Source organism: Hemicordylus capensis, chromosome 5, assembly GCF_027244095.1.
Source record: "Hemicordylus capensis ecotype Gifberg chromosome 5, rHemCap1.1.pri, whole genome shotgun sequence".
NCBI classification, from domain to species: domain Eukaryota; kingdom Metazoa; phylum Chordata; class Lepidosauria; order Squamata; family Cordylidae; genus Hemicordylus; species Hemicordylus capensis.
Window position 1 is genome coordinate 80,672,393 of NC_069661.1, and position 576,716 is coordinate 81,249,108.

At 42.5% G+C, this 576,716-nt stretch overlaps 3 protein-coding genes and 1 long non-coding RNA gene across 9 annotated transcripts; 1 reads left to right on the forward strand and 3 right to left on the reverse strand.

Annotated features, from left to right (window-relative positions):
• Positions 1-3,926: 3,926 nt before the first annotated feature.
• On the reverse strand, positions 3,927-90,370 carry VEGFC (vascular endothelial growth factor C). Of its 3 annotated transcripts, none has more exons than XM_053258632.1 (7): positions 89,339-90,370; positions 35,415-35,634; positions 28,123-28,313; positions 18,889-19,040; positions 15,143-15,252; positions 14,507-14,840; positions 3,927-5,911 (listed from the first exon to the last, which is right to left on the reverse strand). In XM_053258632.1, exons 1-7 carry the CDS (start codon positions 89,483-89,485, stop codon positions 5,797-5,799), a joined length of 1,269 nt encoding a protein of 422 aa, XP_053114607.1. In that variant the 5' UTR covers positions 89,486-90,370; the 3' UTR covers positions 3,927-5,796. The 3 variants fall into 3 exon arrangements, with proteins under 3 accessions (XP_053114607.1, XP_053114609.1, XP_053114608.1); XM_053258634.1 differs by lacking the exon at positions 89,339-90,370 and adding an exon at positions 86,933-86,953; XM_053258633.1 differs by lacking the exon at positions 89,339-90,370 and adding an exon at positions 63,305-63,693.
• A 31,986-nt stretch (positions 90,371-122,356) lies between these two features.
• On the reverse strand, positions 122,357-167,681 carry LOC128328307 (uncharacterized). The gene is made up of 2 exons (XR_008309132.1): positions 165,968-167,681; positions 122,357-124,649 (listed from the first exon to the last, which is right to left on the reverse strand). It is a non-coding gene; the product is annotated as an uncharacterized LOC128328307 (long non-coding RNA).
• A 24,440-nt stretch (positions 167,682-192,121) lies between these two features.
• NEIL3 (nei like DNA glycosylase 3) lies at positions 192,122-484,341 on the forward strand. 4 transcript variants are annotated; one of them, XM_053258154.1, is made up of 13 exons: positions 192,122-192,269; positions 217,509-217,594; positions 218,616-218,712; positions 228,696-228,873; positions 461,302-461,420; positions 463,074-463,208; positions 465,431-465,644; positions 466,567-466,641; positions 468,178-468,344; positions 474,256-474,425; positions 478,680-479,058; positions 482,193-482,367; positions 483,618-484,341. In XM_053258154.1, the coding sequence occupies exons 5-13, from the start codon at positions 461,395-461,397 to the stop codon at positions 483,798-483,800; spliced, it is 1,524 nt and encodes a 507-aa protein (XP_053114129.1). In that variant the 5' UTR covers positions 192,122-192,269; positions 217,509-217,594; positions 218,616-218,712; positions 228,696-228,873; positions 461,302-461,394; the 3' UTR covers positions 483,801-484,341. The 4 variants fall into 4 exon arrangements, with proteins under 4 accessions (XP_053114129.1, XP_053114128.1, XP_053114127.1 ...); XM_053258153.1 differs by lacking the exon at positions 217,509-217,594; XM_053258155.1 differs by lacking the exons at positions 192,122-192,269; positions 217,509-217,594; positions 218,616-218,712; positions 228,696-228,873 and adding exons at positions 450,435-450,550; positions 453,155-453,260.
• A 22,537-nt stretch (positions 484,342-506,878) lies between these two features.
• AGA (aspartylglucosaminidase) lies at positions 506,879-524,852 on the reverse strand. Its single transcript, XM_053257994.1, has 9 exons — positions 524,494-524,852; positions 522,461-522,614; positions 521,265-521,377; positions 519,959-520,071; positions 518,609-518,726; positions 517,303-517,378; positions 513,255-513,362; positions 509,903-510,036; positions 506,879-509,238 (listed from the first exon to the last, which is right to left on the reverse strand). Exons 1-9 carry the CDS (start codon positions 524,672-524,674, stop codon positions 509,138-509,140), a joined length of 1,098 nt encoding a protein of 365 aa, XP_053113969.1. The 5' UTR covers positions 524,675-524,852; the 3' UTR covers positions 506,879-509,137.
• Between the last annotated feature and the right edge of the window lie 51,864 nt (positions 524,853-576,716).

Genomic DNA, 576,716 nt, shown 5'->3' on the forward strand with positions numbered 1-576,716 from the left:
TTCCGGCCCTTGGTTGCTCTCTTCTGCACCTTTTCTAGGTCTATAATGTCCTTTTTGAGATATGGTGACCAAAACTGTTCACAGTAATCCAAATGTGGCCACGGGCATTATAATGTTATCAGTTTTATTAGCAATCCCCTTCTTAATTATCCCTAGCATGGATTTTACAGTTTTCAGTCAACACTTTCAAGTTGCTATCCACCACTTCCTAAGATCCCTTTCCTGGTCAGTCACCAACATCTGAGTCCCCAGCTGGGTTTTGTTGTTGGGGTTTTTTTTGCTCTCCATGCTGTTATTTTCAGAGGTTGTGTGTCATTGTGTAGAATCCTACCTTGGTCCTGCAAAAGCAGATTTGTAACTAGTGGAAGTCTCCTGCAAGTTCCTTGAGGCAGTTGAAGTATAAAGAGGGAACCAATATTGTGTTGGGCATCATGAGTTATGTAAGTAAAATGCAATCTATTGCTTGAGATTTCGGTATGTTGAAGACCCTTAGGAGTAGAAGAAAAGCTGGAAAAAGTAGAACAGTGTTCCTGTCCACAGAACAAATAATGCAACCCCCAAAGAATGATGTCATCTCTGTGCTTGAATAGAAATCACTGCATTTCTTGTTGACCTTGGTAGCAAATAGGTGAATTGTCGAAAACCACCATTCTTTGATAAAGCCATGAGATGCTGTTTGTAGATCTGAGGAAGGAATAACTTCAGTTTGAGATATTCTGTTCATGTCCACCCCTTGAATGTGATCACCACAGGTGTACCCACTAAACTTGTACACACCAGTTCCAAATCAGAATTGGAAATGTATTTATTTATCATATTTCTATACCGCCTGATATGTACATCTCTAGGCGGTGTGCAAAATTTAAAATATTTAAAAGTTACAAATTAAAATACATGACAATAAAAACAATAGAATAAAATAATATTAAAACAAGATTTTAAAATTATTAAAATTAATTCTAATTAAAAGCCTTTGAAAACAGGAGAGTCTTGAAGTTCTTCCTGAAAATAAACCGAGAAGGAGATGCTCTTATTTCAGTAGGGAGCATATTCCAAAGCCCCGAGGCAGCCAGAGAGAAAGCCTGTGTTTCTCCATATTTCCAGTGTTTCTCCTTGTTTGTTTGTAACACATTGCCGTAGTGTTCACTATCATGCCCTTCATCATGGGCAGGAAGAGCCTCATTGCCAGAAATATTGCCAGTAAATCTAAGTAGTATTTGTGGTATTCTTGTTCTCTCTTTGACCACACTCCACTGACACTGTATTTCTGAGCTACTCTGCCTGTCAGAGAAATGTCTGCAATTATAATTGGTTATTGGAGGCTGAAATGAAGATGGTGCAGTTTCAACTGCCACAGTAGTGTGGACTTACCTTCTGTGTACTTACAATCCTACAAGGGTGGAAGACAGACAGAAACCATCGTTGCAGAGGTATCATTCTTAAATGTGCAAAAGATATCATTGCTGTGCAAAGATGCTATGCGACCCAGTAAGCAATGGATTTCTTTTACTGATTGGACAGGTGGCTGATACAATCTCAAATCATCCCTTGGAGGTGCATTTCCTTTGGTGGTGGTTCCTCCCTGTGAGGTGGAGGTGTGGGGACTGAGTAATGAAGAGTCCTGTGCCTCCAGTGAGTCTGTAGGTAATGAGTTGGATGGAGTGAATAATGTAGATGTGCCCCATTGTTGGGAACCACATAAGAAAATTGTATAGTATCACAACCAATATGTGAAAACCCACACTCTGATGATCCAGAAGAGGCATCGCAGTCCCTCACTGGTAGTACTGATGGATTTTGTAACTATTTCAAAACATGTACTATCAAAAATAATTGAAACTGAAGATGGTGCTGCTTAAAATAGGTTTCTGTAATCTAATTTTAAAATATTGCAAATAAATCTACAAAAGTTACTACCTACCTAAATGTTTGCCGCTCCTGTCCACAAAGCGGGGAGGATCTGAAATTTTGTTTCTACTTGATATAACTTGAAAAGAGTTATTCTTCTCCTCTCCTTTAAAAAGAGCATACATGAATATGATGGTAATGCTTGATCACTGAATAAGCAATAATCAGTTTGTAATAAAAAAATGCTGCAATAATAAGCATAGAAAGGCTCGTTCAGGCAGCTGCAGTTGATTCCTCAATCAATAATCGGTAATCTTTGCTATACTATAAAACTTTGAGTTCACATCCATTCTCAGTGACTGAAACTCAGCTGGAAAAAATAAAGAGAGTGAGAGAAGCTTTCTTCCAAAGAGGAATACTCCAGTATCTAATAAGCAGAGGAAAACACTGGCTGACACAATGTGGAAATGTTAGGCATTGCCTAACATCCTTTTAGTTTCAATGGGACTACTTTGAGTAATTTTCCACATCATGTCAGCCACTGAGTTGATCGTGATGAGACTGCTAATTCCGAGGTCTCAATTATATATAGAGAGAGGGGGAAGGGGCGAGGGAGAGAGGGAGAGAGATTAATTTTCATGGAAAGAGTAGCAAAACAGCTTGCAAAAGAAAACCAATGTAAACTATTTAAAAATACAATAAACACAGTAAAACAAACAGCAGTAACAATATTAATAAAACCATTATAAAGTCACTACTGTATGGTATGAAAAGCTTTCTGAAAGTCATCAGTCTCTGATTATGGCAGAAAAAGAGGGAGCTACATTAATCTCCCGTCTGAGCTCTACAGGTGCAGTACCACTACTGAAAAAGTCCTCTCTGGTAACTGGCAGATGAATTGTTATCAGCAGTGGCCCAGAAAGCAGTGAAAGTAGGTGCAAAGGAAAGGAAACAAGCAGCTATTCAATTTACAAAATAAAGCATGAAGGTTCTAGCATGCAGACTGGCACATATGCCCTAAAAACTCTGTGGAATGGGTTATTTTTGTTTTTAAAGGCCCAGACATGCTGAGGATGTCTTGAAAAGGAGGGTATCTGAGAAAGCACTCACCTAGGGACAATTTCTACCTGCTCAGAGTTATTTATATGCCTGTAGTAATGTAAAAATTGCTGACATGAGGAAAATTACTCAGAGTAGTCCCATTGAAATTAACACACCAAGTTAGACAATTTAGTCATTTTCCTTTTAATTTCAATAGGACTACTTTGAGTAATTTTCCTCTTGTCAGCCATATGTTCAATTCTACTATCATTTCCCCTACTTTTTAAAGAAATCTATTTTAAAATTGTCCTATACATTCAGGAAACTATTACTGACAATTTTTGTTTACCTTTTAGAGATTTCTAAAGTTCTTTTGTTGAGGCTAAGTTAGTGGGTGGGGGTATGTGAGAAAACTGGGATTATAGACTTACCTGATATGAGCAAGATAAAAAAGAACACTCGGCTAAGGTTTTAAAAGGTCTAATCTGCTTCCACTGGAATCACAATGTCAAAATCCTAGACATAGCAATGTTTGTTGATCTCTCTTTCCCTCTGAAGCTGACTATGACTCCCATAAAGATGCCCCTGAGAGTTGCGCAACCCTCAGAGACATATTTTTCAAGAGTTACAATCAGCTTCAGAGGGAAGGGGAGATCAATTTAAATTGCTCCTCCCCCATTATGTGTGCTACACATTCACTGCACCAGCACTTTGTTAGAGTTCAAGGGCTTCTTCTGCTCTTCTTTCAGATGATAGCTGTAGCAGAAGTACTTGTGGTGACATAAGCTTACAGATTTTATGTCACTTGGTGCCAAAACATTAAGCTTCTGGATATTCCCACATGATTTTGTACAAGCACATAATTACAAATTTTCAAAAGCTTAGAAAAGAACATTGGAAAGAAGCAAACTGAAATACACATGGGGCAATCCTCAAGCACAATCTTGAAAGATTGTGCACAGTATTTCAAATGCGACTTGTAGTGAAATGTAAAACAGGAAGTTACAGAAAGGTGCAGCAAGAGTAAACTATACGTATATGCACAAATATGAAAATCTTTACTAGAAATCAAGACAGTCTAGAAGTCCAATATAAAATAAATAGTCAGATAATTAATGCATCCGTGACACAGGTCGATGGTCAGAAATGGGTACGACAGAACCCCCAAATCTTTTTTAAAAATGCAAAAGGAGAGAACTGTAAGCATATCTGTGACAAGGTTTTTTATATTTGAAACTAGTTTTCAAGGTGGCTTGTTTCTACATGTAACTGTCTCAAAAGAGCTGCAACCAGAGTAGTCTGGCTGACATACCTCAACGCTAGGTTTGCCTTAGTATTGAGTGTTCGTACAGTTATTTATGCACTTTTGCATGAGACACCTGCATAATCAGCAGCCTTTGGAAACAATGGCAATTGATTGTGCAACTGTGTTTGCACAATTCCAGCATTTTGCACAACTGCACAGACACCCAGTTCTAAGGCAGATGGTGCATTGTGCGGTATGTCAGCCACCAAGGATACAAGATGAAATAATTAGTGGGTCCTGGAGACCACTTTGTAATCTGCATACAGAGCTCCTTTAAGTATGGGCTTCCCCTTTGACGAACAGAAGGGGCAGCCCCATATATAAATCATATTATGCATGTGCAATTGTCTCAATTTAATTTTAATGGGGAGGGATGAAAAGACTTTGCCCACAAGGGATCCATGGATCAAGGCAATTCCAGCTGCATGAGTTGCCTATATTTTGCATATACCATTGACTCTGAGTTGCTGTGGTTTCACTGCAATCTAAGAGGCACTGACAGCATTCGAAAAATACAAAATGGGGGAACAAAGACTCACAGTGGCAATAGCTGGGGAGCAGCAATGAAGGGGGATTGGTGGGGGCAACTACACAACCTAAGCATTACATTGCAGACAGGGAGTTTTAAACACTGCTCCCCATGCTGAATCACTAACCCCATCCTGAAATTTTGAGGCTGGCTGTGCAGCAAGCTGTTCATATAGTCCCAACTGAGCGGTAGAGCATGAAGAGTAGAACTAACCATTCTTTCTTCCCCATATTGGAAAGTTCAGTGGTGGGTTTGCAACAAATTATACAGCGAGCAAATCTGACTGCTAGGTTACTGTGTGAGAGGAAAGTTTCAAGATTGACTGCCTAAGTAGTCCAGAGCAGGAGTTCTCCCCACACTGACTGAAAAGTTTCCTTTTTGCTTCTTGAAAGCTGGGTGGGAGCTGTTCCCTCGTTCTTGCTTTTGTCACTGTCTGGGTTATCTTTTTAAAAAAGTTTTTATAATGCTCTGTTCCTATGAAAGGGCTTTGCACATCCTTATGCGGAGGGTTTACTCCCTACAAAATACTATTTCTGTCTCAAGTATTCCTCCATGCACACAATCACATATTTTTTACTGGATAGGAAATCTAGTTTAGGATTTCAGAAACAACCATTAATTTTGTTGAATCACAGCTACACAGATTGGGTAACAATATAATAGACTGAATATTGTCAGCAGCATATCATACAATTTCATTTTATTTTAAACATACTTTGCATGATATAAAAATATTGATCACAGTGCGATTTAACAATTGTTACTGCTATAAACAAGAATGCAGAACAATATTTTAATGGAAATAAATTATATAGTCATTATCTTTACAAAAAAATCACGAAGAAGAAAATCTAGGCTGTTTGGTCATTGGCAAAAATCAAGTCCTTAGTGAGTTCTTAATATGAAGAGTCTCAGGTTTTTTTCCTGTGTTTCCACATTTGTCAGAGCTCAAATGAGTCTGTCTCTGATAGTTCCATAATGTCTCTGGTGCACAATAAATCCAAAAGTCAGCAGTCTTTTTAAAAACAAACAGAAAAAATGTACACCAAATTGTCTTATGATATATTTCCTACTAGTTGTTAAGTGGTCTTTTCCAATATGTAGGTACACAACGGCACACTTCTTCACTGTAATAAAATCCAGTCTCACAGCGTTTCATTCGAACTGTACATGGTGGTCTGTAGCAACTGGAAGAAGATGGGAAAAACAGGTGTTGGAAAGCTTAAAAACATACATGAAAAATGAGCCTGATTTCCATATTGTGATAGCGCTAATGTCTATAGTGTGCTCCTGGAAAAGCTGATATACCTGCTAAAGAATGCTTTCCAAGACCTTTGTGTGTGGACTCTGGTAGTGCTAAGAAAACTGGACTCTGAGGACTTAGTTATACAGTAGGTGTTAATCCATCCTCCTCCCTTTTCTCACACAGAACCCTTTTAAACTTTGTCATGTTAAACTTTGTGTTTGTATAGAAATTGTATTGTGAGCTGAAACTATGCTGCACCAGAAAGAGGGCTTGGTCTTGTACATTCAGTGTGTGTATGTGTGTGTGTGTGTGTGTAAAACATAACTATTTGAAATAAATCAATGAAAGCAGAAGAGAAGAATGTGAGTTAAAAACAATGCAGGCTGTTCTACCACCTTAACATGAGGGCATAATAGAACTCTCAGTATAATATTTTCTCTAATAGCAAGGTTGGGTGGTTGACTGCCTATCAGTTTTGAAATGCAAACTGAAACTGAAACAAAATTATACACATTTGTAAATTGAAGAAAAAGATAGTTGTATTCTATCCAGTAATCTTTTGTTTTGTTGTTTAGAAGTTTGTCCCAGAAGGGATCCTATAGAGAGTGTGGAGGAAAGGAAAAGAGAGTGAAAGAAGAAGAAAATGGAGTTGTTTTCTGAATAAACTCTTAATTAGATCTACATAAGATTACTTTGTGTTTGTGAATGAAGCAGCTAGCAAACATTTGGCGGTGAGGATGGGATACAACACAAGACTATTTTCTTGCACCATCCTTGAGGGAATGGCTTCCTGGAAAGAATGAGCAGGTTAGTGAAGGAAAGTTTACAACTGGCTATTATGCAACAACAACCCTGGAAAGGGTTGCTTATCTAACTACTACTCATTCTGCTACAGGAAAATCACATTTTGTACTACTGAGAGGATGCAAAGCTACCACCAAACGTACCCAATGGCAACAACTGATAGGGCTTTCTGTGCCTTCTCACCCTAAGGTTGTAGAGATTTGTGATTGGGTAAGGGAGAATCGACAACAATACAAATTGTATGTGGATCAGAAATGGAGTGCGAAACAGCAAACATTTCAGGTGGTGAACTTTTTTCAAGTTTGGCTGCCTTATAAAGTGAGAAAGGGATATTCCTGATATTCTGGACCAAAACAAATAATTGAAATCTGAAGAGATTCTGTCATATTGGATGATGGAAAGAAAGGAAACATTTTGAGACTTTCTAGTATGCATACTAGGAGAAAAGAGGGAAGTCAGTCTGGTTGCAAGAGAGCAACTGGAGAGACCTTTGATCTTGCCTCCATTTTTGTGTTCACAGAGGAGGTTGATGAAAGCATTTGGCAATACAAGAAAATATATCACTAACAGCTTCTGTGCCAGAGATTGCAAGAATTAGGAGAAGTGAATATGTACATTTCAGGAGACCACATAAAAGACTTCCAGACTTTGTCACTGAACTTCAAATTAATTCAATTCTGGTTGTTGTAAAGGGGAGGGATGTGTTTTATTCTATCTAGTAATCTTTTATGTTTCATTGTCTAGATGATTGTCCCAGTGGGGATCCTATAGTGAGCGTGGAATCAGAAAAGAAAAGGGAGGAAAAGTAGAAGGAGAAATTGGAGTTGTTTCTGAATAAACACTTAGTTAAATTTACATAAGATTATTATTATTATTACATTTATATCCCACTCTTCCTCCAAGGAGCCTAGAGCGGTGTACTACATTCTTGAGTTTCTCTTTCACAACAACCCTGTGAAGTAGGTTAGGCTGAGAGAGAAGTGACTGGTCCAGAGTCACCCAGCAATTATCATGGCTGAATGGGGATTTGAACTCGGGTCTCCCCGGTCCTAGTCCAGCACTCTAACCACTACACCAGGCTGGCTCAGTATTTGTATTTGTATTTGTGAGGGAAGCAGCTATAAAACAAATATTTAAGAAAGATTTAAGAAAATGGCAGTGACTGACATGCTGTGCAATGTTGTGCACGTGGTAAAATGTAACAATTGCATATCTGCACTATTGCAAAAATTGCGCAGAGTTGTGCGACAGTGTGGCCATTATATATAATGTCTTCACTTGTCTTGAACCACTTGTGAAATTGTTGTGTTTGCACAACAGCACAAGCCTTATCTTTATTTTTTATTATAGGTATTCAACAAGAGATATACAAAATAATGCTTAGTCCATGTTCAGAGGTAAGATGCTGTTTGGGGGAACAGCTGAGGAGGGCTCTTGCCACCGTTCCCCACTTTCTGAAGGTAGCTAGTCGGCCACCGTGGGAAATGGAATGCTGGACTACATAAACCTTTGGCCTGATCCAGTAGAGCTAGTCTTTCTGATAAAAGAAACAGAAATTCTTGTAGTGAGGTCACCACTGCATTTCTGTTATACTGTATAAAAAACAAACAAACCAACAACACCATGAGGCTGCTTAAGCATTATGCTTATGCACAACAATAGGTTGACAGAAGAAGGGCTGCACATTTGCAAAGAACATTCAGCTTCCCTGCAGTGAAGGCTTCTTGAATGGCTGAGCAGGTGCATGGGGTGGGGAGTAGTAGTGATTTTCACTTATCTCCCCTCACTTCAAAAGACCTTTCTGCTTCCAGGAATATGTCAGTGAAGGTTGCATGACTTTCATGGACATGGAAGCAGAGAGGTCTCTTGCAGCAAGAAGCCTTTGCTATAGGCACACTGAAGGATCTTTGTGAACATGCAGCCCTTCTCCTGTCAATCTGCTGCTGTGCATATGTGTGTCACTATGTACCTGTGTATATACAATCCTTTGTATAGAATTTAAATTGAGTCAATATTTGTGTAAAAATAATTGTCTCAAATCACACACAACTGAAATAAACATGCATCTCTAATATTATTCATTATGAAACAAGTAGCTATGAAAGCTATGCAATGAACACGCAGCCATGGATTCTTAACTTAAAATATTTAAAGCCTATCTAGTAGGACTGTGCATTGCATTGTGCCACTAATCAGACCTGGTGAGTAGCAGTGTAGTAGGCTCTCCTTTTAACTTAAAAAAGCTGCTGCCTCAAAGGCAACAGGAGTATAAAAACTCAATTTTCCTTCCTGGCAGCCGGCCCATAGTAGTCCAAGGAATGAAGCAATGTCATGATGTCGCAACCTTTCTCCAGAGCATTACTGGGGGGGGAGAGGTTACGCCTGGGGAGAAAGATGGCTAATAATAATAAGAATTAATTTATAATATAATTAATTAATTAATATCTTTATTTATATAGCCACCTTATAACATGTGTTCCAGAGAACACATGGTGGCTCACAAAATAAAGTGATAAACAACATACAAATAAAAACACATAAAAATTAAGGCAAAATTTCAAAACAAAAAGTTTGAACTTGAAACTTCTAAAACTTTTAAACATTTTTTTAAAAATTAAAGGAAAGGAGATTCCAACATGTTGCTGCCAGGTAAGCCCCGCCTCCTGATACATAGAAATAGTACTGTGCTCACTGATCAATTTGATACAGGCACCTCCCATATCTACACAGGCAGATTTGGTCCAATTCTGATCCTTCCAGTGATGTACAGCCCAACTATCTAGTTATCTGGAATAATGCAACAACATATCATTTTCGGATTTTGAGCTTCTCACAAGATCTACTAGTTTGAACAATTCAGCCAAATCCTTCAGCTATGGAGCTACCCTACAGATCAGAGTTATTTTCTTCTTTTAAAACTTTGCCAATAATTTTCTCTTACAGATAGTGTAATTCTGTAATATGGCCCTGAGCCTGTACTGAGAAAACACACTTTTGTTCACGTAGAGCTCCTATGACATCAGTGGAACCAATATGCATGTTCAGAGCTGAATTGGTATGCACATCTTGTGTCTATTTGTATGACAACTTTAAAAGATGATGAAAAGACAGGGGTAATTTATAGCACTTCACTCAGGAAACTACTCCACTAGCCAGCACTTCATGATTACAAGATAAATATTTTGCATCAGTGGTTAAGTTTGTTTCTATAAGGATTGCAGAACAAGAACCACACACAAATATGTCATAGCATGATAATTGCTTATGGTTGTTTTTAAAACTGGCTGACCTAATATAACCTTGTACTAACAATGCCAAATAACCTCTGGTATGTAATATAGATAAGGTCTTTGGCTAATCTTTGTTTGTTTCTCAAATTCTAAGTGAATCAAGAGTAAAAGTATATGTTTAACGTTTCAGCACAATAAATCCTTGAAAATAGTTTTTAAATTTGTTTCTGTTTTTATAAAAGAAAGTACTATTGCTATGCTCTATTGACATCCCTTCTGATTAATGTTTCAGTTTACAAATAAAGCATTACAAGGGTGCATTTGCAGGGCAAAAAGTCCAGGAGGTATGGGAGAAGAGGTGCGGGATAAAGAGGAGGACATTTATCCTCTCTACCCACTCCCCACTGTCTGCACTTTCCCATCCTGATCCAACAAAGATGATCTACGGCTGGAAGTCTGCTTTCAAATCCTACAGTAGACAACAGCAAAATAGGACTATAGGCAGGGCTCGGGAAATCTACTAGTCTACTTGTCTGTGATGAGTGAAAAATGATGCTCAATGAGCGAAAAACATTCTGATGAGTAATGCACCAAAATAGCTTGATGAGTACAATTTTCATCTGGCTGGTGAACAGAGCCAACATTTCTTGACCCCTGATGATACGTATTGCCTACTGTAAGATGTGGAAACAGCTTTCTGGCAGCAGATCTCCGAAGTGCAGGTGGGGCTGGAAAGGAAGGATAAATGTCCTCTTTGCCTTATGCCTGTTCTCCCATCTCTCCACCACAGAATTTTTTCCATATAGACAGACAATCCTCATGTAATGTTCATATGATCCATATAAGAGCTGAGGTATGGTTCCTCAGTAAAAGGAAGTCTATCTTTGCTCCTTTCTCATTGTGACTCTCCTTTGATGAGAAAAGCCAAATGAAGTGCTTTTATTAAACAGAAGTGATCATGTTTGGTGTGTTCTCAAAAAGTAATACCCAATTCTCCTTAAGGGAAGCAATATGCCAAACGAGTTAGGGTTTGAACTTTACTGGTATACATTGGAATATATTTCTAAGTGCTGCTAATGAGAGTAGACTCAGAGACATATGTATTGGAGATGACAAAAAGAAAGTTTGAATCAGGGGGCTGTATTTTCAAAAACAAAAATTGACATTCCATGTTTGTAACAGGATTACAGCCAATTCTTTCAACAAATTAAGGCAGCTATGAGGAAATCAGCAAAGAATGGGAAAGACATAGGAGCTGTAAGAATTCTAGGCCAGCCTGCCACGTCTTGTGCAAAGTTTTCTGTATAACTTGTTACGCCGGCTCAACTCATTTGTATGTTATACATAATTTTGAATCTCAAGTTACATCATGCCTGTTAAAACTTTAAAGTAAAACTATCTGGCATAATCCTGGCACATATATTAAAGATGAAGCTAAGAGGGAAAATAATCTCTAATGGATTAATTGTTCAACTATGAGTTTTCATCCTCCAGTTTATTTGTATGAAATGTATCTACAGAAGCCAGATAGTGGTGTGTACATTGCAAAAAAAAAAAAGGTTCTGTTTTTTTGATTTCAAGTCAGGCATATTACCTTCTTTCTAGCTTCAGATAAGCTAGTTATCCTCCATCATCATGATCATGATCATGATTGTATAGCAGTGTTCAATGTTCTTTTTTTTAATTGCAAAGTTATCACGATGCAAAGTTATCACTTGATAACTGCAGCATCATGTGCTGACTTTGGCACCCAGTGTATTTACTAAGGTACTTGAGGCTCTGGTAGCTTCTCTGAGAACAAGATATCTGTCTTCTTTTATATGTGGATAACATCCTTATCCGATCTCTTCCAAATCCAATGGGCTGAAGGATAAGAAGAAAGTATTGTGTTGCCTGTGGGATGCTGGTGTCAAGGCTGAGCTGTGGGCAGCAGCCACTAGACAGTACAAAGCTAGAAGTCAGGGCAAGGAAAGTTAGGCAATTGTTTGAGGGACAGGGACTGAACCAGAGGTTCAGACAGAGGTCAAGCTGAGCAGACTGTATGGAATCAGAGGTCAAAATGATAGCTGAAGATCAGGAACATTCCAGGAGTCAAGCTGAGCAGTCGGGAACTGGAGCAAACCAGTAGTCGAAGGTCAGGAACATGCTAGAGGTCAAGCTGAGCAAATAGAGAGGAATTGGACAAAATGGTTGCTGAAGGTCAAGAGCACACCAAAGTGCAAGCCAAGCAGAGAATTCAAGGAAGCAAGTAGGAAACAAACGCACCAGAATAAGAGGACCATGATACTGAGGCAAAGCCAGGAACCTTCTTATCCTTCCTGCTACAAGGAAATCTAACAGCAATTCCACAGAGAGGGGCTTGCCCAGAGCCTAAAGGCTTTAAAAGTGTCTGTGCAGGACCACATGCAGAGCCTCAGATCAGAGGGAAGTTTATACATGGATTTGTGATCACCGTGAAGAAGAGCTCTGTGCCCCTGACAAAATGCTAAAGTATCTCAGGATTGCCCTTGTATAATACAAGATGATCCTTTCAGATGAACAGCACAAGAGCTTTAAGTTGGTTTTTAAGGTAGAGATGGAGACAAAGATAGCTGCCTCAGCTGTTCTCCATGATGGTTTTCTGCTGTTTTCCATGGATCACATTTCCATATTACAGCAAGTCAGTGATCACCTATATTGGTTCAATTTTACTTCATTTTGATGGACTTCTTGATGTGGAACTTAACTGACTTGGAGTCAGACTGATTCAGCAGGTCTACAATCCAGGAATCAGAGTGGATGCATCACCCATCGGTTTCCCCCAGAATCACAAATCACTTTGGACACCAATGGTAGTTCTCCTCGTCACTCCAGAGAACACCTAGGTGCAAAGCTTCATTATAAAGGCAAATGTGCTGGAACCAAGTTGTCTACCACGGCTGCTCTGTGACTTCTACCACTTCCACTGGTTCCTTAATTGTTCCAGAAGATTCACAAGATGGTGACAGATGTGTAGTACCACATGGTCCAGATATCCCTAGTCTTTCAACCTGGTCAACATGTTCATTCACAAAAGCTGGGCACTTCTCTTCTAGGACCCAGTGCTTCATATCTAGCTGGCTTGTTCTAACTGACAGCCTGGAGACCGAAGCATAGTAGTTGAAGCAGTTGGAAGCTTGGAAGAGATTCTTGGCTTTCTATTGTATTCACAGAAGGACTCTGTTAGCAAGCATTCTGGACTATATGGTATTCAGACGTTGCTTGGGAAGTGGACAGGGCACCCAACAGTGAGAATATCTAGGATATTCTAGAGTTTTCATGTGACCCTGTACAAAACTTTAAGCACAAACACACTTAAATAATAGCAGTAGACCTTAATAGCATTTTAGGTAATCGGGGCACATGCTTATTTCTAGTCACTTGCAGGTTTGTAGATATCTGAAGGAAGTGGTTTTCCTGAATTCTTCCATGATACATAGCTTTCTGGTGTCCCTTTTTGAGCTTATGCCTGTGTGCTTAAGAATTTGAACTTGAACTTGATTTACTTGAAGGCCATCACCTCAGTTCACTGGATCTCTGAGCTGGGGACAGTCTCCTTCAATCCACAATTTTGTATTTTCCATATATACAAAATGATGCTTAGGCCTGAGTCCTCATTCATGACTACAGTTAATTTTGCTTTCTACAGGTCACAGGAAATTTATTTGCTGTCTTTCTGCCCTAAGCCAGTCCACCCACAGGAAGTGAGCTAGCAGAAGCCAGACATGGTCAGGACACTTCATATTTATTTAAACAGAAAAATCACAGTAGTTCACTTTTCATATGATCCCTGATACATTTTTTTTAAAAGGACTATTCCCAGAATAGTAGGCAGAGTTGTACCCACTCCCTGATGCCTATGTACCTGAAGGCTATGCCTTCTAGGTGGCTGCATGTTTGGCTTTCAAGAGAAAGCAGACCTACCCATGTATTTTATGCAAGTGGAAATCTTGACTGTCCAGAAATTTTGTTTATCTGGATTATATAGTAGGGTACTTTTCTCATAAAAGCCAAATGCAGAGTTAACAGGGGATACAGCCAGAGGGCATGTTGGCACCAGGGTGTGAAGGCATAGTCCGAGTCCCACTTTTATCTTCCCTGTTTTTCAATTGTTCCTAATTGCCAATGACTGACACTGTTAATTTTGTATTTTTTAAGATATAGTGTTACTGCAGCTCTCCTGCAGTAACGCTTTAGGACTAGGAGGTTGGGGTAGACACTTCTGTAGGAGCTGCTAAAACTATGAGTACAACTCTGCCTACTATTCTGGGATGAGATGCTATCCCAGTGCTTTGGAATGCCCTTTGGAAGGAAGGTAAAAAGAACTGGAATACATAGTTTTGAAAATTCCTTTTTCAAAGTATTCAGTAAAAAAACCAAAACTGTTTTATTTTACAAAAACAGTCAATAAAATTTTTTAAAAAGTATTCTTAACACCATGCCTACTGCAGGATTAGGAAAGATGTTTTTATTGTTTTGCTTACCTGCAAGTCTGGTGATGAAATCTTTTTCCTTTTAAGAAGCATTTGTTTGGAGATTCTACACATTCACAGATACACTTTGCAGGATTTAATGGCTGATGCTTAGGACATGTTCTTTTACATACACATTGACATTTTTCTTCATCAAAATCCTTATTGGGTCCACATGAACTGGGCAGCAGTTTGTTTTTACATGAACACTGGCATGATGTTCTGTCTAATTCCTTGTGGGGTCCACAGCTGGAAGGCCTCACTCCTCCTCTGCAGACACACTGACAGGTTTCTTCATCAAGCTCCTTATTAGGTCCACAGATATCATGGTATCCTTCAGCAGTGTCTATGAGCACAGCAAGCATTGGGAAAAATAAATTCCGCTCCAGGCATTGCAAAAAGTGGAGCACACATCTGCTAACTTCATACACTTGAGCTAGAGAATTATGTCTTATCCATGTTAAAATCACTGAATTTGTAATCCCACAATGTAGAGAGAGTAAACATGGGTAAATTGTGTCATGTTTTATAAACATACAAAGAATTAAATAAGGTTTTAAGCTTATGAAGTTTGTTATGAGTTTAATTTTCTTTTGTTTGAATAAAATCAAATAAGTGCATGTAATCCTGAAAAGCATATTTCCTTACCAGTATCCCCAAAGTAGGAAGAGAAACTGAAGTCTTGCTGCGCCAGACATCTGCAAATGTGATTATTCCAGATATGATTTTTTGGACAAGTTTTGTTTGCCACATGACACCTAGGGATGAAACAAACTATTGATTTATTGCACTGAACATGCAGGACAGGTGCTTCTGTACTGGGTCACAGATGCATCAGCAGACCACACAACTTTAGAAACCTTGATTTCATTCACATTCTATTCACTGTATTCCAAGTTTCGGCAAGGCTTCTTTAAAACTTACTAGGCTATGGAATCCAATTTAATTTAAGCCAGAATATATAACATTATACAGGTGGTGATTTAGTGCACTACATAATGAAAACACCATGCTTTTGCTTCACTAAAGTGTTTTCACTAGAAAAACATACCCATTCATAAAAACATAAAAAACATAACCACTCAGTAAAACATAAAATGATTAAAAGAAGACCTCAGAAAGGACAAGAATGGGAATGGTTAGTACTGATATTAGTTTAAGCTTGTTCAACTCTCTCCTGTACACAATCAGTGGGTGACACCATGACTAATGAAGCATTCGTGCAACAAGAGAAGCACTGGTAGAGCTCCAGTGTTCCTGAAGAGTTTCAGACAAACAGTCACCAGTGTGCCTGTGTCTGTGTATGTATGCATAGGAACATAGGAAGCTGCCATATATTGAGTCAGACCATTGGTCCAGCTAGCTCAGTATCATCTACACAGACTGGCAGTGGCTTCTCCAGGGTTGCAGGCAGGAATCTCTCTCAGCCCTGTCTTGGAGAAGCCAGGGAGGGAACTTGGAACCTTCTGCTCTTCTCAGAGCGGCTCCATCCCCATATTTTACAGTGCTCATACTTCTAGTCTCCCATTCATATGCAACCAGAGCGGATCCTGCTTAGCTAAGGGGTAGCAACAGTCAGTCACCACTATTGTCAGTCCACCTAGGACAGGGGTTCCCAACCTGTGGTACTCCAGATGTTGCTAAACTACAACCCTCATCACACTCTGTCACAATAAATTGTAGCTGGGATGAAAGGAGTTTTAGTTAAGCAACATCTGGAGTACCACAGGTTGGGAACTCAGGTTAGGTTACTTCCTATCTTAGTGTCAGGCATGATCAGGACACCCCCCCCCCAAAAAAGGACAAAGAAAAGTACTTAAAAACCACAGCAGAAAATATATCCCAATTTTCACGGTGTGTCCCTAAGTTCCATTAAACAAGGGAACTGATTTTAAAAAGAGAATTATTTTACCCTTGAAATTTTTTGTAATAGGTTGGTCTCTTTGCCAGCAGTGAGCAGACTTTGATCGACAGAGGGCTTAAAAACTAAAATATAAAAACTGACAGTATCAAACTTGTTCATATACACCCTAACACTACCACAAAATATGCTGGTGTTGTAGAGGATGCATGCACCAAATTTTGTAAAATGAAATATAATTACATTATGGTTGAAATCCAAAGTGATTAATACAAGAACAGTATCTGTTTGGCCTATGGCTGCAATAAAAGAACTACTACTACTACAAGAACAGTATCTCAAGGTGTGTAAGGTGAATTGGATATCCTAAATTGTCTATTCAAACAAGAAAGATGTCTATTCAAACAAGAAAGATGGATGTGTATGTGGAAGAGACTCCAGCATAATTTTGTACATAGGCAGAGAAAAACAAAATTACAAATTACAATAAATCTGGCTTTTAGGCCAGATCTCAGATTCAATCATGGATTTGGGGGTAGTGGATGCAGAGAGTTGCTAGAATCCATAGCAGGTTGTGAATTCCCCTCACAGAGGCCTTTCAGCATACACTAGCACCATGAACTGGTGAGGCCAGAACACATTGGAGAAATTTTGAAACTGCAAATTCTCATTATTCCAACTGCTCCAATTCGGAGGGGCAAGATCCAATTTGAAACCTTGAAATTCTGCAGGTAATGAGTATGGAAATTGCTCCAGGTAATGAGTATGGAATAACCAGCAGAATTGCTTGATCATTTCAGCAGCATCATTACTTAGTCTAATTTCAGCATCTGTTTATACTTTTAGATGAATTACAGCTTATACCTGTACTGAGTTAGGTGCACTCTTGAAATCAGTAGGCCACTGAACTCAGTGAGACATGTTAAACTGCATAGGATTGCAGCTGTAGTTGGGCAGCAATTACAGTCAATATCTCATGATGAGTTGAAAGGGTATTCTATTATTCTTCGACCCTAAGTCAAATGCTGGACTGAAGCCTATTCATAACTTGGACAGAAAATAAATCATAAATACCCTGTAGTTTACCTATTTGCCTTTCTTTTTCTTTTTTTCTTTTTTGTTAGTTACTTTAGATTTATTTAGAATGTAATTTTAATGCTGTCTTGTTTTGCATGTTTTTGTACACCGCCCAGAGTCTTCGGAGTGGGTGGTATATAAAAAGTTTCTAATCAATCAATCAATCAGAGAATTTTTAAATAAAGTGTCACTATATAACTGTTTATATAATATGTTGGAAAACAATTCATAACTTGGACAGAAAATAAATCATAAATTTGTCAGAGTTTTTAAATAATGTGTCACGATATAACTGTTTATATGTTTGAAAACTAGGTTTACTGAATAGAAATACAGGAGAACCTATAGAAATACAGCAGAACCCTCCACCCGTGACGGTTCCCTTCCTTGCCTACCACCGTGAGCAAAGAGGCATTACTCCTATGGGGAAAATGGGGTTAGGTTCCAGAATGCACACAAAAGTTGTAAAGAAGCCCCTCCCCTGCAAAGCAAAAAATCGGCAAGAAACTACAGTAGTGTGCTCCACAGGGTCTCCTTGTGCCAAGCAATGCCCTGCAGACCATGAAATGCCCCTCCAAACCAAAAATATCACTTGAAAATGCTTTTTATTAAGAAAAGAGGCAAAAACTGGCCGAAAAACAGCAAAAAGCACTCTACCTTGCTCTGTGGGGTCTCCTTGTGCCCTTCTTGTGCCCAGCAATGCCCCCTAGACTGCCAAATGCCCCCCAAAACTGCAAAAATAGCAGGGGGAAATGAGTTTTCTTCAAAGAAATGAGCCACAAAATTAGCTTCTGCTGACAAAATGGAGAGTGAAAGTGACCTAAGCAGTCACTTCCAGCCTCTAGGAACCATAAAGGTTTTAACCCTTTAGTATCCATGGATACTGAAATCAGGTGTCAATTATATACACACAAACATGTGAAACAGTGGATGTAGAATCCACATATAATGAGGTTCTCATGTATAAAGTATGTTAGTACTTTCATCATTCAAGTTAATGACAAAATACCCTTTAATTGATTTTGACATTAGGATCAGGATCCTGTTTTGTATGAATTTTCGCCCATAAAACCATCTTTATAAGCTTGCCTTCTGAATTAAAAAACAACCACTTTTGTTTCTTCCCAGGTAAAACTTCATTCTGTCTGACATACTGCACAACACTCCACCTGCATTTTAACAAAATGTGCACACAGTTGCTCAATAGTACTCTTGCCCAAATGCATGAAGCCATTATTTCCAATGGTTTTTAATTGCACAACTCCATTTACAATTAATGCTTTTGCACAACTGCACACACATTTTGTTAAAACACAGATGGAACACTGCATAGTATGTCTACCAACATGTTTTGATCATACTAATCATCTACCTGATGTTATTGTCAGAATTAACACAATTTTGAACTGGTTTTAGAGATTTTCTAATATAGGAAATGTATGAGTCTTGTACTTACTGAGATTGTGTCACTGGCAAGGAGCGTCTGATGATGGAATGAACTTGTCTGTAGACATCCAGTTTGGACATGCAGCGGCAGGATGTATGATTGGCGAAACTTATTGTTACAGGTTTGGGACCATGTGACAATGGCACAGTTATTTCAAATAACTATATAGAGAAAGAGAAAAATCCTTTAAGTCAAGATAATACTAAAAGCAAAAATGGAAGACATGATTTAGCATGTAAATGATTCTTCATAAAGATTTTTCAATCATGATTAAACGCTTTTAAAAGTTTGTCTCTCTTCACTGCAGATTACTTGCTCACAGGATAGTGGGCAAGTGTGTTAAGTTTTTTAGTTTATGTAACACAATTGAGTTTCATGTTGTATCACTAGCAAGTCATGCTTTGTGGCTGGGGTTTTGTTGTAAACATGTTCAGGGATATACTACATAGTATCATTGATTTTAACTACTACAATATGTATCCAATGAATTGACCCTGTTGCCCACAAGAATTAATGGTAACTAAGCACATCTATGGGGAAAAGTGAAGGTATATATTCAGGAAGGATTTCAAGGTCTCGGGCTTAAGATGGGACCCTCAGGGTCTGGGTTATAATGAACTTCTGTGGACTGTGTCCCCAGGACTCAGGAGTTCTCTAGTTGCAGAAAAGAAGAGATATGTGCACTGTTGCTGCTGCTATCACGAACCAAGCATTAGAGGCAAAACAAGGGTGGCAGGTGAAAACAATTTCAGGCCTCACTTTGCCCTTGAAAAAGAACTTTCTTCAGAGAACCTTTGGAAAACTTTTGCTCTAGGCCTTATTTTTAAAACTAGCTTTAAAAATTGGCAATTTCACAGACAAGGAGAGTGTGCTGGAAGGGAAGGGGGAAGAGAGGATTTCCCTTCTTGCCAGTGGCAGCCAGGGAGGATTGTGCTTGCGAGGCCATGAGAGGTATCTTTAAAAAGTGATAAGCGGTGGTACCGCCAGCAGCTGCAAGTTGCCATGAGCAGCAGCACCTCACCCGGCATGCTGCATGGCGGATGCAGTGGCTCTGGCTACCACGGCTCCAGGACTCACCTGGCCTCCGTGCATGCATGGAGGCCATTTGCCACACCATGCTGACCACTCAAATGGCCTCAGTGCTTGCACAGAGGTCAGGTGAGTGCCAGAGCTGTGGCAGCCTCTACAAGGGAAGTTGGGCTAGGCGCCGCTGTTTGTGGCAGTACTGCCGATAATAACTTTTTAAAGGTACCTCTCACAGTCCCGCCACCGCAGCCCTTATTGGTTGCCACTGGTTCTTTCCTGTGGTTTGTTACTTCTTTTTACCCCTTCAATTCTGCTCCTGAATGTGCCTTATATAGTATGCAAGGGCAGGAATATTACAATTCTGTAAAGATGATGGCTCAATTTACAGTATTTCAGTATATTTACCATTTTAAATAAGTGATTGTTTTATAGTGATTGAAATTTCAGCTTTAGTTAGTATGTGGCCTTAGGCAAACCACCATCTTTTAGCCTCAGGCTTAATATGGAGATAATAGTACTTACCTGGGATTGTTAAAAGGCTTACTGATATAATTTATGTGAAGTATTATGGATTCTCAAGCAGTGGGTGGCTTCAGACATCATTCAAAGCCAAAGTTAACTTTGGTTTTGTGTGATGTCCTCAAGCCTTTGGAGCATTAAGACCCCTTCCCTCAGCCTGAGCCAGAAGACTACTACTTCCAATTATAATTAGGAAGAAGTTGCAATCTTTCATATTGTCTGAAGCAACTAATCTTGGTTTATTCTAAGTACAGTGCTTGAAAACCTGGAACTGAAATTCACTTTAAAACTTTGGGTTCATTTTGGTTAGAATAAACTAAGATTAGTTGGTTCATACAAGATGACAGATCCTGGCTTCTTTCTTTCTTTTTTCTTTTGAAAAAAATATTTTAATAAAAAAATACAATCTTAACAAATAAAACAAAGAGTAGGGGAGTACATCATCATTAAATTTTGAATTCCAAAAATTAATAAACAAAATCCATCATTGTACAAATGTAAGTTATTTTACATTCAGTTCTGATCTTCTAAAATAAGCTAATCTTGTAAGCAATTCAATGTCCCAAATAGGTTTATACCAATCTGTTAATAATGGTGGATGTGGATATTTCCAATAAGATGAAATATAAAGAGGCTGTTCTCACACATAGCCTAACCCAGGCTAGGAAAGCCCAATCTGGGTTAGGATGTGAATGAGGACCACTGGGATTGGGCCTGATCCTGGTGGTGCACCACCACCTAGCCTGGCTTTTAGCCCAGACTTTTGTCAGGACTCAGGGTGCCAGTGCACCATTAAATCCAGCTCTCTGATTGTGTGCGAGCTTGGGCTGCTTCCAGCCCAGCCACACACAAGAGATGGGCACCTAGAGCACCCATCTCCTGGGGGAATCCCCCAATGCACCGTGCTCAGCACATGGTGCATTTTGGAATACCCAGATGTTGGGATAGATCATCCAGGCCTCTGGAACTGTATGCCGCTCATTTGGGAGTGCAGTCTGCACTTCCAGCAACATGTGTGTATCATCTGGGGGGAAGGTAAGATTTGTGCAACACATGCCTGCTCCCCCGCCCTCCCAGTCATGTTAATAGCCCTACTATCTTGCCGTGATAACAAACAAAATACCAAATCTAAATCATCCTCTAGAATAACCCTCTTTAGATGTAACCAAACAGGACTATCTTTGAATCAAATGTTAAGACACATCCTATTATCTCCTTTATAATATTCAAAATATCCATCTATAACTGAATAATTAGATACTGGCTTCTTTCTAACTGCAACTGGAAACAGAATTCTTCTGAAAGGCCCAAGGGAAAGTGAGGGGGGAACATGTTTCCTCAAGACAATACAACGGCAATGTTTAACCTTGGCTTCACATGACCGCTGAACCAGCCCTGTGCAATGTTTCTAAATTGTGCAATGTTTCTAAACATCATCTATAATTTACACTCCATACCTACTTTTTATGCACACTGTGAAATATCTGTAATTCAGACTCTATGCTCTACAATTAATTTGTATGCAAAGCTCTCTGAAATTGATTAGTTTTTTATAATCATTTTCTCTAACATTTTTTCTTCCTGATTACTTGATGATTATCATATAGGGAGTATTTTTTATTCAAGCTAATAGGTTTTTGCACTCAACCATTGGAATTTTGTACTGTGATTTATTTATTTTTTACTATTGCACTATATTATATTTTGATCAAAAAAGAACACCCACAAATATTCTTCATCAGCATATCTCTGAACTGATCCAGCAACTAGTTTGCTTCTATGATAGGCAATGTACAGAATGGCAGTTCTACGCATGCAAAAGCATACTGAGAGGCTGTTCTCACATGCAGCCTAACTAGGGCAAGGGATGCCAAGCCAGGGTTAGGCTGTTTGTGAGAGCCACCAGGATCGGGCCCAATCCCAGCAGGGCAGCACCACCTAGCTCCACTATTTACTCTGGCTGTTATCTGTGGTTAAGGGAACAAATGCTCACTTACCCATAGCTACTTTCTTGTGTGTGAGCACAGGCTGCTTCCAGCCTGACCTCACACAGAGACAGGTGTCTAGAGCTCCCATCTCTTGGGGGGAATCCCGCAAATGCATCATGCATGTCATGCTAACTTGGCAAAGAGGCACCTTTTAATGTGGTGATTCTTCTCTTTTCCCTGCTAAATAAAGAGAATCACCTCTCTTTTTTAAAAAAAAGAAAGAACATAAAACAAAATATCTTACATTATGTGAATGTGGATGAATTACAATGCTTATGCTAATACAGATAGTTAAGCATATATGTTAACTGTGACACTACAAGCTGTTTTCCTGTCAAAATAAAATTCATATGATGGCTTATTCCATATAATTATCTATATGGGGCCTAGTTAGCTTTTGCTGTCAGAGCTGCATTATCTCTGTAATTTGTCATATTTGGTAATGTAATTTCCCCCTCAGATTTCTGTTTTCCATGATCCCTTGCTAAAGTGACATTACAAGCTAGGGTAGAAAAATATTTCTTTCAATTGTACTGGTAGCAAATTAATGCAGAAATTGATTTTAGATCTTTCCAATAAAAACATGTTATTTGAAGATCACATTGATCCCAAAGATAGCAAAATGTTTGGTAGCATAATTTATCCTTAACTGTTTTGCTTAGCATGATTGTTTCTTCTAAAATGCTGGGTGACAATACAGCCAAGATTAAATCAAACAACCCACTGATTTAAAAGGAGATATTTAAGCCTGTGCTAAACACACCAATTGAAATAAATGTTTAACTTTGGCTGCAAGTTTCTCTTAACAGAATGCTCAGGTTTATGTATGAGTTGATAGCAAGTCCCTAACAGGAAACAACTATGATACATTTGGGTCTCTTCTAGCTAGTATGTGCTGCCTTCTGTCAATGAGATCAAGATGCACTGCAAAACATGGAAAGAAATCAAAATTCTGTAAAAGAACGTGAGGGACTGTATTTAATATATATGCCAATGTTAATAACACTTACTAAATCATTTGTGTTGTTATACTAAATGACCAAAAATGCATGGGAAGAATAGTCCCATACTTCACAAATGACTCAAACATTCCACCAATGCACATATCTCTAAACTGTGCATTGAACATAATGTATGTCTCAAATACTGCAAGCCACTTAAAACTGTCTGCTTGCTTCTGTGAGAAAATATTTCTCAAACTTATTTAAATCTATTTTGAGATACATTTTCCCTACAGAGTCTCTGATAAAGCCATGGAAGAGAATAATGATGTCTTTATAATGATATGACTGATGCTAAAACCAGCAAATCTCACAGCAGGCAAATAACCACAAGTCAGAGGCCATGCTGGCTCTCCACAGACCTTTGCATGGTCAGTGAATTCCTGTTCAAATCTGAAGATTCTCAGCCTCAGTTTAAAAATATTTTCTGTAACCATGGTCGCAGAAATAAGCTTGAAAACTTAACATGCATGACCCAAACTGTAATAAAAATGAAGGTCAGTTAAAAGAGACTCAAATTCATTGTGGCTTCCAATTCATTTACTTCTATGAAATGTTGTTTTGATAGGGTGATCTGCAATTCTAAATATTTGGACGTGGGGATTGAAAGATGTATGACACTACTATTGCTAGCTGGTCAGATGGTATTCTTGTGAATGTTGAACATATTTAAATAAATACTCAACATGTACTTATGCAAGCAAAAAATGTCACTGCTGAAGTCTAACAAAGGAGGACAACATGTTGGTGCATGTTGACACAGTCATAAATTGGCAACCACAATGTTTACAGAAACTTTGATATAAATTATATTTATAAATCATGAAGACTGAAATTCTTGAGAGTACCATTCAGTTCAGTGGGATTTAGTAACACAGCGAGCCCTTTCTCACGATTAGTGAGAAAGGGCTCCGAACTGCAGGAAGCAGGGGCGTAACTACCATTAGGCAAGGGGAGGCAGTCGTCTTGGGGCCCCACTGCCTCGAGGGGCCCCCCAGAGGCACATCACATGACTTCCCACCCACCCATGTTGCACACCCTATGAATTATGTTGAGTCTCTTGGAGATCGGCAGGAGCAGAGAGTAAAAAAACTAGATTCAATGTGAACTAGATATTCACCGTATTCATAATGGGGATGTGAGTGTGAGTGCATGATATATTGTGAAGTGTGTTTGTGTGTGTATATCAGAGAAGGGCCCATTTTAAAATCTTGTCTCTGGGCCGCCTCCAACCTTGCTACGCCCCTGGCAGGAAGCCTTAAAGAAAGCTGTAGAGGAGAGCTGATCTTGTGGTAGCAAGCATGACTTAGCTAAGCAGGTTTTGCCCTGGTTGCATATGAATGGGAGACTAGAAGTGTGAGCACTGTGAGATATTCCCCTGGGAGGATGGAGCCATTCTTGGATTAGCAGAAGGTTTCAAGTTCTCTCCCTAGCTTCTCCAAGATAGGGCTGAGATTCCTGCCTGCAACCTTGGAGAAGCCACTGCCAGTCTGTGAAGACAATACTGAGCAAGATAGTCTAATGGTCCAACTCAGTATATGGCAGCTTCCTATGTTCCTAAAATGCTTACAGATCATTGAGGGCTCCTTCCTGGGTGGGTGGAATGCCCGCCCAGACAACTGCTGGCTACTGCCAGCAACATGGAGGGTTGGGGGCTGAGATGTGTCTTCCCAGCCCCCGGAACTCCTATACTGCATGCAGAAGTGCGTGGTGTATTATAGGGATCATCTTGGCACTGGCCAGGAGGCTACTCAAGTGTAGGTGCTGCATGGAGTCATGAGGCACCAACACACAAGCAGTTAGCCTGGGTTAAGGGCACACTTGTGCCCCAAACCTGGGATAAGCAGCAGGCTCTGTAAGCGTGTTTGCCACTGCCAGGAGTCACACACCTCTTGGCAGTTCCTATGTGCTGGCAAAACCAGGCTGGGCTTCCTTAGGTTTTGCCTGCATGTGTGAATAGCCCCAGTATAATTATGCAGTATTCTGCATAATTATGCAAAGAATTGTACTACATATGTAGTTAAAACAGTTGCTATCCTTTTGCTTTCTGCAAGCTACCCATGTACAGGTGGAGCTTGATATTCGCAGGGGTTCCATTCCGGGATGCAGCTGTGGATATGGAAACCACAAATATCAAGTTAAAGGAACCTATGCGATTGCGGGGGTTAGGTTCCCAGTCAGCTGGAAATCGGCTGAAAATCAGCCAAATTTCACTGGGGGGGGGAGCTGCTTACCTTGTTCTGCTGTTCCTCCCAAGTCATGCTGTGTCCTCAAATTGGCTGAAAATTGGCATTCCCCCTTCTTTTTTTTTTACAAGGATGGGAGCCATTTTGTGGCTCTCTCAAAGAAAATGGCAGCCAGAAATTACCTCCGCGGTCATTTTCAGCCACCTCTGAACTGCGGATACATGAGGTCGGCCTGTTTTTCTCCCCCACACCCCCGCGTATACTGAGGTTGGGTTTCTTTTTCCCAACTGTGGATATGTGGATCCGTGGATATGGAATCCGCGTATAACGAGGCCCACCTGTAGTCTTTTATACTGAACAGATCTTCCGCCCTTGCTCAAAGCAATGTGGAGCAATATAAAAGTTATTGTGAACATCCAGTTGCAAACTGTATCAGGCCTATCCCACCTAGTGAAGAATGCTTGAAAAATGGTTCTGTTTTTGAAGACCAGTTAGAACCTAATTAATGGAGAGTGTGGTCATCAAGATGCTGGTTGGGGCCAGACAAATGGCTCACATTATACCTACTCATATTATATCAACTATACTGGCTGATCATTTGCTCCTTGGCTCAATTCAAACTGCTGGATCTGGCTTTTAAAGCCCTACGCAACCTGGGCCCAAATTACCTTAAAAACCACCGATTCCTTGGCAGCGAGTTTCACAAGTGCAGAACCACCATCACACCATCCTTGTCTCTGGCACCCATCAATAATACCTGAGGTAGAGATGGGTCAGAAAGTAGGACTTCTAAGGCCAATCAGTCAAGGAAGAATGGCTAGGCTTTCTCCTTTGCTATTTTTAATCAGCAGTTGAAGATAGTTTATAGTTTATTTTCATCAAGCATTTGCTTTATAATTGTAAAATTATAATTGTAAAAACACTTTGATCTCTTTTTAGTCTGTTGCTTATATTTTTCCTTGGTATTGTTTTATTGTTTAATGATGTTATATCTTGACATTTCTAGTGCTATTTTACTAGGTAAGGAAAAGATTTAATTAACTTAAATATATAAATAGAGCCATCTATGGAGCTTTTATAAAGCCCATCAAGATTTTATAACCAGAAGACAATTGTGAAATGTCTTATATGTTTTCATCTTTCATATCTCATACCCACTATTATTCTTTCCTGTCAATGCTTATATTTCTATACTGTGTTACTAATACACAGAATATTGCAATTCTAGGACAACTTTGTTCAATAGAAATTTAAACTATATCCAAGCAGCAGTGAATAGTTAAAATACTTGTGACATGCAAATATTTAGGCTTGGATCCAAAGATACCAGAAAGCCATTCCACTCACATAATTATTAATTGATTGATTGATTAATAAATAAATAGAAACATCATTATTTATATACCACTTTTAAACAAAAAATCATCCATTTATATAGCAGTAGGAATAAAAAGGAAGGGGCTATTTCCCTTTCCCTGCTGGTAACCTCTAGGCTGCATTACTGCAATGCACTCTATGTGGAGCTGCCTTTGTACGTAGTCTGGAAACTGCAGTTGGTCCAGAATGCAGCGGCCAGGTTTGTCTCTGGATCATTTAGGAGAGACCATAGCACTCCTGTGTTGAAAGAATTACCCTGGCTGCCGATACGTTTCCAGGCAAAATACAAGGTGCTGGTTACCACCTATAAAGCCCTAAACAGCTTAGGCCCTGGGTATTTAAGAGAATGTCTCCTACATCATGAGCTCCATGGCCTGTCGAGATCATCTAGAGAGGTCTGCCTGCAGTTGCTGCCAACTCGCCTGGCGGCTACTCTGGAACGGTCCCTCTCTGTTGCTGCCCCTGGACTTTGGAATGCGCTCCCTGTTGAAATAAGAGCCTCCCCATCTCTGGCAACTTTTAAAAAGGTGCTGAAGACACATTTATTCACCCAGGCTTTTAATTAGATTCATGTTTAAATTTAATGCTGGTTTTAAATGATTTTAATGTTGGTGTTTTTAATGTTTAAATGATTTCAATTGTTAAATTGGTTTAGTTTTGATTTTAACTATTAATTGATTTTAATTGTTTTTATTTGTTGTAAACCACCCTGAGCCATTTTTGGAAGGGTGGTATATAAATAAAATAAATAAAATAATAAGTAAATAAATATTTCTGACCTAGCAGAAGAGTGCTACGTGGGGGAAATGACCCAAATTCAGATAAGTTCTTCCATTTGCACAAGTTTTTGCCAAGGTTTTTTCTAAGCTCTTTTCAATACCCCCCCTCCTTTTTGGTGGGCTGGGGGTGGAGGATATGGTTCATAAGCTATAGCCTGTATCCATCATGTTTCTCATACTGTAAACACAACCCTAAAAGTGATTTTTAAAAAATGACTTGTGCATCACCACAAAAAAGTCTTCTCTAGCACTTGCTCAAGAGTTCATGGAGCAGCACTAATGCATTTTCTCTTTCCTCTCCTGTTTCTTTGGATCTAAGCCTGAGAATTGAATACAAACTCAGAATGTATCTAAGATAACAACTCACCGTTTTGCTGATGTAGCTGGTGCTGATATTCATACACTGCAGCCCTTCACTATTGCAGCAACCTCCACATCTGTAGATGGACACACATGGAGGTTTAAAGAAGGTGTTTGTTGTTGCTCCAAATTCTTTCCCCACATCTACACATACCTCACGTGGCATGCATTGAGTTTTTCTCCACTCATTATCAATACCTGCCAAGTTACAGGGAAAGCTCATAGGTTATAAAGCAGTTTTTAAAATGGTGCAAAATAAGACTCCCAGAAAATTGTTAAAACATGCTTATTTTTTGAAACTGACCATTAATATATTTAATTGTTTTGCATATATATTGCTAAAAGATGCAGACTTCAGTTTATATCATTGTTTCTAATAGCATTATTTAGAAGAGTGACATACTTAGGTCAGTACTGCAAACCCCTTGTGTGGCAAGCCAGAATGGTTTCTGAGTGAACTGGCTAAGCTGTTCAGTACTTAAAAGAATCAGGGCATGCAGGGGCTTAAGAAAGGAAAAGGGCAGAGAAGAGAGGTCCACAAAAATTTCAGAGGTGAGGAATCACATTATTTTATTTGGATTTGAAATAACTATTTGGCTGAAGGTTAGTAGATCTGATAAGTGATTACTGAACTGCTCCTTAAAAAGGCTACAACAACTGTCAAGACCGCATAGCTAAGAACAGCCACATGTTCAGAGAAGAAAACTCAAATTGCTTACCTGTAGCTGAAGTGGTTCATGTGGTCATATATGTAGTACAAATATAGATTCTGTGCCTGTGCATCCAGGAACTCCCTAGAGCTCAAGGCTGGGCAATAGCACATATACCCCCCTTTCAATGGGAGAGATTACATATCTTTACATACTGTACACCTCAAAGGTCAGAATGCATACCTCCTATTCAGTTGCTTTGTGACTTATGAGAATGTTCCAGCAAAAGAAAGGAAATACCTGCAGTGGGAAAGAGGGTGAATTGTATGGTTGCACAGATGATCACTTGAAGGACGTAAGTCACAGGTATACAACTGGTTTTCCCTCTTCATACGCTCTGTGCAGGCACACATATCAGAGACTGTAAACTGGTTTACCCAGACTAAGAGCTGGTGTTCCTTTCAAAAAGAGTAGTTGAGGACTGTTTCCCCAAAGACTGAGACAGACCTTGCAGTCACATCAAAAACATAATGAGGCTATTCACACAAGTGGGCAGGTGGGCAGGTGAGGGAAGGCTTTGCCAACTTACTCCCCCACCCCCCGACAATCAACAGATTGCTGGGGTCATGTGAGTCCTCCCAACTCCTGGGGAATTCCCCCAATGCACGCGCTCATCAAGCCATGCATTGTGGGATATCCAGAGGCTGGGACACTTCTTCCCAGACTCCAGATATCAGCATTGCTAGGAGCAGCATGGATTGTCTGGGAGTGCAAGACACCCTTCCAGCAGCAGCCTGTTGATAATCTGCCAGGGGAGCTGGGGGGTGGTAAGTTGACTGCAAGGTCTGTCTCAGTCTTTGGGGAAACAGTCCTCAACTACTCTTTTTCATAGGAACACCAGCTCTTACTCCAGTTAAGCCAGTTTGCAGTCTCTGATATGCATGCCTGCACAGAGATTATGAAGAAGAAAAAGAAGAAGTCATAGGAACATAGGAAGCTGCCATATACTGATTCAGACCATTGGTCTATCTAGCTCAGTATTGTCTTCACAGACTGGCAGCGGCTTCTCCAAGGTTGCAGGCAGGACTCTCTCTCAACCCTATCTTGAAGAAGCCAGAAAGGGAACTTGAAACCTTCTGCTCTTCCCGGAGTGGCTCCATCCCCTGAGGGGAATATCTTACAGTGCTCACACTTCTAGTCTCCCATTCATATGCAACCAGGGTAGACCCTGCTTAGCTTAGGGGACAAGTCATGCTTGCTACCACAAGACCAGCTCTCCTCTCAACAAACAAACAAACAAAACCAACAACAAACAAGGTCCCTCAGCAGCAAGTTGCCAGACAGCAGGATTTGGGTTGTGATCAGTCGCCACCAGTTGTATACCTGTGACTTACATTCTTCAAGTGATCATCTGTGCAGCCACAAAATTCACCATCTTTCCGGGGTTAAGTGTGCACTCATCCCCTTAACCCTGGCTAAAGGCCAGGGTTAAAAGTAGGGTTAGGCAGGTGGGCAGTGCTGGGATCTGTGTGAATCCCGGAGCTGCACACAAGCAGCCTATCCCAGGCTAGGCTGCCCTAGCCTGGGTTAAGCTGCTTGTGAGAATAGGCTTAATGCTTCACAAATGTAGATGGTTTGGACAGGTGGGCTATTTTGTAGAGTTCTGGGAAAGATGTCCCCTTGCCGCTTTCCCAGACAGCAGGCTTTACCACAGGTTTTCTGTAAGGCTTTACTGCAAGTTCAAAGTTTCCCCCCAAAAAACTGATGCAAAAAGTGAATTTTTCTTACCCCACATATAAATCGGACTACAATCTAATGGGTGATGAAAAACGCAAATTGTGTGTGAAGTGTTCCTGGATAGCTTGCAGGGCCTTTGGGGTAAATTTGGGCAATATGTGAACACACACCTCCATTTTGGAGAAGACGCAAACTAAAAGCCAGGTGTGAAAAACTTCTTGGAAAAAGGCAGAACAGGTGGCCACATTTATAGTAGAAAGACCTTTAACAGCACACAGGAAAGTATGTCTTGTCAGCTTGTAACACAAATTAAGAACAGAAAAATTCAACATGAAAGTTGTCAGACCCTCATAGCAAAGGAAAAGGTTTATGTCAGTATGGCAACTGTTCTGTCCAGGATGAAAACCAAAGCCCTCTGAACATCAATGTATAGATGATACACTCAACATCATTCTTGTGGTTTTCAAGAATTCCAGAAAACAGGAAAAGCTAAATTCTGATGTCGATGAAAATATGAAACAATCTTAAAGAAGAAGAATTTATCAGGGCATAGCCCCAGCTTGTCTATGTTGACACATATAATATCAGAATGTAGATCACACAGTTCATTGGGCCTGCTTGCTAAGCTAATGGCCATCAAAAGCCTGTTTTGAGAAACAGAAGACAAGATATCACAGGAGGCTATGGGATTAAAGGACTTTGCATTAGTTCAATAAGAACCAAGAATGGATGATAATGGCTAAAAATAGTTAAGGGTTTTTAAGAAATACTCAACCAATGGATAAGCAAACACTGGACATCCCTCAATAGGAAAATGATATGCCAAAACTTCTGCCAAACTAACCCAGAGAGAAGTAGCAACTTGCAGGTTGAGATGTATCAAATTATGATGAATGGAGCTTGTAAACATAATAAAAACTGAGTCCACTTTTTATATAGGATTAGCTCATGGAAGATTTCCTTTTGCTGAGCATGACTTTATGACACCTTGCAGAAATTCCTAAGAAAGTTGGGTCCTTTAGGCCATTACCCTCAAGATTTACACATCATGCTGTAGAATATGACCTTAATTCTAGGACGAGAGGTCTCATGCTTGCAGCAGAAGAAAATTCCTGAGTGCCAGAACAGAAATCTGGGAAACAATTGTCATAGCAATCAAGGTGCAATGGGGATTTGACCTGTCCTGTTGAAGAGTTCTTGTGTAGCTCTCACAGAATGTTCCCATGGAATGATTAGAAATGTTCAACCCATGATATCTATTTTGCACGCTTTATTGGTGGTGGTGGGTTGGGGACTGTTGGCACAGGGCTTCTCACAATTCTTACCCTGGAAGTTGCTATGACAATGGAGCAAGTGCAGGAAGAAAAAGCTACAGCTCTCATGCTACACCTTGAAAATATTTTCTGGTGTCTTGGAGGTTGGTGTCATTTGTCAGGACTTTTTCACCACATGGAGCAGAGCTATATGAGTGCTGGAACCAAACTGTACCAGATGAAGGCAGACCAATCTACTGGAGGAGTAACTTGCTGGACTGCCAGATGGAGAGTTTGAACCATTCAAAGTTGCTCAAAATGGAGCCCCAGATCTTCAAAAGCAAAAGCTGGTTTAGGGTTCACTGAAGGTTCTGAAGCTATCTGACATCTCTGAATTAGCACTGTCAAATGCAAAATTGTGAATGGAAGTGTAGTCAAGCTGGAGACCTGAAGACTTGGGTTGTCCAGCAATAGTTGTCTGATATTGCTGGTACAGAAGGATAGGATTCTATAGGATGATGTTAATGAACAGATTTAGACATCATGAAGGCAAGTAAGATGACATGAACTGCTGGCCCTACCCACATTCCATGTTGTGTGAACTGACCAATGTTGGGTTGGTAAGCAGCACTTCCCTCCACCATCCAACTTCAAATCTTAGTTACAGATGTCAGGTGGCAGAGAGAAGTGCTGCTTGCCAACACAACACTGGCAGGTTCATACAACATGGAAGGTGGGGAACTTCTGGCTTACACTGGAAACATATGCTTGGAAAACAGTAGGAAACAGTGGCTCATATCACCTTTCTTTCATGCGGTGTCATGCAATTGACATTGAGGTAGATATCAAAACTATTTGAATTAAAGAAACTGGAACAGAGATTACACTACACTCATCATCAGTACTGAAGTGATAGGAGCAGACACCTTCATTCATTCATTCATTCATTTGGTATATTTGTCCACTGACCCAAACTCATCTCTGGGAAGTTTACAACAAACACAAGACAAATTAAAAAGGAAATTAAAACATTTAAACAGTTTTAAACCACAATTTTTAGTTAAAAAACTTGGGTGAATTAATGCATCTTTTTAAAAAAGCTGTCTGAGATGGTGAGGCTCTTATTTTGGCAGGGAGTGCATTCTAAAGCCTCAGGGCAGCAACAGAGAAGGCTTGTCCGAGTGGCCATCAGATGGACTGATGCAACCACAGATGGACCTCTCCAGATTATCGCAATGAGTGGCGGTGCTCATAACAAAGATGACGTTCTTCTAAATACCCCAGGCCCAAGCTGTTTAGGGCTTTATAGGATATAACCAGCACTTTGTATTTTGCCTAGAAATATATTGGTAGCCAGTGTAGTTCTTTTAATATAGGAGTAATATGGTCTCTTCGAGATGACCTAGAGACCAATCTGGCTGCTGCGTTTTGCTCCAACTGCAGTTTCTGGACTATGTAGAAAGGCAGCCCCACATAGAGCACATTGCAGTAATAAAGTCTGGATGTTACCAGCATATGAACAACTGTTTTGAGGTCATTTATGTCAAGAAACAGATGCAGCTGACATACCAGCCGAAGCTGACAGAAACCACTTCTGGCCCCTGCCTCAACATGAAACACAAGAGAGATGTTTGGATAGAGAGGTATTAGGATTTATCAGTTAAGCTGCAAGTGTCAGAAATGTGACTGATGTCTGATGCTAAGTTAGTACCAATGATACTAATGATACCTGGGGAACCAACACCCTAGGAAATAAAGTGGTGGTCACCTTATAAGCATCTATCAAAGGGTGGAGAGAGATTTCTTATGGAGGAATACCAATGACGATGTGGTGATCTAGCAGTTGAGCCCAGCAGAAGAGCACTCCAGTGAAGGAGCTAAGGACAGAGGAGTTGGCTATATGTGGGAAGAATTTTTGTGGCTTGTAAAGTTTATCCTAGAAGAAAGCCCACAGACAAGACCAGTTCCTATGAGCTTGGCTAATGAAGCTTTGACAATGAGGATGGAAGCCAGCCTTGTGCTGTTGCCCTAAACCTTGGTTAATGCCATCTCCTAAACAGACTAGGCAGTGCTTTTTGCCATCAGAGGCAGGATTTTAACTTCCATGAATGTAGCATTTCTTAAGTGCCACAAGTACATGTAGAAAGCAAAATAGTAACCCAGCCAAACAAAAAAACACCAAGATAGGTATTCGCACGACCCACTAGGCAGGTAGGCAGAATTTCACCTACCTTCCCCGAGATGATCTTCTGAAAAATCTTTGGGGTGCCACCACATGCCCATATGATCCATGCTGCTCCATGCAGCATGGATCATTCGAAGCCAGTACTCATTTTCCTGGCCTTCAGATAGTCCCCTATGCACTGTGTGACGAGTACCGTGTATTGGGGAATACCGCCATGAGACTGGTGTTCTAGGTGCCTATCTCTGTGCGCTTGGGCCAGTACTGGAGTCTCCCAGTACTGGAGCCAAGGGCACACTCGTGTCCTTAAACTTGACTACAAGCCCTGGCTACAAAGTAGGGTTAGGCAGGCGGGCAGTGCCGGGAGCCATGTGGATCCCAGCGCTGCACATGAGCATCCTAGCGCAGGTTGGGCTCTCCTAGCCTGGGTTAGGCTGCTCATGAGAACAGCCTTATTATCTAGTACAAACTAGAAATAAATAAAAGGAACCCTTGACTAAAAAAGGAGAGAAAATGTGTTCATGGGATTTGCTGAGGAGAAATTCCCCCAGAGAAACATTTCTGCAATGTTGACTGTGTGTGATGATGATTGAAAAACAACTAAGTGAAAATATATGCACTCCATCCATTGAAGCAGGAATAAAGAAGACTCTCTCCCCCATCAAAGTGTGGGGGCATAAGTGTCTCCTCCAAGACTTGAGTTCTAGGAAGTTCCCAGATGGAGCTGTGTGTGGGCACAGAATCCATACATGTATCTGCATGCAGTCCACAAAAACAAACAGGGCCAGATAAAAGATAATCTAGATTCAGGCCTTAAGAAGTATTCCTTGCTTTTCATTTTGCACAAGTGCAAAGCTGGACCACCAAATAGAACAGGATACTGCACTCTGCTCCTAGTCTAGATGAAGGAATTGAATCTAATTTTCTCCCAGAGGCTGCATCAGGGACTGAAGCTGTCAAATTATGGGGATTAAGTGACTCCTAGGCATCAGTAACAGATAATTGCTTTTTAAACATGTTCCTATTCCTTCCCAGATCAATGGTTTAAACAATAGGTCAAGCACACTTCCCTAAGTTGCACCAGAAATGTCTTGATCTGCTCGCCTACCCTTCATTTAAGTACTACCTGTTTGCTTTTCCCTAGCTTAGATTCACCCCTGCCTGCCTTGCCTCTGCCTCAGTTGATGGTTCTGGTTGTACAAAACACAGTGCCTGTCCTGAATAACAGATTTCCAGATAGGCTGCACTAGTGTATCCCTATTTATCAAAATAAGTTTAAAAATACAGCTTAAACAACTATAAACTCTTAAATTAATTCTTGTCATTGGGGAGCTCTGAAGTATCCTAAATCATGCATTAATATAATACGGCTTACAAGTTTTTGTTTTCAGTGCTTAGATAAAATAAAAGCAACAGAACTTATATATTCTTGCATTTGGATACATGGTATGGTAGGTACTTAATTTCCAACACTTACTTTTCAAAATCTCTGCATTATAATGTGCTGCAGCAAATTTTATTGGATTTGAATCATCTGATCTTGCATCAAAGCTGGATTGTTCCCTATTGTGTTGCCAGCCCCCTTTTCTCAACTGACATTTGAACATTTTCCAGTATTCTGGATAAAGAACTGTCATGAGTTCATCCACACTGGATACAGACCGCAACTGATCTTCCAGCTCTTTGCTTGCATGAGTCTGTTGAAGAAATATATTAAAAAAAATTGCTTTAGACATTACACAAATGTTGATGTTTATTAATCTGATGTAACTAACTTAACCATTTAAGTTAGATACAGTTCTTCCGCTCATATTTCATTGCACACAATATTATATTTAAGCTTAGTGATAGATAATCATATTTTCTGGTCCATTTGCAACAGAAGGGGTACATTTTTTTAAAAAGGTTGGAACTTGTATGATCAGATAGAGCTCTGGCTGCACCAACTCCAACTTTGCTGTAACCATGGTATTTAAATAGGACCAGGTGAACAATTTTATTTGCAAAATGTTTGCAAATGTCATATTGAGCTGCCAAGTATTGCCCTATAATTGTCTAAATATGCCTGCAAAAGGCCTCTGACCACCCAATAAAGCACCATTGGAAGACACTAGCAATGCTTGTCCTTTTAATTTCAATGGGACTACTTTGAGTAATTTTCCTCATCAAGTCAGCCATTATGGAGGTGCAATAGGGGAGAAAAAGCAATTTATTTATTTTTTGCTATCATCATGACCACAAAGTAAGCCTAAAAATGTACTTGTCTAGATTGGCTGGATTTGCTGCAGCTTTTTCACGATTGCATTCTAGCCATTGATTATCTGTTTCATACCAAGGAGCTGTCTGACTGTAGAAGCTATGCTATGCTCCAGCCTCTCTGTGAGGGTGCAGAATTTGTTCCATCCTCGTATTGCTTCAGGTGGATCTCTGATTGAAAGCATGCTTTCCCCAACAGTTTTCCATTCCTATAGCCTTCCTGTTCCTTACTTCCTTAAAGTAAGTAAGAAGATTGGCACAAACAAGTGGAATGATGTAACTATCAAAGGCTGCTAATACCAAAGCAACAGCTTCAGGATTATCATGAAGGAGTGAATTTACAATTATATTAATATTTCCAAGTCTAGAGCTAGGCTGGGCAGGTTGGGGCCAGAGTTCATTCACAGGTGTGATGGTGTCCAAGAGAGTCTGTCCAGAAGGGAGGCAGAAACCAACTCATATGTCCTGGAATGCCCCTTTTCCTCCAGCAGCAGCACCACCAGCAAAAATGGGTAACTGTTAGGAAAAGCAGAGTGGGCTGGGTGGAGGTCAGAGCTCAGTTCTGGAGTTGCTGAGGCTCTGCCCAATGTTTACCTGACTTTATATTTATCACATGATTGCTATTGAAAAATTCTATTATACTGTACCATGTTCTGTTGCCTTGCATTTCAGTGCACACAGGATAAAATTAGAAAAAGTTACAAATTATCACAGACTGATTTGTTTTACTAAATATGCCCAATGAGGTCAATGGATTTCAGATTCCTATGTAATTATCCGTGTTCTAAATTTGGAGAGAGAGAAAGAGAAAGAGAGAGAAAGATGCAGCTGAGAGATGCATTTCCTCCTTGTAACATGAAACCTGGCACTTGTTAAGATTCTGTTTTGTATGAACAAATCTGAAGACTGTTAAGCTTTAGAGATGGGCAGAATGTTCTGCGCTCGGATTGTTCAGACTCAAAATGGGCTGTTTCAAGTGTTCTGAGCTTGGAACAGAACACACTTCAAATGAAGGGCCTGTTCCAAGCTCAAAATACAACGGCTCATTTCAGGTCAGAACATTCTAAGCACTATTTTGGATTCCAAAATGGTGCTCTTCTGACCTCTGCGCATGTGCGGCAGCCATTTGTGTGGCGAGCACCACCATGCAAATGGCAACTGCACAAGCACAGAGGCCAGAAGAGTGACATTTTGGAATCCAAAATGGCACTCGGAACATTCCGAGTTGGAAAAGAGTCATTCTGTTGGAGCAACTGGCTCAACTGGTTGTTCCAATGGAACTTTCTGGGGATTTAGGATTCCAATCTGAGCTTGGAGTGGAATGTTAAATCCATTTTGTGCCCATCCCTGTTAAGCTTTAGAAATGTAGAAGACATAAGTGCTAACACCCAAGTGGCTAAGAAGCATGAAGATACAACATATACATCTGTTTCTCAGAGAAGATTCAAACATTGGCTGAAGAAGTTGCATGTATTATTGCTTCCACATGCCACTTTTCATACATCTAAAGCAGACAGATGTGCACACCTGTATTTTCTAAAACTAGTACAGGAAGGTGTCTGGAGAAGCTTCCCCCCTATTAAAAAAACTATTATCAAAATGCAAAAGGGATAAAAATGATTACAGAATATGAATAAAAAATGCTGAGCAGATGAAGATCCCAAAGCAGAAATAAACCGAAGCCAAACATATTTTGGTTATAAAACTGTTATTTAGAGAAAACAGCAAAGAGTCTTGAGGCATCGTTAGACCATAAGGACTAGAACCCGCTTTGTCAGATGTATGATATGTTTTTTACAGTCAGCAGGTATATGCATATGTAAGTAGAAAGAAAAACATATGCAAACAAGGGCATGAAAAGCAAAGGCTGGCTGTTGTTCTGTTGCATGGGCCAGAGAGACCATTCACTACAGCAGTCTCTGCTCAGTGCTCCACACCCTCACATCCAAAATCTTGAAGGAAGGAAGAGGAGAAAACAAGCTTGTATTTCTCTCATTAAAAAGATATCAAGGAAGGAAACACAGAAAGAAAAATAAATAAACAAACAAACAAATAAATATTCACCAGGAAAACCAAAGGGAAAGGAGAAGAGAAGTTTGTTAGGACTGGTAATTTTCTAGAGTTTGATTTCTGGCTGGCTGGAAGTGTTTGTGTGTTTGTCAGAGGAGCTTGAGTAGGGGATTCATTCCAAGTTAGTGACATTCCAGCTTGTGGGAGGGGTCACATTCCTGCGGAGAGTCAGTTTGCCTGCTGATCTTGAAAACAAGGCTCAGACCAGAGGAAATTTGTTCCCAGGAGCTTTGCAAACAGATATTGAAGGTGTTTTGCTGGAGTTTAGTGGGAGATTGGTGGGGAACTCTGTGGGGAGACACACAAGTGGTCCATCACAGAGAAGACACGCAGCGCAAGAATAAGGTATTACCCGACTTCTGTAATTTTCTTCGAGGACAAGCTTAAAATCTTAATTAGCTGACAACTGCACCCTGTACATAGCTTCAAATGAACAAGACCAATATATTATAAATAGCCAATCAAACCAGTTATGAAGGTAGAATGACAGCAGGGGAAGTAGTGCTTCTCTGTGTATTGCACACAGTATCACATGTATGACTATCTGCCCAATTGTGCTCAGTGAAAGAGCTCTTGGGTCTCAGGGGAAAAGTTTGTTCCTTCGAAGCCAAGGTGGTTGACCTGGAGAAGCTCAGGGAGGCAGAGAGGTGTGTGGATGGGACCCTCAGTGATGTGATAGAGGCATCCCAATCCCAGGCTGACAATGCTTATGCTGTCATGGAGAGTGAAAGTCTCAGGGAAGGAGGACATCAGTCTGAGGAAGAGGGAACCACTGCTTTAGTAGGGACCCCTTCCTTGGGTGATGCACCCATATCCTCTCACACAGAGGATACTCCTCCAGGAGGTGGGGTCCTCCTAGCAATTGGTGATTTCATCATTAAGGGCATAGTGTCAGCAAGCTGGCCACCTGGAAGGGAAGTCCAGGAAGATAGTTCACAATACAAACTGGGTTGCAGCAGCAAAACACGGCTCAGATATATTTCTATCTGGCTTGGGCTGAAAGCTGTTGACATGAGGGATGACAAACGTCATCTTCCAGCGGTTGACTGAAAGCTGTAGAAGTGCTTTATAGTCCAAGCTGATAACTCTCAGCTGGCAGGGATTCAAGGCTTATCAGCTCTCTGCAAGAGGCATTTACTTTTCCTGATAGTTTCCGGCTGTGCTCTCCATCTTGTGACGCACTTCTGCTGTGGAGTCAGTGGGGGGTTGCCTCCACAGTTCATTTTCCGGTTTGTCCATCACTGTCTCTGCTGCCTCAGACTGCTGTGCCTGCTCTGAAACATCAGCCAGACCTGCCTCAGCCATCTCTTGGGAACTGACAGGCGGGCTCTGCCCCTCAGGTACCCCTGCATTGGCTGAAGGGCTGTCAGCTTCCCCTTCCTCCTCGCTATCTGAGCGAGGGTGTGAAACATAGAGAGATGGGTCTGTGAAGCCTGGTGCAACGGTTGTGGCTGTCACTCTAAGTGTAGGTAGGTTGTTAGGCAGTGCTGGGGAGGAGCCAGCTGTCGTGGTGCACGTTGGCACCAACAATGTTGGGAAATGCAGTCGGGAGGTCCTGGAAGCCAAATTCAGGCTGCTAGGTAGCATATTGAAGTCCAGGACCCCCAGGGTAACATTCTCTGGTGTTACCTGTTCCATGCACAGGGACAGCGAGACAGGCGGAGCTGAGCTCAATGCATGGATGAGATAGTGGTGCCGGGAGGAGTAGTTTAGATTTAGGCACTGGGATACATTTTGGGGCAAGCAAAGCCTGTACAAAAGGGTTGGGTTTCACTTGAACCAAGATGGAACCACACTTCTGGAACTTAAAATAAAAAAGGTCGCAGAGCAGCTTTTAAAATAATGCCTGGGGAATTGTTGACAGGAACTGGGAGATATCTGGTTCGGACAGCACATTCCCATCAGGTGTGGGGGTGCATATTTTTCAGATAAACCAGAAGGGGACAGAGGATTGAGCAGAAGGAAACACATGACAGCCTGCCAAAAAGGTCAAACTCATATTTGTTGGCATTTATTTCTAAGGCTTCAAGTTTTGATTTCTTTTACTAGCAGTTTAAATTCTGGGTTAATAAACGTCTTTAAACCTGCGGTGCTGTTGCGGAAGTATTTATAGCTTTGACTTGGAAAAGACTCACTAATTCTGTGATCGTTTTGTTTAACTGGACTTTAAGGAATTTCCAGGCAAGGAGAATCAAATACAGATGGGTGATTCCTTTCTGGCTGGAGGTTCTTCTGGATGCACGTAGGCACATAAATTTTCCGACACGAAAGGCTTCCTGGAATTTTTAATTATACCAGATTCTCTGCTAGTATTAAACAAACTCTCAGATAAGGATCAATTAGAAGAATGAATTGAGGAGGAAGAATGAGATGTTACCTCTTTTTCATATAAGATACTGCTGAAATAAAATTACGGGAACAATGTAGGGCTACAGCAATAGATTCCTCACTAGTATCAGATAAATCCTCAGATAAGGATTAAACGTGAGAATGAACTGAAGAGGAAGAATTCAATATTACTTCTTTTTAATACAAGATATTGCTGAAATAATATTACGGGAATAATTATGGCTATAATTTGATGGCCCGGGAATCTTTTATGAATCTTTTTTTTAAATAGAGTAGTCATCTATGTCTAAAGTTCTGTTTTTATTAATGATGCTTATTATTTAGGTTTATAGGCTGAACGAAATATAAATGGTCAATCTTTCTGAGCAGGAATTTTTAATCGTAACAGATTCCCTGCAGTATTAAACAAACCCTCAGATGAGGATCAGTTAGAAGAATGAACTGGAGAGGAAGAACCAGATGTTATCTCTTTTCTATACAAGACACTGCTGAAATAAAATTACGGGAATAAATAAGTAGAGCTACAGCAATAGATTCCTCACTAGTGTCATACAAATCCTTGGAGGAGGATTAAATAGGAGAACTAACCAGAGAGGATGAACTAGACATTATTTCTTTTTAAAACAAGATATTGCTGAAATTAAAGCATGAGGATAATTATGGCTATACTTTGATGGTTAGGGGATCATCCATAAATCTTATATTTTTTATAGAGTAGTTAACTACATTTAAGCTTTGTTTTCATTAATGATACCAGCGATCCAATTAAGCATATATGCAACTGGAGAATTGTTAAGGAAGTCCAACACAGATGCATTGGACTTCAGAAGAGAAAACTTCAAAAATGAGGGGATAGGTAAAAAGGAAGTTGAAAGGGAAAGTCAGAAGGGTCAAATCATGCCAGAAAGCATGGAACCTATCTAAAACCACAATACTATAAGCTCAATTGGAATGTATACCAAAATATGGTATAAAAATATGTAAAATAAATAAATAAAAAGAAGGAAAGGTACCACCATGTTCAAGATGATGCCAGCATGGCTAACAAGTAAAGTCAGGGAAGTCTTCCTTCAGAAAATAGAAGTCCTACCCAAATGAAGAGAACAGAAAGGAACTTAAATTCTGGCAAAGGAAATACAAGGAGAAAATCGATTGATGGATTAAGTGCCATCAAGTTGGTGTTGACTCTTAGTGACCACATAGATAGATTCTCTCCAGGATGATCTGTCTTCAACTTGGTTTAAGGTATCACAGTGGTGCATTCATTGCTGTTGTGCTCAACATGACCTCTGACATGTTCCTGACTTTCAACTACTGGTTTGCTCCAGTTCCCAACTGTTCAGCTCGACATCTGGAATGTTCCTGATCTTCAACTATCAGATTGACCTATGATTCCATAGTCTAATCAGATAAGGATATTATCCACATATAAATTATTATTATTATTTCCTGTTTACACAATCAGGCAGGTGTTATTGACTGGTTTGTTTTATCCAGACATCGAGTCCTTCCCAAGGACCTGGGATGGCTGAATTTTATTATCAATGTTGTTGCTGTTATTATAGATATCATCACAGAATATAGGCTGTTCCCAGGAAAGTTGCTTTTTGTAATTGGCTGTTGGTTATTTCTGTGGCCCCTGTGATGTTGAGGTGCTCTTCAAGTTGTTTTGGAATTGCACCTAGGGTGCCAATTACCACTGGGATTATTTTGGTCTTCTTCTGCCACAGCCTTTCAATTTCAGTTTGCGGATCTTTGTATTTTGTGATTTTCTCTATTTCTTTTTCTTCTATTCTGCTCGATTAATTTAACTTGTTTTTCTTTCTTCTCGACTACAGTTATATCTGGTGTATTGTGTGACAGATGTTTCTCTGTTTGTAGTCGGATGTCCCATAATATTTTTGCATCTTCATTTTCTACAACTTTTTCAATTTTATGGTCCAACCAATATTTGGCTACAGGTAGCTTGTATTTTTTGCAGATGTTCCAGTGTATCATCCCTGCTACCTTCGCATGCCTTTGTTTGTAGTCAGTCTGTGCAATGGCTTAAGAATGGCAACTTGAAGAAAGAAACAGGGTTTAATATTGGCTGCATAAGAACAGGCACTAAGAACAAATGCAATAAGAGCAAAAGTCAAAAAGTCAACAACAAACAGCAAGTGACGCCTTTGTAAAGAAGCAGATGAAACCGTGAACCACCTAATCAGCTGTTGTAAAAAGATTGCACAGACTGACTACAAACAAAGGGATGACAAGGTAGCAGGGATAATACACTGGAACATCTGCAAAAAATACAAGCTACCTGTAGCCAAAAATTGGTGGGATCATACAATTGAAAAAGTTGTAGAAAATGATGCAAAAATATTATGGGACTTCTGACTACAAAAAGACAAACATCTGCCACATAATACACCAGATATAATTGTAGTCGAGAAGAAAGAAAAACAAGTTAAAATAATTGACATAGCAATACCAGGTGATAGCAGAATAGAAGAAAAAGAAATAGAAAAAATCACAAAATACAAAGATCTACAAATTGAAATTGAAAGGCTGTGGCAGAAAAAGACCAAAATAATCCCAGTGGTAATTGGCAAACTAGGTGCAGTTCCAAAAGACCTTGAAGAGCACCACAACGCCATAGGGGCCACAGAAATCACCATCAGCCAATTACAAAAAGCAACTTTACTGGGAACAGCCTATATTCTGTGACGATATCTTTAACAAGAGCAACAACATTGACAATAAAATTCAGCCATCCCAGGTCCTTGGGAATGACTCGATGTCTGGATAAAACAAACCAGTCAATAACACCTGTCTGACTGTGTTAATAATAATAATAATAATAATAATAATAATCCCCCAATATGGCACTACCTTGGCATGGTTGTTGGACTTGCATGCTCTGAGGAAGGAGAGAGCTATTCCAGAGGTCCAACCATACTGGACAGGTCTTACCAGAGGAGCCAGACGAAGAGTGCTTCTCCCATCAACAATATGGTGAGACGTAACTTTAATAAATCTATACCGGATCGGTCGTCGCCCGGGTGAACAAGGACCGCGCCAGGTGCTGGAGTCCCTGGACATCTGGTGGCAAGTGGGCAACAAGATTCAGAATCTTCAGTTGAGCAACCAGGGCTGGAGACTGCAAGGTTACTGGAAGAAATGTCGCTTAACCGAAAAAAATATACGAAAAACGCCAACAAGGAAATAATGATCGCTATTACAAGTATAGCCCAAGTAAAAGAGGTTATTTTAAAAGAATGTAGCAAATTTGGAAAGAGAAGCATCCAGATACAGAAATAACAGAACAAAGGCTAGCAGACCAGAGAAGATTCATAATAAGAAATAAAGTATTCACAGGAGTTGAGCTGGAAGAACTGCAAAGAGCAACACAGGCTCAAGATATGGAAGAAGAATGACCACCAACTGAAGAAGTTGCTCAGGCGCAGGTGGAGGAGGAGGTGCCAGAAATAGAGGATGCCACTGTTGCTGAACTGTTCCACAATCAAAACCAGGCAACCTCCCCTTTGCCTTCACCTCAAAAACCCAAATGCCATTTAACAGAAAAGCAACAAGAACTAAAGAAAAAAATGAGCACATGAACCAAACAACCACCAGGGTTCGACTTCCAGCTCTAAAAACAGTTGCCAAAAAATAACTTGATCAGGCATTAAAAGATGTCAATGCTGCACTTGCAGAAATAACAACCAATAATTTGCAGGAAACAAATCAACTAATGTACAGTGCAGCAACAATAACAACACAAGAGCTCGGATATAAGATCAGTGGACCTGTCAAAAAAGAAAGTAGTACATCACCTAAATGGAAGATTAGATTAGAAAATAAAATTGCCAGGTTAGATCAGATGCTAGTAAATTGAAAGATATGAAAGACAAGAAGCTGAAGAATGAAAACACCAAACAGTATCTGATCCAAAAATACCACCTAGATGCAAGGAAAATTAGAGATGTCCTGGAAAAAATAAAGCAGCAAATAACAGCAGTGTCAAAGAAGATTAGCAGATACGAAGAAAGAATTACACAACACAGGCAGAATCTCCAATTCCAGTAGAATCAGAGACGTTTCTACCAAAGCATAGAAGGAGAAACTGCAAGAAACCTAGAAACACCAAATAAAGAAGAAACAGTGCAATTCTGGGGGAAATTATGGGACAATCCAATAGATTATAATAAAAAAGCAGGCTGGGTGAAAGAGGTCGAAAAATGTAACCAACAAATGCAAGATCTAATAACAACACCAGAATTAATAAGTGAAAGAGCAAAGAAAATTAAAAATTGGACTGCGCCAGGCGACAATGAACTCCATGGCTTTTGGCTTAAACACCTAACAAGCCTTCATAAACAACTATCAAAACAGTTCAATCACATTTTGCAAGGAGGTGATATTGAACAATGGCTAACAACTGGGAAAACTAATCTCATCATGAAAGACCCAGCAAAAGGTGCAGTTCCAAGTAATTATAGACCGATAACCTGTCTGCCAACCATGTTCAAATTATTAACTGGAATAATAGCAGATGAAGTGATGCAACACTTATTAACTAACAAACAGCTTCCAGTTGAACAGAAAGGAAATTGCCCGAACACCAGAGGCACAAAAGACCAGCTGCTGATTGACAAAATTATTTTAGAAAATTTCAAGAGAAGAAAAACAAATCTAAGTGTTGCATGGATTGACTACAAGAAAGCCTTCGACTCATTGCCTCACACATGGATACTAAAATGTTTAGAAATAACTGGTGTCAGCAAAAATATTCAGATATTTATTTAAAAAGCAATGAGCACGTGGAGTTCACAGTTAACAATCAATGGTGAGACACTTGGACAGGTTAGCATTAGAAGAGGCATTTTCCAAGGGGACTCACTATCCCCTCTGTTGTTTGTAACTGCCATGACTCCACTTTCACAAATACTAACCAAAACAGGCCTCGGATACCAAACATCTAAAACATCCAGTAAAATCAACCATCTGCTGTACATGGATGATCTGAAGTTGTATGGAAAGTCACAGTCATAAATCGAATCACTACTAAACACTGCTAAATCACAGCGATATAGCAATGGAGTTTGGACTAGACAAGTTTGCTGCATTAATAATGAACAGAGGAAAAATAACAAAAACAGTACTGCCCAATGGGAACAAGATCAAGAACCTGGAAGAGAAAGAATATTACAAATACTTAGGCATTCTCCAGGCTGATAACGCTGCACACACTGAAGTTAAAAGAAAAATTGGAAGTGAATACATCAAGAGAGTTAGAAAAATCCTAAAGTCCAAACTCAATGGCGGGAACATCATACAAGCCATAAACACCTGGGCTATACCTATTATCAGATACACTGCAGGAATAATAGACTGGACCCAGGCAGAGCTAGAGATGCTAGATTGTAAGACCAGGAAAATGATGACCATCAATCATGCTCTGCACCCCCGCAGTGATGTCGATAGGCTATACCTCCCTCGCAGCTCAGGTGGAAGAGGAATGCTGCAAGTCCATCAAACAGTCGAGGAGGAGAAAAGAGGCATTGAAGAATATATAAGGGACAGTGAAGAAGATAGACTGAAAATGGTCAATAACGAGAAACTATTCAACACCAATGAAACAAAGCAGGCCAACAAGAAAGAACAAGTCAAGAACCGAGCAGAAAAATGGAAAAATAAGCCACTGCATGGTCAATATTCACACAATATAAGTGGAAAATCAGACATCACCAAGACTTGGCAATGACTTAAGAATGGAAACTTGAAGAAAGAAACAGAGGGTTTAATACTGGCTGCACAAGAACAGGCACTAAGAACAAATGCAATAAGAGCAAAAGTCAAAAAATCAACAACAAAAAGCAAGTGCCACCTTTGCCTACCTTGTCATGCCTTTGTTTGAAGTCAGTCTGTGCGATCTTTTTACAACAGCTGATTAGGTGGTCCACTGTTTCATCTGCGTTTTTACAAAGGCGGCACTTGCTGTTTGTTGTGGATTTTCCTACTTTTTCTCTTATTGCATTTGTCCTTAGTTCCTGTTCTTGTGCAGCCAGTATTAAACCCTCTGTTTATTTCTTCAAGTTGACATTCTTAAGCCACTGCCAGGTCTTGGTGATGTTTGATTTTCCAGTTTTATTTGTGGTAAACCAGAAATTTGCTCACATAGGAGCAGGCAGTGTTTTAGATAAGTGTTTCCCAACCTTTTTCATCCTGATGCACACTTACATTTTAAAAAATTGGGGTATACTACTGCCCCCCCCCCGATCTTTTCTTTTGTGGTAGGCAAAGCTATTCCACAATTTTTATTTTATTTTTCCTAGCTCTTCTTCTAGTTCAGCCACATGTGTTGTTGCTAGGCAAAAATAGTGCAGGATTCCCCATGCCACCACAATTAACCATTAGCATGTTGACTCACTCCGAGTCAGCTCCAACAGTGTGGAGTTTAAACTGCCCACTTTGGGAGCTGATTTGACCCATAATGCTCCAGGAAAGACACATCCTCCTGTCCATTATGTGGCAAGTCAGCTCCAAAATCAGAATCTTAAACTTGCTGCTTTAGAAGGTGACTCAAAGGGAAGGAATAGGTTTTATTAAAAGAGCAAAGCACAATGGGTGGCTTCACAGTGCATGGCAACAACTGTGAGGCCACCAACTTCTGGTTCCCAATGAATGTGCACTCCTGGTGCAAGACACAAGTTCAATGCATTTCATGATGTGTAAACCCAGCAATTTCAAGTTGCGGAACAGCTCTTCTTCTGCCACCCAACATCTACCACTCCACTTCAAATATTGGTTAGGGATGTTAGGTGGCAGAAGGAAGTGCTGCTCAGCAAGCATGGGGGGTTCACACATCATGAAATGCACTGAACTTGCAGCTTTCAATGGGAACCAGTGGCTGGTGGTAGCTTGCTTGCTGTGATGTATGAAGCGACATAATAACTGGTTGCATTAAGAGAACTTAAAATTTTTAAGAGAAAAGAGGGGGAAGCAGAGGATGATGTAGTGAAGCTGCTTGCAGGAAAAATAGATGTACCAGTCCATCAACTGAGCAGGGGATTCAACCTCCAAGTTTTTCCTGCCACTGGATTTTCCTCAAATCCAAAATCCTATAAAAGATCTAGCCCCCCACCCTCAGACAGTGCTTGAATTTCCAGGCAATGCTGAAAGTTCTGGTTCACACTTAGAGCTTTGGCAGATCCATAGGAGTTGGGGCCCACACTGCTAACTACTGTTCAAGAACATCACCCCACCAGAAGATGATCTTGCCCTACACATTTTCCCTTTTTGAGCTGAAATCAGCAGGCTCCTGGTCCACGGCTGGGACTCTGGTTCACAGGATCCAGAATCATGGGAACCACTAGCTCTGAACATGCCCTGAGTGGGAAACATGTGCACTGCCTTGGTCATTCTTAGCATCCTGAGTTCCAGGGAACTTTCAGCACTGGGCTTACATGAGATTTTATCTTGTGTTTAGACAGAAGAGTCCAAGACTCCCTGAGTGAAAAACTCAGAGAATCCTTTCGAGGTTCAATTTCTTCCAAGGTGGTCTTGTCACAAGTTTCGTACTTGTGCCTGACAGCCTGGGACTTTCAGCACTCCCCAGATTTCTCTGGGTTTGTGTAGAGTTGTCTTGGATACGACATGTGCACCACATTACTTATTGTTGCCCTTTGCTGGGAAGACTTAAAGGTGGACTCCCTAGCATCCCTTGGCATCACATGAGATCAGAAGAACTCAGGAAATGTATATACAACTTTCTTATTTCTTCAGACTTTGGGGCTACTCACACGATTAGCAAAAATCGGGCTAGGAGAGCCTAGCCAGATTTTTGCTAATCATAAGAACCACCGGGCTCGGCTGCGAGCCCAGTGGTTCTTGAATGGCTAACCTGCTCAAGTAGTCCGCCCCTTAGCCTGAGTTTGCAGAGTGAGTGCTCTGCAAACCTAGGCTATTGGATCGTGAGTAGCCACGGCTACTCACGAGGAGACCCATAGAGGGGAGGCGAAAAGCCGCCTCCCGGCTCCAGGGGTCTCGTCAGCATGCCCTGCGTGCTCTCACAGGGCATGCTGGAGCTTGCGGGGGCCAATTGGCCCCCGCTCCCCCAAGCCCCTGCTGGCTCCGTCACAGAGCCGGCAATCGTGTAGGTGGCCAATCTGGCCACCCAGGGCTCCCTGCCTGATCATCTGCGGGGAGAGAAGGCTTAGCCCGCTCTCCCTGCAGTTTTGGAAAAAGTGGGTCTCACGGATCATGAGACCCACCTCCCAGTGTTAACTCCATTCCTCCTCCTTGCATATAACTGCTCTCCCTCCCTTTTCGGTTTGCTCACATTGTTGTTCCTGATTGCATTTGACTGCCTTACATGTTTGCCCACATTATCAGTCTTATTCTTGGTACTGGCTGCCAAGTACCCCTGTTTTGCACTGTGCTTATGTTATTTATTAAATTTCATTTTTGTTTTCACAGGTCTAGTCTCTCAGTCCATTGCTCCCTTGGGAATATCTAACACTGACATTTGCCTGTGTCTAGATTGCAATCTTTGATTATTGAACTTTTGCTAATTGGTTCCAGAACTAATTCCTCCAATTTAAGTAAAAGCATAGTAAAGACATAACCAGTGGTTGACACATACATATATGAGGCAAGTGTGGTAAGTTTCCTCTCTCAGTCCACAGAGAGAGGAAACTTACTACACTTGCTCATATATGTATGTGTCAACCACTAGTTATGTCTTTACTATGCTTTTACTTAAATTGGAGGAATTAGTTCTGGAACCAATTAGCAAAACTCCACAAGGCAAGTCCACAGCACAGTTAGTGTCCTTGCTTTGAGAGAGGGCAGAGCTCTTATTCCACATAATGTTGCAGAGAAAGCGAGCCAGTATTTGCCATCTTGTTAGTAGAGATTCTTCCAATCCCACATAACTGTAATGCATTCCATTATCCTGCCTCTAATTTCATTAATGAGTTATGGAAAACTGATTAAGTGTACTTAAGTATTGTCATATAAAATATTAAAGGAATCTGATGTACAGACTCTCAAATATTTATGTTCTAACCTCCAAAGGACTTCGGACATATCTGAAATTCTTCCTTGTCTTCTTGTGACATGCTATAACAACATGGCATCTTGACATACAGTACTGTAATAGCACAGCAGACAAATATGCTGGTGCAGTTTAAGAAGTGGGGTACTTCAGCTGCAAGTAAGCCAGTTTATGATTCAAGGTTTGCAGGGATAACACAAAAAATATTACAATCACCTTTTTAAAATGTGAAAAAAGGTTATTGCTCACTGAAAGAAACTATCACAAATATGGCTAACCCAGGAGTAAAGTGCAGTGCAGAATGTATTTTCACATTATGACTTTTTCTTTAATCTATCCCTGGTGCCCTTCATTATTAATTCAAAAGGTCAAAATACTTAATACTTGGCTGAGCTTGTAACACATAGCTGATGGTGTAACATGCAATAATAAAACTTAATACATTTATAGTGATTATGGTTGTCAGCACATTTTATTTCCATGGATTTGTTGACACAGCTTTTAATAGAAAAATGATGTCTATAAGCCTTTCTGCTAATTTATTTCTATACAGGACAAGTTAGCTAACTGAAATGAATTAAGATCGACTAAATATATTTGAATATATTAAATAATTGACAATTACAGAACTTTTAAAACACAATTTTAAAATTGACATTTTAAAAGGAAAATGCATACCCATAGCTATTAACGGTTTATGTTTCCACAGTCTCTTGAGGAGTAAGGATAGAAATATATTAAAAATAAACATTTCAGCACTGAGGTTTTGATTATTAATTTTATAATGTTTGATGATGATGCCAAAAATTTGCATTCAGTATGTTAAGATTATATGATAGTACACTTGAAATAGTTTGTGATTGCAAAGGCTGAATAATCGAGTCCTTAGCATATGAAATAGGGCAAGATATAAAAATTTCTTTAGTACATGAAATAGGGCAAGATATAAAAATTTGTTTATAAAGTCTGGCAGGACTATATTGCCATCTATTTCAGTATATGAATAAGGGCCAATCCAATCTCTTCCCTACCCTTACATGCAGTATTAGGAACATGCAGCAATATGCCTATGAATATAGCTTTCTGCACATAGGAAATGCTCGCAGGAGGGGAGGGTGCAGCTGAATATTGAGCAGAGTATGCAGGAGTGGAGACAGCAATATAGAAAGTGACTGGATTGTCCCGTTATCATAATATTCTGCTTCATAGAAATATAGCAACCATGACAAACTTATTTCATTCAGATTTGATGTAAACTTCATTAAGTTATGAAGTTAAGTTTATTAACATTAAGTTTATGAAACTTTATTAAGTTCATGTGAGCCAGCGTGGTGTAGTGGTTAGAGTGCTGGACTAGGACCGGGGAGACCCGAGTTCAAATCCCCATTCTAGCTGGGTGACTCTGGGCCAGTCACTTCTCTCTCAGCCTAACCTACTTCACAAGGTTGTTGTGAGGAGAAACTTCAGTATGTAGTACACCGCTCTGGGCTCCTTGCAGGAAGAGCAGGATATAAAATGTTAATAATAATAATAATAATAATAATAATAATAATAATAATAATACACCAGATATAACTGTAGTCGAGAAGAAAGAAAAACAAGTTAAAATAATCGACATAGCAATACCAGGGGACAGCAGAATAGAAGAAAAAGAAATAGAAAAAATCACCAAATACAAAGATCTACAAATTGAAATTGAAAGGCTGTGGCAGAAAAAGACCCAAATAATCCCAGTGGTAATTGGTGGCGGATGCAGTTCCAAAAGACCTTGAAGAGCACCTCAACACCATAGGGGTCACAGAAATCACCATCAACCAATTACAAAAAGCAGCTTTACTGGGAATAGCCTATATTCTGCGACGATATCTATAACAATTGACAATAAAATTCAGCCATCCCAGGTCCTTGGGAAGGACTCGATGTCTGGATAAAACAAACCAGTCAATAACACCTGTCTGACTGTGTAAACAAGAAATAATAAACCTATTCCGGAGGGTGGGGTGGAATCCTGTTTTTACTTATCAGTATCAGACTCTCTATTCTCTTCCCAAAGCATTTGCTGAAAACACATTTAGAGAAACTTAGAAGACGAATTCATCATAGAGAGATGCATGAAATAAATAAAATGTCAAGCCACATTAGAAATAACAGGGCATTAAAACAAAAACATAACTATAGAAACATAATATAAACAACAACAGAAAAAGATTCCTCAGATGGTGTAAGTATGGCGAGGGTTGACAGATAAAAAGAAAGCATGAAATAAAAACATAAAGCTTATTTTTAAATTAAGGAAGCAATGAAGATAAGATGAAAAATTAAAATTTGCTACACTCTAATGCTATAGTCAAGATAGTATGTATTGCTCTGCATGTTTCATTTACTTTTTGTAATTATATATCTGAAGCATTAGTATGCCTGAAGATATAAACAATGATTAGGGGCACAAACTTGGGCCTGTGTGCAATTCACAACAGCTAGGCAGTAGCAGGCAGAAAGCCAAGGCACTTGGTGATTGTAATTCAGCCTTCTTCATACTTGTATAGTATTAGCCTCTTAGTAGTTACTTTTGAAATTTTCTTTAGATTTTTGATCCCACTTATCAAGCAGTTGTTTGAGCAATGGAATCATTTAATGAAAATAATTGACAATATGGAGATAAAACTTGCTATATATGGAAAGGAAGACATGCTTTTCAGCTAACACCTGAGTAAAACATAGCAGAAAACAAAACAGAATGAAAAACCATAGTATTTTCTGCAACATGTACATGAAATTTAGCTTCCAACTATATATTCATTAGGGGTGTGCATGGACTGTAGTTCATGGACCAGTCCAAATTCATACTGGTCCGTGATCTGCAGGAGCGGTTTGAGGTGCCCTTGGGTGTGGGGTGGCGGAGAGAGGCACCTTTAACAGTAAAGAAGGAGGGCTTTACCAGCAGGGACGCCAGCGCAGTTCCATCACTCACCTGGTCTCTGTACAGGCATGGAGGCTATTTGGGTGGTCAGCAAAATTGCTTGTCCAGTAGATATTAATAATTTTGTTGTGGCATTTTCAGACTAATTTCTCTCCTCTATCTTTTTTGTATACTGCCTTCCACTTTATCTTATCTTCTGGATTGTAAATCTGTGGGCCGACATCTGATTTTGTTTTAAAAATAGTGTCCCAGCAAATTGTGTACTGCAAATTAAGTGTTCCTTGTATGTTTGCTATGAGCCCCTTTGAAAGAGAATGTTTGTGTGAAAAGTGGGATAGGGTAAATATGTAAGTAGGAAGTAGAATACATAAATATTTTTAAATATGATGGCTGATCTAGATGCCAGTGAAAAGCTGGGGAAGATCAACCTCCACAAGTGAAAATATAATAAACACTGCAGCTTCCCTAACTTCCTAGGATTTGCTTCAAGTTGCAGGTTTGTCTTGACCCCTATGCCTCTTGTCTTCTCAGTGATCAATCCTTCTGTAACTGAACTACTTTGGAGAATATTAGCTAAATTATTGTTTCTTTTGCAACAGGCAGATGTTGAGAGTAATTTTATAGTAAGGACAAAACAATTCACAACAAATGACATTTTTGACAGGGCTTTTTTGGCAATTTCATTTTTATTAGACTACTTTCCTTAAGGAAAGTAAGCTTATGAGATCAACCGGCTTTTTCTCTGTGTGTGTGTGTGTCCCTATCAACTTCACAATGCCTGGATCAATTTGAAACAAATTTGGTACACTTGTAGTGACACATAGGACCACCTCAACTGCATAGTTTGTAATGATTTCATCCACTCAAATTCAAGATGGTGGATGCATTGACATTTGAGGCACAAGTGAGCTAACCTGTGAACCATCTAACCAATTTAACCCAATTTGGAACAGTTGTAGGGACTCAAAGGAACACCTCAATGGTGCAGTTTGTGATGATGTCATCCAACCTAATTCAAGATGGTGGACACATGATCATTTGAGGCACAAGTGGGCTAACTCGCCTGTATGGTTTGAACCAAATTTGGTACAGTTGTAGGGACACAGAGGGGCACCTCAATGGCATAGTTTGTGATGATGTCATCCAACCCAATTTAGGATGGTGGAAGCATGAACATTTGAGGTGGAAGTGGGCTAACGTGACAATGGTAATTATCAATCAAGCTTATAGTAAATATAAAGTAGGCAGATTAGTTCTTACCAGAACTTGTTTAAAAATATTTCTGCATCATTTGCTTGGGATAGATCACAGATGCATTTGTGACTGGCAAGTTCATAATAAGAGTAATAAATAGTCATGACAGAACTGATTTTACCAACTATTAATGGAACAATAATGGAAAATGTTTGAACATTGTTGTGCCAATAATATAATTGTATTGTCTTATTGCGCTGTGCTGGAAACTATTCTTAATATCCCTCTTGATTTAAATCAAGGTTAGCTAGTTGCTGACCATGCAATGGTCAGCAAATTTTTGTGGTCATGCAAATGGCCTCCAAGCATCCGTGCAAGGAAGAACCATGCTGCGCTGGGCTGCTGAGGGGAGCACTGAGGTTCTGAGGAGCTGCCACCATTGGAATCGGTAAGCACCTACTTTTAAAGGTGCCCTCTTACTGCCTCCCCTCCTGCTTTTAGATGGCTTTTCATGGGAGGATTCTCCTTTGCTTGCAAAGGCAAATCCTCACCACATACCACTTTACAAGCATAGCCCTCAGACCATCGAATTGGGTTGAACCGGTTCGATTGAACAGACTGAAGAGGACGGTCAGTTCGATTAAACCAGTTTGTAGACCAGCAGTTCAGTTTGAATTTGGTCTGAATTCAAACTGAACCGCAAAAATTGGTCCATGCACACCCCTATTAGAGGATGTCAGCTGCAAATAAGTTATGATTTTAATGCGGTCTACTAACCTGGAAACCTCCATGAGCATAATTATAGTGGTGTGATGAAGGGTACCCATCCCAAGCACAAAGTAAGTATCAAAAAATAATATGGCATTTGCAGTTCTTAAAATACTGTTAAATTACACTACATTTCAAGTTTGGAATAATATAATGTATTTTAAGAATAGTATATGAGGTCACATATCAGATTCCCAGGAGATTTAGTGAAGGCAGCATATCAGGCAGAGTGGCACTCTGGTAGTTTCTCATTGGCTATCTGCCTGTAGCCCAGTACAGTAATGCACATTTTCAGACACAAAATATTACTGATAACTACAGAAATGTAGTTACAGTCCTGGGAACCTTGCAAATTTGCGGAAGCTCACTCATCCTATCAAATACATATCATGTACATAAACATAAACCAGCCAATGTTAAGTTAAACATTTATACTGAGTCAGACCTATTGTTCTATCCAGCTCAGCACTGGTTACTGACTAGCAGCAGCTTTTTATGGGTTTCAGACAGAGGTATTCCTCAGTCCTACCTGGAGATGCTAAGTATTGAACCAGGAACCTTTTGTATACTAAGCATGTGCTCTTCCAGTGAGCTGCAGCCTTTTCCATCTTTAAAAGGTAACTTTTAGTTAGATAGGCTTTCAAACTTTAGAACCTTGTTTCCTTGAAAAAAATTCTAGATTCCTTACATTTCTTGTAAGCCTTTCTACCAGTATTTTGACTGCAAGGAATGTAAGAAAATATATGAACATTTTAGATTTTCATTGAGTATATCCTACCTCCTGAAGGTGGAAGGAAGTTCCTCACAGTAACTTCTTAGACCTCCCAAGCCATTCCTGATGATTGAAGGAACTGGCAGGATGGGATATAAGAAAGAGCAAAGGAGAATTCCCCCAAACCAAATCAAATCAAACCGAACCCAAACCAAAACCCTTGATTGTTAATGGAAGGTAAGATACTGTACTTGAGCTTAGCGTTGTGGAATTCCCTCCTTCTTCCAATGCTGCCTGATTTAAACCCTTCAAACAGTACTTTCTATATATAGTTCAGAGTTATAACTATTATGGATGCATGAAAGTTTCGTCCAGAACTAATTCTTTTTAAATATGCTGTTAGCATATTTAATTTAATTTAATGCTTTAACTATGCAGTTTAAATATGCTACTAGCTGCATAATTTATCACATCCAATCATAAGCAGAATATTCTAGTCGTCAGTCAACAGTAAAGATGATTCTGTGATTGTGCAGCATCTGTAGAAAATTAACTTTAAGAAGCAGATTAAGATAGAAATATTATCAAGAGAATGCCGAGAATTCTACCTCAGAGAAACTTCTAGGCAGACTCCTGAAGTATATACCCTTGCCAACCACGGTTTTACCAACCACCCTTTTGAGTATATGTGAATGAGAAATTGTGACAGGTCTTGTCAACGGTGACCCAAGTATCCATGGTTGGCAAGGTTATTTTTAGTGATTTTGAGAGGGGTTTCAGCAATTTGGGGCAGTCAGAGGTTCGATCTGCTCATTCCTCTTGCTGACCTTGCTATCCCTTGCTGATATAAAATGCCTCTGAGTGATTTTGGGGGGTTAAAAACATTTCCAGAGGTTCGATCTGCTCATTCTTCTTGGTGATTCTTGGCAATATTACAGATTTTTTTGTGATTTTTAGCATTTTTTGGTATTTTTTCCTTTATTTTTAGGTCTCTTTGTGGTAGCAGTTCCCCTAACCCACTGTTTCCCATAGACTGTAATGCCTCACCAACTACGAATTTTGTTGGGGTTTGTGATTATTTAGCAAAACATGAAGGAAGCTACCCTCCAGTTACAGAGTGCAGAGTTTAGTTGTTGCCACTATTTAGAGTAACACGCATGGAGATCACTGTAGAGTCTAAACTAAATTGATTTATTGGTGAAGTACATTTGAGATAGGAAAGACCTATCCTATCTATCAGCTACATAATGAATAGTGTGTGTGTGGGGGAGAGAGAGAGAGAGAGAGAGAGAGAGAGAGAGAGAGAGAGAGAGAGAGAGATGTTTCCATTTTCTCTCTAGGAGGAAAGGAAGAAGACTGACTCACTACAGGAACTATCTGAGGAGTCAAAACAGGGGTCATAGAGTAGAACAAAGCAGGGACAAGTAAAGGAGGCCCTCACTAACTACCTCTACTCCCAATGCCCTTAGTGGTCATTAGGATAGTTGCTGCAAAAGGTCGATGCACGCAGGGCCAGCGCCAGACTATTTTGTGCCCTAGGCAAAGCTAAGTATTTATACACACACCCCAAAATTTCAACTTTGATTTGTGCCATATGTGTGTCTACACCGCATGGGACTGCAGGAAGCAGCACTGCAGTCCCACAGAGCTGTTTCTAAAATGAGCACCTTCAGGGGGGAAATGGCGGGGCAGGGGCAAGTAGGTAAGAAGCTCCTTACCTGCATCTTAAAGGTGCCCCTTCTTGCCCTGCAAGGGAGTGAACGGACTGTGCACATCTCCAGTACTGAACCAGTATCTGCCTAGGGTCCTTATAGTGTTACCACAGTTATATGTATGTATTAAAAAATAAAAAATAAGAACATAACCTGAAAACAGCCACCTTACAATGCTACAAGTAGACCTTCTCCATATAATAAGAAATGTATAAACATATGCCACTGTTGTTATGTAATGAAGCACAGAACAATAGTTAATGCACTCTTGCACCTCATTTAAAGCATGCCACAATTTTATTTGCTGTCTGTCAAACTTGTTTTAAGCTTCTTTTATTATGCCTGGAAATGCTGCCTCTTTGTTATGTTGTCTGCTTCTTTAATATGCCTGGAAATACACACTCAATGTTTTCACTTTCCTTGTACTGAACATATGGGATCCTTTGGTTTAAAAAGCAAGGAAATCAATTAAAGTAAAACATATTTGGTTTACAGGGATAGTTAGTTATACTTGATATCCAGTCTTAGACAGTATACTGGCTCACAAAATCATAACCATGGAAACACCATTTGGCTAGAATTGTGGCAGGTAGAGGATGCTCCAATCCACGACCAGCTTAGGCTGGTAGCAACCGCAAAAGCTTGTTCCCACCAAACTGCATTTGGTAACATGTGTCTCATGAGAATATGAGTGCTGCCATTTCTTTTACTAATAGTGCTAACTATAGTTGCCTACTGAAATAATGGCATTCACTATATGCTCAGAGGCACATATTAGAAAATTCTTTTTAGTGTGATCAAATTTAGCATACATGTGGGGAGAGAATCACCAAGGAGGTCTAACACAGACACTTTGAATTTCAGAAGAGGAAACTGCTCTAAAATGAGGAGTATGGTGAAAAGAAAGCTGAAAGGAAAAAAAGTCACTTCGCTCCAAGATGCATGGAATTTACTCAAAACCACAGTACTAGAAGCCCAGTTAGTCTGTATGCCCAAAAGGAGGAAAGGTACCACTAAGTCCAGGAGATGCCAGCATGGTTAACAGGTAATGTCAAGGAAGCCATAAAAGGGAAGAAGACTTCCTTCCAAAATTGGAAGGCCTGTCCAAATGAAGAGAACAGAAAGGAACACAAACTCTGGCAAAAGAAATGCATGGTGACAATAAGGGAGGTGAAAAGAGAGTTTGAGGAACATTTAGCTAAAAGCATCAAGGGGAATAACAAAAACTTCTTTAAATGCATTAGAAGCAGGAAACCTGCCAGGGAGGCAGTTAACCATTAGACACTGAGGGAGTGAAAGGGATTATTAAGGAGGATATGGAGGTTGCAGAGAAGCTTTGCGTCCATCTTCACGGCAGAGGATACTGAGTATATACCTGTTCCTGTAACAGGCTTTTCGGGGATGGAGGCTAAAGAACTGAGTCAGACAGAAGTGACAAGAAATGATGTTCTAAACTGTCTGGGAAAATGGAAAACTAGCAAACCGCCAGAGCCGGATGGCATCCATCTAAGAGTCCTCAAAGAACTCAAATGTGAAATTGTCAACCTCTTTGCTAGATATATATAACGTAATCCCTGTAATCAGTCTCTGTAACGGAGGACTGGAAAGTCGCAAATGTAAAACCGATTTTCAAAAAGGTATCCAGGGGCAATCTGGAAAATTACAGGCCGGTTAGCTTAACGTCAGTTCCAGGCAAATTGGTGGAAAACATCTTCAAGGACAAAATTGTAAAACACATAGAACAGGCCCTGCTGGGAGAGAAACAGCATGGTTTTTGCAAAGGTAAATCTTGCCTCACCAATCATTTGGAGTTCTTTGAGAGTGTCAACAAGTATGACACAAGGTGATCCAGTTGACATACCTGGACTTCCAAAAAGCTTTTGACAAAGTTCCTCATCAAAAACTCCTGAGAAAACTTAGCAGTCATGGGATAAGGGGACAAACAAGTACATGTGTGGACTGCTAACTGGTTGAAGGATAGGAAACACAGGGTAGGTATAAATGGAGCATTTTCACAATGAAGGGAAGTAATAAGTTGTGTCCCCCTGGGATCTGTACTGGGACCGGTGCTTTTTAATTAATTTATAAATTTATTTATTTATTTATTTGATTTCTATACCACCCTTCCAAGAATGGCTCAGGGTGATTTACACAGAGAAATAATAAATAAATAAGATGGAACCCTGTCCCCAAAGGGCTCACAATCTAAAATGAAACACAAGATAGACACCAGCAACAGTCACTGGAGGTACTGTGCTGGGGCTGAATAGGGCCAGTTACTCTCCCCCTGCTATATACAGTATAGAGATAGAGATAGTGCTTGCCCTGGGGTTAGTAGTAGTTGTCTATGTACCTTGGATGCCCCAAAAGGGAAGGCTTGAGTATAGAAAAGTAACAGACCCCAGAGGGCTGTCTCCTTGACTAACCACCTATGATAATTATTCACAAGGTAACCTCCTCTAGGTAGGTTCCCCTACTAATATATAGGCCCTCATTCATATTTCCGCAGGAGGAAGGATGGGCTCCGATTACGGTGAAAAAGAAACCTTCACAGGTAAGACCGATGTTCCTGTTTCCACCATAATCGGAGCTTGTCCTCTAATCTAGGGACGTACCCAAGCTAGACCAGAGACCAGAGAGTAGCCTGGGTGGGATGCAGAAGTACACTAGATGACCTGTTGGAGCACCATGCGGCCTAGTGCTGCCTGTGCTGTATGGAGCAATGAGATCCTGTAATGTTTGATAAATGGGGTAACCGATGACCGATGATGTGGATGCACTTCTTGTTGAGTGTGCGGTAATGCTCTGCGGTACCAGGACTTCCAACATATTGTAGGCCAGGATGGTGGTGTCTCTGATCCATTTTGCAAAAGTGGCCTTTGACACCTTGTTTCCCAGTGTAGTGAGATTGAATGATATGAAGAGGGATTCCAATTTTTGGAACACCTTTGTCCTTCGTATATATATGTGCAAGGCTCTTCTTACATCCAGGGTGTGCCATGTTTTGGTAGGAGGCGTTCTCCTCCACTATTCTGGTACAAAAATAGAACTCATATACAATACAGAAGGAAGGTCTGTTGCTCCACCTCATCTCTTCCCATACACTGCAACCACACAGCACCCTGCTGTTGTTGCCGAGGCGGCAGCCAGAGATGCAGCTGGCAGCAGGCTGGGGTGTGCTCCAATAGGGAGCATTGCCTGCAGAGTGTTTGGTTCAACCAAATGGGATGCTGGACTAGATGGGCCTTGGGCCTGATCCAGCAGGGCTGTTCTTATGTTCATGACCTTGTAGCATTGTCAAGCCAAAAAACATGAACCTACACCACACACATGCCCCCTGCACACTCCAGTGGGTCGTGGGTACATACCCTAGTCTCACCCAATCCAATGGCACCCTCACCCAATCCAATGGCAACATGTTCCCCCCTGCACATCCCAATTTCAGTCCCATATTGGTGCAGTGAGCCCTGGGATTCCCACGAACCAGTCTCTGCTGCACAGGGTACATTGTGACCATATCACCCTTGGGGACTGTTGGGAGTGGTTACCTGTCATGCAGGTACCCATCAGTCACACCACATACAAATGGGGAAGCTGCAGGACCTCCAAGATGGGATGTTGTGAGAGGGTGCACAGGGACTCCCTTATGTCTCCCTTATGAGGAGAGCTGGCCCTGTGGTAGCAAGCATGACGTCCCCATAGCTAAGCAGGGTCTGCCCTGGTTGCATATGAATGGGAGACTTGATGTGTGAGCACTGCAAGATATTCCCCTCAGGGGATGAAGCCGCTCTAGGAAGAGCAGCCGGTTTCAAGTTCCCTCCCTGGCTTCTCCAAGATAGGGCTGAGAGAGATGCCTGCCTGCAACCTTGGAGAAGCCGCTGCCAGTCTGTGAAGACAATACTGAGCTAGATAGACCAATGGTCTGACTCAGTTTATGGCAATTTCCTATGTTCCTATGTTTCCTATGTTCCTATGTCAGAACCCACCGGCTGCATGCTTGCAGCTTTTAGGAGCTAGGGACTGCATGGGGAGGCAGGTATAGGTGGATGTGGCCAATGAAGGTAATATGGTGTGCTGACAGTCAGCTTCTGCCAATGGTGTCGGGGCTTGGGGAGCACTGAGTGTACTTTGGAGGCTAGTGCATGCCATACTGATGGCCACTCCGGGCTAAGGCATCTATAGTAGCTGTGGATGTGGCTTGTGCCAGGAGCCCAGATAGGCACATGACCCTCCATTTCACATGACTGAACGATCAGGGTAGGAGGGCTTTGCTCTACAGTCTTGGTAAATAGCTAGCTACAGAAGCTGTATAGCCCTGCCTCGAGCAACCTGGGCCAGAAGGAAATCCATGAGTTCTGGTGATCATTCAAATCTGGGTTATCCACCTCCTAACTTGACGGCACAACTTTACCTTTACCTTGATTTTAATGGCCATGTGACCTTCTATAGATTTTTTTTTCTTCCACTGAGACAACATGGTATTATAGGCAAAGGGGAGGTATCGCTGAAGTTACAGATTTATTTTAGTTGAATGAAATAAAAGTTTATACATTCTGATATTGTCTTGGTTCACTGCTTGTCAGGGTCTCTTCCTGAGGTCCCTCTCAATTCCAGAGAGGTGCTTTGTTTTTATTTTTCTATGACAGTTTAGTCTCCAGGTTCTGGGAATTCATTCAGTTTTTACTTCCCCTCTTTGCCACCATATAAATTATTGTTACCCTGCTTTCGGTACTCAGCACCTTTGGCTGCGTTGCCTCGCAAGTGTAGATTAGGCGTATATGTTCAGGATATAAAATGAAACAAATCTTTAGGTATAAAATGAAAACAAGAATAAGTTTATTATTTACTGATTAGAATAAAGATCTCTGCAAAGCAGGGCACACAAGCTTCTCTACCAAGTTACTAGGTACATCTGCTGTTCAGCTTTTGGAGTCTTTCTTTTCATCTGGATAAACTGTAACATATAGGCTGAGATTACTGGGACAGAGGTAATTAAAACTGGGTTTGTAAACTTAGTGAATTCTTCTAGACTTTCATGTCTGTTACTAGGAGCTGCCCAGAACACTGTGGCTTCTCCAGCCTCCACAAATTCACCATTCAAGTTCCACACAACCCCTTCATCTAGACCCCCCCACTCCACTCCCCCATTCGCAGCCACCCCACTTGCAGCCATCCCCTCACCTTACAGTCTCTCTCAGCCACCCCTCTCCTCCACTCCCCCACTCTCAGTCACCCCATTCACAGCCACCCCTCTCATCCCCTCCACCATTTTCAGCCACTCCACTCAAAGCCACTCCTTCATCCACTCCCCCACTTGCAGCGACCCTTCCCCTACTTGCGGCCACCCCAGTCGCAGCCATCCCCTCCCTTCCACCACTTTCAGCCACCCACTCACAGCCACCATCTCCTCTCCACTCCCCCACTCTTAGCTACCCCACTTGAAGCCACCCCCTCTCTTCCACTCCCCTATTCTCAGCCACCTCACTCATAGACACTCCCTCCCCCTCACAGCCACAATCACAGCCACCCCTCTCCTCCCCACCCCCACTTTCAGCCACCCCACCCACAGCCACCATCACCTCTCCCCACCCCTTCTCAGACACCCCCTCTCCTCACCTTCACCACTTTCAGCCACCCTACTCAGAGCCACCATCTCCCCTCCCCCCCCACTCTCAGCTAACTCTCTCCTTCCCTTCCCCGCTTTCAGCCACCCCAATCACAGCCACCCCTCTCCTCTCCACTACCACTTTCAGCCACCCCACTTGCAACCACCTCCTCTCCCCCACTGCCCTACCCACAGCCCCCCCTCCACTCCTGCACTCTCAGTCACCCCACCTCCTCTCCTCCACTCTCTCAGCTCACCCAACTGCCACTTACTCCCTCAGCTCCAACTGCCGGCCTCTGATGCCCTGCCAGGTCTCCTCATGAGGAGGATGGCCAAGTCGGGGTGGGAGAGAGTACTGAGGGCCATCCGTGCAGCCTGGATGGGAAGCCCTGGCTTGGCCGTCCTCCTCACGAGGAGACTCAGCAAGGTGTCAGAGGCCGGCAGTTGGATCGGAGAGAGTGAGCTGTGGCTGGGTGAGCTGAGGGAGTGAATGAGTGAGCAATGCCAGTGCTCTTTCTTTGGCCCTCCTGCTCCTCCTTGGCAGCAACTGCCCCTCCATCCGCTCCTCAGCCTCCACCTCCATCCTCTCTCTCTCTCCCACCTGAGTGTTGTCAGAACTTTCCCGAGATGTGCCATGTACCACGGGATTTTTTACATATGTCCTAAGGCTTTTATATATGAAGCTCCACCTCCCCCCCCCGAACCTTTCTCTCCTGGTTACTAGGGTAACACACTCACTTATCAGCTCCTATATACATCCCATCACACTACTGAAAAGTAGGGTTGTTGGCTTGCTTGGTTACAGATCTGTTACATTACAGTTTACTGTATTTTTACCCTCCCACACATGAGGCATATTACAGCCCACATAAGGATCTTCTTATAAAAACTGTTTCTCTTCACAGTTTTTACAGCTGATCCAGTCTTTATACTTTTGTGTCACATAACCAAACACAGTTATCCCAGTCTCTTCCCATGTAGACTGTTCTTGCCAACTCCACACATTAACTGAACTTTTTCAAACTGCCATTCACTCTTTCTCTCTACCACCCACTAGGGATTTCCCACCCTGGCATCATTAGGATTTTTCTCTGCTGGTCCAGCTAATATGAAGACTAACCCCTTCCTCACCAAAGTAAATGCTAAACATAACACAGTGTCGCTATAGCAGTTTCTATCCAAACTTATTCCATCACTGTGGGGAAGAAGAATACACTCTAAGTACAGTGAGTGTGAAATTTTACAAGTGTCTGTTTCCACATATTTCTGAAAAAATGTTTTCTACCATGTTGGGAATTATAATTTTATTTCTGCTTGTAAAATGTCAACTGCTAAGGACATGAATTGGTTTAGAGTTCCTTTAACTTGTACAATAGGTTTGCAAAACTTGGTTATTTAATTGTAATATAACTTTTTTACTCGTCTAGTAACTAGCCAACATGATTTATGTTTGGGACAAAATGAATCAAAAATAAATTAATATATTCACATTTGAGGCAACTACCTCTTGTGTTCAGTAGAAAATATGTATTTAAACTTTCTAATTAATGTTAAGAGATTCATAACTCAGTGATATAAACTGTAGAGCTTTTACATAAATAACTGTATCTGTTTTCAAAATAGCTGGAAATGTCCTCATGATCCTTATGGATGTATACCAGATCACATGAGGACAAGAGAGTGACTCTCACGGACTCAGTATTAGGCGACTCAGAGTAACACAGAGATATATTGGTTTCACCAAACAAAAACAACAACAACAACAAAAACTGAAGGGTGGGGGGAACCTCAAGGGGACTAAAACCTCCCAAAACTATTGCAATGACTTGATGGAATGGAATATTTGTGGACTCAGTGCACATTTAACAGACAACCAGGTGGATGGAGCTTGGCCACTAGAACTCAGTGGTGAGGAAGGAGGGCCTGAACAAAAAGAGTGGGCAACTTCCCACCTTGAAGAATAGTCCCTCAAGACAGTCACAACCCCTGCTTCTGAGAAGGAATAGTGTCTAAAACTCTTTTGCTTTCTCACTAGCCATTTCACAGCTTTGTGTTTTTGAGGGGGAAGGGAGTTGGCATATTTAAACTCTTGGTGGTGTGTGTGTGTGGGGGTGTTAAGCCCCCCCCCCACATAACATAAAGATAACTGCATGTGTGTGAACTCTCCTGAGGAATGGAGGGAAAGTTGCACATGTAATCTGTTAATCTACTGATCACTGTATGTGCACATGCACACAGAGCTCATTCACACAATCAAAGCTATTCTAAAAAGCAGCAAAAACTGGGCCAGGGAAACGGAGCCCAGCCCAGTTTTTGCTGCTTGTGAGAACTGCCAGGAGCTGCGGCTCTCAGCGGTGGTGACGGTGCAGAGGTGAGCCCTCTTAGGAAGCCCGCTGCCTAACCCAGATTTTGAGTACGAGCATGCACAAACACTGGGTTAACGTATCATATGTCAGCTGTGGCAGGCACCCTCAGGGGGAAGGAGAGGGCTCCCAGAAATGCACTGCACACTTGAGTGGTACATCAATGGGGCTCCAGGGCGAGGGGCTCCATGTGATGGCACTTCCCTTTGCCTGACCCCCAGAGCTGCTGGGCAAGGCACGACCTGGGCGGCCCGCAGGAGAGTCGCCACTTGACTGGGCGGGTGATCCATACACCCAGGGAATGGTAAGGGATCATCTGCAGGGAGGGTCGGGTAAACCTACTCTCCCCACAGACCTTGAGAAAGCTCTTCTCACTGATCATGAGAAGAACTTCAATGTCTGCGTTCTACCCAGGTTTGGGAGCTGTGTGTGCTCCCAATTTTTGGTTGTGTGGAAGCAAGGTAGGAGGAAAACCTGGGTAGGTTTTCCTACCTTGCTTCCACCACACAATCACTTCTACCAAGGTTTTCCTCTTAACTTGCTTCCACACACCGAAAATTGGGAGCACCCAAACAAATCTCCCAAACCTGAATAGAACACAGTTTTTGATTGTGTGAATAACCTCATACACTCACACAATATTCATTAGATACAGCCTGTACCTCAATTCTTTTTCATTTATATCTATGTAAACCGCTTTGGGAACTTTTGTTGAAAAGTGGTGTATAAATATTTGTTGTATTCGTATTCATCACTACAACCTCAGCAAATATTGATGAAAACATTAAACTGAACCCTCACCAACCATTAAATCTTTAAACTTTAGGGCCAGATGAAAGAGAGCTAGGACTGAGCACCAATTCCTGCCCTACAAAAGAAATCCAGAAATCAGGGGAGGAAATATGCATATGAATTAAGACCCAACTTATAGTACAGACTAGGGGTGTGCAAACAGGTTCAAGGTTGAACAGGTTTGACCTCAAACCTGATTGGTTCGATGGTCTGGTGCTGGACCAAACACACACCCCAGTTAGGTTTGGCGCTAGATCAAACATGCCCAACGATTTGAGGGTGTTCACAAATTAAAATAAAATAAAATATGTCCGCCTCTCCAGGGCTCACTAGCACAGCTGCAGTGGGAGGCCCTCTGGAAGTGCCTCCTCCCTAGGTGGCCTCCGAAATTGCTCCCCTCACCCATTTCAGGCCCGTTTCGGGCCTTTCTGATAGCACAGTGACCATTTTGCAGGTTGCTGCACATGCACACAGGCACTTTGTATGCCTGGGGTCATGGCTGCTGCATGCTCAGAGAGGTCCAAAATAGGCAGGGGGAGGCCAGTGGTGGGGGAGGAACTGCCAGAGACCCCCCTGCAGCTGCAGAAACCCTGTGTGCCATCAGTGACAGTAAGTCCACCCGCCCACACACACATTAATGTCTCTAGAACCCTAAACTGACCCAGGGATTTGGCTCGACCTGGGCCACTTTGATGATGAACCAGTTTGAGGTCGAGCCGGTTTGCACATCTCTACCAGGCAGAAGCTAGCCTACAGTTCAAATCAGTCCTGTTTGCAAAGAGCATGCTAGGTTCACAACCCACTATATAGGGTGACCTCCTATGCTGTTGGTAAAATGATGACACACATGTTCTGCGATCTGTGCCCTTGCAGAAATGATGCTGTGGAGCTCAACCAATGGCTTGTCTTGCAGTCGAATATGTGCAGAGGGTTGAACAATTTCCACTGCTCTCCCATCTCTCCAAAAGTGCTTTTTAGCTTCCAGAAATATGTTCTAGGAGGTGGAGTTTACACAACCCTCAGGAACATATTTCTGCAAACCAAAAACCCCCCAAAATAACAACTTCTGTGGAGATCAGCAAAAATTGTTTGCCCCTCACCCTTCATTTGTGCTTGACTGTGGGATAAGCCTTTGGCTGAGCACTGTAGTGGCTGAGGACACAGCTCTTGCTCTATCCTCCAAACACTACAGAACATGTTAGACACTAGCTTTGAAGGGTAATTCAGTATGAAAAGCGTCTACCAGAGCTTCATGTTACTGTTCAACATAATGACGGATAACAAAAGCTAAGCGTTCTGCTTAGAGATTCAATCCCTCACATAGGCGGAACTGGGGGGGCAGGCAGGGCACGTGCCTTAGGCACCACTGAGGTGGGGGCGCCATGCCAGTTCCTGCCACCCCCACCCCATTGCCCACCTGCCCAGCCCCAGGGCCCCTCAGCCACTTGTCTCCAGCTCCGGCCTAGGATCGGAGCAGCCTGCAAACTGCAGAGCTCTTCTCTCCCTGCCTCTCAGCTGATCGGCGGGTGGGCGGGGCTTCCAGAGAGGCCTCCGAGTAGGCCTCCCTGAAGCCTGAACTCGGCAGGCCCCAGCAAGCCAGGAAGGAGGCTGGCAGAGCTCCCTGCAGCAGACCAGACCATCCCGCACAGCTTTTGCAAGGTAGGCTGTGAATTCCTTTTTGTGGCTACCCCTGTATATAGGGATCTGCTTGCCACAGGGCTTTGATATGGGTGGTGGGGCGAGTCTGAGAAGTCTCTGAGTATTTAATTTAAAACAGACTGAAAAATGTGCTGGCTTTAAAAATAAAAACTATCTAAGGCCTATAAGTGGCTTGTTTCATGTCAGAAAATTACAAAAACTTCTGAACAAATATGTATTTATTCATTCATTTATAAATGCACTTATGTTCAAGTTGTTTTGCAACCCAGAAGGTCTGAGTGAGAACTGTGAAGCATGTGTTGTGCTTTTATTTTATTTTATTTTTCTTGTGTGTGAACTGCTCTCCAATAACTTGCAGGGACTTCAGGGTAAATCTGGCCAACATGTGAATGCAGCACCTCCATTCCAGAGGAGATGTGTGTTAAAGGGCTTTAAAAGCCTCGTGTGAAAAACCTCCTCGAATCAAACTTTACTGAATTTGTTCAGAATTCTGAGAAAATAAACACAGGCTCACCCTGCATGGTTGAAAGTCTCCTTTCCTAATCTGCAGCGAGGGGGCCATTTTAATAATTAGCATTGCTAGTGTGTTCTAGGCATTAAAAGTAGCACAAATATATAGTACTCAGTGTCTATCACTATATACTGTGAAGTGTGCATGTGTGTATTCAGTGAAATGCATTTCCAGGCAGCATACTTATTTTGAAATATCAGACTTAAGTCCCTGGGGGCCTGGGATGTGTGGAGGCCCTGGACTTTGAGGGGCTGGGGGCCCCTTTTAAAATCTCATCTTGGCCCATTCCAACCTTGCTATGCCCCTGGCGGTCACTACACATGGGTTTCTGCACAACACCTGCACAGAAGAAACTTCCATGTAGAAAAGGTGTCTCTTGTAAATTGACCCTGAATTTTCCATCCATGACTGGGATATTTGAGAGTAAGAGTCAATAATAAAAGAACAGCACACTGCTTGTGACAGGAAGGGGCAAATGAGAATGATTTCTCAGTCTGGCAGGGGCTGGTTTTGGCCCTGGCAGAACTTGACTGTCTGCTCCTGTTGCAAATGCCTCTGTCTAGTGTGGCAAACTAATGTATCCTCCTCCCTCTTGGTAAGTAAGTACTGGTGTAAGCACTGGTAAGTAAGTAGTAAAAGTAAGCACTGGTGTGGTGAATGCACATATACCCCATCATGAGCCAACAGTCATCATAAGACAAAGGCTGGCAGGAATCATTCACTGGTTTATAGACCCCCCACCACCACCACCTTCTTCTTCCCCTATTTTTAGTGGCTATTTGGGCAGGTGATCCTCTAGGACATAGTCATGTTTTTTTAAAAAAAGAATAAGATGAGACAGAGAAAATGACACTTGGAATCCTCGCATAACTCCTGACTGTTGTTCTAAGTCTTTACAGAGATGGCTCATGTTTTCAGGTTTTGATCAACAACCATGTCTAGATGGTACAGTGTTCCTTTTAACAAGGATTTCCAGATATTGTTGACTACAAGTCCCATCATTCCTGTTTGGACAGGGGCGCAATTTCAGTGCTTGCCCTGGGCGCTATTTTCCCTAGTTACGCCTCTGATTCCTCATTTGGGAGTGGTCTCATTGAACATACCTGTCTCAAAGAATGGGGCTTGAACAGTGACTTTCAAACTGTGTTACAGAACCTAAGACTCTTTGGAAGTGTGTCATTAATTAGATCAGTAACCAGCTTATCTGAAAAACAACCTGCCCTCCACCATCACTGTGCAGAAGCCTGAGAGTGTTTGATGTCTAGGGTTTGCTCTCAGCTCATGGGAGGCAAACAAGAGGCTGAACAGCCTGGCCAGTGTCCTGCACCAACAGTGTGTGTTGTTCAACATATCACAGAACCCTCTGCAGTATACAGGATTCCATGGCAGATGAAAAATGTGTTTCTGGAGGTATAAAGTCTGAAAATTACTGGACTGGAAGACTGCAGAATTCAAGCCAAATAAATTCCATGGTTACATTAGTAAAGATCTAGATCCTAATCTGAGTGGATTTTTGTGCATCTCCTTAGCTGTACTGTAACTAATTTACATGCATATTACATCACTGTGTTTATACAAGCTCACAACTGCATAACTTTAAGTACATGCAGTTTTGTCCAGTACAAAAATAAATTAATGCAACTGTTTGGAGCCAATGTCTTCTGTGCTACATGATTGTTACAATCTTGTACACAAATTGTATTACAGAATTAGGGCACAATCAAGTCCAAGTGCAGACACGCTGCTTATGCATGTAAGAGAGCTCCAGGAAACAAATAACTTACACAGATCAGAGGCAAAGGGTTGTAGGGGGACATGGAGGTGCACAGGGACCTCAATATTCCCTTCAATACACTGCATAGGTGAAAGCAGGAGATGGAAATAGGTTCCTACTGAGTTTTGAGGGAAGCCCCTGTGTGCAGGTGCTAAGCCTCTGCCCAGACCGGATTGGGTCCTTATGGTTTATATTCTAGATGTAACATTTCCACGATACAGATGTAACATATGAGGGGGTCATTCAGATATCATTTATTTTGCTTTCTGTGATTGACAGGTGAGGTCAATACAATATAAGTATACAAGTTCTATTGTCACAGCTGTCTCTGATATATAACACAGGGGCTAACATACAGAGCAAGGATATACTGATGCAGCAAGAGAGCAGCCTAACAGAACTTCCCAGCTAACCGCACTGGTACAGCAGGGAAGCAGCAATTGTTGAAGCCCTCTCCTTTCCCAGGAAGCCCTCTGTTTACCCCAAAATGGCACAGATGACTTCCAGCAAGTTATACAAACTCGTCAATTGTCTTGTTCCTACAGTGAAGTGCAGCTGGGGAATCTGATATTAGCGGGTTCACATGATACGCTGGGAGTGCAAACTCACTGAGAACTGGCAGTTGGCAGAACCTTACTTGCTGCTATGACAAGTGAAGCCACTCAATATATGTTCAGTGTTTGAGCATTTAGGGTAAGGTACTACAGAAGTATTAAGAGCAGGTGCAGTGCCCATGTGCAGAGAATGCTAATAGGGCTCAGTATAGCCCTATTTACACATGAAAAACCAATGCAAGAAACAGGAGATCCATTCACACAATATTTATCCCCACCCAATCCTCTGCTCTATGCTATGCAAGTTATTTGTGCATCAGAACACAAATAACAGAAAGCTGGAAAGGCATATGGGACATGTACAAGTTCATCCTATTCCCTGCAATGCCCTGAAGGTATAGATGCAGAAAACAGAGAAGCAGTGTGCTATTGACCCATCTAGGAACCCTCACAACAGATGATGCCCATGCTCAGAACTATTAGACTGTAGGCATTATTCTTGCTTTAGATCTTTTTAAAACAATTATAATTTAGTAATTTCTGAGAACAAGCATACAGAACAACATGAAACAAAAAACATACAGAAAGCATTTTAAAATGTTTTCAAAAACATTTAATAAAAAAAATCGTAATACTTCTACACTTCCCAGAAGGAACCTGATGCTTGGCTGTAAGACCATGTTTGCATCTGTGATGTGCCTTCCTGCTGTGCTTGTGAATATCTTTCCAAATTTGGTCAAGCTATAAGGCAATATAAAATTCACAATGAAGAATTTAAGAGATTGAATACTGTGCCAGACCATTATTATTTTCACTGAAACTAAATGAGAATGGAATGTTTCATATAGATAGCAAAAGTTCCTTTATTAAATAATATTAAATATTCTGAATGATGAAGAAAAGATTCCTAAACAATATTGTTTAAAAATGAAGAGAAAAAATCATTACAAAATGTCTGAACTTTTCATTTTGGTAGAAGGCATTGTGCTTTTAAAGAAGGAAGGTTAGGTTCGATATAGTAAAACAAATGAGTATAGGGCCAGTTCAGATGTATCAGGAAGCTAGTGTTTCTCGCTAGGAGAACAAGAAGGAACTCACTCCCTCTGCCCTCCTCCTCCTTTACAGATGACTCAACACTTCCACTTGGGAGTTTGAAATAAACCACAGTTCCCCATTTTCTACAAATTCAAGGAACTGTGTCTGTTCAAACTACTGCTAAATAATTTGCAAAAGTTATTGCTATGTTTGTTACTTCACTGAGTCTTCTGTTACCATGGTTTCGCATTATCTGAACTGAGCCAAACATAATGAATGATATCCTTGAAACATCAGATCTCCATGAGATGTGCTGGTGCTTCTGCACAGCAGATTAGTAGCACTCTGCCAGTTCTGCAGGGAGGCCATTTTTGCCAATCTCCCATATCCCCTGAAGTTGTCTCAGCAACCCACAAATAGATCCATGAGGGCTGCATGACCCACTTCCAGGTCACAGGGAGTGTTTCTGAGGCAGGGGGAGACTGATTAATCCAACTGCACTGCCTTAGTCTGGGAGGCAGCAGAAGTGCATGCGAGGCACTTTGTCAGTCAGGATGTTGGCCACTGATATATAAAATACTTCCTTCTTTCTTCCTTCTTTCTGTCTGACCAAGGAATGAACATCATTTGTATTCTCAGGGGCCATTCCATTCTCAAAAAGAGGAGCTTTGCATCCTTGCTAATTCTCATTCCTTTTGCTCTCATTCCTTTTGCTATCCTAAACAGCTTCGAAAACTTCTGGTGAAAAGTGGTATATAAATATTTTATTACCACTACAGCCACTGACTTGTATACTGCACAGCCATCCACTGATGGCACACCTGGCAATGGTGTGGGAAGCTCCGTCCAAAAGGTGCACTGCAGCAGAGCAGCTCTGCCTGTCTCCCATTGGGAAAGCTGGGAGTTGGGCAGAGGGGCTCTATCGCAGTGTGCCATTTAGACAGAGTCTCCCACGCCATTGCCAGGTGTACCAACATGGTTTCAAAATGGACAGAGGCAGCACATGTCACCAGCTTCCATTGACAGATGACTGCACAGTATGTAAACCACTATTACCATTTTAAAATTAAATAGTAATGTGCTCAACTCAATTTGGAATGGACTTTCTAAGCCTTTTGAAATGTTGTTCTGGTAAGAACTAATCTGCCTACTTTCCTTTCACTATAATCGTAATTGATAATTACCACCCTCACAAGTTAGCCCACTTGAGCCTCAAACATTGACGCATCTGCCATCTTGAACTGGGTTGGATGGCATCAGCACAAACTATGCTGTTGAGGTGTCCTTACATGCCACTCATTACAACCGTACTAAATTTGATTCAAATCAGTTAGACGGTCCACAGGTTAGCCCACATGCACCTCAAATGTTTATGCATCTGCCATCTTGAACTGGGGTAGATGACATCTTCACAGTCTAGCCCATTGATGTGTCCCTAAGGCCTTATGTGTCCCTATGGCTGTAGCAAATTAGGTTCAGATCAGTTAGAAGGTTCATAAGTTAGCCCATTTACACCTCAAATATTTACACATCTGCCATTTTGAATTGGGGTGGATTACATAATCACCAACTACACCATGTAGATGGGTGATCTCATAAGCTTACTTTTCTTAAGGAAAGTAGGATAAAAACTGTCCATAAGAAAAACCTAGTGGTGAAGTCACCAGCTTTCACATCTACCAGCTCCCCTCTTTCTTTCCTGTCCTAAATTTACAAATTTCAGTGGGGAAGGAAGGGCAGCTGATAAGCTTTGCATAAGTCAAGAGTTCCTCCAATGAAGGCTTCTGAGGAAGCTTTAACCTCCTGTTATCAATGGGAGCTCTAGGGACTTGAAGAAAAATTAATCTTGGTGAATGTGTCTGGAGGAATAGAAGAATACATTGGCCAGGGTCAGGAATGTAGGTTCTGAATCTCTGAGTTCCTGAAATTGTTCTCCATCTCTGAAAATAAAGTTGGTACCACTAGTAATAAGGGCTTCATATGTATGTATGTATGTATTTTTTACATTTATATCCCGCTCTTCCTCCAAGGGAACCAGAGTACATGGTTATGTTGATCCTCAACAACCCTGTGAGCAACCCGGTTAGGCTAAGAGATACATGACTGGCCCAGTGAGCTTCATAGCTGAATGGGGATTGGGGCTCTGGTCTTCCAGATCCTAGGTCCAACACTCTAATCACTATGCCATGCTGGCTATATATATGTGCATACACCCAGACATACCCAAGGGAGTTACATGCAATCCCCAAAAGAAAGATAAAACATGAAAGTGTGGGATATTTGTGACTCTTTTTTCATTTCTGTGAAACTATGTGACCCCACCCCACCACTCACACACACTTTGATTAGCCTCTGCTAACAGGGCAAAGAGACATCTTTCAAAGTGGCATACATTTATACTTGGCAAGGGAGACCAACCGTCCCTATCCAGCCCCAGCATAGCACTTCTCCAGAGGCAGTTGTTGTTTTGCTTGTTCCAAAAACCATTCTAAAGCCATTTTAGGACAGAGCATCCTAATCTAGAGCAAGCATGTCACAAATAGGCCTTGTACATATACGATAGAGGATTAACAATTTCTTCTAATGGGAATTTAACTTTTTTTTTTTAGATGCAGGTGAACAGGCCAAGAAATCACTTATCATACTAAGACATTTTAATGAACATACAAAAAAACAACCTGGCCAGCTCCCTTTGGATTAAAAGACAGCTAAGGATGGCTATCCACAACTTGTGTGCAGTTTTAATAATGCTTTAAAAATGATTTATAAAAACTTTTTTACTGTCAGAAAGACAACAAATCACATGTCATCTGTGTCAGTCTGTCAGTTTATCTTTCCTGTGACAAAGCTGGATTTGACAGTGTGACAGAAACTACATTAACATTCCAGACATTTCATCCCATATCTGGAAGCCATTAATTCACTCTATTTGCAGGCTGTTGAATTGGACTTCTATATCTCCAGTTATTTATAGGAGCTGAAAGGCAATGAGAGAAGTAATATAGATAGTTTTCAGTTTCATGTTCATGTATACTTAAAATTGTGACTGCCCATCTGAGTTTAAAATGCTCACATCTGTAATAAGAATTTTTGTGTGTGAACACAAACCACAGGTTCAGATAATGGTTTATTTCAAGAACTCTAAAGCCAAAAATAGATTAGTTTGGACAGTGTGAGTGGCAACTCATTTCTAACCATGGTTGGAAGTAATTGCCTGCTTCCAAGGCTCACATACAAAGGGAATGAGTAGTAGGCTCCCAAAGCCAAGAAATGGCACACAACACCAAGATTTAACCTTGGCTTCATAGGACATATAAATCTGCCTATTGAATATCCTTGTAAGATATACCTAATATTAAAATTATGTAGATGGGAGGAGAGCTGGTCCTGTGGTAGCATGAATTTCCCCTTTGCTAAGCAGGGTCCATGCTGGTTTGCATTTGAATGGGATACATGTGTGAGCACTGTAAGTTATTCCTCTCAGGGGATGGGAAGAGCATCTGGGAAGAGCAGCTGCATGCTTGCATACAGAAGGTTCCAAGTTCCCTTTCTGGAATCTCTAGATGCCATCTCCAGTACTGAGCTAAATGGACCAATAGTCTGACTCTGCATAAGGCAGCTTCTTATGTTCCTAAAATCATTCAAAAGAATTTCAGATTGAATTACCACACGGATCTGAATGGCAAATGCAATCCCAACCAAAGCTTGCACAGATGATGCAGTACAAGGTTAAAGTAGGTGTATATTTAATGGGATGGAGTTTTTATCGGAGAATGTCAATATCCAAAAGCTTCCCATAGAAGGTGAAAGTTGTCCTAGAAAGCAAGGTGGTCTACTTCCTATACTCAAAAGCAGCTTCACTCTCACAGCCAATCTTTAGCAGTCCAGCTAATCTTTGGCAGTTCCTTCCTTTGGCAAGGAAGGTGAATTTGTATGTGTGCACATGTAAACATTTGGGAGACACAAAAAATGTATATGCTATTAAGAACTAATGTAAGAACTAATCTGCCTACTTTCCTTTTACAATAATCGTAATTGATAATTACCATCCTCACAGGTTAGCCCATTGGGGTAGATGACATCATCACAAACTATGCCATTGAGCCATCCCTATGTGTCCCTACACCTGTAGCAAATTTGGTTCAAATCTGTTGGGCGGTTCACAAGTTAGCCCACTAGCTCCTCAAATGTTCATGTGTCTGCCATCTTGAATTGCGGTGGATAACATCAATACAAACTACACCATTGAGGTGAGTCACTATCTCTCACTCTCTACAACTGTAACAAATTTGGTTCAAATTAGGAATGTGCAGAAAAGCTCATGCAGGTGGGGCAGTGAGCGGTTATCTTAAAAAGCTGGTAAGCAGGTCCTTACCTGCTTTACTGCTGCCCCATCACTTTTCTGGGTGTGGTGCTTGCTCTACCAAAGCCCGTGCACATCAGCAGTGCTGTTCCCTGCAGTCTGCTCATGGCGTCAGCATGCATATTTGCATGGTCAGCATGGCATTGTTGTGGGTGGCTGATCTGGTTCGACACTTCCCAAAGAAGGTGCTGAACTGGTTCGTGCACATCCCTAGTTCAAATTGGCTAGGTGGTTCACAAGTTAGCCCACTTGCAATAAATGTTCACATGTCTACCATCTTTAATCGGGGTGGATGACATCATTACAAACTACACCACTGATGTGTCCCTATGTGTCACTCACTATAAATGTACCAAATCAGTTAGACAGTCGACGTAAAGCCACTTTCACCTCAAACATTTACATATCCACTAGCTTGAATCGGGGTGGATAAACCATTGAGGTGTCTCTATGTGTCCTTACAGCTGTAGCAAATTTGGTTCAAATCCATTAAGCAGTTCATAAGTTAGCCCTCTTGTGTCTCAAATGTCCACATGTCTGCCATCTTAAATTGTGGTGGATGACATCATCACAAACTATGCCTACACAAACTATGAGGTGTCATAGGTCTCACTCACTACAACTGTACCCAATTTGGTTCATATTGGTCCAGGCATTGCAAAGTTGATAGGGGGACACACACAGAATGAAGAATGATCCCATAAGCATATCCATGCCCTTGGGTAAAGCAGAGCACCCTACTCAAAACTTTCATTGTAGATTCCTCATGGAAAATATTTTCTCTCTATCTTCTGATTTTCTTTCTTTTTGCATTAATTTGAATTCATGCTGCTGAAACACAGTTGCTAATATCAAGCCATGATATTAAATGTGTGGTCCAACCAGTGTACCTACATCAAGGGGAAAAGGTTCTAAGTATATAGCTCTACCCATACATCATTCTAGCCCTTTCCTACAATTTTTTGCTAACACATATGATTGTCCAAATAATTAACCTATGTGGTGTAGTGGTTAAAGAGCTGGACAAGGACCAGAGAAACTCAAGTTCAAATCCTGAAACTCATGAAGCTCAGTGGGTGACTCTGGGTCATGAAATTCAAAGGGCTATTATTACTTCTCTATCAGCCTAACCTAACTCACAGAGATGATGTAAAGATAAACATAGCCATGCGCACTACTCTGAACTCCTTGGAGGAAAAACAGGATATATATGTAGTATGGAAGAAGGTTGTTACATATGTTAATCAACACTTAATTCAGGTTACATACAAGCTATAGCCCTGAAAGTGGCTCTGGTGGGCCACTGTGTGAAACAGGATGCTGGATTAGATGGGCCTTTGGCCTGATCCAGCAGGGCTGTTCTTATGTTCTAAAGAAAAGCACAATCCATTTCTATCTCAAGCAGAGCTGGCTGATAAGAGATTGATGTTTTTAGACTGAAAATCTCAGTACACTCAGAAAATTTATTTTTTTTTTAAAGTCAAAGAAAATGGCATTTTTTTAAATTAGTAAAAGAAAACACCCAGTTCTGAAAATTATTTATAGGCACAATGTGCCAACCTATACATGATGTTGAAAGCATTATTAGCCCTGATGGACTGAGCTTTTATTCAATCAACAGTTGCTGGATCACAGCCCCCTGTGGATCAAGACTGTAGTAATGTTGGGGGTAAGTCAGCCTTAATCCTACCTCCACACAGTTCTGATCCTCAGGGGAAAGGTCTGATCCATGAAGCCCTGATCCAGCTATTTATCCCATTAAAAAACTCTTCAATTATTGTCATAATCTGTACCCTTATTCCATGCTAGTCAGATCAGGAACCTCATGGACAGAGGTGTACCTAAGTAATTTTCGAGCCTGGAGCTAAAGGCCTTTGGATGCCACCACCCCCACCCCCTGGAAGTTAAGCATTTTCCCCCTACACAAGCACACTGTGACACACGCAGTATTTTTAAAACATGGGTTCTTGAGAGCACAAACAGCAACTGAACTCACAAGAATGTAAGAATATAAACCAGATATATTTATGCAAATATGCATTAGCAGAAACATGTCAACACGCAACTTAACATATTCCCACCCACATATTTCTTTCCCCACTTCCTCCTTTGTCTCTAAAGCAGAGGTCATGCTTGGCCACCTGGCGCAACCTGGGCTGGTGGCACAACGCAGCAACCACACCACCCATGACAGACTAAAGAGTATTTGGAGGTCCCCAGGGGACTTTGGCCTGGAAGCCCAGAAATAAGAACGACCCTGCTCATGGATGGGAACTACAGTGGAGGGAAAGCTAAAGCCCTCCTATATCCACCTGCAGTTCTTGGGGGGGGGCACACCAATGAGAGCTTTTTCTGGGGTAAGTAGCAGCTGGATTAAGGCTCTGCAGATCAAGTCCTCCATGGATCAGAACAGGGTTAGGGTCCTATCAGCAGGGCTGTAATCCACTGCTATTGACTAAAGGAAAACTAAGCCTACCAGGACTAATAACACTTTTAAACGATGTAGTTTGGTCCTAAATTAAAATCAAACCTCTCTTAAATCTCAGATTGTCTCTTGAAGGTGAAAGGCTAATTATTTTATAGTGGCATTAACCTTTATAGGCAAAAGTCTACTTGATAAATTCTGTTCAAGTTTCAAAATTAAACTTGAGCACTCTAGCTACAAATGACTCTGCTGTGGAAAACAATACTTTGGAAGTAGCTGCTATAGGCTATACTTTAATGTGGAAACAACCCTTTTAAATAATAAGTCAAGATGTGTATCACACTGAAAGCAACTGCTTCTCAGGACTATATTTCACTTGTAGACAGCACACAGTACCACTAAGTATAAACAGTAAGCTGACAAAAATATATACAATGTGACAGAAAAGGAACTTAGAATCACAATATTTTAAAATAACATTATTTATATTGAACATCTGGGCTAGGATAGGCAACCTGTTCAGCTCAGAGAGTCATTCTATAACAGTTCCTTACTTTGAAGCAGTGTAATTAAGTAATATTGTACCTGCACATTTAATTCATAATTGATAGTTTAATTTATGAAGTAGACAAGAAACTGGGTGAAAATGTTATACTTTCTTTCTAGTCATCTGTACATTCCATGATGAGAAACCAGAAATGAGGGCTGACTTACAGAACAAGGATGCGCTGGTGGTGCAACAAGAAGGCAGCCTAGTGACAGAACTTCCCAACTGGCTCAACCAGTGCAGGGAGGAAGGAGTAATTTTAAATGCCCTTCCCTTCCCTAGGGATCTCTCCATCCCACCCAAAAATGTGTCCCCAAGTACTGCACTGCCTTCAAGGGCATATTTTCAGGTGGCATAGAGGGTTCCTTGGGAAAGGAGAGGGCATCCAAAATTGCTGCCCCCACCCCCGGCACCAGTGCAACTAGTTGGGAAGTTCTTTTCGGATGCTCTCTTGTTGCAACAGCAAATCCTTGCTCTGTTTGTGAGTAGTAGTTCTTAGGATATTATTCAGATGCTTGTCAGTTAATCAGTTTCTCAGTTCAGCAATTAAAAAAATTGAATATGTTCATGAATAAACATGTATTCTGCCAAGAAAGGGGGGGGGATTCATATTCTTTCAATATTTTAATACTTCAAATGTGGTGGTTGCTGTTTTAGTAACCATGAAAGTTAGATACTTTTTTTTTTTAAGTGAGAAGGGAAATATGGATATATTCTCACACTTCTAATAAGTGCTAATTCATAACAGCAGTCTGGAGGAATCATATACCTGCCTGAGTAAACCAAGACATGATACTGGGCATGAGCACAAGGTACTCTTAGCATTTGATTTACCCTTGTTCCTTTGAGCATATTTATTATTACTTATTAATAAGATAATTTATAAGCCTTCTTTTCTCCACACCACAAAACAGAATAAAATCTGTAAAAAAAAAAAAAATTGCAAACACTGTGACAACCATAGAACATCAAAAGCCAGAGCATCATGTTAAATGCCAGGTGAAAGCTATGTTTTATACTCTTTATAAAAATTTATCAGAGAGAAATCATTGTGAACTTCAATGCTTTAGAAGGATGATCATCCCACAGCCCCAGGGCAACAAATCCACACATAAGTCTTGCTTCAGCCCACAACTGCTCTCCCTTCACATGCAATCTGGATCCAAAGCAGGGACATAGACAATGAACAAAAGAGGTGTGGAGAATACAATGATCTCAAAGCTATGGTCTCATACAGTGGTCTCAAAGCTATGTGGGGTCTAAGCTATAAAGCCTTTGAAGATGAGAACTAGGACCTTGAACTGAGCTGGGCAGCAAATTGACAGCCAGTACAACTGATACAAGACACCTTAAGTAGTGCAGCAGGGAAATGCTTGACTAACAAGCAGAAGGTTGCCAGTTTGAATCCCTGCTGGGATGTTTCCCAGACTATGGGAAACACCTATATTGGGCAGCAGCAATATAGGAAGATGCTGAAAGGCTTTATCTCATACTGCGCAGGAGATGGCAATGGTAAAACCCTCCTGTATTCTACCAAAGAAAACCACAGGGCTCTGTGGGTGCCAAGAGTCGAAATCGACTCGATGGGACACTTTACCTTTACCTTACAATTGATACAAATTAGACTGGATGTGTGCGTCTGCCTCAGTCAGCAACAGGAATGCCATAGTTTTTTGTATTAGCTGAACCTTTCAAGTTGTCTTCAAGTAGGGATGTGCACAAATCACAATTCGTGAACAGATTTGTTGTCTTCAAGTAGGGATTGTTGTCTTCAAGTTGGGATCACGATGTATTATTTGTGCATGAGTTTCTTGCACAGCTTTGAAGCACAGATTTGGCACCTTTAAAAATAAGGAGAGCAGGTCTGTAACTGCTCCTCCTCCATTCCACACAGCTTCCTGCTGCAGTGGCATCCCCCCCTGCACTCTTAGTGTGGCAGTGGCACACACATGGCCTCCACGCATGTGTGGCGGCCGGCCATTTGTATGGTCAGCAACCACCACATCAGTGGTACTGGGGTGAGTCCCGCCACAGCAGGAAACTGTGTGAAGCAGGTACAAACCTGCTCTCCTTACTTTTAAAGGTGCATAATCTGTGCTTCAGATCTGTGCATGAATCGTGATTTGGGCACATCCCTATCTTCAAGGGTAAGAATGCACCCCAGCTGTCAAGAATGAAGGTTACAAAAGTATGGGATCAGCACTGTAAGATTCCCCTGATCCAAGTAGGGGCATGGGGCAGAGGTACAGAACAAATTAAGATGTGGGGGTGGGGGGAATGCTTTTCACCACAGCTCTAATCTGCTTATTAAAAAAACAGGGCTAGGTCAAACAAGGCTCCCAAACCCTGAACCTGATCTGACAGGACAATCTTCAGTTCTTACAATCTCAAGTAAATTCAGTCCAGCAAGGATCAGAGGACAGGCTATAGGCATCACCTCTGACCTTACTGGATTCAACTTCAGACTGTTACTTTTTGTAATGTAAAACTTGCAACTCTTCTCAGGCCAGTAGCTGATGTATTGTGTTTGATTTGCTGGATCATGTTAAGCAGGCCCGTAATAGTCTTAAACTTTCACACAGTATCAGCATAAAACTGTAGGGGGGCAGGGAAGCATTGCAAAACAAACTCATACCATTAATTGCAATCTTAGTCACCCTTGTTTGATCTAAGTCTAGCACAGAATGTGTTGTTTTTTAAAAATAAATAAATCAGCCACATTAGAGCAAACAGAAATTGTGTTAATAAAATAAGAAACAAATTTGATAATTGATGAAGTAGTTAGAAGAAAATATAGGGAAACTTCTGAATGTCCATAACTTAACAGAACTGCCCATTCTGACCTAAGTGAAAATATTACAAAATGCCCCTGCAAATAAATATATGGAGAAAAGTTGTCCATTGGTTCTCAATGTGCCTTGGCAGCTTCTCTTCCTTTCCCCTCCTCCCTCTCATTGCTGCCAGTACCTGTGGTTGACTAGGTCCACCTGATGTCTACTATATCCTCACTGCCAGCACCAGCATTTGCACCACTGCCCTCCATTGACCTTTGCTGTTGCACTATTCTGGGAGTCTGACATAATGTGTAAAGCCAAACTGGCAGCTGCCATTATACAGGTGAAACTCGGAAAATTAGAATATCGTGCAAAAGTCCATTAATTTCAGTAATGCAAATTAAAAGGTGAAACTGATATATGAGACAGACGCATTACATGCAAAGCGAGATAAGTCAAGCCTTAATTTGTTATAATTGTGATGATCATGGCGTACAGCTCATGAAAACCCCAAATCCACAATCCCAGAAAATTAGAATATTACATGGAACCAAGAAGACAAGGATTGTAGAATAGAACAATATCAGACCTCTGAAAAGTATACAGTGTACTGTGCTTGATTGGCCAGCAAACTCGCCTGACCTGACCCCATAGAGAAGAGAAGGATGAGAGACATGAGACCAAACAATGCAGAAGAGCTGAAGGCCGCTAATGAAGCATCCTGGTCTTCCATAATACCTCATCAGTGCCACAGGCTGAAAGCATCCATGCCATGCCGCATTGAGGCAGTAATTGCTGCAAAAGGGGCCCAAACCAAGTACTGAATACATATGCATGCTTATACTTTTCAGAGGACCGATATTGTTCTATTCTACAATCCTTGTCTTCTTGGTTCCATGTAATATTCTAATTTTCTGGGATTGTGGATTTGGGGTTTTCATGAGCTGTACGCCATGATCATCACAATTATAACAAATTAAGGCTTGACTTATCTCGCTTTGCATGTAATGCGTCTGTCTCATATATCAGTTTCACCTTTTAATTTGCATTACTGAAATTAATGGACTTTTGCACGATATTCTAATTTTCCGAGTTTCACCTGTACTCTGCTGTGGTTTCCCTCCAGCATAAATAGCCAGCGCTAAGATAGCTGTGTTTGCAGCTTTGTCTTGTATGTCTGGCCAGGAATTAAGGAGAAAGTCAAGACTGTCAGCCACTATTGCACTATGGTGTGTTCTGCTGTATCTTCCTGGACAGGGAAGCATAATGCAATGCAGAAGAGGTTCCTATCCTTGTTCTATTAACACAGTTGATCCAATAAAAGTTATTATCTGTACAGTTTTGGATTTTATCTTTCGGTCTTTGGAACCAAAACAGCAATCTCTCTGGTAACTGTTACAAGTTCAAAACATTCTAGCATGATGAAATGAGTTACAAAGCTGCACTATGACACAAATAAAAGATAAAGCCAAAGTATCTGCTGAATATTTTAGCCAAAAATCTACAGGGAATTTCATTCTGAACTGTGTACAGAGGTGTCTGGAGTTTGAAAGCAGTGTCCCACTTTTATTTTACTGTTGCAAAACTTTTGTACAATCAGAAATTGAGAATATAATAAATGTTTTACAATACAACAAAACCTCTCCCAGTAGCTACATTTAAGAACATAAGAACAACCCGGCTGATCAGACCAAGGGTCCATCTTCTAGTCCATAATACTGTTCCCAGATCCCTGTACATGAGAGTTTAAAGATGCATTATATACCTGTATGACAGCCACACTTTACAAGTTTCCCGTAGAAAACATAGATGCAACGCTGAGGCATTACAGTGAGCAACCACAATATTCAGAGCTGCCCTAAGATGTGTTCCACATGCATCCATTATGGCTTGACTGCTCACCAGGTTGTGCTCTGGCAAAACAGTATTAACAAGTAAGTGTGATGTTTTAGTCGCTTAGCATACATTGGCAGGGGTCAGGAATACTTTGGATACCAAACAGTTAAAATATGCTACAGATGTTGAAACCCAGAAGTATTTAAAAACAACTACATAATTTCAGGGAAAGTGTAGTGGCTGACATGCCACATAGCCTTGTGAGGGCAGAGCAATAGCTCCATTTACTTAGCCAGAAGCCAGTAAATGGTGCATGAGGCCTGCCTCACAGTGCAGCATGTCGGGAGGAAGAGGGAAAGTGATCCCTTTCCCCTTCTCTCCTCTCCCCACAAAAGCTCTCATCTACCAGTAGTGAGGGAGCAGCAATGCAATTTAACATGACTTCTGACAGGTCTCCCCTGCAGTCCTGGGCATGGTACAGGCCCTCCTAGAAACTGTAGTCATTTTGGGGCTGCAACCACTTTCATGATTGCAGGGGAAATCCTTCCAGGAGCAGTTCTAAATTGCAAACTGCCACCACCACTCTCTCCCTGCCAGGAGAAAGATGAGCTACCTTTAGCCTGTTTTCTACCCACTGCCCAAATCAGGTAAGTACCTTCAGGGGTTATGGGAGTGTTTGGAGGATGGGTGCAGGCTGAAGCAAAACAGTGTTTTTCTTCTTCTAAATGTTAATACTCTTGTCTCCAAGGGGCTTACAATCTAAAAAAATAATAATGGTGTGGGGAATAAAAGAGACCAAATAACATCAAAATGACACTGTTAACATAAAATCAATTTAAAAGGAGAAAAGAGCTCATTCACGATCATAGTATGTCATACTACAGTATGATTGTAGATCTGCCAGAAAGGAATGCCAGTGTTAACTTGCACATCCTGGAATGTTCTATCTCTTGCACCAGCAGCTGCCAATAGTGACTACTGGGAAAAGTGCAGTCAGAGCTCAGTTCCAGGTGTGATGAACTTCCCAAGGCTCTGCCCGGAAGGAAGGAGGTGTTAGTTCACAGACTGTGGGATGCTACTTCTCATCCAGCAGCAGCTTCCAATGGCAACCGTTGGGAAAGGTGCTGCAGAGTAGGCTGGGCTGGATAGGCCTAGAACTCAGTTCTAGGTGGTCCTGTGAATCCCTGAGGCTCTGACCAGTAGGGAGGAAGATGCTAAATTGGCCACTAAAGGTAAAATGTGGCATCGAGTCCATGTCAACCCCTTTGGTTGTCTTTGGCAGAATACAAGAGGGGTTTACCATTGCCTCCTCCCACTCAGTATGAGATGAGTTGCTAATACCAAAAAGATAATATTGCAGTCAGGAATGGTTTAAATGTCTTACCTTACAGTAACATCAATTCATGAGCAAGGAAAAAGCTTTGGGGCCACTAGAAGAACTCTTGAATGCCATGCTACAGATATATCAACTGTAGCATGTCACCTGCCCCACCCCCAGCGGCAGCATTTAAATGTTGCTTTGCTGACATTGTCTTGCACTAGGAATGGGCCTAACAACTGGTTTTTATTGTTGAAATGATGACTGTAGTGTTTTCATGCCAGTGTAAGGATGTTGAAGCCCAACCCTATGGATTAGCATGTCAATGCAGCTGTTTTCAGAAACAAACCGTAAAGCATTGATGCTGTCCTCCATTCTTCCTTGTAATAACTGCACCTATTCAGTTGAGGAGGAATAACTTTAGTCTTCAACCTTGCATTCTTACTTGACCAGTGAACAGATAAACATTCATAATAAACTCAACTTTGGATGAAAATATATTCCTAGTAGATGAGACCCTAAACTTTCATAATACTCAACTTTGGATGAAAATATATTCCTAGCAGATGAGACCCTCCCCCCCCCCACAATATTTTAGGCTTTTTATGCCAGAAAATACTATATGTATGTATCAATTTATCTTGTCTTTAGCTCATCTAAGGACCTAACAAATAAAATTTAACAATAATGTATTTTTTCATAATACAAAGTGAGATATTCATAATGTGCCCTTAAGAAGAAAGGAGTACAGTTCTTTGGAAAAGAGAAATCTGACATCTGGTGGCCCCAATGGATATCATATTGAAAACATGCAGCACATTTACTGAACAACAAGTCCCACTGAGTTCAATGATACTTTATTCCTGGAAAGCGTCCTTAGAATTACAGCTTGGCCTATTAAAATTAAAACAATAAGCAAAACAGGTGCAATGTGCATGAAGGGCTAAAGGTGAAACTGGATGGGATGTGTCAGTCCCAAGTACATAGGAAGTGTGGAGCTTAAGAATAAAAAGAGCACTTGGCCAAGGGCCTTGCCCCTTCCCTCATTTCTTAGCTCTTGTAGCCTCAAGACACTTTCCTCCAAATTGGGTTCATTTCTGGTATCAGCCTGGCTGAGAGAAAAGTGGCTGGCGAGGCAGTCTGTAAGAAGGTACTATGGGCAGTGGAAGGCTCAGTGCTCCTTATCCAAGTGCCCCTTTTGCTTAGGATTGGCCCCCACCACCTGCCACATAGGTGAGTGGAGCAGATCCACATTCAAAAGTCAGGTCTGTCATTCGGGTCAGTTTGTCCTTAATTATTTTAAAGTAATAAGTAGGTTAGTGATTTAAAATTGTTAATTTTGTGCTAAATATAATTACTACTGAAACCCATTCAGTTACATAAGAACAAAAGTATATTTTGACAACATGGCATTTATAATAATTGCTGTAAATGTTCTTTCTTTCTCAGCCTTTGATGTGGATGCTTCATTCAAACAATGGCTTCCCTTCTCTGTACTGTCATCCACAAAGAGTCAAGATAAGAGGGAAGCAGAACCAAAACTCAACAAGCATCTACAGCTTTATTAATTTTGCCCAGCCCAAATACAGAACAGAGTTGGAGGAAAGTTTCTTTAACTTATGCTATAATAAATACAGCCCAAACAGAAGCCCGAAGGCATCATGCTTCAAATGAATGGAGAAACAGAAGATGCAAAAGGGCTCAGTGACTGATCCTGATCTTTCTGCTGATGTAGCATTGTTGAAGTCCAGTAGGAATGCATCCAGTTAGCACCTGCATGTGTGACCACTCGGAGCGCAGCCCCATGTTAAATTGCCTTGAGATTTCTAAACAAAGTACAGAATTTAAGTACAACAAATAAAAACTGTATATGCTGACTGAACACCTCTTTCAACACCTCGTGGGATACTTTGAAGAGCCTGGAAAGATAATTAGCAGAATCTAACAAATATTTCTGCGCTTCCCCACCAACATTCAATTGTGTTCCTTCAAGCTTTCAAAAGTTATAGGTTAAATAATAGGATGTGGCTGTTCAACCATGATGATAAACAAATGACATCCAGCTAATGGCATAACATTTAGGAAAGCAGATCCACCCTACTTAATCATGTCTGTATTAAAGAAGCTTTTACACATGAAGCTCCCCCAGCACAATCAATAGAAGAATTCTAATAGGCAATATACATTATATTAATGCTAATGGAAATAAAATAGTCACGATTACATCTGTGGAGGATATAAGATTATTACAAATATCCTGTCCTATTTAAACAGCTAATTATGGCATACATGAGGAAAGGCAATAATGAAAGCATGATTTCAACAAAGCCTAAATGCATTCATTTTTCTCTGAACTGAGAAAAGTGACTTTTATGTTGACAGCATAATCACACTTTCCTTGAAATGATTACTTACAGTTTACTTATCTAATCTTATTTAATTCCTTCATAATTTGCCCTCAGTCTTCTCTCATCACACAGGGACAAATATGTAGAATCAATAGGGACTAAATCCTTCCAGTTGTTTTCACTTGAGTCATTTTACTTAAGTCAGTAACTACTGACTTAAGTAAAATGACTCAAGTGAAAATGCACATGGACAGCTAAGGTAACAAAAATTGCTCTATGAAGATCTGAAGGAATGTGCATTTTTGCCACACAAATTATGTACACACAAAGCACTGATCTTCACCCAACACAGAAAATATAGAATGTAGTCTACTTGATGCCCAGTATACACTGTATTTTCAATCTAACATCCATTTCACTTCTTTTGTTTCACTATCCCAGTATTCTCAAAGAGCATTGTATTTCACAGATCAGAGTGTGGTGGGGAATTTCTGCAAAGCTGATACAGTAATTTTAAGACTTCAGAAAGCAAGAAACACAGGCAACACATACAGTACCCTGTCCCCTGCCGCTCTGCTTTTGCCACAAGGTTTTATGGCAGCACAGAACTCACTATTAAACTATTACTGTGCAAATCTTGAAAACTACTCCAGGTTTTCAAAAAATAATTCAAGTAATATAGTCCAGTCTCTGCCAATTGACTTACAGAAGCTAGGACTAAGAAGAGTTTCTGCCTTCCCTTCTATTTTTACATTTTGGCAAAAAGTTAACCGAGTCGTTTTCTTGGTAAAATTAAATTCATTACTAACTAGACTACTTTTGTGATGGTCACACATTAGGCCTGGAGGGGGAAAAAACATCAAACAGGTTTTCATCCCACAATGCAGGATGATCAGCTGTTACAGTTTAAAGCTGACAGGATCATTTGAAGGATCCAGTCTGTTGTGCAAATTTAAAAGCTTTGCAGATACAGTATGCACAGACACTAACAAGGCTGCAAAACATAATATGTCTGTAGACATTGATAGATTAAACCATAACCATAATGAATAACTTTTATAAATACTCTGAAATGTATTGCTGCTTTTCATATAAATATTTTAACATAAATTTCACAGCTTTTTTCAAAACAGATATGAAAACACAGGTGGCACCCACAATTTTGCTTCTTCCAGAATAAGGACTTGATTCCTGTAGAGCAAGTACCCCAGAGCAATGAATCCAGATGAAGGAGTCCTTGTTCCAGAGAAAGGGAAACTATGTATGCACTATGTTTCTGTGCATGTTGTCAAATTCACATAGTAATATTTTTTAAAGGCTTATAATCCACATTTTGCTTTTATCTTGGTACAATTACATTCTGAATTGAGTAGAACTCTTCATATAACATCAAGAATCTGTGGTTGACAATTGAGAATTATCTGGACAGAAGTTTCAAATGCAAAGGTCAAATATATTTCCTGAACACTATTTGCTCATTAGACAGTATGACTGCTTTCAAAAACAATAAAGCAGGCATTTATAAAATGGAAACATATCCTACTATTATATATATTTTTCTGAGTCTTCATTACAATTGCAATACACTACAGTCTCTTGAAATCCTTTCATGCAGCCATTTAGATCTCAAATTGCAAAGTTTCAGGAACACACTCCTTCCTTTCCAAGGACACACAGACCTACATACTTTGCCCTTGATAAAGAAGCTGGGAAGCCACACCATCAATGATACTCTTATCCAGGGGCACTAATGCTGCATTCCCCAAACCAAGTCTGTCCTTTACTAGTATGTAAACTAGTTTGTGCCTCCTCTGGGAAGCAATGGGGTCTGAATTCTTATCTGTCTGTACAGTACTTAAAGTCCTATGCAAACAACAGATAACAGAAGAAACAGCTGAGAACTGAGGTTACTGATCCCCACATCCTCGGAGGCTGAACTGCTTGCTTTAAACATGTATGCCAGGAATCACCTTTTGCATTTGTTTTATCGCTGTGCTTTTGGGATCAGAAGGTCATCAAATCTAGCTCACCAGCCAAAAAATACATATGTACATGATTATACACAAGACACACAAGTTACACTGCCTATCAGAACCAAACACAAAATAAAACTAGCACAGAATCAGTTCAAACCTTGTGTCTAATGTTGGCTCCCTCTTCCCATACACACACACACTTTGAGGTGCAAGGCAATGACCAATACAGTCCAAGGCATCTTGTGATGATGCATACACACTTTATCAGTCTGTTCTGTGCAGGCTAACCTGGAATATGTTGTACCACATTTGGTGGTGGCGGAATCCACCCTCTAATCGTTCTTTGATCACTCTCGCTCATAAGTAGATGGAGAAAAACTATTAAGGGCGAACTAATCCTCATCAAGTGATTGGCTCACATGATGCTTGGGGCGACAGAGGGAAGTTAAGTTACCTCGTTATGTGGCGGGACAGGAACTGGGGCACTTGTCGCTTACCTTTGCCTCCCCCAGATCGGGTTCCTCCTCATAATAGCCCTGCCCGGATTCATAGGCAGCGGCTGTGGCAGGCTCGCGAGCTCCCAGTAGCACCACAGCAGCAGCAGCCAGATAGCAACCCAGAGAGAATAATCCCAGCAAGTGCATTGTGCAGAGGGCGGCAGGACCGGCGGGCGGGCGCGACGTGTGGTGGGGAGGTGGTGGAAGCCTTGGAGAGAGCGTGTGGGCAGCGCTGCGAGGCTCCGTCCAAGCCCAGCTCCTTCTTGGCAGCCTTTAAGCAGAAACTTCCCTGGGATGGAGGAAAGGTGCAGCGACTCCCTCTCCACCACTGCTCTGCTGGTAGTTTTCTCTTCTCCCACAAGTTGCTTGGGGTCCGTCAGGTACAAAAAACAGAAAAAAAGAAAAAGGAAAGCACCAGGAAACCGGACATCCGAACCGGGCTCCCTCGGGAGCAAAAGGAGGTCGAAGGAGTTTCTGAGCCAGTCGGTGGGGAGGGGGAGGCTTCTTCTTCAGCCACCAGCCCCTCTAGGGGGGCTATATGCCAAGGAAGAACAGCGCTGCCGAGGGGCAACAGCGCGGCTCAGCTTTCTCCTCGGTTCCCCGGGTGTCTGTCAGTGGCAGCGGCAACAGCAGGGGCCGAGGAGCGGGAGCCTTTTCAGCGCGTGGAGCCGAGCAGCAGCAGCGGCAGCAACCGCAGGGGGCGGGCATGGCTAAAGCGCCCTCTGCCTGCACCTCAGAGCGAGTGGCTGGCGAGGGAAGGAAAGGGAGGGAAAGAAACAAAATACGGAGGGCGCCTGGGTCGTCTCTCTCTCCCCCACTTCCCCCTTCCAGCTCTCCTCCCTCTCTTCTGTTGGACTTTTCCACAAGTAGCCAGCCGCCTTGCAAAAGCTCTTTCCAAGGAGACAGAGAAATGTGAGACGGGAGGCGCGCGCGGCAGCCCCCAGGGAAAGCCAGAGCCACGCGCTGCTTCGGCGTGCGCTTAGTTCTTGCTGCGGCACCTCATACCGTCCCGCCAGGAGAATGAGACCTGTGTTGCCTCTTTTCCCGCTCTTTCCCACACAGACCCGTGAATAGCGGCTTCTCAACCTAAAATGTGGTTTAGCAATAAATAGGGGATGTGGGGAGGAGGTCCACCACTAGACTTCGCCTGGGGCGCCCCTGAGCTTGACTCAGGCCCACAGACTCCCCTCCCCACTCCCGTTTTGATAATTAACTCTTTTCATGCAAGCAAACCAAAATTCTCTCCCATTTTCTTGAAGACGTCAATCACCAGAACAGCCTTGTTCTATCTGGTGTGTGACTCACAGTACTCGCTTAAAAAATAATAATAAAAAAAAATTGTTCCCTTAAAAATAAAAAGATTTTGTTAACAGATTGTTCCCTGCAATCACTTCTTATATTTGCCTCACCTCTGTGAGAAATCTGGAAGACAGGAAAACAAACAAATTTATTTATTTTTACATTTATATCCCGCATGGTGTCCAGAGCTAGTTATGTTTCTCCCCACCACAAGCCTATGAGGCAGATTAGGAAGCTGCACAATTTTTTAAAATAAACCTTGGGGGTGGGTGGTAAACCACTGTTCTGAAGGAGGCTACCCACCTCCTATTCACCTTAGAACATAAGAACAGCCCTGCTGCATCAGGCCGAAGGCCCATTTAGTCCAGCATCCTGTTTCACACAGGAGCTCACCCAATGCCACTGGAAGCCACAGGCAGGAGTTGAGGGCATGCCCTCTCTCCTGCTGTTACTCCCCTGCAACTGGTACTCAGAGGCATCCTGCCTTTGAAGCTGGAGGTGGCCTGTAGCCCTCCAACTAGTAGCTGATGATAGACCTCTCCTTCATGAAGTTATCCAAACCCCTCTTAAAGCCATCTAGGTTGTTGGCTGTCACCACATCTTGTGGCAGAGAATTCCACAAGTCGATTATGCATGGTGTGAAAAAGTACTTCCGTTTGTTGGTCCTAAATTTCCTGGCAATCAATTTCATGGGATGAGCCCTGGTTCTAGTGTTATGTGAGAGGGAGAAGAATTTATCTCTATCCACTTTCTCCACACCATGCATGATTTTATAGACCTCTATCATCATGTCTCCCCACAGTCATTTTTCTTCTAAACTAAATAACCCCAGGTGTTGTAGCCTTGCCTCATAAGAAAGATGCTCTAGGCCCTGATCATCTTGGTTGCCCTCTTCTGCGCCTTTTCCAGTTCTGCAATGTCCTTTTTTAGATGTGGTGACCAGAATTGTATGCAGTATTCCAGATGTGGCCACACCACAGTTTTGCATAAGGGTATTAAAATATTAGCCATTTTATTTTCAATCCCCTTCCTAATGATCCCTGTCATGGAATTGGCCTTTTTCACAGCTGCCGCACATTGAGTGGACACTTTCAACGAGCAGTCCACCACAACCCCAAGATCCCTCTCCCAGTCAGTCAGCTCAGATCCCATCAGCGTATACTTGAAGTTGGGGTTTTTCGTCCCAGTGTTCATCACTTTACACTTGCCAACACTGAACCGCATTTGCCATTTTGTCACCGACACACCTAGTTTGGAGAGATCCTTTTGGAGCTCCTCACAATCCGTTTTGGATTTCACTACCTTAAATAGTTTGGTATCATCTGCAATCCTGGCCACCTCGCTGCTTACCCCTACCTCTAGATCATTTATGAATAAATTAAAAAGCACAGGTCCCAGTACAGATCCCTGGGGGACCCCACTTCTTACTTCCCTCCATTGTGAATACTCTCCATTTATACCTATCTAATAATAATAATAATAATAATAATAATAATAACAACAACAACAACAACAACAACACCTACCTTCTGTTTCCTATCCTTCAACCAGTTAGCAATCCACACATGTACTTGTCCCCTTTCCCCATGACTGCTAAGTTTTCTCAAGAGTGTTTGATGAGGAACTTTGTTGAAAGTTTTTTGGAAGTCCAGGTATACTATGTCAACTGTATCACCTTGATCCACATACTTGTTGACACTCTCAAAGAACTACAAAAGGTTTGTGAGGCAAGATTTACCTTTGCAGAAGCCATGCTGGTTCCCTCCCAGCAGGGCCTGTTCTTTTATATGCTTTATGATTTTATCCTTGAGGATACTTTCCATCAATTTGCCTGGAACAGATGTTAAGCTAACCAGCATGTAATTTCCCAGATCACCCCTGGATCCCTTTTTGAAAATTGGTGTTACATTTGCTACTTTCCAGTCCTCTGGTACAGAGCCTGATTTCAGGGATAAGTTAAATATTTCAGCAAGGAGGTCGGCAATTTCACATTTGAGTTCTTTGAGGACTCTTGGATGGATGTCATCTGTCCCTGGTGATTTGCTAGTGTTCAGTTTTTCCAGACAGTTTTGAACATCATCTCTTGTCACTTCCATCTGACTCAGTTCTTTAGCCTCCATCCCCCCAAAGCCTGGAGCTCAGTATCCTCTGCCATGAAGACGGATGCAAAGAACTCATTTAGCTTCTCTGCAACCATTAATCCCTAATAAACCCTTTCACCCTCTCATTGTCTAATGGTCCAACAATCGCCTCCCTGGCAGGTTTCCTGCTTCTGAAGTATTTAAAGACATCTTTGTTATTCCCTTTGATGCTTTTAGCTAAATGTTCCTCAAACTCTCTTTTCACCTCTCTTATTGTCACCATGCATTTCTTTTGCCAGAGTTTGTGTTCCTTTATGTTATCTTCATTTGGACACACCTTCCAATTTTGGAAGGAAGTCTTCTTTCCTTTTATGGCTTCCTTGACATTACCTGTTAGCCATGTTGCATCCTCCTGGACTTAGTGGTACCTTTCCCCTCTTTTGGGTATACAATCTAACTGGGCTTGTAGTATTGTGGTTTTGAGTAAACTCCATACTCCTTATTTTGGAGAAGTTTCCTCTTCTGAAATTCAACGTGTCTGTGTTAGACTGCCTTGGTGATTCTGTCCCCACATGTATGCTGAATTTGATCGCACTATGGTCACTGTTCCCTAAAGGGTTGATGACACTGACATCACACACCAGGTCCTGAGTGCCACTCAGGATTAAGTCCAAGGCCGCCTTCTCTATGGTTGGTTCCAAGACCAACTGTTCTAGGGCATTTAGCGTATCTAGAAATTTGACCTCTTTGTCATTACCTGACAGTGAATTTACCCAGTCTATGTGTGGATAATTGAAGTCACCCATTATTACTGCCCTGCCTCTCCTTCAAGCCTCCCTGATTTCCTCATGCAACTCCCAGTCGTCAGCATTTTCATCTGGAGGGCGATAGCACATCCCCAGTAGCACATTTCTTTTCAGGCCTTGTATTGTCACCCACAGGGTTTCTGTGGAGGACTCCAGTCCATCTAGGTTTTCTACCTTGTTAGATTCTATCCCTTCTTTAACATATAGTGCTGCTCAACCTCCAAGGTGCTCCTCCCTGTCCTTTCTATAGAGTTTATATCGAGGGGTTACAGTGTCCCCCTGGTTCTCACTGTTCTACCATGTTTCTGTTATGCCCACTATATCTATTTCTGTGTTAGCACCCAAGCACTCCAGCTCACCCATCTTGGCTTGGAGGCTTCTGGCATTGGCATATAAGCACCTATACGCTGAATCTCTTCCCTGGTGTCTGCTATCTTTCTTTTGACTCTTTGACCAGCTGGCACAGGCTCCGGTCTGCTCTTCATGTGGTTCTGCTCTGTCCTCTTCTGTTTTATCTGAATCCTTTGCATCCTTGCACTTTAAAGGATGGCATTTGCAGATCTGGATACTGCCCAGCTCCAAACGGCTGTTCCCCAGGTGTCTTTTTAAAAGCTGCTTTGCAACCTTTTTGATTTTAAGCTCCAGCAGTCTGGTTCCACCTTGGTTCAAGTGCAGCCCATCCCTTTTGTACAGGCCTTGCTTGCCCCTAAATGTATCCCAGTGCCTAGCAAATCTAAACCCCTCCTCCCGGCACCAATGTCTCATCCACACATTGAAACCCCTCAGCTCAGCATTCTATTTCTGAGAATGGTACCTTGAGTGTCCTGGACTTCATTACGCTACCTATCAGCCTAAATTTGGTCATCAGGACCTCCCGACTACATTTCCCCACATTGTTGGTGCCGACATGCACCACGACAGCTGTCTCCTCCCCAGCACTGTCTAACAGCCTATCTAGATGCTGCGTGATATCCACAACCTTTGCACCAGGCAGACAAGTCACCATGCAGTCAACACGTGGGTCATAAACCCATCTCTCTATACTTCTAATAATTGAATAACCCACTACAAGGAGACCCTCACCTCCCAGAGGAGTATCCTCTGTGCAGGAGGATATGGGCTCATCTTCCACGGAAGGGGTCCCTTCTAAAGGAGCATTTCCCACTTCTTCAGACCGATGTCCTCCTTCCCTGAGTCCTTCATTCTCTCTTACAGCAGAGGAGCTATCAGTCCTGGAGTGGGATGCCTCTACCATGTCCCTGAAGTTCTCGTCCGCATGCCTTTCTATCTCTCTGAGCTCTCCAGATCTACCACCTTGGTCTCGAGGGAATGAACTTGTTCCCTGAAAGCCAGGAGCTCCTTGCACCGAGCACACACCCATGACTTCTGCCCATGGAGCAAATTTTCATACATATGGCACTCTGTGCAATACACTGGGAAGTGTCCGCTCCCCTGATGACATTCTGTCTTCATACTGGTTTTGTTGGCTGTTTACAGTATTTAGAGATAGTTTATTAGAATGATAGGTTTCAGCTGTAATGGTCAGCTATTTAACTGTCCAAACAGACTTTTTCAAGAATATGAGGAAGAAATCAGTAATTATATGAGGAAGATATTTGTACTTACCGTCTCTGCTCCACTGTGCTCCTTGTGATCACAAGGGCTTGTTCCAGGCTCCCCTGCACACTTCCTGCTAAACTCCCGCAAAACTCCAACATCTTGTTTGCTATGCTCTTGGGCCTTTACCTCTTATGTAGAGAGTAGGTTTCAAACTGAGACACAGGATGTGGGTCAAAGGACCCACCTTAAGGACTGCACCTTAAATGGAGCAGCAAGGAATGCTTGACTAACAAGCAGAAAGTTGCCATTTTGAATCTCCACTGGTACTATATCGGGCAGCGGCGATATAGGAAGATGCTGAAAGGCATCATCTCACACTGCATGGGAGAAGGCAATGGTAAACCCCTCCTGTTTTCTACCAAAGAAAACCACAGGGCTCTGTGGGCGCCAGGAGTCAAAATCGACTAGACAACACATTTTACCCATCTCCTACTCCTGAACTGTCACCATCAGCTAATGCACTGAGTCCAGCAGCTGGGCTCCCTGGAACATGGGCCCATCCACCCTGTGGGGCTCTTTTGATTGTGGGGTCCTTCTGTCCTCTGGGCAGAGCCTCTTCTTACAACCAACCAAATGCTGCTGCCACCATTCCTGCTGCTTTTTGTGCATGCACACCTGCCTCCTGACTCCTCCTCTGCTGCTTCTGTATGTGGAAGCAGGTAGCACTTGCAAACATTGCTTGTGCATGGGCAGAGGAGAGGGAAAGAGGCAGCATATGGGCAGGGAGAGAAGAGGCAGCAGAAGGCAGAGGCAAGTGGACAGTGGAGGACGCAGTGTGTGAGTGCATGCCACTTTGGGGTCTCCATCACCATGGGTGGGGGGCTGCACAACAGGGGTTCACACAGACTTCCTGTGTACTAACTACATTCATGAGACCCACCAAACATGTTTTCCCCATGCTCGATAGGTGGATTGCATCTAAGTAAGGCCTGCCCATCACCAAGCTGGGTTGCTGCGGTGTACGAGGTTGCCCACAGGATCTCCAGTGAGACGAGTAGTTGAGCTGCTGTTGGGTATAAGCAGGTGCTGCCTGCCACCCATTCCCGCCAGCTGGGTGCAAGGGCCACCCACTACCCCTTCAGCATGTTCAACAGCCGGGTTGCTGCTGTGCTCAGGCTTGCCTGCTAGCCCTCCGCAACTAGGTTAGCGTTAGATACAAGAAGGGTTGGTGTTTCAACTGGTTTGTCACTGACAACTGGGTTGCCACTGTGTGCAAGGGCCACCCACCGCCCCTACTGCTATCCCTGACAACTCAGGTGCCACTTTGTGTTACAGTCATCTGCCAGCACTCCATTACCCCCGGCAGCTTGGTGGTGGTGGTGGTTGTTATTTTATTATTATTAATTCGGTTTCTATACCGTCCTTCCAAAAATGGTTCTGGACGGTTGCCACACTCTCCACCATCCCTGCAGCTGAGTTACCATTGTACGTGAAGGTTGCCCGCTGCCCTCTTCACTGTGCTTGTTAGCTGGGTTGCCACTCGGTATGAGTCCCTCTCTGTCCACCAAGCCCTTGGCACCTGGGTTGCTATAGAAAGGGAAGGAAGAGACTAAGGGACTGGAGGAAAGGCATTTTTAGAGTAACTCTTGCTTCAAATTATTGAATAACTTAATCTGGATATCAGCCACAGTCTAGGGATGTGTTGAAATGGGCTTGGGCAGCCATGGGCGGGCAGAGAGTGGTTCCTTTAAGAAGCAGGTAAGCAGATCCTTACCTGCTCTGCTGCTGCACCATTGGTTTTCTGGGCATGGTACTCGCTTTACCAAAGGCCGTGCATGGATGTGGCAGTGTTCCCTGAAGTCTGCATGTGGTGTCAGCATGCACATGGCTTCCACACATGTGTGGTGGCCATGTGTGTGTTGATGCCGTGCACAGGCTCAGGGAACAGTGCCACAGCCATGTGTGACCTTTGGCAGAATGAGCACTGTGCCTGGAAAAGTGTTGGAGTGGCAGTGGAACAGGTAAGGACCTGATTACCTGTTTCTTAAGGGAACCAACACCTGCCTTGCTGAACCAGTTTGGCTGCGGGTGCCCAAGCCAGTTCAACGCTTCCCTAAAGAGGTGCCGAACCAGTTCGTGCACACCCCTACCACAGTCTTTTGTGAGATTGCCCTTGAAGATAGTTCAGAAACTACTAACTGCACAAAATTCTGCTGGCAACAGGTTGAAGGTAGCATTTGTAACCTGTACTTGCTTCTAAGCCCAATACAAGGTGCTGGTTTGGCCTATAAATCTTTAATCATTTGGGGGTGGTTTCTTAAATAAAGAAGTAAATAAACAGTGTCTTAAATACTTAAGAAGTGTATTTTCTTCCTTACTATTCGGACCTCCCCATTCTTTAAGATCACTTGAGAAGAGTTTCCTTCCTCCCTCTGAGGAAGTAAAAGTATCTGGGACAACATTATTTAGTAGTGGCATTACAGTGGCAGTAGCCTTCAATAAAGGCCCACCAAGCAAAACAGATACTAAGATGTTAGGATTATATGTTTCTGTTCTGTGAGACATTTCAAATGTTGCTGCTTTATTTAGTGTCTCTGTTTCTATGCAGTATATTTCAGATACTTTTATAGTATTTCATTCTTGTACACTATTATGAACATTTAAATTGTTAATACATTTGCTAAATAAATAGGCTGAGTTGTTAAGTTCCAAAAGATCAGTACTGTTGATATTAACTAGGTGATACATATTTGTTGCATCCTGGGAAAAGCAGAGCAACCCCATATAGGCATATATTAGGGATGTGCACAGAATAGCGGCGGGGAGGCTCGAAGGCGGTGGGGGGGTGGGTGCTATTTTAAGAGTGGGGGAGGGTGCACTTATCCCTCTCACCACTTTCCCCCCACTGGCGTCCATTTTATTTCAGGCCCATCAGGGCAGCAGCGTATCTCCCTGCTGCCCACTCGGTTGCCCCCATTGTCCGGAAATGACCGGAAGTCTCCGATGCGCCTGCGCGCACCAGCATGGACACCGTGCTGGCAGACGCTGGCAGGGGGAAAGTGGCGGGAGGGGTAAGTGCATCCTCCCCCGCTCGTAAAGTTAGACACCTCCCACCATCGAACCAGTGGAACCACCAGTTCTTCGAATGTCTGCCTATGTATGTAGTTCAGAAACTGTAGTTAGTTCAAAATGCAGCAGCCAGATTGGTCTCTGGGGTTAGACCACAATATGCCTGTTCTCAAACACACAGAGAGAGACCACAATATGCCTGTTTTCAAACAGTTGCACGGGGTGCCAATATGTTTCTGGGCAAAGTACAATGTGCTGGTTATTACCTCTAAAGCCCCAAGTGGCTAAGGTCTGGATTACCTGAGGGAGTGTCTTTTTTGACAGGATCCCCACTGCTTGATGATCATCTCAATGATCATCAAGACGGGTTCATCTTCAGGTGCCTCCAGTTCATCTGGTGGTGACCTGGGATACAGCCTTCTCTATTGCTGCCCCTAGGTTGTTGAACATGCTCCCTATGGATATAAGAGGATTGTCTTCCTTGGAGGTCTTCAGGAGGGCTTTAAAGACCCATCTTTTTAGCCTGGCTTTTAATGATATCCAGTTTTAATGTTATCTATTTTTAATTGTAAATTTTAGTCTCTTTTAATTGGTTTTTGAGTTAAATAGTTATGTATTTTTAAATTGTTGTGTAAACCACCCTGAGTAACTTTATATATTGGTATATAAATAAAATAAAATAGCCACAGATTGAGGATATTAAAACAATCCTATGTGTAGTGAGGAGCTCCAGACATACAAGCAACCTGGACTCTGATGTGGTTAATACATGTGTGCAAAGACCCTATATCACAAAACCTAAAATTCTTCTCTTTAGAGCATGCAGAAGTATGATCTAAAAGGAAGCAGATATGAAGTAAAGGTGAAAGTATCGTAAGTATGTAGTGCTATACTAGTATAGTGACTGCAGCTGCACATAGTTCACAAGGCCACTGCTAGATGGAGCTACATAAATTTATTTTAAGAATGTAATTGGAGTTCAGCTATACAAGGCTCTGTGGTTGTTAAAATCAGATAAAAACATTTCTACAAAGCATTATATATGCTGTGATAGATGCACTTAACCTAAGTGAGTCTTAAATAGAATAATTTCGAGCAGCTCAGTGCTCAATGGAATTTTTAAGTACTGCTACTAAAATCTAAGTCTTTTAATCATGTTAGTTTTGTAATGTACAAGGTACATCTGTCAAGCACATTCTTCTGTTCTGTCTAGACATACCTGATATGGCCACATGTTTTGTACAAATGCATAAAGACAGAAAACGGTTGTTGAAACAGGGAGCCATTTCAGAAGCAGGATATATCAGTGATAGGAAATGTCAGATGGACAAAGAAATAAGGAAACATGAGCTGAAAGGGCAGGGGTGGGATGTAAGGAAACATATCAACCCTAGTAGTGGCATAATTATTACAGTGCATTTTGACTTTTCACTGCAGAACATATGGGATGGAATGCTGAACAGTATAAGGCAATTAAAAGAGTGCCTACTAGTGACCTTTTACTTCTATTATATATCAAAGAATGCCTGAATTCTAAGAGCACAGTTTGCTTCCCTTAACACCACACTTCCTAGGATATCCTGGTTTCCTGTTTGCATAGTTTAGAAAAATTTTGACATTGTCCCTGAAGTGGGAACTACTGATATTGTACTTCTGGATGGAGGGAGTCTGTGAATGTAAAGTCCATTGATTCAGATTTGAAATTCATGTTTGAATGTGTCAAAACCTGAGCAGCTGATTGCTGTTAATCCACATGACACATTAGCTTCTGCAGAAATTTCAGTCTTCCCTCACTACTTAGTACCTGAGCTGAGCTGACATTTGAAAGCATTCTTTTGTATTCTGACTCCAGCAGTTTTTCTGATGCATACTATAAGGAAAGCTTCAAGAAAAATATTTTGAGAACAATTGCAAGCATGTTTTTAGAGGAAAACAATGTCTTGGGGGACTGTTAAGGTTTTTAACAGTTCTGTTTGAAACATTTGAAGCCGGAATAGGCAATATGTAGCCCCTGGGATAATTTTATGTAGGCAACAGATTTGTTGTAGGATTTCAGCTTTCACTTATTGAAAAGTGTGTTTAGCTCTCATGCAGGGGTGTAGCTATAATTGAGCTGGTGAGTTCAAAGAACCCAGGCCCCTGAGGGCCCCCTAGCTCCACCCTTCCCTGTCTTCTTCATTATCTCTCTCAATCCAAAGGCCCCCTGGAGAGAGGGGTGAACACGGGCCCCCTCTCCCCTACCTACGCCCCTGCTCTCATGGCTCAAATGCTTCTAAAATGTGATGTCAAGAACTGCAGAAGGGTCTTATATTAGGATTAAAATATGAAACCATATTTTATCCCCTTTATTCCTTTTTGCAATTACATATAGCAAATATTTTTCAGAGTCTGACTCATTATTCACACGCGCAATTACAATGAGAATATTGCAAAATAAATAAATATTGTTACCAAAAGAGCTGTAAGCATACATTGCCTGCAGTTTGGCCAGCTGCTAAAATATGCAAATTAGCAACAGCTGATATGTATTTGCAATGCCAAACATGGGAAGTCTAATTTTGTACTGAGTGAAAATAATTGCTTCTTGGTAAATGTGATCAGATGTAAGCATACTGCTCCTGATCTTTCTGCCGTAGACTGGGCCAAACATCCCATTTTATTGGTCAAAAATCAAATATGAATTTGGTTTTTGTGAGCTGTGAAAATATCTACAAACATCAACTTTACTTTCTGAGGCAGAGAGTCTAAGAGAAATCTCAGTATGGTTCTTGAAAAGCTGGTTTAATTTCCTGAAAGCCAGTTAACATTTTTGTATAGTGATGCAGTTCAGAATCAAAACACCTGAATAAAAGCAATAAAACTAAAGATTGAGGTATATGTATTTTAACCAAAAAAAGTACAATCTCTGTTGTGCATAATCAGAACCATACAGTGATATAAATAGCTCTGGATTCTTCAGAGAAAATATTTGAAGTCAATAGAACACACATTCTTCCATAACATTTTATAACTCTCACTATGCTACTCTTCAAGCATAGAAATTAGTGGCCCACATGTTGCACAGCCATCTGCTGCCATAAGGGAGCTGCCTGTCTGTGCAGCTAGACTGCTCCAAGCTCAGTCCATGGCTTGTCGAGTGTGTGTGTGGTGGGTTGATTTTCGCTGACTCCTCTGACTCCGTTAGTGCTGCTTGCCACCCAGAAATGGGTCCCTGTGGGTTGCCAAGGCTCAAGGACATATTTCTGGATAGCAAACAGTACTAAAGGAGGCAGGGAGGGGGAAAAATTAGTTCTCCCTTTTGGAATGTGCATGCACCGGTCCGAAGGCCATTCTAAAGGCCTCTGAACTGGTTTGAACCCGGCGCCGGCTCAAGGTTCGAAGCCAGTGGGGGTGCATCTTAAAGGGCAGGGGAAGGTGCACTTACCCTTCCCACTGCTTTTCCCCTGCCAGTGCTCTGTTTTTTGCAAAGTCCATGGGGCGGCAGCATACCTCCCTGCCTCTCCTTCCCCATTTTTGGCCAGAAGTGGCCAGAAGTACTGGGTGCATGTGCGCCCATTGTGTGCACACACGACGGGTGCAAGGAGCCCCTGGTGGCGCAGTGGTAAAACTGCCGCCCTGTAACCAGAAGGTTACAAGTTCGATCCTGACCAGGGGCTCAAGGTTGACTCAGCCTTCCATCCTTCCGAGGTCGGTAAAATGAGTACCCAGAATGTTGGGGGGCAATATGCTAAATCATTGTAAACCACTTAGAGAGCTCCGGCTATAGAGCGGTATATAAATGTAAGTGCTATTGCTATTGCTATTGCTATGCGTGCCCAGTACTTCCAGCCACTTCCGACCAAGAATGGGGGACGGGGCAGCAGGGAGGTACGTTGTTGCCCCATGGACTTTGCAAAAAATGGGGCGCCGGTGGGGGAAAAGTGGCGGGAGGGGTAAGTGCACGCTCCTCTGCTCTTAAAGAGGCACCCCCGGCGGCTTAAAACTGCACCTCCGTGGTTCTGTGCACATCCCTACTGCCTTTGCCCTATCCTGCTGCTTGACAAGATGTTGGCTGAGTTTGGAGAAGCCTTGCTATGTAGTGATGCAGCTCCCTTATGGCAGTAGATGGACCAGTAGCAAAAATCCCCTCCCCCTCCACACTAGTATTCATTTTATAAGTCATTTTTTAAAAACTGAACAGTGGCTTCTCTTTTCAGCATTGGGAACTCCTGTGAATTAAAGAACAAAAAACGCTCCATCTTAATGTGGACCTTTCTCTTACACACAAGTCTCTTCTTTGCATCTCAACAGTTGTTTCTATTGTCTAATCCCGTGCTCAGGCAACACCCTTTTACAACAGTCAAATATTGTGCATGTGTTTTAAAAATGACATTGTTATCCTAACAATATATGTCATTCATAGGCAGACCTGTAAATGAACAAATAAGAAGTCACCATTACTGAGAAAAATCGTATCAGGGATTTACATGTATTATTTTAAAGCAAGCAAGTCTGAACAGATCACTAATGATACCACACCTTACACTTCAATAAAGATGCAATGAGCTAATATGTGACTCCTGTGCTGCGGATCATGGAAGAAATACAAAAGAGGGGCAGGAAATAAGCTCACCCTTCTGCAAACCAAAATAAGAAACTATACAATATATGCCAAAGCCACAGAATACTGAGCAGATTGTATCATAACTTGAGCTATTCTCAAATATATTCATACAGCTTTTAGATTTATTTTTTAGTCCTATTTAATGTTTCTTTAATCCCTTTCTGTGCTTGAGTATGTTTACAAGGTGTGAAGAAATTAGGTAGAATTAAATCTTAATATCAAATGCATGGCCAGATTAGTCAGTAGGTTAAGTGTGCTATAGTGCAATGCAAACTGAAGCCCCTTCTGCAGTGAAATGACCTGTTAATGGGTATTTCTTTAATACTTTATGTTGGATGTAAAACCAATCCCCTTCGTCACTGTGGACTGTTAGGCACAACCCCAGAGACTCGTGCATATAGGAACTTTTTCAAGTTTTTTTTTAACTACAGAAAGTTATGCTTAGGGGTGACCAGTTTATTTTTGCTGCTATTAGAGCTTTCAATGCCAAATTTCTAAACAACTTCTGTAAAGCCTGCAATTTGGATTATGGGTGCTCAAATGGGCTTAAATAATATACAGGCCTCTGTTTTGTGTTCCCTGTTACTTGTCCCTAAAGGTGTGCCTAACACAGTTATCCTGGAAATGGCCAATGCCCCTTTGTGACAAGGGCTTGATTGGCAGTCCTTAAATGCTGGCTTAAGATTTATGTTTACAGAACTGCTATATTGGGTTATTGACCCTAATACCAGTTGACAACTATTTGCTGTAATCTGGTATATTCATCTCCTAAAAGTACATAATATATTGATTCTCAGCCTATTATATTTTTAGTATTGGGCCTGAATGGTCACTGGATCAGATTGAACAATGGATATGGGACATAGCCATTCAGTAAAGATATTCTCACGAGCAGCTGAAATGGGGATAAGGGAGCTGGCTGACATCCTGACTCAATGCAGTGCTGGAGCTACAGGAAACGGTGACATGGACGATTCCTCCGGTGTGGTGGTGGTGGTGGTGATGATGATGATGATGGATGCTGTTCCTGAGTGGACCGCTCTTGCATGAGTGGAAGGCCATGCAAATACCCCTTCAGAGGTCAGGAGAAGAACCATCTGTGGGGACAGGGGTGTCAGGCAGAATCGCTAATAATGTGTGATGACATTTCTTGTCCCATGGACCACTCTCTCATGAGAGAGATGGCCTTGGAGACGTGCATGCCACCCAGCCTGGTTGCTCCACACAAGTAAGCTGAAGGGACAGGTACCCTGGCAACAGTTTTCTCTGTCTTGGCAACTGCCACCAAAAAGCAGTCAAAGTTGGCCGTCTGCCAGCCTGCCTGTGCATTTGAGCATATACAACTTTATAATTTGCCCAGAATAGCAACCCCATTTTCCTGGGGTCACAAACAACTGGGGCTCCCCTCTCCTGTGATTACCACAGTGGCAGATCTGCATAAGCTTTAACAACCCAGGAAATTTGAATGAGAATTAAAATGTGTCTCCGGTCACAGTGTTTCCCCAGTCTGCCCACCTGGCTATGCCCAGACACATGGAGTGTAAAAATCTCCTTTGGATGTATCAAAGGTTTCCCTGAAGAGGAGGGGGTCACTGCGCAAAAGTTCTACCATTAACTAGAGAGAACAGGGGCCCCATGCAAGTAGGGCAACCTTTTTTGCACAGCTCAACTCATGAACATGCAGTCTGTTGGAAGACTGAAGGTTTGTGAGCCTAAAGTCCTCCCTAGTAGACTGGCTCTCTCATAATGCTAATTCCCTGGCAGCAAGCTGCCATGGGGGCAGGAGTGTGGTTTGGTTTGCATGGATGACTTTGCTGAGGTGAGCCATTGCAAGACCATCCTTGTTCACAGCAGGCCAGACCCAGGTCATCATGATCTCTTCCTGGAGTAACAGAAAAACAGTGCCACTCGGCATCACCACCACCACCACCACCACCACCACCAGAAATTGTGCTTGTGCGAGAATGTTTGCTTACAGGGCTCTTACAAGGGCAGTGGTGCAGTCACTGTCAGATGAAGGGCTTGCGTGACATTTAAAGAGATATAAATACCCTTTCCATGCCAAGGGTGGGCAGACAATTCTGAAAAGACACGATCGTGCTCAGCACACTTCCTTGAAGATTGTGGCCAATGGTTGCTGCGCTGGAGACATTCTGATGCCTTGCCCACAGTCTGGCAACATGAGCGCTACGGAGCTTGCTGGGATGTGGCCTTGGAGGACCAGGAAGGGAGATGGGCTCCCCTGCCCTGAAAACAGAGGTTGCCGGGCTATGGATGGACAAACATCTGTGGTGCAATTCATGGTTACAAAAATTAATCACAGGTTCAGCAACCTCCAGTTTCACGTTAAATGTGAATGCCGCCAGTGTCAGTTTCTGTTTTAAGATCAGTGCTGAATGTCCCTGACATAAAGCTAAGTACTTTATTTTAAATGGGGTTTTGTATTAGGATTAAATATGTATTTGTACAAAGATATTCCTATAAATAAATACTAAAAGCATATGAAAGTATTTTCCCTTGCTAAACAGAGGTACATTCCAATAGGGAAAAAGTCATAACATGACAAAAAGCGTGGCCTAAAATGGAAATATGTTTTACTTTTAAGGGTGCTTTTCTCATTACACCATGTATGGTAATAATAGACTTTATTTAGTTGTCCTTCTGGGTAACAGAGAGGAGGAAAACTTTAATGACTTTTCTCCATGCTTAGTGAAGGTCAAAAAGAACTGTGTCTCAAACAGAGCAAGTATCTGCATTGCTGTTTTTTTTTTTTTTAAGAACAACACTCCTTGTTCACACATTATAGAGGTGAATGCTAGAGGGAAAGGTTAGCATTTCACCAGTTATTTGTTCTGATGTATGCATGGTGCTGGGATTATTACAAGTTAATTCTTTCAGGTTGGCTTGAGCACTTGACCTTATATGAGGCTCCTTTTTCCCCAGAGTGCTAAACCAAGCCATTGTAATTTCAGCAATATCAACTCAATAGCATTTTTTAAAAAGTAACAAAATAAAGAACCAGCAATTAAAAACCTCAGGGGGTGTTTAACCTTTGCCCTCTATAGAGGGAAGAGGGCAGAGTTGTTGACATACAGAAGCTGGTTTACCATGAATGTTGTGGAGTTGGATGGGCTTACTTGTTTCTTTCCAATATACAAGAATGATTCTTCTGCCATAGAAGTGATACTTCCACATACTAGGTACAAGTGAGACAAATGAGCATAGGTCTCCATGAACATCTGATAGCCCTTTCACTAACTTCACCTAAACATTCTTCAAGCTGAAAATTTCATCTGGGACCACTCACCTTGGCCATAAACTTTGGCCTAGTCACTGAGGTGATAAATCTGTGTCTGGACTATACCATTTTACATTGTAGTGGAAGGGCTGTAGCACAGTTGTAAAGCATGTGCTTTGTATACAGAAGGTCCCAGATTAAATCCCCGACATCTCAAGGAAGAATTTTTGTGTGTGAATGAGCATTCAGTCATTTGTCTTTTGTACTCAAGGCTAAAGGCAAGGGGCCATTGTTCTCCTTGTTTTATTTATTTATTTAAAATATTTATACTCCACCCCTCCAGTACACTGCTTTGAGTGGCTCACAACATTAATAAAACAAATACAATGTAAAAATGCCTAATAAAGTTAAACGCTCAGTTAAAATGCCAGGCTAAAACCACTTTATTTTTTTAAAAGTTTCAAATTAAAAGTTATTTTAAAAAACTAAAAACTGAGAACTATAAAAACTAAATAACCTACCAGATATAAGCAGAAGATAAAACATTAAAAAACCTATTTGTTTTTTAAAAACACTTTTTTAAAAAGGGAGGGAGCATGGCAGAGCTCTTCAGGGAGGGCGTCTGAAAGCAGAGGGGCCACAACCGAAAAGGCCCTGTCTCTTGTCCCCGCCAACTGGATCTCAGTTAGTGGCAGGGCCATAAGTAGAGCCTGAGATGAAATGACCCTGGAAAGTTCATACTGTATGGAAGAATGCGGTCCAACAGGAACCCCGGCCCCAAGCCATGTAGAGCTTCAAAGGTCAAGACAAGCACCTTGTATCTAGCCTGGAAGTGGACCAGTAACCAGCACAAGAACATAATGAACATAAGAAGATAAGAACAACAATAATGAAGCTGCCGCAGGATGGTTGTGACACTAATGAAGTGATTTGTGCCAACGAGCATCCTTGAGGCAGCATTCTGGACCAGTTAAAATTTCAGAACCATCTTCAAAGGCAGCCCCATGTAGAGCACATTGTGGAAGTCCAATCTATATATTACCAAAGCATGAGTGACTGAGGTCAGGTCCAACTTCTCCAAATAGGGTTGAAGCTGGCATAGCAGCCATAGCTGGTAAAAAAACCTCCTCTGCGCACCGCTGCCAACTGTGCCTCGAAGGGCAGTGTCAGGTCCAGAAACAAGACAAAAGTGCATATCCCTCAAATGCCTGAGCACAGACCCTGAGCCCATAGAGCAATTTTATTTTAAGAGACTCTATCAGTGATCATTTGCAAGAAGGAAGGTTTTCATTGGTCTCTTTCTCAAGAGGGAAGCTTCTCACCAACCTCTTTGCCAGACTGGGTTCTTGGATGAACAGGGCACATAGAATTATGGGAAGAGCTGTTGGTGACTTACAAGGAGAGTGATCTTGGGGTCATGGTGGATAACTCATTGAAAGTGTTGATTCAGTGCATGGCAGCTGTGAAAAAGGCCAATTCCATGCTAGGGATCATTAGGAGGGGGACTGAAAATAACAATGCTAATATTATAATGCTCTTATACAAAACTATGGTGCAACCACACCTGGAGTACTGCATACAGTTTTGGTCACTGTAGCTTAAGGAGGATATTATAGAACTCGAAAATGTGCAGAAGAGGGCAACCTAGATGATCAAGGGCCTGGAGCACCTTCTGTATGAAGCTATGCTACAGCATCTGGGCTTTTTACTTTGGAAAAGAGGTGACTAAGAGAAGACATGATCAAGGTGTATAAAATTATGCATAGAGTGGAGAGAGTGGACAGAGATAAATTTTTCTCCTTCTCTAACAACATCAGAACCAGGGGTCATTCTATGAAACTGAAGGTTTGGACATTTAGGACCAACAACAGGAAGTACTTTTTCACACATTTGCTATTTGGTTGCCCACTCCCCGAGTTTGGAGAGATCATTTTGGAGCTCCTCACAATCAGTTTTGGGTTTCACTACCCGAAAGAGTTTGGTATCATCTGCAAATCTGGCCACCTCGCTGCTTACCCCTAGTTCTAGATTATTTATGAATACATTAAAAAGCAATGGCCCCAGTACAGATCCCTGGGAGACCCCACTTCTTAGTTCCCTCCATTGTGAAAACTCTCCATTTATACCTACCCTCTGTTTCCTATCCTTCAACCAGTTAGAAATCCACTCATGTACTTGTCCCCTTATCCCATGACTGCTAAGTTTTCTCAAGAGTCTTTGATGAGGAACTTTGTCGAAAGCTGCATTAAGTTTCTGCTTGTTTGCCCCCATCCAGTCCAGAACAGCCTCCAGAATCCACTGCCTCCCTGGTGTCTGCTGATTTAAACGTTAGGTAGAGCTGGGTGTCATCAGCATATTGATAGCACCACAGCCCACACCCATGGATGATGTTTCCCAGTTGTATGTAGAAGTTAATCAGTATAGGGGACAGAATATATCCTAGTGGCACCCCACAAGCCAAAGGCCAAGTAATGTGGCAGGCATCCCCCAGCACCACCTTCTGAGTACAACATTCCAGGTAGGAGTGGAGTCACTGTATAACCATGCCCCCAAGTCCCAACCATTTCCCCAAGCCCCAGAGTGATGCCATGGTATTGAAAGCCTCTGAGAGTTCTAGAAGAATCAACAGAGTCACACTCCCTCTGTCTATCTCCCAACATAGGTCATTCACTAGGGTGACCAATGCAGTTTCCATCACTTATCCAGGTTGGAAGCCAGAATGGAAAGGATCTAAGTAGTCATATTCATCCAGGGCCACCTGAGACACCATGACATTCTCCAACACCTTGCCCAAGAAGGGCAAGTTAGAAACTGGTCGAAAGTTATTCACATTATCTGGGTCCAATGAAGGCTTTTTAAGGAAGGACCTCATGTTGTAATGTAGTCAGTTAATTCTCTCTTCTTCCTATGATGTGCATGGCTTCACTTCAAGTTCTTCCAAACCACAGTAGCTGTGGATGAAACCACTACAGCAGTATCAGGAGTGTAAGCTGGAACTCCTATTAATTACCAAGGTCCAAACACACCACACACATCACAGGTATGCACTTGTAGCTGGTAGCCCTAGTTGCTGTTCTAGGCTATAAAATTTACTCTAGTCTATTCCTCCATTCATAACTCAGCATCAGAAAAGTACACACTCCCATATGAGCTATAATAGCAAATGTTTTATTCTCCCTCTTCTAATGCTACTGCACTAGAAATTTCCCTGGTACAAAGGTATTTAGGAACATAGGAATATAAGAAGCTTGCTCTATCAGACCATTGGTCCATCTAGCTCAGTATTGTCGGCTTCTCCAAGGTTACAGGCAGGAGTTTCTCTCAGCCCTATCTGGAGATGCCAGGGAAGGAGCTTAGAGCCTTCTGCTCTTCCCAGAGTGGCTCCATCCCCTAAGGAATCTCTCAGCCCTATCTTGGAGATCCTGCCAGGGAGGGAACCTGAAACCTAGATGCTCTTCCCAGAGTGGCTCCATCCCCTAAGGGGAATATCTTGCAGTGCTCACACATCAAGTCTCCCATTCATATGCAAACAGGGCAGACCCTGCTTAGCTAAGGAGATAAGTCATGCTTGCTACCACAAGACCAGCTCATTTGTGTCACAACAATGACAGCTCACTATGCAACATCCTTATAGGCCTCTCTTTCTGTCAGAACTATAGATGCTGGCATAACCCCCTTTACACTTGTCCCCATGTAGTACAGGACTAGGTTGGTGCAGAGGAGAGGGTAGCAATAGAAACTAGATCTGGACAATTCAGTTTGCTAGGCTTAGATTGTTATTTTAAGTACATTTTCAGGGAAGTGCCATGAAATAACTTAGATTCGCCTTTTGAATAAATATAGGATTGGGATGCTCTATCAAATACAGAATTGGGATGCTATGACATTCTGTGGAGGTTCAAGTCACTGTTGGCTTCATCACAAATAATGTGGATTTATTCTAAAGCTTAAATATTTTTTTTTAATTTGCAGTGAACTTATGCAAAGTACATGTTTTTTTGCAAAGTACAAACAATATCTTCTGGGGAGGACATGTACTGGCAATTAGTTATTAGCAGTGAGAGTTGAGGACCAGAAGTGGAACCTAGTTCTATTATTATTATTTTACTTTCTCTTGGGCACTAGTGGGGAAAAAAATCAGAAGAAAATTATTTACTTTTTAATTGGCTGGAAAGTTAAAGACTGCTGATTGTTATGGATACAGAGCTCTGTTTACAACACAAGACATTTCCTAGCCCTTACAATAACCAATAGGAAAATCATTTCATTTTGTTCGTGGTATGTGTTTTGTGTTAAGTATAATTAAAAACCTAATGAGAAACAGCAGTTTATGGTTTCTCAAGAAGTACAAGGCTAGCTGATCTTAGATGTCAGATGCTGATGAATAGCAGTGAAGAAAGGATGTGGAAGAAGCAGTGAAGACAGGATAGTGGATGGGAAGAAGTTATTTGTTCACATAGACATAAAGTGAAGCCGAACATAAATTCTCAACTTTTGTTCCTAGCATCTAACAAACTACCAGAATAAAACCACCTATATAATAAATTTTATTTATTTATTTATTTATCTATTTATCTATGTATTTATTTATTTATCTCATGTAACAAAGTCCATCAATAAATCACGTAAGTCAGAGTACTTGGATTGAAGCCAGTAACAATAGCATTGGCTTAAATCAGACTAAATAGAAATTGAATGAGAGAATGTTGGAAGGTGAATGAGAGAATCTTTGCAAACCATGCCATAAGAATATCACAAAATATAACTACAATTGAAAATCATTATTATGTGTATTCAGTTCACATTTTCAGCAATACCTTGATTAAATAAAACTAATAGAGAATTATTTATACTTATTTACCTTTATACATCTTTCTGACTGTGTTAAAAATAAAGAATCCTTTGGCTGGATATATGCTTTTCAAAGTTTGAAGCAATTTTATATGAAACAGTATCAGATGTCTATATTTTTGTCAATATTTAATCAGTACTGCTTGATACACTAGAGTAAGCTTCCAGTACTAATGGGATGCTTGCAAGAATAGATGTGTTTCAGATAACAGGCTATGATATTCAGATAGTTAAAATGGAGCACTTCGGAGATTATTCCATTGTGATTCTGTTGTACGTATTCTTTTTTCATTTAAGTAAAAAAAAAAAAAATCAAATGTCAAATACTATTAATCATAGGGACTTGAGTCTCTCCAATAACCAGAAGGAGTTGATAGGGTTGGCAGAGGGCCATTATAAGCAGCAAAGCGATTAGTGAGGCCTTAGCTTTTTGGTAGATATACGTAATAGAAATTCTCACATAAGATTCAACTCAGCGGAACCACAAAACAATAAAAGGGCCACAGGGCTTATGGCCTCTGCTCTCTGATTCAGTAATACAAAGATAAAGTGGAATTCACCAGGATCTGTCAGCTTTGAAACATCTCAGTTCAATTTTATTTCACCAAAGATGAAGTGGAGAGAGCTAATCTCATTTTCTAGACACCTAAATCTCATTTTCCCAGGCAGCTTTACCCCGTGGTTTGTTTAAATATGACTTAAATAGAATAAAGTAGGGTTTTTAAAAGTGTATAACCAATGCAATACAATCAAATATATCAGTGTCATAGTTATTGTGCCCCAAAATAAACACCTTAAATGACTGCTTGGCAACTCCTAAAAGTCCAGAAAGGGATGCTTTTCTTACAGAAGGTTTATGGCATTTTTATTCTATTTATTTATTTTGACTCACATTTAATTTTTGAAATACTGTGATTTTTTACAATTTCAGATCAATTAAGTGAATTATGTTAAATTTATATCTAGATAATTTCAAAACAAAGTTTTATGAATTTTTTAAAGCTGAAGCTTTCTGTTAATTTTTAAAGAAAACAGATATGTGGGAGTTGTAATTGTTTTTAGCTAATTAAAATTTGACTTGTGGTTTATATAAAATTGGCAGTTGTGTGTTCATTTATTTTTTTAGAAATTATGGATCGTAAGCTCCAAGGGGCAGGGATCTGTCATATTTTATTTTGTAGATGGTGCTATATAAATAAATTAATCACTAATAATATTTTGTTTGCATACAAATGGTATAATGCTATTCAGTCATTTATTAATATCATACCAGATATTAAGATATTACTATATACAATTTTAGTTGTCAGTTCTTTAAATTTGTAAGGTTCAGTGCATTCCTAGTGATGTAGATTATATCATTTATTATACAGATTCCTCTCTCCATTCTTAGAATGCTAATGTACCACATTAACAGGATGTTAAGATAAATATTAAGATAAATGTATGCTTTATTTCATTATATATTCCTTCTAGTTCCAAAGAATTAGTTCATTCCAAAGATTTGCTGTGCTAGGAAATAAGTGCTATGAAGGATGCATTCTGTGTGTGCTTACAAAACAATATTCCAAACATGACATTTGCTGGCATTGCAGTTAACTGCCTTTGCAATGCGTGCAAATACACCAAATCAAATGTCAGGAACATGAGCATATAAAGTAATTAGATATTAAAATGCCCCCATTCTATATACTTTTAAAAACCAGTCAAGTCATCAATTCTGTCATGTAAAATTCTAGCTGAAATACAAAGAGAGGACAGTAATGATCAGATCTCCACTTTCGTGCAATTTAAAGTCACTTTAAAGTGTGATTAAGCATTACTAGGTGCAATGTTATGAAAGGTTTAGTCCTAAAGCACAATTTTGGTTCTGCTATCCAAAGTAACAACTACTAGCAGAAGACATGCTTTGGTTTTATAAGATTTCAGGTTCAACATCTGGCAGTTTTTAGGTAGTAAGAATGGATGAACCATAGAAATGAACTGGTATGAGACATCAAGTCTTAATGTTTCTCTTCTGATCAACAGTTAAGTCCCAAAGTGATCAACAATCAAGTCCCAACGTGACATTCCCTTAAATGTATCATTAACAGACATACTTACACCCATAAATTTTAAGGGGGGAAAGCTGCAGAGAGGTCAAATCCATATCAGGACTGTGGCACACATGGAGGAGTTCTTAATTCTCCCCTTTGCTGCCAAAATCCACCCCCTTAAATATGAGGAGCTTCTGGCTTTAAGAAAAACTGTTAATTATGCATTTAAGGGAATGTCTAGTTTAGTCCAAAGGCTGCATTCCTATTGAACTTATTGGGATTTACTTTTGAGCAGATTTGCATAGGATTGTACTGCATGACTACATTCACACAAACAAGGCAGACATCAAGTACTCTGGTAAGGGTTATTCAAGGGGACGTGCCTTAATTCTTCATTGTTCACACCTGCCTTATAATATTCACCATTTCCCACTCTATAAGGAGGGAAAGTGTAGTGAAAGTGTTAAAACGTACACAAATAGGAGTAGGAGACTAGTTTTACATCATGTTTAATATCTCTATTACAATTCTCTTAAAAGGAGGGCTTCGTTTGTTGTAGTATAGCAAAGCCTCATCTATGGCTTCCACGTGGTGGCTGCAAAGCTGAACAGTTTTAAAATGCTATGGTTTAAACTGCAGTAATCATTCATGAAACTTCTATAATTTCTTATGTTCTAAAAGTTTCTATGCTAGGCTGTACTTCACTGTCAAAAACATTAAGACATTTCAAAGAAGCTGAATTGAGGAAATCATAAGCACATTGAAAGTCATGAAATCCTTGTTGAGTAAAACTATGGATGTGCACGATTTTATTTTATTTTTTTTGCTATTCGATTCAACCTCAGATTGAATCACAAAAAAATCAAATCAATTTGTTGAACTGGTTGGCTATTGCTGGCTGGTTCAACAATTTGAATCCAAAATTCACAAAAAATTTACGATTCTCACTTAGGGAACAATGGGGATTCAAATCAACCCATTGTTCCCCATGGGTAGTTCCTAGACATCAAAGTGAGTTGGGTGGCAGGGCATGGTGAGTGCTACCTACCACCCAACCCAAAAAAGAAATGGGCAAGTGGGTGATCTTAAATTTTAATTCCTTCTCCCAAACACCATAGAAGCCAATGGGGGTTTAGGTTAATTAAAAATTATTGCCCACTTGCCCATTTCTTTTGTGGGTATGGTAGGTAGCACTCATCGCACTGTACCACCCAATCCACTTTGGTGTCCCTAGGACCTACCCATGGGGAACAATGGGGTGATTTAAGTTCCATATTGTTTCCCATGGCCAAAACAAGCACAACGTACTACACAAATTTTGCAACCCTGCCCTGAAAAACACTGCAGAAGCATACAAAGTCCCTCCCAACACAGAGCACCAAACACACAGTCCAAAGATTTTGCCAAACACACAGTCCAAAGATGGACCAAAAAAAGAATCACTTACCCAGAATCCACAGCCAGCCACAGTGCCTATGCTGCAGTAACATCATTGGCACAAGTAGCTTTCAAACACAACTATGACTCCTTATTTCAGCATTGCAACAAATGCGACAGCTGCACCCTCAGCAGCCAGCAAGCTAGCCATAAGCTCAACTACAGCAACATCTTCAGCCACATTTTGACTGAGTACACCTTGCAATGTAGATTGCAGAGCAGACCAGAGCAGTGAGTGAAGCACAAGTTACTTTCAAGGCCAGACATGGAGCTCATCTCACAGTAATCACCAAGAAAATATCACACACACACACACATGATTGTCCTTAGGGCATGGCAAGCATGGCAACCACCCCTGGCCCCACTCTTTTAACCCCGATTAGAATTAACTGGATGGGACCCCCATACTGGCTGATTTGCCCCAGGCCCCGTACCTTGCCAGGGTACCTCTAAGGAGAGCCCTGTGTGTTCTCTCTCTCTCTCTCTTTCTCTCTCTCTCTCTCTCTCTCACGCACGCACACACACACACATACACACACACACACATACACACACACACACTTAAGCTGCCACTGTCCATTTCTCACCACAACACCATCTCACAAACAGACCAAACCACAGTTCAAGGAAAACAAGGAGGCACCCAAGTTCTGCCTTAGTCAACCTGAGATCCAGCAAAACCATATAGTTGTAGTATCAAGCAATAGCACAGGAAGCATATTATACTTAGTGACTCAGTGCAGAGAAAACCACAAAAGCAACCCTTCCTTCCTTCCGTCTTGCCAGACAGGGGAATAGAGCAGTCATAGCGTGATGGATCAATGGTCTGACAAGGGAAAAAAAGCATGAGAAGTATGCTTTCTTCTCCTGCATACATCTTCTCCTACATACATACATCCCTGCCTTTGTCTGGATAATACGCCATGGCTCCAAATTGGTGCTGGGCCCTGGCCGACAGCCTGACACATGGGTTGGGGCACCAGTCCATATTTCATCATTGGCCACAGTGGTGGCATGCATGCATGTCTGTGTGTGCACCTTGGTTTGGGGTTGACCAGGGTGGGGTGAGCTGCCAGTGGTGGGGGTGACTCATTAGCAGTCACTCACCCTCCATGGCCAGCTCAGGATAGCCCAGCAGGGGGAGGTTGGCTTCAGGAAAACCAGTTGCTCCACCATCTCAGCATCCATGTGCACACAGTGGGGTGTCACCACACCACCGGCCATGGAGAACACCCTCTTGCTCTGGATGCTGGTTGATGGTTACAGGAGGAACCATCTGGCAACTGCCACAAAGTCTGGCCAGACTTGGTGATGTGTTGCCCCAAACTGGATTGACTCTATCTCCCAGCCTGCCACCGGCTTCTGAAAGTACTGCAGCACACACTGCTGCAGGGCTCAGTGGGCTTCTCCCACCCCCTGGCAAGATTCCAAGGAACCCCTCCATGAACTTCCGGGTGGAATGCAGAGGCGGAACCACTGACTCACTTGGCCCTGCCAGGAATATCACACTACTGGACTGGGAAGCGATGGTCATAGTTCTGCTGCTGGGGTGGACTGTTCACTAGTAGGCGCTCCAACACTTCCTGCTTGCAGCCCAGCCTCTTATCCTCAGCTTGCCTAACCTCTGCTACCAGGAGGCCCCTACACCTAGGAAGCTGGTCAGGGGTGACTGCTTTGCCCTTCTACTTGGGTCACCTAGACAGAATGAAGTCTCTGCCTATTTACCCAAAGGTTTCCTGAGCTGCTCCACCACTCCAGTCCTCAGCCAGCCTAACAAAGTGATTGCTTCCTCGATGTTCACTGTGGACTGGAGCTCACCAATTGTCTTCTTGAGGATGCCTCTGAGTACCAGTTGCAGGAGAGTAACAGCAGGAGGGAGGGCATGCCCTTAACTCCTGCCTGTAGGTTTCCAGTGGCATCTGGTGGGCCACTGTGTGAAACAGGATGCTGGACTAGATGGGCCTTGGGCCTGATCCAGCAGAGCTATTCTTAGGTTCTTAAGAGCAGCAAACAAAGCCTGGCTCAGTATTGCTGTCTCAGCACACAACCTGTTTGTGGCAACAAAAAATGGCTCAAGTGCCAAGACAACTTTGGTTCCTGGTTGGATCGGTCACCCATTTCCAAACCACACCTCCAGGCCATGGATCAATCTGGCCATGAATAGCCAGATCTTGCTCCTGCAGGTGGTGGAACAAGATAAAGGTGTAGTTGCATCGGGTTGGTAGATCCTGAGGCATCAGGTGTTCAGGTTGGCCCAGCTCAAGGTGCCGCTTCCTGAGCATACACCTACCCTTTTTGCTCCAGTGGAACTAAGCTGCTGTCTTGCCACAAGATCATCTTGACTATCCACAAGATCAGTCATGGCAGCAGCAGGATGGCACTCAGTGCTTGCAGCAGGGTTGTCTTGCCTGGTCGCAGCCCCAGAAGGGCCAAACACATCCCTCACAACCAGGTTCAGAGTGTGTGCCACACAACTGATGGACACAAACGGTCCCTGCTTGGCTGCTTTTGTGATGTAAGTGGCATTGTTTGTGACCATGAATCCCCAGTGAAGGTTTGGCTGCCCAGACAGCCATCCCCCCACCTGGCCATTCATGGCCGCCAACAGCTCATCTGCCATGTGGTCAGTGTCCAGCATCTCCACATGCAGCACAGTCCACCTGTGCTTTGCTGCATGGGAGGGGCTGGCCATGCCACCAGAAGCAGATAGGGGACAAGAAAGCAGTGTGCCTCCCACTGGGACTGCTCCACAGATTTACAGTAAAATGAACACTGGTGTCAGGCGCTGCTGTGTGCAGCAGCCCCAACATGGCCTCCCTGCACACCCAATACAGGGAGGGCACCACCCATCTGCTAAAGATGGTGTGTTAGGGGATTTGGTAGTCGAGGGCAAGCAGTCAGAGCAGCTGGCAGAAGACAGCATTACCCACCACCTGAAATGGCTGGTCATCCAAAGCAATCATATTGCCAAAGACTCGGGTGATGAGATGAGGCTCTGGCCAACCACATTGCATGCCCACTGACTGCACCCAGCACACAGGCAACTTCCCCTGCTTGGGAGCAGGAGTCTTGCCACTACTCAAGGCCATACCAAGTCTATGGCTGGCAGCAGGGGCAGGGACCCCTGGGTGATGCCACTGCAGGTGATGCAGCATCCCTAGCGTCCCAGTTCTTTACTTCTGCTAATCTGTGTCCTGTAGTGGATGCAGACATCATGTTGTGTGTCACCAGGGCAGAGCGTAAAGTGGTCTACACCATGCTGCTCTCGGTCCCTGTCCGGGACTCTTCTGGTGGTGGTGGTGGTACTGGGGCTCCTGATTCATTCTGGGGGTGACCATCAACAGCACTGCCCTCTGTCAAGGACTGAGAGGGTCCAAGAACAACTGGAATGACTTCCGCCAGCTCCACCTCAATCTCAGAAGGTGGTGGGAGGGGTTGCACTGCTGACGGGGATTGGGGAAGATGGAGAGAGTGATCTGGCTCGGTTAGCATCTGAAGACACCTCATCCTCCGCTGCCATGGAAAGAAGAGCTGCTTCCCCTGACAGAGGAGGACCTCCCAATTACTTCTACCTCAGCAGCCATAGGCAGCTGTGCTGTGGGGCCAGGTCCTCTGGATAGGAAAGCCTGCGCACAACCACATCAGCGAGGATGACTCAGGAAGTAGGCTCCTTTCGCTGTCGCCCACCACAACCAGCATCACCCCCCTCCTCCTGACACTCTGCTCCTGGCTCTGCTTCACACCCTCATGGACATCTTTGTGTGTGTGTGTGTTTTAAATTAAGCCCTAAACCTGATGGGATGGTAGGGAGGGGAGAGGAATAACCTTTAAGTGGGTGTAGGATATAGGGTGGTTTATTTATGCTCTGTGTGCCAAACACAGCACTATCTATAGCACTGTGGTACACACACAGAAGCTAGAAAATCAAGTCCCCCCCCCTATAAAGAAGAAGGCTTCTTTGGAAGAGGGGGTTTCTATTTTGGGGACAGCTAAAGAAGGGCAAGCAAAGAAGGACAGGGGATTACTGCGGTCTCTCTAAACCACCCCTCCTGTCCTACAGTTCCCTCCACCTAATCCCTCCCCCAAACTAGGCCCTATTTAAAGAACTGAACCTGACCAAGTTGTGTGTTTGGGGAGGGGTCTCTCACCTTCTGGCATCTTTGTCTGGAGTCTGCCAGATATTGCTTTTGTAGCACTCTTGAGCCAATCAGACACGAGGACTCAACAGCTGGGGGGAATTGAAGGTTGGCACCAGTCAGGTACCAACCCGCCCAAACAATCAAGGCAAAAAAGAACCCTATATAAATGCAAACAGTCAGAGGGAGCCTGGGCAGTCTGGGCACCAAACATAAGTCACAGCACACCAGCCTGCAAAAAATAAAAATAAAACTTCAGTCCAGAGTGCAGCAGCAAGAGGTGTAGCTTGAGGCAACAAAAGGAAACAAACAAACAAACAAACAAACAAACACAAACAACCAGCAAAGCATCCCAGTTATTAAAGCTACTGGGGGCTAGTTAGCTACAAGCAATAGGTTTGTAGGTAGGAACATCAAAATGCAATAAGTTTGTGTGCGGGATTACACAAGTATAAAAAGTCCAAGCTGCATCCAGGTGAGAACATCAAAAAGCCACTGGGGATGGAGATGGCTACAAGCAATAATAATAAGATAAGATTCCAAGCAGCACCTAGTTAAAGCCACTGGTGCTGCTGGAACAATTTAAATATAAATAAATAAATAAATTAATTAATTAATTAATAAAAATTAAGCAGTTGTTATTGCAAATTTAAAGGAAAAATAGCTAGAGAGACAGATAAGCCCAGCAGGCAGGCAGGCAGGCAGGCAGGCTCGCGCTCGCGCTCGCGCTCGCGCTCTCTCTCTCTCTCTCTCAACTCACTGGGGTCCAGGCAGCAGGCAGGTGGGTCCAAACCACTACTTCTCTGCTCTGCTCTGCTGCAGCCTTTCTCTGATCCTTCACTGGAACTGATCTCTCAGCTCCATACAGCCCCTTAAATACATTTTGAAAATCCCTCCTTTAACCTCCACCTCCCTGCTCCCTCCCACCAGCCAATGGAGGCACAGCTGCCCATGCCAACACTTGATTTGAATCAAGCCAATCAAGAAGCAAGGAGATCTTAAGTCACTTGGAAGCCAGCACCAGAAAACCAATCAGCAATGGGAAAACATGGAGACAAAATGGCTCCTGCAACATGAATGACGTGAATTTATTCATGATCAATCAAGGCTGATTCAACTCAACCTTAAATCAGCCCCTTCATTTAAGGGGAGCAGGGAGGTGGAGGCCAAAGAAGGAATTTATTTGGATTGGGAAATAAGCAAGAATAAGAGGTGCTGCCAATATCAGTATCTTCTCCCACAATGAGATGCTGCCAATAACCAGTATCTCAACATTGTCATGCATTGACCTACAATAAATAAATTAATGATGGTCTGCTTGATTTTTTTTTTTAGGTGTAATGGATTCAATTGGAGAAAAATCTGCAATGATTCCGCAGAAGCAAATTTACCAGAAAGAGGCACATTTAAAAAAAGAATTATAATGCATTCATGAAAATAAATATTTTTAAATGGGTAAAAAATACACTTCCAGGGGCTGTTTTTTTCAGGCTTCATGGGCTGTTTTTTTCTACCTATTTTTTTAATTCTTGGAGTGGCTGATGCCAGACCAGTGCCCTCTAGGAATCAGACTGGCTGGAACAGCTTGATTAGCAGGCTGTTCCAGCCATTAAGATCAAGGAAGGAAGCAACAGGCAAGGTAGAGAAGCTGGAGGAAGCTCCATGCTTTGAAGGATTTGCTGCAGTACAGGATTACCTGTACTGGTAAGTTTGAGTTTCTCTGGTAGCTTATTTGTTTTGTTTGTTTGGTGGGAGGGGAGCACAGTCCCTCCTCCCCTTATTGATGAACCACCTCTGGCTGATTGGTTTTCGGGCATCGGCTTCCAATTGGCTTGCAATCCTATGGTGGTTTAGGGGAGAAAATGTGTTAAAAATAGCCTGCTTGCCAATTTCTTTTGTGGGTTGGGTGATAGGTAGTACTCATCATGTCCAACCACCCAACCACTTTGGTGTCCCTAGGAGCTACCCATGGTTGAGCTATCCATGGAGAACAATGGTGTGTTTCAGTTTCTCCATTGTTCCCTATGGCTAAAGCACTAAAAACATTTCGAGATTTGTTCCATGGAAACAACCGGGTTGACCGTTTTTTTGAGGAAACGTTCCAACTGTTTGTGTTTTGTTTCAAGCTCAAAACAAATTGCAAGATCCATTTTGTGCACATCCCTAGTTACTACTGGTGCCTAGATTTTTGTGGATCTGCTGTTCTTCAACATGAGAAAAAAGACATGTGTCACTTAATTTAATACATGATCAAGTAGACCAGAGCACCAGATGGGGCAGACCTCTTGTTGTCCAAATTTTACATTCCTGAGAACATTTTGTGCTGTCCTAGGAAGAAAAACATCCCTTGCCAACCATTACACTGTTCAGAGAAATTTTTGATATGATTCATTCATCAGGGCACCAGAAAAGATGACATTGGCCAGCATTTCTGTTCAGGATAGTAGTGACAGAAGGTTAAACACAGGATAATATTCACTATAACCAGCTAGAGTTAACATCCCTATAGCAACTACACCCTTACATTTTTCCATTCTCAACAACCATTTTCTTTGCTTTTAAAAGTTAAATGGGATAAATACATGATACATTTTTCACACAGAATTCCTATTTTTATTTTTATATGACTGCAGCATCATTCATCCAAAACTGAAAAGCTGTTAAACCCTCTGTTTAAATGTGCCAAGAGATTCATATGGAAATATTTAGTTTTATGCCTTCCAACAGACTTAGATCCTAACAACAACCACCATCTACATCTAAATGGACACATTTGAAAGTAATCAAAATTTAATAATTTCCATTCAAAGTGCAGTCATTGTATTAGTTCCTTTTTGATTATTTTTTATTTCTAAGCCTGTTTAAAACTGGAAGATACTGTCTTGTAATGAAAATAACCATAAAGCAAAATGGTAAAAAATGTAGTGATTGATCTTGTAGTGATGGATCCTTCCATGTAAAACAAGCCACACGGTGCATGCATTTTAAAACAATTTACTCTAGAGCAGTCCCACTTATTTCAGCAGAGTAGCTCTGCTGACAAATGATCCAAATGTTGCGATCATTGAAACATATCTAGTGTGACATTTTTTCAATTAGGTTTAGTTCACTATTGGATTCTTACTTTGAATATAAACTTCATTTAGTAGGCATATGCACAAATTGAAATTTGCAGTTCCGTTTCAGTTCAGACCAAATTAGAACCAAACGTCTGGTCTGTGAACTAGTTTGGTCAAAGTGACTGGCCGGTTCAGTTGACTGAACCGGTTCAGTGATTTGATGGCTATGCTTGTAAAGGGGAATCCCAAGAGGACTCCCCTTTTCAAGCAAACGGGTGGGGGGAATCCTTGAAAACTCTTTTAAACGGTGGCCAGAAGGAGGCAAGAGGGCACCTTTAAAAGTAGATTAAGGTTCTTACTGGCCGGCATCCACTGCTGCCACTCCTTGAAGCCCCCCTGGCACAGCCCAACTGCATGGTGCTCTGTCCAGGAACCTGCTCATGTGGTGGCAACACAATTCTGGCCTTTGCACATCTGTGGAATCTGGAACCAAGCTAAAGCTGCATGGGCAGTTTGCTGAAGGGAAAACCATGCAGTTGGGCTGTGCCAAGCAGGCTTCAAGGAGTGGCAGTGACCATCGCCAGGCCAGTAAAAACCTTAATCTACTTTTAAAGGTGCCCTCTCGTTGCCACCCTCCGCTTCCCTTTAGAAGACTTTTCAGGGATTCCCCCACACCTTTGCTTGTAAAGGGGAATCCTCACTGGATTCCCTTTTACCATAAAGCATAATGGTTTACCTCTGTCTGGTTTGTGATCGAACTGGCCCAGTTCAAGGCAAACCAGTTCAGGACTGAATGGTTCGTGCATACCCATATCATTAAGTGACAGTACTAGGGACAATATGTAAATTTTATTTCCTTCTTTTATTTTTAAGAAAATACAACAAATAGTTTTGTAAACAAAGTTCAACTCAGAGTGACAGAATTACAGTACAAGTTCCAGTCATTTATAAATAGTAGTCACCTATCTGCCAGAAACAGTCCTGTGGAGAAATGGAGAAATGTATTCATCAATTTATCCATCTCAGCAATTTCTCAATATTTAATCTACCACTCTTTGGTTTCAGGCACCTGGGCTCTTTTCCAAGGTCTCACCAGATTAATATTTGATTGCATTTTATTAATGCAATCAATAAATATCAGAAATTTTACAGAAGTTTGTATCTCTTGTTTGAATTATTCAGCACAATGGATAGGTCCATACTAAAAAGATGATTGTAATCTGTGCAATGATCCCAACCTGTGTCCAGTACCATGGGGTCAAAACTTCACCAAAGATGAACAAAATATCTGTGGTTTAATGTGCTCTTCCCAACACTTGAACCTTCTAGTATGATAAAGGTAAAGTAAAGTGTGCCATCAAGTCAGTTTTGACACCTGGTGCCCACAGAGCCCTGTGATTTCTTTGATAGAATTCAGGAGGGGTTTACCATTGCCTCCTCCCGCACAGTATGAAATGATGCCTTTCAGCATCTTCCTATATTGCTGCTGCTCGATATAGTAGCAGCGGGGATTTGAACTGGCTACTTTCCCCGCTACGCCACTCAAGCTGACTCTAGAATGACAGATTCTATTAATTCTGCAGGGGTCATATAGTAGTAGTATATGATCTTGTAATGAGCCTATTTAGGGTGTAACAAACTGTAGGGTGTTATGGAAGCTTTTGTTGAAAAAATGGTGTATAAAAATTTGTTGCATTTGTATTCGATTCGTTTAAACCAAAAGTCCCCAAATCTGTGTCCCAGGCCATTTTATGAAAAATCCTTTCTAATCTCTATTCCTTGGATCAGTGTCTAAAGTATAGAGAAAGCCACTCATTTAATTAAAGTCCCAACAATTATCTAGCCTTCCCAACATATCAACTGATGCAGCCTAAAAGATGATTAGTCAAAATCTGAACAAAATATTTCAACTGCAAATATTTGTACTACAGGGGTATCTAGCCTTGTATCACCCATCGTATTTCCTTCACAAGAAACAAAATCCTCATAATCCTGAATTCTATATACGGCATCTGACATCTTGATGACCACTGCACTGGTGAAACAGTGCTGAGTTCCAGATTGACCCTGTGCCATCGTGCAAGCAGGAAAAAGGACAATTCTCAACTATATCCCCTTCCATTGAAGCCCACTGTGCCTCCTGAAAATATCTCCCTAAGTGACATGTGACCCTCAAGGACATATTTTCGTGATGTACAGTGGATTTCAAAGGGAAGAGGAAACTGCAGAAAACTTCCCCTTCATCCACTCATGTGAAGGTGCAGTGTTAGTTTGGAACATAGTACTGTTGCACCAGTGAAGTGCTAGGCTGGATGTCTGCCGCTATGTCTTTCCCAACTTGTAAAGTCATCCAATCCATTATTAATGTCAAAACCTATAATTATTAATAAAGTTAAAACCTTATAATTATAACTGGCTTCAGTGGTGAAATAGAGGAACTTCGTATGTCTATCACATGAGCTAAATAGCTGCTCTGGGATCCCTGTTCATCCAATTTCCTCCCGCTTTATAGTATTAAGCCATAACGTACATAGTTTTTCTTTATACTGCTTCCAGAAAAGTTAGAAAAGTTAGAAAGGCCAGAATTGGCTTAAAGATATATGCCATAATAACCTTTTAAAATGTGGTCTTCAAATCAGTTTTATAATATTCCTCAAACAGGGGGGAAAACTGCATTTATCTATTTTTAAACTGCAATGTCTGCTGTGAAAGGTCTTTGGAAGGTTGTTGCAAACCATGGGGGCAGGGTGGAAGGTGCTAGCCTTTACCTTAATCCAAACCATATGTCAGTAATAAAGAAACAGCTGACCTTTTTATAGACATTTTACAATATGTGTATTGACAGGAGGACATTCTATATTTCTGTAGAAGAATTTATGTTCAGCTTTCACCGTTATAGCAGTAGAGCAGTTAAGGCTGTTTCAGCACTTCCTCTCTAAGGACCATCTCAATTCCCACTGAGATCAATGGAAAGACAAACTCTGCTGTAGCAAGCTCCTGTAAATTCCACCTTCTACACACGTTTTATACATTTTAAGCTTAAGCCTGCTGGTGTTTGAAGAATTCAGATCAGCCAAAGCATTTCCTTCCTTCCTTCTTCCTTCCTTCTTTCCTTCCTGTGAGAAAGGCACACAATCTAAAAATAAACACAAGAAAAACACAAGTAACAGTTATTATGATTGGCTGAAAAGAGACAATTGCTTTCTCCCTGTTAAACAAAATAACCATACATATAAAAGGTGCTTCTATACCTAGTTAGCAATGGTAAAAACTAAACAAGTTACTCTTTTTTATGGTGTTTTATGGTATTTTAATTTTTGTAAAGTCCCTTGGTATGTCGTATGAAAGATGGTATAGAAATTGAACAATAAATAAAATAACACCAGAATCAACAGGACTATTGGAATGAGCAACAGGACTAAGCAATGGAAGATTACAGTGCAGATAACAAACGACTTAATTTTTCAACAATTTCCTGATGTACTTAAATGTTTTTGGAAAACATGCTACATGCAAAATCTAACACGCTGGTCTGCAAGGAAGAGTTTATTTTTTAGTAAATACATTCATACTCAATGACTTTTCACATTTTCTTTTTCTTGACCATAAGTAGCACTTTGATGAAGAATGAAATTGTTATGTAGCAAATGAAGGGTGGGGAGGGGGAAAGCACATTGCATGAAGTAGAGAGGGCTCATTCCATGTGCAACACGAATTGGAACCAAAGTGTTCCATAAATGGGAACTTGTAGAAATCTCTGATTCTAAGACCAGTAGGAGTTACACAGTGTTAAGTACAGTGTGTTCCACACAGGGATGTAGGGAACTCATTGGGACATGGGACAAACTCTTGCTGGTAGCCCCTCTCCCATATTGTTGTCTTGTGCATGCACATGAGCCTGTACCAGCCACACCCCTGAGTATGATGTCATATAATGAGTAGGCATAGTCCAACGCTGGCGGGTGTGCGTGTTGCTTTAAGGGCAGGGGGTTGTACTTACCCCTCCTGCCACTTTTCCCCCTCCGGTGTTCCAGTTTTAAGCAAAATCTTCATGGCGGCAGTGGTCCTCCTTTCCGCCCCTGACCCTTTGTTGTTTGCAAAATGCAGAAGTAACTCCCGCACATGCGCATGCCGCCGCCGCGCTTACAGCTGTCGTGTGCGTGCGCCCCACACACATCACAGTGGCATGCATGATGCGTGTGCCAGCGGTGGGCACATCCGCGGAAGTTACTTCCGCATTTTGCAAACAACAAGGGGGCAGGGGTGGTAGGGAGGACCGCTGCCGCCCCAAAGATTTTGCTTAAAACTAGAGCGCTGGAGGGGGAAAAGTCGGACAGCCGGACCAGCGAACCAGTTTGCAGGCCTCCAACATGGCCTGCGAACCGGTTCGTGCACATCCTTATAATGAGTAGGATGTCACATACTGGTCTATTGTCGACCACCCAAAGCCTTTTGCAATACTTTTGCAATACTGGTCTGTTGTTGACCACCCAAAGCCTTTTGCAAATACTTCCGCATTTTGCAAACAACAAGGGGGCAGGGGTGGCAGGGAGGACCGCTGCCGCCCCGAAGATTTTGCTTAAAACTGGAGTGCCGGAGGGGGGAAAGTGGTGGGAGAGGTAAGTACAACCCCCACCCTTAAAGCAACACACACCCCTGGCGACAGTCCGTCGGACTGCCGGAACAGTGAACCAGTTCGCAGGCCTCCAGCATGGCCTGCGAACCAGTTCGTGCACATCCTTAATGAGTAGGATGTCACATACTGGTCTGTTGTCGACCACCCAAAGCCTTTGGATGGATAGGGCAGTATAGGAATATAGGAAGCTGCCATATACTGAGTCAGACCATTGGTCTATCTAGCTCAGTATTGTCTTCACAGAGTGGCAGCAGCTTCTCCAAGGTTGCAGGCAGGAGTGTCTCTCAGCACTATCATGGAGAAGCCAGGGAGGGAAATTGAAACCTTCTGCTCTTCCTAAAGCAGCTCTATCCCCTGAAGGGGATACCTTACAGTGTGAGCCCTTCTAGTCTCCCATTCATATGCAACCAGAGAGGACACTGCTTAGCTAAGGGGACAAGTCATGCTTGCTACCACATGAGCAGCTCGAAGTGTAATAAATAAATATGCAGGAGGTGTGGCCACTATCAGCAATGCAGGCCATGCTGCCCTTCTGCATTCCCAGTCTGTGCTTCATTCAAGCACTGTTTGGGTGCTTGCTTTCTCTGTCAGGAGGGAGGCAGAGAAAGAAGCACCCAGCACAAGTGTCAGCTGGAAGCAGCAGAGGGAATACACAATCACTGCTCCAGATAGTTGCCACACGTAGTGTGAGAACATTTGGCAGCCACCAGAGGTAGGGGTGTGTGTGTGTGTGTAGTAAACAATGTTGTGCTGGCCCCACATGGTCCCAAGCCCTGCCTACCTGCCTCTTCCCTTCCATGTGATAGGCACCCAAAGGGCTAGGTGCTGTGCAGAGCCCAAAAGCGGAGATGATGCAGTGCAGGCCCTGCAGCAGTTTCCCAATAACGCCAGGTGCTGGGACACCAGCCCATCCTCCTGATGCAGGCAGGCAGAGAACAGGCAGGTGAGCTTCTGGTGCCCCCTAGAGGAGCAAGGAGGCTGGTGAGAGACTTTGGTGGCTCCTGGAGCTACGGGTGAGAGTGGAAGATGAACCTCTGGTGTCCCAGAAATGCTCTGAGGCGCAGTAGCCGGGCAGCCATGCCCCCATACTACATTATAGCCACTTGCCTTGTTCCACACTTCAGTCTGTCTGACATCATTTTATAAAGTTTGCAGTAACAAATATCAGCCCTCGTGCAGAAGGGCAGTGTGGCCTGCCTTGTTGATAGTGGCCAAGCCTCCTATTTATTTATAGGTTTTAATTATATTAATGTTTTGATGGTTTTTGTTTTGTGAATCACCAGGGACCTTTTTGTATAAGGTGGTATATAACTGTACTAAATAAAATCAATAAATACATAAATATAGTATTGAGGCTCAAGCGTGTGTGTGTGTGTGGGGGGGACTAGACTGAGGCTGAAGGGAGGGAGGAGAGACATGGAGGAATAGGGGCGCAGATGCTATGCACCCAGGCCAGCTAGTTTTAAAAGTAAGACAGCAGAAGGTTAGCCTTAACATCATACATTTCCCATTACAAAGCTGGCAAATATGAGAAGGATGCGGTCCAGGCCAGTACTGCTGCTGCCAATAATGGTTTCCTGCATGCTAGATAGTAAGCAATCATTGAATCTGAGTCAAAGTGATACCTAAGATGTAGTGAAGAGAGAGAGACTTCTGGTATTGTACTACGGAACTGCATTCAGGTAGTGATAAGATTTTAATACCAAGAGCGGGAGTTCTCAGAAGAAGAGTCATGTTAATCGGCTTTAGAACAACAAAGAGCCCGATGGCACCTCAAAGACGAATACATTTATCATGGTATGAACTTTAGTAGGCTGGAGCCAACTTTCCCAGATGTAAGAGTGGAAGCTATTATCTCACCCATCCAAGACTTCCTCCTGTACTCAAAGGTGAAGAATGGTATCCAAATGAGTCCCAGCATTGTATTTCACAGCAAATACCCTGAAGATATGTGGCCCTGAGGATGATACTCTCTAAGAACTGGAGTACATAACTTTTGTTATAAAAAGGTGACTGCAATTACTCAAATCACTTTTATTGCTGTTTTTACAATTATCTCCCCAGGATAATGTCAGCCCAGAGCTTCCAGAGTGAGGCAGGCAATCTGCAGAGATTTCCATACATGAATCAGTCAACCTCTTTATTTATTATAGAGCTTTTCTCAGAGAATAGCTGCTTGTGAGCAGAGAATGGACTGGACTACTGCTTGATTACCTAACCTATTGGGGCCCCTGCCAACATTAATCAGCATATCATTTACCTCAGAGATCCTAAATGCTAAGCTAAACATGACATTTATTTCCGCATTACTGGCTCTTGAAAGCCCCTGCTAGGGGCTTTTTAAAAAAGAACGTTGCAGAACAATTATAACTGAGATGACACAAAGCTGTAGAGGCACAAGCATGTGAATGATTACTCAAAAGATTTGAAGTGGCCAAACTTTATGTACACACAAAAGACCAGCATTTCTTGTTTCTGGGTCACAGGCCAGCAGGACCTTTAACCTACAAGCTATAGATCTTTTACCCAAGCAAATTACTTACACTGGACTACTTCATAAACAATAGATGCTTTTAAGTGCCCCACCAGGCATTACAAATAAGGTGCAGTTCTGCTTGTGCAGAATTTCATTGGGATTGAAATGAGCCTCCTTGGGAAGTCTTTTTAAACCTTTTAAATAAAGCTTGAGTGGTGACCTTAGAGCTAATATACTTAATTTGAGATGGGAATGAAGATTTCTACCTGTCTAAGATGGCATGTAATGAAATACCTGTTCTAAAACTAGTTAGAGCACAATTGCAGCACGTGTGTGTGTGTGTGTTGGGTGTGTGTGTGTGTGTGTGTGTGCGTGTGAATGCTGCATGTATAGACTACCACCAGTATGGAATGGGAAATGAAGACAAAATTAATTGTTGGTCATTTCAGGACAGACAAAAGGAGGTGCTTCTTCCCATAGGAGAAGACTAAGCACCACCTCTACTAGATGTGCTGATGGCCACTACTCTAGATGGATTTCAAAAAGAGGTAAACAGATTAATGATGGGCAGATTGATCAATAACTATTAGTCATAACTGATAAGAAGAACCCCCATGTTCACGGACCAAAGATAACATCTAGTCTCACAATGTGCAGGCAGAACAATGTTTTGTACATGTAATGGGGGGGTGCGGAATTTCTGGCAATCCCCCTTCATCTGCCACCCTCTGTGCTTCCTGAATGTGTATGTGTGTGTGTGTGTAGACATACACAGCCAGGAACATATTCCTGAGAGGCACAAGCAGAAGGAAGGAAGAACTGCCAAAATAACTTCTCCCGTTCCTTCCCCATTGCATGCACAAAACATTATTCTGTGCATGCAGCGTTAGTCTGGATGTTGTCCACTATACTTCAAAGTAACAAATGCAAAAAAACTAGTAAAATAGGCTAGATATCACTGCCATGGCCTGCTGCTTGTAATTTTCACAGAGACATAAGTTTGGCTATTGCTGGAGGCACAATGCTGGACTTAATTGATATTTAGATCTTATAAGGTAACTCTTGTTTTCTTGAAAAAACCTAGTTTCCAGTTGCACAGCTGAATGGGGATGGGCCAGTTTATGTGGTACAAGTGTTGCGATGCTGAGTTTGTGCAAAGTCTGTGCGACCTGCACAGCATGATGCCATAAACTTTCACAGACTGCTAAGCACTTCTGTCTAGATCATGCAGCATTGCAATCGGCATATCTCCTAAAAATGTTTTTGTTTATTTCTCAACAAAAAGTGATTACAGCTCACCTGGCCCCTTTTTGTTGTTGCTGAAACCTTCTCATATGCAACTGAAATAAAGGTCTGAAATTCCCACCTGGCCATGCTCCCCAGCAGGCAGCAGCAATTTTTACCAAGAGAGCCTGTTTGAGGCCTCCCAGGAGCACCCCTGTATCTGGTTTGGGGCTACAGGCTTGTAGTTCCCACATTTTGCTGTTCAGATCCCACAGGACCATGAGATCTCTAACAGGTTTGCATGAGCTAACTCATACGGCATGTCACTTGGCATGTAGCCTGGGAAATGGTGGCTCTCAGGTCAAGTTTAATTTCAGGACTGAAGGATAACCTCCCTGTACTTGCCCCCTTGATTGCTTTCAGGTGGGGAATGCCAGAGAAGACATGATTTAACCAAGCACTATTCTTTGTCATGAATTAGCCCTGTATTATCCCTATGTTGGCATAGTTGATCAGGTCAAGATATCACTTACTCAGGAAGGTGCAATAAGAGGTAGTAGGTCACCTCCTTTGCTAACAGGCATATTAATGGCTGGCTCAGGGCACGGGAAGCAAGCTTGTTAACATTCCTAATCACTCTCAAAGGAATCTAAAAAGACACAAGATAAGCCCTGATGTGCTCATTACATTTCGCCCTACACATATCTTTCCGGACTTATTTACCCTTTGTACTGAAAGGAAGAAAGGAAGTACACTCAGCAAATTTGAACAGGATAATGATGTATACTGGGCTTTGTCCCTGTTGTCCACCTTTTCAAGGTGTGATCGACATAATACTGCTCGGAAGGGCGGTATAAAAATCAAATCAAATCAATCAATCAATAAATAATAGCCCAGACAAGATTTTTGTTATTAAAAATCAATTGGTGTGTATCTCCCTTGGATTCACCAGGTGTTTCTTCCTCAGATTCACCAGCTGCCTATCATAAGTCTTAGCATTGGCACCTCCATCTCGCCGTGCCCTGATTCTCAACAAGTCTTGCTTGTTGCCTCCAGACTGGCCCTCTTTCCTAGCCTGGTCTACACAGCACTCTTGACTATGAGATCCTGTTCTCCTGAGATCAGGCCCACTTTGGATTTTGCCTGGTTCCCAGACCCCTACCTGGTCCCTAGGTTCCTGCTCCTGCCTTTTGCCTTCCTGCCTACCCCAGAGGAGAGAGGTCTCTTGGAATCAACTGAGCTACAAGGGTCCAAACACTCCACTGGGTGGATTTAGGTAGTAGCTAACCCCTTTTCTCAAACCTCTCACTCCCCTCCCCTCTTCTTCTAAAGTCCAAAGTTGTTCTATCCAACAGGGTTGGATTAAGCTTTTTGCTGCCCATAGGCAACTAAAGATTTGCCGCCCTTCAGCAGCTCTTAAATGATTAGTCTTCCCTCTAACTGATACCTCTCGCCTTCTTTTTCCTGCTATTTTGCCCCTCCAACACCACCTCAGCTGCTCCTACTGCCCTTTCCACCTCTTCCTCCTCAGCATGTTGCCTTCCTGCCGGGGTCTCCAAAGAGAGTGAGGTGGCATGAGCTTTCGGGGTGGCATGAGCTTTCCTGCTTCTCAGGGTGGCATGAGCTTTCCTGCTTCTGGATCCTTGGTGGAGAAAGCATGCGAGAGGATGAAGGGGGGGTGCATCAGAGACGTTGCCTGGCTAGGTTTGGGGAAGAAGGTGTAGCAGGGATGGCAGGGAGATGCTTCAGTTTATCCACTGCACCCCTTGTGAGACACCCCTTGTGAGACAGTTTTTAAGCCATCAACCTTTCCCCAGCAGTAGGCTTTGCCTACCTCATTCAGCTGGCCAGTGAGCTCCGCTTAATTCCTTTTTCGAAATCACCCAGATCACTCCACCTAGTGGAAGTGCAAACAAAATCACCACAGCCAATGGGTAACTGCAAATACAAAGGCACCCTATGCATGGGGGTGTGGAGAGTAAAGATGCAACCCCACAGGAAAGGTGGCTACAGTAGACTCTGTTCCAGAGAGGTTCTTCATGCCCCAAGAGCAGTCGCAAGCAACCCGGGTTCTCCTTGGCTTCCCTTGGGCCAGGAGGAGCAATTCAAGAACTGCCCAGCCTAACAAATCTAACACTCTACCAGCCCCACCCTCCTCCCCAGCCAAGCACAACGTGAGATCTGTCAGGAAGCGCTTTGCACCTGCCAGGCGGGCCAACTGCTCCATATGCAAGGGAGCCACGCATCTCTCTGCTCCCGCTTCAGCCACCTTCAGGCTGCCTGCCAGCCAAAGCTGAGACCCCAGCACGGAGCTGGAATAGGTGGGAAGGAGGAATCCTGACACGTAACATAGCCCTACTCTCTTTCTTGCTCTGCATGCCACTCCCAAAGTGCTAGCCAGTGGCCACAGGAACTCAGAGCACCCCCTAGACCGGCACTTAATCGCAGCTGGAGGCGGTGGCCGGAGTGGCAGCATGGGTGGGGTGTTGGAGGGGTGAAATAGCAGAGAAAAGAAGGCAAGAGGTATCAATTAGAGGGAAGATGAAGCGCAGAATGATACATTAATGCACTGAGCAGGATGTTTGCCGCTCCTCAGAATTTGCTGCCATAGACAAGTGCTCACTTTGCCTACACATTAATCCTCCACTGCTCTCCAAAGATTGTTTCTCTCTCTAGCCAGCCTTGAGTTAACTTAATTTGGAAACTCAAGCCAAATTGCTTTCTTGTGAGCTGTAACTTAGTCTTTTTAATCTCTTAGTTTTGCTAGTATTTATTTGTTATTTAAATATTTTTGCTTACTAATCATTATTTTGTTTCCTGTGCCTCATAAGCCTCTAATAAATATGATTCTATTTTGGAACTCTTAACCTCTCTGTTTAGTTTTACCTGTGACCAAAGCTTTGCACACATTTATTCTGAGGTGGACTGCTGCATTCAAGTTTGCTCATTTCCCCTACACAAACCTAAAACATAGCCAGGGGCAGGGGTGCACATAGGTAATTTTGGATCTGGACCTAAAGGCCGTTGGAGGCCTCCCCCCTCTGGACACCCCCTCAGCTGCAAGTTAAGCATCATCGCCCTATGCATGCATGCACACACACACACACACACACACACACACTGTGACACACAGTATTTTTAACACATGGGTACTTGAGGGCACAAGCAGCAATTGGACTCACAAGAATATAAGAATATAAAACAGGTCAAGGTAAAGTTGTGCTGTCGAGTTGGTATCGACTCCTGGTGACCACAGAGCCATGTGGTTTTCTTTGGTAGAATACAGGAGGGGTTTACAATTGCCATCTCCTGTGCAGTATGAGATGATGCCTTTCAGCATCTTTCTATATCACTGCTGCCCGATCTGGGAAACATACCAGCAGAGATTCAAACCAGCAACCTCTTGCTCCCTAGGCAAGTTACTTTCCCAGGTATATTTGTGCAAATATGCATTTGCAGAAACATTTCAACATACAACTTAACATATTCCCATCCCACATATTTCTTTCTCCACTCCTCCCTATCTCTAAAGCACTTGGCATAGGTCATAGTCATACTCAGCTGCTTGGCGCAGTATGGGCCAGTGGCTATGACACCATCCAAGACAGATTTGGGGGGCCCAGGTGGTGTGGAGGCCCTGGACTTCAGCCCCGAAGTCCAGGGGTATGAGCACCACTGACCAGGGGTGTATGCCAATTCCCCAGGAGTAGTTCTCTTAACACCATGTTGACTGTGCTGTGACATCATTGGTGCTTTTTGTCTTTGAGGTCTGATTATTCTGAGTATGGAGTGAAGTTTCCTGCGGTAATTTAACCCCAGATAACCATGATTTTGAAAAATCCAGAAGGTACAAGTGGTGTATAGCACCACTGTGTAAGACCACCACAAAAAACACAGGGCGGGGGTGAGGGGTGGAATACGAGAAGAAATGACAGAAAGCTAGGTATATGCGCAATGTGAAGAGAAAAGGTGTTGAGTGAGAAATCCGTTTTGTCTGTGTGTCAGTATAAATAAATTATAAAATATTTATTATCCTCCAATAATGTATTATTATTATTATTTTTATTTGTTTCCCCTCTGCCCCTTTTTAAAAAGGGGAGCAACTGTGTGGAGAAGGGATGGTGTGAGCACTTTAACAGGAGTGAAGATGATGGGAGTGAAGACCACTAGGTTAGTATTAGAGCTAGTTTTATAACTAAACAAAAAGCTAAACAACACCTCCCATCTTGGCAAAATCACTCTCTTATATGGCATGCCAGCATAAGGGAAACTATCAGCAGGTGCTCTTTCCACCCTCATATGGTAAAGTTGCGCCTGTTGGATGTCTGTCTTTCATACCTAAAAGTCCTGGGCCCCCTGGCCCATGCAGGGAATTCAGCAGCCCCTTCTGCTTATGAGGTACAAAGTTGGAGGTCTGCAAAAGCCAGATAGGAGCTCCGAGACCTAGCAGTTCTGAAGTAAAATGAAGGGCCACTGCCAAATAGAAGCAGCAACACTACCACTGTTAAGCAGTTGAGGCCTACATGACATAGGGGAATAGGCCCAATCTACCTCAGAGATGCAAGTTAAATCCTTCAAGTGTAATAATGGTTGCCCTTTATTTTCAAGAGATTTCACCAGCCCTTACAGAAATTATTCTCAGCTGTTACTAAAGTGAAAAGACAAATTTAGCAGAAAACAGGCATTGTTCACTCCCTTTTCCCTTGCTCTCCCATCTTTTTAAGGGGAAGAAACATCAAAAATATTTTTCCCCTATACTGGCACACCATGTAAGCAATATTTTTGGGAGGAGAGATTTTGATGACTTATAGAACCAGCTCTAATACTAAACTTGTGGTCTTCACTCCCCTCATCTCCACTCCAACATAATTTTCTTGCTTGGCTTGTTATGATTGAAATCAAGTGTTTTCAGGGGGCAACTGTGCCCCATTGAATGCGGGGGGGAGAGGAGGGGGAGGCAGAAAGAGGGATAGGGATCGGAGGGAGGCAGAAGAAGGAATTTTCAAAAGGTACATAAGGGGACTCTCTGAGCAGCCTGGCACTGCCTATTCTGCCTTCGAGGAGGAGGAAGAGGACTTCTGCTGCCGGATTCTGCTGCCTGCTCTGGGATTCTGCCAGTTGCCTGCTCAGTGTGAGGATTCTTGCTGAGCTGAAATCACTGCTGAATCACTAAGCTGAGCTGATCACTGCAGCACACTGTGCTGTGCTAGGTCTGTGTGGACTGCTGGGAAGACAGAGCCTGTCCCTTCTGCCTATCTCTATCTCCCTTTTTGTTGCTTTCCTTTTGCAGTACCAATTGCTGTTTTATTTTAAATAGTACCAGCACACAGTTACTTAACTAGGTGCTGCCATTTTTTAAAAATTCCTCCCCCTGCCACTTTTTATTTTCTGATTGTTTGGGGTGGCTGGGTGCCCACCCCATGATGCCCAACTACTCTCCCACCAGCTGTTGAGTGCCAGTATGTGCTGCTTGGCCTGGTTGCCTGCAGCAAAAGGAGAAGACTTCAGACTGATAAGTCTCCTAACCACACACACACATACCCTTGAATAGGATAGAATTCTTATTCTTCTTCTTTTTTAAGGGCTTCATTTTGGGGAGGGAATCTTAAATAGGTACGAGGACTGTCTGGAAAGTTGGGAGGGTAGCTTAGAGAGGCCACGGTAATCCCCTTCCCCTCTAATCCCCTTCCCCCTTCCCCTAGACTCACCCCATTGTTGTTTGCTCCCAGGCAAAAAAACCAAAACAACAACAACCTCTCCCCCACAAAAAAAGCCTGCTCTTTATTTGGAGGGAATTTAATTTTTCTAGCTGCTGTGTGTGTGTGCACATTAGAATGATATAGCACTATGTGTATGGCACACAAAGCATAAATATAGACCACCCACCTGACCCTGCAGTATTTTCTTAGATACCCACCTTTCCCCACCCCATTAGTTAGGACTTCAGTTAAAACACCCCAAAGATGTCTGGGAGGGTGCGAGGAAGATCCAGAAGCATATTGCCAGGGAGAGGGAGGAGTGATGCTGGCCGCGATGGGAAGTGGCGACAGGGACCAATTCACCAAGTCATCTCCATCCCTGCTTCTTTGGCTGTGCACAGGCTCACCTATTTGGAAGAACCTGCAGTGCAGCAAATGGTTTTGGCTGAGCAGGAGTTAGGGGGAAGATGTTTCCCATGGCAGCTGTGGATGAGCTGCAGACTGCATTGGCTAATAGCCCAGCCAGATCGAACTCCCCATCCTCCCTAACCCCACTTAGCAGTGCAAGCCCCCAGTCTGAGACTGAAAAAGAACAGAAGGAAGTCATTGCACTTCCAGTTTCTGGATCTTCTAAGCCCCACCAAGGGTGGTGGTGGTGGTGGTTTTCCCAAGAAGAAACCAGCAGACCTACCACCACCACCACAGCAGCCACAGACTGGCGCGCATTGTGGCAGCATGGTGTGGGATCACATGGAGCTCTGCCTTGATGACCCTACACATGCTGTCTGCAGGTCATGGGTCAGCAGGGCCAAGGACACCAAGCATCTTGGGATGATGGTGATACTATTGCACCTGTGACAGTGTCACCCCATGGGTCCTTGCTCCTACTGGCAGCAATAGGCCTGGTGTGCTCTCAGCTAGTGGCAGCAAGGCAGCTGCTCCTGCTCCCAAGCAGGAGAAGTTGACTGCATTGTGGGTGCAGTTGCTGGGCAAGTGTTCTGATCACCCAAAATCACATCTCATTACCTGGGCAAACATGATGGCTTTGGACGATCAGCCATTCCAGATAGAGGATAACACCTGCTTCCGCCAGTTGCACCAGCTGCTTGCCCTCAACTACAAGATCCCTTCACACACCACCTTCAGCAGGCAGCTGGTGCCCTCCATATACCTGGTGTGCAGGGAGGCCATGTTGGGGCTGCTATGTGCAGCAGGGCCTGACACCAGGGTACACCTCACTGTGAACCTGTGGATCAGCCATAGTGGGCTGCACACTGCCTTCGTGTCTACCATGTGAGGGCAAGAGAGAGAAGGTGGGGACAGGAGAGAGAAGGGAAGGAGAAAGAAGTTGCTGGTGGCGTGTACAGTCTCTCCCATGCAGCAAAGCCCTGGTGGACTGTGCTGCATGTAGAGACTATGGTCACTGACCACACATCAGATGAACTGTCAGCAGCCATGGTGACTGGCAGGTGGGTGCTTGGCTTTCCAGGGAGCCAACCTTTCAGTGAGGCTTCATGGTCACTAACAATGCAGCCAACATAGCTAGGGCAGCCAAGCACAGTCAATCTGTACACACCTGTACACACCTGAGTCAATATGTACACACAATCTGTACACACCTGTTGTGTGGCACACACTTTGAATCTAGTTGTGCAAGACATGCTTGGCCTCAAGGAGGCAGAGTCCAGGTGAGATAGAGGACTCCCTTACACAGACCCTGCTGCTCTCATGGCCGCTCTTGTGGAGAAGTGCCACAGATAGCCAGCCATTTCCACTGGAATGAAAAGGCTAGGCATATGTTCAAGGAGAGGCAACTTGACTTGCATACCTGAACACCTGATGCCTCAGGATGTTTCGACTCAATGGAACTCGACTTGGTGACAATTGCAGGATGGTTCCTCTTGTACCTGCAGACCAGTGTCCAGAGCAAGAGATTGAACTCCATGGCCAGGGACATGGTGACACCTCATCGCTAATGGTTAGATGCTGAGTTGGTTGATAAGCTGGACTTCCTGAAGGCCAACCTCCCTCTGCTGGGAAGGAGGTTGGCCTATGTCCATGTATAATATTTCCTGGCAGTTGCTGTGATGAGCTCCACATTTGGCTTTGAGAGTAACTTGTGTTTCACTCATTGCTCTGGTCTGCTCTGCAGTCTGCATTGCAAGATATATTCCCTCAGTCAAAATGTGGCTGAAGATGTTGCTTATGGCTGTGCTTGCTGGCTGCTAAGGATACTGCTGTGCTGTGGCAGCTGTTGCAAGTAAGGACAAAGATATAATTGTGTATGAGAGAGCAACTTGTGCCAATTATGTTACTGCAGCGCAGGCACTATAAGGGACTCAGTGGATTCTATAAGGGACTGCAGTGGATTCTGGGTCAGTGTGATTCTTTGGGGGGGCATTTAGGACTGCTTTTGAAATGTGTGTTCTCATTCTGTGTTGGGATGGCCAGCTTGTGAGTGTGCTGTGCTGTGTGACAGCTTGTTTCACCCATAGGAAACAATGGGGAATCAAAACACCTCGTTGTCCTCCATGGGTGGATGCTAGGGCACTACAGTGGGTTGAGTGGTGGGACATGATGGGTGCTATTCGCCACACAACTCACAGGGCAATCAGGCAAACAGGCAATTTTTAATGATTTTTTTTTAATTTTATCTGGGTCATCTCAGGTCATTGCCCTACTAACCTAGATAAAATTCAATGTGGGGAACCGGAGAGCTGGTCTACCAATTGGTTTTCTCGGAGGACTGGTCTACCCATTAAACCCAATAGGTAGACCAACTATCCTAGGAAAAACAGTCCTCAAAATTGCACTGTTTTTTCTAGGGAGAGCTGGTCTATTCATTGGGTTTAATGGGTAGACCAGCTCTCCACGTGAATTGATTTGATGATTCATGAATCAGATCATTGAATCAGCTGGCCGATGCCAGCTGCACTGATGATTCAATTCGAGGTTTTGCAATTTGATTCGAGATCCAATTGAATCTCAAAATCTGATTTGTGCACATCCCTATTGTTGTTGAACTACAACTTTCATCATCTCCAGCCTCAATAAACTGTGGCTGGGGATGATGGGAGTTGTAGTTCAACAACAGCTGGATAGCCAAGGTTTTTAGCTGAAAGTACCATTATTTTGTTCAATAATTTTCAGCTCTCCATTTCCCATTTTGTATTTACATTTTATACAGTTTTCCTCAAAAAGGTGACAAAGAATATAATTGAAATAATTAATTAAATATGGTTCTTGTCCAGTATAGCACATTTTTTATTTTGATTAAATAAATATCATAGGCTACTATTAGTTCCATTTAAACTTGTTAAATGTCTAAAATTATTTCCCTCTCAAACAGGAAAAAAAAAGTAAAATTAGCAAAGTCCTTTTAACTTTTACTAGTTTTCCCTTTTTTCAGTATTAACTCCTGTTTCCCTCTTTCATCTTCAACTGTTCCTTGCCATCTCCTGGTGCCATAAAAAGTACCAGCAAGCAGCATATTCATTGGATGAAATGATTTATTATATGAAAGAGACAGGCCATTGCTGATTATCAAGAAGAGGGAAAACAGACCAACAGAGACTTTTAGAAACTATAAATACTTGTAAATGGGTGAAAGGGGTTAAGGGAATAAATTCTTCAGAAATGTAATGTTAGTGGGATTTAAAACTGCACTTTTTGTGGCCAATGACTCTATATGATATCACAATACCTCCTTTAAAACATTTTGGTTGACTAATAATTTTAACTTTTATGTTGTCTACTTCAGTATTTTTTTTTTAAATAATTCTTTCATTGTATATCAATTTCCTGGGTTTAGTGAATAGACAGAAACATTGAATATTTCAGGCAATGTAATTGAAACCAAGATTAAATGATGTCCCCCTTTTTGGTGTGTGTAAGCAGATTTTTTTTAACATCATACACAAATCATATAATGTTTGCAATGCCAAAAATAGTAATTATTCTTTCCTAGTCAATATTTTGTAAAACTGAATAGTAAATCTTGAATTGCAATCCAGCCAAGATTAGATTGTGTAGACTCAGCATCCTCCTTTCAATCAGCATAATCTATTTTTAAAAAATGTATAATCAAACAGAAAACAGGGTTCCTCCAACTGCAGTGATTAACACATTTTACAAATAAATATAATTTAATAAAGTAAAGCACTTGTAAATCCCACTTATTCCAAGGAAGAGATTTAAACATATGCTGAACTCACCCAATGAAACTGACAAAACCTTTGGCTGTATTGAGTTTTAAATTATTTCAGTTAATATATATCAAAATATATATTTATTAAATATATATCCTGATAAATAAAGAATAAACAAAAGTGTGTCTTCATTTGCACAAAGTACAAATATACATAGCAGGTACAATGAAGACATTTTAATCCATCCATGCACATGATAACCAAGGATAAACTACATATGAGAATTACATGCTTTGCCAAACACAGGTTAGAGCTCATTACCAAGCCTACTCTGTAGTAGTGTTGGAAGAGAAGAGACACTTTTTCTGCTCTAGCAGTGCATCCTCTCAATGTCCCCCGCAGAGCTTAAGCAGAGCTCTTCCAGGTGGTGTAGGGCTTTTTGAAAGCTGGCCCAGGCAAGATTTGGTAAAATCCCCGGAAGCATACTGTATGATGCCTTCACAGAACACTTTGAGGGCAGGGTTGCTTGAATTCATCAAGATTTGGATTATAACTATAATTAGCAATTAATCTATTTATATAATTCTCTAAGGCATACCCGTCGCTAATCCAATGTGTGGCAGCTCTTGCGAGAGTTTGCGAACGAGCTTCCAAGAGGAGAGGAAAATGGTGGCGGACAGAGAATACAGGGGCAGCAGGGTGGGGAGAAAGCAGTGGCAGGGGTGGATAAAATGGCGGAGAGAAAAAGGCAGTGGCGGTGGAGAAAATTGTGGCATCGGAAGAGAAAGTGGTGGTAGCCAGAGGGGCTGAGAATGGAGGGAGAGCTGAGAGGAAGGGGGGATGGAGGGGGGAGAACTAGAGGTGCAGATGCTCTGTGCCTGGGCCAGCTAGTTAATAATTAATGCAGTATCATTGGAAGAGATGTACAGAGTTGGGATGTGCACAAACTGCTCGTGCAGGTGCAGATGAGGAGGGGGTGGTTCTTTAAAAAAGCAGGACCTTAGCTACTCCTCCACCACCCCACTGATTTTCTGGGTGCGGCACTCACTGTTCAAAAGGCCATGCACAGCTGCAGTGCTGCTTCCAGTAGCCTGCACGTGGCATTGGCACAGACATGGCTGCCACACATGTGCTGACCACCAAATGGCACATGCACAGTGGCTATATGCATTCCGACACCGTGCACAGGTTGCTTGGAGCAGCACTGCAGCTGCATTTAGCCTTTTGAATAGCAAGCACCGTGCCTGGAAAAACAGTGGGGCAGCAGAGGCTCAGGTAAGGTCCTGCTTACCCACTTTTAGAAGGAATTGACCCCCAGTCCCACAACCAGTTCATGCCGGTGCCCGAACCGGTTTGGTGCTTCACTAAGGAGGTGCCAAACGGATTTGGGCCTAGTCCTGAGTTACCACTGCATCTGGTTTTGTTGGATGAATTTCAGTTATTGGTGCCTGAGGATGTGGACAAAGTCCTAAGTCATATTCGGCCAACCATGTGCATGCTTGACCCTTGTCCTTCATGACTTATGAAATCTAGCAGTGAGGGGATCTTTGGCTGGTTCCATCTACAGTGTCTAGTAAACCTCCTCCCACCCCATCATCCCAATGTGGCCAGTAAATATACTGGCATTAAAGGTACTGGCTTTTCAGCAGCAACTGCACTCCCTGTAATCTTATAAATCTGTTACCAATCACAGAATCATGAGGCAATTTGTACAAGAATCTTACGGAGACTCTTTAACATTTGATGTCTTGTGTGCCTGGTACTCTTTGGTTCATATTATACATCTAAATTCAGCTGTTAAACATTGACCTATAATTTGATGCTTATCCCTGATTTTAAGCAGTTCCAAGTTGCTGATAGGCTTGGGGTTTTGCATTCATCACTCATTTCTATGTAAAACAGGAAGGATTTATTCCGGGCATTTAGAAGGGATTTAGCTTTTAAAAATGACATCTCATTTTATGTAAACCACTGTGCAACAGAACAATCAACAGAAAGCTATCTTTTTGTCTGTAAGTGTAGAAACACTTTTCATCTGAATTGTATTTTGGAGTTAAAGGAGAGCTAACATTAAAGAATATGAATAATTACCAGCTATTGAGATGCCAAACTTGTGTGGTATTTGAAGTTTTATCTCTTGATCTTTTACATCAAGCTAAAAAGGCCATGACCTGCATACACTGCTTCAATCAAAATACTTGCACTCAAGCGGCTTTACACCTACTGAAATTAAGAAGGGAGCCAGCCTACACATTCACATGTCAGTTTATGTGGTGTGTGGATTGCAGTCTTTTAACCCTATCCAATGCATGCTTTTTCAGAAGAATGTGCCACTCATTTCAATTTCAATTATACAACTAAGTGTGCATAGAATTGCAGCCTTTGGCTAGGATCCAAACAGCGCTGGGTGCATACAGAAGGCTCTTTTGTGAGCACAAAGGGAACTGTTGATTCTCCCACCATGCTGCACCCTCATGTGCTGCACCTCATGCCATTCATAAGAACACAAGAAAAACGTTGCTGGATCAGGCCCATTATTAATGAATGAGTCACTTGAAATATTTTGGCTTGGATGCAGTTTCAACAGTACAGTTATGATGACTGTATGAAATTAAAATGATACACCATTCCATTTGACAGGTCATCTTTGGAGACTGTTACAGCCTATAGAGCATGACATATCACAAAGTGAGCTTAGTTGCATCAATTGCCCATCATTTGCTTTAATTCCAAGAGCAACAACAACAACAAATATTTATATACCGCTTTCCAACAAAAGTTTCCAAAGCAGTTTACATAGAGAAATAATAAAGAAAGAAAGAAAGAAGGAAGGAAGGAAGGAAGGAAGGAAAGAAAGAAAGAAAGTAGGATTCCTGTCTCCAAAGACCAGGGAAAGAATTATCTCTGTTATTGGCTGACATCCAGATTGATACTGCACATATGCAATGAACAAGTTATGTGCATGCAAGAAGGTTGTGTAGCTGCACAGATGTTCAAAGTTGCACAATCCCTTGGGCTCTCCTTTGACTTGTGCAAACATTGCATTAGCACAAAAAGGACAGCATGGCAGGATATGGTCATTCACTGTTATTTATTTTTATTTATATATTTAGCATATTTATATACCACCCCATGACCGGAGCTAGCATGCAGTATCTTGATGTCTTTCATCATTTCCAGCAATATATGGATTGAGGAGGAGGTTTCTGAGCAATAGGTGCACCACCGTTTGCACTCTCTGTTCTGCAAGAGCACCCTGTTATGCCAGAACGCAAGCTCCTGACTTGGCAGAACTAGCTAGAACATCTTTGTGTTAATGCAACGTATTTGTGCAAGCTCAGCATTAGCAATGAATGCCAGCCATTGTTGCAAGCATGGAGTGCAAATATGTCTGCTCTTATATGCCCTAATAATTACATCAGCCACTTTGTTTCTACTGGTTGCATTTAGTAGCAATGCTGGCCACTCACTGGTAGAGTCAGGTCCCCTTCCCCCAGTTACACTTAAAGAGCTGTAAAAATAGTTTTCTGGATAAGAGAAAAGTGACACAGTTAGAGAGGGGCTATTCATCAGCAGAAACTAAAATCCCAACTTAAACCCCAAGATCTCAAGTCGCAGGGTTGAGAAAGACCTCTGTGCGAGACCCCGAAGGGCAACTGCCAGTTAGAACAGACTGCCATAGTGCAGGGGTGCACAGCTTGGTGGGACAGAACCGACTATGACTTGGTTTGGGGGTGGGGGTGGGGGCTGAGGTCAATTTTCAGCTCATTAATTTTTACACTAAAATTAATGAAAGTGATTTACATTTATTTATTTAAATAAACTGAAATTAATAAATTTCATTAATAAAGTAATGAAAGTGATTTAAATTAATGAAAGGCCAAGGGTTGGAGTCAGGGGGAGAGGTGAGGGGAAAGAGGGATGAGAGAGGGTGTCTTTGGGTTCTGGTCCAGGATCAAGGCCAGCAAGGTGGGGGCAGCCATCTAGTCTCAAGCGGCCAACAGCACTGCGCCATTTCTGTTTATCAGTAGGACAGGCCAAGAGCTTTTTATGGCTCCTGGTGTTGCTGCAGAACACTACTACCTGCAGGTCAATAAAAGAGTCCCCATGGGCTGGATCCAGCCCCTGGGTCTTATGGTGTGCAGACCTGCCACAGTGGGTTGGATGCTCCATTAGTCTGACTCAGTATAAGGTCACTCCTTATAACGTAACACCTCCACACAAAAAAAATAAAAATAAAAAAATGATTATGATCTGCTGCCATACTTATCTTTATATATAATTGCCCTAGGCGTACCTGTCTCCAATCTCATGTGTGGCAGCTCTTGCGAGAGTTCAGGATAGCGATGGGATGGCCGGGAGGGAGAAAAATTGTTGTTGTGGTGGCGGCAGCTGGCCGGCCTGCAGGCGGGGAAACAAAATGCCAGCAAGCAGCAGTGTGGCCGGTGGGTGGGGGGGAAGAGGCCGGCCGGCGGGTGGGGGGAAAGGGGTGAGCAGGAAGAAAATAGCATCTATGGCCTCAATGGTGGTGGGCGGGTGAAGTGGGGGCGAACAGCAGCAGAAGCTGGTGGGCTGGTGAGGAAACGACAGTGGAGGCAGGTGGGGGGAAAGACAGTGATGGCGGTAGCGGCGAAGTAGAGGCCAGGCCTGCTGGCTGCTGGGTGGGGAGGAGAAATGGCAGTGGGCAGGAAGGAGAAGGCTGGCTACCAAGGGAGAACAAACTGGGGTGGGGGGGGAGAATGAAATGGGGCTGAAGGGGTGGGCAATAGGGAGGACTAGGGAATGCAACAGCTAGTAAAAATGTAACTCTTCTGTCCCTGTTAGGGAGATAATTGTACTGTACATGTACTTCTAGTACATACTACTTGCTTGATGTGAATACAGAAAATCACAAGCACAATGTCATTTATATGGAGGATATTCACTCAATTATGTGCATATACTGGCCACATAAATGTATTTCCAAAATAAACGCTCTTCTAAAAAAAAAATTCTGAGTGCAACAGCTCAGCCCTTCCAAACATTATTTTCCTGCAACACACCCAAGGAAAAATTCCTCACAATAAATATCATGCACACATTTTTATAGAAGTTCTCCTTCCATTCTGTCTTTCTCTTTCTCTGTATTTTAATGCTCATTCACATCCAGTATGTATCTTCAGTTTACATTAATCAAGTGACCTAATGAAGGATAAACGGCATCACAGAGCCGGTTGTAAGAAGGTGGCTTAAGAGAACTAATCTCCCATTTGAACTGTATCCAAACATTTTGGCAGGCCTAATTAATCACAGCTTTTGTTTTATTTTGGAAATAAAATGTGTTAATTTCTCTATGATTTTCCAGGTCACAGTCATCTGAAGCATAAAAGTATTCTTATAAACAGTAATGACCCCAAACAGAGCGTTTTTGTTATATACATTTGTTAGAAGCCATATCAACTTACTTGGTACACAGACTAATGCCTACCTTAAACAGAGTAAGTGTGTTTTCATACATGAGGCTTACATCAGGTCCTGTTTCAAGCATTTTGTATGAGAATGCAAAACCTACACTGGCCAAAATATTAATTTGCCTTACAATGTTTCTTCTCTATTTTGTCCTCTGTATTAGCAATGAACAAATATTAAAATAAACAGTCTGAAATAGTGATTTAATCCTCACATATGGACATGCTTTATGTGTATATCTATGTCAGCTCTTTTACATGGGACATGTCCCTGAACATGTCTCCCTCCTCCTGGGGATACATTATGAGGATTTGTCACACAGAAATGTTGTAAACAATAACCAGATGCCTGCATCCAAAGTTATGGGAGATTCTTTCAGATCAATATGTAATCTTTGGCTTTCCTAATCTTTGTAACTCTTTGCCATACACACTTCAGCAACTATCTTTCCATCTCTTTTCATAATGGTCTTCTCTTTTCTTTAGTCTTCAAATCTTCCTCTTAAACATTATTTCTGTAAGCCAACCCGGGCTTCTCAGTTTTTATGACTATTGCTCCTGTGTCTTTAAAAACCACGGCCAACATTCCATTGTTTCCAATGGAAGCAGTGCCGTGCAACTGCTCAGATGCTATTTTATGTCACTGAACTACTGCCCTGTCACACAACACTGTTGGGACTGCCTTTCACAATTTGCAGCCCCAGTGGGTCCCTTACGTTCTGCTGCATAGAATGTCAGCCAGTTTGATCTGCAGACACCAGTAGGTTATTGGTTCTTCATTTATGTAGTGCCATCTGTGTACACAGCACTTTACAAGTCATGAGGAGGCAGGCCCCTGTCCCAGTGGGCTTACAATCTAAAAGCGATGCAAGAGATACAACAGAGAAAGGGGGAGAGAAGTGGAAGCAGGAATAAACTGAGGAAGAATATGCCATTATTTCATGTACACTAACTTGGAAAGGAAAGGAAAGGTTGTGCCATTGAGTTGTTGTTGACTCCTGGCGACCACAGAGCCATGTTGTTTTCTTGGTAGAATACAGAATTGCCTTCTCCTGTAGGGATGTGCACAAAACCGGTTTGCCTGGTTCGGTTCGAATTCGAACCAGGTTTGAACCACGAGGGGGTGGTTCGATTTTGGTTTTGCTCAAACCTCCCACTGGTTTGGTTTGAATTTGAACTGGTTCAAACTGGTTCAGACACCCAAAAATTGGCAGGATGGTAGCTGGCACCCAGGGGTACCTGCCACCCAAACCCCAAAGCAATCGGACACTCATACGATTTTTAATGAATTTTTGGAAATTATTTCTATTTCTTTCTCATAGGATATAATGGGACTCCAACCAGCCCATTATACCTTATTGTGGAGCACCCGTGGGTGCCAACAACCATGCAAACCCTGAAGCAATCAGACACCCCTATGATTTTTTATGAATATTTGAAATATTTTTAATTATTTTTCTCATAGGGTATAATAAGACCCGAACCAGCCCATATCCCCTATTGTGGAGCACATAGGGGCACAAAAGTGGGGTAGGTAGTAGACATACAGGGGTGACTAACTGGAGGGCCAAAGTTGCACATCCCTGGTCTAGAGCGGGGTCTAAAGAAGGTACACGATCCTGTAAAGCAGGTTTAGGAAGATGACCTGGAAGCCTTTTGCATGCTGTTGTGAGCTCCATAGAAGAAAGGCAGGATATAAATGAAATTATCAACTAAATTAAATCAAGTAAGTCAAACTTATTGGCCAAGGATTGCTATGTATACATTTTCCAACAGCATATTGAGTTAGTATATCTGAACTTGGGCCAGGATAATAAATATACAATAGATGTGCACTGGTTATTTATTTATTTATTTATTTATTTTATTTTATTTGATTAGTTGGTTCACATGAAATGCCAAATCATGAATGATCCTTGTGCTTGAGCACTTTCTCCTCCCATCATACACACTGTTTTAATCAGTTATTTCCACTTTCTCAGAAACCGCAGTTTGCTGTTACATCTAAACTTATGTAAACTTAAATTGTTTAATTTTTTTAAAAAGTATTTTAAATGGTTTTAAATGGTTCTGAATTGTTTGTATGTTGTTTTTAGCATTGGGTTTTAAATGGTGTGTGTTTTTGTGTCTTTTAAAACTTAATGTACACTGCCTGGAGCCTTCAGATGGGGCAGTTTATAAATGTAACAAACAAACAAACAATCAAACAAACAAACTAGAACCGTGAATTATGTGATTGATCCCAACCAAGATCAGTCCTGGTTTGTAATGCTCGTTTGCAATCATGGTTTGAAAGGATTGCTCAAACCACAGTTTGCTGTTTTTTGTGAGAAAGGTGTAAAGGAGTAAAAAGAGACCATACCAGGGGAGTAGGGAGAGGCAAGGGGAAGAGGAGGCAGGTAAGCACAAGTCTCATTCATACAATGCCAAGCATGGTTTGATGTTACATGTGAACCAACTCAGGGATTTCTCATGTATTCATTCACTTACAGTAGATTTGATAAGAAGTGTAAGAGGATGATGTAAAATCCTGAGTGATCAAGAACAGTGTCTCAAGCTTTGAAAAATGTGCTTTTAAAAAAGCCATTTTTCATGTTGTTGAAGGAGAAGGAGAGTTTTCACAGGAAGATCTGATTTCTTCTTAATCTCTTTTGCTGTGATTTCTCTATTAGTTTTTCTCCAGTTACAAATTGTCATTTCAAGTACACCGTGTCTTTCAGTTTTTATCCAGTTTTGGTAATCTGTCTTTGGTGGGTCACCCCGCTCCCACAACATACAAATAAATTAGTTTATGATAGTAGCAATAGCCAACACAGCTTCCAATCAATTATCAAAAAGAAAGCAGTAACTTTGCAAATTGTTTTTTCTAATTACTGATGTCCTAAGCTCCATTGCTATTAAAAACACATTAACAAGTTTCTATTTTTACATTACTGTGGAACAAATCCTGCCAATTCATGAAATACTGTAGCTCTGTTTAGAGATTTGAAGCGTGTTACATACAAGTCTGTTCATGCTATCCTTCTTCAATACAGATTTAAACTATTTGGCCCACTATTAATTCAGCGTGCCTGTTCATAAACCATCTGAGAGATGGTTTAGATCTGCCTGTTCTGGGTGGGGTTACACTCCCCCTAAAAGATCAGGTTTGTAGTCTGGGAGTGCTCCTGGATCCCAAAATCTCCCTGGTTTTTTGGGTTGAGGATGTGGCCAGGAGTGCTTTTTATCAGCTTCGGCTGATATGTCAGATACATACATTTCTGGAGACAAATGACCTTAAAATGGTGGTACATATGCTGGTAAAATTTAGGCTTGACTATTGTAATGCACTCTACATGGGGCTGCCTTTGTCCATAGTTTGGAAACTACAATTGGTACAGAACACAGCAGCCAGATTAGTCTCTGGGTTTACCCGAAGGGACCATATAACAACAATTCTAAAAAGAACTGTACTGGCTGCCGATATGTTTCCGAACGAAATACAAAGTGTTGGTTATTACCTACAAAGCCCTTAATGGTTTAGGTCAAGGGTACGTAAGAGAGTGCCTTCTCCATTGTGAACCCTGTCGCCTATTAAGATCATCTGGAGAGGTCCGGTTACGGTTGCCGCCAACTCGTTTGGTGGTTACTCTGGACTGGACCTTCTCTGTGGCTGCCCCAGGGCTTTTGAATGCGCTCTCTGATGAAATAAGAGCATCTCCTTCTCTGTTTGTTTTTAGGAGGACGCTGAAGATATACCTGTTTTCCCAGGCTTATGACTTAAATTTAAATTTTAAATTTTAATGTATTTTTATCTATTGTTATTTTTATCTGTTTTTATGAACTTTAACTTTTATATTTTATATTATGTTTTGATTTGTACACTGCCTAGATATTTCTATATTAGGCAGTATAGAAATTCAATAAACAAATAAAATCAAATAATATAAAATTAGATAAATTTGCCCTGAAGTCCCTGTGAGCTATCAGGAAGCACTTCACACACAATTTGGGTTTTTCATTGTGCATTAGAGTGCAGCCCAGTTTATATCTAGGGTTAAAAAAAAACCCACTTTCTGTGTCTTTTTTTGTGTGTGTGTGCAACTTTGAACTAGCAGTAAAGCCTCACAGAAAACCCACAGGAAAGCCTGCTGTCTCAGAAAGCTCTAGGTAATGCTGTAGCATAGCCTCCCATTATTTCAAAGGAGCTTGCGCAACAATCTGCCAGAAAATACCTGGGCGGTAGTTGAGAGAGCTGTAGGTGCTGGGAGCAGTTGCCCCTTATGGAAAGTTGCCTGAACTCATAGGCGGATTACGGGAGAGGCAGTAGAGGCGGCTGCCTACGGCGGCAAATATCCCCCAGGGGCATTTTTTGAAATAAGTAAATATATTTACATTTGTCTGTGTTTTTCGTGTCTCGACTCTCATCACTCGCATGTGTGCTGTAGGCGGCTGGAGGCAGCAGATGGACAGGGACGGCAAGTATGTTGTTCTTGGGCTGGCAGCAGTCAGCAGGGGGCTTCTGCAGCTGCTGCCTGCCGCTGCCTGCTGCCGGGGCCAGGGCAGGAACTATCCTATTTGAAGGGGGGCCCCGTGCTCCAGAATTCTTTCTTCAAGTTCTCGGAGAGTGAGTGACTCGCTCCTCCTCCCATCAGCTGCTGGACATTGTGTGTGTGCCTGCGTGTGCTGTCGCAGAGCAGCCAGCCCTGTAGGAGACTAGGAAGCCGCTTCCTTTCTGTGGTCATGATTCCCAAAAGATATATAGGTACAGAAACAGGACATGCTCATAAATGATAGTTTTTCCTGCACTCTCCACCATTTCCCCACTCGCATAAGGTAAAGAACTAGAAAAATTGGGGCGTCTCAGCCCCCAAAGGGTCTGGTTTCGTGTGTGCTTTCTTTTTCCTTCCTTCTTTCTTTTTAATCCTCCAGTGGCCTGTTTTTAAACAAGTAATATAAAACAGGGCATGTTCATGGGGCTATCGGCAGCAAAGGCACTCGGTCCCCTTCCCCCACCTGGGGGAGGATGGAGGGGCGTGTGTGAGGGATTGCAAGGTGGCTCGTGGCTTTAACTATGTCTGTGTTACCCGCTTGAAGTAATATAGCTGGGATAGACTTGGAGCCCACAGGGCTAGATTACTTTTGCTGTTGGACCTTGGGACCAACTGAATAGCTTGGCTCCCTTCCTCCATTTTACTTTTTATTTTTAAACTTAGGGATCTCTTGCTATTCCACTGGATTCCACTGCCATTCCAGAGCTCCTGGTGGCACAGTGGAAAAACTGCCACCCTGTAACCAGAAGGTTACAAGTTCGATCCTGACCAGGGGCTCAAGGTTGACTCAGCCTTCCATCCTTCCAAGGTCGGTAAAATGAGTACCCAGAATGTTGGGGGCAATATGCTAAATCATTGTAAACCACTTAGAGAGCTCCGGCTATAGAGCGGTATATAAATGTAAGTGCTATTGCTATTGCTATTTACTCTTGTTTATGTCTAGGATCAGGGCCTCTGTCTTTCCAACCCACTCAGTCGGGCAATCTGGCAAACTGGAACTGCTTCTTAAAGTTAAATGTACTGACTGGACACATTTTCCACCCGACCCCACTTCTCCCAGATTTCCAATAAGCCTTTTTGTGTTAGAAGAATAATTCTTCCTAGCCAAGAAATTGTTTCTAATTTGCTCATTGACCAAACAGCATGTGGATGAGCTGGGTCTAAGCCATTGCATTAGGCGAGGCACAGTACCCAACATATGGGTTAATACATAATTGTATTTAACATACTGGGGGGGTCTCCCCATCCTACTTTCTTTTCCAGATGGAGAGATATTAAAGTGCAATATTGTAACACATTTCCCCAGAGTGTGAAGGTTAGCTGAGGTCTGAGAATTTAAAATGACTGCATATTCATTTGGACATGAAAAGAAGATGTTTTCATGTTGGTTACCTTGAGCAAAAGGGGGAAGGGAATTCACCTCACTTCTACCCTTTCCTCCAATGCCAGCATACTTAGGTGCTGAATTTAAGGTGAAGATTGCTCTGGGAGGTGAGTCAAACTGGTGCCTTGGAAAGTAAAATTAGCAAAGGGAGACAGTCTTCTGCCTCAAGGTGATTACAATATACATTTTACACTGGAGGCAAGGATGGGAGCTCTCAGCCATGGCAGTGGCTGGCTGCAGTGGTGGGACTAGATATGGGAGCAAAGCAGGACTGCCTGCCAGCCTCAGCCTGCCAGCCTATGCCCATCGCAGCTGCTCCCTGCAGCAAACAGCTGCCTGGCAGCTGCTTGACTAATCCAGCAGGCAGGGGGTGCAGGCCGGTGGCAGGGCCCAGCCCGCGTGGTAGCGGCTGGGAGTACGGTTGCTTTCAGCTGCTGGCCAAGCACAACTGGTGGCCCAAGGCTCCTCCTTGGAGCATGGAGGCCACTGAGCAGAGCTGAGCACAGCCGAGGAGAGCATGTGGCCGGGGCTACCTGGAGCAGGCTAAGCCAGGTCAGCATCAATCACCATCACATTGATGATGTTGGTCTGTGAGTGGTTGTTTCTACTACATAATTGCTTTGCCTTTGATTGCTGCGGAGAGTTGAGGAATGGCTGGGATTGGGTTTGGGGCTTGTGGGGGAGGGCTTGCCTCCTTGCCTTGAAGTTGTTTATGCATTGTGCTATGCTAAGTGGTAATAATGGGAACTAGCTTGAAACTTGCTAAGAGTAATCATATTTAGAAGGTCTTAGGAAACCGCATGTAGATATCAGCTACCAACACATTGTAGGGGTACATTATATTCACACAATTAGTTGCTGACCCTCTTTGCATGCTATCTCTTAATAACATTTTCTTGGGACTGGAAGGCACCAACTAAGTTTTGAGAGTGACCACAAGCCGGTCAAGCTGGGCATAAACAGGTATGTTTCCATCTAGATTGGTAAATAATGTCAGGCCCGGACCCCACCATGAAAGGCTCATGACTGATATGGTAAAAGAGAGTCAAAGAGGGAGACCGGGATGTTTACCTTAGGATGGTGACACAGAAGAATTGATGTGACTGTCATATCTAAAATCAAAGTCAACAGGCTTGGGGAGAGGGTATAAAAGGGAAATACCCCTCCCACACAAGGAAAGGGAAAACATATTCAGACCCCAGTGGAGAAGGAGTATGTGGGCCCCATCAAGGGAGACACATGCTCTCGCCCATTGGGGTAGTATGTGAACCCTAGTCTGTAAAGGCAACCTGTGCCTCCTAGATTGCCATACCATTCAGCTCCCTACATCAGCTGGATTTCCACTCCTGGATTTCCACCTATGCTGCCTGGATAGCCCACAGCTTCTCTGCACATCTTCAAGGTTTCCTGAGAACTACACCAACATGACTGGTAATTATTTACCTACAAGAAATGCCTTCAGATCCACCCTCCAGAACTAACTTACCTCCCACACTTATCTCCCACAAACCTAAAATTTATTCAAAAACTTTCATTAGGCGAATTAATTGAATCTTATAATTTATATGTTTAATAAAATATGTTTTATTATGTATTATTCTCCGCTACCAAACAAAGAGGAGATTTCTAAAAAGTCTTGGATCTTCTGATCTTTTCTGTCCCAGCTGCATTAAATGAAAAATATAGTATATCATGACTCATTTATTAATACGTCAGAATGAGCACTCATTCTCTCCTTCCCTCCTCGGCATTTTCCCACCACTACCCCTCTTTCTCATGCCTGGAATTCAAGAGCACTTCTTGCTCACCCCTCCTTCTCTCTGCTTAAAAACCGAAACTGTCTAAATGTTGTGCCTTAGCTAAGAACAGCTGTGGAGATACACACACACACACACACACACACACACACACACACACACACACAGAACACTGCTAGTCAGAGAAAGAAAATGCTTTCTATTGCTATGTATTTCTAGTGAAGGAAAAATGATTTTAGCTGTCACTGAAGATAATACACTACACTACACTACACTGGGGAAGAAATTAATTGATTGATTTTGCTTGCATGCTTAATTGCTCAGATGTAACCATTTTGCCCTAATAAAACTTTTAAAACTATAGTCTTGTGTGGGATGTCTCTTCTCTCTCTCCCTCCCAATTGCCCCATGACCTCAGAACCGAACCAGGGATAAGCCTCTGTTGGCTTAGTTGGGAGGGACTGTGTGCTCCCCCTCTCCCTTGCAGGGAGGGGCACTGCAGCCTGCTCGCAACAGTTCCTGATCTCTGGCTTTTGCCCCAATTTGACTACTCTATCTTGGTTCCTGGTTTGCCTCCTAGACCAGACTTCTGATTCTACTGCAGTTGCTGCTCATAGACCAGCCTTGCCTAACTTTCACAGAAGTCTCAGTGAAATTAACAGAGGTTATTTTAAAAGCATTTAAAAAAACAGTTGGGTTTTTTAAAGCCTCAAGCAAGGCAAGCTATATTCAGGGGCAGATTAAGCTTTTTGCCGGCGCCTTCCTCCCAGATGGCACAGGTCAGCCTGATTTCAGCCCGACCTGTGTCATTTGGGAGGAAGGCGGGCCATGTGAGGAGATCTCTCACTGCCATCTCTGCCACTGTCCAGGCAGGCAATGCCCTGTACCCAACATGATTTGGGAGGCAGGCGGGCCCAATAAGAGCTCTCATTGCCGCATAGTGGCAGTTTTAAAAGTAATTTTTAAAAAACTTTACCCCACCCTGAGATTTGCCGCTCCCCCAAGATTTGCTGCTGTAGGCAATTGCCTCTATTGCCTATGTTGTAATCTGCCTATGGCTATATTTCCCCCTTTCCCTATTGACACTGCCCAGCTACTTCAGGAATTCAGGTGCTATGCTGCCCCAGTGTGTGAATGCAGCCCAAGAGAATTCATCCAGTTCCATTCACATCATAAATAATCTGCAAATAGCAGCATTGCTACCTCATCTCCAGAAAGGACTGCCTCACATCTTTTATGCAGTGAAGAGACATTGCAGTACTGGTGCTTCAGTGAAGGCAGCATAAGTACAGTGCTATGATTAAAATTCATTATTAAAAATATCTGGAATGGCCTTGATATATTTATCTTGATAATCTCTTGTAAAAGAGTTTCTCTGTAACTGGAACTGAATTATAAGAATCTAAAGCTTTGATTAATTTTCTCATGTGTTAGTTTTGGTAGAGGATTTGGCAACTCTTAACAGTAAATCTAAGGAACATGCAAGGGTGATAAAGATTTTCTTGAATAGTTTGTCTTTGTTTCCTAGTACTCAAATTGAAGGAATGGTTAGTGAGCCAGAAATCAAGAATGTTTTATGTTGTTTTCAACCTCCAACTCCCCTGAAACTGAGCAAAATATTTCTTCGGTGTTCAGGGGTGAACCGAAATGTTTGTAATTGCCAAATTTTCATGGTATTTTTAGAAGCAGTGTTGAGCCATCCCACTTGGATTCAAGAAAGCATGATCTGCATAATGGGATAAAAATTGCATATCATGCAATGAATAATGATGGTTAATTAGCCAAGATATTTAGACAGACACTCAAGGTTTAACTAATCCACATACTTTGAGAATTATAACACACATGACCATTGACTTCAGCTTTGCTTTTTCCTGTGCTTCTACCATGCTTCTTGTTTCTTCATGAGACCTATGGCTAGTATTGTGTCTTTCATGCAGTACACAATGCATTGGTGAGGGAGAAATATGGGTAACTTTCTCATGTTTTTAGGAAGGCGGCAGCAAGGAGGCAAAGCCTCAGTCATCCATTTTGTAGTCAGAAAGCGTTCACTATGCTATAGGCCCACAGAGAGTTTACAAGCAGAAACAGAAGCTATACCTCATAATAACTTAAAGCTGATTCACATAACCTAATCATACAAAAAAGCAGCGTTTTAACCAGTTTAACTCCATATGTCCTGTAATACTGGTCTATAATATCATGCTTTTGATGTACATGTTTAATAGCTAGCAAGATCTATTAAGCTGCACAAAATCAGTTCATAGCAGGGCTGTGTTTAGCAACAAGGTAGCCCAAGTGGGTCAATTCTAGGTTGCATGGAAATTATTTAGCTGCTTAGTATGCAGCTATTTCCCTACCCCCCTTGCATTAAGGTTAAAAACAGTGAAGTCAGAATATGAATACAAAAGCTATATATATCATCCCAGCCCGCCGCTCACCCCACACCCACTAATATTGGTTTTCTGGTAACATGAGAAGAGTTCATAAGAATAGCCCTGCAGGATCAGCCCCCAAACCTATCTTGTCCAGAATCCTGTTTCCCACAGTAGCCCACCATATGCCTCCGAGAAGCCTACAGGCAAGAGATGAGGGCATGCCCTCTCTCCTGCTCTTGCTCTCCTGCAAACTGGTCACTAACCTGGTCTCTGTGCATGTGCAGAGGCCTTTTGTGTGGGTATCACGGTTTTGCTGACCATGAAAATGACCTCCATGCATGTGCAGAGGCCAGGTGGGCGTGGAACTTTACCCTATTGACTGTTGCAACACAAGGAACTGTATGTTGAATGGAATATAAGGAAAAAAAACTTTCGTCACTAGCTTGTCGTTTCTGAACTTCTACCAGGTGGATGCAATAGAAAATACAACTTAGAAGAGAACATGCTGTTTTTCCTTGGCTGCAAATATTGGTCTTAGTCCAGCAGTGCCTGAGCTTGAGCCCACAGTTTTGTAACGTGCTCCTAGCATTGCCATTTGACTCACTGTCACAATAAGAATGCTCCACACTAACAAGAAGAAATACATGTGCAAAGGAAGAGTGTGTTATCCTATAAAACAAAACTACTGTCAGCCACCACAGGAGGACTTTGGATAAGATACTATAAGGCTCTTCACATGACCGACAGAGTGAATGGGCAGATGGTGGGGGGAAGACAGGGATGGACCTACCTCCGCCCCAGATGATGGTCAATGCTCACAGCATGCCACTGTGCACCCATACAATCCACACTGCTCCCGTGTGGATCCAGCACAGATTGCTGGAGGCCGGGCCTCCAAGAATGCCACACAACAAACATTGTGTATTGGGGGATTCCCCAGGAGTTGGACACCCCAGGTACCCAACTCCGTGTATGCTTGAGCTGCATGTAACCCAAGCATACACATTACCTTGGCACCAGAGTTATGGGCGTACTTGCACTCTAAACCCTGGCTAAAGGCCAGGATTAAAAGTCGGGATACCTGCAAGGGCAGTGCCGGAATCAGGCTTGATCCCGTCAGTGCACACAGGCAGCCAAACCCAGGCTGGTTGCTCTGGTGCATTAGATAGATATAGATATAGATATAGATATAGATATAGATATAGATTATAGATATAGCTTTCTTCTTAATTTTATAAAATGGAAGCACTTTTTTTCAAAATGGAAAACACTTTTACAGGAAGCATCTAGTAGCCAAAAAGTATTGTGAAACCAATTCCATGGGCTTAAACAGCTTGTGAAAAGACTTGTTGAACTTAATATGATAGAACTCCCATATCTCTTGCCCACAAGAAAAAAGAAACGAGAATATGTATGCTGTTTATGTGATGTTGAGACTTAAATATCTAAGACTTGGCCTTTCTTGATCATGCTCTTAAACTTTTTCAGAACTAAAGAAGAAACAATTGAAGGGCTCCTCAAGCTATTGCGAACTCTTGGCTCAAAAGAGCAGGGGCATTCAGCTCAAATGGTTTGGAGGGCCAAACTCCCCTCTCGGCAGAAGTCCAGGTGCCACCCAGATTTTAACTGAAAAATCTCCAGGATCATTGGCTGGTTTGTCACCCAATCATACTGCCACCCTTCCACATCTTGTTTATCCAGACTCTCTTCACTAGAAGCAGCACCATCACTATTCCCAAATTTCTCTGCTAGGCCAAAGCACTTCCCTACAACACTACTTAACATTTAAACCCCTTCCCCACGTGCTACAGCTTGATCTCTAAAGCGTTTATACGCCAGAACAACTCCCCTAGTCAATTTTACCAGCTTAAAGATCCTTCTTGTTATCCAATTTGCTTCCCCACTGGCTATAGGTTATTATAACCCATTCCCTCTTTTGGTACAAACTACAAATGCTGCACTGTCCTGTGCTCCACTGTAACATGCTTCGTAGGTCAGAATCCTTGGAGCATGTAAGGAGAGGTCTAGAAAACAGCAGGAGACAACATCCATGTGTTATGGGGTCTCCATTATGTCAAGGCAGTAGTGCTATTGCTATCAGCTTGGCATGCTGGCAGTTCTGTGCATGCCCAGAGTTGTAATCTATTCAGGGTGCTGCAATCCACTCTGGAGTTTTGGTGGAGCAGAATGGAATCATTCTACTCTCTGCCAAACGTATTTGGAGTATACCTGCTGGTTCCACTCATTCCTTTTTGTTCATTGACAACAATGTGTTTAAACAGGCTCTTCCAGGCTTTTATTTGGCTCCAACAAAGCCTTCATGCTTGGCTTTTTTTGGAGCCAACTTTACTATAAATCACAGCACACTGTGTAGTAACACTTTCTGTTATGCCTATGTAGAAAATTATATATCACTGTCTAAAGTCCAGAAAAGCTTTTATACTGAGACATGAAATGTTTGTCTTGAGATTTCACAATACACAAATATGCAGCATAGTTATATGAAGCAATGAGAGAATTACACAGATATATAGTAATACCTATGGAGAAAGTCAATAGAGATCAAATAGCTGAAAAAATCTGCTTAGTGAAGTAACCGTTATATTTTCATGACATGAAAATTTCTTTGGACACTTAATGAAAACAATTGCTTTTAAATCAGTGCCTATCTTCCAATGCTAGGACAATAAAAAAGCTACTTATTCACAGGTATAGCAATTTATTATTGTTATACTGGTTATAGACCGAATAAAATGCCAAGAAATGCCTATATCGCCTGAAGGTATAGTAGTGTGTGTGTGTGTGTGTGTGTGTAAGTGGACATAACCTTGAAAAAAGTAATCAAAGCATTAGTTTAAGGAAAACTTGAATAGCTTGCTTTAAGTAATAATGCAAACATGCCTTATTTTTTAAAGTACAAAATACCAGGGTTTTGTAAATTGTGGCATAAGAGCAGACTAAACTTGCATGATGCCCATTTAAACTGCATTCTTTCCCTTTAAGTACCTCTTGAAATCTGTTCTTGGCTCCTGTGACTTGGAAACGGTCTCTCACTCTTGCATGATTCCTTTGTTTCTAGACTGTACATGTGTGCAAAATGTGTCTCAGTTGCAAACAAAAAAATGACCCAAACAAAAGCAATCTTAAAGAGTTGGACTAGTTGCATCTGAAGGACCTCAGTCATCTGCAGTGACCTCAGTGTGCTGTGGACAAGGCTATTTGCTTTCAGCTTAAAGTGAATTGTTGAACAGCAATAAAAACAACATGAATGTGTTTATGAAACAAACAGTTTCACTTCCTTGGTGGAAAGACAAATTAAGGATTGTTGCATGGTACTGCACAAGAATTTAAAATACTAGGCAATCTGCTAAAGATTACTTTGTTGGAAACAATTTGCCAACTACTTCTCTATACTTAAAACCCAGTTAAAATGATAGCAATATAATAAGGTCAGTCCCACAAGTCCAGATTTTTGGTACTTTCTCAAATGTGAAAGGTACAATCTATATGACTAGTTGGCACAGAGTCATGAAGAGGACCACTAGATTATGCAGTCTGACAGCAGATGACAAATGCACAACAGACCAATGCATTCCTTTCTGCTGATTCCATATCTAAATTAAATTCTAAGGCTGCAATCTTTTTGTACTTATCTAGAACTAGGTCTCATTAGACTCAATGGACCTGACTTCGAAATAAACATGCTTAGCAGTGGGCTGCAAATATGAAAAAATATAGACGATCGTTTACAGAAAACAGAATGCTAGATAGAGACGGGAAAGGATAAAAGTTGCAATAGTTTTAATGTCATTTGAGATTTTAGGAGTGGCTATTGAAATGTTGTAGCCTACCTATGATGAACTGCATATTATGCTGGCTTTACAAATGAGGCTCCAGGCACATACACATTGCTTAGGCACGGCTTCACACGACCTGCTGGAAGTTGATCAGAAGTCTAGGAAGGGGCATATGCTCCTGTGTGACATATCATCTGAACCTACACTGAACCTAACAGGTTGGTAATGCCAGGTTGGCTGGTTGCCAACTGAGTTTGGGCAGGTGAGAATAATTTGCTGCATGGGAGTGCATGTGACACGGGAACCTCTGATTCTCTCTCCTGGACTTATCAACTTTTGGCAGTTTGCAAGAAGCTGCCCTAGATCTTTCAGCTGGACATTGGGTTCAGTGTTCCCTCTAACAGGGATTACCACATGTTGTTTACTACAACTCGCAGAATCCCTAGCTGCAATGGCTCTTGCTCAGGCATTCTGGAGGTTTTAGTCAACAACATCTGGGAATCCCTGTTAGTGGGAACACTGATTGGGCTGTGGAGGACATTGGGCTGGCAAGGCAGAAATTCAACAGGTACAATTTCTTCACTCAGTTGCTAGAAATGTTCCTGATGTATTTCTGTTTGATGCATCTCTACAAGGCACTATGCAAAGTCTTCATAGCTTATCTGGCACAAAAGTTAAGATGGGCACAAAAGTGATATGGTACCAAAGTTAAGATGAGTGTCACACAACATAACTTCTAATTTCCACACTTTTTAGAACATGAGTAAAAATTTAACACATCCTAGCTCTAATCTTAAATGAAAGGTTTTTGGATTACCGGAGAAAAAATTCCATGTGGTCCATTTGATAACATAAATGCCTCTAAGCACTTGATAGGTCTAATATTTGCATATTGAGAGCATGTAATGTTTAAAGTCCATGTACTTTCAACAAGTATACATGGAACGTTTGGCCCCCTCCTCCATGCTAGTCAGGCAGAAATCATGCTCAAAATCTGCCTGTAAATGAATTGCCAAAGATCATTTTTTAAGCAAAAGAAGATAAGGAATAATCCTGGAGTCCTGTTATTCAGCTACCCTATCCAGTCAACTGAATTCTCAACCAGCTTTATTCACAAGGATGCTTTGGGATTAAGAGTAGTGGAACATGTCAAACAAATAAGCTGTTTGCAAACATGTTCTGCCTGCCTGCCTGCTGGACTGCTTCACAATTCTTGGTGGTGAGAGAGATTCCTTTTTATAATTTCTGTGATAGAATGATCTTGCTTTTGGATAGGCTGGCCTATATTGGAGCCAAGATCTGAAGGCTCCTGAGTTTTCATGACTTTGGAGGTTATAGGTTTTTGGGGCTTGATCAATACCTAAATTGCTGAAGAAAAAGAACAGAAGGATAGCTGTATCCAGTTTGAACCTTTAGTCAGACTTGATCCTTCCACACATTCCTCAAATGCTTTCAGAATAAGTTCTCATTAAATAGACTGCATTTGCTTTGGAAGTACAGTAGGTACAAAAGCCAGCATTTAGCCAACCAATTCTGTATGAAAAGGGTTTGGTTTTTTGTCTATAATAAATGCTCCAAAAACCATGATTTTGTCCCCCCCCCTTTTTTTTCTTTCTTTCCCCACATGGATGTGGGATATATGAATGCATCCTTGCCCAGGAATGAGATTTTTGTTGTTGTTCATGGTTTCTTTAATTCTCAAGTATTTTTCACTGTGCCATACTGGTGGGAACAGTGAAATCAAGCAGCATATCATAACTTTCACTTAATGAACCAGAACTCAGTGGGATTGAGTTTACAGGAAATGAACTGTGTTATACAATGCAAAGGCCTTTTCAGCCCCAGCCTGGCAAGGCTTAATTAACATCACCTCATTTATATGTAAATACAGTACCTGCTGCAAGAATACTAAAAAAACCCCAAATAAGATTAAAAGTTTGCACATTTTGAATGTGGGCTTTGGCTCTTCCTTAAAACAAAAATACTACTCAGATGTTTAGTCTGCGCTGTTTTTGTGTGTGCAAACATTCAAAACTATGAGTCAAAACTATGCTTCCAAACTATGCGTAAAAATGCATGTGTTAGTCCTGTTACAGCCTGTATTACTTTTGACACAATGATGTGTGCAGAGGTTTCTTCAGTGCTCAAAGGAATAGGGAAGTTATTGCCATGTGCAAATGGGAACTGCAAGATCAGGATGAATATTTTTTCTTCTACTCGAGATAATATAAGTTTTTATATATTCTGAATGAGTTGATATGACCAACAATATATTCCTACTACCCAAGAACTCCTTGAGGCTGTTCAGATGAAGGTATTGCTGGGTAGAGCTGCAACCTAGGTAGGGCTACTTGTGTGAAGTTCTGGGATCGTGACCAATCCCAGCACTGCCTTCCCAGGTAGCTCAGGATTTTAACCCACCCTTTTACCTGGGTATGGATCATGTGTATGAGTCAACTGTGAGAGTGCCCAGAGACCATCTTGTTCTGAGGGGAAAAGAGGAGAGTCAGACATAGGCTGGAAAGCTGCCTCCATCCATATCCCCTGTTTCATTGGAGGTGGACCCTCCCTCCCTCAACTGCCACCTCAGTGACCAGTGACCATCTTGATCTGAGGAGAGATGGGGTCAAAGCCGGAAGAGCACAGCACATAAAGATGTAATCATGTTGCTTGTATGGTTCTTTACTTACGCTCTTATGAAAATTGCTTTGGGAGGTTCGCCTGAAAATTGGTATATTCCAGTTCTAAATGGCAGACACATGAATGTTTGAGGCTGAAGTTGACTAACTTGTGGAGATGGTAATTATCAATTAAAATTACAGTGAAAGGAAAGTAGGCAGATTAGTTCTTGCCAAAACTTCTTGTTATTTATGCAAGACATTCGATTTGAAAACTGAAGGTATATTTTAAGCTTCCTTTCTATGTACAGTTTGCATTGCTTTCTTTTTCATTGGTGATGTCTTCTGGGCCTTTATGTCTCCATAGCAGCAGGCTTCACATAGTCTACATTAATCTGAAGCACCTTGTAAGGAAAAGTTTCTTATTTGCACACCATCACAAATCTGTGCAATTCTACAACTTTGCTAAAATAAAATACTGATGTTAACTATGTATGTTGCATATATGCATAGTTGCAGAATATCAGAGTCTGACCTAGAAGTCTTGAAAGAATTTATCCAAGAGAACATGGCAAAGGGATTAATCTGCCACTTGATTTCACCAGTGGGAGCACTAATACCGATTGTTAAGAAAAGCCTGGCCCCTTTGTACATTTGGACACTATTATGTCATGAATCAGGTCACTTGTGGAAGATGAAGAACAATTTTGTTTTGAGTCTTAATATAAATGCCAATTGTTTTGAGAACTAGCACTGCCCAGAGCCTTTTGGATTGGGGTGGGAAAATTAGAGAAGTCATGGAAATAATAAAGCAGCAAATAACAGCAGTGTCAAAGAAGATTAGCAGATACGAAGCCAGAATTACACAACACAGGCAGCATCTCCAATTCCAGTCGAATCAGACACGTTTCTACCAAAGCATAGGAGAAACTGCAAGAAACAGAAACACCAAAGAAGAAACAGTGCAGTTCTGGGGGAAATTATGGGACAATCCAATAGATTATAATCAGGCTGGGTAAAAGAGGTCAAAAAATGTAACCAACAAATGCAAGATCTAATAATAACACCTGAATTAATAAGTGAAAGATCAAAGAAAATTAAAAATTGGACTGCACCAGGCGACGATGAACTGCATGGCTTTTGGCTTAAAAACCTAACAAGCCTTCATAAACAACTATCAAAACAGTTCAATCACATTTTGCAAGGCGGTGATATTGAACAATGGCTAACAACTGGGAAAACTCATCTCATCATGAAAGACCCAGCAAAAGGTGCAGTTCCAAGTAATTATAGACCGATAACCTGCCTGCCAACCATGTTCAAATTATTAACTGGAATAATAGCAGATGAAGTCATTCAGCACTTATTAACTAATAAGCAGCTTCCAGTTGAACAGAAAGGAAATTGCCCGAACACCAGAGGCACAAAAGACCAGCTGCTGATTGACAAAATGATTTTAGAAAACTGCAAGAGAAGAAAAACAAATCTAAGTGTTGCATGGATTGACTGCAAGAAAGCCTTCAACTCATTGCCTCACACATGGATACCAACCTGTTTGGAAACAACTGGTGTCAGCAAAAACATTCAGATATTTATTTTAAAAGCAATGAGTATGTGGAGTACACAGTTAACAATCAATGGCAAGACACTTGGACAGGCTAGCATTAGAAGAGGTATTTTCCAAGAGGACTCACTATCCCCTCTGTTGTTTGTAATCGCCATGACTCCACTTTCACAAATACTAACCAAAACAGGCCTCGGATACCAAACATCTAAAACATCAAGAAAAATCAACCATCTGCTGTACATGGACAATCTGAAATTGTATGGAAAGTCCCAGTCATAAATCAAATCACTGCTAAACACTGTCCGTATATTCAGTAGCGATATAGCAATGGAGTTTGGACTAGACAAGTGTGCTGCATTAATAATGAACAGAGGGAAAATAACAAAAACAGAAGGAACAGAACTGCCCAATGGAAGCAAGATCAAGAACCTGAAAGAGAAAGAACATTACAAATACTTGGGCATTCTCCAGGCTTATAACATCACACACACTGAAGTTAAAAGAAAAATTGGAAGTGAATACATCAGGAGAGTTAGAAAAATCCTAAAGTCCAAACTCATGGCGGGAACACCATACAAGCCATAAACACTTGGGCTATACCTATTATCAGATACACTGCAGGAATAATAGACTGGACCCAGGCAGAGCTAGAGATGCTAGATTGTAAGACCAGGAAAATGATGACCATCAATCATGCTCTGCACCCCCGCATTGATATAGATAGGCTATACCTCCCTCGCAGCTCAGGTGGAAGAGGAATGCTGCAAGGCCATCAAACAGTAGAGGAGGAGAAAAGACGCCTTGAAGAATATATAAAGGACAGTGAAGAAGATGCACTTCAAATGGTCAATAACGAGAAACTATTAAACTCCAATGAAACAAAGCAGGCCTACAAGAAAGAACAAGTCAAGAACCAAGCAGAAAAATGGAAAAATAAGCCACTGCATGGTCATATTTGCACAATATAACCAGAAAATCAAACATCACCAAGACCTGGCAGTGGCTTAAGAATGGCAACTTGAAGAAAGAAACAGAGGGTTTAATACTGGCTGCACAAGAAGAGGCACTAAGAACAAATGCAATAAGAGCCAAAGTAGAAAAGTCAACAACAAACAGCAAGTGCCGCCTTTGTAAAGAAGCAGATGAAACAGTGGACCACCTAATCAGCTGTTGTAAGAAGATCGCATAGACTGACTACAAACAAAGGCATGACAAGGTAGCAGGGATGATACACTGCAACATCTGCAAAGAATACAAGCTACCTGTAGCCAAATATTGGTGGGACCATCAAATTGAAAAAGTGGTAGAAAATGAAGAGGTAAAAATATTATGGGACTTCCGACTACAAACAGACAAACATCTGCCACACAATATACCAGATATGACTGTAGTCAAGAAGAAAGAAAAACAAGTTAAAATAATCGACATAGCAACACCAGGGGATAGCAGAATAGAAGAAAAAGAAACAGAAAAAAATCACAAAATACAAAGATCTACAAACTGAAATTGAAAGGCTGTGGCAGAAGAAGACCCAAATAATCCCAGTGGTAATTGGTGCCCTAGGTGCAATTCCAAAACAACTTGAAGAGCACCTCAACACCATAGGGGCCACAGAAATCACCACCAGCCAATTACAAAAAGCAACATTACTGGGAACGGCCTATGTTCTGCGATGATATCTATAATAATAACAGCAACAACATTGACAATAAAATTCAGCCATCCCAGGTCCTTGGGAAGGACTTGATGTCTGGATAAAACAAACCAGTCAATAATACCTGGCTCACTGTGTACTACATCATCATCATCATCATCATCATCATCATCATCATCATCATCATCATACCAGGTGACAAAATCTATAATAACAGCAACAACATTGACAATAAAATTCAGCCATCCAAAGTTCTTGGGAAGGACTCAGTATCTGTATAAAACAAACCAGTCAATAACACCTGTCTGACTGTGTAAACAAGAAATAATACCAGCTGCCGATTGACAAAATGATTTTAGAAAATTGCAAGAGAAGAAAAACAAATCTAAGTGTTGCATGGATTGACTACAAGAAAGCCTTTGACTCATTGCCTGACACATGGATACTGACATGTTTAGAAAAAACTGGTGTCAGCAAAAAACATTCAGATATTTATTTAAAAAAGCAATCAGCATGTGGAGTACACAGTTAACCATCAATGGCAAGACCCTTGGACAGGTTAGCATTAGAAGAGGTATTTTCCAAGGGGACTCACTATCCCCTCTGTTGTTTGTAATCGCCATGACTCCACTTTCACAAATACTAACCAAAACAGCCCTCGGATACCAAACATCTAAAACATCAAGTAAAATCAACCATCTGCTGTGCATGGACGATCTGAAGTTGTATGGAAAGTCCCAGTCAGAAACAGCATCACTGCAAAACACTGTCCGTATATTCAGTAGCGATATAGCAATGGAGTTTGGACTAGACAAGTGTGCTGCATTAATAATGAACAGAGGAAAAATAACAAAAACAGAAGGAATAGAACTGCCCAATGGAAGAAGAGCACCTTGAAGAGCACCTCAACACCATGGGGGCCACAGAAATCACCATCAGCCAATTACGAAAAGCATCATTACTGGGAACAGCCTATAATCTGAGGCGATATCTATAATAACAGCAACAACACCGATAATAAAATTCAGCCATACCAGCTACTTGGGAAGGACTCGATGTCTGGATAAAACAAACCAGTCAATAACACCTTTCTGACTGTGTAAATAAATAAATAAATAATAATATCATCCCTGCTACCTTGTCATGCCTTTGTTTGTAGTCAGTCTGCGATATTGTGCAAATATGACCATGCAGTGGCTTATTTTTCCATTTTTCTCCTTGGTTCTTGACTTGTTCTTTCTTGTAGTCCTGCTTTGTTTCATTGGTTTATAGTTTCTCATTATTCATCATTTGAAGTGCATCTTCTTCACTGTCCTTTATATATTCTTCAAGGCCTTTTTTCCCTCCTCTACTGTTTGATGGACTTGCAGCATTCCTCTTCCACATGAGCAGAATAGGAAAAAAAGAAATAGGAAAAAATCAAGAAATAATTTTAAAAAAAACATGTACAGGAAAAAGGAAGCAAAACATACTCTTGAAAATCAAATTATTCTAGTCCTCAAAACATGAGATGAATTTTGTTGTATACTTAAAAAGAACGATGTGCTAGCATTTCACTTGAACGTAAGAAGCCCTGCAGCAGAGGGAGAGACCACCTGCTTCCCAGACAGCCCCCAGGGAGGGTGCAAGACAGGTGTTAGTTATGGCTGTTGCTTCTGCTGTTGTGTGCCTCCCTGCAGGAGAGGGAGAGGGTGAGACATCTGCCAGCCCCCTGCTTGACCTGTGGGACTGTGGCCTCTGGCTGTGGCTTCTCTTCAGTTTTGGGGCCCAGGAGTGACTCTGTAGTCCCTACTTGCCATCTAACCAGGGTGGTCATCTCTGGGCCTATAAAGGGATGCTGCTTGTGGCAGCGGGCTTGCCAATGGTGGAGTGGCCCCTTTGGGAGAGCCACTTTGGGGGACAGGTTTCCTGGCCCAAGAATTCACATGTGAGTGGGTATTTAATGTTGTGGTTTTAATTTGTCCTGGGTGATCTTGTTTTAATTCTGGTAATAAATGTGTCTGGGCTTATCTGGAGATGGGGAGACAGGGGGAGTATCCACTGATCATGGGATGGCAATTCCGGTGGTGGTGCTGAACAGAAGAAGTAACATTGGCAGGTCAGCGGGCCATTACAGGGGAAGGGGACTTTGAAACCTAATAGTTGTTTCCCCTTTAAGCTGTCCTGCCAGTGCTTTGACCTTGGGGAGCAGTGCTGACTACCCTTGTAACCTTTGCTCCTTTGTAATGCCAGGTCAGTCCAGAACAAACCAGAAACCATCCATGATTTGATTCTGGATGAAGGTACTGATGTGGTATTATTACAGAGATCTGGCTGTGGGAGGCTGGGGGCCCAGTGTACTCTGGGGTACTTCTAGGGTACTCTGTTGAGGAGAGGGTGAGGGACCGTGGGTGGGGATGTGGAGTGGCTGTGGTCTAAAAGAAAAATATCTCCCTTACCAGGATCCCTTACCAGAGTGTCAAACCATATCAAATGTGTGTACTTAGTTTGGGGACCAGGGACAGAATGGGACTTCTGTTGGTGTACCGATCACCCCGCTGCTCAACAGAGTCCCTAACTGAGCTGACAGACCTGGCCTCAGGCTTGGTGTTGGAGTCCCCCAGGCTTGTGGTACAGGGGGACTTTAATGTTCATGTTGGGACCAATTTGTCTGGGGCAGCTCAGGTGTTCATAGTGGCCATGACAACTATGGGCCTATCCCAAGTGGTCTCAGGACCAATGCACATTGCTGGTCACACGCTTGATTTGGTCTTTCACTCTGATGAGGGTGGTGTTCCATGGGTGGGGAATCCTGTGATTTCCCCATTGTCATGGATGGACCACCATCTGGTTAAGGTTGGACTCACAACCACTGCCCACAGGTTGCAGGGCCAAGGCACCTGTTAGGATGGTCCACGTGAGAAGGTTATTTTATCCAATAGGATTCCAAGAAGCTTTGGAGGGATTTATGGAGCAATATGGAGCAGGGCTCCATATTGTTGGCTCTGCCGGTGATCCTGTTGATGCCCTGGTGGAGAATTGGAATGGCAAACTCACCAGGGCAGGAGACATGATCGCTCCTATGTGTCCTCTCCGACCCGCTTCAAAACTGGCCCCTTGGTATACAGAAGAACTATGGGGACTGAAGCGGCGAGGTAGATGACTGGAGCGCAAGTGAAGAAAGACTAGGCTCACATCTGACAGATTGCAACATAGAGCACATTTAAAGATCTATGCTCAGGCAATACATACGGCAAAGAAACAATTCTTTTCTGCCTGTATTGCATCCATAAGTTCATATCCAGCGGAGTTGTTCAGGCTTGTGAGAGGGCTAGTATGTGCCCCTTCTCCCTGGAATCAGAATCTGGAACCATTGATTATCTGCTCTGACGTGTTTAATGAATTCTTGGTAGAAAAAACTCTTGTATTCAGGCTGACTTAGACTCCATCTCCACAATTACTTCATTGTCTGATGTGGATGGGTTCAGCGAATCCTCTTGTGTGGTTAGGTTGGATCAGTTCCAGTTTGTGACTCCTGAGGATATGGACAAGCTGATTGGAACGGTGCGTCCTACCACCTGTTCTCTTGACCCTTGCCCAATATGGCTTATACTATCTGCCAGGGGGTGTTTGTAGAGGGCCTGGTAGACATTATAAATGCTAATCTCAGGGAAGGCAGGGTACCTCCTCATCTTACAGAGGCAATTATTAGACCACTTCTGAAGAAGCCTACCTTGGATCCATCAGACTTGAGCAACTACAGGCCTGTGTCCAACCTTCTGTGGCTGGGCAAGGTGGTGGAGGCTTCCCAGGGTGGTGGTTTCCCAGCTCCAGACAGTCTTGGAGGAAATTGATTATCTTGACCCATTTCAGACTGGCTTTTGGGCGGGCAATGAGATGGATACTGCCTTGCTCGGCCTGATGGATGATCTCTAATTGGGAATTGATACAGGAAGTGTGATTCTGTTGGTCCTTTTGGATCTCTCGGCAGCTTTTGATACTATTGACAATATTATCCTTCTGGAGTGTCTGAGGGAGTTGGGATTGGGAGGCACTACTTTGCGGTGGTTCTGCTCCTACCTCTCGGGCAAGTTCCAGATGGTGTCCCTTGGAGACTGCTGTTCTTCAAAATCTGAACTTTTGTATGGTGTCCCTCAGGGCTCCATATTGTCTCTGATGTTGTTTAACATCTACATGCAACTGCTGGGAGAGATTATCAGGAGATTTGGTGCATGGTGGTATCAGTATGCTGATGACACCCAAAGCTATTTCTCCATGTCAGCATCATCAGGAGAGGGCATAACCTCCTTAAATGCCTGCCTGGAGTTGGTAATGGGCTGGATGAGGGATAACAAACTGAGACTGAATACAGATAAGACGGAGGTACTCATTGTGTGGGGTCGAAACCCGGGAGATGGGTTTGATCTGCCTGTTCTGGATGGGGTCACACTTCCCCAGAAGGAACAGGTATGCAGTCTAGGGGTGTTTCTGGATCCAAGCCTTTCCCTGGTGTTCCAGGTTGAGGCAGTGGCCAGAAGTGCCTTCTATCAGCTTCGGCTGATACGCCAGCTACGTCTGTTTCTTGAGATAAATGACCTCAGAACAGTAGTACATCTGCTTGTAATCTCCAGTTGGATTACTGTAATGTGCTCTTTGTGGAGTTGCCCTTGTATGCAGTCCAGAAACTACAGTTGGTCCAGAATGCAGCAGCCAGGTTGGTCTCTGGGTCATCTCGGAGAGACAACATTACTTTCATATTGAAGGAACTACACTGGCTGCCAATATGTAGGCATGTGCGAACTGGTTCGGAGGTTCGGGTTTGGGAGTTTGGAGGTTCAGGGGTTTGGGTTAGAACTGAATCCCATTCAGTCCGGTTGGATCAAACTGAACCCCCTTCCCCAGTTCGTGGGGGGGGTTTAATTAAAAAGTTTTTTAATCTATAGCCCCTTCAGGGGGCTTCCTAAAGGCTTCCTTCTGGGAGGGGGGGTCTGCAAAGGTTCCTCCTCCCCCTGCCGTCCTCTTAAGTCACTGCCACCGCCCATCCCGGGCTGATTTTTGGCCTGTTAGAGCCTGAAAAAATTGGCACGGTGGCCATTTTGGAGGCCACTGCACATGCCCAAATGGCCTCTGTGAGGCTTGGTAAAGCCTAGGGCCTCGTGGGGACCATTTCAGCATGTGCGGCAGCCATTTCTTGTAATTAAAAATGGCCGCTGAAAACAAAATGGCCACCACGCATGCTCAAATGGCCTCTGCGAGGCCTGGCATGGCCTAGGGCTTTGCAGAGCCCATTTGAGCATGCATGGTGGCCATTTTGTTTTCAGCAGCCATTTTTTTAAGAAGTTGGTGGGGGAAGGGGGAACATTTGCAGACACCCCCCCTTTAGGAAACCCCCCAAAAGGGTTACAGGTATTTTTAAAATTGTGAACCACCCCTGGACCAAACCAAACTAGTGGGGTTTGCGGGGTGCTGGACCGAACTGGCCCAGTTCAATTCAGGTGCAGTTCACCTGATATACATACCCCTACCGATCTGTTTCTGGGCAAAATACAAAGTGTTGGTTATAACCTATAATGCCCTAAATGGCTTGGGCCCTGGGCATTTAAGAGAACATCTTCTTCATCATGAATCCTGCCACCCATTGAGATCAGCAGGAGAGGTCCATCTGCATTTTCCACCAGCTCATCTGGTGGCTTCTCGGGGATGGGCTTTCACTGCTGCTGCCCTGAGGCTTTGGAATGCGCTCCCTAGTGAAATAAGAGCCTTCCCATCTCTGACAGCTTTTTAAAAGTCCTTAAAGATGCATCTGTTCACCCAGGCTTTTGTGGGTTTGGGGCGGTATTAAAATATGTTAAATAAATAAATAAATAAATAAACAAAAAATACTTAGATTCATTTTAAATTGTTGTTCAAGGGGCAGCATTCATAATAAGTCATGACTTAAGTCCCATGCAAAGCCATGACTACTTTTCTCATTTATTTCAGAGCTACTTAGTCATTACTTCTTAGACTAGATGCTACTCCTGGGGTTTATCCTGAATAGAGTGTCTAATAGACAATGTCTTCTTACATTATCCCATATGCTCTGCTTCTGTTGAAGTGTATTGTCTTTGAAAGGAGGCCAAGGAATGAAGAAGAAATTCCCTTTCAGCAACTCTGGCCATGTAAGGAAATAGGAAGGTGGGGGCCATAACAAAAAAGAGTACATAGTTTGTGAAGTTACCAAGACTTTATCAGTGATCCATCTTTACTGTCCAAAGACAGATCCTGCATGTGTTCTTTGCCACCAATCAATAATTACACTAAAAGCATTTCCTTAAAATTAACAATCAGTGCATTAAATAGAAATGCAATGTATTTCATTTACAGAACAAGAGTACATGCCCAGGTTTAAGATAATTTACTGATTTGTTTCCAGTGTAGAATTAATTGACCATGTGGCTTTAATTTTTCCTTTATTATATGACACTTTGCATGAAAACATTAATTTAAACTCAATGTATGGCTTTGAGGCTTATAATTAATCTTCATTTCAGCTCTTGCATTTTGTCTGATATACTTACAGGACAAGAAAAAAATACTTCAAAAATGAGTTAAGCATAATGTAAAAAATATGTGTATGGGTATCAAGGGCATTGGGGAAGCAGAAGAAAACATCAGATGCCTGCTCCAGGTCCAGCTGAATTGTCCTTTCCCCATCACAGGGTCAGCTATCTGCCCCATGGGAGGGAAATATGAAGAGAGAGGGAGGAAGGCAGGCAAAGACAGATGCTTGCTCCTGTTCTAGTTGGGCTAGTTCTGTATTACAGTTTATTGTTTCAAGCAGGTGGTTTCTATGTATCCATTGCATTGTATGAATGCTGTGAGCCAGTCTGAAGATTCTGGTCAAAGAGTGGGATACAAATCTCCTAAGCAAATACATGAAAAATATAAAGCATGTACAATATCTTGTCCCTTTCCCTTTCTCTCTTCATGTTGGCCAATTTGAGCATTACATTGCTAAACTGGGATTGTGGAGTAAAAAATATTTATACTTTTCTATTTTATATTTTTTTTAAGGGAAAAGCAAAAAGACTAAAATCTAGATCTTATCCACAGTCAGAAAAGTCCTAAAATGAATTCTGGAATCCAGAGACCTTATACAAGTGATATCTGATTCTCAGCACTTGAAAGTTATATTTTTAGTATGTAATATTTTTAGACATGTAAACACTGCTTGATAAAAGTTGTATGTTAGGTTTAAATATGAAATAAAATAAGGAATGAAGAGATTTTAAAAAACACCATACAATTTTGTGGTCTATGACCTTAAACATAAGAATTAACACCTTATTATCTAGTTATTCATTATACTATGGCTGAATTCAGATGTAGCACAAAAATGGAGTTAAATGGGGCAGAGGTTGGAACTCCATTACCTCCGAATTTGTGAACCCATGGCTTCGAGTCAAAAGTGGCCTGCACTATGCCTCTCCAAACTCCAATTTGAAACTCTGGTTTGCAGTATGGTTCGCTGCTGAGACCTCCGGTTTGGATACTGAAGCATTACATCTGATCTCAGACATTGCCATAACTGTGGTTTTGTGATGAATTTCAAATCACAATCACAGAGACAGTGGTGCCTGGGATTGCGCTCACTCCATGGCTGTTGTGCTTCTTTTTGGCCACCTCTCTGAGCACCAGCCCTGCCCCTCCTGTCACCTATCCAGCTATGAAGCTGACCAGCAACAGGGATGCCACCACATCCCATCCCAGGCTTGTCAACCTGTCAAGTGCATAGTCCCATAGAGGCATTCCCTCTTCCCACTTTGTCCCTTGCTCCCCCCACGTGGAAAACAGGATGAAAAGGGGATGGGATGACAGGATGGGCATTAAGTGCTTTGCTTCCCAAGAATGAAGCAACAATGATATATGTTCACAAGCACAAACACTCCAGATGGCACCCAGACACAGCACTGTTCAATTTTTTTTCAGAGAAAGTTTGGGGAAGTGGGGCTGAGCCCCTTCCCCTTGGGAGTTTGCATCCCTAGGCTTACTGATGAGCAGGGCTGTGCAGTAGGATCAGCATTGTTCCAGTGAAAGGAGCCATTTGACATCTGTGATGATAACGGATGCTAACCTGGGGCAGACTGCACTCGCTAAAGAGAGTGTCAGGCCATGGGAACATCCTCTCAAAACTCATGAGAAGAACTGTTAGAGAGAAGAGAGTTGCCAAGCATAATCTCTAATAGGGGTGTGCACGGAACCAGTTGGCTCAGTTCAGTTCAAGTCCAAACCAGACTCAAACCTGACTGGACCAGTTCGGTCCAGCACCCCTTTGAACCTCCCCAGTCCAGTTCGGTCCGGGGGGGATTTGCGATTTTTTTAAATTAAAAAAAAATAAATAATTACTTTCTGCCCCTTCAGGGGGCTTCATATAGGCCGCGAGGGGTGGGTGAGTCCGTAAACATTCCCCTGCCCCCCGCCGGCCTCTAAAATCACCGCCGCAGTCTGTTATTTTTTGGCCCATTTGGGCCTCCATAAATTTGTACAGTGGCCATTTTGGAGGTTGCCGCACATGCGCAAATGGCCTCTGCGAGGCCTGGCATGGCCCAGGGCCTCGCAGAGACCATTTGTGCATGTGCAGTGGCCATTTTAATTTTCTTTTAAATGGCCAAAAAAAAAAAAAAAAAAAGGCCGCTGTGCATGCACAAATGATCTCTGCAAGGCCCTGGGCCATGCCAGGCCTCCCAGAGGCCATTTGTGCATGCACAGCGGCCTCCAACACAGCAATTTATGGAGGCCCAAACAGGCCAAAAAAAGAACAGTCTGGCAGGCTGTGGCAGTGACCTTGGAGGCCGGTGGGGGACAGGGGAATCTTTGCAGACTCCCCCCCCCCATGGCCTATAGGGAGCTCCTCGAAGGGGCAGAAGGTAATTAAATTATTTTTTTAAAAAACCAAAAACAAATATCGTGAACCGCCCGGGTGGGGGGAGATACCAGTCCAGATGGAACTGGGGGGTGGGTTCAGTTTGACTCTGAACCCCCAAACCCCCAACCCAAACCCCCAAACCACCAGACCAGTTTGCACATCCCTAATCTCTAATCATGTGTGATCACAAAACTCCTTCTCCCATGGACCACTCTCTCACAAGAGTGACAGGCCAATGGGGTTGTATATTGAGCCAGGTTGCTCTAGGGAGAAAAGATGTGGGGATAGGTACCTGGCAACTGCTCTCCCTGTCTTGCTGCTAAGTAGCTGTCAAAGTGTGCCCCCTGCTAGCCCATCCACCCATGTGGGCATGTGCACCTTTGCTTGTGCCCCGAAATGGCAACCCCACTCTCCTGGGTCTCTGGAAATTGAGGCCCCCCTCTCTCGTGGTTGCCCACATCAGCAGATCTGCATAAGGTGCAATGCCAGACTGAACCCAGGAATTTTGAATGTGTTTAAAGATCTGTCCAAAAACCTAGTGTTCCCCCCACCCATGCACGCAGCCAACCTCTAACACATTGAGCATCAAACTCTCCTTTGGATGTGTTCAAGGCTTCACAGGGAAGGGGTGGGTGGGTTTGCAGTGCTTCTATTCTATCTTTTACCATGCGGAGTTGGGGGCCCCACACAAGTAAGGGTCCCTTAGTAGAGTTAGCTGAACTCATGAGTGTGCAGTCCAATGGAAGACCTAGGGCTTACAACTTCATGGTCCTCCCCAGTAGACTGGTCCTCTCATGAGAGGAATAGCCCACTGGCAGCAAGCTGCCAGTGGAGCAGGAGTGTATTTTGGTCTGCATGGACTGCTTTGACAGCATCCTAGGCCAATGGCAGGACAGGTTCCCCAGGATCCTTCACCCTCCCTCATATACATATCCCCTCCTAGGAAGTCATCATTTTCTCTTCCCTTTCCTAAGTAACAGGGTAAAAGTGCCCCCCCCCCCCATCTGTTCTTGTGCAGGACTATTTTGGTGCAGGCTTCTTTGGGAAGCGACGGTGCCATCGCTGTCTGAAGAAGCTCTGGCATGGCAGGTAAAGGAATTTAAATGCCCTTCCCATGTGAAAGGCAGGCAGGCAGCTTCAAAAATGCATGATCATGCTCGACACGCCCCCTTCAAGATTGTGGCCTATTGTGGCTGTGCCGTTGACATGCTGATGCTTTGCCCACAGTCTGGCCATGGAGCTTGCTGGGATCGGCCTCAGTAGTCGAGCAGCAGGGAGGGACTCCCTTTTCCTGGAACTGGAGGTTGGTGGATCACGGTTGGACGAACATCAGTGGTGCGATTTCCGTTTAATATTGAAACCACGGGTTCACCAACCTCCAGTTTTGTGTAATGTTTGAATTCTGCCTAATACTTATGTTTCTCCTTTTCAGAGATACTTCCTCCCTTTTAAAATTAAGATTTTGATGCTTGTGAATGAACTATGATTGAAGTATCCTCAAATTTTGGACGTCTGAAAAACTTTCCAGTGCTTATTCAGTGGCATTCCTCTCAGATTGGAAGGATATATCTCCAGTGTTTGGACAATCCAAAATCTTCTCCCAAATTTGAAGTCACTGGCTGACAATCCTGTCTAACACTCTGTGTGTGCTTCAAACACCAGAGCACACACAGTATTAGCCCCCATAGTTCCAAAGTGTAGGCGTTCTTGCACAAGCGTGCATTTATTTCAAAGCTCTCCTTGTGCTCTGGAAGATTACGGCATGCAGGAAGAGTTATTATCACAGCACAAGTCAGTTATTATCAGCATCTGTAATCAAACGCCTAATTCCATTATATATACCCATAGGGTTCTTTTCTAACACATTTCTACGTGAATAGTTCAGCTTGAATTCTGATTGTCTGAAAGTTTGGATTACAGATATGCCATGTGAAAGTGGCTGTACATGGCTGCAGTATACCTATTCAGCACTGGCATGTTAGGATCAAGCATTACAAAGCAAACAATGGTGAAATTAAAGATTCAAGAGATGAAATGGAACAAAGGTAATTGAGGTGCTAGAACTATCCAAGGATATGCTTTGACTCTAGAAAAATAGAATGTATTTGACTGATCACAGAACACTTTAGAGGGTTCTTATTTGAGCTTGAAATGCCTGCTATTGCATGATATGCAATTTGTATCTGCCTAGCTGTGCATCACCTCTTTATTTTATTTGATGAATTTGTATTTATTATATTTTCTTAGAAGAAATTCTGAATTTCAAATTTACCATATATGTTAATTATTCAATAAAATGAATAATGCTTGAAGTTGACATTCTACACATTTCAAACTGTTCATTTACTTCCCTTTTACAAACACATTTAATATCTTGAACTTTCCTAAAAGGGTAATCTATGCAAAATAGCTTTTCTTGGTCAACAATGGGCCTCACCTACTAGTAAATAATCGATGAAAGAACTATACTGAGAATATATTTTTAAATCACATATGTACATTCCTGCCTCTCTATTCTTTTTATGCATGCACATTTGGGTCTGACCCTAAAATCACTCCCATCAATATTAAAAAGGAAAGGGATTAATATAATTACCACTTGATTGCTTTTGAATTTGTGGTTTGAGTGTTAACAACATTTTTCTCCTCATGTTGTTGGTACTTAATGTGCTAAATATATGTAGGTTTAGAACTTTAGAATAAATAAACAATAACATTTTGACATAACTTCCAAGAAAATAATATGCCTTTTTTTTTTTAACAAAGAAAAGAAATCACTATTATATGCATGTAGTTCTTACAGCTCATCAGTCCTGCAAGTACTTTGGCAAGATAACAGTTTTACAATTCTGTGGAAAATAATCCTGCATTTTCTTTGACTAATTCCCCTGATACTTTCATAAAAAATGTTAGACCAAACAGAATCCCATCAGGAAATTCCTCAACTCTAACCTTTCAGGGTCATAGAATGCAGCAGACGGTTTGTTGTCTTGAAGAATGACCTCAGTTTGTTTCTACTCCAAACAAACTTTCAGATGTTATCTGTGTGTTGTCTCATGGGACTTTAGTACTAACCCTCAGAGATCAACAGTAGCACTTTCTGCATCATTTTCTCCACTTTCTAAAAGGAATGACTTACATAGGAAAGTGACCCTTCTAGCTAATCATTTAGGATCATTTAAAATTCTGAGAAGTCTGGTGAAGCAGTTAGCTTTCATTGGGGCTATTCTTACGATCATAAAAATCAGGCTAGGAAAATCCTAGCCCGATTTTTGTGATCGTTATAACCACCAGGCTCGCAGCCAAGCCCGGTGGTTCTGGAGCAGCTAACCCGCTCCTGTAGCCCACCTCTTAGCCTGGGTTTGTGGAGCGAGTGCTCCGCAAACCTGGGCTAACTGCTCGTGAGTAGCCACGGCGTGGCTCCGTGCCGCGGCTACTTGTGAGTAGACCCCCAGCCAGGAGGCATAAAAGCAGCCTCCCAGTTAGGGGGTCTCCCCAGTATGCCCTGCGCACTTGCACAGGGCATACTGGGGCTTCCGGGGGCCGCACAGCCCCCGAGCTCCCCAGCCCCCGCCAGCTCCGTCTCGGGGCCAGCCATCGTGTGGGTGGCCGATCTGGCCCCCCAGGGCTCCCTTCCCGCTCAACAAATGAAACCGGATCTCACGGATCGTGAGACCCGGCTTATTGTGTAAGATTAAGATCTTCATTGCGTAACATGAAGATCTTCATTGCATAAGATCTTTGTGCTTTCATTTCTCCTCTCAATGACTCAAATAATTCCAGGCATCTGTTTGTTCCATGAGGAGCTTAAATATATCAGACTATAGCAAGAATACATTCTTAAAATGTCATCTCAGAAGTGGCTTCTGTTCTTCACTATATAAATAATTGTATAAAAATATTGCCAGTTTGTTTATATTTACTGAAAGAAGCCTTACAAGCTGATCTACTTGGAAGTAAGAATGGAACATGTTACCTCAGCAAACAAATATTTCCCTAACAAGGGTTAGTGATTAATAGTGATACAGAGATAGGGATACAGAGATAGGGATACAGAGATAGGGATACACAGAGAAAACTTGGCTGATGGGATGAAAATGCTTTCATATATTGTTCCTCCCTTGCAATCTGTCCCTCATGCCCATCTGCAGCAACACATGTTCCCAATCTCAGGTGACTGAGAGGAAAACATAAAAAGAATCAGGGGATAAGTTTAAGAGAGAGAGAAGGAGCAGTGAGTAGTGGTCTCTCCATTACTCTCCTCCCACCACTTCTTCTGGTCCATTCTTTCCCTCCGTTTCAAATCCAGCATTCAAGGAGAAGGAAGCAGAGGAGGAATGACTCTTTGCACCTACTGACTGGCCCTTAATAATAACCCTATGCATTTAGGGTGACTATTAAGCTTTTCTAGAATCTGTAGAATAGGGATAAGCAGCTGTACACCCATACACACACATGCGCAACCCCCCCCCCACACACATTACAAAATGCATAAGCAAAGTGATCCATGACCCCTTTCTTCATTGTGTGTACAGCAATATTTGTCTCATGCATTTATATTGCCTTTCCTCAAGTCAAGGAACTGGCAAATGAGACAGGACAGCTGAAGCATAGGGGAAGAGCTCCTGTTTTGACTGTATAATATCAAGGGTTTTAATAGTCCCTTTGTCAGTGTTTGAGCTTGTATAGGAATAAGGCGGTGAGTGAAATAAAGGAGCTATTCACATGCGCGTGCAAAACCGGGCTAAGGGAGCCAATCCCAGCGGCACCATGGCGGCTAACCTGCCTATGAAGTCTCCCTTTAAAACAAGGTTAAGGGAGCTCATTTTTACAATAGTCTCTGAGCTGCAGCTGCAGTTGTGAGGGGAGATCCTCATAATGCACCATGCACTCACATGGTGCATTATTGAAGCTCCGGCAGAGGGCTGTGTGTGTGACGCGGAGCGACATGTCCTGGCACCCTGACCCAGAGCTGCCGGCAGCAGCCGATGCACATCTGGGCGGGTGATCCACCTGCCTAGGGAAGGCGGAATGAGGGGAGGTAAGCTCTTTAGGGCTTCCTCTCTGCAAATCTGGTAACCCTTTCTCAATGCTTGTGAAAAAGGGCTCAATGTTTGCCAATCCTCAGCACTTGCTCAATTTAAATGTGGACACTGTTAAAATATTAGGGGGTTTTTTACAAACACAACAGCAAACTTTTGTTCTTATTATTCCAAATAGCTTGATTTATGTTAAGCACTATCATGCTCAATAAAGGACCAACTTAGTGTAGTATATTTGTCTAGCAGGAGTGGCTCATATCAGCTGCACAGCTCTACTGATGAATGGCCAACCTGCTGGCAGCACAGCTCTCTTTAAGGCTGGGCCAAGGTGGGATGGGAGAGAGAGATGCAAACAGAGCTCCTGGGGCACACACACACCCCGGCGCATTAGGATGAGCCACTCCTATTGTCAGTCCCATATTCCTTATACAATTATTAGCCACAATCCAGATTTGCAGGTAAGCAGGCATTTCCATAGTCTTGTGTGCAGAGAAAACAGATTGTACCTACAGTGTTTCAAACCAAGGAAGATTAACTCAGGGAAAGGGGTCAAACAGTTTTTTGCTGACACCAGAAGCAACTGTGATTAGCATGTTGTTCTCCCTATAAGAACCTGGGAGAGTATCTACTGTATACGGATATTTCTATACCAAGATTTCAGGATTGTACTATTTGAGTCACTTAATTTTTCAAAATCCTCTAGAGATGCTCTCTCAAATATTTTTTTTTATTCTTAGGTCTTTTGTTGGAGCTCATAATTGTTTTTGGATAAACCTCTGGACCCTCTGGTGCCTTCTGAGAAAAGTAAACTTCTCAGGCTTCTGTAAATCTGTGCTGAAAGTTATTCAGTGAAATACCTTGCTGTCTGATGCATTATTTTGCTCCCAGTAGAGCAAAAATATAAAGATTTTCAACAGAGCTCCAGCTGTAAAAGCACATCTGCCAGTTCAAGCTAGATTGACAGCTTCCTATAGTCAAGGGGCAGACTAATGCTATTAACCTTCAAGCTGTACAAGAACATTTAGACATTCAGTTTCCAAATCTGTCACATTCCAAGACAGCAAACACTTTGTATGTGAAAATAAACAAGAAAACATGGTAAGGAATGATCAGGCGGGAGAGGAGGGGAGTGTCTGGGAGTTAGATAGCATGAGGCTTAATTATTTGCAGCACACTCATTTCATACTTGGTGAAAATAGGTAAAGTGGACATCTATGAAGCAATGGGCTTTCAGAAAGGAATCCTAGGAACATATCTTGGATAGAAATTAGTTTTATGAATCTGTATCTGAATGGGCTAAGGTACAGTTGATCAAGAAGCCAGAATTTGCCCTGGATTGGAATAAAATGCAATTTATTGTCATGGCCTCATAGGGTTAGAATCACTGTAGATGTAGTTAGTCTGAATTTCTTTTAAGATTAGAACACCGGACACCTGAATAGAAGCACAACTTGTGACCCACTCAAGCCAAACACAGCCCATCAATTTGCATTGTGCCATCTGAACACGTTGCCTGTTTTTGCAGTTTCAAGCAGGTAGAAAACTAGGAAACTGATGGAGCTTCTGGTAGGCCATCTGGCCTGTGTTTAGTTTGGTGGGTGGCACCAAGGCCTGACATTGGGTATTTGTTGTTGTTGTTTATTCAATTTCTATACCACCTTCCAAAAATGGCTTAGAGCGGTTTACACAGATAAATAATAAATAAATAAGATGAATCCCTGTCCACAAAGGGCTCACAATCTAAAAGAAACACAAGATAGACACCAGCAACAGTCACTGGAGGTACTGTGCTGGGGGTGGATAGGGCCAGTTACTCTCCCTCTGCTAAATAAAGAGAATCACCATGTTAAAAGATGCCTCTTTGCCAAGTTAGCAGGGGCATACAACAAATGGTCCAGTTCTCATAGAGCTTTTTTAGCAGGGGTATACGACAAATGGTCCAGTTCTCATAGAGCTTATTCACACAACCATTATGTCAGCCTGTATATTGAAAGTTTTCAAGGAGGTGGAGAATCATGATCTTTATAATGCTGGAGCATCTTCACAAATTCACTAAACACAGCAAAACTACAACAACTCTCTGTGTGTAACCACATCACTGCCAAAATAGAATGGCTATACAAACAATCTTGATTAACACTCAAAGAAAGGTTTACAACAGGGCATACCCAAATATCATTAACACAATAATTATAATAAAATGCCACAAACTATGAATTATGCCAGCACTGCTGTGAACAAGCACAGTACTATTAATGGCATTTAACTTCTTCGTATACATACTTGCAGGTTGCAAAGTGGAAAACAAAAAAGTCCAAGGACCTTTGACAAGATAATGCTCCTGTAAAATGGATTCTACTTTTGGGAGCTATGAGACTTGTAGGACTGTTCCATAGAATGAAATCAGACAAGAAATAGTTTTTTTGTTGAATGAATCAGACAAGAGCAATATTTTATCACAGACATCCTGCCTGAATTGCTCACCCTAGTAAGGTATTCAGAAATGAATTCATAAATAAATTGAACATTGGTTGCAGTTTTGTGGTATAGTTGCCTTGAATGGTTGCCCTGGAACATCTTATAGATGTCAACTTTTCTCCACAGCAATTGTAATACAAATTGCATTAAAAAGTTATAACTAAAATGAAAGGCTTATCAAGCATTTTCCCAGAAATTGTTGCCAAATGTGTCAGCATCTTTCATATGCTCAAGACTACTCCCATGATGTCAGTGAAGCATTAATAATATCACACTGCTGAACTGTTGGATTAGTTAGCTGTTCACAAGTGCAAAGGTCTTGCTTTTGAGCATATTAGTTACTGCCACTATGTTAATGTGTATGTGTTGAAGAATAACTGTATTAGTGAGTTGAAAACCCAGCAGTATTTTGATTTGGGAGCATGAAACAAAAGAATGTGATTAATGTATTCTTTTGCAAGTGCATATGGGCAAGGTATAACCCATATGTACATTGGAAACATTGGATACATTTGAAAATAAATGTTATTTTTCTTTCAGGCCAACAAATATGGATACTCACAGTAGTCAGTCTCTTCCTTCGGTTATGCAGGTCAGAGAAGGCAAACTGCCCCATAATCCCAAAGAGCTGAGAAGGTTCCCCAGTCCTACTACTACTTGTTATAGCTATTCACATAAGCAGCCCTACCCGGACTTGCACAGCCCTATCAGAGTAGGCCTGTTCATGTGAAACTCCAGGATTGAGGCCAATCCCAGCACTGCCCTGCTGGAAAGCCTAAGGTTTTTACCCGGGCTTTTACCCACGTAGAAAGGCACAAGCATGCCCTTCGCCCTGGGTCTTTGGTCATGTATGTGCTTGGGTTGCAGGCAGCCCAAGTGCACATAGAGTTAGGTGGCAAGAGTGCCTGGCTGATGGGCAATCCCTCAATGCACTTCACTTGTCATGCGGTGCTTTGTGTGAGGCTGAAGCCCACTTTCCTCCTGGTCCCATGCTGCTCTCGGAGCCACTGCATGCCAGTCTCGTGGGTGTGTGGTGCTGCTAATCCCAAGAGTGGTAAGAATCATGTGGGGTAAGGCAGGATGGCTCCTGCCCTAGCCTTCCCTTAGCCAGGTAAGCCAAGGTCACATGAACGACCTTGTTATCTACTAACTGCATTTGGGGGGCATGCCGGAAGCGTGCTCCAAGACTATGTTTCCCCCCAGTCTACTTATCTAAGGCCTTGCCTCTGTCATAATTTCATTAGTATTTTTCTCTGTCACCTTTGGATTTTACATTTTATTTATTCTTGACCAATATGTCTAATTTTCATGCATGATATTATTCCATGTACAACAGTCTACGTTAAGCAGTAAAACACTATTGGCAATGCCAAAAAAGGAGACTGCTGAGATAGTTTCACTCAAGCAAGTCAACTTCTAAAAGCTTTCATAATAGTTAGCATCCCATAGACTAAGTGTAGTTAACCATAAATTGAATAGTAGAGGAGGATACAGAAGTCATTTAAGTTAAGTTTTACAAATAATTTCACAGAATATAAGGCAAGGCACATTTCACTGGAAGAAACTCAGTTCTGAGCAATACTGGGCATGGCTCCTTATACAGTGACCTTGAAATTCAGCACCAGGATGCTGACACTCAGCATCAGGAACGGAAGCAATACTCTTTGACTCATATAATCTGGTGCATGTAAACTGGCTAAACTTCCTCTTGGAGATTGGGACTCAGCAGAAGTGAAGTGAGTTACTATGATTGCACAGCAACGTCCTAATTTCAAATGCAACTTGACATCTTTTATTTCCATTAATTTGTATTTATGTCTTATTTTTGGCTCATGGAGTCCTACTGCACATTAGGAACATATTACAAAGAAAGAAACAGGAGAACTGTGAAGAGTGGCGGATATCCTGACTAAATTACTCAATTGTACTAGTCTGGAGTTACTTTAAAGGACTACTAAATTTCAATAGGAGGGAATTTAGTCAGTGCCCCTGAAAAGATTCACACCTGCATAATATGTGGTTTATAGGTACATATCATCTGCTTGTGGTTCAGGACAAGCAGCATGATAGAGCTGTTTAACTGCTGCTGGGAATTATAAATGGCATGAAATGTGAAATATGTCTCTCCCCCCACATTCTCCCATGTGGAGGAGTGTATATGTATATATCTTTCTCACTGGCAAACTTGCTGCCACAAGCTCCTTGCCTGCAAGGAGCAGGCAAACTTTGAGCTTCAGTATTTTCTGAATATGATGTAAGTTTTTTTTTAAAAAAAAAATATTCAGGTTAACCTTTATAACCAAAGTTGACCAGCCCCTACTGGCTGACATCTAAGGCAATGCTGAGTTCTTATGTTGCACTGATGCTGGGGTGGGTAAGAGTGCTAATTTTGTCAATATCCTTTTCACTGAGTCCACTGAGCTGCCAAAAATACACCCCTGGTGGTCATTTCCTCTCCTCTAGCATCAGTGCAGCATTAACAACATGAGTTCTGCATTAGTCTGGATGGCAGCTGATATTTCTGAAGTTTGTAACATTTGATCCTGAGAGATGGAAGTTTGCCTAAGTCTTACTAATGAGTCCATGGCAGAGGCAAGTTGTCAATAGGTAACTTCCTCGCTCATGGTTCACAGTCTTAGCCATTACAAGACACCAGCTCTCAGTCCTGCATGCCTAGGCATGGAGCAACTCTCCAACTGGCCTACAAAAGCTTTTAGCTAGCACAGAATCACTCCAAAGCTGTAAAAGTGCCACAGTCCATTATATTTGCTAAATAATCAGTGCTAAGTCTAGGGGAAACAAGCAGCTGTCTCGACTATTGACATATCTGGATTATGCACATATTTAATGTTTTACTCACTAAACAGAATTGTGAAAGGCATTCCCCTGGGTGCAATATCTTTCTTGCTGTTGACCAGACAGCAGAGTTGAGTTAGAGAGGTCGCACTCAGGGCCAATCATTCTGGCCAAAGTAATGCTAACAGAGGAAGAGCACAGCAGATCTTGGAAGGAGCCTTGACATTCAAGGTTCTAGGAAGACCAGTGTCTGCTCTTATATAGCATGTAAGTTTATATTCCTATGCAATCCAATGTAGTCCTGTGCAGTAATTCCCTTTGAGAATGAAGAACTGATTTCCCCCCCTAATATCTTTACCAAAGTAATAAGAGCTCTGTCTGGAAATCACTACATGATGAAAGCCTCAAGAAACTATACATCACATTGTATAACCGTGCAGTGCACGACACGGCTGTGCCAGTGTACTTTTACATCAAAACAAGACATTATGGCTTTTAAAATTAGCAGCATGCAGCAGGAGGCTGCTTGATGCAGGCAGAGGCTTCCCCATCGTCACTGTGCCCACATATGTGGCCTGGGGGAGTTATTCTAGTGACCTTCTCTGCCTTTGAAGGTGCCCTCTGCCTAAACTATGCCCCTGAGGATTGTGAGGAACCTCTTAGGGACATCTTTTCAGAAGGCCCATAGCTGTTCTGGAGGCAGAGAAGATTGAAGCTGGTTCAAAATCCGCCCCCACCCCCGTGCATGGGCCCAGCAGCAGTGGGGAAGCCTCCAGCTGCAAAGACGCAGGTCCCCTTGCATCCTCATACCATTACGCTGGATGTTAGCTAGTGTTTTTAAGGAGGCCATCTCATTCATCTTCTAAGGATTTTTCTAACCAAGCCAAGCAAGATATTGTATATATGACAACTCATTTATTAATAGAATAGAACAATAGAATATAAATTGAATGGGGTTTTTTTGTAATATATTGAGTGAATTCCAATACAATAAAAAAACCAATCAATAGTTAACTGTCTGTTCCTGAGATTTGCAACAGTTAATGGAATGACAAAGAAAATGGAATGACGTGCAAAATCATTCTCAGTGTAAACAAGTTTAGATTTTAATTTCCCTGTAGATTTACTCAAGTCTTAGCATCATCAAGCAGCAGTTTAGGCTAGTGTTTGTAGTCTATTATAGATTTTCTACAGATAGTCATTGACCCTATAACCCAATTGCAATTTGGCATGTGCATTGATAGCCACATATGCTTAACCCCACTCCAGCTGCAGCTGCAAACTCCTCCGAGCAGCAGCATGCTGCCCAGCTATCCCTGTGGCGACGGATCGGCTCCACCACTCACCTGGCTTCCGCAGAGCCCATCCCCTCACCAGTGGCCAGGTGAATAGCAGAGCCGATCTGCCGCAGCAGGGAGTGCCGAGCAGAATGCTGCTGCTCGGAGGAGTTTGCAGCTGCAGTTGGGAGTATAGGTAAGAACATATTAATTTGTGCTTAAAGGTGCCTTTGCTGCCACCCCCTCCTCGCCCTGTGGTGGAGCTCGGACTGGCCACTCCTGCATGCATTATCATTCACCCATGAGCAATATCCAATAGATGTCCAGGATGCTCATATAACCACATTTCACATAGCATTTACCAGGGCTGGAGAACTGCCATATATCCCCAAGAGAAACACTGTGAATGAAACACATTCAAATGGCATGCAGCAAATGGATAAAATGTGTAGACATTGCAATACATTGTAATAATTAACATTTTATCATTTATTTTTCACCTTTGTTTAAAATATGTTGTTATCCATTTAAGTCTTTGAGGTAAGGTGGACAGTGAGTGAGAAAGGGAGACATCAATGAATAAAGTGCTATAGTTGGATAATCTCATCATAGAATTTCACAGGCCAGCTTGGCCAATGACCACCCACACAATCACCATCTCATGAAAAACATCTAAATTGTCCAGTCATCCAGTCATTTAAAAAGAATGTGTGAAAACAAAACCATAAAAAGGCATGCTAACCTTGATAATGAAAGCCCCATGCCTGTACAGTATGTGGTTTCTACAGCCCCCTCCCTCCAATATATAAAATTAAAATTAAAATAATGCAAAGCACATGCTTCCTATATGCAATAGGAGACGTGACAACATTAATCTTCTGTTTATGGCGACCATTAACTTGAACTCTGGGGGAAAGTGGAATGGCTGCTATATTCAGGTGGCACTACAATTTAGCCAAACCTTTTGTTCCCAAGTAATAAATCTAAATGAAACCTTCTGCACTCATTGCTACATAATTTCAACTTGTATTTTAATGTAAACCAGGGATTCTCAATGTTGGGTCCCCAGATGTCATTGGACTTCAGCTCCCATAATCCCCAGCCCAAGGACATTGGGCCTGGGGATTATGGGAGTTGAAGTCCAATAACATCTGGGGACCCAACATTGAGAATCCCTGATGTAAACAATAACACACACAATAACCAGTTAATAATGCACTACACTATAATCTCAAATCATCACTATTTTAATCTTGGAAGTGTCATAGTTCTCTGGATTGCACATGTAACACATAGATATTTTTCTCTCTGTTGTGGTTACTGGCAGGGCTGGTTATAGCATGAGATTGTTTTGTGGTTGCCTCAGGTGTGAGCAGCAGGAAAAGGTAACAGGACACCAGGCCTGTTCCTGACCAAAGGCAATAAACCACATCACAGGCACGTGGATGGGGCAATATAAGACAAACTGCAACTCTGAATACTTGCAGACAGCTACTGAAACCAGAAGAGGAAAAAGCATGCACTATTTCAAACAGCTTTAATTGCCTGCTTTCGTCTGCCACCAAGGCACTGGAAAGACAATGAAATAAAGAGCTGTCAAATGAAAAGTCTCCATAGATTTAGAGTGTCCCCACAAACACATAAGAAAACCTGCTGTAATTTGATCCTATAGACTGGAAGGCTTGTCAAGATTACATTTGTGTGTGTACACACACACACACACACACACACACAACCTGGTGCCTTCTAAAAACTGATTTTTAAAAGCAATATGACTACCATATTAAAATTCTATTTATGAGGCACTACTTTGTCAAGCTAGTACGTATTTCAATTGTTCTATTTTTTTCATGTGTTTCCATAATTTAGATTAATTATTGTTTAATGGAGATGTGGGGTGGGGGGACCAAAGCACTAACAAAAACCATGCCATAAACTGGGTCACTCATAAAATATGCTTGCATAAACTGTGTAAGTCTATTGCTACATTCTACAATTAGATGCCTTAAGAATGTGAGGGGTTCTTTTGTTCACATTCTGGCACTGATTGACTTTCAGCAGCTCATTAAAATTCCATATGTATTTAGATCTTTACTGCTAAATTTTAGACATTTACCTCTTTGATACAAAATTATGTTAAATCATAAGAGAACAAAATCCAGTGAAAACATAACTTTTTAATCAGGATTTAGCTTTCTTTCAAATAACCAGTTATGAGTTAGCGGAGAGCTTGCTCAAAGTCCTGAACTGTGGCATTATTAATGTTGCATTCTGACTGTCTTTAATTTTGGAATGATTTGTCCTCTATAGCGCTTTTTGAGCCTGAGTTCTTGTGAAATCAGACATTCAGGGCAACTTATCTGCTAAAGGAATATGGTGATACTATTTTATGTAAAAGTCTGTAATGATTAATCAAGTATTTCTATAGTGTAGATTACAAACAGAAATTTGGGGTCTCTTGAAAATCTAGAAATACTGTGCCATAAACTGTTTACTGTGCTATGTGGTAGACACATGGCCGGATTAAGGGCAACTGAAGCCCTAAGCACAGCCCAACAATGGTGCCCCCCTCAGCCCCCTCCATTGCTTAACTGACAAGACATTAAGACTCAAGGAAATTATTTACTTATACCTTAATATTTATTTAATTTTTTAAAAGTCCCCTTCCAGATGCTTTAAGGTAAAACAAAACAGTTCCACTGCCTATAATTTCATATCAATAGCTGCAACAGAAGGAATGATTGAGAAAAATATTTCATCTTCAAGGTCAGACAGCATAACATACAAGCTTATTTTACATGAAGTTTTATCAGTATTTTGTACTGCTCTTTACAGTAATCTTGCAAATCAATGACTTTTTACTTCAGATACATAATTTAGTAGTTTCTCGAAACTTTAGTTGCTCACCGAGCCAAAGAAAATGTTTTTTTAACAATGCAGAATAAAGTCGAACATGGCAGATAAAAACAATTGCAAAAAAATCGACTAAAGTTGAGTGTGGCAGTGAAATGCAAGATGGCAAAAGAAATGCGAGGTGACAATAAGGGAGGCGAAAAGAGAGTTTGAGGAACATTTAGCTAAAAGTATCAAGAGGAATAATAAAAACTTCTTTAAATACATCAGAAGCAGGAAACCTGCCAGGGAGATGGTTGGACAATTAGATAATGAAAGAGTGAAAGGGATTATTAAGGAGGATATGGAGGTTGCAGAGAAGCTCAATGAGTTCTTTGTGTCCATCTTCACGGCAGAGGATACAGAGCATATACCTGTTCCTGAACCAGACTTTTCAGGGATGGAGGCTAAAGAACTAAGTCAGATAGAAGTGACAAGAGATGATGTTCTAAACTATCTGGAAAATCTGAAAATTAACAAATCACCAGGGCCAGATGGCATCCAACCAAGAATCATCCAAGAACTCAAATGTGAAATTGCTGACCTTGACAAAATATATAACTTATCCCTGCAATCAGGCTCTGTACCGGAGGACTGGAAAGTAGCAAATGTAACTCCGACTTTCAAAAAGGGATCCAGGGGCAATCTGGGAAATTACAGGCCGGTTAGCTTAACGTCCTTTCCAGGCAATTTGAAGGAAAGCATCCTCAAGGATAAAATTGTAAAGCACGGGCCCTGCTGGGGGAGAACCAGAATGGCTTCTGCAAAGGTAAATCTTGCCTCACCAACCTTTTGGAGTTCTTTGAGCATGTCAACAAGTGTGTGGATCAAGGTGATCCAGTTGGACATAGTATACCAGGACTTCCAAAAAACATTCGACAAAGTTCCTCATCAAAGACTCCTGAGGAAACGTAGTAGTCATGGGATAAGGGAACAAGTACATGTCTAGATTGCTAACTGGTTGAAGGACAGGAAACAGAAGGTAGGTATAAATGGAGAGTTTTCACAATGGAGGGAAGTAAGAAGTGGGGTCCCCCAGGGATCTGTAATGGGACCGGTGCTTTTTAATTTATTCATAAATGATCTAGAGGTAGGGGTAAGCAGCGAGGTGGCCAAATTTCAGATGATACCAAACTCTTTTGGGTATTGAAATCCAAAATGGATAGTGAGGAGCTCCAAAAGGATCTCTCCATACTGGGGGAGTGGGCGACAAAATGGCAAATGCGGTTCAATGTTGGCAACTGTAAAGTGATGCATATTGGGACAAAAAACCCCAACTTCAAGTCTACGCTGATGGGATCTGAGCTGTTGGTGACTGACCAGGAGAGGGATCTTGGGGTCGTGGTGAACAGCTTGGAATTGTTGACTCAATGTGTGGCAGCTGTGAAAAAGGCCAGTTCCATGCCAGGGATCATTAAGAAGGGGTTTGAAAATAAAACTGCTAATATTATAATGCCGTTATACAAAACTATGCTGCGGCCACACCTGGAGTACTGCTTACAATTCTGGTCACCACATCTAAAAAAGGACATTGTAGAACTGGAAAAGATGCAGAAGAGGGCAACCAAGATGATCAGGGGCCTAGAGTACCTTTCCTAGGAGGCCATTTAGTTTAGAAAAAAAGATTACTGTGGGGAGGCATGATAGAGGTCTATCTAAAAAATCATGCATGGTGTGGACAAAGTGGATAGAGAGAAATTATTCTCCCTCTCACATAACACTAGAACCAGGGGTCGTCCCATGAAATTGATTGTCAGGAAATCTAGGACCAACAAACGGAAGTACTGATCCAGCAGGGCTGTTCTTATGTTCAGTGAATGTGTTAAGGGCATGATAGCTAGGGGAAAACTCTGTGGTGCCCCCCTTCCTTTGATGCCCTAAGCACGTGTTTGTTTTGCCTTATGGTTAATCCAGGGCTGGGTAGACATTATTGCAGGATGAATTAGCTTCATAGTGTAATTTTATTCTCAGATTTTGCTTTATGGACAGGATAGGATTTGTACTAAGTCCCCTTGCACTAGTGAAACAAAATATTACACTGGCATAGGGGATTTACACTGGACACATTACAACCACTGAGATGGTTGTCTGCCACACTGGTACAAACATTGCCCTACCAGGACACTGCCAACACAAATAACAATGGATAGAAGTTGGGGTGTGACAGGGGAGAATGTTGATTCGATGAAATCCTATGCTTGGTCAGAGATTGGTCCTGCTCTTGATGACATCATTATGCCACCGGTAACATTATGCCAACACAGCAGGAATCACAGGTAAAGGAGAACCTATGCTTCAGGAGGACTCCTGACATCTTCCATCTCTCTACAGGTAACTCAAGGTGCACACACTCATGGTCACAGTGTCCCCTTTGCAATATGAGGAAGTTAAAAAACTCTCCCTTATGCAATGGTTGGTAGCAGTGTTTCCCGGATGCAGGATAAGTATGCAGCCATGGAGGGGCCATTCTGGATTGAGGCTGCAGTGTAAGGGAGGGAGAGGTTAATCATTTGCTCCCCCAGATTGCCTCAGAAGCAGCCTCAGAAGCATCTATTTGCCCCTTTAAGAAAACTTGAGGGCAACCACGCTGCAGCCCTAATCTGAATGGTTCCTACCCTCTGCAGATGTTTGTTGAAAACAAACAAATAAAACACACTGCAAAGTTCCAGGCACCAAATTGCAGGTAATCTTAATTAGAATTAATTTTAATAATTTGTTTTAAGCTATTGTTTTATTGTGTCTTGTGTATTTTAATCTGTGTTGACTTGTACATTTCAGGTGGTATAAAAACATTATAATTAATTTTTAATGAATGAATGTGTAGTTTGGTCCTTATTTCAGAATCTGAGCCAGGGCAAATGGCAGACAAACAAAAAATAACTGAAGACAGAGATCCAGTGCAACTCCCTACATGGATATGTGAAAATTGTGTTAATAATAAATGTTATCTCCCCCAAGAGGTAAATGTCAACCCAATAAAAACATGGGGAATCTCTAAGGGGCAGGCAGAATGGCAAGTGGAGCCATCCTTTCTCACTCACCCATTCTCAAAAAGCATCCAGTCATGGCAAATTTCTGTTGCAAATGCTACTACTTATGACTCACTATTCCGTAATCTTTCCTTAGGAACCAGACAGCCTAGAGCACCTTCCTTATGAGGCAAACTAGAACACCTGGGGCTTTTTAGTTTAGAAAAAAGATGACTGCGGGGAGACACAATAGAGGTCTATAAAATCATGCATGGTGTGGAGAAAGTGGATGGAGAGAAATTCTTCTCCCTCTCCCATAACACTAGAGCCAGGGGTCATCCCATGAAACTGATTGCCAAAAAATTTAGGACCAACAAATGGAAGTACTTTTTCACACAACGCATAATCCACTTGTGGAATTCTCTGCCAAAAGATGTGGTGACAGCCAACAACCGGGATGGCTTTAAAAGGGGTTTGGATAACTTCATAGAGGAGAGATCTGTCAATGGCTACTAGTCGAAGGGCTATAGGCCACCTCCAGCCTCAGAGGCAGGATGCCTCTCAATACCAGTTGCAGGGGAGTAACAGCAGGAGAGAGGGCATGCCCCAAACTCCTGCCTGTAGGCTCCCAGTGGCATCTAGTGGACCACTGTGTGAAACAGGATGCTGGACTAGATGGGCCTTGGGCCTGTTCCAGCAGGGCTGTTATTATGTTCTTAGCCATCCAGTACTCACAGACATAGGCGTAACGGGGGGGGGGGCAAGGGAGGCACGTGCCCAGGCGCCACTGAGGTGGGGGCGCCATACCAGTCCCTGCCACCCCCACCCCATTGCCCACCTGCCCAGCCCCAGGGCCCCTCAGCCACTTGCCTCCAGCTCCGGCTGATCGGCAATGAGGCCTAGGATCGGCAAGGCCTGCAAACTGCAGAGCTCTTCTCTCCCCACCTCTCAGCTGATCGGCGGGTGGGCGGGGCTTCCAGAGAGGCCTCCGAGTAGGCCTCCCTGAAGCCTGAACTCGAGTAGGCCCCAAGCAAGGAAGGAGGAAGCAGGCAGCAGACCCTCTGCCCAGACCAGGCCATCCAGAACAGCTATTGCTAGGTAGGCTGTGAATTCCTTTTTGTGGTTACCCCCATATATAGGGATCTGCTTGCCATAGGGCTTTGATATGGGGGGGTGGGGTGAGACTGAGAAGTCTCTGAATATTTAATTTAAAACAGACTGGAAAATGTGCTGGCTTTAAAAACAAAAACTATCTAAAAAGGCCTATAAGTGGTTTGTTTCATGTCAGAAAATTACAAACATTCTGGAACAAGTATATTTTATTTATCTTCATTCATTCATTCATAAATGCACTTATGTTCAAGTTATTTTGCAGTCCAGAAGGTCTGAGTGAGAACTGTGAAGCATGTGTGGTGCTTTTATTTTATTTTTCTTGTGTGTGAACTGCTCCCCAATAACTTGCAGGGACTTCAGGGTAAATCTGGCCAACATATGAATGCAGCACCTCCATTCCAGAAGAGATGTGTGTTAAAGGGCTTTAAAAGCCTGGTGTGAAAAGACTCCTGGAATCAAACTTTACTGAATTTGTTCAGAATTCTGAGAAAACAAACATAGGCTCACCCTGCATGGTTGAAAGAATCATTTGCTAATCTGCAGCAAGGGGTCCATTTTAATAATTAGCATTGCTAGTGTGTTCTAGGCATTAAAAGTAGCACAAATATATAGTACTCAATGTATATCACTATATACTGTGAAGTGTGCATGTGTGTATTCAGTGAAATGTATTTCCAGGTAGCATACTTATTTTGAAATATCAGACTTAAATCCTTTGGGGCTTGGGGTGTGTGGAGGCCCTGGACTTTGAGGGTCTGGGGGCCCATTTTGAAATCCTGTCTCTGGACCCATTCCAACCTTGCTATGCCCCTGGCGGAATAGTTACATATGTATTGATCACTACACATGGGTTTCTGCACAGCACCTGCACAGAAGAAACTTCCATGTAGAAAATGTGTCTCTTGTAAATTGACCCTGAATTTTCCATCCATGACTGGGATATCTGAGAGTTAGAGTCAATAATAACAGAACAGCACACTGCTTGTGACAGGAAGGGGCAAATTACAATGATTTCTTAGTTTGGCAGGGGCTGGTTTTGGCCCTGGCAGAACTTGGCTATCTGCTCCTGTTGCAAATGCCTCTGTCTAGTGTGGCAAACTAATGTATCCTCCTCCCTCTTAGTAAGCACTAGTGTGGTGAATGCACATATACCCCGTCATGAGCCAAGAGTCATCATAAGACAAAGGCTGGCAGGAATCATTCACTAGTTTATAGACAACCCCGCCCCACCTTCTTCTTCCCCTATTTTGCTAGTGGCTATTTGGGCAGGTGATCCTCTAGGACAAAGTCATGTTTTTTAAAGAATGAGATGAGACAGAGAAAATGACACTTGGAATCCTCGCATAACTCCTGACTGTTGTTCTAAGTCTTTTACAGAGATGGCTCATGTTTTCAGGTTTTGATCGACAACCATGTCTAGATGGTACAGTGTTCCTTTTAACGGGGATTTCCAGATATTGCTGACTACAAGTCCCATCATTCCTGCTTGGACAGTGGCGCAATTTCAGTGCTTGCCCTAGGCGCCATTTTCCCTAGTTACGCCTCTGAATACCTGTCTTGTCTTTTCCATTTTGGGACACAAAACATATTATTATGTTTAAAAGCATTTATTTTCTGGCCATGAGGACTGCAAACTTAGGCTGTTGGTGTGCAAGACATTTCTTTAAAATATATATTTCTAAAGAGCCTTGTAGCCTCATGTTTCCTTTTTCCTGTCCCAGTATACTTGCACGGATGCAGCCCACAACCCACATTTGACTATGGCTGTGACACATTTCCATATTTCCGGGGGTGGCGGGGGGCGCGCGGCGGGGGGGGGTGCAATTTCAGTGCTTGCCCCGGGTGCCGTTTTCCCTAGTTACGCCTCTGCTCACAGAGACAATACTCACCCATGCCATGTAGGCCATAAGTGAGGTATTTACAACAGCACCACCAGCAGTGACCCATGGGAGTACAGCTCCCTATATATGAATTTGCCACTATTTTCTTCCCAGGGCTCCTGTCCCTTTCAAAGATATGTAAGAGTGGTAATTTAATACAGGAACACCCAGCAGCGTGTTTGGGAAAAGCTGCACCTATTGCTCTGGTTCTATTTTGCAGCTTTTAAGGCACAGGGGCCCTGTAACAACAAGATCAACAACAAGGACAGGAAGTCCATTTTGGTGATACATTTGGTAATATGATTGTCATATACTCCACAATCCCATATATGCTGTTACTTAAAGTGCTGAAATTTGGGACTTTTATGGCTGGAAAACCAGAGTGCCTGTGGGCAAGTGGAGCTCCTGGCAGACTCACGGTGAGCTGTAGATAAGTTGGTGTCATAAAATTTATGAACAGTGTTTTACACAGAGACTTGAAATGACTTACAATAATAGCAATGCAGATAAGTGATTTGTGATATAACGTTATATTTCAAAACTCTTCTCATATATTACTGTTGGTGTCCTGTCTAGTGTTTCTTCTTTGACACTGCTGACAGCTTCATTTCCCGTAGTTTGGCGTCTGCCCCTAAAGGTTCAGAGTACAATCTTACCAGTTTTATTTGAATCTCACATCTTATCCTAATGAGGATGAGAATGAGGTACCAACACCTCAATGGCCTCTTAACTTCCCCCGATTATTGCTGGTGTAATAAACTAAGGTGTGAGTGTAGTTGATAACAAAGTCTGCTGGAAAATCAAACAAGTGAACATGGAGGAGGCATGGCTAGATGGGATGTTGTGGGCTGACCATAACAGAAGGCACCTGGGGGTATGAATGAATCTGACAATTACTTGAAACATACTATTGGACCATGTTCTTGACCACTGTGGTGTATATTTGGCTCTTCCTAGCCTATTCTCTAAGAAGACCATAGAAAGGATCAAACTTGGGACAACTTCTGCTGTCCCACTAAGTTATGTGGTATATAAAATCCCTGAAATACAGGGCTATACACTTGGGGGCTTGATCCTTTGCTTGGTACTGGGTGGATGCAAAGAAGCATGTCACAAGCTAGACTCATAGGAGACTACAGAAGCCCCATTATGCGTCTTGTTATTGCTTCTGTGGTTGTACATTTAGGTTGTTGCTCTGTGGAATGGGAGGCTTGGGTTCTGGTCTCTATCGGCCCTTTTCCATTTATAAGGATTGTTGCTACCAGGACACCTAAGCTTTGCCTTGTAGAGGACATATTTCTAGCTCCCAGGAATAACAGATTGATGACATATTTCTTATTTCCAATTGCATTGCTTTGCCACTTTGCTACCAGGCAGGTAATGCCTCCAGTGACCCTTGCTGTTGTAGTTGCATTCTCCCTTGTCCATGGATTCTCAACATTCAAAAAGGCTGTTCTCCTAACACAGGCCTAAATGAAAACATATTTTATCCAGTGTTCTAAAAGCTGTCTGTGAAGCAGCAAGGGATATTCTCTGTGTGGTAACACAGCAGGATTAGAATACATCTTGGGGTGGGAACGGGGGTGCTGCCTATGATTTTGACACAGAGACCACCAAAACACCAGGCTGACATTGCAGCTGGATCCTTCCTTTCTCTGTTTTCCCCCACTCCCGGCAAAGGGGTGGTTTGCAGACTACTGCTAACTATGTGTGGGCTGACTGACAAGGAATTTAAACCCTTGTCTGGGGAAAGCCCTGCAGTTTATGCCTGTAGTTGTTAATATTGGCTGTGATCTCCAAGAGGCTGTGACAAGGAAAGTACTGTGGGCCTTCTTGGCAACCTTCTTGTGCATGAACGTATGGTGAGTGTCATTGTGGTTGGTGGGGGATGGCAGAGTTGCCAGGATGGCTGACTCATGCTTATTCTGCAGTTATTGGTGGATATTCTGACTCAGGGGCATAGCAAGGTTGGAGTGGGCCCAGAGACAAGATTTTAAAATGGGCCCCCATGCTCACTGAAGCTCAGCTCATGAAGTAAAGAAATCTTAAATGAGGCTGAATAGTGGTAACAAAAAGCATAGTAAAATTCTCTCTCGCTCTCTCGCTCTCTCCTATGTGACACAATAGAACATCATCCTAAATTTTTTTTAAAGGTTTTGTAAATTGTGGACAATGCAAGTCATTTAATGGTACTAGAAAAAGGCATGCTGTTCTGGTAGCTCCATGTCTTAACATTCACATCAATTTTGGAGGATGAATACAACTGAAGGAAGCCCGGGCAGGTGCGCGGCTGAGGGAGTCAGTCATGTGACTTGCCTCTGGGGGGGCAAGGCAGTAGGCCCCCAGACAACTGTCTCCCCTTGCCCTACTATAGTTACGCCCCTGTTCTGACTAAAGTACTTGATATAAGTCCTATTGAAATTAAGTAGTCCTTTAGAGTAGCTCTGAGTAGTACTATTGAGTAACTTAATCTGGATGTCAGCCCCCTGCATTCTCTACTGCTAAGAGTGCATGGAATTGTAACTATGCTACCCCAGTGCAGAGCTGGAGAAGCAGCTGATAGCATAGTGGGGCCACGGGTTCACTGTGTTTGCTAGTGGATACATGTAGGACTTTAGTATAACTGATTCTAAGAAGGTTGTTGTTTACATCCCATGGAGTCTGTGGCGTCCTAGTTATTAACATCTGATATGGCAATATCTCTTTTTCATAAACCACATCATTCAATTTATTTCTAATTCTTGGCTTATTTGCATGAGTTGATCATATATGCCCTTATACTAGTTTCAAAGTTGGCTCCTCATTCCTTTAATGTAACCAGGAGGTGGTAAAAATAGAATTTAAAATTTGGCTTCAAAATGTTGTTCTTAAAAAAAAATATGGAATTCCTTACAAAATCTAGGATTGTTCCCTGTTTAATATGTTTCAGCAGAACATGGGCTAGACAAATATCCACTGAAGTTATGTAAGTTCTTTATACAGAGAGAATTTACATTAGTTATATTTCAACTGATACCATTTTCAGTAACAGGGGGAATGTTGTAAATTCAAAATAAATCTCTCTATTGTTACTGTGGTGATAATCAAGTTGAGGATCTTCCCCACAACCAGTTGAATTGTCCACTGTAACAAAATGTGAAGGAAAAACATTGTAATTTGTAAAGTGGCTTTAATTATTCTGGCTTTAGCACAATCTCATGATGAATGTATTTACCATCATTTATAAATTGTGCTGCAGAAATATAGTGTATTCAAGGTTTAAATTAACTGGGCTGTCAACAACAGAAAATTCTGCACAGACCATTGCTTGCAACTCTTTCTGTCCTCTCCAACCTTTCTCCCTTATAATTTTCTATGGTTAAATGGAATGAAATAATAATCGGTTTTTCCCCTGCAAGTCTGATACATTTTAAAGGAAAACAGTGATATGAATCATTAAAAACCAATCACATTCTGTAGGGGTATCAGATAATTGTGTACACAAGACTTTACAGTGTGTGTGTGAGTGTGTATCAGAACTTCTTAAATTTCACTTTAAAAGCTGTCAGCAATGTGCATGTTCTTTGAACTACTGACCTTATTCCAGAACAGTGAAGGCAATGTTTCATGTCACTTTTTCTCAGTCTGTGCTCTGTTTATGAGGAGTAATTCTGATATTTAATTTTAACCACTTAACCTAATTTAAATGCCATGTAGAGGTGAGGGTTATGGTGATGAAAGGCAAGAGCAACATGTCTTTCATGGAACTGAAGGCAGTCAGAGGTGTCATGATTGGACATAACAATGATAGAACAAGGGTATCATCACAAGGATTATTCATTGGTATATGTATCCTTGATCACAAGAAAAACTGTACATTCATAAGGGCTGGTAACCACATTGGATGCAAGTTTCTGATGCCAATGGTTTTCCGCAAAGGACTTACATGTATATAGAGAATAGGCAGTACACAGTAGGGTTTTACGCATGTGTGCTCGTTCACTGTATGTAGAAGATTTTGTGTGGCTGGAGGCATCTGTTCATCAAGGAAGGCCTGGGGAAGCTATATATATGCAGTCTCAGGGCATGTAGTGGAGTGAGGAACACAAACCCAAGACTTCCATCTGTACTTCAATAAGTCCAGAGCTAACATGCTATGAAACTAAATAAACTGGGCCAAAGAAAATGCTGGACATCAGTTCTTGGAATAATGTAAACAGTTATTTTTAAGTTGAAAGTACCGATAAATTGAATTAAGAAAAACAGCAAGGTATGTGTGGACGCTCTGCATAAATTATAGGCTTCGAATATTAAGAGTAAATAGATAGCATCCTGTCTTGGCAGAATGCGGAAATCACTCTCTAAGATACCATGGAATGAGCAGCCCAGAACTATTAGAAGGCTCAGAGAGAGTAGGGGAACAGACAAAATCATTGCATAATGTCTCAGGCCCTATCTATCTATCTATCTATCTATCTATCTATCTATCTATTTGATTTCTATGTGCCCTTCCAAAAATGGCTCAGGGGAGTTAACACAGAGAAATAATAAACAAATAAGATGGATTCCTGTCCTCAAAGTGCTCACAATCTAAAAGAAACATAAGACACACACTAGCAACAGTCACTGGAGGTACTGTGCTAGGGGTGGAGAGGGCCAGTTATTTCCACCCTGCTAAATAAAGAGAATCACCACATTAAAAGGCACCTCTTTGCCAAATTAGCAGGGGTCAAAATCACTAACTGGTGATCTTGATATTTGGGATATAGCATAAAGTCACTTTGCATACATTATTGATGAAATAACATTGGGTTATTTCAGCATTCTGTGGTGGTAAGTCTGGGTTGGTCATTAAGTGTCAGCAGGGAGTTTGTGGCAAATTCCTGCTCTTTGAAAGAATACCACAACACACATTCTTGCAAACAGTGATCTGGTTCAGATGGATACAGACTGGCATGGGGATGAGCCAAGAAGTACACCTACTCTGATGTCACTGGCTTATGTTCCAAAAGCGCTCCCAGGGCTTTCTTTAATCACTTGAATTGTCCCTCTACATGTGTCACAAAACTGTGTTTACCTAGGATTTTGGAGCATGTGTGGACAGGTGATTCAGCTGAATATCCCTTTCACATGATAAAAGAATGTCTTGTGAGTGTGTTCAGAGTCTGCCAGTGATAACAGGCATGTGCCAGGCTATGTCCATCTGAACTCGCCCAGTGTTTTGTCATATTTCCACCTTAAATTTAGGTATGCACATACAACAACTTACATGAACATGAAAAAACTGTAAATGGTAAAGCAGTCTACAGAAAACGTTGAACAATGCTGACACCTAGGCACTAATGGTGATGCTTCATAAATCCTTTCCATCTAAATTTATCTCCAGTGTCTGAAGAGTTCTGAGTTATCTGGTCTTGTTTCCAAAATGGAAACCTTTCTTCTTCTTCTTCTTGCAGAGTTTCATCAATGTGCATATGTAGAATGGTAATCTATAAGAGAAAAAGTTTAAAAGGAGCAGAAGAAAGTGAAAGCTGTAGCAAACTGTTCGTGCTTCAATTCTACAATGACTTTTTGGACAGAGAGCTAAACAAACTCACACAACAACAAAGATTCAGAATGAGAGAAATCTGCTCATCCCCATGTACCAATAGGTACGGTACTGCTAAGTCAGCACGAGTCTTGATTGTACTCTAATTAGGCAACAAGCTGTTTCTTCACACTACTGCCAGGGGTTGTACATCCTGTTCTATTAGTCACTGCCTATTGTAGCAGCACAGATGACTGAATCATACAAATGTAATGATATAGCATTTTAAAAGGAAAAAGCAGCATGTTCACTACAGATGTCTAGCAGATCAGTGAGAAGAGCTTCAGGCCGGTCTGCGGGGAGAGCGGGTTAACTTATCCCTCCCCACAGACGATGGCCAAGCCGTCCCTAGGCAACCAGACTGGCCACCCACACAATTGGGGTGGTGGGGTGGTGGGGATCGGGGGCCCACCCAGTTGGGGTGGTGGGGATCAGGGGCCACCTAGTCCCTTGAAGTTCCAGAATGCCCTGCACAAGTGCATGGGGCATTTTGGGGAGCCCCTGATGCTGGGAGGCTTGTTGTAGCTTCCCAGTCAGGGGTCTCCTTGTGAGTCGCCGTGCCACAGAGCCACAATGCAGTGACTCACAATAAAAAAATGGGGTTAGTGGAGCACTTGCCCTGCTAACCTCATTTAAAGGGAGGGCTACTTTGGCGGGCTAGCCACCATTGAACCACTGGGCTCACCCACGAGTTCTCATGATGGAGGAAGACTGGTCTGGGTTCCCTTAGCTCAGTTTTCCTCCATCGTGTGAATAGCCTCAGTTTGTGAAAGGGCTAGCATTCTGCCCCCCACCCAACAGAAAATACCATGAAATTTGTCAGAGAGTTACACAGAGATTTGTACAGCAATATTTACATTTTGTGGGCATTTGTAACAATTCCACATTAAAATAAAAGAGCTTTTCACATCAATTTCAGGTGTAGAACTTGTACATGTGTCAATGGCATGTTGATTGCATCCATAATACTGTCTCAAAAACTATTATAGGGGAAGAAGGGAGGATGGGGGTGGGGAGACTTAATTCCACAAAGAGACAAACACAACTTCAAAATATGTACAAAGCAGTAGTGACATTAGCAGAATGCTACAATGATGGAGAAAAAGAGAGAAGAAAAACTGACATCCAAGTTAACTTAAGTCTACAATCACTTTAAAAGCTACATTTTTGTTCCCCATACTAATACAACCGGATACATGCAAGTTGCAGTACTCTTTACCCCCACAAAGCTATCTTATTTGATTGAAACCAGCTGCTGAGGTAGAGAGTAACAAGATATTGGACTTCTATAAAAAGATACGTGATGATAGGACTATCCCACCCACATACATTATTTTGATATTAAGAATGTCAGTTAGGGTTTGGGGTGCAGCCAAAGAAACATGTCACTAATTCTTCCCAAGAATTCCTAGGTTATATTAGCAATCCTTTCCAAGAATCTGTAGGAGCAGTTTAGCCAAATTCAAGTTTTTTGAACCATTTATAAAGTTTTATCTGTATCGAGATTCTGATTAAGAACACAAAAAACATAGGTAGCCATGTTGGCTCATTAGAAAGAATCCAAAAGCCGCAGTCGGGTAATACTTTTATTAGAACCAACCAAATAACATGCAATTGTGAACTCAGCAATATTTAGAGTTCCCCAGACCTCTTTGTCAGGCTGGCTGGTAAGCAAAGAAAAAATGCAGGGGAGGGGGAATGGGGAGGGGGATCTGGACGTGATGGTCTCAAGATGTAGGGAGCATTAGACAGGCAAACCCTTTTTAGCCTCACCCGGAGCTTTCCTACACAGGACATCTAGTTCTCAGAATATCCAGTCAGGGAAACCACTTCCTATGAAATTCGCAGCCCCTTTCCTCTCTACTGTGAGTTTTCTTTTGTGTAGGTTCACACACAGTTCTGTGTTTTCCTCGTGGCTATCGGCTTCCTAGAGGAGGCAGGACGCCACACCTCCCTTTTCCCCAAGGGAGAAAATAATTTAATTAAGTAATTAAAGCACCCTCTGTGATCTGACTCTGCTGAAGTCCACACACACACTTCTGCTTAATTGGTTTGTGGATCAGACTGCCTGTTAGCCATCATCCTTGGCTTTCTATTCTCCCCCCCCCCCCCGCCATGACCCCAACACACACACACACACACACACACACACACACACACACACACACACACACGTGTTGCCAGCATGTGTCAGTCCTCCTGCAGCATCGCTTCTGCTTTCGCAGCCCCTCTCCAGTTGGAAGGCATGCAAGGAAATGCTCATTTCTGCAAAAGACTGCAAATTCTCTTCCCAGATCTCCCACCTCCAAAAACTTTCAAAGAGCAAAAAGCCTGAAAACTGGGTTTTCAACTTTTTGCCTCAGAAGCGAAGGCAAGGCTGCTAGGCAGCTTTGTTTTTAATTCCATAGGCATGACTTGCTCTTAGCATGCAAATGCAAAGACTGATGTCTTTGCATCGGATTTTCCAGGAAACTTTGCTGAAAACCAGCATTTTAAAAACTCGGAAATAAACCGGGATGAGCTGAAATCCAGCAGGGAAAGCCCAATTTGTGTGTGGGCTGCTTCCAAAGATATTGAACAGACTTCGGTGGGAATCCAGGTATAGTGAGATTCTGGCCTGTCTCCTGGAGGAGATTCGAAGTAAAACCCCTGTGTGGGAAAGCTCCAGGTGCTAGAGATTAGGTTGGTTCACATAGTTATCAAAAGCAGGTTAAAAGCTGGGCTACCCACATTCTAATGCTTAAGTGAACTCACAAAAATCCCTCCAGCCCAGGTTTCTCCAACTACTACGATCCTGATCTCTACCCTGCTCTTATTGAAAGTAAGAACTCCCTACCTTGCTCTTCTGGTTGTGTGAACTCATTCACTTTTTCTACCTACCATGGTTGTACCACTCAGCAAAGCACACTCTGAGCTGGGTCTCACAATCCGTGAGACCCAGTTTTGCAGGGTGAGCGGGGAGAGTGGGATAATCCTGCTCTCCCCGCTCAAAAGCAGAGAGGGAGCCCTGGACAGCCGGATCGGCCGCACACATGATTGCCAGCTCCGTGATGGAGCTGGTGAGGGCTGGGGCGGAGCGGGGGCCAAGTGGTCCCCGCAAGCTCCAGCATACCCTGCGCAAGTGCTTTTTGCCTCCCCTCCAGGGGTCTCCTCATGAGCAGCCGTGGCGCGGAGCCGCGGCGTGGCTACTCATGATCCGAAAGCCCAGGTTTGCGGAATGCTTGCTCCACAAACCTGGGCTAATGGGAGGGCTACCAAAGCAGATTACCTGCTATAGAATCCCTGGGCTCATAGCCAAGCCCAGTGGTTCTTACGATCGGCAAAAATGGGGCTAGGCTTTCCTAGCCCGATTTTTGCTGATCGTGAGAATAGCCCCTCTATAATCCAGGGCTGGGTTCACCTCCTGCTCCTTCTGGCAAGAGGGCAGCTGCTGATGTCATGAAGCTTTCCAGTAGCACAAAGCATGCTGGGGAGGCCTGCAAGGCCTTCAGAAGACCTTCTATGCTTCCAGCTCCCAATTTCAGCAATGTGGGCTTCACCTGACTTACTTATGCATTCCCTGGGTTTGTAGACCCAAACAGAAGTTCTGCTTGTCTGCTGCAACTAGGATGGGAGCTCCCAGATACTCCAACCAACTCCCAAATGGTTGTGTGAACAGGCCTAGTGATTTAAGGATGCATGAACTATAGGGATAAAGTATAGTCTATAGAGACCAAGAAGCAACTGATTTGTTCTGTAATGTTTAGAAAATATAAATCTAGTAGTTAGTTCTGTCTCCAGCACTAATCTGGATCTGTACTATTGTAGTAAGTTGCACAATGCAGTACAACAAAATATGTTGTGCAATGTCTTCTATCTCTGAATATCATGCCATGCTACACTTTAAAGCCTGATACCATTCATCATTCAAGACAACCATTTCAAATATCTTACATGGGAATTCATTTCACAAGACATTTTAATTAACGATTTCACTGTAAGTGGAATTTATTCTGTGACTTGTTTTCAAAGAGTGAACAGAAGGAGAAAATAAGGTTATGTACATGGCTGTTTCTGAGGTGGGGAGGGTAGGAGGGAAGGCAAGGTTGGATCTGCCTTCCCCTCAGACGATCGGGATGCTCTTCTACATGATCCGCACTACTCCTGGCAGTGTGGATCTCTGGAGGCTAGGAAAACAATTCCCGGGCTCTAGAAATTTCTAAATGCACCGCACGAGCAGCATGGTGCATTTAGAGATTCCCCTGTGAGTTGGGGGCTCTAGGTGCCCAACTCTGTGTATGCTTGGGCTGCATGCACATGACCTTGGTTCTGGGGTTAAGAGCTTGTTCTTAAAAAAAGGAAAAAGTTGGGTTAGGCAGAGTGGAAGTGCTGGGATCTGGAGCAATCCCAGTGCTCCACATGAGCAGCCGAACTCTGGCTGGGCTGCCCTAGCCAGGGTTAGGCTGCTCGTGAGAATAGCCTCAATGTATTCATGTTGTTCCTTGGTTCCTTGCAGAAGTGCTAGTGGAAGATTTCTTGCATATCAGGGTTCTGTTATACAGGTGAAACTCGGAAAATTAGAATATCGTGCAAAAGTCCATTAATTTCAGTAATGCAAATTAAAAGGTGAAACTGATATATGAGACAGACGCATTACATGCAAAGCAAGATAAGTCAAGCCTTAATTTGTTATAATTGTGATGATCATGGCGTACAGCTCATGAAAACCCCAAATCCACAATCCCAGAAAATTAGAATATTACATGGAACCAAGAAGACAAGGATTGAAGAAAAGAACAATATCGGACCTCTGAAAAGTATACAGTATACTGTGCTTGATTGGCCAGCAAACTCGCCTGACCTGACCCCATAGAGAATCTATGGGGCATTGCCAAGAGAAGGATGAGAGACATGAGACCAAACAATGCAGAATTGCTGAAGGCTGCTAATGAAGCATCCTGGTCTTCCATAACACCTCATCAGTGCCACAGGCTGATAGCATCCATGCCACGCCGCATTGAGGCAGTAATTGCTGCAAAAGGGGCCCAAACCAAGTACTGAATACATATGCATGCTTATACTTTTCAGAGGTCCAATATTGTTCTATTCTACAATCCTTGTCTTCTTGGTTCCATGTAATATTCTAATTTTCTGAGATTGTGGATTTGGGGTTTTCATGAGCTGTACGCCATGATCATCACAATTATAACAAATTAAGGCTTGACTTATCTCGCTTTGCATGTAATGCGTCTTTCTCATATATCAGTTTCACCTTTTAATTTGCATTACTGAAATTAATGGACTTTTGCACGATATTCTAATTTTCCGAGTTTCACCTGTACAGTATGAGAAACACACTGTGAAAGTAAGGATGAGGCTATAGCATATAAACTCTACAGGCTGTAAAATGTCTTGAAAATAGTTTGTACAGTTGGAAGAACCTTTCTGGCTTGGTTCACTTTCTTCAAGTAATACTTTACTGCTAGATCTGAAAGAGTCTTTCCATAAGAAGAAGAGGCTTTCTGCTCCTGGAAGAGCATATTTGGAACCAAGCCCCAATGGATCTAATGGGAGCTCTGCCATTGATATTAGTGGAATGTGAATCCAGTCTGTGAATGCAGGATCACACACTACTTTATTTCATTTTTTAATGTCACAGGGACCTCTTCCAGTAGAAGCAGTTGTCACACTGCATCTAGACATCTATTTTTGAGAGCCTCAACTATTTCATTCTCTTTGTGTTGAAGGGCCATCAATTGCCACCAGTTGTCACAAATAAAGGACTCGCATAGAAAATGGAGCAAAAGTTGTACTTTTGATTTGCCTGAAGAAATAGAGGAAGTGTGAATTGTTGTAGAATCAAGAAAGATGAGAGTGTTTTGGAGAGTTGGTAAACTCTTGAAAAGTTGAAGAACTGATACTGTATTTGAATGTAGACATATTGTAAAAGGTAAAATTGTGCCATCGAGTCAGTGTCGACACCTGGCAACCACAGAGTCATGTGGTTTTCTTTGGTAGAGTACAGGAGGAGTACCTGGGGTGAAATAATTCCAATCTTAAAAGGTTCTGCATAGTAACACAGCACACAGCACAATAAGTTAAGTGATTATTAAGAATGTTTTGAGAATTGGTAGCCATTAATCATAGAAGACAGTTAGAGGCCACAGCTTTTTCCATGCATCTCTTATGATACTGGAATAGACTAGTATGTCTAGTATAAGTAGTACACTGTATATAACATACTTAATGTCAAGTCCAAGGCACAAACTAAGCACTAGTCTCTCAAGGATGGCATTTCTGAAACTTGTATTTTATTAGATTTCCCAAACGTTGCTTGGCCAAAATCCTGACAATAGACTTTGGCTTATATACTCCCAGGCTTTGACAAATTTCAGAATGATTTGAGTGGAGACATTTGGAAACTTGAATGTGCATACTTCTGAAAACCGTAGTGTTTTCCTGGAGTCTGAAAACCGTAGTGACATTGCTGGCTAGGGACCATGCCAGACATTCAGTGGGAAGTTGGCATTCGTATTTTTTTCCCAGGGTTGTATAAATACTGTATGTCTGTTTATCTTACTGTTATCTTGGGAACAAAATTGGCACATAATTCTTAACTAAAATTCAGAAACCTAGCCAGTTATATGGCACTTTATATGTCACTTTTATTTCTTCTATCAGTTATTTTTCCGATTGCTCAGTGCCCTAATTATAAGGAGTGATCTAAATTCTTCCTCTCATTACTCATCTATATTTGTAATTATAGAGCTAAGCGTAGGATTACCTCAATAAGGAAGCTGAAGCAAGCTATGGGAGATGGGGTGGGGGAGCAGACTGTGAATCTTGCTGTTTCTCTTCCTTCTCCACTTAACGTGGGAGCAAAGGGAAGTCCCAGTACTAGTGTAAAGAGAAATGGTGGGTCCCTTTGGGAGATTAGTGTTGGTTTGGTCCAATAACCTGCCACCTCTGTATAGCAAAGTATGGGTTCATGCTCCTAAATTTGAACACCTTTCAGAGATTTCCAACATTCTATTTTATTGGGTTCATATTAAGTGGATTAAAACAATAAGAATATATACATATAGACTGAATGCACAAGGACAAAAAGTTTACAAGGTGAGAACCCAACACAATGGGAATGAAAACCTAATTACTGTAATAGGAGAAGAAAGCCAGCAATATGTTATAACAAAATTAGAATGGTCTTGGGAGCACCATTTATGAAGGAAATGATCACTTCCTATGTTTCAGACCACATGTAATTATTTCTCCGGAGCAGTTATACCTCTTGCCAGCTCACAGGATCTACACAGTTAATGACTATTATAAATTAAGGAGGCATACTGTAGATATGCTTGCCAAAACTACATATCCCTTTGTTTAAAGAGGGTGTGTGTGCCTGTTTGTCCTGCACTGATAACAATGTCCTGCACCGATAACAATTAAGACAAATTAAAAAGACAGAAAAGTGATCACATGGATTTGAGTTTCCCTTCACAATTTAACTTTGAATGCTTCCCAGAGCCTTTATTCCTTGCTGAATGTTATGTTCTGTCATCCTCACTGTAATGGAGCGATCAATAGGCTGGCAAGAAGCAAGTTCAATTTGGAGCATGCTGCTACTAACTGCTCATCCTTGAGAAAACATACAAGCTAGAATGATATTTGGGACTGAAAATGCATGAGTTTGTTTTTTCATTATATGTTGACAAGTGGTGGCATGTATCAACTGCAGCAAAGGAGTGCTACAAGGAAAACTTCCCATTTCATCAATAATCTCATACCTTGCACGTGGAAGGATGAGAGCCCTGAGAGCAGAAGGAGTTGATATGACTCCCTTGTCATGAACAGATCACTCCCTGGTCAGGTTTAGTCTGGCAACAGCTACTATACTCAGCAATTGATATAAATCAGAAACCATTTCCCATGGCTATGGGAGGTTTCCTGTTAATATAGCTGGTAGTCCTGTTGACTCCTGGTTGATCTTTGGAACCCTAGAATGACCCAAGCAACTGACAATCACTTCTAAACATTTTATCCTGTTTAGTAAAACCCATGTGGTTCTGTGGTTTATTTACCTATGGAACTTGTAGGATGACAGCTGGAACAATGTTGAAGGAAAACCCACAGTGAGCTCTACAGATTATGTGTTAGAGCACATTTTAGGATCTATTCAGTAGCAGTGATGGTGACAATTTTTTTTGTCACTGTAGTGTCTGTGCAATGTTGTCTGAGGGAGTTGATCCAAATGGTAAGGCATTTTTACACTGGACCTCAGGTGGAGTATAGGGATGTGCACAAAACTGTTTTTTGTGGTTCGGTTCTGATAAGAACTGAACTCAAACTGGTTCTGCCAGTGCCAAAGGGGGTGCATGGTAAGCCTCCGTGGGTGCCAACTACCACCCAAGCCCAAAATGGATGACAGTCTCTTTCTTACAAAAATGGATGCTCTAGCCAGTTCAAACCAGTTCTATTAGGACCAGGCTCAGTCCAGTTCAACCTAGAACCTGCTCTATTTTTTATTTTAAAGTACAGGCTTTACCTAGAACCTTCAAACTGAGGTGGTTCTATCTAGAACTGGTTTGCACATCCCTAGTGGGGTAGTTGAACCTCAGAAGCCTGCTACAACTAATTTGCTAAACACTTTGCTGATTAAATTCATCATATCTGCTCTGACTTAGATTCTAGTTCTACAGAAGCTTTGCAAGAGATGTCATTGCTCCTTCTTAAGTCTCTATAGATATCTTTCAGTTTGTTCAACCTGGGATGTGGGCAGAATTGAAGGACAACATGTTATGCTACCACCAGGGAGCTGAGAAGCTAGAGAGTCTCCCCTACAGGTGAAATCTTGACATCAGGCAGCAATATTTAGGAGGTAGGGTTCCAGGAGACTAAGAATGCTCAGAGCAGGGGCAGAGCCACCACTGAGCAGATGGGTTCAAAGAACCTGGGTTGCCGCCAATCAGGGGCTGTGCCTGGCACCCCAGCCATACCCCTGCACCTGACGTCAGATGGTGAGGTGGCCTCGCTCCCAAATGGGGCTGCATGGCCCCATTTGAGAGCAAATACTGGCCGGGAGCTGCTCAGCAAACTCAGGTGCGCCTCACAGTTTTCCAAGGCTGCTGGGCTGGATGGACAGGCCATGGGTGGGGGAGGCCTACTCTGTTCACCAGCCAGGTGTGCACATGGTGGCTAAAATTACTGAAAAGCCATGGTTTGGTGTGGCGGGGCCTCACGGCAATGGCAAAACACTTGCATAGGTGGCTGGAGGGCCTTTTGGCGGTGCGGGGGGGGGGGGCGGCTTAAGGCAGCAGGTGGGAACTTGCCATGTGCCGTTCCGGGTGCCAAAATCACCTAGGTATCCCACTGGCTCCACAGTCTGGATTGATGGTTCAGCTTCCAGTGTAGCTTTCCGGTTGCTAGTAGGAAATATAGCTGTATTGCTCTCCAATTCCTTTCCCATTAATAATTAGTCTGTCTTTAATTGCTTTCTTGATTTAGTTGCTAAAGGGGTTTAGCTGCTCAGGGGTTGTGTGCAATCGCTTTTTTGACCCCATTTATACTTTTAGAGATGTTTCAACTTACAGTTCAAGAGGCTTGGAGGGAGTCATCGATCCAAAGCTGCTACCTCTGGCTCACTGCACAGCAGTCCAATCTTTGCTATTCCACAGTACAAGATAAAACAATTCCATGACACTAATTCCACTTTGCAGCTCCATGGTACAAAATCAAACCGTTCCAGATAAATACTTAAAATAAGCCTCCAGAGTTCCACAAAGGGGACATCAGTCTAGGGAGCGCTTGAGACAGGCTGCAAATTCATTGCCACCTTGGGCTCCTCCAAGCTGCCCACTAGGGGTCTCCTCAGAGTCTTCCCTGGGGCCTGCAGGCCTGTTGGGTTCATCTGGGCTTGGGTTGGCTTCTAGTAAGGTGGATCCTGTGGGTCAGCCTCCTCTTCAGGGGGCTCCTCAGAAGAGACATGGAATGGGATTTGCTCAACAGACACATCTGAGTCTGTCTATTCTGAAGTCTTCCTCAGGTAAACCAGGGTGAATCATGACACAAGGATAAGCCCATAAATGCTTAATGCTTGTGCTTCCTGGCTAATTAAGCTGGGCAGTTTGGACTGTGGAAAGCAGAGGCTATTCAACCTCCGAATGCATTGGTCACTATAGTGGAGATCTGTATCGGGTGGTGGTAAGGTCCAATCGGTCTGGCCAGACTAGTACACAATGTGAACTGAATGTGGGTGCTAGAACCAGGGGTGGCTCCTCCATGAGGCAAGGTGAGGCAAATGGGATGGCAAGTGTGGTGGACACATGCTCCACCTCTGCAAATGTCACCTCATCTGCCTGCTGCCGAGGCTGCCACTCTCAGGACACCGCTCCCCATTGTGTTTACTTCCTTTCTCCTGGCCCCACCCTGATATGGACACTGGCCTCACCTCCCTCACTGCTGCCACTCTCTTCTCTATCACCTGTTACTTTCTCTCAGTATTAGTCTGTCCACAAAATTCCCAGTATGCCTGAACACACTCGGCAAGAAATACCCTTACTGAAATCTAAGCCATGCATATTAATCTAGTTGTGTTTAACTATCTTAAGTATACTCTCTAGCTTTTCATCTCTCTCTAGTTATCTTCTGAATAACATATTTTAAATATGTAATTTATACTTCAGTAATTTTCTTTTTGGTTGATGGACCCTTTGCTGAGGCATGGTATTCTATCTAGTAAATTCTAATTAAGTTAAAGAGAGGTCACAATGTGTTGTTTATGTAACTTCTATTTTTGTCTTAATCATGTTCCAGCAGTGCATTATACTTCATAATACTTGAGTACAGGATTACGAATTCTTGGTTTCTGGCATTTCTCTTGAGCTTTCTGATACTAAAAAACAAATGTTAAAAACATCAGAGTATTTGGGAGGAGGTCAATAGTGTGTGCTGCTTTTTATTGTTTTAACAATAATTCTAAAGTTTAGATTAAGTTTAATATGTCAGTAGTAACATCAGTCTGATTGGTTTTTTTACCCCCTTTCTCCATATTAAACAGGGACAAAAGCACATATATAATTTAAATAATGTTAGTAAATAAAAACTGAATATATACCAATATACTAGCTATAAAAGTACTAGTGGCTCTCTTTCACTTGCTGAAAGGGTGAGTTTTTTGTTTTGGCATCCTGAACCTAAGTCCTGCTCTGTCACTACAGAAATTATTAAGATGGGGCCTACAAACCTCTGATGTAACGCCAAAAATCATGACACTACTCTATTGTTAATTAGTTGTTGACAGTATATTATGATCACAGAGGTGCAAACATTTAAGTTCAAGATGCAAAAGGCTGAAATTGGTACCAGAGTGTTATCATGCAGTTTTATTTAAATACATATTAACACAAGATCTTAGCCAGAACGGCTGGCCTCCTTTAGGGTGAATTTTTGTTAATCACAATTATGAACCTCAACACATGATTCTTCAGTGACATCATAGTTTGTTCTCTTCTGTGGGTGCTCACACTTACGAGGCCCACTGCTTCACTATCAATCACCTCCTTGCACCTGAGAAACATGCTTACGGTGCTGTTTGTCTGAAGGGGGCTGGAACCGAGATCACTTACGGAATTGTCACTGAACATGCTTATGGTGCCTTCAGACAAATGGTGCTGTAAGTGTGCATCCTGCAGGAAGGAGTAAGCAACAGCAGGATGACAGAACTTCCTCCCTACTTTTCCCATTGTAAGCATGAGCAGGGCTTGGATGAATAGCCTCTGAAGAGAGCTAGTATCACATGTGACTGAACAGAGAGGGATCTTGAGGTCATGGTGAACAGCTTGTTGAAAATGTCAACTCAATGTGAAGTCAATATATCATATGAAGCAGCTGTGAAAAAGGCCAGTTGCATGCTTGGAGTCATTAGGAAGGGGATCGAAAATAGAACTACTAATGTTATAATGTCCTTATACAAAACTATGGTATGGCCACATTTGGAGTACTGTGTACAGTTCTGTTCACCATACCTCAGAAAGGACTTTAGAGAACTGGAGAAGGTGCAGAAGAGGGCAATCAAGGTAATCAGAGGCCTAGAGCACCTTCCTTATGAGGCAAGGTTACAACAGCTGGGGCTTTTTAGTTTAGAAAAAAGACAGGGGAGACATGACAGATGTGTATAAAATCATGCAAGGTATGGAGAAAGTTGAGAGAGAAATTTTTCTCCCTCTCTCTCAACACTAGAACCAGGTATCATCCCATGAAACTAATTGCCACAAAATTTAGACTGACAAAAGGAAGTCACACAACCCATAATTAACCTATGGAATTATCTGCCACAAGATGTGGTGACAGCCAACAGCATGCATGGCTTTAAGAAGGACTTAGATAAATTCATGGAGGACTGGTCTATCAATGACTACAAGTCTGGTGGCTATAGGCTCCCTCCAGCCTAAGAGGCAAAATGCCTCTAAATACCAGTTTCAGAGGGGAAACAGCAGGAGAGATGGCAAGCCCTCACCCCCTGCCTGTGAGCTTCTCGGAGGCATCTGGTGGAAACAGGATGCTGGACCAGATAGGCCTTGAGCCTGATCCAGCAGGGCTTTCTGCACTGTAAAGTTTGCTATTGTCTGTGTTGCCTTGGTGTTTGTGTGTGCTTTTAAAAAAACAAATCAGCATTGACCGATGTGATTTGGTTTCATGAGTGAAGAAGTAATGTGTTATGTGACAAATTATTGTAATACACAGTATAGGATTGTTAGTATAATTACCTAGGCCTATACCAGGGCCGGATTAAGGGCAACTGATGCCCTAAGCACAGCACAACAATGGTGCCCCCCTCAGCCCTCTCCATTGATTAACTGACAACACATTAAAACTCAAGCAAATTATTTACTTATACCTTAATATTTATTTAAATTTTAGAAAATTTTCTTCTAGATTTTTAAGGTAAAACAAAACAGTTCCACTGCCTATAATTTCTTATAAATAGCCTCAACAGAAGTAATGATTGAGAAAAATATTTCATTTTCAAGGTCAGACATCATAACATCTGGCCATCTTTTATGTGAAGTTTTATCAGTATTTTGTACTGCTCTTTACAGTAATATTTTGCAAATCAATGACTTTTTACTTCAAATACATAGTTTAGTAGTTTCTCGAAACTTTAGTAACTCACCGAGCCAAAGAAAATGTGTTTTTTAACAATGCAGAGTAAAGTCAAACACGGCAGATAAAAACAATTACAAAAAAATCGACTAAAGTTGAGTGTGGCAGTGAAATGCAAGGTGGCAAAAGAAATGCAAGGTGAAAATAAGGAAGGCGAAAAGAGAGTTTGAGGAACATTTAGCTAAAAGTATCAAGGGGGATAATAAAAACTTCTTTAAATACATCAGAAGCAGGAAAGCTGCCAGGGAGGCTGTTGGACTATTAAACAGTGAGGGAGTGAAAGGGATTATTAAGGAGGATATGGAGATGCTCAATGAGTTCTTTGTGTCCATCTTTACGGCAGAGGATACAGAACATATACCTGTTCCCAAATCAGACCTTTTAGGGATGGAGGCTAAAGAACTGAGTCAGATAGAAGTGACAAGATATGGAGGCTATTCACATGATGGGAGAAAATTGGGCTAGCAGAGGCTAGCCTGATTTTCTCCCATTGTGTGAACCACTGAGCTCAGCTGCGAGCCTGGTGGTTCTTCAGCAGGTAACCTGCTAAAGTACCCCTGCCCTTAAACCAGGTTTGTGTAGCGAGCACTCCCCAAACCCGTTTTTTTTAAACTTGTGTGTTGCCATGGCATGGCTCCACGCTGTGGCAACTCACGAGTAGACTCCCTACTGGGAGGCTCAAAAGCAGCCCCCCCCCAGCTCGGGGGTCTCTCCAGCATGCCCTGCATGCTTGTGCACGGCATGCTGGAGCTTCTGGGGGCCATGCGCCCCCTGATCCACCCAGCTCCCACCAGCTCCGTAACAGAGGCAGCAGTCGTGTGGGTGGCCAATCCAGCTGGTCAGGGCTGCTGCCCTGCTCATCTGTGGGGAGAGTGGGCTAAGGCTGCTCTCCCCGCTAACCCCCTCATGACTCTTCTCACGAATCGTGAGAAGAGCCTCATGGTGTTAACTGTCTGGAAAAACTGAAAACTAACAAATTGCCAGGGCTAGATGGCATCCATCCAAGAGTCCTCAAAGGACTCAAATGTAAAATTTCCGACCTCCTTGCCAAAATATATAACTTATCCCTGCAATCAGGCTCAGTACTGGAGGACTGGTAGGGAGCAAATGTAACACCGATTTTCAAAAAGGGATCCGGGGCGATCTGGGAAGTTACAGGCCGGTTAGCTTAACATCCTTTCCAGGCAATGGATGGAGGCTAAAGAACTGAGTTGGTTGGACCATTAGATAATGAGAGAGTGAAAGGGATTATTAAGGAAGATATGGAGGTCGCAGAGAAGCTCAATGAGTTCTTTGTGTCCATCTTCACAGCAGAGGATACAGAGCATATACCTGTTCCTGAACCAGACTTTTCAGGGATGGAGGCTAAAGAACTGAGTCAGATAGAAGTGACAAGAGATGATGTTCTAAACTATCTGGAAAATCTGAAAATTAACAAATCGCAAGGGCCCCATGGCATCCAACCAAGAGTCATCCAAGAACGCAAATGTGAAATTGATGCCTTTGACAAAATATATAACTTATCCATGCAATCAGGCTCTGTACCGGAGGACTGGAAAGTAGCAAATGTTACTCCAGTTTTCAAAAAGGGAACCAGGGGCAATCTGGGAAATTACAGGCCAGTTAGCTTAATGTCCTTTCCAGGCAAATTGATGGAAAGCATCCTCAAGGATAAAATTGTAAAGCGCATAGAAAAACAGGCCCTGCTGGGGGAGAACCTGAATGGCTTCTGCAAAGGTAAATCTTGCCTCACCAACCTTTTGGAGTTCTTTGAGCATGTCAACATGTGTGTGGATCAAGGTGATCCAGTTGACATAGTATACCTGGACTTCCAAAAAGCTTTTGACAAAGTTCCTCATCAAAGACTCCTGAGGAAACGTAGTAGTCATGGGATAAGGGAACAAGTACATGTCTGGATTGCTAATTGGTTGATAGGGGTGGGTCCGGACCGGTCTGGAGGACATTGTAAAGGCCAACTGTGCAGTTCCGTGCACACCCCTACTGGTTGAAGGACAGGAAACAGAAGGTAGGTATAAATGGAGAGTTTTCACAATGGAGGGAAGTAAGAAGTGGGGTCCCCCAGGGATCTGGACTGGGACCGGTGCTTTTAAATTTATACATAAATGATCTAGAAGCAGGAGTAAGCAGCGAGGTGGCCAAATTTCAGATGATACCAAACTCTTTCGGGTATTGAAATCCAAAAAGGATTGTGAGGAGCTCCAAAAGGATCTCTCCAAACTGGGGGAGTGGGAGACCAAATGGCAAATGCACTTCAGTGTTGATGCACATGGGACAAAAAACCCCAACTTCAAGTATACACTGATGGGATCTGAGCTTTTGGTGACTGACCAGGAGAGGGATCTTGGGGTCGTGGTGGACAGCTTGGAATTGTTGACTCAATGTGTGGCAGCTATGAAAAAGGCCAATTCCATAATAGGGATCATTAGGAAGGGGGTTGAAAATAAAACGGCTGATATTATAATACTGTTATGCAAAATGATGGTGTGGCCACACCTGGAGTACCGCATACAATTCTGGTTACCACATCTAAAAAAGGACATTGTAGAACTGGAAAAGGTGCAGAAGAGGGCAACCGAGATGATCAGGGGCCTAGAGCACCTTTCTTAGGAGGCAAGACTGCAACACCTGGGGCTTTTTTGTTTAGAAAAAAGACAACTGCGGGGAGACATGATAGAGGTCTATAAAATCATGCATGTAGTGGACAAAGTGGACAGAGAGAAATTCTTCTCCCTCTCCCATAACACTAGAACCAGGGGTCGTCCCATGAAATTGATTGCCAGGAAACCTAGGACCAACAAACTGAAGTACTTTCTCACACAACACATAATCAACTTGTGGAATTCTCTGCACTAGATGTGGTGACTGCCAACAACCTGGAAGGCTTTAAGAGGGGTTTGGATAACTTCATGGAGGAGAGGTCTATCAACAGCTACTAGTTGGAGGGCTATAGGCCACCTCCAGCCTCAAAGGCAGGATGCCTCTGAGTACCAGTTGCAGGGGAGTAACAGCAAGAGAGAGGGCATGCCCTCAACTCCTGCCTGTGGCTCCCAGCAGCATCTGGTTGGCCACTGTTTAAAACAAGATGCTGGACTAGATGGGCCTGTGCCTGATCCAACAGGGCTGTTCTTATGTTCAGTGAAAGAGTTAAAGGCATGATACGTAGGGTGAAAACTCTATGGTGCCCCCTTTCCCTTGATGCCCTAAGCATGTACTTGTTTTGCCTTATGGTTAATCCAGGGCTGGCCTATACTATCAGAAATATACTATTTATTAAACTGATTGCAAAAGACAGAAGTGGAAGTTACAGCAATGGGTGGCTCTGCAGCTCCTGCTTTTTCCTGCAGTGGCAGCCACTCCTGCTTGTTCACAGCCTGGATCTCAGTAAGTGTGCCAGTTTTGAAATGGGCATAGATGACACAAATAGTTCAAACACCATGAAAGTTCAGGGCACTTCCAGTGTAAATGCATGAGAAAGGATAAATACCTGCTCATCAAGTATCTAGAAAAGTTGGACCCATCCATCATTTCTTAATCAACACACTGCAGTAAGTTGTACATGGCTCCAAATAAACCCAGACCCAATGCATAATTGCTCCAAATATGCAATAGATTTTCAAAATCAAGCAGATATCAAATCAAATGTTAGCTACTTACAAAGCATACATATTTGAACTTTAAAAGCCCACAGAATGAAGGTGGTCAAAACGTATCCCCATCTTACCCTCTTTCTCAGTCTATTCCAACCAATGATTACCATTCGCTTTGGTTCTGGGTACAGCATAGCACAGTGGGAGGGGTGTGCCTACATTGGCCTGTTTGCATCAGTTCTGTCGGACCTGGTGTCTACTTCTGGTTCTGTAATCTTCAGGATAGGTCACTATGTGGCTTTTTTCCTGTTAAACTAGACAACCCCCTTACTGGGAGTATTAAAGGGAGTCTTCTTTTTAATTTGGAAAAGCTACTCTGGACAGATATGGCCTCCTTTTGCCTCTTTACTACATGGACCTCTGTCCAATATTCTAAGCCTTTTCTGACCTTTTTGCTGCACACATATACATGAGTTTCAGTGTTGTCACAGGACCATGCTCATGCTACTATCTGAGGCCATGGTGGCTATATTTTTGAGAATCTGTCTATGAAACACACCATACAAGCAGTTACAAGATTGCACTGACAATCATATCTAAAAGAGGCTGACTGTTTAGATTGTAACAGATGTTTGAGGTAGCCTGTATGCATCTCTAATTAAGAGAATATCCTGGCATCTGAATTTTGAATGTCCGCTTTGCAGGGAGAGGTCATGAATAGTTAAGATTTAAACTATTCCTAGCTTTTGATCCAAGGAATCGGCTTATGAGCCCAAGAAATTTCACTGGTTGGAGCCAGCAGCAACTTCCTTTTGCTTGAGTCATAGGTTTAATCCACATATATTTTTTCATTGTATATAGAAACAACCAAATTCCTGGAATACACGAAATTGGCTTTGGTTTCAAGATACATAGTGAAACATGCAAAAGCATGAATAAACTAAACAACTACTGACTTCTTGTGGGTCTTAATGAGGCATTGATAACTGACAAAATGCATTGCCTTTTTAGCTATGCCTTGTTATCCTGCCAGGTGCAGAATGACTGTGCAGCACTGTGATGCAGGCTTGATTTCCAGTGACTTCAATGAAAGCACGCAGCCACCAAACACCTCTGAAGGTCAGGCCCTTTGCAGTTAATCTAGCATTCTGGGCACGCTTACAAAGAAATGTTCCACTTATATTACACCTCACTTTGTGGAAGTAAATGCAATCTGTGTGGTTGTTTTACCTCTGGGTACTGTTTATACTAGAGCCTCTTTATAACACCTGACCCACCAATTACCTTTTCCTTCAAGGGATCTAATTTAGGTGTATACCAAAACACAATAAAAAGTACAATATATATCTTCTGGTTGAAAGGATAAGGGCAAAATCTGTGGCAACATTGCAAGACAGAATTACAACAAAGGCACCTTTCCCCCCCAAGTTCAAAAAAAGAATTTTTTCCACATTATTTTTCTAACAGCACTTAAATGGATGTTACTTGACCTGAAATTTGATTTAATCTTTCATAGATAACATGTATTCTCGCGATAGTAAAGTACGTTTGCTTCTTCTGCAAACTTTAAAGTCATTCCCACAACCATAACAGGGGCGGGGAGGGCTGGACAGCCTCCACCCTTTCTGCTGAAGGGCCCATTTCAGTGCACTGGCACTCACTAGAGGCTGGGAAAATGAGTCCCCGCTTCCAGGAATCCCATAATGCACTGCACAGCAAGCACAGTGCATTGGCAGATTTCCTCATGAGTCAGGTGCTCTAGGTGCCCAACTCTGTGTGCGTTTGGGCTTTGTGCAGCCCGAGCACACACATGATCCTGAACCTGGGGTTGAGGGTGCCCTTGTGTCCTCTAACACAAGTTAAGAGCCAGGGTTAAATGTCGGGCTGGTGGGAGCGGAAGCCCTAGCCTGGGTTGGGCTGCTTGTGTGAATAGGTTCTTTGTCTAATTGTACTATTTGATCTTGTCAGATGAGCCATTTTTCAATTTATTTGCTATACATGTATATTTGTAAATTTGGGCTGTTGCCCATTTAAATAAAGTTAATGTATCATGAATTTTATGTGAGATCTGCATAAATCTGCCTATGAATAAAATAATATTTCTGAAAATAAAAATATTCTTACTTTCCTATCTTTTTAGATGATGTACAAACATGTTGCAACAGGCACTGCCTTAGAAGAGGAATGCCTCCTGTGCAAAAGGAGTCCTATGATGGGATGTGTCACCCACTGTTTCTGTAAGTACTTGTATTAACCATATTTTTGAAATCTATATTTCATAATTAATAAGGACTAGCATTTAATCTAAAGATTTTTAAATCATTCAGATTATTTAATTGACAAGCTACAATGCAGAAATATAATGCTTATTCCCATAAATCTTTTTACTGCTTTTTATTCCCATTAATCTTTTAAATGCTTTAAAAATGATTTTATTGTAGGTGGTGATGCCTTACATACTATGGATAATGAATGGTGAATAACATTGTTGTAAGCTTTAAAAGGAGATTAGACAAATTCATGTAGGACAAGTTTATCAATTGCTACTAGTCTTGATGGCTATCTGCTGCCGCCAGTTTCAGAGGCAGCATGAGAATACCAGTTTCAGGGGAGCCAGGGATGAAGCCACCATTGGGTGAATGGCTTCAAAGAATCCGGGCTGATGAGTGTGGCCCCAGACACGCCCCCCCATGTCTGACATCAGACATGGGGGGCGTTATTTCAGTTCCAAATGCGGCTGCACAGCCTAGTTTGGAGTCGAAATCAGCCTGCGCTGCATTGGCAGCATGGCTGGAGTGACTCTCCCTGCCTTAAAGGCAGGGAGAGCCGCTCATGGTCTTGCTGCCAACGCAGTGGGGCCGATTGATCTCCCTCCCAAATGGGACCACGTGGCCCCATTTAGGAGAGAGATCGGCACATGCTGCATTGGCAGTGCGGCCAGAACGGCTCTACCTGCCTTTAAGGCAGGAAGAGTATCTCCGGCCCACTCTGCCCAACGCAGCATGGGCCGATCTTCCTTCCAAATGGGGCTGTGTGGGCCCGTTTGGGAGGGAGATAATGTCCCCTGCATCTGACATCAGACACGGGGGCTAGGCTAGCCGGGCCTCTGTGTCTGATGTTAGATGCCGGGGGTGGGGCCAGGGGGCTTCCACCAGCCTCCCTACCCTGTTGAGGGGAGCAATGGCAGGAGATGGACACTGCAATCTGTAAACAAACAAGTTGGTGAAAAAGATTGATTTCCCTCGAGCACACAAACTCTACACACTGCGTATTACTAATTTCAGTACAAGTAAGGTGCAACTTTAGGTGCAATCAAGCCAAAGTTAAGATCCTTTAATTCCATTTATTTCCATAGCAAGTTAAGCTATGACATGCCTAAATCTCTTCCATTCCATTCTATGACATGACATGCCTAAATCTCTTCCATTTAAATAAGTAGAACTAAGAAGTGCTTGACTTTGGCTGGATCATGTCCTATAAATTATGAGACAGGCAGGCATTCAAGTACAGTCTTCCAAATATTCAGGAAAAATATGAAAAAGAAAACTATTGTGTATATTTCTAAACACAAAATGTCAGAGAATTGGTGAATAAAATGAAAGGCGTAACATTGGCAGGGCTGCTCTCTGGCTGAATTGGGTACATTTGAGCTTTCTGTTTGCATACCACTTACAGTTGGCTTTATTGCTAGCTGGATGGGAAATAACAAAAACTGCTTTCTTTAAAAAAAAACATAGTCTCATTGAAGGACATGGAAAGGGAGAGAGATGTCTGTGTGCAATGTATTTGATTTATTGAATGGAATACTACTTGTCACAGTCTTCTTACCATTTTTGTGTTTGCTTTTAATCTGTGTTCCATGTGCTTTTTATTTTCCTGAATGAAGAATGTTGCCCATGACAACAGTGTGTTTATATTTTTGGTAATTTTATATTAGGTCAAATAAATATTTTATATATTTTTCCAGTGAACTGTGCAAAATAGCAGCAATACACTCTTGTCTACTCTGAAGTGCAATCTTCAACACTTTTCTAAATTACAATTCATTGCTTGCATTCAGAGAGGATCCAACATGAATGCCAATATTGACAGTATGTTTTATGTCTTAGTGTAGGAGTTTATAAAGGGAGCTTATGTTTTAGTGTTTAGCTGCCATATCTATGCGTCACAGAAATAGAGAAAGAGATTTTCAGGCAACAGGGTCAATTGTCATTATGTTGCATCAGTAGTCCATCTGGTTTGTGGTCACACTTGTATCATTGTGATTCCAACAATGTTAATGGGAATTGTGCAGATGATCTTACAGAGTTATATTTTCATATGCTGAAACTGAGCAATGTGCTACAGAAATTACATCTGCGTTTTAAGGGAAAAGAGGTTCATTGTTTAAAAAGGCACAACCCAGTCCATTTGGGCAATGAAATATAGGTATCTTGTTGTGCAACCTGCCCTGCCCTATCTAGGGGCATTGTCATCTCAGAAGGCCCTGTAGCCCACCAAGTTCCTCTAGTTTAGCAAGCTGCATCATGAGGGCTGGCAAAGAATGACAATGTCAGCTGCCAATGAATCTTCTGGCTCCCAAACCACTGTCCACAGGGGCGTATCTAGGGGTAGGGCAGGCAGGGCACGTGCCCCGGGTGCCACTTGAAGGGGGGCGCCATTTTCAAAAATTAATTAAAAAAAAGAAATGGCCACTGAAAACAAAATGGCCACTGTGCATGCTCAAATGGCCTCTGTGAGGCCCCCATGCCAGGCCTCGCAGAGGCCATTTGAGCATGTGTGGCGGCCATTTTGTTTTCAGCGGCCATATATATATATAAAAATGGCCACCACACATGCTCAAATGGTCCCTGCAAAGCCCTAGAGGCCAGCGAAGGGAGCGGGAACCTTTGCAGACCCACCCCACAGCCTTTAGGGGCTACAGGTATTTTTATTTTTTTTAAAAAATAATATAATATAAGTCACTGTACACATATTCAGTTTGGCACTATGCACAGAGAATCAGGGCTTGTGAATAATGAGCTGAAGCTTATGAGCTAGGATTGTATTCATTTGCTCTTTGCTTCTTGTTATAAGTGAGTTAAATGTGATGTCTTAATAATATGGCCATTAATGGTGAGTTTGTCTTTCAATCAGTGTGAAATTAGTATTAATTAGCCTTAGTATTAAGGCCCACTGGGATTTTCTTGCTCTCTTTCTCTCATTTTAACTGTCTTTCTGAAATACTAGAATATATTCCAAGCATTGACACAGTTTACTCTGCATATCTTTTAATTATTTTCAGAGTAAATAGGGAAAAGTCAAATTCTCCATTTCTTTTAAAAACTTATGTAATAGTGATGCTACAATGCATAGTAGAGAATTAGACATTAGTTTTCCAAGTATACCTCCACATAGTATTTGGGTATTTCATGAGCCCCAGCATACTGAAATTTGTAGTTTTCTAAATTGTTTTTGAAAAATTAAAAGATTAACGAGCTTGACTTGTATTTTTCAGCTGATATTATGGTAAAGTTATCTGAAAGATGGGTGTTGGATGTTTGGACAAGGGGCGCAATTTCAGTGCTTGCCCTAGGCCAGGGATGGGGAACCTTGGCACTCCTGCAGATGTTGGCCTACAATTCCCATAATCCCTAGCTATTGGCCTCTGTGGCTGGGGATTATGGGAGTTGTAGTCCAAAAACAGCTGGAGTGCCAAGGTTCCCCATCCCTGCCCTAGGCGCTATTTTCCCTAGATACGCCTCTGACTGTCCAGTATCAATACCCAGGAAGCCATGTTCCCTTGAATCATCATGTGGAACACTCTTTGTGCTGTAGCACTTAAAGTATTTGCCAGTCCCTCAGGGATATACCAATCTAAATTGGTATGACATGAACACAAAGGAAAAGAGAAAAAATGAATATGAAGCGAGCAGCAGATGAAGCTGAGAAAAACGAATGCAAGTGATTGACTGGGGAGCACAAAAGTTATAGGTGAAAGTGTGTCCAGGGAAGAAACACAGTATTGGGGGTGGCCAGAGAAAAATGGCAGAAATACTGACCTGTGAAGAAAGAGCAATAATTGTAGAAAAGTAATGGTAAGTTTGTTGATCTAGGATTTTAAGATATAGGAAGTGACAACCACACTAGAGAGTGTACAAGTTTTTAGTAATAACAAAAGAGAATCACTGATGATGAAATCAAAGGGGGGTTAATAGATGATATGTAATAACTAGGAATGGAACAAATCCTATATATATCTGCCCATGGACAAATCTATATAGGATTACTGTGTATGGTCAACCATACTTGAAACAAAAATAACTGTGATGATGTATTAGAATGTACATAGAAAACTCTTGGTATCTTTGATCCATTGTATATCTACCTTGAAAGATAACATATGAGCAGAAGAAAAGACTACGATGGGGAAATCTTCCTGCTTTCCACTATAATAAACTAGTCTCTTGGGACTTGCCCTTTCATTATTTAGTTATTTAGTTAAACTCCATTCGTGTACATGAAGCTTTATAGAGTAGCATAAATAAAATATAGATCTCTGCTCATGGAGCTTATAAACTGAATGTAGATGGGGTTGGGAGTTACAAGGGAGGGAAGCAGAGGCAAGGCTAAGAAACCAGTAGAATGATGCAAGGAATGGTAGTACTCAGGATAACGGGCTAAATGTGAGCAAATGCTGTTATATGTATTCAGTTCAGTGGGGAAGTAGACTAAGAGGTAAAAGTCAAAGGCTTCGTGAAAGTGTGGTGTTTTAAATGTATTTTGAAAGAGATCAATGGCACCATGTAGACATTCTGGGACGAAGTTTGAGACATAAAGGACAGCAATGACCACTATATTTTAGAGCTCTGGAAAACCCTAGCAATAAAACAAAAGCCCTCACTCATGGCAGAAGACATGCTTTTAGGTGAGTAGGTAGGTAGTTCAAAAAGAAGACTGACAACAGAGAGAGTTAGAGGAAACCAAATTTCAGTTGAACGTTTGGGCTATGCCTTCATCAGCAATGGATGCATTTTTTAAAAGATTGTGTGAGCGCATTCAGCTCACAAGATGGCAATTAAGAATCTTATGTTAGCACAATTTCAAGGCAAGTGACAAGAAAAGAATGATGGACAGATCTTGTAGATGTATGTTGGATGGTTTTATGTATTATCCTCCGAGTTTAATCCATGAGATGTGAGGGGTCTTGAGTCTATATATCCAAAGAAATTCTCATTTGTCCAGCTTCTCACATTGTATATATTTCTCAATAGGAAATATTTTCATATTGGTGAGACTACGGTTGCTTGAGTGGAAATCTCTGGCCACAGGTTCTTCCAATTTCTTTGTTAAGATAGCGGGTTTGTGGTTCCTAAAACGTGTCCTCAGATCTGTGGATGGTTTGCCTAATTGCATGTGGCAGTCAGGACATTTGCATTCTATAATTTATTTTATTTATTTATTGTTCAATTTTTATACTGCCTTTCATAAGGCATCCCAAGGCAGTTTAAAAAAGACAAAATACAGTAAAACTCCATAAAAACCACATTTAAAACCTTAAAATCATTTGAACAGTAAAAACCATAAAACACACCAAAACAACAACATAAAAAAGCATCATATAATGCTGTATAGACATAGGTGGAATACAGGTGACCTTTTTTCTGATGTGAAAAGTGTTATGATATCCCTCTAAAGGTTATGGTATCCCTTATAAAAGTGCAAGTAATGCAGCGGCTAGATAGGGATGAGTACAAAACCGTGGAGCTGCGGTCCGATGCTGGTGGGGGTGGCTCTTTAAGGGCGGGGGGAGGGTGCAATTACCCCTCCCACCACTTTCCCCCTACCGGTGCTCCATTAATTTCCATGGGGTGGCAGCATACCTCCCTGCTGCCCCTTCCCCCGTTGTTGGCTGGAAATAAGGAAGTACTGTGTGCATGTGTGCCTGCTGCACACTTCGCACGTCATGCATGCACACCACGCATGCGTCATGCGTGTGTGATGTGCAATGTGTGCAGTGGGGGCACACGTGATAGCGGGCACATTCCAGCCAACAACGGGGGAAAGGGCAGCAGGGAGGTACGCTGCCGCCCCATAGATTTTGGGAAATTAACAGAGCGCTGGCAGGGGGAAAGTGGCATGAGGGGTAAGTGCACCCTCCCCACCCTTAAAGAGCCACCCCCACCGGCGTTGGACCGGCAGAAGCACTGGTTCTTTGAACCAGTTCGGCAGCCCATAAAGGGCCTCCAAACTGGTTCCATGCACATCCCTACAGCTAGATTGACAGAAGTGTGATCCAAGATTTCTGATCAGTGGTTTTATTTATTTATTTATTTATTTATTTGTTTATTTGTTTGTTTGTTTGATTGATTGATTGATTTCTACACCGCTCTTCCAAAAATGGCTCAGGGTGGTTTACACAGATAAATAATAAATAAATAAAGATGGATCCCTGTCCCCAAAGGGCTCACAATCTCACAATAGGACTGCTTTCACTAATATACATCTTCATGTAACCAGCAACATAATGTTACGAATAACAGAAAAATTAATGAAAGCAGTCAAAACTTTCAGTGTTATTCCCCAGCTTTCTACCACCAATGAGAAAACTGTAATTTCTCCCCAGCAATGAAAACCATCATTCTTGGCCACATAAATAGCTAAATCACAGCCACACATGGAGAATGAATTCTATACAAGAATACATTTCCAGATGGTTCTCAGGATACATTTTTGTAAGAGTCTAGCTTCCTTCTTCCCCATCCTTTGCTCTTTTGAGCAACGCATTGCATAAGGTAAGGCTGTTACATCTGCATTTGCTAAAAGATGTACATGGCAGCAGTACTGTGTCTCATATGAATGCATAAAACCTGAGATGTATGACTTACCGTTATCCAAATACAGTGGAATTCTAACCTCATTTATGATTTCCAAACAATTTCAACAAAAATATGGTTACATAACGTAAGCACTTTTTGAGAGAGAAAATTCCCCACATTGTGACTTCTCCCCATTATTCACTCACAGTTTAGGCCCCTCGCACTGGTCAGATCTATATTTAATCACATACAGAAGAAACCATTTTTTGAAGGTAGAACAAATATAGTTGAGACTTGATATGAAAGTTTAAGCTTATAAAACAGACCTTTGCATTCCCTGGTGGCTGACACTGTTCTAATCCCTTCTTCAATCACCCATTGTCTACTCCCCTAAGAAAACCATTCCCAAGGTCTGACACTATCCTAATCTCCATTCAATAAGCACTCCCTGTAATCTGGTGCAGCCTCCTGCCTGAGGCATATCTTCTTCATTTAAATTACTCCTTCCTATTCTAATTGGCCACAAGAGGAAATTGCCAGGGATTTTTTCACACCCAGCTTTTCATTCGCATCATCAGCCAAATTAACCCCAAAATCCCTGCAAACTATCTGGGAGCACTTTACACACAATTTGGGTTTTTCATTGCACATTAGAGATTTATATCCAGGGTTTTAAAAAATCCACTTTTGGGGGTAACTTTGAACTCGCAGTAAAGCCTCACAGTAAACCTGCAGTAAAGCCTGCTATCTGGAAAAGCTCCAGGCACTAGCCAGGGGGTATGAATTTCCCTTGCCAGGGAGCCAGCTCTACAAGGAAGCCCCAGTCTCAGCCCCATTGACAAAGCATCAAAGATAACAGCAAGTAGCCAGGTGAGTTAAGCATCTGTGCAAATTCAGCAACAGGGCAAAGAGACAGAGCACTAACCCAACCTCAAACTAAATTTAGCTCCCTTAAAAACTAATATCTTAATATTTAGCTTGCCAAGTAAACATACCCTATATCATCCCCCTCACACACACACAACAAACACTAATTATGAAGACAAGAAACCAGCAGAGGAGTGGGTGCTACTCAGTATATTGCTTAAGGTGTCACATGTACAACTGTCTGTTGGACAGAAGTTGTGGTTGTATTCTCAATACAATGGGTGGGCACTCATGATCCATTTGCCACTGAAAGTCAGGAGGAGGAGGTGCTCCCCCCCCCCATTAATCTCGGCTGGAGTGATCATGTGCCACATAAAAACAGGGCAGAATTCAGCTTGGTGTGGTGCCGAGCAAACATTTAACCATTGTAAATCAGATCTAAGATTGCCTAGAAAGAACAGGGAAGGGTTCATTCAGTACAAAATCCAACAAATTAGAACTGGGGTAGGCAATTTTGGCTCTCCCTCTATTGTTGAAAATAATGGGAGTTCGTAGTTCAACAACAGCTGAAGAACCAAGGTTGCCTACCCCTGAACTAGAACACTTAAGGAAACTGGATGACTCCACACAGGGGCGTACCAAGGTTGGAGTGGGCCAGAAGTCGAGATTTTAAAATGGGCCCCTCGCTGCCTTCCTCTCCTTCTTCTGGCCCTATGTCTCTGCTGCAGAATAACATTAAGGACACATGTAATATAGTGTAGCAGATTAACAGAGGACAGGAGACTACAGTTACAAGGTGTAAACAACAGCAGAACCAAATAAGACAACAGTATCAGCTTTGTGAAATATAAGGGCACAATTCAGGCTTGCTACCACAAGATCAGCTCTCCTTCCCTTCTGTAGGATCAAAAAAAAAAAAAAAAAAAAAAAAAAAAAATCCAGCATCTGCTCCAAGCTTAACAATTGTTGTCAGGGCTGTAACATGGCGGGATGTTAAAAAACAACAATATTTTTCATTGGGAAAGGCAAACCAGTTTAAAATTTGCAAACAAACAGAAAGGATGCTAGGCTAGTTCCACTCTTTCCCAACCCTCAAGTATTGTGAACCATTCTGGGAGCAAGGAACATTTTTTTTGAGAACTTTTTTGGCTGAAAAACAATTGGAAATATTTTCAACAACCATGGCACCATCAAAGAACAAATCAATAAGCCCCTGTCTCTACCCCCTCTTTCCTTTCCACAGAGAGGGAAATGACTCATTGCAAGTTGGAAGAAGATCACTTCACATGGGTCATCAGGACTTAGAGGGAAGAACCCAATAGTTTAAAATCATTTTTTTAAAAAAGTTAGAAATAGCTTGGGCACAAACAATCTCCCTCCCTCCTTCCGTCCCTTCCCCCCCTCCCCACACGCACACTCCATAAATGTGAGAAGCAGAAGAAAAGCAAACCACACACAAAAAACAGATAAAAGCTGTTTGTTTGGCTTTTCTTTCCACTTGAACAGCATGCAAGCTCCCAGTTCCAGATCCATCCTAACTGCAATCAGTTGCCAAGTGGGGGAGGAGCTCAAAAAGCCTCTCTCTTGCTGCTGTAGCCGCTACGCTCTTCACCACTCCAACTGACAAAAGGGAAATCGAGAACCACAAAGAAACTGCTTGAGGGGGACTGCAGTTCACACTCCTGGCTACGGGTCTGGAGAGAGGGCAAGGACTGGCCTTGGGGGCCTCTCAGAGGCTGTGGGAGACATTCATCTCCCTTTGTTTTATTAACGGTACACCCATGACTCTATAGGATGATTCTATGGATAGTACTAAAGGTAAAGTGTGCCGTCAAGTCATTTTTGACTCCTGGTGCCCACAGAGCCCTGTGGCTTTCTTCAATAGAATACAGGAGGGATTTACCATTGTTATCTCCCAAGCAGTGTGAGATGATGCCTTTCAGCATCTTCCTATATTGCTGCTGCCCGATATAGTAGGAAACACAATAAGCAGAATTAAGTCTTGAAGCTTGCTTCTCTGTGAATGTGAACTTAGGACAGCAAAATAAAATGTTTATATACTGCTTATACTCTCACACATATATATATACTCACACATCATCATCATCATCATCATCATCTCCTCTCTCTCTCTCTCTCTCACACACACACACACACACACACACACACACACACACACACACACACTTTGATGTTACAGAGCCAACCACAAAGGAATCTTGAGGAGTAATTGTGACCAGTAATACCTATTATCATAGGCAATGGGAGTTCCTTCCAGGTAAATATCCTTAGAAAAAGAGAATTGGGAGAGAAGAAGATAATTCCCTTTAAAAAACAGACAAACAAAATCACACCATTGTTCTGCCTTGCTACCAGCCTGCTACTTGTGCCATCCTGGGGGGTGGATTTTCTCCTGGTTTTTTGTTTGTTTGTTTGTTTGTTTGTTTGTTTGTTTGTTTGTTTGTTTGTTTGTTTTGAGAAAAAGAGAATCGGAAGAAAGGAGATTTTATTTTATTTTTTCTGATTTTTTAAAAACTTCTTCCTGCTGCTGAAAGAATCACTGCTGTCTGCCTGTACAAGCAGCCACACCAGACCCAGAGCACTGGCCACCTGTGGCCAGCCAGCAGCCACCCCACCCCCAGATTTTCCAAAGCTTTGAGGCTGAAGAAGAAAGACTGGCCAGACCCACAGAAGTGGACTACTAGACCCAACATTGGAGAAGATCGAGACTGAGTGAGTGCCCATTTACTTTTCACACACATACAGACAAGCATGCACACACCTCTTGAATTGTGTATTCATGGGGTTTTTTCATGTTTGGAAGGAGGTTTTGATTTGCAACTGAGTTTAAAAAGTTGTGTGAAATAGGGGTTCTGTTTAGCTTTAGAGTTTAAATAGGGAACCCCGTTAGTTAGCTAGCTAGTACTAGTAGGTGGTCAGAGGTAGCATAGCCCCGTGGTTTAAAAAAATTATTTTCTTTTTCCCCCCTTCCAAATTTTTTTTGTGCTTTTTTAAAAAAGAGGTCTGTTCTCCAGTGCCCTAATATATAGGAAATATTGCTATTGTTGGCCCAGCAGCCTAGGCTCTGCAGTGGGGCGGGCGCACACTTTGTGTTGTTTTTAAAAAACAGTAGCCTGCCCCATCCATCCTCCCATGGCTCTCTGTGCCCATTTTATAGATCAGTACTATACTATTCTCTGCTCATTCTCTGTGGTGCTGCTCTAGCCTAGCCAAGATATATTTTGTATCTTGTTAATCCCTAGTTCCCTAATTGTATCAATCTGTGTGCCCACAGTCCCTAGTTACATTGTATCTGCTGCTGTTTGTTATTGGCATTGTATCTATCCATCTGTCCCGGCCTCTAGTGGTTATTGGCACATTGTTCCCTTTCCCTCCTATTTGTATCTGATTCTAGTTACAAATAAATTCCTTGAATCCCTAGCCTGTCTTTCTGTCTCTGTTCTACTGCCCAGTAGCCCCTACAGGCAGGCACCACTGACTGAGTGAGTGAGTGGGAATTGCACCACCCACCCCAACTGCAGCCTTAAAGAAAGCAGCAGCAGCGGGCAGCACCACCACAACCCATTGGCATTGTGTGTGTGTGGGGGGGGACACTCTGCTGAAGTCAGCCTAGTCCTTCTCCTGAGTGTACCCTGCCTGCTGCATATCTCATCCATCCCACTACACTCATGCCACTTCTGCCCCTTGCCCCCAATCCTTTTCAAAAAAGTTTTTTTTTTTAAAGTCAGGGTTTTAAAAAGAAGCCCCAAAAGAGATGGCTGGGAGGGGCAGAAGAGTTCCAGGTAGGGGGATGCCAGGTAGGGGGAGGCTTTTTCCTGCTGGTCATGGTAGGGGGTGGCAATGGGGCCGATTCCCTAAAGTACCCTCTCCCCTGCTTCAGTGCAGAGGCTGGACTTCAGCCGGGCAGCAGCTGGGGGAGGGCCTCCCCTACCAGGGAAGAAGAAGTTCTTCACGTGGCAGATGTATGGAGGTGGTGCAAGTGGAGCTGACTGCCAATACAGCCAGATCCACCTTGCCGCTTTCCCCACCAGTCCCTTTGCTGGGGGGAGCCCCAAGGTTGCATCTTAGGAGGCCCAGGAAGGAACGCCTCCTGTCCCTGGGCCCTTCTGGGCCAGCTCTGAGGGCAGTGCTGGTGGTGTTCACCAGAAGGAACCAGCACAAGCATCACCAGCCAAGCGTCCACGTGTTGTGGGAGAGTCTAGCAGTGTGGTCTGGGATCACTTCTAGCTTTGCCCTGGTGACCCCAGCCATGCTGCCTGCACCCACTGCAAGACACTTGTCAGCAGAGGCAAGGACCCTAAGCACTTCAGCACCTTGGGTCTTCTGCTGCACCTGCGGTGGCGGCACCCGGGTGTGGAGACCTCTGCTGGCAGCAGTGCTAGGCCAACTGCCTCCACTAGTGGCAAGCAGCCAGCAGCTCCTGCTCCTAGGCAGGAAAAGCTGACTGAGCGGTGGGTGCAGCCACTGGGGAAGCGGTATGATCGCCCAAAACTATATCTCATAACACAGGCCATTGGGGAGATGATGGCTTTGGACGATCAGCCTTTTAATAGAATGGAGAATGTCGGTGTATGCCGTCTGCTCCAGCTGCTCGCTCCAGAGTACAAAATCCCCTCATGCACCACCTTCAGTAGGAGAGTGGTGCCCTCCCTGTACTGTGCATACAGCGAGGCTGTGTTGGTCCGGTTGCATGCAGCCGGGCTCAGCACCAGTGTGCACTTCACTGCGGATCTCTGGACGAGCTGCAGTGGGCTGAACACTGCCTTCATGTCCCTGAAAGCCCGCTGGTGGGGGTATGGGGGTGAGAGGACATCTAGCTCTGCTGGCACTGTATCTAGCTCCTCCCATGCATGCATGCCTTCTTGGGCAGTGTTGCATGTAGAGGCAATGAACACAGACCACAGGTTGTGTGAGTTGGCGGCGGTCATGGACTGACAGGTGGAGAGTTGGATGGCCAGGGAGCCAAACCTCTGATGAGGCTTCATGGTCACCAACAATGCAGTCAACATTAGTAAGGTGGATAGGCAGGTTTGTGGTGTGCACATTGCTTGCATTGCACACACCTTGAACTTGGTGGTGCAGGATGTGCTTGGGCTTAAGGAGGAGAAGTCCAAGCACCAGCAGAGGTTAGGTTTAGTTCCCACCCCAGATCCTGCTGCTTCTGTGGCCACTCTTGTGGAGCAGTGCTGCAAGATTGCTGGCCACTTCCACCAGAGTGAAAGGCAAGGCACCTGCTCAAGGCCAGGCAGATTGAGCTGGGCCTGCCTGAACACCTGATCCCTCAAGATGTTCCTACCTAGTGGAACTCCACCTTTCTTTTGCTTCAGCACCTGCAGGAGCAAGAGGACACCCTCTACAGCCTGGCAAGGCATGGTAGCTTGGATATGTGTGACCTGTCCACTGCGGACTGGCAGCTCATTTCCAAGCTGGTCTTAGTACTCGAGCCGTTCTATTCTGCCACAAACAGCTTGTGTACTAAGGCAGCCATGCTGAGCCAGGCCTTGCCTGCTGCTTTTCTCTTTGAGAAGGCCATGTGTAATCTCCAGACCACTCTGACCACTGCAGATGCAATTGCCCTGGCAGGTCAGTTGAGGACTGGGGTAGTGGAGTGGCTCAAGACACCCTTGGATGCATCTGCCTGGCATGTCCTGTCATGCTTCTGCGACCCAAGGATAAAAGGCAGAGCTGGGCCCCCTGGCCAGCTGCCCAGCTGGAGGTACCTCCTGGTCGAGCATGTCAGGCATGCAGAGAATAGGAGGTTAGGTGTAGATGATGAAGGCGACCTGGAGGAGGGGGCTGGTAAACAGCCTGGCAGTGTGCATTCCACCCCCAGCAGCACTACCACCACCACCAACAACAACAACCCCTCTTCCCAGTCCAGCAGTGCAGTTTCTCTGGCACTGGCACCAACGGGGTGGCCAGTGCCACCTCTGCATTCTTCCACCCCGTGGTACATAGAGAGCTTCTTTGGTGTCTTGCCAGGGAGATGGGAGGAGCCTGCCCTTCGCTCCAGCCATGCTGAGCAGACTGTTCTGCCATGCCTGCAAGAGCTGGTGGAAGTCCAGGAGATGGAGCCGGTCCACTTTTGGGCAACGCATTGTCATGTCTGGCCGGACTTGGCAACTGTTGCTGTACAGGTCCTCTCATGCCCGCCAACCAGTGTCTCGAGTGAGAAGTTGTTCTCCATGGCTGGGGATGTGGTGACCCCCCCGTGCTCATGTCTGGATGCTGAGTTGGTCAAGCAGCTGGTCTTCTTGAAAGCCAACCTCCCCCTGCTGGGCTACCACAAGCTGGCCATGGAGGGCGATTGACTCACGTCACCCCCCGTATGCAGTGCCTTCCACGCCACGGCAGCTCATCCCTTCCTGACCAGGGTGTGTCACAGTCTCTGCCCTTTACTTCTGCTGACACATCCAGACATGCACACAGGCACTGCTGCACTGCCAGCCCGAGAATGGTGAGATGGTGGACTGCTGCTGTGCTGGCACTAAGGGCTAGGGCAAGTGAGTGCTCCCTGCATCAGGGAGGGGTTCTCACAGATGTTGCTGAGAGAGACTACATCTCCCATTTCCCACTGTTGCAATGGCTGGCCACCATCTAGACAAGGGGCAATGGGAGTTGTAGTCACTGTCTCAGCAGCACACATCTGTGGTGGATCCCTCCCTTTTGCAGGAGCAACCACTTATCCGGTCCTGAGGGCTGGAAGGCAGAAGCAGCACAACATCCATCACAGAGGCAGGCTGCTGTGTGCAGAGGCAGGAACAGGAATGTTTCTCGGATGCTATATCTCACACATGCTTACGTTGAATTACACACACACACACACACACACACACGGGGGAGCATAATGTCACAGAGGGTTTGCTTGCCTTGTTTCCCTTCAATGTTGAACAGCAGTGCTTGTTTGATTTGTTTCAACCATGCATGCATGACACCACCACGAGGCCTATGACAGAAGGGGGTGGTGCGTTCTGGCTTGGTGCCCCTAATATGGCCCAGCAGCAGCAGCCCCACCCATCCACAGATTGTGGCTGGTGGGGGGAGAGGCAGGAGGGAGGGTTTTGGAAGATGCATGCTGACTGAGCTGATATGAAAGAATTGCTTTCATTGACTATTTTGAATTGATGCCAAAATGAAAATGATGATTGTCAATGTGATAATAATATATATATATATGACGCTGGTGCTGATGCTGTGATGATGATTAGTTGTTGTTGTTCATGCATTTTCTGTTTTGTAGTGTGGCTTGCTTCCACTTGCCTATTTAATGTTTGTTGTCTGAGACTTTGCTTTGCTTCTTTCCATCCATGGGAGGACTGTGACTGAAGCAGCAGCACGTATACACATGCACCCACCTAGCCCTACCCCCACCCCACAACAGCTGGAGCCAAGGATGAGCTTGCTGCTGGTGCTCTCACAAATATCTGTCTCATGCAGACTTAGAGAGCACACAACATTCTGAGGCGATGGTCAAAATCTTATCCCTAAACGCATTAACCCTTTCGCACAGCATGTACGCACGGGTATACTATTGTCGTCGTCCCCCCCCCTACACACACACCACTACATAATCCCAAGTCTAGTAGTATATATCCATTGCAATTCAAATGCTTTGGTTTGTTGTTGTGCCAATGTTTTGAGGGACCTCATGGGTGGGCAAAGGACAGGTTCTCTCTCTGTGTGTGGAATTATTTGCAATGAAGATGGGGTCATATCGTGAGTTGTAGCATCATCAGCGTTTTTATTCAAAGATTGCTTGCATCAACAATAGGTTGTGCTCATGCCACAGGCTCCAGTCTGCTGCAGAAATGTCAAAGAAATGCGCCAAAAAATTGTGTGCCATTGCTGTCATCATCACGCTTTCAAATTGTGTAGGCAGGAGGTGGGGGCCAAGCCTCTCTTTTCCACTGGCAGAATGTTGTTTTGCATCCTTATTTAACCCACTTTTATGGCCGGGTGCCACAGATGTTGCTGTGTCTCTATTGTTTGTGGACGAAAAATGCTTGGGGGAGGGAGGGCAGGGCACATTTGATGCTGTTGTGTTGGCCCTAGTCTGCTGCATCTGTGATATCATGCTCGTGTTGGAAACCTGGTTCTTTGCAAAGCTCTGCTGTTGTTGATGTGTGCTGTTAATGTTCTTTGGGGCAGATTCAGGGCAGAAAGGGGGCTTTGGGGCAGAAGAGTGGGTTGGGTAGTAGTGCCCCAATGGGTGCCTGCCACCACCTAGATTTCAAAGGAATTGGGCAAAGGTCTGGGGTTTTTTTTAAACAAATTGTTGAAGTTTGCATCTTTGGGGCAGATTCGGACCCCAAAAAACCCTGTACCCCATGGGTTAGCATCTCATGAGGATGGTTGGCACCCTATGTGCACTACACCACCACTTGCTATGGGCTACCTTGGTGCCCCCCCCCCCCCAGTGCAGTTATTGGGCTGCTGAAACCCCCATTATTCCCTATGGGGGGAAATCTTAAAGATTCGTAAACTTCAACAATTCCTAAAAAATCAGCCCTTTGCCCTATTCCTTTGAAATATGGGTTGTGGCAGGCACCCATTGGGGCACTACCACCAGACCCACTCTTCTGCCTCCGAAGCCCCCTTTCTGCCCTAAATCTGCCCCAAAGACACACAGACTTCAACAATTCCTAAACAATCAGCCCTTTGCCCAACTTCTTTGAAATGTGGGTGGTATCTTCCTTGTCCCCATTGGGCAATACCACCCACCACACTCCATTCTGAGCCACCCCTATGCCCCCAATGTGAAGCTATATGTTTGCTGGAATCCCAAGCAATCTTGAAATCTTAAAGACTCATAAACTTCAAAAATTCCTTTAAAAACCAGCCCTTTGCCCAATTTCTTTGAAATGTGGGCGGTAGCTTCCACCCATTGGGCACTACCACCCCCCACTATTTTTGCCCCGGGATTCTTTTTTTGATCTGAATCTATTCGGATTTGGAAAAATTTGGGTACAAATCAAATCAGGGGTAATTCGGGGGGTCAGATTTGGACTCAGATGAAATTGGGGGTGTTTTGATTTGGGTACAAATCAAAACATAAAAATCAATTTGTGCACAACCCTAGTGTCTACACACATGTAAGCTCCTTTAAATCACTTCACTTGGCAGCTGTTACCACATGGTGCAATGTTCATGTGCAATGACTTCCCAAGTAGGTCAGTCATTTTTATCCATGCAACTGCAAATGAGGCAATGGTGGCATGCAGAAAATAATCTGTTATGCAAGAGTAACTGCAAGATCAAGCAGCTTACCATCTGATGACAGCCACCATATGGAACAATTTAACATAGCCTCCTCTTGCAGCTTAATGCAAACTGGTGCTAAAAATAAATGAAAAAATAGTATAGGAAGAGTTCCTGACTAGCTCCCAAAGTTTTGCCAACTATGTGCATTAAACATAAAGCAGATAGATGTGCAAGCCCAACCTATCTGATATCCTCTGCATGGCCCTGTGCTGCTCAGACCCAAGCATCAGGAAAATGTTCAGTTGGGTAGCAGTAATACTTAGATTCCAGCCCAAATTCACACACAATATTTGGCTCTTAAAACTACTCCAATTAACTTCAAGCAACAAGAAGTTAATTGAATGGGAGTCCGGTTATCTAATCAAAACTGTTGCTATAGTACAAGTCACTTTACAACCCAAACTAGAGCTCTGTAAAGCATACAAAATCCTCCAAGGAATTTCCCTTTGGCAGTTAGACTTATTTTCACACATAAACCTCCTGACACTGGGATTCCATTTAATAAAAATGGCTATTTGAAAGATATATGTGCATACTTAGGGTAGAACAGTTGAAGACACATAGTTTTCACACTCCATATGAAAGGTACAAATGAAATAATGCATATGCACACAGGCCATGTGTACATAAGTACAATATACAGTATATCATAGGGCGTGTTTGCATACCTGATCCTAGGCCTGTTTTGGCTCCTAGAAGTCAGCATGGTTGTGTCTGCAATACACATTGGCCACCTTCAGAAGTAATGTAGAACACACTTCCCTACAACTGCTCTCCCATCCACATTTGGACAAAACAGAGAGCTCCCTCTCTGCAGTCTCACTGATTGCAGAGAGGACGGGGAACTGGCTGCCGGGGTTTCCTTCCTTCTTTAATGAAGAACAACCCCGGCAGCCAATAGCAGCCGGAGTGAAGGAGGAGCTTCTTTCCTCAACTCTGGTTGCTTAAGGTGGAATCTGTGGTGCCAGTGTTCGCACATAACACTGGCACTGCAGAACTGGAGTCAACAGTGACAAAACTCACTACTAACTGAAAGTACAAAATATAGTTCAGGGAGGGAATCCATGGGTCTATTTCTGAATGAAATCAAGGTTGCCCTCATTTGGACTTACAGTTAACAAAACCAGAGGTGGAGGGACCTCCAGTTTTTCATGTTACATGTGACTGCGGTGATTATGTTCCTCCGCTGTCCATGGTCCTCAGTACTGGTGGCAACAAAGTATTCACCTTACTGTGTACTACTGCAAGATTGCCAATCACTTACAGTGTGATATCTGTAACTGTGTGGATAGTCAGTTGTTTTTAGCTTCCAGATAACAAGCTACAAGCCTCTGGACAACAGAGGCTGTTACTATGCTCCTTCAGCTGAATAAAAATGTGTGAAGTGAAAAACAGAGTATCACTTGCTCCTTTGCAATGCTAAAGGCTACAGTTGCACAACTGCCACAGTATTAGAACAATAATGTAGATTTTTTTTTTTTGAAGAAGCTATTGGGCCACAAATATTTCTATGAAACCATGCTCAGATGTTATTTTATCATGCAAACAACCTATATAAATACTGAGATAGCTGGTCGTAGAGTGATCTTGTAATCCATGGTTATTATGTCATGTGGAATGATTATTGTATGGGGTTGTGGTTTATGAGGCCATGTAAGATATATTTTTATGAAATTGTGTTGTTGTGTATGTTTGCTTGTAAGTTGCCCTGAGTCCTATGGGAGTAGGGCGACATATAAATCGAACTAAAATAGATAGATAAACAGACAGATAGATAGATAGATAGATAGATAGATATCTGTACAGCATCTTTTGCAGCTAATATGAACTGCAACTTTTGCTACAAGATGCACAAGGAGGGTCTTGTTCTTTCTATGGTCCTGCTCATCTTTTAGGAAAAAGTTGTAATTCATGCACATGTACCATTCATAAATAATGCTATGCACACCTTGTACTCAGAAACCAGTTTTCAAGTAGAGCATGTCAGCTTTGATGTGGTTCAAAATATACTATTACAAATAAAATAACACAGGTTCCACTTAGAATTTTACTCACTCTCAAAAATTAATATAGAAATGATGGAAGAGTCTTGCTGAGTAAATAAGAACTTACTATCTAAACACTGATACTGTCAAATCTATTTTAACAATTGTCAAATGAAAAAGATTGCCTGTGAACAAGTACTTTTTAAAGATGTCTAAGATCTTAGTATGAAGTGGAAAACAATCATTCATAAGTCTACTGTACTGACTATAAATAAAAAATTATGAAGCTTTTTGGCAAAGTGCTACCAATATATTGGAGACAATTTATGCTTACACCTCAATCCCAAGATAAACTATTTCCCTTAGTCTAATGCTACATTTATAACCATCTCAGACTGTTATCATCCCAAATAAATCTGTGTATGTGCTAAATTGTAACTTGGCGTATCTACAAGATTCTATAATTTAAACCACAGAAATGCCTTTATGTTGAAGAATTTTCCCCCTCTGTGAACTCCAAATTGGCATTGCTTCTAGCATTATTTTGCAGGACACTGCCATCATTTCTTCCATTTGTCAGGCTAAAACACCCCAACTTCTCATCCTAAACCTAAGCTTCCATAATTATAGGAGAAAATCATGTTACATCTACTATACTGTGAAAGTACTGGGGAATTAGTAGTAGCACCCCATAAATCCCCTATATTATTTCTAACGTATTTCACATTTTAAGTTTGTTTTTAATGGGGGGGGGGGAACCATCCACAAATCCTTTCATTTAAGAAAGTATTTTCAATCTCCTTTCATGTTATTATTTATAAATGTTTGTATCCTAAATACCACTCACCATTTCAGTCAGCTGGGGACAATTAATTCATTAAAAATAATAATCACAGTGTGCATTTGTATTGACAAACAGAATGCTTACTTCAGAGTAATATTAAACCACAAAGGAGTAGAGAGTGCACAAGAACACAGATTACAGTGGCTAGTTCTTTTAGCACAAGATTTAATGTTATTTATGAACTAGCCAGTCATGGATATGTCAAAATGCACTTCTTAGATCACAATCCAGGCTATGGCCAGGAGCGCTTTCTTTCAACTTCGGTTGATATGACAGCTGTGACCATTCCTTGAAGATAATGATCTCAGAACTGTGGTGCACTCTCTGGTAACTCTAGGCTTCACTACTGCAATGCGCTCTATGTGGGGTAGATTGGTCTCTGGGGTGTCTCAGACAGACCATATTATGCCTGTTTTAAAGCAATTGCATTGGTTGCCAATAAGTTTCCGGGCCGGTAATTACCTTTTAAGCCCTAAATAGCTTAGGACCTGGTTACTTGGGAGAGTGCCTTCTTCTGCATGATCCCCACCACACATTAAGGTCATCGAGAGGTCCATCTCCAGAAGCTGCCAGCATGTCTGCCGGTGACTCAGGAGCAGCCTTCGCTATAGTTGCTCCTGGGCTGTGGAATGTGCTCCCTGTAGACATCCATGGTTTAACATTTTACCAACCTTCAAAAGAGCCCTTAAGTCACATGTTTTTTTTAAGCCAGGCTATTAGTAATCTTTGAATGTTTTGAATTTTTAATTGATGTTTAAAATTTAATTGCTATAATCTTTGAAGGTTTTACATTTTCTAATTGTTGTTTAAATGGTTGATTATATTTTTATTGTTTGTTTTTGTGAACTACTTAGAGCCTTTGGAGTCAGACGGTATATTAAATAAATAAACATCTAAACAAATAAATAATAAATAGCCCCCTACTTCCTGCGACACACATGGTGTTCATGGTGAAAGACCTATTGGCAGTAGTTGCCAGTTATATCCCTGATTGCTCGGTTCACATATTATAGTTCTCCCCTGTGCAGATGTGCTGTATGAATATCAGGATTGCTCTTACACACTTAAAGTTGAATGTATGCAAACATTTAATTCACATTATTTTCAGAGAGCAAAGCATGTAGTGCTAATCTTACCATCCCGTCAACTTTCTCTCCTGATTGCCGGGGTGGGGTGGGGGAGACAAGGGACAGAGTGATTACAGTTCCAGAAACAAAACAAAATCGCAGTTATGCTGCCGTCTGCATTTAGATGTAACACTGCCACCAAAAACCCTCCGGTTATGGCAGCGAAATATGCTACAAACCAAAGGTTCAAATTGGAGTTTGGCGAGGCTAACCTCAGGTTGCTTTTGCCATGAAACAGTGGTTGCATGCTTTTGATCATAACAGAGTTTGAACCTCTGACCTTTTTAACTGCAGTTTTGTGTTACATGAGAATGTGGCCAGACTAGGGATAGGCAACCTATGGTACACATGCCAAAATAGGCACATGAAATTATCTTTGAGTGATGCTTGCACTGTTAGTGTAATTAACAGCACAAAATTTGCTAAAGAATTTTTTTGGTCAACTACTTATCCTGTGAAGGTGTTTCTCTCTGACTCTGCTCCGGGGGTGGTTTAGAGGGGCTGCATGCTGGAAATTGGGAGCAGGGGGAGCAAGGCAACTATATCATGGGGGATACATAGGATCATTGGGCTCCTTGAGAGGGGTTGCCTCACTGCTGTCTGTCCCCCAGTTTCCATCATGTAGCCCTTTTAAATCACCCCAGGAGCCAGGTCAGGTGGTTACGTCTAAATGTTAAAAAAATAACCTTCTAGAGTTTAAAAAAAATGTATTTCTGGCATGTGAAACCTCAAATTAGAGTGAGTGCATAAATAAATAACTGGCACAGAACTTCTGAAAGGTTGTCGAACCCTGATGTTGATTGAATACCTTATATTAAATAATCTCATGAAAAATCATGCTAAATTGAGCTGAATGTGTGGTTCCCCAGTGGATGGGGAACAACAGTGGGAAAGGGCTATTGACTTCTAGGAACATGCAAACAGGTTCAGGGGTTTGAGGTGCGGGGGTTCGGTTCAGGGGGGTTTAATGGTTTGGGGTCGAGCCAAACTGTCCCCCCATTTTGGGGGGTAGGTGGACCAAAAATTATGTTATTTATTTATTTATTTATTATTTACCTCGTACTCCCCTTAGGAGAGTTCCTGGAGGTGTGTGTGTGGGGGAGGTCCACAGAGTTCCTTGTCCCCTGCCAGCCTTCTAAATCACCCCCTCACCCAGTTCGGATGCCTTTTGGCCAGTTTTCAGCCTTCACCCAGCAGCTGGTGGCCATATTGGGGGCTGGGCACCTGTGCACATGCCCTCTGAGTCCGCGGATCCTCCTGAGGCCGCGGACCCCCCTGCCACCTCCAGGAACTCCCCCAAAGGGAGTACAAGGCAAATAAAAATAAAATTTAAGAAGAATTTTCAGCAATTCTCTGCAAATCTCCCTGGACTGAACTGAACCTGGAGGGGTGCAAGGGGGTGCTGGATGGAACTGGCCCAGTTGGGTTCAAGGCTGATCCAGCCTCAAACCATCCCGGCCAGCTGGTTCCATGCACATCCCTATTGACTTCATGACCTTTTTGTGGTCTTCCCAAAGGTATCTTGTTGGTCTCTGTGATAAATAGGATAGTTCTGTTTGGTGTTTCATCTGATCTTTTCTTTAAGTGAGCCTACAATATTTCAAAATTATATTTTGCTTTCTTTGAAGGTTGTTTTATACCAGCAACAGCTAAAAATCTGTTTCTGCAATTTGAAGGTAACAGTAATTATATTTCCTACTTTGTTCCTTCCAGTTACCCTTTGGCACGGCCCTTATAACTCTTCGCCAGATTTATGGGGGTCATTTTGCACATCTCAATCTAGTACAGAGGAAATTGTTGGCTTCAGGAAAGAACTGTAATGAGGATAATCTCTTCTCCAAAGACCTCCAAGGGTCTAGATACTTTTGGTTTGGATTTGATCTTCTCTCATTCCTATCAGCCAGTCCAATCTTGTGCTATAAGTTGAATCCAATTTTTACTTCCACTCATGAGGAAGCCACAACTTTATGCCTTAAACTGCCAGAGTGGTTGTTTATACAATCACCAAGAACAAGTACTACAGGAGAGAAACTCTACAGTTTCAAAAAAAAAATTACATAAAGGCAATTTTGACAGGTATATTTGAGAATGTGGCAGCACCTGAGGGTGGGTTTAAACACTACCAGCCCCATGTGAACACCACCAAAAAGCCTCTTCCATAGAGAAGTTTTCTATTCAGAATAAGTAACCCCTAAATGTTTCTGATGTGGTTACCCAAACACAAAACAGCAGTGCTGCACTTTTCTGCGGACATCTGGTATGCAAATATTGCACGCATTTGAGCAGGTGCAAATGATACAGAATAGGAATGTACATGAAGCATTTTGTGCACAACTGGGGCAGAAGAGAGTGGGCACTTTAAGAGGAGGAAGGCAGGTCTTACTTGCCCCTCTGTTGCAGCTCCATTGTTCGGTCCCAGAGTGGTGCTGTCAGTATTAAGCAGCCAGGTTCTCTGTTTGGTGGCTGCATTTGCTTAGGAACAGGAAGTTCCCTGTTCCCAGCAGGAAATGGCAGCATCTGAGCATGTACAAAATACACATGCATCATGTCAGTTGTGAAGGGCACACAAGTATTTCAACTATAGCACATATTTGCAAGCAAAGACCAAGAAAGTATAGAGGTTCCACTGCAAGTATTTTGAAGAGCAAACCTCATTTGAAACTTGCATGTGCCTGATGCACATGTATTTGCTATTTTTATAGAGCTCGAGAGAAGCAGCTCTTATGCATGCTGGTGATAAAAGCAAGATGCGGATACAAAGTAAGATGTAATAAATTCTGACAGAACAAGTTCCGGACCTGTGGCACTACTGTATACAGTGAGGCTAGGCACACAAGCAGTCCAACCCTGGGTCTTAACCTGGGCTCAATCCCAGGTGGGATACCTGGAGGCTAGGACTCATTTTCCTGGCCTCCAGGATGCCATGCCGCTCACAGCAGCACCTGTCATGTGGGTGCATGAGCCGTGTGGCTCATATCATGTCCAGATGATCTGAGGAAAGGTAGGTCCAACCCTGCTCACCCTGCCTCCCCCTCCCCACCCAACCAATGGTCATGAGAACAACCTTTATATATCAAGTAGATTACTCACTGTTGTTGCCTAAATGAAAAATCCAAATGATGGTTATGGAGGGAGAAGAATCAGCCGTGCACTCCATTCTGGTGAAACAGCTAGGCTATTTACATTATCTCATCAAATAAGAATCACACAAACAGATGCTAGCTGACACCACCCTTGCTTTAATTGCAGTAGCACAAACTTCTTCCTATAATATTCAGAGTCACATCACAGTTCCTATCTGTAGATATGCTGCCCTGAAAGTCCTAAGGGAGCCACAACTAGGAGAAAGCAAGTGTCCTGCTTGATACAGTTATATATCATGGCAAAGCAGGGGATCTTTACATAAAATGGCATTTAAGAGGTGCTTCCATGGTGACCTCAATATTTCCTTGCTACACCAACAACAGTGCAAAACTTGTCAAATTGGTCCAGTAATAAGTACTATGACTTGTCCTAGTTTTTTTGTTTTGTTTTTTGTTTTGGAAACTTAGCACTCATCTATAAGGTTTTTAGATACAGATCACAACATTTGAGTGATTTCAGATCAGACCCTTCACTTATATTTGCGTTTCAGCATAGTGCAAAATAATGCCCTAATGAAAGGCAAAACAGGCCTTTCATCAATGACTTCAAGATTTACAATATAAAGTCCTTAGAATGCCAGCCATAACAAATTCACTCTCAGAACTATAGAAATACCATGGAAGTGATAAAAGCTACAATTATAGCAGGACTCTAAAATATACACATAGATTTGGTGAGAGAACAAGTCTTCTTATTTGGGTGCTTCATCACCGGTACATGGCTAAACAGGATGTATCAGTCACTGATCCCAATACGGTGCATTTCACTGAGTTAAACCATCCAGTTCCAGTCGTCAAAATGTTGTACTGCAGCAAGGGCCATTCTTTTCACAAGTTTGAGGAGCAGTCTCTTCATCGCTGTGTTTTGCAGTCTTGGAACAAGCCAGAATCTCATAGTATATTGAATAATGAGAAGTTAAAATAAATTTGATTATTTTCCCAAATTACTTTCAGCTGTCCAGGGCCTCTTGGGTACTTTATGTGTTAACAAAAGGAAGTGAAATTTAATTATTGGACACTCAAGGGAGAACTATATACAGCAAACTGACATGTAAAATAACAATAGCACACACAATATACATATTTGCTATCGTCAACTTACTGAGTCGGGTTTCATCGTGATTAATCATGAATGTCGCCTCCTGCAAACTCATGCTTGGATAAGCATACAGTAAAAGTTCATATCTAAAATGTCTCTAGTTTGATGCCTCTTGCCTTATAGCCATGATGATTTTAAACAGGACCAGCTCAAGAAATTTAGTCACCTTAGGCAAAGTAAATATCCTCCTGACTTGCAATTGTGTTACTACTACTACAACTAGGAATATTTATATACCACTTTTCAGCAAAAGTTCTCAAAGCAGTTTGCATTTTTAAAAACCCAAAATTTAAAGATGGCTCCCTGTCCTCCAAGGGCTCACAATCTGAAAAGAAACAGACACCTGCAACAGCCACTGGAGGGATGCTGTGCTGGGGCTGGACAAAATCAGTTGCTCCTCCCCTGATAAATATAAGAGAATCACCACTTTAAAAGGTGCCCCTTTGCTTCATTAGCAGGGGTGAGTCGGGTTGTCTGCAGCTAACTTATTATTGGTTCATGAAATAGAAGTTCTTTCTATTGTTTTATGTGATATTTTTTTGGTGATATTTTAACAGCTGTTAGTAATCATATCTCAAGTGCTTCCTACATCCTGAGACTACCACATGGACCATAAAAATACATGCAGGAACTTGTATTAATTAAATGCAGAAGTAAACAAATGTTTTAGCTTGAACAACATAATTTGGATGACTCTGCCACATTTATAATTCAAAACACCATTTGGTTACATATGAACATTAAAAGCTTAGACTGGAAAGCAATGCAAGGACTGGGTCCAGTACTAAACCATCCAACTTAACACAGAGCAAAACAGTTTTGGACTATGTGAGAAATGCTGAATGTGCAATGCTGAATTCCTAACAATTTTAGCAACACAACAAAATTAGTGTGCAGCAGAAAGCCACAAATCACATATTGCAGCATTCTGTTTCCCTTGATACTCTTCACACACAAAATCAAACCCTTTTATTAACTAAGATTGAGTTAACTCAAAATTAGGTATCTTTCCTTATATTATTTGTGCAAGATAACATTCTTGTAGTCCTATCTAACACTCTGAGCTTACCAAAAGACAGTTTCTGCTACTTTCTGCTCCATTCTACAGACCCTCCCTTAGGAATCCCACCTGGAGGGCGGTTCCTTGGGCTTTAAAAGGTTATTTATTTATTTATTTATTTACATTTTATATCCCACTCTTCCCCCAAGGAGCCCAGAGCGGTGTACTACATCCTTGAGTTTCTCTTTCACAACAACCCTGTGAAGTAGGTTAGGCTGAGAGAAAAGTGACTGGCCCAGAGTCACCCAGCTAGTATAATGTCTGAATGGAGATTTGATCTTAGGTCTCCCCAGTCCTAGTCCAGCACTCTAACCACTACACCACGCTTGACAGGCCTGGAGCTGCTGCCCACCACCACACCCCATCAATGTGTATGCAAAATTAGACATTACATGAGCCATTACATCTGAACAGACCCTCATCATTAGTTTCATGAACATTTAAATGGGAAATGCAGTATTAAAGGACTAGAAAACACTTTGCACACTGAAATGCCACTGTTAATAAAGTAATTATTAGGCCTCTGATAACTATTTTATGCTGAAAGAGGGAAGCACTACTAGCTCAGATATGGTAATCAAGCAAAATTAGGAAAACATGTTTGTTGTTTGTTGTTTATTCAATTTCTATACTGCTCTTCCAAAAATGGCTCAGGGTGGGTTACACAGAGAAATAACAAATAAATAAATAAGATGGATCCCTGTCCCCAAAGGGCTCACAATCTACAAAGAAACAAAAGATAGACACCAGCAACAGTCACTGGAGGTACTGTGCTGGGGGTGGATAGGGCCAGTTACTCTCCCCCTGCTAAATAACTCTCCCCACGTTAAAAGGTGCCTCTTTGCCAAGTCAGCAGGGGTTAGTCCTGCTGCATTAATTCTAGTGATAGGGTAAACTTCAGCTTGTGGGAGCCTGAAAAATAAAGTCCTCCAGTTTTAAAAACCTAGTTCCAATAGTACCTGAACCTTGATTTGGGCCTGGGCTCCATTTGTTAACTACCCCCCACCACTACCTGTATGCCAGCCAGCTCTTCCCTTTCCTTACCTGAATAATTCCATTCCCATCTTCCAAACCACCTGGAGACAGGGCAGGGGAAATGTCAGTGGTGGCAGCAAACTCTTTCTTTCTTTGTCTCTCCTTCCTTCACAAGGGTACTATTGGACACAGAAGAGAACTGTATTCTCCAGGGCTCTATTATCTGAGCTGTTGCAGCTTTCTTCTAGGTGTCCTGAAAGAAGTACAAGGCAAAGGATGGAGTGTGGGGAAGCCCAAGAGAGACAGATCTTGCTGTTACTGCTGCCCCTACTGCTCCTACCTCCCAAGTTTGGGAGGAGAAAAGGGAAGGTGGACACAGTGGACTAGGGGAACACTGGGAATAGTTGCCTAATTCCCTTATTTTTTGCAATGTTTTCATGAGCATTTAATGAGGTGTTTTTTTAACACTTACAAGGATGGATCATAAAAAGCAAATGTAAATGAGTTGAGCCAGGAGGAATTTAAGCATCAATAATTAAATCAATACTCATTTCCTAATTATGTACATATAACTGCTGCAGCTGGAAGTGAATTAGAAATCACACTTTGTCCATAGTAAGCATACATTGAAATGGCTAGGGAAAGTTCATAATTCAAACCCAGACCATTAAGGATGGCTAAGGATGATCTTGGGTATGGGTTTCTAGTTGCAAACTAGAGAACAGGGTTAATGTTCACACCATACCTACTGGCACTGAAACAATGACAGAATGAGTTGTTCTAGGAAGAACTGATCAGCCTACTTTCCTTTCACTATCTCTACATCTGGTCTAAATTTGGTGCAAATCAAGGTCCACAAGTTAGATCTCTTGCACCTCAAATGTTCATGTGCCGGCCATCTTGGGTTGGGGTGGATGTCATCATTAAAAACTGCACCATTAAGGTGTCCCTGTGTGTCACTCACTACAGCGCTTCCAAATTTGGTTCAAATCGGTTAATTAGTCCTCAGGTTAGTGCACTTGGGCCTCAAAAGCTTATGCATCTGCCATCTTGGATCGGGGTGGGTGACATCATCACAAACTACACCATTGGGGCATCCCCATGTGTCCATTCAGCTGTAGCAAATTTGGCTCAAATTGGTTAGACTGTGCACAAGTTAGTGCACTTGTTCCTTAAAAGTTTACATGTCTGCCATCTTGAATTGGGGTGGATGACATCATCACAATCTTCACCATTGAGGTGTCCCTATGTGTCCCTACAGCTGTAGCAAATTTGGTTCAAATTGGTTAAGCGGTTCACAAGTTAGCTCACTTGTGCTTCAGAAGTTTATGGTTCCACTGTCTTGAATCTGGGTGGATGGCATCATCACAAACTACACTACTGAGGTGTCCCTGTGTGTCACTCACTACAACTGTACCTAATTTGGTTCAAATCAGTTAGACAGTCCACAAGTTAGCCCACTTGTGCCTCAAATGTTTATACATCCGCCATCTTGAATTGGTGTGAATGACATCATAACAAACTATGCCATTGAGGTGTCTCTGTGTGTCACTCACTGCAATTGTACCCAATTTGGTTCAAAAAGTTAGGCAGTCCACAAATTAGCCCGCTTGCACCTCAGGTGTTCACATGGCTGCCATTTTGAATGGAATAGATGACATCAACACTCACCACACCATTAGGGCATCCCTATGTGTCCCTTTAGCTGTAGCAAATTTGGTTCAAATCGGTTAAGTAGTTCACAAGTTAGCCCACTTGCGCCTCACAAGTTTACGTGTCCGCCATCTTGATTTGGTGTGGATGACATCATCACAAACTACTCCATTGAAGTGTCCCTGTGTGTCACTCACTGCAACTGCAACCCACTGGTTCAAATGCGTTGGGCAGTCCACAAATTGTGCCCCTACAACTGTACCTGTTTTATTTCATATTGGTCCAGGCGTTGAGAAGTTGATTGTGGTTGGGGGGACACATGGACCAACACACGGACACACACACAGAATGCTGGGTGATCTCATAAGCCTACTGGAAAAAATGGCTAAAAATGGAAGTGTGAATAAACAGATGTTCTTGAATATGAACCCAATTATCACTCCCTAACTCTATTGATTAACACAGGCCTTTGGTCATGTCTTAGTCAATAAGACATGGTAGTTGGGGATGATGTGAGTTGTAGTTCAACAACAGCTGGGGATCCAAGATTGGGAACACTGGACTAAAAGGTGGAGCAGGGGAAGAACAGATTCTAATGGTAATGTTACAGATAATAGTCTTCAATATTATTCAATCAAATGATCAGAAACATCACTCAGTCCCCTCATCTTGTTCAACTGACAGGCACAAAAGGGCAACATTACCTGGCAGTAAGCACTGCTGAACATAGTGGCTGACATCCTAACAAAATGTGCATGTAATGAGGCTCTGTAGAGATGCACCAGGAACCCTCACACAATTCTCCCAGTCTGACCTTGTATGTGCTGTTCTGAAAGAAGACTTCTGAGTGCTGCTTACTCTTTGGAAGCGCTCTGTAAGATTGAGGAAACACTGCTCACAGCATTGTGCTTCTGGTCTTACAGAGTGCTTCTGGAGCACAGCTAGTGCTCAAAAGTCTTTAGACCTCTGGCACAAAATCATGCATATTGGAAGACAGGGAGAGTTGTGCTTAGGTCCGTCCTTCCTTCCTTTTTTCCTTCCTTCCTTCTTATACTGCCTGATTCCAAAGGCTCTAGGTGGTTTTTGGCACGATTCTGCAGAACCCTACATCTAATCAATTGATCGATTGATCAATTAATATAATGCCTGACTCCGAAGACTCTAGGCAGCTAACATGCCATTTTAGTCAGGATATAGCGATTAGCAAATGTAAAAACACCTGCTGTTTTCAGCAAAACAACAGGCCATTTTCCCCACTGGCCAACTGGCAATTCTACAAGGCAAGGCTTTCAACCAGTGTAATTAGTCAGGCCTTTCAAAATTTTATATGCAACAAAATATTTTTGTAGCATTTACAGTGTGGAAACAGTATCCAAGTGGGCAAATGCAGAGTATACTATTCAAGTTATAGTAAACGGAAAATCTATTAGTTTCTTATTCATGAATCTATAAATAACAAATGACCCACTCTAACACTTCCAAAAACAATAGAACATAACCCCAGAAAGGCATATTCAATATGTACAACACAATAGTTCCAGCACTGGCTGGCAAGTGACACTGTGCCTGGTGCCTAGTGGAAAACAGCAGTGTCATATTATATCACTGGGTCAGTTGCAACAGTCTGAAGGGAAGATTTATGTGAGTTTTTCTGAGACCAAACAAATTGTACATCAGAAACCTAAATCTGCTAAAGACGATTTTTTGTATGACTGGCAATTTCTGTGCAATGATGGAAAACAGTGAGTTTATAGTAAACTGAAGATCTCTTGTCTGTCAGTACAGGATTTTTTGGGAAAACATCATTTCTGGGCTTTAGCATAAACATGTTTTCCTAATTTGGCTTGATTACCATATCTGAGCTAGTAGTGCAGTACATGCGCATCCCTGATTCAGTATAAAACAGTTCTCAGAGGCCTAATAATTATTTTACTGACATCGGAATTTCAATGTGCAAAGTGTTTTCTAGGTCTTTAATACTGCATTTCCTATTTAAATGTTAATGAGACTAATGATGAGGGTCTATTCAGATGCAATGGGTAACATATTGTCTAATTTTGCATACACATAATGGGGTGTGATAGTTGGCGGTAGCCCCAGTCCTGTCAATCACCTTTTAAAGCCCAATGAACTACCCTCCAGGTAGGATTCCTAAGGGAGGGACTTTAGAATAGAGCAGAAAGTGGCAGTTAAGCTGTCTTTCTGTAAGCTCAGAGAAACCAGGAGATAGGTCTTTCCGGACAGAGCTAGAGAGTGAATCTCTAGAGAGATAGGGTCTGTTCTGGGATTGGTGGGGTCCAGGGAGAGACTAGGTAAGACAGGATCAGTGTCTATAGGTGATAGGTGATCCAACTGTGGTTATCTCAGTCAAATTGTTATCTATCTGTCCAGGTACACTGTGTAGAACGTCTGCAAATTAGTGAAATCTCACTGTCATAATCCTGCATCTGACATTATTTATACTTTCGCCAAGCTTCAAAGAAGTCAATATGTGCTTTATTGACTACAGAAAAGCCTTCGATTGCATTGACCATATCAAGCTGTGGAATTTCCCAGGAAAATGGGCATCCCAGAACATCTCATTGTTCTCATGAGAAACCTATACACAGGATAGGAAGCCACAGTCCAGACAGAACATGATGAAACAGACTGGTTCCAGATCGGCCAAGGAGTAAGATGCGGCTGTATACTTTCTCCTTCTTTATTCAATTTATATGCTGAACATATACTGAGAGAAGCTGGATTAGAAGAAAATGAGCGTGGTTTTATAGTTGAAGGAAGAAATATCAAAAAGCTGTGCTATGTTGATGACACCACTCTGTAGCTGAGAATGTGGATGATCTGCAAGCTCTAGTAATGAAAGTCAAGGAGCATAGTGGAAAAAATGGGACTACGGTTAAATGTAAAGAAGACTAAACTAATGACAACGGGTACATCAACCAGCCTCAGAATTGACAATGAAGACATTGATGTGGTGGATAGTTTCTGCCTTTTAGGATTGACTGTCAACAGTAAAGGATACAGCAGTCAAGAAATACTCCACAGACTAGCACTTGGTAGAATAGCAATAAAAGCCTTGGAAAGGATATTTAGATGCCGTGACACATCTATACCTACAAAGATTAGAATCATTTGGAGAATAGTTTTCCCTGTGACACTCTATGGATGCGAAAGCTGGACTTTGAAGAAGCAAGATAGAAAAAGCATTGCCGTTTTTGAACTTTGGTGCTGGAGAAGACTTTTGAGGATACCATGGACAGCCAGGAAAACAAACAAATGGATCATAGAACAAATCAATCCAGAATTTTCACTCAAGGCACAAATGACCAGACTCAAACTATCATACTTCGGACACATTATGTGAAGATCCAGCTCCCTTGAGAAGTCCATAATGCTGGGAAAGGTTGAAGGAAAGGGAAGAAGTGGATGACCAGCAGCAGGGCAGATGGACTCGATTATGACAGCAATGAATGCACCACTGAGAGACCTTAAAGGCCAAGTTGAAGACAGACCATCCTGGAGCGAATTTATCTATGTGGTCACTAAGAGCCGACACCAACTTGATGGCACTTAATCAATCAATCAATCACTCAATCAGTCAATCAATCAAGCCTTGTTACTGTTATTAAAGAAACCATTGTGAGTGTGAAGCCCTGCTTTGGCAGAGATAAAATGTTAAGCTGCTTGTGCATAAATAAACTTTATGTTGTTCTATCTATAAGTTCACCTTGTGTCTAGTGAGATATGCTTTCTCTTCATGCAGCCCTTGGCTACTCTACTAAGGGTTGTCAGGATAAAAAAACTAAGCAGGAACAGCTTGGTTGTGGCAGCAAAAGCTAGAAACAAGGAAGTAGAGATAAATACATATTTCTCATAATATTGGTCCACATAAGTATAAAGTTCTTAACCTTCTAGTTTTGGGTACAGACCCACCTCACTAGTTGTGCCCCAGGTGGATAAGCAGGGTGCCATTCATCCCATGGGGCTATTCACATGACCACGTGCCCCTAGGTGGGTGGGGAGAAAGGCAGGGTTCAACTTACCTTCCCCCAGACGACCTCTCTGAGCCCCTGTGTTGCACAAGCCATGTGCTCACATGATCAGAGCTGCCAAGAGCAGCGTGGATGACTATCCATGCTGCTCCTGGCAGCACAGGTAGACAGGGGCCAGGACTCATTGTCCTGGCCTCTGAGAATCCCACAGTGCACTGGGGGATTCCCCTAGGGGATGGGCACTCTAGGTGCCTGTCTCTATGTCAGTGCTTCATGCTGACACATAGGGGTGTGCACGGAACCACTCTGGGTGGTTCGGTTCAAGCCCGAACTGGACTTGAATCAAGCCCCAGGTCTGGGCACTGGTTCTTTTGAACCAGACAGAGGTTGGGTTCATGCCTAGAACTGGGGTCGAACCAGGTCAGAATGGCTCACCCCAGATTCTAGTGCTTGAGAAGTGTAACCCAGTAAAGAATTCCCTTTACAAGCACCTGGGGGAACCCTATGGGGGTTAAAAAGGGCAAGCGGGCAGGGATGGGTGGGACATTACCTTACCTGCTGTTGCTGTGGCACAGCTCTTTGAGGGTGGCAGAGTGGCAGCAGCTGTGGCTCTCTTAGGTCCCGCCGGCACTCCTCTCATCTTCCTGGGCCAGCAGGGGCCCAGTTTGGACCTCTGCACAAATGCAGAGGCCATTAGAGTAACTTCTGTACATGTGTGGAGCCCATTTGCATCTCCACCAAATTTGCATGGTGACGGAAATGGCCTCCGCACATGCACAGAGGTCACTCTAATTACCTCTGTGCTTGCAAGGAGGCTCAAACCAGGCCCCTGCCAGCCCAAGATAATGGGGCAGTGCTGGTGGAGCCTAGGGGAGCTGCTGCTAGTCCACCAACATGAGGAGCCATCCTGCCACCTCTGTGGGTAAAGAAACCTCACACCTGCCCTTTCCATCCTTTAAAACCCCTATAGGGTTCCTCCAGGTGCTTGTAAAGGGGAATACTTACCAGATTCGCCTTCACAAGCACTAGAACCAGTCAAACTGGGCCGAATATGTTGGATCTGAACTGGGCCCCCTTTGGCTTGAGATTAGGCTCAGTCCTTTTTGGAGGGCCAGTCCAGTTCGAGCTTGAACCACTCGAACCAGGTCGGTTCTATTTGAACCCTGGTTTAATTCAAACTGCTTTGAACACCCCTACTCACACACGATCGTGGGAGCTAGGTTAAGGGCAAGTTTGTGCCCTTAACCATGAGCTTGGTTGCGAGAACAGCTATACGAATGTTTTACATTTGCAATGGAGAAAGATGATTTTTTGCCAATACCCCCTTCTCTTTACTGCCCCTGAAAATGTCTTCAGAGACCCATGTCAGGGAAGTAGAGAGAAAGGGACATTAGCAAAAATCATTGCTGCCTATTGCACTAAACACCTGAAGTGCAAAACATTCTTAGGTGCATGTTACATTAATCAGTATCTGAGCGAATGCACTGATATACTGCCTTTTGTCCTGGGTCACCAGGGCAGTGTATACAGTCTTAAAAAAAATAAATCACAATGGTTGAAAAACAAACTGGCTGACATCCTAATGCTACACTTGTACAATGAACAAAGTTATGATAGTGCAAGAAGATTGCATAGCTGTGCTTAATCATGGGACTTTTGGAACTGTGCTATTGTATCTTTGTCCTAGTACAATGTTAGATAAGTGAAATTGAACTGTCTGTGGCATTTGCTATGTTGCTTACCAGAATAAACAGTTTCAAAGTACAGGTGAAACTCGAAAAATTAGAATATCGTGCAAAAGTCCATTAATTTCAGTAATGCAAATTAAAAGGTGAAACTGATATATGAGACAGACGCATTACATGCAAAGCGAGATAAGTCAAGCCTTAATTTGTTATAATTGTGATGATCATGGAGTACAGCTCATGAAAACCCCAAATCCACAATCTCAGAAAATTAGAATATTACATGGAACCAAGAAGACAAGGACTGAAGAACAGAACAATATCAGACCTCTGAAAAGTATACAGTGTACTGTGCTTGATTGGCCAGCAAACTCGCCTGACCTGACCCCATAGAGAATCTATGGGGCATTGCCAAGAGAAGGATGAGAGACATGAGACCAAACAATGCAGAATTGCAGAAGGCCGCTAATGAAGCATCCTGGTCTTCCATAATACCTCATCAGTGCCACAGGCTGATAGCATCCATGCCACGCCGCATTGAGGCAGTAATTGCTGCAAAAGGGGCCCAAACCAAGTACTGAATACATATGCATGCTTATACTTTTCAGAGGTCCGATACTGTTCTATTCTTCAATCCTTGTCTTCTTGGTTCCATGTAATATTCTAATTTTCTGAGATTGTGGATTTGGGGTTTTCATGAGCTGTACGCCATGATCATCACAATTATAACAAATTAAGGCTTGACTTCTCTCGCTTTGCATGTAATGCGTCTCTCATATATCAGTTTCACCTTTTAATTTGCATTACTGAAATTAATGGACTTTTGCACGATATTCTAATTTTCCGAGTTTCACCTGTAGGTCAGATCATATATAGTTTTCCATATACCTTTGGTATGTTAAGGCTGCAGTCCTGTGGTCACTTACAGGAACACAGCTAGACTTATGTAAGAGTAAATATGCATTGTGCCGTGAGTGTTTAATATACACACAATAAGTCGGGAGGGGGATAATTCCAGGCAGGGGGGAGCTATGTTAAAAATAAGTCATAGGGAGAGAAAAGCAGGCAGATTGATGTAGCTTTGACTATTTTTGCTCATTTTCTCTCACACACACAAATGATATCATAGTTGATATAAATAGGAGTTACAACTATTTAATCCTTGGATTCATCCAGCATTATGATTAAAAGGAATGGGTTACTTGGCAAAAGTGTTTGGTTTATCTCTCACTTGTAATATCATTATTAAGTAGGTTAATATAAAATATGTTCAGCTGAAATGATTTTAGATACAGAGAAATAGTCTCAATACTCTCAGAAATTTGAAGCTCTGTAGGCATTCTTCAGAAACAGAGACAGATTTGTCTCAAGTGTATTCCTTTCAGACCACCTGAGAGCAAATATTCCTCTACAAAATTTATATTACTGAAATTATCCTTTCTTTTTAGTTCCATAAAAAATGATTTGCTCACCACCCCACATCTTTGTGTTCAGTATGCAACAGTTATGTTGGACATCTTTCCTCTGGGTTCTTCATTTCATCATATAACCCACATCTGGTGGCTTGACCTTGGGATCTGTGCCATTGGACTGTTACATATATCAATGTTTTCTTGGCAGAAACCTTCCCCTTTACCATCTTTCAAACTGAAGTACTTGCTTTTTATACATTGTGATAAATATGCACTTTTGACTGCTAGTTCATGCCAAGAGGCAAAGCCACACAGTTAACTGTTCCTCTTCCTTTGACTATTTTTGTTTTCCTTCTGATAGAGTGCATTCAACAATAGTCAATTTACCTTCATATAAAAAAATCAAGTCCGAGGAAAAAAATTTTCATATGTCCAATCTGCATTTTTTTCAAGAACAAAACAAAAACATGATATAATTTACATTTACAACACTTCTAAATGCAAAATGAACAATCCTGTTCCAGTTGATTCATTCATGAACTTGAGTTTCATGAGGTTTCCTAGACAGAGGGCTTTATTGCGGGAAGAGGTGGTACAAGTTAGGATATGTTAGGATGAAAGTATATAAAGTGCAAAGTGTAAATACTCATAAATCAGATTAATTCTGGCTGTTTGTTGCTTTTTATTGTGGTTGATCAAGGTTTGTTACGATCTTTCAAACCATGCCCTGTTCATATGGCAGATTTCTCCTCGTCCATCCCACCCATTTCTGGCCAATACAGTTGCAGGGACGCTACAGCATGCCACCTCATGCTTCAAGGTGCATTCATCAATGTGCATTCACCTGTGTCCAGGTAGGCAGGGAATGAGTGTGTGCAGATTTGTGGTTTCTGGTTGTTCTTTGGATTTTTTAAAAAATATATACATATATGTTTTCTCCTGGTGCTCTTGATCAAGTACATCAGCAAGGGAGCACAATCCAATGTTCCATATTTCATTGACTGTCACTGAGTATTGCTTTGAAGCTCTCACTGGGATGGGGCAGGGAGCCCAAGCACCAGGTTCTGCATTGCCAGGGATTTCCCTATTTTGTTTATTTATTAATATTTTCCCAGTGCTCTTGCACACCCCCACTATTGCAAAAGGAAGAAAACAAGTCATAAATCCTTTTGAAATAGCACAGTTGCACAAGAGCACCTTCTCAAACCAAAACAACACAGCCATCTATGGGAAATAGAGAAAAAGATTCAAAACACAGTAATGACTTGGCAGAGAGCTCTGCAAAATGTCACAGATGTAGTGGAGGAGGACTCTGTGTATTAAATTTCAAATTAATCCATAAATCTCTTGATTTTTAATGATTTTTAAAAGATTAAACCAAAATCTGTCAAGAGAATGGGGTGGGGGGAATAACCCCGCAATGCCATTTTCAACACTCTCTCAAAGTGCACCTTTTAAAACACACTTATATAACATATTAAGGACCATTAATCGTTACAAAAAACTGTTGGATGTATGAACAACACTTTGCTGTTATCATACTGAAGTTGCTGTAAATCCCTCCCTTGTATGAACTTCCTCCTACTCCAATTCCGTGCACTCCTGGGAGGGGGGGTTCCTTTACAGTGCGGGGAGGGTGTCCTTGCCTTCCCACCATGTTTCCCCCACCTGCACTGTTGTCAGAATCGCTGGCGTGGGGCAGCTGTATAGCCTCTTGTTGCTTCAGTCAGCATAATACTGGGAGTGGCCGGTGTACACATGCGTGATGTGTCCATGCACGCCATCCACTTCCAGTATTACACTGACTGGGGCGGCAAGAGATTATACAGCTACCCCGTGTCAGTGATTTTGACAGCAGTGCTGGCGGGGGAACGTGGCGGGGGAGGTAACCCTCCCCATGCCTTAAAGCAAGCCGCTTTCCTCCTCCAAACTAGCTTGAATGCCAGTCTTTCAAACCGGTTTGACGGTCTGTGAATAGACCACCAAACTGATTTGTGCACATCCCTACACCCTGCCCTATGTGTAGTGAAGCATTTCCATTTGGAAAACCTCCATGTGTGCATATGGACCTCCTGTGTGAGCAAGTGCTTGTGACCTCATGACTGGACTACTGTAATGTGCATTGCCTTTGAAAGTGGTACAGGAAATTCATCTGGAACAGAATGCTCCCACTTACTTTTTAACATGTGTGAACTGGTGGGAACATATACCAGATAGACTGTACTAATCATCAGTTCAATTCAGAGTCCTATTTTATTATTTTATTTTAAAGCCCCATGCAGCTTGGACCCTGATTATCTCAGGGACTGTCTTCTCCCATAAGAGCACACCAAGTGCCTAATACCTACTACTGAGGTTCTACTTCAACTGACTTCCTTCAGGAAGATTTAGGTCCCACAGGGAACACAGCCTTTTTTATTGTTGCTCCAGAGTGGTAGTATACTTGCTCTCATGATATTGTATTAGTCCATTGATCATATTCTCAGTCCAGTAACTACACTCTCTAAATAAATATCAGTCCTACTTATAAAGGTCTGATCTTGATCACACGATTTGGTCCCTGACAATGTAACAAAATTGAGCCACTGCTACACTAACAAAAGTGTCAGCCCCTTTTATATAGAAGGCAAGTCTCCTGGGGAATGCTCTAATCAAGGGGAACAACAAATAGTCCCTTACATCCAAGTAGGATCTGCAATTTAAAAATATGTAGCAGGGATTTGATCTCATCCAAGTCAGATGAACAAAACCTTTTGGACAAAATGGCCTTCAAGATACTTGGCAGCATAACATAGAATCATATCAAAGAAGAAGCCTTTTTTTACTTATACACTGAAAGAAACTTTAATTAAAGTTGGCCTAAAAACTGATGGTGAGGAAATACGGTGAGCTAAGGATAACATACCCTGCCTAAAGGTACACTCATGCTTCCAAGAAAAGCATGCATGTAGTGCTATCATCCCTGCTTTCAAAACATGGATGCAAAAAATGTTACCATTCATTTTTGACACTCTCCCCTTGCTCTGCAAATGCTCATGGACAGTGAAAACATGGTCCTGAGGAACACATAGCCCTTTCCCCCCTAATGTTTCCATAGGGACATGTTTCCACAGGTAAAAGAGCAAGAGAAGAGTGGCAAAAATAGTCACACTCTTGTGTAAGGGCATCTATCTTTTGGAAATGGGCACTCTAGCACTGCATGTGTGCTTTTGTTAGAAGCACATATGAACCTTTAAGATGTCAGCTTCTGTTTATCAATATCTGAGAAGCTTTGTTTAATTGTCACTTTAGGTCTAGAGTGCACTATTTATCTCAAGCAATGTGGCAAAGGGGGGAAAAAGCAGTGTAAAAATCTTATGGAAGAGGGCTATCTCCCAAATGTATTAGCTAATGTTGTGATGAACTAATGTGCAGATGAACTAAGAGAAGTGCCAAAGTCCAGATGGAGACAATAACTTAAAATGGGTTTCCAACCTAAACTTGACAAGGAGCTAAAGATAACTTCCAAGATCAAAACCACCCTTGGAACACATTTGGTAAGTCTGCAAATTGATTTCAGGAAATTGAAATCACTTTACAAGAATGGGAAAATCCACATAATCCAAATAGGCCAGTAGAGTATCTGAGAAACAATGGCCGCATTTGCACGTAACACTGAACCACAGTTGAATGGACCTGCAGTTCCACAGACATTACATCCAAATGCGGGCAACCTGGCTGATGGACTGCGATGAAACCGAGAGTTCAGATTTGGAACTCCAATCTGACCCTTCGGGTTATACTGAATTTTGTCACCACAACCCAAGGTTCCAGGCAGCCTGTGTTGTGTCCATATTTGGAACTGCAGGCTGCTGCCTCTGGAACCAGAGTTGAGAGAGGAAGCTTCTCCCTCAACTCCAGCAAAATTGGCTGTGTGGACTGACCTTCAGTAAAGAAGGAAGTCCACACAGCCAGGTCCCCCATCTCTCTGCAGTCTTGCTGACTGCAGAGAGATGGGGATGGGAGACTGGGAAGAGGGTGGGGAAGAACCATGGGTTAATTGGACCCGTGGTTCTGCATTATATGCGAATGTGGCCAAACTTGGTTTTATAGAACTGTAATGTAGCAGGGACAAACACAGCACCCTTAGAAAAAAAGAAAAGAAGATCAGCACTTACAACAGAGGAATCCCTATGCAAAGTGCATTTAACTGAATGATGAAACAAACATACATAACTTTTATTTTGGTTCATGACCATCTACAGAAACAGAATACAAAAATCAACAATCAGCTCTTCCAGTTTGCTTTTCAGGACCTCATGTGAGATTAGATCAAAGACACATTTCAGATCAATAAAGGCCACAAAAGTTTTTCATCTTTAGAATATGAATATTTTTCTGTTAGATGAGCAAGAGTCAAACAATGGTCCAAGGATGAACAACCTACCTTAAATCCAATGTGTTCTCTTGCAACTGCCCTCCATTCTTCTGCCCATATTTTTAGCTTGTTAGATAAATCGTTTGTATACATAGTTTCTGAATTAGAGAGAACAAACTAATAGACTGGTATTACAAGAATCACTGCTAGCCCGCTTTTTATAAACTGGAAGTATGATAGCTGGAATCCTCCCTGATCAGTTCATCATGAAAATAGTTTGGCTAACATATGTGCCCACCGGGCAACATTTGCCTTAACAACCTCAGCTGGTATCCTATCCAGGCTGGGAGCCTTGCCCCCTAGCTGCAGTATACAATCCCTCAGAATACTCATATATAGGCCTCTGCATGGCCCGAAATGTCAAGTTCTAACCCCATATAACAAAACACTGACACTGTCAGGAGAGGCCATGTCATCCCCTCCCAACTGTCTTGCCATATCTTTGGAGTTGGGGCCAGTTAGGGAATCTGACATATCTATCAGATTCTCCTGCCTTTTTCTCTGCCAGAGAGCTGTGTGGAACAAGTAACAGGTTCTACGATGTCTTCTTCACTTCATGTAGGGAGCACTCAGCCAGCTGCTTTGCCTTTCAGTGTGGCTTCTGCCACTGGAAAAAAAAAAGACATTTTTGTTGGTCCTCTAAATTCCCTTCTTGGTCCCTGAAAAGAGTGTGTGGCTCCACAATTGTTTTCCCTGATGCTGCAAGCATCTAGCTCAATACTGGTACATCTAGCTTAGTATTTTCTTCATTGTGAGCCTCCCCAAGGTTTCAGGCAGGGGTCTTTCCTAGCCCTACCTGGAGATGCCAAGGATTAAACCTGATACCTTCTGTATGCAAAGCAGATGCTCTATTACTGGGCTATCTCCGTTTTTCTTAGTTTCATTTTTGGAGACAAGTGAAAACATTTTTATCCCATCAGGCATTTGAGATTTAATTGGATGTTAGCAACCTCATCTGAATTTGGTGAAAAGTAGAAACAGAGCTGAGTGACTCTGATGTCATTTTACTCCAAATGTCTGAACAACCTCTTCCAGCAGTTTCATGAGGATATTTAACAGCATGGAGATGACTAAGACACTGGACTGGATCTTTCTCAGCTTCAGAAAAGTATTGGCAAAACCCAATCTTTTCTGAAAAGTCTGAGAAAAGGTTTCAAAGAACCCAGCCCATTCTAAATCAAAATTCCTATTCAGTATGAACAAAACAAAATGGCTTCTGCTAAAGCAGATCATGCCTCCTTAGAATTTTCTTGTTGTTCAGTGTTACCATCATACAGTCAGCAGTTATTTTATATAAAGTCAAGAGGGTTTCAAGAAATCAACCAGCCATAGTATCATGTCGCAGGTAAACAAAATAATCTAAACTGACAAAAAGCTCACAGAAGTCTAAGGCTCAGAATGCTGTGGAATTTGTTACGCTAACCTGAGTAGTAGGGATGTGCGAACTGGTTCGAATTTGAACTGGTTCGAATTCGAACCAGGGTGGTTCGAAGGTTCAAATTCGAACCAAACCAGCCATCAGGTTCGAGCTGCAGGTTCGAATTCGAAACGAACCAGCCATCAGGTTCGAGCTGCAGGTTCTAATTCAAACCGAACCAGGGGTGGTTCGATTTGAACTGTTTGGAACCAGTTAGGACACCCTCTTTGCACTAGACCACCATTCACTCTGGGCCACCCCAGCACCCCACAAGTGGCTTTAAGGTTTTTCTCCATAGGGAAGAAGGGAGGTTTCAGCAGCCCCATAACTGCACTTGGGGGGTGCTGGGGTGGCCCAGAGCGAGGGTGCCAACCACCTCCATGGGTTACTAATCCATGGGGTACTGGGTTTTGTTGTTTCTGAAATGTTCTAAGTGTAGATTCTTTGGTAGCATGTAAGATTTTTAATGACAAACTATGAATCCACTCTCATTGCTAATCTTAAAGACACATAAACTTCAAAAATCACTTAAAAATCAGCCCTTTGCCCAATTCCTTTCAAATAATTCTGATAGCTACCTGGCCCTCCTTGGGCAGTACCACCCACCACACTCTGCTCTTGGACACTCCTTTCCCCCCAACGTGAAGCTATACATTTGGTAACACCTCCATGCTTCTTTATGGAGAAAAAATATGGAGAAAAACCTTAAAGAACTTCAAAAATCACGTAAAAATCAGCCTTTTGCCCAATTCCTTTCAAATAATTCTGATAGCTTCCTTGCCCACCTTGGGAACTACCACCCACCACACTCCGCTCTAGGACAACCCTTTCTACCCGACGTGAAGCTATACATTTTCTGCAATCCTCATTATTCTCTATGAGGAATTACAAAATAATTTTAAAATTCACCAATAATCAGAGGAGTGTCCGATTGCCTTGGAACTTTGTGGATAGTAGGCACCCCTGGTTTTCTACCACCTACCCCACTTTCATGCCCCTAGGTGCTCCACAATAGGGGATATGGGCTGGTTCGGGTCCTATTATACCCTATGAGAAAAATAATTAAAAATATTTCAAATATTCATAAAAATCATAGGGGTGTCTGATTGCTTTGGGGTTTGCATGCTTGTTGGCACCCATGGGTGCTCCACAATAAGAAATAATGGGCTGGTTGGAGTCCTATTATATCCTATGAGGAAAAAATAGAAATATTATTCAAAAATTCATAAAAAAATTGTATGAGTGTCCGATTGCTTTGGGGTTTGGGTGGCCGGTACCCCTGCATGCCAGCTACCATCCTACCAATTTTTAGGTTTCTGAACCAGTTTTAACTGGTTCAAATCAGTTCGAACCATTTCAAATTTGAACCGAACCAGGGGGAGGTTCGAGCAAAACCAAAACCGAACCACCCCCTCCTGGTTCGAACCTGGTTCGAATTTGAACCGAACCGGGCAAACCGGTTTTGTGCACATCCCTACTGAGTAGTAAATGTTAAATCTCTATTTTTAGAGGGGTTCTACAATGGTTCTTCTACCAGCAAAGCTCAGTGATAGCCCTTGGATTAAGAGTGTTGTAGCTTAAATTAAAAAATGCTTCTCAATTCCAAATTCCATTTGAAGTCTCAAGTCCTTAAATATGTAACTTTAAACATATTTAAATCTATGCTTAACAAATTATTCAACTAAATATTCCAGTTAGCTGATGCTCTCATTCCTCCTAAATGTACATTCCCAATAACAAAATAATTATATATTTAAAAAGATAGACCTAGAGGCTTTTCACATGACCGCTCAAAAGTGGGCTAAGGGAGCCCAGCCCACTTTTGAGTGGCCGTGAGATCCGCCGGGAGCCATGCGGCTCCTGGCACTTAGCCTGCTTAATTCCGTCTCCTTCAATGAGGTTAGCGGAATGAGCACTCTGCTAACCCCTTTTGGTGATCGTGAGTCGCCACAGCATGGCTCTGTGCTGATGTGACTCATGGGGAGACCCCTGACTGGGAAGCTCCAAGATGTCTCCCCAAAAGCCCCACACACTCATGCAAGGCATTCTGGGACTTTTGGGTGCTGCATGGCCCCCAATCCCCACCGCCCCTACTGGCTCCATGACAGAGCTGGTAGTTGTGTGGACGGATGATCCGGCCACCCAGAGACAGCTGGATGCTCCTCTGTGGGGAAAGCAAGTCCAGCCTACTCTCCCCGCAGAAGCCCTGCAGGTTCTACACACCAACTGTGTGTAGAACCTGCTAGAATGACATAAGGATGTTGCAATTGAGTGTTTGTGGGAGAATTCTATCATATCACACCCTCAGCACCTCCAAAGATGTTCACTCTATTGGCAGAATTTATAATGTAAATATATGGTCCAATCCATGTTTATACTGACACAATTAAAGCTCAAAATTAAATCAAGCTCAAAAGAAACATTTCAGCAAAAACATTTATCAATGAATTGAAGTGCCATTGATTTTAATGCAGCTGTCCACAAAATGTGTCCTCACTTGATGCAAAATATTGACCTAAGTTCACAGAAGAATGTGGAATTTACACATTTGGGTGCTTCAGTTCAGATTCGTTTACCAGTGATTGAAGTGAATCTTGAACCCAGATCTTTGAAGACTCAGTACAACACTCAATATAGCTCTATACGTAGGATAAACAGCTCCTGGGTGTATTAATGAGCAGGTATGTGAAATAGCAACCTAGCAGTTTCACAGCAAAATAATGCTGACCTTTAGAGCAATTTCTCCCTCAGATGCAGAGTAATGTATTATAGTTTGTGTACTAAAGACTGCATGATTTCATTCAGGGCTGTACATCAGCCCCTCCCCCTGTTGCTGGACTAGGACTCCCATCACCCCCAGCCACACTGTCCAATAGTAAGAGATGGTGGTAACAGTTGGAGGATCAAAATTGTGCAGTCCTATTTTGATTGATTAATTGGGTGGGGCTCTCTTAATACATCTGAAAATTTTGAATCAGTGGGGCTCAATTACAGATGCACTTACTAAAAAGTTATTTTTGTTCTAGTGTGTGACTGTAATATGAAATAAGAAAATATTAAAAATGACATATTTTCTCCCAACACTGAGTGGAGGCTTTTGTTTATTAAATTATGTCATACTATACTTCCTTCAAAATGTCAAAAGGTGCCTTACTCTGGAAGTGCCTTTCTCTGTTAACCTGGCAGAATACCACTTCTGACTGAAATAGGACATTCTCCTTTCATAGCCTGTGGAAGCTGAGTGCAGAATAGGACAAAGGTCGAGGCTGTATACTGAAGATACTTCTTCTGGTTGAGATAAATGTGATTCAGCACAGAGGGAATGAAGGGACCTGTAGACAAGTCCACTTTCCCAAACAAGAAAATCCAGGATCCCTTTCTACAACAATTTATCTAGGAATCACAGGGTCAAAGGAAAAAATTTAGTGGTCTAGCCAGCAGGGAGTTCAAAAACTACCTGATATCAGAGTCAATAAAAAGAGGGAGGAGGAGACATAAAACTGATGATAGTAGAATCAGAATGTTGACTCAGCCTTCCATCCTTCCGAGGTCGGTAAAATGAGTACCCAGAATGTTGGGGGCAATATGCTAAATCATTGTAAACCGCTTAGAGAGCTCCGGCTATAAAGCGGTATATAAATGTAAGTGCTATTGCTATTGCTATTGCTATTGCTAATGTTGAGGACAACTCAGTTAACCCAGTTCCCAGAGCATGCAGGCTTAAAGCTTTAGAAGGAGGCACCCTCATCATAAGGACAGGGACAGAATATTATAAAATCATGGCACATATCAAGAGCATAGGCTTACTTTAAATAATTATGTTTGCTTAGCCTATTGCACTCCATGTAGGGATGTGAACAAACTGCAGTTCGGACAGCAGTCTGAGCACATTTTGGGAGCAGGGCCTGGGAGAGCAAAGAAAGTAAGAGGAAGAGCAGGAGATCAAATGGTGCCCATGCATGTGTGGATGCCATCTGTGTGCTGATACTGCACAGGGCTTCTTGGGGCATGCACTGCCCCAGTAGGAAGCTGCATGGGGCAGCAGGGAGCAGGTAAGGACCTGCTCACCTCTTTCTTAAAGCTCCCAGGCCCTGCTCCTGAAATGTGCTCAAACTGCGGTTTGAACCGTAGTTTGTGCACATCTCTAACTCCATGTGGCAATACCGTGATACCAATCCATTTTTTGGAAAGCCTATATAAAACAATTGAACACTGGTATGTGTCAATTAAAAAATACAAAATCTATGGAAATAGTCTTGTAGAGAAGTATATTATTTGGTTAGATTTTACATGAATTCTTGTAAGAGGTGGAACATAGGGATATATGTTTGTGTCACTCTATGGAGCAAATCATATTCCAATTAGCCAGATAACAACATAAGTGAATCCAGGCTGGTGTGATATAGAGATGTAAATGGATTCTTATGACATTAATTGATTGGCTGTAAAAACAGCAGAGACCCTGTGGCTTTTTAATGTAAATACATGGAAAACCACAGTAATCCTCCTGGTTCATGCTGCATGACAATAGACATGTGTTACAAGGATATGAAGAAGTTGCTAAAGAAATGTTAGATAAAGGATATGACTTGAAATAATTTTACTTGTATTCTTATGGAATGCACAGTGTGCACAGAAACTCTCTATTCTAAATATTAGCACTGATTTTATCCTTGACTAGCCCTGTTTATTGATAAAAGTATGCATTAAGCCATAGAATAAAAAAAATACATACTGCCTTCAGTATTGTGAGTGTGCTGTAAGTTCACAGACTCATTTCTAACCATTTTTAACTTGGTTCTAGGATACTGAAGATTACCCCCAAAAGATACCTGGCAATAGCTTCTATAGCACATAAGTGAACCAGAACAAAAAATTGTTCAGCTTCATAAATACAAAAAGGTACTTTCACACCACCTGCAGGCCCGCTGAATGAATGAACAAGAAGAAATAAGACACTGTGGTTCTGTTACTACTAATCTTCTACTGTTAACATAAATTACACCCATATGGGTTTTCTGAAACTGCACTTTTTGGATGTTTAGAAACACATTTAAAGACATTTATCTCAACCCTCATTTTATTTCTCCCCACACATTGCTAAAGGCAGATACTGTGCTTATGGAAAGATAATGCCAAAACAGACATATAGCAATAGCAATAGCAATAGCACTTACATTTATATACCGCTTTATAGCTGGAGCTCTCTAAGCAGTTTACAATGATTTAGCATATTGCCCCCAACATTCTGGGTACATAGACAGAGGTATGTTAGAATTAATGCCAAAGAAAGAAACCACATATATAAAGGTATGGAAGAGAGGTATAAAAAACATGGAGAAGTTTGTGGATATGTACAGAGTGTGAAAAAGAAACAGTAGTGAGGACCAGCTGTTGTTCTCCCTCATTCCTCTTCATTCTCTCTACCCTTTCTTTTCCATCTTTCCAGCCTGACGTTTGTGTTCATTAGCTCTTCTCCATTGTAATGAATGGATGTGAGTGTGTACTTGACTGCATAAAATGCTCTAATAATTATCTGATCAAAGATCATAATAAACTGAACTGAACTAACAAGATCAAAAATCTTTGATCAATAGTGGACTGGGTCTCACGATCAGTGAGACCCGGTTTAGGGCGCTGAGCGGGCAGAGCAGGCTAAGCCTGCAGGACTGGGACTCATGATCAGTGAGTGGACTGGGTCTCATGATCAGTGAGACCCAGTTTAGGGCTCTGAGCGGGCAGAGTGGGCTAAGCCCACTCTCCCTGCTCACGAGCGGGCAGGGAGCCCTGGGCGGCCGGATCGGCTGCCCACACAATGGCCAGCTCTGAGACGGAGCCAGCTGGGGCTGGGGAGCTTGGAGGCTGCGCAGCCCCCGAAAGCCCCAGTATGCCCTGTGCGAGCGCGCAGAGCATACTGGGGAGACCCCCGAGCTGGGAGGCTACTTTGAAGCCTCCCGGCTGGGGTTCTACTCATGAGTAGCCACAGCGCGGAGCTGCGCCACAGCTACTCACGAGCAGATAGCCCGGGTTTGCGGAATGCTCGCTCTGCAAACCCGGGCTAAGGGGTGGGCTACAGGAGGGGGTTAGCCACTCCAGAACCACCGGGCTCGGCTGCGAGCCCAGTGGTTCTTACAATCACAAAAATCGGGCTAGGATTTTCCTAGCCCGATTTTTGTGATCGTAAGAATAGCCCCAGTATCTTTCACAGTCTATGATTCACAGCCTATGTTTAAAGAACAGGAAGAGGGGAGAGGTTGGAATTAAATACATATGAAAAAGTACTACTATGACTAACTGTTTGAACTGATTTTTTTCAATTGAAAATCAAGCTATTTTTATCAATTAAGATATTATATTAAAATTTATAACTATTGCCAAATCATTTGTGGATTCTAGAATTTTGTGAGCTGGAACACCACATTTCCATTCAACTCACTTTTTTTCTTTTTTTCAAAACTATTCAGGGAACATTTCCACAATTCAAATGGGAAGACTAAAATTTAGTATTTTTCTAGTTGGTGTTTAAAATATTGAACCTAGAACTGGTTTAAAATTTTAAACTTGGGAAGTTACAATGATCTTTGATTATCTTTATCATCTACAATGATCTTTATCATCTGAAAAAGATGTTATCAAATGATCTGATCATTCTGAAAACAAAATCTTTCATGTGATGCAACAACATGAGAATATAATTGACTTTTTGATATTGCACTTCTGAAAACTCGGATAATTTTCAACATTTGTCTATTAATATAACTCTCTAGTATTACACAATTAGTAAAATAGACATAATTATGAATATGATTGTATTTACTTTCTTGCATAAAAACAAATGGCTTTTACTCTGATAAGGAATAAAATAAATGGCCTTAGCCAGTCACACCATTGAGGTGGGGCTACCAGTCCATGCCTGCTCTGAGTAAAACATGATAATGGGATAGGGTTGTGCAGAATGTTTTGAGCTGATAACGGCCTGCCTTGAAACAGGCCGTTTGGAGTGTTCTGAGCCAAAATGGAATGCCCTTCAAATGAAGGGCTCATTCCAGACAACGATGAATATAAATAGGCTCTCTGTCCCCAACAGGCTCACAATTTTAAAAAGAAGCATAAGATAGACATCAGCAAGCAGAGGCACTGTTATCCCTGGTCCAGGTCCTCCACACCCCCTGGAGGCCCTCAAAATCCTCTTTAGTCTGTCCTGGGTGGTGTGGTTTGTGCTCTCAAGAACCTACATGTTAAAAAATGATGCTTAACTTGCACCGGGGGTGGGGGGCGGCCTCCAAAGGCCTTTAAGTCCAGGCTCCAAAATTACCTCAGTGCACCTCTGTCAGCAAAAGCCACTGGAGGGATGCTGTGCTGGGGCTGGGTAGGGCCAGTCGCTCTCCCCCCGCTAAATAAAGAGAATCACCACCTTTAAAAGGTGCCTCTTTGCTCAATTAGCAGGGCTCAACTGGTTGTTAAGGTGGATTGTTCTGGGCATTTGCATTCTACAAAATGGAATGAAAATGCCCAGAACATTCCATTGGAACAAAAGCTTGAGCCAGTTGATCCGACAGAATGAGTCCTTTGAAGGACGTTCTGTTTTAGCTCAGAACACTCCTAATAGCCCACTTCAAGGCAGGCCATTCCGAGCTCAAAACATTCTGCACATCCCTATAATGGGATGGAGACAGATGTGTACCTGGCCTGTGTTGGAGATGAACTTCCAGTGCATCGACCTTTTGCACCAACTGTCCTAATGACCACTAGGGGCATTGGGAGTAGAGACAGTGAGTCAGGGTCTCCCTATCTGTCCCTACTCTATGACCCCTGAACTGACTCTGCAGCACTTCCTGTGCTGAGTCACAATCCTTCCTTTCCTCCTAGAGAGCAGATGGAAACATCTCTCTCTCCTCTTACCTATCCACTATGTAGTCCTTTAGATTAGAGATAGGTCTTTCCTGTCTAAGTGTATTTAACCAATAAATGTTTAGTCACACAAGGATCTCCATGTGTTTTCTCTAAATAGCTGCAATATCCAAACCATCCTCTGCTACCTACTCTGTAACTGGAGTGTGTGCTCATTCCTTAGTGCTCTGCTGTTTTACCTATTGTGGGTAAAAATCAACAACCTCTAACAGCCTGGGCACTGTGTGGCCTAAAAGTGCCCCTTCATGCAATGGAAGCATCTCTATTCTGAACTTAGCAGGAAAGGAATGAAAAGATAGTTGGCTGAATAGCTGAGAGGTGAGGGAGAAAAGACAAACCAGGATAATAGGAAAGCATTACTTTTATGGAAAGTTTGTATGTGCTTTAAAATCTTCAAATATTTTCTGAAATAATGGAAATTCACTTAAATCTTGTAGTTCAAAATATTAATTCATCCATCTTCTTGATATCCATCTCTAATCTGGTAAATCCAATCCCTTTGTTCTTCAAGTCATTTTAAATAACTTATTCAGAATTATCACTTCTTAAAGGTCACATCAGGATTCCAGTGAACACAAGAACTGCATTAGTAAGCCTATGATGTTGACATAATGCATTAAGGACTCTTTTAAAACTTTAATGTCTTGTGCCAAGAACAGACCACAATTAGGCTGTCAAATTGAAATAATAATAATGAGAATAAACTTTGTTAGCCGCCCCATAACAAATTTTCTTTGGGCAGCTCACAACACAATATTAAAACATCACATTTAAACACATAACACATAAAATCACAACAGACTAAAAGGGGAAAACACAAAATGTAATACAAAGCAATTAAAAAACTTTCTTAAAATCAGTTTTAAAAATCAAATTTAAATATCAAAACGTAAAAGCCCTTAGTGACTACAAAGGTCTTTACCTGGCATCTAAAAGAGTGATGAAGCCAGGCGAACCTCACTGGGGAGGCTATTCCATAAATGGGGTGCAACCACTGAAAAGGACCTCTCCCTAGTAGCTACCCACCTCACTTTGTTTGGTAGGGGCACTCAGAGCAGGGCTATGAAAGACGATCTTAAGGTCTGGGTTGCAACATATGAGGCAAGGCGCTTTCTCAGGTAACCAAGTCCCAAGCCATTTAGGTTTTTGGAGATTAAAACCAGAATGTTGAATTGGACCCAGTGCAGCTAACAAAGCACTGGTGTAATATGATCAAAATCTCCAGTCCCAGTTTATAATCTTGCAGTTCTATGTTGTAAAAGTTGCAGTTTCCGGACCATTTTCAAAGGCAGCCTCACTGTCATATACAATGCATTGCAGTAATCTAAGCAAGCGATTACCAGAGCATGAATAACTGTGGCCAAGCTATCTCTATCCAGGTAAAGTCACAGTTGTTGTATCAGCCAAAGCTGATAAAAGGCACTCTGAGCCACAGGGGCCACTTGAACCTCTAGTGAAAACCTGCTAGATTGATGAGCATCTCCAGACTGTGAACCTGGTCCTCCAAGGGTAATGCAATCCCATCTAGAACAGACCGAACATCATTCACCTGGGCAGAGGAACCACTAACCAAAAGTACTTTTGTCTTGTCTGGATTGAGTCTCAGCTTTTTCACTCTCAACCAGTCCATTACTGCATCCAGGCATCGATTCAGGACAGTCACTGCCTCACCTGCATCTGATGAAAAAGAGAGATACAACGGAGTGTCATCTGCATACTGATAACATCTCAGGCCAAATCTCTGGATGTCCTCTCCCAGAGATTTTATGTAAATGTTAAACAGCATAAGCAAAAGAATGAAACACTGTGGAACCCCAAAGCCAAAGGGTTGAGTAGTAATCCTCCAGCACCACCTTTTGGAAATGGCCCTTGAGGTAGGATTGGAACCACCTCCAACCAAAGTGCTTGAACGTGTAGTGGCTGACCAGCTCCAGGCACTCTTGGAGGAAATGGAGGAATATTCACCACAGGCCTATAGTTCTTTACATCCTCAGGGTCCAGACTGGGTTTCTTTAGGAGTGGTCATACCGATAAATTGTACCAATATTAAGTCAATTAAATACTGATACCAGTTATACTTTTCCAATGTGCATGGCTTTGATTTGTGCAATTGGCATCAGTGAAAATTTAAGGATGTTGCCCTGCTAATGCGAAGTGTTCAATCATATTGACATGAAGGGAGAATAACTAAAACTAAAGCAAAAAATAAAAAATAAAAAATTGCATATTCCTATATAGAAGCAGCTGACTGGAGAATTTACAATCAGCTTCTACCTCTTTGGAGAAAGAGAACAATAAACTACTTGGTAAAATCAAAACATCCTTGTAGATTTGAAAAGTTTTCACATTCAATAACATGGCAGATTCTATTACTTATAAATAATGTTATAAATCAGCAAGTATTCAGCAAGATTAAAAACATGAAATATCATACATTTGACTAAGCTGGACTTATGCTAGGTTTTTGAGTATATGCCATAATATGCCTATTTTCTGCCAAAGACAATAAAAGGAACTGAAAGATTATTTCCATACCATCTTAAGTGGAAAAAGCATGATACTTACTCCCTAATCCAAAGTCCACAGAATTCCATGGGAACCTCTTCTTTGACCACAGTATGCTTTGGAACAACTAGCCTCACGTACAGGAAAATTTATGACAAAGAATGAATTGACTTGGGACATGATCCTGTACAAGTAAACTCTGCACAGACTAGTGCTTACTACGAAGCGTTCATTGGCGATATTCGGGGATAGGAGGGCTCTGAACCTGGTGGGCAGCCACAACATCATGTAATTTATAGAATACATTACTTCCTTCTAAGAATAGTGGCTGGCATGGTCACATCCCTAAGTCAACATTAGGGACATGCGGGAGCTGCTGTGTAAAGTTGAAAGGCAGTTCCGACTGCACCACTGCATGGAAGCAGTTTAAAAACATTTTGCAGCAGACCTATCATGCTATATCATGCTGCACCTGTGCAGCAGCATTCATGATTACCTAATTTCAATGTAGGACTGTCAGTCATGTTGATCACTATTAGCATTTTCAGAGAGACCAAGATAAATCATACTCTGGAACTTACCTAAGGATATCCAGGCATCCTATGCCATTTCCCAGTGCCTACATTGTACACCATGGCTAAACCAGGGAGGTGCATGAGAGAGTGGACGATAATCAGAGATGTCACAGGAAGTTAAATTTAGCAAGCATAGCACACTGCAGCTGTGCCATGAAACAGCACAGTATGTACTGTGCCATGAAACAGTATAGTATAGTATGGCTCTTCACTGTCAAGTGAAGAAGTGCCCTATGGTTACTACACTTGCACACATCTGCATTACATGTACACTGCCCATATGTCTATTTGCTTTTAGACTGAGGGAATTAGCTTGATAAACAAATTTTCAAGTGTGTATAACAAAATAATTGCAGTCTGGACATAAGCATATGCCAACATTAGGGCACCCCAGAGAAGCAACAGGCTCAGAGATGAGGGTTTTGAAAGAAATAAGTAAAATTTATTTCAACAGAAGCACAAAGTAGTTGGCAACCTTGCTTAGCACAGGGAGTAAAGCACATCAGCTGGCCTGATGTTTTGCAGAAAGAAGAGGGGGGAGAAAAAACAGAAAGCAATGAATGGAGGGGAAATGGCAGTTTGTCACTTGTCTATATCTGTTGTTTCATGTGTGATGCTACAGGGAGGACTCCCCTCCCTCTTGGCGAAGATTTGGGGCCCCTTACAAAGGGTTTCCCAAAGGAGGGCACAGAGAGGTAGTTTCCACACAGGTTTATGGCACTGTGTGTACCCACAGCACACAAAAAGGAGCACTAGCGTTCCCAAGCAATCAGCTACAGAGATTAGCAAGTCTATGTAGGGAATAATCCAGCCTCAGAGGTTTCTCTCTAGGGATTCAACTCCAGAATCTCTTTGTGGGTTCCCCCTCAGGAGCCTAGGGATCTTTCAAGCACTTAGGCACTCGGGATGTGTGAACTGATTTGGGTACAAAATGATTTGTACCCAAATCTACCTGTTTTGGGCGATTTATTTATTTATTTATTTATGCATTTATATCCCGCCTTTCGTTAAAAAGATAACCCCAAGGCGGTTTACAAAAGTTAAAAACATACAATAAAAAGACAATAAAAACATCATGTTAAAAGTATAAAAACATATAAAAACAGGCATAAAACAATACAACAAATAAAAACACACCGAAGCAGCAGTAAAAACGATTATGTAAAAGCCTGGGTAAAAAGCCTGGGTAAATTTTGTCCAATTTGTGGACAAAACAAATTGCTCCTGTACTAGCTGGCCAGATTTGGGTCCAAAACAAACTGCCCAGATTTCGGACCTGAAAAATGTGTAGATTCAGACCTCCATTTTGTGGTGATCTCTCTTGCTGTCTCCATTTTGTGTCAGGAAACCTTTTTGAAAATCCCACCCTCTCAAGCCTCAGATTGGTGACTTACAGTGTGCAATGATTTCCTGGCAATTTCCCCCTGGTTCCAGATTGGTTTCCATTCAAATCTTGTGTTGCCAGGGGTGACTGACCCTACATTGGCTAGGGGGAGGGTCAAAGAAGGGACAGGGGTAGGAAGAGTTTGAAGGAGGGGTTTTAAAATGTATTTACAGAGGCAGGCAGCCACCATTCTGCCTTTCTGCTTTGTGGGAGAAGAGAAGGACAGAGAGCCAGAGGAGGTTTACTTTGCCTTGCCTGCCTGCTGCCTGGATGACGATGGGTGGGCAAAAGGGCAATGGTGGTGGGGGGAGCCAGTGCAAATGTTTTAAAACAGGCATAACCCCTGCTAACTTGGCAAAGAGGCACCTTTTAATGTGTTGATTATCTTTATTTAGCAGGGGGAGAGTAACTGGCCCTATTCACCCCCAGCACTACCTCCAGTGACTGTTGCTAGTGTCTATCTTATCTTTCTTTTTAGATTGTAAGCCCTTTGGGGACAGGGATCCATCTTATTTATTTATTATTTCTCTGTGTAAACCACTCTGAGCCATTTTTGGAAGGGCGGTATAGTAATAGTAATAGTAATCACATCTGCACATGTATACATACAGATACATACAGTCTCTGTATGTATGATACATACAGAGACTGTATGTATCACAGTCTCTGTGTACATACCAGATCGGCCTCTTTGTGCAGAATCAGATCATGGATGATTTCAGGTTTATTCTGGACTGACCTGGCATTACAAAGGAGCAAAGCAAGGCTCTGTGGTTGGTTGGTATTGCTTTCCAAGGTCAAAGAGCTGGCAGGACAGCCAGAAAGGGAAACAGCAATTAAGTTTCTGATTTCCCTTCCCCTGCAATGGCCTGCTGACCTGTCAATGTTACTTCTTCTATTCCCCACCAACACTGGAATAGCTGCTCCATAATCAGAGGATACACCCCCTGTTTCCCCATTTCCAGACAGACCCAGGCACTTAAAAACTAAATTCACCCTGGATTTCAAACAGAAGCTGAATTAAAATACCCACCCACCTTTACACACCCACAAAGAATCCTGAGCCATAAGCCTGACCCTCCCCTCATTATCCCCCGAAGTGGCTCCCCCAAAGGGAGGATGCTGGTGGCCTAGTCCGGTTCCAGCTTCTCCCTCCCGGCTACTCTGTTGAGGAGCAGTGGAGGGGATGTCGATGGGGAGGTAGAATGGCTGTGGTTAATAAGAACAACATCTACCTTGCCAAGATCCCTGTGGAAGTGTCTGACCATATTGAATGTGTGTACTTAAGTTTGGGGACAGGGAAGACTGGGACTTCTGTTGGTGTACTGATCGGCACACTGCCCAGCAGAGTCTCTAAAAGAGCTGATGGACTTAGTCTGGGGCTTGATGTTGGAGTCTCCCAGGCTTTTGGTGCTGGGGGACTTCAATGGTCTCTTTGGGACCAATTTGTCAGGGGTGGCTCAGGAGCTCATAGCAGCCATGACAATTATGGGCCTATCCCAAGTAGTCCCGTGACTGACGCATATTGCTAGCCACACACTTGATCTGGTCTTTCACTTTGAACAGGGTGGTTTTCCGTGGATGGGGACTCCTGTGATTTCCGCATTTCTGTTTTTCTAAGTGTAAGCTGCCCCAAGTTTGTTGCAGTCTTGTCTGAATAAAGAACGCTTCTAAACCTACTTTGTCTCCTGCTCCAACAGGACCAAGGTCAGGCCAACAAAAGGACTGGTTGTGAGTATGCCTAACAACCTTACCTAGGGGAAGATACTACACTAAGCTGCTCTTAACCCTGGACTTCTGGGTTGAAGTCCAGGGCCTCCACAGCTCCTGAGGGCCCCCAAATCCTCTTTAGTCTGTCCCGGGTGGTGTGGTCACCCAACTGAGCATGATGATGCTTAAATTCAAATTCAGTTTATTATGATCATAGATCAGCACAATATATGATCATAATAAACTGAATTTGAATTTAAGCATTAGCTTAATTTGCAGGGGAGTGGGGGCCCTCAAAAGGTCATTAGTCCAGGCTCCAAAATTACCTAGGTGCACCTCTGATACTACATGTTGTTAGAAGTGGACCTGCACCTTTAGCAAGCTTGAGTATTCTTCACAGGAGGCCTAGACTTGGAGAAACACAATAATAATTAAAGTTTTTAAGCCTGCTTCTGAGTTATGTTTATCTGGCAACACGGGGGGAAATTGGAGAAGATGGGAACAAAATTTTTGTCTGTATCTGACTGTGACTAATTCAGAGGTTAAACCAGAAGAGTATAAGATGCAGTTCTTCTGCATTGTATTGGTGATAAGGCATTGAAAATATATAACAACATGCAGAATGTTTATGTAGATTCTGCCAGGAAGTTCTTGGGCCTTGAAAGCTTTTATAACTTATGTGAAAGATACTACAGCCCTGTCCTGCATGAACGACAATTTAGCTTCTCTCAACACTGAGAGAGATATTCCTGCCTGTAACCTTGGAGAAACCACTGCCAGTCTGTGTAGATAATACTGAGCTAGATGGACCTATGGTCTGACTCAGTATATGGCAGTTTCCTATGTTCCTAACGGCAGCACACAAAGCAAAGGCCCTTATGACAATCTTGTTGAATTGGCAGAAACCCTTTGGAGCAGGTGGTCCTTCAGGTATCCAGAGCCCAAACTGCAAGGGCTTTAAAGGTAATAACAAACACCTTCATTTGGATCTGGAAACAACTTGGCAGCCAGTGCAGCTCTTTCAAAATAGGTGAAATGCTGCAAGCGATTTGGAATACATGGAGATTTGCATGGCAGTATTCCAGCCATGGCTCAACTAAGGCATTGGTAACTGTGGCCAGATCTGCCTTCTCAAGAAGGAGATGCAGCTGGTACACTACTACTACTACAACAAATATTTATATACTGCTCTTCAACCAAAGTTCTCAAAGTGGTTTACATAGTAAAATAATATATAAATAAGATGGCCCCCTGACCCCAAAGAGCACCCCTGGCCACCGCCTCCACCTGAGCATCCAAAAGCAGAGCTGGGTCCATCAACACTCCCAGGCTGCACACTTGCTCTTTCAAGGGGAGTACAACCCCATCCAGAGTACAACCCCATCCAGAGCTGGTGGAATCACCCTATCCCGACTGGCTTTTCTACTGACCAGCAGCACCTCTGTCTTGTCTGGATTTAATCTGTTTGCTAGTCCACATCCAGCCCATCACCGCCTCTAGCCCCTGCTTCAGTACATCCACTGCTTCCCTAGGATCTGATGTCAGGGAAAGGTAGAGCTGAATGTCATCTGCATATTGCTGACACTTCAGTCCAAACCTCCTGATGACCTCTCCAAGTAGTTTTATGTAGATGTTAAAAAGCATGGGGGACAACATGCTGTGGGACACCAGAGGCCAAAGAGTCAAGCAGAAGTCCTTCAACACAACTTTCTGGAAGTTCTCCACAAGAAAGGACTGGAACAACTCCAATGAACCACCCCCGATTCCCAAACCTGAGAGGGGTCCAGAAGAAGACTATGGTCAAGGGTATCAAACATCACTGAGAGGTCCAGCAGAACCAGCAGGGATGTACTCCCCCGTCTAGTCCCCAGCGTAGGTCATCCACCAGGGCACCCAAGGCAGTTTCAGTCCTAAACCCAGGACAAAAGCCAGATTGAAAAGGTCTAGATAATCAGTATCATCCAAGACTCATTGCAGCTGCACAGACACTACACACTCTATCACCTTGCTTAAAAGGGGAAGATTTGAAACAGGCTGCTAGTTATCAAGGTTGGTGGAATCAAGGGAGGGCTTTTTAAACAGTGGTTCTTACCACTGCCTGCTTGAGGCTCTATGGCATCTTACCCTCTCATAATTGGCTCCAGCCACCTACCTGTTCCTTCCCTGACAGATTTTACTAGCCATGGAGGGGAAGGGTAAAGAGCTTATGCTGTTGCCTGCACACTGTCTAGTATCTTGTCCACTTCCTCAGGCTGCACTAACTGAAAAGAATCCATCACAGTCAGATGAGATGGTTGCCGAGGCACGTCTCTTGGAATTGACAAAATCTGACCATGACAAGCAAATCGGTCACAGAGGGCTGCTGATGGTTCTTCCCCCGTCACACGGGGGCCTGTGTGAAGCAGTGACTTTGCCACATGAAACACTTTCATTGGCCTACACTGGGTAGATGCAATGGAGGCAGAGAAAAAAAATGTTTATTTGCCACCCCCACCCCACGGAGTAGTCTCTAAAATGGGCTCTAGCCCGTGTTCGGTCAGATTTGTTATGGGTCTTCCTCCCATGTCGCTCTAGCTGTCATCTGAGTTGTTTTATCACCCTAAGTTCCAAGAACCACCAAGGAACAGAACAGGCAAGCCAGAGAGGGAGTATAGGAGTGACCATGACAATAGCCCAGGGCTGTCTCACCAGGGCCCCAACAGAGTCACCAGTTCTGGACACTGGAAACTCCCCAAAGGCTGTCTGGAAACCAAACAGATCCATAAAACTTGGAGGGGGGGATCATTCTAACTGGCCCACCAAATCTGCAGAGTTTGGATGAAGCTGTCAAACTAAACCCCACCAGATGATGATCTGTCCATGACAAAAGAATTATATCAGACTACCCTATCTCCAGATAATTCTATTCCTGGTTTTCAAAAACCAGATCCAGTGTATGTCCCGCCTCATGAGTAAGACCAGTTGAGATAGGACTAGTTGAGCTAGGGCCATGGTGGCCATGAAGTCCTGAGCCAGTCCTCCTAGGGGGGCCTCGGTATATTTATTGAAGTTCCCCAAGATAATAAGCCTAGGGGACTCCAACACCACCTCCAATACCACCCTCACCAGCTCTGGCAGAGAGACTGAGGTGTAATGGGATGGTCAGTACACCAACAGGTACAAACACTCAAAATTCTGATATTGCTTAAGCAGGGATCTGGAGAGGAGAATAGATTCACAATAGATTACCTCAACCCCTCCTCCCAAGGTGGAGCTACTGTAGGATCATAAAACCTGGAGGGCAATGCTGGGAGAGACCCACTTCACCAAGATTGCCCAACCAGGTCTCAGTCACACATACCAGTTCAGCATGCTCGTCCACAAATACATCATGGATGAGAGATGTTTTTGCATTTACTGACCTGGCATTCAACAGTAGAACCCTAATCCTTAAGTTATCAATCTAATAGTCTAATAAATATTAGTCTAATAAATAAATATTAGACTATTTGTAATTTTTAAATTACCCTACAAAGTGAGATAACATCCTTTTGTAAAGGCATGTGGACTGATGGATTCTGAAATGAAACCCATGTTATTATCTTAAAGCACTGCTAGGTGAAACCAGGTAACATTTTTAGAAAAATAGAACAAATACTGCTTAGCTGGAGGGTCCACTGTTTTCTCTAATTTATTGAATCCTGATGTGATCTACAATATCACATCATAAACCTAAGTCGCATTAACACAGTATTATTCTCCAGAAAACTAATGGACTTCTGGAAAACAGCCATAAATAAGTGCATATAATATATGCAACATTGAAAATGGTCAGCTTCTTATGGAGTAATTCACTTGGTCTTTGTTAGAATTCTATATGACCAGGTCCCATCCAACAACATGTATAGGAAGGCATTAATGTTTTAAACCAAAGCCATTAACACATAGAGAACTATAGCAGGCCAGTTATTTGGGACATTGTTCAGAACATTTGGTATTATTTTACAAATGATCTCAAAACCAAACAATAACAACCCTTAGTTTTTGATGGGAAAATTCATTAAACACATTTCATAAATGGATTTTCCAGCATCAAGACCTAGAGTCTCCATTCTGTGTTTTATCTTTTTTCATGCTGTGGCAAATTACAAATTCGTTTGGAAGACAATTGGTTCCTCTCCCACCCCCCCAACTTCTAAAGATATAACTGCTGTAACTGATTGGTATGTTGCCTGGTTTTTTGTTAACAGATCTGGCCACCATCATCCAAGCACGGGTGTCTTCCTGGTTAGAGTAGAGCAATGTGCTCTATGTGGAGTTACCTTTGAAAACGGTCCAGAGACTGTAGCATATATATACAAGTCTACTGACCATCTCCTAGTGGGTATATGGCACACAAAGCATATTACACCAATCTCAGCTGAATTGCAATGGTTGCTGGTAAATTTCTAAATTAAAGTATTTTTCCTTACAATTAAATACAGTGTTGGTCTTGTATACTTGTAAACACCATCTCCCATATAGTCCTTCTGTTATTATCTGAGATCTTTAGGGCAGCATACTCTGTATTTCATCTTTTATCCCAGTCATTTACCACTCTGTGAGGGTGAGAACAAGGCCTTCTTTGTTGTGGCACCTATAATATGGAGCTTGATCTTGAGTGAAAGAGAGAGACAGGCCTGGTCATCTTCCTTATCAGTGTTTGCCATCAAATAATATATCCTAGAAGTCTGTTCCTGAAGTTTTGTTGCTAAACTAACGTTTAGTTGCTAAACTAAACTGGCCATTTGACTTTTTGTTTTAGTTTGGCCCTTTGCCTTCCATTTGACAAAACAGAGTATTGAATTGTAGTCAGGATTACCTCTGAGTCAAGAAATATATCCAATAATCAAAGTGTTGAATTACTGGCTCATATTTTATCATGAATAAAATCAGATATAACAGAGACAGAACAAATGAATGGCTGCTTCACCATGTAGGCAGCTTAATATTCCCTGAATTTGCCATATTGCCATTATACCATTCAGGGTTTTACCATCTTCCATGTGTTCCAAGCTACATGTCATCGGTCCTGTATTTCTGATCAACTCACTGATTCTATGCAGTCAGATAATATTGTTATAAACAATTTAATGGCCCAATTGAAAAAGGCATTTGCTTATAAATAAACTGTTTTATCTGTGTTAATAGTTAACAATCATAGCAATGTTATCAAAAACAGTAATCACAGCAAATACTCTGAAAGGACACTACGTTTTCTTTTCTTTTCTACAATTTAATCTGGAATATATCCAGGAGTGGGTCTTTAAGGCTTTCTGAGAATCGTTCTCTTTATGTTTTTTGGGTTCTCTTCTCTTCTCAACCATGCCCTTTACTGAATTCTAAAATTGTGCCCTAGACCCAACAATTTATTGTAGCTGGGGATGATGGAAGTTGTAGTTCATCAACATCTGGAGGCTCCCAGTTTGTGAATTTCTGCCCTAGACTATCAAAGCCAATTTTGAAACCAGAGAAAAACTAGCCCCAGGAAAACCCAGTCCAACCTACTGTGCTTACCATAGCCTCCAACATTTCACAGATGATCATAGGTGACATGCTTATAGCATACATATTCATATACCACTTGCCAAGGCCTCCACACCATTACCACTGTACTTTGCTGAAGGCTATACTCCATCTGTTGTATGCTGCATTCATTTATTTACACATGTTTTCGAGCCAAGAGAGTGTTTGTTCTTTAGGTTAAAGATATGCTAGAGAAACACAGTGAGGCTATTCCCACAATTGCCCAAAAGCGGGCTAAGGGAGCCCAACCCATTTTGTGCTGCAATGGAAGCTGCATGGCTCCTGTCAGCTAGCCTCATTAAATCCCCCTCTCCTTAAATGAGGTTAGTGGAGAGATTGCTCCATTAACCTTGTTTTTTTGCTCGTGTGTCACTGCGGCATGCGGCAACACACAAGTAGACCCCCAACTGGGAGGCTGCAAGCAGCCTCCCGGGCTCGGGGGTCTCTCCAGGATGCCTGGAACTGGAATGCCTGGATGCCCCCAATCTCCACAGTCCCCTCCAGCTCTGTGACGGAGACGGCAGCCTTACAGGCAGCTACAAGCAGCTGCTCGTCTGTGGGGAAAGTGGGCTAAGCCTGCTCTCCCCACAGAATCCTGTCAGGTACTTCACACATATTGTGTGAAGCGCCTCAGTGTCTCTACATTTTATCAGCAGTTCAAACTGTACCTCTCAGAAAAATTCAAGAAAATTTAGTAAGGTAAAAATTTAGTTTAATCCTCAAAAGACAAAAAGAATGAAGTTAGGACAGTGATTTACTAGGAACAGTGACCAGAAAATAGGAATGGTTTCTGGTGAATAGGAACAGTGGGAATATATGTTACATATATTATTTGAAGCAAGGACTGTTTCTATCTGTAAATATATGATAGGGAAATGGGAAGGAACAACTACTGTTGTTTATCCCAGTTTTACAGTACAGTTAAATTATAATATATATTGTGTGCCTATATTAGTAGGGCAGCAGAGAGAAGCATGGTTGCAAATGTCTGGGCGTTAAACCCAGAATGCCCCCCCCCCGCAAAAAAGAAAGAGTGCAGAGGAAGTGGGGACTGTGGAACCCTCAAAGACATATTTCTAAATCCAAAAGTTCTTTTGGAGGGAGGAGAGTCTACCTGGTATCTGAAGTAAGGGTGTCAGGGTTTGCCTCTGGGGTCTTCGTATTTTGGGCCTCAATCTCAGGGACTTCAATTCAGAAGTAATCCTGACAGCTGATGTACCACTTGCTCAGTATATCAGCCAATACTACTAAGGACCAAACTACATGTTATGTTATAGCTCTGTGAGTGGAACTCCCAACATACATTTCTTTTTATAAAAGAAGATGCACTCCCTGTGGATATGAATCATGGCCATTGTGTGAGGAAAGTGGTCCTTCTCCACGCACCAATTTTCCAACTTAAACTATCCCTCATAAAGTTGCCATTAGCTGTGGAGCAGGAAACGTGCTTATAGATTTTTTCCTCAGTGGCTAGTATATTATTTTATGTTAAGGAACTGGTGCAGGGACAAAGTCTATTTTTATTAGGAGAAAATTACATTAGGGGTTCCAGTCATGGAGTTCCAATGTAATGTGTGCTTTGGCCCCAATACTCAGTGATAAAGTAGATTATATATTATAAACTTGGGGATGCTGCAAGACACTCTCACCACACTTTCCCTTGGCCCTATCCACCAATGCTCCTAACCCCTTCATCACCCCAACTTCATCAATAAATGGTCCCTCCTATCACCTAAATGGGACTTCAATATTTATACCCCACCCCTCCAGTACACTACTTCTCAGGTGGCTCACAACATTAATACAATAGATACAAGGTAAAATAAGAGATTAATAAAGTTAAACAAGTTAAAGAACAGGCTAAACCCACATATAAGAATTACAAATGTTTTAAAAGTTGCAAATTAAAACATATTAATAAAAAGCTAATAAATGAGAACTATAAAAGCTAAAGAACCTACCAGATATAAGCAGCAGATATAACATTAAAAAGGCCTATTTAAAAAGATGTGTTTTCAATTATTTTTAAAAAACACTGAGGGATGGAGCATGATGAAGCTCTTCAGAAAAGGGTTCCAAAGCCAAGGGGCCACAACTGAAATGGCCCTGTCTCTAATCCCGTGACAACTGGATCTCTGTTAGTGGTGGTGCCATGAGCAGGGCCTGAGATGTTGAGTGAAGGACCCTGGAAGATTCATATGGGTGAATGTGGTCCGACAGGCACCCTGGCCTCAAGCCATGTAGAACTTTAAAAGTCAAGACCAGCACTTGATTCCAACCCAGAAGCGGACTGGTAACCAATGAAGCTGCCACAGGATGGATGTGACACTCCTGAAGTGACTTGCGCCCATGAACATCCTAGCAGTAGTGTTCTGGACCAGTTGAAGCTTCTGAGCCATCTTCAAGAGCAGCCCCATGTAGAGCGCATTGTAGTAATTGTTTATATGCAACTACTTGCTTTTATGCTCTCCTAGCAAACTTCCCAGAGAATGCTGGGTGAAAACAGCTACAAGTGAATTGTCGAAGACTACAAACTGAGTGCAATACATTTCCATTTCAAAAATTACTAGTCTTTCCCTAAAATTTGCTGGAATGCCATTCTTCTACCGAGACATACTATATTTGATGAAAAAGTTAGAGTACTCAGAGCAAATTCAGATAACCAGATACAGTACCAGGTTGTTCTGGAGCAAGGTTGGGCCCTGGGCTAACCATCTGGGTGGAGAGCAGCTCCTTCCCTATTGCCACTGTTATCTTCATTTGCAACTCCCCTAGAGGCCTGGAGCAAAGAGCAGCTGTTGCTGAGGCCTTCGACAGGCCCACTTCTCCCCACTTACACTAGCTAACAGGTTTTCTTCTAGACCTCTACAATGATATGGTCCTGAGAAAAAGCTCACTGACTGGTGCCCATACCTAATGGCAAGACAGTGGTGGCAGGAGTCCACAACCTTGCACCATCACTGCCTTTACAAAGCGGTCAGCCAGATCCTGACCTTTCCTGGCCTGGTAGGTTGGTGTGGTCCATCAGGCCTGTGTCTGACTTGGCTCACCTGTGGCACCAGCTTTGCAGGCAATCTCATAAAGCAATAATATACACATTACTTATTCACACAATGCATAATTTACATAAGGCATTCACTGCTGCAAGATGCTCATTAGTCTAGAAGATTCAACTTTTTAAAAGGGTAGGTCAATCAAAAACTATTAGTCATGATAATCATTGATTAATGACAACTTCATGATGCACATGTGTGCAATATAATCCCAGGGGGTGGGGAGTGGGACTGACAGGAAAACCAAAAGATTAATTTTATACATTAACATTTTTTTAAAAAGAATCAAAACAGGGCACATACACACCACCCAGTGCTCTTATCACTCATCACACAGAATGACTTCACTGATATCAGAGCCAGCATGGTGTAGTGGTTGGAGTATTAAACTAGGACCAGGAAGTTCAAATCCTTGTTCAGCTATGAAACTCACTGGGTGACTCTGGGTGAGTCACTTATTTCTCAGCTTAACCTACCTCACAGAGTTGTTGTAAAGATAAATATAACAATGTCCACCACTCTGGTATCCTTGGAGAAAGAGCAGTATATGCATGTAAAAATAAATGAATAAATATCTAAATATAATATCTTCGAAAAGGAAAAATAACCCTCAAATACACTAAAACATAAGTTAAAATAATAAAAACCCTACTCAGAAACTACAAGCAGCATTTCAAACTACATAAACAACACTTGGTATTACAAAATCTGGAAAACATGGGGAAAAGGAAGGAAGACAAGGCATTCCTAGAAAAAAGATTCTAGCTGTCACACTCTGAAGCCACCCAGAGACGTAAGTTTGGGCAGGGTATAAATTTGATAAATAAAATAAAATAAGCTGGTGGAATACTTTCTCCACTCTACATCAACAGCCAGTAATTATTAATACACACCACCATACTGTGGAGAAGCCTTACTACTTAATAAAGCACCTACTTTTACAATACATAAGAAAAAAATTATACCACATTTGTAGTAATACACAGCACAATCCTAAATTCCACTGTGTTCAGTAAGTCAGTCTTCCTTCCTTCCTTCCTTCCTAATAAATGGCCTTAGAACTCCAGCTGTATATGATCAAGGATCCTTAAGGAAGAAAACCCTACCACAGTAAACTGGTGGGCCATAATCACTTCATAATTGAGTTGCCTTTGATGGTTTTATTGTTTATTTATTATTTAATTTATCAATCTTATTATTTTTAAAATATTAAATATCTTAAGTATTCTTACTGGATTTTATTTTAATATTTTTATTGGAAACTTAAGATATTATATGAAAGGTGGTATTTAATAGTGAAGCTATTCTCACGACCAGCAAAAACAGGGCTTGAGGTCTGAAGGAGGGGTTAGCACTACTGTGTGGAACCTCGGCAAACTACCAAACAGGGCTCTGTCAAAAGAGGGTCACCCAGTTCCCAGCCCCTCCTCTAAAACCAGGTCCAGCAAGCCGGGGAGGTTGCCTACCCCCTCCCAGTGCCCACTGTTATCCAGTCTCTATGGTATCCCTGGGGAGGGAGCCTCAAGCAGCTTTCCCAAACCATGCTGCGGTGTACGGAGTGTGCCTTGTGCCTGGGCTACTTATGGGGGCATCTTGCAATTGCTCTCATCGGCATCTGGCAATTGCTCCAGGGGCCATCTGCTGTGTCCCCCCTGGATCTGAGGAGTGCGTTGGGTGTGTGTGTGTGTGTGTGTGTGTGATTCTTCCTTTGGGGCTGGTTGGCAGCTGCAGCTGCTCTAGTCTTCTCTCTCCTTTTGGGCATTAGGACGGAGTTGAATTCCTTTGACAGTGCTGCAATTGCCAGGAAAGGGTTAACTGAGGCTACCCATCAGGGAGCAGCAAAGAGGGACTGCAGCTTGGAGCCCTCTGAGTGGTCTCCTTGGGTCATGTGCTTGCTCTGTCCACTCACGACTGCTGTTGCCATGGGCGGGGCTGGAGGACCAATGATGCCAGCAATGGCTGGAGAGAACCTTAAAATGTTAATCTGGCTTCTTCTGGCTTTTAATCTGGGTTTTTTTTAAGGCTTACAGTGGAATTCTCTGTATATTTTATCCGAAGTCCCATTTTAATGGGGCTTACTCCCAGGTAAGTGTGCACAGAACTGCAGCCTTAATTCAGAAAACAGGTTTTGGTTTAAGATCAGTCCTATAGTTCTAAATTCAAGCATGTCTCTCAGTGAACTCATATGGAAGAGAAATCCAGAGCATTCAAGAGAAATTTGCAATCTGTGAAGGTTACAAACAACAGGAGTCATTTATAAAAAGAATAAGTGACAAAAATGTGCTATCATGTTTAGTCTACAAGAATCTTATCAAATGCAAGAAAAGGGAAAAAATAGAGGTTAAGATATCCCTAACTTTAGATCCCTATGGTAATAAATTATTGAAACAACAACACAGAACCTCCCCTCCAAATGTCAGAAATCATTCCTTCAGTATTATGTCTGTATGTGATACTCTTTATCATTATCAATATTTTATTATATTAGGTGTTCTTATTCACAATTATTTCAAAAGCAATGTTTATAAGTAATGAAAAATCTTATTCATTACAGAAATGCCTTAATCGATTCAAAGCATTGTTAGTGTCTGCATTCTGGATGTGCAGTTCTTTACTGACAGATGTAGCATGATCCTAAGCACAGTAAGGCCCACTGGGTAGAATTGGTGTTTACTCTGATAAGAGGCTGTACGCTTGAGGCTACGAACCAAGGGACTTGCTCCTTACTAATCATGAATAGCACAGGTCACACCGCTGTTAACACTGATCTTGTACTGTCCTCTAAAGCTTACATCACTTCAGGGCTAAATTTGAAGGTGAATTCACATGTTTATTTTGGAAGAAATTGAGCTCATATACTGTGAATGTACCATAATATGGGAAGAAGCGCTTTTCTGAAATGATACCCCTATACAGGTTTTAAGAGTTCTTATGTAAGGCACAAACCTTCAAAACTAGTTCAGACATACATAATAGATCCACACCAAATTCTTCTCTCCAGACCTTTTTATTGCATAAATTAAAAGAAAAATTAAACACTACAAATAAAGAACAGATGTTTCGATGTACAGACGTCAACTTCAGTGTTCCATGTCTCACTGTTTAAAATCCACATTATCTTATATCCCATATAATATACATATATCTTATATCCCATATATCTAGACCCATTTGAAACTGGCTTAAGAGCTGGCTATGGGGTTGAGACAGCCTTGGTCGGCCTTACGGATGACCTTTACCGGGGAATCAACAGAGGGAGTGTGACTCTGCTGGTTCTTCTGGATCTCTCGGCGGCGTTCGATACCATCGACCATGGTATCCTTCTGGATCGCCTGGGGGAGCACGGGACAGGGGGAACTGCTTTGCAGTGGTTCTGTTCCTATCTTTCAGGTAGATTCCAGATGGTGAAGCTTGGTGACAGTTGCTCCTCAAAACAGGAGCTGTTATATGGAGTCCCTCAGGGCTCCATTCTGTCACCAATGCTTTTTAACATCTACATGAAACCGCTGGGTGAGGTCATCAGGAGGTTTGGTGCTGGGTGTTATCAGTATGCTGATGACACCCAAATCTACTTCTCCTTTTCATCTTCAGGAAATGGCACTCATTCTCTAAATGCCTGCCTACAGGCTGTAATGGGCTGGATGAGGGATAACAAATTGAAGCTGAATCCAAGCAAGTCGGAGGTGCCCATTGTGGGGGCTCAGAATCTGAGGGGTGAGTTAGATCTTCCTATGCTGGGTGGGGTTACACTCCCCCAGAAGAAGCAGGTGCGCAGCTTGGGAGTACTCCTGGACCCAGGCCTCACCCTGGTATCTCAGGTGGAGGCCATGGCCAGGAGTGCCTTCTATCAGCTTCAGCTGATTCAACAGCTGCGCCCATTCCTCGAAGAGGATGACCTCAAAACAGTGGTGCATCAGCTGGTAATCTCCCGGCTTGACTATTGCAATGCACGCTACGTGGGGCTGCCTTTGTACGTAGTCTGGAAACTTTAGTTAGTTAAGAATGCGGCAGCCTGATTGGTCTCTGGGGCAACCTGGAGAGACCATATGATGCCTGTTTTGAAACAGTTACACCAATATGTTTCTGGGCAAAATACAAAGTGCTGGTTATTACCTTTAAAGCCCTGAACGGCTTGGGTCCGAGATATCTTAGAGAGCACCTTCTTTTACATGATCTCCACTGCACGTTAAGGTCATCTGGGGAGGGCCGTCTCTAGTTACCACCGGTTTGTTTGGTGGCGACTCAGAGTCGGGCCTTCTCTGTAGCTGCTCCTGGGCTGTGTAATGCACTCCCAACAGAAATTTGTAATCTTAATTCTTTACTGACCTTCAAGAGAGCCCTTAAAACCCATCTGTTTAGCCTGGCCTTTCAGGGTTTTTAATTAGTTTTAATTGTTTTAATGTTAACCTGGTTTTCAGGGTTTTAATTGTTTTGATAGTATAATTGTTTTTAAAGATGTTTTTAACTTGGTGTTTATATTTGTATTTCTGTTTTAATTGTTTTTAAATGATTTCCTGTTTTTTAATTGTAAACCGCCCTGAGCCAGCTCGGAATGGCGGTATAAAAATAAAATAAATAAATAAATAAATAAATTCCCCCTAAATCTAATCAGGCATCTGATTAGCCCATGAAAAAAGTGGAGAGGGTAAGGTGGAAACTGATGACTCACGGCTTTGCCTGCTTAACAGGCAAATGTTGACAAAAAAGTGAAACGAAAAGAAAAAACCACATGAAAAAAGCAAGTGTGTAAACTAAATTATTGCTTACCCTTTAGTACCCTATATACTTTAAAATTTCTTTCAGTTCTTCTTTACCATTGATCCCCGGCTGTAACTTGTCTAAATACAATGCTTCCCTTATCTTTCTTTTGAGAGTACACTGTTCAGACTCTAAGATGCTTACTTTAAGGGGCATTGTTTTCTCATTATGTTTATTCTTCTTATGAACTGACCATGGCCTTTCCCTATTTATATGTTTGGCATCTGCTAGGTGTTCTTTGAATCTATTAACAAATGTCTTCCTGCTTCCCCTATATAATTTTCACCACATTCTGTACAGGTAATTTGATATCATGAACAGGGGAAGGAATCTAAATTTGATGAGAGAAGCACCAGATAGTCAAGGGTGGTTACCCTGTTCTGGAAACAGAAATTTGTCTAGAGAAGGATAATTTACAAAATAAATAGTATAGAAAATCTGCTAAAAAGAATTTAATTATAAATAAATAGCAATTCAGCACACCCGTTAACAACTCAAAGTCCAAACAGTGAAAAATATAATTAAAAGAGCAGCTGAAGTTTCATCTCAGGAACATAAGACACAGGCTATAGAAAAATCTAGGAATCTAGCAGAAACAAATGGGTATAAATAATTCCCCTTAAGAAAAACAGGGGGGGTCAAAATATGTGGCAGGTTTACCTGTGCTTAAGATCCTCTTTCTCTCTAACAGCTTCATTAGGCAGTGTCAGAAGTGTTTACAAACATATGGGATCAGGGCTAATGTAGTATGCACAACCACCAAGACTTTGAAACTGTGGTTAGTAAGATCTAGACTATACAATTAAAAGTGTGAAATTAAAGCCTGCCCAGTCTGTGAAAATGGGGAAGGGGTCTGCAAGCAAAAAAGAGTTATAAACAAGCAGAGTGCATACATTTTCCAACCCTGCTTGCAAAAACCAACAACAGTGCTGAACAGAAACACACACAGTCCCTCCCTACACAGAACAGAACACCACATTTTGCCAAACACGCAGTTCAAAGATGACCACACACAATTATGACTCCTTACTTCAGCATTGCAACAGCTGCCACAGCAGCACCCTTAGCAGCCAGCAAGCATAACCATAAGCTCAAGTGGAACCTTGCAATGCAGAATGCAGATTTCAGAGCAGACCAGAGCAGTGAGTGAAACACAAGTTAGTCTCAAGGCCAGACTAAACTATACTATTTAGTTTGTAGATCTCATCTCAGAAATCACCAAGAAATATCACACACATACCCGCACAGAGCCGAGCTGCTACTGTCCATTTTTCACCACAACACAATCTCACAGGCAGACCAAACCAAAACCACAACTCAAGGAAGGAAGACATGCAACCAAGTTCTTCCTTTGTCAATTTGAGATACAGAAAAATCATATAGTTATCACTGCAATAGGTAGCACAGCATTATACTCAATGCTGAGAAAAGAAAACCACAAATCAAACCTTCTTTGAATCCTCCCTCCTCTCCTGATGAAAGGCCTCTTTCTGCTTCCCAGTCTCTTTGAATACACTTTGAAATTCCCTCATTTTTGTTTCCCCTTTGTCAATATGAGATCCAGCACAACAGTTATGGAGCAATAGCACAGCATATACTCAGTTCTGAGAAAAGAAAACCACAATATCAAACCTTCATCCCTCCTCCCTCCCTCCTGTCTGACTCCTGGTGTGTCCTCTTCTTCATAAGGGCTTTATCTCTGCCTCCACTTCCTTTCAATATACATTTTGAAATTCCCTCCAAAAGTGTTTTCTGCTCCATGCTCTCCTCCCCCCGCCTGCCAATGGGGGCCTAGTTGCCCATGCCAACACTTGATTTGTACTGATAACAAGCCAATCTCGAAGTAAGGAGATTTCAAGCCAATCAGAAGCCAGTGCCAGAAAACCTATCAGGAAGGGGAGGAAAGCTTGCCAAAATGGCCACTCAAATTGCGTGAATTGATTTGCGCTGAATCGGGGCTGATTCAATTCAACCTCGAATCAGTCCCTTCATTTAAGGAGCAATTCAATTCATGACAGAATCCACTAATTGTCCCTGATTTGGCATGAATCAGATTGCACATCCCTACTCCTTAGTACCCACCTGCATGTAGGTGGCGGGGGGGGGGCACACATAATATTTGCCTTAGGCAGCAAATTGTCTTGCACTGTCCCTGCTTTTCTAAAGCAATTTTGTTGTATATTTCCCCCCTCTATGAAGGACCAGTCTGTCTGCTGAGATGCTTCTTTTGTGGAGAACTTTCAGTTGGCCACATACTTCCATACTATCTTGTAATAGTCCTTGCAAAAAGCCTAGATGAGACCAGGACAGGCAACCTCCTTTTGAGTGATCCAATATGTGATATTTAGTAAATGGAATAGACAGAAATATGCTATTAATGCATTATCCTCCAAAGAATGGATGAACCATCAATCGATGGGCCTCCAAACAGAAATGCTTAAGGGCCAATGCATAGTGTGTAGGAGTAACTATGAATCAAACAGAACAAACAGAAAGCAACCAAATGATACAGAGGTATAGTAAACAATCTGGAGGTTTGCTAGAAAACCACAGCCTTTCACAACAGAATGCCATCTTGCCATCGAGTTACTAAAGCCACATAGCACAGAACTTACAAATCAAATCGATGTTGAAACTCTTCCTCAAAAATCATAGTTTCAGAAAGGTCAACTTTTCATGATCATTGGTTTTATACTAGTAAGCTCTAACTGCTTGACACCCCCCCCCCCCACCGCCCAACACTGCTTAATCCTAAACTTTTGGCGCTTATTGTATTTTCACAATAAAGATAGAGTTTCTCTCTAAGTGGAGTTTTAATACTGAGGTTCCCCAGGTACCTGGCAGGAAATGTACATACCTAAACTTGTACTGTAAGAGTCGGCATAACAATTACCATACAGCTGTTATGAATTTCTTTATTGCTGTGCTGCTGGCATTCAAGTAAAACAGCCTAAATAACCTGGCAATGCATTAGTAACTTTTAGCAATATTGGTGATAGAAAATGTAAAGAAATGTCTTTACTGCTCATTTACTAGGAAAGCTTCTATTTTTTAATTTAGCCAGATATATCCCTTCACTTTCATACTTTCCAGACTGTTTCATCTTTAAAGCCAAAGTGGCTTTTATCCCCCTCATTTTTATTCTTCCATGATTTCACAGAATTGTCAACAGTAACCATTATACAGGATCTTTGTAAGGATCATAATAACATACCTTGTATTCTGGTAATTAATACCAGATTGCTATCTGAAAGAGGGGAAATGATACACTTTTCCTTCAGTTGACAATGTGACTGTTTTGTCACTCTGATTTAATCTAAAAGTAGAAATTATTATTCTTGCATAGTGCACAATGAAATGTTGAGCTTTAAAATGAGAACAGTAAAAATAACCCGAACTGAAAGATCAATTCAAGTGCTTTTCTTTTCCTCCTTATCTCATTCCAAACAGTTGTAACTATGGAACAACACTTTTTGCTTAAACCACAGAAGTATTTGAGACTGACAAGTTGCTTGTTTCCAAACTGCAAATGCAAATCCTAGGTCATGGCCACAAAAAAATTGGCCACAAGGTTAACAAAATTGGCCACAAGGTTAACAAAATTGGTAGGCATTGAAGCTCTTTTCATGATCAGCGAGAAGAGCCTTGGGACTAACTGCAGGGAAGGAGAGTTAACCTTCCCTTCCCTGCAGATGATCAGTAGTTGTTCTCTGGGAGGGCAGATTGCCTGCCCAGATGAGAAGCGGCTCTCCTGTGGGCCGCCTGTGGTTCACCCAGCAGCTCCATGTGGTGCCCCACCCCCCAGAGCCCAAATAATGCACCACGCAAGTGCATGGAGCATTACTGGGAAACCCCTCCCCCCGAATGTGTCCACCATGCCTGCAAGCAGCTGCAGTAGACACACGATCAATTAACCTGGTGTTTGGGCATGCTCATGCCCCAAAATCCACATTAAGTGGCAGGCTACATAAGAAGGCTTGCTGCCACGCTGCTGCTGGGAGCCGCATAGCTCCTGGCAGTTCTCACAAGCAGCGAAAACTGGGTTGGGCTTCCCTAGCTCGGTTTTCACTACTCATGAGATAAGCTTCATTGTTTGCTAAAAGTATAAGCCTATAAACTTTAGTTAAATATCAAACTTCCAAGGGATTCCTGGAAAAAACAAGCGAAATATAAAATGTTGAGCACCAGATAACAAACGTGGTAAGCTCTGTTTGAATATCCCCATGGAAAAAGATGCCACAATAAGGCCAACTTCAGATGTACACTTTTACAGCATTTAACAACAGTGTTCCCTGTAAGAGGGATTCCCAGATGTTGTTGACTACAACTCCCATAATCCCTAACAAAGGACATTGCAGCTGTGAATGCTGGGAGTTGTAGTCCACAACTTTTGAGAAACCCTCTTGCAGGGAACACTGGTTAACACTAAACTGGAGTTAAAATTCCAAACTCCTGTTTGCACTGCAGATGTACAACTAACTCTGGCATGCAAAAGTCCATTTTCAGGACATCCCAGCAAGTTCTGCAGCCTGGCTGTGGGCAAAGCATCACCACATCAGCAATGTGGTTGTGACTGGCCACGATCTCAAAGACCTTCACACTGCACTAGCTTCATCAGGCAGATGACAGCTTAACCCTTTCCTCACTCTGCTCCTAGCTATGTTATCCTAATTAATTTTCTGCAAAGCAGTGGATTGCAGGACTAATACTTGGCAGAAGAGGGACACATCCTCCAGCAGGGCCATTCCTGGGGCAGATCACACAAGTCCAGGGCTGCTTCCTCCACAAAGTGCAGAGAGGAGGAGAGGGAAGGGGGTGGTTGAACACAGCATGATTCTCAGTCCGCTCCTGATTCTCTGCATTTTCAGTCCCCTCCTGATTCTCAGTCCCCTCTGCAAAACAGTTAAATCTTCCTCTCCTCTTTCCCCCATCTTCCTCTGTCTATGTTTTTTTAAGGAGACATATCAGCATATCAGCAGAAGGAGCCATTCAACACAGTCTCCCCCCCCCTTTGTGTTCTCCCCATTTACTTTTATTTACCTTCCCTCATAGCTCGGTCTGGGCACAAGCAAGCAAGCAATGGAGCAGTCCAGGGCAGGGAGAGAGAACTGTTCCTCTTACTTTAGAGGAAGCCCATTGAACTAAGTCATTGACTTCTGAGCAATCCCACCAAGCTTGCAAACTGTTCTCGAAACTCAGAAAAACAGCTACTATTTCATGATGAAGCACATACAATGTGTTAATCCTGAAACATCACGATAAGATCCAAAACAGGCTGTGGCTGTGTGAAGGGAGTAGCTGTTTTTCTGAGCTTTGAGAACAGTTTTCAGGCTTGCTGGGATTGCTCTGAAGTAAATGATTTAGTTCAGTGGGCTTCCTCTTAAGTAAGAGTGCCTTGGATTGCAGAAGTGTGGCTTGCTTTTAGAGGTATGTGTCAGCTCCACACTTCTACTTGAAAGAAACTCAATGGATATAGAAAGAATGATTTTACTTTCCTGCGAAACAAAAAGACTTTACAGCGCCTTGAATCAGGAATTAGTTGGATGTTTGTGTTTCTTTAAATTTCACAGCACACGTCATGGTTGCCAGACAGAATAGGGAAGAGAGGGAAGGATGTCGGGGGCGGGGCTGAATCTCTGAGAGGTGATTTCTGTCAGACAGCCGCGCTTAACTGCAGTTATGGGTGAGTCAGCATTCAGGCGTACCTCTTCTGCAGCAAAACTGTTTTGCTGAAAAATGTCTGCAGCATACCTTTAAGAAAACCTCTGGTCCCAATTGGAGTTTGTCGGGGCAAACTGGAGTTAACTTTTGAGGATTAACAGAGGTTTTGTGCATTTGGGCATACTACAGTTAAGAGAAAACTCTTATAATGCGCTGCACCAGTGGGACTATACTGCATGTTATCTAAAATAATGTACCTTATCATACCCAATCCATACTGGCACTATGTTACACCAAACACAACTTTCTTCACATTAGGTGAAACTGTAAAATAATCCAACAATGTTGAGACAAATAGATAAAAATAATGGTTGCCATTCTCTGCAGCGCTATAACAAAAGAAGACCTGCAGCGTTGAAAAGAGGAACAATGCTGCTTCCTTCTTTCACTGCAAGATCTTCAGGAACATATTCCTGAAAGTGAACAGTCCTTTAGGAGGGAGTAGAGAGCAGCTAAAATCTCCCCCCATTTCCTGGTGCTGGACTGCAGACAAAGCAAGAAGTGCAACTAGATTCCAGACTCTTTGTGATGCCACAGGACTTCTTCTATCGCCATAGCATGGCAGGGAAGGTCAGCCACTAAAAGCAATGACAATCATATTAGTTCACAGTTCATATACTGCTCAGCAGCCAATCAAGTTTCTTATTTATTTTTCTGCTAGTTTTGTATGTTGGTTTGCTTTGCTTTTCATATGTTTATATTTTCATGTATAATAAAAATTAAAACCTCTGTCAAATAATTCCTTTTATTATAATTAGCAAAACAACAACAACAGTTATATACCATTACATTTACGAAGTGGCTAGGTGTTTGTTCTACCAATTTCAGTGTCACATTAGTTGCTAACATTCGGTTTTCCTGCTCTCTGATTTCTAAACCCATGCTCTGAAATTGTTTTCAAGATTTTCTGAGAAACAGAGCCTATACACATGACATGACCTACCTGGGTTACTTCAGGCACCTTGTGTCATCTGGAGCACTGGAAGTCCTCTGATCTCTGTTGCTCTAGACCTGCTGAGCCCAGCTTCTTTACCTAGCTTGTTTCCAAGGCAGAATGAACCAGCAGTTCATTCTACCTCAATAGGTGATTGTGTGAATGATTGCCATGGGTAGCAGGACTCCCATTTTAGGCAGCAAACTGGGGGGAAGGAGTGACTGCGTGGAGCAGAGCAACTGCAATAATGAGAATCGCTGCTCGCACACTGGACTCCTGGAGGACACAGCATGGCTTTCCCCCCTCTCATGGTGCACTGCTGTTCACCGCTACATGCACATATGGATGTGTGAACAGCGACATTCCGCAGAACATCCTGCTTGTCTACGGGGAAGCAGAAGCTTGCCTCCCTGCCCAACCTACCCACTGCCAGGGTGAATGGTCATGAGAATAAGCTTCAACCAACATTGGAGTGGGCACAGAGATGAGATTTTTAAATGAGCCCCTCGTTGCCTTCCTCTCCTTCTCCTGGCCCCATGTCTGCTTGCTTGTTTGACTTTCCTTTCCACTTGAACAGCTTGCTAGCTCCCAGTCTCTGCTTTAGCCTAACTGCACTCAGTTGCCAAGCGGGGGAGGAGCTCAAGAAGCTTCTCTGCTGCAGCCGCTGCCGCTGCCCTCTGCTCCGACTGACAAAAGAAAATTGGGAGTCACAGAGAACCTGCTTTGGGGGACTGCAGTTCACACTCCTAGCTACGGGACTGGAGAGAGGGGAAGGATTGGCCTTGAGGGCCCCTCAGAGGGCCCCTCAGAGGCTGTGTGCCAGGAGACATTAGTCTGTATTATTAATGGTACACCCATGAACCTTATAGTTTATGCTACACAGCTGAGATGCTTACCGTCTAAAACATAAGGAAAGTAGGCAGTGTGTATTCCAGGACTGGGGAGAGCTTAGAGCTCTAAATTAAGCCACTACCACTGTTCCCTCTAAGGCGGGTGCTTTTGCACACACACCAAATTCCAGCTCCCTGCGCAGAAGATTCTGGTGGGCATGCAGTCTCCTCCCCAGCCGGGAAGATTGCCAAGCTTTCCCCAGCTGGGTTGCCGCTCCCATCTCCTCCTCCCCCGCCATGCCATGCCTCTTCCTCCTCCAGTTCCAACTGCAGATCTTGTGAGATCTGCAGCCAGAGGAGGACAGTAGGGAGGAGTGACAGCAGGGAGCCACTCCCACCCAGTGGCTCCCTGTCCTGGCTGCCCAGATGGAAACCAGAGCTCAGAGCCCGGGGTGTGGGGGGGGGGGGAGGATTGGAGGCAGCGGTGGCTCCCCACCCCATAGGGGGGTAGGTAAAAGAATGCACGGCACAGAAAGGAAAAATCATTGTATATGAGAGTGATTGTGCATAAGTGGTGTGCTACCTGGCAGGGCAGCACCAGGATTGGGCCTGATCCTGGTGCTCCACTTGAGTAGTCCTACCCAGGTAGGACTATGCAAACCTCGGTATGTGTTTGTGTGTGCGCGCGCATGCGTGCGTGATGTGCACACACTGCCGCAATGCTGCTGCCCAGGACAAACCTCTCCCCGCTTACTATTTTAAAAACTTTTATTTATTTATTTATTACATTTATATCCTGCTATTTCTCTGAGGAGCTCAGAGTGGTGTACATGCTTATTTTTATCCTCACAACAGGCTGTGAGATACATGACTGGCCCAGAGTCACCACCACCAGTCATTTCTGCTTCCTGCCCCACTCCTGCACTGGTGAAAAGTTATCTTTCAGTGCTTTCCCATAGTTTGGTAAATAGTACTGGACATCATCTTATGGAAACATACTCAAAAAAAGAATTCAGCATATGCAAATGATGGGAGTCAAATCACTGTGTAGTGCAGTTATCATACCAGAATGATCATGAGAATCAGGTCTGATTATCACTTGGATCGATACATGCTACTAGGGAAGTGCCCAAACCACAGTTTGGGGACTTTTAGGGAAATGCAAATGGGGATATCAAGAAAAAGGAGAGCAGGTGCTTACCTGCTCTCTGCTGTGCCTTCCAGCTTCCTGTTGGAGTGGTGCTGGTCCCCAAAAGCCCTGCCCACCATCAGCATGCACATGTATACATGCATACATGAGTGCCATTTGCATGATCAGCATGGTGCTGCTGACCTTGCAAATGGTGCCCATGCATGCGTGGGCACCATGTGCGTGCTGATGGTACACAATGCTTTTTGGAACCAGCACAGCCCCAGCAGGAAGCTGGAAAGCACAGCAGGGAGCAGGTAAGCACCTGCTCTCCTTTTTCTTAAAGTCCCCATTTGCATTTTCCTAAAAGTGCTCAAACCGCACTTCGAACCACGGTTTGGGCACATCCCTATATGTTACAGATCTCCCACTCTTTACCACCACTTGTGCCAAAAATATCTTTGATTGATTGATTGATTGATTGATTAAGTGTTGTCAAGTAAATAGATTCTCTCCAGGATGATCTGTCTTCAACTTGGCCTTTAAGGTCTCTCAGTTGGGCATTCATTGCTGTCATAATCGAGTCCATCCACCTTGCTGCTGGTCATGCTCTTCTTCTCTTTCCTTCAACTTTCTCCATCATTATAGACTTCCCAAGAGAGCTGGGTCTTCGTATAAGAACGACTTCTTTGCTATCAACCACACCACCCATTGAGATCATCTAGAGAGGTTCATTTGCAGTTGCCACCAGCTTGTCTGGTGGCTTCTTGGGGATGGGCCTTCTCCGTTGCTGCCTAAAGGCTTTGGAACACACTTCCTGCTGAAATAAGAGCCTCCCATCTCTTACAACTTTAAAAAAGGCAGTCAAGATGCATTTGTTCAACCAGGCTTTTAATTAGACATTGGGGCTATTCTCACGAGCAGCAAAAATTGGGCTAGGAGAGCCTAACATGATTTTTGCTGCTCGTGTAAACTACTGGGCTCACAGGCGAGCCCAGTGGCTTACAAGTGGCTAGCTCGCTTTTGTAGCCCTCCCCTAAGCCCAGCTTTGCGGAGTGAGCATCCCGCAAACCTGGGCTTCCCAATCGTGAGTAGCCGTGGTGAGGCTCCGCGCTGCGACTACTCATGAGTAGACCCCGGAAGGGAGGCAAAAAGCCACCTCTCAGCTCTGGGGTCTCCCCAGTATGCCCGGGGTGCTTATGCAGCGCATACTGGAGCTTCCGGGGGCGTGCTGCCCCTGAGCTCCCCAACCCCCACCGGCTCCGTCAAAGAGCCGGCAATCATGTGGGCGGCTGATCCGGCCACCCAGGGCTCCTGCTCTGGCACAGAAACTGGGTCTTACTGATCGTGAGACACAGCTCATTGTTTAACTGTGTTTTAATTGTGTTTTAATGGTTTTAGCATTTTAAATTTTAATTTGTTAATCATTTTATTGATTTTTATTGTCTTGTAAACTGCCCAGAGAAGTAACATTTTGGGCGTTATAAAATGTGATAAATAAAATAAAACAAAAATAATATGTCTGAAGTATGATAGTTTGAGCCTGGTCATTTGTGCCTTGAGTGAAAATTCTAGATTGATTTGTTCTATGATCCATTTGTTTGTTTTTCTGGCTGTCCATGGTATCCTCAAAAGTCTTCTCCAGCACCAAAGTTCAAAAGCGGCAATGCTTTTCCTATCTTGCTTTTTCAAAGTACAGCTTTCGCATCCCTAGAGTGTCATGGGGAAAACCATTGTCCGAACGAATCTAATCTTTGTAGGTGTAGATATGTTATGGCATCTATATTGCTATTGCTATTGCTAAATATCCTTTCCAAGGCCTTCATTGCAACCGTACCAAGTGCTAGTCTATGGTGTATTTCTTGACTGCTAGATCCTTTATTGTTGACGGTTGATCCCAAAAGGCAGAAGCTATCCACCATTTGAATGTCTTCATTATCAGTTCTGAAGCTGGTTGCTGTACCTGTTGTCATTAGTTTAGTCTTTACATTTAATTGTGGTCCCATTTTTTCACTGTGCTCCTGGACTTCCATTACTAGAGCTTGCAGATCATCCTTATTCACATCTATCAGAGTGGTGTCATCAGCGTACCACAGGTTATTGATATTTCTTCCTCCAGCTGTAAATCCACACTCATCTTCTCCCAGTCCAGCTTCTCTCAGTATATGTTCAGCATATAAATTGAATGATGAAGGCGAAAGTATACAGCCTTGTCTTACTCCTTTGCCGATCTGGAAACTTTCTGTTTCATCATGTTTTGTCTGGACTGTGGCTTCCTGTCCTGTGTATAAGTTTCTCATGAAAATGAGATGTTCTGGGATGCCCATTTTCCTAAGGATATTCCACAACTTGATATGGTTGACGCAATCAAAGGCTTTTCTGTAGTCAATAAAGCACATATTGACTTCTTTCTGGTATTCTTTGGCTTTCTCAATTATCCAGTGTGCATCAGCAATGATGTCTCTTGTTCCTTGGCCTTTTCTGAAACCAGCTTGAACATCCAGCATTTCCCTTTCCATGTAGGGTTCTAATCTGTGTTGGATAATCCTGAGCATTATTTTGCTAGCATGTGAGATTAAGGATATTGTGCGATGGTTTGCCCAATCTGTTAAGTCTCCTTTCTTTGGTATGGGTATGTAGACTGACCTCTTCCAATCTGTTGTCCACTGTGTTGTTCTCCAAATTTGCTGGCATTGGTTAGTACCTTGACTGATACTTCTTCTATTTCCTGCCATATTTCTGTAGCTATTCCATCAATTCCTGTAATCTTCCCGACTTGGTAATGACCGGAGTGCTGATCTAACATAACTTCATCTTCCTGTACAGGAGGTTCTTGCAAGTAGATAATAGAGTATCTTGGATGCTGACGTCCCTGCTGTACAGATTTTCTGTATACTCCTTCCATCTCTGTTTGATCTTCTCAGAATCAGATACTATCTGTCCTTTGGCTCTCCTTAACATACCAATTTGAGGTTGGAACCTCGTTCTGAGTTCAGAGATATTTTGGAAAACTTCCCTTGTTTTTCCATGTCTATTTCCATTCTCAAGGTCTTTACAGATGTTGTTGTAATATTGCTCCTTGTCTCTTCTAACAGCTTTCTGAAATTCCCTATTAAGTTACTTCCTGAGGTCTTTATCTTTCTTGACTTTGGCTTCTCTCCTCTTCTTGTCAATTTCCACCATCTGTTCAGACATCCATTTTGCTTTCTTCTGTTTCTTGGTCGTTGTCAGTCTCTTTTCACATTCATCCTTAACAACTTCTTTAATTTCATTCCACAGTTCCTCTGGTTCCTTATCAATGAGGTTCAGAACTTCAAAGTGGATTATGATTTTCTCCTTGAAAATGGTGGGAACATTCTCAAGTTCATATCGTGGAAGCTGGATAGCTTTGTTTTCTGCTTTAGCTTGACTTGGGACTTGCATATGAGCAGTTCATGATCGGTTCCACAGTTGGCTCCCAGCCATGTCTTTGCTGTTATAACTAAGCTCTTCCACCTCCTTGCACCAATAATGTAATCAATCTGATTTCTGTGTATTCCATCTGGTGATGTCCATGTGTATAGGTGCTGCTTTGGTTGTTTGAAGAATGTGTGAGCAATGAAGAGATCATTGGCTTGGCAGAAACTAATAAGTCGTTCTCCTGCTTTGTTTCTGTTACCTAGGCCATATAGGCCAACTGTGTTTACCACCTTACCTTTTCAGCTTTGGCATTTCAGTCTCCAACCACAAGCATGTTCTGTCAATTTCAGACTGAACTTGAGCATAAAACTCATCAGCCTTGTCTTCTGCATCAGTTGTTGGGGCATAGAATTGAAGAACTGTCATGTTAAAGGGTTGTCCATGAGATCTAATTGATATTAGTCAGTCACTGATCGCATTGTACCCAAGTAGTGTCATTGCTATATCCTTCCTGACTATGAAAGCAACACCGTTCCTCCTTTGGTTTTCATGTCCTGAGTAGTAAATAGTATTATTTTCTGACAGAAACTGTCCCATTCCAGTCCATTTTAATTCACTGATGCCCAAGATGTCAATCTGTAGTCGATCCATTTCATCTTTCACTGTGTCAGGCTTTCCCATATTCATGCTTCTTACGTTCCACGTCCCCATTGTAATTCTGTCTTTGCAGCTTCAGATTTTATTTTCCCACATGGCAACGTCAGCTGCCAGACTTCCAAAAGGCTTTAGTCTAACTGCATCATAAACACCATTGGTACTCTGAGAGATCCTCAGTTCTTCCTCAGTAGCATGTTGAGTACCATCTGACCCGAGGGGCCCATCATCCAGCACTACATAGACAATCTTTCCATTTTGTCTATCCATGTGGTTTTCTTGGTAAAATAAAGGAGTGGTTTACCATTGCCTTCTCCCACACCTTATGAAATGATGCCTTTGTCATTGTCACTGAAGTGATCATCTGCCTCCAGCACCTTCCTATATCGCTGCTGCCCAATATAGTTGCCTGCTTGCTTTAGCTGGGCAGCTGGGATGACCTTCACGGTTTGGGAGACCCTACTGGAAGTATACCTCCCTATGTACATTGCTCATTCCTCCCAGGAACACACACACACACACACACACACACACACACACACCCCAACATGATGAGGTAGCATAGCAGGACTTGGGGGCTTGCGGACTTGACTAAAGTCTTAAGGATCATTAAACTATATCAATGTTGTATGTTCCTATGCGTGAGATAGAGTAAGGAAGAGAGAGAGGTAGGATGATGGCTTGCCCTATGTTATCTATTTATTTAGGAATAGTTATATACCACTTTTCAACAAACAGAGCGGTTCACTATATTTGCATGCAGGCTTAATTTGGATGACCAAAGTTAGTGCAGGACGACCTACACTTCTAAAAAATGATAAGCTACCATCAGAGGTGTGCAAGTGCTATAGTATTAAAGTAGTATAAAATATTATAGTAGTTAAAATATGTATAGCATAGTTTCCCAAATAAACTATAAGCCACAAGTAACAATATAATATAAGAACAGGTGTACCCTGTAAAATGTTTTGTGTTCTTTTTTAAACCTTTGACATACACTAGCTACATGACAGACCTTGATATTTCAGGGTTATTTAAATTATTTTACAAAGTGTAATATTTAACACTTTTAAAACAATAGTGCTCAGATAGGTAGAACAAGCAGAGAAGGCCTTAATGAAACTCATAAATCTTATCCTCCAGTTTGGCCATATCATTGTCCCCCTGTAAAAAGTAAAGTTGTGCCATCGAGTTGGTATCAACTCCTGGTGAACATAGCTAATGCATGTGTAGATCGTGAATTTATTTATTGTTACTTTATCTTCAGACAAATCTTTAAATATTAGATGAGGTGAGCCACTGGCATTCAAATTAGAGAGGGCTGCCTTTTGTTGCAGTGCAAAAGGTTTTATTGTACCAGGATTAGATGTGTTGATAAGATCTAGGTCTTATGAATGAAGTTCAGCATGGGAGCTGCATATGTGGCTTTCCAGAAAAAATGGCTAAAAAAGTATTAAGCGATCAGATGTGCACAAAAGATCAGAATGGGAAAATGTCTGGCCTTGTGTTTTTACAATTACAGTGTCCTTTAAGTGCTCAGAGTGAAATGAATCATAACCTCAAGTGAATTTTTTTATGTTTGTGCACTTTTGAGGAGTTTCTTTTTTTAACTGCATGAGCTCATAGCAAGTGAACAGTGTTATGAGAAGCACCATACAGTTGTAAATTATTGATGCAGTACCAAACAAACACTTCAAAATATTGGTATTTCTCTAGTCATTCCAGAGTTGGGGGATTCTTAGCTACAGAAATTAACGCCAATAATACACATTATTGAGAGCCAGCGTGGTGTAGTGGTTAGAGTGCTGGACTAGGACCGGGGAGACCCAAGTTCAAATCCCTATTCAGCCATTAAAAAAAAACTAGCTGGGTGACTCTGGGCCAGTCACTTCTCTCTCAGCCTAACCTACTTCACAGGGTTGTTGTGAAAGAGAAACTCAAGTATGTAGTGCACCGCTCTGGGCTCCTTGGAGGAAGAGGGGGATATAAATGTAAATAATAATAATAATAACATAATGGATATTTTTAGAGAATCAGTTTGTTACTTGGCAGATTTTGTGTTCTTTCTATAGATCAGAATATCTTAAGTAAAAGATTAAGTTCAATCATATAGATGTCAACAAAATGATCTATTTTCAGGAAAGAATTCAGAAGGGCCATTTTTACTGTATATACTGTGAGCTGACCAGTTTGTCCCCAGACCCTAGCCCAAGAAGACACAGATGCCAATTGTTGGGTAAAAAAGGGCCACAACTTTATCCATCAATTAAGTAATTGAGTAGCGGACAAAGGAGGGAAAACACTCCACCCCCCCCCTTGACAGTGCAGGCTTAACAAGATCGGGTTCAGATTCCACAGTCCTACCTCGTGTCCTAAGTGGGCAACACACCCTGACACCGGAAGAAAGCAGGTAAACAACCCGCTCCTATCCCTTCATAGTCAACCCTGAAGGGGTCTAGACACTTTTAGGCCTTCACATCTCCAGGACTGCCGAGGCAAAGGATTTGTGAAGTCCTGAAGCCGGTTTCATGGACCACCAGCCTCCCTGGGCTGCATAGACCACAAGGGAGCGATGGACCAATAAACCAATTTAACTGTCCAAGGGTGCTTACCAATGTTAAATCCCACTTTTCCTGACAACCCAGCCCGCACTGTCCCTGCCAAGCTGTGACCAAACTAACTAGCTAACATCCAGGCAAGCAGAATGGAGTAGGCGGAAAAAAAACCAACAACAGCCAATAAGTTGGAAGCCAAAAATTCCTACTTGGCCCCCAAAAGGATGACCAGCACAAGCCCGTTCTGCACCCAGGGACGGGAGGGAAGGGAAATCCCGGCACCAACTGATAGCTTGGGGCGGGGAGCAGCAATAGCTGCAGCTTAAGCCCTGCCCCACCAGAGGCCCTAGACCAATCATCTGTCTTCCAGGGCTCATGCCAGGGTGGGGCTGAGACAAACTACCCTCCTTGCAGCACAAGGCCTTGGGAGGGACATTCTATCCTCAGCTTTATTATAGTTAGTGAATGTGCAATGGGTCTTTGTCAAAGAAGAATTTGAACCTTACCCTGTTCCAGTTCAGATACATATTTTCAATGCATGACATCATACATACAAGTGCTCCATCAAACTTGGCTGGGAATGAGCTCTGGAGGCTCTCATGGGCCCTCTGGGGCTCCAGCGATGCGCCCCTGTGTGTGATGTCATGCGCAAGGGGTGTCACCCGCATGCATGTACTGCATGTACCTGGCAGAGCTGCTGAGAACAAGGGCAAAATGATCATAGTCATCGTTTTGTGGAGTGGATGAACAAAACACCCCCCCAGCAACAAATATGACTGATAAATGAGTACCAGCTGGAGCGTGGAAGGATGGTCAAGTAGGTGGCCTCCAGGAGCTGGGCAGCCTGGGTTCTTTGAACCCATCCGCCTTATTATAACTCCACCCCTGAATGCAATGTTAACTTCCTGTGCAACAGTCATATCATACTAGAGAGATAAAAAAGTAAGCCAGTGTGGTTAAGTGGTTTGAGTGTTGACCTGACATGTGGATATTTAGGCCCAAATTTCTGTTCCACAAGGAAGTTGTTCTGAAGCTATGAGTGACTCATTTCCTCTTCCCAATTTTTAAAACTGGAATATTACAGATGTAGGGAGAATTAATGTGATTCAGAAATATTTGTGCTATACAAATAATTAATAAACTTCAAACTTGCTATTCAAAACAACAGTTATGTATTATTATCATTATTTTATTATTGAGCCATGGAAGGAGCTCTGCAGTTACATCTGTTGCATTCTATGTCAAAATCATAATAAGGTTGATCACATGACCTTGTAACTGGGGTGGGGTGGGTGATGGGAGAAGGCAGGATCACACCTACTTCTCCCCCAGATGATCTATTCCATTTCCTTGGCCGCTCAGCTTGCACGTACACACAAACTGCCCTGCCAGGAGTGGCACATCCATCTGTTGGCCAGGGAAAAAAAGCCTGGGGTGCCTACCACCCACCCCAGTTTTTTGCCCCTAGATACTCCACATAGGGGATAATGGGCATCCCCCCCCTCAAATTCATTAAAAATCATACGAGAGTCCAATTGCTTTGGGGTTGGGGTGGTAGTTGGCACCCATGGGTGCCTATCACCCAACCCACTTTTGGAGGCTCAAACCAGTTTGATCCAGTTCGAATAAGTTTGAATCGAACCAGGCTCTGTTTGGTTCAAATTCTAACGGGCAGGTTTAACCCAATGCTTGGTTCAGTTCGAATCTGAACCATCAAACTGGTTCAAATTCTAACTGGTTTGCACATCCATAGTCTCTATACAAAACTTGGGCTACCTGGCAGGGCAGCACCAGGATTGGGCCTGATCCTGGTGCTCCACTTGAGTAGCCCAACCCAGGTAGGCCTATACAAACCTCGGTAGGGCTATACAAGCCTGTGTAGGGCTGCTCGTGTGCATGCCCTCAATATTTTATAGCTTGTAAAGCTGCGATAATTTAACCTGTCTCTATGAAACTTGGTATGGGCTGTCTCTTGGTTGAAGGCTACCAGTTTTTCGGGGGGTGGGTAAGTAAAAGATGGCTGAGTTACAGTCTAAAACCTGGTAGCAGCTAAAGTGATGGAGGTGTATTTTACATTGGTCTATACTTTTTCTAAAAGTATAAGACTTTTCTTTTAGTATAGAAAAAGAATATATTTTTCTATACTAAAAATATAGTTTATTTTTAGTATAGAAAAATATATTCTTTGTCTATACTAAAAGAAAAGTCTTATACTTTTCTTTAGGACTGGTTTGGACTGGTTTGGATGTCTCATGGAATCACAGTTTCATTTTGGTTCCATGTGATATGCCCAAGTCTTGGGAGTGCCAAGCTTCGTGTGTGAGCTTTGGAAGAATTCTGCTCCTGATTGTGGTTAAAAACAAATCAAAATTAATTGATTCAAGTGATGTCATAATTAATTTTGGTTTTTCTAATCAAAGTGCTAAAGCTAAACCAAGATCTGAAACCCACTTCAAACCTTGGATTCAGAGCTCAGTTGATTTCAGGCAAGCTGATTAGAATAACCCAAGATTGGTTAGTTCAGAAGTCATGACTGACCTTGGTTTGTTTTTTAATCTATAGAGAAAATGTGTTTATGGGCAGTCGTTATTCAGATGGATCCTAGAACAAAAGGGCTCTTTTGTGCCGAAACTGATTAGTTGCCTGGACACTTGTCTTGACTGCTTGGTATGGCAGGAAGAACTATCTTTTGTTAAAGATCCCTGGGTAGCTTTGCTTGGATCTCTGGCCTCACATAAACAAGGAATTTCAGGTGTTACCTTTTTAAAGGTAGTTTTGCACTGGTTCAAATGTTACATGAGACAGCACTTTGAGGCAGCTGGGGATTCACTTTCCTCTGGTGTTTTGTTGAGCATTGTTTAGGACATATGCCAATGTTTCACAGATAGGAAGGTGGCTGTCTGGTAACAGCCCATGCTCCCAAGACTTGAGGAAGTAACACAGAACAAAGATTTAACTGTGGTTCTATATGTCATCTGAACCAACCTACTGTTGATAAATAGAAATTAGGGCAGCATTACAGGAGGCGGAGATTGAAGTTAGATAATGTGGAATGCAAATTCCTGAAAGAAGAATACTGTTAATTGATACAGTGGAGAATTATTGGATTCAAAGTGATGTGCAAGAAACATGAATTCAGAAACTATATTTTATATGCACACATTTAAAACCATTATGGAGTTTCACTTCCCAGTCACCACTACTAGGAATCTGCTGCAACTCCTCTTCTGAGCAATGACCAAGGATATAGGGGATGGCCCCATTCATGTGATGCAACTCTGTGGTGTTGCATCTGCATGGAAGCTTGTTGATTTGCTCAGCTGTGAACTTATGAGTGGTATTCAGGAAATGCAATGTCCATCTTCAAGCCACAGCTCAAAAAAGGTCATGTGGATGCAAAGAAAAAAGGGTTAGCTATAATTTAGCTAAAAAAGAAGGATGCAATAATTTAAATACAAGTTGATTGTGTTGTAATAGCAGGACAATTCCAGAATTCCCAGGCAACTCCCTGGAAAGATATGGAGCAGAATATAACAGATGGTGGAATCAGTACAGAAATCTTAAGGTTTAATTAAACTGGGGTTTTCTGGTCGCAGATATGCCTGTGAATGTCACAAAAACAACAGTGCCTGTGAGGTCAGGAGACAGCCAGCCTGTATTATGCTTGAAATCAGTATTCAGGCACTAGGAGGAACTTCATAATTCTTGTAAAATTTGTTGTAAAATTCAGTCTCAAAGTAGTCCAGCTAAAAAGCAGCTAGATATTGCAATGGTGACAGCCTTAACAAAATGCTGCAGTGCAATTAATCAAGGAAGGATATCTTGGAATTGTTTAGGAAAAAAGAAAATCTATAGATTCAGCTTGGATTTGTGGGATGGAGATGCAATAGCAGTTAAAGAGAATTTAAAGGTTATAAGCCCCATGACAGGGTGCTTAGTGATTTCTTTAACGAAGACAGAAAGCAGATACAGATGAAACATCAGGAATCTCACTGGAAAGTTCTTGTAATGGACTTGAAAAAGAACCTTGCAAATTAACTATGAGAAATATTAGAGGCCAATGTTCAAAAGATACATCGAGGAAGTTTGCAATAAGGAAGTCTATCCTATACTTGCAATGAGAGCTACATCATTTTGAGTCTGTAAAGTAAAATTTCATGAGCACTAATTGAAAGTCAATAAAACTTAGCTTTATATTATAATTTAACTCTTAGGAAAAATTAAACCTGAATTAACTCCCAAAATAATGTTTTTGGTTAAAAACTAATTTAAATTAACCTTTCATGGGTCAATGTGGAATCGATGTATAATTATGTTAACTATGGGTACAATCAACATCCCATTGAGGTTAACAACAAACCTCTCATTGTGGTCATAGTTTGCACTACAGTCATTCTTCGCCAACCACAATGGTTCTGTTCCTGGAAACCCTCGTAGTTAGTGAATTTACCATTGGAGAGCCATTGGTTTCAATGGCAAACAGGGGGTTAGGAGAATCGTGGTCGCAAAGCGACCAAAAAAAGAAAAAAATTAGAAAGAATCCCCTCGACCCCCAGAAATGATCTCCTGACCCTCAGAAATGACCCCTGAACCCCACCCCAGGCCCCTGGAAATCACCCCCAAACCTCTCAGAATTGCCCCCTTACTCCCGGAGATGACCCTCTGACCCCAGAAATGATCCCCTGACTCCTGGTAACCGCTCCAACCCATTTTTTTTTTTAAAATCACCAAAGCATGGATACTCAGGTCATAGTTGGTGAGTGTGGTCACAATTTCCCAGGCATGGATACTCAAATCTGTGATTGGGGAAACTGTGAAAGGTGAAGGATGACTGTATTTAAAAATGTATGGGATTATTCCATTTCATATTTTTAATCATTTTAAATTCTAGCCTTTTCATATTTGAGGCTTTAAAATCTATAACCACAAGTCAAATATATGGAAAATGTATCATCCTGATCCATTTACTTTTTCAGGTGAGGGTTGTAATGTGTACAAAGTTCAAAACAATGTTCACTTGCCTGTATACTATTTGCAAATTAGGGCTTATGAATACAGTCATCTCTCACCTATCGTGGTTTTCCCAATCATGGGTTTGAGTATTTGCAACTGGGAAATTGTGGCTGCCCTTGCCAATCATGACCTGAGTATCCATGGTTTGGTGATTTAAAAATAATAATTAAATAATAATTTAAAAAATAGGTTTTTTGGTGGGTAATTTGGGGGGTCAGGGGGTAATTTCCGGAGTCAGCGGATCATTTCTGGGAGTCAGGGGGTGATTTTTAGGGGGTTGGGGTGATTTTGGGGGATCTGGGGTGATCTTTGGGGTTTGGAGGGCATGTCAGGAGTCATTTCTGGAGGTCAGGGGGACATTTCCGGGTGTCAAGGGGGATTCTTTCATTTTTTTACCTTTTTTTGGTTGCTTCATGTCCACGGTTCCCCTAACCTCCTGTTTGCCATTGAAACCAATGGTTCTCCAACCGTGAATTCACCAGCCATGAGGGTTTCCAGGAGTGGGATCCTCACGGTTGGCAAGGGATGACTGTACACTTTATGACTATGAGTGATTTTGCTTTATAATTGAAGATGAATTTTCCAGAACTCTTGCAAACAATTTGAAAGCATCTGATTCTCAAGAGAGTCACATAAGAGAGAGAGGAGAGGAGAGCTGGTCTTGTGGTAGCAAGCATGACTTGTCCCCATAGCTAAGCAGGGTCTGCCCTGGTTACATACGAAAGGGAGACTTGATGTGTGAGCACTGCAAGATATTCCCTTCAGGGGATGAAGCCGCTCTGGGAAGAGCAGGAGGTTTCAAGTTCCCTCCCTGGCTTCTCCGAGATAGGGCTGAGAGAGATTCCTGCCTGCAACCTTGGAGAAGCTGCTGCCAGTCTGTGAAGACAATACTGAGCTAGATAGACCAATGGTCTGACTCAGTATATGGCAGTTTCCTATGTTCCTATGTTCCTAAGAGAGCCAGCATGCTGTAGTGGCTAGAGTGCTGGACTAGGACCAGGGAGACCTGAGTTCAAATCCCCATTCAGCCATGAGACTTGCTGGGTGACTCTGGGCCAGTCACTTCTCTCTCAGCCTAACTTACTTCACAGGGTTGTTGTGAGTAGAAACTTAAGTATGTAGTACACTGCTCTGGGCTCCTTGGAGGAAGAGCAGGATATAAAATTAATAATAATAATAATAATAATAATAATAATAAAAAAAGCCTTGCTGAATCGGGCCCAAGGACTATCTAGTCCAGCATCTTGTTTCAGATAGTGGCCCAACAGATGCCTCTGAGAAGCCCACAGGGAAGAGGTGAGAGCTCCATCACTTTGGTGAAGACTCTTGGGGCTTTCTTGCTGTTGCTCCCCTGTAAATGGTATTTAGAGGCATCTTGCCTCTGAGGCTAGATGTCGCCTATAGCCACCCGACTAGTAGCCATTGATAAACCTATCCTCCATGAATTTGTCTAAAGCCCTTTTAAAGCCATCCAAGCTAGTGGCCATCACCACATCCCATGGCAGAGAATTCCATAGATTAATTATGCACTGTGTGGAAAAGTACTTCCTTTTGTCAGTACTAAGTTTCCCAGCCTACAGTTTCATGGCACGACCCCTGGTTCTAGTGTTGTTAGAAAGTGGTTCTAGTGTTGTTAGAAAGTAAGAAACATTTCTCTCTGCCCACTCTTTCTACTCCATAAATAATTTTATACATATCTATCTTATCTCCCCTTAGTTGCCTCTTCTCCAAACTAAAACGCCCCAGATGTTGTAGCTTTGCCTCATGAGGAAGATGCTCTAGTCCAGTCCTCTGGTACAGAGCCTGATTGTAGGGACAAGTTACATATTTTTGCAAGGTATAAATAAATAATACATAAATAATTGATCAGCAATTTCACATTTGAGTTTTTTCAGAACTCTTGGGTGGATGTCACCTGGCCCTGGCGATTTGTTAATGTTTAATTTTTAAAGACAGTTTAGAACATCCTCTCTCATCACCTCAAATTGGCCCAGTTCTTCAGCCTCCAAGCCTGAGAAGCTCCATTCCGGAGCTGGGATATGGTCAGTATCCTCTGCCATAAAGAAAGATGCAAAGAACTAATTCAGTTTCTCTGCAGTCTCCTTATCTTCCTTAATAATTCCTTTCCTCCCCTCATCATCTAAGGGTCCAATTGCCTCCCTGGCAGATTATCTGCTTCTGATATATTTCAAGAAGTTTTTATTATTCCCCTTGAAACTTTTAGCTATATGCTCTTCAAACTCTCTCTTTGCATCCTTTATTGTCTTCTTGCATTTCTTTTGCCAGAGTTTTTGTTACTTTCTGTTCCGTCCATTTGGGCGGGACTTCCATTTTCTGAAGGAAATCTTCTTCCCCTTATAGATTCCTTGACTCTACTTATTACCCATACTGGCATCATGATCTTGGTGGTATATTTTCTCCTTCTCAGGATACATTCCAACTGAGCTTCTATTATAGTGGTTTAAAATAAGTCCCATGCTTTCTGGAGTGATTGACTTTCCCTCCTGAATTTCCCTTTCAACTTCCTTCTTACCTGTCCCCTCATTTTTGAAGTCCCCTCTTCTGAAGTCCAACACATCTGTACTGGACTTCCTTGGCAGTGCTCTACTCGCATATAAGCTGAATTGGATCATACTATTGTCACTAGCTCCCAATGGTTCTATAACTCTGACATCTCGCACTAGGTCCAGGGCACCACTCAGGATTAAGTCCAAGGTTGCCTTCTCTCTTGTTGGTTCTGCAGCCATCTGTTCTAAGGCACAGTCAGTTAGCATGTCTAGAAATTTGGCCTCTCTGTCAATATCCACACGTGAATTTGCCCAGTCCATGTGAGATTAATTTAATTCACCCATTATTATAGCTCTATCTGTCTTTGATGTCTCCCTGATTTGGATTGCCAACTTCAGGTCACTCTCAGCCTTTTGATCCAGAGGTTGATAGCACATCCACAGAAACACATTTCCTTTCAGACCTTGTATTATCACCTATAATAATTCTGAGGAGGACTCCAGTTCTCCTAGGTTTTCTAACTTGTTGGATTCTATACCATCTTTAACATATAGTGCTACTCCATTCCCAATCTACCCCTCCCTGTCCTTTCTGTAGAGTTGGTATCCAGAAATAACTGTGTCCCACTGGTTCTCACCAGGTTTCTGTTATGCCCACTATATCTATGTTTTCATTAGCAACCAAGCACTCCAGCTCACACATCTTGGCTCAGAGGCTTCTGTTATTGGTATATAAACACTTATACACTTAGTCTCTTATCTGGCATTGGCATGCGCTATCTCCCTTACTGTCATTTGACATTTTTGACCAGCTGTCATGCGTTGCACTCTGCTCTACTCCTGGTTTCACTCTGTCCCTTCTGGTTTATCTGAAAGGTTTGCACCCTTGCACCTTATGAGGATTTTGCTTGCTGAACCAGATAATTCACCCAGTTCCTCAATGGCAATCCTCCAGGCATCATTTTAAAAGCTACTCTGTGACCTTTTTGATTTCAAGTGCCAGCAGTCTGGTTCCTTCTTGGTTGAAGTGGTGGAGTCAATCTCTTTTGTACAGGCTCTGCTTGCCACAAAATGTATCCCAGTGCCTAACAAATCTAAACTACCCCTCCCAGCACCACCATCTCATTTATGCATTGAGACCCCTCAGCTCCACCTTTCTCGCTGGCCCTGCTTGTGGAACAGGTAGCACTTCTTTGCATTTTAAAATTTTATTGGATTTTACAATATCTTAACAATCCAATTACATGTAATTAAGTAAATGTTGATTTCCTGCTTACCAATCTGCACGGTTCATATTGGCTATACAAATTTAGCATTGCTAAAATAATTCAAAAACACATATACTTCACATTGTAAACTCGATTTTACCCTACCCAACCTGCTGTTACTAAATTTCAAACCCTGCTGAAAGGTCCATATTGGAAAAATAGTTCTTTAAGTAAAATAAGAATCTTCTTTGAAACATTCCAAGTTTTCATCCCTTATGAGTGCTGTAAGTTTTGCCATCTCAGCGTATTCCAAATTTTTTATCAACCAATCTACTTTTGAGGGCATTTTATTATCTTTCCATTTCTGCGCATATACTATTCTAGCCGCCGTGGTTGCATAAATAAAAAATGTTAAGTTTCTTCTGGAGAACTCTCCTTGCATTATTCCCAACAGGAAGGATTCTGGCCTCTTAGGAAATGTTATTTAAAATTTTTTCTTCAACTCATTATATATCATATCCCAAAAGGCCTTTGCCTTCCCGCATGACCACCACATATGAAAAAAGGTTCCTTCACATTGTCCACATTTCCAACATTTGTTTGGAACAATTTTATACATTAATGCTATTTTTGTGTGTGTCAAATACCACCTGTACATAATCTTATAATAATTTTTTTAAGTATAACATGCAATGAACTTTAAATCAGTTTTCCATAATTTTCCCCAAGCTGCCATATCTATATTATGACCCACATCTTGAGCCCATTTTATCATAGTCGTTTTAACCACTTCATCTCTTGTCTCCTCCAAAAGCAACAACTTATACATCTTACAGACTATTTTTTCATCATTTTCACACAATTCCTTCTCGAATCTCGACATTTGATCCTCAAATCCAACTTTAAGATCCTTCTTGTAAATTTTGTTTAGCTGATGATACTGAAACCAGTTACTAACCAAATTTTGTACTTCGATTATGTTTTTTAATTTACAACCCTTCTCTTGAAAATGTAACAAGTCCCTATAGTACCCCATTCAGATTGCATATTAATCTCTTTATGTGCCAAAGCTTCAATCAGGGATACCCATAATGGAGTTTTAGATTCCGGCCATTTTTTGTATTTCACCCACACTGTCCATCACCACCCCAAGATCCCTCTTCTGGTCAGTCACCGACAGCTCAGATCCCATCAGTGTATATGCAAAGTTGGGGGTTTTTTGCTCGAATGTGCACCTTTTTTTTTTCTGACTTAGACTTGAGTTTGCCATATTGACTGGAATTGAAGAAGAGTACGAAACACAACATTAGCACAATCTGTTTTCCAGTTGCCGATATATGCAGCTGTTTCAGTCCGATTTCAGCCTTTTAGTCATTTAGTCGTGTGGAACTCATCATTGAGTATTCAGCCTTTTGGACATTTGCCATGATCTCTTTAGATATACCTTTATATACAAAAATTATTCAAGATCCATAACTGTGTATTGTATGATCACCACAATCATTTTGATATATTATGTGATGAAACATCTTTTGTAAGACGTAGGGATGTACTAACAATAAAATCATCTATATATATAATTTACTTATGGACGACCAAGTTGAGGAGTACATCTGGCGGCATCTGGAGCCGTGTGGATGCCTGGAACCATTGCCTAGGGAAGGAGCTGCAGCGAGGGAGGCTGGCGGGACTCGGGGAATAGAAAACAGTACAGAGGACTAGGGAACAGAGACAGAGGAAGAAAACAGGGAAGGAAAGGAAACAGAGGAAGAAAGGTGGCAGGAGAAGGTACGAGGGGGTGGCTGGGGTGGAACAGCAAACTGAGGAAGGAAGGAAGGAAGGAAGGAAGGAAGGAAGGAAGGAAGGAAGGTGGGTGGCATACAGAGGGCAGTCGGCATATTCGGGGAAGAGAGAAAGAAAGGCGGCAGGAGCAGGAACGAGGGAGCGACTGGGGCGGGACGCGGGGAACGGCAGGTGGGAATTGGACGGCAACCTTGGGCCAGCAGGAGCATGAGCGAGAGAGTGGTGGGGGGAGACAGAGCGAGCGAGAGAGCGCTGGGGGGGAGACTGAGTGAGCGAGAGAGCGCTGGGGGGGAGACAGAGCGAGAGGGTTGGGGAGGCCAAATGAGACAGTTGTGTGGGGGGAGGGGAACACAGTGCACGGCTAAAAAGGGAGGACCAGCCAAACGAATTCTCCCAACTAAACCCCCCAAAGTAAGTAAACTACTGCAAAGATGCTCTGTGCGGGTTCACCTAGTATATGCTGTTTTAATTGTATTATCTGCATATCGGTGAATTTCTACAGCAGTATCAGATTACTCCATTTTTGCTCAGCCTGCTTCCAAACAGAGCCACCTCAGGAATGTGTGACACTGTCATGCTGTGTGTCACCTTCAGTGGGACACACCTCCCACTGTCGTTCCAGGCACAACTGTAATTGAAACTGCCCTGTCAAAAACAAACCCCTAAACAGCCAGAAATCAAACCCTAGAAAAGACTAGCCCTAACAAAATTACCTGGTCCTTGCCCTCTTGTTGATATTTCTTTCTTTCTTTATTAGTTAGTTAGTTAGTTAGTTAGCTTCTTTTGGAAACAAAAGTTTGCTGCCTCCCCTGGTCTGAGCCTTGTCACCTGTTGTCCCACCTTCCCTCATTGGTTTTAAAGTCCTGTATTTTCACACATCCACAAATTAGCCCAATTTCTTAGGTACTGGAAAGTAGGCATAACATTTTGCTAAATGTGATTTGCAAAAGGCCATGGAGGTTGTGCACACAACCATTTACTGTGGGCAGGGGGGGTGCAGGGGAAAGGCAAGATTGAGCTTACCTTTCCCCCAGACAGTTCTGCCCAATGTGTGGGCCTCCAGGAATCCCTAAAGGCACCACGTGAGCAATGCGCTCCGTTTAGGGATTCTCCTGTGAGTCGGATGCTCTAGGTGCCCAAAACTGTGTATGCTTGGGCTGCGTGCATCAGGGTTAAGGGTCACTCATGTTGGAAGTTAAGGACTTTGCGCTGTCTCTTGTCTCAGTGACAGTGGAGGACAGACTAGTGAGTCAGAGGGCTAGAGGGTCAAGACATTGGTCATCCCTTCTCTACTGCTTTGACACTATCCCTTTGGAATGTAGATTGCTACTCTTAGGGACTAACTTCCTTCCTCTCTTCTCTTCCTGTTCCTCTACCTTGCAACATGCAAGCAAGCTCCTCTCCCTGCACCATGTGTGCAGAGAAGATGCAGAATCCATCTGCATCCAGCTAGCTAGCTAGATTAGAGATCCTAACTCCCCACTTTCCTATCTAGAATGGAGTTCTCTAATAAATGCCTTATATATTGATTTGAAACTATGAACTGGCTCCAAGTTATTTTACTCTCAGCATACACACATGCCTAACTAAATCTGCTGTGTTGTGCCTCTGTGCACTCTGCTATAATGAAAAAGGGGTTCTCCTACCAGAGAGAATTCCCAACAACTCACACCCTTAACCCTGGCTAAAGGCTGGGGTAAAAAGTTGGGGTTGGCTGCCCTAGGCTGTGTTAGGTTGCTCATGAGAATAGCCTCAGTGGTTGACATCCTGGATAATGAATCAGGTGTGTGAGTGGGTCTGCAGAGATGCAGTAGGAACTCCAATGCAACTCTCCCAGTCCTTTTGCACTCGTGCTGTTGCACAAGAGCACTAATACTTCCAAGTGCTGCCTCTGCTCTGGAAGCATTTTTACTCACACACACACTTGGTTAGGATGTCACTCACTGATAAGAGATAACAATTCTCTTTCATACCTTCCAACATTTCACTGATTAAAATGAGTGTTATACTTTTGTGTACATTTTAACACCTGTTTTTCTGCGCCTAGTAGCACTGCCTGAGCACTCACTGCCTAATTATACATTGCTGAAAGCTCATTGCCTGTCTACAAATATTCATATGAATCTGCAATCGCCTGTCCTGCACTGGCTTTTGCAGCAGGCTGTGTTAGTAAAATGACTTAAATGTTTTTTTTAAAGCTTAAGAATATTTAATAAAATGCTTAATCTCAAAATTGATCTAGTTGTACTTTTTATAGAAAAGCTACAACCTAAGCATAATCAGCAGCATTTGTTGTCTGGACTGGTGGGTTGTAGCAAAAGTGAAATAAAAGGGAAGTAGTGCACTGGCATTTTGAGTTCATGTGTGCACATGTTCATTAGAGTCAACATGTTACATGTGCATTAGAGTCACGATGTATCTACTATTCAAAGATTTAACTGCATGCTCCCAAGGGAGGATATTGAAAGCTGAAGAAACCCAAGCAGTGTGATTATTATTGGGAACCTGAATCATCTGGAAGCCTATTTGTTCAGTTTGCAATTTAAAAAATGGACATGGACAGCTGAAGCAGCCACCTGCGCACCCTCTGTTCAAAAGAATGGGATCCACATGGATCTCCATCACAAACTGCGTGCCAAGTATCACTGCACAGTGAGAAAATGATGCCGTGACTTGGCTTCAATAATGTGGCATATGGAAAGATATGACATGGCTTCCAGGTTCAGAAATTGATGCAGATGTAGCAAAAGAAAGAAATGAATTTCAAAATAACTTTATTTTCATAATAAAGCTTTGATATGCATTCTTTCCACTAACAAATTATTTTGTATTCCCATGAGCTTTGTTACAAGCTTCAAAGGTAGCTTTAAATAATGTATTCTTTAGGACTCTGATATAGATTGTTACTTCGATACAGGGTTTAAAGTACATTCCCACAACTACTTAATAAACCCTATTTTCAAAGTTCATCTAAAAATATTGAACACATTGTTCATAGCTCCATTAGCTACCATTGAAACACAACTTACAGATGTCAAAATCTGTTGATCGTATGGGAAACAATCCACTGTGAAGTTCTCTTGTGCAAGTCCCATTAACATGAATGGGAAAATAGATTACAAAGAAAACAGATAGGGAGCTGTATTAGCAATACAATGATTTTTAATTCTATTCTCAATTGTCCTGCACAGGCCTGAAGCTAAGGTTCCAGAATACATTTTTTTTGTAATGGTCTTTCTCTGTTGTAATAGTTCAGAAGAATATGTCTGTCCTATGACAGAAATAAGTAACTGTAAACAAACTACATCACAAACATTAAAGGCATGTTGCATATTTGGCTCTTTCTCCTTGGACTAATTTTCAGTGTCATTAAGTAGAAAAACATATTCTCCAAATAACTGGGAGTACAGAGAGACTGTTTGGCATCTTTTACATAAAGTTTCTGTTTTAGATTTGGGATATTTACATAAGGCTAGAACAATATAATACTCTGGAAACATTTGCGGTGTCAATTCCTTTCTCCAACAGTAATGCTCTAAGCTAGCCAGTTCTATAAGACTTTACCTGGCTGTGAGAACTCATACCTAGGATTTCCATCATCAATATTCAAACATACTGTGTTCATTCTGCCAGATTTTGATATTTTATTAACAATCCAGAAACAAAACAGCCTTTGAGAATAACTGATTCCAATTTTTTATACATTTATAAAAATTCTTTACATTTTTTAGAATCTTGGGAGAATATAGTGTTGTTTTTGTTGTCTGTCAGATGCTTCTTTGTAGCCAGATCAGTAGGGATGTGCAAAACATGTTGATGTTGTAATGTTTCGACTCGAAACATCCTGTAGGATCCAATGCCGGTTTGGGGGAACGGTTAAAAATTCGTCAAAAAATTGCCCACTTTCCCATTTCTTTTGTGGGTTGGGTGGTAGGTAACACCCATCATGCTCTACCACCCAACCCACTTTGGTGTTCCTAGAAGCTACCCATGGGGAACAATGGGGTGTTTCAAGTTTCCCCATTGTTCTCTATGGCTGAAACACTCAAAACATTTTGAGTTCGTTTTATCAAAACAACTGGGTCGACCACTGTTTCAATGGAAAGTTTCGGCCATCTGCATTTTGTTTTGAGTTCATAACAAAATGCAAAATCCATTTCATGCACATCCCTACAAATCAGCTATTCTTCCCAGAACATTTCTAGTTTAGTATACTGAAAGCTCAGCTAAATCTAATCAACAAGGTGGAAAGAGACCTTTGCTACTATTCTTCTACAACAGCATTAAATGCATTAAATTAATATTTGTAATTCTGGGCATAATATTCTCAACTGAAAAATGGCAGGGTCTTTAACAAGTATGGAATATTTGAAGAAAGAATAGATTTTCAGAAGCAGCAAAAGAACCACTAGTTGGAACTAATGACCCCCAACTTATACTGAGCCCTATTTTATATATGGAATAACTATTCTAATCTCTAGAACTGCCAGAAAGGAAGCAGAATGATAATTACATGAGAAAAATAAGCCACAGTAATTAGTAAACTAGAATGAGATTAAACCCTAAGAGCATTTACTCAATAGTAAACACCTCTGAAATTAATGGAAGATATTTCCAAGAAAATGCATTTAGGATCAATTTGTAAATCTACTTCTGACACTGATGACACATTTGTTTTATTCTTACAGTATTTTCCTTATTATTGGTGTCACAATACTTCAGCATGTCATATGTGTCCAGATGCCATTTCTAAACATCAGGACCATTGGGTGGAGGAGCCTCTCTCCTCCCATAACCAGACATGATCCAGATCAGGGCCCACCATGACTGCTATTTAGAAATCATGTTCAGCACATTAGAGCCAAGCATATTATGAGCGTAGCTTGTAGTTGGCCCAGTCATGTAATGTAGTTTTGAGCTGAAGTCTGTAGTTTTGAGCTGAAGTTTGTAGTTTTGAGCTGAAGTTTTAAGCTGAAGTCTGCTTATTGACTCTCAAACTACTTAAGGAATAAGGCCAAACAATACTATAGTATTCATAAATGGGAGATGGGTATGAAGTGGAGACAAATCCTTAGCGATTGTCTTGAGTAAATTAAACTTAACAGACAGATTGGATTTCCCTGCTACAAATTATCTTTGAAATAAGATAAGAGCTTCAGTAGGGTGGATGGGTATGAAGAACCCATGCCACTCAGCTTCCTAGAGCCACCTAGCCTTGAGAAGAAGCACCTCACTTGCCTCCCTTCCCCAGCTGGTCAGCATGTGGCAGCGCTGCCCATCTCACAGCTCACCAGGATCGGAGTACCCTTTCCAAACGACAGACGTTATTTAAAAGGTCAGTGCTATTAAACAGAAACCTCCACATTATTTACTTCAAGAGTTTCTAAAATTATCCTTCAAAGTGAGTTGATAATTCAGAGTTCATGCACTTTGCTGGAACAGACGAGCTTTTTCAGACACATAACTGGCCTTTCTCACACTGATTTCATTTGTTTTGTGTCTGCTTGTCTCCCGAGATCCAACAGGATCTCTGACCACACCAGGCCCAGAAAAGCCTTCTGAACCAAATCCCACTGGTCCAAGCAAGTCTCTGAGACCAGTATGTTGTCCCTTAGAACATGGCAGCTCCCACAACTGCTACAGGCTGTGAGAGCCAGCGTGGTGTAGTGGTTAGAGTGCTGGACTAGGACCGGGGAGACCCGAGTTCAAATCCCTATTCAGCCATGAAACTAGCTGGGTGACTCTGGGCCAGTCACTTCTCTCTCAGCCTAACCTACTTCACAGGGTTGTTGTGAAAGAGAAACTCAAGCATGTAGTACACCGCTCTGGGCTCCTTGGAGGATGAGCAGGATATAAATGTAATAATAATAATAATAATAATAATAATAAGGTGTGCAAAAGCACACCTGCCTTCTCCAACAGATGATCAGCAACTACCCTCATAGGAACATAGGAAGCTGCCATATACTGAGTCAGACCATTGGTCTATCTAGCTCAGTATTGTCTACACAGACTGGTGGTGGCTTCTCCAAGGCTGCAGGCAGGATTTTCTCCCAGCCCTATCTTGGAGAAGCCAGGGAGGGAACTTGAAACCTTCTGCTCTTCTCAGAGCAACTCCATCCCCAGAGGTCATATCTTATAGCACTCACATGTGGTCTCCCATTCAAATGCAAACAGGGTGGATCCTGCTTAGCTAATGGGGCAAGTCATGCTAGCTAGCACAAGACCAGCTCTCCTCTCATGTAATGTGAATGGAAAGGATGGAATAGAACAGTTCTGCATTCCATTGCTAGAATCTCTGAAGGTTCTCTGGGGAGAAATGAACAAGCATAACTAGCAGCCTACACTCAGCCACGTGCTCACACGGCAATGGCAGGAGCTGAGAGCGAGAGGATCTCCCCGCTCCCACATTCCAGGATGTCCCATGGCAGCTGCTCTCTCAGCATGGCAGCTCTTTCCCCTCCGGCTTGCTGCCAGAAATGGCAGTGGCCCCAGGGGAAGCCTATTAACCCAGTGGCGATTGCCCAGACGTCCGCCTGCTGAGTTTAAGCGAGACACAGGTTACTGCTGGGTTAAAAAGCGGTGCTAGGTGTGGGGCAGTCCTGGAATCAGGCTCGATCCCAGCACTTCACATGCACAGCCTAGCTCCTAGCCTTGGCTAGGCTGCACTTATTTGTTTGTTTGTTTGTTTCTATACTGCCCTTCCAAAAGTGACTCAGGGCAGTTTACATTTTAAGAAAAACCCAATTAAAATCAAAACTAAAATCATTTAAACATTAAAATCTTTAACATTAAAATCATTAAATACCAACATCAAACATTTATAACCATAAATCTAATTAAAAGCCCGGGTGAATAAATATGTCTTCAGTGCCTTTTTAAAAGTTGCCAGAGATGGGGAGACTCTTATTTCAAAAGAGAGCACATTCTAAAGTCCAGGGGACACAACAAAGAAGGCCTGTTCCCGAGTAGCCGCAAAATGAGTTGGTGGCAACCACAGGTGAACCTCTCCAGATGATCTTAACAGATGGTAGGTGTCATGGTGAAGAAGACATTCTCTTAAATACCCAGGGTCTAAGCTGTTTAGGACTTTATAGGTAATAACCAGCACCTTATATTTTGCCTGGAAACATATTGGCAGCCGTGTAGTTCTTTCAACACAGGAGTAATATGGTGAGATGATCCAGAGACCAACCTGGATGCCACATTCTGAACCAACTGTAGTTTCTGGTCTACATACAAAGGCAACCCCACATAGAGCGCATTGTAGTAATCCAGCCTAGAGGTTACCAGCATATGTACCACCATTTTGAAGTTGTTCATCTCAAGAAACAGATGCAGTTGGCGTATCCACCCTGAGCCATTTTTGGAAGGGTGGTATAGAAATCGAATAAATAATAATAATAATAATAATAATAATAATAATAATAATAATAACCCAAAGCCGATAAAAAGCACCTCTGGGCAGAGCCTCAACCTGGGACACCAGGGAGAGGTTTGGATCCAGAAGTATCCCTAGACTGTGTACCTGTTTCTTCTGGGGGAGTGTGACCAGGCCTGGCAGATCAAAATTGTCTCCCAAGTTCCAACCCCGCACAATAAGAACCTCCATCTAATCTGGATTTTGTGATCCCTCATCCAACGCATTAGTGCCTTCAGGCAGGCATTTAGGGAGGTTATGCCTTCTCCTGATGATGTTGACATGGAGAAGTAGATTTGGGTGTCATCAGCATACTGATAGCACCCTGCACCAAATCTCCTGATCATCTCTCCCAGCTGTTTCATGTAGATGTTAAACAACATTGGAGACAATATGGAGCCCCGAGGGACACTATACGAAAGTTCAGATTTGGAAGAACAACAGTCTTCAAGGGACACCATCTGGAATCTGCCTGTGAGGTAGGAGCAGAACCACTGCAAAGCGTACCTCCCACCCCCAGTCCCCTAAATACCATCAGTACTCTGAGAGATCCTCAGCTCTTCCTCAGTAGCATGTTGAGTACCATCTGACCTGAGGGGCCTATCATCCAGCACTACATTGACAATCATTCTATTTTGTCTATTCATGTGGTTTTCTTGGAGTGGTTTACCATTGCCTTCTCCTGCGCAGTATGAAATGATGCCTTTGTCATTGTTACTGAAGTGTCCCCCACCCCAAGTCCTGCTATGCTGCCTCACTGTGATGGGGGACAGGGATGAGTGAAGTACATTGGGAGGTATACTCCCAGAAGGGTCACCCAAAGCACGAAGGTCATCCCAGCTGCCCAGCTAAAGCAAGCAGGCACCTACATTGGGCAGCAGTGATATAGGAAGGAAGGTGCTAGAGGTGGACGATCACTTCAGTGACAACGACAAAGGCATCATTTCATAGTTAACATGTCGGCTGTCCTTAATAAAAAGGACCTGAAAGAAAGTTTAGAAAGGACACATTGATGTAGTAATGGAGCATCTAGCAGAACTGGACTTATGTTAAGTGAACTCTTTTTAGAATAATTTTTATAACAGTGGTGGTGTTGGGAAAAGTCTTAGCAGTCATATTTCCTAAAGACAATGAAACAACAATAAACATAATTCAACCCAGAGGGGAGTCAGACAGGACTGTATCCTGGCCCTGCTTCTGTTCAGTGTTTATATCAATGCTATGGTGAGCTGCCTCAACAACCATGATTTCCACCCTCCTAAGTTAGCTGAAAGATCCACCTCCATCCTACTCTATGCTGCTGCTGCTGCAATACTCCTGAGGAACCCTATAGGCCCCGGAAGGGCACTGGCAGCATTGTCGCAGTATTGTAAAGGTGAAGAACTTGAAATAAATGACAAAAAAGCTAAGGTCATGGCCTTCGTCAGAAGGCCAAAGATCCACCACTGGAGTATTGATGGTCCCAGAATTGAACAGGGCTCCTGTTCTACATATCTGGAGGTGGTCCTCCATGCCTCTAGCTCAAGAAAGGCCCACTGTGAACAGGTTGCCCTAGCAGCACAGAGAAGCTCCGCTGCTATCTCGAGGTTCCTTCAAACTAGAGGTAGTCATTATGTACCTGCAGCACTCAAACTATATGAGGCCAAGCTGCTAGCACAATTACTCTATGATGCCCACCCAGGACCCCCCCTCTAACTTAATCATATTGGAACGAGTCCAATCTAAATTCCTAAGAGCAGCCTTACAAATGCCTTGCTGTATCTCGAATGCCTCTCTGCATCTGGAAACTGGCACGATAATTGTTGAGGCCAAAGTTTGGATAACTGCTCTCAATCACTGGCTCAAACTAGCCCTTTGCCTACAGGGCAAGGCCCCATTAACCCTGCAGGACAATTTCCAATCCTCTTGGGCAGTTGATAATAAGGTGGAGCTATTGAGCTTCTCCCCATCTCACCTCCATGCTATGGGCTGTGACAAGCTGAAAATGGTAATCAAATAGAGGATCCTGGATACAGATAGCCTGGACAAACTTTTACTTCCGCTACTTCTCACCTACCCTGGTCACACTAGTCAAGTCTACACTAAGATGCTGCTCTTGGATGAAAAGTAGACTTTCATGTACAATGTTGCTAGGTTCTGCGCGGCAGAGTGCAAGATCTGTCAGACCCAGACTTCCAGCCCATAACCCATGTAGCTGATTTTAATTACTGACTATTTTAGCAATAGCAATAGCACTTACATTTATATACCGCTTTATAGCCGGAGCTCTCTAAGCGGTTTACAATGATTTAGCATATTGCCCCCAACATTCTGGGTACTCATTTTACCGACCTCGGAAGGATGGAAGGCTGAGTCAACCTTGAGCCCCTGGTCAGGATCGAACTTGTAACCTTCTGGTTACAGGGCGGGAGTTTTACCACTGCGCTACCAGGGGCTCATATTTTGCCTTATAGTACATCCTATTATATCCCTTTAAATTCTTTTACTTTCTTAGATGCTTTTAACTCATACATAGTTTATGTACCTATATATTTAACCATGTTTTACCTCTACTTTACTAGTTATCCCAATAGAGTCGTATTTTCTTATAGACCAATTTTGTGCAGACTGTGCTATATTGCTTATATTATTTAGTTGTTTTATTAATTAGCTGTTTTTAAATATTTTAGCTACCCTGCTTTTACCCTTTAGTATATTTTATAGCATTTAAAAATATTTTATACTTTTTAGACATTTTTATATTCATTGACAGCTGTATGCATTTATGAATTTATGCTTTACCTTTATCTCATTAGTCCTCCTACTAGAGCTGCATAGCATAAATCATAATTTTATAGATAAGATGTGCTGTAGTAATTTCCAATATGATTTTATTGCTTCATGACTATCTATTTTACCATCTATTTTACTGTATCATAACCTATGCTGGTCTGTGACCGTAATAAAGTTATTGATTGGTTGGTTAGTTGGTTGGTTCAATAAACATAACTTTGGTGGCATTTTGAAGGCATAATTTCCAACTGATAAATCATATCTACTAATCTTAGGTGCAGATCCTTGGAAACCAGGTCATTTCATCATAACGACTAAATGCCATTTCCTGTGCATTTATTAAAAGGAGGCTAGCTGAGTTTAAGAAACCAAGATTAACATGGTTTTTAATATAACAGAAATAGGCCTAATGACACTTTATAAGGCTGTTCTCATGAGCATCCAAGCCCAGACTTAGGCAGCCAAGTCTGGGTATGTGAGAACTGTCGGGATCCATGTGGATCCTGGTGCTGCCACAGAGGTAAACCCAGCTTTGAAGCCCAGCTTTTAGCTGGGGTTAACAGAGCAAGCGCTCCGTTAACCCAGGTTCCAGGATCATATATCAGTGCAGGTTGCTTGCAACCCATGCTGACACAGAAATGGCTGGGTGCCTAGAGTGCCTGTCCCCTGGGGGAATCCCCCAATGCACCACACTTGGCGCATGCTGCATTCTGGGATACTCAGAGGTCAGGATGCATCATCTCAGCCTCCAGAGATCAGGTGATGTGGGAGCGCAATTAGTGCTCATAGCAGGGATCATTCACTTGTCTGGGGGAAAAGTAAAGATTGCAGGCCTTCCCCTTCCAACCCGCTCCCCTGTCTGCCTGACCGTGTGAATAGTTCCGATATTTTGATTGTTAGCAATAAAAAATTTCTAGCTCAGTTGTAATTGTTTTTCCCCCTCACTGAACCAAACCATGGAACAGCTTTGGTGGGAGATTTATTTAGGAAAATGGTGCAGGGGGGAAGGTTTAACCCCAGTGTCACCGCCTTGATCCTAAATGCCTCCACCCTGTGGCTGGTTTTAACTCTAAAAAACTTTTCAAAAAGGTTATGATCATGGATCTCTCACGTCATCTATTTGCAGTCCTAGTTGCTGGGCTTATAGGTCTCTTTTTAGAGTAGAAAAAGACAGAAAGCTCCATTGTGTGATGCTAGAGTAGAGATTATAAAAGTACCATAGTAAGAGCCTCTACTTGATCCAGCATATCTTATTGGACCCTGTCCTGGTTGGCTGATCATTGTAAAGTTGCAAACCGTTTTTGTTGGCTAATTGTAAAGTGCAAATTGACCCATATGTAATTGAACTTCTTGTTTATCACTCCCCGACATGCCAAAGTATTTAAATATTTCAACCCTGTATTAGGATAAATTCTTGGTTAAACCTTAGCCTTGTGGGCTTAGAAAGGTCCTTGAACAGCTTAGCTCCAGAGAGCTCCTTGTGACAAAGCATTCCATCATCTGTAGTACACATCTGTTGTCCCCTCCTCGATATTAAAAACTTGCTTGGCAGCTTAGCTGTCAAAAAGCAGATCATCTATCAAAAATATACCCTGGAGGTCTTTGAAGGAATTTAATCACCCTTCATGATTTGCCACAATAATGCTGCCTACTCTAACAATTTTAGCCCAATCTACAATTTTACCTCTGTTCTTAGTATGAGGATCTTAACATTGGCCGGTTGATGAACCTGCAGTTAATTTTTGTAACCGTGAATCGCATCACAGACGTGCATCTAACCACAGCCTGGCATCCTCCAGTTTCAGGTTAGGGTAGCCGCTCCCTCTTCCTTGCCCACCAAGGACACATTCCAGCAAGCTCTGTAGAGCTAGCATCGCCAGACTGTGAGCAAGGTGTCAGAACGTAAGCAGAACAGCAGCCATTGGCTACGATCGTCAAGGGGGCATGCCAAGTGTGATCATGCCTTTTCGGAATGACTGGTCCATTTTTGGCAGAGAAAGGGCATTTAAATCCCTTTAAATGGCATGCAAGTCCTTCTTCTGACAGCAATTGCAACACCACCCTTGTAAGAGCCCTGCACCAAAACAGTTTTGCAAAAGCACAATTGCAGGCAATGTGTGGATGCCGAGGGGCACTGTTTTTCTGTGTAACGTGAGGTAGGCCAACCAAATAAAGGGGACCCCACTTGTGAGGAGGACCCATTCTCTTTTGTTAATAATAAAACTTTTACACAGCAACCTCCTCCTCTACAGGCAACCCTTTTGTGTACCCAAAGGAGAATTCTCTGTTCCATGTGTCTGGGCAGCCCCGGGGGAGCAGAATAGGGAAACATTGGGACAGGGAATAGCTCCTCACTCTCTTTCAAATATCCTGGGTTCATATCCACATTGTGGTATATGCAGATCAGCTGCCATAGGAAATAATGGAGATGGGAGCCCCGATTATCAGCGAACCCAGGAACGTGGGGTTGCCATTCTTGGCAAAAATAAAGATGGATATGTTCCAGTGGGTGGCTGGATTGGAAGAGGGCCTGCTTGGATGCTTCGTCACATCAGTCACCAAGAGAGGGAGAGGTGTAGCTGTGGTACCTGTTGCCATGGCTTGTTTCTGCCAAGCAACCAGGCTTGGTGGCATCTGCCATCCAGCCCGCATGTGTGGCTCCATGGCCTAACACTCATGAGAGAGTGGTCTGTGGGAGAAGGGCTGTCATCGCACATTATTAGCAATTCTGCCCAACCCCCCTGTTGGTCCAGATGGTTCTTGTCATGAGTTATGAATGGGTATCCCCATGGCCTTTCACTCTCATGACAGTGTAGTCTGCTCCAGAGCAGCATCCATCTTCATCACAGAAGAAGAATCTCCCCTGTCACTCAAGGCAATGCTGCACCTACTGGACAGTTCTTTTCATGAGTAAGCCTTGAGACCACACACTTTAACCCAAGGGGAAGGGCTGGGCCTCCTTTCCCTAACTTTATTGTACAAAACACAGAGCTGAGCCATTCAAGCAGAGCCATTAACATATGCCATGCCATATGTTATCTTCCCAGAGATGTAATCAGGTTGCCTGGTTTATTATGCCACTGTGACAGAATGTGCTTGTGAACATGCATCTTTATTGATTCATTTTCGAAGAGCAAAGCACATAGTGGCCATCTCGACATACCATCCCCTTTCTCTTCTAATTGTCAGGGGAACAAGGGACACCGTAGGAAGAGGGCATCCTCTCCATTTGACTTCTCAATTTGACGGGCTTAGAAGCTTGGGATGGGACTTGGTGGTGTCTTTGTTGCAGGGCAATGGCTGGAGTAGCTTGAAGATGGGGTGAGGCAAGTGCTCAGAGAGGAGGACATCAATAACTGTGGCAGGTTTGGAGTGGCCGCATTCCTGGGCAGCCTTCTCTATTATTTCAGTTCCAGAAACAGCCCAAAACTGTGGATATGGCAGTGTCTGCATTTGGATGTAATGCTGCCATGCCCAAAGCTCAGATTGGGGTGGTGAAACTCACTGCAAACCAAAGGTTCAAACTGGGGTTTGGCCAGTTTGGCCCTGAGGGAAACCTCAGGTCTCTTTTGCCACAAAACCATGGTTTCATGCATTAGGATGTACAGGAATTCCAACCTCTGTGTCTTTTAACTGCGGTTTCGCATTACGTACAAATGGGGCCACTGTATGACACAAACAAAGAATGTGTTAAATTAAAGTTGGATGTGATATGACAGGGATTATTATATGAAATATGTACTTACCATTGCATTCTGTGAATTCCAACAATGATGATAAATTTCATTCTGTGACCTTCAGTATATTTCTTATTGTTCACTGACATGTAAAGCTGGAAAACAAATGTGAATATTAAGAGGAAAAGACAGAGACAATGTGCTAAGGGATTTCTCTTCTGAAGAACATACATTCTTGCCCTTGTGAGCATAACCGATGAAAATGGGAAACTGGGAAAGTGGTGGATTGATTTCTAAGAGGTCATAGAGCAGATCAGTGGCAAGGAAAAAATTACCCTTAGAGCCTCAAGAGTCCTGTTTAGTTATCCTAAGCATGGAGCTAAAATACCAAACTGATGCCAATGGTGAAATATGCAGGAAGAGAAGTGAAGGGAAATGCTGCATGGAGTAATATGCTGGATCAAGGGAGAAAAGCTGTCAAATATTTAAGTTCAACAGCAGTTATGGTAAAAAGAAGGCAAAGGGGCTGGTTACAAGCTGATAGGCAAAAGGAAAGTGAGGAAAGGGAAACAGCAAAAGCAACAGTAACAAAACAATACCTATAGAATTATCCCCCAATAAGTTCTCTCTGCCATTTCTGGATGTCTTTACCCACTGTTTTCAAGAGTTCAAATAATTTCTTATTTCTACAGCGACTTGACTCAACAGCAGTTCCAGCTGGCCCGGTCTGAGCCTAACAATGTTGTTTACATATGGTTTCCCCTCAGGAAAGTAGTTCCTCACATACAACACCCCAATCTGTTTCCTCAGGGCTCAACAAAACCTCTAACCTCTTTGTATCTGGCTTGCCACCCTGGAGAGCTTCGCCATAGCTTCACTCAGCTGTGGGGCTGTAAACTCTCTTCAGCAGTTTCTTCTGCCTCAGCCAACACACCAGCAATCCCCTCTCCCTCTGTCACTTATAACTTGGTTGCCAAGATTAGAGATTGGGGAGAGGCTCTGCCCAAGTGGAAACAGTCACCCATGTGCTATTGGAATGTTTGTTCTATAGAGACCTGCGCCGGGATCTTATTTACCCTTTGATAGCTAAATGCCCAGGTCTTGATTCTCCTCAGATGACTGACAGGCTGTTGGAAGGAAGCAATTCCTGCGCTACCAGACAGGTAGCTAAATTTTGCAGTGCAGCCCTTCATTTGCAGAACAACTTAGTAATGGGAAAATACGCGATGGATCTAAAGCCAGAGCAACTTGTAGCCATAATGTGGCTAGCTGCAGGTGGGCACGCAGGTACTGGTATCACCTGTGTATCAGGTGTAAATTTAATGACAATATTTTTCAGAGCTCCTGAATTGTTTAACCCCCCTCAGATTTAGGAGTCGAGAAGGCAACTGGTTGAGTTTTGATTTTGTGTAATAGCTTCATAAGTAGGAAATACTGCTGCCTCTTTTATCTCCAATTATTTTAGTAGTATTTTTAGTATCCTGATCTATGCTGAGGAGGACTTTTTAAAATTTATCTGGTGTTATTGTTTGCAATAGAAGTTTGATTGACCTCTCTTTTACATTTGTTTTAATCTCATGCTGGTTGCTGACCGAAATAAAGAGATAAAGATAAAGATTACAGATTGGTTGCCACTTTCTTTTGGCCTCTCTACATTGCAACATGACAATAGCAAGATATGATGTCACTGTAATGTTGAAACATGCAGCAGGAAAAGACATGGAATGAGTAACATCCTTGGAACACTGAGAGTCAGTGATGCTGGCAGGCACCAGAGGATATATGAGCACAGGCCTCCAGAGTACATAGAACTACTGATACTATATCCCAGGTGTCTAAAGGGCATTTGTCATTCCACTATAATTAATATACCTAGCTTTTATACTGTCGTGTATGGATATAAATACAAATTAGGTAGCCAAAAACATGAGCAACTGAAATAAAAGAGCTGAAGGACATCAATTCAGCATCCAGTATTCAATACAGGAAAAGTTGTTGTTGGGGGAGGGGCTCCCATACCTGCCAACTTGTCCCTATTTTCACATTCGCCTGAATGGGAAAATAGGAACATGTTGGCAGGCATGGGCTCCATATTAGTACTAGATCTTGATAAAGTATGCTTGGGGTTTCATATGAGGCTCTGTTCATCACAATGTGGCCCTAGAAATCTTTTGTTTGGTTTAATTCTAGAACTCCGTCACCAACAATGCAGTAATAAAGAAGAATTTACCTTTAGGGTTTGAACTATACATTACACACAATATGGGATGTAGCCTATGTCATGCTCTTCTTCTCTACCCAGCAAAGATAATTTAAGCCAAATTGAATTTCCCTATCTGTGCTCCAAATGACTGGATGTAGTGATGAGGGTGCAGAAACACACAATATGACCACGCCATGATGCTGTTTGCAATTCTACAGGTTATCAGGGGAAATAAAACAAAGGGAAGTCATTTTTGGAAGAAACTCTGCCATGTGTTAAGTATTCCACTGAAGGGCTACAGCTTCCTCCCAAACACTGGATATTAGAGGGCATGACTTCTTAAGGGTGAAGCTTCCAGGCAGTCCCATTGCTAGGAGGGACTAAATTTCTCTCTGGCTCCCTCTGAATTTTTTTTTGCAAACAAAGATTTTTTAAATAACAACATTGGCTTGAATGTTGTCTTTAAAAGACCAGAGAAGAAGACCCCCTATTGTTTAGGTGCCCCCCCCCCAAAAAAACCTGCTTCCAGGCTTGAATCCAAAAATGTCTTGTTGATGTTATTTTTTGAATGAACTACTGAGAGTAACTTTGTTTGGGATCTGAATCCATTAAAAAAAATTCAGTAGTCAAAAAGAGAACCCTTTTAATTTTCACACATTACTTGGTGGCCTATGTCAAATAATATAAATATGCTTAATATTGTGTATAACAAAATAACTGACTCAACTTGGGGTGGGGTGGGGTTGACAAAGAGGCACCTTTTAACATAGTGATTCTCTTTATTTAACAGGGAAAGAGTAACTGGCCCTATTCACCCCCAGTACAGTACCTCCAGTGACTGTTGCTGGTGTCTATCTTGTGTTTCTTTTAGATTGTGAGCCCTTTGGGGACAAGGAGCCATCTTATTTATTTATTTAGTATTTAGTATTTCTCTGTGTAAACTGCCCTGAGCCATTTTTGGAAGGGCGGTATAGAAATAAAAATACAGTATACTGTATACTGTATACAGTATACAATGCTTCTTGTAGTAATTAGATGAAGGCAAGTAATCCAAACAACAGTGCGATTGCATTATAATGGGCAGCATGAAGGTTGAAATTTTGGAAGGAGATCACAAGAAAATTCAATAGATGACAATAAAGGTTTTATGAGCATATTTTACACTATCCACATTGTGAGCACTATGTGAATAGTGCTCACTTTCTTGCATAGTGGGAAACAAAAGGATTACTGTAGGAAATGACTGTTACACATTTGAAGCCTCTCAAAGAAATACTGGGAAACTAATCATCTGGAACTAATCAAGTAAATATGCGCATTGTGTGCTGGAGCACTGATCAATTCAATATGCTCTGCTCAGTGATTGAGATCTTGTACAAAGACAGTATCTGATTAAGGCTGACACTGAAAAATATCAAGAAGGATATTGATCTCCCTTACATGATGCAGCTTTGTTCAGTTCATACATTAATGCATACCTTGAGGTGATATTTGACATTTACCTTAATACATTATTTGTAGCTGGGATATTGCCTTTTTATTTGGAGATTATAGGGTGCACAGCACTTTCAAGTTTCAGTAGTAATTACACATAAATACTGCCTTAAAAACTATGATCTCCAACAGCCAGACTATGTAAGACATAGAACAGTGATGACCAGGTCTCCCAACATTTCCTTTTACAAAAAACACCAATAGGAGAGTCCCTCCTAGAACTAACAACAGTTTTGGTGCAAGGGTTTTAATTCAAATCATGGTGTGAGAGAATTTTTTTTTTTTTTAACCGCCCTGGGTATCAGGATTATGATTGGGCTTCCTTCTAGTTTGAATTTTTAAAAATATAGAAGCACAAATAGCCCTTTATTCATTCATCATTCATTCATTCATTCATTCGATTTCTATACTGCCCTTCCAAAAATGGCTCAGGGTGGTTTACACAGAGAAATAATAAATAAATAAGATGGATCCCTGTTCCCAAAGGGCTCACAATCTAAAAAGAAAGATAAGATAGACACCAGCAAGAGTCACTGGAGGTACTGTGCTGGGGGTGGACAGGGTCAGTTACTCTCCCTCTGCTAAATAAAGAGAATCACTACATTAAAAGTAGGGGTGTGCACGGACCAGTCTGGAGCCATGCAAAAGGCCTCCGGACCGGTCCGGAATTTGGCCAGTCCGGCAGTTCGGCGGGGTGTGGGGAGGGTGGCTTTAAGGGCGGGGGTAGTACTTACCCCCCTCCCCTGCACTTCCTCCTCTGGCGCTGGATTTTTCTAAAACGTTTTTGGGGCAGCAGAGTTCCTCCCTGCCACCCCTGCCCCCGTCATTGTCTTCCAAGTTTACAAGCAGTAAAAGCTGGTGCCGTGTCACCTTATGGCACAGCAGAAAATGACTTGCCTAGCAAGCATGAGGTTGCCAGTTCGAATCCCCACTGGTGTGTTTCCCAGAATATGGGAAGCTTCTATATCAGGCAGCAGCAATACAGGAAGATGCTGAAAGGCATTATCTCATACTCAGTGGGAGATGGCAATGGTAAGCCCCTCTTGTATTCTACCAAAGAAAAACCACAGGGCTCTGTGGTCGCCAGGAGTCGACACCAACTCGAGGGCACATTTTGTTATTATTATAATTATTATTACATTTATATCCCGCTCTTGCTTCAAGGAGCCCAGAGCAGTGTACTACATATTTAAGTTTCTCTTTCACAACAACCCTGTGAAGTAGGCTAGGCTGAGAGAGAAGTGACTGGCCCAGAGTCACCCAGCTAGTTTCATGGCTGAATGGGGATTTGAACTCGAGTCTCCCCAGTCCTATTCCAGCACTCTAACCACTATACCACGCTGGCTCACTTTACCTTTACACATGTTTTGCTCATTCCAGATTAGACTACTGTAACATAATCTATGTGAGGTTGGCTGCCCTTGAAGAGTATATGGAAACTGCTGTTTTATCAACGGCTCTGGCTACTAATTTGTTTCTGAGTACAGTTCTTACTTTTAAAATCCTAAGTGCTTCAGTACCCAGATATCTGAAGACTCAGTTTATCCCACATGAAACTCCTTGTATGCTGAGATTATCAGGACAGAACTTTGTGTGTGTCCACACCACCATGTGCAGGTGGCAGGTAGAGCTGCATTATCAGACCTTGTCATCAGCAGTGCCCACATTATGGAACTTTCTCCTTTGGAAAGTTCATCGGTCTTTCTTTTAGGAGGCAGAAGGTGAAGACAGTTTTATTAGTTTTGTTTGTTTGTTTATAACTTGCATTGGATATGGATTTTATGTTCTCTGATGCTTCTCTGGTTTTGTTTGAATGATTATTTTATTGTCTTGTATTTTAGATTACAGTGAGCTTCTCTAAGGACCCTACAAGGTGGAAGATGCGTGATAGAGATGATTTTATAAATAGATTGTAAAACACAATAGATGTTATTAAAGAGCACTAGGGACATAAAAAGCAACAGGGGTGGGGGGAAGAATCCAAAGAGCAACAAAGGCAGACTCAGCAATAGAGAGCAAAAACTGGAGAGATTTCTTTTTCCAATTGTCAGTGAAATACATAGAGATAAGGAATCAACTGGAGCTTCCTTGGAAAGGAGATTCAAAGTTATGATGACACCTCTGAACAAGCCTGTTGCATTCCCAGGAGCAGCTGTTTCTGCACCCAGAGCAGAAGCACAATTATACCCTCCCTTCCTGATTCACCATGTGAAGGATTAGGTTTTCCATTTTTTAAAGTGTCTTGTTTATTTGAATACTATACAACATGCTAAGAACATTATAAGACTGGAAGCTGTCTACTTTTGCCTCTTGAAGACATTTACTCCCATGCAGATAAATATACTTTTATTTATTTACTAAAGAATACAAATATGATGAATATTTATATACCACTTTTCAACAAAAGTTCCCAAAGTGGTTTGCATAGATAGATAGATAGATAGATAGATAGATAGATAGATAGATAGATATAAGAAAAATGCATCCCTGTCCCCCAGGGGCTCACAATCTAAAAAAGAAACATAAGAAAGAGACCAGAAACAGCCACTAGAGGAATGCTGTGCTGGGTGTTGGAAGTTAAATGTTGGAAGTTAAAGGACTTTGCGGTGTCTCTTTGCCTCAGACAGCGGAGGACAGACTAGTAAGTCAGAGGGCTAGAGGGTCAAGACATTTGTCATCACTTCTCCACTGCTCTGATGCTATCCCTTTGATGTGTAGATTGCTAATCTCAGGGAATTCAACTTCCTCCTTCTCTCTCTTCCTACCTGCCCGCCTACCTTGCAACATGGCAAGCTTCTCTCCCTGCACCATATGTGCAGAGAGGATGCAGAATCCATCTGCATCCAGCTAGATAGTTAGATTAGGGATCCTAACTCCTCGCTTTCCTACCTAGAATGGAGTTCCTTAATAAATGCCTTTTATATTGATTTGAAACTATGAATTGGCTCCAAGTTATTTTACTCTCAGCACACACGCATGCCTGACTAAACTGCTGTGTTGTGCCTCTGTGCACTCTGCTATAATGAGAAAGGGATTCTCTCACCACAGAGAATTTCCAACACTGGGGATGGATAGGGCCAGTTGCTCTCCCCCTGCTAAATAAAGAGAATCACCACTTTTAAAAGGTGCCTCATTTGTTCAGTTAAGAGGCGACTAATCATTAGACATAATTACCGATCATTAGACATAGTTGTCAGACCACTCTGACAGTTTGCTTCTCTGCTAAAGTGGGGATTTGAACCCTCTTTGCTTCCTGCAATCAATATTCCATATAGCCAATGTATGCATATAATACACACATATAAATGTTTATTGATTTTTAGACACATGCACTCCAGAAAGTCTTGCAGAAGGTTTCTGGACCTTTTCAAATATTACACTTAATATTCTTTGCCTTAATCCCTGAAGAACTTTCTCCCTTCTATTTCTAATAAAGTATCTGTGATGAAATGCAGATCTCCATCATAGCTCAATAAATGTCTTACACATACTTTCCACTCTGAGCACTCTGAATGGAGAACATTCCTCCCTTTTTTTACTAAATTGGGACAGTTTCTTACTTTTGTTATTGAGAGGACAGGGCCATCAAGCTACAAGAACCCCACCATTTTGTACAGTCATGAGTTGCCATCAGGCACCATGTCACCAGCTGCTACTAGTGTCCAGAAAAGGAGAAGCTATAGAGATTAAAATTATCTCAGCCAAGAACCTGCTTACTGCTAGACTAAGGTAAAACTCAGTGTTAGTTAGTTAGTAAATGTTTTTGTGTTTTCTTTTGAATTCCTGTGTGCCTTTATTTACTACCAGTTTCCTCTATTTTCTCCAATTCCTTATTTTGTGTGCAACCCTTGTTATATAATAAATATACTTAGAAGTGGCTTCAGTCTGATTTAACAGGTTCTGGAGGGTTACTTGCAAGACTGTTCCCCAAGTGTCTTGTAAGGTCTGTATTGTATTGTATTTGTTTATTTCGGCCCAAGGCCAGCATAAATACAAGAAAAAGAAGGGAAACAACACGGTCATTGTAAGGTCATTCGCTACTGTTGAGTTGTTTTCCTGAATAATATATTGTTACCCAGAGCTGGGTTGTGTGGACTCCGGCTGTACAGTGCCTGTACGTCCCAAGCCAGACAGTTCTAGATTGTTGAAGCCATGTCTAAGCCTGGTCAGTGGCTTTAGACTAGTCTTCAACTGGTGGCAGCCTACCTCAAAGGAGCGGTGTCCTCCTAGTTTGGGGTCAGAGCAATCTCTCTACTGAGGATAGATCCTAGGAAAGCATAGAGTAAGCCCACTTTTGTCACAATATCTCAGATCATACTTGTAATATCTCTTTTCCAGGGATGAAAAGATGCCTTCAGGACATTTCCTTAATTGGATTATAGATGCACAATTGAAAGGTTACAGTAAGGAAACAAACCTACCTCACAATGTGTAGTACTATATTTTAGATAGTTTTAAGCTTTAAGAATAGATGATTTAACTAGTGGTATATTGTTCAGATTCTTATTAAATTGTATCCTTCTAATTGCTTTCCATTTCTGCTTTGCAATGAAGAATGACAGACTGAGAATACTGCTGGTGACCCAATAACAGAATACCCCCACTGTATTTTGTGAGGTTTTTTGTATACTTCACAAATATATTTCAAAGTCAAAGTGAGATGGGATTATTTTTTTAGTTACTCACAAACAAAAACCATTAGAGATGCAGAGCCTGGAGTCTCAGCATCGCTGTGTTCCAAACACCATATTCCGCTCTGCTGCACATACAGAGCCATGTACTATGAACAACACAAGTGACTCTCTCTTCTGGAGAAGAGTTTATCACTCATGAGACATCTGGGCCAATGTTGATTATCTTATTTCTCCATCCTACTCTTTTCCCCAGGGGTGGCAACGTACCAATCTCCAGATGTTGCTTAACTACAACTCCCATCACCCCCAGCCACAATCTATTACCACCTGGGATGATGGGAGTTGTAGTTCAGCAACAACTGGAGAGCCACGCATTACCTACCCCGAGCAGATCCCACTTGCTCTCAGTCCTAACCTTGGTGTACAATTTGCAGATACTGAAAAAAAGGTAGAAGATAAAACTTGTCATTTCTGAAAGAAAATCGATATATCTTGTCAGGCTATGTTTTTCCCAAATGTCACAGTTGCTCAGTCCTCTTGCCATTTGGAATTCTTTATGCTTTAATCATGAGGCACATTAATGCTGCAGTTGCTCATCTCTGTCTTTATTCGAAATGTTTACTATAGCACTGCAAACTACATTTTCCTTTAGTTTGAGCCAATCTGATTTCTTTAGTCATATCCCTGTTCCTAGTGGAATGTCTGCACTATTCAGTATTCCAAAGTGTATTGTTTACTTGGTGCTTTCATCCAATAACACATTGCAGTTAATAATAGTATTGTGTGACATTAGGAACCTCCTTGCTGCATCCCTCTTGATCTTAAGGTGTAGAGAGGCTTATGTAGGTATTTGGAAACTAATATGAAAGTGGAATATTTAACATCATACAGCCATTAATGAAAAATTGTAGAATGAGTTAATGCAGAGAAAAGTTCCTAAAATAGAAAAAGGTTAATAAAAGCCCAAACCAGAAGTAAATAAATTTCAAATCAGCCTCTAAGCAAATGTTATGATCATGTAATTTCCTTCTAATGTGTTTTATTTCAGCAGTATTGATTTAAGACAAAACATTTCTTTCCTGCCAGAATCAACTGTAATCTACTAAAATATGTTTATCATATACTGCAAAAGTGACACTGAACTACTGAAAATATAAGTATTAGTTATTCTGCCAGGAGACTGCCTAATGGTTTTTTTACAAGCAAAAGGGGATGAAATGAGAGAATCTGAGATGAAAGCAAAATGACTTTTCTTCTATGACGACGTTGTCTGGTTATGAAGAAAACAAGACAATGGATCTCATCTCATTTCCATTGAAATCAATGTGACTTCTGACAACGAGGGAGGCTGCTGGGGAGGGACTGGGTCAATGGGTGGCATGGGTGGTGCCCCCTCAGCTGAAGCAGGGGTGGTGTCCCTTCCACTGAAAGAGGCAGTCATTAGGCCCCTCCTTTAAAAATCTGCCATTGGACCCAGACCATTTAAATAACTTTTGATCAGTTTCTAACCTCTCCTTCTAAGGCAGAGAGTGGTAGCGTCTCAGCTCCAGGCAGCACTGGATGAATCTGATTACTTTGAAATTTTCTGGCCTGGATATGGGATAGAATCTGCCTTGGTTGACCTGGTGGATGTCCAACACCAGGAGATAGGCATAGGGAGTGTGACTGTTGATTCTCCTGGACCTCCCAGAGGCTTTTGAAACTCAAAAGGTATCATACTCAAAAGGTGATGATGGGAAACACCTGCTCTGTCCTTCGGCTTTTGCCCCATGGAGTGCCACAGAAATCTATTCTGTCCCCTGTGCGATTTTGCATCTACATGAAACCTCTGGGAGAGCTTATCCATGGGTATGGGTTGCGGTGCCATCAATATGCTGATAACACCCAGCTCTGTCTATCTTTTAAATCAGAAGACACCAGGGAGGCAGTGGATGTTCTGGACCTAGGTTTAGAGGCTGTTCTGGACTGGATGGTGGGGGAACAAGCTGAAACTTAATCCATATAAGACAGAAGTGCTCTGGGTTGGTAATACTAATCATTCAAGTAGAGAGGTAAATCTGGTCTTTGATGGGGTCACGCTGCCTCTGAAAGACAAAGTCTGCTGCTTGGGGGTGTTTCTGGACCTGATGCTCTCCTAGGTACAGGTGGTGGCAGTGTGCAGAGATGCTTTTTACCAGCTGCAACCCTACCTAGAGAAGTCGGACCTGACCTCAGTCACTCATGGTTCGGTAACATCCAGATTGGACTATTGCAATGCGCTCTACGTGGGCTGCTCTTGAAGATGGTTCGGAATATTCAGCTGGTCCAGAGAGCTGTTGCAAGGATGCTCGTTGATGCAAGTTGCATCATGAAGGTAACATCCATCCTGCGGCAGCCTTACTAGTTACCAGTCTGCTTCTGGGCTAGATTTAAGATGCTGGTCTTGACCTTTAAAGCTCTACACAACTTGGAGCTGGGGTATCTGCATTTGCCCATATGAACCTGCCAGGGCCCTCTGCTCAGCATCTCAGGCCCTGCTCATTGTCCGACCATAACAGAGATCTGATTGGCAGAGACTAGAGACAGGACCTTTTTGGTTGTGGCCTCTCAGCTTTGGCATGCCCTCCCCAAAAAGCTTCGCCATGCTCCCTCCCTCAGTGTTAAAAACAAAAACAAATCTTTTAAAAGAAGCTTTTTAATTTTTTATCTGCTGCTTATATCTGGTAGGTTCTTAAACTTTTACAGTTCTCAGTTTTCAGCTTTTTATTATTAACTTTTAATTTGAATTGTTTTTAAAAAAATGTAATTTTAAATGTGGTTTTAGCTTCATCTTTTAACTTGTTTAATTTCATTAGTCTTTTATTTTATATTGTATCTATTTAATTAATGTTATGAGCCATCCCGAGCAGTAGTATACTGCAGAGTTGGGTTATAAATATTTCTAAATGAATGAACAAACAAACAAACAATTGTAGTTGAGACTGATGTGTCTGATATCTTAGAAATGTCATGTACAGGAAAGAACTACAACCCCCTGCTCCACCAAATTGTACTTTCAAAGGTTTCTTTTTGCAAATAATAAGAATGGACCTGTGCTGAAGTTCAAAGGTAAAGATCTCCTATCTCGGAGATGCCAGGGAGGGAACCTGGGATCTTCTGCATGCAAGCATGCAGATGCTCTTCCCAGAGTGACTCCATGCCCCTAAGGTTATAATGCTCAAATGAAGTCTCCCAGGGTAGACCCTGCTTAGCAAAGGAGATAATTCATCCACATAGCCAGCTCTTTAAAATCCAAACTTTAGTCTTTAGAAAAATCATCTTGTAGATGTTGCAGTTTAAGGTACTAGTCATATGTGACTCACTTATTATTGGTTTTCTAATTCTGAGTAGGGATGTGCCCAAAGCATGGTCTGAAGCATGGCTCGAGAACCTTAAATGGAATTGGAAGGGAATTTTAAGACAAAGGAGAACAGGTGCTTACCTGTTCTCTGCCACCTCTTCCAGCTTCCTGCTGGGAAGGCACATGTCCCAAAATGCCTGTGTATATGTGCGGCACCTGTGCATATGTGGAATGCTATGTGCATGCTGATGGTGCACCATCAGCATGTACATGGCATTCCTCATATGCACAGGTGCCATTTGCATGCTGATGGCGCGTGCTGCTTTTTGGGACATGCAGCACCCCAGCAGGAAGCTGGAAGAGGTGGCAGTGCACCATCAGCATGTACATGGCATTCCTCATATGCACAGGTGCCATTTGCATGCTGATGGCGCGTGCTGCTTTTTGGGACATGCACCACCCCAGCAGGAAGCTGGAAGGGGTGGCAGAGAACAGGTAAGCAGCTGCTCTCCTTTTTCTTTCTAATTTTCCATTCTAATTCCCTTAGAAGTGTTTGAACCACACTTCAAACTGCACTTCAGGCACATCCCTAATTCTGAGTGCCTTTCTTAAAATTGAAGGGAAAAGGAGAGGAAATCCCAAGGCGTTGGATAAATAAATGAATGGTTTATTCTGTGTTACCTGATGAGTTTCGAGCTATGCTTTTCTTCAGAGACAAATGTTTTTCTCCTATTTTTCTGGGGATTGTATTTCACACCAACAGATATTACCAAGCACATGCTGTTCTTAAAGTCAGGTCTAGTTTCATCATAACCTGCCCTCAAGTTATGCCCTCAGAGTCTGCAAACCCAGAACATTGGTCCTGCAGAAATACTGAAGAGCCTCCTCTGAAATTGGGTAGAGAGCCATACATGCTCAAAATTTGAAATATGCCTCCAATTTTAATTTTTTGAAATTATGCATCAGCAACCAGATGTTTAGGGAAAACTTAGGCTGATTGCTCACAGTCACAACAATCCAGGTTAAAGAGTTAACCAGGATTGCTGAGCCCTAGAGAGCTGGTTGTGAGAATACAGATTTCCCAGGTAATCTTGGTCAAAGCACTGTGGTTAACCTGCATTTAACCATGATAGATAACCAAGATTAGGTTAAATGCTGCCAGATGGCCGCACTACCCATGCAGGTTTTCTGACACTCAATAACAAGTTATTAACATACCTGCCTTCATGCTTTGGAAATCCCTAGAAGTCCCTACTCAGGAATCCCATGCCCTTTATTTCTCTTTTGTACCCAAAATCCCACAACTGGCCCAAGCACCTAGACCCTGGTGCAATTCCAGTCATTGAATTGCTAATGGACACTCAGCCCAGTACTATCCTGGAAGCTCTCAGACTTTGCACTCTTTTTTGGTTCTTGGTGGCTTCTGGCACATGATGTTCAGATTGGAATCCAGTGCTTGTATGGTAACCAGATGCTTTGGACCCTTGGATCAAGGTGCCAGACCAGCAGTCTGAACTTTTGTTGCCCCCACAGAACAAGCTTTACAGTGGTGTGCATCCCTGGATCTCCCTGTCTAAGATCCATCCCTTCCTTCTACTTAACTGAAGCAAACTAAAAGTGGCACAAACCATTCTCTCTGTTGCTTCGCTCCCTTCCCCTCACTGCCTTTTTCCTTTTATTTTTCCCATGTGCCACTTTACTACATCCTTTCCCACTTCCTTCTGCTTTCTCTCAGAACAGTCTGCAATTTCATTGTAGCACTAGCAAACAATACTCAATACCTGGTTATTTGTGTTGCACTCTTTTTATAAAACTTATTTACTCTTTTTGAAAAGTCCTTGCCTCTTGACTCTACTTGCCCCTCTGAGGTGGTGCTTCACTGTCCAGACCTTATCTGAGTAAACAGATTGGCTGATTTGGCACTAGTCAATCTGGGCTCATTGAATCGGACAGTGCCTGTTCCCTGGCTGGTCAGTTTTGATCACCAAGAAAAGAGTACTTTTATCATTTGAATCACTCAAGTGATTTTTCCAGCTTCAGAGTAAAAGCTTCCTAGACTGAGTAACCTCTTCCTCCCCCATTTTTTCCAAACATCCTAATACTGGCAACAAAAATAGAAATATTGGCCTCTCCATTTGTAAAATGTTATGTCTTCAGAGCAAAGTGAAATTGATATAGCTGAAGAGGCAACAGATACTGTTATTTCATTTTAGTTTACAGTAAATTAAGATGGACCAACTTGATGGTAATCCAATAATAGTGTTATACCTAGATACAACGAGGAGTGGCATTTCAGCAACAATAACAAAAGATTTTCCCTTGGGAAGGCTGGATGGATGCGTTTCCATCATGCTTGAGATCATATCACCAAGAAGATGTGATAGGTATATTTAGTTGTTTTTGCCTTCTCCTGTTGCATGTATTGTTAGCTATTTGTTTGAGATTTGAAAATGAAAGAAACAGGACACATGACCTGATGGATCTTTGGTCTGATCCAGCAGTGCTCTTCTTATGTTCACTTCAGACATGGATGAGAATATTCTCCAACCACTGGTTTTCTTCTGAATATTCTTCACCTAGAGGGGAGAAGAATGCTTAAAAGCATTATTCTGTAATTCACACATTCTCACCTCACAAATTTCTTCACACAGGAATAGTCCACATATCCATAGACGATTTCTTGGGGTGGGGTTCAAACAGAGAAAGCAGATTTCTAGACATAATACCTTAAGCAGAATATTCAGGGGGGACCCCAATGAATTGAAACTTCTGTTTTTTAAAAAATGTGTGCACAATCTGCTGATATACACTATTTAATGTTTTAACAATTTAGGTTTATGAACATCATAATATTTTCTTCAAGATCAGAGAAACAAAGTCCCTCATTGTTTTGACAAATCTTTCTTTTTGTAGGCTAGAATCAGAAAATGATTTGCAATTCTAAATGCACCTGAGCAGCTGAAATTTGTTTCACAATCCAAAAAGAGGAGATATTAATAGATATTCAGATGTGACATCCAAAAAATTAATTGTGTTTATGGTAACTCCTGCCAGGTTAGCTATAGCCAAACACTGGAAAAATAAAACCTGGTCAATGGACATCTGGTACAAGAACTTAAGGCATATTTCGATCTCAGTTCTGTGTAAACCAGACGACAAATTCTTTTTGTGTAATTTGGTTAGATTTTATTCTTTACACCAATTGGGAAAATTATGGTTGTTTTCCTAAAGGCAAAGTATGCCATCGAGTCGGTTTCGACTCCTGGCGACCACAGAGCCCTGTGGTTGTCTTTGGTAGAATACAGGAGGGGTTTACCATTGCCTCCTCAATGCAGTATGAGATTATGCCTGCCACAGACAATACTAGAGTGTGGATAGTGTTGTATTATGCTTTGCTGTTTGTGTTTGGATCAATATTGTTTAGTGCTGTAAACATGTTTTATTATTGACTTTTAAAAAAATAGATATTCAGTAGGGGTGTGCACGGACTGTGGTCTGAATTCAGACTGGACTGTGGTATGGTGAATCGGTTTGGCCTGTTTCAGCTGAAATGTGGACCGGTCCAGTGGTTTGAGACCATGCTGGGGTTGGGCAGCAAGTGGTAAAGGTGCAAGTCCTTAGCAGCATGACCGCCACTCCAGGGCCTGCTGCAGAGATGCTTGCCTCCAGCAGCATGTATGCGGCTGCAGTGAAGCTGGTTCACTCACCTGGCCTATGCCCTTGCAGTCCATGATTTCGGACTGTGCTCTATGTACACCCCTAGTATTCAGTACACCATCAATCCCTCTTGTGCGTCTCCCTCCATTTAATGAGGTCTGTTTCTAATTATGCATACTATTCACTCTGAGCACATAAGACCCCAATCTGCTTTGTCTGAATCTCAGTATGGCCACAGGGCCTGAGCATGAGCAGAGTCAAACTTATACATAAATCTGGTTATAACACTGAATACATTCTATCAGCAGCTTGTGGAATGATTCTCTTGCTCTTTTATAGAAAGCATGCCACAACCCAAGAAGTCTCATCTGGTGACCGGCCATTACTGTTTTTTCTTCATTTTTTAGTCCTGAATGAGGATCATGGTGGGGGTGTGGGGGTAATTCCTGAAAAATCAGCTGCTGTGTTGAAGAAAAATACCATCACAAGAATTATGAAGTTCAGTAGAAATTCCACAGAATTCCACTCCCCTTGCCATTTTGCATTCTTCACCTGAGAAATTTTGGATAATATTTGGGGGGCATATTCTCCACAAGTCTGTTTGACACACTGTGTGGATTGGCCTGTGTGGTCTTATCAGGTAGATCTCCCTGTCACATAGTGACAGAATAGTGGAATAAATGAGCTTCCCTGATTTGGGTTCCCTCTGTGATGCCATGATTTTTTAGATGAAGTGTTTCAGAGTACATAAGTATGTATTCTTAGTGTGAAGTAGGAGTGGTGTTAGGTCTTTGTTCCTATGAAGTGAAAAGTCAGTAACAATTCCTAAGAATCTAACATAGTTTGTAGGGGTTTTATGTATAACCCTGCCTTAGAAAGCAACTGTATAAAACCTGAACATTTATGTAGCTTATTTTTTTAGCAGCTGAATCAAAATTATTCTTTTCTAAACCTTTATCTTTTGCCTCAGTTTTGTCTATCAGATTTTGTATAGTTCCAGTAACATCATTATATTAATCATAATCATCAGTTAAAACATATGTTTAAAGGCCTTAAGTGGCTTTTTAAAGCCAATAGTAAAAGTATATTACTGAAAGCTTTTCTTGTGATAAGCAAAAAAGGACATGAATCACTGATTAGGAAAATAAATGCTGTATTTGATAACTGTCAGATTTATCAGTCTTTCCCAAGTCCCATTACAACCTTAAACTTGTTAATTCTTGTGGGTGGGAGACAAGTTTAATAAAACTTGGATTGAAATAATCTGAGTAATGTCAGATAAATTGTATGCATGTATCTGGGGATAAAAATTGGATAGAGTTAATGAACTCTTTTTAATATATTTTTCTGCATCTTAAGAAAGTTAACCTCTAAAAGAAAATTGAACCTGGAGTGCACAATTTGTCATCTCTAAAATGGAATACTTCGGTCATACAGTAAGAATTAAGCGTAAAAGAAGTATGAAATTATGTCACAAAATAATACTATGTAAATTTGAACTAACATCTATTGCCCTGGATCCAGCTAAACAGATCTATGCATAGAAGTATGTTTCCAAGTGTATTAATGATGATGATGTGTATTCATGTTTCCATGTGTATTAATGACCACATGTATTCCACAACTGAATCAGAAATTGTAGGCGAAAATCTGATGCACATGCAAATATGCATTAGAATGTGTGCTTAGTTGTGGATGCCATTTATACACACTGTATTGCTTTCAGTGGGATGGACATCTGAATACTTATTATTATGTATATCCACAAACACATTCTGGCACAACTAGTGATTTCTAAATATGTGATCATCTCACCGATAGCTGGCTTTTAAAAAATCTCCTGTTTATTAGAGGAGAGCAGTGAAGGCAAAGGCGAATCAGTACTTTATATTACTCGAGATTTGCTTGCCCATCAGGAACTGTGGAAGGAAAACCTTGTGAATACTAAGGCATGAAACTGCATGGGCAGTTTCTTTCATCCCCAGGAGCATTTCTAGACAGCAGACTCTACAAAGGGTTTACTGTGAGGCTTCACTGAGAGTTCGAATTTGCTAAAAACAAAAAACAAAAACCAATACAAAAAGTGGAATTTTTTTTAACTCTGGACATAAATCGGGCTCTGCTCCAATGTGTAATGAAAAACCTGAATCATGTGTGAAGTGCTCCCCGATATCTCAGTGCGAATCTGGGCGATGAGTGAACACACTCCATTCCGAGGTGAAAGCCCTGTCTGAAAATGCTCCATGAGGGCAGTCAAGCTTGCCCTTGTCCTTGTAAGCATTTCAGATGTACCTTGCCATATATGAATATACCTACCATATGAGCTGGCCTATTTGAAGAGAGAGCATACCTACAGCACACCCACCTGGTCTACCAATCACTGGTAAACTAACTGTACATGCAAATAGGCTAAGTGCTTTACCGCTGCTGTCTCAAACACCTGTTTTGGTTCTAAATAGTCAGCTTCCCACATGAGCATCTGCTTCCTTTGTGAGCAGCTATAAAATGCAACGACTATTTTGAAGAGCTATTTGCTCTTTAAAGTGAGAAGGAAGAATGAGGATTCACCTGCCCCCTTGGGGGCAATTCTTAGATGTCACAGATGACCAAGTGAAGAGCTGTTTGCAAGCCTGCATAAAGAATTGTATTCGTGTTCCTTGGTTAAGTTTGTTACATTAAAAAAAAAAAATTAGAACAGGTTGTTTTCTAGGAATTTTAGCTAAATTTTTGTTGCTTTAAAGAAAAGCAGTCAAGTTAATAATTAGCAATGATATTTTGTATGTGCCCCAAACCAAGAAATAATGCAGAGCCAGCATGGTGTAGTGGTTAGAGTGCTGGACTAGGACCAGGAAGACCCGAGTTCAAATCCCCATTCACCCATAAAACTAGCTGGGTGACTCTGGGCTGGTCATGTATCTCTCAGCCTAACCTACTTCACAGGGTTGTTGTGAAAGAGAACCTCAAGTATGTACACCGCTCTGGGCTCCTTGGAGGAAGAGCGGGATATAAATGTAAAAATAAACAAACAAAGAACACACAAATCATAACAAAGCAAACACTGAAAATCTGAACAAGCCATTTGTTTTAAAATCCCAGTAATTATGCAGTTTCTTCCACCACATGAACGCCTTGAAACCAACAATCCTTGTCACATTTTAACACTCTTTATTACTTGCTGATTCTATTTCTCCGGCTTAAGCTTTTGTAGCTAACACATCCAGAGATCAGCACTTGCAGGAAGGTTGCTGCTTGAAACAGCTTGAGGCATTTTCTGGCAAGTGGGTTTATTCCTGTGAAAGGCACTCCAGCTAAGCATTTCAAGTGGTGAATTAAAGGGGGCAACGTTCAATGTCTGTCTAAGCATTGTGGGAAACTTTGTGAGGAAGTTAGAGTAACTGTTTAATGAAGTACTATGCAGCATAAAACCTGAAAGTGATGCCTTAATCAGTACTTATGGAGTTTATGTAAGCATAGGAATTTCTGTGGAATGTCATTTTTACATGACTGAAGGAGGAAGACAGGCAGTTAATTCAATACAAACATAATTGATTCCATTCTTTGGGGGGAAAAATGTGGATTTAAAAAAAAAATTTTTTTTGGTGGCTGCCCATAAACGTCAAATTTAGACTTGTTGCTCCTTTAAATGGGTTCTTGGAATCAAAACATTTATGACACATTACAACTTTGGCACATCGTTCACAGAAATGATCAGAAGCAGGTAACTGTGCAAGGTTTCAACATACCTTTGGTATAGTGACCGTAATCAGCACCTAATTTATCACACACTCTGGGATATATAAAGGTGAAAGTCCAGGAATGGAAGGGTTGTTTTTTGTTTTTTGTTTTAACCTGACTTTGCCAAACACATTGTAACTTGAGTGCTTCATTTGATCTTTCAGACTTCTGACCAGTCTTGTCGTCTCTGTTTGCCTTATACATAATCTCTCTTCTTACATCTTGTTTGTAATTGGAAAGCAGAATAATTTGTTGAAAGAAGAATTTTGGAGTTCTTTTAAAAGAGAGGGAGAAAGAACAAGCTTCTGGGCTCCAAAGTAAAGAACTACTGATGCCATAAATCACTGACCTTTACATTTATTTGCTTCAACTCAAACTCAGAACTCTTTCTGAACACTGAATTAAGAGAACCATTTTTAACTTTATGACTAGAAATGAAAATATTTTCAACACAAAATTCCATTTACAGATCGAAAGCTCAAATGAGCTCATCATGTATTCACATGGTAAAGGCTTTATTCCTGGTAATAAGCTGAAACTTGATTCTTTCCATCTTAATTAAAACAGTTTCTGCACATGCCACAGTTTTTAAAAATTAAGACATTACATTTATCTGAAGCAGAGAAATAGCAATTCATCTTTATCATGTTATCTTCTCTGAGGGATTACAAATGGTCCCCACCATGTCAATAGGGGAGATGGGTGGGAGGATCTGAGGGAAAGCAAGAGCATGTAAGATCCTCACAGCAAAGAGAAGGATTAAGAACAGGGAAGCAACATAGAATTGCTCTATGCACAGAAACACAGTTAATCTAATTAGCAAAAGTAAGCTGAAATGTCATATTGATTTGAACAGATAGCCCACAAATGTTCAGCCCATGGTATTTAGAGTTAAAACAACCAATCCTAGATAGGATAGATGAAGGCTAATCAAACTGAAGAGGCCTTAGTTCTACTGCATAATCAGAGCTGTGCAAAAATTCAGCTTCTGCCCCTGGCTCTGTGGGGAGGCAGTGACTTCCAGCACTTATCTCTGCACAGAGCAGTCATACAAGTACCAGGGAGGACCATTAAAGGAATTCAGAGCTGAAGGAAGCCCCAGTGATGTCTTGGAAGGAGTGTGGCACATGGGGATTGCTGTGAAATGTAGTGGTCCATCCAAGCACTTTCCCAACAGAGCATTCCAAGTTTATATATTTGGAAGTCAAATGAACATGTTGATTTATGAACAGTGATGGTCAAATAAAGAACAGTGGACATAGATAAACTGAGCAGGCTAGCCCTGCCCCTATCTCATCAGTTCACTGCTGGTTTTTCAAAACTGACTGATTGTACTCCTTATCTGTTACCTTTTAACAGTGCCAAGATGCAGAAGAGCATTTTTCCCTGGCAAGGCTCAATGTTATATCCTTTGTGATATTGGAAGTGTGCTTCAAAGGCATCCCAGTTGTGCAAAGACTCTGCCCTTTCAATACTGAATATCACATATGCTTCTCTACAATAACTTTTACAAAGAAGCAAAGGAGAGTTTGCTCCTGCCTCTGTTTAGATGACCGGATTATCATATTCTAGTCAGCTGTCTGGATAGGACATATAATCATAGAATGTTACAGCTCAAAGGGACCTTGGACATCTTCTTGTCTAAACCCCTGCCCTGTGCTGGAAATTGCCTCAGCATCTTCTGTTTGAAAACCTCCAGTGAAAGACACCACGGGACAAGGCACTGTTTCCCTGTCAAACAGCTCTTACCGTTAGCAGATTCTTTCTAATGCCTAGCCTAAATTTGCTTCCTTGTAATTTCAACCCATTGGTTCTAGTCCTGCCTTTGAGGAGCAACAAGAACAAGTCTGCATCTTCTTCTGTGTGACAGTCTTTCAGATATTTGAAGGTGGCTATCATCACATCTCCCCTTAGTCTTCTCTTCTCTAGGCTAAACATATCCAGCTCCTTCAAGTGCTCTTCATATGACATTTCCAGACCCCTCACCATCTTTGGTGTCCTACTCTGACTGAACCCATATTACCCAAATGAACATATATTATTGTGAATGTTGCCAATTTTTAGAAGATATGCTATCAAACCAAGTGTGTGCGCTTCAAGGGACTGCAAAGGCATGCTGGGAGCACATGTTTAACTCTCCAGCGTGTGTTTGTGTGTGTGTGTGTGTGTGTTTGCACACAAGCCCTTAGAGTTCGGAGTGCTGCCTGCCTTCCAAAGCACTCTGTTAGATCAGAAACACAAAGCTGACCCCAAGGAAACATTTTTGTGATCTTCCAGAGTGCTTCCAGAGTGCATGCAGGATTCTGAATTCTGGGAGGTTGTTTTTGTTTTTGGCAACAGTGCACACACAGTTGGGGGGAGGACTTTCACAAGGGCTCATGGCAGTGCCAGTCATTGTCATTAATAAGATGACAATGACCATTGATACGAGATATGTAGTTATATAAATAGTCAGTGGACTAATAAATTCTAATAAATTGATTGACTTACTTGTCCTGGTAATTGTGTGGAAGAGATGCAACACAATCCTAAATATATTTATGAAGAATTATGTTCCACGAAGTCCTATGACACTTACTCATATGAAGTGTGCTTAAGATTGCATCTAATTTTTAAAAGTATTTATAGCCTTCTTTTCTACTTAATAAAAAGTGCCCAAGGCAGCTATTAACAATTAAACAATGGAACAAGACAAAAATATTAAATATACTGTAACAATCAAAACCAAAGATAATAATAAATAGGATCAGACAGAACAAATTTAAGCAGCACCAATATTAACCATAGCAACTGAACCAACAAATTAAAAATTTGATGAAGCAACATTTTGTTATAACATGGTGGCGAAAGGCTGTGAGAGAAGGGGGAAAATGAGTCTCCCAAGGGCTGGGTTACCTAGCTTCTGCCATCCAGCTGCTGCTGGACTACAACTCCCAGTATCCCTGGCCACAATGGCCAATGGCCAGGTATGATGGAAGTGGTAGTCCAACAAGATGTTGGTGAAATGTAGGAAGAGAAAATCAGGCAGTTTCATATAGAGAGAAGCAGTCCTTCAAGTACCCTGGACTCAAACTATTTAGGCTTTCATGGTCAAGAACAACACTTTGAACTGGAACCAGAAAGAGAGCAGAAGTTAGCGAAGCACAAAGAGTAATATGCTCTCATTATTCAGCTCAGGCAGTAGCTGGCCACTGCATTTTAGACTAGCTGCAGTTTCCAAAAAAATGTTTTAAAGGCAGCCCCTGGTAAAGTGCATTACATTTAGTTCAGTTGAGAGGTAGCTAAGGCAAATATTACCATGACCAGATCTGACTTTTCTAAGAATGGGTGCAATTGCTACACTAGCCAAAACTAGACAAACACACACCTGATTGCAACGGTCATCTGAACATCTAGGGTCAAGTCCAGGAGCATCCCGCAAACTGCAAGTCTTGTTTTTAAGGGAAAACTACCACACCCAAAACAGACCATGCTCCAGTTCCAAACTAAATAAAGTTCCTTTCCATAAGCAATTTTCCTATCTTAGGTTATGTCAGATCAGCAATGACTATAAAGCAGTACACATGTAGAATAACTTATTAACACAAGTTGGAAGCTCTGAAATACTGTTATTAAAGTCAGCTGCAACATTCACATCATGTTCTGTCCATGCAATGATTCTTATCACTACATGTATTATTTACAAATGGATTTTATTAAACTGGCCAAGGTTCACAAATCTTTAAAGTATGTAGGAAAATAATTATATATCATGAATAAATTCCCCTGAGATAGTAATTTTAAAATAGGCAAAAGAATTTTTTCTGTACTTGGTTTCCAAAAGCATAAACAAGCAGATGGAACTGTCTTTGAAAGTTGAAAAAGTTGGTGTAAGGATAGCATCTTGCCCTATGTTGTAGTCTCATAAATATTCATTGTAGAAACAGTGTTCTTTGCTTTATAACAAATAGGAGCACAGAGCTCAAGAGAATTTCTTCAGAGTTTACTTCAAGCAGCTTCTTAAAATATTCTGTGGTTAGTTACGATGACCAGTGTCCAAAAAAGTTGCACTACAGGTCACAAATGTTTGGCTGAATAAAAGGAGGCAATGCACTCTAATTAATAACATCTTTCTGTCTCCTATAGCTTGTCAAATAATTTACAAATAAATGATTTACATTCAATAATTTACCACTAATATTCTAAGCATTCATTATCAGGATTGTGTATATATTAGCCAAAAAAGTGAAATGGCTTTGTTCATTTAAATTCTCCCCAGGGACCTTTGCAAGTTGCAACCAGCAAAATTATGTAGTACACAACAAAATGACCTAATCTGGCACTTAGATCAGGGGAAATAATGGCTCTGTGGAAGTTATGAGTAGCCAAGAGTAGTCAGAATTATAGCCAGTTGATAGATCCAGGGAACGCAGGGCACACAATGCAGTGGCTTTTGCTGAAGTTAAGCAGGCCGAATCAATGTTGTTACTATCATTAAACCCTTAAAGCCTAATCTATGATTCAGATAAATAGAAGCCTCTCTTACCCATGTGGGCACAACTGATATGCCATACTAAGGGGGGGGGGGAAATTAAAATATCCTTCATAAAGGTGCTCAATTTTGTCTCATAGCCAATAAGTCCTCTTGCTTCTATAACTGCCCTAAGGAGAGCATTGCATAATTTTACATATCTGGTGTCATGGATCCCACCATGCTGCTACCACATGTCACAGCCCCAGGGGCGGATTAAGCAATTTGCCGCCCATAGGCACCCAGAGATTTGCTGCCCTGGCAAGAGTTCCCCTTTACAAGTAAAGGGCTTGGAGGTAATTTAATCTACTTTTAAAACATTTTCCGTCCATTTTGGTCCTCGCGTGCGTGTGCACAGAGGTCCAAAAACCCGACCTGTCATTTGGCAGGCAGGTGGGCCTGTGGGAGGAGATCTCATCACCGTCTCCACCACCATCCGGCCACATACACATACAAAGATGGCCCGACGACCTGTCATGATTTGGAAGGCAGGCAGGTCCACTAGGAGCTCTCGCCACTTTCGCACAGCGGCAGTTTTTTTAAAGTTTTCAAAGTAGATTTAACTTTCCCCTGCCCCTCTCGTGCATGTGGCAGATTAACACATAAGCAAATTTGCCGCTCCTCAAAATTTGCAGCCGTAGGCAAGTGCCTACTTTGCCTATGCGTTAATCCACCACAGCACAGGCTGACTCAAGCAGCCCCGTGATCTTAAGCTTCACTGCTGCCACCAAGTAGACTTTTGTATTTTTTCTGGCTGTGTCTACTAAAGCAGACTTCCAGGCCTCTGTCCTGTTCAAAGTTAGGTAGGGTGGAAAAGCTTCTAAGCGTGGGGTGGGAAAACAGACAGTAGCTACAAATGTTTAACTTCAAAACAGGAAAACTTTGAACTTTGTTCAATTCAAAACAATAATTTTTGGGGGGAAATTTAATACAAAACAGCAACCATATGAGCACAAGGAACAAATAAAATAGGAGAAAAATTCATCCAATCAATCTATCCTGCACTAATAGGTAAAAGTAAAGTGTGCCAAGTCAATTTCGACTCCTGGCACCCACAGAGCCCTGTGGTTTTCTTTTGGTAGACTATAGGAGGTGTTTACCGTTGCCTCCTCCCACACAGTATGAGATGATGCCTTTCAGCATCTTCCTATATTGCGGCTGCCCGATATAGTACCAGCAGGGATTTGAACTGGCAACCTTCTGCTTGTTAGTCAAGCATTTCCCCACTGCGCCACTTAAGTTGGCTTCCTGCACTAATGCTGGGCCCTAATTCAGAGTCCTCACCAAGAGCCCTCTTGCAATCACCCCTAGTCAGCTTCTGCAACAAGCCTGGCTTGTCCCTTGCTCAGCCTCAGGTCCTGCCCTTCCTTCCCAGTTCTGGGGGTTTCAATCCCAGACTATTCCTTCAGCTGCTTTGGGAGTGATTCAGTTCTCCAGAGAGTCACAGGTTTCCCGGTGATTTCTCAGCTCCCTTTCCAGCACCAGCTCTGGCCCCCTCTGACTCTGCTTCTTACTCTGCCAGCAACTTGCAATACCTTGAACTCCTTCACTTGAACTCTTCAGCTCTCCAACTTGCACTCCCAGGGGTGCACCTAGGTAATTTTGGTGCCCAGACCTGAAGGGCTTCAGAGCCCCCACCCCAGCACCCCCCTGAGTTTAAAAAAAAGTTTACTGCGGCACTAAAAGCTTCAATAATTCTAGCTGCCATGTCCATGGCTGGGGAGTGGGCTGTGTGGGGGTGAGCTGAGCAGGCCTCCTCCACCCCCATAGTGGTGGCAGTGAGTGGCCGCTGGGCCTGACCATGGGCTTGTGACACTCTATTCCAACTGTGCAGGCATGCTGGAGCACCGCACAGTTCTCAAGGGACACTGGGCTGAATGGTCAGGCCAAGCGGCCACTCCCACTCTGCCTACCGCCACCACCATGGGGGGGGGCCTGTTTGGCTCACCCACCCACCCCCACACCCCAGCCACGCACATGGCGGCTAGAAATTTTGGGGGCCATGGGGCAGCGGTGGGGTGGTGGCAGGAGCTCCCCACCCCGGGCCTTGGAGGCCATGGACCAGGGCCCCAAGGTCTGGGAATAAGAATGTCTCTGTGCACTCCAATCAACTTGAAATCCTTCACTTGGGACTCTTCAGCTTTCCAACTACTGAAGTCAGCCTCCTTATATTCTCCCCCCCACAAAAAAAATTGTTCAAACAACCCAATCAAAACAACTCAAGTTCCATCCATTATTTTAAAACCTATCAAATTCTTCTCCCTCTAAAAGCAAACTGTAGAACAGGAGCTCTTAACTTTTGACCCCTGCACAGCGTTTTAACATAGGGAATAAGCAAAGCAATTGCAATCCAGAAATCTTAAATACAAAAAGAGGAGGTTCAGGCTTCATTCCTTCACAAATAGTAAGAACTTACTTTCTGGCTGGTTTTTTTTTTTTTTTAAATGACATGTTTGTGACTCTTAGTGCTTATACATATGATCTACCAATGTAAATTACTTTCTGTACTGTATTAACACACTGTTTCCAGTACAGAAGTTATTGTTTAACTGGTTTGGAATGAGACAGTATGCTTTGCATTAAATTATACTAGCTTCCTTACAAACACCAAAATATAATCAGTATACTTGAATTAGCAGTTGCCCTGTGTTGGAAAGAGGAAAAGGCTTCGTCTTTAAAAAGTAATTTTTGCTCATTTGTGAGTCAATTATTTTAATATAATCTTAAACCAACAATGTTCTTAATTTCAGATGGAGAAATTTTATAATTCTCTTAAGGATGTAATCCAGTATTGATCATTTCAACAAAAATCTTCCCACTAACTGAGGTCAGTTACTGACCACAAAATGACAGCAGAATTACTAATTCATGTCGAACAAAATGGTTACATGAGTGAAATTTACATCTGGCAATTCACCAGCCATAGTGAAGATGACGACTAGGACTGCACTAGAAAATAAGGGGAAACATCCTTCAGTTATAACTGTCAAACCTGAGATCTCTAGATCTTAAGCTCATTTAAAGATTTATGCTTTTGATTTCAAGACAACAGGGCTATTCACACAAGCTGCTCACCCAGACTAGGGCAGCCCAGCTGGGGTTAGGCTGCCTTTGTACACCCCAGGGATCAAGCCCACTCCTGACGTTGCCCTTGCATGTTGGCAGACATCTAACCCCAGTCTTTAGCCAGGGTTAAGAGTGCGAATGCACTCTTAACCCCAGTGACGGGGTTGTGTGGGTGCATGGGCTGCACACAGTCTGAGCACACACAGAGTCAGGCATCTAGAGTGCCTGACCCCCGGGGGATTCCCCCAATGCACCACACTCATCGTGCAGTGCATTGTGAGATACCTAGAGGCCGGGACACATTGTCCTGGCCTCCAGAGATCCACGATCTGTTCGTCCCACCAATGGGACAGGATCGACTGGGAGGAAGACTTCCCCCACACACACACTTGCCCACCGTCTGCTCAGTGGTGTGAATAGGCTTAATGAGTGCATAAGATGATTTTTCAGCAACAATCATAAATTAAATGTTGTTTGGGGGAAAAATATTCACTGCGACATAAAGTAAAAATAAAGCTTCTGGTAAATAAAGCTTCCGATTCCGTAGATTTCACTGACCTTACTGTCATTCACTATATTTATGGATATTTATACAGAAACAGAATGTTATGCCAAAATAGAATGTCTTCAAATCCAGAATATTTATTCATCTGGGTATTTATACAGAAACATAATGTCACAATCATCTAGTGGTGACATCTCTGCTCCAAAGTTTATCCAAAAATGACATTTAAGCAAAGATAAGTAGTGTCACATAGTGCCACAATAATCTGCTGATGTACACTGGAGACTAACATTATTGTGCAACTAAAAATTGCAGCACACAGTGAAATGTGGCTCATGATCTCCCAACCCTTAAAATTTGAGTATCCAGCTGAGTGCTGTAATGATGAACTATCACCTCTCCATCTCTATGTCATCAGGCAATGCTTGTACATCAGAAAGAGGAGACTAGGCTTAGTCACTTCTGATTAAATCACTGGTTTGATTAGGGACAGCATGTTCAGGAAATTAGTAAGATGAAGGACAGCTTTTCACGTCCAAACTGCCAGCGTGAAGCTGATTCATTTGGGAAGTGATTAAAATATGTAGATTTGAAGGATACTAAGCAGCTAGTTGGGGTGCAGTGGGGGAGAGATGAAATATTTGTTTTCTTTGTGTTCCTGTGGTGTCCATATCCTGAACTACATCCTTGTGAAATGGATGGATTTTGTTAACCATTTGAGGGAAGTTTATGACAAAGTCATAATCTTCCAATATTTGGCTTAAATTTAATCATGAAAAATATTAGCTACAGCCTATATTTCCCCTCAGGGGGAAAAACCCTACAAATCCAAGAGCAACCTATGCCATCTGGGGGACAAAAAGGAAATTTAAAACCAGAGGAAGTGCCTTTTAAACAGAAACCATGGAAGGTGTCAGGCTTAGTGCTCCCTACAGAGTGAAGAGGACGTCGCACAGCATTTTTCCTGCCCCAGATAAAGGAGTGGGAAGGAGAGAGAAGGGCAGGTTGGATGTCCATGGAAGGGGGCCTTTTGATGGTTCCGACTCTTGAGAGGTTTCTTGCTGTCATGGCAGCCCTCTGACAACATCCAACACAGCACATGTTAGTCCAACAGAGAAGCCATAGTCTGCCGTAGTGGTACCTGCACAACCTTAACAATAACATAACCATGCAAGAGTTACATTTCAGAAGCTTCTATTATGGGAGTTGGGGGGGGCATCCTTGGACAGGGGCATAATTAGGGGATGGTCCATGGAGCATGGGCCCCTCAGTGAATTCTCCGAGCCCTGAATCTCATCAGCCACCTCCCTCCTCTTTGAACTCTTCCAGAAAGGAAGCACAGCAGTGCAGGCACCTGCACAGTGGAGAGCTTCTTGCCCCACCTAGCTCTCTGCTGCTTTCACCTTCATAGGTGCTCTATTATAATATTAATGGTAAAGTTAAGTGTTAAAAGTTAAAAGTTAAAGTTAAGTGTTATAATATTAATGGTAAAGTTAAGTGTGCTGTCGAGTCGGTGTCAACTGCTGGTGACCACAGAGCTATGTGGTTTTCTTTGGTAGAATACAGAAGGGGTTTCCCATTGCTATCTCCCGTGCACTATGAAATGATGCCTTTCAGCATCCTCCTATATCGCTGCTGCCTGATATAGGTGTTTCCCATAGTCTGGGAAACATACCAGTGGGGATTCAAACCAACAACCTCATGCTTGCTAGGCAAGTCATTTCCCACTGCACCATTGGGTGGCTTGTATTATAATATTAGAGACTTTTACAAAATATTTAATGATTCTTGGGTGGGGGGGATATGATTGAGTTTAAGTATCAAAAGGGTGTTTGTGGGCTGGGCTCCAGAGCTTTTAATTACCTAGCAATGTCACCGTCCCCTTGGACCCTTTTTCTCTGATTCCATTCAGTTTCTAAAGAGAGTGTTTGCACAGCAGTAAAGAAGCAGTTTGACTGCAATTTAAAAAAAACAACAACAGTGAGAATTAGGGCCATTAAAAAAAAAAACCCCACCTGTAATTTTGTTTAAAAAGCTCAAAACAACAAAGACAAAATTTGGTAGCAGAGCACACAGTAGCAGACAGTTCAGCAGTAAAGTTATTTTTTGGAGCCAGCCAGGTCATAGGTCCACTGAAATAAAACATGTGGTTGTGTCTTAAGGTCATGAAGGAAGGGGCCAATCTGATTTCTTAGAACAATAAGTAAGACAGCCTTGGTGCCTCTTGCATTCTTACCAGTTGTACCTCTGATGGTAGTGGGACACCAAGCTTAGTGACTTTCTCTATTCCACTTCTTACATGGAAAATACCTCAAGTGGCGCAGCAGGGAAATGCTTGACTAACAAGCAGAAAGTTGCCGGTTTGTATCCCTGCTGCTACTATATCAGGCAGCAGCGATATAGGAAGATGCTGAAAGGCATCATCTCATACTGCACCGGAAGAGGCAATGGTAAACTCCTCTTGCATTCTACCAAAAGAAAAGCACAGGGCTCACACGTTGCGTGCACATGCAATGTGTGATGTGTGCGGCGCATGTGCGTGCCGCAATGGGCACATGCATGCCGGCAACTTCCGCTTTTGCCGGGCAACGACGGGGCCAGGGGTGGCAGGGAGGAATGCTGCCGCCCCCAAAACTTTGCTTTTAAGTGCAGCACCAGAGGGGGAAGAGCAGCAGGAGGGGTAAGTACTACCCCCCCGCCCTTGAAGCTAGACTCCCCCCACTGGACCAGCCAGGTTCCGAACTGGTTTGGAGTCCTCTAACATGGCCTCCAGACCGGTTCATGCACAGCACTATTTCCAGGGAGGAGGGCTCCAAATGATTGGGGGAGCGGGGCTCTGGGAGGCCCCCGATCATTTGGAGGCCCCCCCAGGAGGCAGGGGGCTATGGAATGGGTCCCCAAGGTCCTTGGCTAAATCTGCCTCTGACTCCATAATTGTGTCCCTCATTTCCATATCTTTTGTCTCCCACTGTCCCTTGTAGTGACAGTCCTTCCCCCCTAGTTTAGAGGCTACCATTCAATTTTTATACTGTTCATTTATTGTTCAGTACTAGAAGCACTCTTATCCCTGGACTTCTGGGCCAAAGTCCAGGACCTCCACATCCCCTGCCCCCCAATCCTCTTTAGTCTTTCCTGGGTGGTGTGGTTTGTGCCCTCAAGAACCCACGTGTTAAAAAAATGATGCTTAACTTGCAGCGGGGAGGCCTCCAAAGGCCTTTAGGTCCAGGCTCCAAAATTACCTAGGTGCACCTCTGTTCAGGACTGCTGTAAAACAGTATTGAATTATCAAAAGAAAAAAAGAACAGAAAGCTCTACAGGTCTAGTTCCCTAAAACCAAGATCTGGGGGGAGTTGATAATTATGTCTGGCAAGTCTCTAGTAATTGCTGAATAATTTCATAACCAGTTTGGAGTTCTTCCATAAAATTCCTTGTACTTTCCGCAAAGGAGTGTTCATAGACAGTTTTAATTAGACACTTGGGGTCTGATTTTGTAAAGACAGCTCCGTGAGTGAACACATTTTATGAATGTTTGCTTGGTTATTCACCTCCCATTGTACAGAGATGTAACTGGAGGCCAGATTTCTCTTATCCCAAATGAACTTCTCACAGCAGCAGTCATGATTACAAAAGAATAAAAGCATTCCCAGAGGTTAATTATCTTTGACTAGAAACAGTCAAGTGGGTTCTTTATGTCCAGTTTTAAAACTTCCCACTCAGCCAAATTATTAAAAGGAACTCATCACCATGGAATAATAGCACTTTCTGCTTTCACTTTTAATACAGCTGGTACAATGAAGACCATTTTAATGGATATTGCATTGTGTTGTATATAAATGTACAGTGTTACCATCAATCTCTATTGTGTCTAGGGAAATGTGTAGTGTTACATCTCTGGTTTGCACTTTTTGGGAGCATTCTGAAAGTGCATTCATTCATTATATGTTTTAAATGACATTAGGTTTATTAACCTGCTTCTTATTCCTTCCCTTTAATTTATTCCTGCCATTGTAGATAGTTTCATTTATATTAATTGAATAGTATATTCAGAAAATACTCAGAGGCAGATGCTTCAGGGTGAACAAGAGGACAAATACTGCTCAATCCAACACTATTCTAGATTATATAGGTGGCTTTAGTGTCCAGGAGTGCTGGTATGTAAGCTGCATTTCCCTACCTGGAAAAGGCAGTCCTGACACCAGTCACCCATGCCTTGGTCACATCCCAGATAAGTTATTGTAATGTACTATATTGGGGGGCGGGGATGCATGCAAATGGCATGTACTACCATTTTTGTTGTGGGGGAGCATTTTTCTGTTGTGTATAATGGTTTCCCACTCCTGGCTCTCCACAGGCTAGATATTAAAAGTCTATTGTCTCCCTATTGGTCTTCAGACCATTCTCCCCTCACACTTTCAGTATGGTTCCATATTGGGGATAATAATGGGAGAGTTGCAAGAATGTTCATAGAGAATGAAGAACATTCTGCGAAAGTTTCACTGGTTGCCAGTTGGCTTCCAAGCCACAATTAAAGTGCTGGTTCAAAGGTAGTTTAATAAGGTAGTTTAAGAATCACCTGTGCCCATATAAACCTGCATGGACCTTAAGATTCTTTTCTCAAATCCTTTTCTCTAGCCCATTACTATCTCAGGATTGGTTGGCAGTGGCCAAAGAGAGGGCTTTCTAGGTGATGGTGCCAAAAGGTCTGATAAATCAAGTCCTGGGTCTTATTCAGAAGGGCCAGAGCAGAGCTATAATTGAGCAGACATGTTCAAAGAACATGAGCTGCTCACCAGAGTCTGCCTTTGGGGCCACCTCTCCCTTGCCCTGAGTAAACAGTAAAATTTATTATGATCAAGGATCAGATATATCAGATACTACTACTACTACTATTATTATTATTATTAATAATAATAACCAAATTTGTGTACCACCCCAAACTTTCGTCTCTGGGAGGTTTACAGTAACATAAAACCAGTTTAAAATGTATACAAAAACTTAAAAACAATTTAACAATTTAAAAATAACCAGAAATTAAAACCCCAAAATATTAGGAAGCTGAGAAAGCTTGGACAAAAAGATGCGTTTTTCAGGTGTTTTTTGAAAATTGCCAGAAATGGGGAGGATCGTATCCCAGCAGGGAGCACATTCCACAATCTTGGGGCAGCAACCGAGAAGGCTTGTCTCTGTGTAGCCACCAAACAAGTTGGCAGTAACTGGAAACAGACCTCCTCAGATGACCTCAATGGGCGGTGGGGCTCATAATGAAGAAGACGCTCTCTTAAATACCCAGGGCCTAAGCTGTTTAGGGCTTTGTAAGTTATAACTAGCACATTGTACTTTGTCCGGAAACCTATTGGCAGCCAGTGTAACTCCATCAGTAAAGGAGTAACATGGTCTCTCCGAGATGACCCAGAGACCAACCTGGCTTCTGTGTTCTGAACCAACTGAAGTTTCCGGACTACGTACAAAGGCAGCCCCACGTAGAGCGCATTAAAAAAGTCAAGTCTGGAGGTTACCAACAGATGTACCACTGTTTTGAGGTTGTTGATCTCGAGGAACGGGTGCAGCTGGTGTATCAGCCGGAACTGATAGAAAGTACCTCTGGCCACCACCTCAACCTGAGAAACCAGGAAGAGGTGTGAATCCAGAAGTACTGCCAGACCGCGAACCTTTTCCTTTGGGGGAAGTGTGACCCCATCTAGAACAGGCAGATCAAAATTGTCTCTAGACCCCGCACAATAAGTACCTCCATCTTATCTGGATTCAGCTTCAGTTTATTCTCCCTCATCCAGCCCATTACTGCTTCCAGACAGGCATTTAGGGAGGATATGCCAGCTCTTGAAGAAATTGACATGGAGAAGTAGATCTGGGTGTCATCAGCGTACTGGTAACACCCAGCTCCAAATCCCCTGTTGATCTCTCCCAGCGGTTTCATGTAGATGTTAAAAAGCATTGGAGAAAGTACGGAGCCTTGAGGGACACCATACTTAAGCTCAGATCTTGAAGAGCAACAGTCTTCAATTGACACCATCTGGAATCTATCCGAGAGGTAGGAGCGGAACCACTGTAAAACAGTGCATCCCACCCCCAACACCCTCAGACGTTCCAGAAGGATATTATGGTCAATAGTATCGAAAGCCGCCAAGAGATCCAAAAGGACCAACAGAACAGAGTCACGCTTCCTCTGTCAATTCCCAATTGGATATCATCCATCAGGCCGACCAAGGCAGTCTCCACCCCATAGCCTGCCCAAAAACCAGTTTGAAATGGGTCTAGATAATCAGTTTCCTCCAAGACCGCCTGGAGCGGAGAGGACACTACCCTCTCAATTACCTTGCCCAGCCATGGGAGGTTGGAAACAGGCCTATAATTGTTTATTATTTAGAAAAACAGTCAATGACCAGACAATATTAACAGCAATATTAATAATAATAATAATAATAAGAAGAAGAAGAAGAAGAAGAAGAAGGAAGAAGAAGTTGAAGAAAATGAAGATGTAAAAATATTATGGGACTTCCGACTACAAACAGACAAACATCTGCCACACAATACACCAGATATCACTGTAGTCGAGAAGAAAGAAAAACAAGTCAAAATAATCGACATAGCAATACCAGGGGATAGCAGAATAGAAGAAAAAGAAATAGAAAAAATCACCAAGTACAAAGATCTACAAATTGAAATTGAAAGGCTGTGGCAGAAGAAGACCAAAATAATCCCAGTGGTAATTGGCGCCCTGGGTGCAGTTCCAAAAGACCTTGAAGAGCACCTCAACACCATAGGGGCCACAGAAATCACCATCAGCCAATTACAAACAGCAGCTTTACTGGGAACAGCCTATATTCTGCGACGATATCTATAACCATTGACAATAAAATTCTGGCATCCCAGGTCCTTGGTAAGGACTCGATGTCTGGATAAAACAAACCAGTCAATAACACCTGTCTGACTGCCAACAAGAAATAATAATAATAATTTCTATACTGCCCTTCCAAAAATGGCTCAGGGCAGTTTACACAGAAAAATAATAAATAAATAAGATGGATCCCTGTCCCCAGAGGGCTCACAATCTAAAAAGAAACAGAAAATAGACACCAGCAACAGTCATTGAGGTACTGTGCTGAGGGTGGATAGGGCCAGTTACTCTCCCCCTGCTAAATAAAGAGAATCACCATGTAAAAAGGTGCCTCTTTGCCAAGTTATCAGGGGTCAAACAATCAACTAAAACTTTAAGGGAATTTAAAATAATGATAATCCAGCTAACTCAGGTCGTAGCTTATAGACAGCAAAACAATTTTTTTTCAACATTTAAAGGAATGGCATCATTATTATCAAACAATAAAATTTTCAAATAGAAAACATCCGAGTGCCCTGGATATTTTGACAGCAGTGGTGAGATTAATCAAGCCCAAGCAACTCTGTAATATTGACATTACAATAGAGCATGAGCAGATGATTCAACAACCCCAGCTCCACACAGGCAAACCCAGACCCCATAAAGAACCTTCTTGAATTTGCCTTCAAAATCAGCTGTAGGTAAAATATTAAATCTAACAAATGTCAAGGCTCTTCTTAGCCTGGGGACCATGATGGAATATACATATCTAACAGGTCTTCAGCAGAGGGGAACCACTGCTAAGAAAAACATCTCTTGGTAAACTGGCTATATCCTCTTGGAGGTCTAAATCTATCAAATGTTGTACATATTCTTCTGGCTTTTTCATGGCCCATTGACAATAAAACTTCGCTTGAAAACCCAGTTTAGTGTAGCTTAAGCTCCAATGTTTTTTTCCAACTTGACTTGAAATTATCAATTAATATAAATGGAGCTGAAGAAAAGTGCCAGCTGAAGAAAAGTGCAGTTTAAAGTGCTGTTTAAACCAATATACAAATGTTCATTTGCAGATCTTAGTCTCCATTTTAAGAAATCCCGCCTCTCTGCGTAACACTGACAAGGGGACACATTGTGCTACCTGAAAGATGTTACTTAAAAATCTCGTATCTTTTCAATGTCAGTAACACCACCAACCGGCCTCAACTGAGCTCCATAAAGAAGTTGTGACCCAACTTTAGCCTGAAACAGTTTTAGCATGGCAGGAATATATTGGGCCCTTTGGGAGCTATAAAACGTTTAGATAGCAGAAGCTGACTTAGAGGCGGATTTGCAGATGTAATTGCAATGGGATTTTCCTTCCCTGAGGCCTGAAAAACTACACCCAAGTATTTGAATACCTTGCCTTGTTCTATCAATTGTTGATCTATCTTCCACGTATGTACTTTTTCATAAAAGGAAGAAATTAGGTCTTCTCGTTAATTAAATTGGATTCGGCTTCAGTTTATTATCCCTCATCCAGCCCATTACTTCTTTCAAACAGGAATTTAGGAAAGTTATGCCATTTTTTTTTTGATGAAGCTGACATGGAGAAATAGATTTGGCTGTCATCAGCGTACTGATAGCACCCTGCACCAAATGCCCTGATTATCTCTCCCAGTGGTTTCATGTAGATGTTAAAAAGTGTTAGAGACAAAATGGAGCCTTGAGGAACACCATGGCCTGGTTCAGATGTAACACAGAATTGCGGTTCCAATGGACCCACGGTTCTGTGTCCCTTCCCTCTGCTTCCTCATCCATGTTCGGACATGCAGGAGAGCTGCCTTTCTGCTGCCAGCAAGATTGCAAAGAGGTGGGGGAGTGGGCTATGTGGGCTTCCTTCTGTCCTGAAGAACAGCCTGTACAGCTAATCAGGCCTGAATGAGGGAGGAGCTTCTTCCCTCAACTCCAGTTCTGTGTAGCCCAAACTGCGGTGCCAGTGTTCAGGTATAATGCTGGCATTGCAGAAATTGAGTTTGTGGCAGTGAAACTCCACTCCATCCATGGCCTCTTTCCCCCGCAAACTCCATTCCTCCAAATTTGGACATTCAGGTTAGAAAACCAGAGGTGAAGGGACCATCTGAACCAGGCCCATCTTAAGCTCTCACTTTGCAGAGCAACAATTTCATAACCTGGCCATGCAGAGGCCCATTGGGCATATGGAGCGGACTTCAAAATAGCCACTGCCACGGGAGCGAGGCCCGGAATGGGCTGAAAACTGCCCCAAAGAGGCAATTTGGCACATAATGGAGGCCGGCTTTCTGGAACCACCCCCCTAGGCCAAATCTAAGGCCATGAACCAGGTTGCAGTGAGTGAAATTTACTTTTTTAAAAGCTATATTTTAAAAACTCACCAACTCCCCCAAACAGCCGGGTAGGAGGTTTGGTCCAATACTGAACCGAGAAGTTCAGTTTGATATCAGTGCATCAGATCGGAAAGGTTCGATGTTGAAACTGTTCAACATCAAACCTGTTTGCACATCCCTATATCTCTAGTCCAGGTGCGGCCACACCCGGAGTACTATGTACAATTCTGGTCACCACATCTAAAAAAGGACATTGTAGAACTGGAAAAGGTGCAGAAGAGGGCAACCAAGATAAGCAGGGGCCTAGAGCACCTTTCTTATGAGGCAAGGCTACAACACCTGAGTATATTTAGTTTAGAAAAAAGACAACTGCGAGGAGACATGATATAGGTCTATAAAATCATGCATGGTCTGGACAAAGTGGATAGAGAGAAATTCTTCTCCCTCTCCCATAACATTAGAACCAGGGGTCATCCCATGAAATTGATTGCTGGGAAATTTAGGACCAACAAACTGAAGTACTTTTTCACACAATGCATAATCAAGTTGTGGCATTCTCTGCCACTAGATGTGGTGACAGCCAACAACCTGGATGGCTTTAAGAAGGGTTTGGAACACTTCATGGAGGAGAAGTCTATCAACGGCTACTAGTTGGAGGGCTAAAGGCCACCTCCAGCCTCAAAGGCAGGATGCCTCTGAGTACCAGTTGCAGGGGGGTAACAGCAGGAGAGGGCATGCCTTCAACTCCTGCCTGTAGGCTTCCAGTGGCATCTGGTGGGCCACTGTGTGAAACAGGATGCTGGGCTAGATGGGACTGGGCCTGATCCAGCAAGGCTGTTCTTATAGATAGACACATTCAATATAGGCTGATTATATCTCCAAACACATGTATCATATTCTTCAGGGGCGTAGCAAGGTTGGAGTGGGCCAGGAGACAAGATTTTAAAATGCCCCCCTCGTCACTGCCTTCATCTCCTTCTTCTGGCCCGATGTCTCTGCTAGCTATCTCAACTAGTTACAAGGTGTAAATAACAGCACAGCACCATATGGAGAATGGGAAGAGATCATTTCAGAAAGAGGAAATTTTTCAACACATCACATTATCCTTGTATTTTATCAGCAAAGAGACATAGCAGGGAGCAAGAATTCAGAACAGGAAATATGCTGCCACCCTCTCGCCCTCTTCCACTATAACCCCAGCCTTCAAGAAACCAGGACTGACTTCAGTTTGACCTTCCTGTCCCGTCCCATCCCCCACTTCAGTTCCTGCTGCGAGGGTGGGGGGGGGGGCGGGGAGAGCAGAGACTGTTGCAACAGCTCTACTCTTTCCTTGCTCTGAACATATCCACACACACAGCCAAGCCATAGCCTAGGCCGTGCTCTCACGCTTGCAAGCTCATCTCAAGCCCCCCCCCCAAAGATAAGACAAGCCTGTTTTTTTAATCGCTTGATATGCGGTTGCTGAGTGGGCAGAGGCAATTAAACGAGACACACAGAGTGGGGAGAGACAGAGCTAGAGCCACCCCTCGGCCCATTTCCACCCAGATCCTCACGTGCGCAGGGGTGTGTGTGTTCCTTTAATGCAGTATCCCCAGATATTGAGGGGGGCATAGGGAGAGACGAGAGACACACACACATATATTAAGGAGAGAGACATGGGCCCCACTAAAGGTAGCAGTGGCAGTGCTAACTTGAAACAGCAGCAGAAGGGGGTGAGGAGGAGGAGAAGCGGCCCGGCTGCCTCCAGTGGCCGCCACTGCACCCAGGCTTACTCGGGTGGGGCCGTGCGGGGGATTTGCCTTTGTGAAGAAGGAGGTTTCATTCTGGCCTGAGGATGGCAGGGGCAGCTGGAAGGGGGGGAGGGGGCACCAAGAGGCACTGACTGTGGCTGTGCTCCCTCTCCAGGCTCCTAACAGCCTGGCTCTGGCTGGCAGTGGCGGGGCTTCCCTGGGGAAGGGCGGGCGGGGGTGCAGAAGGCGGCAGCACATCGGGCCAGGACCAGTGGGATTATCTGAGGGGCCGGGCTCATTGTCTGTCTCTCCCCAGTCCTCTGCTCTGCTCTGAAGTTACACAGACACAACTCAGCGGCAGCAGCCATGATTCGGTCAAAGCACAGCAAGCACAGCCAAAATGAGCATTCAACTTCTTCAGGCGTTCTTCTCTCTCACCTGCCGGCAGCCAGCATGTTCAAGGAACTTCTGGTGCACGTGTGGTGCCCAAGGCTAGCCAATGAGAGCAGGAGTGCAGCACGAGGGAGAAGCCAAGGGAGGCAAAAGGGTGGAGATGGGGAAAGGAGGGAGGCAGGCTAGCCAATGAGAGCAGGATGAGAGAGGCACCTAGGCAAAAGGGTGGAGATGGGGGAAGGAGGGAGGAAGGGACTAGATCACTGGAAACTGTGAAAGAGAGACACACAGAGAGAGAGAAATTACGGTGTGGCATGCAGGAACCGTCCATCTGGAATAATTCAGGAACCGAGGTGCTGGGGAGTGACTGGCCTCTGGGGGGAGCCTGTTGGGGCGGCGGGCCGGGAGACAATTGTTTCCCCTTGTCCAATTATAGTTATGCCCCGGATACTCCTTATAAATTGAGAATGTGGAATTGGTTGTTACATCTGGAGAAGTTTACACCCAGTGACAATCATGGGTTTGTTTATTTATTTAGCATATGCTTATACTGCCCACAATCTATGTAAGAGGGTTTGCAGCTATGTAACTTGTAAATTAGCTTTCATTTATCTGACGTAGGTTGAATTTAGAGTGGAAAGGTAGGAGAGTTCTAACGGAGAGAAGATAATATCTTTCAGCTGTTAAATTATGCAAGGAAAAAAGGATTCAAATAAACAATTGCTGAAACATTAAAACATCTATATTTTATTGCCTCCTCCACACCCCCAGGGACACTTCTTTTTATTTTCTAGCAATTAATCAGTCCGGTCAGTTAATCTGTTTCCCCTCCCTGGCATGAGGACAAGTTCCTTTGTTAGTTTTGGCATTCTGGAGGCCAGGGGAACGCAGCCTCATCTCCAGACATCCCTCACTGAATCACACTTGTGCCCTTCTACCTTAGCAATAGCCCAAGAAGGAATCTCAGACTACCTAGTAAGGCAGAGCCAGGATTGGGCATGATTCTGGCTCTCCACATGAACAGCGCTGCCTGGGTAGGGCTGCTCATGTGAACAGCCTCGTTGCCTTCTTTACAGAGATGGAGATTGGAGGGGCTGCCTAAATTTTTTTTGTCAGCAAAAGCATTCTCCTGTCTTCTTTGATCACTGATTAGGTTAAAAGCTGCTTCCAATTTCCTGCCCACTCACCCTGGTGCCTCTAATGCCTTGTATGTGGTTGTTGGAATGAAAACTTCAGACAGTGCAGGGAAAGGAAAGGACTTCAGCTAGAAAACTCTGCTAAGTCATTTAAAATATTTATATCCTGCCCCTTCAATATAATACTCACAACAGTAAAATAGTAAAATTGGGGTGGCTCACAACAGTAAAATAGTAAAATTAATACAAAGTTTTAAAGAATAGAACAATATAGAATAAAAACTAACCCTATTAAAATTAAAATATTTAATTTTAACCCTATTAAAATTAAAATTTTAAACACATTAAACTGTATTTAATGTTTTACTACAGGTTGTAGTAAAACACATTTAAAAGCCTCTCTGAACAAGTAGGTTTTAAGATTTTTTTTAAAACCCTAAGGGAAGGATCAGGGTGAAGGTCTTCTGGGAGGGCATTCCAGAGTAGAGGTACCACAACCGAAAAGGCCATATCTCTTGTCCCCACCAACTGAATCTTAGTCAGTGGTGGGCTGTGAGCAGCACTCAAGATGATGAGCGAAGGGCCCTGGCAGATTCATATTCCATCCCTGCTAACTTGGCAAAGAGGCACCTTTTAACATAGTGATTCTCTTTATTTAGCAGGGGGAGAATAACTGGCCCTATACACACCCAGCACAGTACCTCTAATGATGGTTGCTGGTGTGTATCTTATGTTTCTTTTTAGATTGTGAGCCATTTGGGGACAGGGATCCATCTTATTTGTTTATTATTTCTCTGTGTAAACCACCCTGAGCCATTTTTGGAAGGGCAATATAGAAATCAATCAATCAATCCATCAATCAATCAAATAAATAAATAAATAAATGTCAACAGGCAGTAATGGAGTGGATTAGGGATAACAGATTGAAGCCAAATCCAAGCAAGACGGAGGTGTTCATTGTGGGGGCTTAGAATCTGAGGGGTGAGTTAGATCTTCCTGTGCTGGATGGGGTTACAGTCCCCCAGAAGGAGCAGATGCACAGCTTGGGAGTACTCCTGGACCCAGGCCTCACCCTGGTATCTCAGGTGGAGGCCATGGCCAGGAATGCTTTCTATCAGCTCTGGCTGATTCAACAGCTCCACCCATTCCTTGAAAAGGATAACCTCAAAACAGTGGTGCATCAGCTGGTAACCTCCCAGCTTGACTATTTCAATGCGCTCTATGTGGGGCTGCCTTTGTATGTAGTCCAGAAACTTCAGTTAGTTCAGAATGCGGCAGCCAGATTGGTCTCTGGGGCAACCCAGAGAGACTGTATTATGCCTGTTTTGAAACAGTTACACTGGCTGCCGATATGTTTCCGGGCAAAATGCAAAGCACTGGTCATTACCTTTAAAGCCCTGAATGGCTTAGGTCCAAGTTATCTTAGAGAGTGCCTTCTTCTGCATGATCCCCACTGCACATTAAGGTCATCTGAGGAGGTCCGTCTCCAGTTACTACCGGTTCGTCTGGTGGCAACTCAGAGTCGGGCCTTCTCTGTAGCTGCTCCTGGGCTGTGGAATGCACTCGCGGCAGAAATCCACAATTTCAGTTCTTTGCTGGCCTTAAGGAGAGCCCTTAAAAACTATCTGTTTGGCCTGGCCTTCCAGGGTTTTTAAATAGTTGTAACTGGTTTTAATGTTGTAACCCGTTTTTCAGGGTTTTAAAATTGTGATTGTTTAATTACTGTTTTATGATGTTTTAATTGTTAATTGTTTTACATTGTTTTATAATTTTTGTTTTAATTAACTGATTTAAATGATTTTGTTTTAATTGTAAACCACCCTGAGCCATTTTGTAAGGGCAGTATAAAAATTAAATGAATAAATAATAAATAAAAATGTGAACAAATGCCGGGGCCACCAGGAACCTTACACATTTTGCAGTATTTCCATACCTATCATATATACAGTGTTTGTAAAGGTAAAGTGTGCCACTGAGTCGGTGACCTGGCACCCACAGAGCCCTGTGGTTTTTCTTTGGTAGAATACAGGAGGGGTTTACCATTGCCATCCCCCACGCAGTATGAGATGATGCCTTTCAGCATCTTCCTATATTGCTGCTGCCCGATATAGGTGTATCCCATAGTCTGGGAAACATACCAGCAGGGTTTCGAACCGGCAACCTTCTGCTTGTTAGGCAAGTCATTTCCCCACTGCTCCATTAGCGTCTTGTACATCTACAATTTTATGTGCATAGGCTCTCTTCAGATCTTCTCATGAACATGTGAAGAGGGACTGGGTCCACCACAGCCAGTGGACACAATCCTCCTCTCTTGTTAATATCCATGGATACGTTCACATGAACCAGACTTACTTCTCTCAATTGACTAGACAAGAAGCTTTCTGTTATCCAGTCTATACAACCCAATTGTTTGTACAGCACTAGGGTAGCAGCCGCAATTAAAAATCAGAAATTTCCTCCTTGTGGGGCTTCTGCAGCTCTCCATTATGTCTGCTCTGTTATCAAGCTACCAGTGCCGGATTAAGGCCAAGTGCCAAAAACAGTGATAAGGAAAAAGTTACTCCCATTGTTCTATAGAAATGCTTATCTGCACACAGTCTTCATCTTAAGTTTCTGCTTCTATAACTAAATCCAGCCAGGCTTCACTTGGACTTGTAATGTATATTGTACTGTTTATTTTCTAAATAAGTGTGAGGCAATTAGACAGGGGCTAGAAATCTACTTAATATAAAACATACAGGAAAGCTGAGATCTTCACCTTTTACAGAGTTTGGATATTCCTCTTTACACATGCCAGATGCATTATCCAATCCCCACCTCCCGTCTGCCTTGAATTAATCTTATATTATTGAATACATATTTGATAGTCATTTCACAGAATACTATATTTCCTTTTTCCATTTGCATGCACTGCAGGATTATTAAATCCATATTTGCCGAGGTAATAGAGCATTTTCCAAATGTGCTAATGCGCTCCCCTCATCATTAAGGAGTCCAAATTTCAACTTAATCCTAGAGGATTGATCTCTTTGGAACTTTATTAACCTATGCAGAATCATAACCAAATTTCAGAATGCAAGCAAGAAAGAAGTTAAAATAAAACTGGCCTGTATGGATCAAGCAAGAAAATGTTGCCTTAATGCTTTCAATACAAATTTGGGGCAGGCAGTTTGGGACTAGCTTGATTAAAAATAGGGCTGAAAGTTTATTGTAGAAAGTGATTATTTGAAATGTTCTGATTCTTGGTTATTCGATGAAAGGTATTAATGCTGGTATATTTATTGCCTAATATTCAGGTGCCTTTTCCACAGCCACAGAGTGAATGCCACCTAATCCTCACTTTAAGGCAGTCAGTAACACTTGCTTCTCAGATTTAGACTGAAGGAAACTGAATTTCTGGAGAGAGAAAAATCAGTTTTCACAAATAGCTAACAATATTCAGAGATAAAGTAATCAGATCTTAAATCAAAATAGGTACCATTTGGTCCCAGAGCGTCTTGTTACAACTCAGTCCTGCAACCAGTACTACTCTGCAAATAATTATGTACGTATTGCATAATTTAAATTCTTAAATTTATGCAAAACCTATTATATGAATAAGAACTTCTGTTGCATGTTTCACATATGGCAGTGATGATCAGTGTTATTGTCTTCAAAGGAACTACTGCAGGACTACTTTGTATTAATCACAAACATTATTTTCTTGTCTGTTTGTAGTACAGTGAGAACTTTGTGCTGTAGTGTAGTTCCTGTTTAGAACTGTCAAGAGCAGGGATGATACAGGGTGGATTTTATTTTTCACTATTTCGGCATTGATCATAGAAGATTTATATCCTATCTCCTTCAACTTTCAGGGAAGGTAACAGTATCATAAAGTTGCTGAAATTCTGTGCAGTGTTAGGAGTGTAGCAGGAGCTACATCGGGGGAAGACACTGCATCACAGCTCTGCTCTGCTTGTTACCAAGCAGGGATACTTGCGTGGAGGGACAGGAGGATAATTTTTTACTGCTTTCTGTCCCCTTGAGTCTGTGTAACTCTCAAGGATATGTTCCTGAAGTCAAAAGGTCCTTTTGGAGGGAGGAGAGAGCAGCCAAAATTTCTCCTCTCTCCCCCGCCCCTGCCCTGCTCAGCAACACATTTCCGCTAATGCAACTCCTGTTAGGTAATCCTAATACTGCAGAGGAATTTCTGCCAGTGTAAATAGGTACCAAGAAGTCAGCTACAAATCAGGAAGTCTAGGCTCACTTTGAACTCACAAAGTAGCCTTAGGCAAGCTATTCCCTTTCAGCCTCAGTGCCTTCCCATGCCTTCAATTTGAGGATAATGCATACTTATTTTACAGGGTTGTTGTCAGGATTACTGACAACATAAGGTCATTATGAGGTCATTCACACAAGCAAAGGTCATTGATTATGAGGTCATTCACACAAGCAAAAACTATGTTCTGTCCAGATTTGGGAGCTGTGTGTGCTCCAAATTTGGTTGTGTGGGTGCAAAGAACTAGGTAGGAGGAGGGAGATGTGATTGTGTAGAAGCTGGGTAGCTTTTCCTTCTACTTTGCTTCCACACAATCACTTCTCCCTCCTCCTACCTAGTTCTTTGCATCCACACAACCAAAACCTGGGAGCACACATAGCGCCCAAGCCTGGGCAGAACACAGTTTTTGCTTGTGTGAATGACTGCAATGCATGTGAAACATTCTGGACACTCTATTCATAAGCTCTGTACAAATGCTTACTGCTATTATTTCCTGAAGATTCACAAATTATACTGAACAAGGGACCTGTGGGGAGAGGGGAGGAAGAACAAAAAAGGACGGACAGAAGAATACCATGGTCCTAATCTAAACTTCCCTACACACTTGAAGTCTCCTGGCCAGAGGCGTAACTATAGGGTGGGCACGTGCCCCGGGCGCCATCTTTTTGGGTCACATGGGGGGCGCCGCCATGACCAAAAAAATTTTAAACAAAAAAAATTTTTTTTTAAATACAAATTTCTCCTGCTCAGTGCAGCAGCGCTGCAGCAGTCAAGGGAGCGCATCGGCACCCCCTCCCCCACGAGCGGTCCCTTCCGCACCGCCCGCGCCCCCCCCCCCCAATTGCTTTGCTGGTGGCCAGTCAGTGGCCTGGCTTGGCGGCAGGCGCCGAGGCGGGCGCCTTTCATGCTGCTCACTGCGCCTGCCCTTGGCTGAGGCTCACTCGCTCCGTCGCTTGCTTAGTCTGGAACAGCCAGAAAGAGGCCCTCTAGTGGCTTGCTAGCCAGAGGGTCTCTAGTCAGTGACGCACGCATGCGCAACTCGGCCGGCGTGCCGTGTCGCGCTGTGCATGCGTGCGGTGCGTCCGTACTCCTCTGTTCGCCTGCACGTGGTGGCGCCGTCGCGGAGGAAAGCGTGGTTGCTGGGGCTGGGGCTGCACTGCAGCAGGCGCAGGCAGGATGACGAGGACACAACACGGACACCCGCACGGAAGAAAGGATTCGGCAGCAGGCGGGTGGAAGTAGCAGACCAAGTGTCAGGGTGAGAAATTGAATGAGTTGCAAAAACTACAGAAGCCACATGTGGGGGAAAAAACATATTAAAGAATCAGGCTTTTATTTAGCTGCCCAACTATGGTTCTCAGATGCCTAACAGGTGTTAATGTTTGCATTATACGCTCCTCTCTCCGCCCCAAAAGAAAGAAAAACAATCATAAAGATTCTTTGGCACTCAATCTTAAATGCATGCATGTATATGGAACTGAGAGTCAATTCCCACAGCCTGGGTAGTACAGCAGTGTGAGTTGACTCAAGCAGTGTAACATAGCTGCCTGTGCATTGTTACAAGGTGTTTCAAGAGAGTTTTACCATGAGTTCTGCTTGCTGGCATGCTCGTTTTTGCACTGTGAAAGCTTGCCTTGTGATCTCAGTTTACGCTGAAGTGCTCCTATAACAGCTCCATCTCAGAAAAACCTGCAGTGTTAGCTTTAACAAGTGCCTGTGGTATCCTGCTAAAGACACAAAGTTTGGCAAGAAAAATGGGGGAGGGGGTTATATGCCAGGACCTTTGGAGATTGTCTCTAGCTTGTGAGGAAAAACCTAAGTATAATGTGGTGTGTATCATCAATCATTGCATCATAATTCTGTTGTTTGAGATACAGGCCAACTCCACAGGGTTGTTGCTTGTGAGGAAAAACCTAAGTATAATGTAGTGTGTATCATCATTGCATCATAATTCTGTTGTTTGAGATACAGGCCAACTCCACAGGGTTGTTGCTTGTGAGGAAAAACCTAAGTATAATGTAGTGTGTTTTATCATTGCATCATAATTCTGTTTGAGATACAGGCCAACTCCACAGGGTTGTTGCTTGTGAGGAAAAACCTAAGTATAATGTAGTGTGTATCATCATTGCATCATAATTCTGTTGTTTGAGATTCAAGCCAACTTCACAGGGTTGTTGTGAGGAAAAAACACATGTGTGTCAGTCAGATGTATGCTGGGGGGCGGCGGCGGGGGGGGGCGCGGCGGGGGGGCGCAATTTCAGTGCTTGCCCCGGGCGCCGTTTTCCCTAGTTATGCCTCTGCTCCTGGCTCTCACTGAAGAGAGCTATGGAAATGGTAGCTGGCAGGTAAAACTGGTATCTGGCTGGTAAAACAGACTGTAGTCTGGATTTTTAGAAGACTGTAGAGGTGTCAGGGCAGTGCAAGTGTGTTATTTACTTCTATCTGGGCTCCAGTCCCTTATTTCCTTCTCCCCAGCCTGTCTTCTTCACCACACTGCAAATGGTGGCTGAAAGGTAAAGCTGGACTGAAGCCCATTGAGAGGATTATAATTTTTATTCTAAAATAGGTTTTGGCTATGCTTTGAGTTCTCCTACCACATGAAAAGAACATTTTATTTTGCCTTTATACACTCAATTTTTTAATGATCCACACATAGTATGAAGTCAGGAAGGTATATAAATCTCTATTAGTCAACTAACCTACATTAGATCACCGACAGTCAACAAATCACATTGATGTCATCTCAGCTACTGACAATAACTGTGAATGGAAACGGAGTACATATTATAAGATCAAGATCCTACAGGAAACTTGTAAATGTACTTTTTACTATTCTTTGTTCTCTTTTACTTTAAATGCATCATGGCCAACTTATTTTTAATCATAGATTTACATCTTGCAGCTTGCCTACACAATACATTTTCTTTCCATGAAAGCACTCTCAGCTGAACCAAGATGTGCATTCGCATAGACAGTTGTAATGTATGGTGACCAAGGAAAAGGCTGGCAGAAACTTCTGTGATCACAGCAGCTAGGGGGGAAAGAGACAAGATGATCTCAGGAACTGCTGCATACAAAAACAAATATGTATTTATGAAGCAGCCCATGATATCTAATTTTTTCTTCTTAGTCCCACAGATATATTTGCCGACATCCTGAAGAAAGCTGGTTCTGTTTGCAAAGCACTTCCACTTCACTTAGTAAACCAGAGTCCTGCTGTGCAGTAGGGATGTGGTTTTGCCAATGGTCGCATTCACATGTAAGGATGTGCGAACCGGTCTGGCAGCCGGCCGGTCCGGAGGTTCGGTCTGGAGGTTTGGGAGTTTGGGATCGAACTGAACCCTGCTCCCCCCCGTTCCATCTGGACCAAAACCGAACCGCCGGACAGGTCTGTGAAATTTTTTTAATTCTTAAAATTAGTTATAAATACCTGTAGCCCCTTCAGGGGGCTTGCTGTAGGCCGCGGGGGGTGCACAAGGGTTCCCCCTCCCCCCACCGGTGTCCCTCATCATCGCCGCGGCCAGGTAAATGTAGTATTTTTGGCCCTTTCGGGCCTCCATAAAGGTGAGCGGTGGCCATTTTGGCCACCGCCGTGCATGCACAAATGCCCTCTGAGAGGCCTGGCATGGCCTATGACCTCGCAGCCTTGATGTCCAGGGGTAAGAGTGCCACTGGCTAGCATATGCCCCTCCCCTTTGAATTTGAACTTATAACTATCAGTCACTCACTGTGACGTCTTCAGTGATTTTTGTGTGAATAAAATTTCTTGTATTCAGGCCGAACCGGACTCCACAGTTACTCCACAGTCCATTGTAGAGGTATCCAGCAACTCCTCTTGTAGGATTAGATTGGACCACTTTCCATTTGTGACTCCTGAGGATCTGAACAAACTGCTTCAGACTGTGTGGCCTACAACCTGTTCTTTTGGCCCTTGCCCAACTTAGCTTATTTCATCTGGTAATCACATTATCAGAGATTAGGTCTGGTATATATTATATTATAACTTCTTGTCTGAGGGAGGGCAGGATGCCTCCTTGTCTTAAGAAGGCTATTATTAGACCTTATTTGAAGAAATCTGCATTGGATCCCTTGGAGTTAGCTAATTACAGGCCTGTTTCTAATCTTCCAGAGTTGGGCAAGGTAATTGGGCGGGTGGTGACTGGTCAGTTCCAGGCAGTTTTGTATGATACAGATTATCTAGACCCATTTCAAACCATCTTTCGAGACTGCCTTGGTTGGCCTGATGGATGATCTTCAATAGGCTATCAATAGGGGGAGTGTGACTCTGCTGACCTTTTTGGATCGCTGGGTGGCTTTCAATACCATTGACCATTGTATCCTTCTGGATCACCCGAGGAGGGTGGGATTGGATGGCTCTGTTTTACAGTGGTTCCGTTCCTAAGTCTCTAGTAGATTCTAGATGGTGTCACTTGGAGACTGTTGCTCTGCAAAGCAAGAACTAAAAGTATGGCATTCCACAAAGCTCCATACTGTCTCCAATGCTCTTTAACACCTATGTGAAACTTCTGAGAGAGATTATCAGGAGATTTGGTGCAGCATGTTATCAATATGCTGATGATACCTAAATCTATTTCTCCATATCAACCTAATCAGGAAATGACATAACTTCCCTAAATGCCTGCCTGGAGGTGGTAATGAGCTGGATAAATGATAAACTAAAGTTGAATCCAAATAAGATGGAGTTATTGTCTGTAAGGGGTCAGGACTCAAGAGATGGGTTAAATCTGCCTGTTCTGGATGGAGTTACAGTCCCCCTGAAAGATAAGGTACATAGCTTGGGAGTGCTCCTAGATCCAAAACTCTCTCTAGTTTCTCAAGCTGAGGCAGTGGCCAGGAGCAATTTTTGTCAGTTTTGGCTGATCCATCACTACATCAATTTCTGTAGGTAAATGACTTTCCAACGGTGGTACATATGCTGGTAACCTCCTGACTTGATTACTGTAATGCACTCTACATGGGGCTGCCTTTCTACATAGTCCAGAAACTTCAATTGGTACAGAAAGTGGCAGAAGACTAGTCTCTGGGACAACCTGAAGGGACAATATAACACTGTTTTTTAAAAAGAACTGCACTGGTTGCCAATATGTAGGGATCTGCACAAAGATCTTCAGTGCCGACGGGGGGTAGCACTTTAAGGGCGGGGGAGGGTGTACTCACCCCTCCCGCCGCATTTCCCCCGCCGGCGCCCTGCCATTTTGAAGCCCCTCGGGGCGGCAGCATTTCTCCCTTCCGCCCCGTTTCCCCCATCGGCCGGAAGTAGCTGGAAGTTGCAAGTACACGTGCACCCGTTGTGCATGCGCACGCACATGGCAGAAGAGCACGTGCGCATGCACGACGGGTGCACGCGCGATCGCGACTTCCGGCCACTTCCGGCCGACGGTGGAAACGGGGCAGCAGGGAGGAACGCTGCTGCCTGAGGGGCTTCAAAATGACAGCGCACCGGCAGGGGAAATGCGGCGGGAGGGGTGAGTACACCCTCCCCCGCCCTTAAAGTGCTACTCCCCATCGGCGTTTTGGCGCCAAAACTGCCGCCAGCGCCGAAACGTTTTGGAGGCCTTCATAATGGCCTCCAAAACATTTCGGGCACAAGCCTACCAATATGTTTCTGAGCGAGATACAAAATGTTTGTTATTACCTATAAAGCCCTCAAGGGCTTGGGTCCAGGGTATCTAATAAAGCACCTTCTTTGTAAAGAACCCTGCCGTCTATTAAGATCTTCCGGAGAGGTCCGGTTATGGTTGCTGCCAGCTTGTTTGGTAGTGACTCAGGACCGGACCTTCTCTGTGCCTGCCCTGGGGCTTTGGATTATGCTCTCTGAAAGATGCTCTGAAATAAGAGCATTTCTTTCTCTGTTTGCTTTTAGGAAGACTGTCAAGATGCTCTTGATTTCTCAAGCTTTTAATTAAAATTAATTTTAAACTGTTTAATTTGGTTTTATCTTATGAGATTGTTTTTACTTTATTTTGTGAAATGTTAACTGTTACTCTATTTTATATTGTGTTTTACACTTTGTACACCACCTAGAGATGCACATATCAGGCGGTATAAAAATATGATAAATAAATAAATAGGTTTATTTCTGCAGTATAAATGAATCGGCTAAATTAATTCCTATGGCACAAAGTTACATGCTATGTCAAGGTGGACAGGCTGTGCCATAGCAATGATTCTTATATAATTAGGACATTTATATATCACTACAAAAAAGAAAGTTCTCAAAACAGTTTCCATAGCAAAATAGAATATAAGATGTCTCTCTTTCAATCTAAAAAACCTACATTCCCATGGCTTGGGCTGTCATTTAACTACTGCTATGACGTATGAGCACAAGATGTTATTTCAGTTAACATCTTTACTACTGCTGCTACTACTACTGCCACTGCTACTACTGGTAGAATATATGAGCACAAGATGTTATTTCAGTTAACATCTTAACTGAAATTGTGCAGTTATTTCAGTTCAATTATTGAGTTAACTTTGAAAATCATATAGCCAAATGCGTTTTTTCAGGAGGGGTTTCAAAATTTGTTCCAGTATTGATTTCACAATGCATAGTTATCTTATACACATTTTTCTGTCCAAAATATTATGTAACAAAAATAGTTCTTTTGAACACACAAAGTGTTAGAAATGCTTAAATGACTTAAGCTACAATCTAAAGCACACTTACTAAGAAGTTAACCTCATTGAATTCAGTGGGACTTCCGAGTCAATATAAATAGGATTGCTAGGCAAGATTTGAGAGGGTTTTTTTTTTAAAGTTCCATTTTTTTAAAGTTCCATTAAGTTTAAGATCCATTGATCAATAGTATTATTTGGGATCTTACAATTAAGACAAACAAACAAACCCTGAGTTCAGGCACAGATCCATTGATATGCTTTGTGACCTTCAGACTTGCCTTATGACTTGGCCTCAGTATAGAGAAGAGAATTTGCTCCTTAAGTCATATGGTGGGACTGAAACAATCCAGTTGTGCATATTGGCTTCAGTGCTTTGACAAGGTAGCCAATTGTTACAACTTTGTATCAGTGATTTGTTTTTAATCAATTCATTCTACTTACTCTATCCTTTATCCAAGAGCTCAGTTGTTAAGATAATACAGACAGTAAGTCTTTCCATGTAACTTAATGCTTGTTATGCTTTTATGCTTGTTAACCACATTCCAATAGCAGGTATTTGTTTTTGAAACCATAGTGACGACATATTTATTGGCTGCAGTTGCAAAGATTCTAAACAAGTATCTGTCTTTGTTTAATTTCAGAAAACTAGGACAATTTCCCTAACACCACAGTAATATGGATTTGGACATTATGTCAGAAAAATAAGTTGTTCATCGGTATTCTGATGACAGATTAGAATTATTTCAAATGGGATATTGCCCACATACAGGAAATAAAGTTTCCTTTTCGATGGCATTTCTATCAGCATCTTGTTATAAATTTTCTGTTACTTGAAAAAATTAAAAATCTCATTTGGTATTGTAAACTCTGCAAGGTACAGTTCTCCTGCAATACATTAGCACCCATGAGCTTCAAAATCCTAGAAATTATGCATAATGCATGGCTTTTAAAGACCACGATCTGGTTTGCCTTTTTGTTCTTTTAAACAGCATCTTTCAAGGATGGATTATTCCCAATACTTACATGACCCAGTACTTAAATGACCAAACTAGGTGTGTTTACACCATTATTCACTTTTCCACCCCATGCACATATAACGCAGGAGTGGGAAGAATTACCTTAACAGCTGAAGAAGGTTGGGTCTAGATTTGAGGGAACCCTAGGCAAGGAGGGCTTTGGCAGCCCCCTTCCCCTTTAGGGGTGTAGAAATAGGTTCGAATCCGAACCAGTTCAATATCGAACCAGTTCGGTTTGAAAGTTTGTGGTCCAGCTGAACCACCCTTGGTTTTGCTTGACACCGGACCAAACACACACACCCCTAGTTCGGGGGTTCATCAAGCCATTAAAAGAATAGTTTCTTTTTCATTTTCTTCCTTTTTTAACTCACCGCTCCAGGGAGCTTCTCCCAGTTTGCTGTGGGGGGTCCGTGGAAGTTCCTCCTCCTCCCTCTGACCTTCCTTTATGCAAAAAAGTCTTTGGTCCTTTCCGGGCCTATGGAGGCTGCCGTGCATACGCAGTGGGACCCTGCATGGCCGGGTCATGCAGGGTCCCACTGCACATGCATTGCAGTCTCCAAAATGGCTGCCGCACCAGGGAATAGGCCCAGAAAGTGGTGAAGACTGCCCAAACTGGGCAATTTTTGCATAAAGGAAGGCCAGTAGGGAGAAGGGGGAACATCTGTTGACACATCCAACACCTTGGAGAAGCCTCCTGCAGGAGGTAAGTTGAATTTTTTTTTTAAAGTTGGATGCACCCCCCCACCACCAAACCAACTGGGGGGGGGGGTTGATGTGGGGCAAAACCAAACTGGCCTGGTGGTTTTGTGCACACCCCTATTCCCTTTATCTCAGGTGTAGGTGTGGCAGCAACTATATTCACGACAGAAATTGCTGAAATCCAGCCAGCGATTAGGCATGGAAACAGGACCAGAGAAAGCTCACTGGACTGGAACAGGAGCTGAGACATTTCACTGGCTGAGAACCAGCTGGGCACAAGGCAACAAGTTAGGAAGATGCTCCAGCAAGAATTTGAAATGAGGGCTTAAACAGTCAATAGCCCTTGACTGATATGTTTGCTTTCTCTGTAACAGCTTGTAGGGCCTAAAGGAGCTGTAATCTGTTTTGCAGGTGCCGACTCCAGATAGGTTTCCTATACTTCTGGGGTTTCCAAAGAGGAGTCCTCAGAATCAGAAGAGAAATGCAGGGCTACCTTCTCCATGATAATTCATTCATTGATCTGTCATTAGAATGCTGATGAGCAACTTATTTCTCAGACATATTGGCCAAATCTGTGGTGTTTGGAAAATGTCCTAGTTTGTTGAAATTGGACAGACACTTGCTCAGTATCCTGGTAACTGCAGCCAATAAATGTATGTTGCACCCATTCAGACTCCTGGGGTTCCCTTCCTGGATTGTTAGCTTCTGGGACTCCTTCTAGGAACATAGGAAGCTGACATATACTGATTCAGACTATTGGTCTATATAGCTCAGTATTATCTACACAGACTGGCAGCAGTTTCTCCAAGGTTGTAGGCAGGAATCTCTCTCAGCCCTATCTTGGAGAAGGCAGAGAGAGAACTTGGAATCTTCTGCTCTTCCCAGGGTGGCCCCATCCACTGAGGGGAATATCTTACAGTGCTCACATGTGGTCTCCTAATCAAATGCAAGTAGGGCAGACCCTGCTTAGCTAAGGGGACAATTCATACTTGCTACCACAAGAACAGCTCTCCTCTCTTTGCCCTGTCTTCTTTGTGTTTTAGATAATAGGAGGTCTGACCTCTGGGCCATGAGAGGGAGAGTGTTCAGTGTCTCCCTTCCATGTGGTCCTCTTACTATTATAGTAAGACCTCCCTATACTCCCGCCTCTTATGGATGAATGGTTACAAACACACTAAAAGAAACATGCATCAGCCACTGTGATATCTAGTTTGGGCCTTAGGTGTATTGCAACCAAAAGAAAGGCATGCTCATATATTACAGTTCTAGATTTGCTTACCTGTCCTTTTAAGTTAATCAGATGAAATTTACTTCACTACACAGCTTGTTCTTAGTTAATGTTCAGCTGTTTACTACTGTCAGTGTAACAAGATACCACTCGGAGCATTTTGGCAGTGTCCTAACAGAAGATCTGCAGTCCAGCAATGACAACAGGACAACTGGGTGGGGGGGGGGACATCCAAAAACCTCATTATAAAAGCCTTATTATCACTGGGAAAAACAATCTTTAAAGAAAGACTGCAACAAAGATTCCCAATATCCTTGCAGATCTCATTTCCCAAGTTAGATTTGGCAGCTATTCAGACCATGAATTACAAGCTTGGGAGAGATGCTGTAATCCATATTGGATTTCATGGCATATTCCTATTCAAAACAACAAGGAGGTAAAACAACTAACATATTACCAGACTGAACAAACTGACCACAAAAACAATTGATTATGAGGTCATTCACATGACAATTTCAGGGAAGGTGAGGGCAGGTTGGGGGGGAGGGACAGTGGAAACTGCCTCCCCCCCCCCGATGATCATCGATCCGCTGTGCAGCATGCAGCTCATGTGCCCACACGATCCATGCTGCTCAGAGCAGTGCAGATCTCTGGAAGCCCAGAAAATGAAGCCTGGCCTGCAGATATCCCTTAAAGCACTGTGCAAGGAGTGCAGTGCACTGAAGATATTTGCCTCAATCCAGGAGCTATAGGTAGGGATGTGCATAAAACCGGTTCTCCCGGTTCGGTTCGGATCCGAACCGGGTCCGAACCGGACCAGGGTGGTTCGGTTTTGGTTTTGCCGAACCACCCCCTGGTTCGGTTCGGATTTGAACTGGTTCGGATCTCAAAAAATAGCTGGTTTGAAAGGGGACCTTGTGTTCTACCTGCCACCCAAATTTCAAGTCGATTGGACCTTCCTCTGATTTTTGGCGATTTTTTAAAGTTTTAGTGACTTTGGGGCAGTTCGGGGGCATAGCATGGGATCTGGGCAAAAGGAGTGGGGTGGGGTGGTAGTGCCTAATGGGTGCAGGCTACCACCCCAATTTCAGGGGGATTGGGCAAAGGGCTGATTTTTGGTAAATTTCTGAAAATTTCATGTCTTTGGGGCAGATTGGGGCAGATTGGGGCAGAAAGTGGGGGCTGGGGCAGAATAGTGGGGTGTGGTGGTAGTGCCTAATGGGTGGAGGCTACCACCCCAATTTCAGGGGGTTTGGACAAAGGGGTGATTTTTTTGAGAATTTTTGAAGTTTTAGTGACTTTGGGGCAGTTTGGGGGCAGAAAGTGGATCTGCCCCAAAATAGTGGGGTGGGGTGGTAGTGCCTAATGGGTGGAGGCTACCACCCCAATTTCAGGGGGATTGGGCAGAGGGCTGATTTTTTGAGAATTTTTGAAGTTTGGGTGTCTTTGGGGCAGATTGGGGGCAGAAAGTGGATCTGCCCCAAAGGAGTGGGGTGGGCTGGTAGATAGTGCCTAATGGGTGGAGGCTACCACCCATCCCCAATTTAAGAGTGATTGGGCAGAGGGGTGAATTATGGTGAATAGAAAAGGTGTGAATTCTCATTCTATCATAGCAAATGAGATATTTTTCAATTAAACAACTCTCATGTCCCCACTTTCACTTTTTCACACTTTCCTTTACTATGAATAATATGAGGAAGTAATCAATTTAGCACACTTCACCTTATGAAGACAAACCTCATACAAATAAATTCACCATAATTCACCCCTCTGCCCAATCACTCTTAAATTGGGGATGGGTGGTAGCCTCCACCCATTAGGCACTATCTACCAGCCCACCCCACTCCTTTGGGGCAGATCCACTTTCTGCCCCCAATCTGCCCCAAAGACACCCAAACTTCAAAAATTCTCAAAAAATCAGCCCTCTGCCCAATCCCCCTGAAATTGGGGTGGTAGCCTCCACCCATTAGGCACTACCACCCCACCCCACTATTTTGGGGCAGATCCACTTTCTGCCCCCAAACTGCCCCAAAGTCACTAAAACTTCAAAAATTCTCAAAAAATCACCCCTTTGTCCAAACCCCCTGAAATTGGGGTGGTAGCCTCCACCCATTAGGCACTACCATCACACCCCACTATTCTGCCCCAGGCCCCACTTTCTGCCCCAATATGCCCCAATATGCCCCAAAGATATGAAATTTTCAGAAATTTACCAAAAATCAGCCCTTTGCCCAATCCCCCTGAAATTGGGGTGGTAGCCTGCACCCATTAGGCACTACCACCCCACCCCACTCCTTTTGCCCAGATCCCATGCTATGCCCCCAAACTGCCCCAAAGTCACTAAAACTTTAAAAATTCACCAAAAATCAGCCCTTTGCCCAATCCCCCTGAAATTGGGGTGGTAGACTCTACCAATTGGGCACTACCACCCCACCCCAAAATTTTGCCCCTGGGCCCCTTTTTACCCCCCGAATCGATTCGGATTCAGATTCGGATTAAATCCGAATCCGAACCAAATCAAGGGTGATTCGGGTGACCCAGATTCGGGCACAAAACAGAACAGGGGTGATTCGGTTTGGGTCCGAGCCAAATCACCCGAAATCCCAAATTGCACACCCCTACTAAGCACACACACAGAGAAGAAGCAGGAGGCGGAGTGTGGATTCTATGATAGCATATTAGAGTGGATTGATGGTGTCTCATTGAAAATCTCATTTGCTATCATAGAATCCACACTCAATACCTCAGAAACAAGAGAACCCTGTACCCATGGGGGTGCCCCTACCAGAGATCCCTGTACCCCATGGGTTAGAAACCCATGGGGGTGGTTGGCACCCTATGTGCACTACACCACCACTTGCTCTGGGCCACCCCAGCACCCCCATGTGCTCTTATAGGGCTGCTGAAAGCTCCATTATAACTTATTATGAGGAAAAACCTTAAAGACGCGTAAACTTCAAAAATCACTTAAACATCACCTCTTTGCCCAATTCCTTTCAAATAATTCTGATAGCTTCCTTGCCCACCCTAGGAACTACCACCCACCACACTGCACTCTACGACACCCCTTTCCCCCCGACGTGAAGCTATACATTTGCTGCAATCCTAATTATTCTCTATGAGGAATTCAAAAACACTTAACAATTCACCAATAATCAGAGGAATGTCCAATTGCCTTGAGATTTTTTGGGTGGTAGGCACCCATGCCTGTCTACCACCCACCCTGCTTTTGTGCTCCTAGGTCCTCCACAACAGGGGATATGGACTGGTTCGGGTCCCATTATACTCAATGAGAAAAATAATTAAAAATATTTCAAATATTCATAAAAAATCATAGGGGTGTCTGATTGCTTCAGGGTTTGCATGGTTGTTGGCACCCATGAGTGCTCCACAATAAGAAATAATGGCCTGGTTTGGGTCCCATTATATCCTATGAGAGAAAAATAAAAATATTTTTCAAAAATTCATAAAAAATTGTACGAGTGTCCGATTGCTTTGGGGTTTGGGTGACAGGTACCCCTGGGTGCCAGCTACCATATGACCAATTTTCAGCTTTCCGAACCGATCCGAACCGGTCCGAACCGGTTCGAAACGAACCACCCCCAGTTCGGTTCGGATTCGAACCGAACCAGGGGTGGTTCGGTTCGATCCGAACCTCCGAACCGGAACCGGTTCGGACCCGAACCGGTTCGGATCCGAACCGGTTCGCACATCCCTAGCTATAGGTGCCCAGCTCTGCGGCCCGAGCAGACACATGACCCCAGACCTGGGTGAAAGGGTATGCTTTTACTACTACTACTACTACTACTACTACAATATTTATATACCGCTCGTCAACCAAAGTTCTCAAAGCAGTTTACATAGAAAAATAAATAATACATGGTCCCCTGTCCCTCACAAGCCACTGGAGGGATGCTGTGCTGGGGGTTGGATAGGGCCAATAACCTTTTAAGTGAGGTTTTTGGAAAGGGTCTTGTTAAGGTCATTAATGCTTCTCTGAGGGAGAGAAGGATGAATCCTTTTCTCAAGGGTGCTATTATTAGACCGTCCTTGAAGACGCCTGCACTGGATCCCTCAGAATTAGGCAATTATAGGCCTATCTCCAACCTCCGATGGTTGAGCAAGGTGACTGAGAAGGTGGTGGCATCTCAGCTCCAGGCTGTCTTGGAGAAGCGGATTATATGGACCCATTTCAAACTGGCTTTCGGGCAGGCTATGGGGTTGAGACTGCGTTGGTCAGCCTGTTGGGTGATCTCTAATTAGGAAGTGTGCTCTGTTGATACTTTTGGATCTCTCGATGGCTTTATCCTTCTGAGAGACCTGAAGGAGTTGGAAGTGGGAGGCACAACTCCACAGTGGTTCCACTGCTACCTCTTCGGTAGGTTTCCGATGGTTTCGCTTGAAGACTGTTGCTCTTCAAAACAAGAGCTCTGGTATGGAGTCCCACAAGGCTCCATACTGTCTCCAATGCTTTTTAACATCTGTATGAAACTGCTGGAGAGATCATCAGGGGATTTGGTGTCAGGTGTTATCAGTATGCTGATGACACTCAAATCTATTTCTCCATGTCAATTTCTTCAGGTAATGGCCTAACTTTCCTAAATGCCTGCCTGGAGGTGGTAATGGGCTGGATGAGGGAAAACAAACTGAAGTTGAATCCAAGCAAGACGGAGGTACTCATTGTTGGAGGTCGAGACTTAGGAAGTGGTTTAGATCTGCTTGTTCTGGAAGGGGTTGCACTCCCACAGAAAGAACAGGTATGTAGTCTGGGACCAAACTCTCCTTGATTTCTCTGGTTGAGGCAGTGGCGAAGAGTGCTTTCTATCAGCTTTGGCTGATTCACCAGCTACGTCCATTTCTGGAGATAAACGACCTTAAAACCGTGGAGCATATTAGGGGTGTGCAATTCAGGAATTCAGTGATTCGGTTCAGGACCCGAACTGAATCACCCCTGTTCTGTTTTGTGCCTGAATATGGGCCACCCGAATCACCCTTGATTCGGTTCAGATTCAGATTTAATCTGAATCGATTTGTGGGGTAAAAGGGGGCCCAGGGGCAAAATTTTGGGGTGGGGTGGTAGTGCCCAATGGGTGGAGTCGACCACCCCAATTTCAGGGGAATTGGACAAAGGGCTGATTTTTGGGGAATTTTTGAAATTTTAGTGATTTTGGGGCAGTTCGGGGGCATAGCATGGGATCTGGGCAAAAAGAGTGGGGTGGGGTGGTAGTGCCTAATGGATGCAGGCTACCACCCCAATTTCAGGGGGATTGGGCAAAGGGCTGATTTTTGGGGAATTTCTGAAGTTTTCATGTCTTTGGGGCAGATTGGGGCAGAAAGTGGGGACTGGGGCAGAATAGTGGTGTGGGGTGGTAGTGCCTAATGGGTGGAGGCTACCACCCCAATTTCAGGGGGATTGGACAAAGGGGTGATTTTTTGAGAATTTTTGAAGTTTTAGTGACTTTAGGGCAGTTTGGGGGCAGAAAGTGGATCTTCCCCAAAAGAGTGGTGTGGGATGGTAGTGCCTAATGGGTGGAGGCTACCACCCCAATTTCAGGGGGAGTGGGCAGAGGCCTGATTTTTTGGGAATATTTGAAGTTTTGGTGTCTTTGGGGCAGATTGGGGGCAGAAAGTGGATCTGCCCCAAAGGAGTGGGGTGGGCTGGTAGATAGTGCCTAATGGGTGGAGGCTACCACCCGTCCCCAATTTCAGAGTGATTGGGCAGAGGGGTGAATTTTGGTGAATTCTGAGGTTTGTCTTCATAAGGTGAAGTGTGCTAAATTGATTATTTCCTCATATTCATAGTAAGTGTGAAAAAGTGAAAGTGGGGTCATGAGAGTTGTCTAATTGAAAAAAATCTCATTTGCTATGATAGAATGAGAATTCACACCTCAGAAGGCTGCCATTAAGTTTCCAGGCAAAATATACAAAGTGCTGGTTATTACCTATAAAGCCTTTAACTTCTTGGGTCCGAGGTATTTAAGAGAATGAGGAGATTCTCATGATCGTCAAAAAGCAGGCTACGGGAGCCTAGCGTGCTGTTTGCCAATCGTGTGGCTCCCGGCAGCAAACCACCTAAAGTACCCCTCCCCTTAGCCGAGGTTAATGGAGTGAGTGCTCCATTAACCTCATCTTTTTGATTATGTGTTGCTGCACTGCAGCTCCATGCTGCAGCAACACATGACGAGACCCCAGCTGGGAGGCTGAAACATGCCTCCCGGACCTGGGGGTCTCTCCTGGATGCCCGGTGAGCATCACAGAGCTGGTTGGGACTGTGGGGATTGGGGGCTACCCTGCCCCAGGAAGTCTCAGAATGCCATGTGCAAGTGCATGGGGCATTCTGGGGAGACCCCCGAGGCTGGGGCTCATTGCAGCCTCCTGGTTGGGGGTCTACTTGTGAGTTGCCACAGCACGGAGCCACTCTGCGGCATCTCACAGTTGCAAAAAGGGGGCTAGCAGAGCGCTCGCTCCACTAACCTCATTTAAGGAGAGGGCTAACTTGGCGGGCTAGCCACCGTTGAACCACTGGCCTTGCCCATGAGCCCTGTGGTCGTCATGATGGGGGGGAAACTGGGCTGGGCTCCCTTACCCGGTTTCCCCCATTGTGAGAATAGATTCTATGTGTTTAGTTCAAATCAAGAGAAAACTAGGGGTGTGCAAGCCAGCTCAGACCTCTACTGATAAAGGGGAATCTGATGAAGATTTCCCTTTTACAGCTAGCCCTACCCAGGCTAGCACTGCCCTACCTGGGTAAGGCTGGTTGGGTGTTATTTTACCTAGGTACTGGAGTTAGTCAACTTCAGCTTCAAATGGGCCATTTGGAGTTTGGCAATAATTATTTATTCGATTTATATACCACCCATCCTAAAGTGGTTCAGGGCGGTTTACACTACAATAAAAAATACATAGTAGTTATAATCAAAAACCTATTAAAAGCATATTAAAATTACAATTAAAACTAAATATCACTAAAAGCCAGGCTAAAAATATGGGCCTTTAAGGCTCTCCTGAAAGCCTCCAAGGAAGACAATCCTCTCTGTCACACTCCCTCTGGCAGTTCCTTGGTGAAGGCCATCTATCATGCCGTCCAAGGCCATCTCCACCCTATAGCCTGCTCTAAAGCCAGTTTGAAATGGGTCTAGATAATCAGTTTCCTCCAGGACCACCATCCCATCATCTTACACAACCATGGGAGGTTGGAGACTGCCTATAATTATCCATCACCAGGGGATCTAAAGTGGGCTTCTAAGGAAGGGGACTAATCACCACCTCCTTAAGACAAGATGGCATCCTGCCCTCCCTCATTGAGGTATTAATGATATCAACTAGGCCAGCTCCAACAACCTATCTGCATGATGAAATCAGCCATGTTGGGCAAGGATCCAAAGAACAGATGAAGGCAAGTCTCACGATCAGTGAGACTCGCCTCTAGGGGGTTTGCGGGGAGAGCAAGTTTAGCCCGCTCTCCCCACAGATGAGCAGGAAAGCAGCCCTGGGTGGCTGGATCGGCCTCCCACAGAACTGCTGGCTCCATCATAGAGCTGGCGGGGGCTGCAGGGATCAGGGGCTGCATGGCCCCTGGCTAAGGGGAGGGGGAATTAAGAGGGTTTGCTGCTGGGAGCCACGCAGCTCCCATGGCAGCACACGATCCACAAAAGCGGGCTAGGCTCCCCTAGCCCACTTTTGGTGGTTCGTGAGAATCTCCTCATGGTAGGCCATACCTCTCCAAGCAGCTTGTCCACATCCTCAGGAATCACCAGCTGAAACTGATGATCCAATACAATTTCACAAAGGGATTGCTGGACAACCCCCTAACTTGCCCGTAAGAAATATTGAGTCCAGATCAGCCCGAATGCAAGAAATTTTATCTGCAAAAAACTCATTAAATGTGTCACAGTGAGATATTGTTTCTGGAAACAGATCTGAAACAGAAGGGATTTGAGTTAAACCCCTAACAATACAGAACAGCTCTGCAGGATAAGAACTTGCAGATGTTATACCGCTTCAGCTCCTATAGCTCTTCTGTATTCCATGCAGCTAATCTTGAAATGGTTTGGAGAGAACTCTTAGGCGTGATCATGTCTACTGCCCTGGTAAGTGCCAAGTATCCACCAGGGATAGAATCACCAGCAGAACCAACTCCAAAACCCTCCAAGGCCCTTTAGAATTCTACTGGATCCAACACCCTTCTCAGGTCTACCACCCATGCAGGGGTTAGACATGACTGTGAAACCAACCTTAACCAGGAAGTGGTCCATCCATGACAATGGGGAGACTACAGGAGACCCCACCCACATAACACCCCCCTGATCAGAGAAAAAAAAACCCAAATGCATAGGCCACTATAAATTCCATGGCAACTATAAACTATCGTCACGGCCACTAGAAACTCCAGACAAGCCAGTCCCAAAGTGGACACTGATATCACCCAACACCAAAAGCCTGGGCAACTCTGAAACCAACTCAGAGACCTGTTCTGTCAGCACAGTTAGGAAGTCTAATAGGCAGCGGAGTGGGCAGTAGACCAACAAAATCCCCAATCTGTCCTAAGTCCCCAGCCTAAGGTACACACACTCAATATAAATCAAGTCTCTCACAGGGATCCTGGTGAGGAAGATGTTATTTTTATGGACCACAGCCACTCCACCCCCTGCCCACTTCCCCTAACCTGCTCAATAACAGAGTACACTGGAGAAGAACTTGGGCCCACAGAGGACCACCATCCTCTCCCAACCAGGTCTCAGTTATACAAGCCAGGTCGGCTCCTTCATCCATAATAAAATCATGGATTATCTTTTTTTGAACTGACCTGGCATTACAAAAGAGCATGGTTAGATTCAGTGGGGAGTTGGAACTACTCCCCGAGAGCCAACAGGAAGCTGGATGGGAAAACAGCCATCAAGTTACTGGACTGCTTTCCCCTGTAATGGCCTGCCAACACCAGATCCTCTTTTCCCCACCACTATCAAAATAGCCACCCCAACTCATCGAACGCACCGCCTGCTCCATCACCAAGCACCGCCGCCCAGCACCAGAGGCCTGCCTAATGGCATCCACACTGATGGCTGCACCTTCAGCTAGCCTGTCTTTTTAAGCCAAAGCACCCCAGCTGTCATGTGGGCTCTAGACTGGAGCCTGGCTGATGAAATCAGCCCCCACAGAGCTGTAGCTCGTCCAGGCAATTAAGGCTGTGGCTCAAGCACTAGAAAGGCAACAACTGTTCCTATTGGAGCAGTTTACATACAGTTACTACAGGAACTTCAGGCGTTTGCATCCTCCAGGAGGTTCAAAAGGTTATTTCTCTTAGGAGATTCAAAAGGTCAGCCCATGAAACAAAAACTCAGCATACCAGGCAAACAGAAACTTGAGCTACTGCTAGTGGGGAGTCAGAGTGAGATTATTTAAGCCAGAATGGGACAGACCTGAGGGAGACAAAAGAAGAGCCAGGATAGAGAATACTGAAGAAGAGTCTGCTGAATAACTTCAAGGAGCCAAGATGGGGGTGGGGTGGCATAATTAATAGTGTTAGTTTATATACTTTATTAATTAACCTTGCTCAATGTTTTTAGATTATGAGCCCTTTTGGTACAAGAACCATTTTCTTATAATTTTGCTATGTAAACCATTCTGTGAACTGCTTTGCTGAAAAGCGGTATATTAGCATTCTTAATAATAATAATCTCAGTAATCCTTACAGCAACTTATTCAGAGTAGGTCACTTATCCTCATACTGTATGGGGGAGTTGCTGAGGCTGAAGGACAGTAGCTTGCCCATGGCTAGATATTGAGCCGGGTCTCACAATCAACGAGACCTGGTTTCTAAAGGTGAGCGGGGAGAGCGGGCTTAGCCCGCTGTCCCTGCACACGAGCAGACAGTCTGCTCTGGGTGGCCAAATCGGCCACCCACACGACTGCTGGCTCCATAACGGAGCCGGCGGGTGCTGGGAGGAGCGGGGGCTGGCCGATTGGCCCCCAGAAGCTCCAGCATGCCCTGCGCAAGCGCGCAGGGCATGCTGGAGAGTCCTCCGGAGCAGGGAGGCGGCTTTTCACCTCCCCTCCGGGGGTCTACTCATGAGTAGCCACAGCACAGAGCTGCACCGTGGCTACTCATGATGAAAAAACCTGAGTTTGCAGAGCGCTGGGTCCGCAAACCCGGTTTAAGGGGATGGGTACTTAGGTGGGTTAACCGCTTGGAGGTAACCGGGCTCACCTGCGAGCCCGGTGGCTCCCACGATCAGCCAAAATCGTGCTAGGTTACCCTAGCCTGATTTCAGCTGATCGTGGGAATAGCCTCAGTGAGTTCATGGTTAAGGTAACATGTGCACCAGAAAATTTTCTGGTTTACACTTACCCACTATATTATATCAGCTCATTATTGAGATAATTAATATTAGAATGAGGTTCTGAGAAGTGACAGTTACAGGAGTCACAGTTATTCTATCACCTATATGGTTTTCAGAACAGAAATTACCTCATAGTCCAGTTTTTCTATGGGAAGTGTGTGTGTGTGTGGAAATGACTGTGGACAAAACAAAAGTTCTTCATATTTAAATAAATTAGGGTTGAACAAGATGTTTCATTATGAGACTCTTATAAACTCCATCCTGCTGATGGCTTATCAGAAATTGTTAGCAGGGCAGACTGTATATTTATTGCAATGGTTTGTACCCAGCTTTTCAGAACAAAGATTTTCACAGAGGCTTACAACTAATAACTGTAAAATCCAATCAACAGTATTACATACAGACCAGCCATCCAACAAACTCAGCATAAAGGCTAGAAAACTAAGAGACTAAAATCCTTGGACATATTAAAAATATCTTAACCTGCTACCGAAAAATAATCAGCTCAACACCAGAGAACCCTCTTAGACAGAACAGTTCTTAAAGGGGAGTCCAGCAGAGAAGGCCCTATCCTCTCTCTCCACCTGCTTCACCTCTGAAGGTTAGGGAATTAGGAGAATTCTGGCTTCTGAGAAAATGTTATTACTCAAACAGGTTTCTTCAAGAGGAGAGGTTTCTTCAGACACCTTTACCCAAAACCATTCAGGGCTTTAAAAGTGAGAACCAGCATTTTGAGTTGTACCAGTGTGGTGGTTTGAAGACTGATGAGACATATTGCATATGCCCAGTCTCATTTAGTAATCTAGCTGCTGGCTTCTGAAGCAGCCCCATATACAATGCTTTATAGTAGTTTAAATGAGATGTTACCAGAGCCTGGATAACTTTAGCTGGGCTATCTCTGTCTGGGAGATTAACATCTCTTTGTTATATTAACAAAGCTATAATTCAAGAACTGCTAAGTAGTTTTATGAAAGTGCCAGGAATTCCAAGGAGAATGAATGTGGACACAATTTTTTCCAGAAGGTCATTTCACTGTGCACTTTGCATGCAACACACATTCTGACTTTTTAACCAGCTTTGGAATAATGCTAAAATCCACTCATACAAGGTTAGTCAACTTGAAGCCAATTATTCTTTACATTAAAATAGCTGATTTTACAGTCCAGGAATGCCATAAAAATAAATTAACCAAATGTATCTATAGAACATAATTGAGAAGAAAGAGAACTTCTTATGTTTTAGAACATTTTAAAATTAAAAATGACTCTCTGTTTATCTAAAGAGCCTCCCAAATGTCTCTGTAATCTTTCTAAGATCCTAGCTAACATGTCACCCTTTTTGACTTAAAATTATTCCTTTTGAATGCCGTAAAGTACAGTGGTATCTTAATATGATCCTAGCTGCCAGAGATATAATATCAATAATGTTTTTACATCCCTAAGACTAAATTATAGACAACTGTTGTTCAGTTAACTTGCTGGGCAGGCCAGTCCTGCTTTCTTGACTTTACAGTTCAAGAACGTCGCACCACTGTTTTTGGTACCACTGGTGCTGCTTATCATGTTTCTTATAATGCCCTGCAGCCATGCTCAGTTTTAAGGAAATACCAGCCACTGTATGCAAGCAAAGAGGGTCAGACTGTGTGAAGTCCTACATACCCTACCATAGTTGTTTACATGTGGGTGCAATTTTGACATATGACATCCCCCAAAAGTGAACATCTGCCTCAAACAAAATACCAAGCCAAAAGAGACGTACAGTAGGTGCAGATTTGTATTGTCCAGAATACCAGGGCAAACTCGTTGTGCTTTAAGCACCTCAGCCTACATTGCTATGCACACTTTCTGGTGCACAAGTTTCATTGAACTCTGTGGGACATTCCTCAGTCAACATACACAAGCTGAGCTGGAAAGTCTTTTTCCGGGGATAAACTTGAGAACAATAACTTTTTAGAACTCAAGCAACAAATTGTCCTAAAATGCTCAGCTAAAAAATCACTTAAAAGACATTTGTTTTACCAGCAATCATACAGAAAGCAAGAAAGATTGCTTTTTATAGAAAGTCAACCATATATTACAGTTAAGAGTAAAAGCTAAAAAGCTAAACAAATATACACATTTTTGATGATGTCTTTAAGAACAGGAACAAACCATATATGCTAATCATCCTTTAAATTCACCACAAATAAAGAAGATCAACAATAAGATAAGATATTCTACTAAAACAAGTAAACACATACTTACACAAATCTTAGCGCAGCCTAACTTTCAAATCAAGAAATTCTACAGACTACAACCTGCTGACTATTCAACTGATTCTACATGCCCTAGCCTGGAATCAAATACCTTATTAATGCAAGATGGCTCATATGTAGTCAATTATCGCCATCTGCATTGTTTTATTATAATGGAAGTAATTGCAACTCTGCATTTAACCATTTTATTACAGCAGATTGTAGTTTGTATCAGCCTAGTCTCTTTCTGAAGCAAACTCTTATCTTTTGTGCAGTCCTCAGCGATTTTGGAAAGAGTATTTTAGGATTTAGGGGTTTTTTTTATTCCTGTTGACACCCCAAAACTACTTTCCCTCTCCTAAACCAAGATCTAGGTTTATCTCTTATCTGGGATCAAGTCCCATTGTGGGACTTACTTCTGAGTAAACATGCGTAGGAGTGAACTGCATGGCAATTTGTGTCCTTGTCTGCAATTTCTACAACTTTTCCAAGCATTTCCTCAGCCATAATGTTTTAGGGCTTGCATTATGTCTAGCATTTCCCACAGGGTTACTTTAGAATCCCACAGGGCCTAGAGTGGAAAGTGTTGATGTACAGCTTACAATAATATGTAATTTTATCTGCTTGTCCACATTAGCAAAGTTACACATGGCTGCTAGTTGCTCAGGTTTCTTCTAATATGAGCATCTAAAGTTTCTTAAGTCATTTGTCTCTCCTAGGAAAAGATGTGTGTGTTTTATAACTAGCATTTTTCTTTGGTAAAGAATACTTTCTGGGTGCTTGAACATTTGTCAAAATTATTAGTCTTAGCTTCTTCTAGTAGTATAGCAGAATGTTATGGCAAAATGTCATATATAGTGTAACATTCATCAGAGCTGCATAGCATATTTCATGTTCTAAGGAATGAACTGAAAAGATCAAGGGTTCCCTTTCAGTTGACTTAGGGAATTAGTGAATGCCAAGTATTTTCAAGTGTATATCAGATTGAGAAAAAGTAAGATAGTTTGTATTAGTAGAGCACATCTTTCTTGTTAATATTTCTTTCCTATCAGAAGAAGATATACATTGCAATGCTATGAATATTTACTCAGAAGTAACAACTATTGAGTATAATTTATTGATTTTATTTATTACATTTATATCCCGCTCTTCCTCCAAGGAGCCCAGAGCAGTGTACTACATACCTGAGTTTCTCTTTCACAACAACCCTGTGAAGTAGGTTAGGCTGAGAGAGAAGTGACTGGCCCAGAGTCACCCAGTATCATGGCTGAATGGGGATTTGAACTCGGGTCTCCCCGGTCCTAGTCCAGCACTCTAACCACTACACCATGCTGGCTAATGGAATTTACTCCCTAGTAAGTGTGCATAGCATTGCAGCCTTAATGGCTTGATACTTGGAAACAACATGTTATAATTTGAATATCATTTTTATATAAACTAATTCCCAACATTTTGTCACAAGAATAAAAGAAGAAACAGTAACCTGGGTAGGGTTATACAGATACAAAGAGGACCAGATTTCATACCATGTCGTATGCCATTATTTTCTCCCCTCAGCTGGTCTTCTAACAATGCAGGATGATAGTTGATAAATAATAAGGCAGCCACCTCAGGTGGTAGATTGGCAGAATTGGGAAACTGCCCAGTGGCCACCCCCACTGGTCTACCATCTCCAACTACCTTGGCAGGTCCCCTACTTCCACCCTCCTTCTTCTCTACTGCCCTACACCTGATTTTTGAAAAGCCAAGGGAAGGGAGCAGAAGAAGCAGCCAGTACAATCCTTCACAGTTCTTCTTCCACTCGATTCCCTTATCCGTGAGTAGAGCATGGACAGCAAGATTCATGGAGCACATTGGGGTGGCCTGGGGCTTGGGAGCATGTTCCTGTTGGTGTTGTAACCATGAACAGTGTACAGTTCCATAGCACCTACAAAGGACTATTTTCTGGCCCAGGCCATAATTTCATAGCTAGTGGAATGCTAGCTTTAGGGAAGTTGAGGGCAGGAGGTGAAAATCACAGTTAATTTCACTGGGTTATATATAGCTACATATGGCTGTTAAACTTGGACTTTGAAGAAGGCAGATAGGAGAAGGATGGATACTTTCGAGCTGTGGTGTTGGAAGTGACTGTTGTGTATCCCATGGACAACGAGAATCATGAATAATGATATTTTAGATCAAGTTGAACCAATAATATCACTAGAAGCCAAGATTACGAAAACATGGGGCTATTCACACGATTGTAGAAAAATGGGCTAGCCTCCGCTAGCCCGATTTTCTGCAATCGTGAGAACCACTGGGCTCAGCTGCGAGCCCGTTGGTTCTTGAGTGGGTAACCCGCTCCAGTAGCCCGCCCCTTAAACTGGGTTTGTGGAGCGAGAGCTCCACAAACCCATTTTTTTTATCGTGAGTAGCCGTGGTACGGTTACTCATGAGTAGACCCCCGGTGGGAGGCTGAAAAGCAGCCTCCTGGCTCAGGGGTCTCCCCAGAATGCCCTGCATGCTCGCGCAGGGCATACTGGTGCTTCTGGGGGCCGCGCAGCCCCCGAACTCCCCAGACCCCGCTGGCTCCATCACGGAGCCAGCAATCATGTTGGCGGCCGATCCGGCTGTCCAGGGCTCCTGCCCTGATTGTCTGCTTTTTGTAAATGGCTGATGGTGATTTCTGTGGCCCCTATGGTGTTGAGGTGCTCTTCAAGGTCTTTTGGGACTGCACCCAGGGCGCCAATTACCACTGGGATTATTTGGGTCTTTTTCTGCCACAGCCTTTCAATTTCAATTTGTAGATCTTTGTATTTGGTGATTTTTTCTATTTCTTTTTCTTCTATTCTGCTATCCCCTGGTATTGCTATGTCAATTATTTTGACTTGTTTTTCTTTCTTCTCGACTACAGTTATATCTGGTGTATGGTGTGGCAGATCTTTGTCTGTTTGTAGTCGGAAGTCCCATAGTATTTTTGCATATTATTTTATTTGTTTGTTTGTTTGTTTGTTTGTTCAATTTCTATACCACCCTTCCAAAAATGGCTCAGGGTGGTTTACACAGAGAAATAAGAAATAAATAAGATGGATCCCTATCCCCAAAGGGCTCACAATCTAAAATTACTCCCAAGCTGACCTTTTCTTTTTAACTGCCTTATCTGGCAAACAATCTAATCCCATAATATGGTTGTAGAATTTAATGTCCTAAACTGAGTGTCTCATAGAAACATAGGAAGCTTCCATAAACCAAGTCAGACCTTTGATCTATCTAGCTATAGTTATAGAATCCACCTCGCATATTATTCTTTATTGTGATTTATATTGTGAACCCCGTTTAAGACTTATGTCTCCTATGTTAGATAATTTGCCTGGCCAGTCTGATGAATTTTATTTAAATTATCTTTTAACTAATGTGGACACTAATATTATCTCTGTTATGGCCAGGTTTTGTTATATTATTTGTAATATATGTACTGGTTTATTGTAAATCTTTAGTGGTCAATGAACGAATAAACCTATCTATCTATCTATCTATCTATCTATCTGTCTGTCTGTCTGTCTGTCCGTCTATCTCAGTATTGTCTACACAGACTGGCAGTGGCTTCTCCAAAGTTGCAGGCAGGAATCTCTCTCAGCCCTATCTTGGAGATGCCAGGGAAGGAACTTGGAACCTTCTGCATGCAAGCATGCAGATGCTCTTCCCAGAGCGGCTCTGTCCCCTAAGGGGAATATCTTACATCAAGTCTCACATTCATATGCAACCAAGGTGGACCCTGCTTAGCTAAGGGGATAAGTCTTGCTTGCTACCATAAGACCAGCTCTTCTCTGCAAACTGCAACCTAGTTTTCCATGGCCATGAAGTAACAGTTCAAAAGGAGTTGTAGGATCAACAGTTATGGAAGCAGTATTATTTTTACCATCATGACTACATTTATTGTCATCTTTCATAAAAATGTCCTATGCACCATCCTTTGCACAGTCTATTGTTACCTAGTCATGACCTGTGTTCAAATTGTACAAATAATGCTAATCAAACTCAATTTATTGTCCCTAATGTGAGCACTGCTGCAGCATATCTTCATGGTTATGTTCACATCATCTCTCACTGCAGTTTCAAACTTGCTAATATTTGACAACCTTATAAAATTCCCTCAACATTTTTATTAGATGCTGATCTGTTAATTTAGTTTGTTTCTTCTGGTCTGGCTCCTTCTTGGTTTCTGGGCCTTTACTTGAAAACCCAAAAGCAAACTTGGTACAATCATTCCTTTAAAAAAAAAAAAAAAAAAAGGAAAAAAACTGCAGTGGCTGTGAAAGTGACATAAAAAGACTTCATGAACTTAAAATCTGCATTATTCTACAAATCAGAATCCCCTGCCACTATAATTGTAGGTGTTGCCTTGCCTCCTAATGCAGATCAGATTCGTTAAAGCCTTACAGAGTTTTAATCATAACACTTAGAATTAGTATGGCACTTTCAAGGGTCCCAAGTGCTTTTCTTGGAATCATCTTGATGTAATTCTTAGAGCAACCCTGTAAAGTAAATAATTATTTACAGGACATGAGAGATGGTTGAACTATGGCCACATTTTATTGAAACTGGATAATACATTTGCAATAGAAAAACAAAAAACTTACTAGAGTGTGGGTGTCCAACTGCTGCAGGGGAAGCCGTCCCACTGCCTTCCCCCAAAGAGTGAACCAGTTGTACTCAGAGGCTGACAGCAGATGGAGCTTGCTGAAGCATCTTTACAGGCATGCAATTACCTGCATCAAGGGAGGACTTGCCTGGTCACCCTCCCCTAAGCCCCAAAGCTCTGAGCAAATCCCCAAAGTGTGTTCCATTTCCAGAACCCTGGGCTCCCAAATCCTGGGAAGCAGTTCCATGGAAACCCCCCAACAGTGCCTTTAGAGGAACACCAGTGTAAGTTCAATATTCCCCAACACCCGGCTTAGTCATTGCATCATACCAGCTCTCTAGTGCATAAATACACTCTATAAATGTTATTTATTCATTTTATTTTTTACATGTTATATCCCGCTCTTCCTCCAAGGAGCCCAGAGTGGTGTACGACATACTACCTTCTTTTTAAATTGTGTGTGTGTGTGTGTGTATTTACAGGAGCTTGATCTTTGAAAATATTTGTCTTATCATATTTTAAGGATTTTAACCTAATGCTTAAAATAAATTTTTTAACAGAGTTTTAAACTTAACCTAATTACATCTGAAAAATGCATTGCAGATTCTTACATCTAAATATGTACATTTTGAAAATGCTATTTATATTTATAAAATTGCAACTAAAGAAAATTTATAGGACCCTTTTTAATATTTGCTTTATTCTTTCCAACTACTTGGGTGGATCCAAAGAGGCCCTTCCGTGTGTTCCATTCTCAAAGAGAACGTTTTACTGGAACGTTGCATGAGAAAAGCCCAACTGAATTAAAATATGTTCTTCTGCTTGCACAAGAGAGCTTGCCTAATCTGTTGCGCAAGTGAAAGCATGACAACTGCTATAGAACTTACTTACTATAGTACGGCACGCACTGTTGTGCAAGCAATTATGTAACAGTGCTTGTGGCTATTTTCCTTCTGCTCATCATTCTTTGGATCAAACACATTATTTCCAACTGCAGATTTTTCCAAAGCCCAAGACTGCCTTACTCCAGATGGTTATTGTTGGGCACGTTTGTCTGATAGGAGTTGTGAAGGAGAAGGCATGGTAGCAGAAGACATGAATGAGAAACTGTAAGGACTCAAACCTACTTAAAACTGAGAGCCGTAGGCTACACAGGTCAACACATCAAGGCACACAAAAATCAGCAGTAAAGCAGGAACTTGTCAATGCCTATGGAAGCATTAGGACCTGTTCAGCTATGATCACCATCAGAGTGGCCTGGGGGGTCAGACTAAACCAAGAAAACAAGGACCAGGGTACCAGCTGATGGTGGTGCAACAAAAGCTAAATATGCTTTGAGGCTGTTCACACAAGCAGCCCTACCCAGATTTGGGCAGCCCTACCTGGGTAAGGCTGCTTGCGTAAAGTGCTGGGATTGGGGTGAATCCCAACACTGCCTTGTTGGGTAGCCCAGGATTTTTACCTGCCCTTTTACCTGGGTAAAGGGGCCTGAGCATGCAGGTATGTGGCCGTGTGTATGCTCAGCGTGCACGCAACCTGAGCAGACACAGAGTTGGGTACTTAGAGAGCCCAGCATGAGGGGAAATCCCTCAGTGCACCACGTACCTCGGGCAGGCTTCATTTTCCTGGCCTCCAGAAATCCTCACTGCTCAGAGCAATGCAGATTGTGTGGGTGCACAAGCTGCATGCCATACAGAGGATGACCAATTGTACCTTCCCCCATGCCCAGCCTCCCTGCTGCAATAGGTTGTGAGAACATTTTAAAGTATTCTTGGTACTATCTCTAGCCTCGCTCTCTTACTATCTGGCGAGCTAAGGGGCAGATTCTTAGCCTGCAGTGCTGCAGTCCAGGAGTACTGGTGTGTCTCCTGTCACCTCAGTAGAGAATGAGTTGTAGCTGAGAAATCAGCATCATGCTTCTGTGGTGCTGGAGTTACTGAACTTGGATGAAGGGGAAGGGACTGGGTCTTCTTCTTTGAGAGAATCCTTGGATTGCCCCACTTGGTCTTCACTGCAGTCAGTTTCTGGGATCTGACAAGAGCTAGGAACATAGGTAGCTGCCTTGTACTGAGTCAGACCATTGGTCCATCTAGCTCTGTATTGTCTACACTGAGGTTTCAATTGTCTACGTTTGACAGCAACTTCCCAAGGTTTCAGGCAGGAGTCTTTCCCAGCATGTAAAGCTAATGCTCTACCATGGAGTCAAGGCCATAACCTCAGAGATGGCATACATGGGTATGCCGCACCAAGGCACTGACCACACCAAGATGTGCTTAGCTTCAGCGAGGTAGCTGTATCGTGTGCCCTTAGCATGCTCACTAGTTCCTCCTGACTTTCATCAGTAGAGACCATGCTGTATATAGAACAATTGTTATAGGGAGCCAATCAATAAAGAAGTTGTTGTTGTTTATATTTGCATTGCTCTCCAAGCCTAGGTCATGACAGCTTGGTCTCTTAGTTCTGTGTTTCACTTGGACTTTATATATCATCATCATCATCATCATCATCATCATCATCATCACGTTTTTCAGTGGAAAAGTTTTCAGAGCAATTTACATAGAAATAGAAGAACAAGAAGAAGGTTCCTTGTCCCATATGGCTCACAGTTCAAAAAGCAACACAAGGTATACACCAGAAGCAGCCTGCTGGACAGATGATGTGCTGGGACTGAATAAGGACTATTGCTCTTCCTCTGCTAAATACAAAGAGAAAAACTGAGCAAAGTGCCCTTTTACCAAGTTAGCAGGGGGAAATTGTATGGTAACTTTACAAGTTTAAATGTCTCGTTATGCAACTAGAGTCTATGGTAGATGACATGTCCATGGTATAAACGTCTTCCTAGCCTAGGCTATTTGTTCAAGATGCAGCAAACAGTAATTCAATCCTCACTTTGATCTGATGACAGCAAACCATCCTGGGTAGTTTAGACTCCCTTCCCTTTAAACAGCATCTGAGTTACTCCTTAATTGTCCAGGCACTCCATCACTTTAGAGTCCCTTTCTAACAGGAGATGTCGCCCATCAGGTCAAGTAGATAACTTGTAGACTAAGCGCAAGTCATAGAAAACAAGACAAATGAGCTTTAGGCCAAGGACCATTCACTTCATTTGTTTGGTTTGTGACTAAATTATCAATTTCAAAAAGCATTTGAAGTAAGACAATTTTAAGAGACCAAGTTTTACATTTTACATATAGAGAAAAGGGTGGTGTCAAAATATGTACTGGAACACACTGGAGAAAATTAAAAAATATTACAGTGAGAACCTTAAAAGAGGTCAGAAAATGATTTTACACAAACATGTAAGCAATGGAGTGCCTCAATTATACATTTTCAGTGGATTCTGTGAGATCAGCTCCTTTCTCATTCTGTGATTAAGGTATTTATTTAAAATATTTCTGTCTTGCCTTTCCATTTTTAAATATCCCCAAGCTGGCATACAACACTTTAAAAGTCTATAACCATAATAATTTTAAAATGAAAGGACAAAACAATATTAAAATTGCAGCAGACCACAAGCAAAGACAATGTATTTTATTGTTTATTTTATTTATTGTTAAATTTATATACTGCCTTTCATTAAAGCAATCTCAAGGCGGTTTACAGCAAAACATTTAAACACAAAATGGTAAAAAAAGACATAATTAAATATTAACTGGGGGGAAAAGGCTTTCTAAAAGCTGTAATGGAGTCCGAGGAGCGAATAGCCACTGGGTGATTTCTGGTGATTAGGGAGAGGAGAGCTGGTCTTGTGGTAGCAAGCATGACTTGTCCCCATAGCTAAGCAGGGTCTGCCCTGGTTGCATATGAATGGGAGACTTGATGTGTGAGCACTGCAAGATATTCCCCTCAGGGGATCGAGCCACTCTGGGAAGAGCAGAAGGTTTCAAGTTCCCTCCCTAGCTTCTCCAAGATAGGGCTGAGAGAGATTCCTGCCTGCAACCTTGGAGAAGCCGCTGCCAGTCTGTGAAGACAATACTGAGCTAGATAGACCAATGGTCTGACTCAGTATATGGCAGCTTCCTATGTTCCTATGTGACAGCATTCCAGAGTCTGGGGGCAGCAACAGAGGAGGCCCTGTCCCGTGTGCATGACAACTGAGCCACCCTCATTGTCGGCACCCGGAGCACAGGCCCCTCAGATGACCTTGTCAAGCGGGCAGCAACCCTTGGGAGCAGGAGGTCCCTCAGGTATCAGGTATCCCCGGCCCAAACCGTTAAGTATCTTTTAGGTAATATCAAAAGTAGGTATTGTAGCTTCATTATCCATGTATGAAATATTATGCCATAAAAGGCAAGACTATCTCACATAAATGCAAATGGTCAGGGCTGGCCCATCCACTAGGCAGACTTATGCGGTCATCTGGGGCACCAATTCTTGGGCGGCATGGGATGGGTGCTGCCACCCCCATCATAAATAGCTGCTCTCTGCAAAAAGGCTGGGGCAGTGGCGGTTAAGAACTGGGTGGTAGTGAGGAAGGATATTTGTTTGTTTGTTTGTTTTTACATTTATACTCTGCTCTTCCTCCAAGGAGCCCAGAGCAGTATATATGGTTATTTTTATCCTCACAACAACCCTGTGAGGTAGGTTAGGCTGAGAGTTAAGTGACTGGCCCAGAATAAACCCAGTGAGTTCCATGGCTGAATGGGGATTTGGACTCAGGTCTCCCCAGTCCTTGTCCAGTACTCTAACCACTACACTACATGTTTAGCTTTTAAAACCTGTAAGTCCACCTCTGTCCAGTTCTGTGTAGGATCTGTGCCCATCACTTGCCTCTGCCCCAGCAACTTACCTAGCCAATGTGTATGCACAACGACCATTTGAGGATCATCCCAGCAGTGGGGCGGGGTGGTAGCAAAAGCCTTATAGAAGTGTAATCTCCTTCCTCACCGCCCCCCACCCCACCTTAGCCAGCACCAGAATATATTCTCTACATTACAGAATATGAGGTGCTCCACACGAGTGGTGTGAAGCTCCTCGCGGCAGTTTGCAGGGAGAGCAGGTTTGCAGGGGTGGATTGGCTGCCCACACGACTACTGGCTCCGTCACGGAGCTGGTGGGGGCTGTGGGGATCTGGGCCACTCGGCCCCCAGAAATCCCAGGATGCCCCACACAAATGCACAGGGCATTCTTGGGGGACCCCTGAGACCAGGAGGCTATTTGTAGGAGGCTAGTACTGGAGGCCTGCTTGTGTGTCACTGCACACCGCAGTGGCACATGAGCAAAAAAACAAGGTAAACAGAGCGCTCACTCCATTAACCTTGTTTAAGGGGAGGGGGATTTAGACGGGCTAGCTGCTTTGGAAGCACCGGGCTTGCCCATGAGCCAGGTGGTTCCAACAATCACTGGAAAGCGGGCTAAGCTCCCTTAGCCTGCTTTCCAGTGATTGCGGGAATAGCCTCAATAATTGTGATGGAATGTGGTGTGTGTGTATGTGTGTCAGAGTCATATGTCACCTAGGTGCCAGAAACCCTAGGGCAGGCCCTGCAAGTGGTTTGAGGACAGAAGCCTAAGGTGTTTCTGATTTTTGTGTGCTAAGGCTGGACATTTGTTAATGAGTATTTCTCATGGCACTCTTCACAAGTTGCAAGGCAAGACTGGTTTGCTAAAACAACCGATGCAAGGTGAGGCTATAGCCATATGACACAGCCAGGATGCACACACTCGCTTCTCCAGAAATATGCAGAAAGGGGAACTCAATTAATGTCCTATGCCAAATGCAAATGGGCTTTGGAAAACGTTTCTAGAATCGATTTAATTAGTGGGGAAACTAGAGAGATTTGCACGGGCTTGAAAGATTTCACACGTTGAATAAATCTGGGGTAGCCTTGGGGACAGTGTTTCCTGTAGCTGATAGCAGAATCAGATGCCAAGTCATTATCCCCAATAATGAGCTTGCTCTTCTCTCACAACTCCTTTTAGAGATTGAGATTTACATGTTTTCATTATCTCTAAACACTCTTGAGAGACTAGAGAGTAAGCAGATCATCCCAATAGTTTACATGAGGCGAAGGCTTCTGTTCATCATAATGATTTCTTAAATAACAGGTTTTTAATCCTCTGTTAAAGTGGGCAGGTCAGCTGCTTATGAAATGCCTTCCTTCCAGCTGTGCATGGCATGGATACTGTTTTTTCACAGAATGCAGAGGTTGCTGTAATTAGACTGAAGGGACACTGGGTCATATCCACCAATTAGCTCGGCTAATATAACCAACATGTCCAAAATGTTCCTTTTGGGCAGCAACATAAACATTCTTGCTCCAAGTATCTCTGCGTCTCAGAAATAATGAATTAGCAGCTTGTTATGTGATCTCATAAGCATTGTGTGTTTATCACCATTAGAATAAACACTGTCTTTTCAGAGACATTTCGTTGTAAAGACAGAGCATATAAATAAGAGATATTGACGAAGACAGTCAGGTATTGACCTCACAGAGCCAGCTAAGGCTGTAATCCCTTTCAGGCATGCTTAAGCTGGTTGATTTCAGCGGGCTTAGGGGTTCTTAAGTCTGCACAAGATCTAGGTGCAAGGCTGTTAAAACAGGATTTTTTCTGCATGTGTATGGTTACTTACACTGACTAGTATTATGAATGCTCCAATGTCAACATTTTCATATTTTTAGAAATACCACTCTCACTAGTTTTGTGGTGGGAGAGGCCACTCCTTCAGGAGGAAAGCCCAAACTCTATGTTTATCTGCAGTTGAATCTAACAATATAATGCTGAAAAGATCTAAGTAATAATCCGGTAGCCCTTTCTGGGACATGGCCCATTTGGGATCTTCTGTTCTTTTTCTTCCATGATGACACATGTGGTACATGTGGCCTGGACATTTTTCCCGCAAAAATATATACTTTTTGGAAATAATATCAGCTATTAGCATAATGACAAGCAGGTGTTCTGTTTTATTTATTTATTTTATTTATATACCATCTTTTATATACCATCCCAAACTTATGTCTCTGGGTGGTATATAAATTTTTGAGACCCCCCTCTAAGAGAGAAGCCCAGATGCAGCATACAACAGCAGCGGCAACAAATATTTATATACTGATTTTCAACAAAAGTTCCCAAAGCGGTTTACATAGAGAAATAAAAATAAATAATGATGGATCCCTGTCCCCTAAGGGCTCACAATCTAAAAAGAAACATTAGACACCAGCCACAGCCACTGGAGGGATGCCATGCAGGGGCTAGATGGGGCCAGTTGCTCTCTCCCTGCTCTATAAAGAGAATCACCACTTTTAAAAGGTGCCTCTTTGCTCAGTTAGCAGGGGACATATCCACTCTACTAGGCCTCTAACTTTCCACTTCATGATGTTAGACTTGTCTGTCTTGATTACAATGAAGAGTTGAAGGACAGATTTCTCTCTAGAGATTTCTAATCAGTTTTCAGCCATGGATGGCAAGTTCAAAGTTAAGTGAAGCTCAATTAATAGGCTCATTGGCAGAAATAACATGGGGATATAAGAACAGAAATTAGGCAGAAAGAGGGAGGTACCCTAAGAAAAGACAAATGCTCAGATCGGAAGTTCACAACTCACAAGGCAAGCACTCCTGAAGATACACAGATACAAAGCATTTTGTTCAAGAAACAGGATTAAAATTATGGATAACTTTTGAAGACTTACTAAATGTACTCAGGGCAGCTCTAAAGCATTCTTTCCCTCCTCTCCACACAAGAAAGCAGCCATTAGCCATGGGGGAGTGGGGTCATCGCTCCCTCAGGGATATGGTATTTTGCAAGGCTTCATACTGACAACATGCCTATACTAGGAACATGTTTGAGTTTGGGTATGTGCCAGTCATTGTTCGCTTTTGAATAAGTTAGCATTGTGGCACTGGAATCTGATGGATTTTCTTCCTCAAGAACAACAATATGAATGTGAGAATGATTCTATCCTTCTGAAGTTCTGATTGATTGCAAATGTATTCTGCATCTAAAATTAATCAATCAACTATGTAGTAATAAAGAATTCAAGTACTAACAAAACTACTTCCATAAGACACGAACAGAAATACACAGTAATGTTTTTCACTGAGATTTTTAAAGGTAGTTTCCCTTCTTCTGCTTAGAAAATCTCTTTTATTCCCCTCAAATGAGCTAGTGACTATTCCTTCTAAATCAAGATGAGGCACATATCTATTTTATAAATGTTGGGAAACCTTAATTGACAGTGGTCTCCCAGTGTGTTTACACACAACAAAATAAACATATAAGTAATCTTCATGCAATAAATGGTTCCTCCCTCAGCACCGCATAAATAAAATGGAAGTAACTCTAAGATCTAATTGTCACCACTTTTTGTACTCAGAAATATGTGAGCAGAGTACAAAATATACACCCTGCCAAGTGTGCAGGGTACATTAAAGCAGAATTAGTAGTATACGGATGTGTGTCTTTTAAAAACCCAGAAGCAGCTGCTCGGTATTTTCCATTCTGACTTTCCCAAGTTTCTTAAAGCTACAAAAGCCCAATTCACCACTTGGAAGGGCATATGTGTGTTTTGTATTCAAGAAAGGCTGGGGAAAGTGACATTTTACTTGGTCCTGGAGATCTGAGAGGAGAGGAGGAAGGACTGACCTGCAAGTTTAAATTATTGCTCATGCTTTAGGGTGTTTATGCAAACCTATTTCCTGAATCTGCATGGGATAGTCCAGATCTTGTAAGATTTGTTAGTCAATGAAAACAGGAAAAGCAAAATTCTGAACAGGCCCTTCTCTAGAACCCAAGAGGGTGGAAAGGGGGCTTAAGAGACAGAAAGGTTTGCCACCATATGGTTTCCCCAGATCTATAAGTTCTGGACAGAGGCGCTCTTACCCCTGGACTTTGGAGCCGAAGTCCAGGGCCTCCACAGCCCCTGCCTTTCTCTTTAGTCTGTCCCGGGTAGTGTGGTTGCCCGGCTGAGCATGATGATGCTTAATTTTTGTGGGGGGGGGGGGGCTCCAAAGGCCTTTAGGTCCAGGCTCCAAAATTACCTAGGTGCACCTCTGGTTCTGGAAGTCCTAGATTTTCCTTAGCTTACTGGTATTTCTTATGCACAGGCAAAGAGAAGTCAACATTTGACCAGCACAGCAGCAGGAGGGACAAACCCTGTAATCATCACAGACATGGGGCTATTCAGATTTTACATTGCACACACATACATGTTTCCATGTAAATTTACTGTACATATGTTCATTTTAAAAGTCAGCATAGGGAGTGGGACCCTAAAAAAAATGTAGAATACAGTTTGCATGAATTGCTGTATGTGCATAGTACGTAATGTGTGAATAGGGCTGCTGAGATCTTGGGAACAGAGAGAGTTTTACATGAGAGTTTTACATTCCAAAATATGTGTGAATATGGGGGCTTCTGGTCCCCAAAGTACATAGAAGAATCAACACTAGATCCTGCTGGGAGCAGTGGACAAACCACAGTAGTAGCTTGTCCCACTCTCCTCTCCCTTCCCCAGCCGCTTCACTCTGCCTCATTTTGCCTGCCAATATATTAATCCCAGGTACATGGGCTGGTTATTCACCCAGTCCACCAACTTATTTCCTGAATCTACATGGGGTAGTCCAAATCTTGTAAAACTTGCTAGTCAATCAAAACAGGAAAAGTAACATTCTGCACAGGCCCTCCTCTAGAACCCGAGAGAGAGGCTCGGTTACCTCCCCACTCATATGAGCTGCCCCTGAGTGGACAGTGTCTAAAGGGGATGTGTCACATGTTGATAATGAACCAACATAAACACCATACAGCATGTCTGGCAATAGCCAGAAATTAAAGGAGCTTATACAAAGGAAACTAAATAAGCTGAAGGTCACCAATCAAACCTTTGGTTTTTGAAAAGAGCTCAGGCCTTTTTCAGAGCAGAAAGGGAAAGGGACCTGATAAAAGTTTGTACCAGAAATGATATTTAGTAGGGGTGTGCAATTTGGATTTTTGGTGTTTCAATTCGGATCCGAACCAAAACACCCCTGTTCTGCTTTGTATCCGAATATGGCCCATCCGAATCACCCCTGATTCGATTCGGATCTGAATTAATCCGAATCTGAATCAATTTGGATTAAAAAAATGGTCCCGGGGCAAAATAGTGGGGTGGGGTGGTAGTGCCCAATGGGTGGAGGCTACCACCCAAATTTCAGGGGGATTGGGCAAAGGGCTGATTTTTGGTGAATTTTTGAAGTTTTAGTGTCTTTGGGGCAGATCGGGGGCATAACGTGGGATCTGGGCCAAAAGACTGGGGTGGGGTGGTATTGCCTAATGGGTGGAGGCTACCACCCCAATTGCAGAGTGATTGGGCAGAGGGCTGATTTTTGCTGAATTTCTGAAGTTTATGCATTTTTAAGGTTTTCCCCCATTAGGTATAATGGAGGGTGTATCGCTTCACGTCGGGGGGAAGGGGGTGGCCTAGAGCTGTGTGGGGTTGGTGGTAGTGCCGGGTAGGGGCAAGGAAGCTACCTGAAAATTTTCAAAGGATTTGGGCAGAGGGCTGATTTTTGGTTAATTGTTGAAGTTTACGCGTCTTTAAGGTTTTTCCTCATAATAGAATGGAACTTTCAGCAGCCCCATAAGTGCACTTGGGGGGTGCTGGGGTGGCCCAGAGCAAGTGGTGGTGTAGTGCACATAGGGTGCCAACCACCCCCTTGGGTTTCTAACCCATGGGGTACAGGGTTCTGTTGTTTCTGAGGTATTCTGAGTGTGGATTCTATGATAGCAAATTAGAGTGGATTCATGGTGTCTCATTGAAAATCTCATTCAAAAAGGCAGGAAATTCAAATAGATGTCATTGCTCAAAATGGAGGGGGATCTATTGGCCACAACATCTGAAAAGCAGAGGGCCGAAACATCTGAATATTTCGGATCCGAAACAGGGGTGATTCGTTTTGGATCCAAAATTATTCGGGGCTCTTCATGGGTGATTCGGTTCAGATCCGAATCACCCAAAATTCACTGTTGTGGGTACAGATCGTTCTGTAACCGAAACGTTTCGCACATCCCTAATATTTAGGTACTGTTCTTAAGTACAGCTCTTAATTAAATCAAGTGAAAGAAGAAGCTCCTGTGTGGGGGAGTTTGTTCCACAAAGAGGCCATTCACAGAATCAAAAATGTGTTCTGCCTGGGTTTGGGAGCTATGTGTACTCCCAGTTTTTGGTCATGTGGCGGCAAGGTAGGACAAAAACCTGTCTAGAAGTGACTGTGTGGAAGCAAGGTAGGACAAAAACCTGGGTAGCATTTCCACCTATCTTGCTGCCACACAGTCATTTCTACCCAGGTTGTCCTCTTACTTTGCTTCCACACAACCAAAATGTGGGAGCACATACAGCTCTCAAACCCAGGTGGAAGACATTTTTTGATTGTGTGAATGACCTCAATATATATTAGTGCAGGCCCCCCAAATCTTGCACTAGCCTTGCCTCTCACTGTCTTTCACTGTGATTTAATCCTGCACTACTAAGGATGGAACAATAGCAATGTTACACCAAGCAGTGTGACACCCAGTTTTAGACTGGTTTGGAATATACATTTTCAGACTTCCAAGCCTGTGAGAAACTTGGGTATCTCACCAAATTAAACCAGGGGGAGACACCAGTCTTATCTCTCTGTGAAGATCTGCTGGTCTCCCATCCTCTTCACTTTTTCTCTTGTGAAGATCAGATGATGTGGGTAAAGGCATACTTCTGTTCCCACGGGTGGGATAAGATCAACACCCTTTTTGTGGTTTTAAGATGATGGGTGTGTCCTACCCTGATCTTTTGGGATAGTGTGTGCTATAACTCATAAAAGTGAAATACATCTTTCCTTGTTTTTAGAGGCTATAGAAGTGTACTAGTACAAGTTCAAGTATTAAAGTATGGGGACAATAACAGCAAAAGTAGTTTTATTCATTATTATGCACACTGTTGTTGTGTCCTGTTAAATCGCATAAATGAATCATTTTTGCACTGTTAGAGATGCTTTCCAGTATTTGAAAACTTATGCTTTCAAAAGAATTTCCAAATATGAAGCAGGAGCTCCCTCTGTGTAGCAATTGCTGTATTACTTGCATTTTTTAAAAAAAGGTTTTCCTCCTATAAGAAATGAAGTTCAGGCTGGTGCTACTTAAAATGTTACTAACATGTTTATCCCATCCTTCCTCCAAGGAGCTCAGAGAAGTTCACCTGATGTTCACCACCACCACTTTTTGTCTTCACAACAACCCTGTGAGGTAGATTTGACTGAAAGATAGTAACTGGGCCAAGGCTATCCAATAAACTTGATGGCTGAGTGGGGATCTGTATGCTGGTTTCTCTGTTTTTAGACCAATGCTCTAATCACTGCACTACACTCGCTCTCTCCTTTGTTTACTTTCTTCTTTGAAATGTGAAGGTCTAGTATATGAATTGTACTGACTAGCACAGGCAAAGTGTGGGATGTACTAAATAATCTTGAGTGACTAGATTTTAAAGCTGCCGGCATAGTACAAAGGAAAATTAAGCTTTATCCATGTAAACAGGATAGGAAGTAAAATATGTAAAAGAACATGAAGAATGTCATAATATTGCTTGAGAAGTTCTGCTGAAATAGTTATGGAATAGTTAGTTTAACCACCAGAGTCTGGGGTTCGTGATTCCAAGAACAATAAGGGAATGAACACCGGAGACAAGATTTTAGTTATTCACTGTTTATGTAACTTTTATTCATGCTCAGTGCAGTAACGAGCTATAAGAATAGCAATGAAAGGCAAGAGAGCAGGCAAAAAGACAGTGAGCCACAGAATATGGATGCAAATGTGACAACACACCGCAACAATACTACATTCGCACTCCATTCACACCAGTTCATACTTATCTACCAGTCTAGCTAAGTGATCAGCTTATCAAAGCAGGTGGTGCTCAGGTGTGTCAGGATGAGGAGATGCTGCATGCAGATCCTGCTAATTTGATGGTAGTGTTATGCCAGAAAGCCGGGCTCTTGCCTGGCGTGCAAGTCCAATTAACACACCAAGAGAGTGGAGGTCCAAATCAAAAACCAGTTTATTCTGCAGACTAGCAAAGGTGGCACTTTGGGAATAACTTCACAAAGCAAAAGCGCACCCCTCCTTCCTCGGAGGGCTTTTTAATACATTCTTTGAATGATTACCGCATTTTACACATGACAAGCTTTCCCCGCCTCCTTTCTCCCCCTCCCAACCATTACTTAATGCTCCCTAAATATTTGTGTTAATATCAGCAAGTTCAAAAGAGCATGTTAATACAATCATATCCAACTAGCATGGGGTCATGTAGCAATGTCTAACTGCCTTCTTCCTCTTTTTCCAGACACTGCATCACCCCGCATGTCCGTTATAGCTATTCTTGTAACCTTTTGTTAGCAATTCTGATCAAAGCCCTTAGCTATCCACTTTTTAAACTGCAAAGAACCAAGCAGGGGGTTGAGAGGCTTGTTTGCACACAAAATGGAGTCAAACACAAAATGGAGTTAGTCATATCAGTAGGACTCCTGCTGGAGGTTCTAATACACAGGCTTTTATAAGGTCCAGATGGGGTGGTCTCTCCTGGTTCCAGACTTTTCCTGTAGATGGGGACTTTTCTGGTGAGAACTCCCCTGAAGTCCAGCCATTAGCTGCTGGTCAATGTCAGAGCTGCCTACTGGAGGTCCATCCATCTGGGATTGGTCTCAGGAGATAGTTATGCTTTGGGGGCACATGGCACTCCATGTCTCTGAACACGATCCTTCACGTCTCTGCACCCACCACCACTTTGGAGGTCTTCCAATAGCCCCTATCTTAATTAACTGCCAACATTCACTTATCACCTAGATACTTCCCTCCCATAGTTGCCACATATTAGGCAATCAACTATAACTTTTCATAAACACAATGTCAACATTTTCAGTAAGGTTTGGGCAATGTAATTAGGCAAAGTAGGGTTACTTTAGTTCAATTCTTGAATTACAGCACCAATATCTTGCTGAGAGAAACCCACTCTTAGCACAACAAAATCAAGACCCACTGTAGGCATCATAGACTTGTACTGCAGACCACCACTGATACAAAGAAGGAATTTTTTATTTTTTTGTAGTAACAGAACTACAGAGGCGGGACACATACTAACAGTGATAATGATGATGATTGATGGTGAGACATTTCAAGCCATCGCTCAGTGGCAGCCCATTTATGTGTAGTATGCAGAAAGTCCGAGTTTCCATCTCTGGCATCTCCAGTGAAAGAAACTGTAGGCAACTGATCAGGAAATGACCCTTTTCTCATGGCCAGGCACTGTTTGTGTGACTAGGCCTATGCCATGACTTGCACAGGTAGTTCCCAGAAACACACATTAGCAAAACAGTATCAGACAGTTTTCATCGTTGCTGCCAGTTGAAGTACATCATTCTGGGCTGGGTGGGCTAGGGATGTGTAAACCGGCTCAATCTCAAGCCAGTTTGAGCTCAAACCAGTTCAGTTCAAGGGTTTGACCTTGAACCGAACAGGGTCTGGTTTGGCTCAGGGTCAAGCCGAACCCGCTGGGACTGTTTGGGCTCAGTTTGGGGGTGCCAGGTGACAATAAATTTGGGTTTTAAAAAGGTTGACTTACCGCCACTGTGGGTTTCTGCAGCCTTGGGAGGTGCTGCTGAGGCCACAGGGGGTCTCTGGAGGCTCCCGCTCCCCCTGCTGGATTTCCCTGTGTCACCAAGGACCAGTTTTGCCCCTTTCGGCCCTTTCTGCACATGTGGTGGCCATTTGGGGGCCACTGCGCATGTGCACGGGCCACTTGTGTGAACTGGGTCATGACCTGGGTCATGCAAATGGCCCATGTGCATGTGCAGCGCCCCAAAATGGCCACCACGCATGCATGCAGGGCCGAAATGGTCTCCAAATGGCACATGGTGAGACAGGGAAGGCTGGTGGGGGGTAGGGGGGCCTCCAGTTACCTCCCCACAGTCACAGCAGCACCCCTGTCTGAGGCCACAGAAGCCCTCAGCCATGGCAAGTCACCTTAAAAAACAAAACCAAAAAAACCCCAAATTTATTGGCACCTAGAACCCCAAAACTGGGCCTGAACAGTTCAAATTTGAACCGAACTGGGGGCCCCATTCAGGGGTGCCAAAAAAGAACATGCCCGTTCTGGTTCAAATTTGATCAGAACTGGGCATGCTGGTTTTGTACACATCCCTATCCTAGACTGCAGATGAGGATTGTCTGGGAACATGGTGGGGGGAATGGAGGCAAACTGTGGGTCTCTTGGACCCACGGTTTGCCATTATGTTTGAAGGTGGCCAATGAGCCATCATTTTTAGCCTGGTTCCATCTCACAGTTCCTATTCTGTACATTGCTCTAGCTGTTGGACTTTGGCGTTCTAATATTGTGATATTGTGAACGTCCCAGGGATGGGTTCCATGATATGATATGATATGATTTGATTTCTCTACCACCCTTCCAAAAATGGCTCAGGGCGGTTTGCACAGAGAAATAACAAATAAATAAGCTGGAACCCACTCCCCAAAGAGCTCACAATCTAAAAAGAAACATAATTTAACCAGCAACAGTCACTGGAGGTACTGTGCTGGGGGTGGATAGGGCCAGTTCCTCTCCCTCTGCTAAATAAAGAGAATTACCCCGTTAAAGGGTGCCTCTTTGCCAAGTTAGTAGGTTGTGTGAACTACCCAGGGACTCTTGTAAACCACTCAGGGACTTTTTTGAATGGGGCAGTATATAAATGTATTATATAATAATAAATAAATAATATAAAACAAAGTAGATCCTGCACGCTCTGCTCACTCTTGGTTTATATGAGCCTTGGGGATATGGGGAATATGACATTGTTACAATGGGGTTATCAGGGCATTTAATGCCTTGGAGACCTACTAATCCAGGTGTGGAATTTAGGATAACAAGTCCTACTTTGCTTGTGCTTTACTAATAGTTTCCTGTTCCAGGTTGGGACTGGCTGCATTCTAGGGAGCTTGGGGTCAGGGGTGCAAGGAAATTATGCTGATGCAGGAGATCAGTAGGAAACATGACCAAGGACCACTTTTTAGAGCAGCTTCAGAACCTGGAGAGCTCCAAGGATAGCAGCTGTTTAGGCTGTGTGTAGGGCATTCACCCATGGACACTATGTTGCTGCTTGGCAAGAACTGGTTCTTAACGGAGCCTTCATTTCTCTCCCCCCGCCCTTGGACTCCTCTCTCTAGCTCTGCTCTCTCTCCTCCATGAGTTGTCAGAACTTAAACGAACAGTGCCCTGTTGCTAGCTTCGTCAAGGTTGGAGGGTCCCTATCCTGGCATGGTGAGAGTCTCCTGAGTCTGAAGATGCTGGCTCTTCTAAGCATAGCAGAGATGGTTGAACCAGTGAGGCTGGGGCTTCCCACTCTAACTCATCCCCCAACTGTTCAAGTCCTCCTCTCACTGAGGAGCTTCTGCACTTGGCAGCAGCTGTGCTCATGAAGTGCTGGTTGTTTGTTAGGATGTCAGCCAATGTATTGCCCTGAGCCATTTTTGAAAGGGCGGTATAAATAAATAAATAAATAAATGTGCACAAATTGTACATGCATTGAACACAAAATGTGACTAGGGCTCAGGGCAGCCGCAACACTCTGTTATACTGTGGGTAATAGCAGCAAATAGCTTATCGTGATTGAGTGACTCATTCATGCATTGGTACTGTCAAAATGAAGTAATTCCTCTTATATTCTATGAGCAGCATCACATGATCACCTGAAAGTCAGTAAGAAATCCAGCAGAGGGAACCAGAGATGTGTGTTGCACACATGCTCCTGTGTGATTTGTGGTCTGAAGCCACCCAAGTCTAGTTCCCACCCTGCTTCTCTTAAGATTCTACTGACTTCTGTCACCAAGGTTGAAGTTGGTTTGACAATCTTGGTAGAATCTTGGGAGGAAGTCAGTAACTGGGAGAATTGGCAGCTTCAGAAAACATGGCGATGTAAGCATGCACCCTACAGAAACCTTTGAGTTAGCTTTCCTAAACCTTTTACCAACTTTCAGTTGATCGTGTGAGGCCACCCTATGTAAAGTGCACATTATATAGAGTACATCAATGCTTGCCTTCTGCTCTTTTAATAAAGTGACAGTGGAAAAAATCTTCCCATGCACATTCTTGCCAGAAAATTCTCTGCCAACAAAGTTGTTTGCTAAATTAAGGAATCCCTGACAATGCAACAGTAAATGTCTGTACCGGTTTCTCTCATCCAATAAATGTCACTATATATTACACATTTATTGCTTCAATGGACCACTACACTTGTAATGATGGATTAAGACTCCTTCACAGTGGGAATTTCTTTCTTTTTTTGCTTAATTATCTATTTAAATCTTTTATTTGATATCACTGCGAGTAATGCAAATATTTTACCAAAAGATTTGGAAGGAAATACAATAATGCAAAGATGGCATGCTTCAAAGCGTGCTACAGCTGTTATGTGGGAACTTGTGTACTTTATATCCTTAGAAACACAAACATTAAATGCTCTAATTGTCCAGTTATCACACAATCATCACACAAAACCAGTGCCTGGAGAGAGTCGTAGTTGCACAGAATTCCTAAGTTTCACAAAGTCTCATCTTTGATAATGGGGGAAAATAATGAGATATCTGAAGTCTGTAAAATTTATCAGTCTGTAGAATTTATCAGATCACATACTTGCCAAATTACAGCTTTCGTCAGTCCACACATTCATCACTGTGGAACTCCTATATACAGAATGTAATATGTGGCACAGGGTGGGTATTTGGAAACTTGTGTTGTTGCATATTTATCAAATTACTGAATATGAAATCCCAGTGGATCAAGTTAAATTATTATTAAATTATCTTAATCAAGTGGTAGTTGACACTGATTTGGAAGTGGTGATCATTCTGCCGACAGAAGCAAAGATGGCAATTGTTCATTACTGGAAGAAATATTTTCTACCCCAGTATTGGAATGATTTTATGGAATAGAAGTTATTGCTCCAGTTACAAAGGATGTATTCATTGCAATCTCCTGCCCGCTACCCTTTTTGTCTGAGCTGACAGTACTGATTTCCTTCTTAGAATAGCATGATAAGCTATCGGGTTTGAATATTTATTGTGTGTTTTCAAGTAGATTTACTATGTTTTTTAACATGTCTGCATTTTTATACTGTTTTATTTAATAAGCAGAATATTCCCACATTCTTGAGAACTTACAACCCACTCATGAAATATGTAAACCACAATTGTCTCTGATAACTCAATACAGAAACACTACAATAGGGGTATTCTGAGCCCCAAACCTAAAATGTTATTATAAGGAATTAACTAAGGCAACTCCTACACTTCTTACAAAATAATGGCTCAAAACTTTGGGTATCTATAGAACTCAGTTCTGGGAAACATCCTTTCTAAACATCAGTACGTTAAATTCCCGCAGCTCTGAGAAGTCTTCATGAAGTTTACAATCTGTTCCTCAAAGCTATGGTATTAGCTGGAGAATGATCAAGGCTGAAGATTTCCCTCCCCTGTTGATTATAGGTTTGTACCTTCAGTTAAGTTACCACTAGACAATATTTTAAAGCACAAATTTCAGGATACTGCGTATAATATACCCTTGTAGATATTTTCTTGCTTGCAGCAAGTCAGGACTACTGTACAGGTGAAACTTGGAAAATTAGAATATCGTGCAAAAGTCCATTAATTTCAGTAATGCAAATTAAAAGGTGAAACTGATATATGAGACAGACGCATTACATGCAAAGTGAGATAAGTCAAGCCTTAATTTGTTATAATTGTGATGATCATGGCGTACAGCTCATGAAAACCCCAAATCCACAATCCCAGAAAATTAGAATATTACATGGAACCAAGAAGACAAGGATTGAAGAATGGAACAATATCGGACCTCTGAAAAGTATAAGCATGCATATGTATTCAGTACTTGGTTTGGGCCCCTTTTGCAACAATTACTGCCTCAATGCGGCGTGGCATGGATGCTATCAGCCTGTGGCACTGATGAGGTATTATGGAAGACCAGGATGCTTCATTAGCGGCCTTCAGCTCTTCTGCATTGTTTGGTCTCATGTCTCTCATCCTTCTCTTGGCAATGCCCCATAGATTCTCTATGGGGTCAGGTCAGGCGAGTTTGCTGGCCAATCAAGCACAGTACACTGTATACTTTTCAGAGGTCCGATATTGTTCTATTCTTCAATCCTTGTCTTCTTGGTTCCATGTAATATTCTAATTTTCTGGGATTGTGGATTTGGGGTTTTCATGAGCTGTACGCCATGATCATCACAATTATAACAAATTAAGGCTTGACTTATCTCGCTTTGCATGTAATGCGTCTGTCTCATATATCAGTTTCACCTTTTAATTTGCATTACTGAAATTAATGGACTTTTGCACGATATTCTAATTTTCCGAGTTTCACCTGTACAATAGAAGAGAAGTTTTGGTAAATATAGTGTTAATATACAAATTAATGCCTTGAATAACCATGACATCTTGTACTCTTTAATGGAAGTTTGGTTTCGATTTATCTCATAAGTAAAAAAGGAGATATTTGTTAAATTATATACACCATTCTGGTATACTTACAGTCTATTATCCGTTGCTGGTGTTTGTGATTATCTCCAAAACCAAATCCTATTACAGTGATTGACTCTAACCTTTAGAGTCCAGTCTAGTCCTACCATGTTTTAGTTGCTGTACGTTTGTGTTTTGTTTCTTCTCATGGAAAAAAAAGGACTCCCACGCCCAGCCACTAATTGTAATATATTGTCATATTTTGTATGCTGAAAGAAAGACACCAGGCAGGCAGATATATTAATGTATGTGATTATGCCCACACATTGTTGGTATGTTACATTGTTAGCATGGTGGGGAGAGTATGCCTATTGCTTCAGTGCTTCAGTGTACCTCTCAAACATAGACACTTAGCCATTTTCTTTCCTTAGCCTGCTTGGAAGAGAAATGCTAGCTGCTTTCCAGAGGAAAGGTCATTCTGGCAAGGCATTTCCCTACAGTGCCTTTCAGGTCAATTTGCAAATGACTGCAATGGACTAAAGGAAATGCCCCTCTCTGATTGCATCTTAGCATAGGCAGAGAGAGGTGCAGGGCAGACCCAAATCAGAGTTGAAGAGAGACAAAATGGAAATGAATGCAAACTCTCTTCTTCCCATGTAAGATGATACAAGTTTCAAGGCTAGACAAAACTTCTCACCTCGTTTCCTCCCTGCCGTTATCAGAAGAGTAAGTAATGCCAGACAGTGTGATGTGCCCACTCCTTCTCTCTATTCAGGTGATTGCCCAAGGCAATCTCCTTGGTGAATCTTTCACCAAGGAGCATACAGGGGAGCCACCTTGACATAGAGCCTATTCCCACGATCACTAGAAAGTGGGATAAGGGAGCCTAGTCCACTTTCTAGTGATCGTTGGAACCACTGGGATTGCGGGTGAGCCCAGTGCTCCCAAGGCGGTGAGCACTCCGTTAACCTTGGGTTTTTAAAAATCGTGTGCTGCTGTGGTGTGTAGCGACACACAAGTAGACCCACGACTGGGAGGCAGCAACAAGCCTCCCGGCCTCAAGGGTCCCTCCAGAATGCCCCGTGCACTCGTGTGGGGCATCCTGGGACTTCTGGGGACTGGGTGGCCCCCAATCCCTGCAGCCCCCTGGCTTCATGGTGGGCAGCCGATCTGGCCGCCCAGGGCTGCATGATTGATCATGATTGATCATCAGTGGGGCTAAGCCCACTCTCCCCACCAAACCCTCCCAGGCTCTACACACCGCTTCTGTGTAGAGCTTCATAGAATAATCAATGCCAAATATTCATGCCTTATTAGGAGCAAGACTTCTACATCCTAGAAATTCCTCAAGGAGGACTTGCAACTCTTTAATCATGTCTCATGGTATATTTTTGCCTATAACTGTCCCCCACCCCCACCCCAAGATGGCATTGCTCGCTCTTGCCACTTTTTTTTTGCCAAACTTATCACCCTTGCTGTTCATGCACCCGCGTGCACCCTACTATCAATCTCTATACTCCACGCTGCCTAGATGCACCTCATTGCTCACCTCATGCTTCAGCCACAAGACACAGATCCCTAGCTAGACACAGGTGGCTATGACAGAAAAGCTTTTCTCTTTCTCTTTCTTTCACCCTCTTGCCTCTTTCCCTTCCCAGTACTGTAGCCTGATCATGTGCCTCAAGATTAACCAATTTCTTTTCATTTTTCTGTACCACAATTACCCTTTAACAAACAACTCTTTGTTTTCAAGAACATGTGTCTACCCTCCTTGATTCCTTCCAGTGTGTCCACATAATGGCCACCTTTCTTGCAGGACTTTAAGTATTTTATTGCTGTTGATTGGTCTGCACCCATTTGATGCTCATTTCCCCCACTTTCAGCGAAGCATAGCCACAGACTGTGATAGCTGACACGTGTCCATACGTAGACCTCTTAATGGAAGAGACCCACCTTACACCAATCTACAAAACAAAGATATTTCTGTTTATGGAGTTATTCCATTGAGATACTGATAATGAATTCTGAGAATGTTCTGATTTATAGACTTAGGGTCCTCATGATTTCTTAGTTATATTCTGTATTTTATAGCATTTAGCTGGCTAAGTTTTTAGAAGGCCAAGTGGAAATTGGTAAATAAAAAAGAAAAACAAGGAAAGCTCTTCTTTTCTTCCCAAGGTAGTTGGAGTTCCTGGAAGTTGCATTTGATTTCTTACCAATGATCCCAAGAACTGTGGGACAAGCAGACAAAGAAGAGATAGAAGAGGAAAATATACTAATATATCTAGTTCTAGAGTCAAGTTCTGGAAGGCCAACAATGCATGACTGACCCAAGTTGTGTAGTTCAACTCAACATCGATTCTGATGTCAGCAGTTCTATTTATTCATGCGGCCCAAAATATCAATTATTGAAAGCACCACTTGTATTTTCACTATATCACATGTACAGTTACACAGAGGTCCATACCCAGAACAGCAGATTGCTGCTGTTGGGCCACCACCAATGATAAACAGAGGCATAGGTTGTGGATATGCTCCTTTACAGAAATCAGCACCAGCTATGGTATAACACTGGCACAAAAGTTCTGAAGTGCCATTTAGTTTTTAAACTTTTACAATGCAATCCTATGCATGTTTACTCAGAAGTAAATGTCATGAGTGCAATGGAGCTTAGTTCCAAGTAAGTGTGCATACAAATACAGCCTTAACTCTGCAATTCTGTCTTCGACCAAAACATTACAGTGCCAAAGTGATCTTTGTTGGACTACTGAAATCGGATATAAAGAGCAGAACAAGTATTATCTATAGATTGTCAAGGTCCTTTTCATTAAATTAAGAACATAAGAGCAACCTTGCTGGATCAGGCCCAAGGCCCACCTAGTCCAGCATCCTGTTTTGCACAGTGGCCCACGAGATGCTGCTGGAAGCCCACAAGCAGGAGCTGAGGGCATGCCCTGTCTCCTGCTGTTACTCCCCTGCAACTGGTATTCAGAGGCATCCTAAGTAATAATGAACATTTATAAATGAAAAATAGCACAGTTAAAGTATTTCCACTGAAGGAATTTTTATTTGGAATACTCTTTCATTTAATAATATTTAAATGTGGGTCAGGCAGTATCAGTTCAAATTTGCATCTATAATTCCTACCTAAAAATATAACTGTGTCACATCTTTCCTCCTCTCCTTGCTGTGCTATCTGCTTGAGTTCTAAGATCATTTACGACAGTAATGCTTTCCCCCGCCTTTAAAACTGTCTCTGCCTACCATGTCTCAAGCTGAATCCTCATTTGTAAACAAAATGGTGATTCATTATTGAAGCTGAAGGGCATAGCTTTACCTGGATATAAATTTATCATTTTTAATGCCTCACAGCTTGATGTCTGAAATCTCATCAAGCACTCTGAAAGCTTCCTTGACACAGATTGATAACCCAAACAATTAACTTAATAAAGGAATCAGCAAGTGTAGGTTGGCACTGAGCATAGAAAGAATGGGCCAAAACAATCCATAACGGAGGCCCAATGAAAAGAGTTACATGCAGGATCTGTCTCTTTATTTGCATTTGTAGAGAAGGATAAATGAGACTCTTCTTGTTCTTCTACCATCTCTTTTCAGGATAGGTTTGACCACAATGAATCAATATCTTGCAGCCAAAGAGCAAAATGAGATTGATTTGTGCATTGCATTACAGCAGAAATTCAAAAACACCAATGGCAAAGCAATGGGAATTACAAAAAAAAAAGTCAGTGGTTCACTATCCAGAGAAAGGGATGGCATGGGTACTATTTTTAACCTAACCATGTTCATTATAACCTTGTCTAGTTATAAAATTCCTAGAATGCTGCAGAATATTGAATGAGAGCAGCCCACATCAAGAAAGGAATACAGAGGAGCGATCTGAAATTTTGGAACCCTTGTCACCACCTGTAGGGATCCCCAAGGGACAGTAATGAGAAAGAAGTCTCCCCTTCTGATAAATATTCTCCTATTTCTCGAACTCAGCTAAGAATTAGTTGAAGTATGATGGCTTCAGCCCCAGAAAACTTTGTATCCCATCCCCAACTGAACATGCAGGGCAACTGGACACAAGTCCATCCGCAGAGATGAAATGGAACATCTGTCTGAGTAAGATGTACAGTCAGTGTATAACTGGCATGTACATAGCACAGGGATTCCCAGCCCTGGGTCTCCCAGAGGTTGTTGGACTGTAACTCCCATCGCCCCAGCCAAAATAGCCAAAGCCTGAGGATGAGGTTTGGGGATGGTGGGAATTGTAGTCCAACAACAACTAGGAACCCAAGGCTAGGAAGCCCTTTCCTAGTCTACTGAATCAGTTGTGAAAGTAACTTCAGTAGTAATTCCTAATATCATATTTGAATTTCTAAAACAAATGAACAAAACATATCTTTTTTGGGATTTTTCTTAACTAACGAATACATCAAAACAAAAGTACACAACGCTTACACTATACAGAGAGTACACTGCTTATATTTTGTGGGAACCTGCATGAACCAAAAGGTAGACAATTAAATACTGAAAGATCAAATTTTTAACCCTGATTTTCTCACTGTTATCATCCATATGTAAAGAACATTGATAAATGTGGATATATTTATCTGAATTATAACAATTTTATACTGGGAACTCTTCTCTCATCCAGGATCCCTATTAAAATACCAGCCCTTGGTATTTGATTTGGTTCTGATGAAAAGTAGCCAAAGAAACTCTAAGGGCTTTCTTGTTCAGACAGTCTGATCTTAAGTCTTCCATGTCTGATTTTCATCCTGATATGAGAAAGGAAACCCTTCTCTGGCAATATAACATACGAGGTAGGATACATGTCTCTGATTGTATTGCTTTGGGCGCTCCTTACTAAGTTTGAATGAGAGCACAGGAACATAGCAGGAATTACAGATTCTTATGTCTGCTATATCAAATAAATCATTCCAATGGCATACTAACCTGCCATCATGTCCGTTAATGTAGGACAGGCTGTTCACCCAACTACTTTTTTCATAAAGAGACATACATAAGTAAGGTTTCAGACTGTCTTACTGTCAGAGATGTATCCATGATTGTCTTATCTAGATTCACGTCTGCCCCAGGATGCCCTACTCAGCTGATAATTGCTTGAGGAGGAAACCCCATCCAGTCAAGTGCTTTATAGGTCTGGGAAGTGTTTGTGGAGTTGGACTGGAGATATTTAAATCTGTCAGCTATAAAGAGACGTATCTATTTTCCATCTAATTATAGCAGTGCTCTCAAAGCTAAGGGAGGGTGCTTGATTTTTATATGTTAGAGCTAAAGGACTCAAAAGCATCAAGGTTTGGAGTGGGAAGGGGAAAGATAGAAGAGGAGCTTCTTCCACAACCAGAATCCAGGCTTCATTCTGGATTTTCCTGTGCATTATGCCTCTCAATAATAATATGCCATGTAAACCATTCGTGCACTGATGACAAGTTAAAGACTGAACAGTGCTTATGTACTTTCTCCCTATAGTCATTTCATGACTGGCTCTTATAAGCTGTTCTCTAATCTCATAACTTCATAGCACTAATAAAAATGTACCAGCTGAAGGCAACCTCAGAAGCACTTGTGGCATGTTAAAACCAAACTAGCGGCTCATTAAATTGGCTTAATTTACCATCTAAACTACAGTCTTGGTAAGAAATTGAGCAGCTGGAACTATAGATTTCCCAGGGATGGGGAACTCCCTGTGCCAAGAAAAGATGATGCTCCATCAGTGCCTACAACTTCCATGGCCTACAATGTGAAGAAGACTGAAGTCTCTTTTGGATGCACATATAAGAATCTAAACAGACATAAAGGCTGTTTCAGTGGAGAAAGAACTGGCAAAAATATGGTTCACTGAAAACTTACATGCTCCCTAACTGTCAAATTAACATACTTCCTGGCCCAGCCAGCTGTGAAAAGGAAACACTAATACCAGAGGAAAGCCCAGTAACATTTGAGTTCTAGTGTTAGCTGTTCTCATGACATGACCAGTGCATTGAAGGAGGAGCTACGTGTCTTCAGCTGAATATCTGAATGGAGCCTACATGTATACAACTGTATATACAGGTGGACCTCAATATTTGTGGGTGTTCTGTTCCTGGCTGCACCTGTGGATATGGAAACCATGAATATTGAGGCATTGGGGCTATGGGATCACGGGGGTTAGGTTCCTGTTTGGCTGAAAATGGCTGAAATTTGGCCAATTTTCTGGGGAAAATGTGTGGAGAGAGCGCCTTATCCTGCTTTATTGCTCCCTCTGAGTTGTGCTCCCAATGCCCCCAAACCACCAATATAGCTGATTTTCAATATAGTCAAAAATAGCCATTTTTTTCCTTTTTAAAACTTAAATGCAGCCATTTTGTGGCTCTGACGAAGAAAATGGCAGCTGGAAATTACCTCTGTGGTAATTTCCATCCACCTCCAACCTGCAGATACACGAGTTCAATGTTTTTTTCCCTCCCCCCCCCCTTCGTATGCAGAGGTTGGGTGTCTTTTCCTCAATCACGGATACATGAATCCACGGATACCTAATCTGTGGATAATGAGGTTCTCCTGTACACAAATTTGCTATTTTGTCAGAAGGAATGTGTAAGCATGAGTGGAGACAACTAGATAGCATTCCGATGGGGCGCTAAACCAGGAAGAATTGCAGCCTGCCTCCTTTCCACCTCTCAGACTGAGAACCAAGTAAAATCATCTGTTGCCATTAGTCTGAATAGAGGTGAGAGAAAGCTTATTTGGAGACTAGAAGTTGCTGCTCTGAAGTTCTCCCTGGACATTTATTATAGCATTTTGGCGGAGCACTGAGCCTTGTAGAGATGTTACAGAAATTCATTAGATGGATCCCTCACAATTGATTAGTGTACATCTATGACATTTCTGTCTGGACATGGCACAGAACTTAAGGTGATCACTTCTTTACAACATGAGGAAAAACTGTGAGCACCTTAACTCTCATCTTAAAGGTTTTTGTTTCTTTAAACCCATTTTAATTGATAATCAGAGAGAAGTAATGTAAAATGTGCATTTCCTGTCAGCAAAGAAAACACAGTTAGAGCAATAAAACTTAACATCTTGCTTACGATACTCAGGAGATTCAGGAGTGATTCTTCAACAGATGTTTCCCTGAGCAAATATATACTTTGCCTCGTCTGATTACACTGATCTTGAGAATTCTTGATTTGATTTGACACTTAAAAATTCTTCAGCAGCCTCATTAAAACAAACAACCCCTCTTAGAAACATGGAGTCTGATTTTCTCCTACAAACAGCTAAGGTAAGCTCGCAGTCCCTTATGATGAAGTATCCTTGTGGTCACAAAACTGAACTATAATTAAAGAAGATGCCAGCATCTCTGCAACTGACAGATAAGATACATGCCACATTTTCTGTCATTGCGAAAGCTGCTTTCACTGAAGTGACTGGTAACTACTATAAATCACTTCTCATGTTCAATATATCACTTGCTATGCCTTATGATAAATGGCTTTTGCACTTATTATCTGGAAAAGGGTTACTTTTGATAGCCTTTCATTATGGCTTCTGAATGCTTATAAATGAGACTCTGTGAATATTGTTCCAGCCATCTCTCTGTATCAAGGTTAACAGTACTGATGGAACTTTTTAAAAAAACAACAAGAGCTTCTCAGCCTTTACAACAGGAGACTTTCTATAGGTCCAGATGCACATGACTTTAAGTACATACTATGCAGCTCTGTACTCGTTTTTAGTTTATAAAACAGCATAGGCAGAGCCCCAATCCAGATTGGGGGCTGTGGTGACAGAGGGAGAAGGCTTTAAGCCTTTGCCTACTCTGCAGTGCTGATCTAAGTAAGTCAATTGCATTCCAAACCAGCCTGGGTGCCTCTGCATATACTATTTGACAAAGAAAACAAGCCACTTCATAGCACTTACTTTAAATATCATTTAGCTTGATCCTAAATAGGGGGAGAAATATAAGCAAACGCTCACATCTTTATAAGATGGTCTGTTTCATATCTACATTTTTCACACATAGACATAGTATCCGTGTAGGAAAAATCATACACATACAATCTATCATGTATGAAGTAGGTAAGTTAGTGAGCCTTTCACACATTTTCACGCATATCGTATCCAGTGTTCTAGGTATTGCTGGAAGTCGAGTATAAAATCTCACAAAAACATGTTCATTTTATTAGAAAAGAATCTTAGAATCCATCCATTTCACACTTTCCTCAATGTAGGCTTAATGTGATACGTTTCTCTTATAATGTAGTGTTGTGTTATTCCCCCTTTCTGTGACTGGTAAGAACTTCTTATTTGTTTGTTTGTTTATTTAGATCTTAAAGTCCCAACCCGGACCTTAAGATCTTCTTCAGAGGCCCTCCTCTAGATGCCCCTGCCAAACGACATGAGGCTGGTGGCTACTAGGGAGAGGGCCTTTTCCGTGGTTGTTGTTGTTTGTTATTATTTATTCGATTTCTATACCGTCCTTCCAAAAATGGCTCAGGTTTACACAGAGAATGAATGAATGAATGAATGAATGAATGAATGAATGAATAAATAAATAAATAAATAAATAAATAAGAAAGATGGATCCCTGTCCCCAAAGGGCTCACAATCTAAAAGAAACATAAGATAGACACCAGCAACAGTCACTGGCGGTACTATGCTGGGGGTGGACAGGGCCAGTTACTCTCCCCCTGCTAAATAAAGAGAATCACCACGTTAAAGGGTGCCTCTTTGCCAAGTTAGCAGGGCAAATGAGGTGGTCGCACCTCATTTATGGAATAGCCTCCCCAGTGAGGTTCGCCTAGCTTCATCACTTTGTTCTATAAGATGCCAGGTAAAGAACTTTTTGTTCACCCTGGCCATTTACATTCTGATTTTCAGGTCTGATTTGATTTTTAACTGATTTTAAAATGAATTTCTAAACTGCTTTGTATTCCATTTGTATTTTCTCCCTTTTGTCTGTTATGATTTAATGTGTTGTGTTTTAGTTGTATGTTTTAATCCTCTGTTGTGAGCCTCTCAGAGAACAATTTGTTATGGGGCAGCTAACAAACAGTAGTGATGATGATGATGATGATGATGATGATGATTTTATTTTCTTTGGAGGAGAGATCACTGGAAATTTATGGTGTTTTAAGAACACTTGGTTGATTTACAAATATATAAAACATTAGATGGAGGCAAGCAGCAGATGTACTTCCAGAAGGCAAAAGATCCACTACTTGGACAGTCAGAGACTTGCATCCCAAAGTGCTGTCATTTTTGTTTCAGCCTGTCCCCAAAAATCTGGACAGTGTGGTGGAGGCATACCTTCCAGCTCTGGTGGATTTCCTCATTCTAAACACTCCAGATACATTTCTGTACCCAGAGACTCCCATTAAGGAACGTTGACTGGCTTTAAGAACATTCTCCAGACATCCTGTGCTGTTTAGCCAGTAATCTGGCTAGCAAAAGAAATACAATTTTAGAACTGGAAGGGAACTTGGAAGTCAGCTAATCATCAGTCATAATGGTATGGCTCTTGGGAAGTAATAGCAATCAATGGACAAATGTAGAAAATTTCTTGCTTGTACATATTGAAGTTTACATTTGCAGCTATGAAAGCTAAAAAGCTGCTTTAAAAAAGATAAACATTGGGATTCTCAGGAATCCATTATGAATTTACATAGTAGTACAGATGTTTTGTAGTTGCATGCAGAGAACAGGCAGCAAGTTGCCCACCACTGAATAACTTATGAAAGTGTGTGTTGTAGAATCCAAGGGAAAGAGTTGTGGCATGCAAGGACAAGGCAGTGGAGTGTAATCAGGAATATTAATAGTTTAGGTTTAATGAATAGAAATAATATACAAAGAGGCAAGTGCAGACTGCTTTTCACTGCTCTTGCCTTTGGCTGTTTTTTAGTCCCGCCGCTACACCAGGACTGCCTGGAATACAAGCAACTAAAACCCCATTCAAAAGCTGGCCTGGATCAAGGAATGGATTAACCAAAAACACCACATGTGGTAGCTGAAGGACCATCTACTCCTGTATGAACCTATTAAATCACTGAGATCTTTGGAAGCCCTTCTCCTGGTACCACACCCATTTGAGGTTGGATGGATGGCAACCAGAGAGGGCCCTTTTCTGTAATGGCATCCCACTTGCTGAATATCCTACACTGCGATTTGCTGGGGCTTTTAATAAACAGTGAGATTTATTTTACTTCTGCTTTTGAGATTTTAGCATTATGCTATTTATTTATTTATTTTGCTGTGCACTGTGATTTTTTTCTGACTGTGTTGAGTTTGTATTAGCAATTTTATTGAATTTAATTATTTTTCCTCAGGATTTTGCATTGAAATTTCTTAAATTAAAAAGTGGGAGATAAATGTCTTCATTCAATCAATCATCTCCAAAATTGTACACCATTTTTGGTAAAGAGAAATAGATCTGCTTTTATCTATAAACTGTTCAGTTTCTCATTTTCTGAAAATGGTGATGATGCTCTCTCCACTATTTATTTTTGTAGAGTAGATACACATTGCTGTCTATATTAAAGTGATGTCCAATATTCACAGTTATTAACAGGCACATAAGAGAATTTAAAACATTTTATAAAATGTTTTCTTCAGCATCTATCATTATCATCAATAAAGTATACATATTATGAGCATATGTCAGGTCTTTACTATACTAACATTTTGCATTTAGGGTTTTTTTAAAAGATATTGCATCCTGATGTCTCATTTAGTGACACATTAAAACCAATATGTGTTTATTTGGGTGCAAGTTAAGAGACTGGATAATTAAGGAATTGGTAGCTAAGATCGGAACAAAGCTGTTGGAGACTCCTGTGGGAGTCATGCTGATTAGTCTGACTATTAAGAAGCAGGCCACCAATATTAATAAGTGATTGGAGAAACAGTAGCTTGGGACTTAATATATTTTCCCTACACTTGTTTCAGTCAAGAACAGCCTACTGCTGACTTACTGCCAGCACTATTTGACAAGAGGACTAGATCTTCTAGACAGATTGAAATGTGTTGACAGTTTTATCATATCCGTGGTATACTTGCCATTCAAACATAAAAACAAGCAGCAAATTTGCTTAAGAATGTTATACTGATGGGCAGCACCAAAAAATCGTAATGTGTGGGCTTATCCCGATGGCCTAAAACCTACACATTATAAAGAATGCATTGCCTCCTCACTCCCTATAAATCACTAGGTGCCACCTTGTCTTAACACTCCCTACCTGCTCAAATGCTCAAATTGCTGGCATCATTAACTCACTTTATATTATGCCATTTCTCTTGCTGCCCAGCCTGTCACCTCTTTCCTTTTTCCAGCCTTCCCCTTCTTGACAGATGCACTTGCTATGAAACCTCTCTCTCACTCTCCCGCCTCTCCCTGCTTTCCATGGCTTATTCAGACTCTGCTATAATGCTAACTTCCTCCCGAGAGCGCTGGTGCATCATCTTGAGCTCATGTTCATAACAAAAGCCATGGTAGGCGTCTGAGCACCACATAAGAAACTGCAATATTGCTCGCTACAGATCCACTCCTGAATGTTAGCTCACTCTGGAGGATGCGGATTTTGTACTTTTATTCGCAAAGACCATTTGTTACTCTGAGCAAAATATAGACATTGCACATTAAAACTGCAATATACCAGAGCTCTGTGTCTAGGTGATAGATTTTCCCCCCTGCTGAGAATGTACTTTTTTTTTTATTAAGCCCCTCACATTATCTGTCAATGTGTACATGAGAGTCACATATTCCATATATTCATGAGCAGGAAGCAGTCAGGAAGCTTTGTATCCTATCTTAAAGACCACATGAGTTTGATTTTCAGAGCAGCTAGATTCATACAACTCCAGTTGAGACAAGGATGGAGGTGGGGTGAAAAAAATTCCCCCATCCTGTGCTTTGGGGAGGGGAGGTTGGATTTATTTCTGAAGCAAGTTTTCCAACACAGTTAATACAAAACATACAGTTAATATTTTTTAAAAAAACATCTGCTTTTGTGGCAAAATATAATTAAAGCTGCAAATCTTAACACAATTACTAGGAAGTAAGCCTCATTGAATACAGTGGGACTTACTTCCAAGTAAGTATGCTTTGGACACAATTACTGCACTGTAAGGCTGTAATACCTACCTGGGAACAGGTTTCATAGACAGCAGTGAGTTTGTATACGGATTTATTTCCGTGTAAACACACATAAGACCTGGCTACAGGGCTACAAAGGGATGAACTCTTGCTGAGGTTGTTTTATTTTCCTTTCTTTATTAAAGGACTGGAAAGGCATAAAGTGATTCAGTTCAAAAATAATTATTTAGCACAAATATTGCATGTCATCTTTGTCCCGATCCCAAAATTTCTTTGATCCACCAGCAGGGAGGAGAGCTGGTCTTGTGGTAGCAAGCATGAATTGTCCCCTTTGCTAAGTAGGGTCTGACCTGGTTTGCATTTGAATGGGAGAATACATGTGAGCACTGTAAGATATTCCCCTATGGGGATGGGGCCATTCTGGGAATAGCATGTTTGCTTGCTTGCATGCTTGCTTGAAGAAAGTTCGAAGTTCCCCTCCTGGCATTTCCAGATAGGGCTGTTAGAGACTCCTGCCTATAACCTTCTAGAAGCCATTGCCAGTCTGTGTAGACAATACTGAGCTAGATGGACCAGTGGTATAACAGTATAAGGCAGCTTCCTATGCCCCTATGCTAACGCTCCTAACTCAAACACCTTGATATAGGACTTCTTGTCTCTTTCTATGCACATGTGGAAAGTCCCCTTCCTTCAGCCAGAAAGGCAGCTCTGAGCATACACAGACCCATTCCCTCACTCTACGATAGCGAAAACCCAGGAGCCCCATGTGCATATAGAAGTTTGCGTAAAACTATGGATTAGGGTGTATCTCTTTTTCTGGATGGCAAACGTATTTGCTATTTTAAAAACGAAATTACATTGGAAATGTTTAAGCATGGTACAAACTAAAAAATATTTGACACATCCAAAAATATTACACATTTGCTAGGTCGCTGTTTTACGTTCATGTTTATAATCTGCCTGGGAACTTTACCTTGCTATTATTTCTCCAAAGCATATGCCAATTTAATGAATGTGCTGCCTAATCCGTCTTCGAGGTCATTAATGAAGATGTTAAATAAGACCATCACTGGCACTGCTCCCCCTGGATCTTCACTAGACATCTTTTTGCAGCTCAATTTATCACCGCTCTTGGCTTGAAAACTATTTGGAAGATACAGCTGACACACAACAAGCCAACCCACCTGCTTAGCTGTATTAACCACAGGGAACATATTACACCAATTATTTAAAGATGTCACCAACTTCTTATTTGTCTCTGGCTACAATGTAGCATGCACTCATTACTGACATCTCCTCAAGACTTTTTATATCCTGCTCACTTGATAGTCTGAGTTCAGCTTTTTAGGTAGAGAGCCAGCTTCATCTAGTTCCAGTTATGAATGTGGATGACCAGGAGACAGTTTTGGCTAACAGTCCATTCGCCCAAGTTTGGTTGGTGTTTCAACTATGCCTGCTCCTTGACACATCATATCTGGCCATGATGACACATTCCATAGTGACAGCACAACTGGATTATTGCAATGTTCTCTTCATGGGGCTGCTTTTGAAATGTGTTCTGAAACCTCCATTGGGCCAGAATTCTACTCCAGATTGCTGACCAGGGCCACATATTGGGAGCATATGACTCTTTTTCAGTGTCAGTGGATGCTGGTCTGTTTCCGAGCATTGTTTTAAAGTGCTGAGGGATGGTTTTTTTGTTTAAGCTTTAAAGACCTAAATGTAAGACCTGCTGGAGAGGCCCTTCTCTGTGACATCCATAGTCTGAAGTGTGTTTGCCTGGGATGTGAGAGATGGTATTTTGTGAAAATTAGAGACGTGTGTTTTGGCCTACTTTTGTTGAATGTGCATTGTAGCTGCACTTCTCTCTCGTCTCTTTCAAATGATTTAATTGATCGTTATTGACTGTTGTTTTTTCCTTTTTAAATTTTTTATCATTTGATGTTTGTATTGTGTTTTTGTGAACCGCCAGGCATTATTTTAATAAAGGAAAAGCAGGGTATATATTTTTTAATTAATACACAAACCAAGCAATATATTAAGTGTACATCTAAGAAAAGGAGATAAGCTATGAAATACGGAATACATAATTTGGTATATTCCAAAGATTCAAGTTACAAGTAAAAACCAATTAATTCCCCTTTAAGAAAAAGAAGTAAAAACAGATGACTGGCATTCTGTAAGGGCCACACTGTACATTTTGTTGAATTTCCATGAGTAGACCTTCCAGTATAAAGGAAGGTCGTCTTCTTCTAAAAGCAACTGTGTCCTTTTCAGGTGTGTAGCTATAATTGAGTAGATGGCTTCAAAGAACCCAGGCACTCCTTTTTTTTCTCCATTATCTCCCTTCTCCGAGGGGTGAAAACAGGCCCCCCTCTCCCCAAGCTATGTCCGTGGTTCTCTTTTCTGATTTGGATCAGAGCTCTCTGATCCAAATCAGATGGGACTTGCTGCTCTTATAAGAAAAGATGGATGATCTCCAATTGGGAATTGGAATTACATGATAGATGATCTCCAATTGGGAATTGACAGAAGAGGTGGTCCTTCTGGACCTCATGGCAGCTTTTGATACTGTTGACCATCCTTCAGGAGCATCTGAGGGGGTTGAGGGTGGGAGGCACTGCTTTGCAGTGGTTCCACTCCTACCTCTCAGCCAGATTCCAGCTGGTTCTTCAAAATCTGAACTTCGATATGATGTCCCTCAGGGCTCCATATTGTCTCCAATGTTGTTTAACATCCACATGAAACCTCTGGGAGAGATCATCAGGAGATTTGGTGCAGGGTGTTATCAGTGTGCTGATGACACCCAAATCTTCCTCTCCATCAAGAGAAGGCATAACCTCCTTAAATGCCTGCCTGAAGGCGGTGATGAGCTGGATGATTGATAACAAACTGAGACTGAATCCAGATAAGTAGGAGGTACTTATTGTGTGGGGTCAGAACTCAGGAGATGATTTTGATATGCCGGTTCTGGATGGGGTCACATTTCCACAGAAGGAACAGGTATGCAGTCTGGGGGTGCTTCTGGACACAAACCTCTCCCTGGTGTCCCAGATTGAGGCAGTGGCCATAAGTGCCTTCTATCGGCTTCAGTTGATATGCCAGCTGCATCTATTTCTTGAGATAAATGACCTCAGGGTCATCTTGGAGGGACCATATCACTCTTATCTTAAAAGATCTACACTGGCTGCTGATAGGTTTATGGGCAAAATACAAGGTCTTGGTTATAACCTAGAAAGCTTAGGCCCTGGGTATTAGGCCCTGAGTATAAGCTTAGGCCCTGGGAAGCTTAGGCCATGGGTATCCGAGCTTAGGCCCTGGGTATTTAAGAGAGCGTCTTCTTCCCTATGGGCCACACCGCCCACTGAGATCATCAGGAGAGCTTTATCTGCAGTTGCCACCGGCTCCTCCGGTGGCTACTTGGGGACAGGCCTTCTCCGTTGCTGCCCCGAGGCTTTGGAATGCGCTCCCTGCTGAAATAAGAGTCTCCCCATCTCTTACAACTTTTAAGAAGGCAGTCAAGATGCGTTTGTTCACTCAGGCTTTCAATTAGATACTGTTTTAATAGTTTGATGGTTTTTAATAGTTTTAACATTGTTTTAAGTTTTAAATTGTTGTATGTTTTAACCTTTTTACTTGTTTTTACTGTTTTGTTGCAAAATGTTTTTATTGTTTTGCTGCAAAATGCAAGCCCAGAGACTTGCATTTTGGGTGGTATACAAATATTTTAAGTAAGTAAATGTATATTGGAACGTCATGGTTGGAGTTCCCAAAATAACATGTGATTTGGACTAAGGCTATTGTCCTTATGTCAGTAGATAATGGATGTAAGATATGAATTACAACTTCAAATAAGTTTCCAGACGGACTAGAATACAAAGGAAATAAATGAAATGGGAACCAATGTTTGTCACTATCTGCATAGTTGTATGGAAGTATCTATCACATGATGGCCTTAGTTGCACTGAATGGAAGGTAGAAACACAACCTGAAAGCTTACTCCCCTTTATGTAAAAAAATAATAATAATTGATAGTTGTGCATAAGGTTAATTATAAGTCTTCCAACAAGGCTTTCTAAATTGTAATTTGCAGGGATATTTTCTGATGCTAGTAAAGCCTCGAGCTAGCAATTATTATCTGATCTGCATCAATGTCACAGAGGGTCTAGTACTCAACTTCTCTTACTATCATTGGCTAAACTTGTGAGATATCACTGAAAGGCAGGGTCACCTAAGCTAGACAGCTGAGCAAGGGAAAGTGGGGTTATGAATTAAAGGAGGAAGAAGTCAGAAACAGGATCTTAGGAAAGGGGGCTGGGGAATATAAGGACAGAGGAGGGCTACTGGAAAACTTACTACTATTTTATTTTATTTTATTTATTCATCAATCAATCAAATTTGTATACCGCCCCAAACTTCTGTCTCTGGGCAGCTCACAACAACATAAAAAGCTAAACCACAGAAATAGAAATCTTACAACAGTTTAAAACCACAATTAAATTTAAAAGCTTGGATGAAAAGTGGGTTTTCAAGTATTTTTTAAAAGTTGTCAAAGATGGGGAGGCTCCCATCTCGAAAGGGAGTACATTCCAAAGTCTTGGGGCAGCAACAGAGAAGGCCTGCCCCCATGTAGCCACCAGACGAACTGGTGGCAGCTTCGGTGACGGACTTCTCCAGATGATCTCAACGGGTGATAGAGCTCATGGAGGAGAAGACAATAAGGCGCTTCACACAATTAGTGTGAAGCGCCAGGAGGGTTAGTGCAGGGTGAGCGGGCTTAGCCTGCTCTCCCTGCATACGAGCAGAGCACTCGCCCAGGGTGGCCGGATCAACTGCTCACATGACTACTGGCTGCATCACGGAACCAGTAGAGGCGGTGGGGATCAGGTCCTAGCATGCCCTGTGTGAGTGAGCAGGCCTGGGGGAGAGGCTGGGGCTGGGAGATGTAGGCAATGGTAATCAAGAGCCTGAGTATCAGTGACATATATGTTATTGAATTATATTCATTATTATTATTAATGTGACTTTGGGCCAGTCACTCTCTCTCAGCCTAACCTTGCTGAGAAGATAACATGGGAGGAAGCATGGATGACCCGCTGTGGCAATGAAAATAGTTATTTTTAGTCGGTTTTGCTTCAGCTCTGTAGTGATGGGCTGCCAGATGTCATTATCCCTGATTTAGTTCATTCAAATTGATTTCAACCTTTCCTTACACCAAAATATTCACAAACTGTTCTCTACTGCATATCAAAAAATGGAACCTATTCCCTCGCAAAGGAACCTATTTCCCTGCTTCTTGTAGCTGCAAAGGTAACTAGAGCATAACTAGAGGCTGGAAGTTCTTGAAAAAATATCCACACAGACAGACCTCCTGCACAATGGGCTCCTTTTTCTGCTCCCCCCACCCCCAGGAAAGTCAGGAGGAGTGGAGGCAAGGCCAGACATATCAGGTGGGATCCTGCTCTTTGGAGGTGGGACAGGCAGGAGAGGAAAAAAGCCAGTTGCAGGGGGAAAGAGCCCTCGCTGCCCTTCTGAGCCCAAATGCTGTTACCTGCTGCTGGAGCATCCGTCCAGAGAGCAGCTAAAGGAGCAGCCGAATGGCCAATTGGATTAGAAAGGGTCCCACTCCCTGCTGCTGCTGGCTGGCCAGAAACTGCTCTGTCCTCCTGGGACTCCTCTGAGGGACTGTGCACCTGGAAGGAGGGCGGGAGGCGGAGCAGGAGGTGATGGCGGCCCTGCTGGCTGGCCAATGGCCAGGCTGAAACTGCTGGCTCCACCTCCAAGGGCCTCTGGGTCACTGGCTGGCATGCATGCAGCGCACCTGGACTGGAAGAGTTAAGGATGGCTAACAGAGGCCGAGCCGGGAGGTGGTGGTGGCATGCTGCTGCTGCTGGCTGGCCATGCGCACACGCTGCTGGGAGGAAGTCAGGAGCAGACTGGAGAAGGAGCCAAAGGTGGCAGCGCACCGCTGGAGGAAGGAGGAGGGGGCCAGAGGTGGCAGCACTGCTGCTGGCTGTGCCCACCATCAAAATGCAGGGGGAATGTGGTCCTGAATGGGACAAACATTTCTTCCTTAAAATGTGGGGTGTCCTGCATAGACTGGAACAGTTGGCAACCTTACAGACTACATACAAAGGCAGCCCCACATAGAGTGCATTGCAGTGATCAAGTCTGGAGGTTACCAGCATATGTACCACTGTTCTGAGGTTGTTTATCTCAAGAAACGGACGCAGCTGGCATTTCAGCAGAAGCTGATAAAAAGCACCTCTGGCCACGGCCTTAACCTGGGAGACCAGGGAGAGTTGTGGATATAGGGGCAGAGTAAGCAGTAGCGGGGCAGAGAAAGCAGTGGGCAAAGAAAGGTATACACCTGGAAAGCTGAAATAGAAAAAGCAAGGGTTAAGGAGAGAAACTAGCCCAACTGGAGAACTTAGGAATGGAATGGCAGAGGGGACATGAAACAAGGTGGGGAATGGAGGAGGCAGAGGCCAGAAGGAAGTGGCTATAGAGACAAAGGGAAGATGCAAAAGTACAGGAAAGTAGGAATGGAGAAGGTGGATGTCAGGGGAAAACATACTGGGACAGGCACTTGTCCGTCTCCCTAGCTATAGACCATAGGATAGCAGTAATGGCAGCCTTAGGTCTCTTGTGCTTATCAGATTTACAAAGGAAAGATAAGACGTCAGAGCCTCAGTTCATATATTCAGCTGGTGCCTAATGGTGAAAAGCATAGTTCATGTGAATTCCTCACCTCTTCTTGAAAGACAGAAATTGTGTGAACCATTTCACACAATTCCCACAGAGCACCTAGTCCACACTAGAAGCTCTCTGCATGACAGAGGAGAGGTGCTTGAGACCTACTGTGCGGAAACCACATATTGTGCAATTAGCACTGAATTGGGCAAGCATTGGTTATTGAGTTAGCAAAAATAAAAAATAAAAATCAGCTTTTTTGTTTTCATCTGGAAGCATCTAGTTTTATGTAACTTTAAAGCTTGGATACAAAAGGAAAGCCCAATAAAAGAAATTAACTTCCTGTTTTATACTATTAAGGATTTTGCAATGGAGCAGTACTGGATCCTTTTAGATTAGTAATGTTATCTTTGCTGTTTCTGCACAACAGATGTTGAGCCACAATGCCATTGCATGACATCATTTGTACGCAGGTGAAAACTGAAAATTACCTATGGAAGTAATCCACCTTCCCATTCAATGGGTATGTATAATATAAGGTATTTAAAAGGGATTACTGATAGAAGCAAGTTCAGATTTTTTACTGAATCAACAGCTGGGCGGGGATATATCCATAACAGTTACTTTCGATTACACAAAGAACAGCCAAGGCTTTTAAGCTTCATTATCAATAATGTAGCTTTGATTCTTATTTGCTTAGGAGATATTCAGGCTTTTTGTCAAGACCAGTCTGTGAATACCAATAATTAAAATTCCAGTCTCCATTCTTTTAAAATGGGGATCTTTAAAAAACAAAACCAACAGTTTTTCATTTACAATGCTCACCCATCACATGGGCAGATGTTTAAAATGCTCTTTTCCCCAAAGCCTTTAAAAATGATTAACACTGTGCTGCTTAATTTATCCAAATTTCTCTCACAGTGGTACACTTGCTGGAAAAGATGCATGAACCCATTCTTCCCCACTGCCAATACAGGGGTAAAACAAATGGCTGCTTCATATGTGCATTTTTCCTACTCCTTCACTTCTGGACATATAATCACAGCAGAAGAGGCACCCTCATTGTTTGCAACCATGATAGAGTATGTGTTTTTGTACAGATTATTAAGTGTTCCCCACTTCCCTGAACAATGAGATACTCCAGAGCACTGACTGGTGTTTTTATAATATTTGCTACACTGCTACACACACACACACACACACACACACTTACTTCTATCTCTACGTTCTTAACTGCATTCCTGCTGTTTCTTCACAGAGACACACATGTACCATCCCCTTGTTAGAAGGGGAATATGTCATCTTCTCCACGCTCTTTGGCTTTCCCATTCACTCAAGGCGTGTCACAGGTATCTCCCAATTATTAGCTCTCTTTGAGGCCCAACTATTGTACATAAGAACATGACTGCTGGATCAGGCACAAGGTTCACCTATTCCAGCATCCTGTTTCACACAGTGGCCCACCAGGTTCCTCTTGGGAGCCCACAGGCAAGAGGTATGTGCATGTCCTCTCTCCTACTGTTGCTCCCTCAACTGGTATTGAAAGGCATATTGAGAGGCTGGAGGTGGCCCACAGCTACCAGACTAGTAGCCATTGATAGACCTGTTCTCCATGAATTTGTTTATGCCCCTTTTAAAGCCATCCAAGCTGGTGGCCATCACCACACCCCATGGCAAAGCATACCATAGATTAATTATGTGCTGTGTGAAAAAGTACTTCCGCTTGTCAGTCCTAAATTTCCCAAACTTCAGTAAGTTTCATGGGGTCACCTCTGGTTCTATTGTTGTGAGAGAGGGAGAAAAATTTATCTCTGTCTACCCTCTCCACTCCATGCATAATTTTATACACCTCAATCATGTCTCCCCTTAGTTGCCTCTTCTCCAAGGTAAAGAGCCCTGGATGCTGTAGCCTAGCCTCATAAGGAAGGTACTTCAGGCCCCTGATCATTTCGGTTGCCCTCTTCTGCACCTTTTCCGATTCTACAATATCCTTCTTAATATACGGTGACCAAAGCTGTACTCAGTATTCCATATGTGGCCGCACCATAGATTTGTATAAGGGTATTATAATATTAGCATTTTTATTTTCAATCCCCTTCCTAATGATTCCTAGCATGGAATTGGCCTTCTTCACAGCTGCCATGCACTGAGTCGACACTTTCAACAAGCTCTCCACCAGAGCCCCAAGATCTCTCTCCTGGTCAGTCACCGACAGCCCAGATCCCATCAGCGTATATGTGAAGTTGGTGTTTTTTGCCCCAATGTGCATCACTTTACACTTGCTTACATTGAACCGCACTTGCCATTTTGTCGCCCACTCCTCCCATTTGGAGAGATCTTTCTGGAGCTCCTCACAATCTGTTGTGGATTTCACTACCCTAAATTGTTTAGTGTCATCTGCAAGTTAGGCCACTTCGCTGCTCACCGCAGCTTCTAGTTCATTTATGAACAAGTTAAAGAACACTGGTCCCAGTACTGATCCCTGGGGGACCCCACTTCCTACCTCCTTCTATGGTGAAAACTGACCATTTATTCCTATTCTCTTTTTCCTGTCCTTCAACCAGTTACTGATCCACACATGAAACTGTGTCCTTATTCCAGGACTGCTAAGTTTACTCAAGAGCCTTTGGTGGGGAACTTAATCAAAAACTTTTTGGATATCCAAGTATACTATGTCAACCAGATCACCTTTATCCACATGCTTGGTGACACTCTCAAAGAACTCCAAAAAATTAGTGAGGCAAGACACTCCCTTGCAGAAGCCACGCTGGTTCTCCTCCAGCAAGACCTTGAGCCGGGTCACACGATCAGTGAGACCCGGTTTCTGCAGCAGAGCAGGGAGAGTGGGCTAAGCCCACTCTCCCTGCTCACGATCAGGGAGGGAGCCCTTGGTGGCTGGATCAGCTGCCCACATGATTGCCGGCTCCGTGACGGAGCTGGCGGCCCGTGCGGCCCCGGAAGCTCCAGTATGCCCTGCGCAAGCGCACAGGGCATACTGGGGAGAGCCCCTGAGCCAGGAGGTGGCTTTTTGCCTCCCCTCCGGGGGTCTACTCATGAGTAGCCGCAGCGCAGAGCTGCAGTTACTCACAATTGGGAAACAATCGGCTTCGCAAAACCAGGCTTAGGGGAGGGCTACAAAAGTGGGCTAGCTCAATTTTTGCTGCTCACGAGAATAGTCCCCTTATCTTCTATATGTTTCACAATATTGTCCTTTTGTATGTTTTCCATCAATTACCCGGCACTGAAGCTAAGCTGACCAGCCTATAATTTCCCAGATCCCCCTGCATCCCTTTTTGAAAACTGGGGTCACATTGGCTACTTTCCAGTCCTCTGGTACAGAGCCTGATTACATATTTTTGCTAGGAGATTGGCAATTTCACATTTGAGTTCCTTCAGAACTCTTGGGTGGATGCCATCTGGCCCTGGAGATTTGTTAATTTAGATTGTGAGCCCTTTGGGGACAGGGATCCATCTCATTTATTTATTTTTTCTTCCTCTATGTAAACCGCTTTGTACACTTCTGTTAAAAAGTGGTATATAAATATTTGTTGTTGTTAATTGTTAGTTTTTCAAGATAGTTTAGAACATTTTCCCTTGTCACCTCAAATTGGTCCAGTTCTTCAGCTGCTAAACCTGGAAAGCTCAATTCTGGAGAGAGTATATGGTCAGTATCCTTCGCTTCAAAGACAGATGCCAAGAACTCATAAAGCTTCTCTGCAATCTCCTTATCCTCCTTAATAATTCCTTTCACAACCTCATCATCTAAGGGGCCAACCGCCTCCCTGGCAGGTTTTCTCCTTCTGATATATTTCAAGAAGTTTTTATATTCCCCTTGACATTTCTAGCCATATGCTCCTCGAACTCTCTCTTTGCTTCCCTTATTGTATCCTTGAATTTCTTTTGCCAGAGTTTATGTTCCTTCCTGTTCTCTTCATTTGGGCAGGACTTCCATTTTCTGAAGGAAGTCTTCTTCACTTTTGCTTCTCTGACTCTATTTGTTAGCCATGCTGGCATCCCCCTGTACTTGGTGGTACCTTTCCTCTTTCTTGGTATACATTCCAACTGTGCTTCTAGTATTGTGGTTTTAAATAGGTTCTTTGTAATTGTGGGCTATTACAAAGCAGTGTCCCTATATATAGAAGGCTGGCCAGTAGTCTAACTATTTACTTATACAGGAAAGATTTCATGTGCAAAGGGCCCACAGTTTCACAACAGTCTCTACCCCATGTTTTGTGCTTTAGCCAGTCAAAAAGCAATGTATGAAACTGGGAAGAACAGCCTCATGCCCGCACTGAAGCATGTGGCCCATACTGGCTCAGTTATCAGCCGTCAGCCCAGTGAATTGATAGGTAAGAATAGGTAGCTATCTTTGTTTATTATTTTGCCAAAATTTGCACAATGGCCTGTGCCATCAGGAAACAAATGGTTAAAGTAAACTGATTAGTTGGTAGATTTAATAGCTTTAGAAATGTAGTTCTATATAGTAGAATAGTTTTATTGTACTGCAGTGTTTTCTTTATACCTACTTTGCTGTATGTTGGTCAATGACCATAAAAATAAATAAATAAATAATGTTTTTCTATGTAGGTGCTTTGAGAACTTTGGTTGAAAAGTGGTATATAAATACTTGTAGTAGTAGTAGGAGCAGCAGCAGCCATGAACTAGGAACAGAGTGGTCATTACCTGGCAGGAGATAAAATAGATTCCAATTCCTGAATAAAGCAGTGTAATCACATCCTGTGAATGAAAGGAATAGTTGCTCACCCCAAACATTGGTTTTTTCCTGAGAGTATCAGTGAATTCCTCGAGTGTTTTGATCTCAAAACAAAACACCCTTTAAAAAAGGGGCCTGTTTCAAGCTCTAAACAAAACAACCCTGTTAAGATTCAAAATGTTTCAACATTTCAAGAGCCATTTTGGAGGCCTGTTTCCCCCTTGCTGTTTATTTTTCTGGCACAGGCTTCCAATTATCTTGTGATCTCTTTGCTTCTTGGTTGGCTTATCATACAAATCAAGTGTTGTCATGGGCAACTGTGCCCCCATTGGTGGGAGGTGGAGGGGGGAACACGAAAGGAGATAGTTCCAAAAGTCAAAGGGACAGGGAAGCAGAGAGATCCTTTCTAGTGTACCTCTCTTGAAGAGGATACAGCAAGAGATCAGGAAGGAATTAAGGAAGGTTTGATTTTGAGATTTTCTCAGAACTGAGTATAATGTGCTGTTATATTGTTATAATTGTCTGGTTTTGCTTGATCTCAGATTGTCAAAGCCAGAAATTGGGTGCCCACCTTCCTTGAGTTGTGGTTTGTTTTGTTTGTGAGATAGTGTTGTGGCGAGAAATGGACAGTGACAGCTCTCTCTCTAGTGTGTGTGATATTTCTTGGTAACTGCTGTGATGAGCTCCATGTCTGGCCTTGAGACTAATTTGTGCTTCACTCACTGCTCTGGTTTGCTCTGCGATCTGCACTGCAAGGTGTACTCGGTCAAAATATGGCTGAAGTTACTCTAGCTGAGTTTATGGCTGTGCTTGCTGCTAAGGGTGCTGCAATGCTAGGAAGTTACATAAGGAGTCATAATTGTGTTTGAGAGAGCAACTTGTTCCGATGTTACTGTAGCGCAGGCACTCTGGCTAGCAGTGGATTCTGGGTCAGTGATTCTTTTTTGGCCATTTTTAGACTGTGCTTGAAATGTGCGTTCTGTGTTGGGAGGGACAGATTCCCTTACTGTGTGCTCCTACAGTATTTTTCAAGGCAGGGTTGCAAAATGCATTGCAAATTGCAATGCAAAACTTGGGTGCACTCTGTGAATGCAGCTTGTTCTGGTCATAGGGAACAATTGGGAAACTTGAAACACTCTATTGTTTCCCATGGGTAGCTCCTAGGGACACCAAAGCAGGTTGTGTGGTAGGGCACGATGGGTGCTACCTACCACCCAACCCAGGGGCATAGCTATAATTGAGTGAAAGGGTTCAAAGAACTCGGGCCCCCAGCTCCTGAGGGCCCAGCAGCTCCATCCCTTCTTATTTTCTTCATTAGCTCCCTCACTCTGGGGGGCCACCAGAGAGAGGGATGAACATGGGCCCCCTCTCCCCTAGCTACGCCCCTGACCCAACCCACAAAAGAAATCAGCAAGTGGGCCATTTAAAACAAATGTTTAACCTCTCCCCTAAACCCCTATAGGATCCCATGAAATGAATTTGGCTGGAGGGGGAAGCACTGTACACATGATGCTCATGGAAGTGCTTCATGGTTATGGAGCCATAACCATGAGCACCTGACTGGAGAGAGTAACTGTGAGTGCCTGGCTCAAGGGGGAGAGTGACAGCTCTACTTTGGAAGCTGTAACTCTGAGCACAGTGATGTTCACAGACATCTGAAGAGGACTCAAGTTAAAAAGCAAATGTCATTGCTGCTGTAGTATGGTGACTAAGAGACTGAGCTGTGAATCAGGATTTTTCCTGGTCAGATCTCTCTGTCTAGAACTCACTAATTGGACTTAAGTAAGTCTTTCACCCTCATTTGAGAGGATAATAATACCTACTTACCTTATAGGGTTGTTGTTGATTATCCAAGATAATACACGTGAAGTGTTTTTCACACTCAAAAAGTGCTATACGACTGTTCCTTCTTATTATCCCATATGTTTTGATGTAGCCCAGACCTAAGAAATGTGTATTTGTGAAGACAGACAAATCAGGAGAAGACTTCCAGAGGGCTAGTAGGAGATGAGTTCTGGGAAAGGCCTAGCTCCATAACTCTCCTAAAGAAGAGTTAGTAGCATCAATAGTTAGCAAATATTTCAAGGGATACCCACAGTATCAGTTCCTGGGAGCACATGCAATAAAACAGGCTGAAACTTAACATGAGGAGATTTGAAATCTGCTAGATATTGCCATTTCTCTTCATGAAGCAGACTAAGTCAGAGCAACTTTATCAAAGCTGACACAATGCTTAAAAGATACAGCAGATTCAGGACCTGTGCCAGATTCTGGAAGGGTCCCAGCCCAGGCACAGCAATCTGCTGGACCACTCAGGGAATTCCTGAAAGGGCTCCTCCAGATGCCACTGGAGGAAGCCCATTTGCTGATGGGAAGGAGAGCAATGGCAATAGTGACAGAGTGACTGTTTCAGCTGAGAGAGTTGCACTACCACTGAAGGCATGGTCCCTGGGCAGGCAAGTCTCAAGGATTGGCTGTGGACTGTCTTGTGGGTGTGGATCACTGCCTCACTTGGTGGCTGCCATCAGGCCTGACCATATGTGGTGAGAAGTTAAGCTTTAAAAATACAGTTTTTAATAAGATCATTCCACTACATTAATTGCAAACAAGCTTATTTTTCAATATCTACATCTTCCATAAAACATTGATAGCTAAATAAATACGATTAAAATAATTAGTCACTTCATAAATATAAGACAATGTTATCCTAACACACACATATGTGTTGTGTATATGTCATCAGATAACTATATTTAAAAGACAGAGTTAGAATGTTCAAAATCAGCCACATTTTTAATAAACACAAAGATTGTTAAAACTAATTTGAGATCTGACAAGTCATTGAAAAACCGATTTCCTTATCTCCCACTTTTTCAGCTTTTCTCCTTGATTGTAGGACTGGCCTCTGACTGCCTAATGCCTTATTCATTCCTCATTTTCTGGGCAGATCACTAGTTTGTGAAGATAATTAGGGACCCCTGCTATTCCATCAGAGACTTGGATCTTGAGGCTAATTAAAATGAAGTGCTGCACATATGCAAGCAGCTGATAAAGGCTTGTAACACAAGGCACCTGGAAAACTGGCATTTGGATAGCAGCAGAAAGGCAAAGAGAAAATGCATCTGCAAAACCATCACTTGCTGAGGGCTCTGTGCTCACATTTTCCAATTGTTTGATTGGCTAATCTATATCAGAGCTCTAGCAGAACAATTTTCTATATTTTAGGATATTTATTCATTACTGGTGGCCTTTGTTATTCACGGGGGTTCTATTCCAGCCTACAAACCCAGGTAATATGGGACCTTGTCCCCATATAATGGTACCTTGGCTCCATTCACATGTAACAGGGAACCACGGGTCCAGTGGACCCATGGTTCCGTACCACCCTCTCCCCACTCTCCCATAAGTGTCCATACGTTTGGGAGGGGGGCCTTTCTGCAGTCAGTGAGATTGCAGAAAAGTGGGGAAGCTGGCTGTAGGGGCTTCCTTCGTTCCTGAAGGACAGTCCCCACAGCCAATAGTAGCCAGTGCAAGGGAGGAGCTTCCTCCCTTAACTCCAGTTTTAGAATGATGGAATTGCATGCCAGCATTCTGTATGTAAGATTGGCACAGGCAAACCAGAGCCCCAGCAGATGAAACCTAGAGTGAACTGAAGGTGATAAAGCACGGTTTGGTGAGGAAAACCATGGGTCTGTTTTATTTTTATTTTGTAATTCCAATTCTTGGTTAAGACATTCAGGTTTGGGAACCAAAGGTGAAGGGACCTCCAGTTTCCTGTTACCTGAACCGGCCCTTTGAGTCTATTGGAAAGGGGCTGGGGGGGCCGGTAGGTTCCTTAAGCACAAAAAAAGTTTTTAAAAGCATAAAAAAGGGAATAAAGCACGGTATTTTGCTCTCCAGCTCTCCAGCAAGCCGCCCCCCGCCCCGCAAATCTACAAATCTTTGAGAATTTTTTCAAACATTCTAGGGATCCCCCCACCCCCCGCAAGAGCCTCAAAATGGCTCCATGCTGCAAAATTGTGGTCGGAAATGACATTGTAAGTAATTTCTGGCCACCCAGGAACCATGGATAAGTGAATTTTTCCTATTTTTAAAAACCATGGATGGCAAGGTCATGTCTATATTGCCAGGCTGCAGATATGTAAAACTACGGGTGCTGGGTCCATGGATAATGAGGGCCACCTGTATAGTATAATAGAAAACTATTTCTCTTACATAACAGCCAAAGCAGGGCATGCACACCTTTGCCTCATCTGCATAGTACTTCTTCCTCTTAGTTTTAATAGGAAGCTGCATTATACTGAGTCAGAGCACTGCTTCATCTAACTCAGTATTGTCTATACTGACTTTGTGTGGTGCACACAGAGGTGCAGCTGGATAATTTTGGACTCTGGACCTAATGAGCTTACAGTGGGAATAGGTGTGTGTCATTCACAAACTAAGTGGGACATAACACATGTTCCTTGCTCCACAGTTCAAATACAAAACCAACTTACATATAGTGCATTTGTAAGGGGAAAAGATTAAAATCACAACATGCCCCTTGCGTCACAGATCTCATGCAGACCTTTTTGATCACAAACCAATTTGAGCATAGTATATTTGGGTTGGTTTTTTAAAAAATGTTGTTTGTTTATTCAGATGTATCAGTTAGTTCCACTTTCACTAGATGTGAAGGATAAAGATAACGCTTTCTGGCAGCTTTACTGCAGTTGGTGGAAATTCATTAAATATCACAGGATTGACCAATTTCCTTGAAATAAAATTAATCAAGAGTCCTGCCATCTTGGACTACATGTGTGCCAATTTTAGAACTCTAAGCCCAGTCATTCTGGAAAAGTTAAGGGTTGGGCAAAGTGGGGTATGTTGCACTTTTTAAAAAAATGAAGAGAAAGGGCAGATCCCTTCACATGGGGGTGGAATAATGGTCCGGTGGCGGGGGGGGGGCAGCACTTCAGTTCCATAAGCTTTTGTATTTTCTGCCATGAAACAAGCCACTTATAGAACTTTGACTTGAGGAGTTTTTTTAAATTAAAAAATAATATTTTTTAAAAAATAGATTGATTGGTCAACTTCAAAATCAATACACAGAGTCCTGCTAACCTGTCCTACATCTGAGCCCAATTTCAGAACTCTAGGCCAAGCCATTCTGGAAATATAAAAGGGGGTGAAAATGGAGGTGATGTTTACCCGGTTTATGAAGGCAATGGAGTTTCTTCCACATGGGGGTGGAATGATGGTCTAAGCCGGGTGGGGGGAGCTTCAGTTCTAGGAGTTTCTGTAATTTTCTGCCATGCAACAAGTAATTTGTAGGACTTTGGTGAAGTTTTTTTTAAAAAAATAAATTCAAAAAATAATTAAGAACCAATGGATCAACTAATCTGCTTCAAAATCAATACATGGCGTCCTGATAACCTGTCCTACATCTCTGCCAAATTTCAGAACACTAAGCCAAGCCATTTTGGAAATATAAAATGGACCCACTTTTCCCTTGGGTAAAATCATGGGGCCCTCTGGGAGAGTGGGCACATGAACCAGGGCCCCCCCAGGTTCATGGCTAATGGTGTTACGGATGCACAAGGCATTTCTCCATGGCATTTCAGCACCTCATCATGTTTCCAGTCTGCACATTGGGGTGGGCAGTGTGAATCAGCTCACAGACAAATTTGTGGGCAAAAGAGACACTATGACTGGAGTGCTTTGAAATAGTAATTATATTTAGCAGTTATACAGTGCTTTCTATGTTCAAAGTGCTTTGCGCACATTATTTTATTTATTTATTTATCTATCCAATTTGTACATCACCCCAAACTTTCATCTCTGGGCGGTTAACTCCATTATCTCTGTAATCCTTACACAATCCTTATAATTCTATAAGGTTGGCCAGTTTTATTACTGTCAGATTGTATATGAGAAGCTGAAAGTGAGAGATGGTGCACATATCACCTAGGAAGTTAGTAGCTGAGATGAGACTCATTCTCATTCTTAGCCACTAAATTATACCAGCTGTTGACTTCCTTAAAACTTGTAAGCCCAGCCGCAAACATAATTGATCCAATGAAGAAGTGTCTTCTAAACTAATTTTTTCCCCTTTACAACATGGTAACTATTAGTGTAACAACTTGTTTTATCAGCTTTCAAGCAACACTCTATCTACACCAAGTATACAGTGCTTTCTATCGCCTCTCAATGATTTCTGTATAAACCTTGCTCTGCTCTGGGGATTTTAGCTTTCCTTCTTCCACTCTTATCTATAGATCAAAACAATAAAAAGTTTGATTACTGCCCTATTGCACGCCAAAATTGCACCAATTTAGATAGCCCTTCTTTTGACTCAAGGGACACTCTGAAGTGATGGCAAAATAAGATTTTTATGGATACAATGCAATAAATTAAGGTGCAGGGGGGTGGGAGAAAACGTAGTTGGCATAGCCATAGAAAACTATGCAGAAGATGGAATACAGCCAGCATCATATAGGCCAGATATTACCTACAATTTACATCTGATGGCTCACTACTTACATATATGATTCAAAAACAGATTTCCAGCTCTGGCCAAAGTCCTCATCATAGCTAGTTTCTTAAAAGAAAGACACATGCTGAAATCCCTATTCTTGCGCTCTTCCATTCACAAAAGGCAGCATGCCAGCTAGGAGCACACTGGAGAATATGGAGGAGAGCAATAACAACTTACTCCTTTGTATCTGCTCTAGATTGATCCACCAGTCAGTCACGTTACCAGCCATTAAGTCTTGTGTACTTACTTATCAGTAAAGAATATGTGAATACAACTGTACATAAATCCATTGATTTACATGGATACGGGTTGCAAGAAACTGCAATGCTATACACACCTACCTGGGAGTAAGTCCTACTGAACTCAATGAGATATTTCTGAGTAGACTTGCACAGTATTGCACTGCAAGTGCCTCTTCTTTCTAAAGCACATGCATAAAAACAACCTTGGGGTGTTTATATGAGCAGGGGATGGCAGGTAGCTTTGCAGAAATACCATGTACTTTCATCCATATTATTATTATTATTTGGTGGGATATCTGATCCATAATGTTCTGTACAGCTTTGCAGTTGGGATGCGTAGGTCTCACTGCTTTGTGGAATTGATCTCTTTTGTACAGCCCATCCTATACAAGTTCACTCAGAGGACCCCCTGTGTTCAGTTCAGTTTACTCTGGTAAGTGTCATTGGTCTGCAGCCTCATTTTGTGAAATGTACCTCTGAAAGATTCTAGAGATCACTGCAAGAGCTATGTTACTGCCCAAAAAGTCTGTTACATTCCTGTTAGTAAGAGATTATTTTCATAGACACAAGAGACAGTGATCATTGTTCTGTTCCTTCCAGGGCCTGGTTTTTGTGTGTGTGTTGTTTTTTTAAAATAAGATACCCATATCAGTGTGCAGGTAGTGTGGTGTCAACTTTCACTTAAGTTTGTACTATATTGTTATTATTATTATTACATTTATATCCCGCTCTTCCTCCAAGGAGCCCATAGCAGTGTACTACATACTTGAGTTTCTCTTTCACAACAACCCTGTGAAGTAGGTTAGGCTGAGAGAGAAGTGACTGGACCAGAGTCACCCAGCTAGTTTTTTTTTTTTTTAATGGCTGAATGGGGATTTGAACTCTGGTCTCCCCGGCCCTAGTCCAGCACTCTAACCACTATACCGCGCTGGCTCTCATTTATAGTGGCAGAAGCGATATAGGAAGTTGCTGAAAGGCATTGGCTCATACTGCACGGAAGGAGGCAATGGTAAACCCTTCCTGTATTCTACCAAAGAAAACCACATGGTTCTGTAGTCACCAGGAGTTGGCACCAACTCAAAAGCGCAACTCTACCTTTACTTTAATGCAGCGGTGGGGTGGGGGGCAGAAAGATCACCTTTAGTATGTTTCGTTGTTCAGATATTGACAACATATACCGTGCTGACTTTAGCAACAGATTTGCAAATTCAGTGAGTGGGATGCCATCTGTAAGCCTCAGTATGCACATATGATCTGTTACTTAATCCACTTTGCTAGAGACAGATTTCAGTAAATGCTGACTTTTATGCTTTCAAGAGGCAAGCATGATGTAGTGGTTAGAGTGCGGGACTAAGACCGGGGAGACCCGAGTTCAAATCCCCATTCAGCCATGATACTTGCTGGGTGACTGGGCCAGTCACTTCTCTCTCAGCCTAACATACATCACAGGGTTGTTGTGAGGAGATACTTAAGTATTTAGTACACTGCTCTGGGCTCCCTGGAGGAAGAGCGGGATATAAAATGTCAATTAAATTAAAAGTAGCCATTATCTCTGTCCCAACAGCTTTTGGCTTAACTTGAGATCCTTTTCCGCCAAGCATGGCCACAATCCTTTGCACATTTCACCTTGGGTAAATTCAGTGGCATTTACTTCTGAAAACACACGCATAAGCTGTAAATTTGTTTTAACACCTCCTCTGGCATTCTATTTTACAAATGTCAGACTCAGGCTCTCCATAATTCTCAGCAACATCTGTTTCTCCTTAGTAGGTCCAAAGGTACTGTACCCTCCTGGAGAGCTGGTCTTGTGGTAGCAAGCATGACTTGTCCCCTTAGAGAAGCAGTGTCTGCCCTGGTTGCATATGAATGGGAGACTTGATGTGTGAGCACTGCAAGATATTCCCCTCAGGGGATGAAGCCGCTCTGGGGAGAGCAGAAGGTTTCAAGTTCCCTCCCTGGCAGCATCTCCAAGATAGGGCTGAGAGAGAGTCCTGCCTGCAGCCTTGGAGAAGCCACTGCCAGTCTGTGAAGACAATACTGAGCTAGATAGACCAATGGTCTGACTCAGTATATGGCAGCTTCCTATGCCTTTGGATTGAATCCACCACAGTCCTCCCCTGGCTGGGAGCTAATCCCCACTTCACCTATAAACACGAACTGAAAGAGCACAACACATCCTTCTTATATCTGCAACAGGAGGGATATAAAGCGTGCCAAGAGGTCACTAATCTAAATAGGAATGATCTTGGATTAAATTGCATAAATTGCTACACTGGTAGGATTTTGCTTCGTTTCTGTTGGAGAAAAAATGGGGCAGAAACTTGTCTCAAGGGAGGCATAAACTACGGCACTGGTGGAATAATCCTGCTCCTTGATCCCAGACGCGGAGGAACAAGAATAATGCCGTTTATAACAAGTTAAGGGGATGCATTGCGCGGTTATTTGAGGAACTCCATTATCGATATTATTATTCAGGCTCGAGGCCCGCGGTTCTAAGGCAGAGGTCGGGCTGACCCCAGGATCAGGAGCCCTCGACCGTACCCGATGCCAAACCAACTGCGTCTCCCCAAACCTTCGCTCCCTCTCCATTCTTCTGCTTCCTCCTGCCCGGCTGTGTCAGTTCGTATTAAACAGAAACCACGAAGGCCGGAGGCGGAAGCGCCCGGGCGGAGCAGCAGCAGAGTGGGCAGGGCGGGAAATTTGAACGAGTTCTCGGATTCCGCGCGCTTTGCTTTGATTGCTGGCGCTGCCGCCTGGGACTGGGAGACGCGAGGATGGTGGAAGGCCCGGGCTGCACGCTGAACGGCGAAAAGATCCGCGCCCGGGTGGCCCCGGGCCAGGAAGTGAGATGTGTGAAGGGAATCGCGCTCGACTCGGCCACCCTGCGAGGCCAGGGAGCCTTCGCTGCTTCCTCCACTTCAGTAGACACGGTAAGCAGCAGCTCCCCCTGCCTGCTGTAGGTTCCGAGATCAGTCGTCTGTCTCAGACAATGGGGGGGGGGGGCAGGCAAGGGGTTAATGATCTGTGTGTGAGAGAGCTTAAATTTCACCGAGAGGCTGTTTATTTAGCAGGGGGAGAGCAACTGGCCCTGTCCATCCCCAGCACAGCATCCCTCCAATGGCTGTTGCTGGTTTCTATCTCTTACATTTCTTTTTTAGATTGTGAGCCCTTTTGGGACAGGGCGCATTTCATTTATTTATATCTATGTAAACCACTTTGGGAACTTCTGTCGAAAAGCAGTATATAATTTTTTATCATATTTGTGTTCAAGGCTTCCCTTGAGTGTCCTGATCCTGTTGGGTGCTCAGTGGTGAGGAAACGGTATTCTGTTCAGCGACACTTTCAGGGTTCTTTCCTGACATTGACTATAGGCTTTGACTCTGACTAAACTTAGCTCTAGGTGATGGGGAGGCTGGCAAGGTGTGACAAAGACAAAGTGGGAACCCAAATGCAAAATCTCCTTCCTAGCAGGCTCGTCAAATCAACAGTGAATTTTAAATGTGAGATTGATTGTGACCAGAAGGATCCACAATCCAAGCTGCTTTGCTCTCTATCAAGTCAATAGGCTCCAGTCCCTCTGGTCTCCTGATCTCTCACTCTGAAAAGCAACTCTTGAATGCAGCTCTTGTCTTTCCCAGATGCAAGTCCTCTAGATTCATTTTTATTAAGGGAGACTTGAAATTGTCTTTTTTGGAGTGCTGCAAATTCTTTTGCTGTGCTGGAGCATTGGGAAGAAAGAGCAGAGTTCGAATTCTTGATATGGCTAGGTTGCAAGATGACTTTCCTTACCTGTGTAGATCACCTACTGTCCTCACCTGTCATGTTTATCTCCCTGTAGAATGCTCATATAATGCCTGTCTTGATGTGGTGTGTAAAGCAATACCAGTGCTGCAAGATTAAGCTCAGCGGCTAGGATTAATTATTTTTCAGTGGCTCCTGAAAATGCATCCATTGCACATACTATGATAACCTGTTTAATTTAGGAGAACTATTTAAATGGCAAAGCTAGGCCTTAAAGTTTGTTGATAACACATTTAAATTATAAAATTAGACCTTTAAATGATAAAACTAGGTCTTAATGTATCAAGTGGCTTCAAAGATTTTCATGGCAAGTGTAGTCTGCCTTAATTCTGATTTACAGCCGTTGGGTGTATTGCAATTTTGCAATTCCTCAGTGGTGCAGTTCACATCATAGGATTTACACTATCTTTTGTGATGTATGGTTGTTCTTACATTTTATTAGTTGTGTTAGTCAAATGTTATGAAGAACTTGTAAATAAATAGGTAGCACTTCGAGACTAACTAAAAGGCTTATGTGATGGCTTAATATTGTATAACCTTTCTTGGGTGACAACTTATCTCATCAGATGCTGAGTTGTTACTGGAGAAACACAGGAACACAGTCTTTTGATCCAGTTAACAGTCGGCCTTGTTCCTAAAGCTCTAAGCAAGTATAAAGCTTCCCAGTTTGTAAATATATTCCTTTGTCAATTGCAAGAGTTCTTTGCATGCTAGAACTGCAAAAGACATGACTGATTGGCGTGAGGTTTTGGTATAACTGACATAATTGACTCATCCCCAGTAATCATGAGTTCTGACTGTTGAAGATATTTCTGGCAGCTGTTTATGTCCCCCCCCCCCTCACAAACCACTTAAAAAGAAATAGCCAGCGATCTGTAATATATTCCTGCCATTAACATAATAAATCAACCATAACGAGTCTGATTAATTTGAAGAGTTGGTAGAGCTTGGGCAAACATCTAACATATGTAAGAAATAATGAGGAAAGTATCCTCGAGTCACTTTGCCTAATTAGAAAGATTGCAAATTTTAAAATGTAGTTCGGTATATTATAAAGAAGCCTGTTCTACAATATTCACCATAGAGTAAATGTCATTGGTAAGCATACAGTACAGGAAAAGATCACATGATGAAATTAGCTCACAGGAAAAAATGCTTATTTAACTGGCTTGTTGCTTATATACAAATGAGATTTGCTGTGGGTGTGAATGCACAGGGCAAGGAGTTTTTCTTGCTTACCATGTACACAGCACGCAATTTCTCTGTGAGTTTTGATCACTTGTGTTGCCAGCATAAAATTACTCTGTTGGGGCTTGTGGAACTTTTATAGGAGAAAAGATGTTGGAATATAAATGAGCAGTTGGGTTAATGAGCTGTGAAGATCCAAGGCTGCATTCCTGATTGGTGGGGTGACTGTTGGAGAGGATCTCCCCCCTGTCTTTGTTCAAGTGCAGGCAAGGAAATTTCATTAAAGGAAGCATAATCCACAAAGTGCTCTAGTGCTAGGCTATGTAGTCTTCAGTATTTCCAACAGAAAAATGCAAAGCAGGCACTATATTTCAGTTTGCAAACTTGCACATAAAGTCATGTTTTGCATAAACAGTACATTTTTGATAGTGCTGTTATATAAAAGGTAGTTCTAAAAAATGCAAGGTGCATTGAACATATATTTGCCCTTGCAATAGTCTTGTGTTGCTTGTCTTTAATGCTGTCATTTTTATTCTTTTGTACAGATAGTCCTGTGGCCATATACCAAGCTTAAAACAACAACAACTACCCTTCAGCATTAGGTGTTGAGCCGGAATATTGACTTGATATAGACAAATAGCAGAACACAATGTAAAACTCTTTCTGTATTGTATTACTTCATACTGGGGGGAACTGTATGACAGAATGCTCTTCTCCACACTAGGGATGTGCACGGAACCGGTTCAGAGGCCCTTTATGGGTCTGCAAACCGGTTTGAAAGACCGATGGTTTGGCCAGTTCGAAGGTGGGGGGGGTCTCTTTAAGGACGTGGGGTGCTCCTACCCCTCCCGCCGCATTTCCTGTGCCAGTGCTGCCTTTTAAAACAGTCCGGCGGGGTGGCAGTGTGCCTCCTTGGACCAGAAGTGACCGGAACATCACATGTGCACACTTGTTGTGATGTGTGCACGTGCAGCAGCAACTTCTAGTCAGAGGAGGCACTGGGGCGGCAAGGAGGTACACTGCCACCCCACTGGACCTTTTAAAAGGCAGTGCTGGCGGAGGAAATGCGGTGGGAGGGGTGAGCATATCCTCCCCTGTCCTTAAAGAGATCCCCCCCTTTGAACCAGCAGGCGCCGGTTCCGTGCACACCACTACACCACACAACTTTGCACATAGAAAACTAATGTTTGGAAGATATCTGGGCTATAAGCCTCCTCTCTCTAATATCCTTCTATAAGCAGGAAAGGTTTTCTCCTCTCTGCTTCTTCCATGGAAACCTCAAGTCATGAACCCCTTTTCAGTCTGAAGAGGTCCAAGTACATTTTTATAATGTGATCTGCTATTTATGTAGACTTGGGTCCCATTCACACTGCCTGCTAATGCATGGTAGCCACTTTGCTGTGGTTACTTCCAGTGTCACTCTGGTAAATATGTGAATATAGGAACTGTATGGACACATCCAGTTGTATAATTCTATCGCCCCTGACCGTCACTTCACGCAGTGATGTGACCTTGCATTACCACGGCTTTGTTCATTGCACACAAGCGCTTATTAGGCTGGATGTCAGCCAAGGATTGCATGCTTAGCAGAATAAGCTTTAAATGTTTTCCCCCTAATTTCCCCCATTATTACAACAAGTCTTTGCTTCTCTGTATGACAGCCCAGAAGTAGTTGGATAAACTTCTTATTTTTGTGGCATGCAAAAGCAATATCTGTCATCTATCAGATGATAGTTGTTCCAAGTGCAAAGCAACGGAAGCAAATACAGTGCATCTCTTCTGGTCATTTCCACTTATTGCACTGATCTTCATTGGTTTATGTGGTGGGGGCTGCTGGCATACGCCCATCCTGCTCCCATATCTTCTGCTGCAGGCCTGTGCTTGACCCAGCAGGGAGGGGGCGGGGGGAGGCACGCACTGAAGATGCTTGCCAGATACTTTCCTGTCTTTCCTGCTGCCACTCAGATAGACACATCAGAAGGTGCAGGGGAGAGTGTGAGCCCCGTGGGCTGTGGGGGGAGCAAGTCAGGGGCGCCAGCAGGGTCTGCATGGGCTGCCCAATGAAGATCACTGACTTATTGTAAACTAATGCAAGGATGATATGTTGTTGGTAATAAAGCAAATGTCAGGATATGAACTCACATGACTCAAGAACAGTTTTGCTGGGGTTTCTAAGGGGGAAGGTCTTGAAAGACTGTCTTACCTAACGCTTGACTGTGGCCAGACTCTAGAGCCAAAGCATAGGGGAAAGTCGATCCCCACCAACTGGAACAGATTAGTTAATAACATCTGCAAGGTGATGTTTATAGTTAAACCTGCTTACTTATTAAAATGCAAGGGGAGGAGAAACAACAGATAGGTTTGTTAGGGGAGAGATTTTATTTATTTATTTTTGGAACAGGAATATATATGTGTCAGTGATCTCAGGTATATGATTTATTTTATCATTGTAATATGCTGAAAGGGAGAATTGAATACAACTTTGATAATATTGTGTGTCTTTCTGTTTTGATGTTAATAAAATATATCAAACACAGGGAGGTTGCCCAAGTAGATGATAAGATACAAAGTATGGCTGGTGGGTTACATTTGGCCCCGAGGACAAGAAATTATGCAGGCCTAATTTAGAGAAACATTTGGATGGGTGCAATGCTATATTCAATACATTAAGGCTATTCACAGGACTGGGGGTGGGGTGTGGGGTGTGGTGGTGGTGGTGGTGAGGAAGGCTGCGCTGAAATTGTTTCCCCCTCCAGACAATATCCTTGCTCTTATTGCGGCCTCCTGGCTGTGTGGCTTGGCCACACACACAAGTGACTCTCCTGGGAGCCACATGGCTTTCTGGAAGCTGGAACAATGCGTCCTAGCTTCCGGGAATCCCACAATGCTCCACACAATAAGTGAGCACATTGGGGGAGAGGAGAGCTGGTCCGGTAGTAGCAAGCATGACTTTTCGCCTTAGCTAAGCAGGGGTTGCTAAGCAGAGTTTGATTGTTTCATATGGTTGCATATGAATGGGAGACTTGATGTGTGGGCACTGTAAGATATTCCCCTCAGGGGATGGAGCTGATCTGGGAAGAGCATCTGAGGTTCTAAGTTCCCTCCCTGGCATCTCCAAGATAGGACAAGATTTAAATAAATAATAGGACAAGATCTTTTTATTGAACCAACAAACTACCGAAGCATACAGTACGTTGCCAAAGCACAATTATATACAAAGTGGTTGTTTGTACATGATATATCTACAAAGATTTACACATAAGGATTTGGAATCCCACAAGGTTATGAAGTATATGCAGGTAGTACTGTAACTCGGGGGTGGGGGATTTCAAGGCACATCAGGTAATCGAGGGGGTTACGTCCAACGTCCATTTCCACTATTTGTCCCATTGCTGTTTAGAAGAGATACTCTTGTCTTTTTGCACATAACCATACAAACTTTTCCAGAAGAGATTTACTGTCTCATCTGCGTGAACCTCTTGGTCGCGTCTTCCCTCCGTATTCCTATGCAGGAGCGTTGCATAAATGACATACAGGTTTAATCTGATTACAAGAAGGGGAACGTTCCAATTCCCTAGTATGAAGGCACCCGTTCCGTCCCGTTTCCTTGAAGGTTTCTTTCTGGGACCTCGAAAGGAGGTTCTATCGCTCAAACCCGAGGTTAGTTCTTCCCAAGTCTGTTTTTCCAAATCAGGCCACTCTAACAGCTTGCTTACTCCCTGCCACACTCTTTTGGCTACCACACACTCTTTTAAGAAATGTGAGTGGGTTTCCCTGAATGTTTTTCCTGCCTGCAACCTTGGAGAAGCCGCTGCCTGTCTGTGAAGACAATACTGAGCTAGATAGACCAATGGTCTGACTCAGTACATGGCAGCTTCCTATGTTGCCTGTCAGACAGGTGCCCTAGGTGTCTGTCTCTGTGTCTGCTCAAGCTGCAAGCAGCCCAAGAAGACTCACAATCCTGGCTGCTGGGTTAAGGGTGTGTTTGTGCCCTTAACCCTGTCTAAAGGCCGGGTCAAAAAGGTGGGTTAGATGCCGCGACAGGGCCAGTATCCACCTCTGTCCCAGTGCTGCACATGAGCAGCTTAACACAGGCTGGACTGCCCACGCCTGGGTTATGCGCCTTGTGAGAACAGCCTTGTTGTCTTGTTAAATACACTCAGTAAGTGTCATATTGAGCTTCTTCTCATGATAGAATATTGTTTGGCATGTAACTCAAATTGATACTGACTTGTAGGTGTGTTAATAAGAAATAATATCTAAGAAGCTTGTTCCCATCTTCAGTCTGATTCTGTGCTCCTGGCAGCAAGCTGTTCGTTGTCATGTCTGAAAAGAAGTGAAAATTGCATCATGACCTTCAGTTTACAATCTGTTTTATTTCACAGAGACATTTAAAAATTAAAAAGTAAACTAGCAGTTGAGAAAACAGTAATCTTAACCCTTTTAATTATTTACTATTGTGTATGTCGCAGTGAAGGTATTTCATAAATAACATCAGCATATTTTAGTAGTATAGCAAATGAACAGCTAAATGTCATTGAACTTATGTTCAGTTTCTATAGAAAATCCTCATGCCTGCATAGTTAGTCTTAAACTCAGTTGTAACTATAGAAGAAATATTTCTTATGTACATTTTGTACATGTGGAGAACTTCACTTTTCCATATTCTTCCACTTCTTACTTACCTCCACTTAGAAAACTGTCCATTTTATACCTACCCTCTGTTTCCTGACCTTCAACAAGTTACCAATCCACACATGAACCTGTCCCTTTATCCCATGACTGCTAAGTTCTTTCAAAAGTCTTTGATGAGGAACTTTGTCGAAAGCTTTTTGAAAGTTCAAGTATATTATGTCAACTGAATCACCTTTATTTTTTTCAGGCAGTTTAGAATGTCAACTCTTGTCACATCTCTCTGACTCAGTTCTTTAGCCTCTGTCTCTGAGAAGCTCAGTTCAAGCACAGGTATACACGCTCAGTATCCTCTGCCATGAAAGCAGATGTAAAGAACTTGTTTAGCTTCTCTGAAGTCTCCATATCCTCCTTAATACAGTAATTCCTTTCACTCCCTCATCAGACCAGCCACCAACCAGAAATACGAATTCTGCTGTATTTAAAGACATTTCCGTTGTTCCTTTTGATACTTTTAGCTAAATGTTCCTCAAACTCTCTTTTTGCCTCCCTTATTGCCTCCTTGCATTTCTTTTGCCAGAGTTTGTTCCTTTCTGTTCTCTTCATTTTGGCAGGCCTTCCAACTTCTGAAGGAATTCTTCCTCCTTGACTTTATTTGTTAGCCACGCTGGCATCCTTCTTGACTTGGTGATACCTTCTTTCTTTTTGGTATACATTCTAACTGGCCTTCTATTATTGTGGTTTTAAAAAAATTCCATGTGTTCTGGAGCAAAGTGACTCACTTGATTTCCCCTTTCAGGTTTCCCCCACCACCAAACTCCTTATTTTGGAGAAGTTTCCGCTTCCGAAGTTCAAAGTGTCTGTGTTAGACTTCTTTGGTGATTCTCTCCTCGCTTATATGCTGAATTTGATCACATTATGATCACTGTTCCCAAAGATTCCACGATACTGACATCTCACATTATGAGAGATTTCACCACTCAGGATTAAGTCCCAAGTCACATTTGCTCTGGTTGGTTCCATGACCAACTGTTCGAGGGTACAGTCATTCAGTGTGTCTAGAAATTTGGCCTCTTTGTCATTACTTGAATGTGAATCTACCCAGTCTATGTGTAGGTAATTGAAGTCACCCATTATTATAGTTCTGTCTCTCTTTAATGCCTTCCAGATTTCCTTCTGCAACCCCCAGTCACTGTCAGCATTTTGATTTGGAGGGCAATAGCATATCCCTAGTACCACACTTTCAGGCCTTGTATTGTCACCCACACAGTTTCTGTGGAGGACTCTGGTCCTTCTAGGTTTTCTAGATTGTTAGATGCTCTCTGTTCTTTAACATATAGTTCTACTCCACCCCCAATCTGCCCCTTTCTATAGAGTTTGTATCCAGGAATAAGTGTCCCACTGGTTCTCACTGTTCCACCATGTTTCCATTATACCCATTATATCTAGGTTTTCATTAGCAACCAAGCATTCCAGTTCACCCATCTTAGCTCAGAGGTTTCTGGCATTGGCATATAAACACCTATATGCTGAATCTCTTACTGGTGTGTGCTATCTTTCTTATGGCCATTTTAAAAGAAAAAATTACTACCTTATCAGGTCTGCTTCTTGTCTCCCCAGAGTGAAACTCCTCTTCCTGGTTTCACATGCTGTGAAACAGGATAATGCCTAACCTATATACATCAAACCCCAAATTCTAGCTTTTTAAACAGCTGTTTCTGTACTTAGAATGCAGATATCTAAGATTCCGGATGCCATTTGCCCTTGGTACCAATGTCTTCCGATTCCAGTTGCTTGCTTGGTGTAAATGAGTGAACCTCATTTGCCTTGATTTATGTAATGAGGCTGCTGTTTTGTCAGCTTGAAACCCTTTTATATAAAAATAACAAACCCTAAATGTGTGTTTAGGAAAGTGAGGAAACATGGGGTATGAAAACCTCATTCGGTTAAAGCTCAGTGCTATATATTACCCCTGCTAACTGAGCAAACAGGCACCTTTTAAAGTGGCGATTCTCTTCTATTTACTGGGTGGGTGAACAAATGATCCAACCCCAGCACAGCATCCCTTCAGTGGCTGCTGCTGGAATCTACCTAATGTTTCTTTTTGGATTGTGAGCCATTTGGGACAGGGAACAATCTTATTTATTATCTATTTTTTACTATATAAACTTCTTTGAGAACTTCTGTTGAAAAGAGTATACAAATATTCATAGTCTTAGTTAATGGTAGAGCAAATGCTTTGCATGCAAAAAGTCCGAGGCTCAGTATTCAACATTTCTAGTTAGGACTGGAAAACACTCAGGTATGGAACCTTGGAGAACTGTTTCTAGTCAAGATAGGCCATACTGAGCTACATAGACCAGTAATCTGATGTGGAACAAGGCATTTTCATAAATTAAACAGTGAGTTTAAAATTAGTTATTACCAGAATGAACTCCATGAACAGTGTTCCCTCTAACAGGGATTCCCAGATGTTATTGACTACAATACCCATAATCCCCAGCCAAAGGCCATTGCAGCTGGGGATGCTGGGAGTTGTAGTAAACAACATTTGGGAATCCCTGTTAGAGGGAACACTGTACCATGAGTGGAAATTTCATGTGGAAGTGGTTCTCACAGGTCCCTTGTCTGATGAAATATTATTGGTTACATTTTTATCCCACCCTTCCAGAGGCACTCAGAGCAGCATACTGGATTCCTGCCCATCCCTTTCATTTCCTCACAGCAACCTTGTGAGACAGTTTAGGCTAAAAGATTATTGGTCTAGGATCACCTAGGGAATTTTATGGCTGAATAGAGATTTGAACAGGGCTCTCTGTGCTTCTGATCCAACACACTAATCTCTGTACCGTATTGTTTCTTGATATGCAGCACTTAGCTTGATAGAAGATGTTGTTTGGCATTTTCTCTGTTGTACTGGACCACATATTTTGTACTCCGCCTAGGAACGTACACATCAGGCAGTGTAGAAATATGATAAATAAATATCTGGATAATTTTTATATAAGAATGGATTCAATCCAAATCCTTTTCAATTATGTTCCTGAGATGTCATTTCCTTGAAGAGGGAAGGAAAGACAGCAGATATGTGTACCCACTACTAAGTTTTCTCTCTTGGTGATGGGTACACATGCACATTGTTCTCCCTTTCTTCCAGGTCCCTCCTCTTTTCCTACAGATTTAACTTGCCTGTATCCAGAAATGACTTGTCTTTGTAGAAGACAATGCATTCTACATTTCCTGCCCCAGCTACAAACAACATACTCTCCTCCAAAGACTGAGCTGTGTTTATTCACTGTTGATAATGAAGGTGGACTATGTGGCTTGCCAGATGTAATGCTTTTATGATATTTGATTCCTGCCCACTTTTACCTCATTGCTTCACTAATTTTCAGATAGTTCATCTGAACTCACTATCCCATATATCCTCCTTCCTCCAACTTTCAGTTGTATAATCCATCTATGAAATTTGGTGCCACATGATGCTGTGATGACTTCTTGCTGAGATGGTTTTAAAGGGGATTAGACAAATGAATAGATCGCATATCTATCAATGGAGCTACTAGTCTTGATGGTTATAGGCTTCCTCTAGGTTTAATATCCCTCTGAATACCAGTCATAGGGGGACAATGGCAGGTGTATGTCTTCATCTCTTGCTTGTGGGATTCCAAGAGGCATCTGGTTGGCCACTGTGAGAAACGGGACGCAGGACTAGTTAGACTTCGGCCTTATCCAGCAGGGCTCCTCTTACGTTCTTAATCTGTATTCTAGACTGTGTGTCCACATGATATGATTAAGATGTTCTTCCTTTCTGGATGAGACCCCCAGAACCAGCTATTTTCCAATACTAGTTTATTTGTGGCCATGCACAGTTGGATAATGCTTATTTTGGTTCCTTTCTCTTCTTTTATTTATTTTGATTTGATATAAGGCAAGCTCTTCCTAGTGTCTTTTAGCTAAAACTGCTGCCCTGTGCATGAATAAATGCAATGTGCTAACTATTTTCAATCTCTTTTGCTTATTCTTACTTCATAAACGTTTTTGTTTTCAAACCATTCAGGTGACTGGGAATAAGGGCTCCTGTCAAGATTTCTCGAATGTGTTTATTGGATGTGTGTATAGTGGTGTGGAAACTTTGGGCAAGGAGCTTTTCATGTATTTTGGACAGAAAACCTTAAGGTAAGAAGTAATGTGTATGTAAATCATATGTTTGTATAACTTAGAAGATGGTTTCCCAATATGTGGTGCTCCAGAAGTTGCTGAACTACAACTCTCATCATTCCCAGCAACAATAAATTGTGGGTTGTCGTGTGATTCTAGTTGTGTGAATGACCTTCTTTCCTATTATGGCTTTAGCCTTTAAAAAAACAACCATGGAAAAATACTTGAGTAGACAGCAATTTTAATGTGGATGGCTGATTTCACCCCTCACCTGATCTAATATCTGTGGCAAATCACTAATTATTTTTAAGAAAATCTAAACCAAATTCCATCAGGAAGTCCCAATATGTGAATGGAATAATTTGTTCAAAATTGTAGCAAAGTTATATTGTTCTGACTCCAGACTCTTTTCTTCATATCTTAGAATATTTTGGAAATTGTGACGGGTAAAGGAATAGAGCTTAAGGGGACATGGTTGTGAAGGGCCCGGGACTTTGGTTCCTCCAGAGGCTGACATCGAACCTCCCTCTACTCTGGACAATTAGCAGTATACTTTTGTGTTTTCTCTGCAACCCTAAGACTTGCTGATTTTTGTTTAAACAGAACTGGGCTTTTAAGGTATTCTGACCAGTCTAAGGTATAATTGGTCAAAATTGGTCAAATTTAATAATATGTCCATGCATCACAACAAGATTCATAAAGAATAATCAATGAGTTCTCATAAAAGTGATCACTGTATGTCCAGTTGAAAAAAATTAGATCTGATGGTTCATTTCAAAAGTTTCTTGCTGTCTATAGATGGGAGAGGTATGTGATAGTAGTGTCGCATTTTAAATTAAATTAATTAAAAATGGGATATCCGTCTTGTAGTTATGCCAAATGCCTTTCGACTGAAATCATTTAATTTATTTAATCAATTTAGCTAGGAAAGATAGCTGAAGGAAGAAGCTATTGCCAGTTCAGTACCCATGAGAGTGCTGGAAACTACTAGTGGAAGTTAAAATGCTCCTTTTAATTCCCACTGAAGAAGACTGATTTCAGTCAAAAATACTTGTACCAGCATTTTTCTGGAGATCAGTAGCGAGCATATGAAAATGAATAAAGATACCTTGTCATTGTCAATGGCAAGCATTTGAATATACAGGTGGCCCTTGTTATTTGCGGGGGTTCTGTTCTTGCCTATAGGTGCAAATACAGAAACCGTGAATAACAAAACCTTGACTCAATGGGAATTAGGGGGCTAGATTCCTAACCTCGCCTCCCAAAATAGCGGGGGGGGGGGGGGCAGAAATCAGGGAAGAAAGGGACAGTACCTTATTCTCCAGCAGTGCCCCCCAACCCTCAAATGGTCAAGTAAGTATATGTGTGTGTGTGAGAGAGAGAGAGAGAGAGAGATGCCACAAAATGGTTCTCTGCTGAAAAATTGCAGCCAGAAGTCATTTCCGGCCTCTCAAAACCACAGATAGGCAAATTTTGCCTATTTTTCTAGCCACAGATAATGAAGCTGGGTACCCAATCACTGATACGCAAAACTGTGTATTCTGAGTCTGCAGATAACGAGGGTCACCTGTACTTCCTATTACTATTACACTTGAGTAACTGCTAAGCTAGATATAATTATTGCTGTAACTGTGTTTTAAATATATTTTCAGAAATGTGTTTCTCTTGTAGGGTCCACTTTGGCATGAATGGTTCTTTGCGTATAAATCCAGATGCAAACCACAACAGAAGCAGAACACCGGCAGTCCTGGAAATACAACTTACTGTTGATTTGATTTGTTTCTATGATGCAGCTGTAGAGCTCAGGTAAAATGTGTGTTTCCCTGTGAAATGTTTCACTACATACTTGAAGGGAGAAATATTGCAGCTCCATTCCTGAAAGTGGTGGTTTTAAGGTGGCTTAAATTAAGTGAAAGCAAGTTTATATTCAAGTATGCTCTTCATTTGCTTTATAGAGGAGTGTTTGGTTGGTTGGAGAGAGAGCAGTTTTCAGACTCCTAATACAATTTACATAGTGCACAGACACTCTATATTCAATAACGAATGCCAATTCCCTTGTTCAGTAGTCATGATCTCTAATATAAGTGGCAATCCCCCCTACCCAAAATATGTATTGAAAGTTTGTGGGCAAATTTGCCTTTAGTCACTTCTCAAATATCCTGAGCATAAGTATAATAGAGCCTAAGAATTGTTTTGCTGGCTCAGACCAAAGAACCATCTAGCCTTGCACTCTGTGTCCAATGGCAGCCAGACAGGTTGGTATTCCTGGGAAGCTCACAAGCATGAGAGAGGAGAGCTGGTCTTGTGGTAGCAAGCATGACTTGTCCCCTTAGAGAAGCAGTGTCTGCCCTGGTTGCATATGAATGGGAGACTTGATGTGTGAGCACTGTAAGATATTCCCCTTAGGGGATGGAGCTGCTCTGGGAAGAGCAGAAGGTTCCAAGTTCCCTCCCTGGCAGCATCTCCAAGATAGGGCTGAGAGAGATTCCTGCCTGCAACCTTGGAGAAGCCGCTGCCAGTCTGTGTAGACAATACTGAGCTAGACGGACTCATGGTCTGACTCAATATATGGCAGCTTCCTATGTTCCTATGGCATAATAGCAGTTGCCATGTACTAGGGACAATCATCAAGTGATGGCTGTTGGGATTAAAATGTTTCTAAATTCTGTTTACCTGTCATGGCTATTAGGTTTCTGTAGGCTGGGAGAGACTAGTCAGTTCAGACAATACTGGGTTAAATGGACCAATGGTCTTGCTCAGTATAACTGAGGACAAAACCGGGGTCCACGGAATGAATGAAAGACCCATGAACAAAAAAGAAAAAGAAAATAATGAATAACCAGCTCTCAACACAGGTAAGAATAATCGAACACATATGTATAGCATGTAATAAAATGCAATGACAAAATACCAAATGAAATTACAAAATGCTACAACAGTAGAAAAACATTTCTTATACGATCAAATTTCTCCAAGTGAAATTTGAACGTATAAGAAATGTTTTTCTACTGTTGTCCTGTGTTAATGGGAACCAGCCCCTGATGAAGCCTACAGCGAAACAGCTCCTTATCCCGTGATGGCTGTCATCTTTTATCGTGATTGTTCCCTGGTGCGCCCTGTTTCTCATTGCCAATCATCATCAGTCATTACAGAGCAGGTTGCTTGCTTTCTTCATATGCAGGATTCAAGATTTGAACTACATGTATTTACGACATCCTGCTGAATACATTGGCTCCTCCAATTGGATTTGAGGACTCATTACCTGCACTGCATGCTCTCTTCTATGTCTCTTTTTGAAGACATCTCAGACTGTGTTTGGACACCTGGATATACTGGTTTCTCTTTCTTTCATTGCATTTTGTAATTTCATCTGGTATTTTGTCATTGCATTTTGTTACATACTATACATATGTTTGATTATTCTTACCTGTGTTGAGAGCTAGTTATTCATTATTTTCATTTTTTTGTTGTTGTTCACAGGTCTTTCATTTCCCCCCCTTACTCAGTATAAGGCAACTTCCTATGTCCCTAACATGTCTAGTGGCTTTTAAAACAATGTAAGTTAGTGGCCTTCTAGTAATCACTACTTTATAAATGTAGGCTTTTTATAAAGAAAGTTGTCTCAATTTAAAAATCTGAACTTACTGCCAATCATAGTCATTGTATGGATGAATTTTACCAGTTTGAGAGTAATTTATCTTGCATCTCCTCACCCTCTTCCACTTATTGATCTGAATCCCCCCCCCCCCCGCAAACTAAAAGCTTATACCCATTTTAGCTTTGCTGTGTGTGGGGGAAACTATGCTTTTTCTGTACCTTTTCTAGCCTATTACATTCCACTTTGAAATAGCCACTAACATGTTTCTTTGGGACTATGGCCTGCTTTGTACATTTTCTCTAGTAGTCCAAACAGTTATTTATATGATTTAATTGCATTATATAAAATATTCCATTGTAACTCAGCACTGTGTTATTGCTAACATACTGTCAAGTGACACTGGGGTATTCTGGATGTATTTGTCTTGCAGGAATGCTGCTGAAAGTGAGCAGAAAATTAGAATGCTGAGAGACTTGGATGTATGCTCTCCTAAATTTAGTTTCTTAAGAGCGGAAACTGAGATTAAGAAGCAGAACAGCCGTATGTTATGTGATGTGTTGCTTGATCAAGCAGTGCTACCTGGAGTGGGAAACATCATAAAGAATGAAGCACTTTTTGACAGTGGTCTCCATCCAGTTGTTAAAGTATGTGAAATGTTTTAGGATTTTTTCCATTCATATTTTGGAACTGTAAGTAGAGTTTTAAGAAAATATGAAAATGTTCTTAATTGTAATAGAACCCAAGTCCAGAATTTTAGGACCCTGGCCACTATAGTCTTTGAGAATAGTGGATTCCTGGAATACCTAACAAAAATAATCAGGTGTGAAGTGACCGACATTACATTTGCCTGTAAAATACAAATATGAGGTTTTGGCTAGTTATTATTTGAGGCTCTTTTTTCCTGTTGTATTCTACTGGGTTAAAACTTCAAGCAAAAAAAAAGGTTGCAAGAATGTTAATATAATAAGATTTTCCCCTGATGAGTAGCCTTTGGTGCTTGAAATGCAATCCTTTAATCAGGGGGGAAATTATTACATTGCCCTATGGTGTAAACTTCTTGTACCTTTTGTGGGGTTCTTCATTCTTTGCTGGTGAGTTGGTGTAACCCTTTTAGAGGTCATAATTAAACCTTACTATCCAATAATCATGTTTGAACATTTTATTTAATTTAGTTAGTGTGTGTGTGTGTGTGTCTGTCTGTCTGTCTCTTTGTCAAACATCCTAATTCGTGTCTGGAAAATAAATTCCCTAGATTGCAAGTAACGGCCCCTTGTCCTTGTTCTGGGAAGTGGGGTAGAAGTGGAGCTGCCACAGTCTAACTGTAATCAAGATTTTTAATATCCTAGTGTTGGAGATCCTTTCACTGGCAAGTGGGGCAAAGGTTAATGGCATTTTCTGGTTTTTTTCTTGTTATAAATGCCATTGTAATGGTAACTACAGGCAACATGGTCTCTTAGTTTGAGGGTGCTAACATTTTCTTGTTTGAGATCTGCTATAAGGAGGCTGTAAACCTTTGTTGTTTGGAGGTTGTTTCACTTATTTTTAAATCAATGCTCTAAATCACAGGCTTGCCAGTTAACAGATGAGCAAGTGCATCACCTGGTGAAAATGATTCGGGATTTCACATTACTCTTTTATAAGGTAGGACAGAAAAAACCTGTACCACAAGATTTATAAAACTGAATTGTAATGTAAAAACTGAATATGTATTCATGTAATATAGTAAAAACATTTTGAAGTTGTAGTACAAAGTTGTATCACCCCACCGATTGCTTGGGGAAGCAGTCTTCTCCTGGTTGGTTGGAAACAGTTTGTGGAACTGAGAGGAAAGTGCTCTTGAGCTCTAATTTCTGTAGGACTAGGGGCCAATTTACATATTCAGGGAAAGCACAAAGTGGCTACTTGGAGCATTCCATTTGAAAGTGTAGGTCCAAGTTGACATGATGCAGTGCAATCCCATGTATGTTAATTAGGAGGTTCCACTGTGTTCAGTGGAATCCATAGGACTGCAGCCTCAATATTCTCCAGCATCAAACCTGTCCTAGAGGTTGAAAGCACACCCAGAATACTGTTTGCAGTCTACCCTTCAACAAGCTGGAAGGGTAGACTTCAAAAAGGCCTGGAGCACCTTCCTTATGAGGGTAGACTACAGCATCTGGGGCTCTTTACCTTGGAGGAGGCAACTAAGGGGAGACATGATCGAAGTGTATAAAATTATGCATGGAGTGGACAGGGTTGACAGAGGTAAATTTTTCTCCCTCTCTCACAACACTAGAACCAGGTGTCACCCCATTAAATTGAAGGTCGGGATATTTAGGACCAACAAAAGGAAGTACTTTTTCACACGGCGCATAATTAATCTATGGAATTCCTTGCCATGGGATGTGGTGATGGCCACCAGCTTGGATGGCTTTAAAAGGGGCTTAGACAGATTCATGGAGGACAGGTCTATCAAGGGCTACTAGTCTGATGGCTGTGGGCTCTCCAGCCTCAGAAGCATGATGCCTCTCAATACCAGTTGCAGGGGAGCAACAGCAGGAGAGAGGACATGCATCTACCTCTTGCCTGTGGGCTCCCCAGAGGCATCTGGTGGGCCACTGTGTGAAAAAGGATGCTGGACTAGATGGGCCTTGTGTGTGATCCAGGGGCTGTTCTTATGTTCTTAAGCTAGTTTTCTGTGAGAAGTTTTTTGGTTTGTTTTTTAAAGATTTTGGAGCATTCAAACGTGATTCTCTCATTTGCATTCTGTATTAGTTTAGTCCTGGAGGGCTATATCATGTGTTTTCTCTATCCATGTAATTTGACTCTTAACTGTATGGTTAAATACCATTTATTTCAATGTGCTGCGGAACTGGTAACTGCAATGGGCAACAGGTTAATGCATTAATGAAATATAAGAGTGTGTATATGAGGTATGTTGTTAGACATATTGCCTAGCTACAAGACAGAAACCCAGGGCAATACTGATAATCTCTTTTCCATGGTTTTCAGTGAATGAGAGCTCTTCTCAATTTTAATGGAACTTCTTAACTCAGTTCCAAAAGCTTGAATTTTATAGATGTTTGAATCTTCCTCTTTAGATTTTTAAAAATATCCATTCAAGATAATCCTGGATTAACAGTGGGATCCATCTTTTTGTCTGTTTAAATCACACCGATTAAAAATTCTCCGTTCCAGTGTCGCAAGACAGGATCAGCACTATACAAGCATTTCAAGGTGTACAAACGCCCCAGCTGTGGTCAGTGTAGAGCAAAGATCACAGTGTGTCGTTTAGGGGAGAATAACAGAATGACATACTTCTGTTCGCAGTGTCAAAAGGACGAGCCTCAGCTTGTGGATCCTGGGTAGGTTGATAACCTGTTTTCCAAATTATCTCATGTTCTGAGAGAAGCTGATTTCAGTGGCAACCTCTTGCTCAGTAGTCATGCTTCCTGCATGCTGTCAAAACCAGCCTGTGACCTTTAATTATATTCTGTTTTTTTCTGCTCTCTTTCCTTTTCTTCCCCACATGCTGCCTTGCCCGTTGCCCAGCCAGCTAAACTAAGGGGTTTTGCTCCCTTCTGTAACATCAATAGAGCTTTGGTGTTTTTAAATAATGAACCAGCAGCTAGTTTTCTTTTCCTCTTAATTTGTAATGCAGTTTTCAGTCTGGCTTACTTCTGAGTAGGTGTGTTCAGGACTGTGGGGAATGATAGCAGGCCAGATAAATTATGGTTTTGGCAGGGTAATGTGTGTACAAAACATTAAAATAGGTAGGAAGATGGAAATGATTGAAAGTAGCTTTTTCTCAGTTTCTTGCTGGATTCCAGTTGTGCCTTCTAGTTTTAAATGTTGTCAAACTTGAGAATAAAAAATAGAATGCTGAATTTCACTTAATACCAGCTGAACCCGCACAGAGCATCTGTGTGGTAGTTCACTTCCTTTTTGGGGTTAGTTCGGAGAATTTGTTTGGCTGGTCCTCCCACAGCTCTCTCGCTCGCTCTGCACCCCCCACTCCACCTCTCCCGCTCGCGCCGTCTCTCCCCCGCGCGCCTCTCTCTCTCGCTCTGCCCCCCCACTCCGTCTCTCCCCCGCGCACCTCTCTCGCTCGCGCCGTCTCTCCCCACCTGCGCGCCGTCTCTCCCCACCCGCGCACCTCTCCTGCTCGCGCTGTCTCTCCCCCGCGCGCCTCTCCCCACCCGCGCCGTCTCTCCCCCCGCGCGCCTCTCCCGCTCGCACCGCCTCTCCCCCCGCGCGCCGTCCCTCCCCCCTGCGCCTCTCCCCCCGCGCGCCGCCTCTCCCCCCGCGCGCCTCTCCTGCTGCCTCTCCCCCCCGCGTGCCTTCCCCCCCGCGCGCCTCTCCCGCTCCCGCCGTCTCTCCCCCCGCGCGCCTCTTCTGCTCCCGCCGTCTCTCCCCCCGCGCGCCTCTCGCTCCCGCCGGCCCCTGTCGCTCCCGTCGTCTCTCCCCCCGCACGCCGCCTGCGCCGCCTCTCCCCCCGCGCTGTCTCTCCCCCCACGCTGTCTCTCCCCCCGCGCCGCTCCCGCTCGCGCTGTCTCTCCCCCCGCGCCGCTCCCGCTCGCGCTGTCTCTCCCCCCGCGCCGCTCCCGCTCGCGCTGTCTCTCCCCCCGCGCCGCTCCCGCTCGCGCTGTCTCTCCCCCCGCGCCGCTCCCGCTCGCGCTGTCTCTCCCCCCGCGCCGCTCCCGCTCGCGCTGTCTCTCCCCCCGCGCCGCTCCCGCTCGCGCTGTCTCTCCCCCCGCGCCTCTCCTGCTCCCGCTCGCGCTGTCTCTTCCCCCGCGCCTCTCCTGCTCCCGCTCGCGCTGTCTCTTCCCCCGCGCCTCTCCTGCTCCCGCTCGTGCTGTCTCTTCCCCCGCACCTGCCTCTCTCAATCGCTAGAGTCTGCGGCCACCACCGGTCGCCAGGCCAGGCTCGCCAGCATGAGCGGGCCAATTCTCCTTCTCCTGGGTGTGCCAGCCAATCAGGTGCCTCCGCAGCCCAGCCAATCAGCTGGGCTGCCGGGATGCATTTTCCCCAGGCACACCTCAGAGAAAAATATATATAGATAACTAGTTGGTATGTCAATGTAGATATTCAATCATCAAGCATATAGAAGCCCAGCAGAGAGGGAAGGGAGAGTCCATCTATCTCCCACCCAGTGCTACCTGGAGTGAGAGACCAGGTGGGTGCTGTGGTTCCTTCTGCTGTTGCCTGCCTGCTTTTGCTTCCCCTGTGGGGCTGCAGCCTCAGGTTAACATCTGCGGGAAGTGTGGGCAGGACTGGGACCAGCCCCTGAGTGACTCAGCTGTTCCTTGGGTCACCTGCTCAGTTTTGGGCTTTATAGGAAGGTTCCTTGTGGTGGCGGGCCCGCCATCAGCAGGGTCACCACTGAAGGGGCGACACCAAAGGGGATTGCCGCTTTGGGGAGCCATTTCGAGGAAGAGCGAGGGCTAGAGGGCTTCTGTTTAATTAGTTTTAAGCTGTTTTAGACTTGGGTTGAAGTTGCTGTAATGTGCTTGGGTTCAAGAGCCCCTGGTGGCGCAGTGGTAAAACTGCTGCCCTGTAACCAGAAGGTTACAAGTTCGATCCTGACCAGGGGCTCAAGGTTGACTCAGCCTTCCATCCTTCCGAGGTCGGTAAAATGAGTACCCAGAATGTTGGGGGCAATATGCTAAATCATTGTAAACCGCTTAGAGAGCTCCGGCTATAGAGCGGTATATAAATGTAAGTGCTATTGCTATTGCTATCTGAAGATGGGGGGACAGGGAGTGCCTTTGTTGAATATGGGGCAGCCATCCCAGTGGTGGTGGGGAATAGAAGAAGTAATGTTGGCAGGTCAGCGGGGTGTTCCAGGGGAAGGGTAGTCAGAAATTTAATAGCTGTCTCCCCTTCCAGCTGTCCTGCCAGCTCTTTGACCTAGGGGAGCACTGCCAACAACCCTCATAGCTTTTCCCTGCTCCTCTGTAATGCCAGGTCAGTCCAAAATAAACCTGAACTCATCCATGATTTGATCATGGATGAAGGGGCAGACCTAGTACGTATTATCGAGACTTGGTTGAGCAAGGCTGGTGGTCCAGTTTGGTCCCAGCTTCTTCCTCCAGAATATTCTGTAGAGGAGCAGATGAGGGGATGTGGGCAGGGAGGTGGGGTGGCTGTGGTCTATAAGGATAACATCTCCCTTACCAGGGTCTCTGTCAGGGTATCGGACCATATTGAATGTGTGTACTTGAGTTTGGGGACCAGGGATAGATTGGGACTTCTATTGGTGTACCGATCGCCCCGCTGCCCAGCGGAATCCCTTATTGAGCTCATGGACTTGGTTGCGGAACTCGCGTTAGAGTCTCCCAGACTCTTGGTGCTGGGGAACTTCAATGTTCATTTCAGGACCAATTTGTCTGGGGCAGCTCAGGAGTTCATAGCGGCCATGACAACTATGGGCCTATCCCAAGTGGTCTCTGGACCGACGCATATTGCAGGTCACACAATATGGTCTTTTACTCTGATCAGGGTGGTGTTCCATGGGTGGGGACTCCTGTGATTTCCCCATTGTCATGGACGGACAACCATCTGGTTAAGGTTGGACTTACAACCACTACCCACCTCCGCAGGGGCGAGGGGCACATTAGAATCATCCGCCCAAAGAGGTTATTGGATCCAGTAAGATTCCAAGAAGCCTTGGAGGGATTTAATGTTGGCTTTGCTGGTGATCCTGTTGATGCCCTGGTGGAGAATTGGAACAACTTGCTCACCAGGGCAGTAGACACGATTGCTCCCAAGCGTCTCCTCCGACCCGCTTCAAAATTGGGCCCTTGGTATACAGAAGATTTACGGGGGCTGAAACGGCAAGGTAGGCGACTGGAGCGCAAGTGGAGGAAGACTCGACTCGAATCTGACAGATTGCGACCAAGAGCACATCTAAAGATCTATGCTGAGGCAATACATGCGGCAAAGAGACGGTTCTTTTCTGCCCGTATTGCCTCTGCGAATTCACATCCAGCGGAGTTGTTCAGGGTTGTGAGGGGATTAGTATCTGCCCCCACTCCCTTGAACCAGAATTTGGAGTCATCAATTACCCGCTGTGATGTGTTTAAAGAGTTTTTTGCAGATAAAATCTCTCGGATTCGGGCCAACCTAGATGGAGACTCCACAATTAATTTAAAGTCTGAGCTGGAGGTGCCAAACGACTCCTCTTATCAATGTGATTCGACTGGATCAGTTTCAGTTTGTGACTCCTGAGGATGTGGACAAGCTGCTTGGATCGGTGAGGCCTACCACTTGTTCTCTTGATCCTTGTCCAGCATGGCTTGTTCGATCTAGCAGGGAGGTTGTTGTAAATAGCCTGGTGGATATCATAAATGCTTCTCTGAGGGAGGGCAGGATGCCTTCTTGTCTTAAAGAGGCAATCATTAGACCTCTTCTAAAGAAGCCTGCATTAGATCCCTCGGAGTTGAGCAATTATAGGCCTATTTCCAACCTCCAATGGCTGGCCAAAGTAATTGAGAGGGTGGTGGTCTCTCAGCTCCAGATGGTCTTGGAGGAAACTGATTATCTAGACCCATTTCAAACTGGTTTTTGGGTGGGCTATGGGGTGGAGACTGCCTTGGTCAGCTTGATGAATGATCTCCAATTGGGAATTGACAGAGGAAGTATGACTCTGTTGGTCCTTTTGGATCTCTTGGCAGCTCTCGATACTATTGACCATAGTATCCTTCTGGAATGTCTGAGGGTGTTGGGGGTGGGAGGCACTGTTTTACAGTGGTTCCACTCCTATCTCTCGGATAAATTCCAGATGGTGTCGATTGGAGACTGTTGCTCTTCAAAATCTGAGCTTAAGTACAGTGTCCCTCAAGGCTCTGTACTTTTTCCAATGCTTTTTAACATCTACATGAAACCACTGGGAGAGATCATCAGAGGATTTGGAACGGGGTGTTTCCAGTATGCTGATGACACCCAGATCTACTTCTCCATGTCAACTTCTTCAGGAGCTGGCATATCCTCCCTAAATGCCTGTCTGGAAGCAGTAATGGGCTGGATGAGGGAGAATAAACTGAAGCTGAATCCAGATAAGATGGAGGTACTTATTGTGCGGGGTCAGAACTCTAGAGACGATTTTGATCTGCCTGTTCTAGATGGGGGTCACACTTCCCCAAAAGGAACAGATTCGCAGTCTGGCAGTACTTCTGGATTCACACCTCTCCCTGGTTTCTCAGGTTGAGGCGGTGGCCAGGTTGAGGCGGTGTTTTCTATCACCTCCGGCTGATACGCCAGCTGCGCCCATTTCTTGAGATCAATGACCTCAAAACTGTGGTACATTTGTGATGCGCTCTATGTGGGGCTGCCTTTGTACGTAGTCCGGAAACTTCAGTTGGTTCAGAACACGGCAGCCAGGTTGGTCTCTGGGTCATCTCGGAGAGACCATGTTACTCCTTTACTGATGGAGTTACACTGGCTGCCAATAGGTTACTGGACAAAATACAAAGTGCTAGTTATAACTTACAAAGCCCTAAACGGCTTAGGCCCTGGGTACCTAAGAGAGCGTCTTCTTCGTTTTGAGCCCCACCGCTCATTGAGGTCATCTGAGGAGGTCCATCTCCAGTTACCGCCAACTCGTTTGGTGGCGACACAGAGACAGGCCTTCTTGGTCGCTGCCCCGAGATTGTGGAATGCGCTCCCTGCTGGGATGCGATCCTCCCCATCTCTGGCAATTTTCAAAAAACACTTGAAAACCCTTCTTTTCACCCAAACTTTCTCAGCTTCCTAAATTGTGGGGGTTTTAATTTCTGGTTTATTTTAAAATTCAAAACCCGATTTCGGGGGTTTTAATCACTGTAATTGTTTAATTCTTGTTTTAAAATGTTTTAAAATTGTTAATTGTTATATTGTTTTTTAATTTGTTTTAGCTCTTTACTGTTTTATTTATTTATTTATTTATTTATTCATTCATTCATTCATTCATTCAATTTTTATACCATTTTAGTGGTGTATTTTAATTATAAACCGCCCTGAGCCATTTTGGAAGGGCGGTGTACAAATAATCAAATAAATAAATAAAAATAAATAAGTACTTTGAAATAATAATATGGTTATTTTAATTATTATTGGGAAAATACACTTGAACATACCGAGGAGTCGTAGGAGTCGCCCAATTTCCATCCCATAACTTGATGGCTAAGTTAATAAAGCCCAGTCTTATATCTCCCCTAACATTCTGATGGAACACAACTTTCAAAATACAACTCTCAAAATGTTAACATCAATTTCCCCTTTTTCCCCATCGCACAGCAAACTGCCAAAAAGAAATAGTTTAATTGGCTGGGCATACGGCAGGGGGTCATGTCCAAATGAGCAAATTGCTCTGAAATTGGAAGAGAAGTGGACCTGTACACTGTGCACACTAATAAACCAGCCTTCTGTCAAACTCTGTGATGCATGCTTGACTCCAAGGCCTGAAGGTAAGCAATGATTAGGTTGGTATGGCATTGTAATACAACTTTTTGTAGATGGCCTGGAATTCACTTTTCTTTGTTTCTTCTTTTGTACATAGCATGTTAACACACCTTGACTCTCGTTGGTTTGAATCAATGAGAGCAACCCTTGCTTGCTCTAATGCAGAGATTTCCAACCTTGTTTCCTAAGCGATTGTTGAATGACAACTCCCAACATCCCATTGCCTTTGGCCATTGTGGCTGTGGGTGATGGGGAGTTGTAGCCCAATGACATCTAGGGACCCTAGGTTAGGAACCTCCTGCTTTAATGCAGCAACATGAAATATACTAGATTTGTTCACATGACCACCGGCAAAGTAGGAGAACTGCTCAGCCTGGAGAGGAGAGGCAGCAATGGTAGGATGAGCATACCCTACCCAGATTCTGTCCCCAGCTTTTTACCAAGGTAGGAGGAAAAAGCCGTCCTACCCAGCTGCCGCCTCACACATGATCATTCTCCTGCCTTAACATTTACAAGCACACAACTGAAAACCGGGAGCACGCCCAGCTCCTCTACTTTGCCAGTGGTCATGTGAACAAACCTGTTATGAAGAAGATTCAATGGCATTTACAGCCACCTCATACTATATATGGCACTGTGGATACTCTGGTCTTGTTTGGCATTCTCTAAGAAAAACATGAAGTATGAAGGACAGATGTGTATCCTCAAACATTTAGGGGTATGTTTGTGGTAGGGATGTGCTGGGGAGTCATTACTGACTGTGACTCCCTGACATACTTCTATTATGTGCTTGATTTCTTTTCTTCCAGGTTTGCATGTCAAATGATGATGGCATGGTAAGCCATCAGTAAATCATATTGGTGCTTTACAGAGGAATATAATCAAAAAAGACAGACCCCTGCCCTAGACATTCTTAAGAGTGATTTGGGTGAGAGAAAGAACAGATTTCAATCTAGGAAAGAAAATTCAGAGGAAATTCTGCTTTGAGAGAACCAAGATGGAGAAAATAGCTTTAAGCAGATGCACATGTTCTTAAAATTTGCATTATAAACTCAGAAGCTTGTCGTTTTAGGGAACAACTGTTTGCGCTATAATGGCATGTTCCTTTTGTAACTCAAATATATACTTTCACAGCTGTTATCCCATCCTATGCTGCATGAATTATTCAGTTAAACCTTTGTACTTTTTGCAGATTTCAGCAACTTTCTGAATTGTCAGACCAAATGTTTCATAAGTTGAAAAAGAATATATTTGTAAGAAAAATATATTTTCTTTTATAGCTGGAAGGGACAAATGCTGTCCTCCACCCTCTTGGTATTTGAAAGACAATGAAAGGATGTGTGCCTCAGTAATGTTTAAACCCTGTAATACAAATCATGATTTATTTATTTTTTAGAACTACGTGGTGAAACTTTTAACCAAACGTTGGCAGGTGCTTTCACAACCTTTCCACCAATTGTGTCAAGTCCCAGTCTTTCATCAAATGGCAGTCTCATCTGGTCCTTTTCACCAAGAAGAACTGACTGTTGTGTGCATCTCTGTTGAATTCATAAGTGTTGAGCTTCCAGTCTCGGAAGCACTTCCCTTCTCTTCCAGGACTCTTTTCCTTGCTCTTTCTGATCTCCGTAAGCTCACCTATTATTTGCTACCCACCATATCTGTCTTTATTCCTGTCTTTGTGCCTTCTTTGTGCTACTGCCTATGCCCCCTCTGTAATGCTTAAGACACTTCTTTCTTTACAGTTGTCCTGAAGACCATGATAGCCTCTCACCTTTCCTGTTTGCCTGGTCTCACCTGGATTGCCCTAGCCCTGCTCTCACCTGGATTGCCCATCCTTCTACTAATTGTACATTCCTGTCCATTTCCCTGTCTGTTTTGTCTATAACAGAACTCCTTCTTAGGGTGCAGATATCTGCCCATAACCATTTGAGGAGCTTACTGCACCTCCCCTCCCAACACACAAACAGAAAGTGAGGAGCTGCTCCTCAAGCTTTTGCTCTACCTGTACCCCTGTTCCCTCCTGAGGTTTGTTTGCACTAGAGGTTCCAGTTTCAGACCTGGAGAAGGTGCCTATGCACAGAATTTTTTTTAAGGTTTTTATTTAAAATCACCAGACACCATTACAATAAATTTATAAAAACCATCATTAAAAAGAAAAGAAAGAAGCCTAAAACTACAAACCGTTAGACGTATAACAATCTACGATGTCATTCTTGGTCATTCTTAAAGAAATACATCTTTCCAAACTTGAATGAATTGGGTTGTCCCATCCTTACCATAATTTTTAGTTCAGAAATAATAATAGATAATGCCAAATCATGATATAAGATTGAGATGGAATTACACCTTTTCGCATCTTTAAGGAATGAGTCAGTTTTTCAGCTGTTGCAATATACCCAGGTTTGTTGTACCAATCCACCATCACAGAAGTGGTTTTTGCTAGTTGTGGCTCTTGCATCAAAGTGCAATACTGGCAGCTAAAAATGCATTTTCTGGCACATCTTTCCCATATGTATAACTCTTAAAGGTACAGAAGACTTTAACAGTCAGAGCATGTTAATTCCATTATTGGTGCAGGACTGAATGTCAGCCCTACTGTCCGTAAAAGGCTGGTTGGTACAGTCAGTCGGAAAGCAGGTTAAGAAAAGACATATGCTGACCTTGGCCTTCTGGAGCCAATAGAGTGCTGGGCAGAAGAGATTGGTAAGCCACTGTGTATGCAGCTGGTAGGGGTTTCTGTTGTCTGCAAAACAATTTTTGGCTGATCTTAGTCTTCCACTAAAATGCCAACCCCAGCAACCTAAAATTTTCATCTGTTCAGAAAGTCAGATTTGCCAATTAACTTCTCTCCTGGAATTTATGCACCCAGCTGGTTACCTAGAAGTTGGAGCAGACTCTATACAACAAAGGCTTAAGGCTTTAGAATAAAATTGTGATAACGCTCTTTTTCTGTCTCTGCATCTTTCATGCCAGTTGTGAAGCGTTTAAGCTATTATCAAAGTCCAGTACCTGGCATCTGAAGATTTCTTTTAAAAATTGTTTGACTAAAGCAGCTGTATCTCAAAATCTACATAAAAATATTGAAATTCAGATTTCTAAGGGTGATGCAAGTAATGGGACTTCCTTAGTGCTTATCATTAATACAATTTGTTCTTGTGATCATCGCAAATGTTGCTCTAGTGTCCCTTACATGGCTTAATTTAATTAATGTATGTGAAATTAAGCTTTGTCTAGACAGAGATTACATATACTAAAAGGGCTCATCTACCTTGTCTGCTCTTGCCAGTGTGTATCTGGATCAGTGGTTCCCAACCTGGGTTCCTCCAGATTTTCATTCATTCATTCATTTAATACATTTGTATACCATAAGTCTCTCGGTGGTTTACAGCATGAAACAACCCAAGAATTTAACAGTTGCTGAACTACAACTCCCATCATTCCCACCTACAATTTATTGTGGCTGGTGATGATGGGAGTTATAGTTCAGCAACATCTGAAGGAACCCAGGTTGGGAACCACAGTACCGTTACACTCTGATGCTCATCTGATGTTCACAGAATTATCTAGATGCAAAAAAAGGGAGGAGAGCTAGTCTTGTGGTAGCAAACATGAATTGTTCTGTTTGCTACGCAGGGACCACCCTGGTCTGCATTTGAATGAAGACTACATATGTGAGCACTGTAAAATATTCCTCTTAGGGAATATTCCCAGATGCTCTGGAAAGAGCACCCACATGCAGAAGATCTCAAGTTCCCTTTCTGGCATCTCCAGATAGGGCTGGGAGAGACTTCTGCCTGCAACCTTGGAGAAGCCACGGCAAGTCTATGTAGACAATACTGAGCTAGATGGACCAATGGTCTAACTCCATATAAGGCAGCTTCCTATGTTCACATATTTTGATGCAAATGGCAATATGCATCTACATCCAGAGCTACCAGTTCTTATGAATGACTGTCTACAACTATAGCTGATTTTGAACTACTGTATTTTAATGTCTGTGCTGTATTAATGCAGGTTTCTAAACCTAGGGTACCTAAAAATTGTTCACTACAATTCCTATAAAGGCCATTGTGACTGGGGATGATGGCAACTGTTGTCCAACAACATCTGGGTGACCCAAGGTTGGGAATCTCTGCATTAATGTTTACAATGCTACAGATGTAGCACAAAGGCCAATGATATACTTCTGACAGCAGAAATGAGGGGTTCAAAGAGTATACTAACCAAGATGTCTTCCCTTTCTTGCCATGTACTTTCAGTTGAAAAAACACAGAATGATGAAGCTGTAACAACCTATAACAGCAATTTAATCAAGTACCCATGTAACAACTTTGGAAAGCCAAGCACGGAAATTAAGATCAACAGGAAAACTGCATTTGGGACAACAACTTTGGTTATGACAGATTTTGCTAGTAAAAAGACTCCTTTAAAACCTAATGGAAGCAAAAGTCTAACTCCAGATGGAAGCTCTCTGCATGGTTCTTCAACAAATGATTATAACCGTACCTACCACTATGAAGTAAATACACCAGTGCTCTTTCCCTATCAATATAATTCTTTAAAGCCAGCACAGAAGAAACAGAAGATTGATTACTCATCATCATCTGTTGGGACTATCACTGAGAATTTAACAAGCAGGTCTGTTATTTCTAGATCTAAACAAGATTCCTATTAAATACATTTCATTGAACACAAACATGAAGGCAAGAAATTGATGTTTTCTTATCTGTGCTTATAAAGAAAACATTTGCTTTAATATGTGTTTTCTTTGAAGCAGCTCAACATAAAACATGTATCATCAAATAAATATAAAATATTTAGCAGCCCATGAAAAGACTTTTTCTTGGCCAGTGCACTTAGGTGTCAGTGACATATGGCTGGGACAGCCTATATGAATGTATTGTTTGTCAGATGCAAGTGACAAACTTAAAGATGCTGTAAGAAAGGGCAAAATGATTATGGAATGGCATCTTTAGTGGGTTGGTCCTGTGCCAACGCAAGAACACAAAAAATTTCCAGGTTCACATATGGGGAACCTCAGTATTTGCAGGCGTTCCATTCTCAGCTAGTGCTACGAATATTGAAACCGCAAATACCAAGGCAGCCGGGTAATGCAAATCCAGGGATTAGGTTCTAAAGGGGCAAAGAAATGGGGGAAAGCATGAAATAAAGCCAGGGTGAAGTGCCCTACTGTGTTCCGTGGGTCAAGCAATGCCCCCCAAGAAATTTAATTCTGCCTTTTATTTTGCTTAAAATAGTGGGTTGTGGTTTTTCTCTCTTGGGAAAGAAGCCACGAATTGGCCTTTGAGCACAAACCTTGGAGGTCATTTCTAGCCAGCCTCAATCTGTAGATACACAGATTTAACCCTTTTTTTAACCTGTTTTTTCCTCACATATACCGAGGTTGGGTGCCATTCACCCAAATCGCGGATCCACAAAGCCGCGGATGCCAGATCTATGAGTAACGAGGTCCTCCTGTAACTGGAAATTGGGAGAGTGCACATTGTGCTAATCTGGCATTAATCTAGCTTCGCCATCGTGTGAACCTGCCCACTGAAAAATGCATTAATAATCACAGCCCCCAAAAGGGCCCAACTTCTCTTGTTTTAAAGAACCTCACCATCCTTGTCAAGCAGCTACTAATGTTCCCTTGGGGACAAAAATATTCATCCATTATTTGATTGACTGATTGATTGATTGATTGATTTGATTTCTATACCACCCTTTCAAAAATGACTCAGGGCGGTTTACACAGAGAAATAATAAATAAATAAAATGGATCCCAGTCTGCAAAGGGCTCACAATCTAAACAGAAATGTAAGATAGACACCAGCAAAAGTCACTGGAGGTACTGTGCTGGGGGTGGATAGGGCCAGTTACTCTCCCCCTGCTAAATAAAAGAGAATCACCATGTTAAAAGGTGCCTCTTACTGAAGGAAACAACCATTCTTTGATATGGAAGAAGGAAATCTAAACCAGCTGTGCCTGAAAGGTGGCTATCCTGTCACTTGTTCTCCGGTCGGTCACCCAGAGAAGTACTACTACTCCCAAGGGAGAAAAAGTGAGGCCAAAATATCAAGCAATGTGTAAGGTGGCAGTAGGTGTGTTACAATACACTCCTAGTATGCACAAATGAGTATGCAATTGAGCCAGCATGAGTGTAACCCATTTTTTGTGAACATCCACTGTGGATAAATAGGCATAACAAGATCAATAGTGAACAATCACTATCTGTACTGAACTAGCCAGTCAATACTAGATCTCATAGGAGCCCTCTGAAAACCTGCATAACCTGGGTAGCTGTATCCATAGCTAGTCAATGAACTTCATACTAGCTAGTTCAGTCAGGGGAATGGGAGTGTGCCCATTAGCCACATCCCCAATGCTGCCATGCTCCATTTACTGCTCTCATGACAAGTACTAAATATAAGGAGAATAGGGGTGTGGCTAAGGAGTATGCTGGTGGCGGGGGTGTCTATCCCATGTGCTCCCTTCCCCCAGTGCCCTGGGTATAGTGTACCTACAATAGCTTATGAACACCTGAAAAGGACTGTGGTCAGTTTGAATTTTAAGTGTCCATTCATGTTGTAGATTATGTGGCTCACCATATCTCACTGCAACACAGCTAGATAGGGAATGCCAGTACCAATTATACATTGTGAATTCCTGTACTCTAAGAATAGCAAATGACAGAAGAGAACTGTAGCTTATTGTATACTGCTTTTATGTATCCTTTAAAGCGGGGTGGTGGTCACACGAGAGAACAGAGAAAGCCTCATAGCTGCTGAGGATAACCGAATTGGAAAATGTGTGGCTGACTTGGGAGCCAAGCCATGGGACCTGATGCCTCTTGTGCACTGAATCATAGGCCTTTCGGGCCTGCAGTCCAAGGTTTTCACATGCTGCCTGCTCCCCTGACTCAACAGACGAGAAGCAAAATCCGAAAAAGACCGGCGGTGGGGGGAGGTTCAGTGAGCACTAGAGTGGCACAACTGTACTTAATGCTTTTTAGACTTAACTTGAGACACACTTGCTGAAAAGGTTGTCCGCTCTGAATCAAAGTAATAGTGGAGGGAAGTTAACCTTGTTTAAACATTAACTGTCAAGGAATATGCCCTTGTGCATTGTAAACAGAGATGTTCTCTCACTATTCCGGTGACGCTAATATCAGAGGAGAGTAAAGCTTCCCTGCCACCTTCATAAAACACACTTTTCTGCTCTGCTAGTCTGACTTCCTCCTCAGTAGAACATGATTGGGATCATTAAAGTAGCTTTGATCAAAGAGCATGGAAAATTGTCTCTGAAGCGGACAAGTAGGTAGAGATCCCCGTGGTCTGGTCTAAGACACTCAATAGCTTTTCAGAGGGGCGAGAATGTAATTGCAGGGAATTGGACCTCTAGTACATCTTGCTATTGCCAATTTAGGATGTCTTTAAACTACATGAAAGCACAGAATTTATGCTAGCAATGCTGGAATGGTGCAGTTGATAAAAATAAGAGGCAAGACCTTGGATTTACCACTTGTGTTTTATTTCAATTGCCAGTGTATTCAGCACTCAATCCTTCCATTTTATTTAAAGAGAAAACAAGTAGGATGCATCATATAGAGTATTTTGATTACTATATAGAAAGTTGCGTTTTTGATGGTGGAGTAAGAAAGGGAGGGGTTTTTGTGGAATCAAGGGGGAGGCGGTAGGGGTGCTGCTGGTGGTTTTGTAGTAACTAATCCCTTCAACTTTATGCAGGTTTTCTTTTGTTACCTGTCATTACAGAGCTCCTCCAGTTAATATGACAGATGGTTCTTGTACATTAAGCACTGCCAGTCCTCGCTGCAGTAAACACAGCCGCTTCTGCACTCTCCGCATTGTGAGGAAGGACGGAGAAAACAAGAGCAGACAATTTTATGCTTGTCCTTTACCTAGAGAAACCCAGTGTGACTATTTCCAAGTATGTGCGATTGTACACTTTGCCAACATCCTGAAGGATCCAAATTGGTTTCTCAGACCACCATGATTGCTCATGGATTTTATTCATTCTTTCACTATTAACATAATAGAATATGAATGGTAATGATAATAGCCTTCTCTAAAGAGTTTCTCAGTATAGTTTAGGATGAATGAGGAAATACTGGCCAGCAATTATTTTCTACATGAAGCAGATGAAGTATCATATTTTATTTTGAAATTTATAGTAATACATTACAAACTGTTTAATACTATATTGAAAATGTAGGATTAGTTTTCTCCTGCCCTCACTTAAAGCAGAGATGAGCTACTGCTCCTGGCAACCCGAAGAATGTCCCTGGCTAGTAGGAATGCTGCATGGCCTTCTTTATATGGGGAGAACGCGAGAGAAAAGTTAAGCAAAGAGCTGAATGTTGGGCAGATGGGAGAAGAGCTAAATCTTCCGTCATCCCAGTGCTTAGTTGAAAAATGGACAGGATCGTAATTGGGACATGGAGCCTTTCCCCATTTTCTCACCCGTAGTTCTTCAACTAAGCATTCAAATCAATTCCAGGAATTGGCTTCCTGAGCCTTTCACAGAGCCTTAAGATTAGACACAGATTTTTCTGTCCCTGGCCTGTCCATAGCTGCTTTGTTGATGGCTGGAAAAAGGCTCTGTTTCCACTTTCAACGTTCAGCTCTTCCTTCACCCACCCACTTCCTTTTCCTTGTATAGTCTCTGTGCTATTGATCACATCACCTCTGGGTTAAACCTAAGTGGCCCCCACATGTATCCAAGTATGTGCTGAATAATGCATAGCATGTGCAAGGACAGTTTTCTTGTGGGTTTCTTCTTAATTAACTCAGCCTTGACAGTGGTCTCCACCATGCAGCATGGTAACAAATGCAATACTTTCATTTGACCTTTAGATTCTGAAAGGAAAGAGCCATTGGTGCATTGTAATATTTGGGAAAAAAGATCTATTGCTTAGGGGCCATGAGCTATCAAAAATTTTACTTGGATAATTTAAGCCTCTGTTGCCTTCAGAGCCGGTGAAAACTGTCCTCCCACAAAGTCAACCCAGTGGAGTTCAGACAATGAAACAAGCTGTATTTGAAAGAGAATAGTCTAGTTTGATTATTATTGGTTGCCACCTACCTGGTACAGCTAAAGGAGAGCTTCCTGCCACCAGTCTAAAGGACGAATTTGGCAATAGCATCTGGTGTTATAGAAAAATGATTTTCTCTCCACAGTGGGCAGACCTGCATTTTCCCTTCTGCAATCATGGGAAGCGCTGCATCATGAGGACAGTGTTGAAGATTGGCCCTAATAATGGAAAGAATTTCTTTGTGTGCCCTCTTGGGAAGGATAAACAGTGTGACTTCTTTCAGTGGGCAGAAAATGGTCCAGGAATGAAGATTATCCCAGGATGCTGAGCTATTCATCTTGAATACACCATCTGACATTAATCTCCTCAAACTGTGTATACTACACTACTCTTCTCTGGGAGACATTTTAAGAGGGTCATGATCAAGTGACATTTTGTGATTGCAAATCCATCTAGATTATATATCTGAGCATTCTTTCTTCTGTCTCTTCTTCTGTTTGCTATTTTTCTTCATGCTTTGTTACGTTTCATCGAACATCAGAAACTCTTAGATGGTTAAGTTAACACACATGCCCTTCAGACAGGCATATTATTTGTTGGCTTCTCTAACTGGCAAAAAACTAAATACTTTAGAAATAATTGTTGTGGGGGGCAACACTTGGTTGTCTCTAGCAAAGTACTGCTATCTGTCAGTCAAATGTATTTTTAGATGGAGTTGACTCCATGTTGTTTGTCCTTCAGCATTTTTCCCACAGTCTTATGTTATGTTTTCCATAAAAGTTTTCTCCATGCATTTCAGATTAATGGATTTTAATAATTTTGTAATTGGCTATGAAATATTAATATATTTAATAAAATGTTGCTAGCAATGATGAGCCTTTGTTCATAGAAAGCTGTCAAGAACTTGCCCAATCAGAAGGGTTTAACCAAAAAGTTTCATAGCCCTATTATATATGATCTTGTAGTGATGGATTTGACTTCGTATTTTAGTATTTTTCTATATTGGAACTTAGACTAAGTAGAAATGGTGTTTTGGAACTGAACAGAGTGTCAAATCTAGAATTCAGCTTTAAATACAAGCAGCTTGGATCTATATTGAGTACATCACATGGAAGCCCATAGCTTTCCATGTGATTAGGTTGACTTAACTTTGATTAGGATTTGGCCAAAGTCCTTGTCCTACTTGATGCAAAGATTTTAACTAATCAGTGGTTGATGTACTGTGCAACTTTCCTTATCCATTTTAATGAAATGTGTACAAGAGCGCTCTTACACATGTATTGTGTAATATAATTGCACAATACAGTTGTGTATCTAATGGCCGATGCCGTTCACTGCAAAACTGCACAATTTTGTGTGTATACAAGCTTTTAAGTGCTTTTTAAATGCACACTGAATTCACGTTTTGTTAAAATGCATATGAAACATTGCTCAGTATGTCAGCCAGTATTGTAGAGTGGGCTAGAAGACATTTAACCATTGCTTGTTTATAAAGCATGTAAATGCATTGCACACTTACAATGCCATCTCTTTGTAAGTTTACTCAGAAGTTAGTCCCACTGTGTTAATGGTGCTTAATCTCTAGTAAGTGTGTTGGATTTTAATTCCTAGTAAGTGTAATTTTCCTGTACGGATATTTTTAAAATTTACTTTAAAGAGCATATACATAAATGATGGAATTAGTTAAATACTACATGTTTTATGATCATATCTCTAATCACTATGCACAGTCTAACATCCCATCAATGTTTCTATAAACATTATAAAAGCTTTAGAAAATCTATTCCTTCCAGATGTCAAGAATTTCCCCCACTCTGCATAAATGTAAATTATGTGTAAATCTAGCTGACACTGATATTTCCCAAATCTAGCAAGCAACTTCTGGCATAGCTTTTTGAAGGCCATTTGCTTGTTATTTGGCAGAGGCCACTACATACAATGTTGCCTCCAACAGATTTGTTGGAGAACAAGATGCCTCTAAATACTAGTTGCAGAGGAGCAGCAGGAACATAGGAGAGGGCATGCCTTCACCTCTTGCCTGTGGACTTCTCAGAGGCATCTGCTGGGCCACTGTGAAACAGGATGCTGGACTAGATAGGCCTGGTCCAGCAGAATTGTTATGTTATTTAAGAACATTTCAGGAAGCTAGCCCCTTCAAATTACCAACTAATAACTTGTCTGCAGGAATACAAATACTTGTAATTTGATTAGAAAGATTTAGGATCTTTTGACAGATCCTTATCTGAGGGCACATCCCCCAGATACAATTTGCTTTTTAAAGGCCTGCATTGAGAACTGCGGGGGGGTGGGGGGAGGCTCTGCAGCATTAAAATGGCATTTTAAGAATTAATTACCCTTGGTGTTGCTATACCTGTCTTCCTCAGCGTTTGTTTGTCTATTTCCCTAATGTAGGATTGTCCTTCAAGACAGTTAGTACGAGCTCTTCCTGATCCAACTGGGAAGGGGCAATAGTTCAGTGGCAGAGCCCATGCCTTGCGTACAGAAGATCCTATGCACAATCAAAGACATTTCCAGTTTAGTTAGCAGGTGATGGGAAAGACCTCTGAACATCTTCTGCCAGACCCAGTGGAAAGTTCTGACTAGATGGACCAACGGTCTGACTCGGTATAAGGCAGGATCATATATGTTCACAACTGAATTATACTTCACCTTGGTTGTGGCCAGCCACAGTTGAATGGTACAATTCCATGTATATTTACTCAGAAATAAGTGATCTTCAGTGGGGCTGAACATGTATATAGGAAATGTATATAGGATTACAACCAAGTGTTTACTTTGTTAGTGTTAAATCACTTTAATGTCCTGTTCCCCCGCCACCTTAAATGTCTACTTTAATTGTGACTGGTCATCTACATTAAACATGTCCCAAAGCAAATCATCTTATGAAACCCTATCTACATGTAGTACAAACTTAAAAGAACTTTAAATGGTCACCTGCCACAAATAAACAGTATGAATGGAAGACCCTCCCAAAAGATCCACTACCAATAAAGGGAGGTGCAAAATGATCAGAATAATCCCAGTAGATTGTTTTTGGCCTCCTTGTGAAAAGGATCTTGCACTTTCTCATAAGCTATATTAAGGCGCTTTTGAAAAAGGCAATGCAGCTTAACCTACCTCACAGAGTTGTGGGGATATACATAACTATGTGCACTGATTTGGGTTCCCTGGAGGAAAAGTGAGAAATAAAAGTAAAAATAAATATTGGACTTGGCATCTTGTTTTTGAATCTCAGCCCTGCTCAGACTAGGGGTACACATGGAACTTTTCCAGGTGGTTTGGTTTGAATTCAAAGTGAACTCAACAAAACTACCGGGCTGTGAGCTGGTTTGATTTGTGGGTAGAACCAGTTTGACCCGGTTCTAGTGCTTGCACAGGGGAATACAGTAAGGATTCCCCTTTACAAGCACTGGGGGAACCCTACGGGATTGAAAAAAGACAGGTGCGGGGCAGGTGTGAGGTTACCTTATGCACCATGGCGGCAGTGTGGTTACTCAGTGATGGTGACTCCCTTAGGCCCTGCCAGTGCTCCCCACCATTGGCGGGGGCTTGGTTCACAAGCACAGAGGCCAATAGAGTAACCTCCGGAGGCCCAAACCAGGCCCCTGCCAGTCCGCACTGATGGGGGGAGCAGCAGAAGGAGGCCTAGGGGAGCCACCACCAAGGAGCTATGGCAACGCATAAGGTAACCTCTACTCTGATACCCACCCTTTTTTTTTTAACCCGTAGGATACCCCCAGTGCTTTTAAAGGGGAATCCTTACCAGATTCCCCTTCACAAGCACTGGAATCAGGCCAAACTGGTTTGATCTGAACCAAGTCCAGTTTGGCTCAAACTTGGACTGGTCCCCCTTTTTGGAGGGCTGATCCAGTTCAACCCAAACCTGGCTCAAGCTTGAACTAATTCTCACACCCCTAGATTAGACCTCATAGGCCCTTATTTGGCGCCCTCTGTAAATTTAGAATAAGAGTCTTTCCTAGCTAATATTCATTAGTTGATGTAAAGAACTTGCCCCTTTCCAAAAGTATTATAGTTTTAGTTCAATAATAATATGCGGCTATGCATTTCTAATCTTTTCAGTGCAGAAAGATGATGGGTACATGTAATATGTATCTTGAATTCTTACTGAATAACTTGCAGTAAAAACCTGGCACATTAGAGAGGGTCTAATTCTGTAATATTTTAAATTTAGTATTACTATTAAGAATGTGAATATTTTTAATTTAAATAATTTAGAGTTGCTACTTGAACGGGCAGAAAGTCTACAGGTAAATGAAAACCCAATAGCATACCACCTGTTGATTTGTTTTTTGCCTATCATGCAGCTTCTGAAGAGAAATTTGTTGAAAGGAAAATGACAATCCTAACTACAAATATTAGGAAATAAAATAAGCAATTCTCTCTGAAATCTATTTATAGCTGTACATTCGATAGTGTTGGGAATATATGCAATAAAAACATGCAGTATGTGGATTCCAAACACTGAAATTCAGAGCTATATGATGTTTTCATATGTTGCATCAGACAGCAGAGGGTTCAACAAACATATTAATGCATTTAACTCTGGTGCACTTTAGTTATTTAAACTACTACAACTATTTTGTTGAAAAGCAGTATACAAATATTCATAATAATGTAAAGACTTGAATTTAGCAACAAATCAGGGCACTACTATAACTAATCATAATGATAGTAGATTAAAATAGCTTGTAAACAGCTGTGCATGATAGGCTATATACTTTATAAGGGAAGGTGTCTTTGTACGCTTGCATTGAATCAAGGCATTTATTATATACTAGTATTTTTAAGCCCGTTAAAATAACGGGCGCTAGTACCTTTTTTCCCCCTTTCCTTTCTTCCTTCTCCCTCTCTCCTGCCCTCCTTTCCTTCCTTCTTTTTTTTCTTTCTCTCTCTCTCTTTCATTCCTTCCTTTTCTCTCCCTCTCTTTCCTTTCCTTCCTTTCTTCCCCCTCTTCTCCTTCCCTTCTTTCTTTTTTCTTTCTCTTTCCCTCTTTCCTTCCTTTCTTCTCTCTCTCTCTCTCTCCATTCCTTCCTTCTCCCTCCCTCTCGCCCTCCTTTCCTTTCTTTTTTTTTCTTTCTCTCTCTCTCCCTCTTTCCTCCCTTCCTTCTCTCTCCCTCTCCCTCTCTCTCCTTTCCTTCCTTTCTTCCACCTCTTCTTACTCCTTTCTTTCTGTTTTTGTTCTCTTTTTCTCTTTTCTTCCTTTAACGGGCTCGCTCTTTGGGGCTGGCTGCTCCTCCCTCCCTTCCGTCTTTCTTTTGTCTTTCACCCTCACTCCTTTCTCCTTTTTCTTTCTCCTTCCTTCCTTCCTTACTTCTCTCTTTCCTTCTTTTCCTCCCTCCCACCTTCTTTCTTTTGTCCTTTTCCCTCCCCTCTCTCTCTTTTCTCTCCTTCCTTCTTTCCATCTTTCTATTGTCCTGTCTCCCTTCCTCTCTCTCTCTCTCTCTCTCTCTCTCTCTGCCTTCCTCCCTCAGTCCCTGGCCCATGGTAGCTAGTAGACCTTTGGTGCCGCCTGTCCTTCCCGGGCCTGCTTCTCTTCCTTATAGCGGCAGGGCCGATTCCGCCGCTGCCACCTCTGCCTTCCCGGTCCCCTCTGTCTTCGGTCATTTCTCTCCTGCATTCCTTCAGCTGCCCCCTCTGCCCTCCCCGTAGCCCGTTGGCGCTAGTTGAGTCATGCTAGTTGGCGCTAGTTGAGTCAAAGGGAAAACCTCACCCTTTCGCTTCAGACTGTCTCGCTGCCCAGACTGTCAATCAGGCTGATGCGGGGCTGGGCTGAGCCCGAGCATTTCGTCAGCCAGTCAGGAGGAGGGAAGGCGGGAGAAGCTGCTGCCGGTCTGTTCTCCCCCTCCACCTCCCCGAGGATTTGTCTCTCCCCTGGCTTTGGAAGCCGAGGCGAGCCCTCCGATCCTGAGCAAAGAGCGTGGCGTGCTAGTGAGTCAGGGAGTGGGAGCGGGAAGAGTGAGCACGGCGCAGCGTCTCAGCTTCAGGGGCACGGCACGTCTGCCCGGCTACACTGGCCAGAAGAACTGGGGCATGCTTGCCACCGTGGCTGCAGGGGCTAGGAAGGTCCATTATTGGGGCATGTCCCAGCTGGGCCCCAGTGTGGAGGCAGCCCTGGGAAAAGGACAGGGGATAGGAGAGTGAACAAAGTATCGGGTGGGTGAGCACCCTCTCACAGCTGTTTCTGTAGTATGGGAAATTAGGTATCCGTAATAGAGGGAAGAAGGCTAGCAATTGCATAGGTGAAAATGGTCCCTGGGTGCCTTTCTTCTCTCTTGCAGAGTCCTTCGTTTCAACTCTAGCATCTCCCTTGATTCGTGTAAAATGTCTACTCTTGGTAAGGGTTAAACTCTAAAACCACGACTCCCAGGGTGCTGCGCGCACCCGGCCGCGCCACGCCCTGCTCCTGCTTCACCACCTTCCCTCCCTTTTTGCCGCCGCAGTTGCTCTGGTGCCTGCCGGCGTTGGGTAGCTGCTTGGGATGGTTTCTAAGGGGCATGGCGGGCCGAGGAACGGTCCGGGAGGGGAAGGCTGCAGCAAATAAAGGGAAAACCTCGCCCCTTCGCTTCAGGCTCCTTTTGTCTGTTGTGTGGCACACTCAGATTTAAACCTCTCTCTGGGTTCAATGGGTATATTTACTCCCTCGCGGGTGAGGGTCTCCCCATCGCCGCTGCTGTTTATCCTTAGTCTGGGCTGGTCCGTTCTCCTGGCCCGCCCAGTCCTGCCCCCGCCGCTTCTCTGCCTTCTGGGTTTTTCCCCTCTGCCGCTGCCGCCTCTGCCCTCCCCGGTCCCCGCTTCTGCTCCTCCTTCTGCCCTCCCTGGTCCCCGCTTCTGCTCCTGCCATTTCTTCCTCAACATGGCCGCCCGTGTCCCTTCCCCCCCCCCCGCTGCCGCCTCTGCCCTCCCGGTTCCCCCGCTGCCGCCTCTGTTCTCCCGGTCCCCTTGCTGCTGCTTTTTCCCTCTCCGTAGGCAACATAGCCGCCCGTGTCTCGGCGGCCGTATCTTTCTCGGACGTTCTGGGCATGCGCTCCGCGCATGCCCAGAACAGCCAAGAAAGACACGGGATCACACTTCACCTTTTTATTATAGAGGATACAAGCTATAAAGCACTATATAGCTAGTCTAAGTGTATCTTAGCTTGGAAGAGAACCTGAATGAAATAAAGCCCAAATGCATATGTAGCTGAAGAAAATCTGAGAGTGGCACATGATACATGAAGGGCACAATTATAGATTAGCAATACTTTGATATTGCTAAGTCTGCTAGATATACTGCTTTTCAACAAAAAGTTTACAAAACTATTTATACAGCAGGAATGACAAAAATGAGAAAGAATGAGACAATGGTTCCCTGTCCCCAAAAGACTCACTGTCTTAAAAACACACACACACCACACACACAGGAAACACTAGCAACAGTCTCGAGGGATGCTGTGCTGAATGAGTTCAATATTGCTCCCCTCTGCTAAATACTGTATAAGAGACCCACCTTATTAGAAGGTGCCTCTGCCCAATTAGCAGGGAATTTGCATAACATAAGGAATGAAAGGATGGTTTTCTGCCCTAAAGAGGGGTTCACAATCTAAGGAGGAGGAAGAGGGAAACACCAGCAGCAGCTATCTGAAAGGTTGCTATACTGTGTCTTATTTGGATTATTGCAATGTATTGGAGAGAGATGTAGGAATGTCAAGGCTTTGGTCCTGTACTAAGAAAGGAATGATAGAAACCTGGAAATAAAGACAAAGGTCCCTGAGCATTGTGCCTGAACATTATTAACTTTAATGGAAAGTAATTGAGTAATTATTTGACATAAAAGCATTATTGGTAGATCATCTATTGTGCAAGCTTATATGACTATAAATGGGTTGATAGTTGAAGGGGTCTTTAAAACACATGGTAGATACCTCATTTTGGAAGAAAAGGGTAACGTTTGTGGTCTTCTCTTTTAAATAAGTCAAGGAAGCAGTGACCTTGCTGCCTTGTTTGCTCACTTCTTGGTGCAAAAGGGAATTTGCAGCAGGGAAAGGACTCTTAAAGTTGAGCTGGGGTTGGAGAAATCTGACTTTTGGCAGCTCAGTGCCTGCAAACTTCCTGTATTAGCAAAGATAACCCTGGTAAATCCTTAGGTAGATCTTTCTAGGTTCAAGAAAGGTTAGAAAGCCAAACTGCTGGGCAAAATTTGAGAAATATGAGTACACTTAAATCCCGTTGAAACCAACAATTACGAGAAAAATGGGCTGATTTATCTTCTGCATTCTTATAATCATAATATTTTAGAGTTGGATAGGAGCCTTGCGGTTTTGCAATTCAACCCCTTGCTTCGTGCTGGAAACTAGGGATGTGTATGAAACCGCAGCGGGCAGGCTCAAAGGCGGCGAGGGTGCTGCTTTAAGAGCGGAAGAAGGTGCACTTATCCCTCCTGCCTCTTTCCCCCTGCTGGCATCCTTTTTTTTAAAAAGCCCATCTTTGCAGCAGCGTACCTCCCTGCTGCCCCGTTGCCCCCGTTTTCCAGATATGACCGTAAGTCTCCGATGTGCCTGTGCACACCAGCGCGGTCTTAAAGCTAGATACCCCCGGCTGTCGAACTGGCAGAACCGCTGGTTCTTCGAACCGGTTCGGAGACCCATAAAGGGCTTCTGAATTGGTTCTGTACACATCCCTACTGGAAACTGCTACACCACCCTTATCGCTGCTGCTTGTAAAGTTCCAGAAAAGAGGAGCCCACCACACACAGCACACTGTTCCACTATTGAACAATTTTTACACCTTGCTTTTAATTTCAATCCATTAGTTCTAGTCCTGCCCTCAGAGCAGCAGAAACCAAACCCACTGAATATTTGAGGATGGCTGTCATACCCTCTCACCCCTCTGCACTCAACTAGGGGTGTAAATCTCGTGGGTGGGAGGGGGAGGGCTCAAGCTGTCCAAATTTCCTGGGGGATGCAATGCCCTCCGACCATCTGCCAGGTAGCATCAGCAAGCTCTCATGCTCAAGTTCATCAGTCAATTTAACAACACAGTCAGTCCTGTGTAGTCTTTGTAGCAACTCAACAAGTTCTTAGGAGGCATGGCTGCCTTGGGGCCTTTTCACTCTATGATTCTCTGATTAGAAGTAATATAACAAGGAGAAAAGCTAGTGGTGCTCTATGTATGCATGTGCTTTGCCCAGAGTGATCCCATCCCCTAAGGGAAATAACTTACACTGTTCACATGTAGTCTCCCATTCACATGCAAACCAGGGTGGACCCTGCTTAACAAAGGGGAGAATTCATGCTTGCTACCTCAAGACCAGTTCTCCTCCCATGTGCCCCATGCCACCCCCCACGGGGAAATTGAGAAGCCTATGCACCCACCTTAGTCTTCACCTAAACATATGCAACTTCTTTAATCATTTAACTTGGCTTTCAGATCCCCTTACCAGCTGAAGTGCAGTCATTGCTTCCAGGAATCCTTTTTAGGAGCTTCATAAAGGAAAAGGAAAGGTTGTGCCGTCGAATCGGTGTCAGCTTCTGGTGACCATAGAGCCATGTGGTTTCCTTGGTAGAATACAGGAGGGGTTTGCCATTGCCATCTCCCTCACAGTATGAGATGATGCCTTTCAGCACCTTCCTATATCATTGCTGCCCCATATAGGAGTTTCCCATATTTTGAGAAACACAGCCAATCATTAAAAACTTGGCCCTCCTCTTACATTTGCCATTCGTTCTTTTGTCTGCATTAGCCTAAATACATCTCTGTCCTATACTGTCTTCTTTTCACAGTCTCCTTTCCCTCCCGAAACTAAGCAAGCCTTTAAAAAAATATTTGCTCATCAGGTACTGACTGTGAGGAGGATCACTGAAAGTCCCTGTGATGTTTCTGGAGGAGTAGAATCCGTTATTAGATACAACTCCTTCAGTCTGAAACACTTCTCTCTGCAATAGCCTTGCATGTGGGATTAGGGAAAGGGATGAGGGACATGGACTAATGTTGTTTTTGTTCTACCATTAGAAGAAGGACACTGCAGAGGGGAGGTAAGTAGTTAGTACTATGGCATGCTGCAGTAAGCCTTTGATTCTTGCCAGGACCCTTGAACGGATCTTAGCAATTAAATTAAATGGCCAGAGCATACAGTTGCAGCTGCTTCTGCTCCAGTCTGTTCCCTTAGCCCTATAAAAAGTTTATAGGAAAAGTAGGACCTTAGATTGGCACATTGGTTGTGCAACACTCAGGCTGTTGGATTGTTCTGACAGCATGCTTTTAACTCACAAACACTACCTACATAGAGGTTTTGTGTATATGCACGCCCATGCAACTGCTGTAGGTACTTCTGAGGCCACAATTTCTGCCCATGTTCATATTCAAATCTAGCATCATTCATCAGATGAAAGAAAGAGAAGACAAGAACAGAGTGGCAATTTAAAGCAGATGATGAACACCAAGTGTCGGAATGAGAGATCCATTTAAGCATAAGTATAGTTAAGTGCAAGCTAGGCAACAATTGTAAGCATTAGATTTCAGGATGCTAACAGCTGGGAGGTAGAAACATTGATGGCTGAAACCCACAGAAGCTTTTTAACGGAATTATACGTCCATTCATCTTGTTTGGGCTTGTGCTCTGGGAACTACCGAAAGAAAAGATAATGTGATGGCAATAGTATATCAACAGTCAATTGTGGTTCTCTTTGAAAGTAAGAACACACACTTTGGATAGAGGAAAATATTTAAAATGCTTTTTGTTGTAATTAACACTGCATCACTGGTATTTCTAAAGGAGCTTGTTATACCTCTTGCCTCATCACATTTCTGGGAATATTTCATTAGAAGCCTTCCCCTGCTAACTGGGCAAAGAGGCACCTTTTACCATAGTGATTCTCTTTATTTAGCACGGGGAGAGTAACTGGCCCTATCCAACCCCAGCACAGTACCTCCAGTGACTGTTGCTGGTGTGTGTCTTAAGTTTCTTTTTAGAATGTGAGCCCTTTGGGGACAGGGAACCATCTTATTTGTTTGTTATTTCTCTTTGTAAACCGCCCTGAGCTATTTTTGGAAGGGCGGTATAGAAATTGAATTATTTATTATTATTTATTATTATTATTATTATTCTCAGCTTTTGAATCAAATGGCTGTAGAGTTGTCAGGTTCAATATGAGAGACTTTCTAGGCCTTAATATTTGAATTAGAAGCGAAGGTAGGGCTTTGGCTGAGACTGCTTCTCTGCAGCTCTAAGGCAGGTTAAATCATCCCTACCCAAATACTGCTTTCTGTTAAACTATTATCCTTGCCTCATATTTAACATACTTCTAACTTAAGTTAGATTTCCCTCCTCTTTTGTCTATTACCTATTTCCAAAAGATCTGGAAATGTTATGATTCTTATGGACACACAACCACAGCACCTGCAGGCAAGAGGGAGGTACTAGCAGACTTGGAGTAACCTGCGGATGTCAGCTTCACAAAAATCTGAAGGAAAAAGCCTAAGGGGGCCAAAGAGCACCTCAACTCAATCGACTCAGAGGACAGTAACTCAATGGACTCAGAGGATGGTTAACAGACAACTATGTGGACAGAGCTAATGGAATTCAAGGTGAGAGGGGGAGGGCTTCAACAAAAAGAGCAGCAACATTCGCAAGGCTGAAGAATGCTTTTTCAAGACAGCCACAACCCCTCTGCTTCTGAAGCAGAAAGGTGCCTAACACTTCCAGCATGCCAAGGCACAGATTCAGGCAACACATAAATACCAGGGATTTACTGCAACATTTTGTTGCAGATCCATACTTTTTTCGTTTATTACTGTCATAATGAAAGATCAGTGATGGCTAGAACTTTTTTTGTGTCTGGGCAACCTTAGCTGAGAGAACTACTAGATTAGTTGTATTGAACCAACATTGTTTTTAAAATGTCTGTCTATGCACTTTTAATTAATACTAGCTTAACGCGCACAGAGCATCTGCATGCTAGTACTTGATTGCTACCCTCACCTCCTGCCACAGCCCCCTTCACATCAGAGATCTCTCCAGCCTCAACTGAACCACACTCCTGCTCTTCCTTCTCCATCCCATTGCTTCCATCCCTTGGTCAATCCTCCATCCCCTTACTCCATCCCCCTCACCCTTCTTGGTCGTAGCTGCAGCGTTGCTGGTGCCTATTGGCCAAGCTGCAGCTCTCTATCCCCAGAGACCTCACCACTCTCACCAAGCCCTGCTCCTGCTCCTCCCCACAGCAGCAGCAGCAGCAGCAGCAGTGCTGGTTGACTAGGCCCTTCCTCACTGCCACCATGACCACTCGTTCCCCTCAGGCCACTGACAGGCCCAGGCCCATCCCTTGCCTACCTGCCCCCCTCTGGAAATGGCCTCAGTAGCGCCAAACAGCAGCAGTTGTTAACTGGGCCCTTCCTTGCTGCCACCACCTCCATGGCCGCTCATTCCCATCAGCCTGTTGACAGGCTTGGGCCCATCACTCGCCCTTCCTTCTTTCTCTCTTCCCCTCTCTTCTTTCCTCCCTCTTTCTCTTTTCTTTCTTTCTTTCCTTTCTTTCCTTCCTTCTTTCTTTCTTTCTCTCCCCCCTTTCTCCCTACAGATCTTGTTCATCTTGTTTCCTCATCTAATTCACACAATGGCAGCCTCTTTCTCCTAGGCTTGTGCGCGAAACGTTTCGGCAGCCATTGAAAAGGCCGCCGAAACGTTTCGGGTGTCGGGGCAGATTCGGTGATTCGGCGCCGGCGGGGGTAGGGCTTTAAGGGCGGGGGAGAGTGTACTCACCCCCCCCCGCCGCGTTTCCCCCGCCGGCGCTCTCCGAATTTGAAGCCCCTCGGGGCGGCAGCGTTCCTCCTTGCCGCCCCGTTTGCCCCCTCGGCCGGAAGTGGCCGGAAGTTCCAAGCGCGCGTGCGCGCGCACGACGGGCGCACGCGCGCTTGGAACTTCCGGCCACTTCCGGCCGAGGGGGCAAACGGGGCGGCAAGGAGGAACGCTGCCGCCCCGAGGGGCTTCAAATTCGGAGAGCGCCGGCGGGGGAAACGCGGCGGGGGGGGGTGAGTACACTCTCCCCCGCCCTTAAAGCCCTACCCCCGCCGGCGCCGATAAATATCGTGCACATCCCTACTTTCTCCTGAAGGGGCTCTTTCCTCCCTCACGACCCCTCTCTTTGCAGACCCCTGCCCACTATCATATTCGTTTGTGTGTGTGTGTGTGTATAAATAAATATCACAGTGCTTCTGCTCGCAACTCTCACAAGAGCTGCCACACACGGGATTAGCCATGGGTATGCCTTAGATAGATAGATAGATAGATGGCACATATCATGATATTTCACACTTAAGAATGGTTCAGCATGTCTTATATATGCAGCAACACTGGTGAGCAGAGACTGTCTTTGCACTTGACATTTGATCATTTTAAGCTTTTTAAGGTCCTAAATGTTGAACTATTTGCCTCCTCCAGCTAAATCATATCTTAAGCTGCCTTGGGACATGGTTGCACAATGATTTATCTCAGTATACAGATTCCTAATGTACCTCTACATTAGAATTTGTTTATAGAGCTGTGGAAAAGTCCGAAGTAAAATAAAGAAATCTTTGGTGTTTACGTTCTCAGTAAACACTAAGTTTCTCCTATATTAAAGTCAAAGGGATTTGATCTCCATCACTGAGACTTGATACCAGCTGAGCTTATTCTGCCCACTCCCAGAAGCCTCCCTGGTTGCAACTGCATCTCCAGGCTTGGAGATTGCACTTTTGCTAAGCTCAGGAGCTGCACTGCAATGTGAACTCCCAGTCTATGTTATACATGGGGACAAGTCGCTTAGTTGGGAGTGGACTGGTTGCCCCTAGATTTGACTACAAGCCCCACAAATTGGAAAGGGGGTTGGCGACACACTCTCTATGAAGGGTGCCCAGCTAAGCAGACTCCCAGGACTAGCTACTGCAAGTGTCTGGCATTCAAGATCATTTCAGCCTTGGAATGAAATCTAAACTCCTCTCTTCCTCTTGCAAGAGAGATAGAAATCAAATAAATAAATTAATTAAATAGCACCTGTTGTTAACGGAGCACTCAGGCCAGGAAAGCAAGGAAGATAAGACAATGGACTCCATTACATTAGGGAAGAGTCAGTGATGTAACTTTGAAGAGGTGCCCATCGAAACGCTAGAAAGAACTATTGGGAAGCCTTTCCCAGCAGAGGATGCTCTGGATGCACCTGCACACTCCAATTGTCCTCACAATCAGCCTTGAATGCCATCAGCAATTCACACATATTCCTACCCAGGAAGGACTAAGACACAATGCATTCAAAAAAAAGTTTGCCTGGGCTCCCCTATTCAGCAGAGCAGGACAAAAGAAATTTGCCCATAAGGCACATTTTGGGATATAAGTATCTCTAACTCCATGACCCAGTTTGCTTCCTCATGTATTACTATACCTGGGACTCCCACTGTGAAACATCTCAGTGCTCCCTTGTGCCTCTCATTCTGGACCCCATCAGACTGCAACAAGAGACTCCAGCAGACCACCTTGGTATTCCCCTTTCCAGGACAGATGATATAGCCTCGTGCCCAGTTTCTTCAGAGCTGAACCTATCCCTTTCTATGTTGCCCCTCTATCTTAAAGTACCTCTCTAGCCTACCTGGGAATTTACACATAGTTTGGAACTTTAAGCTACATGTGCCTTACAATAGTCTATTTTTAAACATATTTGCATTGCTTCTACATTATTTAGTCTTATTATTTTTGCTTTAAATAAACTCCTTTTTTATTTAATTCCAATCTCTTTCTCAAGCCAATTTTCTTGAGTTCATACGCTTGTACAAATTAAGGCTCATTGGAACTGTCTCCCCTTTTGAGCTAAATTCCCCACATTCGCCCGAACTAGGGGGTATACCCTGCCAATCACCCTTGAGGCACTTTCATTGACAGGCTGTTCTCATGCACAGCCTAACACAGGCTAGGGAAGCCCAGCCTGGGTTGGGCTGCACATGAGAACTGCGCTTGAGCAGCCTAGCCCTGTTTTTAAACCCAGCTCTTAGCCAGGGTTAAAGGCTCCAGTGAGCCCTTAGCTCTGGGATTGTGTGTTCGCTAGGGCTATGTTTAGCCCCAGCAGACACAGAGATGGGCACCTAGAGTGCCCGTCTCCTGGGGGAATCCCCCAATGCTTTGCGCATGTCGTGTGGTGCATTGTGGGATCCCCGGAGGCTGGAATGTGTAGTGCTGGTTTCCAGAGCTGTACACTACAGGCACACAATGCTGCTCGTCTGAGAGCACAGTCTACGCTCCCAGAAACAAGCCATTGCTCATTGGGGGAGGGGGAGGTAAGCTTAACCAGACTTACCCCCCCACCCGCCTGCCACCCCACCTGCCCAGTCGTGTGAATGACCTCTCTGTCACACTGAAATTGCAAATTTCAATATTCTGATTTTTCTTTTTCTTTTTGTAATGGTAGATGTTCTGCACCTTAGGTTTCTTGTAGAAACTGGAAAAGCAACTGAGCTTTTTTGCACCCTTTTATTAAGTTAGTAAAGTTTTATGTTGTTGGCTGTATGTGAAGCTGCATGTTCATTGCATTTATCTAACAGCAGTGATTGGCCACTATTATTTTCACTGCCAATTTCATGCCCTCCATTGCAGTTGCTTGTTGCTGTCCACATACATGCCAAAATAAGTTAGTAAAAGTAAATGTTTGGTTTAAATAAAAAACCAAATGAAGTTCAGAAACAATTTGGGACTCTCTGAATGGGCCAAAGCAAATGAAGAAAAGCCAAAATGAATCACAATGGGAAAACCAAAAATGAACAAGGCTTCAAAATAAAAAGAAGAAAGAATTGGTGTGCACAACTCCAACATGCACGCAGCCTTGTAGCAGAATTACAATGGTTCACCAGAGAATATATATCTTCCCAAAGGTTTTCCTGCACTATTTGTGGTAAGGAATAGGTTTATGTACTGGAAAGCTTGCTTCAATTGACAGGTACTAAATTTCACAAGATAATAAATGTCTGTCTACAGCAGGCAATCCAGGGTGGATCAAGGCAACCACTGGGCATTCCAGAGCTGCTTGGAAAATATGGGTAAGTAATACTATGATGCCAAGTTGCTAATTCTCTTCTTTCTTTCTTTCTTTCTTTCTTTCTTTCTTTCTTTCTTTCTTATACTGCTTGATATAGAAATGTCCAGGCGGTGTACAAATTACAACATAAAACAGTTAAAATTCATAAAACAGATGAAATCTCAATAAATAAAAACACATTAAAATTTAGATTTCAATTAAAAGCCTGGGAAAATAGGTACTTCTTCCTCCTAAAAGCAAATGGAGAAGGAGATGCTCTTATTTCAGCAGGGAGTGCATTCCAGAGCCCTGGGGCAGCCACAGAGAAGACCTGGTCCTGAGTTGGCAGCAGCCATAACCAGATCTCTCCAGATGATCTTAGTAGGCGACAGGGTTTGCAACAGAGAAGGCACACTCTTAAGTACCCTGGACCCAAGCTGCTAAGGGCTTCATCAGTAATATTCAGCACTACGTATTTCATCTGGGAACATGTAGGCAGCCAGTGCAGTTCTTTCAAAATCGGTGTTGTCTCCAATTAATAGTGCACATGGTCACACTGCTTTATGGTGAGGATACATATGTTTGTTTGTTTATTTGTTTTTATATAAAATATTTCTATACCACCCAAAGAAAGTGTAGTTCTTTGAACACAGTAGTTAGCCAGTATAGTTCTTTCAACACAGGAGTAATATGGTCTCTCATAGATGACCCAGAGACCAACCTGGCTGCCGCATTCTGGACCAACTGAAGTTTTCAGACTATGTATAAAGGCAGCCCCACGTAGAGCACATTGCAGTAATCAAGCCTAGTGGTTACCAGCATATGTACCACCGTTTTGAGGTAATTCATCTCAAGAAATCGATGCAGCTGGCGTGTCAGCTGAAGCTAATAAAAAGCACCTCTGGCCTCCACCTCAACCTGGGACACCAGGAAGAGGTTCAGATCCAGAAGCACCCCCAGACTGCGTACCTGTTCCTTCCGGGGGAGTGTGACCCCATCCAGAATCGGAAGATCAAAACCGAGTTCCGACCTCGCGCAATAAATACCACCGTCTTATCTGGATTCAGCCTCAGTTTGTTATCCCTCATGCAGCCCATTACTGCCTCCAGGCAGGCATTTAAGGAGGTTATGCCTTCTCCTGATTATGTTGACATGGAGAAATAGATTTGGGTGTCATCAGCATACTGATAACACCCCACACCAAATCTCCTGATGATCTCTCCCAGTGGTTTCATGTAGATGTTAAACAACATCAGAGACAATATGGAGCCCTGAGGGATACCATACAAAAGTTCAGATTTTGAAGAACAACAGTCTCTAAGAGACACCATCTAGAATCTGCCTGCGAGGTAGGAGTAGAACCACTGCAAACCAGTGCCTCTCGCCCCCAGTCCCTTCAGACATTCCAGAAGGATACTATGGTCAATAGTATCGAAAGCCGCTGAGATATCCAAAAGGACCAACAGAGTCACACTCCCTCTATCAATTCCCAATTGGAGATCATCCATCAGGCCAACCAAGGCAGTCTCCACCCCATAGCCCACCCGAAAGCCAGTTTGAAATGGATCTAGATGATAAACAGATGACCTTAACCGCACGTTTACTGTCTTTCAAGAGAGCCCTTAAAACTCATCTGTTTGGCCTGGCCTTTCAGCATTTTTAATTAGTTTTAATTGTTTTAATGTTAACCTGGCTTTCAGGGTTTTGTTTTGATAGTTTAATTGTTTTTTAAGATGTTTTTAAATTGGTGTTTATATTTGTATTTCTGTTTTAATTGTTTTTAATGATTTCTGTTTTTTAATTGTAAACCACCCTGATCCAGCTCGGAAGGGCGGTATAAATATAAATAAATAAATAAATCTGGATGATTTTAGCATGTATAAGCAAAGGTGCCCAATTTTGACCCCCAGCAAAAAGAGAGCTGGAAGAAAGGCTGCAACATCTGCACTGATAACTCTGGGGTATGAAATGCCAGGGTTAATCTCAGACAAAGGATATGGAATGCCAAAATGATCAGGGCTCTGTTCCTGTTGGTGTCCATTTGGGCACCAAGTTCTGCATTTCAACCCTGCCAGATACCTAAACCAGATAACCATGCCAAAATACTGCAGAGCTTTGACACAGGCGTGATGCAATGCCTTGCAAACAGCAGTCCTGGAAGGGAGATAGCGAAAACAGTGGCACTCTTACCCCTGGACTTTGGGGCTGAAGTCCAGAGCCTCCATACCCCCGGGGGCCCCCAAATTTTCTTTAGTCTGTCCTAACTCCTGGGTGGTGTGGTCACCGCTGGCCCTCACTGCTCTGAGCAGCCGAGTGTGATTTAGAGACAGAGGGGGGATTGCAGAAAGAAATATGTGGGATGGGAATATGTTAAAGGCCTTTGTGGGAGGGGGGCTCCAAAGGCTTTAGGTGATGATGCTTAACTTGCAGGCGGGGCCTCCAGCCAAAGGCCTTTAGGTCCAGGGTCCAAAATTACCTTGGTGCACCTCTGATCGAAAAATTCCCTACCAAGAACGCACTTGTCTCTGCAGATCAGGAGATATTGAAACAGCTCATGTGTTCCTTTATTGTCAATTTTACTGAGATATATGGCATAAACATATAACACTTTATTAGCTGCCATCCAGGTTGTACAGATTTTTTTTATCTTGATTACCTTTAAATAACCAGAATGACTTAAGATCTTATAATGTGCCTAAGTTCTGTTTAATAGCCAATACAATTCACCAGGAGTTCATTAAGAATAATTGTTAACTGTGCTTAACTATGTGTTTAACTATTGTATCATAACCTTATAGGTTAATTTTGTTGGGCTTCTGTTTGTAAACTGTGCTAGTCTGTGACTGTAATAAAGGAATTGATTGATTGACCCCCAGCTGCTGCTGGACTCTATTGTCCCTATTGGCCATTGTGGCAGGGGATGATGGGAGTTGTAGTCCAGCAACATTCTCAAAAATTATGCATGTGAAACAGCTGTAATCTGCTTCATCAACTCAGAATACCTTTCACATGTTTTAAAACAATGGTTGAGATGGCATTGTGGGATTGAATTTGCATGTATCATGCTAAAATGTATTATTTGCACTTAATATGCAAACCATAATCCATTAAATTGCGTGTTATGCACTCAGGCTATAATAAGAGAAATCGAAATTGATAGTTGTGATGGTTTAAAATAAAAATAAAAAGGGGGAGAACGCCCAGTATTAATCAAACAACTTTCAATTGCTTTGATCAATGTAACACTTGGATTGTTAATTGTAATTGTTCAGGTAACTACTATAGTGCAGCCTTCACAGACAGAGAAGAGTCTTTTAATGACTACTTAGGTGATTGTAGGTAGCCTATATTTATGGATAGAAGAGCCTGTCTGATTGAATACTTTTACTGATGATGAATGAGGCTTCAGATGGATGCTTTTCATTATTTGAAAATAAAATGGGATTGAAAATCATGGGTAGAACATCTGACTCTCAGGCTTCCTATAAAAGCTACATTTCTTTAAAAGTTGTGTTGGTAAATGTGGCTTAGAACAATAAGCGGAATTTTCTGGGGTGAAATCCTTCCTTAGTCCTCTCATGTGTATGAAGTATGTGTGGCAGGGTATATTGAGAGGCCATGTCATTCAAAAGAAGAAAACATACAAATCTTACAATTGCAGGTGAAAGGGGTGACTATGCCACCTGAGATTTTTTGCTACCCTCCCTCCAAGTATATAGTGGGCTAAAATACTCCACATGGCTGATGGAGAGTAGTGAGAGCGCATTAGCTCAAGTTAAATGCTTATAGTTGCACATAGTTCTTGAAAATATACATTGTGCATTTATTTGCTGAACACACATACATTTGTTTCAATAACGCAGATAACCTGTGTGAGAGAAATAGATTATTTGTTTTTTCTTTAAGGAATGTCAGCTTGGACATGTTGAGATTTGAATTGAATTCAAATCTCTATTCTGTTCAATGGTTCCAAACTGAATTGATCTGAATTAGATTCAAATTCAAATCGATTCATGCAAATTTCATGCACATCCTTACATAGGACCGTCCTGGATACATCCAAATTACCTTCGGGAAGCCTGGTCATTCATTGCCATCTTGCCAAATGGTAAGAAAATATTATCAGTTGGAACAAAATAGTAATCTGTAAGCACCTATAGTCTGTGGTTTCAGCAAGAAATTCTGTCTCTTCCCAACTTTAAGCACTGCCAAATATACACAATGGTCACAATGTTCAGTGACTATTTTAATTTTCAGGCAGGTTTTCCCCATAACTACCTCTCTCCACTGTCACCAGTTCAAGTTAAATTAGCTAACATTAATGTACTTTTGTATTCTAGGAATTACAGCTCTACTTACTATCCTTATTGTCCTTTAATTGATTCCTTAAAAAGCACACTGGAGGAAATACATTACATACTAATTAATAATGGCGAGAACCAGGAATTATTTTTATTAGGCACAATATTTTGAAGGTTATAGGACTCTGGGCCAATGAAGGAATATTGTAATTTGAACTTTTCCAAAGACAAAATGTAGAATGTGCTAGGGTACCTGTTTGAGGAATTCTTCAAGGAATAAGCAGAACTCAGTCATTTTTCATTTAATTGGAATATTACCAAGGGCAATTTCAATTTTTTCTTATAATTTAGTGATGTTGTTCCATGTCACTCTTTCTAATAAATAAAATGATTGACTCTTCAAGTTTGTTTAGAGTAGTATGAAGTAAACATTCCAAGAAATACTTAAAACCTATTAAGCTCCAATCTTATAATCACTTGTCATTATGAAAGGATATTTCGACCAAGACGACTACTGTGGCTTTTATAGTTCAAGCTTAGGTCTGAAACTGCTCATTCTTATTAATGCAAACATTTTAGACAAACTGAAGCTAGCAATTTATGGACTGGCAGGAGTGCCGTTTTATGGAGCATAGAGCCCTTTCTCACGATCGTTGAGAAGTGCTTGGCGGGAGCAGAGGATTTCATTACCTTCCCTTCCCTGCAGACAATCTTCATCTATTTCCAGCAGCTCAGAGGGTTGGGGGCTAGAATGCATTGTTCCACCACCCCCAGAACTCCCATAATGCGCTGCATGAGTGCATGGTGCATTGTGGGTATCCCCTGGTGCCAGCCAGGAATCCTACAGTCTGCCAGCCCCAGCTGTCCCATTTAAGCTGCGGGCCCCACTGCCAGGTTTGCCATTTGGCAGTGGAACCAAACTGGCAGCCGCTTGCCTCCCACTGCTTCTCCCAAGCACCAAGAGCGGGCTTCACTTTCTTAGTCCACTAGTGGTTGCTCGTGAGAACAGCTTCATAGGTTTTCTAACCTTAAACATTCAAACTCTAAGGTTTCGGCTTCAAAATGACTACTCCACAGTGAACATTTCACGTTAGGCTATCAAAAGCTAATTTTCATGACGCTTCAGAACCAAAGTCTACAGATATGTATTGCATGATAGACAGCCACAGTTAAATGTGTGCATTTAGTTGTACATAAACTGCACATTGTAAAACTCAACAAATGCAAAGCCCCTTAAAACTGTTACCATTAACTTTCAAAATTTTTGGTTAGCGCTCCACAAATCATACTTCAATATGAGGATTTAGAAAGCAAAATGTGGAACACACAATAGACTAAGGTATGCTGCTGCTGCTTTGGTTTAAAAGAGTTTAGCATTCCACCTTGCATCTAAAAACTTTACAATCTCAAGGCCTAAAGCGATTCTAGGAATTGAGTAAGCACTTTCTGTCCACATAACCCGTGTCTCAGATGGCGGTAGTAGCCAGTATATTGCTCACTCCCACTCTATAAGCTGTTTCAGAAGCTTTTAAGTGGCAAAACTAGAAGTGTCTAGAGTTTACCAGAGAAGCCATGAAACAAGGCTGTTCTCATGAGCAGTCAACGACAGCTCAGCCTGGGTTAGGCTGCTCATGTGGAGCCTAACCCCTTTGTAGTTCGGCCTTTAGCTGAGACTAAGGGTGCAAGCGCACCCCTAACCCAGATTCCAGGATCACGCATACATGTGAATGTGTATGCATGCTCAGGTTGCTTGCAGCCCAAGTACACACAGAGATGGGTGTCTAGCGTGGCAGTCCCCTGGGGGATTCCCTCAATGCACCACACTCACACAGTGCATTGTGGAATAACAGGAGAATCCATGCTGTCCTGGAATCTGGAAATCCATGCTGCTTGGTGCCATGCAGATCATCTGGAAGCGTAGTCCACAATTGAGGCAACAAATGTTTTATCCTCGGTTCATGGTAAGTCATGTGAATACCCTTCATTCATCCTACGATGTACATATTTCCCTTTTAGCTTAAACCTCAATTGTTGGGAGAGATGCAGGAGTCCTTTCTCACTGCTTCTATAGGACATCAGATATGGCTCTGAGCAATTGCTTCCTGAACTTTGCCAAGCAATGACATGTTGGAAGTGAAGGACTATGCGCTGTCTCTTGTCTCAATGACACAGGAGGACAGACTAGTGAGTCAGAGGGCTAGAGGGTCAAGACATTGGTCATCTCGACTACTCTGACACTATCCCTTCGATATGTAGATTGCTAATCTCAGGGACTGCCTGCCTGCCACTTCCTCTTCCCTTTCCTTCTCCCTTGCAACAAGCAAGCTCCTCTCTCCCCTGTACCATGTGTGCAGAGATGCAGAATCCATCTGCATCCAGCTAGCTAGCTAGATTAGAGATTCTGTCTCCTCACTTTCCTATCTAGAATGGAGTTCTCTAATAAATACTTATACTGATTTGAAACTATGAACTGGCTCCAAGTTACTTTACTCTCAGCATACATGCATACCTAACTAAATCCGTTGTGTCGTGCCTCTGAGCACTCTGCTATAATGAAAAAGGGTTTCTCTTACCAGAGAGAATTCCCAACATGGCAAACATTTTGTGCATGCATGTGTACAGATAACCTTCAGTTAAAGATACCAACTAACAGTGGCCAACATTCTAAATTACTAAATGCAAGTCCTATCAATATTAAGTAGTCCTTTAAAGTAAATCCAGTTGTACTATTAAATGATTTAGTCTGGATGTCAGCCAATAGATGCATTCACATATCTCTGTTAAAACATAGTTGTGTGTGCGATATTAAAATATTTCCCCAAACAGAACAAAACCTTTGTGGACTGAAAATTTGTCTCTTAAGAACTTTTCACTTGATTGGTGTAGGCTTGCTAACTCTTTGATAGCAGGTAGAGAAAAATTAAGGGATGTCAAACTAATTTTCATGTGTGTAAACTGGTGTCAAATTCCCAGAACTAGATGGGGGGGACCCCAATATTTGATGCATAACACTTTTTACATCTAGTTAGGAAATGGAAGCCTCCAGCCCAGAAGAAACATATAAAAGATATTTATTTTTCCTTGGAATATTTTCCAACTTTCAAGGCCACATAGAGTATCCAGAGAGACACCATTACTCAATTCTTATTAAAAGCAGTATGTCTTGATCACCTAAATAATGTCAATGAATGGATAAGCCTTTCAAGTAGAAATATCGGAGCATTAAAAAAAAAAGATGTCTAGCAACAAACACAGAGACTATTGAGGAATAGTTTACATTGTCTGAAGTGTTGCATTAGGATCTTTTTTAAAGGAGAGATTCTAACACGCAATTGCTTTTTCACATAACTGACAAAGGCACAGCAGAAACTTAAATCAAGGAAAGGAGACGGCTCAATAAGCAGATAAAAACATTGCACAAATTTCATTACAAGAGCATAGTTAATACTGGCAAAAAATAATCAACTGAAAAACTGTTCCTTAAACACCACCAATGCAAACAAGTATTTCTGAGCTGTATACATTTTAAGAACTCATCCACTTTTACTAGATAAGCTATGTTTCTGCATGTGAGCACGCACAGCCCCATAAGATAGGAAGGACTCTGCACCTGGGAACCAAGGGAAGGGATTTGGACAGAGATAGGCCAGTTGCTGCAGCTGAACTCTGGAACAGAGGAGACACATATTTTAAATCAGGAATACAATAGCAGCAAATCAGACTCTATCAGCAGAACAAGGGGGCTTATTCCCAGTCACAGCAGCGGCAGAGTGGAAGACTTCAACAGCCTTCTCTCACATTTTGTTTTAACCAAATTTAAACAAAACCAACTTAAAACTGGAGATAGATGGGCTTCCTTGGGAAAGGCATTTCACTATTGTGGCATCATGGTCATGAAGACTCTTTTCCCTCATGTGCACTGGCCATAACTCAGTTGGACAACTTCTGTTACGGATTAGAGGGCATGGCAGAACATATGGAAAAAGGCAGCCACTGAGGTACCCAGATCCTAAGCTCTCTTACAATGCCTCAGTGTTTCCAAGAGGGAACAAGATTAAGCTCAAAAAGATATCTAGGAAAGAAAGTAATAAAAAGGGGACTTAGAATTAAGGCTGTTTCATTTGTGGATCTCTCAGAACAGCAGACCAAGAGGCTCATGAGGTAGAAGTCTTCTCAGTGCTATGTGTAGACACATCGTCTGCTCTGACATGTTTGGGTACTTATTTCCCAGAATTATTTTCCTATGAAATGTTCAGGAAGGGTGTTTGGTGGAGAGTATTTTGTCCCGGTAGACTGTATAGGGCAACAGAGAAAATGAACAGCTATATGAGAAAGGACCTGCTGCGACAGTGTTATCACATTTGTATCTTTAAGGTGCAACAGGGTGAAACACACATTAGTTTATGGCACTTTATTCTCTCATAACCTTATAATAAAGATTAGGCTGAGCAACAGCAACCATCTCAAGGTCAGAGATTTACGGCAGACTATCAGAAATTAGAAGATCCATGAGAGATCTGAAGTATTAAGATGATTGTTGCATTACAATATTTAGAGAAAACAGCAACATGATTTAGAGAAGACAGGAAAATGAATTCAAGAACCTGTATGAGCTGGAATGTCCTTTGCTTCAGAACTATTAGTATTTAAGAGGGGAAGAGGTAGTATTTTGTTAACTGTAACAAGGAATGCTTTATTTTAAAAGTGTTCATATATTTCTAGATAAAAGTAATACAGGAGGCCCCCCTCTTTTTGCAGGGGTTCCATATTGGACTATTGCCGAGAACAGAGAAATGAAACAATGAAAAAAGAAACCTTGAGCCCATGGGGATTAGGGATGTGCATGAACTAGACCGAAGGCCAGTCATGAAAACACATTTTCAGCTGTTACTGGAATAATGGTCACACTCAACAAGTGCTTCATTTCAGGAATGTACCCAGGGATATTCCTTATTTACCTAGACATTTCAAAATATATTTGCAGAAGCAGATTATTTTGTTGGTTTGTTCAAAGTCACTTGGCATATCTTCACTTGTCTTCTCTTTAAGCTGGTAAGTAGTCTTAGTAGTATTTGAGCAAAAAGTTGCCAGTCTTCTGAATTTGTTCAAGTGTACTTAAGCATTTCAATAGGAAAGAATAAAGCTTAATTAGACAGGTAATTAAGCTATTTGGCACACATTTATTTCCCCCCCAGTATTTATGTAAAAGCTAAGTGTGCAATTAATTATAACACTGGAAGTTCCAAAAGCTTTATTTAGCCTTCATTTTGTCCATTGTCATAAGTAAAGATGCTTGTTTTAGAGAGAAACGTGTTAAATGCAGTCCACCTTTTGCTCAGTTGGTTGCATCAGAATTGGATTAGAAGCCATAAAGTGAAACTGTGCAAATCCTGGAACTTTACTGCAGGCAGCACCTGTGGCAGGAAGGGGAGAGATAAACAAATAAAGAAAGCAAACTATGAGGGCCACATTAATCTGTCTCCTTGTGCTTTTAACATCTAAAGATTCCACTATTAATTTGAGTACAATTGTGTAATTGTTCATTTACAGCCCTAATTAATTAATTAATTACAGCCCTAATTAACACAGCACTGAGATTTCTTTGAAGAGTCTTTTTACTTTTGTAGAGGAAAGTGCCTCTCAGCAGTACCGTGGACGCCATGCTTTTAAAATATAATTCAAAGTTTAGTATATATTTTGTTTTAATTTACATCTTAATACTGGCAAATGTAATGTGTTCTTGCATCTCTAAGCTTTCAAACATAGAACTGTGGGAAAGCAAAGATAAAAGAACTGCAACAGGCAGCCTAACCCAATAAGCCATATTGATTAGCAAAATGATACTTCTTGCTGATCCAAAGGTTCACTAATGAGATACCCAGCATGACTGATCTTTTCTTGCTTTGAAGTTGTGTCTCAATCACATCTTATTTTCCCAAGATAATGCAAATATTTTGTTTAAACATTCTCATATAAATCATATTCCACCTATGCTGGTGTGACAAATGGATAATATAAACAGAATCAAAGCTTTGCTATTCCAATATAAAATGTGCATGAAATAGTAAAACAACATACCATAGCTTCCAGTTGTGTTGGCACAAATAACAGCACCAAAGAAAAATGGGACATACTTCTGAATTCTAGAAATAACTTTCTGGCATGCTATTGTTGGGTCCATTCCAGTTCGCATGTACTCCACTGCTTGATAGCTGGTTTAAAGGAAAAAGGAAGACTAACTAGAGCAAGAGTTAAGCTGTCTTAAGTAACATCCTCTAAAATGACAAAAATTAGCCAATACCCAGAGTAACATAGCACGGTGGTGGCAACACTGCAGCCAGGATGATTTTTGTTGATCTCCCCTTCACACTGAAGCCCATTATGACTTCTGAAAATATGTCCCTGAAAATTGCAGTGTCTTCAAGGATGTATTTGGGAATCCCAGCGAGCTTCAGAAGGAAAGGGAGATCAACAAAAATCACCTCAGCACACATGCAACATTTCCAGCACCAGTGCTTCATTAGTCTGGATGTCAGCCATTGTTTTAAAAGCTTCTCCATGGACAACAAATATACAGGGAAGGAAATCACTTGAGCTGCAGAAATTCTCAAAGAATTTTCTATAATCATGAAGCTAAAAATCATTTTAAGAATGCGAAAGCAGATACATTCAAACATTCCAAGCCACCACAGAAACCCAGTGTGCACTAGTGTTGAGAGCGCTCACTCGCTCAACATTTATGAGCTTTATGGATTTTTTTTTCTCCCCAAAAGTTTTCACTTAATCTTCTTAAATTCTTAATCTTGATGTATTACTATGCTAGACTGTTTCTCAAGATCTTATCTATCTTTTATCTAAGTTCTTGACTCAGACAGCTGGGCAAAAGCCCCCAGGAATTGATGGTTAAAGCTTCAGAGGGCCTACTGAGTCACAGGGCACAGCTCAGGGGAATAATGGACTTGTGCAAATCCTGAATTTGTCTGACCAAACTTGGTGAAAGTTCCCCAACAAGAATGACCTAAAGTTTAGTCAGGTTTCCTTTACACAGTTTCTGTGTGCCCTTGCACTATCTCATATTATTACACCTCAGCCCTACTTCTAACTATAGTAGACATTAATAAAAATACTTGAATTTTTAAAAGTAAAACAATTCTTGTTTGATTGGTTGTTCAATGAAAGATTATCTCTTGCTGAATGTGTTTTTTTGCTTGAGCTTGCAAAGCAGCCAAGCCAGCCTGAATGAAGAGCATGCATGTGGACAAATTTGTGTCCACTGTGAGGAGCAGAACTTTGGGGGGAAATTATTCTTGATCCATAATACATTATGGACAAGCTGGTATTCAGAACCATTGTAATTAAGTACTTTGACGATCTCGCTACTTTACCCAAGCAATTTTGCATGTACAGAAATGCAAGAAGATTAACTAACTTGGCCTTAAGGATAAGGTTTCAGTTCAAACCTACATACAGGGCAGAATTAAGCAATTCATGCATACAAATCTGTACGCAACAGAACTGGTATTACCTTTGTTACTGATGCCTTTAAGATATTTGTTACTTTCTTAGATGAAATCAATGAATTCATTAAAAAAAATGTTCAAGTAACTAACAAAAGTAAATTAGCTAAATTCAGCACAACTTTTAAACTGCTCCAATACATTCTTACACTGAAAGCTGCTTCAGTTAAAGATGGGTGCATTTATATACTGTGGTTTTTCCTTCCTACGCACAGATGAGTGGGTGCCAAATCTCGCTCAACTGTCCTCGAGTATCTGGAAGGAACTCAGGGAGGTCAATGCTCAGTGCATACAATGGAAAATCTCCACATGAACAGAGACCATTTCCCTTCATAGCAGAAAAAGGATGCTCCTGGAGCAAGAGGAGGGAGATGGGGAAACCTTTCTGTTGTGCCCTGACTCAGAGTGCCCTATGCACTGCAATGCACAGATGCCATTACTCATTTCAACAGAGGAAGAGGTTTGTGAATGTAAAAGCATGGAATTAGTCTCTCCATAGAAATGAACAGTGCATCCTTCTAGATACAGGGACAGTTCTGTATTCAAGGGGGAGATAGAATAGCTGCATGAATAAAACAAATAATCACTGTATTGTATTTCTTTACTCTGAAACAAAACGATGTTGTGAATTAGGCCAACTCTGGCTCCGATAATAGTGCCTGCTTGACAAAACTGATATCCATTTTAGAGAACATCCAAACCTCCTTAGGGGAGCTAGCAATGCTTGCAAAGCTGCTACTTCCTGTGTGTATGTGTGGTTGTGGTTGTGCATGCAGGGGATGCATTTCCTTTGTGTAATTCAGTCTGCCACACACAGAAGGGTATCACATCTTTTCCCTCAAACTATGCTTTCAAGGAAATATTTTGTATGTTGTGTCTTTTGCACTCGAAGAATCCAAGAATCTGGCCTCCGGAAGCATCAAATTTTAAATGCTAATCTAGCCTTTAAATATATTCCACAGCCTGTTTTGGGTTGAAGGATGTCCTTCACACTTGGCCCAGCACTGAGCTTTTCACAAATCCCTGTCTTCCCAGACTATGGGAAACACCTATATCGGGCAGCAGTGATACAGGAAGATGCTGAAAGGCATCGTCTCATACTATGTGGGAGATGGCAATGGTAAACCCCTCCTGTATTCTACCAAAGACAACCACAAGGCTCGGTGGTCCCCAGGAATTGACAGCGACTCAATGGCACACTTTACCTTTACAATATTAAGTGGGCTACATTATTAGGGAGATACTCTTTTGCCCAGTAATGGCAGATTTGCTCAGGTTCAGAAACTGTTTGGAACCCTTTTCTCTGGAGTCTGTTGTAATGGGAAAAACTCCATATTCTCAGGACAACATGTGCTTGAGCCTTACAGATGCTACTGGCTTCTTAGACATTGGTAAATGGATGTTAGCTCTTAGAATCCAGTAACTATACAAGTATGTACGTGGCCTCTGTACAACATTCATAACTTTATAGCAATCTCTTTTCTTTTATGTTTAAATTTATGAAGTTCTGATTTCCTAACAAATAAACCTATTGTGGTTGATTGCATTTACAGTATCTGCCTCTGGACCGAAACATTACACACCTTATTTATAGTACTACATTTATGTACCTGGTTGGTTTTTTTGACAAGGCACCTGCCATTTGTTCTGTTGCGCTGCCTTTTACTGATAGCATTTCATATACACTAAAATAATCTAAGACACTCCCAAGTAACAAGAGAACTAAAAGATAGTGGCAGAAAAGAATGACCATTTATGAATGTTTGTGCTTTTAAAAATTTGTTTGGAAGTCTTCCAAGTGTGCATGTCAAGAAAGTTGGTAAATGTGTCTCCTTGACCCCAGGGTCTCTCACAAAGCATTCCAATAGCAAACACACTCCAACAAAGACTGCTCAAATTTATAAGATAAAAACCTGGGCAAGAAACGCATCATAACATCCCCATCACCGGTGGCAGCTGCGGCTCCAGCAGTACTGTCAGCATATGCTCCAGCTCCAGCTATCGGAGAATCACCTACACGTCTAATCAGAGACCAAGAGGCAGAAGTCAGTGTTTAGAATGAAAACAGTTAGTCAATGAGGGCAGTTTAATATTTCCTATATAGTCACATACAGTAGTAACAAAGTAAGGTTGAGACCTAGATTCTCAAATTAGATGTTAAGCCTTTGTCAGCACTTCATGCTGCAGGTTCACATTATTTGTGAGGAGGAACATTCAGACACTCTATAATCCTGCTACCCAACATCTAGTTGGAGGGGTCCTTCTGTTATGTGAGCTGCCATGAGCAATCAGAAACATTCTAGATGCAGATTTACCATCTCAATTAAGTTGCAGCAAAGTCTCAAGATTTAATAAGATACTGAGCCGGGTCTCATGATCAGCGAGACCTGATTTGGGGAGCTAAGCGGGGAGAACGGGCTAAGCCTGCTCTCCAGGCACACAAGCAGGGCGGGAGCCCTGGGAGGCTGGATCGGCCGTCCACATGATTGCCGGCTCTGTGATGGGAGTCGGTGGGGGCTGGGGGGAGCGGGGGCCAATTGGCCCCCAGAAGCTCCAGCATGCCCTGTGCTGAGCAGCCCCTGAGCATGCTGGCGAGACCCCCGGAGCCGAGAGGAGGCTTTTTGCCTCCCCTCCGGGGGCCTCCTCGTGAGTAGCTGAGGCACAGAGCCACGCTGTAGCTACTCACAATTTTAAAAACCAGGTTTGCGGGGTGCTTGCTCCGCAAACCTGGTTTAAGGGCAGTGGTAGTTAGGCGGGTTACTCGCTTAGGAACCACCGGGCCCGTTCCAAGGCAGCTAGTCCAACTAATTCCCCCTCCCATTAAACAAGGTTAATGGAGCAAGCTCTCCGTTAACCTCTTTTTTTGGTGTGTGCTGCCATTATGCATGGCGACACATGAGTAGACCCCCAACCGGGAGGCTTCAGCCAGTCTCCTGGTTCTCTCCTGAATGCCCTGCACACTCACGCGGGGCATCCTGGGACTTCCAGGGGCTGAGCAGCCCCTGATCCCCGCAGACCCCACTGGGTCCATGACGGAGCCAGTAGTGGTGTGGGCGGCGAATCCAGCTGCCCAGGGCTAGATGTTTGATTGTCTGGCTAAGCCCGTTCTCCCCACGAACCACTGAGAGGCACTTCACACAGCTTGTGTGAAGCTCTTCAGTGTTTAGGGATGTGCAAATCGATTTGTACCTGAATCTAGCTGATTCGGGTGATTTGGAGACAGAACAATCACCCCTGTGGTCCATTGGCTATATTTGGGTCCAAACTGAATTGTGCCAGATTCAGTCTGAGTCGATTTGAGATTTGGATTCCTCCTATCAATTTTCCCAGATTCCCAGCTTTCAGGTTGTTTTTTTTTTTTTTTAAAGCTAAGCTCTAGCCCTTGTAGAAGTGGAGTTCTGGAGCTAGATGTGCGGTCACTATTTTTCAAGTGTTTGGATTCTTTGGTGTATAATAACTTTTCCTCAATCCCTATGAGGATTCATTACACACCTTCATTTCTTCTATTCATTTTTACTGTCTTTGGACAGTGCCAACTGCCATGTGCCAACTACACCCTTTCCCACCCACAAGGCAGTAGGGTACTACTCAGTATGTTCTAGCAATTTTTTTCAAGTGATGTCTAATAACCTTTCCTCATAATGAATCCCTATGAGGATTCATTACACACCAAAGAGTCTAAACACCACAAAAATTCCTAAAATATTAACTGAGTACCCAGTGGCTTGTGGGGTTGTAGGCACATGAGATGCCACTAATTCCCCACCCGCAAAGCAGTGGGGTCAGAATGCACAGAAAAAATGAAGGTGTGTAATAAAGACAGCAAAGAATCTAAACACTTGAAGAATATCTAAAAAATAAATGGAGTATGTGTATGTGTATATGTGTGTGTGTGTGTGTGTGTAGGGGTGGTGGTATAGTTGACACTGTCCAATGACAGTCTAAATGAACAGAAGAAATGAAGGTGTGCATTGAATCCTCATAGGGAGTCATTATGAGGAAAAGGTATTAGACACCAAATAATCTAAACCAGTGATTCTCAAACTTGGGTCCTCAGGTGTTATTGGACTTCAACTCCCATAATCCCCAACCAAAGGCCACTGAGGCTGGGGATTATGGGAGTTGAAGTCCAATAACACCTGAGGACCCAAGTTTGAGAATCCCTGATCTAAACACTTCAATATTCCTAAACAAGTTGTTCTAGTAAGAACTAATCAGCCTACTTCCCTTTCACTGTCTCTACATCTGGACTAAATCTGGTGCAAATCAAGGTCCACAAGTTAGATCTCTTGTGCCTCAAATGTTCGTGTGTCCTCCATCTTGGATCAGGGTGGATGTTATAACAAACTGCACCATTGAGGTGTCCCTGTGTGTCACTCATCACAGCTGGTCCAAATTTGGTTCAAATGAGTTAGACCAGGGATTCTCAATGTTGGGTCCCCAGATGTTATTGGACTCCCATAATTCCCAGCCCCAGTGGCCTATTGGGGATTATGGGAATTGAAGTCCAATAACATCTGGGGACCCAACATTGAGAATCCCTGAGTTAGACAGTCCTCACGCTAGTGCACTTGTGTCTCAAAGGTTTATGCATCCGCCATCTTGAATCAGGGTGGATGACATCATCACTAACTATACCACTGAGGTGTCCCTGTTTGTCACTCACTAAAACTGTACCTAATTTGGTTAAAATCAATTAGACAGTCCACAGATGAGCCTGCTTGCACCTCAGAAGTTCACACAGCTGCCATCTTGAATTGGAGTGGATGACATCATCACACCCCATGCCATTTGGGTATTCCTATGCGTTTCTACAGCTGTAGCAAATTTGGTTCAAATTGGATAGGTGGTTCACAAGTTAGCCCATTTGCACCTCAAATGTTCACATGTCCATCTTTGATTGGAGTGGATGACGTCACAAACTATGCCACAGAGGTGTCCCTACAACTGTACACAATTTGGTTCATATTGCAAAGTTGATGTGCTGGGGACACACACAGAGAGAGAATGCCAGGTGATATCATAAGCCTACTGGCAAGTAGGCTAAAAATAAACTGAGTAACCCACTGCCTTTCAGGTGTGGGGGGTGTAGTTGGCACATGGCAGTTGATAGCTGGCACTGTCCAATGACAATCACAATGAATAGAAGAAATGAAGGTGTGCAATGAATCATAGGGATTCATTATGAGGAGAAGTTATTATACACCCAAGAATCCAAACCCCTGAAATAGTGACCGCAGATTTTGATCCATAACTCCACTTCTACAAGGGCTCGAGCTAGCTTTAGAGAAGAAAAAATTAAACTTGGGGACCTTTGTTAGGGTTAGGATAAGGTGACTTTGAATCACCATTATTTCCTATGGCGGAAATATACAAAACCAGTAAAAACAAAGACAAAATCATTAAGAATCAACCAAGTGCCCCACTGCCTTGAAATTTGGGTGGTGGGTGACACCCATGGGGGCCTACCCACCACCCAAATTTGTTGCCCCAAGACCTTTAGAAGTGCTCTGAATCGAATCCAAATAGAATCTGGGGTGATTCAGGGCCAAATCAATTTTAAAAAAAAATCTATCCATGCACATCCCTAACAGTGTTTTGCCTGAAGCCATGCTTATGTTTAGTTTGAGCATTCAACTGGGAACTTCTTGTTCATGTTCTCAACCACTAGAGCCTATTACAGCTCTAGTTAATATAATCCTAAAAAAAAAATAAACACTTTGGCAACAGATAATAGTTTACTGGGCAATAAATTAATATTCAGTAACAGAGGAAGAGATGGCAAATGAGGTATTGCTCATAAACCTAGCTTTCCACAATACCGTCCTTCAACATTACATAATAAGGCATTGCCATCATAGGAGTGGTTTAACAGTGCTTGCCACTGTGATCACCACAGTTCAATGGAGGAAACCAAATTATTTACATGGGGTCAAAAAATGTATTATGACAAACATATACCCTTGGATTTTGTGATCTGCCCCATTTGTAGATGTTCCTGCAGCAACACTTCCAGTCTCACCAATCACAATCATTCCTACAAATTAAAGCAGAATTGAAACGACAAAATATTTCAAATGCTTCAGTCAAATATCATTGAATAAAACAGGGAGACTGTCAGGATATCTTCCCAAAGGGAAAGGGCTTTTGTTCTAAGAGCAGCAGGCAAGCATTCAGCTGATACATAAATATAAACATAACCACATGGCTGGTACTACTAATAAATAATCTGGAGCACTCATGCAAATGGCTACCAGGTGGTAGGGAGTTCCAGGAATGTAGCAGCATCAACTGACTCAGTGTCAGCCAGTTGTTCAATGTCTGTATTCAAATATTTTCCAAGTGGGCAGTTTGCCTGCAACAGACAAAATGCCTCACTAATGCAACACTGTCTTACTCTGGTTCTGTCCCATTTCCTGCACAGCAGTATGTCACATCATGTGAAAACTTTGCTGTTGCAAAGTAAATTACCAGCATAGGCAGCCTGCCAAGGTGCAAGTGTTCACAAGGACACACCTTTAGATAAAAGCTTTAGCATTTGACATTTTAAAAATGCTAATTGCTTGGTGATGACAAATGTAATCATCATACAAGAAGTATCTCCTTAAGCAACTGTCAATGAGACTTGAGCTCCCAAGTCACTTACGTGCTTCCGTAAATTCCATATTTAATTGCTTTGCAGATGGCAGAGACTGAATCCAAACACATAGACAACACCTCCCCCCACACCATCCTTAGTTAATTTTGTAAAACATGAAGCTGAAACTAGGCCATTTGGGAAGATTTGTGAGATCTATATAGTTTTGGAGATTCACTATGAGAAGCAATTCGCTAGAATCATCAGCTACATTTTGAAATGATTTCTTCATTAACAAGGGATTTTCTTCATGTACTTCTAAGCAAGCTAGCCTACACACATATAAAAGTATTGCTCAAGCTTGAAAATTAAGTGGACTTCACAATCCCAAACTACAACCACATTCTACTAATACAAACTCTGTCTTATTATGATTTGAGTAAGAGGAATATATTGTCCTAGTCTAGATTCTTAAACTACCAAAAATGTATGGCAGGTAATCACAAATACTCCTATAAGGACTGATCAAGCTTAGTTTATCAGTGTTGAATCACTGATGTTCTCTTGAATAGCTCTCATACATTTAAGAAAACATCATCATCAACTGTGTCCTTTATAATTTAAAATTATTGGCAGTTAGCTATGTCAGGTACATCATAACAATGGGAAATAGTTGTTAAAAAGCAATACCAATAGTATCATGATTATGAACTTCTATTCTTCTCTTTGAGATGGTCCATTTTTCTTTATTGAACTCTTTAGTCTGTTTGTATGGCCCACATGAACTTGAAGCATCTGGTGTAACATTCTGTAATCAAAGTTTCATTCATATTAAATCTTTAAGAAAAACAAAAGCATTAGGAAAAGGAACTCTATTTGTTCCACAAAGTTAAAAACACAGAACAAATGCATCATACTAAAAAGGTATTATAAACTTCTTGTATATGCCAAGGACAAAATTTCATTGAAGGCAAATTACTGTAGTTCAGAAGCTTTAAACAAAGAACAGACAAAAGCATACATCTCAATGTAGAGCAACTCAATATTAAAACACTTCAGTTGCAAATAGCTCTCAGATCTCATGTCGCTATGTGATTTGCAAATGTGTCCTACAATGAATAGCCAGAAGTGAAATATAATACATCAACATTCTATGTAGAAAAACCAGCATGATAATATTTTTACCACCTACAGCTGTAATTTAAGATCAGTTCTTCCCCAGGCTTATGAGCATCCCTACCGATTGTGATGAGGCAAATTTTTAAATAAAACCACACTGCTAGTTTCTGTAGAACCAAAACCTCATAATTCAATTCACCATATTTCCTCAAACACATTCCAATAAAGACCCTTCATAAACCACAAAATCCCATTCTCCCTCAGTGCACAACTAAAGCAACAAGACCATAGTTTTAAGAATTTTAACTTCTCTATGCAAGCCTTTTAAAAGTGCCTATCTCTTAAGCTTCCCTCCTCTGATTCTGAATTATCTCTGTCAGGTTCCTTCTACAAAATCTGTAACCAAAAGTGTGGAACTTGCACACACAGTGAAGAAAGCATTTTGCAGAGCGATTCTTTCCTTCTTCACTGTGGGTGCAAATTCTGTGTGTGCCCAATGGAGCAAATGAATAGTCCTGGAGCTTCTCAAAATATTACTCACTTACTTACTGTCAATTTCAACATCAATATTTAAAAAATTGGGCCAGGATCCCAAACTGCAGGCAAGAGTCTCTCAGCCCTATCTTGGAGGTGTCAGAAAGAGAACTTGGAACTTTCTGCAGGCAAGCATGCTCTTCCCAGAGTGGCTCCATCCCCTAAGAGGAATATCATACTACATAATGTTCACTTATGTAGTCTCCCATTCATATGCAACCAGGGTCGACCCTGCTTAGCAAAGGGGGCAAGTCACACTTGCTAACACAAGACCAGTATGGAAGGACACACTGCCTGATTTCCCCTTTGGGAATACATCCCCCCCCCATGGCAAACAATAATGCTTATGAAGCTTATTGTGCGGAAGAGGGGGGAGGTGCATTCTACCTTCCAGAAGTTTGGCTGACAGCTTTGATTAAGCCACTTTATATATATTGAAAGCGAGTTCTGTGTAGTCAAGTCTTCACTTGGAAAGCCCATGCTTTCGGCAAACAGGGAAGCTTTATGCAAAAGAAAGGAGAAAGAAGTCAATCACCACTATATACGTTCACCATAGTAGCGTGCATGATCACGACATCTGTTAGTTCAGACCTTCCTCATGAAACTGCAGCAAGGCGCTTTTAAGCCAAGCTGTCATATCGAGTATCACGCTCACACAACATTACTGTCTCACTGCCCTGCATGAGTAGATTGCCCATAAGGTGGGTCTCTGATCGCCTAAATTCTTGTTCTCAGTAGCCATACTGATGTTTATGTATTTTTGGAACAAGTACAAAGATTAATGAGCTTGAGGCTTCTGGACAAAGTACAAACTTAGACTGAATATACCAATTTGCAGCAGAAAAGCCATAATTGAGAGGTTCATGATAATAAACTGCAAATTACTATCCTGCTGTCAGATGGAAGAGCAGGAAGTTTCAAGAATGAGTTAAATAGCATATTGTGAACACCAATGATTATTCCTGAATTCCCTAACCCTATAAAGCACTCTCTAACAGATTGAAGCTAAGTTTCTTTTTCTCCCCTACCCCCTTCATGTTGTCTGACTTGTTTAAAAGGAGAACTCTTTCTGGGGATATCAGATTTTGAAATGCAGATTTTTTGAGTTCATTGGCAGACATAGAGGGAAAGTAGTCTCACAGAAATTAAAAGGACAAATTTCAGCTGGACTACACTGAGTAGTTTTCCTCAGTCTATTGGCTATTATTTGTAGCAGCCATAGATATCTTAAGAATATATTTCACATGGCAAAATCATAGACTCAGACATTGTTTTAAAACTGGGTGCCAACACAACCACTTTGGACAGTGCTGAATTTACTGAAGGCTGCAATCCTATGCACTCTTGCTTAAAAGTAAACCCCCACTGAACTCAGTGGTTGATACAAGTTGCTCAAAGTAGTCCCATTGAAATTAAAAGCACTAGGCATTGTCTAACTTTTCCTTTTAATTTCCATGGGACTACTGAGTATTTTTTATGTCAACCAAAGAAACTTTCTTCTAACTAGTGCACAAGGCAGAAATAGATCAAACTAAATCTAAAGCAAAGTTACCCCAACTCCAATTCAAATAAAGTTAATTGTGACGATGTCCCAATAATTAATTTGTTACTACTAATATATCCCACTGGTTTCAATAGGACAGCCACAACTATCTAAAACAATTATTTTAAAAAAGCAGAATGAAACAGTTACCTGATTCTCCAACCAATAAGGTGTGCTTAGTATGTTGTATGACTTTTCGTGCAACACCAATAGCATTTTTAATGCGTCTGAGATCTGCTACTGCTCCAACTTCCATAGTGTCACTGGACCCCAAAACAAAAAGAAAATGCAAAACTGTAGCAATGAATATTTGAAATTTAGATAAAATCCATGACACAGATTATATACGACATAACAGAACAGAAAATTAAATATGTATAGAAGTGTAGGATGCTGTCCAAAAGCTACTTTTAACCCCCGATTTAAATCAGACTACTTCAGAATAAGTTGGTACTGTGCTGAAAGCCGAAATCGAGAAATTTTATGTGCTCCATTACTCTACTCTGGCTTCTAAAACATGGGGATCAGACTGGGGAAATTCTGGACCTAAACTCAGGTGCTGTCAAGTGGATCAGGACCTAAATCAAAAGAGCTTTTTTTCAATAAAACCTTTGTTAGCAGATGTTTCCTTTCCTCTTTCCAGTGTTTAAATATTCTGAAGATGTTGCCCATTTTTCTACCCTGAATTAGATTTCCCCTCAGTTTTCTTTCTAACACTTTACCTTAGCTACTATTATAAACAAAAGGAGATAGAAATGGGGGAGGTGTGTGTGCACTGACTATGAGTTGGGTGTGGCCGGAAATGACTATGGAGGTTGTTTCTGGCCACCATTGTGTGCTTCGGAGCCTCAAAATGGCTGGGTTTTTTTAAAAAGGGGGGAAACAATGACTTTCGGTTGATTTGGCAGCATTTGGGGGCACAGCATGACTCAGGTGGAGCAGCTAAGACGGTAGTCAGTTTTCCCCCACATAACACCCCCACACCAAAATCTGATGTTCTATCGATGTTTTCTGGTGACTGGGAACCCCCAATTCATCATTGCCTCAATGATTCACGGTTTCCATATCAGAGGTTGTAGCCTGAAACAGAACTCACATAAATATCAAGGTCCTCCTGTATATTAAAATATATAATAAGCCCCCAATCCAGAATTCTAAATTATTTATGAACACATGGACCTACTGTACTGGCATGGTTCACCATACTTTTCAATGGACAGTTATACACTTGTCAACTCCAATAAAGTGAATGTGAAAAATCTTAAGGTTCACACATGAACTCCTTTCCTGTAAAAAGGAATCACAAGTCGCAGAGATCATCTCCTCCTTGTAGCATTTCTTCTCACCCATCCATAATCATTGCATCCAGTGTTGTTTCTCCATGCTCATCTGGACTTCCTCCATAGCCCACACTTCCATCACATTGGTCAATCTCACATTGGCTACAGCCTTTTTCTACGGCATCCAGTTCAGAGCCTCCTGCATACAAGGTACTCCAAGCTGTAATTAACACCAGTCACATATTAAAGTGTATGGCAGTTCTATGGAAAGTGTCCTATTTTTAAGAAATACACATGCAAATCTTATAGCCTCCCCAATTTTTGCTCACCACGGAGAGCAATGTACTACCCTCTCAACTTTGGAACTGCGGACAGGAGCAGGGATTGTAGTGCAGCGCTTCCTCACCCCTTCCCCACCTCTGTGGCCAAGAGGAATGCAGAGGGTTTGGGTGTTGCATTAGCAAGGCACCTCAGAGCCTCTTCAGTGCAGGGCTGGACCTTCCAGATCTGAAGCAGGAAAGAGAAGTGGGGCTCGTTTGGCTGCTGGGTTTCTGAGGCACTACAAAAGTAGAACCAGAACTTGGAGCAGGAGGGGCAAGGCGAGAGACTTGCTTAGGCTCTGTGTTTGCCAAGTGCCTTTGCAAAATGTCCAAAGGGACATATATGTATTAACTGTTTTATGACTTAATGAAGGTTGGGGAATAGCCCATGTAGCATCTGCCAAGGTGGTTAGATAATGTAATGTCAGTTTTAAAGCATTCTTAAACCTGGGACTGCCATTCACAGGAGAAAGACTTATTCTATCATTCACTTGTTTCCTATGTATTTTCTGTGCACTGTCTGGAACCAGGTACTGTTGGAAAGCAACATAGAGAATTAAATGGGCTATTTGCCCAACATTAATTCTCACTTTTTAAAAAAAGTCTCAAATCTAATTATGTTTAGAAGTAAAAGAGAACAAGGGCACACATCTGACCACAGGGAAGTTCTTGTGGCTCAGTGGGGCAAGTGATGTAGTTGTCACAGAACCACTGCCAAACAGGTAGCAAAGGAGAAGCGGCAATCAGCAACAGCCAGAATAGCAAGTCCCAGGGCCACACGGCTTTACTATAAAACCTGTTTTTCAATGCAAGTGTTCATCCTTATTTACAAGTAGTAATAAAATATTATATAAACAATAAAAGCATGAGCAATGCCTTTCCCTGCCCCTCAACGTGAGTAATCACAGCCAATAACTTTGTAAGGCAGCAGCCCTACTCCTCTTGGGGGGGGCACTAGAAACCCAGAAGTTTTTCACATGGGGCTTTTAAAGCCCTTTAACTTGCATCTCCTCGGGAATGGAGATGTTTTCACAATTTGGCCAGATTTACCCTGAAGTCCCTGCGAGTTATCAGGGAGCAGTTCACACACAATTCAGATTTTTCACTGCGTGTTAGAGTGTAGCCTGATTTATATCTGGGGTAAAAAACATCTACTATTTGCATCAGTTTTAGGGGACAACTTTGAGTTTCCAGTAAAGCCTCCCAGTAAATTCGTGGTAAAGCCTACCTAAAAGCCTAAAATTCCCTGGAAGAAGCAAAAGGTTCTAGGGAAGGCTAGATATGATAATATCCAAACCAGTCAAGACTTGTGGAGACAGGAGAGGATTTTCATTGATCTACATTGCATCTGAGCATGTGTCTGAGAGAGAAGTGGCACATTTATTGCTTTATCATCCCAATTAGATCTGGAAAGAACAAGATTCAATAAGAGTGGCTCCTTTAAAACAAAAAACACCAACATTTCCTCATATCTGACTTTAGGAGATGCATTCCTCTGCTACTGCCTGTATGGGATCACTACACAGTTCACTGATTCTAGTATGCAGCAACAGGTTCCAATACACACAGCCACGAAAAACTTATGATCTCGACACACTCACTTTGCGGAAGTCAGAATGAATGCTGAGTTGAAAGGCCCTTTAGGATACATTTAGAAGTGAGGGAAGGACAAAGGATAGCCGAAAAGGCTTGATAAGAGTCTCGATTAGAGCGAGAATTTCCATGCACGTTTGAACCTCCCCTTTAAGAAAGCAAACACTGGAGAGAGTGAGACAGCACCTGTTTCCGTTGCTTTCCTAAATGCCCAGGTGTTCATGACAAGAGGCAGCTGACCAGTCGCCCCATCGCTCGCTGCGGCCAAGTTCCCAAGTGCCTGCAGCAGCAGCAGCAACAATACACAGGATTCTCCCTGCCGCCTGCTCTGCCCCATCGCCAGTACCGCTTCACACACACTTAGCATTCCCACTGCCTGCACAGCTGCAGTGCAAAGCTACCATTTCCTCCTTCGGTTCAGCCTCTCATCTCAGGACTCAGGAGGACGGCCGGATGACTCGCATGCGCAGTAGACAGCCAAGGGTGGCACCGGCGAGACTATCCAAGTGCCGATCTCGCGTCAGCTGCTGGCTTCCCAGGGGTTGAGTGGCTGAGGGTTTGGTTTTAGTGCCTTGTTTTTTTATCTTCTCCTTGGAATTTGCTGGCGAATGGGAAAGGAAGGAGGACGTGGAAGAATGATTGCTGAGGGCAATAGGGCAGAGTTAGGTCATCGGAAGGGAATGGGCTACAACAAATATGGGCAGAAGAAGAAGACTCTTGATCAGTGCCGGATGAAGGCTTTGGAGGACCTGGGGGGCACTTACGGCTTTGGAGGACCTGGGAGGCTCCTCTTCCTCACATCGCCAGTGTACATACATACCACATACCACATGAACAAAGTCTTAAGGCAGAGAGACCTTTGGGCAGCCAGCCCTGCCCGCCTTTCCCCAGGCCCCGCACACACACTCTTCCGCCCGCGCAGCCACCCCGCAGCCTAGCAGCGACAGTGCGCAGAGGAGGCGCATGGCCACAGGCACTTTCTCTTTCCTCCACTTGCTGCTGTGCACGCTTACTGCGTTGACCTGTCCCCAGCACTGCCACTGCTGGGCGTTGGGCTGTGTGGGGTGGTTGGGGCGGGCGGGAAAGTGCATGAGTGGGGTGGGGTGGGGAGTCCTCTGATGTACCGTGTGTGTCCATCGGGTGGCTGCCGCTCGGAGGGGGAGTAACAGCCAGGCCGGGACACGGAGCGCCTCTCGGCACCAAGCCCAGAGGCTGCCTGCAGGTGTGATGGCGTTGGCAAGGAGGGCAGGAGGCCCGCACTCTCCAGAGCCCGCCCAGCACCCACCCTCCTGCCCACTGCCTGTTGTTGCCAGGAGGGTGCACACAGGCGGGTGATGGGTCTGAGGCGCTAGGGCAGGGGGCGCCTGGGCAAGCAGAGGGGGCGGGTGAGGGGCACCCAGGCGGGCTTCAGCTGGGGCACCCCTGACACTTCAGCTGGCACTGGAGAGGAGACTCCTCCCACATGCCATCTGTGGCTGCACACACACTCTCCCCCACAACCACCTCCCCACGAGGCCTGGCACATGCGGATTAACTCTCAGCCCCATGCCCCCACAGGGAGAGCCTTGAAGGAGGTTATCCGGTTGCTGTACTCTGATGACATTTCCAGTATTTTCAGGGCTGGCCTGCCCATTAAAGTAAGCTAACCACCCACTTAGGGTGTAAAGTTCACAGAGGTGGCCAAGTTCCCAAGTGCCTGCAGCAGCAGCAGCAGCAGCAGCAGCAAAACACAGGATTCCCTCTGCCGCCTGCCCTGCCTCAAGAAAGGACTGCTGGGAGTTTTTTCAAGCAACGTCGGGGAAGGGGCGGCAGGGAGGTGTCCTGCCGCCCCAATTACTCGTAACTTTACGGCGCCAGAGCGGGAAAGCGGCGGGAGGGGTAAGTAAACCCTCCCGCCGCTCTTAAAGCTACCCTGCACCCCAGTGCCAGACTGCAGTTGGCGGTTCCGTGCACACCCCTAGTCACCGCCCTCTGCCACGTCCTTAAGGAGAGGAGAGCTGGTCTTGTGGTAGCAAGCATGAATTGTCCCCGTAGCTAAGCAGGGTCCACCATATGAAAGGGAGACTAGAAGTGTGAACACTGTAAGACATTCCCTTTAGGGGATGGAGGCGCTCTGGGAAGAGTAGAAGATTTCAAGTTCCCTCTCTGGCATCTCCAAGATAAGGCAGAGAGAGATTCCTGCCTGCAACCTTGGAGAAGCCACTGCCAGTCTGTGAAGACAATACTGAGCTAGATAGGCCAATGATCTGACTCAGTATATGACAACTTCCTATGTCCCTCTGCCCCTCCTCATGCCCTTGTGGGGAACTCCTTCCTTGGTACCTCCACCTCCATCCTCTGCTTTCGCAGTGAGTGGAGGTGATGGGGGTGAAGAGGGCAGGCGAGCGGGCAAGTGTTCCCCATTGGTCACCCCTCCTTGCTGGACATAGTCCCGGTACTTTTTTCCCTCCAGGGTCTCAGCAGGGTTGCAAAGCAGTGTTCCTTCTAAGGCGTGCACATGTGTGCATGCTCACAAGTTTTTTTAGTGTCTGCTCAGTCAATTTTAGATCCTGCTCAGGTTGAATAAGGAAGGCCCCACTCTGAATGCATGTGCACGCACACTGTCTTGATACTGCTGCCCAGAACAAAATTCTTTCCACCCACTTAGCTTTGCCATGTCTCCCGGAATTTAGGGTAGCCCCCGGATTTTGGCTCCTCCACCCAGCTGCTGAATTCCACACAGATTTACATGGATTTCAAATGCTGCTGCCTGGATTGTCTGGACTTTACTCTGGGTCCGATCACATGGGAATGCAGAGAAGGAAGGGAAAGTATACAAATCTGTAAATAAATAAAAAAATGCAAATTAGTTGCCGCATAATTTGCACAATATGCAAATTAGGCCTCCCGGATTTGGGAAGCTTAAATATGGCAACTCTATGCCCACTGATGAAAATTATTCTCTCTAAACAATTAGAGAGAACACTGAAGCAAAGGCCTTGGCTTTGTACATGGAAATAATGTGCTGTTCTCACTATACCAGCCATTTATTACTAATTTTCCTGTCTCAGGAATATAGGATACTGCCATTTACTGAGTCAGACCCCTTGGTCCATCTAGCTCAGTACTGTCTACTCTGACTGGCAGTGGCTCTCCATGGTTTTAGGCAGGAGTCTTTCCCAGCCCTTCCTGGAAATGCTTCCTGGGATTGAACGTGGGACTGTCAGCATGATTCAGACACTATGCCATACGAGTGTACAGCATGTGTGAATGGGCATACTCTTACAGGAACTTATTTGTGGACCCTCATCACTTGACTAACATTCACATTATGCTCAACATTCATATGAGTGTACAGTGTATACAGGTGCAGATCTTTACATAGGTGCAGTCATTCACATGTTATGCTGAACACAGGTACAGAACTTCCTTCCTTCCTTCCTTCCTTCCTTCCTTCCTTCCTTCCTTCCTTCCTTCCTTCCTTCCTTCTACTGTCCCATCCAAAGGCTCAGGGCAGTGCACAACAACATATAGGTACACTTCCTATCTGTACCATGCATTTGAAGGGCCTGTATCCAGGTTCACTTTTACAATGAACACAGGTACAGGTCAGGTACAAACACATGTACGAGAGTACAGACATCTGTACACTCATACAGCATACAATGAATATGAATACAATGAATATTTATATACTGCTTTTCAACAAAAGTTCCTAAAGCGGTTTACATAGAAACAAACAAACGTGCAAATAAATAAAATGGCTCCTTGTCCCCAAAGGACTCACAATCTAAAAAAAGAAACATAACATAAGCAACAGCCACTGGAGGGATGCCATGCTAGATATGGATGGGGCTAGCTGCTTTCCCCCTGGAGCATTCGCAGATGGGGTTTTTCGTTCATATCTCCAGATTTTCCCCGAAGTCCATGCAACATATCAGAGGGCACTCCAATATTATTTCGATTTCCCCCTGCAAATTAGAGCCTAGCTCGATTTACGTCTGAGGTTGGTATGCCCCGAACCCGTCATAAAGCTTCGCAGCAAACCTGCAGTAAAGTATGCTGTCTGAGAAAGCTCCAGCTAAATAAAGAGAATCATCACTTTTAAAAAGCTCAGCAGCAGACATAATGTTTGAACTAGGCTATAGAGTGGTGGAAGGAAGAAAAAGTGCTATTGTTCTCTCAGATAGGAAGGGGGTCATTCCTAGGCTAGGGAGGTGCAACTCTGTGTCCCTCCTCTTGCATAATAAGGACGGAGAAATAACTCCTGTTTTAATTTTCAATTCAATTCAATATCTTTATTACAGTTACTGACCAGTACAGAAAAAGAAATACAAAGAGAGGCCCAACAGGATTTAAAAAGAAGAAGATATATAACAGCAAAAAGACTAATTTACATCAAATGAGATAGTTCATAATGAACTCCTGGTGAATTTTACAGGTTATCAAACAAAACCTAGCCACATTGTAAGATCTTCTTTATAATTAATTCTCTTAGCCAGCCAGTGTGGGGATGTGGCAAGGCAATGTGTGCGGCAAGGGAGGCACCTGATTGGCTGGGCGCCAGTTGGCCCAGCTGTTGTGAGGAGGGGCCGTCTCGGCTGCAGCCTGGGCTGGGAGGCAGGAGGCAGTGGGATGGAGTCTGGCCCTGGCCTGGCACCAGAGGGGGTGAGTGAGCTTCTATATATTTAATTCTCTTGGGACTTGCGTGCCCAGGATTTGGCAGCGGAACTCTCGTGACACTATGCAAGAGTTCCGAAGTGAGGAGGACTGAGGAGTAGAGAGGGGGAAAAAAGTGCCGGTGGTGGCCGGACGTGTTGGAGATGAACTTCCAGTGCATCGACCTTTTGCACCAACTGTCCTAATGACCACTAGGGGCATTGGGAGTAGAGACAGTGAGTAAGGGTCTCCCTATCTGTCCCTACTCTATGACCCCTGAACTGACTCTGCAGCACTTCCTGTGCTGATTCACAATCCTTCCTTTCCTCCTAGAGAGCAGATGGAAACATCTCTCTCTCGCCTTACCTATCCACTATGTAGTCCTTAGATTAGAGATAGGTCTTTCCTATCTAAGTGTATTTAACCAATACAGTGGTCCCTCGACTTACGAACTACTCGACATAAGTATTTTTTGAGTTACAAACGGCAGTTTTAGATCCGGTTTTAGATGCGGTTTTTTCGACTTACAAATTTTTAGATGGGGTTTCCTCGACTTACGAATTTTACATGCGGTTTCCTTGACTTGCCTGCCTGTTTACTGCCTGTTTATTCTTGAAAAGAAATGTTCCTGTGCAGTTTGCAAGCCTTACTGGGGGTCTGGGTCTTTTTTTTAGGCTCCGGAACGCATTAATCCGTTCCCAATGCATTCCTATGGGAAACCGCTTTTCGACTTACGAACTTTTCGACTTACAAATGTGCATTCGGAACGGATTAATTTCGTAAGTAGAGGGACCACTGTAAATATTTAGTGTTTAGTCATACAAGGATCTCCATGTGTTTTTCTCTAAACAGCTGCAATATCCAAACTATCCTCTGCTACCTACTCTGTAACTGGAGTGTGTGCTCATTCCTTAGTGCTCTGCTGTTTTACCTATTGTGGGTAAAAATCAACAACCTCTAACAGGACGGTGGGCGGAGGAGGGGGGAGAGCAAAATGGCGGAGGGCAGTGAGCGGGGGGAGAGAAAGGCGGCAGCAGGCAGTGGGCAGGGGGAGAGAAAGGTGGCGGCGGGGGGGGGAGAAAGGCAGTGGCAGGCGGATGGAGGTGGGAGAGAAAAGCCACCGTGGCAGCAGGCGGACGGGAGGGAGAAAAAACGGCAGCGGCTGGGCCCTTCTTGGCAACCCACCGCAGCTCTGTGTGGGGGGAGGAATGGGGGTGGGTGGGGAACAGGGCTGGAGAGCGTGGGCCCTGAGGGAAGAGGAAGTGAGGAGATACCGGGATAGGAGGAAGAGGGAGGGGGAAACAGCTGGCCCCAAAGCGCCGCACAGATGCTCTCTGTGCAGGGTCGGCTAGTATTATAGCATTCTATCAGCTAAAAGGTAATTAAGATAGGAGATGTCAGAACAACCTGGATGGCAACTTATAAAAAGTGTTATATGTTTATGTCGCAGATCTCAATAAAATTGACGATAGAAGAATACATGAGCCGTGGTCTCAATGGCTGCCAACTTACAATGGCACAGGCATTCTTTAAAACTTAAAACTTGGTTACCCAAGAAGACATCAGCTGGGATGGCTGTTTTAATCTGCCTTTTCTTTCTTAGGATTTTTGAGGACAGTAGAGAACACAATTCTTAGCCAGGCCTTATTGGCCTGGAGTGGGGAAGAGAACTATTTACTTCCTCAAACTTAACAGTATTTTGTAGCATTGCAAAGGCAAATCCAGCCCACTCCAGCTGTTTTTCAGTGCACTGAGAGGCATTCACAGCTGGTTCATGGTAATGTACACAACATCCTTGAAATTATGTGGGATGGGACGTGAGGAAAACGGGCTATCAAGCTTTCTTGATAAAAGCTTCTCTAACTTACCTGCACAGCTAAGCCGCTGTGCATGCATCCCTGAACAAGTAGAAGAAACCAGGCAACATCCAGCTGTGTTTAAATGCAATCAGAAATCACAAGGAGCCCTGGAGGGTTTTTTTTAAACAACTTACAGTATCACCAGTCCAAAAAGAGAGCTCAGTTTATTATCTTGCTCCCAGAAAGGAGGATGCAAGAAAATTTGGATACTACAAATCAATTGTATACTTGGAAAACTTGGATACAAGTAAACAGCTCTTCTGAGCTGCCTAGGAGGCCCAGCCTTTATCATTGCACTTTCCAGAGTGAGAAGAGCCATTGAAGGTAACAGTGGATGTTCTTCGCAACCACCACTCACCCTCTCTTGTGGCTGGAGCTACTTCCCTGAGGGGAAGAGGAAATGGTGATGGCAGGCTAAAGGAAGGTTGGTGGCGGCCCCAGCATGGGATGTGAAGGTGGGCACCACCATGCACTGCACACTACCCAGTGCAGGCCATTCTCCTTTCACTTGTGTCAGCAAGCAGATACAGGGGGTGTTGCCAGTGCCAGGCATGGCTACACAGCCCATTGCACTCCCCCACCTGGTGAGGGCAAGTGCTTTTTTGCCCACTGAATAGGGATGTGCATGGAACCGGTTCGGAGGCCCTTTATGGGCCACTGAACCAGTTCGAAGAAGCAGCAGTTCCACTGGTCTGATGGTGTGTGTGTGTGTGTGTCTAACGTTAAGAGTGGGGGAGGGCGCCCTTGCCCCTCCCACCGCTTTCCCCCCACCGGCATCTGTTTTAATCCAAGCCCACCAGGGCGGCAGCGTACCTCCCTGCCACCCCATTGCCCAGTTATGACCGGAAGTCTCTGACATGCCTGCACGCGCCGCTGGTGTGCGCAGGCACGTCGGAGACTTCCAGTTATATCCGGACAATGGGGTGGCAGGGAGGTATGCTGCTGTCCTGGTGGGCATGGATTAAAATGGATGCCGGCGGGAGGAAAGTGGCGGGATGGGTAAGTGCACCCTCCTGCTCTTAGAGCAGCACCCCCCTCCGCCGCCTTCAAGCCTCCCTGCCACGGTTCCATGCACATCCCTACCACTGAATGCTTCTTTCTTTCCCTTCAAGAAGGAAGCGCCCATCCAGTGAAGAAAGTAGTCACCTGCACCAACTCTGTCTGGGCCTGCTACTAGCAATGCCCCCTGCACCAGCACGGAAGCCTCAGCAGTAAGGGTATCCTGTGGGGGCAAAGGGATATCCTGGCAGACTCGGACTCCTACAGCCCAGGGACATTTGTCCACTACCCCACAATCCAAAAGTGGCTACAACACTGGGTGATGGTGATGGTGCTGGTTTTGTGGGTTGTGCCCAGAGCAGCCCATCCACCCACCCAGTGGGCACCTGTCTATCCATCTCTTTCCAGGCTGAAATAACACTATTGTCAAACCTGAAAGACTGCCTCTTCTCAAATGCACCTCGGAGGTCTGCTCGAGCTGTCACATCTTTTGAGTTCCTGCAAGGGGGAGGGCGGTCATATGGAGACAGCATTTTTTGCTGAACTCCCTATTCCAGAAGGTGTGTCCTGCCTCTTTGCTAATTAATTTCTGGTGGCACACTAAGGGGCTCATGTGGAGGACCAGGATTGGGGAGATCCCAGCACTGCCTGCCCCACAAGCCCGAGTTTTTATCCTAGGCTTTAACCTGGGTTAAAGGGTGCAAGCACGCCCTTTACCCCAGGTACAGACTTGTGTGTGTGTGTGCTTGGGCTACATTCAGCCTGAGCACACAGAGTCAGGCATCTAGAGCATACAACTCATTGGGGAATCCCTCAATGCACTGTGCTTCTCACGTGGTGCATCTTGGGATTCCTGGAGGCCAGGATTCATTTTCCCGGCTTCTAGCAATCCACTCTAGGGATGTGCAAACCGGTTTAATGTAGAGCTGGTTTGACAGTTTGGGGTCAAACTGAACCACCCCTGGTTCGACCCCAGACCGAACACAACCCACCCAGCCGTTCAGGGGGTTCGCGAGCTTTTTTTTTGTTTGTTTAAATTATTTTAGTACTTAACCCCTCTGGGGGGCTTCTCTGAGGCCATAGGGGGGGGAGTCCTTGGAGGTTTCCCCTCCCCCTGCTGGCCTCTGTTTTGCCAAAACCCTCCCAGTTCGGGCATTCTTCGGCCCATTCCTGGTCTTCCCCCATCACAGCAGCCATTTGGGAGGCTGCCATGTATGTGCAATAGGTCCAGGCATGCCCGGGGCATAAGAACATCAGAATAGCCCTGCTGGATCAGGCCCAAGGCCCATCTAGTCCAGCATCCTGTTTCACACAGTGGTCCACCAAATGCCGCTGGAAGCCACAGGCAGGCATGCCCTCTCTCCTGCTGTTGAGGGCATGCCCTCTCTCCTGCTGTTACTCCCCTGCAACTGGTACTCAGAGGCATTCTGCCTTTGAGGCTGGAGGTGGCCTATAGACCTCCAACTAGTAACTGATGATAGACCTCTCCTCCATGAAGTGATCCAAACCCCTCTTAAAGCCATCCAGGTTGTTGGCTGTCACCACATCTTGTGGCAGAGAATTCCACAAGTTGATTATGCGTCATGGCCTAGGCCATGCAGAGGCCCATTGCTCATGCATTGCTCAATGTTCATGCATGGCAGTCTCCAAAATGGCTGCCGTGAGGGGGAAAGGCCCTGGCCCAGAACGGGTCGAAGAATGCCTGAACTGGGCAGTTTTTGGCAAAGCAGAGGCTGGCTAGGGAAGGGGAATCTTCCATGGAGCCCCCGTGGCCTCGGAGAAGCACCCCCCTAGAGGTGGTAAGTATCAATTTTTTTAAAAAACAAACACAAAAAACTCTAGTGACCCACTCCCCTGAACCAAACCAGGGGGGCTCAGTGGCGGGGGCAAAACCAAACTGGCCCAGTCCAGTTTGGGTCTAGTTCAGACTGAAACCGAACTGAGCCAGCTGGTTCTGTGCACACCCCAATCCGCTCTGCTCAGAGCAGCATGCTTTACGTGAGTGCACGACAGCATGCTGAAGAGCAGCAGGACGACTGTCTGTGGGGGAGGAGGTAGATTCAACCCTGCCTCCCTACCCCCTACACCACGGTCATGTGTATGACCTTTAAGACTGTTTTATTTTAGAAGCCCTCTGATATCTTGTACTGGGGATTGTTGTTTCTTGTTGCAAGCTGTATTTTTGTTCTTACTACTGCCTTTTGTTTACTAACCATGTTGATTTTATTTTTTTAAATATCTCTCTTGATTTAATTTTCTTTCATGAGCTTTAGGACAGAAGTTGGTATATAAATATTTTAATTATATAAGACTTATATAATTTTATGTTTACTTGAGACAAAGCTCCACTGAACTCCAAAGGGCTTACCTCTGAATAAACATGGACAGGATTACACTGTAGTGTATATGTGTGTTCTTTCCATATCACATTGTGCATTTGGGAAGAACAGCAATTTTCCTGTACAACAAGCTGGAATAAATTCCTTCTTCACCTGTGCAAGCACAAGAGTGTTGAATAACTTAATATGATAAATAACTTCCAGTCAGGAATGGTGTAGGCTCAATCAGGTGCTTGTGCTATTTTCTCTAACTGAGTGAAGGTTTTATAATAATAGAGCTGGAAATACAATTTCCTTCTAATGTTTTTTGTCCTGTAGAAAACAGTGTGATGGAGACATAGAGATTGATTGGATTTCATATATATAGTTCATAAGTCTTAAAAGGGGTGAAGACAAGACAGCAGCATGTGGCTATCAATGAACATGAGGTCAGCTTGGAAGACATACATATATCTATAGAAGAGCTAAGCTACTTAAAAAAGCCTGAAGCTAGATTATTATAAGAACAGAAGAAAAAAGAAGTAGAGTTTGGACAACTACTTTAGCCACCAACTTACTGCATAGGCCTTTTCAATAACAACAAAAATAATAAAACACTTGTAAAAATATAATGCTTGAACATAACATTTACTTGCCTTTGGCATGAGAGGTTCCTTAAGGGTTAAGTTACAAGAAATCCATACCAAAAGCCTTATTTAGGTAAAGTACTGGTGTTAATTCTTTTGTGTTATGAAACTTCTTATTTTTACTATATGTTTTTGTTATAAAGGGGAAAGGGCAAAATGTGTATATTACTGGAACAGAAAACATAGAGAATGAAAATCTGTTAACTAACAAAATCAACAATGATCTTCAGTAGGCTTCAGTACAATATTCAATTCACAATTCTCTGTTGCAACAAGAATAATAAGATACACAGACTGTTATGAAGTAGTAAAGTCCTGGATTATATACATGTTGTTTGTAAGCAAGTATTGATTTTGGTGCATGTGGCTGCATCATGCAAACTTATCTACCAGGATAATAAAAGCAATCTAAACTTGTAATAGAAGGCAGCATGAGACTTTTTTTCAAAAGCCTCTGCCTGCAAATTCTTTTTAAAATTGAATTCAAGGTGTCATAATCCACAGTCAAAAACTGAATGGGTAGCCTGACATGCCTAATAAAGAAGAAGTTATTTTTAGTTACCATTTGTATTGGAAGGCCTATTGTATGAACTACTCATGGGGCCAGATTTTGTTATCTGCTATGAAGGTCAAAATAAAATAGAGAAGTTAATAGAGAGTAGGTGAATACAGACAATCAGTTTTAAAGTAAAGTATGCTGTCGCGTCAGTGTCGACTCCTGGCAACCACAGAGCCCTGTGATTGTCTTTGGTAGAATACAGGAGGGGTTTACCATTGCCATATGAGATGATGCCTTTCAGCATTTTCCTATATCACTGCTGCGATATCGGTGTTTCCCATAGTCTGGAAAACATACCAGTGGGGATTCAAACCAGTAACCTCTGGCTTGCTTGTCAAGTCATTTCCCTGCTGTGCCATTATTTGCCACATGGGAAATGTAGGGAAGTTTCATTGTTACTTAAATATGTGGGAAAGTGTAACAGTACAGCTTATAGAGGGCTTTGAAATATTCCATGGTTTTTATTGTTCCATCCCTGATTACTGATTAGTTCTGTTGCTTTGAAGACCTTGCTTCTATCACTCCCTGAATTGCTCTTGGGCAGTGTTCTTCATTGCAAGGCCAAGGGCTCCCATCAACCCTAAGTGTGGTCCCCCTGACTAATTGTTTATTGGGCCTGTGTGAAGCATTGGCCGAAGACTGAGTGCTCTACACAATCCCCCTGGCACCATACAGTGACAACCATTCTCACCATGCAGTGATGCATTTTGGCCAGGGGGCTTCTTTATAGGAAACTGATCCCTCTTGTGCTGCTGCACCATGTTGGGAGGCTTGCACAGGATGCTGGGAAGTGTAACCCTTCCCAGAGCTTTCTCCATAGAGATCCTAAGAGAGTACACCATCCCAGCACTGAGAAAAGCACAGTACTGTGAAGTGGTTATCTCAGTGAGAAATGACTCTCATATTGAAGTCCCCCCCACAATGGCCCCCACTTGAAAAATAGTGAAGATCACTACTCTGTAGAGTAGTACATGAATTGTTTTTTTCAATTTGATACAACCTCACATAGAATCATGAACATTCAAACTGATTCATCAAACTGGCTGGCTATTGCTGACCAGTTCAAGAAATAGCATCCCCCCCCCCCACTTTCAAATTTTATTTGCCAATAGGGAAAATGTGGGAATTGAATCACCCCATTGGTAGGTCCTACAGACACCAACATGGGTTGGGTGGTAGGGCATAATGGGTGCTACCTACCACCCAACCCACAAAAGAAACAGGCAAGCTGGCAATTTTTAATTAAAAAAAACACCTTCCCTGAAAAACCCACAGGATCCTATGAGGGGTTCGGTTAAAAATTATTTAAAGATTGCCTGCTTGCCCATTTCTTTTGTGGGTTCAGTGGTAAGGAGCACCCATCATGCCATACCACCCAACCCAGTTTGGTGTCCCTGGGACCTACCCATGGAGAACAATGGGATTATTTGAGTCCCCATTGTTCTCTATCGGTGAAACAAGCAGAGTGCAGTGCACAAATTTTGCAACCCTGCCTTGAAAAACAACATTGCATAACAGAAGCAGAACACACAGTCCCTCCCAATACAGAACAACACATTTTGCCAAACACAAGGTTCAAAGATGGCCAACAAGGAATCACTGAATCCACTGCCAGCCACAGTGCCTGTGGCACAATTTGTTCTCTCTCACACAATTATGACTCTGTCCCAACTTGCAACAGGTGCCACAGCACAACAGCACCCTTAGTAGGCACCAAGCATAGCCATAAGCTCCACCAGGAAAACATCTTGAGCCAAATTTTGACTGAGTGAGTACACCTTGGAATGCAGATTCCAGAGCAGACCAGAGCAGTGAGTGAAGCACAAGTTAGTCTCAATGCCAGAGATGGCGCTCATCACAGCAATCACCAATAACTATTACAGAGTCAGAGGCGGTCTTACCCCTGGACTACCGGGTTGAGGTCTAGGGCCTCAACAGCCCCTGGCCCCCCCCAAATCCTCTTTAATCTGTCCCAGGTGGTGTGGTTGTGCAGCCGAGCATGGGCGGGGGGCTCCAGAGGCTGCTAGGTCCAGGCTCCAAAATTACCTAGATGCACCTCTGCATAGAGACACATAGTGCTAAGCTGTCACTGCCCATTTCTCACCACAACACCATCTCACAAACAGACCAAACCACAGCTCAAGGAAGACAAGGAGGCGCCCAAGTTCTGCCTTTGTCAATCTGAGATCCTGCAAAACCAGATAGTTATAGCAGCAAGCAATAGCACAGCATTATGCTCAGTACTGAGAAAAGAAAAACCACAAAATCAAACCTTCCTTCCTCCTGTACTCTTGATGTATCCTCTTCTTCATAAGGGCTCACTCTCTGCCTCTCAGTCCCTTTGAATACATTTTGAAATTCCTTCCATGATTGTTCCCCTCCCCCCAGCCAATGGGAGCAGAGTTGCCTATGCCAACATTTTATTTGAAGGACAACAAGCCAGCCAAGAAGCACGGAGATCTCAGGCCAATCATAAGCCAGTGCCAGAAAATCAAGCAGTAAGAGGGGAAAACCCTCCAAAATGGCCACTCAAATAATACAAATTGATTCATATCAAATTGGGGCTGATTCGATTCAATCTCAAATCAACCCCTTCATTTAAGTGGCGATTTGATTCATGGTCAAATCCGCAAATTGCCACAGATTCAGTGTGAATTGATTCACACACAAATTGAATTACACATCCCTACTACTCTGGGGATTTATTACTACTTCTTGGTTGTTTATTTAAGAAATAAGATAGTTAATCTGTCCCAATTTCTGCTTTTTAAAAAGAAGAGGTAGCATTTAAGCCATTAAAGTTCTCTGTTGTTTTTAAGGTGTGTTGGCTTTTTACCTTGATTTTTTAATTACACTTGTGATATGTGGACATGCTCAGTACATTTATGAATATGGCATATGCACACATCAAATTCACAACAGAAATGATTATAAAAATCAGTTTATACCTTAAAATCAATATTTTTCATATATATGCACATTCTAACCATTTCCCTCATCACGCAATACAGAGCTATAATTTCAAAGAGATAACTGTAGTTCTGTAAAATACAATCCTGTCAAACACATTAAAAATGAAGTGAACATTAGCTTATTGGTAAAAACATCAAGGTGAACAATTAAAACTCCTTTCAGTATCTCAGAAGGAGAAAACCTGCCAAGGAGACAGCTGAATCATTAGATGACAAGGGACTGAAAAGGGTGCTTAAGAAGAATATAGAAGTTGCTGAGAAGCTGAATGAATAATTCTTTGATTCTGTTCTCAGTACTGAAGGTATAGGGCAGATACCCATGCCTGAACTGGCCTTCTCGGGGTGAGAGTCTGAAGAACTGAGCCAAATAGAGGTGGATAGAGCAGGCAGCCCAAGGTATTGTGGTGCCTGAGGCAAAGTGTCAAATGTTGCCTTGCTTCATGACCCTGGTGGGGTTTCAAAACTCTCCCTTAAAACTTTAAAAGTGATGTGGGGAGCAGGGAGCAGGGAAAGTTGCCAGCAGCTTCCTCTTCTTTCCTTGTGTTTTTTGCAAGCTTTTGCAGGAGTGTGAAGAGAGGCACTTCTTGCAAAGCTTGCAAGAATCCAATCAGTGCTGAAGAGATGCTCTGATGTCAGTAGTGGGGGACATCTTGACATCCTGCTGGTGTCCTAATAGTCTACTGCCTGAGGTGACTGCCTCACCTTGCCTCATGAAAGGATTGCCTATGAGAGATGATGTTTTGTGTATTGAAATATTAACAAATCACTGAACAGCATCTGCCTGAGAGTTCTTAAATGCGAAATTGCTGATATTTTAGCAAAAAATGTAATTTCTAATGCCCCAAATTGGGCTCTGGGGTAGAGGTTTAGAAAGTAGCCAATTTTTAAAAAAAGGAATCTAGTAAATTCAGGCCTATGAGCTTAACACCTGTTTTAGGTAAACTGCTGGAAAGCATAACTAAAAGTAAAACAACTGAACATATAGAGGGAAACCTTGCTGAAGGAAAACCCGCATGGCTTCTGGAATGGTAAGTGTAAGTGCAGAAGTGTAAGTACAGAAATGTAAGTGTAAGTGCAGAAGTGACTTTTTAGAATTCTTTGAGAATGTCAGCAAGCATATAAATAGGGTCCCGCTGTCTATCACTTGGCACGGATACTTGGGCTTTCAAAAAAACTTTTGACAAAGTCCCTCACCAAATTAGCAGTTCTGGGGTAAAAGGACAGGTCGTTTTATGGATCAGTAACTGGTTAAAGAACAAGAGGCAGAGAACAGAGATAAATGGAAAATGTTTACAATGGAGAGAAGTGTGTTCCCCCAATTATTAGTGGCCAACATCCAGAGCAACATAATGTGGGTGGTGGCAATCCATCCATATTGCTGTGGATTTGTAGTAAAGCACCAACAGTCTTGCACTTTTGCATAAGAGCGCAAATACTTCAAATAGTGTACCCACATTGTGGAAGTGCTAGTTAGATTGAAAACTCATCATTTGACTGTCAATGTCTTTTCAACCTAAGCAGCACTTTGAGAATGTGTACACACTACCTGAAATATTTGCACTCTTGCACGAAAGCACCAGCACAATATTTGCACTCTTGCGCAAAAGCACCAGCACTTCACTATGAGTCTGCAGCAGCAGGTGGATTGCCACCCCCTGCATTATGCTATGCTGTGCAAGATCATGCTCTCAGAGTCCCTGTCAAACAAGGTGAGAAGGGGTACTAGGGAGTTTCAGAGTTTATGGAACAGCCTCCCCAGTGAGGTTTGCCTGGCACCATCACTTTGTTCTTTTAGACACCAGGAGAAGACCATTTTGTTCACTCAGGCTTTTAAAAATTGAATTCTAAAATTGATTTTTTTAAAAACAAGTTTTTAAATTGTTTTATTTATGTATTTATTTGGGGGTGTTGGCCATGAGCGTGATGATGGAGATTGGGGCAGCAAGCAGGAATGCTGCAGCCCAGCACACCTGCTTTTTTGGAGGGCGCCGGCAGGGGAAAAGGTGACAGGGAGGCAGCGCCTTCCCTGACCCTTAAAGCTACCCCCCACCCACCCTGTGAACCAGTTTGGATGCCGGCAGACTGAATCAGTTTGGCACTCCAGAAAGGGAGTGCCGAACTGGTTCTGTGCACATCTCTAGTGCAGAAGAGAACCACCAAAATAATCAGAGGTCTGTAGCACTCTACTTTCATGGAAAAGCTACAGTGTTTGGGGCTGTTCAGTTTGGAAAAAGAGGTAACAAGGAGAGGGGCATAATAACCTCCACAACAACAAGGAGAAGTCAATAACTCCGGTTATTTTTATGACTGACAGGTTATTTTTACAGGGACTTCAATAGATCCATATTGATTTTTTAAAAATCTATTGAAATTTTTACTATGGCCTCAAGTTGTCTTAAACTATTGTAATGATGGATGGCTTCTCTTAGTCACTACTGGTTGCCGCTTAGGACCAGACTTAGGACCAGGCTATCTAGCAAGCTGCCAGATACAGAATAAAACCATTGGTCCATCTAGCTCAGTATTGTCTATTGTCAGTATTGCACATCTTTCCCAGTCCTGCCTGTTTATGTCAGGGATTGAACCTGGGACCTTCATACAAGCAGATGCTCTTCTACTGAGTTGATGGACTTTATGCGAAAAGTGAACTGTATCTAGTAGCTGCCTTATACTGAGTCAGACCTTTGGTCTATCTAGCTTAGTATAGTTTACCTTGCTGGCAGCAGCTCTCCCAGGTTTCAGACAGGAGTTTATCTCTTCCTAGAGATGCTCTCCCATTGAGTAATAATAATAATAATAATAATAATAATAATAATAATAAAAAATAGATAATAAAATTCAGCCATCCCAGGTCCTTGGGAAGGACTCGATGTCTGGATAAAACAAACCAGTCAATAACACCTGTCTGACTGTTTTTAATAATAATAATAATAATAATAATAATAATAATAATAATATTAAAAAACAGTCAGACAGGTGTTATTGACTGGTTTGTTTTATCCAGACATCGAGTCCTTCCCAAGGACCTGGGATGGCTGAATTTTATTATCTATTATTATTATTATTATTATTATTTTACATTTATATCCCGCTCTTCATCCAAGGAGCCCAGAGTGGTGTACTACATACCTGAGCTTCTCTTTCACAATAACCCTGTGAAGTAGGTTAGGCTGAGAGAGAAGTGACTGGCCCAGAGTCACCCAGCTAGTTTCATGGCTGAATAGGGATTTGAACTCAAGTCTCCCCAGTCCTAGTCCAGCACTCTAACCACTACACCACGCTCTTATCCTCAATATATCCTCCCATATTTACACTCATATACCCTTAACTTGAATTATGAGACTCTGCTCTGAGTGCTTCAGCCCTCGGAAGCAAAACTGATAGCTCTAAGGAGGAAAAGGACTTTCCCAGCTGTGGAATCCATATGGAACTTCCTGCCGAGCTTCTAGGTGGTTAGGGGAAATGATCTTTCATCAGAGTGCTACTGCACTCTAATTTTACGACTGACCTCTTGTTTAACTGGGGTGTTTTTTTAAACAGTTTTACTGCCTTGTGGTTTTAAATTGTTTTTATACTGTAAGTTGAGGGCCTAATATAGGCCATAAGATGGAGTATAAAATAAATAAATAAAACCTAAAGTACTATAAAGACTGTTTTCCTCCCTGTTTTACTGTCATCATATCTTGTTTCATTTAAATGTGTGTTGTACCATATAATATCATATAATGGTGACTCACTGTCTCGTTTATGGAATTGTTCTGTGTAATTATTAGCATCTTAGGAAGGATTATGTCTCTACACTGATATGTTGGTCTGTTATGCTCTTTTGCTTCAGAGCAAGTTATGTGAAATATATTTCCCTTTAATAATTGTAATAGTGGTCCACTTCAGTAATAAAGTTGTCACATTCTGCTTGTAATGGACCACTTTACATTGTTGGAACTGTTCTTTTATTACAACTGTTTGTAACTTTATGAGGGTTTCATAAATGTGATCCATTGCAATAATAAAGCTTTTGGACAGCTACTACAACTTGCTCTTTCCTAACCCTTCCTTGAAAGTTACTGTGACATTCATAGTTAAGTAAGCTTACTTACTTTTCCAGTAACAGAATTTAAGGCACCCAGAAATGCTTGACTAACAAGCAGAAGGTTACCAGTTCAAATCCCTGCTGGTACTATATCGGGCAGCAGCAATATAGGAAGATGTTGAAAGGCATCATCTCATACTGCACGGAAGGAGGCAATGGCAAACCCCTCCTGTATTCTACCAAAGAAAACCACAGGGTTCTGTGGGAGCCAGGAGTCGAAATCGACTTGATGGCACACTTTACCTATATATTTAGATAACCAACTAGCAATGCATCTTATTTGTATATTGGCCTATCATATCAAAATAAATTTTATACTAATCTAAAGCAATTTGTTATTTTCAGCCTTAAATTTTGAAGGAACAGTAAAGAATCTGAGATCAGATTGCATAATGAAATTATTATAAACATTGTATACTTCCTGGATGGTTTTGTGGACAGTGTGCCAAAATTATTTAGGCAGTGTTACAGTTAGTGCACTCTGTAGCCTAGTTCAATACTCCTTTATATATGGGCAAGACAAATGCACATAAAGGGTACCCTGCCAGCAATATCTCTGCCTCTTTCATTTCAATGGGGGAAGCCAATTTTAGTACATTTGATTGTATTCTCTCAGTTGAAGTGAATGAGGCAGGCATGTGAAATGAATGAGGTTTTTTCTATATGTTGGAGTGTACATACAGCTCTAGATTTGGCTATGTGGATGTAATTATAGTTACGAATATGTATGAATTAAATCATTGGGAATTTCTCATATGATAACTGTGTGAAGGAGTGCCTTTTTGGGACAGGGAGCCATTTTATATATTACAGCTTGCTCTAGCCCCTTGGAATAGGGCAAGCTACAAATCTAACCACCTAGTACTAGTTAATGATGCTACTCAACTTTGTTGCTCAGTAGTCTCCATTCATTTCAATGCAAGTTCTGCAGGGCTCTTAACACTCTTCTAGTTCTACAATCTAGTTAATGGGTCTCCCTTTGCTGTACTCTGATGAATGCAATGTAATTCAATCAACTGAAATTATTTCTGGTGTGTGACAAATTAAGACAAAATAAAGCTATTGTTAACACAGATGTACTAATTTGGCTGTGATAAGCTCTAGACAATTACTAACTATTTGAAAAGTTATTTGTTACAGATATGAATGTGTGTGTTTGTCTTTAGTTTACCATCTGGGGTTATTGAGATAGGGAACAAAAACAACAGAGTCTAACAAATATGTTAGTATATGTCTAACAACAGGACAAACATATAAAATGTTGTGTATTAGAATAGACTACAAGAGATGTATGAAGTATTAGGTGGCAAAACTAAGAGAGGGAGGGAGGGAAGGAGGGGGGGAAGAGAAATTGGGAAGCAATGGACCTATATGACCATAAAATGAATGTCTGAGGGAGATTAAAATATTCCATAACTGCCAACATGACCTTATTTGCCCATTCACCTGAATTCTCTTCTGCATGTTGTCATTTTTTTAATAACCCCCACCCCAAAAAACACCAATATGAGCCAAAGAAGGTGCCCTACCATGCTCTGCTGGACTCCTGGAATCCAGCAATTTCCCCTAAATGGTTCCCAAAATCATGGATTCCCTCCCCCAATTTTCCCCCAGCTCATCTGAGCCACAAAATGGCTCCCATGGACAAAATGGTGACCGGAAATGACCTCTGTGGTCACTTCCAGCTCTCTAGGAACTGCAGATATGTGTGTTTTAACCCTTTTGTATCCACCGATAATGAAACTGGGTGTCAATTAGACACTAGGGATCTGCACTAATCTGTTCAGAGGCCCTATTACGGGCCTCTGAACAGGTTCAAACACTGGGCGATTTGAAGGGGATGGGATAACTTTAAGGGCAGCAGAGGGTGCACTTACCTCTCCCTCCGCTTTTCCCCGCCAGCACTGGCTTGAACACTGGTCCGGCGGCGTACCTTCCTGTTGCCCTGTCCACTCTTCACACCGGAAGTAAGCGGAAGTAGCTCATGCGCATATGCACGTCAGCATGTATGCCCATCGTGTGCATGTGTGAGCATAATGTGCATGTGCACGCGTCCAACGTGCACACATGCATGAGATACTTCTGCCGACTTCCAGTCCAAAGAGTGGATGGGGCAGCAGGGAGGTACGCTGCCACCCCGCCAGACCGGTTTTCAAGCGAGCTCCAGTGAGGGGAAAGCAGAGGGAGGCGTGGGTTCACCCTCCCCCACCCTTAAAGTTTTCCCACCCCTACCTTCAAACCAGCCCCTGTCGGTTCCATGCACATCCCTATTGGACACCTGTGAAAATGTGAAAACAAAATCTGCGTATAACAAGGTCCTCCTGTACTGTAGTCAGAGCAATCAGAAGGGCGGGGCCAGGAGGACCATTTGGCTTGGGCTTCAAGCTTAAAGGGGCCTCAAACTGGGACACTCGTTAATTTTTTGGCATCTGACAAGTGTTGCAGCTTGTTCTTATGTGCATCCTATCAGACCAAAATGTGACAGTGGGCCTCAAAAGCTGAAAGTGGTCCAGGCCCCTCTAATCCTCTGAGATGACCTGACCGTAGAATGCCTTAAAAAGGAGGGAGAACTCATTATGATGGATGGTAGGCTGCAATGGTGCTAGGCATTGTGGGCCATCTCTCAGGGCGTGAGAAGGGACAATGGTGGCCTCCATTTCTGTCTGAAATGATCTGTTTAGCAGCACTCTTGCATCATATACAGTAAGGACTTTCTCTCTGGGTTAAATCAGTAATGCTGTTAGCTACTACTGTTTTAGCTGTAAATTTTACTGCTTTAGCTCTCTAGTGAGAGCTCTGAGCCCGATCTTATTTGTTTGTTAATTTTCGATACAGCTTCAAACAACCATGGATGTTATAAACAGTGAACAAAAACATTAGAACAATTAAAATTAAACAGCAATTAAAACACTGTTTAATCAGTTAAACCACAGATTAAACACCTCCAAACACATGCTGTAAACCGCCTGGAGACTTTGGAAGTGGGCGGTATACAAATATATAAGTATATAAATGCAGAGCAAAATGTAGGAATGGGCTCTAGCCCTTTTGATATTAAACAATTCTGGCTCATCTTCTTTTTGGATTCTCTTTATAAATAAAATAAAATAAAATAAAATAAAATAATGAATAAATAAATAAATAATCCTGCCCCCCCCCCCAGGAGTAAGTCCCACTAAGGTAAATAGAGTTTATTTTTAAGTACAGTACATGCACATAGGATTGCAGCCTGAGAATGAATTTCATTTGCTAGTGTACCTATTTCTTTTTCTGCTGAAATGTGCATATAGCATCTAAAAGCTATGTAGAGAGGTTCATACACAGCATAAAAATGTTGTATACAGAAAATACATACTTATTTACTATTATACTAGTTATGGTGCTGTACACAAGACAATTAACCATCTGCTGGTAGGAATATGGCACATTTTATTTGTGTCTGAAGGAAAATACAAATGAATTTTTCCTTGTAGTAATAGCTTTTTATGTCTTAGGGGTTGAGGTAAAGAAAAGCTAGCTACTTATTAAATATTGTTTGTTAAACATAACAGTAGGTATGTTTTGAGACTCAGTAGGAGGGAGCTAAAAAAACCATGAACATCTCCTTGGAACTGTTGAAGATATCCTATACATCTTTCCAAATGGCTCTTCATTTCCTGCTGGTCTGCTACAAAATCTATTCATTATGACTCATTTTCAAAACACTTCAGCTTTAAAATAGAAACTCTGTTCTTCTTATTTTTCTGTGGAGAAAAATATAGCATGATGATTACCCAGAAGGACCATTAGGAACAGGAAGATGTAGCATATGACTGACACTGGGTATGCCTTGTACAGAAAACAGCCTTTCTCAGCCAAAACCAATAAACAATCATATTGGTGTTTTGAATGAGCGAATTACGTTTTGTATTTATTATTGAGAAGGACTTGTATGCCAGCCACTGCTACTCTTCCTCTCTAGTTACATTTTTAATATTATATATTTACCCTATTTAAATATTGTCATTCAGCTATCAAGAGCAGCTGTGTAGCCAGGGACACATCTGTTGGGCTATAGCACAGATAACCATCTGGTGCCTAGTTCTGCTTGATTGAATTCCAGCTGGAGATTTTAAATTCATATCCACCCATGACAACGGAAATAGAAGGGTACATATTATTCAACTGGAATTACCCTATTGGGGTTTTTCATTGAGAGGCATTTTAATATGAACAGAAAGCACCTCTCTGCTTGGATGAACATTTTCACATATAGCTGGTAAACCAACAGGAATAAAAAGCTCACTAATCAAAACCTGCTCTAGAAATTTTGCTGATAGGGAAAAAAATGCCATCCATTCCTGTTGACTTCTGTGCATTGGGGATGAATCTTAGATTAGGCATCAGCCAAATGCATTTTAAAATCCCTGGCAATACATTTCACAATAAAACTGACATCACATACCTCTAAAAATTATGTCATGCACCAAAACTGTTTTCATAATTTGAAACATTTTGGTCCATAAATTGATTATGTAGAAATACTTGAGTACTGATTTGCACCCCCGTTCTTAAGATATGTATGAGCATAATGAGCACTATTGTGGTGTATACCACAGCAGTGTACCCTAACTTTAGCATAGTATTATATATCCTTGTATAATGCAAGTGGGTTACATCACACTATTATGGTGCTGGTCAGTTCAAATATAATTGTAACAGATTGCTCTATCACCAGAAACCTGTAGTCCGATAATAAGCTAGTTTGTTTTTCAAGCCATTATTTGTAATTCACTCAAACCCCCTGCCACTTTGCTGTTACTCTATGATTTTCCTCCTCCAAGCTCTATGGTATGTACAAAAATAACAGTTGTCACACTCTGGCCAGGGACCACAGTCTCCAACTGCGTCCCTTCCTCTGCTCCTGTTCATAGGCTGTGGAAGTGGCCTCAGAGGTGCTGGGGAGGGGTCTATTCCTCCACCAGCTGTCATGGAGAGGGATCAGACTGTTCCTCACTGGGAGTCTCTAGGTCCAAGTCACTCCCATCTTTCCAGACCTCCTCATCCCTGGCCATCCAAGCCTTAAATCAGGGCAATCTCAACCACAGTGTCCTGACTCCACCCTCTCCAATGTAGCTGCCTACACCCTCCCTCTTTCAGCTGTTGCTTGTCTTGCTAGCTGTTGTCTTCTGCTCTTCTCCACCAAGAGGCAACCTGCTGGTCCAGGCTGGGCCATCCACGGTCTGTGGGTTGCTGGGTGTCCTGGCTCTCCCTGGTAACCATGTAAGGTCCCAAATGGCTTTGCCTGTACCCAGGAGCTGTACTGCCTTTGTTTTCTCGGCTTCGCAACTGGGTGAGTACTCAGGAATCCCACCCCACCATGGCCAGTGGGAAGGTCCAACAACAGGCATCATATTTTATTCAAATGACAACACATTATTACCTTTAATAAAACAGCAACAGAAATGAGCTAGGCAAACTATCCATTATCAGTTTCCAGAAGAGCTGGAAATATTATGATCCTTATAGATACATAACCAGAGCACCTGCAGGGGAGAGGAAGGTACTTACAGACTCAGATTATTTATTTATTTATTTATTTATTTGATTTATATACCGCCCTTCCGAAATGGCTGAGGGCAGTTTACAATTAAAACAGAAAACATTAAAAACAATTAAAACAGAGATACAAATATAAATACCAATTTAAAACAACTTAAAAAACAATTAAACTATCAAAACAATTAAAACCCTGAAAACCAAATATTAAAACAATTAAAACCGATTAAAAACCCTGAAAGGCCAGGCCAAACAGATAGGTTTTAAGGGCTCTCTTGAAGGACAGTAAAGAGTCAAGATTACGAATTTCCGCCGGGAGTGCATTCCACAGTCCAGGAGCAGCTACAGAGAAGGCCCGCCTCTGAGTCGTCACTAAACGGACCGGTGACAACCGGAGACGGACCTCCTCAGGTGATCTTAGCATGCGGTGGGGATCATGTAAAAGAAGGTGCTCTCTAAGATATCTCGGACCCAAGCAATTCAAGGCTTTAAAGGTAATAACCAGCACTTTGTATTTTGCCCGGAAACATATTGGCAGCCAGTGTAACTGTTTTAAAACCGGCATCATATGGTCTCTCCGGGTTGTCCCAGAGACCAATCTGGCTGCCACATTCTGAACTAACTGAAGTTTCCGGACTACGTACAAAGGCAGGAGGCAGCCCCACGTAGAGCGCATTGCAATAGTCAAGCCGGGAGGTTACCAGCTGATGCACCACTGTTTTGAGGTCATCCTCTTTGAGGAATGGGCGCAGCTGACAAATCAGCTGGAGCTGATAGAAAGCACTCTTGGCCATGGCCTCCACCTGAGATACCAGGGTGAGGCCTGGGTCCAGGAGTACTCCCAAGCTGTGCACCTGCTCCTTCTGGGGGAGTGTAACCCCATCCAGCACAGGGAGATCTAACTCACCCCTCAGATTCTGAGCCCCCACAATGAGCACCTCCATCTTGCTTGTATTCAGCTTCAATTTGTTCTCCCTCATCCAGCCCATTACTGCCTGTAGGCAGGCATTTAGAGAATGAGTGCCATTTCCTGGGGATGAAAAGGAGAAGTAGATTTGGGTGTCATCAGCATACTGATAACACCCAGCACCAAACCTCCTGATGACCTCACCCAGCAGTTTCATGTAGATGTTAAAAAGCATTGGTGACAGAATGGAGCCCTGAGGGACTCCATATAACAGCTCCCAATTAACCCACAGATGAAATGGTTTCACAAAACTCTGAAGAAAAAGGCCAACCCCTCCCAACTGCCCCAGTGTAACTCAATCATTGAGTTACATTGGGGCAGTTGGAAGGGGTTGGCCTTTTTCTTTTGGATGTTTTGTTTTGTTGTGAAAAGGGGCACCTTCAATTTCAGAGATGCCCTAACACGATAAGGTGAATGTTTAATTTGACTCTGAGTTGAAGTAAAACTGCTTCCCAAGCAAAACTGGTAGGGTTGGTTATGTAAAGTTTTATTTACATAAATGGCTGGAGAAACTGAGATACCACATCTTTAGGGGTGTTTTTGCTTGAGATCCAGCACAATGACTACTACAACTACAACAAATATTTATATACCGCCCCTTAAACAAAGTTCTCAAAGCAGTTTACATAGAAAAATAAATAGTACATGAATAAGATGGTTCCCTGTCCCCAAAGGGCTCACATCTAAAAAGAAACATAAGGCAGATACCAACAACGGCCACTAGAGGGCTGCTGTGCTGGGGTTGGATAGGGCCAGTTGCTCTTTCTCTGCTAAATATAAGAGAATCACCATTTAAAAAGATGTCTATTTGCACGGTTAGCAGAGGTGACCAGTGTTTGGGAGACAGCACATTGTGTTTGGAAATAATGCACAAATAGTCTTGGCCACATGAGTGAGTTGTTTTTTTCTTTAGAATAATTACAGATTTCCCTTCAGATTCATATTCAGTACTACTGAGAAACCAATGTACATTTTGGTGATAATTCACTAAACTATTTTGAGAGAATTAGAATATTACTCAGCATTATCTGAAAATGAAACATATATGGTTCAAGCTTTGTGTATGTGTGGAATTATTAGAATTACAGATATCAGCATATGCCTTAAGTAAGTAGCAGCTATTCATTCATTTTATAACATAATATAGCATTGTGCTCAACCTTAGATGCTGTAAGTGTGTATTTTCATATGACTAATAACATTTATTCTTGGTTGCTCTCAATTAGGTTAGGAAAATTATAGGTATCCACAGTGATTATTTGTTTAAATCTGGCATTTCTATACCCACACATTGCTATATTGTAGCACTTAAAATATAGATTTACTGTGCATCTTTCTAATATAATGCACAATGTGAAATGCTTTGGATTCAGTAGATGTAATACTGCTTTGTAGTAGCTGGTTTTTAAACTCGCAACCTCATGGAAAGATAAATGGCTGCTCATGCTTCTGTAGTGAAATTTGTGCTTTCCTAAATTTATGTGATGGTATTATTTAACTGATCATGTGTAAACTGTGCATCCTCAGTTTCCCAGGCAATAGACACTGTTGATGTTTAGAAGCATTTTGGAACTTTATAACACTGGTTTTCCATTCAGCTTGACCCAATGTCAGCTTGGAATGAACACTTTGTCAAATTGTCTCCATTAGTCCTATATTACATTGGTGGATTGCGCCCCTGCTGTAATTGTCAGATGAAATTTAATTCCTTGGTGGTTCTTATATATCTGGCACATTAGTTATGATTAGAGTAGGTCTGTAGTACATTTCCAATGCTTATTGATTTGTTCTTTTGGAAATATAATGGTTTAGAGCTACCTGTATATAATGCTTTTTAAAAGTTTCTGCAACTGCTGAGTATTTTGGATTTTAATTCCCATTAGATTATTTTTGCTATTGTGTAAAAAATGTTGAAAAGTTACTTTTAAAAGGATTTTTAGAAAATACACAAACTTTGTTTTTTTCTCTTCTACTCCTTTCTTAATTCCACTGATCTTTAATTAAAAGATGCTGGAGGAGTCAAGGGTTCTTCCTCTTCCTGCTTTAGCAGTAATGCAGAAGCTTACACTGGCATGGGCCTTGGAATTCAGATCTGCTTGAGTAAAATCCCACATATCTGATGGTCCATACATCTACCGGATTGTGTGCACAACCCATATGCTCATGTAACATGAGCAATCCTCACTATGCTTTGCTTAAAGGGGTGGTGGTGGAATAGCTTTAAATGGTTTCACACCAGCCTACAGCTATATGGGCTTAAAAGACCTGGGAAAGTTGGTCATGGTGTGGATGCACTGGACAAGACAAAAGAGAGTAGACATGTGCCTTGAAAACAAAGAGTTGCTTTAGTGAGGGATAACAGGAGTACAGAAAGTGTAGGCCTTTGGGGATATGATATATAATGAGATGAAGAAATTTTTTTAAATGACATTCTCTAAGAGGCCAGAATCCTTCCTGCTGGGAATAACTCAAGGAGAGTTCTCCAGAAGAAATTTAACATTTTTTATGTATGCAACCATGGCAGCTAGTATAGTATATTTTCTAGATCCATTTTCTAGAATAGTAAATGGAAAGATAATAAAATGCCCTCAAAAGAAGACTGGTTGATAAAAATTTTGGAATATGCTGAGATGGCAAAACCTACAGCACGTATAAGGGATGAAAATTTGGAATGTTTCAAAGAAGATTGGGAACCATTTTTACTTTACTTAAAGAACTATTTTCTAATATGGACTTTTCAGCAGGGTTTGAAATATAGTAATAACAGCAGGTTGGGTTGGGTAAAATCGAGTAGCAATGTGGAGTATGTATGTTTTGAATTATTATAGCAATGGTTTATATGTATAGTTAACTTGAACTGCGCAGACAGGTAAGCGGGAAGTCAATATTTACTTAATCAAATAAATGAATGTAGTTGGATTGTAAAGTTATTGTAAAAGCCAATAACATTTTTAAATGCGAGGAGTACAGAAAGTACTCCCTTGGTTCAACAAGAGATTACATTTCTTGTGGTTCAGCAAGAGATTACATTTCACATTATGCAAAATCCCAGCTCCCTCAAGAAGTCCATAATCCTGGGAAAAGTTTGAGGAAAGAGAAGAGGATGACCAGCAGCAAGGTAGATGGACTTTATTACGACACCAATGAATGCACCACTGAGAGACTTAAAAAGTCAAGTTGTCTACATTCAAAGGGTGGTAGTTGCCACACTTCAGTGCAGACCTGTCAACAGCGGCCCCCTTCAAATGGAGAGGAGAGCTGGTCTTGTGGTAGCAAGCATGACTTGTCCCCATAGTTAAGCAGGATCTGCCCTGGTTGCATATGAATAGGATACTTGATGTGTGAGCACTGTAAGAGTTCCAAGTTAATTTCAATGGCAGCAACAAAAGCAGGGTCCAGGCAGTCACCCTGCTTGCCCTGCCCTAAGGACAGCCCTGATTTTGCGGTGGGGGTGGAGGTTCTCAGTCAGTTAGCCTGGAAGAGGTAGGATGTGCAAAACAAGTATACCCTCTTGTCCCCCACCAATCTTCTTCAGAGCTCTGTGCAAAGTGCATCTGGTAGACCTGTTAGGATGTGGAGCCCTTTGCTATCAAAACCTTGCTACCTACTTTATATCACCATTCTCTGAAGCTAGCTCTATTTATTATATCATAGGACCATAGGAAGCTGCCATATACTGAGTCAGACCTTAGGTCCAGCTCACTCTGTATTGTCTACACAGACTGGCAGCGGCTTCTCCAAGGTTGCAGGCAGGAATCTCTCTCAGCCCTATCTTGGAGAAGCCAGAGAAGGAACCTGGAGCCTAGATGCTCTTCCCAGAGCGGCTCCATCCCTGGGGGGAATATCTTACAGTGCTCACACTTCTAGTCTCCCTTTCATATGCAACCAGGGTGGAACCTGCTTAGCTAAGGGGACAAGTCATGCTTGCTATCACAAGACCAGCTCTCCTCTCCTTAAGGACATCATATGTCCTTAAAACATCTAATTTGAATTGTTTTGAATTTGTGACTCTATGAGGTGCTCCATGTGATACACATGTTCAGCATCGTGACCAGATCTATCTCTCTTTTGAAAAGTTTATCATACTGAGGGAGATGGTCAAGTTGAAGTAAGACACAATCTAGCCAAGACCTTGCCTGGCTTAGCCATCGTATTCTACTTCTCAGGACTAAAGTTTACAGTCAGTTCACTGGCAACCTTAGGCCTCTAGTGTGACAATGAAACCTCCTGTATTATATATGATGGACAACAGAAGTGATCAGTTATGACTGTTCAAATTCTCAGTGATTCTGAGCACTGAAATAGGTGTTTTTGATGGACCATGTAAGTGGTAGTAATAAGCAATCCCTATAGCTTGTTTTTCTTTACAGAGCAATCTATATTTATTGAACTGCATTGATCTCTTAATACATTTTATCAGCATTGTTAAGTCTGTAAGAGCAATGAGGCAGAAAGAAGAAAATTATCTTAAATAGATGACACACACGGCTGTGTTCAAAGCATCTCAGAATTTAGAGGTTTTATTTTCTGCACAGCTGTGCATTATTTCATTTGACTGGAGTAGGATTTGAGCTGGATTTTAATATTTAATTGTAAAAGAACATAAGAACAGCCTTGCTGGATCAGGCTCAAGGCCTATCTAATCCAGCGTCCTGTTTCACACAGTGGCCCACCAAATGCCTCTGGGAAGCAACTGGTATTTACTGAGTACAATAAAGGTATTTATTGCCTCTGTGGCTGCAGGTAGCCTATAGCCCTTAGACTAGTAGCCACTGATAGACCTGTCCTCCATGAATGTATCTAAATCTTTCTTAAAGCTATCCAGGCTTCTGGCAGTCACCACATCCTGTGGCAGGGAATTCAACCAGTTGATTATGCATTGTGTGAAAAAGTAGCACTTCCTTTTGTTGGTCCTAAATTTCTTGGCAATCAATTTTCATCAGATGACTTCTGTGTTTAATTGTATGACCCACTTCTAGTGTTATGAGAGAAGAAAAACTTCTCTCTATCCACTCTCTCCATGCCATGCATGATTTTATAGATCTCTATCATGTCTCCCCTCAGCTATCTTTTTTCTAAACTAAACTTTTTTCTAAAGCCCCAGGTGTTGTAGCTTACTTCGTAAGGAAGGTGCTCTAGGCCTCTGATCATCTTGGTTGTCTTCTTCAGCACCTTCTCCAGTTCTATAATGTCCTTTCTGAGGTATGGTGACCAGAAATGTACTCTAAATGTGGCTGCACCATAGTTTTATTTATGGTAATATACAAAGTTTTATAAAGCAGTTTCATATTCAATCCTCTTCCTAATTATTCCAAGAATGGGATTTGCCTTTTTCACAGCTGTTGCACATTGAGTTGACACATGAGCACCAAGATTTCTCTCCTGGTCCGTCACCGACAGGTCAGACACCATCAGCATATAAATGCAGTTGAAGGTTTTTTGCCCCAATATACAGCATTTTACACTTGCTACCACTGAACCACATTTGCCATCTTGTTGCTCACTCCCGAGTTTGGCTAGATCCTTTTGGAGCTCCTCACAATCTCTTGTGGATTTTACTACCCTAAATAGTTTGGAGTCACATGTCACCTCACTGGTTATCCCAACTTTTAGATCATTTATGAATAAACTGAAAAGCACCGGTCGCAGTACAGATCCTTGGTGGACCCCAATTATTACTTCCCTTCATTGCAAAAACTCTCCATTTATCCCTACCCTTTGTTTCCTGACCTTCAACAAGTTACCAACCCACACATGAACCTGTCCCCTTATCCCATGACTGCTACGTTTTCTCAAGAGTCTTTGATGAGGAACTTTGTCAAAAGCCTTTTGAAAGTCCAGTATACTATGTCAACTGGATCACCTTTATCCCCACATCTGCTGACACTCTCAAAGAACTCCCAAAGTTTGTTGAGCCAAGATTTTCCTTTGCAGAAGCCCTGCTGTTTCTCCTTCAGCAGGGCCTGCTCTTTTGTATGTTTAACAATTTTATCCTTGAGAATGCTTTCCATAAGATTGCCTGGTACAGACATTAAATTAATTGGCCTGTAATTTCCTGTATCCCTCCTAGATCCCTTTTTGAAAATTGGTGTTACATTGCCCACTTTCCAATCTTCTGGTACAGAGCCTGATTGCAGGGATAAGTTATATATTTTTGCAAGGAGTTTGGCAATTTCACATTTGGGTTCTTTGAGGATTCTTGGATGGATGCCATCTGACCCTGGCATCCAATGGGGCTATTCTCACAACCTCCCAAAAGCAGGCTAAGGGAGCCCAGCCTGCTTTGAGGAGGTTGTGTTCTGCAACAGGAGCCGTGCAGCTCCTAGCAGCAAATCTCCCAAAGTACCCTTCCCCTTAAACTAGGTTACTGGAGCGAGTGCTCCACTAACCCCATTTTAGTGATTGTGAGTTTCCATGACACAGCTCCGCACTGTGGCAACTCATGAGGAGACCCCCAACCAGGAGGCTCCAACAAGCTTCCCAGCCAGGGGTTTCCCCAGAATATCCCATGCACTTGCGTATCCCTCTGGGACTTCTGGGGGCCGAGTGGCCCCCGATCCCTGCTGCACCTACTGGCTCCGTGATGGATCCCTGCTCGTTTGTGAGATCCCTGCTCATTTGTGGAGTCCGGTTAGGCTCTCCACATTGCTTGTGTGGAAAGTCTCAATATGTATTAATTTGATTGTGCTTTTCCTCAGCTATGCAAAATGGCCTGTTTTTAAAACTGTGAAATGTTATGAAAAATGAGACAAGATAATCTCATCTGTTTCCGTCTAGACTATGGGAGATGCTGCCATAGCAACTGATTTCTAGAAGGTCTTAAGGTGGTGTCATCTCATGCCACTACAAAAATTAGTACACTAATATTGTGTGGCTAAATCAGAACAGAGTTTGTAAGACAGTCACTTGTCCATTATTCTAAATAAGCAGTTTCTTTTTTTCAATGTATTCCTCGATGGGCTAGATTTGCTCAAAACATTATCCTCCTTCTGTAGGTAGTCAGTTACTGGCAAGAGTGATTGCTGATTTCTGTACTCTTAGAAACCCCTTTATTTTCTATTCAGGGACAAGGGGTGTATTTTGCTATTGAACTCAATCACTTCATGGACAGCAAAATTAGTACCACCTAATAGCAAGGTCTTCATACTTAACAGAGGACAAATACATCCCCATACACTGATTTTTAAATGTAACACCGATTTTCAAAAAGGGATCCAGGGGTGATCTGGAAAATTAAGGGCCGGTTAGCTTAACATCCATTCCAGGCAAATTGATAGAAAGTATCCTCAAGGATAAAACTGTAAAACATATAGAAGAACAGGCCCTGCTGGGAGGGAACCAGTGTGGTGTCTGCAAAGGAAAATCTTGCCTCACAAACATTTTGGAGTTCTTTGAGAATGTCAACAAGTGTGTGGATCAAAGTGATCCAGTTGACATAGTTTACCTGGACTTCCAAAAAGCTTTTCACAAATTTCTCATCAAAGACTCCTAAGAAAACGTAGCAGTAATGGGATAAGGGGACAAGTACATGTGTGGATTGCTAACTGGATGAAAGACAGGAAACAGAGGGCAGGTATAAATAGAGAGTTTTCACAATGGAGGGAAGTAAGAAGTGGGGTCCGCCAGGGATCTGTTCTGGGACCGGTGCTTTTTTATTTATTCATACATGATCTAGAGGTAGGGGTAAGCAGTGAGGTGGCCAGATTTGCAGATGATACCAAACTCTTTCAGGTAGTAAAATCCAAAACGTATTGTGAGGAGCTCCAAAAGGATTTCTCCAAACTGGATGAGTTGGTGACAAATTGGCAAATGTGGTTCAGTGTTGGCAAATGTAAAGTGATGCACATTTGGATGAAAAACCCCAAATTCAAGTATACACTGATGGTATCTCAGCTGTTGTTGACTGACCAGGAGAGGGATTTGGGGACATGGTGGACAGCTCATTGAAAGTGTCCACTCAATGTGCAGCAGCTGTGAAAAAGGCCAATTCCCTGCTAGGGATCATTAGGAAGGGGATTGAAAATAAAACAGCTAATATTATAATACCCAAACTATGGTGTGGCCACACCTGGAGTAATGCGGAAAATTCTGGTCACCACATCTTAAAAAGGACATTGTGGAACTGGAAAAGGTGCAGAAGATGGTAACTAAGATGATCAGGGGCCTAGAGCACCTTTCTTATGAGGCAAGGCTACAACACCTGGGGCTATTTAGTTTAGAAAATGCAAGCACTGCGGGGACATGATAGAGGTCTATAAAATCATGCATGGTGTGGAGAAAGCGGATAGAGATAAATTCTTCTCCCTCTCTCATAACACTAGTACCAGGGGTCATCCTATGAAATTGATTGCCAGGAAATCTAGGACCAACAAATAGAAGTACTTTTTCACACAATGCATAATCAACTTGTGGAATTCTCTGCCACAAGATGTGGTGACAGCCAACAACCTAGATGACTTTAAGAGGGGTTTGGATAACTTCATGGAGGAGAGGTCTATCATCTGCTATTAGTTGGAGGGCTATAGGCCACCTCCAGCCACAAAGGCAGGATGCCTCTCAGTTCCAGTTGCAGGGGAATAACAGCAGGAGAGAGGGCACGCCCTTGACTCCTGCCTCTGGCTTCCAGTGGCATCTTGTGGGCCACTGTGTGAAACAGGATGCTGGACTAGGTGGGCCTTGGGCCTGATCCAGCAGGGTTGTTCTTATGTTACAAATGCAAGCACACAAAAGTATAATGCTAGTGTAGAGCAAATTTCCCTTGCAAAACAGTTTCCGTGTACTTATGAATGAACGTGGGAAAACATTTTACCACATCTTATCTGAAATGCAACATGGCATCTTCTGCAACTAGGATTAAAATGCTTAACAGATTGCATCCAGCCTATGAAGAGCTAGTTGGCTGTCCCTTCCATAAGTTGAAAGCAGAAGATAATTGATGTTAAAAGTCTGTGTTTAGGATTCATTGATACTTTATTTTTGGTGTTGGGTGTGTATATGAGAGAGAGAGAGAGAGAGAGAGAGAGAGAGAGAGAGAGAGAGAGAGAGATTTGCCTCAGGAAGATTGATTAAGAATAGATGATTTCCACATTTACCCATAAGAACATTCCCAGTGATGCTGCTGTCTAGACTTGATTGGGTAATTTAGTTGCCGCTGTCTTTTGTTGAATAAAATTGTGGATAATGAAGCTTCATTGTAGGCTTCTTACAATCTCAAGTTGCTACATATTTGACTTCGCTTTGTGGACAAAACAGATAAGAAGGAAAAGATAAAGACAGTACAATTGTAAAGTTGGCACAAGTATTAGAAATGATACTTAAAAATTATTTCACTACAGACTCAGTAGGGGCATCTGGTTCCTCTTTATCTTGTGCAGACTGGCTCCTGATGCCTGAAAATTGTCTCAGCCATAGAAAAGATGAGTCTTGGTGCTTAATAATGCGGTTAACATGGTGCCTGAAGGCTTTTCTGTGCCTTTCCCCTTCTTTTTCCTGCTTCCGATAAATGTTGTATTTTGTTGTTGTCGAATACAGGGGTAAACCTTAATTGAGGGCTTTTCTTTGGGAATCATGTGCATTCTAGGGGAACAGAACTCCTATTATCAGCTTAGAAATACAGCAAGTTAGAGAGTTTTGTCTTGCAGAGATACCAAAATGTTAATTTGTGCTTTTGTGACACCTGAGCTTGGATTACTGTAATTCTTAGCTTGCAGGTCTCATTCAGTCCTCTCTTCACAAAACAAGAACATCTACAATAATTCCACCACTGTGATTTTAAACATGCACAATAGCTGGTCATCATATGTTTCAGCACGGAGATCTCTGTACTGGCTGCCAATTAGGTACCAGATCGATTTTAAGACCCAGGGGATGTGTTTTAAAACTCCACATGTATCCAAATGAGTTTTTGGTTCCCTATTGTCCAGGTCCGATTTTTACTCAGGTGTAAAAATGGTGGGCTTTCATTTGTTCAGAGCTATTATTATAAATCACTGTGTCACATAGCTTTCCCCTGCAGCTTTAGAATGCACTTTGCCAGCAGAGATACAGAATGTCAGGCCTGTCATTGACTCGAGGTCAGGACTGAAGTGGGTTGTTGTTTAACTTTGCTTTTGTTTGCCAGCTGATCAAGCTGTGTCAGGACATATTTAATGAAATATTATATGACTCTTGTTTTTCCCTTGGTACCTTTTTGATTTCATGGAATATTACTCCCAAAGAAACCATTTGTTCTGCAGTTTGTGGGATGTTAGAGCAATACTGCATTTTATGCAAACAGTCCTTTTTATAAGAACATTGCATATCTAATAAGAATGGCTGCCAATATTTAACCAAACAATGGAAGAATGTAAATAGAGAAATCAGTGATACAGCAATGCTTGTCAAAGTGTGAGGTGGTCTCAAAAGAATCTCCCTTGTGTACGTGCATGTGTGTAAGCAATTGCTAGATGATACTGCTTTGGGCTATGCAGTTGTATCAGTTTAATAGGAATGTTAGACTGATATGCTTACTATCGGACATTATTGGAATGATTTCCAATACAACAGCAAGCAGCACCAATAGTTGGAATTCTGACTAGTAGTAGCAGGAATAATGCACTATGCAAAGACAGTTTCAAGCAGCCTCCAGGTGGTAAAACATAACACATAGATCAAATCTACATGTTACACTTTGGAAGAGTCACTTGGGCAAATCGTAAGAACGTTATAGAAAAAATATTCTCTAGGATTTCTAATAAGTGTTCTGTAAGTTATATCCCAGCCCATACATGTACATCTATAAGTATGTTCCATTTTTGTGGAAGATGTGAACCCTATTTACATACCATGTTGAGCACACATACAGTCTTTGTGTGGTGTGTACATGTACAAATATGTACACATATTCACATTGTGTTCAACATATGAACAGTAGTACAATCCCTTTCTGTACTGTGCATTTGAAGGGATGCCTAATGAACACAAGTACAATCATTGACATAAAAACATGTACATGTGTCCAGATACCTGTGTGCACATATAACACAGCAGGGTCATTCACATGACCCAAGCTGCTTGTCCTACCAAGCAGCCTGTGTCATCTGGTAGACTGTGAGGTATCCCAACCCAGCAGCTGCAGCCCTGGGTAGCCCAGATCTGCTACCCGGGCAAAAAGTGAAGTAGGCCAGAAAAAGAACCTGTCCTATCTCACGATCTCACTTTTTTGTCACATGCCGCGTCAGGGCTCTGAAAACAGCCACTGGGAAAGGCATCCATAGAGTTCCATCTGCACAGCCAGTGAGATGAGCCCAGCTGCATTGCATCAGCTGCCCACGTGGGGCATTGTGGGATGTGGGAGGACTTCCTCCTCTTGATCTCACCTTAGGTAACCGCTGCAGCACTGCTTGGATGGACACACAAGCAACGGTGCCCAAAAGAAAAGACAATGTAAAGTAGGCTTCTGCCTTCCCTCCCCAGCCCCAGTGCCGATGGCCATGAGAATGAGTGACCTCAATGTCTGAATATGGCTAGATTGTGTGGGCAAAGTGCATATGAACATGGATATTCAGGCCAAGGTGCTTTGACTTGTACAATGACCTGTACACAGTGGGGAGGGGGCATGTGTATATAAAGGGGACTGCTCGTTCCTTTGTAATATAGTTTGAAAACGTCTGATGTGAGCAGAGCACACATTTCAGGTGGAACTGCACTTGCTCTTTCAGTCCTGTGAGAGACATTGGAAATTTCCTTGCTGTTGTTCCTTGCCATTTCACTCTGGATATATGACTGTTGGCATTTGAAAGCATTTTTATATCCAATTAAATATACACAATGTCCTTTTCAAGGCAGAGATGGTTCTACGGATCACAATCATTTATTTCATTCTTGGATTATTTCAGGGTAATTGTAATGCTGCACTAGCAGCATGCTAATAAAACAAAAAACAAAAAGCTATTATTGTCTTTCTTTTCACCTCAGCTGCTATAGTTAATGTACTGTCTGGTAGAAGGAAACTTAAGCCATACATATGGGTGCAAGTTTAATCATTGGTTATTAGCAGGGCTGCAGCTGCTTGTGGTGTGTATCCTGTAAATACTAGAATTGTTGGTGCTGTCCGTTAATTGGAACTGTAAAACAGTCTTAAAGTGGCCAACGATCCCCAGTGCTCTAGAAAACCCGCCCAAGGCAGTCTGGGTTAGCCTTAAAAAGCATTGACCCTTTTTGATTGCTTTCTTGACCTTCTTGTTTTAAAGGCATCAGTGTTCTACAAACTGTGCTTGTTAGCAGCTTAGCCAAATGCTCAGCAGTTCAGAAGGAAAAAAGCTGCCTGAAATTTGTTGTTTGCAGTTTGTTTTAAAGAAGTTTTGCAGTGCCTGACTTCTTTTTGTGTGCGAACAAAAAGTGGTAAAGTTGGCTTCTGACTGAAAATATACAGAAGCTCAGAAGCTATGTAAACTTCAAAAAGATTTATCAGTTTTGTAATCGGTCTGGGATTATGACCATCAAATAAACACTTGGTTTTATCAGGGTGAAGGTGCAATTAAATGTTACAGCAGCAAATGTGGATTTCCAACCCTCAATTTTACATAGTATAGAATACAATATGGTATGAGATTTAACACTGCTCTGTATTAATTACATAATTTTGCTGTCTTGCCACCTTTATACTCAGTGTCATTCTGTTATTAGTATTGACTAACCTTTCTATATAGTTTTATGTTCATAGTTTTTACTTCTAGCTTCTTCTACTTATTATACGAAGTAATTTTTTAGAAACTTTTTATTATTTTGTAGGAGTAGATTGTTTGAACTGTTTTTGTCTATTTTACTGTTATGCTGGTCAAAGTCCGAAATAAAGACTATGCGATGCTATACCCTCATGTTTGATGAAAAACAGAAATATGGTGGTAAGCATTTAAAGGAAAGAAGTAGTAGGCATGTGGGAGTTGCTTAATCTTTCTCCTGCACACTGTTTTCCTCCCTGTAAATTCTTTCACAGGCTTTATTTCCAGTCACACTTTATTTCAATTCACAATATCTGGATATGGTAAAATGAGGGCAACATGACCAGTGAAGAATGTATGTGAGAAATTATAGTTGAGAGAAGGGTTAAACAACTGTTTATCTTCTGAAAATCTTTTCTATGCATTTGGCCCCTGGATTCACCTTATTTAGGAGTTGGAAACTTTTGTTCAATGATATAAATTACAGTTCCACACTGATAGGAAGGATTTCAGGAAGATAGAGTTAGAGAGCAAAACTAAGGTGCTGTTCTTGTGTTAAAAGCTTGAGAATATTAATTTAAATCATGATACAAAATGAGTTTTGTCTTATATTTGTATCACATGGGACAATATTATGTGAGATCAATATGCATATATGTAAATCACTGTTTTGGTCTTCCTAATTTCAGTTTGAGTTGAACTTAATCTAAATGACACCAGCTGTGGCCTGTGAGCTCACATAAGCATGCACAACTCTGGAGAGTTTCAAAAGGACCTGGCAGGATGCCATGGAGATGTGGGAGAGAACAGCTATACCACAAATGAAGGGTGGGGGGGAACCACTTGCTGTCCATGAGGATCTGTTCTGTCTGTGTCCCTGGATCACAGTCACTATATGTAGGCATAAAAATTCCTCCTTCTAAAACATCTTAAGAAAGTGGTACTGTTCCTTGACAAGTTGAGCATGAAGTTCTGCATAAGATAGAACAGGCTGCAGATTAGTTTTTCCCTTTCTCTTCTATTTTACCTGTATTGTCTGATGTGACAATTATGCATATAACGAAGGCTGGAAACATATGATACATCAGCCACATAAAGTCCTAATATCTTGCATGCAGCACGTACCCTGATACCTGTTTTGTAATACGATTCTACCAGGAATCAGACATATTTGCAAGATTTTTACCTCCCTAGAATCTTGTATTCAGCTTCTAGCTTCACTGTTACAGTCTGGGTCAGTAACAACGAGGGACAAACTGAGCCTACTTACTGGCCAACATCCTGAGTAATGCTGTGCGCATGTCACCAAAAAAAGCTCATGTGCTACAGATGCATTTCCACTTCTGAAGGGTGTATAATGTATGCTCGTGTGTGTGTGTGTGTGTGTGTGTGTGTGTGTGTGTGTGTGATTCTTGCCAGTCTCCCTTCTGCTGGAAACGCACTGTGCAATGCACAAATATGTCTCTCACAGCCATTGTTTTGAGTCCAAAAGATCTGTAGGACTCAATTTGCCCTAGGTGTTGGGAACTGTCAAATGGAGTTCTGCCAAAACAGCAGGGAATCTCCAACAGTCATAACTGCTGAAGGCTCCCTGCTATCATGGTGGAACTCCATCAGAGACCCAACAACCCGGCAGGACTCTCCCCCTGCTGCCCTCTCCTGCTCCTCTACCTTCTGACTAGGTGGGGGCAGAGGATAGGCTGTGTTGCTTCCTCTTTGCTCTGGATGGAGCACACATGCAAAAGAAGCTGCCTTCTGTGGCTTAGGATTTGAAAGTTGTTTCGTTCTCGTTCCTATGAATGATGCAAGTGCTTCTGGGAAACTGAGGCTTTGTTCTCTGTGGGGGATTTAGTAAGTTGTGGCAGGGGTATGTGTGAAGAGAGCAGAGGGTTGAGGGAGATGATTCAACAGAGCTGTAGGATCTCCTTCACAACATGTCATCTGGGAGGGGTTGACATGGCCCCTTCCAACAAAGCCACTTCCAACAAAGCCACTGTCATGTCAGGTCAGAATATGACATTTTTGACAGTGCAGAGGCTTACTGAATCCCTCTTCATTCTCTGCTGGATGATATGAAAAATTGTTAATAGCACACATCAGGGATGGAACCATTAGCTGGAGCTTACTCAGCTTAGATCCTGGGTTTGAGGCCTGATTCTGTTTTTAAAGTAGCCACAGAATTAGATTAGTTGCCCCCCACTTTCTTAAGCTACAATATTCTGGATGAAACATACAGGTCATTTCTTATAATACTGAACAAATGAGAACCAGAAATATCAATGTTGCTAGAATTCAGCTCACAATAAATCCCTCAAGATTATTTTCATGCCAGGAAAGAATTAACTGACAAATGGTGGATTCTTAAATTGCATTTATATAAATCAAAATGAGAACTAATGAAAGGAATGGAGTTCTAAGTGTATACAAGAAAACAGTCTGAAAGAAAAGAGAATCTAGCAGATAAATCTTGCTTCCTTCAAGTTGCTAAGCACTCAAAATCCCTACTGACTTCAATAAGAGTTGAGGATATTCTCTACCTTCCAAGCATATAATTTGCAAAGGAAAATAAATCATTTTGCTTCTAAAGTGACGAAAATGAAACGGATTGGCACAACATGTAGCTACTTTCTGTGCTGTTATCTGGACAAAATCCACAGGAATAAGCAAATCAAACACATACAGTAAAAGCCTTAGCATCCACCACTGGCTTTCAAATCACCCATTAAGCACCTGAAAACAAATACTAAACTTATCCATTTAAAAACTGTAACACTGATAATTTATTTGAAGAAAGTTAATTAACAGAACTGTTCCTATGATGCTGATAAGCTACTAAAGATTGTGACCAATAATTAAGGATTGGGGGTCTGAAAGTATCTTAAAGCTAAACCTCTTAAATAACTTTCAGGTTTCTAGACCATTGGATCCTTGAAAAGTTAATCTCTGTTATCTCCAAATACAGAAGGCTTACCATAACAATAGCAGTTCAAAGACTCCTTGGTAAAGAGATTTCAAAGTGTAAATTATTTGTGATGGAAATGCATTAAAGTCAAACATTAGATGACTAAATTGCTTTTAAGATTTTCATCTGAGGCATCCAAGCAATGGGTATCTTATCACAGAAGCTTCCCAACTGTGCTGAAATAAAAAAACATTGACAATGGTACCATTGTCTCTCTAGCTTTCAGACATGAAAGATAGTTACCAAATTGCATCTCAACACACTTTGTGTATTCTTGTGTTTTGAAAACCTATTGACTAAAAGTGACATGTTATCACCATTTCTAGCTCTTGAATGAATCTTGTTTCCATCTGAATTGCTCCAAGGAATATATGAGTGCATGTATTTTCTGAGAACAAATAGTTTTTTAAAATTCTCAGCCAGGGACTGTTTATACAAACCTCTTGTGTATATACATAGGCTCATTTTTTTGCATACATTATATAGATATGTATGTATAAAATTAAAAATTGATAAGTAAAAAGCAATTTTGAAATGGCACGTATAATTTTGAATGGCAATATTTTTATGATTGACAAAACTGCAATAGGTTTTGCAAGGACTGTAGGAACCAAAGTGTTCTGTGAGTGGGTGCATGAAAGAAATTGCCAAGAGAGGGAGAGAACTGATCCTAAGGCAGCAGCCATTTTGAGTCCAATTGGAGTAAGAGTTGTGCAATCTTATGCAAAGTAAACTCTTAAGTGTAAGTTGTTAACTAGGGATGTGCACAAAAGTGATTATGTGTTCTGTTTTGAGCTCGAAATGAAACACAAACGGCCAAAATGTTTTGTCAAAATAGCAGTCGAACTGGTTGTTTCAATGAAACAAAACCAAAACATTTTGAGTGTTTCAGCCATAGAAAACAATGGGGAAACTTGAAACACCCCATTGTTCACCATGGGTAGGTCCTAGGGACACTGAAGTGGGCTGGGTGCTACCTACTATCTAAACCACATGCTCTACCACCCAATATGCTACCTATCAGCCAAAATTTGGCTTCCAGGACCTCCTGACTCCATTTCCCAACATTGTTGATGCTGACATGCACCACAACAACTGGCTCCTCCCCAACATTGCCTAACAGCCTATCTAGATGCCATGTGATGTCCGCAACCTTCGCACTAGGCAGGCAAGTCACTGTGTAGTCTACACACAGGTCACAGACCCATCTCTCTATACCTCTAATGGTTGAATCTCCCACTACAAGGAGCTCCCCTCTCCCCAGTTTTGCATTGCAATTTGGAATGCATTTTGCAACCCTGTCATGAAAAACACTGCAGAAGCACAATGTAAACCACAACTCAAGAAAGGTAGGCACCCAAGTTCTACCTTTTGTTAATCTAAGATGTGGCAAAACCAGACAGTTATAGCAACAATAGCATAGCATATTATACATGGTGCCTCAAAATCATACCTTCCTTGATTCCATCTTCTCTCCTCATGTATCCTCTTCAAGAGAAGCATGCTATAAGGGCTCTCTCTGCCTCCCAGTCCCCTTGAATACATTTTGAATCTCCCTCCTTTTGTGTTCTCTCCCTCTTCCGTCCCCCAGTCAATGAGGGCACAGTTGCCCATGACAACACTTGATTTGTAAGATAACAAACTAATAAAACAGCAAGCTGATCGTAAGCCAGTTGGAAGCCAGTGCCAGAAAACCAAACAGCAAGGGAAAAGCAGGCCTCCAAAATGGTGCTCGAAACATCGAATCATTTTTAATCTAAACAGGCTTGTTTTATTCCAAGCTTAAAACAGACCCTTTATTTAAAAGACACTTTATTTTGAGCTCAAAACACTTGAAATGGCCCATTTTTTGAGTTGAAATGTTTCAACCTCAAAGCATTTTGCACATCCCTAATAACGAAAGTTAAGTGATTTCATTCAGTGACAACCTTTGAAAGCAAAACACAAAAAACTTTCATTTACAAAAATTAGGGCAAAAGGTTAGTTCAAAGCAAAGAGCCATTCCTTCTCTCAACGGTCCTCACAGGAATCCCAACTGTGTTGCTACATAAGGTAAAAGAGAGCAGAGGTCTCTGTAGTCGAGAAAGAGAACAAGCAATTAATATGGAACACAGTTAATCTTATGCAGGAACTCTGGTTGTACATATAATCTTATAATGAAGCAGCATGTGAAAAAGCAGTGCTATGCTCTTAAGGCATATTAGGAGAGCAGGGGGAAATTTTGTACGTATGCATAGTGGTTGTGATCCAGGGTAGAGCATGGTTCATATTTACATGTTTAGAAGAGCTTTTTCTTCTTCTTGGCACAGCTGCTCCTCTCTCCCACTCCTCAGTGTTGCTTTGCCAGATCTTCTTGGAACTCTCTGCGCATTACAGGCTGTCTGGATCTCAGCTGGTATCTTGAAACCAAAATACTTTTGCCCGCATTGTTGCAAATACTATGCATCTGGTATCCTCTTTTCTTAGCTTCATGGAAAGAGAATTTTGTTTTGTATGCAGCACTGTGAGCTACTTTTCATTCATTATTGTCCCAGCCATTCTAAATTTGTATGCCCTCAGCGAAATCTCAGGTTAATTACAAGAGTGTCTTGCTTGAAGGCCTCTCCCATTAGCTTTTCCTACCACTTGGATGCACTAAAAGGTTACCATTCTGTGTGCTCTTTTGCCTTGCTCTCGTTTCCTTGATATTCCACAATAGAATGTGCTTTCACTGCACTCAGGCAGGGTGGAGACATTTTCCTTTGTTGCCTCCCAGTCAGCAGAGGTTAGAATTCCACCTGTCCCAAACCATTTTAGACTTCCTGGGGTAGGCCGAGTCCACTTATAAAACACTGTGACACAGTTTTACATTTTTGCTTCCCACAGGCATTCAAACACCGATGAATGTCTTTCCCTGTCAAGGCAGCAGTGGGAGGTGAAAATGAAAGTCCTTTCCTCTTTCTCCGAGAAATTGGACTGCAAAAAGCTGTCAATTTAAAAATGACAGAGTGGCACAGCATTTCTTTAAGGTGGCTCCTTTCATTTTTTTTTTACTCCTGCTGTCTCTCTGACAGTTGAAGTGGCAGCAGGAGCTGAGACAAGAAATGAGCACGGCTGGCACCTGCCCTCGGGCACAAAATTAATCATGGAAGAAAACAGGCCAACCTCCAAAATCCCTAGTGTCCACTTTCTGCCAATGGGGATAGCCCTCATTTTAATAAGGCAACCCAAACTGTCTATTATTCAAATAGTAAGATTATTCACTATGGCTCATAGAGTTCTGCTCTGTATTGTCCTTGGTATTCTACATGACTTAGTCTCTCTGCCATTGATATTGCCTCGATAAATTCCCATTTACATCTTTTAGATTAAGAAAATGGACTTTATTGCATATTAATGTTTAAAGGAGGATACACATGCACCAAAACTGTAGTTGCAATTCAAAAGAGTTTGGTTGGTTTCTTCTTGTCCCAGTGTCATTCTTCTCACTGTGTTGGCTGCTAGGAACATAGGAACATAGGAAACTGCCATATACTGAGTCAGACCATTGGCCTATCTAGCTCAGTATTGTCTTCATAGACTGGCAGCGGCTTCTCCAAGGTTGCAGGCAGGGATCTCTCTCAGCCCTATCTTGGAGAAGCCAGGGAGGGAACTTGAAACCTTCTGTTCTTCCCAGAACGGCTTCATCCCCTGAGGGTAATATCTTGCAGTGCTTCAAGTCTCCCATTCATATGCAACCAGGGCAGACCCTGCTTATATATGGGGACAAGTCATGCTTGCTTCCACAAGACCAGCTCTCCTCCTTTCAACAACTTCCATTTTTAAAAAAATGACAGAATATGTGCAGGCAACTGTACCTTGTACAACCATGGAGATGTGCAAAAATAGGAGAAAAAGGTGTGGGGTGGGGAGCGGAAAAAATGAGACGCATCTAGTAGCTGGTATTGTGTAGCTGGAGAAACCTATTCTCCTCTAAAAGGAACAATGTGTCTGTTGGAGACTGTTGAAGAACTGAACAGAGTTGAAAGGGAATCAATCTTTTAGAGTGGCAGAAGAGCATGGGGGGAATACTGGAAGTGATCAGGACAATCCCTAGTTCAAATGTAAGGAGCAACTTTGGTGCTTCCTCCATTTATTTCACTTTTTATACCTTTTTTAAAATTGCATTTTTAGCCCTTGTAACAATTTCAGTGCACAAGCTGCATGCATGATTTATTATAAGATGATAAATTTGCACATATGGATCTATACATCTGTATTTATTCACTCAAATGCATATGCAAATAAGAACGCATTTCTTCGCTCTAATATTTTAGAAACATTTAAAATGTAAATATACTCAAATGCCCCTATGACTCCACCCCAGCTGCCTACCTCTTTATTTGGGCCTGGACGGAATGAGGAGTGTTCCAAGACATTTGCTGAGGCTGTAAGGACATCTAGAGCAGGGTCTCTTAACCTTGGGCCCCCAGATCTTGTTGGACTACAACTCCCAGAATCCCCAAGCAAAAGCCATTGCAGCTGAGGATTCTGGGAGTTGTAGTCTAACAACATCTGGGGGCCCAAGGTTAAGAAACCCTGATCTGTTAAGATCTGTTAAGGTTAAGAAACCCTGAGCTGTAACTCAGTGGTAAATGCTTTGTATACATAAGGGCCTGGTTCCAGGTACAGCTAGGAAAGACCCCTGTTTGAAATTCCAGAGAGCCACTGCCAGTCAGTATGGACAATATTAAACTAGATAGATTCAGTATAAGGCAGCTTCATATATTAATTGTGAAAGAGTAGTGGCTCTGTCTGTAATGGTACAAACTTCCAAGCAGACTTACCGCCATTGTGGGGCTTTGGGGGGTGCTGCTGATAACAAATTGTTTAATCCAGGCCTACAAATAAGTATATAAATATGTATCAAAGCATAATTCAGGAAAGTTTGGTTCATATCCCTAATGGAGTATAGAGCCAGCAGGTTATTCAGAGTTGAGAAGCCTCTCGGTAACAGAGGCCAAAGTCAGGAGCGGGAGGCCCCCTCTCAAGAATGTGGGTTGAGAAGCCTACCAGAGATAACAGGTACCAGGAGTGGTCAAACACAGGCCATTAGCTAAATTCCTCAGTCAGCAGAAAGAGGGTTTTGCCGGTACGAAGAGATACCATAGTTGTCATAAAAGCCAGGTAGTAACTCATCTTCTCAGGCTGTAGATGACACCTCTGAAATATGTACGTTTAATAACTAATAACATGTATTAATCGCTTTGTTGATATGCTTGTATGTTTGAGACCTATAAAAACTAACCAACTGCATGGCTCGGGTGTGCAGTATCAGCCAGATGCTCTCTGATGATACTTGTGCCTTTCATGACATGAAATAAAAGCTTTTTTGAGCAACACACCCTTGTTGTTTGACTCCATTCAGTTGGACAGCAAGTATATCGGCGAGAATTGAGCCTAATCCTCTTTGGTTCTGGCAAGACACCCCATTACCTATCCACGATAGGAGGATGAAAGCCAGTGGCTGAATCAAACAGGAAGGCTAGATTCTAGAGGTTTTTCCTGCAGCACTGCTGTGGCTGCGGGGGGTGGGGGGGAGTCTCCTGAAGTTCCCCATCTACCCGCTGGCCTCCCTCCCAGTCTCAAACCACATTTTTGAAAGGCTTTAGCCAGCGCTGGGCTCCCAGCCTGGCCAGGAATGTGTGTCTCTGCTTTTGCAAGCAGGGAGAGGTGCTACCGGCAGTGCTGCAAATGTGATGCCAGCCTAAGTTTACTTTGCTAACATGGCCACAACCCCTGCATCGGATGCGGGAGTGTGGCTTGGGCAGCAAGGGCCGCCAGGGGCAGGATGGACAGGGCCGCTGGCATCCTTGCTCCACCACTTTCTCCAGGACAGTTAAAAAAAAAAAAAAAAGATGAGATCAGCTGCAGCAGACTTCATTAGCCCTAGCAACAAGAAGTGGAGAAAACTGTATATTGCCAGAGTGTGTTCAGGGGCATACCCAGAAATCCACAAAGAACACAGCTCAGAAAGCTAAGAGGAAACGAAGAGATAACAGAGACTTTGAAAATTGCACCTTTTTCTCCAGTGCTTTATTGGAGAGTTTTGAAGAGAGGGATTTTTTACTTTTTGACTTATATGAAATGGACTATAACCTGTTTTGAAATATGCCTGCATTTGCAAAGCTTATCAAATGCTTTTCAAAGTAACCATTGCAACCTACCTTAAGTGGAGTACCTTGGCTTGGATTTTTAGCCTATTTTCCAGTAGGTTTATGAGATCACCCGGCATGGTACATTCAGTGCATTATCATGTGAAAAATATTTCAGAGTGTGCTCTGTACTCATGGAGTACAGAGCAAACACCAGTGGAAGGCTTTTAAGAGAACTTTATTTGGGAGACAGTACTGAGGTTAGTTCAGTACTTGCTGACTCATACACAAAGTACAGGAACAGGAAGGAGAATAGAAACTACTAGCCCAACCAATACAGAAGAAAGTATAACGCCTTTATAGTAGATTGCATGCAATCTTCTATATAGATTTATAGTAGATTGCATGCTTTATAGTAGATTCAATGCAAACTATACAGCAAGCTAAGCTGCAGCTGTTGAATATCTCAACAAAACAACAACTGCAGACTTTGAATCATCACCAGTGTACTAGAAACATACATGATAATTTTTTGAATTTTGCTAAGAGTTTCAAACATTAGCCATAATTCCAGGAAGGAAGTTGGGTTAGCATCTTTCCCCCCTTTAAACATGACTAGACTGCTGCAGTATGTTTGAAACACAAAGCAGAATAGACTGCAGTGTGAGGCAGAAAGGTATTCTGGTCTTTTCAGTCATTTCACCTGAACCTACCTGTCCAGGAAGTGCCTGAGAGTTTATCAATGTTTTCACTAGCCCCCCCCCCTTCTTCTTTGCAGAAATAACAACTTCCTAATGCAATGACTGGTAACTTAATGGAATCTGACATTTATACACTGAACCGATGTCATGGCATATCACTCCCTGGGTTCAGCTCAGAGGTTAGCGAATGTTTACACTGTGCCTAATTTTCCTCAACACATGTCATTTAAGTCTCTATGCAACATGTAATTTTCCTGCTGCCTCCTCAGTTCCACCACTGCTGCTGCTGTTCTGATTGGTAAAAACCTTTCTGCAGAACCTGAATGATACATCAACAAAGCAATGTAATAGCCTTTTCAATCCAGGCTCCATCAGGTAAACCAAGTAAACATCTGGGAGGATTTTTAAAGAAAGAAATGTTCTTTTTAAACTTTTAAAATGTAGTAATGTAGAAATTCCTATCTTGGAACTGTTTATAAGTTCTCTGACTCTCAATGTTGATGCAACAAGTCATTTATTCAATTAAGCCATCAAAACTCCTTAAAGCCTTCCATATAAATTTCAGCACCATAGAGCATCACTGCCAGCCTATTACAATTACTGTTAATCTTCACTGTATACTGTGTAAACTGCATGCATGCGTGCATGCATTTATTCATGTAGCACCTTCTGCGTGCATGGGATGTTACATAGATAGCTCATTGTCCCTGTCCCATCTAATCCAAAAGGCTCAGCATCTCTTTGAAAGCAGCCCTGTGAAAACTGTGATTCACCAAACTGATCACAGCCCAACAGCCATTTATTGGGGCCCACCAGGGTTCATACCTGTTTTTTTCTGCCTGGGACTGTAAAAATAGCTAGGTTGTCAAGTGCTGGGCAAGCCGCAATTCATGGTGGGTGGGTTGTGTTGGGATAGGTTTGATGGGTCGTAAGTCCTGTGTGCAGCATTATAAGAGCTATAGGTACAAGCCCGTATCAGCATTTATGATGGCCAAAAGTTGGATCAGCTGAGCACAGAAGCAGGTTAGAACCATTATGTGAATCAGTGCAAATTTATCTTCCTTAGAAGTGCTACGCTAGTAATGCTGGTTAAGCCACATGACTGTCAGCTTCTCATGCAAACGCTCTCTCTATCTTAACCTCTGTTATTTTTAACTTATCAGTGTCGTATTTTTAGTGGTATTTTAAAGTGGTATTATTAGTGGTATTTTAAACTTACCTCTAAGAATAACTGGCCGGGGTTTTTAACAAAAACTGTTTGCTCCATGATAGCTGGAAATACATTCCAAACACTGGAAAGATAACATCCATTAGTCTCCAGTGTTCTCTCATCCAAGCCCTGTAGCACTACTCCTAGAACTTCTCAATACTCCCTTGGGTTACACTTAGAGTATACGGTGATCATCCTAGACAATTAGAGTGCGTTTACCTTGTAATCATTCATGCTTAGGTGATGGCCCCTCTTGATCAGGGACCTGAACAATATAATCATTCAGGTTCAGGTCTCTCTTGTACCCTCTAACTGTAGAGTGTACTTGCTGTGTATTGCCTCTTTAAGAGGCAAGTCCCGCCGTTCTGGACAATTTCAGTTGTGCAGCTGAGGTCTATTTGAGTAGTTCAGGCTGTATGATTTCTTAAGGGATTTGAAGAATCCTAGGCCCAGATAGACCAATAACCAGAGAAACCCCTTAGATAAGATTAACTCATATCATCAATCTAAGTTTTTTTCTTTCATGGGCCTTGTCAGTGAGTTGTAAGGAATACATAGTTGCATTATTAGAACAAATTTAATTGTATTGCTGTTCTCACATATCCAATAGTACTAATTGTAGTTGTAATGAGTTTATTGTTATAACCACTGGTCGTAACACAATAATGGATAAATAAGCCATATAATTTTGGAAAACTTATTAATTATCTTTGAAAATCTCATCTCTGCACCCTTCCATATAAAGCTTCACCCCATCTTGTTATGTTCAGAGGCCGACATCCTAAAGCAGCATGCACATTTCAAGGGACTGCAGGGGTGCGCCAGGAGTCTCATACAACTGAGGTTTGTGAACAGATTCAGCATGTGCAGATGCCATGTGTGTGCTGGTGCTGCATGCGGGTTCTTGAGACGAGCACCACTGCACCAGGAAGACTTGCTCTCTTCCTTTTTAAACATCCCACTCACTGCTCCCCCACTTCCCTAATGCTTTCCCAAATGTACTCGGTTTTCTTCTTGTTGTTCACTGCAATATAAGTTCTAATGGTACAGGTCACTTTATTATCACTTAACTAGTCCATCCCCTCATGTATCTTCAGGCATGTAGTTTGTGCTTCAAATTTTTATAAGCCTTGTTCTCTTTATCAATATCCTCCTACATATTTTATATAAGATGTAGTTATTCCAAAACAGTGTTAGCTTTATTGATTCTGCCTGAAGCTTCTCTTCACACAATTTAGATAGATGTTTGAAATCTATTGTTTCCTTTTGACCTTTTCTTGTTGCTTCTATTTTGTACTTCTTTTACATGTTTGCAATGTTTCCTATAATTTTCCCCCAAGGCGACTGCTGCTGCTTCTTTTTTTAACTATTTCATTTTTTTACTTTCTTGAATAAACATAACATTCCTAATTTTAACACTTAGCACTTCCTAACACATAACGTGCACACACACACACACACACACACACACACACACACACACACACACACCTATGTGTTAGTAAGTTCTGCTGCCATCTCATTTGAGCTCCTGGCCTCGCTGCCAACGCAGCCCTGTTTGGGAGGGAGATAGGCCTGCGCTGCATTGGCAGCGTGGTTGGAACTGCTCTCCCTACCTTTAAAGGCAGGCTTGGCCCCGTTTGGGAGGGAGACTGTTGGGAATTCTCTCTGGTAAGAGAATCCCTTTTTCATTATAGCAGAGTGCACAGAGGCACAACACAGCGGAATTGGGTTAGGCATGCCTGTATGCTGAGAGTAAAGTGAGTTGGAGCCAATTCATAGTTTCAAATCAATATATATGGCAGTTATTAAAGAACTCCATTCTAGATAGGAAAGTGAGGAGTTAGGATCTCTAATCTATCTAGCGAGCTGGATGCAGATGGATTCTGCATCTCTGCACACATGGTGCAGGGAGAGGAGCTTGCATGTTGCAAGGTAGAAGGAACAGGAAGAGAAGAAGGAAGTGGCTTGAAGGAAGGAAGTGTCCCTAAGATTAGCAATCTAAATTCCAAAGGGATAGTGTGAGAGCAGTAGAGAAGGGATGACCAATGTCTTGACCCTCTAGCCCTCTGACTCACTAGTCTGTCCTCCACTATCATTGAGACAAGAGACAGCATATATTCCTTCACTTCCAACACCCCCTCTCGATGTCTCGTGACTCAGTTCACAAGATTCATTTTCTCTCTCAGCTTTTCAAAGCAGGGTCTTGGTAGTGGCTTAGTGAGTAGATCTGCAAGCATTTCATTTGTTGGGCAGTAGATCAGCTTGATGAGTTCTTCTTTTTGCATATTTCTCACTACATGATACTTCACATCAGTATGTTTGGTATGCCTCTTTACATCTTGTTTGGAGAGTTGAATGCAGCTTTGGTTGTCTTCATACACAGGTATGGGCTGTGGTACATCTGTACCTAGATCTTTCAGTAGTTGACACAGCCATTGTATCTCGTGACAGCCCTGTGCAGCTGATACATATTCCGCTTCAGTGGTTGATGATGCTGTTATGTCTTACTTGGTGCTTGACCAGCTTATGGCTCCATCTCCATAGAAAATTATGTGACCGCTGGTGGATTTCCTTTCTGTTAGGTCTCCACCCCAGTCTGCATCTACATATGCTTCTAGTTTTGGTTCACTGTTAGCTGGCAGCTTGAGCTTAAAGTTTGCAGTACCCTTTAGGTACCTAACAAGTCTTTTAATTGCATTCCAGTCCTTGACTGTTGGTGATGCAGTCTTTCTGCAAAGTAAGCCAACTGCTGTACTGATATCTGGCCTATTGAGTGTACTACTGTATAGAAGCTTACCCAATGCTTCACGATATCTGTGGTTGTCAGATAGTGTTGATCTTCTTGCTTTATGTAGTTCACTTCCATTGGAGTTAGTGTAGGATTCGCATCTTCCAGTATGAGCAGGTTTATCAAGTCTTTAATCTTCTGTTCTTGGTTGATGAGGAAACTTCCATCTTTCTCTCTTTGTTCTTGAATGCCCAAGTAGTATGCGATGTTCCCAAGTCTCTTGACTTCCACATCTCTGTTCAGATGATGCATTATTTCCATGTTGTCATCTGGATTCTCATAGGCAAGAATCAAATCATCAACACACTCCAAAATGTAAGTCCATTTTCCAACTCTGAATTTGGTGTACAGGCAGGGATCAGCTTCACTTCTTTTGAAGTTTGCTTGAAGCAGCATATCATTTAGTTTTGTGTTCCATGGTCTGGCAGCCTGTTATAAACCATAAATGCTCTTTTGCAGTTTGCATACAAGGTCCTCTTTGCTGTTCTCTAAAAAACCTGGTTGTTGTTGCATGTAAATGTCCTCTTCTAGTTCGCCATGCAAGAATGCAGTTTTCACGTCTAGGTGTTCAACATGCATTCCTTTGCTAGCAGCAACACTTAACAGAGTCCTTACTGTGGTATGTTTAACCACTGGTGCAAAGGTTTCATCATAATCTTCTCCATATCTCTGTGAATATCCTTTCGCTACTAATCTGGCTTTGTAGCGCTGAATCTCACCATCAGCATCATGTTTGAGTTTGAAAACCCATTTGCAGCCTATAACTTTCCTTCCTTGAGGTAGCTTAGTAAGAGTCCAGGTTTTGTTTTTCGGTAGAGCCTCAAGCTCTTCAATTGCAGCTTGTTTCCACTTCTGGGCTTCTGGTTGTGGTAGCTGGGATATTTCCTCCCATGATGAGGGTTCTAGTTGTTCCGCCGTTCTTGCAAGGTAGGACAGTCTCAGGGCTGGAACACCTCTGTTTGAGCGTGTTGATCGCCTCACCTCACCCTCTGTAGTCCCTTCCATTATGTCAGGTGTGTCTGGTGGATCGCTGGGGGTCTCTGTGTCGAGTGTGGTTGGATCTGGATCTGCTGTCTCCCCCTCCTCAATTCCACTGAGTTCAGGAAGCATAATCCAGTCATTGGGGTGTTTGGTCTGGTTGTTTGCTTCGGTGTAAGCCCCCTCTGAAGAAGTAGCTCTTTCATTCCCATCAAAACACACTGATCTGCTTATGGTTATCTTGTTGGTGTCAGGATCCAGAATTCTTTAGACTTTGGATTGCGCTGAGTAACCTACAAAAATCCCTTTTGTAGCCCTAGCCCCTAACTTAGTCCTTTTTTCCTTTGGGATGTATGAGTAAGCCGT

What these genes read in the sequence shown, in the direction of transcription:
- VEGFC (XM_053258632.1), bottom strand. Translation starts at nt 89,485, where the DNA reads ATGCACTTGCTGGGATTATTCTCTCTGGGTTGCTATCTGGCTGCTGCT. An exon ending in CCGATCTGGGGGAGGCAAAG is followed by an intron (nt 35,635 to 89,338) that starts GTAAGCGACAAG and finishes TTTCTTCAACAG; the next exon opens with ACTCATGCAAGCAAAGAGCT. An exon ending in TTCCTACTTTGGGGATACTG is followed by an intron (nt 14,841 to 15,142) that starts GTAAGGAAATAT and finishes CTGTGCTCATAG; the next exon opens with ACACTGCTGAAGGATACCAT.
- NEIL3 (XM_053258152.1), top strand. Translation starts at nt 450,395, where the DNA reads ATGGTGGAAGGCCCGGGCTGCACGCTGAACGGCGAAAAGATCCGCGCC. An exon ending in GTCTCCATCCAGTTGTTAAA is followed by an intron (nt 465,645 to 466,566) that starts GTATGTGAAATG and finishes TCTAAATCACAG; the next exon opens with GCTTGCCAGTTAACAGATGA. An exon ending in CCCAGTGTGACTATTTCCAA is followed by an intron (nt 482,368 to 483,617) that starts GTATGTGCGATT and finishes TTCTCTCCACAG; the next exon opens with TGGGCAGACCTGCATTTTCC.
- AGA (XM_053257994.1), bottom strand. Translation starts at nt 524,674, where the DNA reads ATGCTAAGTGTGTGTGAAGCGGTACTGGCGATGGGGCAGAGCAGGCGG. An exon ending in TAGGAAAGCAACGGAAACAG is followed by an intron (nt 522,615 to 524,493) that starts GTGCTGTCTCAC and finishes TGTTAATTACAG; the next exon opens with CTTGGAGTACCTTGTATGCA. An exon ending in CTTATTGGTTGGAGAATCAG is followed by an intron (nt 520,072 to 521,264) that starts GTAACTGTTTCA and finishes TTTTGCATAAAG; the next exon opens with CTTCCCTGTTTGCCGAAAGC.